Below are 474,309 nucleotides of genomic sequence, written 5' to 3'. Positions count from 1 at the left end.
GGAGGGCAGGGAGGGAGGGCAGGGAGGGAGGGAGGGAGGGCAGGGAGGGGAGGGGAGGGAGGGAGGGCAGGGGGAAGGGAGGGCAGGGGGAAGGGAGGGCAGGGGAAGGGAGGGCAGGGGGAAGGAGGGCAGGGGGGAGGGTGGGGGGGAGGAGGGTGGGGGGAGGGAGGGAGGGTGGGGGGGAGGGAGGGTGGGGTGGGGGGAGGGAGGGCGGGGGGGAGGGCAGGGTGGATGGAGGGCAGGGGGGATGGAGAGCAGGGGGGATGGAGAGCAGGGGGAGGGAGGGCAGGAGGGCAGGGGGAGGGAGGGAGGGCAGGGGGGAGCGGGGGACGGGAGGGCAGGGGAGGGCGGGGGGACGGGAGGGCAGGGGGGGGGGCGGGCGGGGGACGGGAGGGCAGGGGGGGGCGGGCGGGGGGCGGGAGGGCAGGGGGGGGCGGGCGGGGGGCGGGAGGGCAGGGGGGGCGGGGCGGGGGACGGGAGGGCAGGGGGGGGAGGGCAGGGGGGGGAGGGCAGGGGGGAGGGCAGGGGGGGGTGGGCGGGGGGGGGGAGGGCGGGGGGGCAGGGGGGTGAGGGGCAGGGGGGGAGGGCGGGGGGGGAGGGCAGGGGGGGGAGGGGCAGGGGGGAGGGCAGGGGGGGAGGGCAGGGGGGAGGAGGGCGGGGGGGGAGGGCGGGGGGGGGGAGGGCGGGGGGGGGGAGGGCGGGGGGGGAGGGCAGGGGGGGGGGGAGGGCGGGGGGGGAGGGCGGGGGGGGAGGGCGGGGGGGAGGGGCGGGGGGAGGGCTGGGGGGGAGGGCGGGGGGGAGGGCTGGGGGGGGAGGGCTGGGGGGGGAGGGCTGGGGGGGGGGAGGGCGGGCGGAGATGGAGGGAGGGAGGGCGGGGGAGGGAGGAGGGCGGGGGAGGGAGGGAGGGCGGGGGAGGGAGGGAGGGAGGGCGGGGGAGGGAGGGAGGGAGGGCGGGGGAGGGAGGAGGGAGGGCGGCGGGGGAGGGAGGGCGGCGGGGGAGGGAGGGCGGCGGGGGAGAGAGAGGGAGGGTGGGAGGGAGGGAGGGAGGGGGGAGGGAGGGGGAGAGAGGAAGTGAGGGGGGAGGAAGGTAGGGGGGAGGAGGGAGGGCAGGGGAGGGAGGGCAGGGGAGGGAGGGAGGGCAGGGGAGGGAGGGAGGGCAGGGAGTGAGGGAGGGAGGGCAGGGAGTGAGGGAGGGAGGCGGGGGAGGGAGGGCGGGGGAGGAGGGAGGGGGAGGGAGGGAGGGGGAGGGAGGGCGGGGCAGGGGGGGAGGGGGCAGGGGGGGAGGGCGGGGGGGAGGTAGAGCGGGGGAAGAGAGATAGGGCGGGGGGAAGGGAGGGCGGGGGAGGGTGGTAGGGCAGGGGAGTGAGGGAGGCCGGGGAGGGAGGGAGGGCAGGGGGAGGGAGGGAGGGCAGGGGTGAGGGAGGGCAGGGTGGAGGGAGGGGCGGGTGAGGGAGGGGGAGGGGGACGGAGGGAGGGCGGGCGTAAGAGGGAGGGAGGGCGGGCGTAAGAGGGGAGGGAGGGCGGGCGTAAGAGGGAGGGAGGGCGGGCGTAAGAGGGAGGGGAGGGCGGCGTAAGAGGGAGGGAGGGCGGGCGGGCGGTGGGCGTGAGAGGGAGGGAGGGAGGGAGGGCGGGCGTGAGAGGGAGGGAGGGCGGGCGGGGCGGGCGTGAGAGGAGGGAGGCGCGGCGGGGGGGGCGGGTGAGAGGGAGGGAGGGCGGGCGGGCGTGGAGAGGGAGGGAGAGAGGGAGGGAGAGGGAGGGCGGGGCGGGCGTGAGAGGGAGGGAGGGAGGGAGGGAGGGAGGGAGGGCGTGAGAGGGAGGGAGGGAGGGAGGGCGGGCGTGAGAGGGAGGGAGGGAGGGCGGGCGGGCGTGAGAGGGAGGGAGGGAGGGCGGGCGTGGCGTGAGAGGGAGGGAGGGGAGGGCGGGCGGGGCGTGAGAGGGAGGGAGGGAGGGCGGGCGGGCGTGAGAGGGAGGGAGGGAGGGCGGGCGGGCGTGAGAGGAGGGAGGGCGGGCGGGCGTGAGAGGGAGGGAGGGAGGGCGGGCGGGCGTGAGAGGGAGGGAGGGAGGGCGGGCGGGCGTGAGAGGGAGGGCGGGCGGGCGTGAGAGGGAGGGAGGGAGGGCGGGCGGGCGTGAGAGGGAGGGAGGGAGGGCGGGCGGGCGTGAGAGGGAGGGAGGGAGGGCGGGCGGGAGTGAGAGGGAGGGCGGGCGGGCGTGAGAGGGAGGGAGGGCGGGCGGGCGTGAGAGGGAGGGAGGGCGGGCGGGCGTGAGAGGGAGGGAGGGCGGGCGGGCGGTGAGAGGGGAGGGAGGGCGGGCGGGCGTGAGAGGGAGGGAGGGCGGGCGGGCGTGAGAGGGAGGGAGGCGGGGCGGGCGTGAGAGGGAGGGAGAGAGGGAGGGAGAGAGGGAGGGCGGGCGGGCGTGAGAGGGAGGAGGGGAGGGAGGGAGGGAGGGAGGGAGGGAGGGCGTGAGAGGGAGGGAGGGAGGGAGGGCGGGCGTGAGAGGGAGGGAGGGAGGGCGGCGGGCGTGAGAGGGAGGGAGGGAGGGCGGGCGGGCGTGAGAGGGAGGGAGGGAGGGCGGGCGGGCGTGAGAGGGAGGGAGGGAGGGCGGGCAGGGCGTGAGAGGGAGGGAGGGAGGGCGGGCGGGGCGTGAGAGGGAGGGAGGGAGGGCGGGCGGGCGTGAGAGGGAGGGAGGGAGGGCGGGCGGGCGTGAGAGGGAGGGCGGGCGGGCGTGAGAGGGAGGGCGGGCGGGCGTGAGAGGGAGGGAGGGAGGGCGGGCGGGCGTGAGAGGGAGGGAGGGCGGGCGGGCGTGAGAGGGAGGGAGGGCGGGCGGGCGTGGGAGGGAGGGAGAGAGGGAGGGAGAGAGGGAGGGCGGGCGGGCGTGAGAGGGAGGGAGGGAGGGAGGGAGGGAGGGCGTGAGAGGGAGGGAGGGAGGGAGGGCGGGCGTGAGAGGGAGGGAGGGAGGCGGCGGGCGTGAGAGGGAGGGAGGGAGGGCGGCGGGCGTGAGAGGGAGGGAGGGCGGGTGGGCGTGAGAGGGAGGGAGGGAGGGCGGGCGGGCGTGAGAGGGAGGGAGGGAGGGAGGGCGGGCGTGAGAGGGAGGGAGGGAGGGCGGGCGGGCGTGAGAGGGAGAGAGGGAGGGCGGGCGGGCGTGAGAGGGAGGGAGGGCGGGCGGGCGTGAGAGGGAGGGAGGGCGGGCGGGCGTGGGAGGGAGGGAGGGCGGGGGGGAGGGCGGACGAGAGAGGGAGTGCGGGCGGGCGGACGAGAGAGGGAGGGCGGGCGGACGAGAGAGGGAGGGCGGGCGGACGAGAGAGGGAGGGCGGGCGGACGAGAGAGGGAGGGCGGGCGGACGAGAGAGGGAGGGCGGGCGGACGAGAGAGGGAGGGCGGGCGGACGAGAGAGGGAGGGCGGGGCGGACGAGAGAGGGAGGGCGGGCGGACGAGAGAGGGAGGGCGGGCGGACGAGAGAGGGAGGGCGGGCGGACGAGAGAGGGAGGGCGGGCGGACGAGAGAGGGAGGGCGGGGCGGACGAGAGAGGGAGGGCGGGCGGACGAGGGAGGGAGGGCGGGCGGACGAGGGAGGGAGGGCGGGGCGGACGAGGGAGGGAGGGCGGGAGGGCGAGAGAGGGAGGCGGGAGGGCGAGAGAGGGAGGGGGAGGGAGGGGGCGAGGGTGGGAGGGCGAGGGAGGGCGGGGAGGGAGGGCGGGCGGGCGAGGGAGGGCGGGCGGGCGAGGAGGGGCGGGGCGGGCGAGGGAGGGGCGGGGCGGGCGAGGGGGGAGGGCGGGGCGAGGGGGGGCGGGCGGGCGAGGGGGGGCGGGCGAGGGCGGGCGGGCGGGCGAGGGCGGGCGGGGCGAGGGCGGGCGGGCGGGCGAGGGGCGGGGCGAGGGCGGGCGGGCGGGCGAGAGCGGGCGGGCGGGCGGGGCGGGCGAGAGAGGGCGGGCGGGCGACGAGAGGGCGGGCGGGCGGAGAGAGAGGGCGGGCGGCGAGAGAGGGCGGGCGGGCGAGAGAGGGCGGGCGGGCGAGAGAGGGCGGCGGGCGAGAGAGGCGGGCGGGCGAGAGAGGGCGGGCGGGCGAGAGAGGGGCGGGCGGGCGAGAGAGGGCGGGCGGGCGAGAGAGGGCGGGCGGGCGAGAGAGGGCGGGCGGGCCGAGAGAGGGCGGGCGGGCGAGAGAGGGCGGGCGGGCGAGAGAGGGCGGGCGGGCGAGAGAGGGCGGGGCGGGCGAGAGAGGGCGGGCGGGCGAGAGAGGGCGGGCGGGCGAGAGAGGGCGGGCGGGCGAGAGAGGGCGGGCGGGCGAGAGAGGGCGGGCGGGCGAGAGAGGGCGGGCGGGCGAGAGAGGGCGGGCGGGCGAGAGAGGGCGGGCGGGCGAGAGAGGGCGGGCGGGCGAGAGAGGGCGGGCGGGCGAGAGAGGGCGGGCGGGCGAGAGAGGGCGGGCGGGCGAGAGAGGGGCGGGCGGGCGAGAGAGGGCGGGCGGGCGAGAGAGGGGCGGGCGGGCGAGAGAGGGCGGGCGGGCGAGAGAGGGCGGGCGGGCGAGAGAGGGCGGGCGGGCGAGAGAGGGCGGGCGGGCGAGAGAGGGCGGGCGGGCGAGAGAGGGCGGGCGGGCGAGAGAGGGCGGGCGGGCGAGAGGGCGGGCGGGCGGGCGAGAGGGGCGGGCGGGCGAGAGAGGGCGGGCGGGCGAGAGAGGGCGGGCGGGCGAGAGGAGGCGGGCGGGGCGAGAGAGGGCGGGCGGGCGAGAGAGGGCGGGCGGGCGAGAGAGGGCGGGCGGGCGAGAGAGGGCGGGCGGGCGAGAGAGGGCGGGCGGGCGAGAGAGGGCGGGCGGGCGAGAGAGGGCGGGCGGGCGAGAGAGGGCGGGCGGGGCGAGAGAGGGCGGGCGGGCGAGAGAGGGCGGGCGGGCGAGAGAGGGCGGGCGGGCGAGAGAGGGCGGGCGGCGAGAGAGGGCGGCGGGCGAGAGAGGGGCGGGCGGGCGAGAGAGGGCGGGCGGGCGAGAGAGGGAGGGAGAGCGGGCGAGAGAGGGCGGGAGGGCGAGAGAGAGGGAGAGAGGGAGAGAGGGAGGGAGGGAGGGAGGGCGGGCGGGAGGGCGGGAGGGCGGGGGAGGGAGGGAGGGAGGGTGGGAGGGAGGGAGGGAGGGCGGGCGGGAGGGAGGGAGGGAGGGAGAGAGGGAGAGGGAGGGAGGGAGAGGGAGGGAGGGAGGGCAGGCGGGCGGGGGAGGGAGGGGCAGGCGGTCGGGGGAGGGAGGGAGGGAGGGAGGGGAGGGCGGGGGAGGGGAGAGAGGGCGGGTGAGGGAGAGAGGGCGGGCGAGGGAGAGGAGGAAGGCGGGCGGGCCAGAGGGGGAAGGTGGGCGGGCCAGAGGGGGAAGGTGGGCGGGCGTGAGCGCGGGCAAGAGACGAGAACGCAAGTGAGTCCGTGCGCGAGAGCGAATGCGCGAGAGAGCACGCACGAGAGAGACAGAGAGAGCGAAAGAGTGAGACAGAGAGAGAGAGTGAGAGAGAGAGTGAGAGAGAGAGAGAGAAAGAGAGAGATAGACAGACAGAGAGACAGGATGGAAGCTGCTGGAAAGATTAACTCTTTGTGGTGTGATCTGAGTGCACACTTGCTTTTCATGGTTTGATTCCTGATGAAGGGCTCATGCCCGAAATGTCAATTCTCCTGCCCCCCAGATGCGCCTGACTTGCTGTGCTTTACTAACACCACACTCTCTACTCTGATCTCCAGCATCTGCAGTCCTCACTTTCTCCTATCGAGTGAATGTTTGTGCGTTGTTCCCTGGAGCTCAAGATTCGGGAATGTTATGAATTTAATTTGCATTTTGGGAATCTAAGATTTTTTTTTAAAAATCCATTTTGTAGGACAATGGAACTGGGCATGTTAGCTGAGCGAGGTTACCTCATGACTTTTTCCACATTGTTTAGACTAATTTCTCGTTATGATGTACTGTTAAAAAGGAGCTTATCTAGCAAATGCATTTGGCCAGGCTTGATCAGAGTTTCCCACTTTGATATGCATGTAGCTTAAATCGTCAAGCATACTCATTCCCGTCAATCAGTTTCACTTCCTCTACAAACTTGTGCCATTTTATTGCTGCTTATCTGATTAAGGACACGTGGTGATTTTTGTAATCTCAGTAGCAATTTCTGTATAAAGACAGCTTGTTCACAGCAATAAAGAGACTAGCCTGAGAGAGCTCTTCAGGGTAAGAGCTGGCGCCGCTAATGGTTTTAAAACCTAAGCTCAAGCCTGGCTTGTAATTCTGTGTTATAGTGTAACATTGATGTCATTGGTAAATAAAAGTAATAATTTAAACTAAACAATCTGTATGAGTTTTATATTCCAGACAACTACAGAGTACGATCTCCAGGACAAACCAAAAGAGGCTTACAGGTAGAGTCCATCAGGGATTCCCTGAGCTGTCTCGAACAGGGACTTCAACAATGTCACTGGACTGGTACTCCAGAATACCAGGCCAATATTCTGAGGCCATAGGTTTGAGCCCCACCATGGGAAACGGTGAAATTTGAAAGCAATAAAAATCTAGGATTAAAAGCTCGTCGAGTAGAGAATATGTAACTATCAGCAGTTGTTGTAAAAACCTATCTGGTACATGTCCTTTATAGGAGGAAACCTACCATCTTTACCTAGTCTAGTCTACTGTTATGCCAGACCCACAGCAAAGTGTTTGACCATTAATTGACAAATACCCATCTGTACAATAAGGGTTGGGTGATAAATGAGAGCTCAGCCAGCAGTGCCCCCACTCTTTGAAAGAATGACAAGTATTTGCATTGATATAGGAGCACGGTAAAGTGACAGAATGTGGAGTCTCAGCATTTTAAAACAAATTCCAACTCACTTTTTATTCTTGAAAATCCATAAAGCTAAGTATAAGTTTCTTAGTAAGGGTCATATTGCATGTTAATTTATTGGCCATGGATGTCAGATTATTGGGAAGTTTTAATCTATAATTGCTCAAACTGATTTCACTCAACCATGAAACAGGTAAATTGACTGGAAACTTTCATAGCCATGAGGAGAAGTGGTTTTAACAAGTGCACGTTTCCACCTCAGGGATCTTTCAGCAGCTTACCCAATTAGCCACTTTTTCTGGGTGTCGGCTTGGGAAGCTATTTAACTAAATGGGGTACAGCAGCCCAAGTCTGACTGAATATACAACTGGAAGCCAAACCAGACATACCATGGCTTTGGGTCACTAACTTTATTAAGTATCTCATAGGATAGCATCTTTTTGTGTCATTGTGAAACATAGACAAATGCAGGATTATGTAGGCAAAGATACACTGCAGAATTAATTTAAGAAATTAGATGAGCAAACTTAGCTACAGTCATTTGTAAATGTGTGGAGATTGCATATTGCAAGATTAAAGGCTGGTATAGTATTTCTGCAGATGTCAGTAATATTGTTTCTAATCAAATAGCAGAAATTCCTCTGATTAACATAAATGGTTTCATTTTATTGGCCAAAAGTCACTTCCTGGAGCTTAGTGCATAGTGACAGGCAAGTAATTGGATGGAAGTTGGTAAAGTTTAAATTTACGCCTTTAATTAGTATTTGTAGGATACTTGATGCTTTACTTTGCAGATCAAAGTGACGTGACCACCAGTGCTTTGTGGGGTGAAACAATAGGCAACCAGAGACATTACGAAAGTAATTGCACTGGATCACAGTAATAAAGCTGCTATGCAAGTTACACTGATGTACAATATTAGGCACATAAAAGACAAGTGTAAAGGTCAGGTCCTTTCTGTTGAGTCATATGGGCACTATTTGGTTGGTGGAAAGTAAAATAATCAAAGGCATATGTAGTGATTATTAGCTGATGTAGCAAAGAACAGGGCCTGAGTTTTATGCTCGTGTTTATAAAGCAGCATGGTATCACGTCATTAGAAGTATATAGAGTCAGAGAATCAGTTTAAAACGATAAGGAAAGAATTCTTGCAAATGGCTTCTTAACAGCCAAGTGCATTTATCCAATGGCTAAATTATAGAAATTAGGAGCCTTTGGTTTGAGCTGATTTTAACTATAGGATGGACTCAAAGGGCCTCTGCTTTAATCATTCTATGATTCTATTTGAATATCAGTTCCAATGAATTGGGCAAAAAGGAGACAAAGTTTAAGATTCCAGGTCATTAATTATCGGCTGTGAATGGAATTATTATGTGAGGCCAGAAAAATTATGCAGTGGTCAAGTTAATGCCTCAAGGAGAGGAGAGAAAAGGAAATAGAGCCATACACTATTATTTAGCACTCAAGGTGGTGTTTTTAATGCAAACATGATCCTTTACGGTCACTGAACTTGGCAGAGACTGACACCAACACATATCACTTCACGATTATTTTTGACAATCACAATGCCAAACATCTTTCCCTCCAAGCAAAAAATTAAAAAGGGAAAGCACAATTATTTCAAATAAGTGTGACGATAACAACTTAATATTTCTGAACTAGCAAGAACTTCAGTCTTGAAGGACTTAATGCAAAGTGTCAGTAAATGTACTTTGCATAACACAAACACAATTTGGATTCTCCAAAGCATTCCAATTTTCTTCATCAATAACGATATTTCTAGTCACTCTGAAGAAAAAGGATACTTAATCCCTAACCACATCCTCAGCATAACATTTATACTCACAACAGCAAATTATTTCTCAAGTACAGTCACTGTGGTTATACCCACAAACACAGCAGCCAACCCTACACAGTAAGGTCTTACAGGTAACAATAAGATCAATGGTCAGTTAAACTGCTTTGGTGTTTTAGTTCAGAGAATAATGTTGACCAAATGCCCAGCTGTTTATTTAAACAGGCGAATGGTATCTCAGTTGAATATTTCATCTAAAAGCTAACACCTCCAATAAGACAAGCTCAGAAAGATGACACAGTCATGTGTTAACACATAATGACACTTAGAGGCAAAACAACTGCCAAATGAGATAAGCCAAGACCTGGTAGTATTGTAGTAATGCCACCAGACCAGTAATCCAGAGGCCAGGCTGATGTACTGAAGACATGGGCTCAAATCCCACAATGGCAACATGTGGAATTGAAATTCAATTAATTCAATCTGGAATTTAGAGTGAGGATTAGTGACAATGAAACTATCATTGGCTGTTACAAAAACCCACTTGGTTCACTAACGTCCTTTAAGAAAAGAAATCTGCTGTCTTGACCTGGCCTACAACAATCTGACTAACTCCCAACTGTCCTCTGAAATGGCCTAAGCACCACTCAAGGGCAATTAGAATGGGCAAGTATTGACACCCATATCCCAGGGAAAAACATAAAAACAGTTATTGGAGGGGATTCTGAGAGATAGAATTGATATGCATTTGGAGAGGCAACGACTGATTAGATATAGTCAGTATGGCTTTGTGCATGGGAAATCTCTCAAACTTGATTGAGCTTTTTGAGTATGTGACCAAAATGATAGATGAGGGGAGATGGTAGACATTGTCTACATGGATTTTAGTAAAGCCTTTGACAAGGTTCTGCATGGTAGACTGGTTAGTAAAGTTACATCACGAGTTCAAGGAGAGCTTGAGGTGTTAAGGGGTTAATTTGCTCTGTTGATCTGTAAGAAATTGGATGCCCTGGGGGGTAGGGTAGTATGTTGCTCTGTCTTGCAAGTACAATTTGAAAAGTTTACATCACCATTTCCTATTATTCAGAGTAAATTTACATTATCATCCCCAATTCAGAATCAATAAGAACATTGCAGCTACAATTCTGATTACTCCCTGCAGATAAAAAAAATTAATTTACACCAAATCTTGACATTAAGGAATGATCTAAATTACAGTGTTTCTGGAAATGATCAGGTCACTGCATTGTCTTGAGTGCTATGTGACTGTGAGGGTGTGGCTGGGGGTTGTCTTATGGGCATTACTGACTGTGATGTATGATTTTGTATTAAAAGGAGAAACGTTCCCTTGCTCAGAGAGCTTCTCTTGACATGCTTTGCAAGCATTGGGAAGACTATTAAGTGATCCTCCAATGCTGGTACTTGCTTAATAAATGTTGTTCACAGAAGTTGGTGTATTGCAGTTGCATGAAGTGTGTAAGAATCTCAAGAACTAACAAACTTGCCAATTGGATACAAAATTGGTTTGATGGTTGGAGAGAGGGTGGTGGTGGAAGGTTGTTTTTTTCGACTAGAAGCCTGTAACCAGCAGTGCTTCCACAGGGATAGATGCTGGATCCACTGTTGTCTGCATTTATATAAACAATTTAGAGATTTCAGAGGGATGGTTAGTAGGTTTGTGGATGACACCAAAACTGGTGACATAATGGACAGTGAAGAAGGTTATCGAAGATTACAAAGGGACCTTGATCTACTGCACTAATGGGCTGAGGAGTGGCAGGTGGAGTTTAACTTGAACAAACATGAGGTATTGCATGTTAGGAAGATGAAACAAGGAAAAGACTTATACGCTTAATGGCAGTGCCTTATATAGTGTTGTCAAACAGAAAGGCCTAAGGGTTCAGGTACATAATTCGATGGAAGCTGTGACACAGGTGAATAGGTGGGTAAGGTGGTGTTTGGCACACTTGTCTTCATTGATCAGACCATTGATTTAAGGAGTTGAGACATCATCTAGAGGTTGTACAGAATGCTAGTGGGGCCACTTTTGGAGTAGTGTGTTCAAAACTGGTCACCCTGATCATTAAATTGAAGCAGGTTCACAAGAGATTTGCAAGCAAATTGCTGGGACTGGACAGCTTGCATTATAAGGAGAGGGCAGATACGCTGAGTCATTTTTTCCACTAGAATGTAGGAGGTTCGAGGGTTAACCTGTTAAAATCATGAGGGGCATAGACAAGGTGAATAGCAAAAGTTTTTTCCCCCAGGGTGGGAGAGTTCAAAACTGAAGGACATATTTTTAAGGTGAGAGGAGAAAGATTATAAAGAACCTAGTGGCATCTTTTTCACACAGACAGTGGTTTGTATATGGAATGAACGGCCTTAGAAAGCGGTAGCTGCAGGTGCAGTTACAACATTTAAAAGACAGGTGGATAGGTATCGAATTAGGAAAAGTTTAGAGGGATTGGAAGCAAATGCACACAAGTGGGATGAGTTTAGTTTGGGGAACTTCGTTGGCATGGATGAGTTGGACCAAAGGTCTGTTTCTGGGTTGTATGACTCTATAACCAATCAAGTGTTAGTCTGACATTATTAATGACAACTATGAATCTCACCTAGCAGAACAATATTGTTTTGTTAAGCTTTTACTTAAAACATCCAATTTTGAGCTCTCCTAAAAGTGAGACTGTTCAGGAGTATAATTTCAAAAGTATAATTAGCCTTCCTATATATAACCAAAGAGACCAACAACTGTTTTGAGAGTTGAGAAACAGCAGTCTTCCTTAAAAGAATCACATAAGCTAGCCTCTTTATCCTGTTCTCATTGCAATGGAGTCCTAAAGGGCCACAATTATTTACAGTATATATGAATGACTTGGATGACAAGTGAATGTACTATTACCACATTAGGAGAGGCTGAATCGTCTGGGACTTTTTTCACAGGAGTGTACAAGGTTGAGGATAGACCATTTGGAGGTTTATAAAATCATGAGGGGTAAGGTAAGATAAGATGAATGGCAGATATCTTTTCCCTAGGGTTGGTGATTTCAAGACTAGGGGGCAGATTTTTAAGGTGAAAGGAAAAAGATGTCAAAAAAGACATGATGGGCAACTTTTGTTTCCTTAGACGGAGCAGCTCACATCTAGAGTAAATCGGAAATGTGGGTACAGTTACAACAATTAAAAGCCATTTGGATAAGTACATGGATAAGAGCAGATTTGGAGGGATTATGGGGCAAATGCAAGCAGGTGGGACTAGTTTAATTTAGGATTATGGTCGGCATAGACTGATTGGACTGAAGGGTCTGTTTCTATGCTACATGACTATCACTATCTATCACTCTTTACTGAATAAGTTAAAGATACATAATTTTACAGTCCTCACACTTCAAACAATATGGATCTTCCAGACATCACTAATACTGTACCCAGAATAATTATTCTAAAATAACTACTGTATGCACTGAGCATCACATGAAATGATACTGGACATTGTAACCACTCTACAATATTTTATTACATTAAAAGACTGAAACTGCACTAAATTTTGACGCAAAGCCAAACTGAAAATTAACTAATTACTTAATATGCATGAACCAAAGACTGACCCCAATAGGACCAGTTGGAAGGATGTACAAAATATTTAAGCAGCATGCTAAATCAGTGCAGACTCTGGAGAAGCATGTCCCTATAGAAGATTTGGAACATGAATTGTCAGTACCAAACTATCAAGTATCACTCTGCACTATAATTACATCTAAGTAGCAGTATAAGTGAAATTTGTTTTGCAAGGCAGCAAACCTGGAAGAAGTGTCCAGTAATCACTACTTTTATGCAAGGTGGTAACCTTGTAAGATACACACTCAACCACCCATTAAACTGATTGCAAGAATCAAAGATGGATCACAATTTCTAAACAATTTAGATAAAATAGAAGATAACAGAGCCATGAAAGACTAACAAACATATAAATACTCACTGATTAGAATGATTCTGTAAAGACTCAGCAACTTAGCAGACATCACAATATAGACTTGTTCGAATTGCAGTCATTTTTAATAACCAGGAATATTTCTAAGTCTAGATACATGGCGTCAAATTTTGACACAATACTCCTGCCTCTGCTTATTAATGTGTTTGAGAACTACATATTTCAGGACAAAAAACTATTAATATGGCTGCTGCTTCAGCTGCTTTATCATGCAAATTATGAGATGGGACAAAATACATAGAAAAACCTTTGTACTTGGGGACAGACAACGCAGTTGCCATACAGATAGTCACAAGCAGAAACTCAAAAAGAAATGGTTATCCAGAGTGGAAAACATGTAAAGAGTTAAATCATAATACTTATACTTGCAATTAATGATTAGCAATAAACTAAATTTAATTGTTGACAATTTATTAGGAAGTAAATAACACTCTTTAAGAGAGTGTGGAGATTGCAAATGAAAACAGGATCAGATGTCTGAAATTTAGTAGTAAGATGACAATAACATGTGGAGGGGAGCTGTTTTTAGACAAAAGTTCGAGAGAATATCATCTAAAAGGAACTGAACAGCTGAAAATAATGCTCAATATGAAAGACTTTAATCCTTTCATTCAAATAAATGCAAGTTTGTTGGTCAACTCTAATACTCAGATCTTTCACTGAATAAACCTTTCTAGTCCTTTCAACTGTGTCTCTTTAACCAACTTTCAGTTACTCTTCCCAATGTTTCAGCTTTTTGATCAGCTTTTGTCAGATTATCCTCCTTTAGAAGAGTCTTGGACCTCTACTTAAATGCAAGCTGATTCCATTTTCATAATATCCACAATTAAAACTTTCCTCACTAAAACATTTTGCTAAACGTTTCCTTTCTTTAAACTCTTGTGCACACAAGGATAGTGAAGTAAATAAGCCTCAATACGGGTCAATCCTCAGAACTTTTTTTTGGGAGGCAAGTCCAATTTTCTCCACTTTGATGGCAAATTGCTGGAATATTATTGCACTGAGCACCACCAGCAACTTATCCAGGTGACATCATCAGAAGTCAGCATGCACATTTATTAACTCTGATTAAAGGCAATGACTAGCAAGGAGTACAACAAAATTGATACCTATCCTCCATTCATTCATGATCACTTTCTGTTTGGATAGAAAACATAACAGGAACCCTGACTAAGTTACCTCCCGTTCTCTGTGACAGCCTTGGATAAAGGGTAGTAATTCTTCCTTTCATTCTCTAAAGTCATAGATCAAGACCTATTCCCGAGGCTTAAACAAAATCTAGGTTGACATTGCATATTGTACGAAGGGCGTAATGCACTGTAGACTGACACTCGGTTGAAACGGCACCCACACCACCTGCAGCCTCAAAGAGCTATTCAAAAAGGAAAGGATAACCCTCACAACCCTGACATGCGTTTTTCCCCCTCAATCAATACTTTAAAACATACTATTTCACTGTTTATCTCATTGGTCTTTATGGGATGTTTGCGCATACATTGATATACTATAGACACGGTGCCCCAATGACTAATTTTAAATATACATGACAGGGTGTGAAGGGCACCCTAAAGACATAAAAGGTTTTCTGTATTTCAAGTCCTCTTTTTCACTAGCTCACTGCAGTTTTATTGCAGATGACAGCTTTGCCCAGCAGAACATTAGAGGTGCTCTTTGCATTGTCTCTCAACAGTATGCAGTTGAAATTCGAAACTACAATGGTTTCTCTAAGCAGTATCAGCAATGCAGTTTTCTTCCAGTATCTTACCTTCCAGCCACTGCCAGCTTCTCTATAATACGGAAAGTTGTCACATATCCACTGATAAATCTCACTGAGCGTCATCTTCTTTTTCGGAGAGCTGTTGATAGCAAACGTAATGAGGCTGGCATAACTGTATGGTGGTTTCCCATCTTTGTTTTGTGCATCCTGGTCCAGGGTAGTGTTTGGGTCCAGAAGTGGGGTTTTCTTTGCAATCCCACCACCAGCCACATTCTGGGCAGCATCTGCTTTCTGAATGGCAGCCCTCATTGTCAACTGTGGCAGCCAATCCATGGACGTCAGGCTGCTCTCCAGCTCTGACGTCATTGTGTTCAATCACTCCTCCACCAGGTATCAATAAAGTTTGTAATCCACACAAAAGTTGTTTCACTCCCAAAAGATAAGCCACACTGCAGGAAATTCCTAGTCACTTGATTCACTTGATTGGAGGAAGTGGGCTTATTCTAAAAGAAATTAAAAAGGTTACAATTAACCTCAGAAAATGCATGAGAATAATTTACTCCATCAAATCAAATCAAAATTCACTGTGTTAAACCTCTCCATACACCCATAAGAAATACAAGCAATATTAGTCTGCTCCACCATTCAATCAAGGCTGACTTGTTTCTCATCCCCATTCTCCTGCCTTCTCCTTGCAACCTTTACTCACCAATCCCCATGTCTGCGTGTGTTTCCTCCGGGTGCTCCAGTTTCCTCCCACAATCCAAAGCTGTGCAGATTAGGTGAATTGTCCATGCTAAAATTGCCCATAGTGCTCAGCGAGATTTAGTTCGGTATATTCGTAAATATAGAGTAGCAGGGGAATGGTCTGGGTGGGTGACTCTTTGGAGGGTCGGTGTGGACATGTGGGGCCGAATGGCCTGTTTCCACACTAAGGATTCTATGATTCTATAATAGGTCATCACTGTCTTAAATGCAGTCAATGACTTGGCCTCTATAGCCTTCTGTCGCAAAATGTTCCACAGATTCACTACCGTCTGGCTGAAAAAGCTCATCATCTCAGTTCAAAAGAGCACACCCTTCACTCTGATGCTAACCCCTCGGGTCCTAGTTTCTCCTAATGGAGACATCTTCTCCACACCCACTCTATCTAGACCTCTTAGCATTCTGCAAATTTCAGTGGGGTCCCTCCTTATTCTTTTAAACACCATTCAGTACATAATCCTCAACCGCTCCTCATGTAACAAGCCCTTAATTTCCAGGATTATTCTGGTGAACCCTCCAAGGCCAGCACATCCTTCCTTAGAATCCTTATTTAGTCTGGCCTACATGAGACTCCTGACTTACTGCAATGTAGTTGAGTCTTAACTGCCCCCTGAGTAATTAGGAATGGTCAATAAATGCTGGCCTAGCCTGTGATGCCCACCTCCTAAGAAAGAATAAAACAAAACAGGGCCTATAACTGTGAATCATTTCACCAATCTCCCCCACTGTAAATAAATCATCTTGGTAATAGAATTGTCAAATCTAAATAACTTGTCAACAACTTTAGTGTTGCCAGTGGATTTAATATATTAACATCACATACTATAGAATAAAATAATTATATTTGTAACATGCTATCCACTGTGGAAAATATATATATATTATAACAACCCAGAAATTGCCTGAACAAGCGGTCAACACCTTATCGATTTGCACATGAACCTCAAAATGTCTCCTCCAAACAAATTGGAGGCAACAAAATTTAAAATTGGAAAATGACATTTTCTTCCATCTCATCTAGCCATTCCATTTATTTTGTGAATTTTTGTTCTGTCTGATTATGCCGTATTCTACCATAACCATTAAATTAATTATCAGCTGCAAACTTCTTGTTTTAACTGGCACCTTATGAACCAGCACTTTTGATAAACCGGCAAAAGTTATATACCTCAAATACGGCAAAGTTTACTGTATTATCACGATCTCTGCAATGTCTAAGTAGTCAGTTGAGGGTGTGAGTAAGTAGGCTCGCTGCCATTTAGTTTTACTTAAGGCAAAGTTGCATTATTATGATTTAAGTGATTTATGTTGCAAATAATGTATAATGTTACAATTACTTTTATATTGATTATGTAAACCTCTTGATGAACTGGGATATTTGATGAATGGCACTTCCTTGGCCCCATAGGGCCAATGAATAAAAGGTTTGCTATTATCAGTCAGGCTGGTGATCTATAGAACCATACACTTGCTTCCACAGCTGATCCTTGCATTTTACCTTCTGCAATAAACCTCTCAACTGCTTGGTTTTGTCATGTCCACTCTGGCCAACTTTGGCTGGATCTATCCTTTTACTTTGAGCCCTCACGTATCTAAAATGTGGGGAAGCCCTAGCAGGTCAACTCAGGTGAAAAACCATGAAAATCCCAACTTTTAGGCTAAATGAGAGATTTACACCAAAGCAGCTGTTCTGTAAAAAAGTACCCAGTATTTTGTTTCCAATAATCAACATTCACCAGTTAAGGATTTTCTATTGCTCAAAATTTGTAAAAATGTCACCTTCCACAGGATCTGCACAGTTGTTCGCCAAATTGATTTTTTGAGTGTGTGAATCATTTCATATTGTTAAATGATGAGATTTAATATGCAAAAGAATTTGTAGTCTGTCATAACAAGTAGATGTACAAAGGGAGGCAGTTACTAAACCAAGTAGAAACAGTCAAGGAAATACCAAGAAGTAGCATAAGAAAAATCCACAAATGACAAAAACATATCAGAAAGGGAGAAACGTCAGGATATTAAAAGCTGCAGAAAAGTAACAATGTCCGTTTGCACTGTAAATGTCCCACAAGTTAAAAACTGTAGCAGTCTTGCTGGCAGTAATCTAGTGATCTTAAGAAAAGTGTTTCACGAGGTAACTGCAACTAATGTTCAGAGGAGGTTTTTCAAATAAGAGTCACTTAAGGAAGCGTGTTCAAAACTGTGGAATGGAAATAAATGAAGTCCATGCCACCAAAGACAGTGCAGGGCAGGAAAAACACAACAGAACCTCAAACCAGAATTTGTGGATCTGTCCTTTTACGTTGAGCCCTCACGTATCGAAAATGTGGGGAAGTCCTGGCAGGCCAACTCAGGTGAAAAATCATGAAAATTTGCAAATTGGAACTGTAATTTTGATTTCCTATCTTAGAGAAATGAATGCATCAGATTTCACGAGAACAGGAAAACAGGGAAACTGGATTTCGAGTGAACAAGATACAAGGGCAAAGTTTCAGATAAGCCATTGCTTATGCAGGATGTAATTTAAAGGTCAGTAAAGAATGACAGAATTCAAACCTCAAGCTGATGAAAGTTTACGCTGTACAGAGAAGTGAAGTTACATTTTACTTGGTCCATATAAAATTTGTACACACTTTATACTTCAGTAAGTTTCTACTGAGAACACTGATATTATGACATATAATATTTAAATTTTTAAAAATGCTTCCACCTAAGTGACAAATCAGCAGAGCAAGGTTTGGCCACAACTGCTGTAATTTATTTCAAGAGCATTCTGTTACACAACCAATGGGGGATTAAATTCAGAGGAGGGAATGCCCATTTCAACCAGTCAACACATGTTACACATTCAAATTCTTGGTCATGTTCTGGTTGATTCCTGTTATTTTTGGAGTCATATCAAAACAAGTTATAACAAGAGGTACATTTGAAATTGTGGTGTGCCATACATATGCGCTTTTAAATCCAGGGTAAATCGTCCTACTTAATAATAACAGATGGCTTGAAAAAGCTTCTGTGCAGTACAAAATGCTTTTGAAAACAGAAATCCAGCTCCTGGGACCACAAACAAGTAGAAACAGAATATACTCTGGGTGGAGACTTCCACATCCATCACTAAGAGTGGTTTGGTACCACCGCTTTTGGCCAAGCCTTGAAAGGCATATCTGTCAGACTGGGTCTGAAGTAGGTGGTGAAGGAATCAATAAAGAGGGGGAAATAAAAACAAACTTACGAGACTTGGCCTTACCAATCTGCCCATGACAGTATTGGTAGGAGTGACCACTGTACAGTTCTTTTGCAGATCAGGTCCCATCTTCACAAAGAGCACACTCTCAATAGTACAGTGTAGTGCTATCACTTTGCTAAAAGAGACAGACTGAACAATCTACCAACTCACAACTGTGCAACCATGATGGTCATCAGCAAAATTGTATTGAACCACAATCTGTCATCTCATTGCTTGGCATATGCCTCTACTATAACCACCTAATTAGAAGATTAACCCTGGCTCAACAACAAGTATACGAGAGCAGACCAGAAGTAGCACCAGGTATACTTAAAAATAATGCATCAACCTGGTGAAATTACAATATGGGACCATTTGCACACCAGACAGTACATGTCACAAGCAAAAGAGTTAAGCAATCAGATTTGAATAAGATTAAACCTTTGCAAGAGTGTAGTGCTGGAAAAGCACAGCAGGTCAGACAGCATGTGAACAGGAAATCAAAGTTTCAGACATAAGCCCTTCATCAGGAATGAGGCTTGTGGGTTGGGGGCTGAGAGATAAGTGGTAGAGGGCTGGAGTTAGGTAGCTGAGAAAATAATAGGTGGATGGAGGCGAGGGAGAAGGTGGTAGGTCAGAGGGGGTGTGTGATGGACAGGTCCGGTGGGCAGTGCCGAGTTGGAGGTTTGGGACTGGGATAATGGGGGGGGGGGGGGGGGGAAGAGAGAGAGAGAGAATGAGGAAGCTATCGAAATCCACATTTATCCCATGTGGTTGCAGGGTCCCGAGGCGGAGTATGAGGTGTTCCTCCTCCAGGCGTCGGGTGTTAACAGTTTGGCGGTGGAGGCGGCCCAAAACCTGCATGGAGCGGGAGGGGGAGTTAAAGTGTTCAGCCACAGAACGGTGGGGTTGGTGGGTGCGGGTGTCCCAAAGATGCTGCAAGATCTGCAAGAAGGTGTCCTGTCTCCCCGATGCAGAGGGGACCACACCAGGTGCAACTGATGCAGTAGACAACATTGGTAGAGGTACAGGTAAATTTCTGACAGATGTGGAAGGATCTCTTGGGGCCTTGGACGGGGGTGAGGGGAGTGGTGTGGGCGCAGGCTTTGCACTTCCTGCGGTGGCAGGGAAAGGCGCCAGGAGTGGGTTGTGGGCTGATGGGGGGTGTGGACCTGATGAGGGAGTCATGGAGGGAATGGTCTTTTCGGAACGCAGATAGGGGTGGGAGGGAAATATATCTCGGTTGGTGGGGTCTGTTTGGAGGTGGCGGAAGTGACGGAGGATGATGCTTTGTATGCAGAGGGTGGTGGGGTGGAAGATGATGATCAGGGGGGTTCTGTCCTTATTGCGTTGGGACATCTTCTTGCAGATCGTTTCAGAGAACATCTCTGGGACACCCACATCCACCAACCCCCACCACCCTGTGGCTGAACACTTCAACTCCCCCTCCTACTCAGTCAAGGGCATGCAGGTCCTGGCCTCTTCCACTGCCATCAGTAAAGATGTCATAGAGATGTACAGCACGGAAACAGACCCTTCGGTCCAACTTGTCCATGCCAACCAGATATCCTCAATTAATCTAGTCTGATTTGCCACCTCTTGGCCCACATTCCTCTAAACCCTTCCTATTCATTTACCCATCCAGATGCCTTTTAAATGGTGTAATGGTACCAGCCTCTACCACTTCCTCTGGCAGCTCATTCCATACACACACCACCCTCTGCATGAAAACGTTGCTTCTTAGGTCCCTTTTAAAATTTTCCCCTCTCATCGTAAACTTACGTCCTCCAGTTCTGCACCCCACACCGCAGGGAAAAGACCTTATCTGTTTACCCTATCTATGCCCCGATGATTTTATAAACCTATGTAATGTCACCCCTCAGCCTTCAACACTCCGGGGAAAACAGCCCCAGCCTATTCAGCCTCTCCCGACAGCTCAAATCCTCCAATCCTGGAAATATCCTTGAAAGCCCTTTCTGAACCCTTTCTAGTTCCCTTCCTATATCAGCGACCCCAGAATTGCACGCAATATTCCAAAAGTAGCCTAACCAAGGTCCTGTGCAAGCACAACATGACCTCTCAACCTCCAAATTCAATGCTCTGACGAAAAAAAAATGAAAGTACAATAAATGCCTTGTTCACTATCCTAGCTATCTGCAACTCCACTTTCAAGGAACTATGAACCTGAACTCCAAGGTCTCTTTGTTCAGCAACACTCATCATGATCTTATCATTAAGTGTGTAAGTCCTACCCTGATTAGCCTTGCCAAAATGCAGCACCTCAAATTTATCTACATTAAACTCCATCTGCCATTCCTCAGCCCATTGGCCCACCTGATCAAGATTCTACTCTAGTGTGAGGTAACCTTCTTCGCTGTCCACTGCACCTCCAATTTTGGTGTCATCTGCAAACGTAGGCTGAAGAATTTTCAACCATTATCAGTCAGAAGTGCTGGTGGATGAATCCTTCTCAGCTTCCTCCCAGAGGTCCGCAAACATTGTAAATGTCAGCTTGCAATCAACTTAATTCACTTGTGAAAAAGTCACAGTAATAGCAGTGAAGTTTTGTGTTGCAGACATAGCTGTGCCCCCCTAACCAAGCTGTTCCATTTCAGCTACAACACTGGCATCTAGCTGATATGAAAAATTACATGCTACTCTATATCCTGCTCAATTACCACTTTATCAATTTTCTCAATCAAGGGATGGAAGGTGTTGTAGACAGGGTTATCAAATCGTATTAATACTCAGCTCCTGATCTTGTTATAACCTTGGCTGCGAAAGGCATAATTGACCACTCTTGAGAAGACAGTATTTGCAAAAGTATGCCCCCCAAGGAGTCATGGCAAAACTGGAACAAAGAACGTTGACATGGCAACATTCAAAACCACAGAAGTGCTGGGTAAATAACACCTGAATGACATTCAATGGCATGATTCCCTAATAAAACCATTCTGGGAGTTATCACTGACCAGAAATTAAATTAGAGCAGCCACTTAAATACTATGACTACAAGAGGTCAGAGGCTGAAAGTTCTGAGGCAAATAACTTCTAACTCCCCAGAGTCTTCCAACATCTACAATGCACCTGTGAGGAACATTATGGAACACACTCCATAGCCTGGATGAATGCAGTTCCAGCAACACAAATTCAACAGCATCCAGGACAATGCAACCCACCTATCATCAGTGCACAATGGTAACAACATGTGCCATCTACAAGACGCAATGCAGCAAATTACCAAGGCTCCTTTTTCAGCACCTTCTAAATATACAAATCAATATCACCTAGAAGATCAAGGGCAGCAGATTCATGGCAATACAACCACTTGCAAGTTTCCTCACAAGCAGTGTTGATTTGAAGCATTTCACTATTCCTTCAATATCCTAACTCCTGTCCAGAAGCACTATGAGTGTATATGCACCAGATGAAGTGCAGCATTTGAAGGTGGCAACTCAGCAACACCTTCTCAAATGCAAGTAAGATGGGCAAAAAAAAAGCCTTGCCAATAATAGCCACAGCTCACCAAATAATAAACTGAACCTCCAAATTTTCCTGCCACAAGAAACACTCCTTTTAAAAAAAGTATTATTTCAAATGAAAATCACATCATGATTCTTTTGGGACAGGAATGGAGAAAACAAATCGGGAGATTGAGTTTTCATTGTTGTTCAGATGCCCGACAGAGGATGGCATTTGACATTTTCCTTCCTAGTTCCCACACCAATCAGTCTCAGACAGTCAATCTGTACTGTGGAGCCACATCTTGTAGAAACAGTTCTCCAGTCATTCCAAGGAGATTCCAACTTATGTAGGAGATGCTTTCCAATCAACTTGAACTACAGCTGAATTAGTATTAGAAATTAAACAAACAGTCAACATCTAATCTATGATGGTATCTTTTTACCAATATAGGAGAAATAAACTTAAACAGGCAAGTTCACAACGCTGACCCAAAAACAGGAATATAGTTCTTTTTTTTAAAAAAAAACTTGCAGATGTGTGGTTCTATACCCATGATACTAGCATAAATTTTGTTTCACTCTCCACAGATGCTGCCAGAGTTGCAGAGTTTCCCTATAATTCTGTGTTTCAGATTTTCAAGATTCATAGTATTTTGCTTTCATTTGTCATATTGGAAACTAAACTTGAACTTAACCAGGTATAGCGATTTTCAAGATCATTTAGAAATGAGGGGACAGAAGAAAAAGAAAGTCTGTGTACTTTTCTTGATCCCAACAGATTTTAGTTTTCACAAACCTTATCCCTGTCCATTCTCTGTAATCTGGAAGTGCTCAAAGCCTAGAGCTCCAATAACAGATTGCAATTCGGGTTACACCCGAAACATTTGATTTTTCCACCTCCTGATGCTGCCGGGTTTGCAGTGTTCTCCCAGCCTCCTGCTTGTCTACTCTGCATTCCGCTTTGGCCAGGACTGTACAACAATTTCATTAGCATATAAATGTAAAAGAAGGAAGCACACAAACAAAGATCGAGTGACAAGACAGCTCGATAGATGATTTTTGAACATTAGTCAAAGATTTAAACAAGGTGAATTTCATCTTCCCAAGGAAAATGAATGGGTGTGACAACCAGGTTAGATAACGTAGACTGACTTACATTTCAACATAAATTGTTCACTTGACAAGGATCACACCTTCAGCACACAATAAAACGGCAAGATTCCTACAAACTTGGATTTTGAAATCTAATTATTCAAAGCCACCTATTTTCAGACAGAGATAATTTAAACATCATTACATGTAAGGTTTTGTTTGGTAAAACCACCTCAATTTGTACATGGTGTAACTTCTCACACGAGAATTAATAACAAAGTGCAAATCAAAAGCAAATGAAATAAGGGTAGTGCTAGATTTTAACGCACTATCTTGCAAAAATTACATCCTCAAGGCTCAGGGTTAGATAGTTAAGTATTCCATTACACTCCAACCCCACCCACTGAAAAGATGGATAATTGAGTTTTCTCAGACATAACTGGTATTTCCACTATAACTGCTTTTTCCATTATGCAAATTCTCAACGCAGATAACATCTGCAGAGAAACAGATTTCAATTAACTTTTCAGGTATAAAAACTCTTGGGCGCATGGGGTTCAATCTTTGGGATTGAAATTTTGACTGTCTGTCTTTCTCTAATGCATTGCAGTATTTCCAGCTTTTCCTTTGCTGCATAGAGTCAGTCATTTACATCAACAATACAGAAAAAGACCCTTAGCCTAATGAGTCTGGATAAAACAACCAAACTGTTATAATTACATCTTCCAGCACTTGGCCTTGGCTTCACAAATGCACAGCTAAATACTTATTATACGTTGACGGTTTCTGTTTTTACCATCCTCACAGGCATTGAGCTCTCATCCTCTTATTTTATTCCTCACATCCCCGCTAAACTTGCTGTCCCTTACCTTGTCTTTGCCCACTGCTCATTAATCCCTACAAGGGGAAAAGTGCCGTCCTGTCTACCATGCCCCTCATAATTTTACTCATCTCAATCATTTTCTCCCTCATTCTCCTTCACTCCAAGGAAAACAATCCATTCTATTTAATCTCTTTTCATCAACTCTCCAGACCAGGCAAAATTCTGGTAAAAGTCCTCTGCAACCACTGCAATACAATCACGCCCTTCCTAAATTGTGGGTTCCAGACCTGAGCTCAATACATATATGTAGCCTAACTTTTAATATAACGGGCAATTTATTAAAAATAATTTATGACAGATATTTATAAAAATTGCTTCCAAATACAAGATCATTTTCAACCTAAAAATCATCCTGCATTTTAAACAAGTTAAATGTATTCCATTAAGTATTACTGAGAAAACCTAAATCACTTCTCCAAAATGTTCAGCTTACTACATCCATATTCAGTCAAAAGCACTTCCAAAAAATAATGACATATCTGTAGTGAATCTTTGCTCTGGAAAGCCAATAGATCTTTACTGTCCCAGTAAACCTTTCTTATATGAATGCAATTACTTTTGCCTTAACCAATCACTTTGGGAAGCATTTCAAGTGCAACTTATCAAAACTTTCTAATTTTAAAAAGCACAATTAAATCTACTCTAAACTTTGCTCAATTTTACTGTCAAGATTAGAGTGGTGCTGGAAAAGCACAGGTCAGGCAGCATCCAAGGAGCAGGAAACTCGACGTTTCGGGCAAAAGCCCTTCATCAGGAGCCTCGGGGGGTGGAGAGATAAATGGGAGGGAGTGGGGCTGGGCAGAAGATAGCTGAGAACACAATAGGTAGATGGAGGTGGGCGTGAAGGTGATAGGTTGGAGAGGAGGATGGAATGGATAGGTGGGAAGGAAGATCAATAGATGGAACAGGTCATGAGGCAGTGCTGAGCTGGAAGGTTGGATAAGGTGGGAGGAGGGGAAGTTAGGCAGATGGTGAAGTCCACATTGATGCCATGGGGTTGAAGGGTTCCGAGGCAGAAGATGAGGAGCTCTTCCTCCAGGCGTCGCGTGGTGAGGGAGTGGCAATGGAGGTGGACCAGGACCTGCATGTCCTTGCGCAGAGTGGGATGGGCAGTTGAAATGTTCGGTCACAGGGTGGTGGGGCTGGAAAGCATTTCAAATGTAATTTATAAAAACTTTATAAAAACTTTCTAATTTTAAAAAGCACGATTAAATCCACTGTAAACTTTGCTCAATTTTAGTGTCAAGATTAGAATGGTGTTGGAAAAGTACAGCAGGTCAGGCAACATCTGAGGAGCAGGAAAATTGACGTTTCAGGCAAAAGCCCTTCATCAGGAATGAGGCTGGGAGCTTCGCAGGTGGAAAGATAAATTGGTGCAAGTGTCCCGGATATGTTCTCTGAAGCACTGTGAGTAGGCAGACAGTCCTAAAGGGGACCGCATCAGGAGCAACAGCTACAGTAAATGGTATGTGTGGAAGTGCAGGTGAAACTTTGATGGATGCAGAAGGCTCCTTTGGGCCCTTGGATGGAGGTCAGGTGGGGGTGGGGGTGGGGGTGCAGGGTTTGCAATTCCTGCGGTTCCAGGGAAGGTGCCGGGAGGGGATGGTGGGCTGTTAGGGGACGTGGACCTGACCAGGTAGTCACGGAGGGAAACGGACTTTACGGAAAGCGGAGAGGTGTGGGGAGGGAAGGATATCTCTGGTGATGGGGTCTGTTTGTAGGTGGCAGGAATGGTGGAGGATGATGCAATGTATTTGGTGGTTGGTGGGGTGGAAGGTGAGGACCAGGGGTTCTGTCCTTGTTGCAGTTGGAGGAGTGGGGTTCGAGGGCACAGGTGCAGGATGTGGATAAGATGAGTTGGAGAGCATCTTCAACCACGTGGGAGGGGAAATTGCGGTATTTAAAGGAGGCGGCCACCTGGTACGGAGGCCATCTGGGGCGGCACGGTGGCACAGTGGTTAGCACTGCTGCCTCAGCGCCAGAGACCCGGGTTCAATTCCCGCCTCAGGTAACTGACTGTGTGGAGTTTGCACATTCTCCCTGTGTCTGCGTGGGTTTCCTCCGGGTGCTCCGGTTTCCTCCCACCGTCCAAAGATGTGCAGGTCAGGTGAATTGGCCATGCTAAATTGCCCATAGTGTTAGGTAAGGGGTAAACGTAGGGGTATGGGTGGGTTGCACTTCGGCGGGGCGGTGTGGACTTGTTTGGCCGAAGGGCCTGTTTCCACACTAAGTAATCTAACCTAATCTAATGGTATGTTCTGTGGTAAAACTGATCCTCCTGGGAGCAGATGAGGCGGAGGCAGAGGAATTGGGAAAAGGGGGTAGCATTTTTGCAGGAGGCAGGGTGGGAGGAGGTGCTTAATTTTATTCTACTCTAAACTGATAGCAATAGTCATAGCATTTAAGCCTCTCCACAGAACTACAGTTTTCCATTCATGGCATCATGATACTGAATTTAAGACTACAATGGAGGTGCTCAAAATCCACACATTAGTGTGGCCCAACCAATGTATCTGCGCAACCCTTTTCCTACGTAGTCTACCTACATGCTCTCAGGCACATGCCAAATATCCTGTAGCATTATTTTGACAGAGAGCAGGGAAGTTCTCCATCGTGTCTTGGCTACTATTTATCCCTCAATCAATATTACAAAGACAAATCTGATAATTGTCACACTGCTGTAGACGGTTTCTCTGTGCAAATCAGTTGCTGTACTTTTGTTAGTTGCACAGCTCTTTTGGCTGTCCAGTAATCATGTTAAATGCTACATAACTGCAAATGTTTATCTTTTCCTTTCATGGTTTTATGACTGCCATATGGACTTTCAAGGATTTATGTATCATTAGCTTTAAGTCTCTCTATACACACTAATGTTCAATTGGTAACTTGGAGGTGAAAGTCCAGTTTCAAGTCTGAAGAACAATCTGGGTTGGTATCCAATACTGAAAGAATACGGAGAGTGTGCCATAATCACAGAGATGCATCCTTCAAATGAAACATTAGACCAAGGCCCCACATTGTGTGGATATAAAAGCCCAAGGCACTACTTTGAAGAGGAATAAGTGGGTTCTTCCCGTTACCCTGGCCAATATTTATTCCTCAAGATTACAAAAATAGAATAACTAATTATTATAATTTTCCTATTCATAGGAGCTTGGTTGCCACTTTTTTTAAATAAGTTAAAAGCAGTGATAATACTGGAAAAACCACTTCATTAGATATGTTGTCATTAGATATGAAGTGGTTCTGGTACATCCAATAGTTATTGAAGATTCTATATAAATACAGTGTTTATTTTTCATCCAAACTCTTCAAGATCTGCTTTATGATGACAAAGAGGCAGTGACAAGAATGGGGCTGCCAAGAGAAGGGGGATAGGGAGTTGAAGGAGAATGTAACGAAAGCAGAAAGGATTGATTCAAACAATGTGCAGCATCATATGTTGTGTCTAATCATAATTTCTATTTATACATCATGATGCATATTTGGATGATGAAATAGAGATTGAGGAAAAAAATGGGAGCTTATGCTCAGGAGCCCTGTGATGAATCCAGCATATTCTTTAACTACTTATTCCTTGACAAAGGTCAAAATAATCAACCCTCTGCTGTCCTGAACAGGTAAGAACATGCTGCAACAAGTTGAGATTCATTGGTAGTAGTTTCTGGCACAAAGAGTACTGGACATTATTAAGTCATCCAGAACATAACTAAGCAATAATGTAGTGCAGATTAGGACAATTGGAAAGACAAAAAATTCCCTTCTTTACTTATTTTGTGGCTGGACACATCAGTCAGATTTTATATGGAAGCAGCAGCTATAAGGAGACACACTCTCCCAGATTACCAGAATTAGTAGTAATTTTAATATAAGCAGTTTTTAAATCTCTATTTCAACCTGTTGGCTATAGCAGTCACCAGCTGTTACTTATACTTCGAAAGGGAAAATTCAACCTGCCAAAATTCTAAAGGAAACACTGATATCCATTAAGTTTAGACTGTTGAAGGACTATCCTATTAAAATAGTCACAAGATATCCGTAACAAAAATATTTCAATGGTTTGCTCTGCTCTGTTCAGCTCTCAAAGACATAAGCGCAATGGGTGCAGATTTAATTTCAAAGTCATTTATCCTCAAACACTTCCATCAATTTTATTCTCTGTTCCCAACTACAGATCACCACTGGTCAAAAAAAAAGAGTACAGTAGATTTGTCAACTTTCAGCCAAAGTGGGAAAGTGAGCACTGCAGATGTTGGAGATGAGAGTCAAAGAATGTGGCATTGGAAAAGTACAGCTGATCAGGCAGTTTCTAAGGAGAAGAATGCCCGAAACATAGATTCTCCTGTTCCTCAGATGCTGCCTGACCGGTTGTGTTTTTCCAGCACCATACTCTTCAACTTTCAGCCAAACACAATCCAAATAAGGATGCAATACAAGAACTAATGATTCAGAGATGCTGGTATTGGACTGAGGTGTACAAAGTTAAAAATCACACAACACCACGTTATAGTCCAACAGGTTTATTTGGAAGCTCTAGTTTTTGCAGAGATGCTCCTTCAACCATCTATAACCTGGTGTTGTGTGACTTTAACTCTGTACACAAGCTAAACTGAAGTGGGCAGTTCTCTCAATTTTACTCACTGTCATATAAAGGAGGATCTTGTCTCTACATGCCACAGGGAAGAAAGGTAAAAGAGGCCAAAATATGAGACTGACATTTTATGACAACATCATTACACAAAAGGTATAAACTTTGACCTCCAGTTTGAGGCCTTAAATAGACAAAATCCATACTTTTCAAATAGAGTGATGCATAGGTCAGAAGACAAGCAAAAGCAAGTATTTCTATAGAACCTTTAAGTATTTTATGCATCTCAAAATGCTTTCCAAACCAGTTAAAATTTTTGGTGCAGTCACAGTTAGAATTTAGGAATCAACTGAATTATTACAACTTATCATAGACAAATGCCAAATTATGATTTAAAGTCTAAGTTTTAGATCTTCAGATGCTGAGTATGCATGTATGTTTAATGAGGAATAGCAACCGAAAACAGAAAACACATAACTAGATACCTTGAAACCACAAATTACACTACTTTAGTCACATCTCTCAATATCAACATGGGCTGAGATTGAGGCAATATAATACTTCTTCCTTGACCAACCTGGTCATTTATCACATTAACTTTTTACAAGCACAGTTAAACTAATATCTTTAATGCTTAGTTATTGAATCAATCCCCCACGCGGATAGTAGGTTTTATACCTCTGGAATTGGAATTTAAACAGTTCACCATCTCTGTGCTGGCCTGAGAGGGGTAAATATTGTGAGGGACTAATCAACTGAGATTAGACTCCTAATTCATAACAGACTTGGACTCACACTAAGAAAATCCTGTTCTAAATTACTGACTAAGGCATATTGTCCAAATGGGGAAAGCACTAAAAGCAAAACAAACAAATTTGCTCTATAAAATAGCTTAGAACTAATTATTTACTTTCTGGATGCACAACTGTTAGACCAGGGTTGCCCTCAAAAAAGGTTCTCACTCTCTCAGTTCCTCCCTACCCTCCACAAGTGCTCTCAGTTCTCATGAGGGGTCATGAGAATTTTCAAGCCTCAAAAGGGGTCACTGTGGGAAAACATTTGGGAAGCAGCGCATTAAAGGTTAGTATTAGTGTACCCAATTTACAAAGGTAGAGTCCGAAAAACAGCAAATGATTGTGTTTTCTCGGCCTAGTCGTGAATATTGGTCAACATTTTTAGAAATTTCTGCAGTTTTCCAAGTATTTCCACAACATTCACGTAGACTCTTCATTTTCTGTCTTGCTGGGAAGGCATATCAACGAAAGGATAGCAACTCTGAAAGTGCAACACTCCCTTAACTCTGCACTGATGTGTCAGTCTGCATTGTAGTCAGGTCTACATAGCTCAAACAAATGATTCTGAGTCAAAGACAAAGCTGTCAAATTAAAGTAGGATAAAATTTATTCTGCACTTAATTCTACTATATCTGGCAGGAACTACTCAATGGTGACACTGACATCACAAATGGAAGATGATTAATTCCCGATTACCTTGATGAACAATAAATTCACCAAAAAAAAAGGCTTCTTGAATATTCCTTTCCCAATTTCAACCAGACCTTACACTTAAATCAAATGTTCTCAAAGAAATGAAAGGCACTATCATAATTCATTTCAGTTGTGGAATAAAACAAGAAAAAAATTCAACTTCTGGACAAAATGAGGGCCATAAGTCAAGTAATGATTTCAAATTTGGCATACAGACAAGAGTTGGCAGTGAGCGACATTAATTACACCACGGGCACCACTTTTATGAGGCAGTCAGCTCACTAAACCAGATTTACCTACTCCCTAAGGAAACGCTGTACAAAAGCTCATTCTGCATTTGTGAATGGCAAACAATTGAAGCATCTTGTGGAAAAATCAGGACAAATGTTTTTAGTATTTATCAGTAACAATATTTGTGACTGAGCAGCATTTAAGCTCAAGATTGGGTGAATCTCAACACAAAATTAGCAAGAGAGCTTTTTACATCTTGATTAACTACAAGGTTATTTAGGGTGTAGGGAGGAGGAGAGGTGTGCATGTAAATTCTGTACTCAATATCAATAACACATTTGTTGGAAAATAGGGCACCTTCCCATTTAGATATTCAGTGACAGTACAAAGCACACTTAATCAGATATTAAACAGTTGGATACAGGTTAAGGGCCCTGCTGTTCTGTCCCAGAATGTGCCTCAGCTTAGCCTCAGGAAATCACTCACTGTTCCTTTCTTCTCCATTTGCCAAACTGACCAACTTGCGCTCTTACTGTACAAGGGAAGTTGTGGTGTGACCAAGCACACTGGGAACCAGACTGAATCAAATCAAATTCAACTCCATATTACCCGTGTTGCCAGAGGAAAGATCTTCAACCATCAGTAAAGTCTCAATTTGAACACTTATCCCACAGACAAAAGCCAGTGTCTGTCTAATCCTCAATACAATGCAGTCCTCTATCTATGCCGCATCTGAAATCATGCTCCACATCTCTCTCCACTCCTTCGTCATAAAGCCCCACCTCAACTTTCACACACATTTAATTTCTCTTTTTTGGCATGAACCACTCTGGACCTGATGTTTACCACTCTTCATATCAGGTTGCTTGTAAGAACAACAAAGGAAAGAGATAACTACTGAGGGTCATGTTGTATCTAGCTGGTGACCCACAAGGTTAAACATTCATTCAGAGATTGGTCAGAGTATACAGCAACAGGACGATATTAGAACTTTGTGCAACAACATTCATAACTCCCAAAGAAAGTCACCTTTGCCCACATTCTGTTCTAGAAACAGGTGAAGCACAAAAAGACAGTTGATGCTGCAATTTCTCTGCAAAAACTATTTGGATTCACTCACAAACTAAATTATGGCTTTAACTACTTGCACAAAGGCCTAGTGTTCCAAGGTTTTAATGGGGACTGAGAGTATAAGAATAAACAAAGCTAAATTTAAATAAACATCAGTTGAGTTGCAGTTAAAATACCGTGTGCAATTCTGTGTTTCATATATAAAGCTTTAAATTTAAAGATATCATGTAGACTTTGTTCAGCATGAGGATGCCTGGAATGGAAATCTTAAAAAAAAGGACATTCTAGGGATTCCTGTGGAAGTCAATTAGCTTGGTTGGTTTGATGGCTGGAGTGTGACACAGAATGACACCAACTACGTGGTTCAATCTCTGTGTTGGCTGTGGCCTCTGTAGAGCTTACACAGATTTCCTTTCTTGTCTTGTCCCATACTTGATGTGGAGTGGCTCAATCAAACTACAGGACCAAAGGTCTTTCTCTGAGCAGGGAAGATGTCTATGGTTCTTGTGGTCAATAAGCTAACTACCAGATAGGATTAGATGAGTGAGAGAGTAAGAGCATGGCAGAAGCAATACATTGTGGCTAATTGCGAGGTTATCCACTTCCACAGAGTTTTTTAAATGGTGAGAGATTAGATAGTGATTAGATATGCAAAGAAACTTTGGTATCCTTGTTCATAAGTCACTGAAAGTTAACAAGTGCAACAAGCAATTCAAAAGGCAAACCATATATCATCATTTATAGCAAGAGGATTTGAGTACAGAAACAAAAAGGTCTTGCTGCAACTGTTTGAAAACTGGTGAGACAACAAGTTTATTTAGGGTGTACGGAGGAGAGAAGTACTCATGTAAACTGTGTGCGCAGTTTTCTAGCCCCCTCGCCCAAATAAAGGTATGCTTATCATAGAGTGAGTGCAGCAGAGATTTGCCAGACTGATTCCTGGGATTTTGGGATTGTTTTATGAGATTGAAGAGGCTGGGCCTGCATTCATTGGAGTTCAAAATAAAGATCACACAGAAACATACAAAATTCCTGAAGGGGTAAACAGAGTAAGATTCAGAAGATTGGTTCTGACTCTGGAGTCTAGAACCAGAGTATACAGTCTCAAAAACAGACAAGCCATTTAGCACTGAGATAAGGAGGAACATCTTTACTCAGAGGATGGTGAATCTTTGGAATTCTCTGCCAAGGGGTTGTGGAAGCACAGTCATCAAATAAACTTAAAAACGAAATTTAATAGATTGCTAGTTATTAACAACATCAAAAGCTCTGGAAATAGCATGCAAATATGATGTTGAGGTAGATGGTTAACTATGACCTATGGAGCAGGTTGAGGGACTAAAAGCCCACTTCTGCTCCTTTGTTTCTATAAAATTAAGTTACATCACGCAACAGGCTGAGGGCAAAATGACAGAGTTTCAATACCTCATGGATCATGCAGCAAATAAGTTACAGTTTGGCAACCCTCAGATGCTGAGTTCCACTTTCAAGCTGCAAGTGAAATAGGAATTTGATTCTATGGTGAACTATGCTAAAGCTGGTGGATGCACAGATAGAGTGACGTGATTTCCTTACAACAGACATCACATTTCAAAACCTATCACAGACCACAGTGTACAAGTTGACCCTTTCCTTCTTTTTCAACCATAATATCCCAGAGTTACACGAGTTGTCAGCATAATGTTTTCACCCAGAAACTGAAGCTTTGTTTAACAGTGCCTTTTAACTGGATGCAAAAGATCAAATAGACAATACAGGTTGTGGCAAAAATGTTCAAGAATTTAGGACAACGACAAACAGTACCCAATATGGCAAAATGACGAGTGATGTAACAAAACAAAGACTCATTTATATTTGGTATAGAGGTCAACCTGTTTGAGAGGGGTTTTTCAAGGCTTCAAAAGTCAACTTAAAGTCAACATATACAGTACTTGCTGCACTGTAAAATGTTTTGGGACTTCCTGTGAAAGCGATTTAATCAATACAGACATACAGATGATTGATTTTGACCACTTTTTAAACACTGTACTCCACCCACTGATCCCTGAACACTTCCAACCCATACTCATCATGTTCATCATTGAAAAAATTCACCTAATTCACTAAAGCTCGACTCATAAAATTCCAACTGTTTTGGCTTTTTATTAAATATCAACAATAAATCCACTTAACCATACCTTCAACTTCATCTTAAATGCCTTCATCCCTATAGAAATCGTTAAGATGAGACCCCGAGTGACCTGTGACATAGCTCGTCACCATTCTCAAGTGTAAGAGGTGTAGTTTTGAATGAATATGGTAGGCAACTGGTTTATTCATTCACTTCAACAAAGAGGAAGAAAATAAACATTGAGGGTACACTTGCAAGTAACAACAAGATGGATTGCAAGAGCTTCTTTCATTATATAAAAAGGAAGACAGAAGTTAAAGTGAACATAGGTTCTTTAGAGAATGAGGCTGGGGAAATAATAATGGGGAACCAGGAAAGCAGAGGAGTTGAATAAATAATTAGCATCAGTTTCCACAGTAGACAACATTAAGGCATGTGATTTGATTTGATTTGATTTGGAGTCACAGGTACCTAAATTCAGTGAAAAACATTTGTTTTTTAAGCAGTACAGACAGATCATAGCAAACAAGGACATACAGATCATAAGGTGCTTAGACCAAGTGAGGCATACAAGTTACAACTGTCTAAGAGATGCATGAAGCAAGGTCAACATTATTTGAAGTTAGACAGTCCATTCAATAATCTAATGACGACAGGGAAGAAGCTGTTCTTGAACCTGTTGGTGCGTGTTCAAACTTCTGTACCTTCTGCCTGGTGCAAGAGGTTGGAAGAGAATACTACTGGTGTGGGAGGGGTTGTTAATAATTTTGCCAGCCTTTCCACGTCAATAAGAAGTGCAAATAGAGTCCATGGGAGGGAGGTTGGCTGGCCTCTGTGATGATCTGGTCTGTGCACACAATCATCTGTAGTTTTTTTTACGGTGAGGAAAGATTGCATATTTTGGGCCTGGAATCATTGAAGTTTAGGAGAATAAGGGGGAACCTTATTGAAACAAGATGTTGAGGGGACTTGAAAGGATAGATGTTGAAATGTTGTTCCCCTTGTGTGAGTGTCTAGGAATAAAGGGAATAATCTCAGGATAAGGATTTGCACATTTCACACGGAAATAAAGAAAAATTACTTCTCTCGGAGGACAGTGAATCTGTGGAACTAATTTACCATAGAAGCTGGGTTGTGAAGTGTATTCAAAGTTGAGATAGAGAGATCTTTTTAAACTCGGGCTAGGTAGGGCAGGAGAGAAGACAGAAGGGTCCAGTTGCATGGAAATTTACAAAAAACAAAGTGTAAGGAGATGGTAGGAATATAGGTTAGTGATCAGGCAGATTGCTACCAGAAAATGAAAAGAAACCACAGAGTCAGAGAGATGTACAACATGAAAACAGACCCTTCAGTCCAGCTCGCCCATGCTGATCAGATATGCGAACCTAAACTAGTCCCATTTTCCAGCACTTGGCCCATATCCCCATAAACCCTTCCTAATCATATACCCACAGAGATGCCTTTTAAATGTTGTAATTGTACCAGCCTCAACCACTTCCTCTGGCAGCTCATTCCACACTTGCACCACCCTGTGTGTGAAAAAGCTGCCCTTTGGTTCTCTTTTATATCTTTCCCCACTCACCCTAAACCTATGCCCTCTCGTCCTGGACTCCCCCATCCTAGGGAAAAGATTCTGTCTAGTTATCCTATGCATGCCCCTCATGATTTTATAAACCTCAATAAGGTCACCCCTCAGCCTCTGACACTCCAGGGAAAACCAAGCCTATTCAACCTCTTCCGATAGCTCAAATCCTCAAACCGGTTAACATCCTTGCAAATTTTTTCAAGTTTCACAACATCGTTCTGATTGGAAGGAGACCAGAATTGCGTGCAATATTCCAAAAGTGGCCTAACCAAAGTCCTTTACAGCTGCAACATGACCTCCCAACTCCTGTATTCAATACTCTGACCAATAAAGGAAAGCATACCAATCATCTCATTACCTTATCTACCTGCAACTCTACTTGCAAGGAGCTATGAACCTGCACTTCAAGGTCTCTCTGTTCAGCAACATTCCCCAGGATCTTCCCATTAAGTATATATGCTAAGATTTGCTTTCCCAAAATGCAGCACCTCGCATTTATCTAAATTAAACTCCAGCTGCCATTCCTAAGCCCATTGGCCCATCTGATCAAAATCCCATTGTAATCTGAGGTAACCTTCTTTGCTATCGACTACACCTCCAATCTTGGTGTCATCTACAAACTTACCAACTACACCTCTTGTCCTCTTTGTTACTTCTTCAAAAAACTCAACCAAGTTCGTGAAACATGATTTCCCATGCACAAAGTCATGCTGACTATCCCTAACCAGTCCTTGCCTTTCCAAATGCATGTAAATCCTGTCCCTCAGGATTCCCTCCAATAACTTGCCCAGCACCAATGTCAGGCTCACTGGTCGACAGTTCCCTGGATTTTCCTTACCAACTTTCTGAAATAGTGGCACCACATTAACCAACATCCAACCTTCCCGCACCTCACCTGCGACGATCGATGATGTAAATACCTCAGCAAGGGGCCCGGCAATCACTCCCCAAGCTTCCCACAGAGTTCTAGGGACAACCTAATCAGGTCCTGGGGATTTATCCATTTTTATGCCTTTCAAGACATCCAGCACCACCTCATCTGTAATATGAGCATTTTTCAAGATGTCACCATCTATTTCCCCACATTCCATATCTTCCGTGCCCTTCTCCACAAAAAATACTGATGCAAAATACTCATTTAGTATCTCCCCCACCTCCTGCGGCTCCACACGTAGGCTGCCTTGCTGAAGTTTGATAGGCCCTATTTTCTCCCTAGTTACCTCTTTGTCCTTAATGTATTTATAAAAATGAATCCAAATGTATATTTGAATTCTCCTTGAGAGTGTGAACACCGTAGAAATCATACAAGAGTAGGGAAAATTGACAATAGGACAAACTTAAAGGCCATGTATCTGAATATGTTTATCATTTGAAGTTAAATTAAGAGATAAATGGATATGATTTGGTGCCAATTGTTGAGCAACGGTTATAGCGATACCAGGATTCTGAGTTGAATATACAAGGATACTTTGCTTCAGGAGGATAGTCAGAAAGGAAAAGAAAGTGGTGTTGTTGTGTCGCCATAGTCTTACTAGACCATAGGGGTTGCTCGCTTATAGAGAGAGGTGACTGGTGGTGATTTAACCGGAGGGCCACCAGACCTCCGGCGAGGGAAGAAGTTGAGAAGGAGAGTCCTTCACGGTTACCTCAAACCAGTGATGGAAATTGAACCCACACTGTTGGCATCACACTGCTCTACAAACCAACAATCCATCCAAATGAGCTAAACTTTGTTAGTGAAGAATAAGATCAGGACTGTAATGAAAAAGTATTTTGGCACTGGAGATCATGGTGCTGAATCAGTCTGGTTAGAAATAAGAAATAGCTAGGGAAAGTTATCTCTGGTGTTGAGTAATTAATAGGTCCCCTATTGGACACACTGTAAACTAAGAATCATTGGGAGTCAAGAATAAAGGTATGACAATAACCTGGAAAGTACAGCATGTCAGACAGCATCCAAGGAGCAGGGAAAATCAACATTTCGGGCCAAAACCCTTTGTCAGAATGACTGATTTCCACCCAAAATATTGAATTTCCTGCTCCTTGGATGCTGTCTGACATGCTGTGCTTTTCCAGTTTCACATCTATTGACTCTGGCTTCCAGCATCTGTTACCCTTATGGTCTCTATGACAGTAATCATGTGATTTTAATGTAAGAATAAATGAGATTAATCAACTTGTCAAGGACAGCCTTGAGGCAGAGTTCATAGCGTGTATAAGAGATTGTTTCATGGAGCAATACACTAAGGAACCAACCAGGGAGTTGGCTAGCGTGGACTTAATACTGTGTAGTGAGATGGAATTAATGAACGATCTCATAGTAAAGAATCTTCCAGGAAAGAGTGATCATAGCATGCTGGAATTTCAAACTCAGTTTGAGGATGTTAAACACGAGTCCCACGTTAACGTTATGGTGATAAATATAGTTAATTACATAGGCATGAGACAGACTTGGCCTGAGTGGACTAGGCAGAAACAAGTAGGACAGTTGTTTAACTATGGCAGACACTTAAGGAGATAGTTAAATCCTCCCAACTAAAATATATTCCAGAGAAAGCTTCTAAGAACAGGGTAAACGCAAGACTAAGCAAGAAAATTAAAGATAACACAAGAGTGTATCATAATGAAAAGGTCAATGGTAGGCTGCAGGATTGGTAAGCTTATTTTTAAATTCATTCACAAGATGAGGGTGTCATTGGCAAGGTCAGCATTTGTTACCCATTCTTAGCTGCCGAAAGGGAGTCAAAAATCATTGCAGTGCGTCAGCACTCACATGTAAACAAGACCACATAAGGACAGCAGTTTCTTTCCCTAAAAGCATTACTGAACCAGATGGGGTTTTCCTAACAATCGACCATCATTTCATGGTCATCAGTAGACTCTTAATTCCAGATTTACACTGAGTTCAATTTCCACCATCTGCCGCAGTGGAATTTGAATTCTGATCCCCAGAACATTACGTGGGTCTCTGGATAATAGCACTTGGCCATTATCTCCCCTTAAAGACCAACAAATGGTTACTGTAAAAGTAATAAAAAGACCAGAAGTTAATTGTAAAATTATATTGCAAAATAAAAAAAAATTTCCAAGTAAATAAAAAAGATAGTAGCTAAAGTGAATATGGATCCCATCTTGTTAGATGAGGCTGGCAAGTTGATAGCAGGAAACACAAATGGCAAAGACACTAAAATCAATATTTTGACTCAGTTTTTCCATGGTTGAGGGCACTGAAACCATCCCATTGGTAACAGGTATTGCAAAGATTATAGAAAAGGAGGAACTTAAAGCAATCATTACTAAGGAAAGTGCACTGAGGAAACTCTTGGGATTGAAGGTGGACAAATTCCCAAAGTCTGACAGCCTACATCCTAGACTCTTAAACAAAGTTGTAGAGGCAACAGAGATAGTAGATGCACTGGTCACAACATTCCCAAATTTCCCTGATTCTGGAAATGTTCCAGTGGATTAGAAAAATACTAATGTAATGAAAGGGAGGGGGGGGCAGAAAGAAGAAAATCACAGACCATTTACTTTTGGCTGGGAATTTGTTGGAATCCATTATCAACTGGACATTTGCAAAGTCATAATGCAATCCATCAGAGTCAGCATGGTTTTATAAAGGGGAAATCATGTTTGACTACTTCGCTAGAATTTTTCAAAGGTGTAACAAGCAAAGTGGATAACGGAGGTTCTGTCAAAATTGTATATCTGGATTTCCAGAGCATTTGATAGGGTGCTGCACAAAAGGTAAATCGAAACATAACATCACATGGGGCAAGGGCTAATATATTGGTTTGGATAGAGGATTGGCTAACAAATAGAAAATAAGGCTTTGGGATAAATTGGTCTTTTGCTGATTGGCAAGCTGTAACTGGTGGGGTGCCACAGGTCTCAGACCTCAGGCTCCAACTATTTAAAATCTATACGAATGACTTGGATGCAGTGATTGAATGTACTTAGCCAAATTTGTAGATAATATCAAAATACATGGGAAAATAGGTTGCAAGTAAGAAATAAAAAATTTACAAATGGATATAGAGTCATAGAGCTGGACAGCACGGAATAGACCATTCAGTTCAACTTGTTTATGCCAACCAGATATCCCAACCTAATCTAGTCCCATTTGCTAGCATTTGACCCATAACCCTCTAAACTCTTCCTATTCATGTACCCATCCTTTTAAAAGATGCCTTTTAAAATGTTGTAATTGTACCAGCCTCCACCACTTCCTCTGGCAGCTCATTCCCTACAAACACCACCCTCTGCGTGAAAACATTACTTCTTAGGTCCTTTTTAAAATTTTCCCTCTCACTCGAAACTTAAGACCTCTAATTCTGGACTCCCCTATCCCAGGAAAAAAGCCTTGTCTGCTTACCCTATCCATGCTCCTCATGATTTTATAAACCTTTGTAAGGTGACCCCTCAGCCTCCAATGCTCCAGGGAAAACAGCTCCAGCCTATTCAGTCTCTCCCTCTAGATCAATATCCTCCAATCCTGGCAACATCCTTGTAAATCTTTTCTGAACCCTTTCAAGTTTCACAACATCCTTCCTACAGCAGTGAGACCAGAATTGCACGCAATATTCGAAAAATGGCCTAACCAATGTCCTGTACAGCCACAACATGACCTCCCAACTACTATACTCCATGCTCTGACAAAAAAAAGGAAAGCATACTACATGCCTTCTTCACTATCATATCTACCTGTAACTCCACTTTCAAGGAACAATGAACCTGCACTTCAAGGTCTCTTTGTTCATCAACACTCCCCAGGATCTTACCATTAAGCATCTAAGTTCTGCCCCGATTTGCCTTTTCAAAATACAGCACTTCATATTTATCTAAATTAAACTGCATCTGCCACTTCTCAGCCCTTTGGCCCATCTGATCAAGATCCCATCGTACTCGGAGGTAACCTCACTGTCTCCTATACTTCCAACTTTGTTGTCATCTGCAAATGTACTAACATACCTCCTGTATTCACATCGAAATCATTTATATAATTGAAGAAAAGCAGTAGACAAAGCACTGATCCTTGTGGTACCCCACTGGTCATAGGCCTCCTGTCTGAAAAGCAGCCTGCCACTGTTATCCTCTGCCTTCGACAGTCGTTCAGTTCTTATCCAAATGGCTCGCTCTTCCTGAATTCCACGTGACCTAACATTGCTAACCAGTCTACCATGACAAACCTTGTCAAGCACCATATTGAAGTCCAGAAAGATCATGTCCACTGTTCTGCCTTCATCAATCCTCTTTGTTACTTCTTCAAAAATTCAGTCATGTTAGTGAGGCATGATTTCCCACGCACAAAGTCATGTTGACTATCGCTAATCAATCCCTGCCTTTTCAAATACATGCATATCGTGCCCCTAAGGATTCCCTCCAACAATTTGTCCACCACTGATGTCAGGTTCACTGGTCTATAGTTCCCTGGCTTTTTCTTACCACTTTTCTGAAACAGTGGCACCATGTTAGCCAACCTCCAGTCTTCCAACACTTCACCTGTGACTATCGATGATACAAATATCTCAGCAAGGAGCCCAGCAATCACTTGCCTAGCTTCCCAAAGAGTTCATGGGTACAATCAATCAGGTTCCTGGGGATTTACCGACCTTGAAATGTTTGAAGACATCCAGCACAACCTCCTCTACAATACGGACATTTTTCAAATGTTGTTATTTATTCCCCACATTCTGTATCTTCCCTGTCTTTCTCCCACAGTAAACACTGATGCAAAATACTCATTTCCTGCAGTTCCATATACAGGTAGCCTTGCTGTGATAAAATGTATAGGGTATGAGCAAGTAGGGAAAGAGTTAAGTTTTGTGAAACAAGAGGTTCAGCTGAGCATGACTCAGATAAAAACTTGCAGTTAACAATGCGGTGCTGGAAGCAAGGGTAATGGGTTAACATTATGTAGAGCCATTTAACAATACTGGAAGCATTCAGTATGTAAGGTCAGCTTAACAAGGTGAAAAGTATTCATTATGTGGAGCCAGTTATTCATTGTGAATCAGGAAATGGCTTAATATCTATGTTGCCTTATCTGGATTCTCCTCCCTGTAAAACAACTGTACAATTCATTAAGAATCAGCTGTTCCAGAGAGAAGACCAGGAACTTGTGTCCCTGTGCACATGGATGATCATTCTCTCTCCCTCCAGGACCCAGAATAAAGATGGAGGAGGTATACGGTGTCTCTGAGTGTTTTGCTTCAACCAGCTGGGGGCAGGCAGGCGGGCGGGCGGGGGGGGGGGGGGGGGGGGGGGGAAGGAGGAGAATAGGACGACGGCTGGTTTGTAGGTGGCCCTGTTCTCTCCCTAGTTACTCTTTTGCCCTTGATGTATTTAGAGAAACCCTTTGGATTCTCCTTAATCCTATTAAGTAAGCTATCTAATGCCCGATTTTACCCTCCTGATCTCCCTCTTAAGTATACTCCGACTGCTTTCATACTCTTCTTGGGATTCACTCTATCTACGTTGTGCATACCTGACATATTCATCCTCCTTGTCATGACGAAAACCTCAATTTCTTAAGTCTTCTCAAATTCTCCAGCATTCTCTACACCTAACAAGAACATATTGAATTTTGACTTTTGGGAATATGGATAGGTTAGGTAAATGGACCAAGATTTAGCAGATGGAATTGAACATGGGTAAGTGTGAGGTTATCTATTTTAGTCAGAAGAATGAAGAGGCAACTTAAGTGGAGAGAAACTTCAAGGTTCTTTGGTGCAACGGGATCTGGGTATCCTTGTGCATGAGTCACAGAAAGCTAGCATGCAGGTATAGCAGACAATAAAAAGTGGAATTTTGACATTTATTGATAAAATATGGAATATAAAGGTCGCAAAATGTTGCAATTGTACAAGGCATTGGTGACACCGCATCTGGAGTACTGCATTCAGTGTTGGTCCCCTTATTTGAGAAATGATGCAACTGCATTGGAGGTATTTCAGAAAAAAATCACGAGACTAACTCCAGAGATAAAAGGCTTATCTAATTAGGAGAGATTGAGCAGTTTAGGGCTATTTACTCAAAAGTTTCAGAAGAACGAAGGGTGACCTAATTGAGGAATGCAAGATATTAAAGGGGACTGACTAAGTAGACATACAACAGATGTTTCCCCTTGATGGCCCTCGATCTAGAATGAGAGGTCATTGTTTTAACCTAAGGGTGACAAATTTAAAACAGAGAGGAAGAGGAATTGCAAAGATTGAAGAGAGAATCCTTCTCTCAAATGATAATGAATTTGTGGAATTTACTACCAAAGAGTTGTATAAGACTCTGGTGCGGCCGCATTTGGAGTATTGTGTGCAGTTTTGGTCGCCATACTATAAGGAAGGATGTGGAGGCACTGGAACGGGTGCAGAGGAGGTTTACCAGGATGTTGCCTGGTATGGTAGGAAGATCGTATAAGGAAAGGCTGAGGCACTTGGGGCTGTTTTCATTGGAGAAAAGAAGGTTTAGGGGTGACTTGATAGAGGTGTACAAGATGATTAGGGGTTTAGGTAGGGTTGACCATGAGAACCTTTTTCCACGTATGGAGTCAGCTATTACGAGGGGGCATAGCTTTAAATTAAGGGGTGGCAGATATAGGACAGATGTTAGGGGTAGATTCTTTACTCAGCGAGTCGAGAGTTCATGGAATGCCCTGCCAGTAGCAGTGGTGGACAGTCCCTCTTCATGGGCATTTAAACGGGCATTGGATAGGCATATGGAGGATAGTGGGCTAGTGTAGGTTAGGTGGGCTTGGATCGGCGCAACATCGAGGGCCAAAGGGCCTGTACTGCGCTGTATATTTCTATGTTCTAGAGTGCAGTGAACTCCAAGAAACTGAGTAAGTTTGAGACGAGTTGGACCAAAGGGTCTGTTTTCGTGCTGGACTCTATAACAGGCAGATTTGTAATTCATAATGGGTTAAAGGGGTTTGGAGAATGGGCATGCAAGTGGAGTTGAGGTTGAGATGAGATCAGCCATGGCAGACTCAGTGGCTAAATCCCACATTCCTGTCCTTATGTTCTTATCTTCAGTTTCCTTTTACTCTTCAAAATCCTTCAATGTACTACTCCCCACAATCAGTGTACACCTTTCTCAGATCTCAATGTTTGAATCCTTCCAATCAAATTTCTGTTTCTGCCAGTTACCAAACACAATCTGGCTCAGTGTCACAAATGGCACCTGTGTGATCTTAAAATTAACCAGTCATGTTCAGAGAATCACCTGCATTGGCTTTTCCTGCTGTTGCCTCTGGTGTCCCAAATAACCTAGCTCTCATTCATATGCTGTTCCTCTAAAATATTAATCGGAAAACATAGCTTCTGCGTCACATACAGCGACAACATCCAGCTATGCCTCAGCATCATCTTCCTCAATCACTCCATGGTCTCCAAATGGTCAGATTATTTGTTCAACATCTGGCAGTGGATCAACAGAAATTTCCTTCAACTAAATACAGATAAGACCAAAATCCATTCCCTGACAATTGATTCAATTCCACTCGATGGTAACAATTTGAGGCAGGACCTGCAATTTTGGTGGCACAACTGATCCAGAGATGAGCTTCTGATCACACGGCTATGTCATCGCCAAGGCTGTCTACTTCTTCATTTACAGCATTGTTCAACTTTGCTTTTTCACTCATTCACTCTTGTCTTTCTTACCTCCAGTCAAGCTCTTGATGTCTCTAATCAACCTGTCCAGAAATGTTACTACAGACCTCTGGAGCAGGTGGGTCTTAAACACAGGCCTCCTTACTAAGAAAGACGACACTACCAATGCACCACACTATGCTTTCTGAAAATCCTGCAATCATCCAAAGTTCTGTTGCCATGTCCTCATCCACATGAAGTCTCATTCAAATATCAAATCTTTTGCTCATTGATCTATACTGGCTCCAGGTTAAGAAATGCAAATCCATCCATGGCTTTTTCCCTCCCTATCTCTGTAATTTCTTTCAATCGTCACAGATAACTGTGTTCCTACAACTTCAGTATCTTGAGAAGTTCTCCAACATTTACTGCCAGGACAACAAACTCTAGAATTAGCTACCATAATTCTGTCCTCTTAAGGCACTTCTGAATACCTCCCTGTTTGATCAAGGTTTTGGTTCAAATATGTCCACATCTGGCTCAGTGTCAAATTTCCTTTGATAACACTCCTGTGAATTACTTTGGGACTCTTCACTACTTTAAAGGCACTAGGTGACAGTTGTCCCAGGTCTGAACAAAAAATCTCTACGAGGTGCAATTTAATAAAAGCGCACATGGATAAATGAACTTTTGAGGGAAATAGATGCATTAACATCAAAATTATACAAATTCTGTGAAGCAGCAAAGATGATCAACATAATTCACATTAATAATGAGCAATACTATAGAAACCTAGAACTTTACAGAGTTTAAAAAGAATCTATTCACTTTTTGCCAGCTCTCCAAAAGAGCCATCCAATTAAGTCTTAAATTCTCGCTCACACCTTTTAAAACATGGTTCCCTTAGCATGCAAAACTAAAGATTCAGAACCTAAATAGAAAACCAAAGCTGGAGGAGAAATCTGAATACTACCGTGCGATGCATTCTCTCTCCAATCCAACACAATTAATACGTAAGCTGCATTAAGTGCTCAAAATCAAAAACATCTTGCTCATCTGTAAAAATAAATGCAATATTTCTCCAATCCTAAATTAATGGCTAAAACATTCAGCCTTTCCAACGTGTATGACAATTTTTATTTCTACAGAAGAGCATTTTAACCTCTCACAGAGCCACAGTGTCCATGAATAAAAATTGCAAGTGAATGTAGGAAAAACAGACTGCAAAGATTGTCCAGCTTCTTTGAAGAGTTGGAATTGGCCAATAATGTTTTGCCATCAGTTTCTCAGCATAGAGTTCACATTAGGCAGCAGGCAGAACATAAACTTCTAATTTCTAAATTCAGCCACTGAATCTCTTGGTAGCTAAAGTTAACAAGTGAAAAACCTGCTTTGGAATTACTGGGTGTGAAGATCATGCATCTGAAACTGATGATGCAATACCTCCTCCAGGGCCAACGTAAACTCAGTTTAAGGTCAATAGATTGTATGTGGTTATGGGTTAAATATTTTGCATGAGTTGTTACAGAAATTGGTCTTGGCAAGGACTGGTTATATATTAAGCTAGTGAGCTAATGATTTTAGTTTTGAAATAAACAGATTTTTCGTTTCAGGGAATCAAGGGATAGTAAAGGAGGGGGGTGGTGCAGAAAGACAGAACTGTGGCACATGATTCAAATCGTAGTGAATGGCAGTGCTCCAGCTTCTTATGCACTTGGGCAAAAATACAATCTGCTTTAAATTCACCTTGGTGTGATAGCAAAATAATCCTCATCATATAGACACCACACGAAAAAGATTTGGAGATGCCAGTGTTGGACTGGGGTGTACAAAGTTAAAAATCACACAACACCAGGTTATAGTCCAACAGGTTTAATTGGAAGCACACTAGCTTTCGGAGCGACGCTCCTCTCCTTCCTGTCAAGTGACAATCACCTGATGAAGGAGCATCGCTCCGAAAGCTAGTGTGTTTCTAATTAAACCGGTTGGACTATAACCTGGTGTTGTGTGATTTTTGACACGAAAAAGAGTTTGAAAGGATGGTTTCATCCCAGTTCTTGCAAGGTGGCAACCTTCTCTGGCAACCTTTGCATAGCAGGTGCATGAACTGAACCTCATTATATTAAGATATGCTTCTGGGGTTGGGTCAATAATAGACCTTTTACTTTCAAACTGCGATTGTCCACGTTAGGGGACAGCTTTCTCCAAACAGTGAAATAAATTTGCCATGACAGCGTTGCAAAAGGAGTCCTATGGGTTGGCCAACAGTCTACAAAAAGTGATTTCACATCATCAATGTTGGCAGCAAGTATTCAAAAGCCAAATTGGAACACCAAGATAAAACTAGAACTTCAAGGAATTTTTCAGGACATTAACTAATTTAGACATTACCTGGAACTGTACAGTGCTGATACTGGCTGCTCAAGTAAATAGTAAATTCAATTTCTCAACATGAAAGAATCCCATCCCACCAATGAGCAATTAGAGCTTTGAAAACAAGAGATTTGTTTTCAGATACAGTACTACAAATCAATAATGATTACACTTATACAACATCATTAATGTGCTTTACAGCCCAAGAACTTTAGAATCATGAGGGGTAAGAATAGGGTGAATAGTCAAGGTCTTTTTCCTAGCGTGGGAGAGTCCAAAACTAGAGGGCAAAGGTTTAAGGTGAGAGGGGAAAGATTTTTTAAAAAGCACCTGAAGGGTAACTTTTTATGTAGATTACGTAGAGGGTGGTGCATGTATGGAACAAGTTGCCAGAGGAATGGTGGGTGGATGGATATATATATATATGAATTGGAAGGGTTTAGAGAGATGTGGGACAAATGGGACGAGGTCACACTGGTTGGCGCGAATGAGTTGGTCCAAATGTCTCCATCTGTGCTGTATGACTCTATCACTCTTAAGAGTAATTACTGTTGTAACATAGGAAATGCAGAAATGAATTTGATTACAAACTTGCCAACAAAACACTATAATAATCACCAGATCATCCATTTTAGTGAAGTTTGTGGATTAAACATTGGCCAGAACATCGACAATAACTCCCCTGCTCTTCATGAAATTGTACCACGGAAATTTGCAAATCCAACCAAAAAAAGAGATGGCCTTGGTTTAATTCAGTCTGAAAGATGGCTCCTTCTATACAGTGTACCTCACAGTACAGCACTTGAGTGCCAATCTTGATTTCTGTCCTCAAATATCTCACATGGGATTTGAACTCATCGCTTCAGAATCAGAGGGGAGAGAGCTACTGACTGAACCTTAGGACATAACACAGAATTTACATCAGAGGCCAAAGGGAAACACTAACTGAGAAAGGTTATTCATTTAACTCGACCTTACAGTATTCTGTCCTACTTCCAAAGGAATCCTTTTTAAAAAAACAGTTTGTTACATTTCTATTTTGCAGGCAGAGTTTTTCCACCACAAATTAAGGCTCTGACAAATGTAATTTGAAATCTTTTCATGTTGTTTTTCCCAACTGCCACATACTGATCTGAAAACTCTTCTATACGTAAAATGTGTGGATCAAGTATAGTGACAGTGTCTCAAAACTGGTAAACCTGTTCAAGTTCAAGCCAGATTTAGGATCTTGTTAGCTTTGGACTGGATGGTTCTAAATGTACCAGATGGTTTGGCCAGGTGATCCAGATCTTAAGTGTAATTACTGTTTTAACATGAGAAATGCAGAAATGAATGTGAACTATGTGGTTTGTGCCAGGTGACCAGGTGCAGGAAAAGACCTGCAAAGTTGATGAGCAGTACCGAAACGAAAAGCCAGTGACTTATTTTATTAATTCGTGGAAACGCAGAGGTGAGGTGAGGTGAGCGTGATTACCCTTGATAGCAAGGCAGTATTTAAAAGTATCAAAGAGCCCTCTCAGAATTGGAGTCAATGGAAATAAGTGAGAAAAATTTCTCCTGGTTGGAGTTATATTTAGCATAAAGAAAGTTTTTTTTTGATTGTTAGAGGTTTATTATCTCAGAATTTTTCAGGTTAGAGTCTTAGACCCAACAACAGCAACAGAAGCAGGGCATTCAGCAGTAACTCAGTGGTTAGCACTGCTGCCTCACAGCACCAGGGTCCCAGGTTCAATTACAGCCTTGGGTGATTGGCTGTGTGGAGTTTGCACATTCTCCTAGTGTTTGCATGGGTTTCCTCGGGGGGCTCTGGTTTCCTCCCACAATCCAAAGACGTGCAGGTCAGGTGAATTGGCCATACTAAATTGCCCATAGCGTTAGGTGAATCATTTGGAGGGAAATGGGTCTGGGTGGGTTACTCTTCAGAGGGTCGGTGGGGACTGATTGGGCCGAAGGGCCTGTTTCCACACTGTAGGGAATCTAATCAAATCTAACCTAACTGCCTCACCAATCAACACAATCATGGCTGACTAAACACGTCAATGCCCTTTACCCACCCTGTACACTGTTGATCCTCAGAAATATACCAATCTTGATCTTAAATAGACTTAAAGATTCAGAGTCAACTTTCGAGGTAAAATAAAATTTTCATCTTGGACTGAACTGGCTTGCTCATATTTATACATTGTGAGCCCATGGTCTCGACTTCCCAACTAAGGGAATCATCACACCAAAGTTTACCCTGTCTATCCCTTTATATAATTGGTAGGTTTTGATGGGCCAGGCAATGATCAGCTCACATAAAATTATAACTATTGTTTCTTGACATTCTGTGGTATTACTATTACTGAACGCCCTAATATTCATATCCTGAAGTTGTCATTGAACATGAAATGAACCAGCCACATAAACTGCATGCCTGCAAGACCAGATAATTTCAGCAATGAGTAACTCACCTTCTGTCCCCACAATGCTTGTTGAGAAGGCACACAAAGAGTGTGATGGAATACTCTCCACTTGCTTGAATGAAAGCAAACCAACAGCAACAAGAAGTTGGCACCATCCAAGACTAAGTAGCCCATCCATCATCTTCAACATTCACTCCCTTGACCAGTAATGCAAGTAACAGCTGTTCGTACTATCGACCAGATTCAATGCAACAATTCATCAAGGCTCCTTTAACAGCAATGTTTAAATCCATCACCTCTATTACCAAGAAGGACTGGGGCAGATAGTTGCCAATACCAGCAGCTGCAAGTTCCCCTTCTAACCACACACCATGCTGCACTGGAACTATATTGCTGTTCCCACAATGCAGCAGGGTCAAAATTCCTGGAACTCCCTTCTTGACAGCACTCAGTATACTTACACCCCATGATTTGCAGCAGTTCAAGGCAGCCGTTCAACACCACCTATTCAAGGGCAATTAGGCATGCAGAATAAATTCTGGCCTAACCAGCAAAACCTACATCCCATGAACAAACTTCAAACCTAAACCTGAATTTGTGGGTTAACTAAGTGTTGGAATACTCAGCAGATCCGGCAGCACTGTGGACAAAGATTCAAAGTGAACGTTTCAAGTCAATGAAACTTCCTCAGAACTGGTTCTGGTTTGAGCATTGCCAGTATTTCTCTAACAGATTTTCAACATCTATGCTATTTTGTTCCAGAATTCAATAAAGTTTTTGCACATCCAGCATTGCTTGAAATGAATTCTACTAAGAACAATGATAGTCGAGAGTGTGGTGCTGGAAAAACAGATCAGGCGGCATCCGAGGAGTAGGAGAATCAACATTTCGGGCCCTGATGAAGAGCTTATCCCTATCCCATAAGCCCTTATGTCAATTCTCCTGCTCCTCAGATGCTGCCTAACCTGCTGTGCTTTTTCAGGACCACACACTTGACTCTGATCTTCAGAATCTGCAGTCTTCAATTTCTCCTAACAACAATGATAGTCATTTTTGTCTGTGAAACAACTCAAAAAGACCAGGAACATTCCTTCTGGCCCAGATTCAATATTACTATAATAATCTGAATTTGGAGACAATAAATGAACACAAATTACTGATTTGGAATGGAGAAAGAATTCCAACTCAATTAAGACAATTACCACTCAAGACATGATAAAACCCGTAACCTGCAATACCTGGTCTCATTACTGTGGTTGCAAAGATGCCACGACAAAAGGAGTAGGCTGATTATTGGATAGTGCAGAATTCAAAACAAGGCCAACAGAACTTAATACTTAATTACAACCAAATACCATACTGCCTTCAAAATTAAACAGAACTACTGCCACAAATTTGTTTCAACAAGTTTCTGGGGATGCCCTTGATGATTGAGTGACTAAGTATATTTATTACCTGGTGTGCTATTGAAATACGCAGACCAGAAGTCATAGATATGATTCACTTGTATAAATTGTTCTCAGCCTGCACAACAGTGGAGTCAAGCATAACCTTTGAAGTCAGCAACCTTACAAAGGGATTGTAGTGCAAGACTGAAGAAGCCTTGCTGGATTGTATACAGCTTTGGTGAAACAACACCTGTTGTTCTGTACAAGTCTTTTCCTAAAGCGCATGATTTGGAGGTGCTGGCGTTGGACTGGGGTGGACAAAGAAAAAAAAATTCACAAAATACCAAGTCATAGTCCAAGAGGTTTATTTGGAAGCACGAGCTTTCAAAGCACTGCTTCTTCATCAGGTGGTTGTGGAGCAGACTTGAAAGCAATAGGATTTCAGTGTCACGTGTTACGAAGGTCTAGAAGTCCACCGTACCTTAAAGAGAGTGAAGGACTTGACAAGCACACAGAGTGCTGGAGAATTTATAATGCAACATTTCATTCAGAACAGATAGCACTGGCTGAGTTGCTATGAGACAAAAACAAATTCGAATTTGACCAATCAGGCTAAATTACACCTGAAAAAATACCAAACTCCAATCAACTTTGAGTTTAGTATATTGACAACTTCAAAAGCCAATGACACAATCCGATGCTTTGAGAGTATACTGAACAGTTGGGAGGAAAACCGCCAAGACGCCAGCATGTAAAAACTGCCTGAAAAATAGCTCTTTAAACGGTACCTTTATCAATCAGTAACCTGTGGGTGCCGAATTCCCAAGAAAAGACGACATGAATACATAGAAGAACCGAAAACCTTCTGCTTTTGAGGTAAGTTTTGTTTTGTAAATCTCAACTGGGATTTTTATTGGACCAGTATTGTGGTGGGAAAAGTAAAAGATAGGTTAGAGGAAGAAATTGTAAATAGTTGTTAGTTAATTGTTCTTAGTTGTACTTTAAGAAATAAAGTTGCTGATTTTTACTTTCAATAGTTCTTGGCATCTTGGATTTTCACAGATTACTGCATGGGATAAATCTTTTCTGTGTTACTGGTTTCAATTAAGGGGAGGGTTTACCCCGTGTCATAACACATGGAATGTAATATTAAACAAACTTAGCTTAAGTCTTTCATCTTTTAGAATGATCATGTTAGTTTCGGTTCCTTCATATGTAAATCTCAGAACCTTTTGAAAGTTACATACTCAAGATAGCTTTTAATAGGTATCACCTCAACTCAGATAATGCATTAAAGGTGTGAAGTTAAAGTCTGTGTCCCAATGTTAGGTGAAACTGATTCTATTTCTCAAGTGGGATTTACAGAATCTTATATGGATTTAGACAGTTTTTGAGCAAAATAAAATTTAATTCTGCAAGTACAAATTCACCCCACAAACACATATATATATATATATATATATATATATATAATATATTATATATATGTGTGTGTGTGTGTGTGTGTGCGCGTGGGGGAGGGGAGGTAAGTGTCTGAGAGAGTGTGCGTGTCTGTGTGAGAGTGAATTGGGGTATAATTCTGTGTGTGTGGGGTGTGTATGTGTGAACATACGAGAGAGAGAGAGAGAGAGAGAGAGAGTGAGTGTGGGGGTCTGGAGGAGAGGGAGAGAGAGAGGAGAGAGAGGAGAGAGAGAGAAAGAGAAAGAGAGAGAGACTATGTGTGTGTGTGTGAGAGTGAGTGAGTGACTGAGTGTGAGAGGGAGTGTGTGTATAGTGTAGTGGGGTCACCTATAGTGTGACATGAACCCAAGGTCCCAGTGGGGCCTTGTGGGGTGAATTAAAACGATTTAATTTGATTTGTAAGACTAATTAGGGACAGTCAACATGGCTTTGTGGGAAATAGTGTCTCACGAACTTGACTGAGGTTTTTGAAAGTCCATATTGCAGAGGAGGAAGTGCTGGATGCCTTGAAACACAAAGTGGATAAACCCCCAGGACCTGATCAGGTGTACCCTAGAACTCTAAGGGAAGCTAGGCAAGTGATTGCTGGGCTCCTTGCTGAGATATTTGTATCATCGATAGTCACAGGTGAGGTGCTGGAAGACTGGAGGTTGGCTAACATGGTGCCACTGTGTAAGAAAGGTGATAAGGACAAGCCAGGGAACTACAGACCAGTGAGCCTGACGTCAGTGGTAGGCAAGTTGTTGGAGGGAATTCTGAGGGACAGGATATACATGTATTTGGAAAGGCAAGGACTGGTTAGGAATAGTCAACATGGCTTTGTGCGTGGGAAACCATGTCTCATGATTTTTTTGAAGAACTAATAAAGAAGATTGATGAGGGCAGAGCAATGGATTTGATCTATATGGACTTCAGTAAGGCGTTCGACAAGGTTTTCCATGGGAGGCTGGTTAGCAAGGTTAGACCTCATGGAAAAGCCATTCGGGGTACAGAATTGGCTCAAAGGTAGAAGACAGACGATGGTGCTGGAGGGTTGTTGTTTTTCAGACTGGAGGCCTGTGACCAGTGGAGTGCCACAAGGATCGGTGTTGGGTCTTCTACCTTTTGTCATTTACATAAAGGATTTGGATGTGAGCATAAGAGGTACAGTTCGTAAGTTTGAAGATGACACCAAAATTGGGAGGAGGTGTAGTGGACAGCGAAGAGGGTTACCTCAGATTACAACAGGATCTTGACCAGATGGACCAATGGGCTGAGAGGTGGCAGATGGAGTTTTATTCAGATAAATGCAAGGTGCTGAATTTTGAGAAAGCAAATCTTAGTAGGACTTATACACTTAATGGTAAAGTCCTAGGGAGTGTTGCTGAACAAAGAGACCTTGGAGTGCAGGTTCAAAGCTCCTTGAAAGTGGAGTCGCAGGTAGATAGGATAGTGAAGGCGGCGTTTGGTATGCTTTCCTTTATTGGTCAGAGTATTGAATACAGGAGTTGGGAGGCCATGTTTCGGCTATACAGGACATTGGTTAGACCACTGTTGGAATATTGCGTGCAATTCTGGTCTCCTTCCTATCGGAAAGATGTTGTGAAACTTGAAAGAGCTCAGAAAAGATTTACAAGGATGTTGCAAGGGTTGGAGGATCTGAGCTACAGGGAGAGGCTGAATGGGATGGGGCTGTTTTCCCTGGAGCGTCGGAGGCTGAGGGGTGACCTTAAAGGTTTACAAAATTATGAGGGGCATGGATAGGGTAAATAGGCAAAGTCTTTTCCCTGGGGTCGGGGTGTCCAGAACTAGAGGGCATAGGTTTAGGGTGAGGGGGGGAAAGATATGAGAGAGATCTAAGAGGCAACTTTTTCACAGAGGGTGGTACATGTATGGAATGAGCTGCCAGAGGAAGTGGTGGAGGCTGGTACAATTGCAACATTTAAGAGGGATTTGGATGGGTGTATGAATAGGAAGGGTTTGGAGGGATATGGGCCAGGTTCTGGCAGGTGGGACTAGATTGTGTTGGGATATCTGGTCGGCATGGACGGGTTGGAGCGAAGGGTCTGTTTCCATGCTGTACATCTCTATGACTATGACTCTATGAGAGAGATCTTAGTGTGCAGGCTCATAACTCCTTGAAAATAGAGTCGTAGGTAGATAGGATAGTGAAGGCGGCATTTGGTATGCTTTTTTTTAGTGGACAGAGTATTGAGTATAGGAGTTGGGAGGTCATGTTGTGGCTGTACAGGACATTATTTAGACCACTTTTGGAATATTGCGTGCAATTCTGGTTTCCTTCCTATCAGAAGGATGTTGTGAAACTTGAAAGGGTTCAGAAAAAATTTACAAGAATGTTGCCAGGGTTGGAGGATTTCAGCTGTAGGGGGAGGTTGAATAGGCTCGGGCTGTTTTCCCTGGAACGTCAGAGGCTAAGAGGTTTATAAAATCATGAGGGGCATGGATAGGATAAATTGACAAAGTCTTTTCCCCAGGGTGGGGGAATCTAGAACTAGAGGGCATAGGTTTAGGGTGAGGGGGAAAAGATATGACAGATGTCTACGGGGCAACCTTTTCATGCAGAGGGTGTTAGGTGTATGGAATGAGCTGCCAGTTGATGTGATGGAGGCTGGTACAATTGCAACATTTAAAAGGTATCTGGACGGGTCTACGAATAGGCAGGGTTTGGAGGGATATCGGTTGGGTGCTGGCAGGTGGGACATCTAATCGGCATAGACGAGTTGGACTGAAGGGTCTGTTTCCGTATTGTATATCCCTGTGACTCTAAGTGACAAGAAGGATTGAAGTCAGAGTGATGGATGTTGTGTATATGGATTTCAGGAAGGCACTCAACAAGACTCCACTTGGCAGACTGGTTAACAAGGTTAGATCATGTGGAATACTGGGAGAACGAGTCATTTGGATTCAAAATTGGCTGGAAGGTAAGAGAAGAAGAATAATGGTGATAGAGGGTTGCTTTTCAGACTGGAGGTCTGTGACCAGCGGTGTTGCAAGAATTGGTGCTGGGTCCACTGCTTTTTGCCATTTATGTAAATGATTTGGATGTGAATAAGAGGTATGATCAGTAAATTTGCAGATGACACCAAAATTGGTGGTATAGTGGACAGCGAAGGTTCTCTCAGTATAATGGGAGCTTCATCAGAGAGGCTAATGGGCTGATGAGTGGCAGATGGCGTTTAATCTAGATATATGAGGTGCTACATTTTGGTAGGTCAAATCAGCGCAGGACTTTTACACTTAATGCTAGAGGAGTGTTGCCAAACAAAGGGTCCTTGAAGTGCAGATTCATAGTTCCTTGAAAGTGGTGACTTAGGTAGACATGGTAGTGAAGAAGGCACTTGGTATGCTTGCCCTTATTGCTCAGAATACTGTGTATAGGAGTTTGAGGACTTATTGTGGCTGTACAGGACATTGGTGTGGCCACTTTTGGAATACTGTGTGCATTTCTGATGTCCTTGCTGTAGAAAAATGTTGTGAAACTTGAAGAGTTCAGAAAAGGATGTTGCTCTGGTTAGAGGGTTTGAACGCTGGGGTTATTTTCTCTAGAGCATCAGAGGCTGAGGGGTGACCTTATGGAGGTCATAAAATCATGAGGGGCATGGATAGGGTGAATAGCCAAGGTCTTTTCCCCACAGCAGGAGAATCTAAAACTGGAGGGCACAGGTTTAAAATGAGAGGGGAAAGGTGCAACTTTTTTGTACAGACGGAGGTGTACATACTGACATGAAATGGTGGTGACTGGTACAACTGCAACATTTAAAAGGCATCTGGATGGGTATATAAGTAGGAACAGACAAGCTGGACTGAAGAGTCTGGTTCCATGCTATACATCTCTATGATTCGAAGCTTTGTTGCCGGTGAGGAAGTGAACCTTCCACCTTGGGACATATTGCATTTTGTGGACTGTCAAAAGACAGAATTTATTCATTACTTCCCTTCAACCCATAAAAAGATCAAATTGTTTGTTTCAGTAAACTGGTGTTTAAAGACCCAAGAAGAGGAGATGGGTGATGTCAGACACTGAAATTTTTCTTGTGAGTTTAGTCCAGTCCAGGCTAAAAAGGATGATACTCTTCATGTACTGAATATAAACCCCCTCCATTGACCAAATTTAGGAAGGTTTGAAACCGTTTTCAGGAGGTATAGATCCACTCACTACAAATTGTCAACCTTTCAAGATATCTGCTAAAAGAAAAGTGGAAAAAGCCATATTCATGGCAACAGAGACATTGTCTAAGTAACTGAAGGACCTCGTTGAGGCAGAGAAGACTGAACATAGAAATGAAACAGAAAACATTGGAAATAATCAGGTCAGGCAGCATCTGTGGATAGAGAAGCAGACCTAATGCTTTACTGAGCTGAAGAGTCAATGTGAAGCACCGTTTCCCTCCTACAGATGTTGATAAACATACTGGATATTTCCACCACTTCATTTCTTTTTATCTCAGGTTTCCAGAATCTATAGTAATTCACTTTAGTAATCATGTTTACTCAGCTATAACTCAAGAGAAAGTGAGGACTGCAGATGCTGGAAATCAAAGCTGAAAATGTGTTGCTGGAAAAGCGCAGCTGAAGAAGGGCTCATGCCCGAAACGTCAATTCTCCTGCTCCTTGGATGCTGCCTGACCTGCTGCACTTTTCCAGCAACACATTTTCAGCTCAGTTATAACTCATACCGTACCAGGCTTTAAGTACTTCAATGCAGCACTTAATGTCGAACTGACATGTTTCACATGAAATCTCCACCAAAAATGAAAAAATAATAAAGACTACATAATACAGATCAGAACTCATCTGACTCTGAAAAGAATGATGATGTTGCGTGATACAAGGAAGCTTGGTTCTAGTAGGTCTCCACCTTGAAAAGTAGAGGTATTAAAACTGGGCTAAGGAAACATGACCAAGGATCAGGAACAAAATCAAAGCCAGATAAAGGCCAGGATACGAATTAAAGCTCCAAAAAGCCAAATAAAAATGTTACTGTTAACAATGAAAACATAACATCTTTATATATCTTATTACTGGCATTTCAATTTACATAAAGTCCCAAGGCTTGCCCACCACTTGCAAAGCATATCACAAAGATGACGGAATATTCTCTATTTGTTTGGATGACTGCAGTTCAAATATTTGAGAAGTTCAGACATAGAGGTCTCCTTGATTGGCATCCTACTACAACTTTAAGTTGATCATTCCATCAACCTTCAGCACAGAGTGGCAAAAATGCCTATCATATATAATATGCTTAATTCATGAAGGTTATCTTAGTCAGACCTTCCAAACTCATGACTTCTACCACAAAGAACAACGAGGGCAAACGATGCATGGGAACATTAAATGCAAGATGCCCTCAAGCTCACAAACTAGCCTAGACTGGAAACTATATAGGTATTCTTTCACTATCGTAGCATTGAGAATACTACAAGATCGGAACAGCCTGAACATGGTCCACAACCCTCTTTTCCCTGCCAGTTCATGTGTCTAAGTGCCTCTTAAATATTGCTATTGCATTTTCTTCTACCAACTTCCCTGGCAGCAGTTCCAGTCACCCATCAGCTCTGTATCAAAAACAACTTGCCTCATACATTTCCTTTCAACTTTTCCCCCCCTCTCACCTTAAACCCATGTCCCTTGGTATTTGATATATTCACCCGAGGAAAAAGACTCCAGCTATCCACCCCATCCATGCTTAATGGTTTTATAATGATTTCAATGATCCGACACCCTGGTGAAAACAATCCAAGTTTGTCCAACCTCTCCTTATAGCGACTACACTCCAATCCAGGCTACATCCCGATAAATCTTTTTACAACCTGTTGAAAGCCTCACATCCTTTTTACTGCTTGAGGACCAGAACCGCATGCAATGCCCCACATGTGGCCTAACTAAAGTCTTCTAGAGCTGCAACATGACTTGCCAACTTTTATATTCAATAACTGAGCCGATGAAAGTAAGCACGGCATATGCCTTATTTATCACTTTATCAACTCACTGGGTAAAAATTCTAAAAACCTTTCTGTAACAGTATTGTAGCTGTACCTGCACTTCACGAATTGCAGTCATACAAGACACCTCAGCACCACATTCTGATGGCAATAAATGCTGGCCTTCCTTGTTCCAACTACATGAAAGAATATAAAATACTTGGAAGCTGGCAGCCAGAAGTCATTGGAAAGTACCCAAGAATGAATTTACCTCTTGTTGCTACCTGCACCAGATCATGAACCTTTAAAAATTGACAGAATTTGCTAATGCCCGAAACGTCGATTCTCCTGCCCCTTGGATGCTGCCTGACCTGCTGCGCTTTTCCAGCAACACATTTTTCAGCTCTGATCTCCAGCATCTGCAGTCCTCACTTTCTTCTAGAATTTGCTGTTGCCCAACTGAGGTGCCAGAGAGAGGAACCCACCTTGAAAGAACATTTTTACAGCATCTCTCATGATCTCAGGACATCCTGAAGTGCTTTATAACCAACAAAACAGTGTCACTTTTGCAATACAGGGAAACATTATAGCCAGTGTAAAGAATTGTTACACAAAGCCAGAAGTGTGATGTCAGTTGAGAGATAGATTTTAGCCAGGACACCTGGAAAATTTGCCTCCTCTTCAAATCGAACCAGGAATGGTTTACATTCATCTAAAAAAATTCATATCTTAGTGAAACCTCCAATCCAAAAAGGGAACTGCCTATGAGTGTGATACTCCCTCAAAACTATACTGAATTGTCACCTTAGATGGCCTGTTGAAGTCTCATGTGGGATTGAACCAATGACTTGCTCACACAGTAGCATGTGATATTTGTGAGCTAACCTATACATCTGAGTAGTAACCATGCTACATTAAGATCTTTATCCAGGTATGGATCGTGCAAGTTACTGATTGTGCCCACCTCCATCTCAGCCTCTGTTCAGGGAACAAGTTACGATGTTAGCGAAGTAGACCCTGAAATTTTGTTGGTGCCTTGTGAAGGGTCTTAGCAAAACAGTACCACTGACAAAGGAGCCTTCCACATCCATCAAAATTTCATCTGCACATCCACCAATGCCATTTATTGTATCCGTTGCCCCCGATGCAGTCTCTTTTACATCTGGGAGACTAGATGCCTTCTCGCAGAGTGCTTTAGGGAACATCTCCGGGACACCCACACCAATCAACCTCACCGCCCCATGGCCGAACATTTTAACTCCCCCTCCCATTCTGCCAAGGACATGCAAGTCCTGGGCCTCCACCACCACCACCCGATGCCTGGAGGAAGAACGCCTCATGTTCCGCCTCAGAACACTTCAACCCCAGGACATCAAGGTGGACTTCACCAGTTTCCTCATTTCCCCTGCCCCTACCTTACCCCAGTTCCAACCTGCCAGCTCAGCACCATCCTCATGACCCATCCTACCTGCCAATCATCCTTCCCACCTATCTGCTTCACCTCCACCTATTGTACTCTTAGCTACCTTCTCCCCAGCGCCACCCCGCTCCCATTTATCTCTCCAACCCGGAGGCTCCCTGCCTCATTCCTGATGAAAGGCTTTTGCCCGCAACATCTATTTTCCTGGTCCTTGGATGCTGCCTGACCCGCTGTGCTTTTCCAGTACCACTCCAGTCTTGACTCTGATCTCCAGCATCTGCAGTCCTCACTTTCGCCACTGATAATCGACTCTCACCCAAAATCTAATTTTAAATGGAACTTAAATTTAAATTCAGATAATATTATTGAGTGAATGGTTATTTGTTGTGAGACACACTCAAAAGCTAAACACTTTTAGCTGTGGTTTACAGATATCCAGTCCAAAGTAGAATGCTTTTCAAAGTTTGTGAGAAGATTTGTAGCTCGGGTGCTCGTTGTTGTGGTTCTGTTCGCCGAGCTAGGAATTTGTGTTGCAGACGTTTCGTCCCCTGTCTAGGTGACATCCTCAGTGCATGGGAGCCTCCTGTGAAACGCTTTTGTGATCTTTCCTCCAGCATTTGTAGTGGTTTGAATCTGCTGCTTCCAGTTGTCAGTTCCAGCTGTCCGTTGCATTGGGTCCAGGTCGATGTGCTTATTGATTGAATCTGTGGATGAGTACCATGCCTCTAGGAATTCCCTGGCTGTTCTCTTTTTGGCTTGTCCTATAATAGTAGCGTTGCCCCAGTCGAACTCACGTTGCTTATCATCTACGTGTGTGGCTACTAAGGATAGCTGGTCATGTCGTTTTGTGGCTAGTTGGTGTTCATGGACACAGATTATTAGCTGTCTTGCTGTTTGTCCTATGTAGTGTTTTGTGCAGTCCTTGCATGGGAATTTGTACATTACTGTACTGTACAAAATCCCATGCAAGGACTGCACAAAACACTACATAGGACAAACAGGAAGACAGCTAACGATCCGCATCCATGAACACCAACTAGCCACAAAACGACACGACCAGCTATTCTTAGTAGCCACACACGCAGATGACAAGCAACATGAGTTCATCTGGGACAACACTACTATTATAGAACAAGCCAAACAGAGAACAGCCAGGGAATTCCTAGAGGCATGGCACTCATCCACAGATTCAATCAATAAGCACATCGACCTGGACCCAATATACTGACCACTGCAGCAGACAGCTGGAACTGACAACCAGAAGCGGCAGATTCAAACCACTACAAATGCCGGAGGAAAGATCACAGAAGCGCTTCACAGGAGGCTCCCAAGCACTGAGGATGTCACCGCAACAGGGGACGAAATGTCTGCAACACAAATTCCCAGCTTGGCAAACAGAACCACAACATAGAATGCTTTTGCCTAGTTACTTAAGTGTTCCTTCCTCAGTTGGTGATGATGCATTCCATATCACTGCTCTCACATTTTCCTTTCAGATCCTGATTGTAAAACGCACACTAAAGAACAACATTTAAAAATGATCAACCACCCCACCCTCCACCCATCCCACCTTTCAGATGAAGGCAATAAGATCTTACATGAGGTCTTGTGCTTAACTCAATTCTCAGAATAGCAGTCTCATGTTTAGTTTCAAAATGTCTAATAGGAGGAATAGATTAAATCAGTCAAACTAAGCTGCTCTGATCATTGTTTGTCTGGGAAATCCTCACAGATGTCAAATGAGAACAAGATCATGGTTTAGCTTTAACGTCCTTTAAAACCTGAGGATCTAAGCAACAAAGAAAGCTCACTTCAGCACAGATCAAGGGAGGGGTTCTGACAATGATGAAATTGCATCCTAACAAAAGTCTACAGTTTCTGGGAACATAAAACATTGGATGGAAAATTGCTTTGCAAGTCTGCTTTCTATAGTTTTTAAGAGAGTTGCATCCCATGAATTAACAGGAATTCTTAAGAAACTATTTGTACCAGTCACTTACAAGACATTTTCCCCAAATCCCACACACTGGAGCATAGGAGGTTGAGAGGTGACCCGATACAAGTATACAAAATAGTAAGGGGTATAGATAGAGTTAATAGTAGTTATGCTTTCCCAGAGTTAGGGGATTTTAAGATTAGGGGGACATATTTTTAAGTGGAGAAGAGAGAAATTTTAAAAAGATAAGAGGGCAAATATTTTAGAGGGTGGTTCACATTTGGAATGAACTTCCTGAGGAAGCGGTGAATGTGGATACAGTTATAATATTTAAAAGACACTTGGATTGATACATGAATTGGGAAGGGTTAAAACATTCCTGATGAAGGGCTTTTGCCCGAAACGTCGATTTTACTGCTCCTCGGATGCTGCCTGAACTGCTGCGCTCTTCCAGCACCACTAATCCAGAACATGAATTGGGAAGGTTTGGAGGGATATGGGCCATGAGCAGGCAGATGGGTCGAATTTAGCTTGGGATTGTGTTCGGCCTGACTGTTTGGACTGAAAGGTCTGTTTCCATACCACATGACTCTATGACACCTTCATTATTAGATTAAATGCAATCGTGCAGCTTTATAAAAAGTCAACAATATCACCCAGGCCTGGCAAAAGGTCTCCAAAATCCTTTACATATGTCACTGTCATATGATATGTAAAATCACGGATTCATTTTTTAAACTCCCAACTCATCACAAAGCGATCTGCAGATTAATGGATGGCATGCCACCTCAGTCACTTTGAAACTAAGAAAATTAAGGGGAGAAAATAAGAAACCAGCACACACTGAATCTTCAAAATGTTTTCTAGCTTAATGGTGAACTAGATAAAGGAGCAGATGCAGTCTTGAGCTACGAATTGACCCAGGTGATCAGGAAGCAAAGGGAATGGAAATACTCTGCAGCTCTAAGTGGTGTCTATCTCTTGTCTGTAACCCACTGCCTAGATAATCATTTTCAGTTCTTTTTCGTTTTGCAACCTGCCAGTTATGACAAAGTCAATTCTAGTGAATTAGTGATGAAGACATCATTGGAGATATGCAATTTCAATATCAGATGTCTCAGACCATAGTAACTATTGGTTGCAAGAACAGAAATTGCTGGAAAAACTCAGCAGGTCTGGCAGGATCTGTGAAGAGAAATCAAAGTTAACATTTCTGGTCAGGTGACCTTCCTCAAAAACAACTATTAATGGCCGTCTCAGTTAAAGAATGGAAATGAGACACAAAAGGATATTTTCCCTTGTTTCCTGCAAGTAACTGCTTGGGTATGGATTACAGAGCATCTGTAATGTTCAGTAGCTTTTCCAGAACATATTCATTCTTTTTTTTATTCATTTCATGGGATGAGGGTGTTGCTGACTCAGCAGCATTTGTTGCCCATCCCTACTTGCCTAGAGGGCAGTTAAGAGTCAATTGCTGTGGGTCTGGAGTCACATGAAGGCCAGACCAAGTAAGGATGACAATTTCCTTCCATGAAGGAATTAGTGATCCAGACGGGTTTTTCCAACAATCGACAAAGGGTTCGTGGTCATCATGAATTGAATTCAAATTCCACTGTCTGCCATGGTGGGATTCGAACCCAGGTCCCCAGAACATTATCTGGGCCTCTAGATTAACAGTCCAGCGATAATACCACTCGGCCATCGCCTACCCTGTATGAACTTGGAAAAAAGTGTATTAGCAGTTATTCAACTCCAATATCTTTACTTAATAAGACTTGCACAGATGTCATAGATAGCAATTAGGAATAAGGAGGTCTATCCCACCCAGTCATGGGTCACTGAAACAAATTATAGCAACTTGTGTGGAACTTTGCATCACCTTTCCCATTGCTTTTCAAACAAAGTTCTGCAACTTCCTCGACAAAGCTTTAACCAGGTTTTGGCTTAGGTGAGAATTTGATAAACTGAGCCAAAGTCAGAAGATCATGGGGTTCCTTACTTTGCTAAAGCAGAAACATTTCAAAAATACTTCACGAGCTTTGAGGATGTCATTAAATATTTTAACCTATTACACAGATGAAAGTTCTTTCATTTGGCCATCATATAATAAAATTCAGAAATACACTTGGGACTGTTTTGCATGCAGATTGCTATAGTTAACAGGTGCTGATTACAAAATCCAGAATTATAAAATAACACTGACTAGCTTGCATTAATTTTTTTTGCCATCCCATTCGCCCCAATGTCTGCATGGCTATGATGAGTATAACAACCTATAATTAGTTCCAATTGTCACAAGATTCAACATAAACAAAATTATATCTACACAGATGTTTCAAGCACCTAATATAATTAGCAGAGTCTCAAATAGTAAGATGTTCGGATTGCACTGGCAAAACTCAAACTCAGTTGATCTAGTGTGAAAACTGTCTGCCTGTGGCACAGCAGAATGATAATTTGACACATACCTCACTAACTGCCAAAGAGTTTTATCTACATTTAGGAGACAAAATGTAGACTGGGTGACTGCTTTGCAGAACATCGACATTCTGACTGCAAAAAAAGACCCTGGGCTTCCAGTTGCCTGCTGCCATTTCATCACATCACCTTGTTTCCTGGCCAACCCCTCTGTCTCAGGCATGCTGCAGTGCTCCAGCAAAGCTCAGCGCAAGCTGGAAGAACAGCACCTCATTTTCTGTTTGGTAACTTGACAGTCTTCTGGATTCAATATTGAGTTCAACGATTTTAGAGCTTGAGGCACCTTCTCCCATGTCCTTACCCCAATCCCGGCATACCAGGTCTTGTGATCAAATGGTCTGCTATTACACAGTACTCATTGTTAGCAGTGGTTAGCACTGCTGCCTCACTGCACCAGGGTCCCAGGTTTGATTCCAGCCTTGGGCGACTGTCTGTGTGGATTTGCACATTCTCCCTGTATCTGCCTGGGTTTCCTCTCACAGTCCAAAGATGTGCAGGTCAGGTGAATTGGGCATGTTAAATTGCCCATAGTGGTCGGTGCACTAGTCAGAGGGAAATGGTGGGTTATTCTTCGGAGGGTTGGTGTGGACTTATTGGGCCGAAGGGCCTGTTCCACACTGTAGGGAATCTCATCTAATCTAGTCACTAATAGTCCCCATTAACAGCTATTTCTTCACCCAGGCTGACCATTATTCACTCCTTTGTCTGTCCAACTGTTCTTCGCTCTCTGTTTGGGGTCTATCTCTACCTATAGTTTATTCCTTCCCTCACCATAACTTCTGCATAAAAACGAATCTTTTCCCAGCTATATACAAACTGAAAGAATGACAGATGCTGTAAATCAGAAACAAAAACAGAAGCTGCTGGAAAAGCTCAACAAGTCTGGCAACATCTGTAAGGAGAAGTCAGACTCAATGTCTCGGGTTAAGTGACCCTTCATCAGAACAGTTGAGGAAGGGTCACCGGACCTGAAACTTGAACTCCGCTTTCTCTCTACAGATACTGTCAGACCTGCTGAGATTTTAAAGCAATTTTGTTTGAAAAGTTTTATTTAATTATCTAACAAAACAATCTGCAATAGAATCTACATTAGGAAAGAAACAGGAACACTTGTGCACCTCATGTCTCTCCAGGCCACTGGACAGTCAGCTCTGACCAGGAACTAGCACTACTTTTATAGCCAAGAACAATTTTTTTAAAGGTTTCCACCAATTCCAATTGCTATCAAATGATTTCCAGTGAAATATCTCAAGTGTGAACGTTCAGGTACAAAAAGATTAACTTGGTTATGATTTGCGGTTATGAAACATTTCAACAGCCTCACACCCTCATTCACTTGCTGCACACATGAATAACTATAAAGGGAGAATAATACTAGAAGGTTGCAAAACAAAATTCTACGATCAATGCCCTTTAACTATTTGGAAGCCAGAATTGTACCATTCAGCACATTAACAAGAGAACGAGTCCAGGTTCCAAAAGCAGTAAAGGCAGCCAGCCAGAACATTGCACAAGTTCATGATTCAAATGTCGACTTGCAAATGAAAATCTACTCAATTTACCAGCTACAAATAATTAGCAATTCAACACAATAATCCCTTTATTTAAAAATCAAGCACTTCAGAAAAGCTCAATGGCTGACATTACAGGTACTTCAAATTCAAAAATGGAAATATTTATTCTCTGGAGTAAGCTAAATGCAGAAATAAAATTTCAGAAACTAACCCCACCAGTGGCATACTACTTAACCACCAAAGATCTCAATTCCATGCCACTTGAATTCTGGCTGCAACTAGAACACCAGTTGAATAGCTACAGTATCTAAACGCACATCTTCAATTGATGACTGAGAAACAAGCAGTGGAAAGATCAGATTGACATCATAGTGAATAGATATATCCATCACTTCACTGTTTTGATAATCTGTAAACAGAAACATCAGTAATGGAGCGAAAGAAAATCATTCACTTAACACTGATATCTTAAATAGTCTTAGAGGAGACGGGAACTTAGGAAAGTCACCAGTTTCAGTTAAGCAAAGATTATGCAAAAAGCATAGTGAATACAGTGTTGTCAGAAACACAAAGTGCTGGAGAGGTCTGGCAATATACGTGGAGAGAGAAACAAAGTTAGCATCGAGTCTGATATGACATTTTTTTGAGATTGTCAGTGAAAATTGTCAGGATCATTGCTCAAATTAGACTAAGTTTCACATATCAAAACCAAAGTCATTCAGAATTTAGGCAAGCTCCTCACATAAACTGAACCACGTTGAGCAAGGCTCAGCACTGACACATCTCAACCAGGATCACCAAATTCACTCTTTGCACTATAACCCCAAACCAAATCCAAGAAGCAAACACCTATGAACAATCATTTTGGAAGTTGGTCAACTTTAAAAATCAATATAGCCCCAAGTTGCTGCAATAATCTTTAACCCCAAAAATAAGACTCTCCATTAATGTGTTGCACTTGAATAACTGTTGGAAATGTCCGCTCATCCAAGGATTCAGACATATATGAATCTAACATTGAAACAACTGTCCATTGCAATGTGCCAAACATGCAAGTACTCAACACAATCCTTATTGTAACCAGTTAAGTCATTAAAAATAGACAAAGCACACAATATTAGGAAGAATCATTGCAGAAAACAAAATGGGTCATTAAAGCAACCATGCTTAGCAGTCATTTATTACACAAATAATTAATAATTCAACAGAAATTGCCAAGCAGACATACCCAAGTAGCTGCCTCTATGTCATTACACATTCATAAATAGGTGTCATAACAAAATTCAGAACAACTGTACTTCAGAGCAAAGTAAACTTCTATATTTTGTCAGGCAAAACCTAAAAAAAAGTCTTCTAAATCTAAAATACTCTAAAAAGATCACTGTCAATGGAATGCAATTATTTTACTGTTCAAACATTTAAAATTTGAAGTCATCTATTAAAATTTTTCACGCAGAGGGTAATGTGGAACAGGATACCAGAGGAAGTGGGGAGACAGGTACAATTACGACATTTAAAAGACATCTGGATGGGTATTTAAATAAGAAGGTTTACAGGGATATAGGCCAAATGCTGGCAATTTGGGATATCTGGTCAGCGCAAATGTGTCGGCCCAAAAGGTCTGTTTCCATGTTGAATGATTCTATTTGGAATTTTTGAGAACTCAAATTCCACTTTGTTTTGTTATGTTTTATAATTTATGTAATTGGTTAACTTAATAGTGCAAGGAATAGCTAGACTATCAATAGACTGCATGGAGTCAGCTATGGAAAGATGAGCAGCTGTAAAAACCAGCTGTAACACAGGTCCTGGAGGAACTCAACGCTTCAACATGAAATTCAAAAAGTCAGGTATTTTCACATCAAAGCAAAACTTGAAAGGGTTCAGAAAAGATTTACAAGGATGTTGCCAGGGTTGGAGGATCTGAGCTACAGGGAGAGGCTGAACAGGCTGCGGCTGTTTTCCCTAGAGCATCGGAGGCTGAGGTGTGACCTTATATAGAGGTTTACAAAATTATGAGGGGCATGAATAGGATAAATAGACAAAGTCTTTTCCCTGGGGTTGGGGAGACCAGAACGAGAGGGCATAGGTTTAGGGTGAGAGGGGAAAGATATAAAAGGAGCAACTTTTTCACGCAGAGGGTGGTACGTGTATGGAATGAGCTGCCAGAGGAAGTGGTGGAGGCTGGTACAATTGCAACATTTAAGAGGCATTTGGATGGGTATATGAATAGGAAAGGTTTGGAGGGATATGGGCCGGGTGCTGGCAGATGGGACTAGATTGGGTTCGGATATCTGGTCGGCATGGACAGGTTGGACCGAAGGGTCTGTTTCCATGCTGTACATCTCTATGACTACTTGCTGTCATGAGTAATTCAATAATTGGTTATTATATAGTCATTGGTCTCACTTTTTACCAGATTAAAAATGAGGCATATTTTCACTTTACAAATGAAGAGACCATTTCCAAAAATTACTAGGAAATTCAAATTACTCAATAATTTACCTAGAATGCAAAGCAAGGTATTAGTCAAATAAATATTGTAAACTAACACTGCTTATTCCTCAGATTCCAGCCAGAAAAATGAGATAGAGAGTGGGAAGAAAGACTTTCATATTGGTACATTTCAATTCTAAAGTAATAAAAACTTCAGCTGATCTCAACCTAGGCACAGTACAGCTTTACCAACAAATATTTTCAGATTATTTGAGAGTGAAGAGGGAACAAAAGGTCAGGACTCTTCACCAGAAGAAAACTGCACATACAGGTCAAATTTAGTCAATTTTATTGAAATTCCATTTTGGCTTAGACACAAAGATTAGCAATTTGATCAAAAAATACACCATCAGCATATACAGAGGAACCTCAATTATCTGAATATCAATAATCCGAAGATGATCTCAAGGTCCCGATAGAAGCATTTCAAAGAGGTGTTTCAACAGTGTTCGCGTATTTTGTTTAAAATGATTAGAAATGAAGTCGGCTTCCTGAAATGATGCCGAGAAATCATGGACATCGATAGGAGCCCAGGTACAGACTCCAAATGACTGACCGCCTGCACGCTCTCTCTCTCCTGCCCCCGCCAACACTTTCCCTTGAGTTCTACACAAGGATGTAACCGAAACTCACCTTGCCCAGATACTCTGTAACATTGTCCTGAGGGTGGGTGGGGCGTGTGCTTGCGCATATTCTATTTTGAGACTCACCCCCCAAAGGCAGCAGCAGCCTTACTGTTCTTGTCCGGTCCAGCTACCCTGGAGGTGTTGGGGGGGGGGGGGCTCAGTGGGGTTAGGGGCAGATGGTGGGGTGGGGGGGAGCGGTGTTGGATGGGCACAGGCAGAGACGGTGGGTGGGGACGGAAGGGCCTCATGGGGGCAGGGGCAGACGGGGAGGGGCAGGGTCTCGCACGCAGTGTGCTGCTGCCTAGTCTCCTGAACGGAGAGCAGACTTAGCAAGTGCTCGCTGTGTCAATCCCTTTGAACTGACGGGGGCGGGTTCAGCAATACTGCATTTCCCTTAAACACAAGTGAGTGTCTCCGCTCAGAAACAAACCCTGAGACAGAGAGAGGAAAAAGGAAACTTTAGAAAACTCCGCGCCACAGAGGAGGCATTGATTATCCAGTTAATTGATTCAATTGTCTGAATGAAATAGTGCCCGCCCATCTTATTTGGATAATCGAGGTTTTTCTGTACAGAATCATTCTGAACACAGACTGCCACGTTAAGGAGGAGATGGAGAATATTAAGGAAAATAAATAAAGCTATCACAGATTATATCATAGATTATCTCAAAGCACCTGCTTTCTGACTGGGACCCAAAATGCCTGAGAGAAGAGAAGGTTTATGAAAGTTAAGAGTATAACTTTTACATTAGTTTAATTTTGGTCATTACGGTCTAATTTAGAAATGGTAAGGTAAGATATCTAATAGGAATTCAAATTAGAAACTCTATTTGGAAAAGGGGTCCTAACAGAACAAAACCACATGCTCACATTCATCTCAAAATGTGAATTTCGTATTTGATTGACATTTTATTTTTCTCAATTTTTCCAAATGGTAGTAATGAGACACTTGATTTGTACAGTTTACACTGCTGTACTACTACGCAATGGATAACTGATTTACTTTGACTAAAATCATAAACTAGCAGTACTCTGTTGACTACACAGTCCTTTTTAACTTTAGTTCTTCCGACCTTTGTTATCTAATTATAGTTAGGTTTAAAACCAGCAGGTTTATGGCATAATAATTACAACTATAACTGAAGCCTGTAATTCTGGTACACAGGACACAAGTTTCACAGCCTACACTTGAGTTCTCTACTCAAAACACTTGGCATTTTGGCCAAGTAACAGGGAGAAGAGATAGAACACAGAACAGTAGTCACACTCGCAAAACGCATTATGTCCTCTCTGCTGAAACAAAATACTCTTTCATTCTCACCCAGGCAACTATCCATTTACACAAAGGAAAGCAAAGTTGACTCCTTGTTAGTCAGACATTTGCTCATATCATGGGGTTCTAAAAATGTAATACAGCAACAAAGATTGATGCAAACAGAGCAGTAGACATGGTAGCCCACAAACCTACCAACACACTTAAACAGCGACTAATGAACTTAAAGGATCCATTAGATACTACCAGCAAAACTAACATCATTTACAAGGTGCAATGTAAGAAGTATAAAAAAACACTACATCAGACAAACTTGCCACCAGGATACATGAACACCAACTGGCCACCAAAAGACATAACCCACTATCACTAGTTTCAATACATCCAGACAAAGGACAACCTCTGACTGGGACAACACACACATCCTAGAACAGGCGAAACAAAGACACGCACAAGAATTCTTAGAGGCACAGCAGTCTAACCAGAACTCCGTCAATAAACACATCGATTTAGATCCTTTCTACCTCCCCTTGAAAAAAGGAACTGGAAATGAAATCACCCACCTTAAGAAACCAAGACCTATAAATAGAGAAGTGGGACGTACCACCAGCACTTCACCAGAGACTCTCACTGATGATATTACTAAGTATGGTAACGAAATGTCTGAAAACAAACCTTCCAACTCAGTGAACTAACTTGCATAGTTAGCAGTAGACATTGTTTATTTGGACTTTAGTAAAGCCTTTGACAAGGTTCTCCATTGTAGCCTAATTAGTAAAGTTGGATCACATGGGATTCAAGGTGAGCTTGTCAATTTGAACAAAATTGGTTTTATGGTAGGAGACAGTGTGAGACAGTGGAGGGTTGTTATGTAGACCATCACCAGCCATGTTCTTCAGGGATTGATACAGGGTCCACTTTTGTTTATCATTTATATAAATAATTTGGATGAGAATGTAGGAGGCATGGTTTGTAAATTTACAGATGACACCAAAATTAGTGGTATAGTGATTAGTGAAGAAGATTACCTAAGATTACAAGTTGGGCCAATGAGCTGAGGAGTGGCAGACGGAGTTTAATTTGAATAAAGCAAGGTATTGCATTTTGGTAATACAAGGACAGGACTTGCACAATTAATGGTACGGTTCTAGGTACTGTTTTAAACAGAGACACTGAGGGGTTCAAGTACATAATTCTTTTAAATTTGCGACATATACAGACAGAGTGGTTAAGAAGGTATTACGTACGCTTTCCTTCATTGCTCAGACCTTTGAGTATAGGCACTGGGATGTCATGCTGACGTTGTACAGGATGTTGGTGAGGCTTCTTCTGAAGTACTGTATGCAGTTCTGGTCATCCTGCTATAGGAAGGATTTTCTTTAATTGGAGAGAATTCACTAGAGATTTACCAGGATGTTGCTGGGAATGGAGGGTTTGAGTTATAGCATAGATGGAAAAACTGGAAATTCTTTCATTGGAGTCTAAGAGGTTGAGGCATGACCTTATCAAGGTTTATAAGGTAATGAGGGATATAGATAAAAGATGAATGACAACAGTCTTTTCCTGAGTATGGGGGAGTTCAAAACTAGGGGGCATATTTTTAAGGTGAGAGGAGAAAGATTTAAAAAGGATATGAGGGGCAACTTTTTTTAAAAAGCACAGCAAGTGGTTCGTGTATAAATGAAATGCCAGAGAAAGTGATGGATGCAGGTACAGTTACAATGTTTAAAAACATTTGGATAAGTCATCAATAGGGTCGATTTGGAGGACATCCAAAACCAGTGTCTGAACTGGGCAATCTAATTGTGTTTAAATGTGTTACTATATTCCAACTCCCTGCCCTCCTAAAATATTTAAGCCCGACAATTTTATGTAAATGTGTTAACATATTCCTACACCCACCCCACTTCAATCCCTCCAAAACTGCCATGAATGCCTTCAGATTCCTATTTTCCAAGTCTTAGATGAGACATTTGGCACATTTTATTACATTAAAAAAAATTGTTATGCAAATACAAGTTGCTGCTAATTTCCTTTTCAGATTGATCATGGTTTGTCAGTTCCTCAGCATATCGACAATGTACTCCTTATAGTGATGTTCAAGCAGTAAACAGATACTAATAATGACAATGTACATACAAATCACTCGATTCACCTGTTTTTCCAAATCTTGATAACAGCCATTTTCCCTCAATCTTTGTTTTTCAAACATTATTCCATATGTTTCTTGTAAAACAGCTAATGAAAACACAATTCTCCAACTTCAAAATATACTTCAAAATTCTCTCTTACAGTTATACAATGAGGCATCACTGTCTTGGCTGAACCTGCCTTCATTCAACGTTCAACTTCAAGTAGGAGTCATTTGATATCAGTAACTCTGATCAGCATTCCACCAAATCAGCCTGGGAGTAAAGCAAAATACATTTCTATCAGTGTCCTACACAACATAAACACTGATTGCTGCTGACGTTATTTTTCATTGTTCAAATTATTACCTTTACAAATGTCTCAGTTCTGTTTTACTGGATGAATGCCTTCAGATTCCTATTTTCCAAGTCTTAGATGAGACATTTGGCACATTTTATTACATTAAAAAAAATTGTTATGCAAATACAAGTTGCTGCTAATTTCCTTTTCAGATTGATCATGGTTTGTCAGTTCCTCAGCATATCGACAATGTACTCCTTATAGTGATGTTCAAGCAGTAAACAGATACTAATAATGACAATGTACATACAAATCACTCGATTCACCTGTTTTTCCAAATCTTGATAACAGCCATTTTCCCTCAATCTTTGTTTTTCAAACATTATTCCATATGTTTCTTGTAAAACAGCTAATGAAAACACAATTCTCCAACTTCAAAATATACTTCAAAATTCTCTCTTACAGTTATACAATGAGGCATCACTGTCTTGGCTGAACCTGCCTTCATTCAACGTTCAACTTCAAGTAGGAGTCATTTGATATCAGTAACTCTGATCAGCATTCCACCAAATCAGCCTGGGAGTAAAGCAAAATACATTTCTATCAGTGTCCTACACAACATAAACACTGATTGCTGCTGACGTTATTTTTCATTGTTCAAATTATTACCTTTACAAATGTCTCAGTTCTGTTTTACTGGATGGATGCTTTCACTGGGAATCAAACGTGTGTGCTTCTTACGTGGCAAGAAGTTTTTTTTATAAAGATGATTTTAACCCAGTAAAAGTACTATCTATAGTATAATGATAGACTATATCAGAGTATGGAAAGCGTTTTATTGATGCCTACTGCGTTGTGTTACGTAATGACTCCTGCGTGCACACATCTTGTCACTGTAATTGAGTGATAATGATATCTTCAGAAATTTGAGTGCCAGCTAGAAAACATTGAAGGTTTTCATTTTTTTAAAAATTCCAACCCTGAAACAAAACATTTTTCCTGGTAAATTTGCACAGAATATTTAAAAAGTAGCAACAGTTCCCACCTGATCAATTTCCTGCGACCACTTCTGAATAGTGTGCTTGCATAGACAGCACTCAGTTCCAATGCCTCTGCAATCTGGTCTTAAAAGAAGAGGAATAGCAATTTTGTCAAGATATCAGATAGCTTCAACCATTACGAAATGCTATCCCTGACAGAGTTGAAACCGTCAAGACAGAACAATTGCAATTTTTAAACTTAGAGACTACCACAAACCATGTATGTGCTCAGCTTTTCAGTGAATGTCATGACAAATAATGTATTTGAGACAAATTACTATTTTCTAACTACTAGAGTCTAAAATCCAAACTTCCAAAAACTAATCAAGCTCTTAAAGAAATCACCATGAGTAACAAAAAAAATCCTATGTCTACCAACTAAGGCCAAAAAAATCATTTTGGTCAAATGTGATTCTTCATAAAAATTATGAACTCATATTTTAGAACACTACAGTTCTGTTTATTTCTATTACAATGGTATTGAACTATATCCAGATATTCCATAAAGAAAACAGTGTAGAGTGGGGGTGGATTGGGGGAAAAGGGAGAACCACATCTGGACTAATTTGCATCTTCTCCACTAGAGACTTCAAGAGTGCAAATATGTTGCAAACTGGAGCAGCCTTGTCAGCACATTTCTTCTAAGAAAGAAGTCAAGGACATTTGGAGAACTGCCAGCCACCAGACTCACCTCCCCACCACCATTTTAAATCATGAAACTACAGAATCCTTGAAATGCCAAAATCACTGCCACTCCCTCCTCTATGAAAGTACATTGCCTTTAATTTCACCACTGCCATCCATAAGATTCAAAGACCTTGACAAATTTTCAAAGTCCAAGTGTGCTTACTCAATCAAAGCAGTTCAATTCAGGAAATGTTGCAAAATGAAAAGAAACACCAGATCAACCATGTGAAGCATAATACAGTATTCAATCAGTAGAGTCTCTTTTGGTTCAAATGGTCTTCCAGTTTTAAAAGGTAAACTGCAACCTACAGTAACAAAAGCACAGTACGCAGCAGCATCTCAAGGTGTAGTGTAAAGTAAAATACATTTGGCTAATAAACATTGCTCAACTTAACTCTGCTCAGTTCTTGGCAGTATAGGTTAAACAGTTGTGGCTTGTCTTGAGCATATAACTTAGTGTGCCAGTCCACCCTCAGATGAGATTTTAAATTAAGATCGTATGCCCCTTTTCAAATGGACAGTAACAATACCACAGCATTAGAACATAGAACATTACAGCGTAGTACATGTCCTTCGGCCTTTGATGGTTCCACAGGTCAGTGCAACAATCTGAGGCATATCTATTCTACACTATTCCATTTTCATCCATATGTTTATCCAATGACCATTTAAATGCCCTTAAAGTTGGCACGTCTGCTACTGTTGCAGGTAATGCGTTCCACGCCCCCACTACTCTGAGTAAAGTAACTACCTCTGATGTATGTCCTATATCTATCACCCCTCAATTTAAAGCTATGTCCCCTTGTGCTAGCCATCACCATCTGAGGAAAATGGTTCTCACTGTTCAATCTAACCCTTCTATGTCTCAATTAAATCACCTCTCAACCTTCTTGTCCTCAAGCCTCACCATACAAGGCACCATCCTAGTAAATCTCCTCTGAACCCTTTCCAAAGCTTCCACATCCTTCCTATAATGTGACCAGAAGTGTACGCAATACTCTAAGGGCAGCCGCACCAGAGTTTTGTACAGCTGCAGCATGATCTCATGACTCTAAAACTCAATCCCTCTACCAATAAAAGCTAACACACCAAATGCTTTCTTAACAACCCTATCAACCTGGAAGGCAACTTTCAGGGATGTATGTACATGGACACAGAGATCTCTGCTCATCTACACTACCAAGAATCTACACTACCATTAGCCCAGTCCTCTGTATTCCTGTTACTCCTTCCAAAGTATATCATCACACACTTTTCTGCATTAAATTCCATTTGCCTCCTCTCAGCCCAGCTCTGCAGCATATCTATGTCCATCTGTAACTTGCAACATCCTTCCGCACTGTCCACAACTCCACCGACCTTGGTGTCATCCACAAATTCTACATCTTCATCGAGGTCATTTGTAAAAATGACAAACAGCAGTGGCCCCAAAACAGATCCTCTCAATACACCAGTAACTGAACTCCAGGATGAACATTCTCCATCAACCACCACCCTCTGTCTTTCAGCTAGCCAATTTCTGATCCAAACTGCTAAATCACCCTCAACTCCATGCCTCTGTGTTTTGTGCAATAGTCAATTGTGGGGAACCTTGTGAAATGCCTTACTGAAATACACACACATCAACTGCTTTACTCTCACCCACCTGTTTGGTGATCATCTCAAAGAACTCAATCAGGTTTGTGATGAGAATGTGTATCGGCTATGAGCAGGCAGGGAAAGAGTTAAATTCTGAGTTTTGTGAAACAAGAGGTTCAACTGAGCATGACTCAAATTGGATAAGAACTTACAGTTAACAATGGGGTGCTGGAGGCAAGGGTAATGGATTAACAAGGTGGAAAAGTAGTCATTATGTACAGCCATTTATCAAGAGGAGGTAGCATTCAGTACATGAGGTCAGTTTACCAACATGAAAAGCATGCATTATGTGAAGCCAATTATTCATTGTGTAACAGCAGATGGCTTAGTCTTTACTATTGACACTCGTTGATTGTGATCATCACCCAATCAATATGTATATTGCCTTATCTGGATGCTCCTCACTGTAAATGACTATATAGTTCATTGAGAAACTGCTGCTTCAGAGAAGACCATGAACTCATGTCTGTGCATATGGGCGATTGTTCTGTCTCCCTCCAGGGCTTGGAATAAAGATGAAGGAGGTAAAACTACACTGTCTCTGAGCATTTTGCTTCGACTGAATGGGGGGGGGGGGGGGGGGGGAATGGACCGACAGTGAGGCACAACCTACCCTTCACAAAACCATGTTGACTATCCCTAATCAACTTATTCCTCTCTAGATGATTATAAGTCCTATCTTTTATAACCTTTTCCAACACTTTACCTATAACTGAAGTAAGACTCACTAGTGTATAATTACAGGGCTGTCCCTACTCCCCTTCTTGAATAAGGGGACATTTGCTATCCTCCAGTCTTCTGTCACTATTCTGATAGACAATGATGACATAAAGACCAAAGCCAAAGGCTCTGCAATCCGCTCCCTGGCTTCCTAGAGAATCCTAGGATAAATTCCATCCGGCCAGAGGGCTTACCTATTTTCACACTTTCCAGAATTGCTAACACCTCCTCCTTGTGAACCTCAATCCCATCTAGTCTAGTAGCCTGTATCTCAGCATTCTCCTCGACAACATTGTCTTTTTTCAACGTGAAAACTGATGAAAAATATTCAGTTAGCACTTCATCTCCTCGGACTCCATGCATAACTTCCCACGACTATCCTTGATTAGCTCTAATCTTTCTCTAGTCATTCTTTTAGCCCTGATATATCTATAGAAAACTTGAGGGTTTTCCTTGATCCTATCTGTCAACAACTTCTCATGTCTCCTCCTGGCTCTTCTCAGCTCTCTCTTAAGGTCTTTCCTGGCTAACTCATAACTCTCAAGAGCCCTAACAGCCTGCATGTCTCACTCTAACATAAGCCTACTTCTTCATCTTGACAAGATTCAACGTCTTTAGTAAACCACAGTTTTTCATCACTAAAGTAAACATAACTGAATTGTGGTCAGTGTTACCAAAGTGCTTACCTACCTTCAAGTCTAACACTTGGCTTGGTTCAGTATCCAGTACCAAATCCAATGTGGCCTCGCCCCTTGTTCGCCTGTCTACATACTGCACACATTGGACAAAAACTGACCTACCTGAAGTATTCAAACTACAGTATTTCCAGTCAATATTTGGAGAAGTAATGCCCCCCCTCTAACAACTACCCTGTTTCTCTCACTCCTATCGAATTATCTTCGCTATCTTTCCTCTACATCTTGGTAACTATTTGGAGGCCTTTCGAAAACTCCCAACATGTTGATCTCTCCTTTCCTGTTTCTACCCTCAGTCCATACTACCTCAATAGACAAGTCCCCAAACATCCTTTCTGCCACCATAATACTGTCCTTGATTAACAATACCACACCGCCCCCCTTTTACTATCTTCTCTGTCCTTACTGAAATATCTATATCCTGGGACCTGCAACAACCATTCCTGTCCCTGCTCTATCCATGGCTCTGAAATGTCCCAAAATCGATGTCCCAGGTGCCAACCCATGCAAAACGTTTTTCTAAGATTCCTTAGTGTGGAAACAGGCCTTTGGCACAAACAGTACACACCGACCATCCAAAGACTAATCCACCCAGACTATTTCCCTCTGACTAATGCACCTAACACTATGGGCAATTTACCGTGGCCAATTCACCTGACCTGCACATCTTTGGACTGTGGGAGGAAACCCACGCAGACATGGGGGGAATGTGCAAACTCCACACATACAATCGCCCAAGGCTGGAATCAAACCACTGAGCCACCATGCCGCCCCTTCACCCACCTTATTCTGTAGACACACTTCAAACCACTTTCCTGCTTGTCAGTGAACTCTTGCGACCTTGAAATCTCATTTTTGACCTTACTATTCTCAACCTCCTGGACACGAACCACAATTTCGGTTCACATCATTCTGCTGAATTAGTTTAAATCCTCCCAAAGAGCATTAGCAAATTCCCCCCCCTCCCCACCCCAGGATATTGGTACCCCTCTGGTTCAGGTGTAGACCATCCTATCTGGAGAAGTCCCACCTACCCCAGAATGAGCCCCAATTATCTAGGTATCCGAAACCCTCCCTCCTGCACCATCCCTGTAGCCACATGTTCAACTCCTCTCTCTCCCTATTCCTCGCCTCACTCGCGCATGACGCAGGCAACTAACCCGAGATAAACAATTTTGTTTGTTTAGCACTAAGCTTCCATCCTAGCTTCCTGAATTCCTGCATTAAATTCCCATCCCTTTTCCTATATATGCAATTAGTAGCTGTGCAGACCACAACTAAGGGCTGTTCCCCCTTCCCCTGAAGGATCCCAAAAACATGATCCAAGACATCATGAACCTGGCACCTGGGAAGCAACACACCAACTGTGAGTATCTCTCATTCCCACATAACCTCCTATAACCACTATAAACACCAGAGGAAACATCAAAGAAGCGCTTCGCAGGAGGCTCCCAAGCACTGATGATGTCGCCTAGCCAGGGGACGAAACGTTTGCAACAAAAACTTCCAGCTCGGCGAACAGAACCACAACAACCTCCTATCTGTTCCCCTAACTATTACTTAAATGAGAGTCTTCTCAATGATTTGTTTGACAATGCTCCCTCAGCCAACAAAAATAGTGGGCCATATTTGACACTCCTAACAATTAAGCCATTAAAAGCAATTCATAGGCAGTGAAACACTTCAGGATCTTTCAGAGACACAAGAATAGTAGTCTCTTCAGCCCTTCAACCTTGTTATGTCTTTCAACTAAATCACAATTGGTTTGTCCCTCAACCTCTTCAGGTTTCATCCATATCTTAATCTAATATAGAAAAAAAACTTGTTTACCTCAGCTGTAAATTTCAACAGGCCAAAATTCAGACATTTTCTTGAGGGATCAGATTTCCACTATCCTTTGTGCAAAAGTGTTTATTTCTGAATGCTCTGACTTTAATTTAAAGATTATGTACTCTTGTGCTCAATTGACCCTGAGAATAAAGATTTCTGTGCCTAGTTTCTCAAACCCTTTGCCCATTTAAACACCTTTGATTGGGCCATCCTTCAACCTTCTAAGTGGAATTACAAACCAAGTTTATGCAACATGTCAGCATAACTTAAATGTTTTAAGCCTCAATATCACTCGAGTAACTTCCCACCCTAATCCATCATCCAAGGACAATATATCCTTTGTGAGATACAGTGCCCAGAAGTGGAAGCAATACTGAGATTAACAGTTACACAACTAAAGCACTACTTCCTGTCCTTTGTACTTGAACCTTGAGATAAAGCACCGAACAAAATGCAAGTTTTTTTGCTGTGACACAGAATTCTGAAGCAGGTAGGATAAAGTACAACCTCTAGACAAAATGAAAAATAGATAGATCAAAATTTAATAAAATGTTGAGATTCTTAAACGTAATCTTTGAGTGCAAAATAAGACCATAAGGTGTAGGATCAGAGGTAGACAATTCCATGCATTGAATCTGATTCATAAAGATCATGGCTGATGTAATAATCCTTGACTCCACTTGCTTGCCTTTGCCTCATAACCTTTGGTTCTCTTACTGATCAAAAATCAGTCTCAGCTTTGAATATACTTAAGTTTCCAAAGCCTTCCACAGATTCACTCACCTCCAAGAGGGAAAAAACTCATCTCTGTATTAACTGGACAAATCTTTGCCCTCTGAACCTAGACTTCCTACAAGGGATAACAACCTCTCAGCAACGTCTGTCTTAAGAATCTCAAAGTCGCCTCTCTTTCTTCTAACCTATAATAAGTATAGGGTCAAACTACTCAAGCTCTCATATGAAATTCCCACCATATCCAGGAGCAATCTCATGAATCTTCTCTCAACTGCCAGCAACACTAGTATATCTTTCCTTCGATAATGGGACCAAAACTGTCCACAGTATTCTAATTACGGTCTAACTAGTGCCTTGTATAGTTTTAATAAAACTTCCTTATTTTTATACACCATTCCCCTTGAAACAAAGGCAAAATTTCCCTGTTAACTTTTATGCTAGAATTTTTCACATGAACTTTTAACAGCCTATGTTCATATTATGCAGTTAAGACATTGTAGCTTTAGATCAAAAGTTAGTTCAGAGTGCAATGTTTTATAATTTACCACACCAACAGTAAAATTTTAGCTACATTTTCCCTCTACTGAACATGAGTTCATAAGCACGTACACCCTCTACATTTTTTTGGGTTTCAATGTTTCATTCTAGACAGGTTTCACAATTTAGAAAAATAATTACAGGCTCTTTCCCCTCCTGCATATTTCTGTTAGGCCTCTTCATGGTCCACGATCCCAGCTGAGGTAATTAGAATGAGGTACCCAAACTGATCATTCTGCCACCTTGAGTTGCTTTACTTGAACACTAGATCTGGGGATAATGGGAGAAAGTGAGGACTGCAGAGTCAAAGAGTGTGGTGCTGGAAAAGCACAGCTGGTCAGGCAGCATCCGAGGAGCAGGCCTCTTGCCCCACCCCCTTCCCATTTATCTCTTAGCCCCTCCTGCCCACAAGCCTCATTCCTGATGAAGGGCTTATGCCCGAAACATTGATTCTCCTACTCCTTGAATGCTGACCAGCTGTGCTTTTTCAGCACCACACTGTCGAATTTGGGGATAATGACATCACACTTGTTCAGTCTGTCTGTAAGACTGATGACTATTTTACCATCTCTGTGGTCATTAATAATCTCAAACTCTGCAACAAAGCCACGCTTCATTGTTATGGCCAGGCAAGAACCACATTTCTCTACAATGTTGGTGCTGGTAAGATTATCAGCGAGAACACTCACGAGCCCATGGTCAATATGCCTTGCCTGTTTGACAATTTTCCTGTGTAACCACTGACAAAGAAAAAAAAGCGGAAAATGTAACTCTCAGAGAAAGTGCAAAATAGACAGGCTCTTTTCCCCAATACCCACAATGTGACTGACAACAGTGAAAAATTACATGAAAACAGACTTGACTTAGGGATACTGAAAACAAATATGGTGATTCCAGTATTAGCTGAAAACAGACTGGGAACTGAAATTAGGGCCTGTGAGTAGAGTTAGCATTTCCAGGAAGTTTTGATTCTCAGTTCTTAATGACCTTCCATACTAGCAAAACAACACTACCAGTTTTGTGCTATGTGTATGCAACAATCAAAGCTACCCAGGCACACTTGCAACGAGGATCTTAGACTTTCAATCATGACTCAGTGACTGAACACTCATTTCTGATTTAGACGGTCATGTGTATAAGTCCCAGCATGATATCCAGGCTGAAGCTTTAAGGCAATCCAAATAAATGCTGCATTGTCAGTATCTTTAGTCTTATTTTAATTCCAAGACTTTTTGCCAACTCAGCTGGTCATGAAAATCAGTTTTCTCAATGAACAGCAATGATACTTCAACATTGCCCCGGAAAATATTTATCCCACAACCAGTACCTTGAGGGGAAAAAAAAACAACCTTTTATCTTATTGTCATTCATGCAACCTTGCTGTCTTCAAATTGGCAGCTAATTTGCCAGCATGACAAATTTTCAGAACACAAGAAACGGAAACAGGAGTAGGCTATTCAGCCCTGCAACCTAACTATCATTTTAGAAGATCATGGTTGATCTACTTCAGGCCTCAATTATTCATTTGTTCTTGCTCCTCATAGCACACAAATCCTCGAATTATTGACTCTAAAGATCTTTAAAAGATCGTGAGGATATGGAAGAAACCAAATTCAATTTTATTCCTAGGTCAAAGCAGGACTATTTCTTTCACAAAACAACTTCTAAAAATTGACACAAGAAGTTGGCATCACTTGCCAGCATTTATTGCTGGGCCAGCATTTATTGCCCACCCTAATTGCCCTAGAGAATGAGGTGATGAGCTGCCTTCTTGAACCACGACAATCTGTGCACTATAGGTAGACCCACAATGCCATTACAAAATGAGTTCAAGGATGTTGACTCAGCAACACTGAAGGAACAGATATATATTTCCAATTCAGGATGGTGATTTCCCCAGAAGGAACTGCAAATGGTACTGAAAACTATGCAAGCAGTGAACATCTCACTTCTGACCTTCTGTTAGAGGGAAGATCATTGATGAAGCAGCTGAAGATGGTTCAGTTGAGGGCACTAACCTAAGCTTCAGCATTTATTTCTTTCCGTAATCATCAATGTGGCACCTTATCAAATGCCTCGTGAAAACAAGTCACCATGTTTTTTTTTTAATTATTGACTCAAGAGATGAGGGTGTCCCTGGCAGCACCAACATTTATTACCAATCTCTAGTTGACCTGGAGGCAGTGTTGTGAGCTGCCTTCTTGAACCAATGCAGTGTAGGCCATTTGTTTGAGTGCTATCACACTACTGTTTGGGAGGAAGCTCCAAGATTTTGACGCAGCAACGCTGAAGGAATAGAGATACACTTCCATGTTAGGATGGTGACTGGCTTGGAAAGGAACTTGCAGGTGGTGGTGATCCCAAATGTTGGTTGCTCTTATCTTTCAAGATGGAAGTGGTCATAGGTTTGGAAGGTGCTGTCTGAGGAGCTTTGATGAATTTCTGCAGTTCATCTTGTAGATAGTACACAGTGCTGCTACTGAGCATCAGTGGTGGAGGGAATGGACATGGTGCGAATCAAGCACGCTTTCTCGGGGATGGTTGTCAACCTTCTCAAGCACTGTAGGAGCTGCACTCATAGTTAAATGGAAAGTATTCCATCACACTCCTGATTTGTACCCGTATATGGTCAACATGTTTTAGAGAGTCAGGAGAAGTGTTACTCAGTGCAGGATTCTGAACTTCTGACCTGCCCTTATAGCTACTGTATTTATTTGGCAAGTCCATTTCAACGTCGGGTTCATGGTAATTGCTAGGATGTTGACAGTGGGGGATTCAGTGAGGATAACATCATTGAATTTCAATGGATGGTGATTAGGTTCTCTCTTATTGGAAATGGTAAGGCATTGCATTTGTGTGGTGCGAATGTTATTTGCCACTTTTCAATCTAAGCTTGGATATGGTCAAGCTTTTACTGCTGAAAACTATGCAAGCAGTGAACATCTCCCTTCTGACTTTCTGATACAGGGAAGGTCATTGATGAAGCAGTTGAAGATGATTCAGCTGAGGGCACTAACCTGAGCAACTTCTACAAGATGTCCGAGAGAAGAGATGACAGACCTCCAATAACCAAAACCATCTTCCTTTGAGCCAAGTATGACTCCAACAGCAGAGAATCTTCCCCGTGATTTCCAATGACTCCTGCTTTACTCAAGCTTCTTGATGCCACACATGGTCAAATGCAGCTTGATGTCAAGAGCAGCTATTCTCACCTCACTTGTGGAATTCAGCTCTTTTGCCTATTTTTGAAGCAAGGCTAAGGTTTGAATCAAGACCAATATAAAACAGACACAAAGATTGAAGTCACAACCCTTCAACTACCCATCACTGGCCAATTGTCACAAACAGCTTACATAGTTCATAGACTTCTTGAATGTGATTAAAATAAAAACAAGTGCATTTGCATTCTGGATTACATCTAAAATGCAAAAATAAACATAAACATTGAATTTGATATGTAACATAAAATGGATCTAATAATGGCTCAATAGGTTAGTGCAGTGAGTACAATGAGTCACGAAGATCAAGACTAGACTATTTATTTGCATTTTATGAACTGATCCAAATCAGAGGGGTGATCAGAGGCACTACAAATGACCTCACCACAATAGACTGGAGACAAAGTGGGAGGGAAAAATTACTAATTGCACACTGCTTACTATTCAAAGCCTCTGTGTCTTTGGCAGCGTATACGTTGAGCACCTAAGTAAAATATCAGTTCCGCTAGGAGGCCCATCAACAACCAAACAGCCCACAGGGATTAAGCAAAGCTCTCACACAATTAATGACTCCTGTGGTGAGATATCAGAAGACAGCTAATATCTTGAAAAAGCCCTAAAATAATCAGCCCCTTCAAAAGGTTTGAATAACATGACACTGCAGCTATGGCTGTCAATTGCTGTTGCTCTTGAATTAAGTTAATTTGTTAGTAATGTGGGTGCATGTAAGAATGAACACAAGGGACTCATGCTAAGTAACAACTAAAATCACATTCATTTGGAATTAGTGTACAGAGCTAGATTAATATAGGATAAAAGACACAAAGCACAAGACTACCCGAGAATGGGAGCTAGGAGTAACAAGTCTCACAGACACTTGTTAATCCATCTTGCCTGAAATTTAAAGCCACTGTACAGGAAGCACTGGAACACTGTGGTTGACTATTATTAAGTCCAGAGTAGCACAGGATTCAAGCATCAATACCAGTTCCTCACCAACAAGCAAGGAATTCAAGAGTTGGACATGAAGGACATTTGAATTCGTTCATGCTGATATGTCATATGACATGCATCTATCCAGACTTCCCTTACAGCTAAACAAATGATCCATGTAACTAAACGGACACTTCGTAAACCATAAGGTACTGAAACGCTTAATTTTCCTTTGCCTAGCAACTGTACTCCTTGTAAAATGCTGCTGTCACGCAGGGTCAAGATTTTCAATGTATATTGTGTTTAATTTTTTTTGAGGCACCCAAGTTACTACTGCTAAGAAAGCCTGTTTTGGTAATTTACAATTTGCTGTTAGACCAGTCACTCATTCAGTTTAGTGGAATAATTGACCAACAGGTTCAAATTCAGAAAATAAATGTACAATCTTGCAATTCATTTTATTTCCCTCTTTCGAATCTAATTATCCCAAGCCAGAGCATAATTCGAAAACATTCCATCTGGTGACTTTACTATATGTCTCAAGTATAACCTATTACGTTATACCAAATAAGGTTACCAGAATCTCTCAGCATGGAAACAGACCCTTCAGTCCAACCAGTCCATGCCGAACATAATCCCAAACTAAACTAGTCCCATCTGCCTGCTCCTGGCCCATATCCCTCCAAACGCTTCCTACTCATGTACTTATCCAAATGTCGTTCTTGAGGAGAGCAAGCCAACTGGTAGAGAGCTTGAGGATCACTATGCCTTAGGTGAGGGGCAGGTTTGAGAAGGCAGGACCTTCATTGTAATCTCAGCCAGTACAAGAATTGAACCTATGCGGCTACCGTCAAATTGCATTGTAAACCAGCCACCCAGACAACTGAGTTTACCAACCCCCCCCCCCCCGCCGATACCAGCAACCACCATACAGTCAGAGTCATACAGCACAAAAACAGACCCTTCAGTGTACACCAAACGTACAACTGCCTCATTTATAACAGCAGATAATCTTTGTTATTTAAGAGGAGAGCAGTACAGGCAGTAGAAAACATCAAAATTCAAAAAGCATTGCTTAGCATAAAGTTTTAAATATCATAGTCAGGACTTTTTAAATACAAGAAAGCGCATCAGAGAAAATAGGATTACGTGAAACAAAATTGGAGCTTCAACACATAACCTTAATTAAAAGTCACAACTATCCCTGAACTCTTCCTTTGGAGTGATTCCAGTAAAGTCCTGCCTGCCTTTTGTGAGGTAACCATTAACAACTGTTTCTCAACTCCTCTTTAATAGAGTCAAAAAGTGTGATGCTGGACAAGCATAGATGGTCAGGCAACATCAGAGGAGCAGGGCAGTGGGATTCCTGATGAAGGGCTTATGCTGGAAATGTCAACTCTCCTGCTCCCGGATGCTGCCTGACCTGCTGTACTTTTCCAGTGCCACTGAACTTTTCAACTCTGACTCTCCAGCATCTGTGGTTCTTACTTTCTCTCCTTCTCTTTGATGGAGTAGTTATTTACTGACTGATACAAGCTGAAAGACGTTACTTATGATTAGATTGAAGAGAAAGTTCTGCACACAATATCAATGCAGCAGCAGGAACTAGGAACAGTTGGAATAAAAACAAGTAATGAAAGAAACAAACAGGATTCAAAAGGGAATATTACAAACACATTTAATGCTTGTACATAAAAATAATGTTTAATCAGTTTTGGCACAAGAATGGAAACTGCAACACAAAGCTAAGTAAAATGTGCAGGCATTCTTTCATTGTAACTATTAAATCCATGTATGTAAGATTTAGGTTTTTGGAACATACTCGAGGGAACTTTGTTTTCACAAGGAAATACACGGAACTAAGCATACATAACCATTCAAAATAAATTCCATGTACGTTTGAGTTTGCGGTAAATATCTTTTGAGTTCATCACTGGTCATTTGCATCTTATATGTTTTGGAGAATACCTCCTGCCATATTTAACTAAGTGACCTTTGGACTGGACAGACTTCACATATGTGCCCTTCTCCCCTTTTATGTTAGATAGGTAGACAAACACAATTAGTGACCTTAAGTAAACTGTGAACCATTTTGTCAAATAGTAGATTATGGTGCAACAGTGTGTACCTTTAAGAGGGATTTCTTCTGAGCTATTTCTCTTGAAGAGGGGTGATGTAAACCTGGCGACAAGATGTCCATAGAAAAACAGAATAAATAGCTTTGGGTTTTTTTTTAAAAGTAGACAAAAGAAGCATGTGTGGGTGTAGTCAGGCTCACACGGACCCAGGGTTTTAGTTTCGCTTTCAGCTGTTGAAGTTGGGGTTTCGGAGTTGAAGCTTCTCGATGCAGCTCTCTCTCTGCTGCTGCAAAACGCTCGAGTCCTCTTCAGTGTTCTTTCTCCTGGACTGGAGGAGATAGCAAGTGAGGGAAGACTATTTTACTGAATTTGCCTTTGCCAATGGAGTGTTTATGGGATGCTGCTACATTTGATTATTCGAGTAGCAGTCAAATATATATTATTTTATTATGTTTTTCAACTGAGTTAAAGTTATGCCTTTTTTGTTTGTATTTCAACTGTGGTGTAAGAATAAAGTGTGTTTTGCTTAAAGGCTAATAGTTTGACCAATTAAAACACATCTGGAATACAGCACCTTACATTTGGCTTTAAAGCAAGTTTAAAAAGTTAGCCAAGACATTATCTCCTAGATACATTTGAGTGGGTTTGGTCTGGACCATAACAATGGCCCTTATGATATGGACCACCCCATTTTACAACTCACTATCTTTCTGGCATAACATTAACAACAATACTTTTTACTCCTATTTCAGATATAAATATTTTGCAGACTTGTCTTCACCTACTAGAAGAAACATATTCTCAGCTCCCTCCATAAGTTTTGTATGTCAAGGACTGGTTCACTGAGCCACAATGTCATTGCCTGCTCGAAGGATCCTTCTCCCTTAGTGAGGGTCCACCAGCAACTGCTTGCTTGTCTTGCCTCTTGGAATGTCCACAGAATGAAATTAATCCTGTTTACAACTTTATCTGGCAATGCAACATCCTGGATAAGTGTCGAGTTTAAAGGACAAAAAACAGAGGCTGAGATTCAAAAGTAGTACAGATCATGGAGATGTATAGCACAGAAACAGACCCTTCGGACCAACCTGTCCATGTCAAACTAATATCCTAACATAATCTAGTCCCATTTGCTATATCCCTTTGAAACCCTTCCTATTCATATTTACTCTTAAATGCTGTAATTGTAGAAGGCTCCACCACTTCCTCTGCTAGCTCATTCTATACACGTGCCACCCTCTACGTGAAAATGTTGCCCCTTAGGTCCCTTTTATTTCTTTCTCCTCTCACCCTAAACCTATGCCCTCTAGTTCTGGATTCCCCCACCCGAGGGAAAAGATCTCGTCAATTTATCCTATCCATACCCTTCATGATTTTATAAACCTCTATAAGCCTCGATAGCGCGAGGTTGCAGAACGACCTGTACAGAGAAAGTGATGCTCTAAAATGTTGCCTTTTACACACACAATTCAAGACATGTGCTTCACACCTAGATATGTCTGTGGCCAAAACCAGTCACCTCAATCAGCTATATAAACCCTTCAGCCTCGACGCTTCAGGAAAAACAGCCCCAGCCTGTTCTGCCTCTCCCTATAGCTCAAATCTTCCAACCTTGGCAACATCCTTGTAAATCTTTTCTGAACCCTTTCAAGTTTCACAACATCCTTCTGATAGGAAGGAGACCAGAACTGCAAGCAATACTGCAAAAGTGGCCTAACCAATGTCGTTCTGCTATAATGCACATATCGTCAGACCAAATTGGCTACAACGCGATCGACAAATTGTGGACGTTGTTTGGATAATGCAAACTTTCCACTGAAGTGGTATTGCAATTTTCTATTAGCAATCCTCCACAGCGTGATTTTCTATAGTGGTTTCCCAAAACTCGATTTTCGATAGCGCAAGGTTGCAGAACGACCTGTAGAGAGGAAGTGATGCTCTGAAATGTTGCCTTTTACACACACAATCCAAGATTTGTGCTTCACACTTAGATATGTCCATAGCCAAAACCCAGTCACCTCAATCAGCAAGAACAAAAGGCAGCAGAAGCCATGGGAAACTACTATTTTCAAGTTCCCCACCAAACAACATACCATCCTGACTTGGAATTATGCTGCAGGTCCTTCACTGTCAGTAGTAAAAAACTTGGATCACCTTTCCTAACACACTATGGATGCACCTGCAGTGCATGACTGCAGCAGTTCAACAAGGCAACTCACTATCTTCTTCTCAAAGGCAATTAGAAAAGGACCAAACACCCACCCAACAAAACAAAAAGTCTTGCCTTTTCTTTTGAAGTTAGCTTTACAAAAAAGATCAGATGCACTATTTTGGCAGCAGAGTTATTCTTAGAATCTTGCAACATTTATCCCTCATCCAACATCACAAAACAGATTATCTGATCACATTGCACAAGCAAGTTTCCACAAACAGCAAACTGAATGCCACGATTCCTTGATTACAACAGTGATCACATTTCAAAAACACTTAGAATCATACAGTATAGAAAATGGCCTTCAGCCCACCGAGCCCGAACCACCAAAAACACAGTAAAATCTATACTAATCCCACTTTCATGCACTTGGCCCAAACCCTTGAATGTTATGACATTTCAAGGGTTCATCCAAGTACTTTTTAAAAAGCTTGTGAGATTACCTTCCTCAATTACCATGCCAGGTAGGACGTTTCAGGCCCCTACTGCTCTCTGGGTGAAACATATTTATTCAAATTCACTCTTGACCTCTTAACTTCCCACTTTCAACTAATGCGAACAGCTGCTTTCTTAACCTCCCTGTCATGCTTTATACACTTTAAACAGGTCCCCTCTCAGCCTTCTCTGCTCAAAAGTAAACAACCTGAGCTTGTACAGCCCCTCTTCCCAACTAAAGTGCTCCATCCCAGGCAACATTCTGGTGAATTGCCTCTGCATTCCCTCCAGTGCAAATCACATCCTTCCTAGAGTACATCAGCTGTGACCGAACCAAAGTTTTGCACAGCAAAACATAACCTCCCTGCTCTTATAATCTATGCAATGTCTAATAAAAGCAAGTGTCCCATATGCTTACTTAATTATCCTGTTAACATGCCTTGCGCTTTCAGGGATCTGTGGACAAGCACCCTAAGATCACGGAGTTTCCAAGGTCTTCTCTTGTTGCTTCTGCCAAAGTGCAACATCTCATATTTATCAGGGTTAAATATCTGCTAGCGCATCAGCTGCAAAGCAACCTGGACATCCTGAGACAGTGGAAGGTGCATTACAAATACAAGTTTTCTTTCCTCAACAGTCCTGCATTACGGCATGATAATGCTGAAAAATACCCAGATCAAGACCATATCAAGCTTGGCCTCAATCCTTCTGATAATTTTTTACATTCATCATGGAAGCATGGCCACTTGGGCAAAATACTGAAAAATTGTCACTGCTTGTGGGATTTTCACCATAATCAATCAGCCCCTTTATGGGAACTGGGTGGAAAGTGGAAAAAGAAAGTTTAATATTTAATATTTCCATCAGCAATAATGGAATGAATTTTATACTGCTAGAATGTACATACTTTAAAAATATATACATTTGTTCTGTAAACAACTGATGATTCACTGACACATTTGCACAAATGCAGTCATATCAAAAACAACATGGATAAACAATTGTATATTTGTTAGTCTACATTTCCCTTTCTCAGTGAGGAAAGTCCTGCGCACAGTTTATCTAATTCTTGAAGGGCTTATGCCCGAAACGTCGATTCTCCTGTTCCCTGGATGCTGCCTGACCTGCTGCGCTTTTCCAGCAACACATTTTCAGCTCTGATCTCCAGCATCTGCAGACCTCACTTTCTCCTTCTCTAATTACCCAGTCAAGTTTGTGAAAAAGATTGCAAACTTTAAACTCAAGCTGCTCAACTGTGATAGACAATAAAGTACAGCAATTTAGAAATCAATTTTACACTATTAGAATGAACTGTCCAGTGAATCCAAAAAAATTATTGCATAAAACAGAAGTATCTTCTAAAAATGAAACCACTAAAGTATATGAGCAATAGCACGCTTGTATTTGCCTTTCAATACTAGAACACCTGCAAGCTGTGAAATTATACAATGCAAACTGCTTAATTTTAAAAAAATTCATTCACGAGATGAAGCCATCGCTGGTCAGGCCAGCATTTATTGCACACCTGTAATTGCCCAGAGGACATTTAAGAGTCATAGTCCAGACCAGATGAGGATGGCAGTTTCCTTCCCTAATGGACATTACTGAAACAGGGATTTTCAACAATTGACAAAGGATTCACAATCATCATTCAACTTTCAACTCAGCCATGACGGATTTCAAACCCAGGTCCCCAGAACATTACGTGGATCTCTGGACTAACAGTCCAACGATAATACAAAGGCCAGCCCCTCCCCATTAAATGCACATATATAATTTTAATAAATGTTGCCTGACTATGTACCTCTTCAGCTCAGGTCAAAGACCAAGATACAGGACCCCATTCCAATTTATACCACTATAGCTGCTTTGGAATTTCATTTTCATTCCACTAACAGCAAGATTAGATGATGTGCACTGGAAACTTTCTTCCATTTATTCCTCTCCCCTAAATGTGCTGCCTGTTGCTGGAATAATCCCACAGCATTTATAGCCAACCCATTCCAATATCAGACTGTCCTTTCCTCACTTGACAGAGTCAAGGGTCAAAAGACTACTTAACTACAAAGAGTCTGGATACTCTTCTTGCTGTGTGCCCAAACACAGATATAAAACAATGATCCTCTGCTAAAATGTGAGAATGGGAACTAATACTATTTTAAATAGATTGAAAACCTCCAAACTTAAACTACTGTTATAACTGATAAAGTTGTGACTCAACTACCAGTTAGAAATGTGTAAGGATTAGTATTTATTCTGTTGGAATAACCATTTCCATAATATCACGTGAATAAACACAAAAGATAACTGTCTATAATGCAGTGACCATTGAGCTCCCACCCTCATCCCAGAATTAAATGATTTTTTATCACAAATTTCAGAACTTACTGAATTATTCAGGCTTATTTAATAATATCACTTGCAGGTAGTCCCCAGTTTGTGAATGGGTTCTACTCGTGTACAAATAGACTTGCGAACAAACCAGTCAGAACATAATGCAGGGCAATATAGAACAGCTGTTCATAAAGACAGGAATCATTCTTCTGTGGAATATTTAAAATTACCTCCTTCCCAATTGTGATTGTGTTCTTAAGTACGAGTGTTTGTAAGTCACATGTTCATAAAATTAGACACTCTGTATTGTAAATACTCAGGCACAAGGTACTGCACACTGACACCTTCAAATGCCCCCTTTATGATTCAAGTATTGCTAGCAAAACTAATCATTGGTTGGGATGTAGGCAAGCCATCTGTCTTGGGGTTAATGACTTACATGATGGAACAAATGCAGAGGGGTTAGAGTAGGATGAAGAAGCAAAAGTGGAACAAAAATATCAAGTTTAAGAAATTTCCAGGCTCCCTCAAATGCTCAATGGATTAATGTGTGAGGAATACAGCAGTTCAATTGAGTTATAAAGGACTAGTCCTATTTAATGTTAAATTGACAAATCAAATTAGGAGTCACTGGAGATGCCACACTGGCCTGGGTGCTCTTGGAGAAAGTGGAAACTAGCCAGGGTTCTTGCTGAGGAGAAAGTGAGGTCTGCAAATGCTGGAGATCAAAGTTGAAACTTTATTGCTGGAACAGCACAGCAGGTCAGGCAGCATCCAGGGAACAGGAGATTCGACGTTTCGGGCACAGGCCCTTCTTCAGGAATGAGCAGAGAGTGTTCAGCAGGAGAAGATAAAAGGTAGGGAGGAGGGACTTGGAGGAGGGGCGTTGGAAATGTGATAGGTGGAAAGAGGTCAAGGTGAGGGTGATAGGTCGGAGTAGGATGGAGGCGGAGAGGTCAAGAAGACGACTGCAGGTCAGGAAGGCGGTGCCGGGCTGGAGGGATCCGGCTGAGACAAGGTGGGGGGAGGGGGGATGAAGAAACTGGTGAAGTCCAAGTTCCTGCTGAAGGTGGGGTTCTTGCTGATCCCCAAATAGTGATCCCAAGCTCCACCACCTCCATGGTATGTCAAAATGTCATGCAAGGATGGATTACTTCTAAAGATTGATAAAACACTACCTTTGCACACCTGGGCTCCTGCATGAAAATGACCACTAGACTTAGCTACCAAGAGAAACTAACACTCCCAGACAACAAACCTTGCAGAGATCATTGCCTTAAAAAGGAGGGGTGGGGTTTTGTAAGAAAAACAAATTAGAGATAACTATTTTAAATAAATATCTTCACTAAAAAGCCTATTTCCAACTCCTCACATTGCTTGACATAACACCTCAAATCACCTGACCACTGCTAAATCCTTCATCCATACCTCTGTAATCCCTAGCTTTGACTGTCCCAATGCACTCCTTGCCCTCATTTCACAAATCCTTGATAAGCAATCTCACTCAAACCTGTTCTGCTCATATTCTAATTCATATTCTAATGAAATTCCATTTAGCCATCAACCCTGCATTTACGGATTCATGTTGGCGCCTAATTTAAAAATTCTCATCCTTGTTTTCAAAGCACACAACAGCCTTATCTCTTTGTCCCACCTCCTGTACCATCATGGAGTGCCTGAATTTCATAACGCACTCAATTGTGAAGTCCTGTACATTTATTATCAGGCTTTTGAACAGACCTCTCAAATGTTAATGTTGATCTCTCTCACCATACCTTCTCTGTGGCTGTAACATTGTATTCTGCTCTCTGTTTTGCTACCATGATGCACTTTGTATGGTATGATCTGCCTGTACAGCACACAAAAAAACGATCTTTCACTGCTTCTCAGTACATGTGACAATAAAAAAATCAAATCAAACATTCTCAATTTTAACTTCTTAATTGGTGGCTGTGCCTTGAGACGCTGAGGTTTTAGGATCTGGTGTTTCCTCTAATTTTTTTCCATTTGCCTTTTTCTTCTTCTGAGATACTCATTAAACCCAACATTTTGACCAAACTTTACGGTCAAGTGGCTTAATACTTCATGTAGCCATTTCGAATTTTGTTTGATATTGCTCCTGTGAAGTACCTTCAGGCATTTTATGACAGGAAAGGTGCTCCATAAGTTACCAAATTAAACAAGCGTCAAGATGAATTCTACTCTGTTAAATATCAGCATAATTAGGAGACTGACAGTATTGATGTTTGGACAAGAGTGCACACTTCCATGTGTAATTCTACCATACTCTCATGAAAAAGCTTCCATTCCAAGTTATTCACAAAATGTATCAGAACAGAAGATACAAAAACAGGTCTTATTTAACGCCCATTAGTCTAGCTTTCAAAACTAATAAAGGATAAATTGAGCCCACAAATTGTTTCTAATCCTGTTCATTGCTGTCAAGAACTGGCACCAGATACAAAAAACCTTTCTGATACAACCTCAGTAACACATCACATGTTGAATGGATAACTCTTTTGAGGCTGTTTTAGGTTTGGTCCACTTGCCCACTGGTCACTGTGTACAAGATATACTCAAAACAAGAAAAGGGCTGGAAACACATGGATTTGAAAAAGAACAGGCTTTAGTGGAGACTTCACTGGCTCTGATAAACAGTTTGCACCCAAATTATTTATTTTTTCCTCCATTGTTGAAAATCTTGCATTTTTTAAGGTTACAATTCAGATTTTCAGTGTTGCAGATTTTATTACATGGAATTATTTAGTCCAATTAAAGATAATTCATACAAATTTACAGATTTATTTTAAAATGCATCTCATATCTTGATCATTTGTTGAAATGCAAAAGATCAAGGAATGGATTTATCTTAATATTTTATAAAAAGGAACTCGAATATAGGATGCTGGCTCTGAAAGACTTGGCAACAGCAGATGTGGTGAAGGGTTGGGATATCACCACTGTGAAAACACTCAAACACCAACTGCAGAGAAAAACTATCTACATTTCTCAAAATTAAAATTCTAAAATCTGTATCGCTTTATTTAAATTACTTTGCAAATTAAACATTCGGGGTAACTTTCACTGTGCTAACTTTCTCTAATGTAGTTGCTGCTGCAATCGCTTTGAAGCATTTGTAATACAACATATAAATGCAAAGATTTTATGACTCCAAGCCAGAAAAAACAAGCAACTGATACAGTTTACGTTTTAATACAAAAATGAATTTATTGCATTGAATGCTAGTCAATGTAATGCATAACCCAAATTTACTCCATTTACAGAACACTTGAATACATCAGAGTCTGACCCATCAAATACAACACTCGTGGACATATCAAATCCAATCCAGTTTTCCTTCAATATTATTACAGCAGTTCCTGGCCTCAATGACAGGACTCCACAAAAGTAAAATTTAGAAACAAAATATTGTGGGAACTCTTACAACTTTAAGGAATACCTATTTCAGAAAACATTATTAAAATATATATTTTAAGTAGATGGAAGGAATGACATTACACTTGTAAATATCTCCATTTCTAGGTGCTACATTTCCTTTAAAGTCTTATGGAAAACTGATCGTGATACGTTTCTCTACTAAAACTTCAATGGAAAGCACTGCTACCCAATTGTTACACAAGGATGATAAGATGTACAAAGTTAAAATTCACACAACACCAGGTTATAGTCCAACTGGTTTATTTGGAAACATTAACTTTTAGAGCACTGCTCCTTCATCAGGTGGTTATGGAGTATAAGATCGTAAGACACAGAATTTATAGCTAAAGTTTACAGTGTGATGCATCTGAAATTATATATTGAAAAAGACCTGGATTGCTTGTTAAGTCTCTCATCTTTTAGCATGAACACATTGGTTTCAGTTCTTTCATATGTAAATTGCAGAACTTTTTTTTAAAAAGTTACATTCTCAAGTGAACTTTAACAATTGGTGTCATGTCAGCCCAGATAATGCATTTAAGGTGCGAGCAGCCCTGTGTGAGACTGTCTGTGCCATAACAGTCAGGCTGATTCTAATCTAAAATACGAATTTACAGAATCTTACATGGATTCATGTAGTTTTTGAGCAAAATAAGGTGCAATTCTCGAAGAACAAATTCACCCCACAAACTTGTGTGTGACCTGTAATGTAGGTAGGATAGTGAAGGCAGCATTTGGTATACTTTCCTTTATTGGTCAGAGTATTGAGTACAGAAATTGGGAGGTCATGTTTCGGCTGCACAGGACATTGGTTAGGCCACTATTAGAATATTGCGTGCAATTCTGGTCTCCCTGCTATAGGAAGGATGTTGTGGAACTTGAAAGGGTTCAGAAAGAATTTACAAGGATATTGCCAGGGTTGGAAGATTTGAGCTATAGAGAGAGGCTGAATAGGCTGGGGCTGTTTTCCCTGGAGCGTAGGAGGCTGAGGGGTGACCTTATAGAGGTTTAAGAAAATCATGAGGGACATGTACAAGATAAACAGACAAGGTCTTTTCCCTGGGGTGGAGGAGTTCAGAACTGGAGGGCAGAGGTTTGAGTTGAGAGGGAAAAAAATTTAAAAGGGACCTAAGGGGCAACTTTTTCAGGCAGCGGGTGGTGCATGCATGGAATGAGCTGCCAGAGGAAGTGGAGGAGGCTGGTACAAATGCAACATTTAAAAGGCATCTGGATGGATATATGAATAGGAAGGGTTTAGAGGGATATGGGCCAAGTGCTGACAAATGAGAACTAGATTAGATTAGGATATCTGGTTGGCATGGACGAGTTGGACTGAAGGGTCTCTTTCTGTGCTGTATGTTTCTATGACTATAACTCTATACAGGACATTCGTTCAGCCACTTTTGGAATACTGCATTCAATTCTGGTCTCCCTGCTTTTGGAAAGATGTTGTGAAACTTGAGAAAGGTTCAGAAAAGATTTAAAAGCATGTTGCCAGGTTTGGAGGATTTGAGCACAGCAGAGAGGCTCAATGGGCTAGGTCTTTTTTCCCTGGAGTATTAGAGGCTCAGGGTGACCTTATTGAAGTTAATAAAATCATGTGGGGGATGGATAGCGTAAACAGTCAAGGTCTTTTCCCTGGGGTGGGGGAGTCCAGAACTAGAGGGCATAAGTTTAGGGTGAGGGGAAATTTTTAAAAGGGACCCAAGGGGCAAAACTTTCACACAGAGGATGTACATAATGAGCTGCCAGTGGAAGCAGGTAAAATTACAACATTTAAAAGGCATCTGGATGGGTACAATAATTGGAAGAGTTGAAAGAGATATGGGCAAAAATGCTGGCAAATAGGACTAGGTTAATTTAGGATATCTGGTTGGCATGAATAAATTGGACCAAAGGGTCTGTTAGTGTGCTAGTGAGATTTGAGAAGATTTGTAGCTCAGGTTGAGGTTCTGGATTCAGGCTTGCTCACTGAGCTGGAAGGTTTATTTTCAGACGTTTCATCACCATGCTAGGTAACATCTTCAGTAAGCCTCCAGACGAAGCACTGCTGGTGTTTCCTGCTTTCTATTTATATGTTTGGGTTTCCTTGGGTTGGTGTTGTTATTTCTTGTGGTGATGTCATTTCCTGTTCTTTTTCTCAGGGGGTGGTCAATGGGATCCAGGTCAATGTGTTTGTTGATAGAGTTCCCGTTGGAATGCCATGCTTCTAGGAATTCTCGTGCGTGTCACTGTTTGGCTTGTCCCAGTCAAAGTGTGTTGTACATCTCTCTGACTCGAAGAAGGTTTTAACCTAGAAGCGGGGAATATTCCTTAAATACTCTTGACTCATGCCTTGCAGATGGTGGAATGGCTTGGAGTTACTCACTGCAAGTGTCTTAACCTCTGACCTGCTCTTGTAGCCATGGTTAGTCAAAGTTAACTTCTGCTCAAATGCAACACCACAAGAATGTTACGGTAATACTAGTGAAGGTCAAAAGGTGATTGTTAAATCCTCTCTTGTTAGAGATGCGCATCGCCTCGCAATTGTGTAACGCAAATGTTACTTGTCAAGTATCAGCCCAAACCTGAATACTGTCCAAGTCTTGCTACATTTCAACATAGATCACTTCAGTATTGTTGTTGTGCATAGCGCTGAACACTGTGCAATCATCCACAAACATTGCCTCTTTCTCACCTTATGGTGATGGAATGGTCACTTATGAAGCAGCTCTGAGACACTACCTTCAGAAACCCAGGACTCTTGTGACATAATGGTTGCATCCCTACCTCTGTACCAGGAGGCCCAAGTTCAAGTCCTACCTGCTCTAGTGTTGTGTACGAACATCTCTGAACAGGTTGATTAAAATGCCTTAAATTAACTGAAATAGTGGTTGAAAGCAATCTCAGAATCATTGGCTTGTCCTAGGATGGATGTGTTGTCCCAGTCAAAGTGTGTTGTACATCTCTCTGACGAAGTGGGCTTTAACCTAGAAGTGGGGAATGCACTAATTGAGAAAGTACTGATATAAAATATCAACCCTCAGGAACTAGAAGCTTTTGTTGTACAGTGGCAATGTTCCTACCCTGAACCAAGAGGCCTGGGTTCAAGTCTGACCTGCTCCGGAGGTATTTAATAACATCTCTAAACAGGTTGATTAGAACTCCTGCAGAGACCTCTAACATCCGCAACCATCATCCTTATAACCTTTTCAATAGTAGGTGTTTTCCTCCTAATTCCTATCGATTCTAGTTTTGCTTAGGTTCCTTGATACTGCAGTTAAATGGAACCTTGATATCAAGGTCAGTCACACTCAGCTCTGGATTTCACTTCTTTTCTCCACATTTGAACCAAGGCTGTTGTTTTGAGGTCAGGGGCCTATTTTGAGGTCAGGAATTGTTTGGCACTGGTGAACCCAAATGAAAGTAAATGCGCAAGTTATTGCTGAGCTGGTGCTTCTTGATAGCACTGTTATTAATGACACCTTCCATCATTTTCCTGGTAATCAGAAGTAGACTGGTTATTGGTCAGGTTGGATTTTTCCTCCTGTGTGTGTAAGGGACATACCTGGGCCATATTACTCTTCGTTAGCTAAATGCCAATATTACACTTGTACTGGAACAGAAGGCTAGGGTGTGTGGCAGGTTCTTGAGTCAGTGTTTTCAATTGTACTGTCAGAATATGGTCAAGGCCCATAATCATTGCAGTAAACAGTGCCTTCAGCCATTACTTGACATCATGTGGAGTGAACTGAATTAACTGGTATCTCCGATGCTGGATATGTCCAGAGGAGGTCAAGATGGACCTTCCACTCATCACTTCTGGCTGAAGTCTGCTATATATAATGCAGACTTAGTAAAACTTCTGCAGTTATAGGAAGAGAGTCAATGCTCCAAATCCAATCAGTTTTGTCACTCCCTTTCTCTTCACTCACCTAGCAAAGGGTTTACAAAGTCTTGGTCTATAACCTTTACATGCCATGAATTCAAGTCCCTCAACTTTTCTCTCGTATGCATTTCCAATAGGAGTACCAATTCAGGTGGAACTTTAAACTGCAACTTTGGTCATTGCTTCTTGGGATCACAACATTGGTTACATACTGTTTCGGGTAGCTTAACTTTAATTGAAAGATCGATTCAAAACATGCAGCTTGAAGCCTGTCTGACACAAGAAAAGCAGGTGGGAACAGGATTAAATAATGTCTCTAACACTATCATCTTGGTCTCAAATTGTGCCACCATATCATTTTTATGAAATCACATCAATAGAACTGAAGTAGTAGATATAGGTCCCAATATGTCATAAAATCACTCAACTGTCAGCAGCATTTAGCTACTTAAACACACTGCAGAACCACAAGATTTTTTTTAAAAAGCAGCATTTATCTTTAGGGCAATGTGTAGAATAGATCTTAATCCACAGAAGAGTCTTAGTGTGTGCACAAATAAACTCATCCTTCAATTTAAAAGCATTATAAGCATATCCATTTCTGAAGTCTTCCAAAAAAATAGCCCATTCTTTTTTGTCAGCCTAGTATGCGGCACATTGAAATCCATCAATTTGAAATACCTGAAAAAAATACATAAAGCTTCCTTTTTTGATTCGGTATGGAGTGTGCACTCTCAATGCCCAATGAGTTACATGAACCCAGAGAATTTAGATGCAGTTTAACATTAGCCAAGGCTTATTAGCATTTGCATACATAGGGGCATTGTAGAAGTTTGACCAGGATTATCTGGACCAACATTAGGAAGATCACAGGCTCTAGTGACAGGTCCATCATTCCAGCACCCAGGAATGAGCCAAGCCAGCTGGAAATGCAGCAGGTTCTGAATCACCATGGGCAATCTTGGCAAAGACACAAGATTACAGTCTGCCAAAGATCAGTTCAGATCCAAGACAGCACCCTTAGAGTCTCAGATCCAGTCACAGCCTCTGCATGATTTGATGTTACTTCTTTAAGAACAGAAATGTAACTTGACACAGATGAAATTTAATACTTTCTTCCCCAGCTCCAGCAGAGTATTATGTAGGCATTCATGAAAAAACACATTACAATCCAATTCACACCAACTAAAAAGTAAAAGTTCCCTGTTTTAATCTCTTCACTTGGCTTGTGCAACCGAATTCCTTTAACTTAAATCCTAGCAATATGTCCAAATTTTAGTTGCCATATATTCAATTCAGCAGAATCAACTCAAAACAGATGAAGAACAAATCACTCCAAATTATCATGACAAGAATTACTAAACACAAGGGGTACAAGTTATCAAAATAAGCTGAGAGCACACAAATATGGGAGGGGCAGTGTCTACCAAGAAACACCTTTCGCAGCAAAATGATAATTTTATGCGCATTTTAATTTTAAAAAGAAACTAGAACCTGCAATCTTATTAAAACTACGCACTGAACACTCTGCTAGTGCATCTGCAGTCATTGTTTTTACCCAGTTTAGTTGGTAAAACACTGTACAGGTAAGCTACAAACCAGAATGTAGATTCAATTCTAGTTTATTTCTGGGTAAGCTACTTCAATTTCAGCAAAGACAAATAACTAACTACAACTGGATTTGGTGGTTCCAGATTCGCGGGAAAGGAAAATAGTCAGGCATCAATCATTCGCCTGTTCACTAGTCAGGCATACTTACCTTTGAATATTAACCTTATGAATCTGGCCATGGTAACAGATGAACAGTCTGTCTTCCCTTAGCAGAAGCTCATAATAATACACTTTTACCACCCCTAAATTATGCTTGTTAACCATCATAAAGAATTGATGATGTCCGAGTGCATTAGGCTGATTCCAAATCCCAAGATTACATCAAAACTCGGGGCAGTCACTGTAAAGGTTGAATGAAGAAAGGTATCTAAGGCTCACTCACCACAACACACCAAGAAGCTAAAACCTCACAGACAAACCATAAAGCTGAGAGAAAAAAAAGGCTACATAAGCTACATGAAACATTGAGCCAAATAATGATACACTAGGACAGATGATCAGAAATTTGCTGAGACACAAACACAGGTGTCAGGCTCACGATGTATGAATTCATAACTGAAAACATGATAATTCTTATGAATTAAACACCAAAAGCTTCTTTCACTGAAGAAACCGTGAACATTACACAATTTTAAAAATATAAAAAAATTCCAACTACCCTGTTTCAGGGTAATTAGGCTCTCAAACTACTTTTTATTCCAATTACTTGCACACATAATGCAGCAACCTGGAAATCCTGCAATCATCTGCAAGAACAGTGCATTCACCACACCATATCTGGACTTGGTGACAACACATTGATCAAAATTTTCAATGTAATCAAATGACCCACAGATCTTTGCAAAGGAAAAAGCAGAAACTCAATAAATTTAACTAAGAAAACAAAAGGGTAACAATTTAATTTATTTCAGTACTTGAGATACCTTTCAAATTGAAGGTCAACCCCATATCAACAATGCAAAACCACCAGATAACAATGCTAACTTCCCGTGGATATTTGCAAAAGGATAGAAAAACCCTTAAGATTCCAAAGTACAAGGCACAGAGGATGCAGTGTTGTCACAATTGCATTCATTGATCATCTGGCTCATTAAAAAGCTATGGTTGAATATTCTCAGTCCATATGGCCAAATGACAGGCCGAAGATCACTGGAAACTCCCTTCAAAAAGAGATTGAGACTCAAAATTCTAGAATATAGAGTCAGATGGGTCACACTGTTTGCTGTGTAAAGTCAGTGGAACAAAGATCAGAGAGCCTCGAGCTTAATCACAAAGCAGCCACATAGTACGGTGAGCAGGAAAAGGATCATAAATTTCAGGTATGAGTTTCAGAAAAAGCTGCCTGTGTTTTAATTTTGGGATACTAAAAGTAAAACATTTTCATAGAGAAAGAACACTTTATAACTATATGAACATCTGAAATAACACCTAAATTATAAGGGTCCGTGTTCACCTGAGATTCTTTATCTCTCTCTGTTCTTCAAATTTACCTGGATATTCCAAGCAAAATATCAATGTGAAGGAACTTTGTACTTAAACATTTAAGTCATAAGTATGTTCTCTTAAACTGAAGTTAAGACTTTGATGTATTTAATTTACCCTCAAGGGTATCCAAATGATCAAAATCAACAGCCAGGACAGGACAAACCCAGTGACCATAAATTTGATTTTCAGGCTATACTGAGTTTCCTAATCTAAGGGGGAGAGGAATTACTGTACTCTGATAGGCCTCAGTGAAAACAAATCAGATTACTATATGGTGACCTCTACTGGAAGTGTGCACAAGTTGACATCAACTATGGCCAGGGCTGACGTACAGCACTTGAATAATGACGATAAAAAATATGCCTCAGTAGCAGCAAACACCTTGAAGAAACGTTTGAGAGCAGTGGAGAATTAACAAAACTAAGCAAGTAAACAGTGCACTCATTAAAGCAGAATTTCAAAATTCATTTCCTTTTGAATTCTGTCCACTATAACAGAAGGTTTGCAGGCCAATGGTTCTCAAGTCTGACTATCTTGCTCAGCAGCCACCACCAGGCTCGAAAACAGAGAAGACTAATTCAACCTGTTTGCTACCTCAATAAAAGTCAACACTCCAGAAAACAGAAAATTCAAGACAGAATAATCCAACATTACTGCATGGTACTATTTTTACCATCATATGCAAAATAAGTCATTATTCAGACCTTTAGCTAAATAAGGTGGAAACAGTACACCATCACAATGAATAACTGGCGAGAAAATGTTTTCAGTTATGCCTGTACAGAATTTCTCACACACTCATCAATATAAAATCACAACACAAGATTTCACAAAACTTTTGTTTAGGAGGTACCAGAAACCCAAAGACAACAGCGCTTTTCAACATCCAAAACAGCAGTGAGCCGAAATGTATGTTCCATAAACACTGAACAATTTCACTTTGAAATGTACTGTGCAAAGTACATGCCATGCATTGAGAATCAATCCATACCAGAAAACTGAGTGAAATTTAATTTCGGTCAAATAAGAGGTAGAAATTTATAATTATTCAAACAATTTCACAATATTTCAGTTCATCTCAAATTGATCTCACTGATGCCATCATGACTGACAAGATCTGTACTTCACCCCAGAGTTTAAAACCAAGTCTTCACACATGCCAAGTTGCAAAGGGCAAAATCCAGATGGTACAGTTGGGTGTTTCACAATCCAAGAGGGCACAGGGCGAGTATTTCACACACCCGTCATTATATCACCAAACCGAAGTCTCTATACTGGATTATTCATAATCAGGAGACTTGGAGATACCCATCAAACCTCACACATACACAACATTTGTGAACAATATGGGCATTACAAAATCATGTTTCACATTGAAATCCCACCATTTCATGTGCTAAAATTAAGCAAACAAGATGTCTCGGATTTCATCCCATTTCATCAGTCCACTGAAGATAAAATGATCAAAATTAAACATTAGACAGCAGTCTTGGACCGCCGCTCCAGAATCAGCCATCCCCGGCTTTTTTCCCGGTGCCAGATCCCGTCAGGCCTGTCAAGCCGCTTCGCCGCCAGGCCCCGGGAAACCGCCTGTATTCCAGGCCTAGTGAGCGGTCTGTTCCCCAAACCTGGGCCTCAGGGTCTATTTTAGGCCCTCGGTTATCGATGGTTGGGTACGGTCAGGGTTGAGGTACTCCGACTCGGGCTCTCCCCGTCCTGCTGCCCACCGCGGGGTTCCCAGCCCCAGGGAAGAGGCTCGAGTTTGGGCGCCACTCCCCGGGGCTCAGCCCCCCTCCTCTGTCAGACTCACCCTCTCCCACCGCTGCCGCTTGGCCTCCGAGCGTCGCTCTGGGGAGGAGGTGGAGGCCCGGTTTCTCCTCCTCTCTGTCCGCCCTCCCCTCCCCCCGCCGCTGCTGTTGTTTGATGGTGGGGTGCTGGAGCCGCTCACCGTGCCGTTCCTGCTCACACTCCCCCGTTCCCAGTCTCCGTCCGTCTCCGAACCAGGCTCGGCCTACACCCGGAACTACTTCCAGCGCCGGGACTCGCCAACCCCGCGTGTACCGCTCCGCCCGCCCGGTGGACCGACCCCAACACCAGGCACGCAGCGACACCTCCGCTGCGGGGAAAGAAGAGCGGGTGAACACTACCGTCAATCAGCAAGATACCCAACTCATGGTTTACGACTTACCTTCGCACAAACTGGTGTGGGAAGGCAGAAAAAGCTAAAATGAAATTAGTATTATCCTACTTAATGTGGAAAAAAATGAGATTGTTGCCCTCGAATTGTCATCTATTGTTTTAATAGCAATGGAAGGTCAATAATGTAACTAACCAACTAACATGGTATAACTCATGTTATATATTCTAGTTTCAATGCTTAATTATTTGCTCAGCCATTTAGCTACATGACAACGTGAGCAAACCTCGAAAGAACTGAGTGACTGTAATGAGGTTGGGACGCATTTCAAATCTGATATGCACAACATAAATACAAGGGTTTACATATATTCTATATTTGAATGTTGCTGAAAAATTACTCTTGGCAAAACTTTTCATCTTGCACTGATCAGCACAACTCAAGGGTGTACCAACATTTTTCTGTATGAGAGGAAAATGCTGTCAAAGAACATTAATGGATGCTTTCTCCATGACAATGCTTCTACCAATCACAGTACATTGGTCGTGCAATCAGCACCCTCCTGTTCCTTTTCCCTTGAATTGAGACTCTTGCTAATTGGTTCTGGTGAATGCAACATGAAACACTTTCACAAAATATGTATGTTTTAGCAATGTTGTATTTAGTAAGAACAATGTATAACTTTCAGTTTATATTGTATTTTATTATTTAAGAAGCAGAAGACATAGTTACTCATTTTTAGAGTTTCATTTGTGAGCATGGAGTTGTAATGTCAGAAGTATTGGAGATCTGTTTATATGCATTTTCATGATGTTTTACAACCTTGGCTTGAAGAGTTAGATGGTTAACGGCTCATTGAATTGTAAGAAAAAAATTGTTGCTTAGCAACAGGACTCCAATGACAGAAAGAAACATAAAAATCCAAAAATCCAATCCGTCTCTGTGTGGTGTGTGCCAGACAGTGAACAATTGTTATATTCTGGGTTTGAGAAATTTATATTGTTGCGCTGAAATTAAAGTCACAGTGAATTAAGCTTGCAATTTGTTTGAGGTGTCAGGGAGAGACACCAGATGAAGGGAAAAAAACATCAGGTGACTGGCCAGAAATTGACCAAAACGAAACTAGTTACAGTTGCAACCTGAGTCTGAGCAAGGTGCTTTAGCATAGAGATAATGCAAGCTCTTTACTGAGATTTGGGTGGTTTTAAAGACATTGCTGGGGTAAACTGGGTAGTATGAGCTTGAAGTTGTCTTTTCTAATGTCTGTAATGAAAAATTACCAAATAGTTTTAAGTGGTGTAATATAGTTTATTTTGTTTCGAACCTTGTTTATGAAGGGTTTTATTCTTTGTCTCCAAAGTTCGTGTCAGCCTGTTGTGAGCATGTTCGGTTACTGATTTCCATCATTTTTTAAAACTGAAATTAGGATCTAACAAGCCAAATTCTACTTTGGAATCTGACTGAGCCAGCATTAACTTCAGCTGGGATCATAACAATGTAGACACAAAATTATACAATATACTGGTAATTGTTGTATGACATTGCTCACAGTGAGTTGCGGCTGCAATGCTACAGGTGTGTTGTTGAGGTGTGTAATTTGGTCATACCATTGAAAGGATTCAGAATTTTATTTTCTTCATTTACAGGATGTAGGCTCCATTGGCAAGTTTTAATAATTATTCCCTATACCTAATTGCCTTTGACATCAATTTTACAGTTTATACATTTTACTCCCAGCCACAAAAAGAAGTGTGAGGCCAGGTAATAAAAAGAAGTAGAAAAGCAAATCAGAGCGGGACTTATACACTTAAAGGTAGATCCTACGGAGTGTTGCTGAACAAAGAGACCTTGGAATGTAGGTTCATAGTTCTTTGAAAGTAGAATCGCAGTACATAGGATAGTGAAGAAGTAATTTGGTATGCTTTCCTTTATTGGTCAGGGCGTTGAGTATTGGAGTTGGGATGTCATGTTGCAACTGTACAGGGCATTGGTTAGATCGCTTTGGGAATATTGTGTGCAATTCTGGTCTCCTTCCTATCAGAAGGATTTGTGAAACTTGAAAGGGTTCAGAAAAGATTTACAAGGATGTTGCCAGGGTTGAAGGATTTGAGCTATAGGGACAGGTTGAATAGGCTGGGGCTGTTTTCCCTGCAGCGTCGGAGGCTGAGGGGTGACCTTATAGAGGTTTATAAAATCATGGGAGGCATGGATAGGGTAAATAGGCAAGGTCATTTTCCTGGGATGAGGAAGTCCAGAACTAGAGGGCATATGTTCAGGGTGAGCGGGGAAAGACTTAAAAGGGGCAACCATGCATCGGGTGGTGCGTGTATGGAAATGTGCTGCCAGACGAAGTGATGGAGGCTGATACAATTACAGCATTTAAAAGGCACCTGAATGGGTATCTGATTAGGAAGGGTTTACAGGAATATGGGCCGGGTGCTGGCAAATGCAACTAGATTAGGTTAGAATATCTGGGTGGCATGGACGAGTTGGACTGAAGGGTCTGTTTCCGTGCTGTATATCTCTTAGACTCCATGACTCTAAGTAGATTTTAATGAACATCTTACGCGGAAAGACAGGTAGAAAGGGAATTCAAGAGTTTGGATCCCATGCAACCTGAATTTGTGGCCAAAAATAGCAGAGTTATTAAAATTGAGGTTCCATACTGGGCCAGAACATTCAAAGTGTAGATATCTTAGTGGGCTGCAGCCTCACTCTTTTCTTGTCCATGTGATTTTCTCCAGTTTTATGGGTCCCCAAGATATCTACTTTTGTGGTTTGGAGGAAAATGTCAAATGTTTAAGAATACCTTAGGTGGGGTTTTATTTTGTTAAATGTATTACGTAGGTGCAGATTGGTGTTGAGGCATACTACATGTAGATCAGAGATGTGCCGTGAGCATATTTAGAGGTTGGCACGTGCAGATGCTATTGTCTGTGGACATGAGGTGTGTGTGGCTGGTGCCTGTGGAGCATGCCCTGAGATGCTGGTGGCCAACATGGAGGCTCTTCACAGCCAGCAGTCAGCTGAGGTCACCAGGTATCCACTCTGACTTCCACACTGAGAATTCTCAGTGTCTACTTTGCTCTTGGTGGATAGTAAGTTTTTTTAAAAATTGCTTATTAAATGAACTGAGATTGTGCATTTAATAAAGTAATTAACAAATCATAATCCCATTAATCGGCAACTTGCTGCTGCCTACTGAGAATTTCACCTTGACAACTGGAACTTAGTTAAAAGATATAGTGAATTGTTCCTGATGTTGAAATAGTCCTTGTTGGATTTCTCATGCCATTCTGCCAAATTTTCATTATGGTTCATGTCAGTCAGGCCTCTATAGGATTCTACCCATAATGTTTGATTGTAGAATATTGATCAAGAAACTTGATTAATAACTAAATAATTCCTTAGTTTTGTGCAAAACTGCAGGGTTTCAGGTATCATTGATGGCAATTGATACCATAGTAGACAAAAAAACTGTAATATTTAAGAAGAGAGCTGCATCCAAGAGCAATATAATGTTGTTGGCTGCAAGCATACTGCAGCAATCTCGTTTTAAACAGTAGATTGAAACCTACCATAGTATTTGGTGATGCAATCACTCTTGAGATTCAATTCAATGTTTTTGTATCGAGAAACAAAGCCTGCAGTTGCAGAGTAGTGCGCACAATATGGATCAGACTTACATGATGTCTCACTGGTCATTCAAACTGGAAATAAAAAGTAAAATAATGGCAACTGCTAAAGATCTAAACTTAATTTGCTGGAAAGGCAAAACAAAAATCAGGTTAATAGTATATGGTTAGATACTTTTACAGAATAATGTTAATTTTTCTAAAAATATACTTTATTCAGAAAATGTGTAAGAATCTGACATGAGTTCAAATACACAATTATACAAATCTGTTTCTTTCAATAGGTGCCTCATTGCAGTTGTCATAAAGGCAATATTATAACATACATTTATAAATCATGTCAATTATTCTCTTGTGAGTATAGCCCAAGGTGTTTATACAATTTCCAGTACCTTGGTGTACTATGGTGGGAGAGCCTCAGACAGTGTCCTTTTCCAATTAAGCCTTTTTTTTCAAAACTATATTTTATTCACAAACATTTTTTTAAAAGCACATTCTCTACCAGTTCAAACTGATACTTCCAAAAGTGCATTGCAATGTTCTATTCATACACCATGCGACAATCTGAGAAATATAAATATGACTGTAATCACATGTGATATCTATAATTCCTTTGAAACATTCCTGTAATTCAGGAACATCTGAAAAATTACCTCTTTTTTTCAAGTACTGTCAAACATATTTTTTATTTCCACATTTTTGGTCATTCCACCCACAGAAGATTCTTGGAGAAGGCTACATGCTGCTCGGTCAATGACTACATCAACATAATTATTTTCAGGTATGTTCAAGAAAGATGCAGATACACGATCTCATCTTTAATTTCTTTTAATGTAACTTATTTTGGAGGCCAGTACAATTGCAACATTGAAAAGATATCTGGATGGGTATGTGACTAGGAAGGGTTTGGAGGGGTATGGGCCAAGTGCTGGTAGGTGGGACTAGATTGGGTTGGGATATCTGGTCGGCATGGACGAGTTGGACCGAAAGGTCTGTTTCCATGCTGTACATCTCTATGACTCTATAAATCAATTACTATAGATTGAAGAAAATATCATGTCCTGGCTGATCAGTGTGGTCATGTGACCTTCGTAAGTCACTATCCTTTCCTGGCAATCTCATTGCAGATATTGCTCCTGTCAATTTTAGTTTGAGTAGTGTTCTATAGCAATCTCATTGGATAATAATAGTACATAATTGTTTTATTTACTGCACTTTGTGGCAATTTTGGTTGCAGTTAACATGCGATTAATCTGATTGGTCCAAAACCCTGCCAGTGAAATGTATAATAATGCCAGTAAAGACAATGCCGGTAACATCATTTAGGAATTCATCATGTTTCTGTTTATAAAGTAATGGCTTATTGGTCCCTTTGTAACAATGTGACTGTTGTCATGGTAACCAATGCACAGTGCTTTTTGAGTGTTGTGATTGGGTCTCTGATATATGATGAGCAATTGAATAGCAGAGTAAATTACCACTGGAGCTCTCTCCAGTCAGAATGTTGTGGGTTCAAAACCCCATTCAGGGGTTTATTCACATAATCCAGACTGACATTCTCAGAATCTTGGAACAAGAGTAGGCCAGTCAGGCCCCTTGAGCCTACTCCACCTTCAGTGAGATCATGACAAATGTGCAGCTTGATTCCATTTCTTAGCTTTTGTTTCAAATCCCTTGATATGCTTAACCAAAAATAACTATTACTGTAAAGTATTGTCTGATAACATGCCTGTGAAGTGTTTGGGATATTTTACTATGTTAAAGAGACAATAAGGTTTATATTAAAATCCAGTTGTCACAGCATCCAACTCATCTGGGGGGAAAATGTACTGTTTGACTTCACCCTGAATAGCCATGTTTTTATTTTAATATTTTGACCTGTCCTTGTTTATTTTTTCACCATTTTAAACACCTCAATCACATCGCAACCTTCTACATTCATGGGAATACAATATAGGCTTATGCAACCTATCCTCATAATTTGACCTCTAATATTTGGTATCATTGCAGTAAATCTGCACTACATCCACTGCAAGGTCAATCCATTCCTCCTAGGGTACAATACCCAGAATTGAATGCAGTATTCCAGATGTGGTCTGATCAAGGCTCTATGCACTTGATTCATCCCCTGATAATAGAGGCCTGCATTAGAATTATTCCAACAACAACTTATATTTGAATAGCACTTGCAATATAAAATGTCCCAAGACACCTCAAACCATCATTATAAAGCAAAACATGACACTGAGCCACAAAAGAGGCATGAAGCTAGATGAGAAAAAGCTTAGTCAAATAGGTAGGTTTTAATAAGTGCTTTTTAAAAAAGGAAAACAAAGTAGAGAATCAGAAAGATAGGGAATCAGAGGAGAGGGAATTTCAGATCTTAAGGACATCAATGGTGAAAATGATTACAATTAGGAGTATTCACAATGTCAGAATTGGAGGAGCACCGATATCTCAGATGGTTGTGACGCTTAAGGAGACTACAGAGATAAGGAGGTTTAAAGTTGTTAAAGTATTTGAAAACAATTATAAGACTTTTAAAATCAAGATGTAGTTGGCTGGGAGCCAATGTGGATGAGGAGGCCGAGGGGTGATGAATTTTTTGTACCTGTCTGCTGTATAGCATTGAGGAAATGCTGTCTTGTTGGAGATGCAGTCATGTTAATGTAGTGTTAAACTGGGACTTAACTGAAAGGGAAACATATGTTTCCAGCTTTGATTAGATTAGATTAGATTAGATTACAGTGTGGAAACAGGCCCTTCGGCCCAACAAGTCCACACCGACCCGCCGAAGCGAAACCCACCCATACCCCTACATTTACCCCTTACCTAACACTACAGGCAATTTAGTATGGCCAATTCACCTGACCCTGCACATCTTTGGACTGTGGGAGGAAACCGGAGCATCCGGAGGAAACCCACGCAGACACGGGGAGAACGTGCAAACTCCACACAGTCAGTCGCCTGAGTCAGGAATTGAACCCGGGTCTCTGGCGCTGTGAGGCAGCAGTGCTAACCACTGTGCCACCGTGCCGCCCAATTGGGTGGGCATAATCTTAAATCACATTGTTGCAAAAATCTAGTGAAATTGTTTTAGTGTGTAAGTTTTAGTATTGGCTCTTAATGTTTAACAGTAGAAAATTGGATAATGAAATTGATACACCTCAACGTTTAATGCACTTAAAAGATTGGGGTCATTTTGCTTTATGAGCTTAACAGCTAGAAAGACAGATAGACCTCCTGAGTTGGAGAAGTTGGGCCAAATCTTCCATCAAGTGGAGTCTCCTTTACCCTGCTCTGGAGCTCAATGCTTCTTGTTCGGACTTCCAAAAATGTAGAAGATACCCGATCTGAGAGACTTACAGCACAGCACAGAATAAACATTCGCGTCAAGTCACATACCCTTTTTGGAGTAATAACTGCTAGATTCCAAAGGTCCCGTTGGCACTTGGACAAGCTACGAAGAGAAAGAAAATGTATAAGATAAGTGATTGAGGGTGAAAGATGGCAGATGGTTGAGTGAGGGGTTAGCATGGCAGGTATTGAGGTGAGGGGGTCAGTTAAAAGATATGTGGATGAGGTAGTTGGCTGGCAGATGGGTCAGTATGACAGCTGGGTGGCAGTAGGTCGGTGAGGTGTTCGGATGGCATGTGGGTGGTTGAGTGGGTAGAATGGAAAGAAGGCTGTGAAGGGTAGTGTAGCAAGTGGGTGGATAATGGGATTAAAGGGGGGCTTAATTGGGTTCACATTGGGAAGGTCAAGTAATGGGGTTGGTTCAAGGGTATTGGGTCAAAGGGCATTGGATCAGAGGAATATGTTGAGTATGGGGTAGGTTAGGTCAGGGGGTTGTGTTAGGTCAGGGCAAATGTTGCATCTTCAGAGTCAGGTTGAAGGGCTGACAAGTCGGGGATGTCAGGTCTGATTTGGTAAAGTTAGGGAAATTACAGTTCAAGTGGGATTGTGGGTGTTGTAGTGAGTTGGTAGAGTTAGGGGTCAGTTACCCAGGAGTTAGAGGAGATTTTAAACCCTCTAAGGTTTGTTAGGTAACTGTTGGAGTCATAGGTCAGGAAAGTTTAAACATCGTTGGCAATTCACTGGTAGTCAGTACATTGGAACTTGCAAAGAGTCCTGTAGCACATCTGTCAGGGTAGGACATCTGCCAATGTGTAATCTACTCAGTTTACATTAATGACAGTTGAGAGGGATTGTTTGGTTTTGGAATTTAAAAAAATTAATTGATAGCATTCAGTGAACCCTGAGGCTATAAAACAAATTTACTTCATCAGATCAAAGGGAATTTATCAAAAGGGCTACCTAATCTACAATTCAGATTAAGAAGAGCTGAGACCAGGTTATGTTGTCATGGAGCTTAAGAAGGTTCTCTGCTTTCAATTTATCTGGATGTGCGTTTGTTGGGAAAAGTTGGTTGCAGTTTGGAACTGAGAGAATGTTAAAGCGGGAGAAGTAACTCCAGGCAGCAGAAGGGCTGCTGCTAGCAGCCTCCAGACAGTTAGGGCTCAAGAGAAATTCCAGGGACTGATAACTCCAAGCTGTGATAGGTCTGTGTAGCTAAGAGTGAGGTTAAGGAAGCCCACACAAATTATTTGCTTGAAGGAGCTGAGAAGGATTTGAAACAAAAGAAATTCAGCAGCAAGTTGTTTGATGTAAGCTGAAGTTATGTGAGTAATTAAATGCTTTGGAGCAGTCTCGGGCATCCTTGGGAACTGCGTTCTTGAGGAAAGGGATTGAATCACCAAGACATAAGCAGTCATTAAGGCAATCTGTGCCAGAAGGACTTTGAGCAGGTTCTGAGGTTACATCTTTGAAAGTGATGAGTTGAAATTACTTTGTTTGACTAGGTGAAAGTGGGTACTGCAGATGCTGGACATTAAAGTCAAGATTAGAGAGGTGCTGTTAAAGCACAGTAGGTCAGGCAGCATCCAAAGAGCAGAAAAATCAACGTTTTCCAGCACCACTCTAATCTTTATTTTGTTTGACCCCAATGTTTATTTTGTTTGACCCCAATGTAACTACTGTGTGAATGGGATTTGCCATGACCATTTAAACTGCAGTGTGTGGGGGTGGGCCAACCACGATTTGTCTGTTTACTCATGTTATCCTGAAAGCTAGAGCCTCACATATATCACATTACGTTTTGGAATCATTATTCAGGACACTTTTTAATCATAAAAAAACGAAAGAACTGCAGATGCTGTAAATCAGAAACAAAAACAAAAATTGCTGGAAAAGCTCAGCAGGTCTGGAAGCATCTGCGAAGAGAAATCAGAGTTAACATTTCTGGCCCGATAACCCTTTCTCAGTTCTGAGGAAGGGTTACCGTACCTGAAACGTTAACTCTGATTTCTCTTCACAGATGCTGCCAGACCTGCTGAGCATTTTGGCAATTTCTGTTTTTACAGTTTAATCATCATTGTTTATGTTTGTTTTGTTCAGGTTTTGGATATTAAAGGCTTTTTCGTTTGCATTTCAATTTGGTACCAAAACACTCAGGCTTTTTTTTTAACCTTATTTTACCAGCTTCTTTTCAATCATCAGTAATATGATGGAAGGAGTCATTAATAATGCCAAGATGGTTGGCATTATTATCACCAACACCAACCATTATTATCACCTTATCACCAACAACCTACCCACCACTGAGTTTGGATTCTTTCAAAATCATTTAGCTCTATGCTTAATTACAGCTTTGATCTAGATATTGATCCAGATATGCTGGTGAGCGCTGAATACCCAGGTGACATCAGCTACCTTCTATATCAAGGCTGCGTTTATATGAGTATGGCATCCAGGAGACCTTGATACAAGATGACATGATGTTGTACGCCATTAAATCAGAGCTTCCTAATGTTGCGATTGGATCCCAAGATGGTTGTGAGCTGAAATTTGTATTGGCTGCCATGGTCAACTGAGTTCCTATTCTAACAGACCATTGGTCTCACTGGCATCCACCATCCCTCACTCCCTACCTCCTTCATGGCTATCACTTCAGGGGTTCCAACAATTTTCAAGACTCAAAATGAAGCCAAAGTGGCAGCAAGTTCAGCAAGTACAGCATGAGATTGTTCTTTGATATAAAGCTCATCCTGTAAAATTTACTTTAAGGCAGCTTCTCATTTTCTTTTTGCCACTTTTCTCATTCCTATCTTGAGGCATAGTTGCTAGTCATTCTCTTGCAATTAACCCACGTGGTCAGATTTCACGTGATAGCCGAGGTAGTGTACTGTTAAAGCCAAAACTTAATTCTAAAAGTGGAAAAGGATAATGGACAATACAGAGTAAGAATAATTAATTGGGAGGAGAGGCAACTTCAATGGGGCAGGGTAGAAGCTGGGCTGGAGGGACTGGAACTAAAGATTGGTCAGTAAAATTGTAGCTAAACAATGGGCTATCTTTAAACAGATGGTTCAACCACAGCCAAGGTATACTCCCTCCAAAAGGAAAGATAGGGCAAACAAATCCAAATCTCTCTGATGAAAAAAGACTTCAAAATTAACAACATGTGTGTTTATGACAGCTGTGATATAGAAAGTACAATCAACAAGCTTAGGTTCTACTCATTAGAGTTTAGAAAAATTAGGTGATCTCATGGAAACATGTGGAATTCTTAAGAGCTTGACAGAATAAATACCAAGAGGATGTTTCCTCTCATGAGAGAGTCTAGGACAAGAGAACATTGTCTCAGAATAAAGGGATGCCAATTTAAGACTGAGATGAGGAGGTATTTCTTTTCTCACAGCGTTGAGAATCTTTCGAATTTCTTGTTACATAGTGCTGAGGAGGCAGAGTCCTTGTGTATATTTAAGGTTGAGATAGATTCATGATTAGTTGGGAATCAAGAGTTATGGGGAAAGGCAGAAAGCAGATGTGAGGAGTGTTGGAACAACTGTGCTCCTCTTAAATGGTGGAGAGAATTAATGGTCTACTCCTGTTCCTGTTTCTTCTGGTCTTATGTTAAGCTGAATATAAAATGTTCAGAAGAGGAAGTGAAAAAGAAAGTAAGGGAATCAAGGAAGCAATATGAAAATAAATCTGGCAACTGGCAGAAGAGGTAATCATAAGTCTTCTTCTGGCCCATAATTTGTAATAGGGTGTTAAAAAGAGAAGTAGGGCCTACTGGGGACCAAAAGGAGATTTTCACATGGACACAAAGGAGTGGCTGTGTTATTGAATGAATGCTTTGCATATGTTTTTGCCAAGGAAGCAGATACTATCCAGGCCTTGGTGACAGAGTAGGAAATTCAGTCACCAAACGGGCTCAAAATTAAAGTATCAAATAAACTGCTGGTATTTAGAATTGGCAAGACACCAGGACCAGATGAAATACATCCAAGGATATTGAAGGACGTGAGAGTGCAAATTACAGATGCACTGGTAATAATCTTTCTGTCTTCCCTGAACTGGGGAGTGGTTCTCGAGGACTGAAGAATTATAAATATTACACCTTTGGCAGGAGAAGCCCAGCAATTACAGACCAGTCTGATTAACTTTGGTAGTGGGGAAACCTCCAGAATTAATAGTCACATGGATAAATATGGGCCAATTCAGGACAACCAGCATGGATCTCGAAAGGGACATTCTATTTAACTGATTTGCTGAAGATTTTTAAAAGAGTTAACAGAAAAGAGTTGGTAAAGGTAGTGTTGTTGATATGGTGACTTCATGCTCACATGGACTTCCAAAGATATTCAATATGGTCCCTGACAGCAGGTTGTTTAGAACGGAATGACCTTTACTGTCACATATACTCAAGTACAGGAATACAGTGAAAAGTTTATAATGTTGCCTCTTATGGTGACATCTTAGGTACAAAGTACCTAGGTACAAAGCGTAGATGCAAAAAGAAGAATACGAAAGAAAAGAAATTACATTACCTTACAGTGATTCATAGTACAAGTTAGAAATAAGACATAGTTAAAAGGTTAAACATTACAGTCAGACAAACATTACATTAAGTAGCTCAACACAGGGGCTTCCACATGTGGTCTGACCAGCTCCGCAAGCCACTGACTGCCCGTGCCAGATCCCAGTCCAACAACCATCCCTGCTCCACTCCATGCTTCTGAAAGTGTAACTTGTTGTATGGTTAAAGAGGAGCCTGTAGATACACAGTACTTGGATATTCCAGAAGGCAACTGATAAGGTGTTTACATCAAAGGATTTTGTGCACAATAAAAGCTCATGGTAGCATTTGAACTTGCATAAAAGATTGGCTGGCGAGCAGGAAACAGAGTATGTATAAATGGGTTTTTGCTTGTGTTGAATGGAGTCCTGCATGGTCTGTACTTGAGCCTCAACTTGTTACAATTTGCTGAAATGACTTAGATAAGGGGAGCAAAGGAATAGTAGCTAATTGCAGATAACACCAAGATAGGTAGGAAACTATATTTGGAAAGAAGACATAAAGAGGTCGCAGATAAATATGAATAAGTTGGGTGTATTGGCAAAAATCTGGCAGATGGAGTGACATGTGGGAAAATGTGAAGTTATTCATTTTGGCAGGAAGAATGAAAAAGCAGACTGTTATTTAAATGGATAATGAAAGCAGAGGAATTTAAATATTCAATTGCAGTGATCCACATAAAGTTAGTTTGGAGGTACAGCACATAATTAAGAAGGTGAATGGGCAGCACTGTGGCTCAATGGTTAGCACTGCTGCCTCACAGCGCCAAGGACATGGGTCCGATTCCACCCTTGTGTGTCTATCTGTATGGAGTTTGCACATTCTACCTGTATCTGCATGTGTTTCCTCGGGTTGCTCTGTTTTTCCCTTACAGTCCAAAGATGTGTAGGTTATGTGGATTGGCCATGTTAAATTGCCCATAGTGTCCAGGGATTTGCAGGCTAGGTGGGTTAGTCATGGGAAATGCAGGAATTGTAGTGGGTCTGGATCTGGGTGGGATTCTCTTCGGAGCATTGGTGTGGACTTGATGGGCCAAAAAGCCTGCTTCTGCATTGTAGAAATTCTGTGAATGGAATGTTACCTTTATTATAAGAGGAATTGAACACAGAAGCTTGGATGCTATGCTGAGACCACATTTCACATCCACACATTTCAGGAAAGCTGTAAATGCATTGTACAGGTTCAGAGGAGGCTTTCTAGATTGAAATCTGGAATGAATGGGTTGTCTTAAGAGGAAAATTTGGACAGGCTGGGATTGTTTCCACTGAAATTTAGAAGCGTGAGAGTGTGACTTGTTTGAAGTGTATAAGGTCCTGATTGGTCTTCACAAGGTAAAAATGGAAAGGATGCTCCCTCTTGTGGGTCAGTCCGGAACTAGAAAGCACTGTTTTACAAAGCCAGGTTCACTCTTTTAGGAGAGAGATGAGAAGAATTTCTTTCTGACTTTCCTGTCTGGCTTTGGAACTCTCAGTCCTAAAAGGCATTTGAGGTAGTGTCATTAACTATTTCTAAGGCAGAAGTAGAAAGATCCTTGTTTGGTAGAAGAATCAAAGGTTGTTGGAGTGAGATGTAACTGTAGAATTCTAAACTTAAAAAGATCATTCGTGATCTTATTGAATGGTGGCTCGGGTCGCAGACCAAATGGTCTCCTTCACCTCCTGTTTCGTATGTTTATATGACCCTCACTTTTCCTGATTTATGTTACTGATCTAGTTTTTGGAGTGCAAGGAATAATTTCCAATATTTTGCAGAGGGTATAGAAATTGGAGCATTTCAAACTGTTAGGAGGACTGTGTAAAATTTCAAAAGGGTGGGAAAATGATATTAATTCATGACGCCCATTCAAAGAACGGTACAGGTGTAGACACAATGGGCCAATGGCCTTCTGCATTGTACTAATTCTCCGATTCTGTTCGACCACATACTTGATGAGCCACTTTCGAACGGTGAAATGTTTCACGTTTACCCAATTGGGCAGAGATCAGGTTGGTATTGGTTGAAAGGGGTCACCTCCAACAGTGCAGTACACTTTCAGCACTATAATGGACCAGAATATCAACCCAATTTATGTGGCTAGGTTTTTGAACGAGGATCAGCATTTACCCCTTTAAGATGAGAGCGCTATCACTAAATCGCGGTTTGCACCGTGACTAGCTGATCGTGGTAACGAGGGGTCTCGGGCGATGTCCGAGAAGGATTGTGCTTTTCATCTTCTCTATGTCTCACGAATGTCGGTTCAAAGTTTCAGAGATAGAAACTGTTTTAATTTTGATAAATAATTTCTTGTTCTCACTGGAGGGCAGCATAGAGCCCGCAACAACCTTTAATACAAGAGGAGCAAAGGAACAAAACACCGGCTTGATACCTGAAAGATCGGGTATCACAGGCATTACAAGATTGAACAGGAAGAAGACATTCGACTGTTCGAAACAGAGTTTCCTCCTTTCCATTGGATTATTTTGGAGATGTAAGAAAAACATCTTATTGAGGCATTTTCTGACTCATGACACTCTGTATAGGTGAGTATGATGTTTGGTATTACTCGAATGTCGTTCCAGTGTTAGTTTGAAATTCCTTTACTTCTTATCTATAACTCCTCTGACAAACAGAATGCTATAATCGTTTAATTACTCTTCCTGTAACCTTTGGCCCCCAGTAGACCCATGTGTGTCCAAGGGTCAGTTGACTGTTCCCAGTTATGTGCATGTCATATCTATATTTATCTCACAAACATAATGACACTATTAAATAACGAAGGAAGCAAAAGCACTTGGCTTTTCAGTTAAACCATTTTACCGAAGCTTAAAAAGTTTAAGTACACATACGCAAGCTGAATCCTACTGAGATAACATGCTGTACTCGACTTTGCTCATTAATTAACAATATTTGGATTCCAAATTAGAGGTGCTTACTGTCGTGGATAGAACTGATTTATGTCACAGTTGAACAATTTATTACTCTTGGTTTGTGCTCCATGTCCTACTGGTAAGTACAACCCTTCTAAAGCTAATGAACATATACAAAGCTAATTGATAACAACTTCCAGAGAATGAATTGTGCAGGATCTGGGTTTGTAAACCTGTTTTCCTGGGGTCATTGCAATCAGATGTTTAATTTACTATTTCATACTTCTGAACTATTTGTTTTTGTTCCTGGAATATAGATCCTCTCAACCAAAAAGTCTATTCTCTCAGATTGTGTTTGTTAGGCCAGTAACTGGATACACCACAGCAGCACTGATTTCTACTGGGAGACATTTGTTTTCCCCACATTATCAAAACAGATTTAATCAGAAGGACAATCTAGTTTGAAATTTCTGGAACTTTTTAAGTTCATATTCAATTTCATTTGGCCAAAAATGCTTATTTAGTTGAATTTATAGAAAAAATAATATTTAGTATTTAGAAGATTGAGTTGTTAAATTTCTTCAGGTATATGGCATTTTCAGACAGATCAAGCAGAATATTATAGCAATGTAGACCTTGAGTTTGCTTGTATACAAGGTTTGTTGATCTTAAGTTAGCAATGATTTCAAATCACAGACATTATATTTCCAAATCAGTGGGGTCATTCTCTTCTGGCTGAGCTCTCTGACTGAAGGCACGTCTGACCTACAATGCAATAATCTCATTTGTGGATAGGGCGAAGAGATGTATTCCGAATTGCTCCCAGCTGGAATGAGGGTCTCATCCCACACTATTGACATCAATCTGACCCACCCAGGCAACTGGTTCAAAAGGTGAAAGGGTTCAAAAAGATTTACAAGAATGTTGCCAGGGTTGGAGGATTTAAGATACAGGGAGAAGCTGAATAGGCTGGGGCTGTTTTCCCTGGGGTGTCAGAGGCTGAGTGGTGATCTTATAGAGGTTTATAAAATCATAAGGCGCATGGATGATTTTATAGACATCTTTTCCTTGGGATGGGGGTGTCCAGAACTAGAGGGCATATGTTTAAGGTGAGAGGGGAAAGATATAAAAGGGACCTAAGGGGCAACTTTCTCACGCAGAGGGTGGTCATGTATGGAATGAGTTGCCAGAGGAAGTAGTGGAGGTGGGTACAATTGCAGCATTTAAAAGGCCTCTGGATGGGCATATGAATAGGAAGGATTTAGAGGGATATGAGCCAAGTGCTGGCAAATGGGACTAGATTAGGTTGGCATATCTGGTTGGCATGGACGGGTTGGACCGAAGGGTCTGTTTCCGTGCTGTGCATCTCTATGACTCTGAGTCTGAGTTTCTGTGATTGGTAACACTACTTTTACATGCAGGTTGTAGATTGGAGCTATGGATAGTGTTTCTTCGCAACAAGTGGGGCAAAAAAATCTAATCATACTTAAATAGTGTAATATTTGTATTTTGTATTTTTCTCCCTTTTTGTGAAATTAGGTTTCACGTTCATTTGTTCAAAGAACATCGGCAACCTCTTCTGAATTTGTTGTGACGGACCACCGTAAAAGAAAAAGTAGAAAGAAATAGAAAATCATGGTCAAAAGAAAATAAAAGATTTATGGGTGATCAAACCAGATTTCACTCTGGGATTCAACATGTCCACCAGCTTAGATCATAACAGACTGCAGTCTAAACTGTGGGCGGCACGGTGGCACAGTGGTTAGCACTGCTGCCTCACAGCGCCAGAGACCCGGGTTCAATTCCCGACTCAGGCGACTGACTGTGTGGAGTTTGCACATTCTCCCCGTGTCTGCGTGGGTTTCCTCCGGGTGCTCCGGTTTCCTCCCACAATCCAAAAATGTGCGGGTCAGGTGAATTGGCCATGCTAAATTGCCCGTAGTGTTAGGTTAAAGGGGTAAATGTAGGGGTATGGGTGGGTTTCGCTTCGGCGGGTCGGTGTGGACTTGTTGGGCCGAAGGGCCTGTTTCCACACTGTAAGTAATCTAATCTAATCTAAACGTGAAGGTGAGTTAATCACTGACAAGGCTGTTGTTTGGTTTAGTATCTATGCACATGCAAATAAAGATTTTAACTCAGGAACAGGACATTCAACCAGACTGATCTCAGGAAGTGTTTATATTCCATATGAGCCTCTTCCTAGCTTTCTTCATCGAACATCATCAATGTATCCTTCAACACCTTTTTCTTCTGTTCAGTATTTATCTAGCTCCTTTTTGTCATAAGACATGCCACATACTTAAACTTCTTAAGCCAAAGAATGGTTTGCTTAATTCCGTATTGGATTTATTCATGGCTACCTTACAGTTGTGGCCTCTAGTTTTGGTCTAATCCAGACTTTAAAACATTTTTTCCATGTCTACACTATCAAGCTCTTTTTATAATCTTAAACACCTCTATGAGGATTCCCTGTATCCTCAATTTTTAAGAGAGAAGAATTATAACCTGTCAAACCTTCTCTAATATTTAAAACCTCTCTGATCCAGTATTGTCCCCTGTGAATCCTTGTTTGCATCTTCAACAATGCTTCTATATGTTTTTTTTAAAAATATAGAGGCCAAAACAAAGAAACATTGTACTCCAAGTGCATCTAACCAAGGTTTTGATTTAACTTTAACGTTATATTCTTGACTTTCAATTCTAGAATCTGTAGAAGTGAATCCAAGTGCTTGGTTTGATTATTGAAATGACTATATTAGCCAGCACCACTCTTTTTAGTGATTTTTCCATCCATATCTCCAGAAGCCTTCCTATCTCTATCCCTTTTAGTCTCTTAACATCCAAAAACAAGTTGCTTCATTATCCTTCATTGCAAACACATCACTTTACTATTAACTGTATAAAAATGTGCCAATTAAATATTCATGCTGGAAGTTTATTAATTATTCTGGTATTTTGTTGCAGTATTAACTGTATCCTGCAATTTAGCATCATCTGCAAATTTAAACATTATAATTTTGATTCTGGAGTCCAAATCATTTATGTTAATTGTGAAAAAATGGTTCGAGCAACAACCCTTGTGTAATATTATATCAGATCACATCTTTTGTCAGACTGAGTGTTTACCCTTAGCCCTTACTCCTTTCTTTCCGTTTTGTATATAGTTTGTCTATTCTCCTAACTGTGCCCTGTTATTATTGTAAATGTAAGATAATGAAAATGGGCTTAGTGTTTGCCAGAACACCCAAAAAAAAAGCTCAGATGTTTACTCATGTTTGTTTAATAAAGTGACAACAGAAGAGAAAGAGTTATAAAATAATAGGTAGTCTTACTCAACTAGGAAATTGTAACTGTGGGCTAATTAGCTGAAAGATCAGTTTGAGAATAGTTCAGAACTGGCTATGTCATCCTGGAGATGAGTGGAGCTTAGAAAAGCTGTCTTGTTTCAATTTATAAGATTTTTGCTGGGAGAGCTCTTTATTTGCAGTTTGGCCTTATGTGATTTGCAGTTTGCTATAGAGGTTAGCCAAAATAAATGACAGTCAGACATACATGCATCTGTAGCAATGTAAAACACTGATTTCATCATTAACCATGCAAAACGCACTGAGACTTATCCTTCATTTGCATCTTGTGAAGAGCAAAAGTTGGAAGGTTGGCCTCACAGTGTCTTACTAAAAAAAGGAAGTAACGAGCGGAGTAGCTTGGAATTACTGAAAAAATAACCAGAACAAGGAACTGAGTCATCTACATTCAAGAGCAAGTAAATTAAAATTTTATCTCTGAGAATCTCTGGAGGTAAGGAGAATGCTACTGATGGCTGTGGCAGATATATGGGTGTTTCCTACAAAAGTGAATAACTTTGAGTCTCACAAGATATTTCTTTCAAATAAAGTAGAAAGTAAACTACTATGCATAATGTATATAATTAAAATTGTTGGCTTGTTTAATTCTTTTAAATATTGCAAAGTTTATTTTATGTATGTAAGTTAGCTCGCTGAGCTGGAAGGTTTGTTTTCAGATGTTTCATCACCATGACTAAGTAACATCATCAGTGAGAGTCTCTGATGAAGCGCTGGTGGTATGTCCCACCTCTATTTATAGATCTTGGTTTCTTAAGGTGGGTGATGTCATTTCCGGTTCTTTTTTTCAAGGGAAGGTAGGTATGATCTAAATCAATGTGTTTATTGATGATGTTCTGGTTAGAATGCCATGCCTCTAAGAATTATCATGCGAGTCTTTGTATTGCCTGTCTTAGGATGTGTGTGTTGTCCCAGTGAAAGTGGTGTCCTTATTTGTCTGGATGTATGGGAACTAGTGATAATGGGTCGTGTCTTTTGGTGGCTAGTTGGTGTTCATATATCCTGGTGGCATGTTTCCTGCTGGTTTGTCCGATGTAGTGTTTTTTTACAGTTCTTGCATGGTATCTTGTAAATGATGTTAGTTTTGCTGATAGTATCTAATGGATCCTTTAGGTTCATTAGTCGCTGTTTAAGTGTGTTGGTAGGTTTGTGGGCTACCATGATGCCAAAGGGTCTGAATAGTCTGGAAGTCATTTCTGAAATGTCTTTCATATAAGGTAATGTGGCTACAGTTTTTGGTTGCATTGTGTCTGCTTGTTTGGGTTTGTTTCTGAGGAATCGGCGGATTGTGTTTATTGGGTACCTGTTTTTCTTGAAAACGTTGTATAGATATTTTTCTTCTGCTTTTTGTAGTTCTTGGGTGCTGCAGTGTGATGTAGCTCATTGAAATAATGTCCTGATGCAGCTCCGTTTGTGGGTGTTGGGATGATTGCTTCTGAAGTTAAGTATTTGGTCTGTGTTTGTTGTTTTCCTGTAGGTGCTGGTTTGAAGCTCTCTGCTGACTGTATGCTCAGCTGTCATGCCTAGGATGGGAGCCTATTGTCATTCTCCTCCTCTTTTGGGAATTTCGTGCCTGTCAGGATATTGTTGACAGTGTTGAATGTTTCCTCTAATTTGTTCCATTTTGTGATATATATAGAGAGACGTCTGTGCCTTTTTTAATTCATTCTTGGAACATGTGCATCACTGGTTAGACCAGCATTTATCACCCATTCCTCATTACCCTTAATAAGGTGGTAGTGAATTATATCCTTGAACCATGACAGTCTATTTATTGTCAGTAGACAATAAATTAGGGAGTGCATTCCAGGATTTTGACCCAGTGACACAGAAGGAATGGCAATATATTTCCAAATCAAGATGGTGATTGAGATCCTTCAGTGACAGCATATCTCCTGAGAAAGGAGGAATCTATTTTTCAAGAAAGCAATTGACATATGCAGAAGTGCTGAGGTTGTAAATCAGCAGCTTGAGCATATTCATTGCAGAACAGACCAGGCCTTGCATTATGCTGATAGACATTTCAGGTCAAAAAGACAGAACAACCACGGATAAAGGCAAGGATGCAAATAGTATGGGGGGCATCATACAAAGGAAAATAAGGCATATTCAGTGTGTGGAAAGCAGTGTTCTTCAAAACACAGTATCCGTTTGCACACAAGTATTGGCCAGAAGGAGCCACAAGCAGATACAGGTTGCCATTGGATTTTAGCTGAAGATTCTGATTATTCTACATCATTCAGCAGGTTAGTTCAATCAGGGTGCTTAATGATAAATATTTATGACTGTTAGAATAATGAATAAGGAAGGAGAGCACCAGGTAAATTTTAAGTGAGAGAGAGATATCACTGCATCATACAACATCATGACCTGCAAAGGCCTGTGTGAAGTGGTTCGATATGGCAATTTAAAAGTGAAGCCCTTGAAAGTAAGGTTGAAGCTATATTATTGTACCATACTTGGCTTGAGAGGACCGATTATTCTGAGAGCCCAGTGTGAGAATGAGAACAAATATCTGCAGTTCCAACCATAGACAACAAACAAAAGCCACTTATCTCAGTTACAGCCAGTCTAAAGCTTGAACTAATAATCTTCATTCTAAAAGAGATTTGCAATGTGCCACACACTAAATCATTGACCACTGAATAGATTCTAAAGAAGTGCATCCGAAAATAGATTTAGAATATTTTCTTGTACAATATCATCTCCACTTAGGCGAGAATGTAAAATCAGTTTAGCAACTGCTGAGGAAGGGACGAGCCTGAATGCAAGACAGAAGAGTCAGAAAGCAAGGGAGCAATCAAGAAGCTGACAACTTCTACAGACTGGATTATCAACATGGTAGCAATGGGACAACCTGGACAGCAGAGATAATGCATTCGAGCAACAGATTTAAATAAGGTTCTGAAGAGATCTCAGTACCCCAGGCCAACCATCAAAGGATTCTTGCTACAACTTGTGAAAATGAAGATTTTCACTAACCTAATTGCAAAGGATGGTTATTGGCAAGTTAAACTGGGTGAAAGCATAAATTTTCCAATTACTTTCTAGACATCTTGGGAAATACAGACAATTGTGAATTGGACTGATTGGCATTTCCACAGTACCAAATGTAAATCAATTTCAACAGTTTGAGATTGTAATTTTCCCAGAGTAGAAGCTATAGGGGACGACCTGCTATTTTATAGATGCAGAGATACAATGGAAGAAGCTATTGTTGACTATAATCAAAATCTCATGTGACTGCTAGACAGAGATCACCAGATGTACTTGAAGCTGAACAAGAAAAAAAATGCAATTAAAGATGCATTATGGAAGAATTAACTGTACAATAATATAACTGTCGAGTCTTCCTAATCTTACTAATTCAGCAAGGCCAACTAGATGCATTTAGGTCCAGGCAACACCACAAATCAAACATTTCTAATCTCAAATCAACCAAGATTGCCAAGCCAATATCTTCAGGGTGGTAAGGACAATCCAGGGAACTATAGACCACTGAGCCTGACATCAGTGGTAGGCAAGTTGTTGGAGGGAGTCCTGAGGGACAGGATGTACATGTACTTGGAAAGGCAAGGACTGATTAGGGATAGTCAACATAGCTTTATGTGTGGGAAATCATGTCTCACAAACTTGATTGAGTTTTTTGAAGAAGTAACAAAGAGGATTGATGAGGGCAGAGTGGTAGATGTGATCTATATGGACTTCAGTAAGGCGTTCGACAAGGTTCCCCATGGGAGACTGGTTAGCAGGGTTAGATCTCATGGAATACAGGGAGAACTAGCCATTTGGATACAGAACTGGCTCAAAGGAAGAAGACAGAGGGTGGTGGTGGTAGGTTGTTTTTCAGACTGGAGGCCTGTGACCAGTGGAGTGCGACAAGGATCGGTGCTGGGTCCTCTACTTTTTGTCATTTATATAAATGATTTGGATGCGAGCATAAGAGGTACAGTTAGTAAGTTTGCAGATGACATCAAGATTGGAGGTGTAGTGGACAGTGAAGGTTACCTCAGATTACAACAGGATCTGGACCAGATGGGCCAATGGGCTGAGAAGTGGCAGATGGAATTTAATTCACAAAAAAATGCGAGGTGCTGCATTTTGGGAAAGCAAATCTTAGCAGGACTTTTACACTTAATGGTAAGGTCCTAGGGAGTGTTGCTGAACAAAGAGTCCTTGGAGTGCAGGTTCATTGCTCCTTGAAAGTGGAGTCGCAGGTAGGTAGGATAGTGAAGGCGGCTTTCTTTTATTGGTCAGAGTATTGAGTACAGGAGTTGGGAGGTCATGTTGCAGCTGTACAGGACATTGATTAGGCCACTGTTGGAATCTTGCATGTTCCTTCCTATCGGAAAGATGTTGTGAAATTTGAAAGGGTTCAGAAAAGATTTACAAGGATGTTGCCAGGGTTGGAGGATTTTAGCTATGGGGGAGGCTGAACAGGCTGGGGCTGTTTTCCCTGGAATGTCGGAGGTTGAGGGGTGACCTTATAGAGGTTTACAAAATTGTGAGGGGCATGGATAGGATAAATAGGCAAAGTCTTTTCCCCGGGGTCGGGGAGTCCAGAACTAGAGGGCATAGGTTTGGGTGAGAGGGGAAAGATATAAAAGGAACCTAAGGGGCATCGTTTTTCACACAGAGGGTGGTAGGTGTATGGAATGAGCTGCCAGAGAAGGTGGTGGAGGCTGGTACAATTGCAACATTTAAAAGGCGTTTGGATGGGTATATGAATAGGAAAGGGTTTAGAAGGATATGGGCCGGGTGCTGGCAGGTGGGACTAGATTGGGTTGGGATATCTGTTCGGCATGGATGGGTTGGACTGAAGGGTCTGTTTCCATGCTGTACATCTCTATGATCCTATGACTTGTTAACATTTTCATCAATATATCCTTGGAAGAGACAAATGAGTCTGATCACAAATTGCTTCAAAAAAGATTCCTCAGGGTACTTCATATTGTCTGAAAAGAATGTTGTTATGTCTGGATCTGACATACAAACAAAGGAAATACATACATTGCTTTCATGCTATCAAGAATGGCACTCTCTAAGAAGAAAGTAGAGGATGTTATCAGAGTATGAAACCTTTCAGACCCAATATAAAGCAGCAACTTCACATGCTCTGGAAATCAGTGGAGACACTAAATCTAACAGACAAATGACTTGATCAGTACAAGCAAATACCCAACTCTCAAAATGTTGAAAGAAGTAGTGATGAAAGGATGGCTTGAAAACGAGGATACTTCTGTGGTCACAAGCAAATTGGACATACAGAAATGAACTGTTGGCCAAGGTGGCATAATATGCAAAGGAAATAGAGTAATTACCTCGAGCAGTTAAGAGGAGACATGATAAGAACACCCATGCAATCCACCAAAGAATTGAGTTACATCTGAGGGAGGGAAGAAAAGCACTAGTCCAACATGAACAATGAAATCAAGGACCACATCAAGCAGTGCAGTGACAGTAATTAGTTCCAAGTTAAGCAGATTGGAGAGTTGCTGATGACACATGATATTCCAGACAGACCATGAGTGTAACTGGGAGAAGACCCTGTCACACTCGCAGGAACTGAATAACTTATTACTTGTGTTTTGACGACTGGGAGAAAGATCAGATTATTTCTGATAAGACTGAGAAATGGATTAATTTAGGATATCTAGTTGTCATGGTTGAGTCAGATCCAAGGGTCTGTGTGCTGAAAGCACAGTTTCGTCAATACTCAATTCTAGACATTGTGATGAGCGACAATGCCTTTAGTTCACAAATGAAGAATTCAGCCACTTGATAAAGAATTTGGAAATTGAACACCATCCATCATTTCTACACTACTTGAGTCAAATGGAAAGTCTGAGCCAGCCATGAAAATCAAAGCAACCATAAAGAAATTGAGGAAATCCAACACAGGTTTATACAAGGGAAATCTTGATTGGAAAAACACACCTACCTGAAGGCATAGAAAACAGTGTATATGAATATAAATATCACAATGTACCCAAGTTATGTATCCAATAGCAAAATTAGCTACTAAAGCCAGGAGTAATAACAGGCATGAGTGACCAATCAGGGTGAAATAACAGAAAGCCAAATTTAATTTTGACAGAATTAGCATTGACAGAGTTGAGACTTGGAGAGACTAGAGTGTGGTGCTGGAAAAGCACAGCAGGGTCAGGTAGCATCTGAGGATCAGGAGAGTCAACATTTCAGGCAAAAGCCCTTCATCAGGAATGAGGCTGTAAGCCAAGGGGGTGGTGAGATAAATGGGAGGGGGAATGGGCTGGGGGGAAGGTAGTGAGAGTGCGATAGGTAGATGAAAGTGAGGGTGAAGGTGATAGGTCAGAGGGGAGGCTGGAGCAGATAGGTGGGAAGGAAGATGGACAGGTCATAAGGGCGGTGCCGAGTTGGAAGGTTGGATCTGGCATAAGGTGGGGGAGGGGAAATGAGGAAACTGGTGAAATCCACACTGATGCCATGGGTTGGAGAGTCCCGAGGCGGAAGATGTGGCATTCTTCCTTCAGGCATTGGTTAGTTAGGGAGTGGCAATGGAGGAGGCCCAGCACCTGCATGTCCTTAGTGGAGTGGGAGGGGGTGTTGAAGTGTTTCTTTTGATCGAGGGCAGGTAACAGAGCGGCATGGGGTGGCCATGTGGATGGGGTGTGTTAGTGGCGGGCGAAGGGTGAGAATGTGTATAGGGTTTAAGCAGGTAGGGAAAGAGTTAAGTTTTGAATTTTGTGAAACAGGAGGTTCAGCTAAGCATGACTCAGATCAGATAAAACTTGCAATTAACAATAGGGTGCTGGAGGCAAGTGTAATGGGTTAACAAGGTCAAAAAACATTCATTATGCAGAGCCATTTAACAATATCGGAAGCATTCAGTATGTAAGGTCAGTTTAACAAGGTGAAAAGTATTCATTATGTGAAGCCAGTTAAGGTTAAGAACATTCATTGTATAACAGTAAAGGGCTTGATTTCTGCTATTGATACTCATTGACTGTAACGATCACCCAATTAATATGAATGTTGCCTTATCTGGATACTCCTCCCTTGGAAACCGCTGTTCCAGAGAAGTCTGGGGAATGTCTCTGTGCACACGGGCAATCATTCTCTCTTCCTTTAGGGCCCGGAATAAAGATGAAGGAGGTAAAGCCATACTGTGTCTCTGAGCGTTTTGCTTCAATTTAGGGGGGGGGGGAAACGGGATGACAAGGAGTCTTTGAACACTTCAACTCCACCTCCGCCTAGGACATGCAGGTCCTGGGCCTCCTCCATTGCCACTCCCTAACCACTCGATACCAGAGGAAGAATGCCTCACCTTCCACTTCGGGACCGTCCAAACCTATGGCATCAACGTAATATTCAAGGGTGTAGATTTGCTCGCTGAGCTGTAGGTTTGATATCCAGACGTTTCATTACCTGGCTAGGTAACATCATCAGTGGCGACCTCCAAGTGAAGCGAAGCTGTTGTCTCCTGCTTTCTATTTATATCTTTCTCCTGGATGGGGTTCCTGGGGTTTGTGGTGATGTCATTTCCTGTTCGTTTTCTGAGGGGTTGATAGATGGCATCTAGATCTATGTGTTTGTTTATAGCATTGCGGTTGGAGTGCCAAGCCTCTAGGAATTCTCTGGCATGTCTTTGCTTAGCCTGTCCCAGGATAGATGTGTTGTCCCAGTCGAAATGGTGTTTTTTTTAATCCGGGTGTAGGGCTACGAGGGAGAGAGGGTCATGTCTTTTTTTTTGAATACGTAATATTCAAAGTATGAGAGAAGATTTGTAGCTCAGGTTTTGGGTGAGGTTGTTGACTTGCACACTGAGCGAATTTGTTGGCAGATGTTTCATCACCATTCTAGATAACGTCAGTGTGTCTCCAGTGAGGCTTTGGTGTTCTGTCCCGCTTGCTATTTATGTGTCTGGGTCTGTTGCGGTTCATGCACGGGAATTCCTGGAAGCCTGGCATTCAAACGGAACTCCATTAACAAATATGTATAGTTGGACACCTTATACCAAACACTAAGGTACAGAACCAGCAACAAAACCAGAAACCATCAACTCCAATGGACCCAAACACATAAATAGCAAGCGGAACAGAACATCAATGCTTCACTGGAGGTGCGCTCATGATGTTACCTAGCATGATGATGAAGCATCTACAAACACACTTAGCAGCTCAACGAGTAAGTCATCAACCTGGGACAGTAGTATACTGTGAAAAAAAACTGTCTCTTGTATTTTCTGGGGAATCTGAAACAGAGGAGATTATGGCTCTGAGCAGGTAACGGACCATAAGGAGGCTGGTTTAAAAAGAAAGGCAATGTTTTTATTTAGTTGGGAAAGCGTTGTGCTCCTTTCAAGACCAGATTATGTCAGATGGATTTGAAAAGGTGTTTTCATGGCTCTTAATTAGATTGGAGAATCTTATACAATATGATTGATGGATCATAAAAAAGAGGAAGAAACAAAGATACATGAATAAATTCCTAATGAAAGAAAATTCAACCACCCTGGATAATTATTCTGAAGGTATTTTACAATTTAATTCAAAATAGACTTTACATATATATTCCAGAGGCTGTCCATTGACAGCATTTATCCAAGTTTGTCCTTCTTCCCCAATGATCTCTCAAATTTCTAAAAAAGGTGAGAAAAGGAGTTTATATATAACCTTTTAGGATCTCAGGATGCCCAAAATATTTTATAGACTTTAGAGTGGTACAATCTGTATTACATGATGTCCAGCAACCTCTGTGGTCTAGCACACAAAGTGGAGTTTTCTGAAGTTGCATTTTACAGAGCAGCAAGGAGGTATTCCACCCATTTAAATATGGTAAATCACATAGAGCTCATTATATGAGAGGGTGAGAGTACAGAACAAAATGGTATAAAACTCCTGTGCTGACTTTGACACAAGACTTCCCATGGTCCCATGAATTTTCTGATCTGCAAAGACTCAGTCCTGAAGATGCTGGATTAGGGAGGTACAACCTGTACTTTGAAAACGTAGTCACTCTTTTTATGTAAAAATTGTGTTTTAATAGCCCAGCATGAGGTTATTTGAACTTCTGATGACCTCTCCTTTGGTTCACGTAAGGCATGCCTGTTATTACAGTAAATGCTTAAGCATGTGTTTGAGGTTGATTGATTGGGTAGATATAAAAGGGGAACAAGTGGGAGTGGGCTATGAAAGAAGGTGTAAGATTTGGTTAATAAAATGTATCTATAACGAAAGTTGTCTTGGATTCCATATCACTGACTGGCTTATGTCTAGATCGACAATGCACACACAATTACAATTAACTCAAAACTTGACATTAAACATTCCAACCATGACTGAAAAGAACACCGAAGTTGCTGCATGTCTCATAAAATATGATATCCAGCAAGAACATATTTTTTGTGATTCTAACTAGTTTGACTTGCAATATAGAAAACAATGTTAGTGAGTTCTATCAATGTTTGGAGACTTTACCTTCACAATGCAGTTGCTTCAGCAAGTAATAATCATGTAGTTCATCTGAAAATAAGTACATGGTACTTCATTGATTAATGTTTAAGTAGTGTGCTGCCTTTTTTTAATGTAATAAATGAAAGAGTTATGTATATGTAGTGCCCTTGTGAGCTCAAATTTTCCGAAGTTCTATACAGCAAATGAGGAAGTAAAGCCAATTGGTGCACAGCAAGGTTAAACAATAACATTACACAGCAATGATATAATGACTACAGAACTTTTGCAAGTTGAAGGATAAATATTGATCAAGGTGAGGGATATTCTGAGTAACTTTCAAAATAGTAACAAGGGATCTCTTATTTTCAATTGTTTCTTTTGCAAAAATATATTTAGAAACATAGTTCATTCATAAACTTGTAAAAGCAGTTTCTTTTACTGTGGCGGTACAATGAGGTACATAATGTTTGCAGCGGAGCAAAGGCAAGTTTGTGTACTACAAGATATATATTTCTGACACTCCAATCTTGATTTATAAATCAAGACAGACTGCGAACACATACTCTCACTAGCACAAATTTTGCAATCTAGCATGCATGTGAGGACATCAAAATCATTAGCACATGAAAAGTGGAATGGGTCAGTTATAGCCTGGTAGAACCTGTTTATCCCAAATTACATAACGTGCAAAACAGATCAGTTTCTTTCAGTGCAGTAATGTGGCACTACGGAGTGCTTCACAACACTTAATTACAGGTTGTTTATACAATATTCACTTCTTATTAGACATGCTAAGAGATTTTACATGATTAAATTTGTGTTGCTCGGTAAACTTTGAGGGAGGGCCCTTCCCCATTAAGCCTCTGAGGTTGTTGCTCCAAGGTTTAATTTGTTTCTCAGCGCATAATACTGTATTTTGAAATGTGCCCACCTTGAACACACACACACACACACACACTCATCAACACTTCTTTGCATTGGAAAATCCGCACTATCAGGCAGACCAAAGAGTGCGTTTAACCAAGTTGATGCTCCTCCAACAGCAGTTGATGTTTACCTTTGTACGTCCTGGAAACAGCTCACAGAATACTATCTTGCATTAGGGAACTGCTCCAGATGAACCTTGACAAAAGATTCTCCAACTCTTTTGAAAATGTGTTGCACAGGCACAGGCCAGAATTAGGTGGCAACAGTTTCCTTTTACCTCCGTGCAGATTCTTTTGCATCTAATTCACAGCATAGTCGCTGCTTAGATTTGAATGTGACATTAAATCAATGTTTCCAACAGTGCAGTACTGGAATGCAAAACTAAACATTGTGTTTCAGAGTCAGGAATGGGTTTTGAATATAACAATGCAACTTGGGTTCTAAACCATGAATAACACTATGTTCTTTCACTTCATTCATTTTGGCAACAATGATTAATTCAAGATATTTCAATTTCCTCAAATTCTGAATTGAAAAAATAAGGTTTTATGTTGATTACTTAGGAAGTGTATAAGAAAACTACATCATCAAAAATTTAGCATGTGACTGCACAGTACTGAAATAGCAGACATTGTATTTGAGTGCAAACAAGGGCTGGAATATTGTGCTAAGCAGTGAGGAGCCAGTCTATAGATTTTATCTAATATTTCTGGTTTACATTAAAATGAAGTGTCTCAGCATATTGTTTAGGCAAAAATAAACCAAAAGGTAAGCTAGGGAGAGGCTGAACAGGCTGGGGCTGTTTTCCCTGAAGCGTCTGAGGCAGAGAGGTGACCTTATAGAGGTTTACAAAATTATGAGGGGCATGGATAGGATAAATAGACAAAGTCGTTTCCCTGGGGTCGGGGAGTGCAGAACTAGAGGGCATAGGTTTAGGGTGAGAGGGGAAAGATATAAAAGAGACCTAAGGGGCAACGTTTTCACGCAGAGGGTGGTATGTGTATGGAATGAGCTGCCAGAGGATGTGGTGGAGGCTGGTACAATTGCAACATTTAAAAGGCGTTTGGATGGGTATATGAATAGGAAAGGGTTTGGAGGGATATGGGCCAGGTGCTGGCAGGTGGGACTAGATTGGGTTGGGATATTTGGTCGGCATGGACAGGTTGGACTGAAGGGTCTGTTTCCATGCTGTACATCTCTTTGACTCTATGGAATTGAAACCACTACGTTTTTTGCATTATTTGCTAAATCTTATCTGTGCCCTGTTGTTTAATAAATTGAATTTTATACAAATCTGAAATAACTCAAATTGTTCTAAAGTGATGCGTCAGATCATCTATAGCCTTTGTTACCGATAGGCTTGATTATTTCTATAACCTTCTGGCCAGTTTCCTGTCTTCCACCTTCCAAAAACAAATAGATCCAAAATTCTGCTGTCGATATGTTAACTTTCACCAAGTCTCTGGTGTGTTTGCTGTGCTTGCTGATGTACATTAGTTCCCAGTCTTCCAAAACCTCAATTTTAAATTTCTTGTTGTACTCAAATCCCTTTGTCCTATTGTTACATTACTCAAAAGATTGAGGAACTATGTTTTAAAGTATCCAAATGCCTATCACTCACTACTGCACTACAGTTTGTGGACAGAACTAAAAATGTAGACACAACCTATGGTGATGTCTAGAAAAATATGACAGCCTCAATTTCTCTGTTTAAAACTGTGATTATTTCAATTTTCTGGGAACTACGAGTCATAAACTCCACCTAGCCTTGCTTCTAACTATTTAATCCCATTCAACACTATTACCATCTACAATTATTCTGTTTCTCTACTTTTGATTCACATCCACCCTATCCTGTTCTCTTGCCCACCTTTTGCAGCCACCATGTCTTCATTTGTTTAGGCTCTAAGCTCCTATAATTCTTCCTTTGGCCTTTCTGCCTCACTGCTCCTTCAACAGACTCCTAAAACCTTACCTCTTTGAAAAAGTTTATTTTTGTTTGATTATGCTCACTTTTCATTATGTTAAAAAAATTTGACTACAAATCATTCTCATGGAAATACTTATTACAGTATAGTTTATTAAATGACTAAACAATGCAATAGTGAGGACACTCTTTGAATGTTTACTTTGCAAAAGCATCAATTTCTACATGTTGACTTTTTTTAACTTTGACTGAGATCATGTGCAGTACAGATAAGACCAGGCATTAGATTGTAATGTCAAATTATTTAAACATTGTTGGAAGCATTTCCATCAGATGAATTTGCATGAATGAAAATACAAATTAAGTAACTGCAATTCATTTTAATTGCAACTTTTTTTTAACAAAGAAATTGCATTCGTTCTTCTAGAATTGTGTAGCAAATACCTTCCAACCCTGGCAAGATTCTTGTAAATCTTTTCTGAACCCTTCCAAGTTTCATGTAAGGAATAAGGAGTCAAATATTGGACAATCTAGCACTCCCCTCCCAGCTTTTGTCTTTTTACTGAATATGGGCTGATTTTCTCCTGGAATGATAGATAGAGAGACAGGTTTTAAAGGAAGTGAAAGTGGACAGCACAGCTGTTAGTGTTGGTACAGGTGGGGATTCGTTGCAAGCGAGTATGCAGCACCGAGGGCATGCAGAGTTAGTGGTGTCAAGGGTTCAGATGCGAAAGTGAGAGAAGATGTGGCAGGCAATCGTGAGAGCGGTACGGCATGTTTGTAAGAAGAGAGCATTAGTCTGTTAGAAGGTCAAATGGAGAATTTATAATTGGAAACACAAAAATGGTAGAGATTTTGACCAAATATTTTGTAACTGTCTTTACAGAATACACCGAAAACATCCCAAGAAAAGCAGAAATTTGAGGCAAGAGTGAGGGAAGAATTTAAAGCAACCATGATTGCCAGAAAAACTAATGGAACTAAAGGCTGTCATGTCTCTTGGATTCACTGACTTGCATCCGAGGATGCTAAAGAAAGTGGCAGCAAAGATAGTTGGTGTGTTGGTTCATATTTTCTAAATATGAACCAACACGTGCAGCCAGAAGTCGTGGTGCACATTGGCACCAACGACATAGGTAGGAAGAGGGGTGGCGAGGTCATTCAGGAGCTCGGAGTTAAGCTGGAAGCTAAAAGCTAGGACGGACAGAGTCGTCATCTCTGGGTTGTTGCCGGTGCCACGTGACAGTGAGGCAAGGAATAGGGAGAGAGTGAAGTTGAACACGTGGCTGCAAGGATGGTGGAGGAGGGAGGGCTTCAGGTATTTGGACAATTGGACTGCATTCTGGGGAAGGTGGGACCTGTACAAGCAGGACGGGTTGCACCTGAACCAGAAGGGCACCAATATCCTGGGAGGTAGGTTTGCTAGCACATTTCGGGGGGGTTTAAACTAATTTGGCAGGGGGATGGGATCCGGACTTGTAATCCAGCAAGTAGGTTAGCTGTTTTTCAGGATGTCCAAGAATGTAGGGAGGCTGTGGAGAAGGTAGCACTGACAGGGAATACTTGCGGACATAGAGATGGGTTCAAGTGTGTATACTTTAACGCAAGGAGTATCAGAAATAAGGTGGGTGAACTTAAGGCGTTGATCGGTACTTGGGACTACGATGTTGTGGCCATTACGGAAACGTGGATAGAAGAGGGACAGGAATGGTTGTTGGAGGTTCCTGGTTACAGATGTTTCAGTAAGATTAGGGAGGGTGGTAAAAAAGGAGGGGGTGTGGCGTTGCTAATTAGAAATGGTATAATGGCTGCAGAAAGGCAGTTCGAGGGGGATCTGCCTTTGGAGGTAGTATGGACTGAAGTCAGAAATAGGAAAGGAGCAGTCACCTTGTTGGGTGTTTGCTATAGTCCCCCCAATAGCAGCAGATATGTGGAGAAACAGAATGGGAAACAGATTTTGGAAAGGTGCAAAACCACAGGGTAGTAGCCATGGGCGATTTCAACTTCCCAAATATTGATTGGAAGCTCTTTAGATCAAGTAGATTGGACAGGCAGTGTTTGTGCAGTGTGTCCAGGAAGCTTTTCTAACTCAGTATGTAGATTGTCTGACCAGAGGGGAGGCCATATTGGATTTGGTACTCGGTAACGAACCGGGACAAGTGATGGGCTTGTTAGTGGGTGAGCATTTTGGTGATGGTGACTACAATTCTGTGACTTTCACCTCGGTTATGGAGAGAGATAGGCGCATGCAACAGGGTAGGTTTTACAATTGGGGGAGGGTAAATACGATGCTGCAAGACAGGATCTGAGGAGCATAAGTTGGGAGCATAGGCTGTCAGGGAAGGATGTCATTGAAATGTGGAACTTTTTCAAGGAATAGATACATATCAAGAAACGTGTCCTTGATATGTATGTACCTGTCAGGCAGGAAAGAGATGGTTGTGTGAGGGAACTTTGGTTGACGAGGGAGGTTGAATGTCTAGTGAAGAGGAAGAAGGAAACTTACATAAGGTTGAGGAAACAAGGTTCAGACAGAGCGTTGGAGGGATACAGGATAGTCAGGAGGGAGCTGAAGAAAGGGATTAGGAGAGCCAAGAGAGGGCATGAAAAATCTTTGGCAGATAGGATCAAGGATAACCCCAAGGCCTTTTATGCGTATGTGAGAAACATGAGAATGACGAGAACGAGGGTAGGTCCGATCAAGGACAGTAGTGGGAGACTGTGTATTGAGTCGGAAGAGATAGGAGGTCTTGAATGAGTACTTTTCTTCAGTTTTTACAAATGAGAGGGACCATATTGTTGAAGAGGAGAGTATGAAACAGACTGGTAAGCTAGAGGAGATACTTGTTAGGAAGGAAGATGTGTTGGGCATTTTGAAAAACGTGAGGATAGACAAGTCCCCCGGGCCTGACGGGATATATCCTAGGATTATGTGGGAAGCAAGAGAGGAAATTGCAGAGCCGTTGGCAATGATCTTTTCGTCTTCACTGTCAACGGGGGTGGTACCAGGGGACTGGAGAATGGCGAATGTTGTGCCCCTGTTCAAAAAAGGGAATAGGGATAACCCCGGGAATTACAGGCCAGTTAGTCTTACTTCGGTGGTAGGCAAAGTAATGGAAAGGGTACTGAGGGATAGGATTTATGAGTATCTGGAAAGACACTGCTTGATTAGGGACAGCCAGCACGGATTTGTGAGGGGTAGGTCTTGCCTTACAAGTCTTATTGAATTCTTTGAGGAGGTGACCAAGCATGTGGATGAGGGTAGAGCAGTGGATGTCGTGTACATGGATTTTAGTAAGGCATTTGATAAGGTTCCCCATGGTAGGCTTATGCGGAAAGTCAGGAGGCATGGGATAGTGGGAAATTTGGCCAGTTGGATAGAGAACTGGCTAACCGATCAAAGTCAGAGAGTGGTGGTAGATGGTAAATATTCAGCCTGGAGCCAAGTTACAAGTGGAGTTCCGCAGGGATCAGTTCTGGGTCCTCTGCTGTTTGTAATTTTTATTAATGACTTGGAAGAGGGAGTCGAAGGGTGGGTCAGTAAATTTGCAGACGATACGAAGTTTGGTGGAGTTGTGGATAGTGAGGAGGACTGTTGTCGGCTGCAAAGGGACTTAGATGGATGCAGAGCTGGGCTGAGGAATGGCAAATGGAGTTCAACCCTGTCAAGTGTGAGGTTGTCTACTTTGGAAGGACAAATAAGAATGCGGAATACAGGGTTAACAGTAGGGTTCTTAGTAGGTGGAGGAGCAGAGGGATCTTGGGGTCTATGTTCATAGATCTTTGAAAGTTGCCACTCAGGTGGATAGAGCTTGTAAGAAGGCCTATGGTGTATTAGCGTTCATTAGCAGAGGGATTGAATTCAAGAGTCGTGAGGTGATGTTGCAGCTGTACAGGAGCTTGGTAAGGCCACATTTGGAGTAATGTGTGCAGTTCTGGTCGCCTCACTTTAGGAAAGATGTAGAAGTTTTGGAGAGGGTGCAGAGGAGATTCACCAGGATGTTGCCTGGAATGGAGAATAGGTCGTACGAGGATAGGTTGAGAGTGCTAGGCCTTTTCTCATTGGAACGGTGAAGGATAAGGGGTGACTTGATAGAGGTTTTTTAGATGATCAGGGGAATAGATAGAGTAGACAGTCAGAGACTTTTTCCCCGGGTACAACAGAGTGTTACAAGGGGACATAAATTTAAGGTGAAGGGTGGAAGGTATAGGGGGGATGTCAGGGGTAGGTTCTTTACCCAGAGAGTGGTGGGAGCATGGAATGCGCTGCCTGTGGGAGTGGCAGAGTCAGAATCATTGGTGACCTTTAAGCGGCAATTGGATAGGTACATGGATAGATGCTTAAGCTCGGATAAATGTTCGGCACAACATCGTGGGCCGAAGGGCCTGTTCTGTGCTGTATTGTTCTATGTTCTAAATCTCCATAGTTTTTATTCATTAACTGGATGAAGGCACTGCAGGCCAAGATAGAATTTATTGCCCATCCCATATTGCCCAGAGAGCAGTTAAGAGTCAACCACATTGATGTGGGTCTGGAATCACATCTGGACTGGGCCAGATGAGGATGCCTGATTCCTTCCCTAAAGGACATTAGTGAACCAGATGGGTTTTCCCCAACAATTGGCAATGGATTCACGGACATCATTAGAATTTTACTTCCAGATTTTACTGAGTTCAAATTACACCATCTGCTGTGGAGGGATTCAAACCTAGAGCATTATCTGGGTCTTTGGATTGACAGTCTAGCGATAATACTACTAGGCCATCAAGTCTAATGACCTAACTGACCCCAAACATGGGGTATTTGAATTCCAAAAGGCACTTGATTATGTCCCACATAAAGGTTACTTCACAAGATAAGAGCTCATTAAAGTTATGTTATAAGGCCATAAGAGTCCACGAGCACAGAAACAGACCCTTTGGTCCAATCAGTCCATGCCAACCATAATCCCAAACTAAACTGGTCCCACCTGCCTGCATTTGGCTCATATTCCTCCAAACGTTTCTTACTCATGTACTTATCTAAATATCTTTTACATGTTGTAACTGTACCTGGTTCATTCCACACACACAAAAAAATTGCCCCTCATGCTTTCTTTAAATCTTTCTCTTCTCACTTTAAAATATGCCCCTTTGTCTTGAAATCGCCCACATTATAGCTGATTGGCATGGATAAGTTGGACCGAAGAGTCTGTTTCCGTGTGGTGTGACTTTTTTTTTGTTGAGGTGGTTGTGAACATCGGCCCCTTAGAAAATGAATCTGGGAAGATTGTTTTGGGAAACAAGGAAGTGGCAGAGGAGTTAAACAAATATGTTACATCAGTCTGTATGGTGGAAGACACTTCAAACATCCCAATAATACTAAAGCATATGGGGGTAGGTAGAATTAAGTATTATCACCAGTGAAGTAATGTTAGACAAACTAGTTGGGTTCAAGGCAGATAGATCCCCTATCCCTGATGGCTTGTGTCCTAGGATCCTAAAAAAAGGTAGCAACAGATATAGTGGATGCATTGCTTGAAATTTTCCAAGCATTCTTGGAATCTGGAGAATTAACAGAGCTTTGCAAAACTGCTAATGTGACACCCCTATTCAAAATTGGAGGGAGGCAAACATTGGGTGACTACTGTTGGAAAAGTATTGAAATCAATTATTCAGGAAGTAATAGAAGAACACTTGGAAAATCATAATTTAATCAAGTAGAGTCATCATAGCTTCTTGAAAGGGAAATTATGTCTGACTAATTTGTTAAGAGTTTTCAAGGTAGTCTCCACCAGAATGGATAGAGGATCTTCTTCTAGAAATTGCCTATCATTTACTTGAACCTGTTCAAAATCTGGAACATGGTTGGCTGATGGAGGGGAGGGCTTGTGACGCAAGGCTTCCTGAAGTTGGGGGCTCCTAGATGGCGAAGAATCAGGTTGGATGATATGGCCCCATTGGCCAAGAGGGCATCGGTCAACATCAGTCTACGACCTGAGCCATCCAGAGCCTGACGGATGAAGTGCTCAGCACTGATGCCTTATGTGAGATGAAGGTGACTCGTGGTGGGTTTCCAGATGAAATGACCCCTCCCTGTTTGGAACTTGACACCGATCCATCACAATGGACCTTCCCCCAGGACATGGCACCCACAATCTGAGCCGTGTTGGGGAAATGCTCCTTGTGCCCTTTCAAACAGCATTTTCTGAATGGGCTGCTGCTGCACTCTCTCCACTTCACCATCTTTGTCCACTATTCGGAGATGCCTTGGTGTGATGTTTTGAATTCCAGTGGTGAGGATCCCCAGTACAAACGTCATCCCCTTTCTCTTTGGGGATCTGGGTGGAGAGTGCTGCATGCACAAATACTTTTTGTGACCCGGAGGAGACGATGTTTCACGTCTATGTAGAATGTTTCCATTTGCAGCGCCTTTTTAGTTTTCTTGAAGGGGCTGCTCCTTCGTCTATATTGAACCCCGTGCTCTCCCTGTTTCAGGAGTGTTTGATAGGGCTGCACCCTCAATTTTGGTTGCATTTCAGTCCCACACACCTGATCATTGGCACCCAGGGCAGGGAGGGGTGCAGTTTCATTTGTCTGCTCCTTGGCCTGGCCAAGGTGGCCTTCTGTAGGTCCAGGCAGTGGGCAGTAAAGAAGCTCATAGTTCATAATTGTCTGCCCTTCTTTTGCAGTTACGTCTTTGCTTGGATGTGTCTGGAGATGGAGCATGCACTGCTCACTGGCATAGTGGAAACCTTTAGAGACAGGGGCCAAGGTGTGTCATCACCCTGGACAGTGTTATTTTAAAAATCACACACACCAGGTTATGGTCCAACAGGTTTCTTTGGAAGCCCTAGCTTTCGGAGTGCTGCTCCTTCATCGGGTAGCTGTAGAACAGGACCATAAGACACAGAATGTATAGCATCAATTCTTTGATTTATTAAATTTATGTTTCATTCTATAAGTTTCTGTTTGACTGTTAGTTTGTATTTGATTTTGACACAATGCCCCAGTAGAGGCTGTTCCGTTATTATTATTTTTGACTTTGTTTTCATGAAAGATCCAAGAGAGCTTCAATCTGTGTTGAATCCTGTGCTGTCTCTATTCTGTTCCAGGAAAGTTAGATGTGGTTAGTGTTGAGGGAACTCTTCATTCAAGTTTACTTTTAGTTCAAAAAGTGCAGGGCGGTTTGCTCTGTATTTAACCCTGTACTGTTCCTTTCCCAAGAGTGTTTGATGTGAATGGCGTTGTGATTAGCACTGTCACCTCACAGCACCAGAGCTCTGGATTCAATCCCAGCCTCAGGTGTCTGTCTGTGTGAAGATTGTGCATTCTTCCTATGTCTGTATGAGTTTCCTCCCACTGTCCAAAGACATGCAGGTGAGTTGGACTGACCATGCAAATTGCCCATAGTGTCCAAGGTGGTGGCTTGGTGGATTAGCCCTGGTAAATGCAGGGATAGGCTGCTCTTCAAAGGATTGGTGTGGACTCGATGGGCTGAATGGCCTGCTTCCACATTGTAGAGATTCTATGATTCTGTTTTCCTAATTCCTTTCAATTTAAAAGCTTCGTGAACATATGATGAAAATGCATTAGCCGTGAACCCCATCAGTCTCTGGAAGGTGTGTTTAGGGTTAGCTTTTGTATGTGAAATTGTACCAATTATTTTGAAAACTAACTATAGTTTTGGTCTCTTTATTTGCATTGGAGGCAATTCAGAGAATTCTCAATATATTTAGTCTTGGGATGAGGGAGTTACTTTAAGGAGAGTTTGAGCAGCTTGGACATCTACTCACTGAAGTTTAGAAGGATGTGAGGTGGTCCTATTGAAACATATGGGATTCTGAGGGAAAGACGACAGAACAGATCCTGGGAGGATATTTCCCTTCTTGGGTGTAATATACAATGAGGAGTCTGTTTTTAAAAACAACAGGATTCCCATTTAAGATGGAGAGGAGGAATTTCTTCTCGCAGAGGGTCAATACATTTTGGAAATCTATTCCTCGATAGGCCGGATCATTGAATATAGTTGAAGAATGTAGTGCTAGAAAAGCACAGCCGGTCAGGCAGCATCTGAGAAGGAGAGTCGACATTTCGGGCATAAACCCTTCATCGGGAATTTTTTGTGAAGGGCAGGTTGTGCCTTACAAACCTTTTGAGTTCTTTGAGGTGACCAAACAGGCAGATGAGGGCAAAGCCGTTGATGTGGTATATATGGATTTCTGTAAGGTGTTTGATAAGGTTCTCCATGGTAGGCTACTGCACGGAATACAGAGGGATTGAGGTTGATTTAGCAGTTTGAATCAGAAATTGGCTAGCTGAAAGACAGAGGGTGGTGGTTGATGGAAAATTTTCATCCTAGAGCTCAGTTACTAGTGGTGTACCGCAGGATCTGATTTGTGTATGCTACTGTTTGTCATCTTTATAAACGATCTGGATGAGGGCGTAGAAGAATGGGTTAGTAAATTTGCGGACGACACTAAGGCTGATACGGATATGGTTAGTGCGGAAGGATGTTGTAGGTTACAGAGGGAAATAGCCAAGCTGCAGAGCGGGGCTGAGAGGTGACAAGTGGAATTTAATGCAGAAAAGTGTGAGGTGATTCACTTATGGAAGGAGTAACAGGAATGCCGAGTACTGGGTGAATGGTAAGAATTTTGGTAGTGTAAATGAGCAGAGATCTGTTCCATGTACATAGATCCCTGAAAGTTGCCACTCAGGTTGATAGGGTTGTTAAGAAGGCATATGGTGTATTAGCTTTTATTAGTAGAGGGATCAAGTTTCGGAACCATGAGGTCATACTGCAGCTGTACAACTCTGGTGCGGCTCCACTTGGGAGTATTGTGTGCGCAGTATATGTGGAAGTTTTGGACAGGGTTCAGAGGAGATTTACTCGGATGTTGCCTGGTATGGAGGCAAAGAAAGGGTGAGGGACATGAGGCTGTTTTTGTTAGAGAGAACGTGGAGAGGTGACTTAATTGAGACATATAAAATAATGAGAGAGTTAGATAGGGTGGACAGTGAGAGCCTTTTTCCTCAGATGGTGATGGCTAGCACAAGGGGACATAACTTCAAATTGAGGGGTGATAGGTAGATATAGGATAGATGTCAGATGTAGTTTCTTTACTTAGAGTAGTAGGGGCATGGAACAAAATACCTGCAATAGTTGTAGACTTGCCAACTTTACGGGCATTTAAATGGTCATTGGATAGGCATATGGACAAGACAAGAATGGAATAATGTAGGTTCGATGGGCTTCAGATTGGTTTCAAAGGGCAGTGCAACATTGAGGGCCAAAGGGCCTGTCCTGTGCTGTTCTATGTTATATGTACATTGACTCTCCTGCTCCTCAGATGCTGCCTGACTGGCTGTGCTTTACAGCACCACACTCATTGACTTTTGACCTCCAGCATCTGTACTCCTCACTTTCTCCTTGTGGATCATTGAATATATTTAAGTTTAACTAGGCAGCTTTTTGATTGACAAAGGAATCAAGGTTCTTCTTCATCTTTAATGGGATGTGGGTGTTTCTTGCTCATTCTTAATTGTCCTTGAACTGAATGGCTTAACCTCAAGTTATTTCAGTGGGCAGCTGAGAGTCAACGATATTACTGAGAGTCTGGACTCACATGCCATATGTAAAGCAGACCACAGAATGATGGCAGATTCCAGAGAACTGGTGAATCAGATAGATTTTTTCTTACAACTGCCGATAGTTTCATGGTCACCATTATTGAGGCTAGCTTTCAATTTCAGATTTTATTAGCTTGCTTCACATTCAACCCATGATCCCACAGGATTAGCCTGGGCATTACCACTGTGCAATCATCTACTCTGTTATGGGGGACAAGCAGGAAGCAGAATTAAGAAGATCTGCTTCAACTTCAGCTGTGCTGGCAATACAAATTCATAACTGTATTCCGGTAATGTTTCGCACTACCTAAACAAATCATGACCTGCTGAGATGTTGGTACTGACCATTAAAACTTTTACAATCTAAAGATGGACAAAGTTTAAAACAAATCCCACAACACCAGGTTATAGTTCAACAGGTTTATTTGAAAGTACAAGCTTGGTGTTGTGAGATTTTTAATTTTGTCCACCCAAGTCCAACACCAGCACCTCTGCATCAATCTAAAGATGGATCTTGAAGTTTGCACATGATAGGGTTATTTCATCTGGCAGCTTTTCCTCTGTTGGATTGTCCTTGGGAAGAAATATTGTTGATACAGTATCTTGAAAACAAATAGCACTTGGTGTTTTGTCACTGCCACATTAGAAATCTCAATCTTTCTGAACAGCTGAGCAGACTCGATGGCCTATTTCTTGCTCTCACTTCTACCTACCCAATCTCTCGTCAACTTTTTATTGTAAGACCTAAAAAGGCAGCTTTTGTCCTTAAAGTGTGGTATGCATGGCGGGGCTGAGGGCTGGCTGACTCAGTCGGGGACAGGAAAAGCTGGTTACAGGGAATTTAGTTACCTTCTTAGACAATGTTGATATATAACCTCAACACGCTGACCGAGAGCTCGGGGCCCGTTACTTTATTCCCAGCAATTCCGGCTATCGACCAAGCATTCTCAGGACTGTTTCTCTCCAGTGGTGAAGGAGCTCATACCCGAGACGCCCCACCATCAACATACTCTCGAACAAATACTTCGCTTGCACACCTTGAGAATCGTTATTTTACACGTCGGGATGAACTCAAAGAAAATCACTACCTAATAACCAGTCGACCTTCCATGCTCCCAAAGCACAGCATGACTTCGGCAGGCGAGATAACAGCCAGACGACGGAGGGGAGAGGGCTTCAATTGACGAGCACGAACGCGCGCTGGAAAGGGGGGGGGGTGGGGGAAATAGACGAATGATGGTCTGTGAGCGCGTGAGCCCTGAGGCGAAGAGTGAGCGCGCACAACGGCGGGCGACACGCGACCCGCCCCGCCCCCACGCTCCCTTACTGTACAATGTTTTGGACTTACTGTACGAAGCGCGCGGAGCTGGTTCCGCGCCCGGCACGCGGCAGGTTCGCGCGCTTCGAACGGACCCAGAGAGCGAGAGATAAAAAAAACATGTCGTGGGAGAAGTGGGTCAGATGGTCAGTGCGCATGCGCAGTGAGGGCTCTCGCTCAGGGACCCCCCCCTCCCTCAATCCCCAACACCCCGCTCACACAACAAAACGGAGAGGTAGGAGGCCGTTGCTGTCTGTCCACCAAACACAACAGAGAACGAAGCAAGGGAGACAACGGCTATCGGTTTTGAGGACTTTCTGTTAAAAAAAACACAAGATACCGCGAGGAGAGGGGAAAGAAATCACTTCCACATAAACACAAAACAAAGAGAATAACCGTTACCCGCCTTTGCTTAGGAGGAGGATATAAAACCCTTTCCCTCAACGCTTCGAGATTTTTCTTGTTTTAAAGAATTGTGTGAAGGGAAATACTGATTCCTCCCTCTTTCGTACTTTTGACCCTTTTCCCTCCTTTTAACCCCCTTCCCCTTCGCCACCTCTCGGCTTCGTAATTAGCCGTTAGTTGGCGACCCTCCCACCTACCGCTGGGGGTTCAGGCTGATACCCAGTTTAACGATAACGTTTTTTTTTCTCTTCTTGGTGGGCTTTCCTTTTATCTTCTCCCCGCCACACCCCACGCTGGTTGATTTTGTGTTTTTGGACGGTCGGTGGAGCCCCCCCCCCCCCCCTTTCCCTCCTCCCGGGCGGAGAAGCGGCGCCCGCCCCTGCCACCACCCGCCCCTCTCCCCTCCTTCCCCAAAAGGCACGCTCGTCTCAGGCTGGCTCCGCACTTCCATCCATCACCACTTCCCGTAGTCTCGATCCTTTCTCCCTTTCCCCCATTCCTCGGGCTGCCCGTTTGTCCGGTGCGTGAATCATGTCCGCCCGGGTCTGGTTTGTGACAGATCGCCGGATCCTGCAGGATTACCCACAGCAGGAGATCGAGCGCGCCCTCCGACAAAAATGCGCCGACGAAGAGGTGGAATTTCGCATGGTCTTAATGGATGAGATCGTCATCACCATCGAGCAGGGAGCTTTGGGTAAGGAACACCATCAACGCTTACCCCTTTCACCATAATTAATCATCCACAGTCGTTTGCCCCATTCTTTCACATTCTGACTTCGAGCAGTTATTATTTCTTGTATTGTGTCCGCTCTTGCCATTGCTGCCAAACATAATTTGCATCTGGTTAGGTTTATTTCCCCCTTCTAGCCCATTGCGTCTGTACTAATACGTGTGCGTTCAGAATATCACTTTACTTTGATCTTTTTCTCCGTTACGTGGCTCGTGCAGTATTGAATTGCGTTGCATTTTGCACACTTGATTAATTGCCCTTGTTTGAGTTGTGCGATGGACAGGATTTGTTCCAAATGTCACTTCGACAGTTATTTGAATTATCTCTGGCAGGAGAATCGTCAGGACTAGCCAAACATCCACGTTCTTCATAACTCTGTTCGTCTGTGCAGTAGACAGTCACCCTTTTACCCTATATTTATAAAAAGAAACTATTTTCAAATTGAATCATGTTTGAATCGTGAAATAAGATTTTTCAAATCAACTGTTTTGTGTTTATTCGTCGTTGCATCAACTTCTAACTGAAACAAAACACGTTGTTCTCTATGTAATACACAAAAATTAGATGGGGCACTGTTTCTTTATTATGACCCTTTGCAGGGTTCCTAGTCTAATTATTTAAAAGATCTTAAGGATGTAAAAAGACAACTGATGGATTTTGTGATTTATTTGTTGAGGTTTATCTAAACCCTTCTTACAAACAATGAATGCTGGTAGGTTCCAGACAGTGTCTTAAAGAGAGTGTCTATCAAGATTACAACCACTAGGTGTAAGGTGGTAATCTGTATAATGTACTATGGCATGTCCATGTTAACATAATTTTGCAAACTTTAAGTTTGCATGCATAGGACTTTTTGTATGTCTACTGCTTCAACTAATAAAATAACATTTCCCCCAAAAAAAGATAGTATGTGAAGGGAAAGTAAAAATACAGAACATATAATTCACACACAGTTCAATACCTTTGGGCGTGTGGTTAGTGGATTGGCAGGCACAGGCGCACATCACTGAGAAAGGTGTCCAAATATGGTTAATTTGAATGTGGAAAGTTACCTCAAAAACTTTTTAATTTCAAAATTCATTTGTAGTTTCATTTATTTTTATGGAGACAAAGGTGAAGGGAAGACTTAGTGCAAAGTTGAAACTGACAAGAATAAATCTTGTGGTTCGTTATTGAGAGCAGTTACTTTCTTTATGGCACTAATAGGTGAAAATCAGAAACCGTTGCCAGATTGGCATTTTGAAGATTGCAGTGGGTGATCAAGAATTTTGACAGCAATGCAAAACAGAGAACCAGATGAAAGACAGAACTAACATGCATAGATTAAATACATGAAAGAAACTACTTTGGTACTTTAATATGTGGGTTGGAAATGTGTTGCAAGGATGTGAAGCAATCAAGGAGCCTTGCTGAAGCTTTAAATTGCAGTATTCTATCTTAGATTTAAATCAAGAGTTGAATCATGGAATGATACAGTACTGAATGAGATCATTCAGCCCATTTTTGTCTCTGCCAGCTCTCGAAAAGACCTATGCTGTTAATGGCATTCCCCTGCCCTTTCTCCCCAAAACCCAATACGTGTTTACTCAGCACAAAAATGACTATGCATATATGTTTCCCTTTTGATAGTTATTATTGAATCTGCTCCCTTCACTTTTTCAGGTAATGCATTCCAAATCATAAAGCTTGTACTTTTTTCACATGTTGCCTCTGGTTCCTTTGTCAGTTATGTTAAACCTGTGTCCTCTGGTTACTTACCCTTGTGCCACTGGAAACAGTTTTGTCATGATTTTACTTAATTTACATTATCCATACTTTCGAACACCTCCTTAGCAGGGAGGGAATGGTAGTGTAGTAGAACTGTTATTGAACTAGTAATCTGGAACCATTGGCTAATGTCCTGAGGATATGGGTTCTAATGCCACACAACAAATGGAATAAAAACAAGCCTAATGGTGACCCTGTAACCACTGTGAATAGTGAAAACTCATCTTTAAAGAAGGATATTGTCTAACCTTGCATAGTCTGGCTTACATGTGACTCCAGACCCATATTAATGTGGTTGACTCTTAGTTGTCTGGACAATAAAGAATGGGTAATAAATATTTGCCTAGTCAGCATCCACATTCCATGAATAAATTGAAAAAGACTCTAGAAACAGCACAAAAACAGGACTTCTGTAAAACACTAGTTTGGAATATTCTGTCCAGTTCTGGGCTACAGACTTTAGGAAGGACATGGAGATTAGATTCCCTATAGTGTGGAAACAGGCCCTTAGGCCCAACAAGTCCACACCGACCCTCTGAAGAGTAACCCACCCAGTCCCATTTCCCTCTGACTAATGTGCTAACACTATGGGCAATTCACCTGGTCTGCCCATCTTTGGACTGGGAGAAAGTGAGGACTGCAGATGCTGGAGATCAGAGCTTAAAAATGTGTTGCTGGAAAAACGCAGCAGGTCAGGCAGCATCAAAGGAGCAGGGGAATCGACGTTTTGGGCATAAGCCTGAAGAAGGGCTTATGCCCGAAACATCTTTGGACTGTGTGAGCAAACCGTAGCACTTGGAGAAAACCCGTGCAGACACGGGGAGATGTACAAACTCCACACGGACAGTCGCCCGAGGCTGGAATCGAACCTGGGACCCTGGTGCTAACCACTGAGCCACCATGTTGCCCATAAGACATTAGTGAGAGAAGAGATTTGTTTAAGGTGACAATGGGGGAACATTTTAGTGATAGCAATCACAGCATTGTACATTTGTTTGTTATGGATATGAATATCCATTTCCATAACACGCAAAAAGGTTTTGGATTGGTGCAATGCAGATTTTATTATAAGGCCAAAATAGTCTGGGAATAGCTACTTGAGGGTAAATTTATAGCAGAACAGTGGGAAGTAGTCAGAAAAAGTACTGGATGGAATACAGGCCAGAATGTTCTCATAGGAGTGAATTTAGGAACAACATGCCCACAAAGGAAAAGGAGAGGTGTATAACAGGTACAAAGAGAGCAAAACAGCTGAGGTCCTAAATGAGTACAGAAAGTGTAGGGGGAACTTGGGAAAGGGGGAGATCAAAGAGGGAGCATGAGAAAAGTGGGCAAGATTAGGGAGATTCCCAAGAAATTTATTCTACAAGGAATAGAATAACCAGGGTAAGAATAAAGCCTGTTAGGGACAAGGGGCAATCTGTATGTGAAGCCAGAGACATTGGTAGGGTGTTCAATGAGTACTTCACTGCTGTCTTTACAGTTAAGAAGGAGGATGCATGTATAGAATTCAAGATGAGTTCAGTGAATATTGATACAGGAAACAAGGAAATATTGGAGATTTTGGTGGATTTAAATGTGGACAAATCTCCAGGTCTGGATGAGTTCTTAGCTAGGCTGCGAGGGGAGACCAAGAAGAAAGGTATAGGGACCCTAAACTCTCCCACAGGGGAGGTGCCAGAGGACTAAAGGACAACTGATGTGGTTCTTTTTACAAGAATAATGGCAGAGATAAACCAGTGAACTATAGATCAGTGGCAGGGAAACTAATGGAGCAAATAGTGGAGAATAAAATTAATCTCCATATAGAGAGGCAAGGTTGAATTTGAGATAATATGCATGGCTTTGTCAGGGGAAGGTCAAGCCTAACAATTCTGATAAAAGTTTTCGAGGAGGTGACCAAGTGTTTGGATAAGAGTAGGGCAGTATGCAGTTTATATGGATTTCAGCAAGGCCTTTCACAAGGTCACACATGGGAGCTGATAAAGAAGATGAAAGATTGTGGGAGCTAGAATAACTGAACAAGTTGCATCCAAAATTAATTTAATGACAGGAGCCAGAGCATGGTGGTAAAAGGCTGTTTCAATGACTCGAACTTGGTGTACAGTGGCATTCCATAGGGATCAGTGCTGGGTCCCTTATTGTCTTGAGATATTCAGAGATGATGTAGTTGAAGATGAGGGGGTTGAGGATGATAGGGTAGTTTGTGAATGATGCAAAGATTGGCCGGGATGTTAGCAGGAGCAAGGTGTTGCGTTACAGGAGGATGTAACAGATTGGTCAGATGGGCAGATCAGTGACAGATGAAATTTAACCCTGACAAATGTGAGATAATCCACTTTGGAATAGGGGGCAAGACAAGGGAGCACTCAATGAATCGCAAGACAGCTAGAAGCTCAGAGAAACAGAGAGATCTTGGACGTTTATCACAGATCCCTGAAGGTGGCAGGGCAGGTTCATATGTAGTTAAGAAGGAACACTGATTGCTTGCCTTTATCAGTCATGGCATATGATTTAAGAGCAGGGAGGTCATGTGGAGCTGTACAGTAGTTTGGTTAGGCTACACTGGAGTGTTGTATGCAATTCTGGTCACCAAAGGAGGTTCACCAGGATGTTGTCTGGGATTGAACATTTCAGCTATGAAGAGAAGCTGGATAAGCTTGGGTTGTTTTCTTTGGAGCAAAGAGGTTGCTGGGGCTAGAATCTGACTGATGTTTATAAGATTGCAAGGGGTATGAACAAGATGAATAGAAATTGGCTGATCACTTTGCTTGAAGGGTCAATAACAAGGGGGCATAATTGTCAAAGTGAAAGGGAAGAGGTTTAATAGTGTTTTGAGGGAAAACATTTTCACCTTGAGGATTCTGGAGCTCTGCAATGCACTGTCTAAGTATAAGAAAAATACAGTTAGAGTCTGGAGAAACTAGATTTGTGCTCTGCAGGGAAGGCAACACCTGGTGAATCTCTTTTGCACCCATGCCAGTCCAACCACATCTTTCCTATAGTGTGGTGACCAGAACTGCGCACAGCAAGGTTTCATTGAATTGTTTAGATTTAGCAAATAAAGAAAAACAGTTGTCAGTGCCTGAAAGACACATAACAAGAGGATATAGGCTTAAGAGGTGATTGACAAAAGAACCAGAGGTGCCATGAGGAAATAAAATGTTTCCACAGTAAATAGTTAAGATTTGGAATACATTGACAGATGTGGTAGTGGGTGCAGGTTCAGCAGTGGCTCTTCAAAAGGGAACTGGATAGGTATTTGATGGAGGGGAAAAAAGCAGGAATGTGAGCAAGTAATGGGGTTGGGTGAAGTCCTGGAAAGCTGTCAAAACACATTTTGTTGCTGAAACCTTTCAGAAGAAATGCTACTGCAGTTTAATTACCTTGATACTGAAACAGTAACAGAATATTTGGCACTTAACTAATGGAAGGAATACCTTTACAAAAGTATAGGATGGTTGAATTAAATTTGTTATCTTCAATCAAGCATCTGGTCCCATCCACACCTTAAATGTGCACTCCCTGAACCACAGGCCCACAGTCGCAGCAGTGCATTCCATTTAACATGATGTACGAGCAACTCGAAAAGCTCCTTTGGCTGCACTTTCCAAACAATTGACCCCTAGTAACCAGAAGAACAAGGACAGCATATACACTGGAGCATCACACCTGCAATTTCTCTCCAAGTAAGACACCATTTTGATGTAGAACCATTTCTTCATTGTTGCTAGGTCAAAATTTGGAACTCCCTCCCTAACAGCTTGGTGGGTATGTCTACACCATGTGGACTGCAGCCATCTCCTCAAAAGCAGTTAGGGATAGGCAGTAATGGTGAGCTTGTCAGTGATGCTCATTTCTCAAGAATGAATAAAAATTCCACTCTTTGAAAGCCATGTTGTCAAATGTTAAGCTTCATTTATGTTTATCATGCTTTATGGCCAATTGAATGCATTTCAAGTGTCAATACTGTTACAATGTAGGAAATGCGACAGTTAGTTTGCACAGATCCCTGAAACAGCAATGAGATAAAGAACTAAATAATTTGTTTTGGGTGTTGGTTCAGCGATAAATGTTGGCCAGAACTCCCTTGCTGTTCTTCAGATTGTGGCGTGGGATCTTTTACGTCTACCTGAGAGGGACCTCGGTTTATCATTTCATCCAAAAGATGGCACCTCCCACAGTGCAACACTCCTTCAGTACTGCACTGGAGTGTCAGCCTGGTTTATGTGCTCATTTAATCCCTTGGATGGAGCTTGAATCCACAATCTTCTGGTTCAGAGGTAAGAGTTCCATGCTATCTAAAAGTGTATCATTTTGATCAGTCATAAAAATATTTAAAGAATGATAATTAGTGTCTGAATATATTTTAGTGGAAATAAAAATTGTATTGTCAGCTAAAATGAAAAGTGATGTTGAGTCCATTTTGAACATTATACCCCAAAATGTGCGAAGGCTTGTTGTCTGAACAGTGAATCACAAAAGTTCTTAAACATGGAACTCTTCTTTGAAATATTTCAGAGATTGTGTGCCACTGTATCTTGTATATGATAATCTACTGACGCATGGTAATCTCTGATTGGTTACAGCCAAAGTTTGGTGTAAATATGCCCACCCATCTGTATCTTAAAATCAGACTGACAACAAACATTGTCATGTACACAAATAACTGAGTTAAACAGCACATTGTTGTTAAAGTGACGTTTTTTATGTGAATCATGTAATATTCTATGGAATTATTATGCCCAGTTTGGTTAGGATGAATAGTTCATTTCAGTGTGTACAGAAAATTGAAGTTCTGGAAAAGTAGCAATCAATTTGAGCTATGAAACAACAACTTTGATTTTTTTCATTGTTTCCTTTCTTTGAGAGGGGAATATAAATTCAGCAGTAGTTGATGGGAGGTTCTAATTGCATCAGGATTTAAGATTCAGTCAATCAAGTGATCTTGCTTCATAGTTAAATTCATTTTAAGTATAAAGAATTCAGAAAGCTGAAAATGGATTTTTTTCTCTTATTTTCATTAATTAAGTATAATTTAACTAAGCATTTTACTGAAATTGAAACAGGTCCAGAAAACAGCACAAAATATCCTGAAAAAATAGTATTTCATGCTTGATTCTACACCTTACATATTTGTCAGAAAAACTCAGCCCAAATCAAAATTATGTGAGTACTTCCATTTCAAGTCTGATCTCCAGATGGAAATCCTGGATCTCTAAAATACAGTAAATGCTAGTTTAGTTGTTTTGAGTTTATGAATATATTTTGAAGAAAACTATGCATACTAAAATACAGAGTCAACAATTTAAAACTGACTTGTATTGACGTTTTGTTCAGATTTTGCAACAACCTGTTTAGACTTTATTTTGAGAGGTGGTACCGTTTATAGTTGCGTTCTATGAATTTTCAAATCTTGAGGCCTTTTTAATTGTCAAACAATTTTATGTGTGCCTAAAGCTGTCATTTTTTTTTTGCAATCTAAATTGCTTTGAATTTCTTCAGACTTGTACCAGATCAATTTGTTCAAATGGCATTGTGTTTCCAAATTTTAAAATTCATGGTTTTCATTGATCTAGACAAAAATTGATGTTTCAAGTTTTTAATACCTGTGTCTTGTACTGAAAGTTTTGTTGCGAGGGGATAGATTTTTTTTGAATCTATTACTTAATAGTGTTGTAACGAGTTAATTGGTATAAAGCATTTGAGATATGCAATCACTTGTTTCACGAATGAGGGCCTGAAATATGGATGCTTTTTTTTTGGAGTTGGGAAGAAAAGTCTAGTAGTTGAATGACTGTGCACAGCATTGGGCATTTCTTGCATCACTATTCACTGGCTTGTCTTTCTATTGTGCAGTGATGTTTGCTGCAGAGAGACCCTTCAGAACTGTGAATTTCACTTCCATGCTTTGTCTTGAGGTTTGATTTTAAACATTCTCAATATGCTTTATGAAGATGAGATGAGCTTGGCAGTGCTTGTTGTAGTATTGAATTTGGGTGATGTGTGTACTCGATGTCACCACTCGTTTCACAATGAACTGAATCATTTGTTATGATCTTCTGGTTGCTCTGAAGTAAATATATGATTAATTTCCTTTGAATTCATTATTGGGTTGTCTGCAGACTTTCTATACAAGCAGGATCCAGATGTACAACCTGAGCACCAAAGCTGCACTGAAGTTAGACAGGAAGCTAACAGAAACATTGGAGGTACTGTAGCAAGATTTGAAATGAATGCTAATCTATGGATTACTTCACTTGAAGAGGAATGAGCTTGGTGCCTATGCTATGGTGCAAATATGTGCACATTTTATTGGGGTTCTGGACACGTGGAGACTTCTATCACTTGAAACTGACTTTGACTTTGACAATACCTGGGTCACTTCCTATGATATTGGATCATATAGAAAGCAATGTTTCAAATATAATGTTTAGGCTACAATTATTTGATTGACCTAAACTGGGGTTGTTCTGGGGGTAGTTGGGGAAATGCTAATAATTTCCATAAGTAAGTGAACAAGGTGGCTTGAAATGGTGCTTCAATCCATTGTGGGTAAGCTACTTGGAGATATTTTTTGGAGAAACGAAGTAAAGATATCCGTTTGAGAGTTTAGCTGAGACGCATGTAGAATTAAAAATTTTGAAGGGAAGGTTAGAAAGGGTGAAGTGCTCAAAGGAGGAGATATCAGGAGTAGGGGAAAAGTCATGTTGAAATTTGATGGTAAGCATCCTAACACCAAAATCTTGTTTTAGACAGCAAGAATGTTGGACGGTGTATCAAAATAGGGAATCTGCGGTCAGGGTTGAGTTGCTCGCACTCATGAGCTGAGTTTCTGACATAGCCATGAAGTCAGAGCAATTGTTCTCACCTTGTTAGCAAGTCAAAAGAGTACTCTGGACATCACTCCCGACTTCTCTTTTTAAGTGTAGGGTTTTAAATGAGTGTAAAAATAGAATCGTAAAATGGCTACTACACAATGTGTATCTTTTAGGCCTATAATATCTGTGCTGGCTGTTTGCAAAATCAATTCAGCTAATGCTGCTCCCTGGCCTTTATCCAGTCGTGCTGAAACCAATTCTTCTGATAATGATCCAAAACCTACTTGAAATCTATGATTGAATTTGTCTTCACTGCACTGTCAAGTCGTACATTTGCAATCTTAACCATGCACTGTGTAAAAAAAGATTTTCCTTATGTTGTTTTTGCGTCTTTTACCAATCATTTTAAACTGATGTTGTCTGGTTCTTGATTCTTCTGCCTAAGGAAGCAATTTCCCCTTCCTTCCTTCATTTTTATTCCTCATGATGTGACCCCCTCTGAAATTTAGTCTCAAATTTCTGTTATTCATGATGAAGAGTCACAGCTTCTCTGATTTATATATGCAACTGAAGTTTCTCAACCTTGAAATCATTCGTGAATCTTTTATGCACCGATTCTAATGCCATGATGTCTTTAATATTGTAACATTGTACAAAGTTTGCTTCCCTGCAACTTTCAGGTTATGCCCCTTCACGATTAGGATCAGAGATATGTCAGATAAAGTAAAACTCCTCAGCAACAACAAAAAAGCCTTGTGTTTTCAAAATGGTTTCACTTTAATGTTTGGGTACATTGTTCACTGTGGCTTAAAGGGCAATCTGGTGAGAAATACTGAGTAAATGGGAGAAAAAGTAAAGTCTAGTTTTAATAATTCCTCTCTCTCTCTCACTCACACTCACACTCACACACACACACAACTACTCTTGCTAGACCAATCACTCTGTTCACCTTTCAACATTTTCCTTTACACCTACCACATTTTAACCAGTCACCTGCCAATAAGTCTGCTAAATATTGTGCTGTCCCAGTTTTGTTCTAAAATGCTTCTGTAAAGTGTCATGGATGTTTTACTGCATTCAAGGTGCAATGTAATTTCAAGATTTGTTCTTTGTTAAGTTCCTTGTACTTTTCTCTGACACTCATTCTATGTGACATCATGAGACTTGAAAAGTTATGAAATCCTAAGTAAAGTCATGTTGTACTTTATTTGTGCTACAACACCTGATTGCATGACTGAGCATCTTTCAGTTCCATTTTTATGTTAAAATCTTTTTGAAAATGACTTGTTTATTTATTTTATCATGTTACTAAATAGAAACCCAAATATCTTTCTTAATAAATAGTGCAGCTTCATAGAGTCATAGAGATGTACAGCATGGAAACAGACCCTTCGGTCCAACCTGTCCATGCCGACCAGATATCCCAACTCAATCTAGTCCCACCTGCCAGCACCCGGCCCATATCCCTCCAAACTCTTCCAATTCATATAACCATCCAAATGCCTTTTAAATGTTGCAGTTGTACCAGCCTCCATCACTTCCTCTGGCAGCTCATTCCATTCACATACCACCCTCTGTGTGAAAAAGTTATCCCTTAGGTCCCTTTTATATCTTTCCCTTCTCACCCTAAACCTATGCCCTCTAGTTCTGGACTCCCCGACCCCAGGGAAAAGACTTTGTCCATTTATCCTATCCATGCCCCTCATAATTTTGTAAACCTCTATAAGGTTACCCCTCAACCTCCGGCACTCAAGGGAAAACAGCCCCAGCCTGTTCAGCCTCTCTGCAACTTGATGCAGCTTTATCTCTGCCGCCCCACCACTCCACTGCCACCAAAGACTTTATCACTAATATTTACTACTGCTAGAACTTGGATTATGCCAACATAACTAATCAACTTAAAAATGTGAAACCAGCATCATCACAGAACTTCAGTCTTTATCTTTCTCCTAGGTACCAATCTTAGAGTAGAAAAATACAGTGTTGCTATATAAAAGAGGATTAAAAGGAAAGCAGCAGTATTACTTAGTATCTGAGAATGAGTTAGAAATGAGGTAGGTATTACATTGAGGAAGAGGGTTTACATTACAGTCGAGTAAAAAAGTTCCAAATAACAGCAACTAAGCACATGGTGCCAGGCCCAAGTCCAACAACTGTCCCGCATTGGAGCCTCTAGTCCGTTCCTCACCGGCACTCAGCATCTTAAAAATATAGATTTAAAATAAAAAGCCTTTGATAAAGTATCATCTAATAGTCACACAAATAAGGCCTTCATACAGAGCCAGGGTACGATTAGTAGAATGGATAGCTGGCTGACATTAAGACATAAAGTAGAGACTAGTCACTGAAGATTGAAATTGGGCTCCCACAAGAATCAGTGCTGTGATAGCAGTAATTTAAAATTTATATATTTTTTGGTGACCTTGAATTCGCTGCCTACAAGGATGGTTGAAGCAGAGATGTTTATATGTATTTCATATAGATTCCACTTAAAGAATATAAACTTGATGTACTGTACTATTCTATGCTTAATTGAGCCAAACTCAAGGAGAATAGAATATTATCAATTTGGAAACTTTTATCATTACCAGCAATTAAACTAAGACAATAATATTGAAATACTCTTCACTTTAACCTGTCACAGCGAATGGCTTAGACATTAAATGTGTAATGTTCTCCCACACCTTTGTGTCACTTTTGCAACTGATTGTCAGGTGAGAACAGCTTGAGCAATCTCCCCTTCAATTTCCTTTCCTTTATCAGAGAACATGATTTGGAAGTGCTGGTGTTAGCCCACCTGATGAAGGAGCAGTGCTGTGAAAGTTAGTGCTTCCAAATAAACCTGTTGGACTATAACCTGGTATTGTGATTTTTAACTTTTGTTGGAGAAAGTCTCTCCCAAACGTCTAGTAATCAAGAGTTTCTTCTGTGGGCAGTGATAGAAGTATATGCCTGTTCTGTTCTATTCTTTTGGTACTGCTTGTAAAACCACAATGTACTACTTCACTTTTAAATCCCTTACTTGCCAAATAAATTGAAGTTTAATGAAGTAAAATCAGGAGCTTCTGTAAGTTGCATTGTCAGAGTCAAACTATTTGGGCCTTAAAGCTCCTGTGATTTTATAAATTATTTTCAAACCTGTTTGGATGTTCCCATCATCTACTGGTACCAGGATTAGACAGACAAAATTTAAGGTTTTAGATTAGATTACTTACAGTGTGGAAACAGGCCCTTCGGCCCAACAAGTCCACACCGCCCCGCCGAAGCGCAACCCACCCATTCCCCTACATTTACCCCTACCAAACACTACGGACAATTTAAAATGACCAATCCACCTGACCTGCACATCTTTCGGACTGTGGGAGGAAACCGGAGCACCCGGAGGAAACCCACGCAGACACGGGGAGAACGTGCAAACTCCACACAGTCAGTCGCCTGAGGCGGGAATTGAACCCAGGTCTCTGGCGCTGTGAGGCAGCAGTGCTAACCACTGTGCCACCGTGCCGCCCTCATGTCCCCGTACCCCAGTTTTGGACTGGGGTATGGGGAAATGAGGAAGAACATTTTTCTGCAACAAGTGGTAATGACCTGAATCCTCTTAATGCCTTTTATTGGTGCTATCTTAGGAACAACTACCTAGGTACAAATCTTAGAGTAGAAAAATATAGTGTTGCTATACAAAAGAGGATTAAAAGGAAAGCAGCAGTATTACTTAGTGGTGTTGGAAGCAGATCATCATTGATTTCGAAAGGAAATTGGATAAGCGTTTGAGGGAAATAAACTTGCAGGACTGTGGGGATGTAGCTAGAGAAGGATACTGAATGCATTACTATCCAGAGTGTTGACTTGAATTTGATGAACCAAATGGCCTCCTTCCTATGCTTAATGACTATAAGTAAGCTAGTGACATCCAGCTTTACTTTTAAAAATTTGTTCATGGGATGTGAGTGTCACTTGTAAGGGTTGTCCATTTCTAATTCCATTTGAGAGAATTCACAGTTCTGAAGAAGAATCACTTTGAACTCAATGTTAATTCTGTTACTTTCATCACGATACTTCCAGACCTGCTGAGTATCTGTTGTAATTAATTTTATTTCTGGTCTCCATAATCCATAGTACTTTGCTTTTGTATGCTTTTATGAAAGATATTCCAGAATGTTGATCCAGTGACTGTGAAGAAAGGGTAATGTCATTTTGAATCAGGATAGTGTGCAGCTTGTGGAGGAACTTGCAGTAGTAATGTTTCTCATGCAACTGCTGCCCTCGACCTTCACATGTTAGGAGTTGTGCTTCGGAAGGTGATGTTGAAGGATCCTTAGTAAGTTGATGGAATTATCTTTTATATGGTACACCCTTTTTCCACTGCACAGGTGGTAGAGGCAACAAATGTTTAAACTGTGAGATAGGATGCTCATCAATTAGACTGTTTTAACCTGGATAGCATTGAGTTTCTTGAGTATTAACTGTTGGAGTGGCATTCATCCAGATAAGAGGAGAATGTTTCCTTGCACTCCAGACAATACCAGTGACACTGAGTTGACCCTCTGTCCATTCTGTGAGCTAGATTGCTTATATCCACCTCAATAACATCATTCCACTGTCAGCTCATCTGCTGCAAACAGAGCCATTCAATTTTATGACCACCTTGTTGCCTTGAATCCTCCTACAGACTTTAGCTCACCTAAACTCTAATATCCCCATCCTAGCTTGTACCCAGTTCCATTCTATCGTTAGGTTATGTTCAGTAACTGACATTGATTAACAGTCTTGACAATGCTTTAAAATTCTCTTCCTTAATTTCCAATTCCTTCATGACCTTGCCCTTCCCTGTCTTTCAAACCACTTCCAGCTCTCTGGAGTCTCTAGATTCTACAATTTCTGGCCACTTGCATATCTATGAGTTTAATTCCTTCAGCATTGGTTATCCTGTCTTGAGTTGCTCAGGCTCTAAACTGTGGAATGTTCTTTCTTAAATCTTTTTGCCTCTGAAAGACACTTCTGTAAATCTATTTCTTTGATCATCTGTCCTTCTGAGACTTAGTGTGAAATTTTGCATGATGTGACAGTGAAGCAGTGTGGGATGTTTTGCCACAATAACAGAGTTGTACGTATGAATTGTCATAATCATTCTGCTGAGGTTGTACTGGATGGATGACTGATGGAAACTGTTGAAACATTGATAAGTTTTATGATGAAAAGCATGTACTGTTGGTCCTAATATGTTTAGCAAGCAGATCTGAGAGGGAGAGGGTACAGTCGGAAGTGACAGTATTTCTGTTGAATAAAGGGAATTATGGAGCTATGAGGGAGGAGCTGGCCAAAGTTCAATGGTGCAATACCTTAGCAGGGATGACCGTGGAGGAACAATGGCGGATATTTCTGTGTATAATGCAGAAGTTGCAGGATCAGTTCATTCCTAAAAGGAAGAAAGATCCCAGGAGGAGGCATGGGCGGCCGTGGCTGACGAGGGAAGTAAAGAAACATATAAAGTTAAAAGAGAAAAAGTATAACATAGCTAAGATAAGTGGGAAAACTGAGGACTGGGAAGCTTTTAAAGAGCAACAGAGGATTACTAAGAAGGAAATACGCAGAGGAAAAATGAGGTACGAAGGTAAACTGGCCAAGAATATTAAGGAGGATAGTAAAAGCTTTTTTAGGTATGTGCAAGGCAAAAAAAATGGTTAGGACAAAAATTGGGCCCTTGAAGACAGAAACAGGGGAATATATTACTAGGAACAAAGAAATGGCAGAGGAATTAATTGGGTACTTCAGATCTGTGTTCACTTGGGAAGATACAAGCAATCTCCCTGAGGTAACAGTGGCTGAAGGACCTGAACTTAAGGGAATTTATATTTGCCAGGATTTGGTGTTGGAGAAGCAGTTAGGTCTGAAGGTTGATAAGTCTCCGGGGCCTGATGGTCTGCATCCCAGGGTACTGAAGGAGGTGGCTCGGGAAATCGTGGATGCGTTGGTGATTATTTTCCAGAGTTCAATAGATTCGGGGTCGGTTCCTGAGGATTGGAGGGTGGCTAATGTTATACCACTTTTTAAGAAAGGTGGGCGAGAGAAAGCAGGTAATTATAGACGAGTTAGTCTGACCTCAGTGGTGGGAAAGATGCTGGAGTCTATTTTAAAGGATAAAATTACAGCACATCTGGATAGTAGTAACAGGATAGGACAGAGTCAGCATGGATTTATGAAGGGGAAATCATGCTTGACTAATCTTCTTGAATTTTTTGAGGATGTAACTATGAAGTTGGACGAGGCAAATCCAGTAGATGTAGTGTACCTGGACTTTCAAAAAGCTTTTGATAAAGTCCCACACAGGAGGTTAGTGAGTAAAATTAGGGTGCATGGTATTGGGGGCAAAGTACTAGATTGGATTGAAAATTGGTTGGCTAATAGGAAACAAAGGATAGTGATAAACGGCTCCATTTCGGAATGGCAGGCAGTGACCAGTGGGGTACCGCAGGGATCCGTGCTGGGGCCACAGCTTTTTACAATATATGTTAATGTTATAGAAGATGGTATCAGCAATAACATTAGCAAATTTGCTGATGATACAAAGCTGGGTGGCAGGGTGAAAAGTGATGAGGATGTTAAGAGATTACAGGGTGACCTGGACAAGTTAGGGGAGTGGGCAGATGCATGGCAGATGCAGTTTAATGTGGATAAATGTATGGTTATCCACTTTGGTAGCAAGAACAGGAAGGCAGATACTACCTCAATGGAATCAATTTATGTAAAGGGGCAGTACAGAGAGATCTGGGTATTCTTGTACACCAGTCAATGAAGGCAAGCATGCAGGTACAGCAGGTAGTGAAGAAGGCTAACAGCATGCTGGCCTTCATAACAAGAGGAATTGAGTATAGAAGCAAAGAGGTGCTTCTGCAGCTGCACAGGGCCCTGGTGAGACCACACCTGGAGTACTGTGTACAGTTCTGGTCTCCAAATTTGAGAAAAGACATTCTGACTATTGAGGGAGTGCAGCGTAGGTTCACGAGGTCAATTCCTGGAATGGCAGGATTACCTTACGCCGAAAGACTGGAGCGACTGGGCTTGTATACCCTTGAGTTTCGAAGACTGAGAGGGGATCTGATTGAGACGTATAAGATTATGAAAGGATTGGACACTCTGGCAGTAGGAAACATATTTCCACTGATGGGTGAGTGCCGAACCAGAGGACACAGCTTAAAAATACGGGGTAGACCATTTAGGACAGAGCTCAGGAGAAACTTCTTCACCCAGAGAGTGGTGACTGTGTGGAATGCTCTGCTACAGGGGGCAGTGGAGACCCACTCACTGGATTCATTTAAGAAGGAGTTGGATAGAGCTCTCAAAAATAGTGGAATCAAGGGTTATGGAGATAAGGCAGGAACAGGATACTGATTAGGAATGATCAGCCATGATTATATTGAATGGCGGTGCAGGCTCGAAGGGCTGAATGGCCTACTCCTGCATCTATTGTCTATTGTCTATCTCTACCATGACACCATTTGGATATGACAAATGTCCTTTCCTGGGCTACAGAGGAGAAAATTCAACCAAGATCTTTCTTGGTGAATGTTGTCTGCTGACGTATTCTGGAAAGTGGTAATGTATGAGTTGAAACTTTATTGCTGGAACAGCACAGCAGGTCAGGCAGCATCCAGGGAACAGGAGATTCGACGTTTCGGGCACAGGCTCTTCTTCAGGAATGAGCAGAGAGTGTTCAGCAGGAGAAGATAAAAGGTAGGGAGGAGGGACTTGGAGGAGGGGCGTTGGAAATGTGATAGGTGGAAAGAGGTCAAGGTGAGGGTGATAGGTCGGAGTAGGATGGAGGCGGAGAGGTCAAGAAGAAGACTGCAGGTCAGGAAGGCGGTGCCGGGCTGGAGGGATCCGGCTGAGACAAGGTGGGGGGAGGGGGGATGAAGAAACTGGTGAAGTCCAAGTTCATCCCCTGCGGTTGGAGGGTTCCCAGTCGGAAGATAAGACGCTCCTCCTCCGACCGTCGGGTTGTTGTGGTTTGGCGGTGGATGAGTCCAATGACCTGCATATCCTCGGTGGAGTGGGAGGGGGAGTTGAAATGCTGTGCTACAGGTTGGTTGGGTTGGTTCGTCCGGGTGGCCCAGAATTGTCTAGTTAGGAGCAAATCAAATTGACCTGTGATGAATCTGGTGGATAAGCAGTTCATTTTATCTAAGTTCATGTATGGGATATAGCCAGTTCCATTAGATCATTAGAAAATTTAGGACCTGCAAAACTAAACCCCAACATAAATTGACAGCTTTAGTAGTGTAGGAGGAAGGGTAACTCAGGCTATGAAATTATTAGTACCGGTGCTTCAGAAAGCAACAATTTGTGGGCTTGTTGTGCTGACACTAAAGGTTGTTACAAATATTTCATACAATCTTATAATAGAATAAACCCTAAAATGAAAAGTAGATATAACTGGCAATTGTGTTTAATAATATGAATTTTAATTAGTAATTTAGAAGTTTAGGTTTTGCTGCCAATGTGAGGATGAATTGTACGATCTATTTTGCTCATTTGTCAATCAAGTCGTGTTCTTGTTGATAATCTTGTTGCTGCAAGAGAGGAATAAGTCAATTTAATAAGAAATAGTCAAACAGTTGTATTCAAATAAGTCAAGCTGTAACATTTCTTTATTCATTTCACTTTTTTAAAACAATTTACTCTATCGTTTCATTTTTGGAGTTTGGAGTAAGAAGAGAAAAATCAGCAGCCTGAATGCAATTTTGAAAAGCACAATTGATGGCTTTCATTTAGATCTTTTGGATCATATGAACTAAAGAAGTATTATATTGAACTTCTGTGCAGTGTTTTAAATAACAGAATTGGAGCTGCTGATATATTTAAACATAAAGAATGTATTTGATTATTTTCAGGTGCTTTGGAGCTTTTGCTGCTCAGTATACAGATTCTTTTGGCACAAGTGCAGAATGCTTGGCTGTGTGCGCAGACGTTGTGGGGGTGGGGCTGATACTGCAGAGACTGCAGACTGAATTAATGGATCATTTTCTCCTGACATTGGAAATTCCTACCATTGTCCCTTGATATGCACAGACAAAGGCAACTCAACCACTTCCTAATTAAAATAGTTTCACTATAATCCCAGCAACATTGATGCACTGCCAGCTCCCACCACTCACTAATTTTGTCTTATTTTGAATTTGGGTTTTTAAAATAAATGGATAGGTCTATTGACTGACAGATTGTAATCAGAAATTCTGAGAGACGCTATAGACTGTTTTCAGTGCATTCACATCAGAGTTGTTCATTGTGAAATAACAGTATTTCTTAGAAAATATTCAGTTGGTTTGTGGCTTTAAGCGTTACAGAATATTCTCCAGTAATTGATATATGAAATAAAAGCAACTTCAATATTGCTGCAGGTTTGTTAGCATATTGCAAGTGATGAATCCTTGACAGGGCTTTGCATTTTTTAAAGAAAGATACAGGGTATTTTCCCACCCGTTGCTAAATTACATGAAGAATTAAGAATTTAAAGATGTGTCAGCCAGATTGAAGCTGCTCTTGTGTGATTTGGAGCTATCTTTTGACAAATTGGCAGGTTGTTCATATAATGCAATGTGTTTATATTTCACCAATCTTGTGCAAGAATAGAAATTATATTCTTGAGCCCTAGCAGAATGCTGTTAGGGAGGGAGTTTCAAGTATTTGACAATGAAGAAATGCCAATAAAGTTCCAACTCATGGTCTTGAATGGTAACTTTCAGGTGGTGGTCTTAATGCACTTATTGTCTTGATCTTATGATTGATAGAGGTTGCAGGTTTAGAAGATGATGCCAAGGCTCATAAGTTGCAGAATTGTTGTAGATTGTATACACAAGCCTGGAAGTTTCCAGGTTTTGCTGTGTGAGGAAATTAATTGCTTCTGAGTCGGAGAAGTTATAAATGGGAGTGCACACTTTGCAGTCGTCAGCAGTTTTCCTCACTTAAGAACTTAAGTGAGGAAGCAGCTGAAGATGGTTGCACTGAAGATGTGTTATTCTGGAGAGCTAGAGGGCCATCTTGTGGTGCAGTGGTAGTGTTCCTACCCCCGGACCAAGAGGCCAGGGTTCAAGTCCAGCTGTTCAAGAGGTGTGTAATAACATCTGAGTAGGTTGATTAGAAAAATAGGTTAATAAAAATTTATTTTGAAGAGCTAGACTTTTGTGGCATAGTGATAGTGGTGTCTGTGTTCAGGCCTGTGGTGTCTGTGTTCAAATCCCACCTGCTACAGAAGTATGTAATAACATTTCTAAACAGACTGGTTTGAAAAAAAATTCTAAATTTATACCATGAAGAGCTGGACTGTTCTGGTGCAGTGGTAGTGTCTCTACCTCTGAGTCAGGAGACTCACATTCAGGTCATACCTGCTCCAAAGGTATATAATAACATCACTGAAGACATTGGTTCCTTCGGGTAAGTATTTTTAAATCAAAGGCTCTGTGATACAGTGGTGTGTCAATTCCTCTGAGTTAGAAAGGATTCAAGTCCCACCTTTAGGACATGATGTATTAACATCTCTGAATGAGTTGGTTAGAAAGATATCTACTCTGAAGAAGTAGGAGCTTTGTGGTACAGTAGTAGTATCCCTGTCTCTGCACCAGGAAGCCCAGGTTAAAGTCCCACCTGCTCCAGAGGTATGTGACAACATCACTGAAAAGGTTGATTAGAGAATTATGTATACACACTTGCACAGATCTGAGAGTATGGTAGTTTAAAATAAATTCTCCAAGAACTAAGGGGCTCTTGTGGAGCAGTGATAGTGACCTGGAAGCTGAGCCAGGAGGCCTGGTTTCAAGTTTCACTTGCTCCAGCATCTCTGAACAGATTGATTAGAAGATAACACTTTACCCTGAAGAACTCAGTGCACGTGTGATGCAGTGGTGATGCCCCTACGTCTGGGCCAGGACATTCAAGTTCAAGTTCTACCTGCTCCAGGGATATATCAGCACACCTGTGAACAGGTTGAGAAAACATCTGTCCTGAAGAACTGCCATGGTACTGTCCTGAGGTAAGATGATCAGCCTCCCAACAACTACAACCATCTTTTGTGCTAGGTGTGTCTGACCAATGGAACATTTTCCCATTGATTCCTTTTGTAACAATAAGAAGCCGTAACGAAACTAGCTAATCAAGATATTCGATAATTGATATCGAGGAGCCACTTTCACTTCATCTCTGGAATTCATTTACTTTTTCTATGTTGGGCCAACACTGTAGTTGAGTCTGGATTTGAGTTGTCCTGGTGGAACCCAAAATGAATATCACTGAGAACATTATTTCCATGAGGTTGCTGCTGGCGATCACTTTCAGTGACACCTTCCAATGTTTTGTTGATGATCAATAAGGTGGTAATTGGTTGGACTGGATTTGTCCTGCTTTCTCTGGACAGAACATCAGTGAATAATTTCACATTCTCTGGTCGATGTCAGTACTGGATCAGTTTATTGGGGTAATGCGAGTTCAAGAGTACTACAGTACTACAGCTATGAAATTATCAGGATCTAGAGCCTTTACTCCATCCAGTGCCTTCAATCAAGTCATAAAGTCATAACCATAGAGGTTTATAGCATGGAAACAGACCCTCTGGCCCAACCTCTCCATGCCACCCAGTTTCTACAATTCAGCTCGTCACGTTTGCCTGCACATGGTCAGTATCCCTCCCTACCTATCCCTTCCATGTACCTGGCCAAATGTCTTTTAAATTTTCAAAAGTGTACTTTCATCCATCACTACCTCTGGCAGCCTGTTCCAAAAACTCACCACCCTCTGTGTGAAGAAATTGCCCCTCTGGCCCCTTTTGTATCTCTCCCCTCCTATCTTAAAGCTATACCCTCTAGTTTGATATCGTATGGAGTGAACTGAATTGACTGAAAATAGGTATCTGTAATCAAGGGACCTCAAGCGTAGGACAAGATTGATCATCATCTCATTATTTTAATGAAGATGGTTGCAGGTATTTCAGATTTGCCTTGTGCACTGATGTTTTGATAGTGAGTGAGGATTTATTTTGGAGCCATTTCCTGTGATTGGTTGTTTAGTTTGCCAACCCAATTAATAACTGGAATTTTGATCTAAACCATTGATTTCTTTTTACACAAATATACTTTATTCATCAAATTTGTAAACAGAAACATTACACAAGCATTTCAAGTTGAATATTACAGGATTTTTAATCAAGTTTAACAAGTAAAATTGATCAAATCTACTGATTGTTACACCTGTTTAGCTCTGTCTGAAGCTTGCTGCTTTTACGGTTTAGTCTCGAGTTGTAATTTACGCAGATTGGGATCTTGCTTTTCAGTATGCGTAGTACTGCCCGGGCATGCTCTCATACACTGCCCATTGAGCAGGACTGGCACCTGGCTTGATTGTCATAGTGGTGTGAGGGACTTGCTGAACCATTAAATTATCATGATGTGGAGGTGCTAATGTTGGACTGGCATGGACAAAGTTAAAAATCGTGTAATACCAACAGGTTTATTTGAACAAAGAACAAAGAAAATTTACAACCCAGGAATAGGCCCTTTGGTCCTCCAAGCCTAAGCCAATCTAAACTTATCGCCCAATTCCAAAGCATCTGTATCCCCCTGCTCTGCACCTACTCATGCCTCTGTCTAGATGCATGTTAAATGAATCTACGTGCGTGCCACTACTTCCTCTGCTGGCTAAGCATTCCAGCCACCTAGCACCCTCTGTGTAAAGTACTTGCTGCGTGTATCCCCCTTAAATTTTTCACCTCTCATCTTGAAAGCGTGACCTCTTGTTATTGAATCCCTGACCCTGGGAAAAAGCTTATGTCTGACCATACGGTATATACTCTTCATGATTTTGTAGAACTCAATCAGGTCCCCCCTCAATCTCATTTTTTCTAATGAAAACAATCCTAACCTACTCAACCTCTCTTCATAGCTAGCACCTTCCATACCAGGCAACATCCTCGTAAACCTTCTCCAAAGCGTCCACATCCTTTTGATAATTTGGCAACCAGAATTGTACACAGTATTCTAAATGCGGCCGAACCAGTTTTGTACACTTTTAACATGACCTGCCAGCTCTTATACTCAATACCCCATCCAATGAAGGCAAGCAAACCATGTGCCTTCTTGACCAATCTATCCAACTGTGCAGCCACCTTCAGGGTACAATGGACCTGCACTCCCAGATCTCTCTGCTCATCAATTTTTCCCAAGGCTCTTCTGTTTACAGTATAGTTTGCTCTAGAATTAGACTTCCCAAAATGCATCACCTCTCATTTGTCTGGATTGAACTCCATCTGCCATTTCGCTGCCCAACTCTCCAGTCTAATCTATATTCTGCTGTATTCTTTGACAGTCCCCTATGCATTCTGCTACTCCATCAATCCTCGTGTAATCTGCAAACTTACTGATCAGATCAACAGTGCCCTCTTCCAGATCATTTATGTATATCACAACAACAGTGGCCCCTGCACTGATCCCTGTGGAACACCACTGGTCACTTTTCTCCATTTCGAGAAACTCCCTACTACTACTCTGTCTTCTGTTGCTCAGCCAGTTCTTTATCCATCTAGTTAGAACACCCTGCACACCGTGTGACTTCACTTTCTCCATTTGTTTACCATGGCGAACCTTATCAAACGCCTTACAAAAGTCCATGTATATGACACCTACAGCCCTTCCTTCATCTATCAACTTGGTTACTTCCTCGAAGAACTCTATTAAGTTGGTAAGGCACAATCTACCCCACACAAACCATGTTGCCTACATTGATAAGCCCATTCGTTTCCAAATATAAATAGATTTTATCCCTCAGTACCTTCTCCAGCAACTTTTCCATCACTGATGTCAGGCTCACTGGTCTGTAGTTACCTGGAATATCCCTATTACCCTTCTTGTAAAGGGGGACAACATGAGCAACCCTCCTGTCCTCCTGCACCTCACCTGTGTTTAAGGATGCTACAAAGATATCTGTCAGGGCCCCAGCTATTTCCTCTCGCCTCCCTCAGCAACCTGGGATAGATCCCATCTGGTCTTGGGGATTTATCCACCGTAATATCTTTTAGCCTACCCAACATATCTTCCCTCCTTACGTCAACGTGATCCAGAGTAAACAAACTTCTATCTCTAATCTCAGCATTTATCACCACCTTTTCCTCGGTGAACACTGATGCAAAGTAATAATTGAGAATCTCACCCATTTTCTCAGGTTTGACACACAACCTTCATTCCTTATCCTTTAAGTGGACCAACCCTTTCTCTGGTTACCCTCTTGCTTCTTATATAAGAATAGAAGGCCTTGGGATTCTCTCTAATTCTGCTCGCCAAAGCTATTTCATGACCCCTTTTAGCCTGCGTGATTCCTTATTTAAGAATGGTCCTACTCTCCTGATATTCCTGTAAGGCCTGTTCTGTTCTTAGCTGCCTGGACCTTATGTACACTTCGCTTTTCCTCTTGGCTAGTCGCACGGTTTCTCCTGTCATCCACAGTTCACGAATCTTGCCTTTCCTATCCCATGTTTTCAAAGGATCATGCCTATCTGCACTATCTTCAACCTATCTTTGAAAGCCTCCCACATATCAAATGTGGACTTTCCTTCAAAAGCTGTGTCCAATTCACATTTCCCAGCTCCTGCCTAATTTTGATATAATTGGCCTTGGCCCAGTTTAGTACTCGTCCCTTAGGACCACACTTATCTTTGTCTGCGAGTATTCTAATACTTACAGAATTGTGGTCACTATTCCCAAAGAAATCCCCCACTGCAACTTCTACCACCTGGCCTGACTCATTTCCCCAACACCAGGTCCAATATGGCCTCTTCCCTTGTCGGACTATTGATATACTGCTGTAGAAAGCTTTCCTGGACGCTCCTTACAAATTCTGACCCATTCAGACCTTTGACACTAAGTGTACCCCAGTCAATGTTCGGACAATTAAAATCTCCCATTACCACCACCCTGTTGCCTCTACATCATTCCATAATCTATTTACCTATTTGTTCTTCTATCTCACGCTCACTGTTGGGAGGGCTGTAATACAACCCCCCAATGTAACTGCACCCTTCTTATTTCTCAGCTCCACCCATAGCGCCTCACTGCTCAAGCCCTTCATAGTGTCCTCCTTTAGCACAGCTGTGATATCATCCCTGACCAGCAATGCAACTCCTCCCCCATTTTTATTCCCTCCCTGTCCTGTCTGAAGCATCTATATCCTGGAACATTTAGTTGTCAATCATGCTGTTCCTTCACCCAAGCCTCTGATTGCAAAACGTCATATTCCCAGGCACCAATCCAAGCCCTCAGTTCATCTGCCTTACCCACTGTACTCCTTGTATATGCACTTCAGGCCGCCAGTTCTTCTGCGTTCGTCTGCTCTCTGCCTCCTCTTCCCCTTGATAATGCTAACTTTGTGATTCTTACCTTCTCCGGTTTCCACCTCACTGTCGAGTAGTCTTCTCTTCTGGTTCCCAACCCCCTGCCACATTAGTTTAAAACCTCTTCGACAGCAGTAGCAAAAACTCCCCCAAGGACATTAGTTCCAGTCTGGTTCAGGTGTAGACCATCCAATTTGTAATAGTCCCACCTTCCCCAGAACCGGTCCCAATATCCCACAAATTTGAACCCCTCCCTCCTATGCCATCCCTCAAGCCACGTGCTCATCCTGCCTATTATTTCATTTTTACCCTGGCTAGCATGTGGCGCTGGTAGCAATCCTGAGATCACTACCTTTGATGTCCTCCTCTTTGACTTCTCTCCTCGCTCCCTGAATTCTGCTTTCAGGACCTCCTCTCATTTTTCACTTGTATCATTGGTGCCAATGTGCACCACGACAACTGGCTGTTTACTGTCCCCTTTCATCTTCAGCCGATCGGTGACATCCCTGACCCGAGCACCTGGGAGGCCACAAACCATCTGGGAGTCTCGTTTTCAGCCACAGAACCACTTGTCTACTTGCCTTACAATAGAATCCCCTATGACTATGACTCTACGAGTCTTTTTCCCGCTGTTCTGAACAGCAGTGCCCACCACAGTGCCATGATCCTGGCAACTGCTGCCCTGCCCTGGTGAGCCATCTCCCCCAACAATATCCAAAATGGTATATCTGTTTTGGAGGGAAATGGCCGCAGGGGACATCTGCACTGCCTTCCTACTCTTTCTCTGTCTTTTGGTCACCCATTCACTGTCTCCCTCAGCAATCCTAATCTGCTGTGTGATCAATTCACTAAACGTGCTATCCACGACACCCTCAGCATCGTGGATGTTCCACAGTGAGTCCATCCGCGGCTACAGAGCCATCACCTGGTCAAACAAGAGCTGCAGCTGGACACACATCTTGCAAGTATAAGAGTCAGGGACGTCAGCCACTTCCTTGAGCTCCCACATCAGCTACCTGATGAAGGAGCAGCGCTCCAAAAGCTAGTGCTTCCAGGTAAACATGTTGGACTATAATCTGGTATTGTGATTTTTAACATTAAATTATTGGTTGTGGTTGAAAGCAGTCCTACTGCTGCTGATGGCCTGCAGCTCCTCATTGCCCAGTTTTAAGCTGTTAGATTTTGTCTGAATATATTTAATATAATGGAGGGTGGCATCTGTGTGAAGATGAGGCTTTATCTCCACAAATGTTGAGTTGACTTCAAACACAGTGATGATAATGGAGGAGTCTGGGGCATTGAACGTGAGGCATAATTTGGTGAGAATGTTCTTCTCCTTTCAGTGCCTAATGTTCACTTATACATGTCAATACAAAAGAAATGAATATTTCAAAGTTGAACAGTACGATTACTCAGAGGCTCAAAAGTTTATCTTATACGGCAAACAGTTTAAGTCATGAAATCATTACTGATAGTTTTAATCAGTTTCTTTTCAATGACATTCATTTTTGTGGATGGATGCTACTCAATGTCCAGAAAAACTTTGTCTGTTTGCCTGGTTTGTATTATTACTTTCGTATTGCTGGGCCTGTTTCCTGGTGATATATAATATTTGATGTCAGATGTATTCAGGAAACTTAAAAAAAACCAGTCTGTACACACTTGCTATTGCTGGAAAATTCTTTGGCATGTCTACTCTATATTTTTATTCCCAGGGAATATTGCCTCAATTCAGATGTTACAACAGCTGTTTAAGAAATACTTCTTGAATTCTTCAGCTAATTCTTTTGGACATCAGATGAATATTTTGCAGAAGTGTACCAAGTAAAATATGAAAGAAACCATTTTTATTAAAGCAGAATTTAAAATGAGCTTGTGTTTCCTCATATTTCATCTGAAGTTTACAATTTTTAATTCTCATTTTTTTTCGATTGAAAAAATGCCCTGAAAGGAAGAGAGATCAGTGACTATATTCCAAAAATACTTTATTCGCAATGGAGCACCTTGAGGTATCTGGTGTTGGGAGCGCTATATGCAATTCAAGACTTTCTAATTGAATACAATGATTTTTGGATTTGTCACCAAGTGCCGCCATCAAACCTAATCCTGTCAAGTATAGCAGAGCTAAATGCAAGGATAGGTATTTCAAGAACAATCTACTTGAACCAAGCCTAAGGTGATCATCTATTAATATGATGCTTTCTCACTTTCTATCCAGCTATCCTGTTAACCTTTTGAGAAAAAGAAAATCATTTTGTGGTTTAGGTATGAATGCCATATGTGACTAGATCGAAATTGCCCAAATAAATGATGAAACTGAGTTAGAGAGGTGGAGAAATTTAGAAAAGGGAATTCCAAGCTGAAGACGTAGTCATCAGTGGTGAAGCATCACAGTGTATTGGAGTTTTGAAGGGTTGGGGGTGATAAATTTAGGGAGGGTAAGTTTATGGAAGAATTTGAAAATGGGTATGAGAATTTTAAAATGGAAGTGAATCTTAACTGGGCACAATTGTACGACCAAGAGCTCAAGGGTGCTGAGTGAACAAAATATGTTAGGAAAACATCAGAGTTTGGACAACCTCAAATCTGCAAAGGGTAAAATGTGAGATGTCAGACAGGGAGGGAAATAATCAAATAGAGATAACAAGGATATAGATTAGAGTTTCAGCAGCAGATGAGTTGAGTAGAGGGAGTTGGGAGATACTAGAGGTAATGGTATGAATAGGAGGAAAATCCATTGCATGTAATTTGTTTTTAGCCACAATTATATAAAAATGGTACCAGTTGAGTGCCATTGTTGAGGAGAAGAACTGGAGGAGAATGGTCTGATCACAGAACCATAAGAGTTAGGTACAGGAGTATGTCATTCAGTTGCTCCAGCCTACTCCGCTGTTCAACAGGATCATGGCTGATCTGAGATTCCCAGCCTCCACTTTCCTGCCTTTGCCTTGTAACCATTGATTTCCCCTACAGATCAAGAATCTTATTTGTCGCAGCTTTAAGTATGCAGAAGGACTCTGCTCCCACACCTCTCTGTGGCAAAAAGCTCCAAAGCCACTCAACCCTCTGAGAAAAGAAATTCCTCCTTAACTCAGTCTGACATCGGCACCTCTTCATTCTGAGACTATCCCTTCAGGACATAGACTCTCCGATGAGGGGAAATATCCTCTCAGCATTTACTATGTCCAGCCCCTTATTATACATTTCAATGAGGTCACCTCTCATTCTTCTAAATTCCAATGAATAGGGCCCCAACCTGTTTAGCCTTTACTCATAAGCCAATTCCTCCATTCCAGTGATCATCCTAGTGAACCTTCACGGAGCTGCCTCCAAAGAAATAATGCCATTCCTTAAATTAGGGGTCCAAAATTGTTGTCTGCTTCAGATGTGGTCTCGCCAGCATCTTGGACAGTTGTAGTGTTTTGACACAGCAGTGAACCCTTCTGATAATAAAACTAAACACCCAGAAAAGTTCACCTCGCCCGTAATCTGTTAAAATATGAGTGACAGAGAGCTCCCAAATTCCATTATTTAAAGAAAATAATATCAATTTATTCTTTAACTCTGAAAGTGAACATTAAACAACAACTATTCACAACTGTAAGCTCCCCTTTCTTTTTACTGCTTATTACCTGCCTCCAACTCTGTAACAATATAATGTCCTAATATAACACTTATTAAAATTGTATTAACTTAATTTCAAAACCATACAACGGCTGTTGTCGTCGGTGTCTTTCTTCTTCTAGCTGAAGATCTCCCTCGGTCATCTTTCTTTTTACTGTGAAGATGTTTCATATGAAACGGTAGCTTTTGATAGTGTTTCAATGGCAGTTACACTGTCTGATTTTTAAAATGCCTCCCTTTTTTTAATATCCCCAACATCGGATCATCTCATTGTTTTGATGTTGGCAAAACGATAAATTTAAACTCGATTGGGTTTTAGTATCCTGGGGAATAATTTAAACTGGTTAAATTCAAATTGTTGTCAATACAGAAACCAACTCTGATATCCATTTCACAGCCAACTGTTACATGTTTTCAATTTTCCAGTACACTCTGACACTGCTCTTGTAAGCTCTCTCTGCAGAACAGCATTCACACTCTCTTAAAGGTACAGTACACGCCTTCAACGTCATAACAGGAGTAAGAATTTCCTATTCTTATACTCCAGCACCCTTGAAATAAGGGCCAACATTCCCCTAACCTTTACGATTACCTGCTGCACTTTATTCCTTTGTGTTGCAGCTTTTCTCCATTTAAATAATAGTCTGTTCTTTTGTTCTCCCTTCCAAAATGAACAACTTTTTGTTCTCCCACATTATATTCCATTTATCAACTTGCTGCCCAGTTACTTGACATTTCAATATCTCAAACTATTTATATCTCTTGCACAACTTGCCTTTCCACCTATTTTTGTCATCTCCAAATTTTGCTACAGTACAATCACTTCTTCCTCTAAGTCGTTAATATATATTTTGTCCCAGCACTAATCCCTGTTGAATCCTACTGGTTATCAACCTGAAAAAGAGCCACTATTTCCCTGCCCATTGCTACTTCTCAATCCATGTCAATATACTACCTCCAATACCATGGGCCCTTATCTTATGGCCTAACCATTGGTGAGGTATCTTGTTGAGTGCTTTCTGGAAGTTCAAATGCAACACATTTTGTTGTTCCCCTCCAGCCAATAGGACAAGATCTGAGGATTCACCTTTTGTCACAGTCACACAAGGTGTTACAAAGAGTCATCTCAAACCCTCTGCTCCATAATTTTATTTCATTTATTTTATTTTTTTTAAATATGTTTTTCACTTCTGTACGTCTTATTTCTTGATTGTCTCTCTTTCTCTCGCTCCCCACTCTCTCATCATCTTTTTCCTCTCCTGTTCCCCCTTTGCTACCCTTCTCCCCTGTTTTCCATTTTGCCTCTACTTCACCCATTCCCCCTCCATCCCCCATATATTTTGTCACATCGCACTGGTTTCAGCCTTGGTCATTCACAGCTCCTAATCTCCATATAATCTCTCTGTGCACTGTCATTATCACCTCTTTATTGCTACCTTTGCTTCTGGAGCCATGACTCACCTTCTGTCAGCCTAGTATAAATACCTCCCTATTTCTTCCTTTTTTTTTAGCTTTGACAAAGGGTCAGTTAGACTCAACGTCAGCTCTTTTCTCTCCTTACAGATGCTGCCAGACCTGCTGAGATTTTCCAGCATTTTCTCTCTTTGGGTTAAAAAGAGCCATTTCATTACTCTGGTGGGCCAGAAACTTGATTGGAGGGATTCAAACATGAATCTCCAGGAAAGGATCTCCAGTATTTGAGAAACACCAGTTCATTAATTTTGGAAAGAAAACGGAAGCCGGAGGCTGAAACAACAGTTTCCAAAAATACTGAATTTTTTTATTGAGTGGGAAGATGCTGACAGATTTGAAAGAGTTGGAGACAGAACCTGAGGAGGGAGAACTGTTAACAGATTCATCTGTCAGAGGATCCAGGAAAGGAAATTGGATTGTCAGTAGTTTTTTGGGAATATAGTTTAAATTCCCATGAGATTCCACCTCCTGTGTATATAATTGAGAACATACGAGATAGAATCTCATGGACAAGATGAATTTAGAAAGAGCAAAAGAGAAGATTAGAGAGAAACTAGAGTAAGATGTAAGCTTAGGGCAATGCCATGGCGAGTCAGCAGGAAGTTCGATTTGGTGGGTTAAGAGGCAGGGAGTAAATGACTTTGTAACTTCTAATTAATAGTATCAACATCACTAATGTTTTGTTGATAGATGTATTGATAGTATGTGGGCTATACAAGTGGAATACCTATGAGCTTGTCTTGTGGTTGGTTTATTCTCTAGACCATGTAAGATTGTATATCCTGAAGGATATGCCACACAGGAAGTAACCCAAGGGACCACCAGGGTGCCTGAAGGTCCAGTTCAGGGATACTGTCAAAAGAGACGACAGCTGTCAAAATCGAGCGCAACAATGGGAAACAAAGCAGAGGTCAGCCCTGAAATCAGGGTGTCAACAGAGATCATCACTTATAGTACCCAAGGCATGCTTCATCTTTCCAGAATTGACTCACTCTGTCATTACAAGAAATGTGGCAGATACTCTTAACTCACCTTACCAATGTTCTGAGCTTGCATTCCCATCATCTCTCCCAGATGGAAGGATGCCAACCATTTGCAGATTGACTTCAGAACATTGGAGTGCTATAAATTTGAATCAGAATTACCATTTAGTTGTTTGGAGGGGGAAGTTGTTTGGGTATAGTTTGGGATGGGATTGATGGTTCTCCAGCATTTTCTCTGTTTGGGTTGTACAGTTTCGTGGTTTAAGATCTTACAATCAACCTTTTGACAGGAGACCTATGAAGCAGAATTTGAAAGATAAAGATGTGAATAGTGCATCCTGTATTTATCAGGACAATCTTGTAATTATCCACCAAATATTTTAATCTTGCTTATAATGATTTTTTAATTACAAGATCCTATGTTCGCATTTAAAATCAAAACCCATGGTGTAATCTTGTTGCAGTGTTAAGAAGTCCTATGAACAAACATGAAACCTTTAAGCTTCGTGTCTTCTAGCTTTTCAGTCTGTATTGCAAAAAAACCAATGTTCCAACCAACTTTAGTACCATGCTTTGCATTGCTTTTATGATTGATTAAAACTTTAATTATAAATAATCAAGGATAGATAATGTCTTTAAAAGTTTGGCTGAATTATATTTTGTAGGTATTCGTTCATTAATCTGTGCTCTGACCCCGTGTCTGCGTGGGTTTCCTCCGGATGCTCTGGTTTCCTCCCACAGTCCAAAGATGTGCAGGTCAGGTGAATTGGCCATGCTAAATTGCCCGTAGTGTTAGGTAAGGGGTAAATGTAGGGGTATGGGTGGGTTGCGCTTCGGCGGGTTGGTGTGGACTTGTTGGACCGAAGGGCCTGTTTCCACACTGTAATGTAATCTAATCTAATCTAATCTATTTTTGTACCTGACGCCTGTGTTGATATTCAAAGTCGATTGATTATAACCTTTTATTTGCTGTACAATGGTTTAATTGGGACATCTGTCATCATAAGATTTCTGATTCTGTGGATGAGTGGTAGCAGTGTTGCAGATAAATAGATCCATATTCCTCAAGTTCTGTAAGGTGCTTGTGTTTTGTCTATTTGTATTTTATTGTTGTTTTCTGAAGAGTCCATTTGGAAACTGTTTAGACAAGTTGACTGCTCCGTCTCTACCAACATTATAAACTTTTCTTAATTACATAACGACATGGAATATTTTCCTATTAGTTTATAGGATGTGGACTTTGCTGGCAAGGACAGTATTTATTCCCTATTCAGAATTGCCCTTGTACTGCTGCAGTTACACAGCAAGCTTCATAATTATGACTCAGAGATGTTGGAAAAACTATGCTATACTTCCAACTCGAGGTGGTTTGTGACTTTAAAGGGAACCTGTGCAGTGATGGTGTTCCCATTATCCTTAGCTGAAGATGATTTGGTTTAAGACACTGCCCTGAAGCACACCTGCAGCACGATCCTGGGGCTGAGACAACATGAATTCACAGCACAGGATGGACCATCTGGTCCAGTTAAGTTATGTCAGTGTTTATGTTCACTTGAGCATCCTCCCACTTCACCTTATCTAAGCTTGTCAGCATGTCCATCCTTCTATCTTGCACATAACTTATCTTGCATCCACTTAAATTCATTCAAACTGTTTGCCTTAACTACTCCATGGTAGCCTGTCTCAGAACTGTTTGTGTAATGAGATTTTTGTGGATTCCTACTTGGAATTCAAATGACTTTACTTTAGGGTGGCACGGTGGCCCAGTGGTTAGCACTGCTGCCTCACAGCACCAGGGTCCTGAGTTTGATTCCCACCTGTCTGTGTGGCATTTGCACATTCTCCCTGTGTCTGCGTGGGTTTCCTCCGGGTGCTCCGGTTTCCTCCCACAATCCAAAGATGTGCAGGTCAGGTGAATTGACCATGCTAAATTGTCCACAGTGTTAGGTGCATTAGTCAGGGATAAATATAGGAGAATGGGTTTGGATGGGTTTCTCTTCAGAGGGGCAGTGTGGACTTGTTAGGCCGAAGTGCCTGTTTTCCACACTGTAGAGGATCAGAATCTAATGGCTGAAGAGAAAATCTGAGTTGTGTAACCTTTATAACTTGTGACTTACAGTCTTTTTGATTTCCCAGAAACATAACGAGATAGAACATAGAACAAAGAAGAATACAGCGCAGTACAGGCCCTTTGGCCCTCGATGTTGCGCCAATCCAAGCCCACCTAACCTACACTAGCCCACTATCCTCCATATGGCTATCCAATGCCCGCTTAAATGCCCATAAAGAGGGAGAGTCCACCATTGATACTGGCAGGGCATTCCATGAACTCACGACTCGCTGAGTAAAGAACCTACCCCTAACATCTGTCCTATACCTATCATCCCTTAATTTAAAGCTGTGCCCCCTCGTAATAGCTGACTCCATACGTGGAAAAAGGTTCTCACGGCCAACCCTATCTAAACCCCTAATCATCTTGTACACCTCTATCAAGTCACCCCTAAACCTTCTTTTCTCGAATGAAAACAACCTCAAGTGCCTCAGCCTTTCCTCATACGATCTTCCTAACATACCAGGCAACATCCTGGTAAACCTCCTCTGCACCCGTTCCAGTGCCTCCACATCCTTCCTATAGTATGGGGACCAAAACTGCACACAATACTCCAGATGCGGCCGCACCAGAGTCTTATACAACTGCAATATGATCTCGGGACTCCGGAACTCAATTCCTCTACCAATAAAAGCCAGTACGCCATATGCCTTCTTCACCGCACTATTTGCCTGGGTGGCAACTTTCAAAGATCTGTGTACATGGACACCAAGATCCCTCTGCTCATCCACACTACCAAGTATCCGACCATTAGCCCAGTACCCCATCTTTTTGTTACTCTTACCAAAGTGAATCACCTCACACTTAGCTACATTGAACTCCATTTGCCACCTTTCTGCCCAGTTCTGCAGCTTATCTATATCCCGCTGTAACCTGCCACATCCTTCCTCACTGTCAACAACTCCTCCGACTTTCGTTTCATCCGCAAACCTGCTCACCCAACCTGCTAGCCCCTCCTCTAGGTCATTTATAAAAATGACAAACAGCAATGGTCCCAAAACAGATCCTTGCGGAACACCGCTAGTAATGGCACTCCAAGATGAACCTTTACCATCAACTACTACCCTCTGTCTTCTTCCAGCCAGCCAATTCCTAATCCAAACCTCCAACTCACCCTCAATGCCATACCTCCGTATTTTTTGAAGTAGCCTACCATGGGGAACCTTATCAAATGCCTTACTAAAATCCATATACACCACATCTACCGCTTTCCCCTCGTCCACCTCCTTAGTCACCTTCTCAAAGAATTCAATAAGGTTTGTGAGGCACGACCTGCCCTTCACAAAACCATGCTGACTATCCTTGATCACATTATTCCTATCCAGATGTTCATAAATCCTATCCCTTACAATTCTCTCTAAGATTTTGCCCACAACAGAAGTGAGACTCACCGGCCTATAGTTACTAGGGTTATCCCTACTCCCCTTCTTGAACAAGGGAACCACATTTGCTAGCCTCCAGTCTTCTGGCACTACTCCTGTAGACAACGAGGACATAAAAATCAAGGCCAATGGCTCTGCAATCTCCTCCCTGGCTTCCCAGAGAATCCTAGGATAAATGCCAACAGGCCCAGGGGACTTATCTATTTTGGCCCTTTCCAGAATTTCCAACACCTCTTCTCTACATACCTCAAAGCCATCCATTCTACTTAATTGTGACTCAGTATTCACATCGGCAGCAATGTCCTGTTCCTGAGTGAATGCTGACGAAAAGTATTCATTCAGTGTCTCCCCAATCTCTTCAGCCTCCACACGCAACTTCCCACTACTATCCTTGACTGGACCTATTCCTATCCTATTTCTGGATCAGTGGTGCTGGAAGAGCACAGCAATTCAGGCAGCATCCGTGGACAGGCAAAATCGACGTTTCGGGCAAAAGCCCTTCATCAGGAATAAAGGCAGAGAGCCTGAAGCGTGGAGAGATAAGCTAGAGGAGGGTGGGGGTGGGGAGAGAGTGGCATAGAGTACAATAGGTCAGTGGGGAAGGAGATGAAGGTGATAGGTCAGGGAGGAGAGGGTGGAGTGGATAGGTGGAAAAGGAGCTGGGCAGGTCGGACAAGTCCGGGCAGGTCAGGGGATCGAGTTGCTGGAGGTTCGAAGCTAGGATGAGGTGGGGGAAGGGGAAATGAGGAAACTGTTGAAATCTACATTGATGCCCTGGGGTTGAAGTGTTCCGAGGCGGAAGATGAGGCGTTCTTCCACCAGGCGTCTGGTGGTGAGGGAGCGGCGGTGGAGGAGGCCCAGCACCTCCATATCCTCGGCAGAGTGGGAGGGGGAGTTGAAATGTTGAGCCACTGGGCGATTTGGTTGATTGGTGTGGGTGTCTCGGAGATGTTCCCTAAAGCGCTCTGCTAGGAGGCGCCCAGTCTCCCCAATGTAGAGGAGACCGCATCGGGAGCAACGGATACAATAGATGATATTAGTGGATGTGCAGGTAAAACTTTGATGGATGTGGAAAGCTCCTTTGGGGCCTTGGATAGAGGTGAGGGAGGAGGTGTGGGCGCAGGTTTTACAGTTCCTGCGGTGGCAGGGGAAAGTGCCAGGATGGGAGGGTGGGTCGTAGGGGGGCGTGGACCTGACCAGGTAGTCACGGAGGGAACGGTCTTTGCGGAAGGCGGAGAGGGGTGGGGAGGGAAATATATCCCTTGTGGTGGGGTCTGTTTGGAGGTGGCGGAAATGTCGGCGGATGATTTGGTTTATGCGAAGGTTGGTAGGGTGGAAGGTGAGCACCAGGGGCGTTCTGTCCTTGTTGCGGTTGGAGGGGTTGGGTCTGAGGGCGGAGGTGTGGGATGTGGATGAGATGCGTTGGAGGGCATCTTTAACCACGTGGGAAGGGAAATTGCGGTCTCTAAAGAAGGAGGCCATCTGGTGTGTTCTATGGAGGAACACACCAGATGGCCTCCTTTAGAGACCGCAATTTCCCTTCCCACGTGGTTAAAGATGCCCTCCAACGCATCTCATCCACATCCCGCACCTCCGCCCTCAGACCCAACCCCTCCAACCGCAACAAGGACAGAACGCCCCTGGTGCTCACCTTCCACCCTACCAACCTTCGCATAAACCAAATCATCCGCCGACATTTCCGCCACCTCCAAACAGACCCCACCACAAGGGATATATTTCCCTCTCCGCCTACCGCAAAGACCGTTCCCTCCGTGACTACCTGGTCAGGTCCACGCCCCCCTACGACCCACCCTCCCATCCTGGCACTTTCCCCTGCCACCGCAGGAACTGTAAAACCTGCGCCCACACCTCCTCCCTCACCTCTATCCAAGGCCCCAAAGGAGCTTTCCACATCCATCAAAGTTTTACCTGCACATCCACTAATATCATCTATTGTATCCGTTGCTCCCGATGCGGTCTCCTCTACATTGGGGAGACTGGGCGCCTCCTAGCAGAGCGCTTTTGGGAACATCTCCGAGACACCCGCACCAATCAACCAAATCGCCCAGTGGCTCAACATTTCAACTCCCCCTCCCACTCTGCCGAGGATATGGAGGTGCTGGGCTTCCTCCACCGCCGCTCCCTCACCACCAGACGCCTGGTGGAAGAACGCCTCATCTTCCGCCTCGGAACACTTCAACCCCAGGGCATCAATGTAGATTTCAACAGTTTCCTCATTTCCCCTTCCCCCACCTCATCCTAGCTTCTAACCTCCAGCAACTCGATCCCCTGACCTGCCCGGACTTGTCCGACCTGCCCAGCTCCTTTTCCACCTATCCACTCCACCCTCTCCTCCCTGACCTATCACCTTCATCTCCTTCCTCACTGACCTATTGTACTCTATGCCACTCTCTCCCCACCCCCACCCTCCTCTAGCTTATCTCGCCACGCTTCAGGCTCTCTGCCTTTATTCCTGATGAAGGGCTTTTGCCCGAAACGTCGATTTTGCCTGTCCACGGATGCTGCCTGAATTGCTGTGCTCTTCCAGCACCACTGATCCAGAATCTGGTTTCCAGCATCTGCAGTCATTGTTTTTACCTATTCCTATCCTAGTCATTCTTTTATTCCTGACATACCTATAGAAAGCCTTAGGGTTTTCCATAATCCTACCAACTAAGGACCTTTCATGTCCTCTCCTTGCTGCTCTTAGCTCTCTCTTCAGGTCCTTCCTGGCTACCTTATAACTCTCAATCACCCCAATTGAACCTTCACGCCTCATCTTTACATAGGCCGCCCTCTTCCATTTAACAAGGGATTCCAATTCCTTATTAAACCACGGCTCCCTCACACGACCCTTTCCGCCCTGCCTGACGGGTACATACTTATCAAGGACACTCAATAGTTGCTCCTTGAACAAGCTGCACATATCAATTACGCCCTTGCCTTGAAGCCTACTTTTCCAAGCCACACATCCTAAGTCATGCCTCACCGCATCATAATTTCCCTGCCCCCGGCTATAACTCTTGCCCTGCAGTGCACACTTATCCCTCTCCATCACTAGAGTAAAAGTCACCGAATTGTGGTCACTGTTCCCAAAGTGCTCACCTACCTCTAATTCTAACACCTGGCCTGGTTCGTTACCCAGAACCAAATCCAGTATGGCCTCACCTCTTGTTGGCCTATCTGCATATTGTGTCAGGAAACCCTCCTGCACACATTGGACAAACACCGACTCATCTAATGAACTAGAGCTATAGCTTTCCCAATCAATATCAGGAAAGTTAAAGTCCCCCATAACAACCACCCTATTACTTTCACTCTTCTCCTGAATCATCCACGCAATCCTTTCTTCTACGTTTCTAGGACTATTAGGAGGCCTGTAAAAAAAACTCCTAACAGGGTGACCTCACCTTTCCTATTCCTAACCTCAGCCCAAACTACCTCAGATGGCGAGTCTTCTTCCATCGTCCTTTCCACCACTGTAATACGATCTTTGACAAGCAATGCCACACCTCCCCCTCTTTTACCCCCACCTCTGACCCTACTAAAACATTTAAACCCTGGAACCTGCAACAGCCAATCCTGCCCCTGTTCTACCCATGTCTCCGTAATAGCCACAACATCGAAGTCCCAGGTACCAAACCACGCTGCAAGTTCACCTACCTTATTTCGTATACTTCTTGCATTGAAGTATACACACTTCAAGGCACTTTCCTGTTTACAGGCACCCTCCTTTGAGATTGATGCCATGTTCCTAACCTCCCTACACTCCAGGTCTTGCACCCTAAAGCTACAGTCTAGGTTCCCATGCCCCTGCAGAGTTAGTTTAAACCCCCCCCAAGAGCACTAGCAAACCTCCCGCCAAGGATACTGGTGCCCCTCAGGTTCAGGTGTAGACCATCCTGTTTATAGAGGTCCCACCTTCCCCAGAAAGAACTCCAGTTATCCAAATACCGGAATCCCTCCCTCCTGCACCATCCCTGTAGCCACGCATTTAACTGTTCTCTCTCCCTATTCCTCGACTCTCTATCACGTGGCACGGATAACAAACCAGAGACAACAACTCTGTTCGTTCTAACTCTGAGCTTCCAACCTAGCTCCCTGAAAGCCTGCCTAACATCCTCAGCCCTCCTCCTATCTATGTCGTTGGTGCCAATGTGGGCCACGACTTCGGGCTGCTCCCCCTCCCCCTTATGGACTCGGAAAACACGATCAGAGACATCACGTACCCTTGCATCTGGGAGGCAACATACCAAACGTGAGTCTCTCTCGCCCCCACAAAACCGCCTATCTGTGCCCTGAACTATCGAGTCCCCAATTACTATTGCTCTGCTCTTCCCCACCCTTCCCTTCTGAGCAACGGGGACAGGCTCCATGCCAGAGGCCTGAGCCCCATTACTTACCCCTGGTAAGTCGTCCCCCCTACAAGTATCCAAAACGGTATACTTGTTCTTGAGGGGAACGGTCGCAGGGGGTCCCTGCACTGGCTGCTTCCTCCCAGTCCCCCTCACTGTCACCCATCTGTCTGCAATCTTTGGAGTTACTACTTCCCTAAAGCTCCGATCTAGATTTCAGTATGTTCTAAAGTGCTTTACAACCAATGGAATATTCTTGAAATGAAGTCAGTATTATAATGTGGGAAACCTGGTAGCTGAAAGGGTTAGTTTGAATAGGTGGCATAGAGTGGACTTGTATTACATGAGCATAGACTATTTAAAAGTGATCTAAATTAAGTGTTTAACAATGAGGTTGATGAAAATTTTGTTTGTCTGTTGAAGAACTAAAGTGGGTGAATAGAGTGAAGATGCTGCAGAAGGGTGGAAAAGGTTTGCTGTGTGTTTTGGGTTAACAGCCTAAAACCATTGTCGGAATTGAGCAGTTATGGCAGTTGTGATATTATGGTAAACTGTATGAGCTCCTTGATCAAAGATACTAATTGAAGCAGAAATTATGTTAACTAGTTTCGTCCGCATTTGTATCCAGAACCTATATGAGAATAGGATTAGAGTTAGAGTCAGTCTACAACCAAAGCCAACACAGGCATGATGAATCCAGTGGTCTACTTCTGTGCTCTATCATGCTATAATTGTGAAATTTATTTGGAGGGATCCAAAATAAGTTGCTGTCTAATTTCTCACTCAGCTAAGTAAAACATGCCATAAGTTGTGAAGTTTAATTTTTGGTTGGGACCCAATTAATTTTGACTGTGTAATTGAACTGATTCCAAGCAAATTTTCTTGCAATTTTATCGGTAATATGATAAGTTTACTAATTGCCCATCCAGGTATAAATACTGAAAAGGGCAATATTTTTCTACTGGTTCAGTTGTGAAGGGAGAAACTGTCACAAATTGCCATGAATTTGTTTCAAGGAATTGTATTCTTTTCAATTCCCAGTCTCCAAGAAGTAAAATGTCTGTTTTTCCATTTATTTTTGTTGTCAGCTGAGACCATGAGAATGCTATTTTGCAGAGGTCAGGAATTGTAACCTGAGAGGGCATCATGCTCCTTGTTTGCCTTTCTGCCTTGCAATTTGGTTTCATGTAGGACAAGTAGTTGTTTTCTCTTGGCTAACTCAAGAATTATGGCTTTTCTAAGCTAAGGAGCAACATTTCATTTGTCTTATTAACTGTCAGTTGTTTTTGTCTCTTGCATAATGTTTGTGAAACCTGAAAGCTATTTACATCTTTAGCATAGCAAGTAATATTAAATAGTGCTGAGGTCAATTCAGTAATGGTAACAACGTCATCTGCTTGCATTTGTACAGCTCTTTTTTTAATGCAGCAAAACAGCCGAAGGTGCTCGACAAAGTCAATAAAACACTTTAACACTGAATCAAAGAAGGGGGATATCCAGACAGATGACCAAGAAAGTTACAGCTAAATGACTCATGGTCAGATGTCTGATGATTCTTTCACTTAGAAGAGCTTATTCTTACCAATTGTTCCTACTTGTATGTGTTCAGTGTGTTCCATCAGGTTTACATCTCTTGTATATTTTGATGCCTTTAGTGCAGAAACATGCCATTTGGTACACTTGATGAAGTTTACATTTCATACAAACTCCCTTCAATTAATTATCACTTCATCTCACTACCACTGTGTATATCTTTATTCCCTTCTACCATATGTATTTATCAAATTTCCTCTGAAATACATTAATGCTGTCTGCTTCACCCACTCCATAAGGAAGTGAGTTCTAGCTTCCTACCATGCTCTACAAGAATAAATTGCTCCTAAATTCTACATTTGATCTCTGAAAGAGCCCAGACAACTCGATTTGATGATTTTATCTTCCCAACTCCATGAACATCCCTATTTTTTGTTTTTTTTCTCCCTGTTTAGTATAATTTTTTTCAAATTCCCAGGGATGACTACTGCACAGTATCCAAGAGATTCTCTACAACATTTAACATTACCTTCCTGCTTTTACATTCTTTTTCTGTAATACTTTTCATTAATTATACAACTTGTGTTGCTATTATTTGCAGTTTATGTATCTGTATTCCCCTATCTGTTTCTCTATCCCATATAGTTTTGTGTCTGCAAGGAGTAGGTAACTCCCCACCCCCACCCTCCTCTAGCTTATCTCTCCACGCTCCAGGCTCACTGCCTTTATTCCTGATGAAGGGCTTTTGCCTGAAACGTCGATTTTGCTGCTCGTCGGATGCTGCCTGAATTGCTGTGCTCTTCCAGCACCACTGAGCCAGAACCTCCTTACCCTTCCAACCATTGATTCATCTTCCATATTTGTTAAGGAAAGTTAAATTTGTTTTATCAACTATGTAAACAGAATGTAAGTGTAAGCTTCATATTGTCTCTTCAAAGCCTGACCTTTGAAAGGGGAATCTTATTTAAAGGCTTTGTTTCTTCAGTTATAGAAATTACTTCATCATTCTCTATATGAAGCACACAGTATTAAGAAATATTATGTATTTGCTGTTGGTATAAATTAATTCATACTTCTACGTTTTGCGATACCATCCATTCCATGTTTTATTGACTGTTTCTTGCTTTCTAAGGGTTTATTGTTGGTCCAATGTAGCATACCAACATTCTCCTGGATGGCAGATTTTTTTTGTTTTCTAGACATTTTTAATCAACCTGTTCATCTTGAGAGCAGGTGGGACTTGAACCTGGGCCTCTGTCTCAGAGGCAGTGAAACTCCGACTGTGCCAGAAAAGCTTTCTGTCTCAATATTTTCTGTAATTCACCTTGAATTCATAGGTTTGCTGCTTGGGTCCTTTTTAAAAAAAACCTGTAATTACCTAATTGTTTTCTTTCTTTAGATGAAGGAATTATGAGGAAGAAAGCAAGAATAATAATTTGATAAAATGTCCCATTCTTTGAAGTGGCAATACTTTATTTTGTTGAGCTGAGGCACTTGAATTTGTCTCTAAAATTTCTTTCATCTATTATTGACCCACCAAATTACTGAATTTCAATTCAAGCTATTTATTTGTTTGTTGTTATGGAAGACTAGTGTGAATTTTTTTAATTGAAAAGATTTTTATTCTTTACAAAATTCTAAATTTACAAAAAATGTAACAATCTGAGAGTATAACAACAATTACAATAAAATGACTACTACTCTAGAAAACAAATAATAGTTTAAAAAAAGCTGCCCATACTACAATTCAATAAAAAAATTGAACAAAATAAATTAAATTGCTCCACTCAGTGCGCACCCCCCCCCCCCCCCACCATCTCCAGGAGCATCAATTAGCATACCTGTATTTATTTGGGATTCTTCCTTCCAGGATACCTGGTTCATCCGACCCGAGTCTTGTGGCTAAACAAAAGCCCTATTTAATATGGCTGACAAATTTGCTTGTCGATGATTCAGAAAGGGCTACCACATCTTGTAGAAAAGTTCCATTTTCTGGTGCACCATACTTGTAAGGAAGTCCAGGGCGATGTGTTCCATATCTAATCTACGCCATCCCAGCAGGCCCAGAGGGCTTTCTGAGACCCAATCTTCAAAATGTTCTTCTTGCACAATATGTAAGAATATTAAACAGCTTTTTTCCCATGCGCATCTAATGAAGGCAAATTTGGCAGGCCCAGGAGAAGAGACACTGGATCTACCTTGATCTCAGTCCCCAGGACCCTCTCCATGACACTTGCTATCGTGCCCCACTACTTGCAAAGCCTATGACACGACCACAAACAATGGGTAAGAGTTCCAGTACCTGTTTTACATTTGGGGCACAATGAAGATGCTCCCCTTTTGAATTCTGCAAGCGCTCTGGGGCCAGATAAATCCTATGAAGGACGTTCAGCTGCGTAGCATGTATTCTTTTGTAAATTAAGGTCTTTCTTACATTCTCCCAAATGACCTCTCGTATCTCTGACGAAATCTTCACTCTTAACTCTTGCTCCCAGACCCCATGGAGCCACTCAATATCTTTCGAGGCACCATCTCCCAGTAAATGGTAAAGGGTGCTAATCGGGAGAGTACCTGTAGTCTGAAGCACTCTCCTCTCCATATCAGACCTATAAGGATCAATCAGAAATGTCATTTTTTTCTGGATAAAGTCTCTAACCTGAAGGTAACGAAAGAGGTCCCTGCTGGGCAATTCGTACTTGCGACTCAACTGATCGAAGGACATCCCTCAAATAAGTCTTCTAGACAAGAGACTTTTCTGTATGCACATAACTTAAAATCAGAGTCCATTAACCCTGGCCAAAATCCTGGCATTCCTACTATAGGAGTGGGAAAGGAGGTTTTAGATAAACTGCCTTTGCCTTTAGATTAGATTATATTAGATTACATATTGACCTCTGGTCCTCACAAGCCCAATCATTCCCAAAGGATAGTAGGGGGCTTATTTGATACCTCTTAATATCTGGAAAGTCTAGTCACCCATTCCTTGGGGAAGCTGCAATTTGTTGAAACTTTATTGCTGGAACAGCACAGCAGGTCAGGCAGCATCCAGGGAACAACCTGTTCCCTGGATGCTGCCTGACCTGCTGTGCTGTTCCAGCAATAAAGTTTCAACTTTGATCTCCAGCATCTGCAGACCTCACTTTCTCCTCGAAGCTGCAATTTGACAAACTTAACAAGAGAAGCCTGTGATGCTAAATAAAAGAACCAAGGACTATTGTGAATTTACACATTAAAAAATGTCTTGTGTTTTTATTTAGAAGACCCTTCTTTAATTCAAATTACAGAATTAAATTCAATATCAGAACAAGATAGAGAAGAAGCTTCAAGTGCAGATAGCTAGCACTTGAGCCTTGTAAGCTTTGTTGCATGACATGAGTGATGTGAAGTAGGACCAACAAAAGGCTAAATGAATAATTTTCCAGTTTTCCATGTACCCTGTGAAGACCTAGAGAATAGGAGGTTTCTCCATTCTTGTCCCTTTAATGCACCAACTTCTCACTACTTGCTTATTATGCTTTATAGGTAATTATCTTACTGTGTAAGCTTTTGTTTTGGTTCAGTTGAGATGTTTAATTCTAAAGAGTGCATGTTCTATTTTGAGTTTTGCTTCACTTAAAATAAATTTTATGTGTGCACTGTGTTGCAGAATGATTAAGCCTGAGGCTGAGTTGCTGAATTACCAACAGTTATAGTAATATAATTGCTTCAAAAGGTTTTATCCATGTACAGGTTTAACACCCTGTTGCTCAATGGTTTAATAAATCCTTTAGATTAGATTATATTCCCTACAGTATGGAAACAGTAATTATCTCCATATCAACTCCACTGCTTTGTGAATTAAACACCTTGATGGAATTTGGTAGTCAGCCTAGTACTATCTACTTTAAGCAATGAATTTGAGACAAACGAAACAATTTGTTCCATCACAACTAATTCCTCAAATCACTTGTTGAATTCCTCTGCCAAACACCTGGTGTGCGCAGACATTTTTTGGGTGGAACCAGTTTTCTTAGGCTTTGATTTTATTTCTAGTATTTTCTCCAGACTTGAGAAGCGTTGCAACATTTTATTTATTAATTGGAGGACCACAGACCCAGTTCAAGGGTGAATCCATTCACAGTGTTGATCATGTGTGTCAAGTCTCTGTCCTTTCCCTGCAACTCTCAGTTCAGCTCTTTCAGTTGTGGTCCTAAGTCTACAAGGAACTTGAAGTCGAGCAATTATGCATTGTCTGACAGCCTGTTGCACACTTAGTTGCTTACTTTAAAAAAAAGTAATAATTTCAGGCATTAGAACTAAAATTGTTTGAAGGACATTCTTTTGATTTAACTTTCTCACATCAGCATGGAAGATTAGTTCATCATAGGCAGCATCGGGATTATTAAGCCATCAGGGATGCCAAGAAGCAGTATCGGACGAAGTTAGAGGCCCAAACCAACCATACAGACAACTGCTGCCTGTGGCAAGACCTAAATAATGCAATGGAATGCAAAATGAATCCGAGCAAGGTGGCAGACATAAACACATCCCTCTCTGCGCTCAATGCTTTCTATGCTTGGTTTAAGTAGAATGCCCGTGGTGCAGTGTCGCCTGCCCCGACAGTCCTGGACGCACCTGTTCCCTGTGTCACCACTGTAGATGTCTGATTGGTATTTCTGAGAGTCTACCCAAGGAAAGCAACAGGCCCGGACAGAGTTCTTGGTTGTGCACGTAAATCCTGTGTGACCAGCTGGTAGGGGTGTTCACTGACACCTTCAACATCTCCCTCTGACAAGCTGAAGTCACTCCTCATCATCAGGTGACACCATCATCCTGGTACCAGAGAAAGCACGTGCAACATGCATTCATGACTCGTACCCAGTGGCTTTGACCTCCATAATCATGAAGGGCTTTGAAAACGGTTCATGGCCCATGTCAACTCAAATCTTCCAGCCTGCCTTGATCCCCTGAAATTTGCCTACTGATGTAAAAGGTCCACAGCAGATGCCATTTCCCTAGCCCTGCACTCATCCCTGGAATATATGGACAACAAAGGCACCAATGTCATATTCTAACTCATCGTTTACAGCTCCAACTTCAACATCAACATCACAATTCCCTCTAGACTGATCTCAAAGCTTTGAGACAAAGGTCTCAGCTCTGCCCTCTGCAACTGGATTCTCAGCTTTCTGCCCTGTAGACCGCAGTCAGTGAAGATAGATGACTGCACCTCCTCCATGACAACCCTCAATACTGAAGCCCCCCAAGGATGGGTTCTCAGCTCCCTACTGGTACTCCCTGTACACCCTCAACTGTGTAGCCAAACTCCAAATGAATGCCATCTACAAGTTTGTTGGTAACACCACTGTGGTAGGATGGATATCAAATAACAATGAATCAGAATACACAGAGGAGATAGAGGGCTTGGTGTCATAGTACAGTGATAACAACTGCTCTCTCAATTTCAGTAAAACAAAATAACTGACCGTTGGCTTCAGGAAGAAAGGAGTCGAACACGCCCCCATCTACATCAGTGGAGTGGAGATTGAGAGGGTTGAAAGCATCAAGTTCCTGGGAGTGACGATAACCGACAACCTGTCCTGGACACCTCTATATAAATGCGACAGTCAAGGCACAAAAATGCTGCTGCTTCCTCAGGCAGGTTAGGAAGTTTGGCATGTCAATGAGGACCGGCACCAACGTTTTTAGATGCACCACAGAAAGCATGCTGTCTGATGCAGAATGATCTGGTATGGCAACTGCTTGGCCAGCATTCTAAGAAACCACAGAAGGTTGTGTGTACAGCCCAGACAATCACAGAAACCAACCTTCTATTCATGAACTCCATTTACATCTCATCGCCGCAGAAAATCTGCCAACATAATCAAAGAACCCTCTCACCCCAGTAATGCTCTCCTACAATCTCTTTTGTCAGACAGAAGATACAGAAGCTTGAACACATGCACCAACAGGTTCGAGAACAGCTTCCCTGCTGTTGTTAGACTGATGAATGGACTTTCTAACTTCAAATAGTGTTGATCTTGTTAATGTTGATGTTGCCACGTGTGCAGTGTAGTCTATATGTATCCTGTTCTCTGTATGCCGTTGCTTACTATGATCTGCCTGTACAACTAGTGAACAAAGCTTTTCACTGTACTTGGGTATATGTGATTACAATAAATCAAATCGAGTTAGGATTTAACAAAGTGGTGGTGAAGGGATCTTGCTTGAATCGAGTTTTTATAATCTTAACACCTTATGTTATGAGAAAGATCTTTAACTTCACTTGCTAATACCTGCTGGTGGATTAAACTGTGGTAACATATAAAAAGAGACAATCGGGATCATTTCTGCAAAATGAACGCAACCTGCATTTGCGGCAGGCTTGGCTAGTGCACCCCTGGTTGCGGTGGATACCAGTTTCTTGATAATGTTTTTATTCAGCAAGTACCTTTTTGAATTTATTGTGGAAATCCCCACCCCTTTATTATCGCTTTAAGGAACTGAAGGATGAGAAAGTGTTTTTTATCGTTTAAAAACCATGTAGACAAAAACAATCAGTTGGGCTCTACCGATCATGTCGATGAATTTATTGAACTGCATAGTCATTATTAGATTAGCTTTATATCCTGACTCTTGCTGAATTCATATTCCACCATTTGACCCGGTGGGATATGAATCCATGTCCCACAGAACATTAAATAAAAACCAAAAGAACTGTTGATGTTGTAAATCAAAAGCAAGAGCAGAAGTTGCTGGAAAAGCTCAGCAGGTCTAGCAGCATCTGTGAACAGAAATCAAATTTAAGGTTTCGGGTCCGGTGACTGGTTCTGAGGAAGGGTTACTGGACCTGAAATGTTAACTTTGATTTCTGTTCGCAGATGCTGCCACACCTGCTGAGCTTTTCCAGCAACTTTTATTTTTGTCCCCAGAACATTAGTATGGGTTCTGGGCTACTCGTCCAGTGACATTACCACTATATCACTTTCTGAAAATTCCAGTTTCTGACCTACTTTTATAGCCAAAGCATTTAAGTTTTTGGTTATTAGCAATTCCTAGGATGTTTATGATAGAGGATTCCATGATTATTAAGCTGTTGAATGTCAAAAGAAATATGTTTTGATTTTCTCTCTTTAAACACGGTTGGTAGATAACACTTGTGTGGCATGAATGTTATTGGTCAGATGTCTGTCCAAGGCAGAGTGTCCAGGTTCTGCTGCATACAGACACAGACTGTGTCAGTATCTGAATGGTGCTGAACATGATGCCATCATCAATGAACATCTTCAACTCTGACCTTATATCGGATCGGTCATTGAAGAAGCAGCTTTTAATGATTGGACTGAAGACACCACCTGGGTAACAATGTCCTGATTGACCTTTGATAACTATTTTTCTTTGTGCTAGATATGACTCAAACTAATGAAGGGTTTTTCCATTGATTCTTACTTAAGACATTTTTGCTTGGACTGTTTGATGCCACACTTGGTCAAATGTTGCTTGATGTCAGGGCAGGTACACTCCTGTCATCTGTTGAGTTCAAACTCTTTTGACCATCTTTGGACCAGTTGGTCTTGAGGACTTGTAACTGTATCACCATTGAGGTATTTTATTATTGTCATCCTGCATTTTATTAAATCCCTGTCTCGTTCAATATTAGTTTCTTCAGGACATCTATAATTTGATCTCTCTTTCAGTATTTACAGGAGAGAAAGAGTAATTATTTGGGGTGGTATGGTGGCTCAGTGGTTAGCACTGCTGCCACACAGCGTCACGTTTGATTCCTGCCTCGGGCAACTGCCTGTGTGAAGTTTGCGCATTCTCCCTGTGTCTGCGTGGGTTTCCTCCAGGTACTCCGGTGTGCAGGTTAGATGGATTGGCCATGACAAATTACTCCATAGTTTCCAGGGACGTGCAGGCGGCTGTGTGGATGGGCCATGGGGAATGCAGGGTTATGGGGGGGTCGGTTGCTCTTCGGAGGTTTGGTGGGCCGGATGGCCTGCTATCGCACTTGGGGATCCTATGATTCAGCATGTCTGTCCTTCTTTTCAATGACAATATGATGTTGATTTTATCTTGTTTTTTATCTTGTTTATTGTGTGCAGTTTTGGTCGCCATACTATAGGAAGGATGTGGAGGCACTGGAACGGGTGCAGAGGAGGTTTACCAGGATGTTGCCTGGTATGGTAGAAAGATCGTATGAGGAAAGGCTGAGGCACTTGGGGTTGTTTTCATTGGAGAAAAGAAGGTTTAGGGGTGACTTGATAGAGGTGTACAAGATGATTAGGGGTTTAGATAGGGTCGACAGTGAGAATCTTTTTCCATGTATGGAGTCAGCTATTACAAGGGGGCATAGCTTTAAATTAAGGGGTGGCAGGTATAGGACAGATGTTAGGGGTAGGTTCTTTACTCAGCGAGTCGTGAGTTCATGGAATGCCCTGCCAGTAGCAGTGGTGGACTCTCCCTCATTATGGGCATTTAAGCGGGCATTGGATAGGCATATGGAGGATAGTGGGCTAGTGTAGGTTAGGTGGGCTTGGATCGGCGCAACATCGAGGGCCGAAGGGCCTGTACTGCGCTGTATTCTTCTATGGTCTATGTTTTATCATAGAATCGTGTAGTAAGGAAACAGACCTTTTGGTCCAACCAATCCATGCCAACCATAATCCCAGACTAAACTAGTCCCACCTGCCTGCACTTGGCCTATATCCTTCCAAGCATTTCTTATTCATGTACTTATCCAAATGTCTTTTAAATGTTATAGTTGCACCCACATCCACCATTTCCTCTGGAAGTTCTTTCCACATATGAACCACTGTGTTTTAAAAAAAAGTTACTTCTCATGGCTTTTTAAGATCTTTCTCCTCTCACCTTAAAACCATTCCCTTTCACCATTAAATCCCAACTCTATGGAAAAAAACACCTGCCATTCATCTTATTCATACTCCTCGTGATTTTATACACCACTACAAGGTCACTCCTCAAACTCCTGCGCTCCAGTAAAAGAAGTCCTAGCCTATCCAACCTCTCTTTATAACTCAAACACTCCATTCCCAACAACATCCTGGTAATTCTTCTCTGATCCCTGTCCAGCTAATATCCTAACTGGACACAGTACTCCAGAAGAGGCCTCACCATGTCCTATACAACCTATATAACGTCCCAAATGCTATACTCCAGTCTAAGCAATGAAGGCAAGCATGCTAAACACCTTCTTAATCACCCTATCTACCTGTGACATAAACTTCAAAGAATTATGTACGTGAACACCTAGGTCTCTCTGTTCTAGAGGTTCCCACAATAACAGTTTCTTTTACAACGTCTGGCTTTTTGAATGGTACTGCCAGGACTGGTTTCGTCCCTTGTCATTTGTTAGTCAGGAGAGCCAGGAAATCCTGTCAATATTATAAGCTTTTGTTTATGCAGTTCCTGGGATGCCCAATGTGTGCTGCTGAAAATACTTGTCTTTTGTGGTGAAGCTAGAATGAGCCAATCCCAATCTAGGCCTGTTCCCTAATGAAAGAGGGAAATTGGTCTCCACTCAAGTAAAAGACAGAACTGGTGGAAAACTAAGAACTAGGAGTGCAGCAGATTAAGCCAGAAAGGACGAGTTCTCTTGGAAAAGTATTGAAAAAGCACCAGAGAGCCAGCTGATTAACATTGGACTCCAATGGACTATCCCTTGCAAGTTTCTTCAAAATATTCCCTTCTTGTGCCTCCTTATCACTCTGCTGTTTTTGTATAATTTCTAATTGCCACTTTGTTTTTTGACTTTTTATGTGCTTTTCTCTCAGTTTTAAATTGTCCCTTACCTCATATTTTCCTGAAGAAGGGCTTATGCCCAAAATGTCGATTCTCCTGCTCCTTGGATGCTGCCTGACCTGCTGCGCTTTTCCAGCAACACATTTTTCAGCTCTGCTCTCCAGCATCTGCAGTCCTCACTTTCTCCTCATATTTTCATTGTCCATGGCTGCCTTTCTTTTTGGCCTTTTTGGGAATATGAACTGGTCTTGTACAGTGTGTTTTTTTGAGCATTTCCTGTTGATCTGTAATTTAACCCACTCATATCTTCCCACTTTTTAGTGGATAGTTTTTCATGGGTTGAGAGTGTCCCTCACTAGGCCAGCATTCATTGCCCACCCCTATTAAGATGCAACCATACTGCTGTGGATCTGGAGGATGGATAATAAATGCCGGTCTAGCCAGCGATATTCTCATCCTGTTATGGATCAGACCAAACCCCCTCAAAATATATTAAGAAAGAGAGCATAGACCCTAACGTTAAAAATCACAACACCAGATTGTAGTCCAACAGGTTTAATTGGAAGCACACTAGCTTTCGGAGTGCCACTCCTCCTTCAGGTGATTTGTGGAGGATGCTATCTAGACCCTAACGTTTTTTTATTTTAAAGGCAAGTGCCAGGCATTGTGTTCAGATGCAATTTGATTGGTCAGACTCCCAGATTTAGAGTCATAGAGATGTACAGCACAGAAACAGACCCTTCAGTTCAACCCATCCATGCTGACCGGTCATCCCAACCCAATCTAATCCCACCTGCCAGCACCCGGCCCGTATCCCTCCAAACCCTTCCTATTCATATATCCATCCAAATGCCTTTTAAATGTTGCAATTGTACCAGCATCCACCACTTCTTTTGGCAGCTCATTCCATACTCGTACCACCCTCTGTGAAAAAGTTGCCCCTTAGGTCCCTTTTATATCTTTCCCCTCTCACCCTAAATCTGTGCCCTCTAGTTCTGGAAACTCCAACCCAGGTAAAAGACTTTGTCTATTTATCCTATCAATGCCCCTCGTAATTTTGTAAACTTCTATAATGTCACCCCTCAGCCTCTGACGCTCTAGGGAAAACAGCCCCAGCCTATTCAGCCTTTCCTTATAGCTCAAATCCTCCAACCCTGGCAACATCCTTGTAAATCTTTTCTGAATCCTTTCAAGTTTCACAACATCTTTCCGATAGGAAGGAGACCAGAATTGCACGCAATATTCCAACAGTGGCCTAACCATTGTCCTGTACAGCCACAACATGACCTCCCAACACCTGTACTCAATACTCTGACCAATAAAGGAAAGCATATCAAACGCCTTCTTCACTATCCTATCTACCTGCGACTCTACTTTCAAAGAGCTATGAGCCTGCACTCCAAGGTTTCTTTGTTCAGGAACACTCCCTAGGATCTTACCATTAAATGTATAAGTCCTGCGAAGATTTGCTTTCCCAAAATTCAGCATCTCGCATTTATCTGAATTAAACTCCATCTGCCGGATCTCGGTCCATTGGTCCATCTGATCAAGATCCTATTGTAATCTGAGGTAACTTTCTTCGCTGTCCACTACACCTCCAATTTTGGTGTCATCTGCAAACTTACTAACACAACTCTTATGCTCACATCCAAATCATTTATATAAATGATGAAAAGTAGAGGACCTAGCACTGAACCTTGTGGCACTCCACTGGTTACAGGCCTCCAGTCTGAAAAACAACCCTCCACCACCACCTTCAGTCTTCTACCTTTGAGCCAGTTCTGTATCCAAATGGCTAGTTCTGCCTGTATTCCATGAGATCTAACCTTGCTAACCAGAGTCTCATGGGGGACCTTGTCAAATGCCTTGAAGCAAAAGACACTTTATTCATACAATATAGTTACAATACAACAAAAGGAAGAAGAAATTGGAATAACTTAACTCTATTAGAAAACTTAACAGAATAATAGATTATTTAACAACAAAACTACTACTGTTCCAATATAGTAATATCCTATAAACTCACCATTGGCAAAGACAAATTCCATAAAAGAGGTTGTCTCACATGCACTTCTCCAGTTCAGCAGGAATGACACCAAGAAAACAGTGAGAGTGGAAGTCGGAGATGTACTTCAGCTTCCGACCCCAGCAACAACTGTTACTGAAAAACTAAAACTAAAAGTCCTAGTTCTATTGTTCCAAATTCAAAAAGAAACCAAGGCCTCTCAAACTGTTTACTAGCTCTGAGTAGCCCAATTGGCATCTTTGTCTTAACCTTTCTTCAGAATATAAACCAAGACAAAATATATCTCATAAAGCCGTAGTGTCTTCCCACCTCACCCCTCTTTAAAATAAACTCTGTAAACATACAAAGATGGCTTCATTTTTAAAAACCTTTAGTTTTGCGCTATTGATTTACTACAATACATATACATTGCATTGAATCCAAGCATGCAAAAATTCACTGATATAATCCATTTTAATTTTTTTTCTGCCATTGATCGCCTCAGTTTTCCTTCTTCAAAGTTGAGACAATACATCACCAATTATGTTCTCTCATTCTGCCATGTGCATAATTTTCAAACTGAATGGCTGTAATGATAAGCTCCATCTAAATAGTCTAGAATTTTTATCCTTAAATTTTTCCAATAACTTTAATGGGTTATGATCAGTATGTACATTACTGGCAATATAAATGCAATAGGAATGTTGAAATGTTTCAATGCCATCACCACGCTAAAGGTATCCTTCTCAGTCATGGCATATTTCTGTTGATGAAGTTTTATGGAAAATTACCCAATTGGGTTTTTCTATCTTCTCATTGTCTTATAAGAATACAGCATCGATAGCCACCTTGAATGGCTTTGTGTAATTATGTAAATTACATAATTGTAGTTGAGATTCGGACAATAGTTAATGCAGCTTTCAGGCTGTCAAATCCCTTCTGACATTCCTCCATCCACTAAAATGCTCTGAACATCTTCTACAAGTCAGCCAGTGGAGCAACCACGGTGCTAACATTTGGTACAAGCTTCCTATTGAAAACACAGTCTTGTGAATCATAGTACTTTCCTCTTTGTCGATGGTATGGGAAAACTCCCCAATAACCTTTTCTTTCACATCCTGTGGGGCCATTTGTCCATATCCAGTGGCATGGCCAGGAAGATGGCTTTGGCTTTTGCAAACTCACTCTTAGCTAGGTTTATCACCAAGTCAATCAAACAATTCCAGTGGATGGTCCAAATGATCCTTCCCTGTGTGACTAAAAATCACCAGATTGTCTATGTACACCACACAATTGAGTAATCCCATAAAGACCTTATTGGTTTGTCTTTGAAATGTGGCTGGTGCATTTTTCATCCCAAAAAGAATGACTTTAAACTGATGCAGTCTATATGGCAATATGAAAGCCGAACTTCGCTATTTCAGATAAAGGTACCTGGCAGTATCCTCTGAGTAAGTCCAACTTATAAATGTAAGTTACTTGTCCCCCCTTCTCAATACAGTCTTCCAAAAGTGTTGGATACCATCCAGTTTTGCCACGATTACTACGGGTGAGGTCCATTTGCTGCAACTCACTTTGAACACATGCTCAAGGACAATATAATCAATGTCTTTTTGAACCTGAGCCCAGAGGGTTCAGTCTATTAGGGTGTTGCTTAATTGGAATAGCATTTCCTATATCTATATCATGCGTAATTAGATTAGTACTACCTAGCTTATACCCATTATCTCCCCATGTAATTGTAATAACTCATTCAGCTAATCTTGCAGCCTTAATTCTCTGCTGTTCCATGAGTTCTCACTACTTCAGAAAGTAAATTATTGAACTCCTTCAAAATAATAATCTCTCTAAAAGTGTCTTTTGTCTGAGCCATTTTCAAAGGCTTTATCTACCTATCAAAATTACTTTGTTTGATCCTTTCAAACTCAATGCATGTTTGACCAGGTTCCCTCAAATTCTTAAAAAGTTGTCTGTCGGCTTCTGGTACTAGCTCATATGCATTTAGTGCTTTTTTCACCTACTCCCCAGATACCTCCTCCGATAGTGATGCAAATACCTCACTAGTATTACCTGCCAACTTTGTTTGGATCAACAATACTGACATGGTTACCAGCCATTTTATTTGTTAGCCACTTTCTCAAATAAAATGAAAAAGGATACCACATCCTTCTCATCGAACTTAGGTAGTGCTTGAACATATTTAAACAGATCACAAGAAACATTTGTCCAAGATGGGATTACTGTGTCACTCTTCCTACTTTTCAACTCCATCTCCGCCATTTAAAGTTTACTTTGAGTTTTCAGTTCCAACCTCTGAAGTTCAAAAACTCACTTTCTCTGTTTCTTCTCTTGCTTTCTGTCTTGTAAATTGTAAATGCAGCACCATTGACACAATTGTTTCCTGCTTCCTCCCAAACACTGGCAACCCCACCTCAGGCTTGTTTGCTGATTTCAAATGTTTTGCCTTGCACACTTTGTGAGATTCCTGAAGTGACTTCTTCCACACCGTGGAAACTCTTAGTGACTGAGAGAGCCATTGTTACACAAGGCACACCCTGTGTAAACCAACTGAATTCAACATCCAAAATAACAAAAAAACACCAACATTCACTGCTTTTGAGCATAATAATCCTAAACCCAATCTGGAATTCCAGATTTTGATCACAAGAGCCCTCAGTTTGTTATGGATCAGACCAAAACTCCTCAAAATATATTAAGAAGATAGCCTAGACGCTAACCTTTTCTTACTTTAAAGGCAAGTGCTTTCTGGATGCAGTTCGATTGGTCAAAATACTACATTTGAAGCAAAACACACTCTATTCATACACTATGGTTAAAATACAACAAAAGAAAGAAGAAATTAGAATGACTTAACTCTATTGAGTTAAGAGCTGGAAATGTGTTGCTGGAAAAGCGCAGCAGGTCAGGCAGCATCCAGGGAACAGGAGAATCGACGTTTCGGGCATAAGCCCTTCTTCAGGAAGGGCTTATGCCCGAAACTCTATTGAGTTAATGCAGGCAGTGAGCCCCAGAGCAGCACGAGTAGAGTGAGTCCCCGGGCAGGGGAGGCAGTCCAGGAAGTTACCTGGGAGCAGCTGAGTGCCAATACGTAGCAACTGAACGCTTGGAGTGCAACAGGGATAGCTGTTGGCTGGGGTCTGGTGTGAGCGGTTAGACCACATGCAGAGGCCTTGTGTTGAGCTGTGACAATATAATGTTTATTTGAAATTCTTTTTACCTGACTCTAATGTCAATCCGTTAATGATATCTTATTTCTAACTTAAACTCTGTGAAGTAATGCACCTACTTTTTATTCCTAATTTGTATCCAAGATTTGTACCTAGGTACTTGTACCTAAGATGGCGCCATAAGAGGCAGATGTTGTAAAAGCTTTTCACTATACTTCTACAACGGAGTACTCATGACAGTAAAAGGGTATTCTATTAGAAAACTTAACAGAATGATCCATTGTTTAACTACTAAATTGTAACTGAATTCAACTATTATAGTAATATTTCATGAACACCCCCTGACCACACCCAAATACAGTAAGATAGATGGTCTCACATAGAATTCTTCACTCCAGTGGGAACAACATCAAGAGAAAACAGAGTGAGTAAAAGGGAGAGGTGTGCTGCAGCTTTCAAGTTGTTGCCCTAGCAACAACTGCTACTGAAAAACTAAAATTCCTGGTTCGTGGAAGCATGACCCCACCCATTCATGCTGCTTCTATTATTCTGAATTAGGGGGAAAAAAAACGATGGTGTCTCAGAAGCTGTGTTTACTTTATTAACTCTGAATAGACCAATTGGTACATCTGTTTCAACCCTTCTTCATTTAAAAACAGAGGGCAAAATTACTATCTCTAAAGAAGGAATTTGCAGGGGACAAGGGGGGGGGGGGGGGCGGTGGGAGATGGAGCTGGGCGAGTTCTTACAGAAAGCTTGCACGGTCATAGTGGTGGAATGCCATCCTTCAGCACTTTTACGATTCTGTGAACGTACAATTCTATGGCTAAAGTTCTGTAAGGTGAGTCCGAGATAATTTTAACTTACCTTGGTACCTTTATCTCTATATATACTGAAGTGTTATTATAGAGATAAAGGTACCAAGGTAAGTTAAAATTCAGCCCATCAACTGTAGTTCAATAACTCTATATATACTGAAGTGTTATTATAGAGTTATTGAACTACAGTTGATGGGCTGAATTCATTCAAGCCCTGGCAATTTTAGCTATAAAACCCAGGCAACTCAGCCTATTTGTGCCGATTTATTCATACTAAATATTATTTAAATATTTATCATTTGTTATTTGATAGTTTTATCCTGTTAGAAATGTTTGGCCTCCAGCTTTGGATAGAGCTATTCTTTGTGGTATTGACTTACTGCATAAAATATGAAATAGAATATTATACCAAAATCTCTTGTGTTTTGCTGTTTGAGGTATTTACTGATTTCATTCTTACGTGTGGTTCATTATCAGTAGCGACTCAGTGACAAAGACAGGAACCTTTAAATGTGAGATGCTGCGTTTTGGAAAGGCAAATCAGGGCAGGACTTGTACACTTAATGGTAAGGTCCTGGGGAGTGTTGTTGAACAAAGCGACTTTGGAGTACAGGTTCATAGTTCCTTGAAAGTGGAGTCACAGGTAGATAGGTTAGTGAAGAAAGCATTCAGTATGCTCTCCTTTATTGGTCAGAGCATTGAGTATAGGAGTTGGGAGGTCATGTTGCGGCTGCACAGGACATTGGTTAGGCCGATTTGGAACATTTTGTGCGGTTCTGGTCTCCCTCCTATAGGACGGATGTTATGAAACTTGAAAGAGTTCAGAAAAGATTTACAAGGATGTTGCCAGGGTTGGAGGATTTGAGCTATAGGGAGAGGCTGAATAGGCTGGGACTGTTTTCCCTGGAACATTGGAGGCTGAAAGGTGTCCTTGTAGAGGTTTGTAAAATCACGAGGGACACTGATATGGTAAATAGACAAAGCTTTTTTCTTGGGGAGCGGAGTCCAGAACTAGAGGGCATAGGTTAGGGTGAGAGTGGAAAGATATAAAAAGGACCGATGGGGCAACCTTTTCACGCAGAAATGTGTGATATGAGCTGCCAGAGGATGTGGGGGAGGCTGTACAAATACAACATTTAAAGGGCATGTGGATGGGTATGTGAATAGGAAGGGTTTGGAGAGATGTTGGCCAACTGCTGGCAAATGGGACTAGATTAGTTTAGGATATCTCATCGGCATGACAAGTTATACCAAAGAGTCTGTTTTTGTGCTGTACATCTGTATGACTCTATTAATATTTATTTTTGCAGTCTAATTAACAGGGGCTTTTTAATCTTGAGGCATCTGGGGATCCACTTTTATAATCTTATGTTCTGATTTGCAATTGTATTTGATATTGGTCAGTTGTAACTGCAATAACGAAATGATTTGTCTCAAAAATACTGCAGTATAACATTAAAACAGTGATTGTGCATTGGCCAGGCATCATGTATGTCTTGCTTTTCAGAACTGGGATTCTGATATAGGCAGCATTATGCGACAGATGCATTTCTTTTTTTTTAAGTCGAATTCTCAAAGAATGTGTATCTTATGTCAGTTATGTGGATTTTTAAAAAAATTAACCTTTTTTCTGATCAGCCTGTTCAGAGATGATATTACACATCTCTGGAGTAAGTGGGACTTGAACCCAGGGTTCCTGGCTCTGAGGTAGGGATATTATCTCTGTACCACAAGTGTCCTAAAAATAATTGTACTATTTCACTTTGAAACTGCTTTTATTGTATTTAACCTATTTTTTTTCTAATCAACTTTTTCAGAGATGTTGTTAAGCACCTCTGGAACAGGTGGGACTTGAGTCCTGTGAAATGATTGCAAAGTTGGAAGTGTATTAAGATTTGTGAGGAAAGTTTAATAAATGTATTGCTTCTAGTGCGATGCTTGTAGCTGTTAGAATCACCAGTGAGTGAGTACGTGCATTGAGTGAATTGAGCGAGATTGCCTCATTCAGTATAGGGTGTCAAAGATGTAACCAAAGTTTTATTGCTCATCATAGCAAGGAATTGCAGGTTTATCAATTGTACTGTGGAAATGGAGTTATATCAAGTAAGAGGAAGTGGGTGACTAAACTTTGCTGAGCAGACACATTTTAAGATGAACTTTCAAAGTATCTGGTTGGCATGGACTAGTTAGACCAAAGGGTCTGTTTCCCTGTTGTACATCTCTATGATTCTGTGACAGTATGAAGAGAACCCCCATGGAAGGAAAAGGAATTATGGTCAAGGCAGATAAAGGTTCTGCTCAAAGAATAGCACCTCCTAAAGTGCAACATCGATCAGCTGCATTGTAAGCCTAGATTTTTGTGCTCAAATGTTGGAGTGGGACCGAGGAGCCATGATCTTCTCAGAAGCAAGAGTATTACAGTATGTAGTGTATGCCATGCTACGATTGATGTTGCAAATTACTTTGAACGGAAACAAAATAAAAACACTTCTGAAAACAAGATCCACCTGAATTATGATTCGACCCAAAATGGAAGTTTTCCAACAAAATATTTTAAATAACTGCACAACGCTTCAGTTGGAAACCTGAAAGCAAACAGAAAATACTGAGAAGATTCATCAGACAACATCTGAAAGATATTTTATACTTCAGGGTGAAAAGTATAATGAAAAGTATGCCTGAACTACTGCAGTTATTTTTACAACTGTTAATCATGCTTGCTGAACATCTGAAAAGCTTTCCTGTTTTTATTTTAAAACTTTATTAACCTGATTCATAAAAATTGTTCTTAAAAATTATTGAAACAGACTGGAACATTTTTCCCAAAGCAATGTGCTGTAGATTATGTCATCTTTGATCTGGAATCAAGATTTAAAATCAGTCTGGACTGCAGCTATTCAAGTCTCTTGTCTGAAAGTTCTGATTAACCAATATGAAATCAGTACAGATCCAGATGTTATAAGTCTTCTGCAGTATTGCTCATGTAAGTTGTCAAACTTTTAAATCAAAGCATATTTACTGCAAACCCTCTTCCCCAAAGTGCTTTGGATATGCATTCCCATTCTTGTTTCATGTAAATGTGCATATTAATTGGTGTTAGTTTTCCTGCATTTAAAATAAAACATTTTTTAATATTGGAGGATGACTGTAACTGTTTACCTGAGTATCTTTCTTGTAAATTATAATTAGTTCAAAATTCAACAAGCATGCGAGTGAGATTGCAATTCAGATTATTTAAGATTGCAGATGGCACAATAATATTTTTAAAAGGGGGTATTGAGAAAGGATTCCTATGTTTGTACAAGATATTCAACCTTCTAAAATGTATTTTCAGGCTGACTAAATATGCAGCAAGATTTGTCTATCAGCTCCTATTGTCTCATTCTACTTGCACACTTTGATTCAAGTATCGTCCAGACACTGAATCCTCCATCTTAACATTAATATTCCAAACATTCTTTTTTTGTACACTATGAAGGAGGTCTCCCCAGCCTACAACATATATATCCAGCCTGTTGAACTCATAGGCTTTGTTTCACTTCCAATTATAGCATTTGAGGATTACATTTTATGAATTTGTCGTTAGCTGTAGGCACTGGAATATTTTACATGGGATCACGCTGGCTGCTTTTAACTTTTTTTGTTAATTTCATTTTGAGACACTGTTGGAAACAGATATCTGCAACTGTCATTTAGAAGCATTGCCGTATTAACAGTAAAATTAAACTTAGTTCAGTTAACTGCTTTCAGTTGCTTTTGTGAAAATTAAGCAAAGGTTCAGAACATATCAGGAATATAGACCTCAGTTTTGAAGGATGACAAGCCTCTTTCTTTATTCATTACTTGAACAACAATTCTCTCGAGCCAATATTTATTACTTATCAATGCAATCCGAAATATATAGTTGTTAACTATAATAGCTCATACTTGATTTGAGTAGATGGCATTTTATCACTCTCCATGTTATGATTGGAAAACATTTCTTGTGCAAAGACTTTGGATTGTTGCACGTTGTCACTTGGAAACAACTAACTTTGGCAAAAGGGACTGACAGCTGACATTTCATGTTTTGTTTATTCAAAATTTATTTCAATGCTAGATAGCTTTACAGCCGCTCAAGATTCAAATTTTTATGTAACTTAACAGCAACAAATCCCCAAATTAAATAGTATCTGAAACCTTGAGGCATGGTGGCCTTACCCCACATGTCAAACTCCATGTGCTTTTTGTGGTGTGAAAAACTTTTTAACAAACTAGTGCCCTCCATTGTGGAAGGAGGTGATGCCTTGGGATACTAAATTGGGAGTCTTGTTGATATTTGAGACAAAGCAAAGAACCAGCATGAAACCGAAAAGGAAGAGAATAAATCCAATTATCCCACTCAGGAACTACACCTTCATTTGCATCCATTTTAGGAGAATATAACAGTTGTTGATGGCCTGACTAGCTACTGCAGATCTGCAGCCGATGGGTACGCCTTCCTAACATTCACATCTGCGGAGAAATATTGAGAGTGAGTTTTAATGCCATGTTCTCACTGTTGTCAAAAACTTGATCTGATTTAGTGAAACTATATGGTTAAAAGAAAGCACTTCCATGCTGTACATCTCTATGACTTCATGACTCTGACTAGGTTTCTTTACTTAACAAAAATACAGCTGTTTATTGTAAACAAATTAACTTTAACCAATGATAGTTGGAAAAAAATGTATTGCAATTTATAACTCTACAATTTAAACTCTATCCCTTCTTAAACACCCACTTCATAAACAGACATCCCTGTAAGTATAGGCAAGATGTAGATATTAAGGGTGAAAAATGAAAGGAAAATCAGGGTAACTGTCTGAGAGCACCGGATTTAATGCAATGCTGTTTTGTCTTTGGTTCATTTCTTTTTTGGTTCTTTGTTATTGACACAAGATTGTTTGCACAGCAGTGCTCTCTTACATTTACTGGGTGAGAATATGCTCTTTTCCTGTCTTTTAGAAGCATTTTATTCTTCTGATTTGGGATTTTTGCAAAGAAATGTGAATAGTAGACAGCTGGCTGGTACCTCCAAAGGGGAGGGAGTGTTTTTTTTGGTGCGTTCTCCTTGGAGGTTAAGTGGTTCTCAGCTGTACTTCTCCCATGTAAGCCATGGTCACCTGGTAGTGAGCCAATTAGAACATTGTTACCAAGCAGTTATTTCCCTTGGTTCAGAACCTGTTGGCTCCTGTCACTATTCCAGGAGAAAGCAACATAGTATACAACTCAGCTCCAGTAAACATGATTTGTAAAGCTGCAGCCATCTCTTTATCCATTCTTCTTAGTTTAAAACAGTACCTTCCTTTTCAGTCCAAAAACAAAGGAAATAAAAAGATGTGGTCTTTATATGCCTCAACCCTAGGAAAGCTGGAAAATCATTTTGAAACTCTATTCAATAGTAATGTTTATTACACATGGACAATAACAGTGAGACTTGCATCTATTCATCTTTACTCTCCCCTTATAAAAGTTTTATAAAATCTTTCAATATCTAGCACATTCTTACCTTAGCATCATAGAGATGTATAGCATGGAAACAGACCCTTCGGTCCAACTTGTACATGCCAACCAGATATTCCAACCTCGTCTAGTCCCACTTGCCAGCACCCAGCCCATATCCCTCCAAACCTTCCCTATTCATATACCCATCCAGATGCCTTTTGAATGTTGCAATTGTACCAGCCTCCACCACTTCCTCTGGCAGCTCATATCATCCACATACCACCCTCTGCGTGAAAATGTTGCCCCTTAGGCCTCTTTTATATCTTTCCCCTCTCTCCTGAATCCTATGCCCTCTAGTTCTGGACACCTCCACTCCAGGGAAAAGACCTTATCTATTTACCTTATCCATGCCCTTCATGATTTTCTAAGCCTCTATAAGGTCACCCCTCAGCCTCCGATGCTGCAGAGAAAACAGCCCTAGCCTATTCAACCTCACCCTATTGTTCAAATCCTCCAACCCTGGCAACATCCTTGTAAATCTTTTCTGAACCCTTTCAAGTTTCACAACATCCGTCCAACAGGAAGGAGACCAGAATTGCACGCAATATTCCAAAAGTGGCCTGACCAACTTTCTGCATATTCCATAAGTGGCCTAACCAACATCCTGTACAGCTGCAACATGACCTCTTAACTCCTATACTCAAAGCTCTGAACAATAAAGAAAAGCATACCAAACGCCGCCTTCACTATCTTGTCTACCTGCGACTCCACTTTCAAGGAACTGTGAACCTGCACGTTAAGGTGTCTTTGTTCAGCAACACTTCCAAGGACCTTACCATTAAGTGTATAGGTCCTGCTCTGATTTGCTTTCCCAAAATGCAACACCTCGCATTTATCTAAATTAAACTCCATCTGCCATTCCTCAGCCAATTGACCCATCTGATCAAGATCCTATTGTAGGCTGAGGTAAACTTCTTGCTGTCCACTACATCTCCAATTTTGGTGTCATCTGCAAACTTACTAATTATACCTTCTGGGTTCACATCCAAATATTTTATATAAATGAAGAAAGGTAGTGGACCCAGCACTGATCCTTGTGGCACTCCAACTGGTCACATGACTCCAGTCTGAAAAGCAACCCTCCAGCAGCACCCTTTGTCTTCTACCTTCGAAACAGTTCTGTATCCAAATGGCTAGTTCTCCTGTATTCCATGAGATCTAACCTTGCTAACCAGTCTCCCATGGGGAGCCTTATCGAATGCCTTACTGAAGTCCATATAGATCACGTCTACTGCTCTGCCCTCATCAATCCTCTTTGTTACTACTTCAAAAACTCAATCAAGTTTCTGAGACATGATTTCCCACACATGTTGACTATCCCTAATCAGTCCTTCCCATTCCAAATATATGTTAATCCTGTTCCTCAGAATTCTCTCCAGCAACATGCCCACCACCGACGTCAAGCACACCAGCCTATAATTCCCTGGCTTATCCTTACCACCTTTCTTAAATAGTGGTACCACGTTAGTCAATTTTCAGTCTTCCGGTACCTCAGCTGTGTCTATCAATGTTACGAATATCTCAGCAAGGGGCCCAGCAATCACTTCCTTATCTTCCCATAAAGTTCCAGGGTACACCTGATCAGGTCCTGCGGATTTATCCATCTTTTTCTGAGTTTCAAGACATGCAGCACTTCTTCCTCTGTACTATGGACATTTTTCAACATGTAACCATCCATTTCCCTTTGTATCTTCCATGTTCTTTTCCATAGTAAACACTGACACAAAATACTCGTTTAGTAGCTCCCTCAGCTGCCTTGCTAATCCTATTCTCTCCGTACTTATCCTTTTGTCCTTAATTTGTGTTTGTAAAAACCCTTTGGATTTTCCTTAACCCTATTTGCCATAACATTATCTTATTTCATGTTATATTTGGAATAAGGCATCTGCGATCACAGTAACTCACCAGCAATGTGAAATCTTTAAATTGAGTGGTTGAATCCATAAACTCCATCTGAAAAGTCTAGCATTTTGAGTTTTAAACTTAATGACAAGAGGTATTTCTCAGAAACAGGATACTCTGTTGGCGCTGTACACAGTGCCTTAATCCAAATAAAGATAATGTTGATCTCAGATAACACACTACCTCTATCCGAATTTTCACTTGTATCAGGGAGAAACGCGCATCCACTTAATTTGAACCTAAAATCAAAGAACTGTGGATGCCGGAAATTCAAAACAATAACAGAACTTGCTAGAAAAATTCAGTAGGTTTGACAGCATCTGTGAACTTTAGAAGAAGAGTCACTGGACCTGGAACTTTAACTCTGCTTTCTTTCCACAGGTGCTACCAGACCTGTTGAGTTGTTTTCCAGCAATTTCTGTTTCTGTATCAACTTAATTTGATTCTGCAGCATCAGTGTCTGCATCAGACCCAAACAGATCGATATTTCCACTTGTGGACCAGTTGACTTCTTATTGCTCACATTGGTACGCCAGCATAGTGTCTATACTGGAATTCTACCAGGGCAAGAATGCACTTGTCACTGGAGCAACTGGCTTTGTGGCGAGTTTCTACTTGAGAAGCTGTTCCACTCTTGTCCAGCAGTCAAGACTGCATTTTTCCCAGTGAGACCCATAGCAAATCAAAATCCTCAAGCACCGGTTCAAAGAGATGCTGAACTGAAGGTACAAAAAAGCATTTCAAAGCAAAGTTAGCGGTTTAACAAATCACATCTTTCAGGTAGAGTGAATGATAGAATAGGAGGAGATAGGTCAATCCAAATGCAAAAAAATGTATCTTGCCTTTCTCTGCTTACCAGTAATTGTATACATGTTTGAAAGAGGGAATCTTCTAGTTTTGAAAAGCTCAGGTGAATGGTAAGGTAAATAAAGCAAGCAGCTAATTTCTTGTGCATCAAAAATGCTACTTTTTTTCCTGAGTGCGTAAATTTATATTTATATGGGATGTTTTACTATGTTAAAGGTGTAGTTTATATCTAAATTGTTGATACAGGAGTGTATTGGTGCTCTGCCTAAAAACACTTCTTTGGCTTATTGCATGCTCATACTTCATGTTGAGCCATTTTCATTGGTGTTTTCATCAGTAGTAGTTTGTCATTGCTTTCCACTTTCAGAGTGGTGCAAGGAAGCAAGTCTCAAGTTTATCTCAGCTGGAATGGGGATCAATCCCACATTTTCTCAAAATGTCATACTGTAACATTAACTGTTTCTCTCTCCACAGATACTGCCTCGACCTACTGAGATTTTTCAGCAATTCCTTTATTTCTACTTGGATTCTTACATTAAGTGTATAAGTAAAGGCCTTATAGGGTCTGGCAATGTTAATAGCTGAGGGTTGCATCTATTTGAAATCTGCTGTTGACATTTGTACTGAGAGTCTCCATATAGGTTGGGTACCACAACATGTATTTGTATCTTAAGAGTTCTTCCTCTCTCATTTCAAACAATGCTTTACCCTTTTTAATTTAAAAAGGAAAGTAGGAATGCCTATGTATAAGTTGATTTTCTCTTCGTCCTGACACCTCTCCAAACTGACACACCATTTTTCATTGAATAATTATTGTTTCCCAGCCACAATGAATTCTCAAGGGGTTAAAGGTCTGTTAGTTGGACAGAATACATTTTATACTTGAGAGTAAATAGTTTTCTTCATTTTCATTCATGTTCTGAACGCTGACTTTTTAAATTTATTCATTCATGGGATAAAGGCATCACAGGATAGGTCAGCATTATTGCCCATCTCTAATGTGCAGAGGGTAGTTGAGAGTTAATCACATTACTTTGGGTCTGGAGTCAAATGTGTGCCAGACCATGTAAGGAGGATGGCAGTTTCCCTCCCTATAGGAAACAGATGGGGTTTTCCAACATGTTGACATCCCATTAATACACTTTTTTAAAGTAGGAAATTAGGAGTAGCAGTAGGCCATTCACCCCCAAAGTTTACTCGACTATTCAATTAGATCATGGGTGATCACCTAAGTTCCCTATCTCTTTGTCATCCTTGCTTAGTAAATGCCCTGTAATTTCAGTCTTGAAAACTCCAGTTGTCCCCTGGTAGCCCTAGTCTTATGAGAAGAGAATTCCACAATTTTACCACACTTCGGTGTGAAAAAGTACTGTTGATTTATTCCGAAATGACGATTAAAATTTGAAGATGTTATGCCTGGCCCTTGGTTCTTCCAAAGAAAGTAATATCTGTATGATCAAGTACTTGTAATATTTTGTTCTCAATCAGATCAGTCTAAATCTCCAATACTGAAGGCACTGAGTGAAATTTAAGCGATTTAGCCAGAGGGTTCAACGAGCATGGTAATGATGACTAATTAATTCTTGTCAATTAGGATAGCGATAAAGTGTAAATAAATGGTTTAAATTTGAAAATAGGAGGGTTGATCACTAAGTTCACAGATGATACAATAATTGGTGGGATGGTAAATAATGAGGAAGGTAGCCGAATTCGCAGGAGATATAGACTAACTGATAAGATGAGGCAATCAGTCGAAAATGTGGCATTCCATTTGGATAAGTGTGAAATGATGCATTTAGGAAAACAAACAAGTCAAGGGAGTAGGTTGGAATGGTAGTAGCTTGGGAAGCACCAAGGATCAATGGAACTTTGGTGTACGTGTTCACACAGTAGAAAAAGTGGCTCAGATGGCTATGGGATACTTGCCTTATTAGTCCAGGCACAGATTTTAAACATAGAGATGTGATGCTCAAACTTTATAAAACGTTGGTTAGGCCACAGCTCGAATATTGAGTCGAAAAGTGTGGCGCTGGAAAAGCACAGCAGGTCAAGCAACAACTGAGGAGCAGGAGAATCAACGTTTCAGGCATGAGTCCTTCAACATTCCTGTACTTTTCCAGTGCCACACTTTTTGACTCCAGCATCTGCAGTCTCCACTTTCTCCACAGAGTATTGTGTGCAGTCTGGAATCCACATTATAAGGAAGGATGCAAATGCCTGAGATAGTGAATTCCAGGATTTTGTTTGGCTGGACAGTTTGTTTTGAAAAGAGATTGGATAGACTGGGGTTGTTTTCCTTCGAGTAGAGGAGACTGAGGGGGACGTAATTGAGATTGTTTTAAATTATGAGGGGCATAGATGAGGTAGATAGGAAGAAACGTTTTCCCCTTGGTGGAGGGATCAATGACCAGGTGAGGACCAGAGGAAAACATTTTTTTCATCCGCATGATGGTGGAATCTGGAACTCTGTGCCTGCAAGGATGGGAGAGATAGAAAGCCTCATTTAATTTAAAAAGTACTTAGATGTGCACTTGCAATGTCAAAGCATTCAAGGCTATGGGCTAAGTGCTAGAAAATGTAATTAGAATACTTAGGTACTTGTTTTTTGACTAGTGCGTACTCAGTAAGCTGAAGAGCTGAATTCTGTGCTGTGGACCGTTTATGAATTTATGATACTATTATATGATTTAACCTGGCTCCTGGGTCAATAATGTTTGGATGAGAGTAATTGGATCTTTCCTGCAGTTCCAAGTCCAATAAATTGTCTAGCAATCCAGCTTCAGTAAAGTCATTCTCAAGGTATGAACTGAAACATTTTCTCACACTCTTGTCTTCAGGTTCAAATCCCGACTTCGGGCTGTAGTTTTGTTTTGTCACAGTTGCTTCACTTATGCCTATTTCCTCAGATCAGAAGATAAACCTGATTGCATCAAGTAACTCATTAGTATTTGTGTTAATTGAAACATTTATTGCTTTGAGCCATTGTAACAGACTCCAGATCTATTTTTAGAGGCGCACTTGCTAACTTGTTCTGAGATATATGCCTGTATGTACATTGCTTTTGAAGCAACAACGTTTAAAGTTTCTGACCCTTTTAGTTTATTCATCTGTTTTTACTCATCAAACTGACAATCAGTGCAACTTTCATAGTGAGAAACTTGAATCCAACTTGTATGATTCTGATTAAATGCTAATTTCCTGAATCTCAAATTCAATGCATTTCCATCTCTTTGTCAGAGCCACCAGCGTATCTCTCTGCTTCCAAGCTTACATCACCTCTCTGGGAAATATTGATGCTTTCTGACTATATTTTGACAGATATTTATTGGATTTTGAAAGACTGTTTGTCGCAGGAAGCTCAGCAATTATTTTGTATTCTTTTAATTATGTTAGCGTAATCTGCATATCCTTGGTCTCCCCCTCAACGGATAGTGTTGTCATTTCCAGAGCACAGTATGAAAGATTTAGACTAGATGCTATCCTGAAGACAGTTAAAGGATGTCCTATGATATTATGTTCACTTAATTGCACAAAACATATCCGTTGTACATTTTTTTTCTCCACCACATTCAGCAAAAGTAAAATATCCTGAGTACCACAATCAAACTTTAAACCTAATGGTGTAGATGAATCTGATTTAGGGAACAGAACAGTTGTTTCATATTCTTCTAACTTGTTATCCACTTCATTTTATGACCAGGTTGCATTTCACAATAGTAGTGTCACACAACAAAATGTAAAGTGCCCCCAGAATGAAGATGGAAGACTATCTCCTGAAGATCTGTGTGATGGTCACTGCTAGTAATATTTTCATAGACAGACGCATCTGTTAAAAGTAGATTGGTAAAGAGGAGATCAAATAAGTTTTCCCCTGATTGGCTGGTGTTTTACATTTTTTGGGGGTAACTTTTCCAACTGTGGCACGATGCCTCAAATGTTAGCAAGGAAAACTTTTCAGGGATGACTTATTTATTTCCCTGTCATTTCCAAGGCCTGTGTTGATTCTGGATTGTCCATCCTGTTTCATTTTTATTAGACTTTTCCATTGGTAGAATTGAGTGGCTTGCCAGGCCATTTCAGAGGGCATTTAAGAATCAGCTATATTTATGACAGTCAGGTGTGGTATGCAGGTTAGAATGGCTGAGGCTGGAAGGGTTTTGGCCCTAAAGGGCATTAGCAGACCAGATGGATTTTTACATCAATCCAGTAGTATGATGGTCACCGTTACTGAGAGTAACTTTTAATTTCAGATTTATTTACTTAGTTGCAATTCCTCAATTTCCCTTTTGGAATTTGCACTGTCTCTTCAGAGCTTGAGTTGATGCATCTCATTTGAGCGAAGAAGGATGAGGGGTGACTTAATAGAGGTGTACAAGATGTTGAGAGGCATAGATAGAGTGGATAGCCAGACACTTTCCAAAGGGGGCATAATTTTAAGGTAATTGGAGGAAGGTTTAGGGGAGATGTGAGAGGTAGGTTCTTTAAAGACTGGTGGGTGCATGGAATGCACTGCCAGCAGTAGTAGTAAAGTCAGATACATTAGGGAACATTTAAGCAACTTGGATAGGCAAATGGAAGATAGTACAAAGAAGGGTATGTAATTTAGTCTGACCTTAGAAGGGTAAAAGGCTGGCACAACATCGAGGGCTGAAGGGCCTGTACTATTCTGTGTTCTATGTGCTATCTGCACTACTAGTCCAATAACACTAATACAATGCCATCGGCACTGTTTAAGACAATTCTCCTCACCCAAGTGCTCATCACTCTTTCTAGCCTATACCCCATGTTCTCTTCATAGTGTCTTCTACTGCAGAAAAGATTCTATACTTCTGTCATGGCCCAGCTCTCAGCATAGTGCACAGCTATTGATTGGATACCAGCTTCATGTGCCCCTTTTCATAGCTGATGGTATGTCATTTCTTTCACAGTGCTAAATTCTATCAGACAATGCAGAGATGATGCATTTCTGGACTGGGCGAAATCCAATTTATAGATTCCTCACAAGTAGTTGCTTGTCGAACAATTTGTCTCACTGGTTTTAAGCCAACTGTTTGCGAAGAAATCTATCATATATTCATTTTAAAATAAGCGCAAGTTTGATTTTGTCCCAATGATTGCATGTCCAATAGTTCAAATTGCCAAAGAGAATGAAAATAGTTTTATTTAATCATAGGGATCTTATTCTAAAAATATCATTTGTAACTTACTGTGCTGTGATTGTTTCATTTATTTGTGGTAATTTGTAACAGTGAAAGTTTTCACTTTCCCTTTTAACTTTTCCTCCCTTCTATAGACCTTTTGCAACTCTCCTTCCTTTTCATCTGTCTCACCATTGACAAGTTAGTCAAGAGAACGGAATTAACCAGTGGATGGAGTGCAAGAGCAATTTCATGACTTGTGCAATAATTTCAATGTGCGTTTTCTCTCCCTTCTCAGTAATTTCATGTGTATTAGTCAATTAACCTGGGTTACTCCTTGTCAGTAGAACTAGGATCAGAAACTTTGTGCAGAAAATAACGCAGTCTCTGCTTGAAACTGTCTGTCTTTTCCTCTTCCTACATTTTCAAATTTTCTTTTCTTTTATTAGCAATGCAATTTGTGCTAAAATAAATACTTTCATGCCTCTGAGCCAAATCTTGTTCATTTACAGAATCCTGTACCAAGAAATAATCAGTATAAATCTGTTGTAGATTTATTGATGACGTTTATACCTTTCTAAAAACTTTGTTGGAGTATAAGTGTAGACTTTATGAAGAGAAGGGGATGGGAGTGAGATGGCTGTCATTTTTGGCTGGTGATTATTGCTCTGAGAAATTACCAAAGCAACTTGTAGGAGGAGTTCTGTTTTACTCTCCTCTCTAATTCTGATAAGCTCAAGTTAACTCATCTGAGCTGAGTGAATAAAGAGTTGAGCTGGAAAAAGCACAACAGGTCAGGCAGCATCAGAGGAGCAGGGGAGTCGACATTTCAGATGGGAACCTTTTCCACTCTGACTGTCCAGCATCTGCAATTCTCACTATGTCCTACTCACCTGAACTGAGAACCAGAGAGAATTATTAGTGCACACAATCAACAGGTACTCTAAGCCCTGTTGTACCGTCTGTTTTGCAACTGAGTGAGCAGAATATTTTATTGGGAAGGGTGCTTATAGTACTCTTGCTAAAAGTTTTCTTTTGGCCATCTGTGTCTGTTGCATTAATGTTGGCTATTCTATTCCCTGCAGGACTACGTATCAAACAGGAACCAGTAACCAGTTACCCTCAAGTAGTGGTTGTTCGAGTTCCCACTCCTTCAGTCCAGAATGATAGTGATATTACACTCCTGCGGCACTTGGAAAAGATGGGCTGTCGCCTGGCCAATCGTCCTCAGGCCATATTGCACTGCGTTAACAAGTTCTGGACTTTCCAGGAGTTAGCTGGTCATGGAATACCATTGCCTGATACATTCTCTTACGGTATATATAAATAGATGTTGAGAATACTTTTGCAACTTTTAAATCTTTAGCAATGTTTTGTTAGCAAGAACACAATTTCTGAAATAATATTTAGTCACAAGCCAGTCCACGCTTTAATGCGTGCTGTAGCTTTCTTTGACACCTGCAGTAGTTACTACCCATAATTGTTGCTTGTTCAGCTGTGGACCTGAAGTTGAGAAAGAAAGCTGGACGCTATAAAATGTACATCCTTACATTCTTGATCTTGATGGGGGTTTTTTTTGTCATTCCGGGTACTGTGTGTCCCTGAAAACTTTGTCGTTGCATTTGATACAGTTTCTTTTTTTTTAAATCTAAGAACTGATGAAAAGCTAACCTGAATTGCCAGAATTAGTAATTAAGACCAAAATACAGGGCTAGTATTTTTCAAAAAAACATGTAGATGTATAATGGGAATGTGTTTAGGTCGCTGTTCTAAAGCTGATTTTCTTTTGGATCTTGAGAGATTTGGGGAAGAGGGGTCAATTAGCTTTTCTCCTTTCAGAAATTAAAGTATCCATTATCTTATTTCTGTTTTCCCAATAACCTCAAAACATTCTTCTTCTTATAACAGGTGGTCATGAAAATTTTGCAAAAATGATCGATGATGCTGAGCCTTTGGGTTATCCAGTAGTAGTTAAAAATACACGAGGTCATCGAGGTATAAATTCTTTCTCATTTTGCAGTTAAGTACAGATAAAGTGAAGGCACATAAACTTAAATTTTGTTTTTGTGATCTTTATTATCACTTTTTAAGGAACAGACATCAAATCATTGAAGGATGGTACAACCTCTGCTCTGCGATGAGGTAGCTGATCTCACCTGTGATAGTATTTGGGCAATACAATAGGTCGCAGTTGTCTCATCGCAGATGGGCTGCAGGGGTTGGAGATAGTTATTGGGAGGGGTGGAGGTGATGGTTTGCAGGGGGTGGAAAAAACTAATGTGGAATCAGACAAATGTTTGCTCCTGTGTAATACCTGTGCCCCCAGTGATAAACTTGAGTTTGCGTTTGGCAAAGACCTGCTCAGTTGAGATGCCACTTCTAGCCCAATGCTCAACTAACCTGCTCATGTTCTTGCAATCCAGGACAATAAGGATATCCCCCTTTGTGAGATACCAGTGTGTGTCAAATATTCAGTAGGATGGCAAGAACCAGTATAAGAAAAATAAAGGGAAATTTAAATTATTTTTCTAAATAGATATTTATGTTTATATGAGAATATTATGAAGTAAAATACTGTGCTGTCTTATGTCTTTAGTGTTATGTATATGCAGAATAATGGCTTCATTCTTTATTGCCTGAGCAGAAATGGTTTATTACATAGTCTGTTGAAATGCATAACAGACTGTTGCCTGTATTTTTTTCTTCAGGGAAGGCAGTGTTCCTGGCACGGGACAAGCATCATTTGTCTGACTTATCTCATCTGATACGACATGATGCTCCCTACCTTTTCCAGAAATACGTAAAAGAATCGCATGGGAAGGATATCCGTGTGGTGCTGGTAGGAGGCCGTGTGATTGGTGCAATGCTGCGATGCTCCACTGATGGTAGAATGCAAAGCAACTGCTCATTAGGTGAGATTTTGCACTTCATAGATACTGGAATATTGTGGCTCTCTCACTAGCACCATTAATAAAGGCAATATGTAATTATTACATGATATAGTTATACACACCATAAATACCAGCTTTAATCCTTGGCTTTGTGTCAGATGGTTCGGAGTAGTGGAGTTGATTTGGGGCCACATAGAATGATTAAGTTCTGGAATTGACATTGGTTCCGTCACTGGAGGATGTTGACTTGCTCTAATTGTACTATACGTGATCTCGCAGGGTTGCTTGATTATGGGCACCACATATGGCAGATTTGCTACCTGATGCTGTAACTTTAACATCAGTCATTGTTCACTCTAGAAGGTTGTAAAATGTCTCGTCAAAAGATGGAATGCTGGTCCTCAAGTTTAATTGAGCTTCAGGAGGCCAAGGACAAAGTTCAATGTGAGAATAAGATGGAGAGTTGAAATGATAGTTGAACAGAGGCTCAGCATCATGTTTATGGACTGAACAGAGCTGTTCCAAAAATGATCACCCGTCCACATGTAAAGTAGACTGCATTGTGATGAGCGAATATATTGTAGTAAGTTTAAATACATAAACTATTGTTTCATCTCGAAGGAGTACAGAACTTAATTGTTGCCAAGGAAAAGGTAAAGTTGAAGCTTTTCATCTTGCACTTATTGGCTTAACCACAAGAAGAAAAAACTTTAGAAAAGGAACAAAAATTTATAAAGCATGACTTAGCTACTTGTAAGGAGCCATATATTTTCCCTTTAGAATTATAAACTGAAAATGAAGTTGGACAGTGCTATATAGCTAAAAGTACAGCACCAGGAGAGACTTCACAGTTTCAAGACCAAGTGGGTTTGGGAAGTGTATGCTTTAATTAGACAAGATAATGTCATGTTTTGGAACCATGATGTGATACTTTGTGACAGAGTGGCATCAGGAATATTTGAGTTAAGGGAAAACTACCTAGCAATAGATTTGGAATATGCTTCTTAAGATGCAGTTTTGTAGACCTGTAAGGCAGTGCACCTAGAGTTATCCAGAAGTCTGCAAACTAAGAGACATCTCTTTGAATATGGACCATTGCCGTGCAGACACTACAGTATCATTGTTGCTAAAAAGCAAAAGAACTATGAGAAACAAGTCATCCACTCTACTAGTCTGGACTTTGACAAAATTTAACAGAATTAGGACTGTGGATGAGGAATAATTTCTTCACTCAAAGCATAATTAACCTGTGGAATTCTTGACTATTATAAGGTTGTGGAGGGCAAGTCACTAAATATATTTACCAAAACAACTTTTAAACTTTTAAACATATCAAGGAGTATAGGAAGGAAAAGGGAATATGGCATTGAGATAGACAGTCAACAGGATCCTACTGAATGGCAAAGCCACCCTAAAGTGCCAAGTGGCCTAATCCTATTTATAGTTTCTATCTCATTTGTTTTCACTGTCTACATTTTCCACCAATAATATTTCTGTCAAACCATATATTATTGTCTGCCATATTCCTGAATGAATGTGCATATATTTGGGGTTTGTCTTAATTTGCATAGTGGTAAATCAGTCATCCATTTTTGGTCTTTGTTAAAGAATGAATTTTCTTACAATAAATAGCTACTTTCCTGTTAATGATGAAACCTGGTGTGAATTAGTTTGTCCTGAATAGCAGTCAGTCAGGCAAGTTGGTAATCTTGGTGTTTTAATTGGGTAGGTATGTATTTGTAACAGCTTGTGGAATAGTGGGTCTCGATTATCAGTCCACCTTTCCCAATTTAGTCATGACGCACCTTTTGCAATAAAGATGAGTCATTTTCTCCAGGACACTGACGTTAACCAAAAAGATGTTCTGCCTACCAGACAAATGAGTAATGTTGTATATGAATTACAGTGTCAGTGTAATGCTAGGCCTTATAAGCTGTACATCCGAATTGGTGGCAAATGTATCAAACCAAAATGTACCTTTGTCCGTGGCAGGAAGCATGCTGACTGTGCTTGACCAATCCTTGCAAAACTCAGAAAATATTATCTAATATTAGGTGTGATTTTTCTATTAGACAACATTACTAAATAATCCTGATTGAGCTATGAATTACACAACAATACAAAATTTTCAGTGGTACTCAGTGATTCATTTCTGCATTTTGTGGTCTCCATTTATTCTTGCACATGAACCTGTTTTTTTGGAGGAAAAATGAATATGTCTACATGTCGCATATTTTTCAATGAGGAAAGAATTATGGAGACAACCAATCCCTGCTGCATCCCACAGTGCTGCCTTTACCAATCAGAGTCATGCTGTATAAATTATTTATTTTCTGAAGTTAGTTTTCTTGTATTTAAGTTCTGATGAGTGCAAGGTGAAAGGCTTCAACAACTTGTCTCTTTTTAGCAATAATTAATTATGTCTCTATGTAAATTTGGCGAATTATACTGTGTTTGGTTACCAAGATACATTATATTAGTATCATATTCTGGCACACTTAAAAATATTTAATTTCCTTTAAGTGAATCTTGATTTAAAGTTTATTTCTTATGGAGATAGTGGCCCTCCACCTGATGACTTGCATTTTTTAATGTTAATTCTTAGATGTGAGTTTTGTAAGATTTCATTGGTTTTTTTTTCCTACTATTTAAAACTTGCATTAAAAGTTACAGCATCTTCCATTTCAGTTCAATCTTTCCATGACAGTTCAATGTGTCGTATGATTAAAATGCGAGAGTTTGCTTACATTGCTGATGAAAGGTAGTATTGGATAGTATGTAATGACCTAAAGAGACTGAAGTCAGTGACAGTCAAACAGAAGGTCTACAGCAATTGGAATCAAAGCAGCTACAAAGAAAAATATTTGTCGATTGTCAGGTGGGAATCGTTGCAACCTTAAGACATTATTACAAGATTTCTACGAGGAAGTGACCTCAGTACAGACTTCTTCAGTCAGTTCATCAGTTTCATTCCTAATATAAGGTCAAGAGAGTGGATTTACATTGGTAATTCTGTGTAATTGGTACAAAGTCCAGAGTTGGACAGATGAACGCAGGTAATATTTGTACTTTGTAAATTCAAGGTAATGGACATCACCAGCCCCAAAAAAGGGGCAAAACCACTTTTCTCTGACCTTCAGCACCATTATCAGCATCTTGGGGGAGCCACCAAAACCAAACTGGACTAGCCATATCAAGGCACTATAGGTACAAAGATAGGACAGAAGTTCCAATGAGTAGTGCACCTCCTGATCTCATGAAAACCCCTCAATCACTAATAAGGCTCAAATCAGGTTTGTTTCAGATAAGCCTATTCAATTGAGGCAGTACAGCTGTTCATGCACTCAAGAAGGTCAATACATTCAGGATCCAGTTTACTTAATTTTTGCCCTGGTCACTGGACTGGATACAGTATCTACCTCCTCCACCATCAGCATATCTAACTTGCAGTATTTGTGTTCTACAGGGTCTTTGAACAGCTCAGCAAAGTTCAGCAGCCACTTTGTGACCCTTACTACTGTGAAGGTCAAGACAGCAAAATAATGACAGATAGATTACATTCATGTTTTCATCCCAAGTCACGGACGATTACTGCCTTGGACACATGTCACTATTCCAAATTCCAGCTGAAATTCACAACTTCACTCTGTGGAAGTCCACCATCAATGTGCAGTTGTTCTTCAGGTGGCATAAGGTCGATAATAAATGCAGTCTCGGTGGAATTGCTCTCATCCAGAGAATACTTTACTCTCTTTTTTGTTTTAAAAAGAGAGATTAGTATAAAGAAAAAACTGTTTTTGGAAAATTGGAAATCATCGGTAGTTAGAAACCGACACAAAGGAAAGATGACTGTTCTTCATTTCAAGATCAGCAAAATTGCTGTTTGACAGTAAACTTATTATCTGGAACCTGACAGATTATGGAAACTTACTCTCTTGTAAAACAAAATGAGTTAAGACTGGAGATCTAAACTTTACTGCACAGCAGAGATTCAAGCTTTAGTTACGGGGTGTATTGAGTGTTACATAGAAAGCATACTTGTTCATTTGCCAACAGATTATTTTACTCATATACTCTTTTTCTGTGTTGCTTTAATAATAATTATTAATTTTCTGTAAAGTTCAGAACTGATAGTCTTTTTTTTGTTTCATAGGTGGTGTTGGTGTGATGTATCAGCTGAGTGAGCAGGGCAAACAGCTGGCAATCCAAGTCTCCAATATTCTGGGCATGGATGTGTGCGGTATCGATCTGCTCAGGAAAGATGACGGTTCTTTTGTAGTGTGTGAAGCAAATGCAAATGTAGGTTTCAGGGCCTTTGATAAAGCTTGCAATCTGGATGTAAGTGGTATCATAGCAGACTATGCCCTGTCATTGCTGCCAAGCAGACTGACCAGAAAGATGTCGCTTCTTTCTGTTGTTTCAAGTGCCAGTGAAACAAGTGAGCCAGAGGTGGGGGCTTCAGTCAGTGCCATCCCTGAGAGTGTGTTCACCATGAGTGTGGGTTCAAGCTCTAGTGAGAGTGATCCTGAAATAGTGGAGGTCAGAGATTCTGACACTGCTGCTTCCAGGTCCATGCAGACTGTCCTGCCTGAGACAGGCTACAATATGAACAATCTCATAAATACTGAAATGAAACTATTGAGTGAGTGAGGCTGAGGAACCATTCCTAATCGGTAAATCAAACAGGGCAGCTTTCCCAGCTGAACTGTGGTTAAAACAGTAAAGGAATTGATGGACTGAATACTTAATGGTTTAATATGAGAGTAAATTATATCAAATCTGGGTATATTGAATAGCCCTGAATGATATTATAGCCATTAACTCACTCCTGGGCAATGGGTTATGTAGCCTCAGTGTCACTGGGGCCACAGTGGAGATTGCAGTTGATAAACTATTTCAATTACTCAGTAATATGGTTTCAGTTGCTTAGTTAAAAAGTATTGCCTTGGCAATAAAAAAAATAGTAATCGTCAGAAAGACAAGGACTGGTTAATGTTCCGGAGAAGACCTTTCATCAGTTCATGTTCGGAAATGGAAAGCCTCTGCTTCACATCTTCCATTCCTACCATGATTGAGGTTGAGTACATTCTGCATTTGAAATCAAAATCTTGCCTCTCTGCAATGAACTGCACCTCACACTTAACTAGAATAGCAGTTTTATATCTTCCTTGTTTACAATTTGCTTACAACAGCAGTATTGTTGGTGAAAACAGTTTGAACTGGCATTCAAAACAGACATTATTATTCTGGAGCATATAACAACTCAAGCTGTGATTCTTTAGCTGGTCCTAGACCAAAGGCATAAATATGAAGAAACAGAGAACATCAGTTTAAACAAAATGGTCAGCACATACTATTTCAATTCTTATCTCTTCCTTTTCCTCCCAAAATAACTTTTGAACAGTGATATTAACATGTTGGTTAGAAATAAATGAACTTCTGCAGAAAGTAATTTGAGAGAAAATATAATTAAAATATAAAGGAATTTGATGTCATTTTCTGTTTTTAGTTGTTTTTTGGAATTTGGCACATGAATTTGCCTATCAGGTAGGTTAATGGATAAGCAGTGCATGTTGAGGGGTATGGTCATAAACAATGGTAAACTGATTGTTTACAAGTAGTTTCTCTGCTCAACGTCAAGTAATTGAAAGTGAATTAGATGTTTTTCTCAGTTTGAGACTTGGTTGTAACATTGAAGAAATCTATATTTTGTTGACTTAATTGATAAAATGCAGTTTTTCTCAGATTGAGATTACGAAGAAACAATCCTGGACTTCACAAAAATATTTGGGAAATAAATAAGACATGTTCTAGTCCATCGATACAGAAATCCTCTTGACTTGAGTTGCCGTGCTAATATGTGTAATAAATGTTTTGAATTGTTGCACCCCATTTCCACTTTACTATTTTAATTTTACTTGCTAGCAAATCAATGCCAGCATATCCTAATACTGTGCTACAAAACTCAAAGAGAAACAAGGCCAGTTGTCTCGTTGAAGCTTGTCTCCTAGAATACTAACACATAAAGCTGAGCATCATGCTAGATATGAAAGGTATGAAATGTATTTGGCAGATTGCTGTTTTGTCATCATCTGGTTTTGCAAAAGTTTTGGATCTGGTTTATCAAGTGAAATGTGCAAGATTAAAATCCCTGGGAGATTTAAAAAAATTATCAAATGATATATTCAGGATAGCGAGTATTGCTGTTTATACACAGTATTGCTAAACAGGTGAAATCTGTAAGGTGTATAATGTATGAGGATTGATTTGTCCTCCTTTTGATTTTACAGAAGCTAGCTACAGCCTCTCGCAGTCTGCTGAGTCTCTCGGGGGAAAAAGTAGTGTCTGTATTTACAAATTGTATCTCCCAGAATGAAGGGCAGAAATATTCTTTTTTCTTTTAAAATATTTCAATATAGTTTCTGATTTTTATAAAGTTGGTGAGTTTGTGTACACATTACTGAAGGTATTAACTTTAACAGTTAATATATGGGTCAGCAAGCACAAAGCTCACAAGCAGTTTAAACAGTATAGCATTTGCAGTGTTTAAAATAATTTTAAATAGGATAACTCAGTTTCAGTAGTTAGGCTTTCATACTCATACCGATGTGAATATTAGAACAGTACACAAAACCGACCAGCTTCATTAACTTAGATCAGAATCCTTGCTGTCTCATTTCACTAGATACAAATCTAGGTAAAATGGCTGTTAAGTGGTAGGTATTACTGTACAATGATTAGTGCAAACCAAGTTAAACAAATAACATGCTCATTAAAAAACAAGCATGCCACTATTTGCAGGATTATGAGTATACGTTACATTAAGAGAACGTGAAATCCTGAGCAAATTTGTTCACAGAATCTACTGTTATATGTCACTCAACATGGTTGAGATTCCTGCAGAGATTGACTTGAAATATTGCAGAATTTTAGATAAGCTTAATGAAAGTGTTTCTGCAAGCTGATTGCACAGCTCAGTAAGGCCAGTCATATTCTTCAAATAATGTGGCTCTTGTTAATATAAGGGCAGTCTGGCTGTGGCTGGTACTCTTTGCACCAGTACTATACAGAATAGCTGTCAACACAGCCTGTTGATTCATGCACACTTAAAACAGCAAAAGAACATTGTACATATTCTGCTTGCTGTATATTTTACACTAAGATTTTATTTAACTGTGCTTGCACAACATTCTGATTAAATGTAACTAATTCCTTCTGGAAACACACCAGCTATCCAACATGATCTTTCTCAATCCTTTTAATATCAATGAGCATAATGAGATCTAACTTTTAAAATAGCTTGTGAAACTTTTCCGATAAACCTTTCTGCAATTTTTCAAGACCAATGTCACTGTGGAAACTCAGTGTCAAAAATTCAGGGCCTTACATGCTTTGTTGAGAAGTTTCACACACTATTCTAGTTGAATATATTGTCTCAAAGCCAGTTGCAGCTGGAACAGAGTCAATGACCTGAAAATCCCTGGCAATATTTCTAAACAGCACAGAATCCAAGAATGAGGCAAAGACATGGTTCATCAATTTAAACTGTTTACTAAATTTCTTGAAGCAGATTCATGATTTTTTGTTTTATGTACAATTCTCTGATGTCTGAATATTTGAATGCATCCCAGTGAAAATTCAGAACCATTCAAACCCAACCAGCTCTCTTTTGGAATGCAACTACTGGGATTATTGTGTCTGGGCTGGTGGAGTGGCAAAGGGATTGATATCAATGAATGCATTTTGAACAATTGCAAAGAATCTGTCTTATTTAAGTCAAACAGTGCATTGATTGCTTTTCATGCTTGCAAACTAAGAATGGAGAGGCCATTTTGAGTGGAGCTGTTACCCAACAGTAGGCTTGGTCCTCATCTGGGTTAAGATGAGAGTGAAACATCAATCATAAAGCTACTTAGGCTGAAGAAGTTGTGCAATTTCTCTAATAGAACATTCAGTTAAAAAATCTATTATTTGAATGTAAGTAAGTAAAACTAACAGAAAGGCCTGTGCACATTTCTTACCCACGTTGCCACTCCTCCCAACCCCAACCACCAAAAGAAAAAGGTTACCCTTGACATCCTTTCTAAAGGAGTTTCCAGGTTACCTTGTAAATTGAATGTTGTAAAAATATTATTTAATGGCCACAGTATTTCTTATTTGGAATAAAGTGTAGTTAGCTATCTAGCCATTTTGAGGGAATAACAATGAGTTGTCAAGCCAATGAATGCCTTCACAGACATTTCCAGTAGCCAACCTGGGAAGAGCTATGCTTCAAATGATATGGGCTTGTTTGTTTTTGTGTCCAGCACTAGGTAAATTGATTAAATGAGCAGGGAGGTTGCTGGTATTGAAAGTCAAGAGGTGGTTGATGTTTTTGTGTCCATTGTTCAGATAAGTTGAATAAAAGCTGAGGTTGAGAGTCAAGAGTGGCAGACGAACATTGGTATGCACATTCAGTTGAGCGATTCAGAACTGTTTGACAATTTTTTTCTGTCCATGTAATTTGTAATTTAACTTAACAGCATGGAAAAGAGTGGAAACTTTTCATGTTTGAATAAAGATGGCATATAATTGTATGAAGTCTATTTAACCTTCCTAGTTATTCTGGTGGGCACGAGGAAGGAGAGCTCCAAAGGTTTGAAGCATAAAAATATTTAAAAAGGTAAAGGAAACATTTTATATATCATTGGTGCACACCCCCTCAAATGTTTCAGTCAGTTAAAGAATTTGCTGATTTTATGTATTGTTTTAACTGACTGGCTGGTGTTTATTATGGTTGTGCATAGGTTGTGCATAGGTCCTTATCACAGTAAGTTAAGCTGATTGAATAAGTTAGCATATAACTTTGTTCTGCAGCAGTAAGATACAGTAAGAAGATAAATTTTAAAATGATTTGTACTTTTAAAATTAACCTAAAATTGTAAAGGGGGTTAGGGAAAAGAAAAAATATACTGTGTACAAAATGTGTTCTCATGTAAAATGCTGAATGCTAGCTAGTTAACAGGCTGGCAAGGTTAATTAATCGTATTATGTCAATACTATTGAAATCATTTAACTGGTGTATGTTGAGACTAAAATTTGATTTTTTTTTAAAATTGCAACTGCCCCCACTGATGATTCTAAAACGAATTTTTTTTTTTGTACGGGAGGCGAGGGAAGAGATTTGACCCTATTTATTCAGTTTCTCTGTGTTCTACCTTTCCTTAGAGTTGTGGGCATCCAAACAGAAATATTACTGCAGAATGTTTACATTTGTCTGACCAATAAATATTTATTTTACCTGATGGATAGTCTTCTTTCCATGATACTCAAAACTGTGGGATGAATTTATAAGCCCAACTTTGGCAAAACAACAAAGCACTGCACTGGAAACGTTTGAAGTACAAGCCCCTAGAATTGAGATTTCAACCTCAATTGTAGATCTTTTACAGCATTAATATGGTCTCTATATATGACAGATTTGAAAGCAGTTCATTGTACAGAGTGTAAGACAGAGGCAGCCTTACAAATCCTGACATTCCATTGTGTTTACAGATATAATGAGTGAGAGCAGGAGAGGCAGCCCTGTCCCATTCTCCAGGCATGAGTAGAATATTATACATATGTAGTTAGGAATTAAATTTAACTTGTATTTAAGAGAAAAAAAATATTTGAACATCCAAAAACTGTTGAGTTTATGCTTTTACTGCTTATTTCATAAATGCTCAGTGTTCTTTAAACATTTGGGGAGGGGTGGGAGGGAGAGGTCTGAAAATGTACATTGTAAAAGTAAGCTGTGAGTGTTCCAATGCACTGAACTGTACAGCTGTGAAGTTTGAATTTACTGGCAGTTTCATTAACTGTTTCCCTGTAGAACATTGTGTTTGGAGCAAGATTGTTTTTTATGTGTGATTGTGAGCATGTAAGATTGGGTGCCTTGTTCAAATGTAATTGACACAATAGTCAAAGGACATCAGTGAATTTGTGTAAAAGGCAGTTGTGCAATCAAATACTCTTGATAACATATCCTGGGGACATAGCTGAACTGATTTGAATTACCAAAGCCTGAAAATCTATGTAACTATCTTCAGAGAAATTATTTGGGATATATGCACGATACTTGTTTTAAATAATCATATAGAAGGTAAAACAACATTTAAGTGCAGAATTTTCCATTACAGTCCATGTGTGTATGATCTGGAAATCAACTTTTAATGGTGGTTTCCTTAAGGTAAACTAAAAGGTGACTCATTTCAGCCAGTGGTTTGTATTCAGTGTATGTATCATTGGTTATGTATTATGCTTGCACATATTGCATAGTGGGGTTTGATTAAGATCTGATCCTACAGAATTGGTCGGCTCTTTTCAGCATCAAGGTTTTGAGAGTTGTAAAAATATTGACTGTGACATTTAAAACATTACAGAAAAATACTTTCTGTTTAAAATAATCCATTAAACCCTTGGGCTGCAGTTCTGGATGGCATGGAAATTGGTAGTGATCAGCACCAAAAGTACCTTTATATATCAGCTGAAAATTTTTATAGATCTGAATTTATCTCCTGTTTTTGTGATCTTGTCCAAATGGCAGCTAGAATTTGCAAGTTTATAAACTATTATAAGCTTTTCTTGTATTTTTGACACACATAGGATATTTTATAAACTTTATTATAAATTTTTAAAAAATCATTTTTACTATTGGTTATTAAGTACCTATCCGTCGGGCCATCATTTAAATATTCAAGGAGTCTGAAGCAAGGAATTTTCCATTTTTAAAACCAGTGCCTCTTGACATGCTGCCTGCACAACATAGTTGTGCTGCTGTTTGTTTTACAGCTGTGTGACTGTAGCCCAAAGGTATAATAAAATGAATAGTAACTTATTTTCTGATGATAATATTTCAGGTTTGCTTCCTGTTCACACAGAGGCCATCCTGTGTCCAAAAATTTGTCTCAGCCTTTTAGTTTTATCATCAGGACACAAACTCTGCATTATTCGACTCCTTTGGAAAATCTTAGTGCAGTTGTGGGTTACTACTTGCATTATATGTTATGCATTATCTTTATGTGTGTGTATGTATCTGGGGGAGAGAGAGAGCCTGCATGTCTTTCATGAATGTACAGATGTCAGTGTGGTTAACTGGTAAGTGGATTGACATGTGGTGATTGAAAGTTTGAAGGACTAATAAGATTAAGAATGCTTGGTCGGGGTTTCATGATCTTTAGAATGGTAAACTGAACTCCTAAATATCTAACTTGCTTCCAAATTTATGTGGAGTTTTAAACCAACTTTCATTGTTTCAGTAGACAAGGTGGTGACTTGAGTTGCACTGAGGACTGAAGAATTCTAAGTACAAAAACATCTATGATCTAATGTTTCAAGAATTGTATAATTTAAAATAAATTCAAATCATTTTAAAGATTTGGTACAAGGGGAGAGAAATTTTAAACTATGCAGGATAAAGCAACAGTTGACACTATCTCCATTTAGGAGAAAGTGAGGACTGCAGATGCTGGAGATCAGAGCTGAAAATGTGTTGCTGGAAAAGCGCAGCAGGTCAGGCAGCATCCAAGGAGCAGGAGAATCGACGTTTCGGGCATGAGCTCTTCTTCAGGAAACCTCCATTTAGGAGACTTCTCCTTCATTAACAAATAAAATATTTGTATTGGTTTGTGGAGACTATAGAAGTTTAGCAGAATGCTTGTGTCCATCAGTTGTTTTTCCTGCGTTGTTTTATATTTAAGTCTTTGGGGAACAGCCAGAGCAGTGGTGAATGAATGAAGAGAAAGAGTCACATCAGTAATACAAACTGTGAAACACTACATTTTGTAAACATCAGTAAACACTCTAAATGCTAAGGTGTAGATTGGGTTTGATAGCAACCTTTTCAAAAGAAAAATAAAATCAGCCCTAAGCTGTTTGCAGTTCTTTCTTTGGAGTTTATAGAATGTTTATTGATGTTGCAGTTTGAAAGTGAAACTCCTACCAAGTGGTGCAAACTGACCAAGTGCTGGTGAAGCTGGCCAATTACTGGTACTTGAGTAGCCAGTTGGAAAGCCAAGGATATGGTGTTAGTCACATTGATCATGGTGAATACTGTACATATACTTATGTTTCATTTTTTAGAATGTAATAAAATGACTCATTAAAATGAAAATAATCAAATAAGCTGAGTTGTTTCTTTCATTTTTCTTAAAATGGATAAATAGGTAATTACACCAAACACAAGATACTTTGGTTCTGCAGACAATTAAAAGCACTTTTCCGTCCCATATTTTTGACATTAAATGGTCATTTATAAACTTTACTAAGAAGTGAGTTTTCTATTTTCCCTGGACTTTTGTAACCCAGGACTGCAGGTATTATAGGTGGACAAGGGAAATAAGTATAATTTGCCATATGTTCTGCCGTTCCTGCAAAGTTCAATTTAATAATACTTTTATTCATTTACAATGAAGTAGGAAACACTTCAGATTACTTTGTTCCATGTTAATGCTTGTTTCCACTTTTGGCTATAGATATCACACTTTCCTTGTAGAGCTCCTATTTGATCATTTCTGATGCAAACCAAAGTAAGTTTATTCACTGCATGTATTTTAAAAAAAAAATGCAATTACTTCCTTTACTTTCAGTTTAATCTGCAATTTGGTAGATATTCCATACTTACTGCCGTGTTTCCCTTCAAAGTATTCAAGTAGATGTGCAACATATTCTACTGCAAAGATATTAAAATCTTTGTTGAGATCACACTCTCAGATCAAGGTAGCCAGGTACCACATTTGAAAGCAATTTATTAATTGGGACTACTGCTCTATACTGTGATTTTTAAAAAAATTCCCTTTGTGAAGATGATGGTGAGAGACTGCCTTGATCTTCTGTAGTCCAAGAGGTGAAGGTATTCACACAATACTCTTTTGAAGGAGTTCCAAGAGTTTGATCCAGCATTAATGAAATCAGGATTTATTCCTGAATAGGCTGGTGTGATCTGGGGAGGAACTTGAATGTAGTGATTTCCCATTTGCTTGCTATCCATGCCTTCTAGGCAGTAGGAGCTGTAGGTTTAGAAGGCTGTTTTGCCCTGAAATGTTACTGAAGCTGCATTCATTTGGGGAAATAGTGAGTATTTTATCACATTCCACCCTAGTTTCTATTTTATATATGGTGGAAATGCTTTGGGGAGTTGAGATAAAATAGACTGATCTACTTTTATGTATATGGTGGACCGGTTATGTTTCTGGTCAGTTGTGACCCCTGGATATTGGGGATTAAAAATGGGAGATGAAAATCTGTAGAGACATACTAAGTTTGAGGACCACTTGCAAAAGGTGTTGAAGGTGGTTGAGGCATGAAAATTCCTCTGATAAAGTCATAGAGATATACAGCATGGAAACAGACCGTTCGGTCCAAACTGTCCATGCCGACCAGATATCCCAACCCAATCTAGTCCCACCTACCAGCACCCGACTCATATCCCTCCAAACCCTTCCTATTCACATACCCATCCAAATGCCTCTTAAATGTTGCAATTGTGTCAGTCTCCACCACTTCTGGCAGCTCATTCCATACACGTACCAACCTCTGTGTGAAAATGTCCCTTAGGTCTCTTTTATATCTTTCCCCTCTCAGCCTAAACCTATGCCTTCTAGTTCTGGACTCCCTGACCCCAGGGAAAAGACTTTGTTTATTTATCCTATCCATGCCCCTCATAATTTTGTAAACCTCATAAGGTCACCCTCCAGGGAAAACAGCCCCAGCCTGTTCAGCCTCTCCCTATACTCAAATTCTCCAACCCTGGCAACATCCTTGTAAATCTTTTCTGAACCCTTTCAAGTTTCACAACATCTTTCTGATAGGAAGGAGACTAGATTTGCACGCAATATTCCAACAGTGGCCTAACCCCCAATGTCCTGTACAGCCGCAACATGACTTCCCAACTCCTGTACTCAATACTCTGACCAATAAAGGAAAGCATACCAAATGCCTTCTTCACTAACCTATCTACCTGCAACTCCACTTTCAAGGAGCTATGAACCTGCACTCCAAGGTCTCTTTGTTCAGCAACACTCCCTAGGTTCTTACCATTAACTGTATAAGTCCTGCTAAGATTTGTTTTCCCTGGTTTGTCTTTACCGCCCTTCTTAAACAGTGACACCACGTTTGCCAACCTCCAGTCTTCCGGCACCTCATCTGTGACTATCGATGATACAAATATCGCAGCAAGAGGCCCAGCAATCACTTCTCTAGTTTCCCACAGAGTTCTTGGGTACACCTGATCAGGTCCTGGGGATTTATCCACCTTTTTCCGTTTCAAGACATTCAGCACTTCCTCCTCTGTAATCTGGACATGTTCCAAGATGCCACCATCTATTTCCCTACAGTCTGTATCTTCCATATCCTTTTCCACAGTAAATACTGATGCAAAATATTCATTTAGTATCTCCCCCATTTTCTGTGGCTCCACACAAAGGCCGCCTTGCTGATCTTTGAGGGGCCCTATTCTCTCCCTAGTTATCCTTTTGTCCTTAATATATTTGTAAACCCCCCTGGATTCTCCTTAATATTATTTGCCAAAGCTATCTCATGTCCCCTTTTTGCCCTCCTGATTTCCCTCTTAAGTATACTCCTACTTCCTTTATACTCTTCTCAGGATTCACTCAAACTCTCCTGTTATACCTGACATATGCTTCCTTCTTTTTCTTAACCAAACCTTCAATTTCTTTAGTCATCCAGCATTCCCTATATCTACCAGCCTTCCCTTTCACCCTGACAGGAATATACTTTCTCTGGGTTCTTGTTATCTCATTTCTGAAGGCTTTCCATTTTCCAGCCGAGCCTTTACCTGCGAACATCTGCCTCCAATCAGCTTTTGAAAGTTCTTGCCTAATACCGTCAAAATTGGCCTTTCTCCATTTTGGAACTTCAACGTTTAGATCTGGTCTATCCTTCTTCATCACTATTTTAAAACGAATAGAAGTATGGTCACTGGCCCCAAAGTGCTCCCCCACTGACACCTCAGTCACCTGCCCTGCCTTATTTCCCAAGAGTAGGTCATGTTTTACACTTCTAGTAGGTACATCCACATACTGAATCAGAAAATTCTCTCGTACGCACTTAAGAAATTCCTATCTATCTAAACCTTTAACACTATGGCAGTCCCAGTCGATGATCATTGATGAAGATTTGAAGACAATGGTTGATATTCAATTTGGTTTTTATACAGGATGTACTGTGGGGTGGTCAGGTAGAAAAGTGTAAGATAGTTGTTATCGCTGCATTCAAGGAAGGATGTGGAAGCTTTGGAAAGGGTGCAGAGGAGATTTACCAGGATGTTGCTTGGTATGGAGGGAGAGTCTTATGAGGAAAGGCTGTGGGACTTGTGGCTGTTTTTGTTAGAGAGAAGGTTGAGAGGTGACTTAATAGAGTCAAGATGATCAGAGAATTAGATAGAATGGACAGTGAGAGCCTTTTTTCTCAGATGGTGATGGCTAGGACAAGCTTTAAATTGAGAGGTGATAGATATAGGACAGATGTCAGAGGTAGTTTGTTTACTCTGAGAGAGTAGTAAGGGCATGGAATGCCCGTCTGCAACAGTAGTAGACTTGCCAACTTTAAGGGCATTTAAATGATCATTGGATAAACATATGGATGAAAATGGAATAGCGTAGGTTAGATGGGCTTCAGATTGGTTTCAAAGGTCAATGTAACATCGAGGGCCGAAGGGCCTGAACTGCACTGTAATGTTCTAACTATGCCGTGAAGTGGATCACAATCGTTGTCAGTGTACTGTGGGCAATTATGGACTTGTTATTCTACTTATGGAACTTGATGCTACCAAATGTTTTCAAACATCTGGGAAGGAAAGGATTGGGCTCAACCATGACATTTTGATAGTGAAATAAGGTGGAAAAGAAAATGGCTTCTGTCAATACCTGCCACTTTTCTAATGCTTTATGTAGCCATACATCAGATGAAGTTCCAGAAATGTTACTTTACTCATCTCAGTTAAGGTATTGTACTGTATTGAAATTGCCTACTCAAGTACAGCATGAATCCAGTATTATTCTCCTTGTGAAAATAAATTGAACTTTATAAATTTCCAATATGATTAGCTAACTAATGTAGTTAAACTTTTGTGTTTCCTGTATTTCTACTCTTTATTTGGTCAAATGTACGTGTCAGCTGATTTCTGTTTGCTTTGTCTTTTTAAACCCATCTATCTCCATAGCTATTACTGAGGTATTCATGACTACTGCTTGGTTGAAGAGGCTGTTAATGAAATGTTAAACTGAGACCTAGCTTGTCAGTTTTGATGAACATTCTTTGTCCTGTGACAATATTTCAAAGTGTAGTGCATGTTTTGGTGTCTAAGCCATGCTTCTCCCTCAACCTAAAAAGAGATTAATAGGTAATTTCTCTAATTGCTATTTATACATAGGATTTTTCAGTGCATAAAATGGTTTCAGTAACTCAGCCAGTCCCACTTACCCACCTGTAACTCTGATTAGGTTAGATTACCTACGGTGTGGAAACAGGTCCACACTGGCCCTCCAAAGAGTAACCCACCCAGTCCCATTTGCCCTCTGACTAATGCATCTAACATTATGGGCAATTTAGCATGGCCAATTCACCTGACTTGCACTGTGGGAGGAAACCAGAGGAAACCCACACAGATACGGGGAGAATGTGCAAACTCCACACAGACAAGTACCCGAGGCCAGAATTGAACCTGGGACCCTGGTGCTGTGAGGCAGCAGTGCTAACCACTGAGCCACCGTGCTGCTGTAAATACTTTCCCTTCAGATAAATATACAGTTCGTCATAGTCATATTGTACAGAAACAGATCCTTTGATCGAATTCATCCACGCTGACCCGAGATCCCAACCTGATCTAGTCCCATTTGCCAGCACTTGCCCCATACCCCTCAAAACCATTCCTATTCATATACCCATCCAACTGGCATTAATGACGATTGCTTGGTTGATTTTATTCAGCAACACTCCCTATGGCACCTACCACTTCTTTTGTGAAAGCCAGGATAGAAACTCTCTCTAGTGTTCTCTGAAAGTGCTTTATGCTTGCTGCATAAAAATGTTTTCTTTGTGTCACCTTTAACAATTACTGGCAAAAGAATTAATTGGTTCTTGATCCTTCCACTGATGGAAGCAGTTTCTCTCTAACTTCTCTGTCTGGTTTTTGAACACCTCTGTTAAATTTTATTTCAACTTTCTTTTCCCTGAAGAGAACTTTCCCAGCTCCCAATTTTTCCAAGTGTCTGAAGTCCCCTGGAACCATTATCATAAATCTTTCCTGTACAAACTCTAATGGCCTTCACATTCTTCAATTCTGCCTGGAATTGAATGCAATGCAGCATTTGAAACAGAACAAGAGGGTTTTTTTTAAAAATATAAAATTCACCAGCCTAATTACTTTTAAACTCTAGGATCTTGTATCCATTTCTCAACCTGTCTTGCCACCTTCAACAATTTGTGCACAGACATCCATTGATCAATGTGCTCCTGCACTCCTTTCTATTACCTGCCCTGGTTCTTCCTACCAAAATATATCACTTCAGATTGAGAGATTTTGCAGTCTGTAAAACAATTGTAATTTTTGTCTATAAATCTTTATATTTAAAAATATTGTATCCTATGGAAGATGTTTGTGAGACATAAGGTGCAGTATAAATAAGACATTGCTGATGCAGTTATGCATTATTTGCTTTTCATTGTCAGTTGAAGCTCATGTATCCTGATTTATTGCAGTCTTTGTTCAAGAACCTCAAACTTTTTTGTCATTGCTGTGTCCCATACCACTGTCAAATTTTTATATCCAGTGTTCTGTTTTTATTTACCCTGAGACACATAGCTTAATAACTTTTAGCATGAATTAGCCCATGCGTAGGGAGATGGTCCCTTTCCTCCAGGATATGACAGTGCCTTTTCAGCCATCTCAAGAATACGTGTGATGCTGCCAATCGCTTTCTCATTGTGCAGAAGCAGCTGGCTGTCCTTCAGAGCCAGTTTTGCATATTCAACAGCCTGTTATAAGAAAAGAGACATTCCTGTGTTAAAGGAATATGGATTTTCCTTTCAGGAAAGTTCTAAAGGAATTGCTCTTTTATGTAATGTTTCTAATAGACCATTCTTGCCCTATTATAAAACAAATAAAAAGAGCAAGAGTAAGCTATATGCAGCACTTTGAGCCTGCTCATCCATTCAGTAGGATTCTTCCTGATCAATTTCATCAGTTGCATTGTTTCCTAAAGCCCTTGATCTTTTTCTCATTGACAGAGCATCATAACAGAGGAGCAGAGTTAGGCCATTCAGCCCATCAAGTCTGCTCTGCCATTGGATCATCAATAGCGCTATGGGGTAGAGAATTCCAAAAATTTTGCACTGTTACATGAGAAATTTGTTTACACACATACCTAAATAGTTGATCCATTATCCTGCTATTGATCTCTAGTTCTAAACTCTTCAACCAGGGAAACAGGCTCTTGTACTCCATCTGAGAGAAAACAATTTACTTGATTTCCCCAGAGTTCTCCTACTATGATCACAGATCATTCAAATATATTACAAAATTAATCAGCTGACTGTGAATTACACTACTCTTATCAGTGTTACAGCTTTTGAAGACAAACCAATGCAAGTTCCATGGCTTTGAAAATGCTTCTATTAATATTCTTTGCTTTACGGACAGAATGATCAGTAATCTCATATTGTTAGGCAAACTCTTCGAGAAAATACAGAGTAGGAATTGGACTGCTGAAAAATCACTACCACAGTAATGCATTTCAATGAGTCATTGATCATTTTCATGTTTTACTCAATTAACTTGCTGTAGGCATAGAAAGTGTTGCAGGACTTTGACTACAGTTCAGTTAGTAAAGACTTTTTTAAAAAAAGCATTTACTGTTGTATTATTCAGAACCTTTGAAATTTTATGGATGGGTTTAGTCATATGATACAAGATTCATTTCGTTATGAATTTTTCTCTCAGATTTTGCATTAATGCATGTGTTTCTCAAATGAAAAGACAATGTTTCAAATTAACATTTTCACAAAAGAGTTTCACCTATTTATGAATGGCAAGCAGATTCCTCTATTGTTTTCCTGTGATGTATTTTGAAGATTTATGGATATGTTGTGTCTGCCAAATAAAATGCAGTTTTGACCAGCAGTAGATTTTTTTAAAATTCCTCTGAATTTTAAGATTCTTGATTCTATCCAAGATATGAATTGATGGGAGTACAATCAGAGCTACTCTTCCCTCTGAATAAATGAAGTGGTTTGAGCTATCTCAAGCCTTGTGGAGGCCTCTTGAGTACCTATATTGTACCTTCTGAGCTTGCCTATATAATCTGTAGTCGTATATACCTGCAGTGCTTGTTGCTCAGGAGCTGTTCCAGGTACTTTTCTGTTCTCTTATTTCTTACTGAGCTTATTAAATAAAAGTCAGTCCTGTTTAAGTACATTCATCCTCCTTTCTCTGAGTGGTGATATGCTAAACTGGGTTAAATGTGAAAGTGGTAGATTTGATATTGTATTTAATACTTGCATGAGATGGAGTATAGATTGAATGTTTTTCTTTGTGTTATGGGTCTGTTTGTAAACAATTTATCTCCAATCCTAATGGACCAATTTTAACAAACCATGGTACACAGATTATGGCTCAAGGAAGAACTAATTTGTTTTTGGCAGTTAACATTGGGAGAGAGGAAATTGACTTTTTTTCTTTTAAGAGCATTGAGAGTTCTGTTTAGAATGTTATTGATTGGTTTGGAATGTCATGGATTATGTTAGCTGCTGTGTTCCAATTTTCACAGTTGTCAAAATGTGAGGAGTTTTCAGCGCAGGTTGTTGGACATGGATTGGCTTGAAGCCTCAGTGGGCTTAAGTTCTGAATAAAGAAAAACTTCTTTTTTGCAGTTAAAATGTCAACCAGGTAGTACAAAGCTTCAAAGGAAGTTCTGCATAATTGGGATAACGTTGAGCTAACGCATTATGTGTTCTAAAAACTGCTCTATTGATTTAACTTTTCTCTTATTTTTGGGGGTTCTTAAAAAAAAGGCTATTTTCATTTGACACTGGGATGAGCTGTTATGGATTCTGAAGACAAGAATCTGAAGAAAACAGGCAAACTTGCTGAACAAACTTGAAACATTTACTTGTCTGTTCTCTATATAGATGGTTTCTCCTCACCCCACTGACTCTTACTGGATTATAGGTTCACAGGTACCACCAGCTCTGTGACAAGGTGGCGAGTAGTAGTGTGTAACTTTAGCAGAGAATTGTGATAATCTAATCTACCATTAGATTCATTTTAATTGAGGAGAAAGTGAGGACTGCAGATGCTGGAGATCAGAGCTGAAAATGTGTTGCTGGAAAAGCGCAGCAGGTCAGGCAGCATCCAAGGAACAGGAGAATCGACGTTTCGGGCATAAGCCCTTCTTCAGGAATGAGGAAAGTGTGTCCAGCAGGCTAAGATAAAAGGTAGGGAGAAGAGACTTGGGGGAGTGGCGTTGGAAATGCGATAGGTGGAAGGAGGTCAAGGTGAGGGTGATAGGCCGGAGTGGGGTGGGGGCGGAGAGGTCAGGAAGAAGATTGCAGGTTAGGAAGGCGGTGCTGAGTTCGAGGGATTTGACTAAGACAAGGTGGGGGGAGGGGAAATAAGGAAACTGGAGAAATATGAGTTCATCCCTTGTGGTTGGAGGGTTCCTAGGCAGAAGATGAGGCACTCTTCCTCCAACCGTCATGTTGCTATGGTCTGGAGTTGAAGTGTTGAGCCACGGGGTGGTTGGGTTGGTTGGTCCGGGTGTCCCAGAGGTGTTCTCTGAAACGTTCTGCAAGTAGGCGGCCTGTCTCCCCAATATAGAGGAGGCCACATTGGGTGCAGCGGATGCAATAGATGATGTGTGTGGAGGTGCAGGTGAATTTGTGGCGGATATGGAAGTATCCCTTGGGACCATGGGGGGAGGTGTGGGCAGAAGTTTTGCATTTCTTGCGGTTGCAGGGGAAGGTGCCGGGAGTGGAGGTTGGGTTGATGGGGGGTGTGGACCTGATGAGGGAGCCACGGAGGGAGTGGTCTTTTCGGAACGCTGATAGGCGAGGGGAGGGAAATATATCCCTGGTGATGGGGTCCGTTTGGAGGTGGCGGAAATGACGGCGGATGATACGCTGTACATGGAGGTTGGTGGGGTGGTAGGTGAGGACCAGTGGGGTTCTGTCCTGGTGGTGGTTGGAGGGGCGGGGCTCAAGGGCAGAGGAGCGGGAAGTGGAAGAGATGCGGTGGAGGGCATCGTCGACCACGTCTGGGGGGGAATTGCGGTCCTTGAATTGCGGTCCTTTTCTCCCCCCAGACGTGGTCGACAATGCCCTCCTCCGCATCTCTTCCACTTCCCGCTCCTCTGCCCTTGAGCCCCGCCCCTCCAACCACCACCAGGACAGAACCCCACTGGTCCTCACCTACCACCCCACCAACCTCCATGTACAGCGTATCATCCGCCGTCATTTCCGCCACCTCCAAACGGACCCCACCACCAGGGATATATTTCCCTCCCCTCCCCTATCAGCGTTCCGAAAAGACCACTCCCTCCGTGACTCCCTCATCAGGTCTACACCCCCCATCAACCCAACCTCCACTCCCGGCACCTTCCCCTGCAACCGCAAGAAATGCAAAACTTCCGCCCACACCTCCCCCCATTATTTCCCTCCAAGGCCCCAAGGGACACTTCCATATCCACCACAAATTCACCTGCACCTCCACACACATCATCCATTGCATCCGCTGCACCCGATGTGGCCTCCTCTATATTGGGGAGACAGGCTGCCTACTTGCAGAACGTTTCAGAGAACACCTCTGGGACACCCGGACCAACCAACCCAACCACCCCGTGGCTCAACACTTCAACTCCAGACCATAGCAACATGACGGTTGGAGGAAGAGCGCCTCATCTTCCGCCTAGGAACCCTCCAACCACAAGGGATGAACTCATATTTCTCCAGTTTCCTCATTTCCCCTCCCCCCACCTTGTCTTAGTCAAATCCCTCGAACTCAGCACCGCCTTCCTAACCTGCAATCTTCTTCCTGACCTCTCCACCCCCACCCCACTCCAGCCTATCACCCTCACCTTGACCTCCTTCCACCTATCGCATTTCCAACGCCACTCCCCCAAGTCCCTCCTCCCTACCTTTTATCTTAGCCTGCTGGACACACTTTCCTTATTCCTGAAGAAGGTCTTATGCCCGAAACGTCGATTCTCCTGTTCCTTGGATACTGCCTGACCTGCTGCGCTTTTCCAGCAACACATTTTCAGCTTCATTTTAATTGAGCCAAACAATGTCCATGTGCTCATCTCCTCCCATGATTTCTCTCATCTCACATAAGTAATCTAATCTAATCTAATATTTTGCTTGGGGTTAAGTTGCATAAAAATTAGGAAATCAAATGTAAAAGAGAAGGTAGGATTGCAGGTTAATAATGTGGCTAATTGTAACCATAAAAGGAAGGGACAGAATATGTAAACTTCATATTGCTGCAAGGAACCATAAAAATGTAGGTAAGTTTGATATTATAACAAACTTTAAAGACTTTGCATCTCAATGCGTGAAGCATTCAGAATAAGAGACAAACTGGTGCAAATCAAGATAAATGAATATGATCTATTTGTGGAAACACGATTACAAGAAGATCAAAACTGGAACTTGATATTCAGTGATGTTTGATTTTTCAGAAAGATCGGAGGGATGGGAATGGTGGTGGCATAGTGCTGGTATTAAAAGTGGAAATGAGGATGGTTGTGAGAGACAATTCAGGCTCAAATGATGTCGAGTCCATTTGGGCAAAGGTAAAAACAAAAACAGCAAGAGATGGAAGATATTGGTAGGACTAGTGTACATACCCCAAAACAGTAACCACTCTGTAGAGAAGGTGATAAATCAAATAGTAGCATGTAAAAAGAACAGGGCAATAATTATGTTTGATTTTAATCATCTTGTTAATTTCGTTAATCAAATTGGAAAGGTTAGCTACAATAACAAATTCATTGAGTGCATTCGGGATAGTTTCCTACAGCAATATCTCTGGAGCCAAACTAGAGAGCAGGCTATCTTGGATCTAGTAATGAGTAATGAGGCGGGTTTAATAAAAGACCCGAGTAAAAGATCCTCTAGCAATGAGTGAAGTTAACATGATTGAATTTAATATTCATTTTGAGAGTGTGGGTCACAAACAACTGTGTTTAACTTAAGGGAAATTACAATGAAATGAGAATAGGGTTAAAGTTAAAATGAGGATAGAGTTAGAAATAAAATGAACTGCGTGGATAGATGAGCAGGAATGACAGTAAGCAAGCAGTGGTAGGCATTCACAAAAGTACGTCAGAATTCATGCACCAGGTTATAGTCCAACAAGTTTATTTAAAATCACAAGCTTTTTGAGTGCTGCTACTTTTAAGGTTCTTTTAAGAACCACAAAAAATAAAAGGAAAGTTTAAAAAAAACAAATCAAGAGAGCAGTTTTTAGAATACACAACACATTAGCTCAACGTTGAAGTGAAGGGAAGCACACAGGCACAGAAGTTATCGGCACAGATTGTGCAAATGGAATTAGATTAGATTACTTGGATCAGATTACTTACAGTGTGGAAACAGGCCCTTCGGCCCAACAAGTCCACACCGACCCGCCACCCCCCATTCCCCTACATTTACCCCTTTACCTAACACTACAGGCAATTTAGCATTGCCAATTCACCTGACCTGCACATTTTTGGACTGTGGGAGGAAACCGGAGCACCCGGAGGAAACCCACGCAGACACGGGGAGAATGTGCAAACTCCACACAGTCAGTTGCCTGAGTCGGGAATTGAACCCGGGTCTCTAGCGCTGTGAGGCAGCAGTGCTAACCACTGTGCCACCCACAAACAGTCAACAGTCTAACTAATAAGTCTTTGCAGTTGATCAAAAGTGTCAGACAGTGTGAATACAGTGTCAACAGCTGAATAGCAAGTGAAGGGATGACATGATCCGATTAATTGAGGCAGAGAGACAACTACAAAAAATTAAGAATAACATGATGGTGGAGACGAACCAAATGGCTGGAATAACTTGATAGGTATAAGAGTTGCATGCCAAGAGTCTAACCAAAGTAACAAGTAATCAAAAACTCTACAAACTAATTACGGTAGAGAGATCATAAATTATCAAGGTGATGGTGTTAAAACAGAACTGTAAGGAAGATTTTACAAATATAGAACAGTATGGTGAGGTTACAGAAAGCATCGCATGAATCCAAGATCACGGTTTGGGCCATCTCTGTGGGTATGGAACTTGGCTATCAGTTTCTGCTCAGCAATTCTGCATTGTGCATCTCAAAGGCTGCCTTGCATGATGCTTACCTGAAGATCAGAAGATGAATGTTCTTGACCGCTAAAGTGTTCTCCGGCAGGAAGGGAACATTCCTGTTTGGTGATTGTTGCACAGTGTCCATTCACCTGTTGTCGTAGCGTCTTGCCAATATACCATGCCTTGGGACAACCTTACCTGCAGCGTATGAGGTAGACAACACTGGCCAAGTCACGTGAGTACCTGTTGTGCACGTGGTGGGTGGTGTTCCCACATGTGATGGTAGTACCTATGTCAATGATCTGGCATGTTTTGCAGAGGTTGCCGTGGCTGGGTTGTGCGTTATTGTGGTTGATGTTGTCCTCAAGGCTGGGTAGTTTGCTGCGAATGATGGTTTGTTTAAGGTTTGGCAATTATTTGAAGGGAGAAGTGAAGTTGTAGGGATGACATTGGCAAGATGTTCGTCATCAATGACATGCTGAAGGCCGTGAAGAACATGTTGTCATTTCTCCGCTCAGGGGAAGTACTGGATGATGAAGGGTGCTCTATTGGTCATGTCCTGTGTCTGTCTTCTGAGGAGGTTGTAGCGGTTTCTGATTGTGGCATGCTGGAACTGGCGATCCTTTGAGTTGAGGATCGTATCCTGTTCTGATGAGGACATCTTTCAGCAAAGGTTTCTGTCGCACTCCCCCTCATCTGAGCAGATCTTGTGTATGTACAAGGCTTGAACATAGGGGATGGCTTCTTTAACACGTTTAGAATGGAAGCTAGATATCGTGAGGTTATCCATGGGCTAAAGGTAGAGTGAGGTACTGAGGTGACTGTCCATGATGGAGATGCATGTGTCCAAGAATGAGACTAATTCTGAAAAGTAACCCATGGAATTCTGACGGTGGGATGAAACTTGTTAATATACTGTGTAGTCGTTTCAGTGATTCCTTGCCATGAGTCTGAAGGAAGAAAATGTCTTCAATGTAACTGGTATATAGCACTGACTTGAAGTCCGCGCAGCAAAGAAGATTTGCTTGAACGTGTGCATGAAAATGTTGGCATATTTGGGTGCAAATTTGGTCCCTATTGCTGTTCTGTATGTCTGGATGAAGAACTGGTTATCAAAGGTGAAGACATTGTGATCGAGGATGAAGCAACTGAGTTATAGGATGGCACCTGAAATTTGGCATTTATTGATTTTGAGTACTGAGGCTGTCGCAATGAAGCTATCATCATGGGGTTGCTGGTGTAGAGTGCCGAAACGCCCATTGTGATGAGGAATGTTCCTGGTTCGACAAGTCTGTGGGTGCTGAGTTTCTGTAAGATATCTGTAGCATTGTGACAAAAACTGGGGGTTCCTTGTACAATGGGTTTCAAGATGCCTTTGACAAAGCTGGAGAGGTTCTGACACAAGGTTCCATTCCCTGATAGGTGGGACATCTGGATCTATCGCTTTGTGTATCTTCGGAAGGCAGTAGAGTCTCCTGTGCAAGAAATACATGGGATGAGAGGGCATAGGTCACTCTGAAGGTCTGGACCGAAGGTCTGGATCAAAGGTCTTGATCAGTCTGTTAAGTTAATGAGTGTGTTCTTTGGTCGGATCAGCAAGTAGTTGTCTATAGTGTTCCTGGTTGTTCAGTTGTTGGTACGCTTTTGCAGTAGTCCATTCTAGTTTGTAGTATGGTTCATGTCAAACATGTAGCCCAACCATTTTGTTCTGTATTGTAAAATCTTCCTTCCTGTTCTGTTTTGACACAGTCACCTTTGGTTAGTTGTGATCTCAAATGATTTCAAATAAACCTGTTGGACTATAACCTGATGTTGTGTTATTTCTGACTTATCCACCCAGTCCAATACCGACACCTCCACATTCACAGAAGTAATTCATGACTCTCAGCAAAAATACATCCCAGTAATGGGTAATTTTCAGAGAGGGATAAGCAAATTATGGCTAGTTGAGGAAGTTAAGGAGAATTTTAAATTGAAAATAAAAGCAGATAAGGAAGTAAAAATCAGTGATATCCCTGAAGACATCTGGAGCACTGAGAGTAGTTTGGGTCCCCATTATTTAAGAAAAAATGTCATTTCATCGGATATAGTTCCGCTATAAGGTTCACTTGGATGATCCCTGGTCTGGAGGAATTGTCTTATGAGCAACGATTAAACAACATGGGACTCTACTCACTAGAATTTAGAAGAATGAGAAGTGGTCTCATTCAAATGTAGAGGATTCTTAAAGGGCGTGACGGTAAATCTCACAGGATATTTTCCTCATTGGAGAGTCTAGGACCAAAGGGCATGAATTTAAGATTGAGCTGACGCATTTCTTCTGAGGGTTGAAAGTCTTTGGAACTCCTTGCCACAGAGAGCTGTTGGGGCAGATTCCTTATGTATATTTAAGGCTGAGATAGATTTGTGAGCAGGAGGGGAATCTGGAGTTATGGAGAAAGAGCAGGGAAGTGGACATGAGTGTTGGATTAGTCATGATCCTATTGAATGACAGAGAAGGCTGGAGGGCCAAATGGCCTACTCCTTACTATTTCTTTTGTATTATTATAAATCAATTACATGAACCAACTGTTGCAACAGATGAAATTAACTGAGTGCCAGCTGTGGCTTAGTTGTTAGCAAGGTGAAATATGTGGATCTGGACTCGAATCCCATTCCAGGAGGGAGTGTACTGAGGGTGTGCTGCTTTGACAGCGATGCTGTCTTTTAGATTATATAGTTTCCATCTGCCCGCTCAGCTAGATGTGAAAGGTTCCATGGACTATTTCGGAAAACAGCAGATGATTCATCCTTGGTTGTTAGTCCAGTATTTAATTCCTCAACCAACAACACAAAACGAAATTGTGGTCATTATCACATTGCTAGCTATGGGAGTTTGCCTTGTCTGTATTGTCTGCTGCCTTTCCGATATTACAATAGTAACTTCAAAAATAACTTTATTGGTTGTAAAATGCTTTCAGATGTGGTAGTTGTGAAAAGCATGATATAAACTCAAATTTTCTTCATTTTTTTAACTATACTGTATCAGTTCAACCTTTGGGCTTCACACTGATTTATTCTGGTACTGCCCCCAATAATTATTTTAAACCACTGAGCCATCAGGGGAATCTTGAACTTTGTTTCGAGCAGAAGGTGTGCAATCAGTGCTGTTGGATAATGAGTGAGAATTGTGTTCCATAGTGCAATCTTTACCATGCCGGGAGATGTACTGGACCTAGAAGGTGAAGGATCGAGAAGGCAGCATGATAGCACAGTGGTTATCACTGCTGCCTCTCAGGGCCAGGAACCCAAGTTTGATTCCAGCCTTGGGCGACTGTGCAAACACCACACAGACCTTCTCCCCGCATCTTATGGATTTCTGCTGGGTGCTCTGGTTTCCTCCCACAGTCTGAAGATGTGCAGGTTAGGTGGATTTGTCATGCTACATTATTCTGCATTGTCCAGGGATATACAGGCTAGGAGGATTAGCCATGGTAAATGTGAGATTACAGGATAGGTTGGGGGACTGGGTGTGGGTGAGATGCTCTTAGAAGGGTCGGTGCTGACTCGATGGGCTGAATAGAGATTTGATGAATTTGAAGTAGTAAATATAATTTGCTTCCTGCCCTGTGTGGGATATAATTAATAGGTAATGGAAATCATTCCCCAAAGTAGAAATCCTTTTCCAAAGGTGCTAACTTATCTCAAAGCACCTTACTGCAACTTACTTATCTATTGCTTATCTGACAATACAACACCTCTTAGCCGATATGGACAGTTCTTCTCATGATCATTGGCAAAAATGTCACTTTGTTGTCAATTGCCCCTACTGGCAAATTGCACAGGTTGATGTTGGACACCTTAGTTAATTTTTATGTTCATAGTTCAGTTTGCTAAATTGATGTAGGACTTAAGATTCCACATTTGCCTGACTTGGTACTATAACCGATGAAGCAGTCATTCAATAAGCCTTTGCCCTTTCTGGTACTATCATAATGCAACAGGACCTTTTATCTCTTCACTTGTGACCTTCTATAAAGTTTCATTGCTTATCAATTTGGCAAAAGCTTGATCCTCGTCTTTAGCAACTTAACAATAATAGAAGTGCAAAAAATCATATTTGGATCAAGTTTATTCTGTCCATGTGTTCAGGTTATGTCTTCTGATAGGGTAATGTAAATCCTACCTTTTTGAAATCCAAGAAAAGGAAATAAAGCATAGCCAGGGTCTCAGCAATTTTTCCAATTTTGCCTTGTTTTGGAAGGTACTCTTGGTTCCGCAGGTCAAAAATTGCATGCAGAACTTGAACTGCTTCTGCTTCCTGGGCATCATCTTCAGGAGACACAACGTGGTTGTATTTAGAAATAGAATCTCACTCAGGTATTGTTCACTCAGCTTGTGTAACCATATAACCCAAAAGGAGATGACATCCTCATAAGAGAGAGAAAATATAAAAGTTACAGAAATAAGTTGCGCAACTCCCATAGCTGATTAAATTAGCAATGGCCTGGGAGGACATCATTTGCATTTATCTTTCAGCCATGTTAAACCTTGTGATGCAAGCAACTATATACCTGAGGTTGAAACACATATTTTTCCACTTTTGTCCTGCTCTCATTAGCTGCAGATATAGTGACATATGAAATTGTTGCAGTTATAGTGTTTGTATCATTCATTGCCATTTCTATGGATGCCTGATTACATGAAGTCCATTTTATTCACCCATTCATCAATTTGAGTCATTAAGGAAAGGTCTACTGATAGCTTCTTTTGTAAAGACAATTTATATCTGAACCATTTGGATTGGATGGTTCAAAGGTTGATTTTTAATTTGTGCAATTAAAAGTTCTACAATCTGTACCGAGTCCACCAAAGGTCAGTCAGGATTCCCAGCTCTGCTTATTATGTGGTGACTCCTGCTGGAAATTTGTTTGAGCTAATGTTGCAGCATTTTATGTTGAACCAAGATATAATTAAAATACTGTCCACATCCCCCTAGTTACAAATCAGTACTCTCCTCTTACACAGTCTAAACACGTTGCTGTCTTTTATATTGGTAGTCTTGTGAATTGCCTTGATGTAAGCAAGACGAAAACCTTTGACAATATTTTTAAGCAATACTCAAATAATCTCCATGCAAGCAGCAAAGACCAAGAGGAGTTTTTTTTTTCTTAAATTAGTGTTTTAACTAGCACCTTATGAACTGGCACTCTTGATAAACTGGCAAAAATTATATGTCTAAAATACTGGAAGTTTACTGTATTATCGCAGTGTCCGAATAGTCAGTTGAGGGTGAGAGTGAGAAGGCTCTCTGCAGGTAGGTTTCTTTATTAATTTAAGGCAAAATTCAATTATTATTTAAGGGATAAGTAATTGTATGTGTAAATATTCCACTAGGCCAAACATTCTCCATTTTACATATTAAGTAATGAGATGTTTTCTATATTAATTTGATAGAATGGTTGATGTGAGAGTGATAAGGAAATATCAATTTTAAATAGTCACAGTGTCAAAGAAATCAGATAAGGATCTTTATGTAGAATGGCTATGCTACAGACAGAAGTTGATGCAGTGTGTAGATAACATTTGAAATAGTGAATCAGATCTGGATTGCTGTTGCAAAGACCAATGGATACCAGGTATTTATTCATCTCCTCTGCTGTTTCCTGGTTCCCAGTATTATTTCTCCAGCCTCATCCCCAAGGGGCCAATGTTCACTTTGGCTTCTCGCTTCCTTTTTATATATTTAAAGAAGCTCTTGCTTTTCACATTGATATTACTTGTAAGTTTATCATCATTTGTTTTCTCACTATTTTATTGGTTTTGAAAACTTTCCCAATCCTTTTGATTTCCCATTAATTTTTAATGCCACATCAAATGTTTCTTTTGGTCTGATAATATCCTTAAATGCTTGATAACTCTTGTGTTCTTCTTCTTCACTGGAATATGTCTTTGCTATGAACAACGAACAATTTTCTTAAATGTCTGCCACTGTTCCTCAACTGTCTTTGCTGCTAAACTCCGTCCTTAGTCTACACCAGCCGGCTCTTATTTAAGCTTAACACGGTTGTTCCCAAATCATGTTTCTCCCTCTCAAATTGTGATAAACTCTACCATGTTATGGTGCCTGCTTCCAAGGGGATTTTTTACTCTGGCATTATTTATTAAATCTGTCTCACTGCACATCACCAGACGAAAAAATAGCCCTGATCTTTGGTTAGATCCACAATATATTGGTTCTAGGAAACTGTCTTTAATACACTCTGTTAATCCTTTCTCACAGCTTCCTTTGCCAATCTGATTATCCCAATCTACGTGAAGATTAAAGTCACCCATGACTGATATACTGACTCTGTTACATGTACTTTTATCTCCTGATTTATTCTTTCTCACTGTACAGCTACTATCAGGGGATCTATTGACAGAAAACCAATGTTTTCTGTCCTTTAATATTTTTTACCTCTTCCCGTATGGATTATATCTTTATCTAAACATGTACTGGCACTGGGAGCAGTCCCAGAGGAAGTTCATTAGGTTGGCTCCAGAGCAGTAGTTTCCCAAAGGGCACTAGCAAAGAAGCGAAGATTAGCTATTTCCTTTTTACGGACAGGAGACAAACTATTTTATTTAATGGCTTGCAGTGCTGAAGAAGATAGCAGAAATCCAGATTTTTTTTAAGGATTCAGCATAGAACTGCAGCCAAGATCAAGTAATCAGATCTACCATATCAATTTAAAGTCAGGAGTTAGGCAAGCCTTTAGACAACTTTGTAACGACACTGAAAAATATAGCCAGAAAATATTAAGTTTAGAGATACAAATACAAGGCTAATAATCAACTAATTTGGGATTCTGCACACCCTAAACTATAAAAATTCAAAGAGGAAAGGTCAAGCTCTCAATATCGCAAACTCTTGACATTGCCAGAGCATATGAAGCCATGAAGCAGTTGAAAACACTGACTGCACAACAGCTAGGTTTCAACTAAACCAAATAATGGAGGAAGAACTTCTCCAGAAGCTGCATGAAGACCACATGGGAATGGAGAAATATATACGTGGATCCACATCAGCTGTGTACTGTATGGGTACCTACAAAGACATTGAGAAGTGTCTACATGCAACGTTTTCCAGAAGTACAGAAACCCACAGCAGGAAGAGGTAATGATAGCTACTGAAGTACCACCCAGACCACAGTTAATGACTAAAACCGTTATAGTGCTTACATTTTAAAGAATTGGGGATATTATGTATTGTTACATTGTTTGTTTGTAAAGAGCTAGGAACTAATTAGAAAGTAATTGTATGTGTAAATATTCCACTAGGCCAAACATTCTCCATTAGATAATCAAGTCATCTGACCAGGCAAGCATGACAGTTGTATTAAAGAAAAATAGCTCTCATCTATCCAAGTTTAAAGTGTGATTATTTGAACATCTGGGCACCAGAAGACAAGAGAACACGAAGTATGTATGTTTGTTGGCCACTGAATGTATAATTAATGTATGACGATATTGCTTGGCCAAATATGGGCATCAGAATCTTTATATCCTTGTCTTCTACGATTTTAAAAAACACATTTGATTTTTTTTTGTTTTCTATTCCTGCTTTGAAACCACACCACACCGCAAGAAACATCTGTCTATGAACACCTGCCCAATAATCAACATTCTTCTCGGCTATCCTACACTTCTCAGCCTTTATCTCTGCACATCCAGTTTATGACATACTCTAAATTAACTCTATTTCTGTAACCCTATGTATAGGCTGCCATCTATTCTACTTATTGATCATTAGAACTTGTTTGTTATACTAAAATTTCAGAAACTTCTCTGGCCATCCTACACTTTATTGGTTGAACTAGCAAGTCAATAATTATTTCAAACAGGTAATTTTACATGAAGAGAATTTGAAACAAATTTAAAATACTCCAGAAGTTGACTACCCTTATTGGAGGAATTGCCCTAAAGTGTATCTGGCAATGTGGCTGGATTTACTTCCTGTCAATATCATAATTTGTGAAAATACCATTCTTTATGGAAACAACTAAGTAAGTTGTATAATACAGACCGAAAACATCCTCTAAGTCCACGATAGTGGTGCCAGGTTCTGGCGAACTGAGGCCTGCTTTCCACAGTGTTTTCTGTATCTCTGTCTCAACAAGCTCACCCAGGAAAGTATTCCAGATATTGGTTACCTGTATTTAAAATATGAATCATAAATGTCTTTTGCATTTAAACAACTGACATATAATTACTTTTCTTGTTCAGAGAGATTTAAAAAAGACATTAGACAAAGTTTTTTTTTCCACAGTGGCTGGCTTGCATGTGGAATGAACTTCCTGAGGAAGTGATGGATGCAGGGATAGCTACGATACTTAAAAGACGTTTGGACAGGTACACAAATAGGAAAGTTTTGGAGGGATATGGATCAGAAGCAGGCAGGTGGAGCTAGTTTAGTTTGTGATTACGTTCAGCGTGGACTGATTGGACAGAAGGGTCTGTTTCCATATTGTATGACCCTGACTCTGTAATTGGTGTACTCAGCTCAATGAGTCACAATAAAAATGGTTGTCAAAAAGGATTGAAAGGCCAGTTATCTTAACCTCATCAGTAGGCAACATGCTATAATATTATTCAAGAGATAGACACTTACTAAAAACATTATGATTAAGAAATTAAGTCATGACACAAGCTGTGTGATGACAAATCTGGAGTCTTTTGAGTATATAATGTAAAAAGGAATTGATTAGTGGTGTGTTCTTGAAATTTTACTAGACTTTTTGATAAGTTGCCACTGTTGGTTCCACAAAATTAGGGCTTTTAGGACTGGGGATAATGTTAGTTGGAGGATTTTTGAATGGATAGAAAATTGTGTGTAGGAATAAATAAGACATTTTCAAATTGGTAGGTTGTAATCAGAGGGTTACTAAAAGAATCTTGGTAATTGGGCTCAATTGTGTACAATCTATATTAATAACTTAGATGAAGGGCACTGAGTGTAATATGTTCAAAAGTAAAATATTGCAGATGTTATAAATCTAAAATTAAAAAGTTGAACTGGTCAGCAGGTTTGGCAGCACCTGGAAGAGACTGAAACATTATCACTGAGCTGGCTTATTAACTTTGGCAGAATCTGTGCTGAGAGAGAGAGAGAAACAGAAGTCCTGATATTCACAGCATTTTCTGTCCTTGTAATGTATTCAGATTTGCTAATAAAAGCAAAACTAGGAGGATAAGTAAGTACTGAGGAGGATAAAATGAGACTAAAAAGACGTAGGAGGCTTACAAAATAGTAAAAGGTGGTAAAAAGAGTGGAGCAGATTAGGGATCTAAAAAGGAATTCGCACATTGAGCATGGCTAAAGTATCAAATGAATACTTTGCATCTGTCCCTCTACCATTGTTATGGTGAAAGAGAAGCAAATTCAGTGTTAAAGGGCTTAAAATTGATATAAAGGAGGATTAAAAATTGGCTGAGTGATGGGAAACATGAGTAATCACTAACAGATGTTTTTAAGGTTTTGTAGTGGAGTTCCTCGAGGGTCAGTGTTGGAAACCTGGCTTTTCTGATGCATATTAATTATCTATATCATAAGCTATAGGGCAAAATTTTAAAATTTGCAGATCATATGAAACTTAGAAGTATAAACTTGGGAAGATTGTGTAGAATTTCAAAAGGACAATGACAAGTTGGTGGAATGGGCGGATAGGTGGCAGGTGGAGGTTAATGTGGGCATGTGTGAGGTGATACATTTTGGAAGATATTATGACCAGTCATAGAATCATAGAGATGTACAGCACGGAAACAGACCCTTCGGCCCAACCCGTCCATGCCGACCAGATATCCCAACCCAATCTGGTCTCACCTGCCAGCACCCAACCCATATCCCTCCAAACCCTTCCTATTCATATACCCATCCAAATGCCTCTTAAATGTTGCAATTGTACCAGCCTCCACCACCTCCTCTGGTAGCTCATTCCATACACGTACCACCCTCTGTGTGAAAAGGTTGCCCCTTAGGTCTCTTTTATATCTTTCCCCTCTCACCCTAAATCTATGCCCTCTAGTTCTGAACTCCCCGACCCCAGGGAAAAGACTTTGTATATTTATCCTATCCATGCCCCTCATAATTTTGTAAACCTCTATAAGGTCACCCCTCAGCCTCCGACGCTCCAGGGAAAACAGCCCCATCCTGTTCAGCCTCTCCCTATAGCTCAAATCCTCCAACCCTGGCAACATCCTTGTAAATCTTTTCTGAACCCTTTCAAGTTTCACAACATCTTTCCGATAGGAAGGAGACCAGAATTGCACGCAATATTCCAACAGTGGCCTAACCAATGTCCTGTACAGCCGCAACATGACCTCCCAACTCCTGTACTCAATACTGTGAACAATAAAGGAAAGCATACCAAACACCACCTTCACTATCCTATCTACCTATTAACACAAACTTGATTGTGGTTTTTGAAGAAGTAACAAAGAAGATTGATGAGGGCAGAGCAGTAGATGTCATCTATATGGACTCCCTATGACCTTATCATTAAGTGTATAAGTCCTGCTAAGATTTGCTTTCCCAAAATGCAGCACCTCGCATTTATCTGAATTAAACTCCATCTGCCACTTCTCAGCCCATTGGCCCATCTGGTCCAGATCCTGTTGTAATCTGAGGTAACCCTCTTCACTTTCCACTACACCTCCAATTTTGGTGTCATCTGCAAACTTACTAACTGTACCTCTTATGCTCGCATCCAAATCATTTATGTAAATGACAAAAAGTAGAGGACCCAGCACCGATCCTTGTGGCACTCCACTGGTCACAGGCCTCCAGTCTGAAAAACAACCCTCCATCACCACCCTCTATCTTCTACCTTTGAGCCAGTTCCGTATCCAAATGGTTAGTTCTCCCTGTATTCCATGAGATCTAACCTTGCTAACCAGTCTCCCAAGGGGAACCTTGACGAACACCTTACTGAAGTCCATATAGATCACACCTACTGCTCTGCCCTCATGAATCTTCTTTGTTAGTTCTTCAAAAACCACAATCAAGTTTGTGAGACATGATTTCCCACACACAAAGCCATGTTGACTATCCCTAATCAGCCTTTGCCTGTCCCTCAGGATTCCCTCCAACAACTTGCCCACCACTGAGGTCAGTCGCCAGGTGAGGTCCCCCAATTTGTTATGGCTCCAGACAGAATATGTCAAATCATTAAGCTCCTGAATTAGGAAGGTTGAAATGGCTTCCCTTCGTTATTACCTGTCTTTTTGGTTGGTCGCAACAGGTTAATTTAAAATAGGTCTCTTTTCTTGTGAATATCTTTCTCCCAGATCAAATGACTTTGTTTTAAAAGGAACCAATTAGAACGTAAGAACTCTGAGCAGGAGGAGATAGTTCTGCTTTGCCATTTAACATCATCATGGCTGATCTTGTTTCTCCTTTCTTTAGATGCAGTACAGGGATTTTAATAGGTGCCCTAAAGTTGTGACCTTAAATGCACATTAGTTAACACACTAATACTTCAGGACATGAACATGCACAGATCAGGGTTGCAGTTGTTTTTAAATTTTTTTTTAATATATTCATGTCATGGTAATACAGGAGATGGCTTTCTGGGACTGCATAATGGGAAAGACATGGGGACAGGATCTAGAGGGTTCTATTCTAAAGGGGGTGTAGGAGAACAAGGACCCAGGTCTATATGTGCATAGGTCAACCAAGGTGGGAGGACAGGTTCAGTGATCAATCAATAAAGAATAAAGCACAAGAGCAAGGAGATTATGTTGAACTTGTATAAGATGCTGATTGGACCTCAGCTGGGGTACTGTAGTCAGTTTGACACACCAAACTTTAGGCCAAATGTGAAGATAATGAAACACACACAACAGCCTTATGAGAATGGTTGCAGGGGTGAGGAATTTCAAATTATAAGTATAGATTTAAGAAGGTGGTTTGATAAATTCCAAGCCAATTCCAGAGATTGTCTTGTTTTCAATACAATTTCCTTCGGTGAAGAGACTTTAACTTCCTCAATCTTACCCATTTTTACTTTACACCCAGTGTTACAGGTGCTCCCTGTGTATGTGGTTTTAAAATTTAAAGACATTTCTAAACTTATGAATGTGATTAACTAGACATTACAACAGGAACCTTTCTCCTTGGAGAATAAAATGATAAGAGAATATCTGATTGAAGCATTCAAAATCATGAGGGCACATGTTAGATTAAATAGTAACAGAAGTAAAACTGACACTGAAAAACTTTTTTGCGCAGCAAGTAGTTAGGGTTGGAATGCACTATCTGAGGATGACGTGGAGGCAAGTTTATTTGAGGATTCCAAAAGGTTATTGGAATTGTAGCCAAGTCCCATAACCATGATGACGGCCCCAACCATGATCTTGGGTTCATGTTGTGCTACATGTAACTCCACCACACTGTTCTGTGTTTGCAAAATCTTCCTCACTGTTCTGTTTTGATACCATCCCTTGATAACTTATTATTTCTCTACCTTAATTAGTTTGTACAGTTTTGGATTACTTGCTACTTCGGTTAGAACCTTGTTATGCAACTCTGTACCTATTGTGTTATCCCAGTCATTTAGTTTGTCTCTGGCACAATCTTACTTTTGAGTTTTTGTAATTATTTCTCTGCCTTAATGTCCCTTCGCTTACTATTCAGCTGTTGACACTTTTGATCACCTGCCAAAGACTTGTTATTCAGCCTGTCGACACTCCACCAACACCATTATGCTGTCCTATTTGTCCTATCTCTCCACCTATAAATTCTGTGTCTGTGTGCTTCCTTTCACTTCACCTGATGAAGGAGCAGTGTGCCAAAAGTTTATGATTTCAAATAAACCTGTTGGACTGTAACCTGGTGTTGTGTGACTTCTGACTTTGACTACAAATATGCAGGGGAATAGTAAAAGTGCACCCAGAATATAGTGTGACATTTTGGAATGACATACTCGAGACTGCAACAAAGTTCATTGGATTGATTACTGGGATGAGGGGAATTGTCTTATGAAAAGTAATTCAACAGAATAGGTCTAATTCCTAGAATTCAGAATGAGAGGTGATCCATTTGAAATATAAAATATTCATAAGAAGGGCTTGGCAAAGTAGAAACTGAGAGAAAGCTTTCACCAGCAGGGGCATCTAGAATGGAAATAGAAGAGTAATCAGAAACTCAGAATATGAGCTGAGAAATTCTATAATTTTAAGTAATGAAAATCTTTAGAACCTTCTTCACCAGAGAGCTGTGAGTGTCCTTTCAAACCTGGAGCTCAATGGATTTTTGAGTACTAATGGAATTGAGGAACAGAGGGATCATATAGGAAGGTGAAGGAGGAGCGCTCCAAAACCTAGTGCTTCCAAATAAACCTGTTGGACCTGTTGTGTGATTTTTAACTTTGTACACCCCAGTCCAACACCTGCACCTCCAAATCATACAGGAAAGATTTGAGTTAGAACATCAGATATATAGATTTCTTCTGCTCGATTACATCGAGTACTCCAATGTTCAGAAAACCGAAAGACTTTGGATGCTGGAAACCAGAAACAAAAACAGAAATTGCTGGAAAAACTCAGCAGGTCTGGAAGCATCTGTACAGAGAAATCAGAGTTAACACTTCCAGTCCAATGACCCTTGTTCATAACAGAACAAAAAAAAAACTGACCTCCCATGTTCAGCACAGACCGAATAAAGTTTCTACTCAGCATCTACCTGGCAACCCCAGAAGTATAGCTACTTCATGAGTGTCTTGCTTTCCATCAGAAAAGTTATTTTTTCCTGAATTAAGGTAACTTTTTAGTGGTAAAATTTAAATTCTCAAGCCTAATAACTCAAGAATTGAATAAGTCTCAGCCACTCAATGAGACTAATGGTACCTAGCATAGTGTTGACTTGTTAGCACATTTTAACTGGGATAATACTGATACTTAATACTAGTGTCCCCTTAGCTTAGGGTCTTAGGAATTCAATCAGAACTCCTGCTCCAATTCTTTGTAGAAAACCACATGAAAAATATATGTGCAAGTTTGCCTTCAACTGTGAGACATCTGTTGCTGAATGATTGCAAATACTTCATTCATGGGGAAAACGATAAGTTTGATAAAACTATCAGCGTGAGATCAGTGCATCCACAGAACTTTGCTCTTGCATGGGCCAAAACCTTCAAGCAAAGAGATACACACATTGTTAAATATTTAGTTTTTAAGGTGTTGATCGTGCTGCAGTGTGAGACACTGATGCTTACCTCCGAGTAGAGTGAGTCTGCTATATCCATCTTCTTCATTCTGTAAAACACGTTAGCCATGTGAAAATATCCACCAGCTGTCCGAATATCAGATGCACCAAACACTTGCGTGGCATGGTAAATCTGTTGAGAATAAATATCTGTTTGTGAGTTTTGAGAAGATTTGTAGCTCAGGTTGAGGTTCTGGATGTGCGTTTGCTCGCTGAGGCTGGAAGGTTCCTGTTCATACATTTCGTCACCCCACCAGGTGACGTCTTCAGCGAGCCTCCGGACAAAGCTTTGCTGATGATTCCTGCTTTCTATTATATGTTTAAGTTTCTTTGAGTTGGTGATATCATTTCCTGTTCTTTTTCGCAGGGGGTGGTGAATCAGGATAAAGTTCCCCTATCAACAAACATATTGGCTTGGACCCGATTTACCACCCCCTATATGTCTGTTGATAGGGGAACTTTATCCTGATTCACCACCCCCTGAGAAAAAGAACACGAAATGACATCACCACAGGAAATGACATCACCAACCCAAACATATAAATAGAAAGCATGAATCATCAGCAATGTTTTGTCCGGAGGCTCACTGAAGATGTTACTGAGTATGGTGATGAAACATCTGAACATGAACCTTCCAGCTCAGCGAGCAAACCTACATCCAGAATAAATATCTGCACTTCATTTCACAACTTTCAAAATAAAAATAGGTCTGATAATGCAGGATCTATCCACCATGTTTTATTTTAAACAAATAGTAAAACTATCTTATTACAGGCACATAAAACAGAAATATTCTTGATTATATTTTATGTCTGCCTGTCGGGCTGAAATGGTGTGGACAACCAGAATGACTTGGTGCAATTCCAGGTCTTTTGGTTAAAAAATCATCCAGCTGCATCAGTCAAAACAAATGTGTGAACAATTTAATGGGAATGGCAGTATTCTGTACTAAGTAAAATTCTATCTGGATAAAACAGCCAGTCTGGTTTTCGTGCTCACAATCTTTTGCCTCAGGGGCAAAAGTGTTATGACTGAGCTGTAACACAAAAGAATGCTAAACGTATAGAGCCATAGCGTTGTATAGCATGGAGATAGACCCTTTGGCACAAACCGGTCCATGCTATCCAAAATGTCTAATCTTGCTAACCCCATTTCTTTGCATTTGGCCCATATCCTTCCAAACCTTTCCTATCCATTTGTTTGTTCAAATGCCTTTTAAATATTATTAATGTACCCACCTTAATCACTTCTGCTGACAGCTCATTCCACATACATACCACCCTCTCTGTACAAAAGTTGCCCCTCAGGTTCCCTTTCCACTCTAATTCTAGTCCTTGATTCCACAACTCTGGGAAAAAGACTGAGTGCATTCACCCTATCCATGCCTCTCATGATCTTATACACTTTTATAAGATCCCCCCCCCCCCCCCACCCCCGCCACACCTCACAGTCTCCATGATAGAATGGTTTACAGGAAGGAAATGAAAGATTTGGTCTCAATGTTGTTCCAGCTTCAGCAATTCTCTCAGACAAGATTCAACACCCTTATGATTAAATGTCTGCTGACACTTTCTTGGCTGAGGAGCCTGGGTATTATTCCCAAAACCCACATCACAGTTAAAGTCTTTTAGAATGAGGGAAGGAAAAATATGAAGGAATTTCTAAAAATAAACTTTTGTACTGTCTATCTATACATCAAACTATCTATACATCAAACCATTCTCTTCCATATAGGCAAAAACTGAGCTGAACACTACAGTTATAAGACAATTCTCAGCTACTTACATCATCAGCAAAGTACCAGAGTGCTTTCTCGTTGTCACATTTGGCTGTGTACAAAAGGCCCAGGTTTCGGAATAATTTGTATTGGACAGCAGTAACACATTCTGTGGTCCTCATCACTGTCCAATGAGCCTGAGAGAGATAGTCTTCTGCTTCATCTAACTGGCCAAGGCCTGGGCAACATTCAGTACACAAAAAAGGTCAAATTACTAATTGAACATTAATAGAACAAGGCTCAAAAATATACCATCTCAGTCGAGTGGCACAAAGCCATGGACAGCTCAGTTACCCTGATTACCGGTTAGTGATCTTTGCCTAAAAGTGTCCATGTTTAGTTCTTTGATATTGTCAGTTTCAAGTTCTATGGCATTGCTTCCAGTCAAATATTCTGCTAACACTGACTTTCTCAGCTCATACATGAAAAGAGCTATTTGGGCAAGGTACTGATGGAATACTGGCACCAGCTAATGCTGCATATAAGGCCTCACAAATCAGTGATGGTTTATTCTGCTGACTCTATTTTAAAAATATATTATCTTTGTCATAGCCCAGAGGGGAAAAAACAGTATTATTTGGAATGTGAACATACTGGTTGTCTAGTTTGAAATATACAAGATGTGTCACAGCAGTATGAGCCAATCAGCAGTTTATCAGTGACCTTCTGTCCATCAGAATGTCAGAAGTGGGGATGATTGCACAATGTTCAGCGTCATTCATGACTCCTCAGATACTGAAGCAGCAACAAGATCACACAATATCCTGCTTGGGCTGACAACACTTGCATTATACAAATGACATTTAATGGTGTTACCATCACTGAATTCCCCCACTATCAACATCCTTGGGGTTACCATTGACCGGAAATTCAACTGGGCTCGCTACATGTGGCTACAACAGCAGGTCAGAGGCTAGGGATACTGCATTAAGTAACTCACCATCTGACTCTCACAACCTGTCCACCATCTACAAGGCACAAGTCAGGAGTGTGATGGAACACTCATCACTTGCCTGGATGGGTGCACCTCAAACAACAATCAACAAGCTCGACAGCATCAAGGACAAAGTAGCCCGCTTGACTAGCACCATATCCACATGCATCCATTCCCTCCTCCACCGATGCTCAGTAGCAGCAATGTGTACTATCTACAAGATGCACTATAGAAATTCACTGAAGATCCTCAGACAGCACCTTCCAAATCCACGAGAACTTCTATGTAGAAGGACAAGTGCAGCACATACACGAGAATACCACCACTTCATCATCCTGACTTGGAAATACATTGCCATTCCTTCACTGTCACCGGGTCAAAATCCAGGAAATCCCCCCCTAAGGGCATTGTAGGTCAACCATTGTAGACTGCAGTGGTTCGTAGGCATCTCACCATCTCCACCTTGAGAGCAACCAGGGAAAGGCAATAAATGCTGGCCAGCCAGTGATGCCCACGTTCCATGTGTGAATAATAAAAAAAAACTTCTGATGAATCTGTTGTGCAATATATTCTTCATGAGGTACAGTGTCCGGAACTACATGACTCTAAACAGGTCAATCCACACCTTTATCTAACTTCTACTCCTTTGTATTCCATTCTCCTTGGTGTAAAGGCCAATATCCATTACCTTTCAAAATTACCTGTTGTATCTATTCACCAGCTTTTAGCAATTTCTGTTCTTGGATTTCTAAATCTCATAGCTTCTCATCATTTACAAGATGATCTGATCTCTTTCATAGGTTCAAAGTAGATGGTTTGATCAGCTCATGCTGACAGTTTAATAATTGTACAGCTCCACACAAGTGAGAAGTCCCCAAATAACATGCAAGGCATTCTTACCAATACTAGCCTCTGCCAAGAGTAATTGTGATGGCACTAGCTCAGCAGAGGTGTTGCCATAAACAGCATTTGCAAAGCGCAAAGACTGCAAGGCTCCAGGAATAGCTTCCTCATGTTTACCCTCGAAAAGAAGCTTCTGGGCCACTATGCGGGTCAGATTAATGAGATGTTTCTGTAAAACAGCAAAAGCATAAGACAAATCTCAAGTAACGAATTTTTGTTCAATAGAATTATGTCAGCAAAGCAGGTAGTTAATAGAATTACTGACAAGCATCCATGTACAAAACTGCCAATTTAAAACTTTCTTGTTCAAATTTTCCTTCTAGCTCCCTTGCAAGTTTTTCCGTAGAACATGGCAGCACTCCATTACTGCACAAAGTGCCATTTTTCATAAGTAAGTGAGACAATGGATGAGAATACAGGCTCAGGCAGGGCAAAGTTAGATGACGTTAAGGAGGCTTTGATGAAGGAGTTGGTGTGTCGTCGGCAGTTCAACTTCGGATGCAATATGATTCCAAGTTTGTAAACAAGACCAAAACCATATACAGTATTAAGTTCAAAAACAAAAACAGAAATTGCTGGAAAAGCTCAGCAGGTCTGGCAGCATCTGTGGTGAAAAACCAGAGATAACGTTTTGGGTCAAGTGTCTCTTCCTCAGTTCTGACCGAGGGTCACTCGACCCGAAATGTTAACTCTGGTTTTGCTCCACAGATGCTGCCAGAGCTAAGTTTCCAGCAATTTCTGTTTTTGTTTCTGCTTTACAGCATCCACAGTTCTTTTGGTTTTAATTACTTTATATTAAATTGATGTTCTAGTCCAAAGTTAAAAATCACACAACACCAAGTTATAGTCCAATAGGTTTATTTGAAAGTACGAGCTTTTAGAGTGCTGCTCCTTTGTCAGGTACCTCCATATTCTAGTACAATACTAAAGGAATGCAAATTTTCAAATATTAAACATTAAACTGAGGCGATGTCTCTTACTTAGTTGTATGTAAAAATCTATGGCAATACTTGAAGAACATGGGATATTCTGGACAACTCTCTTAGAAATGTTACTTGGTATTCCACCTACAGTCACTGTGGGAACTTGCTAATTGACCATCATATTTGCCTTTATAACAATGAATGCATTTCCTAATACAGGTCTTCAGTTTAAACAGGATTTGACCTGGCTCAGACTCATGGTCAGTATCTTGAAAGCACTCACTGTCTAAGATCACATACCAAAGGGCTAGTAGCTCTCTAGGAACTGTATTCCCAGCAATACATACTGTCTCAGTGCCTTCAGGGGAAGAGGAAATTTGAGCAACAATAAATCACTGAATGAATATGAAAGCGGCTTAGTGTACCTGTCTCTGGATCATCTGCTCCTCATTGTGTTTTCTCTCTTTTGCAGAGCTGAGGAATGTCGGTGCTGTCCGTATTGGAATCAGAAGCTGGCAAATCTTCTCATGAATCCCATTCCAGTCTGCTTCTTGGTGTGCTACATCACTGACAAAAAAAAAATGAACATATTCTTGGCAGACTATCCTTAAAAAAAACAAGTTACATTTGCTGATGTAGCCTAATAGAAACAAACATATTGTAGATCCAACAAAAGAACTTGCATTATATCACATCACTCAGAAATGCCCCAGTGCACACCCCATACAATATATTAATCACTGTTGGGTTATATATAACTGAAATAGTGATTTTGAACATAGAAATGCCTGGTAAAGAGCAGCAGGATAAGTGACTGATGAGTCTGACCTTGGCTTGGCTGAGAGTGGAATAATGGCCAAGTGAATTCTCTGCTTTTCTTTGAACAGTGCCAAAGGATCTTTTAGTATGCAACAGAACAACTGAATCAAGCAGACAGAATCTGTGAAACTACTCAGACTGTACAATATATCTTCACTGAAATCTAGATTAATCCCCACGTCTTGCAGTGAATTTGCAGCAGTCTGATTCAAAGGCAAGAATATGACCAAACAAGCCAGCTCACATTTAAATATATTCCTTTAATTCCACACACAGTTCCTAATCTCAATTATGCTACTGTTTTGAAGCATTGAACAGAAACCCAGTGATCCTACTTGGAAGGAGGAGAAACCAGAGGAAGAGTTACTCCTGTAGGTTTGGGAATCACAGATGCCCAATAAGGGAAGTTGAACTCAATGAATTTAGTGTATTTAATAAGTACTTTATTGAAAAGCAACATTTTTAAAAGTTAGCTAATTAAAGCAAAGTAGATAGGAAAAGCATAAGAACCATGACAGCTAAGAATGGTTTGACAGTCCAGGAGGGTGAAGGCATGGATAGTGCAGTGTGAGTGTTGATTTCTATAGCTTGTCAGCTGCTTTCTGTCCAAAAGGTGTGATCCAGAAGATGGGTCTGTGACAACTGATCAATGCCAGATTCCAGGCCGATTGGCACGCTGATACATTATTATTATACTGATAATTATAATGCTCTGTTTCTGGGAGGCCGGAGTTCCCTAGTGAGCCAAGGCATTTTTTGCTCCATTTCAATGCCTTATATTTTACATATTCATATTCATATTTGATTTATTACTGTCATGTGTACCGTGGTACAGTGAAAAGTGTTGTCTTATGTGCTTTACAGGCAGATCGTACTATACAAGTGCATCAGGTAAAAAGAACAGAGTGCAGGATATAACGTTACAGCTGCCAAGAAGGTGTAGCGAAAGATTAACATTAAAGAGGTCCATTCAAAAGTCTGATAACAGCAGAGAAGAAGCTGCTCTTGAATCTGTTGGTATGTGAACACAAACCTTTATATCTTCTACACAATGGAAGAGAGTGGAAGAGACCTTAACCAGGGTGTGAAGTACATTTGATTACGTTGATTGCTTTCCTGAGGCAGTGGGAAATATACATGAAGTCAATGGTTGGGAAGTTGGTATACATGATGGACTGGGTTGTGTTCACAACTCTCTGTAGTTTCTTTTGGTCATTGGAAGACCTGTTACCATACCATGCAGTGAAGCCTCCAAATAGGATGCTTTCTGTGGTGCATCTATAAAAATTTGTCAGAGTTTTTATGGACATGCCGAATTTCCTTAAGCCTTCTGAGGAAGTAGGGGCATTTCTGTGCTTTCTCAACAGCAGTATTAATGTAGGTGGACCAGAACAGGCTGTTGGTGATTATCACTCCCAGGAACTTGACATTCTCAATCATCTCCACCTCAGCATCCACTGATTCATAAAGGGGGATGCAGTCCACTCCGCTTCCTGAATTCAATGACCAGCATCTTAATTTTGCTAATGTTGATGGAGATATTGTTGTCTTTACACTATGCCATTCAGCATATTATCTCCTTCCTGTACTCTGTCTCATCATTGTTTAAGATCCAACCCCCAACAGTGGTGTCATCAGCAAATTCGTAAATGGAATTGGTGTTGAATTTGGCTGCACAGTCATGTGTGTGAAGGAGTATAGAAAGATGTTGAATACACAACCTTGTGGGGCACCGGTGGAGGTATTGTTGCCTCTCCTTACAGACTGTGGTCTGTTGGTCAGGAAATCAAGAATCCAGTTAATGAGGGGAGAGCAGAGACCTAGGTCCTGGAGTTTGGAGATGTGTTTGTTTGGAATTATAGTGTTGAAGGCAGATAATTGGGAGCTTGACATATGTATCCTTTATTGTCCAGATGTTTCAGGGATGAGTATAGGACCAGGGACATGGCCTCTCCCATAGATCTGCTGCATTGGCAGGTGAACTGCAAGGGGTCAAAGCAATCTTGGAGACTGGAGTTGATATGAGCCATGACCAACCTCTTAAAACATTTCGTTATTATGGCTGCTGGAGCCACCTGGCAGTAGTCATTGAGGCATGCTTTGGCACTGGGATGATGGTGGTTTTCTTGGTGCAGGTGGAGTCTTGAGATCAGTAAGGAGAGGTTGAAGATGTCTGAGAGTAGTTCCGCTAGCTGGACTTTACAGGATCTGATTGCACAGGTGGAGACTCCATCAGGGCTGGTTGCTCACCCTTAAGAAGGCCAATGCGGTGGTGACTGAAGGTATAGTGCATCTGAGGCTGTTGGAATAGGTGATATTGTTTCACTGCCCTTCTGTTCAAAGCGAGCATGGAATGCATTGAGCTCATTGAGTAGGGTTGTACTGTTTTCCACAATTCTTGTTGACGTTGTTTTGTAGCCCTTAATGACGTATAAGCCTTGCCATAAATGACGGGTGTCCACATGGTTAGTCTAGTTCTCAGGCTGAGTTAAGTATTGCTTCTTGGCATCTCTAATAGTCCTGCAAAGGTCATATTTGTATAGGTTAGGGCCAGCCAACTTGAACACCTTAGACCTGGACTTCACTAGGAAGTGGATATCCTGGTTCATCAATGGTTTCCAGTTGCGGAATGTTCAGATTAATTTCTTAGGCACATAGTCATCTACATACAGTGTGTTTTGGTATAACATGACAGTTGCGTTCTTGTGCAACCTCGGACTATAGAAAAGCACACTATGAAAAGCCACTATAGAAAATCGCTATACCCATTCAGTAGAAAGTTTGCATTAAGCAAATAGTGACCACAATTCGTCAGTCACGCTATATGCAATTCGAGTTGATGAAAAATGTGCTATACCAGAATGCACTGTACTTATAAGTGAAGTCTATAATGGTAGTGACATACTTGTTTGGATTGGTGGTGGAGTTCTTGAATATGGACCAGTCCACTGACTCTTAGCAATCCCATAAAGGCCCTTCTGTTTCCTCAGACCAACACTGCACTACTTTCTGTACTGGGTCCTCCCACTTCAATTTCTGCTTGTAAGCCAGTGTAGGAGTGCAGTGTTGTAATCTGATTTTGCAAAATGTGGACCGAGGATGGAGCAGTATCATTGGTTAGGCATTTTTTATGGTTGCGTAGCAATGGTGAAGGATGTTCAGATTTCTGGTGAGACTGGAGAAGTGGTGGTGGAATTTTGGTAGCACATTTTTGAGGTCACTGGCTGGATGAACAAGGTTTCAGAATATTCAGTCTCAAAATTATTTATAGCTTTAAATATTTCATCACATACACGCTTCACTTCCGCATGGAATGGGATGTAGTCCACTGTCAGGATAGTGGAGGTTGTTCTGGACCAGGCCAGACCCCCTCAAAACATTTCAAGAAAGAAGCCCGACCCTAACTTTGCTAGTTGTTTTAAGCAGGTGTATAGTGGACATTCCAGGAGTGATGCAGCTGGCCCAACCACTTAGTTTCAAACAAAACAGAATTTATTTGCAAGATTACCATATGAAACACAAACAGAAGAGAACAGAATCTAGAATAACTTAATCTATCTGGACACCTAACAGATTGTCCCAACTTAATGACACTGTTCCAAATACTTGCTACAATCCCTGTGAACACCCCATTGTAAACAAAATGGAAAATTCCAACACAGGGTCTTGCAGCAGAGATGTCAGAGAGAGGGAGGATCAGCATGGACCTGCTTGTTGGGTCCAGCAGCTTCACAATTGACTGCTTGCTAAAATCAAACCACAGAAAAACTGAGCTGGAAGAACTGGCCACTCCCTTTCATTGTATAAGTGTTTTTTTTAAGTTGAAAACCCTTTGTCTGAGGCAGTATCTGTTAGCTATAATCAAGTTGACACTAAAACCCATCCAAGCCAGATCCCTCTGCAACTTTGTGTTTATGACCCTTCCAAATAAAAACCAAGGCTAACATAACCTTGTTAAAGGAGCAACATCATCACATGGTGCACTCGCGTGGCGGGTAGTACGGAGGTATTTCACTGTTAAGTATTCTAGGTCCAGGGAGCAGTGACTCTGATATTGTGGTCCTTTGAATGGGTCAATCTCGAGATGAAACACATCCCATTTGAGCATCATGTTCCGTCCAGAAAATATTGCAATGCCAGTGCCTGCAGGAGTGCAATTTTTTCCTGCCTGCCCTTGATCTCTGGGACTTGAATGGAGATACTGTTACAGAAAAGAAATTAATTGCAGGAAGGATGGACATGGATTTTAAAGGCAACAGTACAGTTTAAAGAAAACTTTAAAGGAGAAGGCTGGAACTTGAAGTCATGATTCGGAGATGCCGGTGTTGGACTGGGGTGTACAAAGTTAAAAATCACACAACACCAGGTTATAATCCAACAGGTTGAATTGGAAGCACTAGCTTTCGGAGCGTCGCTCCTTCATCAGGTGATAGTGGAGGGCTCAATCCTAACACATTTGAAGAGCACTCCTAACACATTTGGAATTTGAAGAGCAGATTGCAAGGTGAGAGGGAGAGTTTTGGGGGAAATATATGATGATGGTCCTTTACTCACCAGTAATAAGTCACCCTGCACTGGGAGCACATAACATAAGCAGTCTTCTGGCACATCTCACACTGTAATTTAACACCCTTGGGGTTAGAAAGCGGATAAACAGGAGTACTGAGCATCTCGACGTTCAGGGAGATCGGTCGTTGCTCCAAAGTCTCTCTCAGCTTTTCGATGTGCTGCGGTTGCTAGGGACTTCGAGCCCGTCGTTAAGGACTCTGACTTCTGAACCCGGCAGCACTTCTAAAGACCTTCTCTCCCCTTCCAGCCAACCAGCTGATCAGGTCACAAAATTAAATTAAACGTAAATGAACCGGAGAATGAAACCGAGGTGTGAAATCGCGCTTTGCGTTTGAAGGTTGAAGGAGTTGTGTGGGCTGAGAGTTGTTGTTGTAGTGTGATCGGTTGTTGTGGGGGACGGCGGCCACCCGGACACTTACTGAGCTGGGACCAGTTGTCATGGCGGCGGCGGCCACCCGGACACTTACTGAGCTGGGACCAGTTGTCATGGCGGCGGCGGCCACCCGGACACTTACTGAGCTGGGACCAGTTGTCATGGCGGCGGCGGCCACCCGGACACTTACTAAGGTGGGACCAGTTGTCATGGCGGCGGCGGCGGCCACCCGGACACTTACTGAGCTGGGACCAGTTGTCATGGCGGCGGCCACCCGGACACTTACTGAGGTGGGACCAGTTGTCATGGCGGCGAACGCGGCGATGTACGAGACGGAGTGCAGCGACTTTTTCTCGGATTGCGTGCCGCCGCCCCACGCGGAGAGCTCGGCGAAGGCGATGGCGGAGTTCGCGGTGCGGCACGCCGCGCAGGGCCGCAGGGTGGTGCTGGTGACCTCGGGGGGCACCAAGGTGCCGCTGGAGTCGCGCACCGTCCGCTTCCTGGACAACTTCAGCAGCGGCTGGCGCGGCGCCGTCTCCGTCGAGTATTTCCTCGGTCTGGGCTACGCCGTGATTTTCCTGCACCGACACCGCTCCCTGTACCCCTTCTCCCGGCGGTACGCCGGCCTCAACATGCTCGACGCGCTGACAGCCGTCTTGGACAAGAAGACCACCTGCTGGCGGGTGGAAGCTGACCAGGCGGTGCTGCCCGACATTGTAGCGGTGCTGCAGCGTTACCAGGCGGTGCGAGAGGCTGGCCTGCTCCTTCCCGTAGAATTCAGCACCTTATCCGACTATCTGTACCTGCTGAGGGCGGCGGCTCAGGCACTCAACTCTATCGGTAGGGAAACTAAATAAGACCATAAGACGTAGGAGTAAGGCCATTCGGCCCATCGAGTCCACTCCGCCATTCAATCATGGCTGATGGGCATTTCAACTCCACTTACCCGCATTCTCCCCGTAGCCCTTAATTCCTTGTGACATCAAGAATTTATCAATTTCTGCCTTGAAGACATTTAGCGTCCCAGCCTCCACTGCACTCTGTGGCAATGAATTCCACAAGCCCACCACTCTCTGGCTGAAGAAATGTCTCCGCATTTCTGTTCTGACTTTACCCCCTCTAATTCTAAGGCTGTGTCCACGGGTCCTAGTCTCCTCGCCTAACGGAAACAATTTCCTAGCATCCACCCTTTCCAAACCACGTATTATCTTATAAGTTTCTATTAGATCTCCCCTTAATCTTCTAAACTCCAATGAATACAATCCCAGGATCCTCAGCCGTTCCTCATATGTTAGACCTACCATTCCAGGGATCATCCGTGTGAATCTCCGCTGGACACGCTCCAGTGCCAGTATGTCCTTCCTGAGGTGTGGGGACCAAAACTGGACACAAATGGGGCCTAACCAGAGCTTTATAAAGTCTCAGTAGCACATCGCTGCTTTTATATTCCAACCCTCTTGAGATAAATGACAACATCGCATTCGCTTTCTTAATCACGTTACTGGAGATGTGAAATCATGAGAGTTCAGCGATTAATCTGTAGATAAATACATTTAAGGAATGGCTGTGTACTTGGCAGAGATAATACACTGTCTTTTTTGAGTTACAGTCATTTGCCTCCTCTATCAATCATAAAGTGGCATTTTAATGTCATTTTCCTAAAGTGTCAGGAGACAGACTGCAAAAATGAGTTCTTCCCTTAATAAAAGCAAATTACTGCGGATGCTGGAATCTGAAACCAAAAGAGAAAATGCTGGAAAATCTCAGCAGGTCTGGCAGCATCTGTAAGGAGAGAAAAGAGCTGACGTTTCGAGTCTAACTGACCCTTTGTCAAAGTTCTTCCCTTAACAGTTTATGAAATGAGTCAAGATTAGTGTGGTGCTGGAAATGCACAGCAGGTCAGGGCAGCATCCCGATCAGCAGGAAAATCGACGTTTCGGGCAGGAGCCCTTCATCAGGAATGGGGCTGGAAGCCTCGGGGGTGGAGCTGGGCAGAGGAAGGTGAGGATCAGGGATGTGGATGAGATGCGTTGGAGGACTTCAACCACGTGGGAGGTTGAAGATGCCCTCCAACGCATCTCATCCACGTCCTGCACCTCCACCCTCAAACCCCACCCCTCCAACCACAACAAGGACACAAACACCCCACCCCGGTCCTCACCGTCCACCCCACCAATCTGCGCATAAACCGCATCATCCGCCGACATTTCAGCCACCTGCAAACGGACTCCACCACCAGGGATGTATTTCCCTCCCCACCCTTATCCGCTTTCCGCAAAGACCATTCCCTCCGTGACTACCTGGTCAGATCCATGCCCCCCAACAACCTACCCTCCCCTTCTGGCATCTTCCACTGCCACCGCAGGAATTGCAAAACCTGTGCCCACACCTCCTCCCTCACCTCCATCCAAGGCCCAAAAGGAGCCTTCCACATCCATCAAAGTTTCACCTGCATTTCCACAAATGTCATTTATTGCATGGGTTGCTCCCGATGCGGTCTCCTCTACACTGCGGAGACTGGATGCGTTCTTGCAGAGCGCTTCAGGGAACAACAACCCCACCGCCCCATGGCTGAACATTTCAACTCCCCCTCCCTCTCTGCCAAGGACATGCAGGTCCTGAGCTTCCATCGCCATTCCCTCACCAACCGACGCCTGGAGGAAGAAGGTCTCATCTTCCGCCTTGGGACTATTCAACCCCATGGCATCAATGTGGACTTCACCAGTTTCCTCATTTACCCTCCCCCACCCCCTCTTCCCATCCCTACCCCCCACCCCACCCCACCCCACGTCCCCCTTTACCCCACCCATACTTCCCCACCACCCCACCCCCCTTATCCCACCTACCCCCCCTACCCCCATCCCACCCCCTACCCCGTTATCCACCCACCCCGACACACCTTATCCTCCCACCCCCTACCCCCCCACCCCCTTATTCTAACCCACCACCCATCCCCTTATTCCATCCCCCACCCCCCCTTATCCCAACCCCCACCCCCCCTTATCCCACGCCCCCACCTTATCCCATCCACCCCCCCACACCCTCAGACCCCCTCCACCCCCTCAGACCCCCTCCACCCCCCCACACCCCCTCCACCCCCCACACCCTCAGACCCCCTCCACTCCCCCACACCCCACCCCACCCCCCCTCCACATCCCCCCCACCCCACCCCACCCCCCCTCCACATCCCCCCCACCCCACCCCACCCCCCCTCCACATCCCCCCCACCCCACCCCACCCCCCCCTCCACATCCCCCCCACCCCACCCCACCCCCCCCTCCACATCCCCCCCACCCCACCCCACCCCCCCCTCCACATCCCCCCCACCCCACCCCACCCCCCCTTCCACATCCCCCCCACCCCACCCCACCCCCCCTCCACATCCCCCCCACCCCACCCCACCCCCCCCTCCACATCCCCCCCACCCCACCCCACCCCCCCCTCCACATCCCCCCCACCCCACCCCCCCACCCCACCCCCCCACCCCACCCCCCCCTCCACCCCACCCCCCCTCCACATCCCCCCCCTCCACATCCCCCCCACCCCACCCCCCCCTCCACATCCCCCCACCCCACCCCCCCACCCCACCCCCCCTCCCCACCCCACCCCCCCTCCACATCCCCCCACCCACCCCAACACCCCACACCCCTCCCCCCCACCTCCTTCACACCCCACCCCCCTCCACACCACACCCCCCTCCACACCACACCCCCCCTCCACACCACACCCCCCCTCCACACCACACCCCCCCTCCACACCACACCCCCCCCACACCCCACCCCTCAACGACCCTTCTCCCCCGCCCCCACCACCCTTCTCTCCCGCCCCCACCACCCTTCTCTCCCGCCCCCTACACCACCCCTACAGCCCCTCCCCACTCCACCCCCACAGCCCCTCCCCACTCCTCCACCCCACCCCCCCTCCACATCCCCCCATCCACCCCACCCCCCACATCCCCCCATCCACCCCTCCCCCCCCATCCACCCCACCCCCCCTCCACATCCCCCCCATCCACCCCACCCCCCCTCCACATCCCCCCCATCCACCCCACCCCCTCCACATCCCCCCCATCCACCCCACCCCCTCCATCTCCCATCCCCCCATCCACCACACCCCCACCACCCTTCTCCCCCGCCCCCTACACCACCCCTACAGCCCCTCCCCACCCCCGCAGCCCCTCCCCACTCCTCCACCCCACCCCTACATTCCCTCCCGACCCCCACAGCCCCTCCCCACTCCTCCACCCCACCCCTACAGCCCCTCCCCCTTCCCCCTCCACCCCACCTCCCCCTCCCCCCAACCCCCTTCCCCCACACCACCTCCCCCCCACCCCCTTCCCCCACCCCCTTCCCCCACACCACCTCCCCCCCGCCCCCTCCCCCCACCCCCCCGCACCTCTACACCCCCTCCAACCCTAAAAGTGCAATGAGTAGAGAGCACATGCTCAAACCAGTTATGTACCCTTTCATATTTAGAGAACATTCCATTATGAATCAAGTGATTTGTAACTATTTTGTTCTTCAGGACCAAAAGCCATGTTCTACCTTGCAGCAGCTGTCTCTGATTTTTTCATTCCTGCCTCTGAAATGCCAGAACATAAAATTCAATCAGGTGCTAGCCCTCTGCAGGTAAGTGAGAGCTGTGCTATACTTGGACAGCAGTGCTTGTTTATCCAGTGTTTGTTGGACAAACACTGCTTGTTGACCTATCAGTCATAGTCCTCTCACACTGAGTAAATTAACAGCTTGGGTTAAATGTGCATAATTTTCCATTTCTAATTGGAACTGTTTCTTAAGGCATGGAGAACCTTTAGAACAAGGCTGTTCTCAAAGTCTTGCAAATGTATTATGATGCAAGTTCTTTATTAAAAATAAATCTTTTTTTAAAAAAAGTTAACTATGCAGATGGTTCCCAAGATGCTCACCCCTCTCGTGAAAGACTGGGCTCCTCAGGCATTTGTGACATCCTTCAAGTTGGAGACTGATCCTTCACAGCTAGTGGTACGAGCACGTAAAGCTTTAGAAACTTACAGACATCAGGTTGTAGTTGCCAATGCTCTTGAAACACGGAGGGTATTTGTTGTCATAGTAACTGCTGACTCTCAAACTGACCTGGCACTTTCAGAGAATGAAGTGAAGCAACACCATGAAATCGAAGAGAAGATTGTGAAACACTTGAGTGAATGCCACACTAATTTTATAGAGAAAAACAACAATCCTGAATAGATGTTTTTCATGATGCACATGAGTTACTGATGAGTAATTAATGATAATTGAATGAGAACTGTTAAAATGCAACTTTTTTTAAAAAAATGAACACTTGCCTATGCGAATAAAGCCAGCTGGGTGATCTGGCATTATACTCCATAAAGGTTTTCAAAAACAAATATTAATATGTAGTTTAAACTAAAGTTAAAACTTAGCTTCTGACTGCATTAAGTTTTCCTCCTCAAAACCATCATGGACTGATAAAATGTCACTGCAGAGTCTGTGTGCTATTTTAGGCCTCGAATTAAAAATACAGAACTTTTCTATATTTGTCAGAGACATGTAACTGCATCAAATTCATTGACAGAGTTGGCATTATTGGTGTGATTACTATTTATTCTATGTTTTGAATTAGTTTCTGGTGCAGTGGTTGAAGAACCTTTACTGCAGCTGGATTATTGGAATAGGGTAAAACTATTTTTATCAATTTAGTTAGTAAATTTACTGGATGTTATAAGCTGTGAACTAACTCGAACAGAATTTTGTAGCAGAAATCCTGTGATACAGCTCTTGCAAATATGACCAAAAATGAAGCTGTAGGCATCTCTTGATTCTAAACTGAAATAAAATGCAATGTATACTAATTAACTTATGCCATTTGTGATTTCCCTCCTTTGGTAATGACTGCTACTCCATATTAGTACATTTAGATAAATGAGAAATGTATTAAATGTTCATGGAAGATTCAATACGTTTCCTTCCCATCTCCTGTAAGTGTTGATTCTTGGTAGAAAACAGCCACCTCCATTTTGAGAACCTACAGTGAATGTTGATGACCAAATCCAATCTTTTAGTTTTCATGAGTGACTCCACAAAACTACTCAGTACGGCACAGATACCCGATGAGAAACGCCATCAACAATATTAGCAGTCAGGTATCTGAAGTTATGATGCAACATGAAGGATGGTAAACAACAACTTCCTTTCATCTTTCTTCAGTGATTGGGAAATGTAAAAATGCCTTTGTGGCAATGCTCACTCTCGCATTATACATTTATAAACCAATGATATATTCATACTTTGGATTGAATATGTACTCTTACAACAGGAGGCTGCTGCTCAGCTCAGCAGCATTTTCAAGCAGAAAATAATGAAAGGTTTGGAAATTGCTCTGTAATAACACATTGTTAAATGTTGGTAGAAGACAAACACAAAACATCTATTTTGATGAAGGTCTAATCTAACAAATGTCTCCATTAAAACAACACTTGTGTACCATTCTTCAATTTGTTAAGTATTCCTACTATATCAAAATAAATTCTAGGCTGCAGTTCCTAATGTAATGAGTAAGTATATTTGGAGTTTAAGAGGATTATGCTATCCATATTTTAATAACATGTAGTCAGAGTCCACTTGTCAGTAAATCTGCTTTACCAATAGATAAGCACAATAAAAATGCACAATTTTTATTAAACTCTATAAATACATTACAAAGAGGCAGAGCAGCTGCTCCCTGATTTCCAAGTTGCAGATGCTCAACAGGAAGCAGCACAATTACTGAAACTTGGTGCTCTTCTTAACACCAATACGGATGCCAGACAGCTCACCACCATATCGATGCACTTCCGTACGGACCTCGCGTACCTGCAAAATTAACATCTCATTGACTGATTTAAACAAACTGCAGTATTCAACATAGGTTCACATGTTGTTAACTTTTAGGGAAATTAGAAAGAATGGCCCATTTTAAAGTAATAGTGTAACTTGTGTATGATACACTGGGATGTAGTTGCATCAATTCTAAATATGGATTCAGTATAAATATGTACTCTGATCACCCAGCATGTTAATATGGACCAAGTCTGGAAAATGAATTTGAATAGAGTCAGAGATGTACAGCACGGAAACAGACCCTTTGGTCCAACCCTTCCACGCCGACCAGATATCCCAACCTAATCTGATCTGACCTGCCAGCACCAGGCCCATATCCCTTCAAACCCTTCCTATTCATATACCCATCCAGATGCCTTTTAAGTGTTGCAATTGTACCAGCCTTCACCACATCCTCTGGCAGCTCATTCCACACATGCACCACCCTGTGTGAAAAAGTTGCCCCTTAGGTCTCTCTTCTATCTTTTCCCCTCTCACCCTAAACCTATGCCCTCTAGTTCTGGACTCACCCACCCCAGGGAAAAGACCTATTTATCCTATCTAAGCCTCATGATCTTATAAACCTCTGTAAGGTCACTGCTCAGCCTCATACGCTACAGGGAAAACAATCCCGGTTTGTTCAGCCTCTCCCTGTAGCTCAAATCCTCCAACTCTGGCAACAACTTTGTAAATCTTTTCTGAACCTTTTCAAGTCTCACAACATTTTTCCAATAGGAAGGAGACCAGAATTGCACGCAATATTCCAAAAGTGGCCTAATTAACGTTCTGTACAGCCGCAACATGACCTCCCAACTCCTGTGCTCAATACTCTGACCGATAAAGGAAAGCATACCAAACGCCTTCTTCACTACCCTATCTACCTGCGACTCCACTTTCAGAGCTACGAACCTGCACTCCAAGGTCTCTGTTCAGCAACACTCCCCAGAACCTTACCTTAAATGTATAAGTCCTGCTAAGATTTGCTTTCCCAAAATGCAGCACCTCACATTTATCTAAATTAAACTCCGTCTACCACTCCTTAGCCCATTGGCACATCTGATCAAGATCCCTTTGTAATAGAGGTAACCTTCTTCACTGTTCACTGCACCTCAGATTTTGGTGTCATCTGCAAACTTACTAACTATACCTCTTAAGATCACATCCAAATCATTAATAATAGTTAGATTTTTTTTTTGACTGGCACAGACTCAATGGGCTGAAGGGCCCTTTTCTGTGCTGCATACTTCTATGACTCCTAAGAAATTAAAATATGTTTCAATCAAAGTGGAATTATTAGAGGGAATGCTCTTTTCTCTTGACGCAATGAGTCTCTTGGATGAATACTGGGCCATAATTAGTTATGGCACTCGCTGTTATTTAAATACATCAAATGAAAATGCACTTCAAAAGAGTTGCAGATCTGTGATTAAATATCACCATCCAAAAGTTGCAATCTGAGCTACACCATAATTTTGCAACTTGCTGTATTTACCCATTAATTGAGTTTATAAATGTATCAATTATGTGAAAAGTATTGCCAACTCATCATCTTAACATTAAACGATAACAAGTAGATTGCCCCATTTCTTGAGGTGTTTGTTTGGGAAGATTTTTTTAATATGTTAGATTTTAAAAATATTTTATTCTTCGTTTTTTTTTCCAAAAACTAATCTCTCCCTGATTTGGTATGGAATTCAGTCCTTTATTTTGCCCTGCTTCTGAGCTGTTCTATTGTTTGCTTCCCAATTTTTAAATCTCGTATTGTAAGGTCCTTTGTTCAATCAGGTCCTATATGGACAAGTTTCTTCACTGCTGTTATTTCCTTGCACTATCAGCAAATTTGCAAGCAAATTGAGTTTTGTTTAATTGAATAGTACAGGAGAAAAATGTAAAGAACAAAACTCCCCATTAGGCAGCCTGTTACAGTAAATTTCATCCTAATTTGTATTCCATTATGCTATGGACTTCTGTTCCATGCACTTTGCTAATGATCTCAATCCTTCAATTTATCAATCTCTCTTCCCCACCTTCAAAGAGATAATATCATAACTACAACAAAGAACATAACAGAGTTAAAAATCACACAACACCAGGTTAATTGGAAGCACTAGCTTTTGGAGTGCTGCTCCTTCAGGTGGTTGTGGAGTATAAGATCCATACACCACAACCACCTGATGAAGGAGCAGCATCCGAAAGCTAGTGCTTCCAATTAAATGTGTTGGACTACAACCTGGTGTTGTGTGATTTTTAACTTTGTACACCCTAGTCCAACACCAGCACCTCCAAATCAGAACATAACAGTACTTCAACTCAACGCTTTGCTACTTCACATACCAATCTAGAAACCAAAGTTATTTCCAAGGAAAGTTTCTGCCGGGGCCAAGGGAACCACTTTTAGTTTTATTCAAGAAAGTCTGACATGTCCTCTTCTGCCAATAAACAACAACTGAGACTCCCACACCAGACGTAAATAATTTAATTTGTTAACAAGCCACTTTATTTAAATGGCAATTTTCAACTCCTGCAATCTACTGGGGGGATCCCTTTACTTACCTGACCCTTCCTTCGTATTTTAGCACGTCTGAATTTCTCTCGGTGCTTGACTCGGGGATTACGATCAATCTTCTTCCTTTTAGGTGTGAGACCTTTGTTCTTGGCAATCTGTCAAAGATCATACAGAGTTTGATGAGGATCCAGAGACAAATTTGACAAACAGGTTTGTAACCAATTGTGAACTGAAAGGTTCAGTGGCACATATCTGTACTAAAACAATTAAGAAACAGAAACTCCTGGAGAAACATAGGAGGTCAGGTAGCATCATGGAGTGAAAAAGTGAGTTTTGAAGACTTGCATATTGGACTTGAAACATCAACTCAGTTTCCCTCTCCAGACATGATGGTAGACCTGCTGAGTTTCTTCCATCTTTTCTGTTCTCAATATCAGTTTCCTATACCAAAGTCTGATTAAATTGGCTGCTCTATGGTATATAATAACTGTATATCATTTCAAATTTTTGAAACAGAACAGACGTGTGGTTTCAGTTTTGTAAAGATAACTTTTTTAAAACAAAATTCAGAAGGTCAGCTGGAATAGTGAATTAAAGGCAAGAAGGCATCTTATTCAGTGTCTAGCTTAAAGATTAAATCTTTATTGTGCTAAGTTTACAACCAGGGAAAACAAATCAGAGGAAAGTTTAATTCAGAATAATCAAAAGCTGTCAGTCAGAAGAGTTTAGTTGTGAAGCTTCAAAGCTGAATTTTTACAGAGGTTTTGAATTGTGTGAACAGAAAATAGGTTGAGGCCCTCAGAATTGAAAACGGTTCATGCTGGCAGACTTAGAGAGAAAACATCAAACACTCAGTAGTTCAGGAAGGACAACTGAAAAAAAGAGTCAGTTAAGCATTAAAGAATTGAGGTAGAAATTAAAATTTCTCTGGGATTGAGTATCTGGAAAAATATTGCTCGAAAATCAATAGCAAAATAATATCTCAAACTATGTTAAGATCTTCCTAAACTCTTTATCGTTTGTTTTTTCTTCTGTGCAATAATCATATTAATTTGGTCAAGAACATTTGTAGCCTTTGTGAATATGTTTCAGTGACTAAACCTCCACACTAATCGTCTACACTTTTGGAACACTGTGTGCAATTGTGGTCACCCTCCAATAAAAAGGATCTTGTGAAACTTAAAAGGGTTCAGAAAAGATTTACAAGAATGCTGCCAGGGTTGGAGGATTTGAGACATAGGGAGAGGCTGAATAGGTTGGGTGGCTGTTTTCCCTAGAGGGGTGACCTTATAAAAAGGTTTATAAAATCATGAGGGGCATGGGTCGAGTAAATAGACAAGTTCTTTTCCCTGGGGTGGAGGAGTTCAGAACTAGACGGCATAGGTTTAGGGTGAGAGGGGAAAGATATAAAAGGGACCTAAGGGACAACCTTTTCACGCAAAGGGTGGTGCGTGTATGGAATGAGCTGCCAGAAGAAGTGGTGGAGCTTGTACAATTACAACATTTAAAAAGGCATCTGGAGGGGTATATGAATAGGAAGGGTTTAGAGGGATGTCGGTCAAGTGTTAGAAAATGGGACTAGATTAATTTATGATTACTGTTTGGCATGGATGAGTTTGACAAAAGGGTCTGTTTCCGTGCTGTACATCTCTATGACTCTTATTATGTCAGATTTCATTCTGCAATCTGACTTATTCAGTAGAGTTGTCAGCTGGGATGCTCACAGAAAGTTTTGGATTCTTCACATGGAAAGCTCCCATCAAACCAGTCAGGTGGTAAACAAAAGACTTTCAGACAGATAACAAAGAGTAAACAAAATCACTGCTGTGGTGCCATTTAGTAACATGGTACGTTAAATAGCAAAAACATTCAGCTGCGCATCAACCACTCAACTGACATTTAGGATTATGAATGTCATTTTTAAAATCAAATAATAACTCAAAGAAACAGCTTAAGTTTTGAGCTCTACTGAATATTACAGATTCAGGTCAATACAGTTAGAAAAAGGTTAAAAACGTTGCTCTAAAGTAGACAAACATATGTTAAAGTGGAGTTAGAAACCTGGTATGTGATCTTTCTCTTTCCTTCTGGACCAAGTACTTCCTTTACCACAGCACTGTCCTCATTGCTGAAATACAAAACCCAATGTTATTCATTTGAATACTACAACAGTTACTCTCATCAATACTGAAGGTGCTTGTGATAAGAGGTGATGGGAGAAGGTGGAGGAAGTGTGTGATGGGAGACATTCCAGCTCTCAGAGATCAAGTCAGGATTAGAAGAATCTAGCATAAATGCATTATTTCTCAAATGAACTCTTTCCCTACTTCACAAAGTTCTGCACGGTAGGTTTTCCAAGCAGCTGCTTTTCATCCTTGAAATAACAAAACAGGTAAGTCAATTGCCACCCCTCAATTAATTTTTGCTGGGTATATTTTCTGTGGAGTGGCAAGGAAATAAAACATTTGAACCAAAAAATTCTATTTAAAAGGGGAGCTAAACCTTGTCACAGTAAACAAATAACCAATTCTGGGCAGTTTTGCATTCACTTTACTCAACCCAATTGCTAATGCAGTGGAAATGATATTTTTGCCTCCCCACTGTGCCAGCAATGTTAGGTTGAGTTCTTGTATCCCTATTGCATCCTTGCCAGGGAATCAAACCAGAAATGTATAAGCATTACTATATGAAAGTAGGCAATTCAGTTCATTTTGAATTTTTATCTTAAGATCACAGTCACGTATACCCACCCTGTTGCCATCCTTCTTATTCATTCTTTCATCAACCACCTATCTACCCATTCTTAAATGTTGGCATTGCCTGTTTCAATCACAAAGTCCAACTAGGCAATCCAGAATCACTCACTGGAAATGCAGAGACGTAGTTTCCCTCATTTCTAGTCTGATATCTCTTTAACAAAGATCAACAGCCCAAAGAACCTTTTCAAAAAATAAAAATGCCTCTGAGAAAAACTGAGGAGCCACAAGTAGAATATTCAACGTGGCTAAACCAAATATTTGGCAAATTGCCAAGTGCAGAATGTATTGCTTGCAAAAATAATAGACAAATACATGTGCTGAATTTATGTCAAAAGATAAATCAGAACTTACCTATAAAATTTTATAGTTATCTTTAAAACAAACTTAAGATGCAAGAATTAAGACAATTTCTTTCACTACATTTTCTTGTAATTAAACAGCTTCTAATTGAGAACAATTTAACCCAGCTATAAGGGTACAATAATGATCAAACTGTAAAAGTTATTCCTCAAACCAAAGGCACATACATAACATGAATAATTTAGCTCTGTCACAAAGGGGTTCATTTAGAATACAACATGCTTTTTGTTAAAATTATTATTTGGAACAATGAAGTACAACATTATAATAATTAGGTTTTTATCTTCATAATAAAAACACAATTCAGTCTTTTCTTGATTTAATTTTTTTCTCAGCCTTTTTTCTGTTCATGCAATCCAACTGGAAATGAGTGGGAGTCACAAATGAGATGCTAAACAGCAATAATCGGTTCCAGGCTGCAGATTCTTGGATTAGAACCAGCAATCATTTAAAACACTTTCTATCTACTCTATTCCACTCCTTCATAACCCTGAACACATCCATCAAACCACCACTGAATCTCCTTTGTTCTGACAAAATTAGTCTGAATTTCACAAAACATTTTCATATTTGTATTTCATCATATCAGGCAACATTCCAACAAATCTGAACTGTACTACTCCAATACATCAATGAGCTTCCTATTATATATAAATTTACCATTACAATATAAGCTAAGTTAAAATCACACAACACGGGTTATAGTTCAACAGGTTTATTTGGAACCACTAGCTTTTGGAGCACTGCTCCTTCATCAGGTGACAGAACCAATATTCCATTCATTAAGATATTTCCGTTTGAGCGGCTGGCTTTAAAATCTTGTGAATCTGAACCCTCACATTGTTCTTGCTCATTCACATCAGCCATCTTTCCCTCATTCAGAATGTAGCTCAAACTTTCTGGTTTCCACATCATAGAGACCAGGTGCATTACTGAGATGCTTGTTGGGACACTGGAAGAGTTCTGATATACTAGAAATTCCCCAAGAAATTTAAAATACTGAGGGGCAAAATTCTCTGCTCTCCAGGACTTCTGCAAATATCTGAGTCAGTTAGAGGTGAAGACTGAGTAGAAGACTTTTAGGTACAGTACTTATTATGGTGGGGGTTGGTTAGCTCAGTTGGCTGTTCCCTGTAATTCCTATTCTCTACAAATACAGTAGTTTGTCAATGCTTTCTGAAAAGCCAATGTACACCTCTGGCTTCACTATGTCATACCTTCCCATCTTCAAGGCAGTAATATCTCTTTTTAACATGAGAGATAATGCTTTGTTCACAACATCTTTACCCCAGAAAGTTAATTAGTTTAAAGACTGTGCAGTGCACATCCCAACAGCCATTATTTTCCTGATTAAGGGACACAATCTAATACATTCATATGCAAGCATATTTCATGTATGAATGATCAGCACCTGTGATATTGAGTTCTCTTTCTCTTTTCAGCCAGCCTCTCCTCCATTTCCTTATAATATTGGAATGCTGCTTCTTCATCTGTATCAGACTTGGAGTCCCCAGAAACTTTGTCGTCAGAGACCTACATCAAAACATTGATCCTGTTAAACTCAAGAATGTGTGGAAAAACTATCTATTCGTAGCAATGATTAAAGATAGATAAGAACAGATTCAGTCCATCAAGGCTCACTATAAAACTTGAGTTTCACTTTCAATATTAAACTGGTGTGAAAACAGCCAGGGTCACTATCATATTTTCAAACATTGACAACTATATATAATTAACAATAACTACTCACCCTTCAAAATCTGGATTCTATCCTTGCTAACGTGTAATGAAAGTCACCCCTATCTCACCTTTTCTTCCATTCGTTGTCCAGCTTTAGGCTGTTTGCTCAATTGAATCGGAACTTTTCTCCCCTCAGAGGAGAGTTGAACGTTTTTCGTAATTTCCAGGCTATCCTGGCTCAAAAGCTGCTGGATTTCAGACGACAGCTTCTCATCCAATCCAACTAGATCATTGATCAGCTGCAATGACAAAGCAGTCGTCAAATGCAAGAACACAGAGGAGAAAAATTCTGCATAACTTGCTTTTAATCCAACTATCATTTAGCAAAATTAAAAGCAAAATACATGACTACTGGAAATCTGAAACCGAAATAGAAAATGTTGAGAAACTCAGCAGGTTGGGCAGCAGCTGTGAAGGGGGAAACAGAATTAACATTTCATGTCCACCAGAAACTCTTCAGTACTAAAGGAAGAGAGTCATATAGGAATCAAAATGTATAATTCAATGAGATGCAGTACAGTAGGTTGAGCCCAAGGCTTGTCTGCTCCCATTGGCTTTCTCCTTTCTTTTTCTTTGGTTTTTCTTCTTTTGGGTCTAGAGTGTGGCAGGTGAGAGAGGAGGCCTCCAGTGGCAGCAGCAACACCAGGACAAGCCAGACGTAGCTCCTCTCCAGCCTGGGTTCTCCTCGCGAGTAAGGAGCAGGTCCAGGGCTGACTCCCCTGGTCTGCACTCACAGGCTAGGTGAGGCTCCAGTTCCACGCTGGGCCCGTGCATCTGAAGGAGAAAAGATGACAGTCTTGGAACAGCATGGCTGTCTTCCAGTATGACAATCTTGTTCTGACAAGGGTCTTGTCTCTGTGTGGAGGTCTTCTTCATCTTCAGCTTCCAGGTGATCCAACTGCCTGACAGGTAGCCACATCGAGTAGTGGTGGTCTTGTCCCACATTGGCGGTCTCATCCTGGCTGGGTCTTCACAGTATTCCATCATTCCTTATCGACTTTTCGAGCCCAGGAGCCATTAACTGAACTGTGATGAACTTTGCCTTAATTTTACTTTTTTTAAAACATTATTATGGCTGACTTCTGTCATTGATGTCGGCATCATGGTGGAGCAACTTAAAACATTTCACTGTATTTTTTATATCAAAGTGCAGATGACAATAGATTTTATTGTATTCTAATTCAGTTTCTCTCTTCATTGATGCTGCCTGACCTCCTGTGTTTCTCCAGCATCTTGTCTTTATTATTGTTAAACTGGAAACCAGTTCACCCAAACCGGAGTAAAGTTATAGATTCTTCAGTAATCTTTGCAGCCCAGTGAATACAATGGGTGCTGCTTGAGCTGGGGTAGATGCTGATCAGACAGAATAAACCAAATCAGAGAATGATTCCAGAACTAAATCTTATTCGGTGTTTAAGAACACAGCATGGTGGCTCAGTGGTTAGCACTGCTGCCTCACAGCACCAGGGTCCCTGGTTCGATTCCAGTCTCAGGCAACTGTCTGTGTGGGTTTCCTCCGGGTGCTCCGGTTTCCTCCCACAGTCACAAAGATGTGCAGGTTAGGTGAATTGGCCATGCTAAATTGCCCATACTGTTAGGTGTATTAATCAGAGGGAAATGGGAGGGGGTGGGTTACTCTTTGGAGGGTTGGCATGGACTAGTTGGGCTGAAGGGTCTGTTTCCACACTAGGGAACCTAATCTAACTAGATTCTGAATGATAGACTGAAACGGACCTAGGCTATCCCTTTGATTGCAGAGTGACACAAGGAAAATTGAAGTTCCTGGAGCTGTTAAACCGCTGGATACTTACGTTTCTGTAGGTGAGAAGCCTCTCGATCACAGGGTGATTATGCACTGGGATCCGCTTGGCCTTCAGTACCAGGTAAAAACTGATGTTTGTGCAATAACTACAGATTACAGAGATTTTGTTAACAAGAAAATCACAAGTTTAAACCAAAAGTAAAATGTGGAATATTCAAGATATGGAAGATATCACATTGCTACTGGAAGTACAATTTTTTTTTAAATGTACAATACCTCACACTTTTATGGTATAATACAAGAAATCCTCACATTCCCTCATCAGTTATTATTCCATGGTGATTGCTTCTATTCCTCAACATGTTGCTGAAATCCACATCTCTAACAATGTCATATACCATTTTAAACAATAATCAAATAAGCAGTTACCAAGGAGTAAAATGCACTTGATTAAAATAAAATACACAGACACTTTCCACCTTTTCTAAAGGAATGCGCCAAAAATGGTGAAAGGACAAATGCAGACACCATGTAAATACAAGTATTTAGAGCATGTGGCCTTTACCCACTTTTATTTACTCATCAGAAATGCAATTAGCCACATTCAGTGACTCATGACTAACATGCTGGACATATTGCATTTAAGGCAGCTGCTGGGTCTCCCATTCTCCTCCCTCCCCCCCCCAGTTTTTGGAAAAGTTACAGATTCTCTAAGGTACTATGAAAGAAACATACTTCAGGTACAGATGGTACTTAGTCTGCACGTAGTGGGCACCCTGTGAATCAAAGGGAGAACAATTATTACAATATAATCCAGATAACTTGATCTCTCTCAATCCTCATCCGCACTCATTTAGTTATTTGTTCCAGCATACCTTCCCTGCACGTATCTTCCTACTCTTCACCATATTCATTAGTGGATGCAGCTTATCCCTCAGCTCCATGAGCTGCAAAAAGGCAAATCAGAAACTAATCAAATGCTCTGAATGAAACTTGGCAACAGTAGTTTAACAATCAACACACAATCCTAAGAAGTAGCATGCAAATATTAAGACAGGAATTTCCAAGCTTTCTGTCTTCTTAACAGCTTATGTAAAGGAAGATTTTGACAGTTAATGATAAGCCAGACATTTCCTGCAAAATAAAAGGTGCATGGATTCAGTAGTGACCCCTAATCCATGCTTTCTGAAAACTGAGCTGTCACCAATTTTTCTTTGCTTTTTACATCAACAACTGTAACTTGAAAAGAAGCTAAATTCAGAAGAGACTCTGCCTGGAGTGGTGTTAACAATACTAATTCACAAGCAAAATATAACTGGAGGTAATTGGAAATAAGCAAATCCTGTGCATTACAGATAAAATTCCACTTCAGCTTTATTCATCCCCTTTCCCATCGTGCTGCACCATTAATACAAGAGAGGTTGGATAGATCACTGGTAAGCGAGTTAAGCAACTTTGAGCAACTTTCCAGTTTCTGTTCACAGATCAGAAAATTGGGAAGCAGCTAAGTGTATTAGGCCTGAATAAGCATCTCAACACCAAAATGTTCTGGAAATCCTTACTGGAATGAACAGTTCCATTTCCATCAATGATCACACTATTCTCGTTTCCTCTTCATATGACAAGCACAATTCATTGTTACCTTCTCAAGGACCATTTAGTGATGGACAATAAGTCCTGGCTTTGCCAGCAATGTTCACATTCCAACAGCAAGTAAAGAGAACAAGTTACATGTTAAAGTCTTTTTTGGCTCTACAGAGCACATCATCTGTTTTAAAAGTTGCTTTATTATATTTTAGATTTAGTTTTAATCCGATTTATATGCCACTTAACATCATTCAGAAATAAAACAGCATAACAGATGAATAAATTCAACATAAAGTTTCAATGTTTCAGTAACCTTTGCTTTGAAGTCCTGAATGAGTTCCAGAAGTTCTGGTGACTCCTTCTTCAGCAGACCCATCTGCTCTTTATGTGACATTTTCTTCAAATCCTTTTTGATTATCAGATCTTTTTGAGTCGCTTTTTCAGTTTCCTGCTCCTGGGCAAACGCCTGTAATAAGAACACAAAAATACTTAAATCCTCAGCTGCGCCCTTATTGAAAATCCTGCCTCAACAGCAAATTTTACACTTAGACATGGATGACCTGATGCTGTTGAACATAAACAGTATTTAAAGGTCAAAAAAAACTTGCAAAATATAAAGTGTGACAGTGACATGGCTGAGTCTCTTTTTTTTTAAGCAGAATGAGCTCTCTCTCCCACACACCTCCCTCCATCGACTTTTGGCAGACCAGAAAGGCAGGTGCAAAGATTCTGCTTTTACATCACTTTCTACAGGTCAACCCCGGCTATATGAAAGGATACAGTAAAGACACAAATGCCAGAAATACAGCTTAAATTAAGCAAGTATTGCAAAAACAAAATGAAAGTTGAGCCAAACCTAATTATTTGAAAGAAAGAAAACAAAGTCTAGACTGGCGTTTTGGCTTAAGATAAAAAATACAATCGAGAAGGATACCAGGGATGTCAAACAACACTTTAATTATATATTAAAAAAATGATGGGGAACTGCTTGCTCAAGGTTGATAGGGATAGGGAAGAGAAAGTTCTGTTCTGATAACTTCCTTTCAAGCCAACTTGACTTTACACACCAAATCTGAAGAAAGAACCACTTTCAGGCCTCAATATCCTTCGCTGATTACCTGAATAAGGTCAAGTCCAAAGTCTTCCTCTGTCAGATTCTCTGCCAAACGCTTTTGAATATTCAAAGCTTCTTGTTCCTCATCCTGAGCTTCTGCCAGTGCATCTTCCTTACCCTTACCACCTGTGTTTAAACAGGCAGAAACAGAGAACCCAGTCATGGTAAATTTGTGCATCTGTGCTTTACTACTAAATTTTCATCAGGACAAAATAGCACAAAGTCAAAAATTCAAGGTTATAATTTTCTGAGGATTCTCATGTCAAAACAAATAGATTACCAATTAGGTAATTTTCAAGACTTGAAGCAAAATTGCAATAGTGCATCACCTTTCAGCTGTGCCACTACAATAAGAGCATTTAGAATCTACATTCACACAACTCCCAGGATCAGTGGCAGGGAATTTCAAACAAGTCATGCATTGCTATAGAGTCGCTCAGAGATGAGACTTCAAGTAAACATTCACTGATCCAGATATCTCCGTATCAACATCTACTGGTTCTAAAAGGTTGGATGTTAAGGAAATCTGCAACTCAGATACAACTTATTGCATCTTAAACAAAATAAAGAATGATAATGGACACTTGAGACTAAAGTGGATTCTCATTGCAATTATTCAGACCTAACATTATTCACAAGGTATTTGCAGATGAAGAAAATCCCTCTTTCCAGAATACAAATTTTGGTGTCTAAGCAACTAACTTGAGAACAAAACCACAATATGTAAACATGGAGGTACAGGATTCCTTAATTAACATTTAACATCTACAGAAGAAGACAATGTACTGAATGAGAAGGTAGAGAATTTGGGCATAGAATCCTACAGCATGGAAACAACCCTTGCTCCTCGGATGCTGTGCTTTTCCAGCACCACACTCTTCAACTCTGATCTCCAGCATCTACAGTGCTCACTTTCTCCTTCAGTCCAACCAGTCCATGTTGACCATCATCCCAAACTAAATTAGCTCCACTTGCCTCATATCCCTCCAAACATTTCTTATTCATGTACTTACCTAAATGTATTTTAAATGTTGTAATTGTACCCATATCCACCACTTCCTCTGGAAGTTCATTCCACACACATGAACCACACAGTGTAAAAAAATTGCCCAGTTTTTAAAAAATCTTTTTCCTCTCAACTTAAAAATATGCCCTTTAGTCTTGAAAGCCCCTACCCTAAGGAAAAGACACGTGCCATTCACTTTATCTATATCCCACAATTTATTTTTTGGTTTATAATCCTCTTAAAAGGTCACCACTCAACCTCCTAGGCTCCAGTGAAAAAAGTCCCAGCATCTCCTTATAACTCAAACCCTCATTCCTGGCAACATCCTGGTAAATCTCTTCTGAACCCTCTCCAACTTAATAATATCCTTTCTACACCAGGGAGACCAGAACTTGACACAGTACTTCTGAAGAGGCCTCACCAATGTCCTGTACAACCTTAACATAGTGTCCCAACTCCTATACTCAAAAGGACTGAGCAATGAAGGCAGGCACACTATCTACATGTGATGCAACCTTTGAAGCATTATATACCTAACCCTCTGGATCTTTCTGTTCCACAACACTACCCAAGGCCCTACTTTTATACTTTGTATAAGTCTTGCCTTTGTTTGTTTTACCAAAATGCAATATCTCACATTTATTCAAATTAAACTCCATTGCCACTCTTCAGCCCATTGACCCAATTAATCAAAATCTCTCTATAATCTTAAATAACTTTTTTCACTGACTACTACACCACCAATCTTGGGTCATCTGCAAACTTACTTACCACGCTTTCTATAATCTCATCTAAATCATTTATATAAATGACAAACAAACATGGATGCAGCAGCCAGGTCCTAAAATATAGAAGAATGCAAAGTAAACTAATCTGCATTAACTCTATTATACTCCAGAATATGCAATGAGCAATTAGCCTTCATTTGTTGCAGTTTCCAACAATATATCATCAATACACAATGTGACTACATTCTCGCTGCTACTCAGAAAATCTCTTATCACATTCCAAGGGCAGCAAATGGCCTTGGTACAAATGAATTGAGTATCCCTAGCACAACTCAAGTATCAGTAGACAGCTGTAACTTTAGTATCATCAGTTCTGATTAGATAATGTCCAAAACATGAGCCTATTTTCTCATTCTGGCAATAACTGATCTATTGTATAGTTCCCACCTTAAAATGAATATCTTGTAATTCTCAGAAAGCATGCAACAAAAATGAAAAATCTATCAAGAATTGGTCTACAATTTGACAAAATGCAACCTATGGAGGAAATCGTTCCCTTGTTGCTGAAGACAGTTCAAGATGGGAAATTAATGCACATACGTGAAAGCTCATCAATGTAGTCTGTGCTGTAATACATTGCTTTCTTCTGGCCCCAGGCTAACTCATTGGGGAGACCTACAAAACAAAAAATGCAAAACAAAATTAGTTTCAGTGTAAAGCAAATAATAACATATTAGAAACCGTTCTTCCAATTAGGTAGTTTTAAGTAGGGATATGTCTTGGTCAGATGGTTCAAAACATAATGCAATAACTCTCATTTCAAGAAATAAATACTCAGAATTTACAAGGCAAGATAATATTATAGGATTTATTAAAAATAACTGAGGAAAACAGCTGATACACTTGGTCAACAAGAAATGGGATTGTCAATCTCACTCTTCAGACAAGAATTTATTCCTTAACAAAAAAAAAAAGGGTGAGCTTGTGGGGAAAGTAGAAGCTGGCTGCAAACATTTCTACAGGCGTACAGAAAGAAGAAAATCAGTGAAGACAAATGTAGGCCCGTTTCAATCAGAAACAGGAGAATTTATAATGGAAAACAAAGAAATGACTAACCAACTATGTAAGTACTTTAGTTCTGCATTCATAAAGGACACAATATAAACATCAAAAATGCTGGGAAAGTGTTTAAAGAGAGTGCAGTATTACCAGGGAACTGACTTTGGAGAAGTTGATGGGATTTAAGGCTGATAAATCCCATGGCCTGATAATCTTACATCCCAGAGTACTTAAAGTGACCCGAGAAATATTGGATGCATTGAAGAATGATTTTATTGTTGCATGTATTTTACATTGAGAAAAACAGTAAAATACAGTGGAAAGCTTGTCCACTGTTGCCATGATCCAGTGCCATTTTGAGTTGTTTTAAGAATGAGACAAGAAAAGATATAGTTTAAAGAAAGTTAAATCAGCCCTGAGACAGCTCATCAATGACAATGCCTTGCCACCGTCCACACTAGAACCAACCAACACTGAAGTCGCACTCTTCAGGTACCATCTTTCACTGCTGGGCTGATTCTTCTTCGTCATCGCGCTGCCATCATTGGTGATCCCTTCCCAGATTCTATAGCCTCTGGAATAGTTCCTACACATTGGAGAGTAGCTAACATAACCCTTCTACTTAAGAAGGGGGAAGAGAGAGAAAACTGGGAATGTGGACCTGTCAGCATAATGTGAAAAGTGAGAAAAACGTTGGGAGTCTCTTATAAAAGAATTGATAGATCAGCATTTGAAAAACAGTGGCAGGTTTGAATATAGTCAGCATGGCTTTACAAAAGGGAACTCAAGCTTCAGAAATCTACTAGAATTCTTCGAGGATGTAATTAATTGAGTGATTGAACGGGAGCCAAATGGATGTGGCTTATTTGGATTTTCAGAAAACTTTCAACAACACTCCACATAAGAGATCAGAATGTAAAATTAAAACATATAGGATAAGGGGTAGCGTATCAAAACGGATAGAAATTTGGTTGGCAAACAGGAAACAAAGAGTTGGAGTAAACGGGTCTCTCTCGAAATGACCAATAGAGTATCATAGGGATCAGTGAGAGGAATCCAGCTATTCACAATATATTAGTGATGTGGATCAGGAAACATGTTTTCAGATGACACAAAGCTGGGTAGGAGGATGAGCTGTGAGGATGATGCAGAGATGCTTCAGTGTGATTTGGACAAGACAAGGGAGTGACTGATGAAGTAAAATGTGGACAAATATGACATTATCTACGTCAAAAGTAAAAACAGATTTTATGTGAATTATTATAAGTTGAAAGAGGGAGATGTGCAAGAAGAGCAGGATGTCATTGTACACCAGTTGCTGAAGGTAATCAAGGTGCAGCAGGCAGTACAGATGGCAAAAAATATTTGAGCCTTCACATCAAGAGGGTTCGAGCACAAGAGCCGGTCTATCCTGCTTCAACTGTACACCACGTTGATGGGACCACATCTGGAATATTGAGTGTGGTTTGGTTTCCTTCTGTGAGGAAAGATGTTCTTGCAATATAGGGAGCGTAGCAAAGATTTACCAGACTGATTAATGGAATGGCAGGACTGACCTATGAGAGGCTGAAATCGGTCAGTATTATAATCACTGGAGTTTAGAAGAATGAGTAGGCATCACAGAAACCTATATAATTCTAACCAGGCTAGACAGGGTAGATAAGAGGATCTTCCTGATGACAAGGGAGTACAGTACCAGGGGTCACAGTCTAAGGAAACGGGGAGAAATTTGTTGTTACCTGCCCCTACTTTCTATGTTCCTATGATGGTGGATGACCATTTCAGTATTGCAGAATGCAGCTTCCACCACCAGAGGGCACTCCAGCGCTGGCTTAACGAGCCCAATAAAAGCTAACTGTGAAGTTGCTGATGGGGAAGCGACAAACATGAGCATACCTATCCCTGGACATTGTGGCACTACAGTCCTGGAAAATTCACCTAACCCCTCTCTGCAATCATATAGGATTTCTCTTCATTGAAGTCAAACCCACGAAAGGGGATTTCAGACTGGGCAGGTGAAAAGTGATTGATAAGTGTTGCTGAAACTGCATGCATTATGTAGAATCATTGCAGCACCAAGCTCACCAGCTTCCAATTTGCCCTCAAGGTCACTATCCATGTCAACATCCTCCTCATCGTCATTATCCTCATCTTCCTCATCATCCTCATCTTCCTCATCATCCTCGTCTTCCTCATCATCCTCTGAGTCAGGTATCTCCAAGGACATCACCTCTTCCTGTTGAAGCATTCAGGAAAAAAATGTTAATTTTTAAAATGAATTTCTACCTTAGATATATGCCACATGATAACCAAAGGGAAATGATGATGGAGGCATTATTCTGTAGAAACAGTAGCAATCAGTGCAAGAAACCAGGGACATTTTCCTTTTAGTTCACACGCAGTGGCCAGGCAAATTCAACAGATGCCAACAAGGCTGAAACATATGAGGATAAAAACGGACGAGAATTAAGTGGTGACAAAGTTGTTAGACTGATGAGAGGAAGGGAAAATTATAAAAAGGCCGGTCAACTGCCTCATGAGACTGGAGCATTCTTGCAGGACATAGGCAGGCTTGACAAGTGGCAGCAGTACCACCTCAGGTGGTCAAAGTGGTTTCACCAAGTTACTTTGAACTTCAGCAACTCAGAACAAAGCTTGTCAGTATAGGAAGTGTAAAATTTCACAGAAATAACTATTATTTTATCACATTATTGGTCATTCAGTGTAAGTGCAAAAATGTCAAATCGAACGTTTTTCCTTACAGGTGCAAGACAAAAAGCTTCAGTGGTGTTAATCGCTCTTCAACAATGTGAGCACATCGTGTACAAAAGCGACTCATCAGACTTGCTTAGTACGAGCACATCCACCTTCCATTTCTGCTGTGGCTCAGTTGGTAACATACAACATAATCCAGCAAAATTCACATTATCTGGCTGAAAGGAGCCAAAATACTTTGGCAACCAGAATCTCTTATTTTTCCCCTCATCAACATCCATGATTATGCACATTTCAACAACTGGAAGCTATACCAGTGATAAATGACAACCAACAATTAGACTACCTGCAGCTGGCCAGAGTTTTATAACAGTAAAGCTAAAAGTTACTAATGTTCTTTATAGATGATCACTTGCTGTTGCAGTACTCATTCAGCAATGTTTTTGACTTCAAACAGCCCATGACTGTAGAGTCATGAATTACTGATAGGACACAAAGTGATCTGGTGGTACATGATTTTAATCAAAGTCAACACTCCTTCTGTTAATTGGCATTTTTGATTTACTGACACACATTAGTTCCAATGCATGGCAGAGAACTCAAATCTTACTGGATAAACAGACATATTAAGTTATTTTTCACAAGTGGCTTTAGAAACAAAGGTTGTCTGAAAAGTCAAGCATTCTTTGCAGGATTCAGTGTCAGTGCAGTAGAGATGATCACACTAACCTCATCCATTGAGTCTTCGTTTGCATCATCCAGCATGACTCCATCAGCCAGCAGCTTCTGGAACACAAAATTACACTATCAGTATCCACAATAAAGATGATTTAAGTTGAACAATTCTGCAACGGGAAAACTTCAAACATACTATTGTTCTTTTGCTTAAACTCGATTTGGCAAATGAGGTTACGTATTTTTAATGGACTACTTTCTATAAAGATACCTTTCCTCTGGAGTATTGTGTGCTGTTCTGGTCACCACACTACAGCAATGACGTTGAGCCCTTGAAGAGGTGCAAAAAATAGGTTTACCAGAATATTGCCTGGATTGAAATGTATTAGTTACAAGGAAAGGTTGGACTAACTTGGGTTGCTTTCACTAGAGTGGAGACCAAGGGGGTAACTGATAGAAGGATATAAAATTTATGAGAGGCATTGATAGGGTGGATAGTTGGGAGTCTTTTTTCCCTAGGATGGAAATATTAGATTCTAGGGGGCATGGGTTTAAGGTGAGAGGGAAGAAGTTTAAAGGGAACGTGTGAGGTAAGGTTTTTTTTAAAAACGCAAATGATAGTAGGTTCCTAGAACGCACTACCAGGGGAGGTGGTAGAAGCAGAGATTATAGACGCACACAAGCAAGCTGGGATTAGAGGGATATGGACCACATGCAGGCGGCTGGGATTAGTTTTGAATGGCATCATGGTGGACTGAAGGGTTTCTGCTGTACTGCCCTACGTTCTTCCCAGTCTTTCACCCTTTCAACAGAGTATTCATAAGGTGATAAAGATTCATTGCTTAATTTTGAAACTTCGAACATCCCATTAATACTAAAAAGTACGTAGGAGGAATTAAATACCATCCCTATCACTGGAGAAAAAGTATTAGACAAACAATTGGGGCTAAAGACAGTTAAGTTCCCTTGCCCCGGAGTCTTGCATCCTAAAATGCGTAGCTACAGAGATAGTGAATGCATCGGTTGTAATTTTCCAAAACTCCTTGGATTCTGGAGAAGTACTAGAGGATTGGAAAACTGCTAATGTAAATCCCCTATTCAAAAAGGGAAGAGGGCAAGAAGCAGATAACTCCAGGACAATTAGTCTCTCATCTGTTGTTGGAAAAGTATTGCAATCAATTCTTAAAGGAAGTAATAGCAGAACATTATGAAAATTATAATCTAATCAGGTAGAGTCAACATGGCTTCATGAAAGGGAAATTGTGCCTGACTAATATATTAGAGATTTTCGAGCAAGTCTCAACCAGAATGGATAGAAGGGAACCAGCAAAGGTGTTGTGTTTGGACTTCTACAATGCATTCGACAAACTGTCTTGCAAAATGCTGGAGGTAATGTATTGGCATGGACAGAGTATTGGTTAATGGGTAGGAAAAAGGTAAAAACAATGACTGCAGATGCTGGAAACCAGATTCTGGATTAGTGGTGCTGGAAAAGCACAGCAGTTCAGGCAGCATCCGAGGAGCAGTAAAATCAACGTTTTGAGCAAAAGCCCTTCATCAGGAATACAGCAATAATGGGTAGGAAACAAAGAGTGGGAATAAGGGGATATTTTTCAGATTGGTGATCTGTAACAAGTGGGGTTCCACAAGGATAATTGCTGGGATTACAATGGTTTATCATATATAGTGGAAGTAAGGAAGTGAATGTATTGTTGCCAAACATTTGTAGAACAAAAGAAAAGTATTATTATTGAACAGTGGAGCTGGCTCAAGTATTTTCCAAGCCATACTTGCTGTTACATTTCAGTCACACACTTGGGTCAACTAGATTATAAATATCCACATTGATAACTAACTGTCAATATCTATTTCTCATACTTTAACAACTGCCTTCCCCCTACTGTGGCAGTGTAGTAACTTGGTTTTGCAGTTGCAAGATCACCAGCCTGTTGTGTCAAGAAATTTGTATGTCCCAACTGCTTACAATATTCCCATAATATTTGCTACTTATTAAGTTACAATAAAACTTCAACCATTGTTCCTTCACCTTCTATCCAGGCTTCACCTGCCTTTGTCTCATCTCCCCACATGAAATACAATGGGAGATTGCCCAGTTACACGCACGTTAGATCAAAACAAAAATTTCCTAACTTCAGAGCTACGGTGATGAAGAGTGTCTCAAACTCACCTGAAGCTTCTTCTGATGAAATTCATCCACGTCATCGTTAAAATATTCCGAAGAATTCTGCAAGGGGACAAGAAGAAAAGAATATTTTCTTGTCAAACAAATGCTCCAGGCCCACATTCCACTTCATTGTCACCGCAGCACATATCAATCCTGACCTGTCCTTAATGCAGCAGCCAGTTAGCTAGTACCACAGTGTTGACCATGGCAAATTCAAAGGTGGCTGATAATTTGGAATATTATTGCAGCAATACATATTATATAAACAGACACACGAGGAATCTTAATTATTGAACTTATTCAAGTCATTAAGTTATCTTCTGTCTTCCCATTTCCACAGTGTTATTGAAGAGAAGTTTGTTTTGTTCACAGAATCACATTTTTTAAACTGAAAATTCAGAAAAATTACAACTTGTGAGCATTGATACACATGTAGATGTGTTTTATGACTAAATCTCAAGCAATTTTACAGCATCCGTGGAGTGAGAGATCATTTCATTCTTCAATTACTCTTAAAACAGAATAAAACATGAGAAACATAGGACAGAGATGACTTAAAGTTTTACCACTGGTGTTATCAAAGAGAGTTCTAAAAAATGTCAGACATAGAACCAAATATTTCAGGTGACCTATGGCTGGTGGAGACACTCAGATGACAAGCAACATGAGTTCGACTGGGACAACACTACTATTATAGGACAAGCCAAACAGAGAACAGCCAGGGAATTCCTAGAGGCATGGCACTCATCCACAGATTCAATCAATAAGCACATCGACCTGGACCCAATATACCGACCACTGCAGTGGACAGCTAGAACTGACAACCGGAAGTGGCAGATACAAATCACTATAAATGCCGGAGGAAACATCACAGAAGCGCTTCACAGGAGAATCCCAAGCACTGAGAATGTCACCTAGACAGGGGACGAAACATCTGCAACACAAATTCCAGCTCGGCGAACAGAACCACAACATCAAAATAGGACCATGTACACCCAGGGGGAGGAAGTGACGACTGCCCATGCTGGAGACTAGAGTCAAGAGTGTGGTGCTAGAAAAGCACACCGATCAGGCTGCATCCGAGGAGCAGGAGAATCGATGTTTTGGGCATAAGCCCTTCATCAGGAATGAAGCTTGTGGGCTGGGGCTGAGAGATAAATGGTAGGGGTTGGAGTTGGGGGGAGGAAGCTGGGAAAGCAATAGGTGGGTGAAGGTGATAGGTCAGAGGGGGCAGTGACGGACGGGTCCGGAGGGCAGTGCCAAGTTGGAGGCTTGGGATTGAGATAATGTGGGCGGAGGGGAATTGAGCAGGCTGCTGAAATCCACATTTATCCCATGTGATTACAGGGTCCCAAGGTGGAATATGAGGTGTTTGGGGAGCACCATCTTATTCTACAACTGAACTTATATAGCACCATTAATTTAGTTAAGTATCCAAAGGTACTTCAAAAGAACTGTGATCATTGGGAGGCTGACAGTGTATTACACAACAGGAGATGAAAAAACGTGTGGTCAAAGATGTCGATTTTAAGGAGTGCCTGACAAGTAGGCAAACAAGATAGTGACAGAGGAGTTTAGGGAGGAAAACTCCAGACCTGACAACATATGTAGCCGAAACACCATTGTCTTGGAGGGATTAAAATTAGGGCTGCTGATTGGATCAGAATTGGAGGATTGCAAACATTTGAAGGTTGAATGGCTGAAGGAGATTCCAGAAATAGGAAGGAGTAAGGCTATGGAGGAATTTGAAAACAAGAATGAGCATTTTAAAATTGAAGCAGTGCCTGATTAGGATGCAATGTAGGACTACAAATACAGGGGTGATGGATGAAGGTGGACGTAACCAGCAATTTTCAATGCCTCGTGTTTACAGGATAGAATAAAGGAGGTCAAGCATAACCGTAACAAAATAATCACGTCCATAAATAACAAGGATTTTGAGGAGTATTACAGCAGAAAATGAACTGAAAGCAGTCAGGCATTTTGGAACGTGGGAATAGGCAATGCATATGAAAGAATTGTTCATCGCTCTTCTCTGCTTTCTATCCCTTAACCAATTTTGCACCCACACTAATTGTCCCTTTAAATCACAGAAACTTTAATTTTGTTAATATGTCTGTTATGTGGCAGTAAAGTACTTTTTAAAAATTCTATATATATATATAGCAACTGTATTCTTATGAAGTCTTTGTTCCATCTACATAGTAAGTCAAATTAATGTACAATCCTAAAATGTATGTCCTCTGCAAGGCAATTAGGAACCAGGTTCACCCTTTAATACTCACAGCATCTGGATTTGGTAATTTGCTGTATGTCTGAGAGTCATAAATATCATCATCCACCTGCTGTTTGAGCTTCAGCCTACTGGACCTGCTGCAAAGGTAGACAATTTGAAAGTAAGGTCACCCATGTTAACTGTTCCTCTCTCTATAAATGCTGCTAGAACTGCTATTTCCAACATTTACTGTTTTAACTGTAAATTCACGAATACAAACCATTGCACAAAACTCCCACCCATTCAGTTTAAAACATAGTCCAATTTAGATTTTTCTGTCTTATATAGCCTTGTAATTTTTTTCTGGTTATTTGCAGACTAAGCAGTAAGGAACCAGTAAAAGTGTGTAACAAAATAAAGCCTTATCTAGTCTTAGTATCAGGTGAGGAAGTTCATGTGGTGGGACCCAAGCCATTGGAAACAAAGCTGACCACCTAAAACTATTGGTGGACAGAGGAATTTCAATCTAAGCTACAAAAACAGAAATGGCCAGAAAAGCTGAGCTCATTGTAAACCCATTGTTGGCCACTAATAGTCCCCATTAGTAACTATTCACCCTTTGTCCAACTGTTCTTCTCTCCTTTGGGCTCTTTCTCCACCTCTCAATTAGTCCTTACCACTCCGCCCACCCTATTCCACATATAAAATCTAAATTTTCCCTAGCCACCATCGGTTCTGCAAGTCACTGGGTCTGAAACATTAACTCTGATTTCTCTCGATGTGCAGATGCCAGTGTTGTACTGGGGTGGACAAAGTCACACAACACCAGGTTATAGTTCAGCAGTTTTATATAAAATCACAAGCTATCAGAGAAGTATTCCTTCATCAGTACTTCACCTGACAAAGGTAAAAAATCTCAACACCAGGTTATAATCCAACAGGTTTATTTGGAAGCACTAGCTTTCAGAGCACTGCTCCTTCATCAGGTGGTTGTGAAGTGTAAGATCATACAACACAGAAATTATAACAAAAGATTACAGTGTGGTGCCACAGAAATGAAATTGAAAAAACATGGATTGTTTGTTAAGTCTTCCATCTATTAGAATGACCACATTAGTCTCGGTTATTTCAAATGTAAATCCTAGTGGTTCTTTTATATGTAAAGTTAGCTTTAACAATAGGTGCCATCTCAGCTCAGATATTCCCACTTTAGAAACAAAATCACTCTGAACATTGGGAAACAGACAGACTTTAACCTCACACCTTCAATGCAGTATTTGAGCTGAGATGATCTATTGTTAAAGCTATCTTGAGAACGCAACTTTAAAAAATGTTATGGAATTTACATATGAAAGAACAAAAACTAACATGGTCATTCCTGATGAAGGGTTTATGCCCGAAATATTGATTCGCCTGCTCCTTGGATGCTGCCTGACCCGCTGTGCTTTTCCAGCTCCACACTGTCGACTATAACCTATTGAGTGATTTTAACTTTGTCAGGATTTGGAGGTGCCAGTTGAGCTGGGGTGGACAAAGGGGCAGCGCTCCAAAAGCTTATGATTTTAAATAAACCTGTTGGACTATAACTTGGTGTCAGAAGATTTCCGACTGATTTCTTTCCACAGATGCTGCAAGACCTGCTAAACTTTTCCACCTATTTCGGGTTTTGTTTATGATTTCCAGCATTCGCAGTTTCTTTCGGTCTTTTTTATTCAATCTAAGCTAGATGGCTACGAATCCAGGCTCTGAGAAAGAAAGAGAATGCTGCTGTGGTTCTGTTCGCCGAGCTGGAAGTTTTTGTTGCAAACGTTTCGTCCCCTGTCTAGGTGACATCCTCGACACAACCAGCTATCCCTAGTAGCCACACACGCAGACGACAAGCAACATGAATTTGACTGGGACAACACTACTATTATAGGGCAAGCGAAACAAAGAACAGCCAGGGAATTCCTAGAAGCATGGCACTCATCCACAAACACATAGACCTGGACGCAATATACCACAGCGGACAGCTGAAACTGACAACCGGAAGCGGCAGGGACAGACCACTATAAACACCGGAGGAAACACCACAAAAGCGCTTCGCAGGAGGCTCCCAAGCATTGAGGATGTCACCTAGACAGGGGACGAAACGTTTGCAACAAAAACTTCCAGCTCGGCGAACAGAACCACAACAACGAGCACCCGAGCTACAAATCTTCTCACAGACTTTGAAAAAGAAAGAGAATATTCTTTCTTTATCCGTTTACAGCTGAATACAGCGACTCGGATTGAGCATCAGGCCAGAGGGAAAACGGGAAACTCAAACTCCCTTCCTTTCCTTTCCCCCAATTTTTTTTTAACCCAACTCTCGACCTTTCTTCGTTCCCTCGAAACACCTCCTGCCCATTGCAGTGCCCTCTCCCCGTGTCAGCAACTACTTTCTTACCGGAGGCTCCTCATGGTCTCCGACAGCAACTGGTCCTACCCTTTAATGTCCCGGACACAACAAGGGTGAAATGTAACCGTTCCCCCCTCCATGCGAGGGTCGCGAAATGCTTAAAATATCGATTTAGTTTTGCCTGGATGCTGCTTTACATGTCGAATGTTCCCTCTGCCGCCTGGTTTTCGTTTCAGATTTAAAGCACACTCAACACTTTTGGTTTGTTACTTCTCTCTTACCCGGAACCTTTCCGTCACCGGACAATTTCCGGTATGCGGTGGCCTATTCCATTGTAACTGAAAGGGGGAGAGTTTGTTCACCTACACTGTATTTGAGATAGTGTTACTTGACTCCTTTAATATTAGAAGTAAAATTAATTTTAAATAAATATGCATTAAATATATTACGATTAAGATTGTGAAGTTGTGACTCTGTTTCCGTGATGACAAGATCTTTGGCTGTAGTTCTCCCCTTGACGCGTGTAAGTGGACGGTGTTGGCTGCTTGGTAACAGAGGGAGCCGCCGAGGCTCAGTTGTTGTTGTTTTGTAGACAATGTGCGGATTATGTCAGTACAGAATTAGAGGCGGTGATTACACCGCACACACCAGCATCGCACCCCAGACGGGGAATTCCCTTCCTTACTTTGTTTGGAAGCTGTGTTGTTAAACTGCTCACACACATGCTGCAGATTCTTACTCCTCAAACTCTGCAGCCTGCGCTTGGGCTTCAGGAGAAAAAGAATTGGGGATGCTGGAAATCTGAACCAAAAACAGAAATTGCTGGGGATCTGACTCGAAAGCAGAGAAAGAGAAAAAAAAAACAGGATCTCAGCAGGTGGAGAGAAATCGGAGTTAACGTTTTCGATCGAGTGACCCTTCTTCAGAAACCTTGGTAAATTAAGTGGTTCGACGGCCCACCGGGAACTGAGTACATCTTCCATCCTGGTGACAGCAGCAGAAAGGACAGTGTACAATGAGTCCGAGTCACGGTCTGAGAGGAGGAGGAGCTCGCTGAGATTTATGTTTGCAGAGTGGGAGATGGAGAGCAATGGTGAGGTAAAGATTAAAATGTAATTTTCCCTCCTGACGGTGCCCAGGTCACTAGATCTCAAAGATTCCTGGATTCCTGAGTGGCCGGGCTGCTGATATGGAGGTGTGTTGGGAGACCGTTTGACGGTTTCAAGACCAACTATATCCAATCCAATCCTGACCCAATATTTATACCTTAACTCCATTTGAGCCCCAAAGCACGAGTTGATAGTAAAAATTATAGATCAGATTTTTGATTATTTCTTCCTTACTAAGCCGTATTGAGACCTCTCGCATCCCCCTGCTGCAACCAAACCCTCGGCACCTTGTCAGAAGGGCTCTTAAATTTTAGACATAATTTTCATTTCTGTTAAACTCTGAATTTCATGGGAACTGTTGCATTTTCCTTGCTGAGTTAAATATCTCAGTGCTCAGTGGACGAAAATCAAATTCAGCTGTGGTGCCGTAATTCTTCATGTCTTTCAGCATGTTTTCACATCATGAAGATTCACGCTCCTTATTTAAGCTTTGATACATCTTATCACATAAAGTGCTGTGTAAAACTTCATAACAATCTCACTTATGCTAAATGCTGGAATGCGTTATTGTCAAATCAATGATGGAAGAGTAAAAACGTCTGTATCATTCGTTTATATTCTGAAGCGCAGTGTGACGAATTTTGATAAACGAACCCATATATCACATTTGAAATGTTAACTATGTTTGTCATTTCACAGATGCTGCTTCAGAATTTTAACTTTTTAATTTATAAAATGTATTTTCAGCTTATAAAGTCCTGTTTGTTTGGAGCAAGTTAGATACGTTTAGGGTAAAGTATAGATAGTTACAATTACTGTTCGTTTGGTTAGCCACCTTTTAATTTTAGAAGTATTCTAACTTAAAGATAACCAGCAGCAAAGTTATAGTGCTAATCAAGATAAAAGTTAGTTCATAGCAAAACTATTGATAAAATTTCCTAAGAGCAATACAACAATTAGCTATAATACAAATACAAAGATTAAAAGTTGGTGCATTTTAACAAAAAAAACTTATAAACATGAAAGTGACATTAATCTGTTAACATTGCTGGCACAGCTTATATGTAGATACTGTTAAGGGCTTGGATGGAGAGGAATTTGTTAAAGTTGTACAAGAAAATTTTCTGATTCAATATAGAGAAGGAGCAAAACTTGACCTTCCATTCGGAAATAAAGCAGAGCAAATGACTGAAGTAGGAGAAAGTGAGGACTGCAGATGCTGGAGATCAGAGTCAAAAAGTATGATGCTATAAAAGCACAGCTGGTCAGGCAGCATCCAAGGAGTAGGAGAGTCAACGTTTCGAGTATAAGCTCTTAGTCATAGAGACATAGAGATGTACAGCATGGAAACAGACCCTTCGGTCCAACCCATCCATGCCGATCAGATATCCCAACCCAATCTAGTCCCACCTGCCAGCACCCGGCCCATATCCCTCCAAACCCTTCCTATTCATATACCCATCCAAATGCCTCTTAAATGTTGCAAGTGTACCAGCCTCCACCACTTCCTCTGGCAGCTCATTCCATACATACCCTCTGTATGAAAAAGTTGCCGTGTAGGTCTCTTTTATATCTTTCCCCTCTCACTCTAAACCTATGCCCTCTAGTTCTGGACTCACCCACCCCGGGGAAAAGACCTTGTCTATTTATCCTATCTATGCTCCTCATGATTTTGTAAACCTCAATAAGGTCACCCCTCAGCCTCCGACACTCCAGGGAAAACAGCCCCAGCCTGTTCAGCCTCTCCCTATAGCTCAAATCCTCCAACCCTGGCAACATCCTTGTAAACCTTTTCTGAATCCTTTCAAGTTTCACAACACCTTTCCGATAGGAAGGAGACCAGAATTGTACACAATATTCCAACAGAGGCCTAACCTGTACAGCCGCAACATGACCTCCCAAATCCTGTACTCAATACTCTGACCAATAAAAGCATACCAAACGTCTTCTTCACTATCCTATCTACCTGTGACTCCACTTTCAAGGAGCTATGAACCTGCACTCCAAGGTGTCTTTGTTCAGCAACACTCCCTAGGACCTTACCATTAAGTGTATAAGTCATGCTAAGATTTGCTTTCCAAAAATACAGCACCTCACATTTATCTGAATTAAACTGCATCTGCCACTTCTCAGCCCATTGGCCCATCCTCTTCCTCAGGAATGTTCCTGACGACATTCCTGATGAACAGCTTATGCTTGAAACGTTGACCCTCCTGCTCGTCAGATGCTGCCTGACTGGCTGTGCTTTTCTCAGTGTTAGTCAGGGAGCACTTTGGGGCAAGCGATCATGAGTTTTAAAATAGTTATGAAAGAGGATAGACGTTATCTAAAATTCTAAATTGGACTAAGGTTAATATGTATGTTATTAAGCAGGAACTCTCAAAAGTTGTTTGGGGGAGGATGTTAGCAGGTAAGGGGAGGGTTGGTAAGTGGAGGACCTTCAAAAATGAGATAACAAGAGTTCAGAGACTGTACGTTCCTGTTCATGTGATGGGCAAGTCTGTTAAGTGTAAGGAATGCTGGATGAGTAGAATCATTGAGGCTCCGATCAAGAAAAAGAAGGAGACCCGGTACTGGGGAACGAGCCAGGACAGGTGGTAGAAGTTGTGGTGGAGTATTTGATTGGGAACAGTGACCACAATTCTGTAAGTTTTAGAATACTCGTAGACAAAGATGAGAGTGGCCCTAAGGGAAGAGTACTAAACTGGGCCAAGGCCAATTATATCAAAGTTAGGCAGGAGCTCCAAAATGTGGATTGGACACATCTATTTGAAGGGAAGTCCACATTTGATATGTGGGAGGCTTTCAAAGATAGATTAAAAATAGTGCAGGATAGGCATGTCCCGTTGAAGGCAAAGGATAGGAAGGGCAAGATTTGTAAACCATGGATGACAGGAGAAATTGTACGACTAGCCAAGAGGAAAAGGGAAGCGTATATAAGGTCTAGGCAGCTAAGAACAGAACGGGCCCTGGAGGAATATCGGAGGGGTAGGACAGGTCTTAAATGAGGAATCAAGTGGGCTAAAAGGGGTCATGAAATAGCTTTAGCGAGCAGAATTAATGAGAACCCCAAAGCATTTTATTCTTATATAACTAGGGAAACTTGGTCCACTAAAGGATAATGAAGAAAGGCTGTGTGTCGAACCTGAGAAAATGGGTGAGATTCTGAATGATTACTTTGCATCAGTGTTCACTGAGGAGAGGAACATGATGAATCTTGAGATTAGAGAGAGAAGTTTGATTAGTCTGGATCACGTTGACTTAACTATGGAAGATGCGTTGGGTATGCTAGAGGTTATTAAGGTCGACAAATCCCCAGGATCAGATGGGATCTATCCCAGGTTGATGAGGGAGACAAGAGAGGAAATAGCTGGGGCCCTGACAGATATCTTTGTGGCATCCTTAAATACAGGTGAGGTACCAGAAGACTAGAAGGTTGCTCACGTTGCCCCCCCCCCCTGTACAAGAAGGGTAGTAGGGATATTCTGGGTAACTACAGACCAGTGAGTCTGACTTCAGTGGTGGGAAAGTTGCTGGAGAGCGTACTAAGGGATAGGATCTATTTATATTTAGAAAAGAATCGGCTTATCAGTGATAGTAACATGGTTTTGTGTGGGGGAGATCGTGCCTTACCAACTTAATAGAGTTCTTTGAGGAAGTGACCTAGTTGATAGACGAAGGAAGGGCTATTGATGTCATATACCTGGACTTTAGAAAGGCTTTTGATAAGGTTCCCCATGGTAGATTAATGGAGAAGTGAAGACACATGGTGTGCAGGGTGTTCTAGCTAGGTGGATAAAGAACTGGTTGAGCAACAGGAGACAGAGAGTAGTAGTTGAACGGAGTTTCTCGAAATGGAGAAAGGTCACCGGTGGTGTTCCACAGGGATCAGTGCTGGGGCCACTGTTGTTTGTAATATACATAAATGATCTGGAAGAGGGCACTGTTGGTATGATCAGCAAGTTTGCTGATGACATGAAGATTGGTGGAGTAGCAGAAAATATAAGGGACTGTCAAAGAATACAGGAGGAGAAAGATAGACTGGAGTGTTGGGCGGAAAAGTGGCAGATGGGTTTCAATCCAGACAAATGTGAGGTGATGCATTTAGGTAAGACTAATTCTAGAGTGAATTATACAATGAACTGAAGAACCTTGGGAAAAGTTGATGAGCAGAGAGATCTGGGAGTGCAGGTCCATTGTACCCTGAAGGTTGCTGCACAGGTAGACTAAGTGGTCAAGAAGGCTTACCTTCATTGGACAGGGTATTGAGTATAAGAGCTGGCAAGTCATGTTAAAATTGTACCAGATATTGGTTCCGCCACATTTAGAATACTGTGTACAGTCCTGGTCGCCACATTCCCAAAAGGATGTGGACCCTTTGGAGAGGTTGCAGAGGTTTACGAGGATGATGCCTGGTAAGGAAAGTGCTAACTATGAAGAGAGGTTGAGTAGATTAGGTTTATTTTCATTAGAAAAAAGGAGATTGAGGGGGGACCTGATTGAGGTTACAAAATCATGAAGGGTGTAGACAGGGTGGATGGAGACAAGCTTTTTTCGAGGGTGAAGGATTTAATAACAAGAGGTCATGCTTTCAAGGTGAGAGGTACAAAGTTTAAGTGGGATACATGCGGCAAGTACTTCACACAGAGGGTGGTGGGTGTCTGGAATGCGTAGCCAGCAGAGGTGATAGAGGCAGGCACGGTAGATTCATTAAAATGCGTCTGGACAGATGCATGAGTAGGTGGGGAGCAGAGGGATACAGATGCTTAGGAATTAGGCGACAGGCTTAGACAGTAGATTTGGATCGGCTCAGGCTTGGAGGGCAGAAGGGCCTGTTCCTGGGCTGTAAATTTTCTTTGTTCTTTTTGTATGTCAAGAATAGACAGCTGGGATCAAGTCCTTCATTTGAACACAACTGGATTGGTGATCTCAAGTGTGTATCGAGAATTATGGTTTCAGTCCAGCAGGACAGTTTTAATGTGAACTACTAATTAATTTTTTGAGGAAGTAGGTACTGTCATGTTCACAGGAAAATATCTTTGAATAGGGTTTATACAGAATTCGTGAAGATATTTGATAAGGCTCAACACAAGGGACTGTTAGTTAAAATTCAAGCCTAATTCGGAAGAAAATTCAAAGAAAACTACAGACAAGTTTAGAAAATTTATTAAAATGACATTATTGGCAAAACTCAACAAGTCCAGCAGCATCTGTGGCGAGAAAATAGAGTTAATATTTCAAGTCTAGTGACTCTTCATCAGAACAGTGTTTATTTCAGATCTCCAGCATCTACAGTTCTTTGTTTTACTTTAGAAAATGTATTAGGTTTCAGAAGACAGAGTCAAGATAATGGGCATGCACACCCAACTGTCAGCTGAGGCTTAGTTCTTACGTTTAATTCAGAACATTGTGGGTTTAAGTGTCTTTCCAGAAACTTGAACATAAAAATCTATACTGACATTCCAGTGCGGTAGTAAGGGTGAGTTGGGAGCACAGTGTTTGGCTAAGATGAGTCTGCTCTCTCAGGATAAAGATCCCATGGCGCAATTTAAAAAAAAAAGAGTAAGAAACTTCTCTTTGATGATCTGGCCAACTTTACCACTTGATCAACAGCACAAAAACAGACTATCCAGTCATTTTCATATTATTCTTCATGGAAGCCAGCTGTATGCAAATTTTCTGGGTCATTTCTTTCATCAGTGACTACACTTTAAAGCATTTCCATTAGCTGTAAACTTCTTTGAGATACATAATATATTTGGGAGTCTGTTAGCTCAGTTGACTGGATTGACTGGTTTGCGATGCTGAGTGATGTCACTAGTGTGAGTTCAATTCCTGTACTGGCTGAGGTTACTGTGAAAGTCCCCCTTTCTCAACCTCTTCCCTCACCTGAGGTGTGATGACCCTCCGGTTAAACCACCACCAAGTGACTCTTTAATGAGAGCGTGGGATTATGGTGAGTTTACTTTTCAAAATATATTTGATGCGGATCTTTATTTTACAATAACTTCACAATAACACAAAAGTTGAGTTGCTTGAAAATGTTGTGATTCTGAAATACTATCCACTCTCCAACTGACAAGTGTAATTTGTTTGCTGTCTGGAAAATGGTTGTTTAGGGTCCTTTGACAGAGGATTTTGAAATCTGATCTTTTACTCTGTGAAGGCAATGTTTGTACAGTTCTCTATTTGGATTGTTTGTCAACATGTTTGAGATCACAGTAGGATATTGATGCATGTTTTAACATGCTAGTCCATTGCATGCTAGCAAGTTAAGATGCACCCTTGAATCTGTTTAAGAGAGCTGGCTTGCAGAAAGACTCTCAACTCTTTCCTGGCTGCATATCCTGTCCTTTCAGAAAAAAAAGGATAAACAAGTAGTAGAATTGTACAGTTTGTTTGATTGGATCTGCTGTGGAGATATTTTGTTGATGATCCATACTTTGCTGTACCAATATTCTTTGGAAATTCTTAGACTAGACTTAATTGTCCTGCAAGCCTCGGGGTTATGCGTCTATAGAGAATACAGACCTCAGTAACATCATTATTAGACTAGCTATGAAGCATAGGAGAATATATAAACTGCTCTAAAGAAGTAACCATTGTTTTGTGGGTGTAATAATCTGTAATATTCCACTGACAACTGGGATTCTTCATTAGTCTCCCTTTTCTGTCTTTTCATGTTTTTGTATTATGGATGTCTCTCCTTTCCTCATTCAGAAATGCAATTTTGGCAGAATAACATGTTGTATCAGAATAACTCTGACTCTGTGAAGGGGGCCTAACCTAGTGCTTCAAATGCAGCTTTTATCTCAATTTGTTCAGGAATGTTCCATGCTGCACCTACCTGCGGTATCTCTATACCGTTAATCTGCAATGTAATTTCACTATTATAGGGCTCTGATTTCAATAATCCAGAAGAACATGTTCCTACTAGCCCAGATAGCACCTTCAGCACTCCTGGATGGAGAAAATGGAGCTGTTCCATAGTAACGCTCTGTATCCAAACACATTTTGGTGTTTTATTTACGATACTGTACAGTAGGAAGTTATAAGTGTGGACCAGGACAGGCAGTGGCTGCACTGGCACATACAATGCCGCAGACAGTTTCTGTAAGTATGGTGTTTTTACTGGACGAGTTGTTGGGGGGGGGGGGGATCTTTCCCCTGCAATATGTTCTTAAAATTTGAGGTAGAGAAATCTGAGTCACTTCAGATTGTATTTCTTAAGCCTTTACTTTGACAGTCAAATTTATATGTTTTTGCAAGGCAAATCTGTAAACTCTAAATACTGTCCTGTTGATGTTGGCAATGCTTTCATGTCAATGGAAGTGTTAATGTGTGCAGACTTGTAAATTAGATAAATGGAAGTTGCCATGACCTGTATTGATCAATATCTTGATGGACCTATAATTAATACCAAAAATTAACTTTTTAAGAATAGAAATGAAGTAATGAGAAAGTAAATTAATGTGTGGAAGCATTTGTTCAAACTAGGCCAGAGCTAAAAGAATGAAATGGTTATCTTGTGCTCAGATTTAACATCAAGTTGCAGATGCAAGGAAAGGTGGAACTACAAAAGGATTTAGGAATAAGGATCAGGATTTAAATTCAATAGATTATGAGCTGGAGAGTCAGCGGAGATTGTCTTAGGGAGTTAGGGGATTGGAGTTTTGGGTAAGTTGCAATTTTTATAGATGATTAAGAGCCGGCTTGAAAAGTTGACCCTGGACGTTAGAAAGTTATGGATAAAGATTTCCCCACTGGTAAGAGATAAAGTAGGATTTGGAAGTAAACAATGAAATGAAGTTGGAAATAAATGACCTCATTGACAGATAGAATGTGGAGCTTGAAGCTTGGTTAGAGGAAAGTAAAGTTGTGCATCGTAATGATTGTCCTAAGCAAACAGCTAAAAGGTATAATTAAGTTATGATGCAGGGCTTTTGGAAGGGACTTGAACAGAATGCCTTTGATTTTGCATGTATTAAATTGAACAAGTTTCCTGCTTACCAGTAGCACAGCATAGAGGTGGGAGGTGACATGGAATTGGTTGTTGTCAGTTAATGAAATGAAATCCATGTTTTCAGATAATACCACTTAAAGGCAGTATGTAGAAGTGTGACTAAGGATAGATATTTGAGTTTGACTTATTGTTATCATGTGTACCAACTTACAGTGAAAAGTGTTGTTTTGAGTGCTATACTGGCAGGTTGTACCAAACAAAGCAGAGAAGATTGCGCAATACAGTGTTCCAGCTGCAGAGAAGGTGCAGAGAGAGAGATCAGCATTAACATTTAGAGGTCTGTTCAAAAGTCTGGTAACAAAAAGGAAGAAGCTGTTCTTGAATCTGTTCTTGCATATATTCAAACTTTTCTGCTCAATGGAAGAGGGTGGAAGAGAGTGTAACGGGGTGGGAGAGGTCTTTGATTATGTTGGTTGCTTTCCTGAGGCATCGGAAGTGTAGATGGAGTCAATGGTTGGGAGGCTGGTTTACGTGATGGTCTGGGTTGTGTCACAACTCTCTGTAGTTTGTTGTGGTCTTGGGAAGAGCAGTTGCCATATCATTCTGTGATGCATCCGTTAGGATGCTTTCTATGGTGCATCTATAAAAATTGGTATGAGTCCTTGAGAACACGTCAAATTTACTCGGCTTCTAAGGAATTAGAGATGTTGTTGTTCTTTATTAACCATCACATTGACATGGGTAAACCAGAGCAGATTATTGGTGATCATCACTCCCAGGAACTTGATGCTCTCGACAACTCCACCTCAGCACCATTGATGCATACAGGGGCATGCCCGCCCACTCCACTTTCTGAAGTCAATGACCAGCTCCTTCATTTTGCTGACATTGATGGAGAGATTGTTGTTTTTACACCATGCCACTAATCACTCAACCTCTTTCCTGTATGCTATCTCATTGTTGTTTAAGTTCCAACATACAACAGTGGTGTCGTGAGCAAACGTGTAAATGGAGTTGGAGTGCTAAATTATGCAAAACAGGATCCCAGTAATAGCAAGATGTGTATATGAAAATAAAATGATCTGGTGATTATATTGGTAAAAGAATAAATATTGTCCAGAATATTAGTGAGTGCTTTTTTAAAATTTTTATGTGGATATCACTAGCAAGGGCATCATTTGTTGTCCATCCCTTAACTGAGTGACCTGCTTGGCCATTTTAGAGAGCACTTAAGAGTCAACCACATTGCTGTGGGTTGGGTATCACATGTAGGCCAGACCAGGTAAGGATGGCAGATTTCCACCATCACAAAGGTCTCCAAGCCCTCCGTTTCTTCCTCTCCCATTGACCCCATCAGTACCCTTCCACTGACATTCTCATTCGTTTGGTTGAACTGGTCCTCATCCTCAATAATTTCTCCTTTGAATCCTCCAACCTCCTCCAGACCAAAGGGGTAGTCATGGGCACCTGCATGGGCCCCAGCAATGCTTGTCTCTTCGTCAGATATGTGGAACAGTCCAGCTTCCGCAGCTATACCAGCACCATTCCCCACCTTTTCATCCACTACATTGATGACTGTATCGGCGCCACATCGTGCTCCCACAAGGAGGCTGAACAGTTCATCAACTTCACTAACACATTCCACCCTGACCTTAAATCACCAACTCAACATGGACATCTACAACAAACCCACCGATTCCCACAACTACTTGGACTACACCTCCTCCCACCCTGCCTCCTGTAAAAACGCTATCCCTTACTCCCAATTCCTTTGCATCCACTGCATCGGCTCCCAGTAGAACCATTCCCACTACAGAACATACCAGATGGCCTCCTTCTTCGAAGACTGCAATTTCCCTTCCCACAAGGTCGATGATACCCTCCAGCGCATCTCATCCATTTCCAACACTTCCTCCCTCAAACCCCACCCCTCCAAGGACGAAACACCCCTGGTCTTCACCATCAACCTCTGGATACATTGCATTATCTTCCACCATTTCCACCATCAAAAACAGACCCCACTGCCAGGGATATATTTTCCTCCCCACCCCTCTCTGTGTTCTGTAAAGACCATTCCCTCCACGACTCCCTTGTTAGGTCCACGTCCCCCACCAACATCCTCCCCTCCTGGCACCTTCCACTGACACTGCAAGAATTGTAAAACCTGTGCCCACACCTCCACCTTACCACCGTCCAAAGCCCCCAGATTTCTGCATTTCCACACATGTCATCTACTGTATTTGTTGCTCCCAATGTGGTCTCCTCTACACTGGGGAGGTAGGCCACCTACTTGCAGAACGCTTCAGAGAATGTATCTGTGACATACGCACAAAACATCCCCCCCGCCCCGGGCCGGACACTTTAACTTCCCCTCCCATTCCGTAAAGGACATGCAGGTCCTGGTCCTCCTCCACCACCTAACACTTACCACCTGACGCCTGAAGGAAGAACACCTCATCTTCTGCCTTAGGACCCTCCAAACATATGTGATCTATGTGGATTTCACCAGTTTCCTCGTTTCCCTTCCCCCGCCTTATTCCAAGTCCTAACCCTCCAACTTGGCACCGCCCTCTTGACCTGTCCTACCTGTCCATCTTCCTTCCCACCTATCTGCTCTGCCCTCCTCTCCGACCTATCACCTTTGCCCCCAATTTCATCTACCTATTGCATTCTCAGCTACCTTCCCCTCCAGCCCCACCCCCCTCCCATTTATCTCTCAGCCCCCTTGGGCCACTCCCTCATTCCTGATGAAAAACTTATGCTCGAAATGTCAATTCTCCTGCTCCTCGGATGCTGCCTGACCAGCTATGCTTTCCCAGCACCACACTCTTCCATGCTGATCTCCAGCACCTGCAGTGCTCACTTTCTCCCAGATTTACTTCTCTATAAGGGGCATTAGTGAATAATTCTATAACAATCAATAGTGGTTAGAGTCACATTTAGTCCAGCTTTTAATTCCAGATTTTCATTTAATTCAAATTTCACCATCTACCATTGTGGGATTTCTACTTGTGTCCCAGAACGCAGGCCGAGAGTTCTGGATTACTAGACCAGTGATGTTACCACTATGCCACTGCCTACCCCCTTCAAAAATCCTCTTGCTTTTGTTTTGAATTATGCCTTAAATTTATATCCACCCAAGAGGGCAGGCATGCTTTGATTTAACAGTTTATTTGAACGGCAGCACTTTCAACACTACAGCACCCTCTCAGTGCAGCAATGATGGCTTCACCTAGACTTTGTACTCAAGTATCTAGAATGGGATTTGACCCATATGTGTGCTACTATAGCCACAGTTAACAAGGACAGACCCTGCTGTGAGGTTGCAGAGGATGTTATCCTTAATTTTGATTAGACCACTGTAATTAATGTACTCAACTAGGTATTTGTCCTATTGATTTGCTGCTCAGAAGGAATGCACTGAGATGAGTAATGTCACAGTGTTTAGCTAAATCTAATTGTTCAAAAGATTTTTTTAGGCAATAACCATATGATGTATATATTGTAAATGTACCATAACTCCTGCTATTGTTACAACACCTCACTGGCATAGTTAGTTTCACCCTTCCTGTATAATATTACAGGATTACCATGATAGCTTATTCAATGCTTGTGTGTTTCACAAATTCTGTCCTTTTAGTTACGTAGAAAAACTTGTTAAACTTGTTATAGAGGTTACAGGCATGTTGAAGCATCTTAGAGAATTGTGTTCTTAAAGTTGCTCTGCTTTTTTTGAACTTATCTTTAAAGAGTGGACCAACATTAGCAAAGGTGAGGAAGGCATCATAGTCAAACTATCATTCAAGACTCGAATTGCATTTGGCCAAACTGGGTAGGAGGGACAAGTTCCCTTTTATCTGATGAGCATTAAATACATCAGTTGGGTCTTTGTCAAGGTGCTGAATCTTGCTGGGGTACAGTTTCCCGCTGTGCCTGAAGTCCTCTGCTACTTAGTACGTGTCCTTTCCGAAAACAGTGAGACTCAGCAATATATTTTACTGGAAGATATTGCTGTTGAGCTTGATGCTACCATCACTTGACATTAACGTGCCTACCCACCTGCAGAGATCACTATATTTAATAAAAAGATCTTGGTATGTGAACATTGCTGCCAGTATTTATTGCCTATTCCTAATTCTCCTTGAGCAAATTGTGAAGAATTGCTTTCTTGAATTGCTGCAGCCCATGTGCTGAGGTACCTTGATAGTGTTGCTAGTAAGGGAGTTCCAGGTCTTTGGCCTGGTGATTGTGAAGGAACAACGATATAATTCCAAGAGTGTGTGGCTTGGAGAAGAACCTACAGCTCTTAGTATTTCTCTGTGTCTACCGTTCTTGTCCTGGTGGGTGGTAGAAGTTGTGGGTTTAGAAAATTCTGTTGAAGGAGTCTCTGTGCGTTGTTGCAATTAATCTTGCATGTAGTATAAACTGTGTCAGTGGGAGAGAAGATTAATTTTTAAGGTAGTGAATGGGTCGCAAATCAAAGGAACAACTTTCATCTGGACAATTTATTTATTGATTGTTGTTGGAATGGCATTCATCCTGGCAAATGGAGAACATTCCAACACAATCCTCAATTGTCCCTTTGAAGATGCTGCACAAGTTTTGGGAGTTAAGAGGTGGGTTACTTGCCTCAGAATTCCCAGTCTCTGAATTGTTCTTGTAGCCACAATATTGATGTATCTAGTCCAGCTAAGTTTCTGCTCAATGGGAATTCCCAGGATGCTGATGTTGGAGAATTCAATGATAGTAATGCTGTGACATCCAAGGGAGACAGTTAGATCTCTCTTTTTAGAGATGGTCATTGCCTGGTATTTGTGTAGTGTGAATGTCACTTGTCATTTAAAGTCTGATTGACAGGCTACGATTTTTCCTTCTCCCTCTCTGTAGCTCAGACTTTGTGAAGTGGCCAATTATAGCTCCTAATGGTGGATTCCTGATGAAGGGCTTTTGCCCGAAACAATGTTTTTCCTGCTCCTCGGATGCTGCCTGACCTGCTGTGCTTTTCCAGCACTACTCTAATCTTAACTCTAATCTCCAGCATCTGCAGTACCCACATTCGCCCAGTTCCTAATGATACACCAGTAATTCAAAATTGGAGAGCTGAGGGAGGTGTGAGTGCAAGAATATAAATTAACATAATGACTGCTAAGTTACTTTCGTTGAGCAAAATCTTGATGCAAAATCTTTGAGCAAAATCTTAATGTCATCTGAATGATGCAAAACCTTGCATCATTCAGATGACATTACTTTCTTACTTTTTTGTATTGTGTTGCATTTCCTCATTGAAGTGTTATTATAGATACAGACATCCCTGATTGCAATGGAATCTAGATATGATGATACAGAGAAATATATGAAAGATTCATGAGAAGGGACCATACTACCTTAGCTTCTACTTTTACTGTGCTTGTGTACAGAAATGCTTCTTTGGGTTTTGGACAAAAGTGTGGACTCAAGGAATTTTTCTAAAGCTGGCAGAAGGTAACATGATGAATTCATGCTGAGGAAGCCAGTTTCAGAGGCCAAGGGTGTGGTGGCTGCTGGTGGGTGTGAGGTCTGCATTAGTTTAGTGAGAATAACTAATGCCTGTTGTTGGAGGTAAGGACAGGGCTCTTTGGCAGGAGGGTATTGTGAATGTAGAGTGGCCAAGACCCAAAGGAGCTTCAAGACAAGCATGAGATCTTAATATTCAATTTGTCACAGCACGGAGAGCTAGAAGAGCTTGGCTAGCAGCCATTGAGAGGCTTCTGACAGTTTGGATAAATGACAACATGGGTCTTGGCATTCTGTTTATATTGATGTCCCTGAAAAGTTGAAACAGGGAAGCTGATAAAATCATAAATAGAAGCCCTATTAATTCAATTAATTCCTAGATGATTTAAAAATCTGGAGTTGGTGTGGGTTTGGTGGATGTTGTAAATATGCAGGTAGAAGAAAACAATAGTAGTAATGGATCAGCTAGAAAGTGGAGAGGAGTTGAGAGGTTGAGTAGAACTTCAGAAGGCTGTGGTCCAAGTGCTGACAATGCAAATTACCCTTTGATACCCCATTAGGTAGTTGAGTCTCTTGTGAGGGTACCATCACTGAGACTTGAAAGCAACTGTGTATCAAAAACAGCAGGTAATGGCATATGCATTGTACTCTTGATATTGATGGCATTTGGAAATATGCAGCTGTAACTTGCTTTTTTGTAACCTTGTGAAGTGCTTTTGAATTTGGCAGTTCCTGCTTTGCCAATGCCTTCATGCTGAATAATCTCAGCTGGGAAAGTAGATAGCGAAAGATGGCTGCATAAATGAGAATAGAGTTGCTTTGAAATGAAATGAAAGGAGGAATTGAAAAGCACCCATAATGTCATTTGCACAAAGTCTGAGCAAATTTAATGGCTACAGTTTTTTGAGATGGTAACTTTTGAAAATACTGTGGGTACTCAGGGAGATTTGGACTTGTTATTGCACGTCACCATTTTTCTCTCCACTCAGCAAACAAGATCTGATGTTTGCTATTTAACGTTTCACTTCAGGAGAAGGTGGAGCTGGAAGATATACTGAAGAAACTGCAGGACGATGGACTGGACACTGATGCCTGCTCTGCAAATGAGCATCTCAGTCACCTGTGGCGCATATACCTGCGGGCTGAGGGCACGCTGCAAGCCACCATGCAGGATCTGGAAGGGGTGCGACAACAACAGGCTTCCGAGATGAAAGAGGTGAGATCTCTCAGAAGGATAGTGAATTTTGATCTCTTGTGAGATTTTAAAAGTAAAGTCTTGTTTGCATATGACTGGCCTCCATCTAACAATCCTATATGTAGTCTGTAACTAATTTGACTCCTAGTAGCACTCGGAATTTCAGAAAGAGCTAACTCGGCATAATTTGGATATTAACTTGAGATATTTGGTAGCCTGAATGGCTTAGTACTATCCCCATTTGTGCTGTACCTCGGTTACTTAGAGGAGCCTCAGTAAAAAGGATTGTCTCAAATACAAGTAACCACATCCTGTTGAGCCTTGATCCCTGCTGCCAATATGTATCCTTAATCCTTGTAACCAAACCACCCCCCCGCTGCTACATGACATGGTATAATGAACCGCTTTAAATTTTTTGTTTGAGATTTGCAAATAATGTCACATTTAGCTCAACAAAAGTCATCTTTGAAGTCAAATGAATTTATATTGATATCAAAAGCAATTGGGATGACCTGACCTTCCCTACTGCTACAGAGACGTCAGTATGGGGAAGCCTTCATCAGTTTTGCATTGCTGTCCCCTACCACCATCCGTGAACCATAACTAGCTTACCTACAGAGTGATGAGGCAATTTTCGTTCTGCAGGTAGAAAATTATGTGGATCACATCCGCAACCTGTCGGAAGAGCGGGAGGCACTGACAGCTGAATACGAGCGAGAGAATGAGCTACTAAAGATGGAGTTACAGCGACTGAAGTTAGAACAAGGTTGGCAATCTAACCTCTCAACCTTGTTTTGACATCCCCTCCCCAAACAGATTAAATTAGATTAGATTCCCTACAGTATGGAAACAGGCCCTTCGGCCCAACAAGTCCACACTGACCCTATGAAGAGTAACCCACCCAGACCCATTCCCTACCCTAGATTTACCCCCGACTAATGCACCTAACACTATGGCCAATTTAACCTGACTAATTCACCTGGCCTGCACATCTTTGGATTGTGGGAGGAAACTGGAGCACCCAGAGGAAACCCACGCAGACATGGAGAGAATGTGCAAACTCCACAGACAGTTGCCCAAGGCAGGAATCAAACCCGGGTCCCTGGCACTGTGAGGCAGCAGTGCTAACCACTGAGCCACCGTGTTGCCCCCAAATTTGAGGTTGATTTGTTTTTCATTGACATATGTTTGTTTCATCTGCACACGGTGGTCATGTGAATGAAGATTTTCTCACAGTTGCATGACTTTCTTGTCCTGATAGAACCATCAACATCAGAAAGAGAAAATGTACATTAACATTTGCAGTAGGACACTATCAGCATTGTCTTCTGTTAGAAATAATGTTCTTTCTTTTCACGTTCAAACTTCAGATGAACATATGGATGAAAAGCAAAGTAAACTATTCGGCCCCTCAGCTTACTCTGCCATTCAATCATGTCTGATTTCACATTCCCATTTTACACCCCCCACCCCGATTCCACTGCCTAAGAAGAATCTGTCTGCCTTAAAATTATTCAACAACTCCGCCTCCTGAGGCAGAGTACAACCCTCTGAAAGAAAATAAAACTTCTCACCTTTGTTTCAAAATGTCAACCTCTAACTTTCAAACAATGCCCCCCCCCCCGCCCAGTTCAACAATAGGAGACATTCTTTCCATGTCCATCTGGTCAAGACCATACTGTAGTTCAATTAAGTCATCCCTCACTTTTCTAAACTCCAGTGGAAATGAGCCCAGCCAGTCTAACCTCTTCTCATAAGACAACCCAATTATTCTAGATATCAGTCGAGTAAATTTCCTCTGAATTACCTCCAAAGCATTAACATTCTTCCCTAAGTAAGGAGACAAGAATTGTACTCAGTATTTGAGCCAAAAACAGAAATTGCCAGAGAAACTCATCAGGTCTGTGGAGAGAAAACAGAGTTAATGTTTCAAGTCCAATGACATTTCATCAGAAATGCTAACTCTGATTTCTCTCCACAGATGCTGCCAGACCTGCTGAGCTTTCACGCAATTTCTGTTTTTGTTTCAGACCTTCAGCATCTGCAGTTCTTTGCTTAATATCAGTGTTCGAGATGTGGTTGCACCTATATCTTGTACAACAAAGGAGCACATCCTTACTCTTATGTTCAGTTTCTTTCTTAACAAAGGAGAGCATCCCATTAGCCTTCTTGATTATGTGCTGTACCTGCACACTAACCTTTGTGACTCATGCACCTAAACACCTCAATCACATTGCAGCTCAGAATTCTGCTGTGTTCTTTATCTAGGTAATAGTCTACTTTATTATCCTTCCCACCAAAGCGAACAGCTTCAAACTTTCCCACATTATATATGATCTGCCAGATTTTTGCCCACTCACTCAATCTATCTATATCTGTCTTCAACTTCCTTATATCTTCTTCACATATTTTCCTACCTCTCACAGTGACATGTGAATTTAGCTACTGTTCTTTCACTTCCCTCATCTAAGTCATTGATGTGAATTATAAATGGTTGAGGTCCTGGCATATACCTCTGCAGAATTCCACTTGTCACATTCTGCCAAACAAATGAAGGCCCATTTATGCATACCGTCTGTTTTCTGCCAGCTAGCCAACTTTCTAATCTTGCTAATATGTGACCTCTATGTCATGAGTGTTTACTTTCCACAATAACCTATGTTATAGCATCTTATTAAATGTCTTTTAGAAATCCAAGTATAGCACACCTACAAGCTACCCTTTGTCTATAATACATATTGTTCTGTCAAATACTCCAATAAAATGATAAAACTTGATTCATCTTTGAAAATCCATGCTGCCTTTTCCCAATCAGTGATCAATTCTGACATCTTCTGTATGACAGACACCAAGCTGATTGGACTATAATTTACTGTTTTCTGCCTGCCTCCTTCAATGGAGGAGATATATTTGTAACTCTGTCCAGTAAAACCTTTCCTGAATCTCAGGGATGATTAGAAAATTAGTGTCTACTACCTCATTAGCACTCCCTTTTTTTAACCATTGGATGAAATACATCAGAATCCGGATACTTGTCAGTACATAGCTCTATCAGTTTGCTTAGTACCACTTCCTGGTACTGTAATTGAAATTTTCTAAATTCCTCGCTTGCTTCCACCTTCTGGTCACAGCTCTAACTGCAAAGCTTTTGTATAGCCTCTGTAGTGAAAGCAATCTCTTCTTCGTCTGCCATGTTCCTTTTATCCATTATCAATTTCCCATTTTCACTTTTCAGAGGACCAATACTCCATATTTACAACATCATTCCTTTTCATTTCTGATTTCTAGTATTCTTCATTTCTGCTTGTAAAAGACACGTTAGATGAAGAAGGTCCTTCAGTCCATATGGTAACCTTCCAGAACACTAACCAGCATTGAGGCACCTGTATAGATAGACAGGAATGTCAATTTATCTTGTTTTTATGATCTTACTTATTAATCACTGGGTGGTTTAGTGAGGCGGCATACTGGAGATCCACAGTATTGCTGGGTGAAATGGTATTTATTTATTCCTTGCCTTAGGTTCCCCCTGTCATTAGCACTCATCAAAAAGAATCTAAATGAGTTGAAGCCAAATATCCCTATAAGTGGGTGTAGGGAAAATCAGGCTGGAAATTTTCAACATGTCTATTGATGGATTGCTACAGAGTAGAAAATAACTTGTATTTTGTGCAGCACTTTTCAGATCTTCAGGGTGACCTAAGAAGCTTCAAAAACAATAAGGTCCTTTTGAAGCCACAATCACATTGTAATGTAGACAGATGCAATAACAGGACTGTATACAAGATCCCATAAAATGCAGTGCAGTAATTGATCGATTAATCCATTTTTCATGGCGTTGATGAAAGGATACTGTTCTCCAGGAAACCTGAAGATCTCAAATACTTTTTAAAAAGTGCTTTAAGATCACTTAAATCCAAATGAGAGAATCTCCAATGTATTTAAATGCTGCACTGAATTGTTGGTTGAGTTTATTGTGTTCCAGTCTGTCTCTGAGTCAAGGCTGATCCCAATGGCATTAAGTAGAAGACTGAGGGAGCAGACTTCCTTCCTGTATGCAGATTGGGGTTTCAGTAAGAAATATATGTACAGTATTAGTGATTTTTGAGAGGAATTGTAACTCAGATTGATGATAAGTATGTAAGTTAGCTTGCTGAGCTTGAAGGTTTGTTTTCAGTCATTTCATCAACATGACTAGGTAACATCATCAGTGAGAGTCTCCAGTGAAGTGCTGGTGGTATGTCCTGCCTCTCTATTTATAGATCTTGGTTTCGTAAGGTAGTGATGTCATTTCCGGTTCTTTTTTTCAAGGGAAGGTAGATAGGGTGTAAATCAACATGTTTATTGATGGAGTTCTGGTTAGAATGCCGTGCCTTTAAGAATTCTCGTGCATGTTTTCAGAAGAAACACAGCAGACCAAAAGACAAGCTATTGCACCTACATTAGGCCAAAAAAAGGAAGGAAACACACTTAATACTCAAGAAAATAAAGCCTTAGAAAAAGTTTAAAAAGCTTAAAACATCGTTATCTACCTGCAGACAAGGGATGCATGCCCGTAATTTTTTTAAAATCCAACTATCTTAAAAAGGTAAATGCTCTGCTTGCAGATACTGACACTTGCCAGCAGGTGGCGATAGACACAACCCCTCAGCGTTTAAACAGAATCTCATCCATTCTAACAGCTCTTAAAAAATCAGGAGACTTAAACAAGACAGACTTCCAAAACATGAAACCAGGAGGATCTAACACACCACGCTTCTATGGATTACCAAAAATACACAAACCTGGGGCCCCCCTCAGACCCATAGTCTCCCCACCTGGTACACCAACATACAGACTAGCCAAAGGACTCCACCAAAAACTAAAACACCTAATTGAAGATTTACGCCATCCCATTCAGTCCACCCATGAATACCTGAACACCATCAAAGACACCAAGATAGAAGAGGACAAAATAATGGTCTCCTTTGACGTTACAGCTCTTTACACATCCATTAACATTAACCTGGCCAAAGAAACACTGGCATCACTAAGCTATTGGACCTGTGTCTCACCATCCACTTCACATTCAATAACAAAACCTACAAACAAATCAACGGAACACCTATGGGATCACCTATATCAGGGCTCATAGTGGAAGCAGTAATGCAGAGACTCGAACAAGCTTCCCTCCCATCTATCCAACCCAAACTTTGGATCCACTACATAGATGACATCACAAAACAGAACAAATTAGAGGAAACATACAACACCATCAACAATATCCTGACAGACATAAAATTCACGCAAGAGGAGGAGAACGAGAACAGACTCCCATTCCTAGATCTGACAGTTGAACATACAGTCAATGGAGAGCTTCAAACCAGTGACTACAGAAAAACAACACACATGGACACACAACGACAGAAGCAATCATCCCAACACCCACAAACAGAGCTGCATCAAGACATTATTTAAACAACCTACATCACACTGCAGCACCCAAGAGCTACAAAAAGCAGAATAAAAATATCTATACAATTCTTTTCAAGAAAAACAGGTACCCAATAAACACAATCTGCCGATTCCTCAGAAACAAACCCAAACAAACAGACAGAATACAACCAAAAACTATAGCCACATTACCTTACATGAAAGACATTTCAGAAATGACTTCCAGACTACTCAGAACTGTTGGCATCATGGTATCCCACAAACCTACCAACACATGTAAACAGCGACTAATGAATCTAAAGGATCCATTAGATACTACCAGGTATCTAATGTCATTTACAGGATATAATGCAAGAACTGCAAAAAACACTACATCAGACAAACTAGCAAGCAATTTGCCACCAGAATACATTTTGCCACCAACTGGCCGCCAAAAGACATGACCCCCTATCACTAGTTTCTATACATACAGACAAAGAAGGACACCACTTTGACTGCGACAATACACTCATGCTAGGAGAGGCAAAGCAAAGATACACACAAGAATTCTTAGAGGCATGGCATTCTAACCAGAACTCCATCAATAAACACATTGATTTACACTCTACCTATCTTCCCTTGAGAAAAAGAACTGGAAATGACATCACCTACCTTAAGAAACCAAGACCTATAAATAGAGAGGTGGGACATACCACCAGCGCTTCACCAAAAACTCTCACTGATGATGTTAGACAGGTTTGAGGTTACTTCTGGCATTATGGTTTGCTCACTTGTGAGATGAAACGTTTGAAAACAAACCTTCAATCTTAGTGAGCTAACTTACATACTTAAGTGTATGTATCTTCTTTTGAAGGAATATTTTGTGATTTAAAAAGAAAGTCATTAGGTTTCACTACTAACCCAAGTACTTTGGACTGATGCAGAGACGCAGGTGAAGGAAGTGGAAGAGATGTTGGAGCAAGAAGGTCTAGCAGAGATTGCACACAGTGGCCCAAGTGAGCAAGTAGCATATCTTCTTGTTGAACGTGCTACACTGCTAGAAAAGTTGGAATCAGCAGACAGAAATGTGGATTCTCAGAGTGTCACAGGGAGCATTCGTGAAACACACTTGCAGGTAAGAAACTGTTACAATACCTCCATAAAATATTGAGACGTGCTTGATTTAATATCTCAATTTCATTCAAAAGTAATCAGTTTGAACAGTTTTATAAAACATACAATTTTCTGAAAAAAGACAAATTTTGTAAAGTGCATCAAATCCATCCTGTCAGATGATAGCTACCCTTATCAGATTTCTGGTGTGTATCATGTGAACTCAAGAATAGGCTTAAGGTCACCGCTGTTGGTCCTGGATTGTGCCCAGCCTACCTCATATTATTTTGAATGAGTAAGGTCTATCAGAAATTTGAGCAACAGGTGAATCTAGCTATTTCACACTGATTCTGTGCTGTAGCAATACGAGTGGTATTCACTATTAATAAGATGCTGCTGTCAAGCCAAAACGTCACTCTGTCTGTCTCACAGATGGATAATGTGGTGTATGAATTTTATCACTGGTGTGGTGCTAGGTATATAGGCTGTATGTGCCACGGGTAGCGGATCATATTAAAAAGGATGTCCTATCTGCTGTTTGAAACAGTCAGGGAGGGTATTGATTGTATCCTACCACCTCTTTCTTGCAAAACTCAAAATACAGTGTCCAAAATTAGATGTGCTTTTTTTGTTCGGAAAATATTTGCTAAATCTTCCTAAAAGTGCAAAGAATTATGCTAACATCGAATTGAAGATGTCAGTCAGTCTAACTGTGGGGCACATTTGTATGTACTAGAAGCTACATATATTAGTACTTGGGCCCTATACTTTGCAGACAGAAAAATCATGTTTAAACATTCTATCTGTTTCAAAATGACAAAACTGATGACAGCTATTCTCTGGTACATTCCTCAGGGCAATTACTTGACCAATCAGAATCAAACTGTCTAGTTTAATTTTAAACAAAGAATTGAGGGTGTGATAAGTGTCCCATTCAGAAGAAGAACTCTGCTTTCTCTCTACTGAATTTTCCCAGCAACTTTCATTTATTGCTCTTGGCAGTTAACTGTCAGTCAGTACCTAATGGTACACTTTCCATGACAGTGGCTGTACAATTAGTAGTCTGTTAGCCAAACAGTCAGCACTCTCTTCTCATGCAGTATAAAATGTTATTCCACTTTGCTTTGGTATTTTTATATGTGTGCTGAGATAGTAAAGCTTTGACAAAATGTGTATTCTTTCAGTAATACTCCAGTTCTGAACTAGCTATCGATCATATGTAATATTTTCCTAACTGTTTAGTGCACATAGGTTATATTTTCCTCCTGTTACTAATGTAAGTTACTAAGATGGTATGGCCTCCTTTTACTGTAAACTTTTTACCACAATTCATTGTATCTCCTACTTTGCCTTCTAGCTTCACAGCTTGCTTATTTTTACACATTATTATTATTATTATTATTATTACACTGTAGCAGTTCACTTTGGGGAGATAAGAAGCACTTCAGCAGAATCACTATCATCCATTAGACAAGAGAATCCTCCAATCTTCCTATGAGTATTAGAAATGAGCATGGTTGAATACAATCAATGAAAACGTGCAAGCTTCATGTACTTGAGTTATGTTTCTGTAACTGTTTTTCTGGAGCTATTGGATTTTTTAGATTAGATTCCCTACAGTGTGGAAACAGGCCCTTCAACCCTACAAGTCCACACCAACCCTCTGAGGAGTAACCCATTTCCCTCTGACTAACGCACCTAACACTATGGGTAATTTAGCATGGCTAATCCACCTGACCTGCATATCTTCGGACTGTGGGAGGAAACCGGAGCACCCACACAGAGAATGTGCAAACTCCACACAGTCGCCTGAGGCTGGAATCGAACCCAGGTCTCTGGCGCTGTGAGGCTGTAGTGCTAACCACTGAGCCATCGTGCCACCCACAGCCACCGTGCTGCTCACAAGTCATTTTTTGTTACATGTTTGCACAGTGGGATGTGCTGAATGGAACAGTTAATGCCAAAATACTTGCAGGGGGAATACAGTCAGCAATGAATCCACATTCACTAATTGGCTAGGAAATTGAGCAATATTGAAGCTTTAGTCATTGACTGTACTGGGAGAGGTGGTCATAATAAAGCCAGTGTTTGCTTTTGCTGGTGATTTAGCACACATGGTCACATGTTATTCACATTTTACCTTGCTCATAGGACGAGTTGAACCAGATGCGGCAAACCCTGGAAGAGGAATTGAAACAGCAGCGGGAGACTATGCAACGCACCAAAGAAACCATGGCAAAGGTAAATTAGTCATTCACAGGAGATACTATCCTACAGTCCTGTGCTAGAATTATACTTTAGTGTTGCTGAAAAAAGATACAGTTTGTTCTTTGAAGGTGTAACAAGCAAAGAGGATAATATGGATCCTGCAGATGTATATCTGAGTTTCCAGAAGTCGTTTGATAAGGTGCTACACCAAAGGTTAATGGTTTTGCTGGAACTGTAAAAGACTGCATTGAGAGTATTGTACACAAATTTGCTGCCCATACTTGAGGAGGGAGGGATATTGTTGCATTGGAGACCGTTTGAAAGAGGTTCACTAAATTGAGTTCAGTGTGGACTGAGTTAGTCCCTACTTATTTTCCGGGGGCGAGCATAACTCCTGGCATTGGAATAGGCTGCTACATCGGTGGGGGCAATGTCGGTGAGGTAGGCTCGTGGTGAAAGAAGGTACCTGAGGATCAGTCACTTTGTTGCTGATTGGTTCCGGCTCAGGTGCTGGCGGTGGCAAAGTGGTGGGAGAAGGGCATCACAGTGACATCAAAGAGATGGATCCAGCAGCGAGCGATGCAACTCTGATATTGATGGATCCGGTGCAGGCAGCAGCAAGGCAGTGGCAGAGGAGAATCAGCCCAGCTGCAACAGATGGCTCCTGAAAAGTGGCAACTTCAGCGTTGGTTGTGGCCAGTGTGGATGGCAATGAAGCAGGGGAGGAAGGATGGGGACACAGGCATCATTGATGATGAGCTGGCTCAGAAGTGATAGACTCACTTTAAGCTATGTCTTTTTTTTTCTTATTCTTAAAAATATTCAAAATGGCTCTGGATTGTGGCAACAGTGGAAAAGTTTTTCACTGTATTTAACTGTTTTTCTCAGTGTAAAATACAGGTGACAATAAAAATCATTCATTCAATCACTAAGTTGATTCCAGAAATGAGGGGCTTTTCTTATCAAGAGAGTACGAGCAGTTTGGGCCTAAACTGTCCAGAGTTTAGAAGAATGAGGAGCGATCTAATTAAGGTATATAAGATGCCAACGACAAAGTCAATGCAGTGAGAATGTTTCCTCTTCTGAAGCAATCTAAATGAGAGGACATAGGAGGTAGTAGATTGAAAACAGAGATACATACACACACATACACACACACACATACACACACACACACACACACACACACACGACTGACAATCCCAAATTGGTTGTCATGTCATTCTTCGTATACTCAGGATTGTTTAGCAAAAGTTGTCTATTTGCAGAATCACAACACATTGTAAACAATGTTTTGCGTTTTACAAGAGTGGATTATTTGGGTGAACGTGATGCTATTTGATGTGATCCACTAATCTTTGCGATGTTCTGCCTATATGCCTGGCATTACATAGGTGCTGAAATTCATATACTGCCTCTGTGTGATACATAGAACATCTTTTTGGCTTGACAACAGCATCCTGTTAGCTATTGCATTGTAGCAGCATGAAACATTTTGCATCACTTGTTATTCAAAGTTTAACCCGAGATAACGTATGGTAGATTGGTCATTTTCAGAACTGAAAGTGCTTTGGTTCATTTGTAAGTTTGCATTATACAGTGAGAAATGATCTTATCAAGGTTACTATTATCCATCAGGATAGCTTTGATGCCCCCTATCAGTGTTAAGTTTGCACAGTGAACAATGTCTTTGGGCCTATTTACAAGGTTGCTGATAAGGCCAATCTTATAGTGTACAGAACATGTGTATTGACCATTGAAGGTAGGTTTATGGAAGACAGAAGAAGAGAAACCAAGGCAATTTCTCAACTAGAACATCAGTAAAAGAAGCTCATATGATTGCCTCATTTCAAACTGAATTTGTGCACAGGATGGAGCCCATTATAACATGTAAGGAAATTCAAGCAAATTCAAGTATAGCAAATATATCATCTACAGACCCGACATATGCAAGGAATGTGAGGTTAGATGTCAATCCATCAAAGACACATTTCTCAAAGAACTCAACATTGTTGGCGAGAGCTGAGCATAATAGGAATCTCATGGCAACACTATCTATTTGGATCTAGTTAAAAATCACACAACACCAGGTTATAGCCCAACAGGTTTAATTGGAAGCAGCAGCTTTCGGAGCGACGCTCCTTCATCCAACTAATAAAGGAGCGGTGCCCTGAAAGCTGGTGTGCTTCCAATTAAACCTGTTGGGCTATAACCTGGTGTTGTGTGATTTTTAACTTTTTACACCCCAATCTAACACTGGCATCTCCAAATCATGACTACTGTTTGGATATATATAGTATTGTTAAAACTGAACTCAACTGGACAAGCTGCTGAGTTCATAAGTTCAGTGAATGGTGCTTGCTCTAGATTGCTTCAGTGCAAATTTCTATGCGTTCTTTGAGTGGTATGTTAATGAAGAGGCTAGCAACATCAAATGAGCACAAGGATACTGTATTGCTATTAATGTGGAAGACCCATATAGTCTTTGCAAATGTGAAGGAATCTTTTACAAGTGGAAAACATGCTCAAAACTGGTTGTAGCAATTTGCTCAACTATTTAGCCTTTTCATGTTGTGTAGAATAAGATGGATAAGGTATGGTGTAAAGGGAATTCCTCACCATATATTGTTGGGCAGTCTGTATATGCATGATGCAAATGAGCCGTGAAACTGAACCCTGCAATTTGTTTTTTTAATGGATTCGGCAAGCATTTATTTGTCTGTCCAGTCATACTAAGTAACAGGTCCATTGGGTCTGGGGCTATCACTTTTGGTCATGAGAACTGTCAGGTCTATCTCAGATTACCTTGGAAGAGTAAAATTTCCACAAACTAACATCCCTCTGAGAGAAAATATTTCATCTCATCTCTGCCTTAAAAGGAAAGCCTCTTAAACTCTGTTCCCTAGTTCTAGCCTCCACCAAAAGAGGAAACATTACCCCCAGTAACCATCCTGTTAAATCCCCAAAGGGTCTTGTATGTTTCAATAAAATCACCTTTCATTCTTCTAAATACCAATACACATAAGCCTCGTCTATCCAACCTTTCCTCATAGGCTAGCTCCCTCATCACAGAACTGAATTGAGTGAACCGTCTCTGAACTGCTTCTAACTACATCCTTTGTCAAATAAGGAGATTAATACAGTACAAAATACTATGGATGCAATCTCTACAAAGAGTTGTACAGTTGCAGTAAAGCGTCTCTACTTTCATGTTCCATTCTACTTACAATAAATAGCTAACATTTTGTTTGCATTGCAATCTACTTGTTGTCCCTGTATACTAACTTTTTTGTGATTCATGTACCAGCACAACCAGACTATCTCAGAGTTCTGCAATCTTTCTCCATTTAAATAATATGAGTTTCTGTAAGTGGAGGGTTATGCAGTGATTACCCTGCAAAAGCAGTAAAGGCATCAAGAAGTGGGTCTCTGGAACTGCACTGTAATTATCCCTCAGTTTGCAAGAGAGTGACAGCAGATTTCAAATCTAAACAAAGATGGAAGTTGCAGAGAAGTCAATTCAGGCCACGATGCTGGATCTGTAGAAGATAATGATTCACTGCAAGGAATTAATTGAATCTTGAGCTTGAACTCTACCTTTGCTTTTATCTTTACTGTTCTTTATATTGTTTAATCATTATTAGTTGTGATCTCTACCTTTTTCCTTTGATTTTTCACTTTTAATTGTAATTTTTTACTTTATTCTTTCAAAAGGAACCTTTATCAGAACCTGCAAGTCCATGGAAGAAGCTATTTGGGGTTCGTCAGCAGACGCACAGCGTCTCCAAAGACATAGCCGTATGTCTCACTTAATCTCTGTTCGTAGCCAGGCTGTAACTATAATTACTGGCTACATCTGCACAGAGCATGGCAGCAAAAGGCACACAGGCAGTACAAACATTTTTGGTGGAATCTTCTCCTTCAAGCAGTGACAGGGAAGGACTGATATTCTGGTAGATTGGCACTAGGATGATACCCACTCTCTTCCAAACACCTCAGAAATTAAATTCTCAGAAAAGCCGATGGTTCATGTTCCACATTCAGTACCAGTTAAGGCCGTAAGTGGCCTATTAACAACCAATTAAAGACCTTTTCACGCCACTGCCACGATTAACCTGTTTTGGCAGGCGAGAAGAATGGCAAGCTTCCCGACTAATCAGACAGAGCGACATTCCTGTTAGGGTGAGTAGGGGATGGGGAGGGGATGTGCAAGCTCTTTCTGCCCCACTCTGAAGCCCTACCAGTTCCCTAAACCCAACCCAGACCAAGCATTTCTTAAATCTTTCTTTGCTCAACTGTGTAATATTGGAAGTACTAAATAGAGCTATTGGGAGTTCATCTGCTGAAATGAGTAGCTGAGAATGCTATTTAAGACTGGGATAGTTAAGACTATCCTAATATCTCATCTACGTAATATCTAATTTAAGAAATAGCTTAATGCAGCTATGAAAAGAGTGCAAGGTTAATGTTCTGAAGAATGAAATCAAATGGTGTAAAGGCCAACAATTATTTGCCACCATCTGTTTGGGTTTGCATACAAATTTCAAGTGTTACCCTTGCAATTATGCCATTTTATGGGACACTGCGTGGATCTTTGATCTGCCTTGCTCTGTCTGAGATTTGGGCTACCATAGAACTCCAACTGTATTAACACCATTTACCAGGTCTCCAGCATGTCTTCTGCAGTGACCAGATTCTGCATGTACGGAACTTCTCACTTCCTTTTAACTCCCTCTTACCTCCTCTTTCCCTGACAGACCAAGAGTGCCAGTCTGACACCAGTACTGAATAATTGAAGACGGGGTTAATGTCTCAGTTCTATTCTTAATGCTATCTGAATAATAGTGAAAGCATCTAGGGTTCCAAGACACCATTTGCTGCATTTCTACAAATGTTACATTCATATTTTCTCTGATTAAATTGAGCTCATGATGTATATGTTCTCAAAGAAAGGGTGTTGGGGTGAACAGGGATACACAGTGTAATTTCTTTGAATTTTTGAGATGCAAAGTTAAAATTTATTATTTTATACAATCTATCTGTCTCCCTATGGTAGTATGATTTGAAATTCAAAACTCACAAAGTAAGTAATGATTCACTGATTCATGATACAGTATGTCCATGGCATTCACTTCTATTTTCTTTCTTTCCTCCAAATTTTCTCCTTACGTGTCATTGTCTAGAAGGTTATCTGTACCTCATCTAGATTACCCTTTTCCATGTAGTGGAGAGGGGGCCCCTGTGGCACAGCAGTAAAGTCCCTCATTCTGGACCAGGAGGCCTGGGTTCAAATCCCACCTGCTGTAAGGGTGTGCAATAATATCTCTGAACCTAAGCCAGAAACTCTGGGTGCTACAACCAGGTACTCAAAATAAGTATGTACATGACTTACATCATAAGTATTCCAAACTCGGTCACAAAATTTGTTAACGGAAAATAAACCATATTTATTAGTAACTGATCTGCTTCTATAAGGTAGAAGTTCAAACTGCAAAATCAAGGTTCAGAACTTTAATGTCAGACTGCTACTGATATTTGGTATTCCATGAGGTTTCCTAGGTTTTCACTGCACCTTGTCTTTCATTCTGTGTCAATTCCCTCTTAACAGCAGTCCATGGGCTCCCTTATACATTTTCACTTGTTCATTTTTGAGTTTTTGCTCTTGTTAACACTCCAGACACATGAAGAGGACCTGGAGAAAGAGAGGAAGCTACGGGAACGAGCAGAGAGAGATCTGGATGAGGCAGCACGGCGATTAGAGATGGCACATGAGGAAATCCGTCGACTAACGGATGAATTGGACATGGAGAGAAAAGTTCATAGTAGTAATGGTGTGTGAGGCTTAAACTATTGCTTTATCAACTCTTTTAATTCCATCACTGACATTGACCGCATTGGTGAGAATTGTCAATAAGACATCTGACAATTCCTAACAACAACCTTTCCTAATTAAATGTTAGACCACAGCCTTACTCTACCCTAAATAGTCATATCAATAGATATTTTCCCCTGTTTATTAAGGATAGTGTGACAATTGTTTTGTCTGGTTTTAACTAAATTGCTTTAAATACAGTCACATTACACAGTTTAGAAACTGCCCACAATTCAAATTCCTATGCCAACCTTATTTTGATGCCCATTTTTAACTTTTAGCCTACAGGCTGGATAGAAGAACGAATCAAACTCACGCAGTGTTTTATGCTTGGTTTAATTTGCATAAGTAACTATTCCTGCGCGGTGGAAGCAGTGACATAGAGCTAATGCACTGGGCTAGTAATCTAGAACCCCATACTAATATTCTAGAGACAAGGGTTTGAATCCCAGGGCAGATGATGAAAGTTGAATTCAATAAAAAAATCTAGAATTAAAAGTTAGCCTAATGTTGACCATGTTAGCATTCTCAATTGTTTGTTATAAAAACCCATCAGGTTCACCAATGCCCTTTAGGGAAGGAAATCTGTCATCATTGCCTGATATGTGACTCCAGGCTCTCAGCAATGTGATTGACTTTTATTTGTTCTCTGAAATAGGCTGGCAATCCATTCAGTTAGTGTGATTAGAGATGGGCCCTAAATGCTGGCTTAGTGACACCCGCATCCCATGAACAAATATAAAGATGTTAAAAATCCAGGAAATTTTGATAATTCATTTTTATTTTCCTGAAACAAAGAGGGATTTATTTCAATCAAACAATTAACTTCCAGATTCTTTTAAAACGAGATAGTTATTTTGCAGCTTCTGAAAGCAGAAAATCAGATTTGATATTTCCAAGATACCATTTGTTTAATGAGTTTTCCACACTGATAAGCGATTCAAGATGCAGTAACACTCGATGAAACTTCCAGCTTTGATGGGGACTTCATTCACACTGACTACATACTATTGCGGTGCAATTAAGGAACACTTCATAAAGACAGTAAAATGTAAAAGCTAAACCTGGAATGTTGTAGAGGTGCTGGTGTTGGGCTCGGCTGGATAAAGTTAAAAATCACACAACAGCAGGTTATAGTCCAACAGGTTTATTTGGAAGTACTTGCAAGCACCTTCTCTTGGATTTCACACTTTGCTATGGTGTAGGGTGCCTTTGGCTGCATGTGCGTAAATCAGTGGGTGCCAGCATCAATTCAGTCCTATACTGGAACTAGAAAAATAATTCCATTACCTTCACATCCACCTAGTGTGTGAGCATTGGTATCACATAACGTAGGTCAATGCCTACTGTCCTGGCAGTAGTAGTGTTTACTGTTCCCTCTAAGCTACACAATGTCCATGCAACCCAAACGTTCCCACACATCCCACACCCAAATCAGCCTTGTTAAGTTCCTAAGTGTACACAACAGCATTCAAAGTGTTAAATGGCCCATCTTCTTAAATGAACATATCGTGTTCAATAGAAAAATATACGGCACATTGGTCATGTCTTTATTCTGCTACAGTTCACTGTACCAGCTACAGTTGCGTCAGCACAGCAAACCATAAGATGGTTACAAGGGCTTTTGACTATTAAATGTTGCCCAACACATGCATGGTGCTCAGCTAGCATACAATAAAAACCATGCTACCACATGCAGTGTGATGGAACATACCATTAGCATACTTATACTGCTGAAGCACTCATCAGGAGCCCAGCAGTACTCAGAAAAGTGGTGTCAGATTTGTAATGTCTCCTATAGGTTGTGTTACCACCAACTGATGTGCTCTTTGAATATGAGAAGGTAAGGAGGCATGCTAGATAGTCCCTCCCTCCCTAGTCAGTCCATGGAGAACTCAGTTGAGGCAATACCAGTAACCTCAACCCTAATTCCCAGTCACCAATAGCCTGCACCTCTCTGTCACTACAATATTGTCCACTTAGTCACATTGCAAAAATGAACATCATTACAAAATAAACATTCCAAGCCAAAATTATAAATGATCTCATTATATCGTGTACTAAAGTAATGTCATCACCTTTAAATATTCCCCTAATGTTTGTTTTCCATGTGCTTTTACCTGTTGACTTCTGTTGGAGGAGACTGCAGATAGCTTTATTAGAAAACCTAGAACAACTCTAGGCTTAGAAGGCCTGGCTGAAGAATGAAACATCCAGGCCAGTGTAAAATTTTGGGGTCACAAGCTCCAAGGTAACAATGGATGCCTTAGAGCTGGGATAGAGTGGTAACAAGACCATAAGACTTTGGAGTAGAAATTAGACCATTCAGCCCATTGAATTTGCTCCGCCATTCAATCATGGCTGTTAAGTTTCTCAATCCCATTCTCCTGCTCTTATATTGAAGTCCTCTCAAAATAAATGCCATCGTTGCATTTGGCTTCCTAACTACTGATTCAATCTGCAAATTTACTTTGAAAGAATCCTGGACTAGAACTCCCAAGTCTCTTTGCACTTCAGACTTCTGAATTTTCTCCCCATTTAGAAAGTAACCCATGCCTCTTCTTCCCACCAAAGTGCATGACCTCACACTTTCTCACGTTGCATTCCATTGCCACTTCTTGCCTACTCTCCTAACCTGTCAAAATTCTTCTACAGCCTCCCTGCCTCCTCAGTACCACCTGTTCCTCTACCTATCTTTGTATCATCTGCAAATGTAGCCATAATGCCCTCAGTTCTTTCATCCAGATCGTTAATGTATAAAGTGAAAAGTTATGGCCCAACACTGAACCTTGCGGAATACCGCTTATCACCGGCAGCCATCCTTTTATACTCACTCTCTGCTTTTTGCCAGACAGCTCGGCTTCTTTTCTTACTAGCACCTTGCCTCTGACACTATGGGCCCTTATCTTACTCAGTAGCCTCCTGTGCAGCACCCTGTCAAAGGCCTTCTTGGCGTTCAGGTAGATAACAACTGTGAAATCCCTTAAAATCGTCATTTGTTTTGATGGTGGGCATGAGTAAACTAACCATGAAGCCTGATTGCTCCTGTGAAAAAAACCCAAGTAAAAAATTACTGGTTTTCTTTTAAAAACACAGCAATTTAAACAGTACCTCGCTTTCACAGCTCCTTACTAACCCTGTGCCCACCAATTTCCACTGCCTCATACTCTGGGGTCGTGGTAATTTCCAACCTTCAAAGTGGAGTCAGAATGGGAAAAAGTTGGAAAGCATCCATATGAAGTAATTAAAGTTTTTGTGGAACAGCATCCACATTTTCAGGGCTTGGGCATGGACGAGTTGGACCAAAGGGTCTGTTTCCATGCTGTACATCGCTATGACTCCTGGCACAGACCTTCATGGTTAATTGCTCACATTAACTTTTGAGCATGTGCCTGGAATGTTTCTTGGCTCCCTATGGATAGAACTCTTCTACCTTCTACATCCTCTACCAAGCCCTGCAGTGTAGGTTTAGAACACCTCTCTCCATATTGTGCCATTCCTCACTATTTTCTGCATCAGATTCACTTGTTATGTATTCACCATCACCTGCCCAACCAAAATATACCCCTCATAAGAGTTGCTGGCCAACTTTAAGCAGTACAGACAAACTAACTGGTGCTAACAAGTTACATTTTTGTGCTCCCAGCTGCATGGAGTCAATCGATGCTATAGTTTGCACTGGCAACACACAGAACATGAGCAGTACAGTACAGGCCCTTCGGCCCTTGATGTTGTGCCAACCTTTTATCCCACCCTAAGATCAAATTAACCCATATACCCTTCATTTTGCTATCATCCATGTGCCTATCCAAGTGTTGTTTAAATATCCCTAATGTATCTAACTCTACTACCACCGCTGGCAGTGTATTCCATGCACCCACCGCGCTCTGTAAAGAACCGACCTCTGACATCTCCCCAAACCTTTCTCCATTTACCTTAAAATTATGTTGCCTTGTGATCACCATCTCTGCCCTGGATAAAAGTCTCTGACTATTCATTCTATCTATGCTTCTATCAAGTCACCTCTCACCTTTCTTCGCTCCAGTGAGAAAAGTCTTAGCTCCCCCAACCTTTCTTCATAAGACATGCCCTCCAGTCCAGGCAGCATCCTGGTAAATCTCCTCTGCACCCTCTCTAAAGCTTCCATATCCTTCCTGCAATGAGGGAACCGGAACTGAACACAATATTCCAAGTGTGGTTTAACCACAGCTCTTAAGAGCTGCAGCATAACCTTGCAGCTCTTAAACTCAATCCCCCGCTAAGAAAAGCTACACACCATACGCCTCCTTAACAACCCTATCAACTTGGGTAGCAACTTTGAGGGATCTATGGACATGGATTCCAAGAGAAACCATTTAAGTCTGAAGGCAACACAAAGTTGGTGTAATAAAACAAAGAATTGTGGAGACTATAAATCTGATACAAAAACAGAAATTGCTGGAGAAACCCAGCAGGTGTGGCAGTATCTGTGGAGAGAAAGCAGCATTAACATTACAAGTTCCATGATCTTTCTTCAACAGAAGAAAGATCCCTGTTTCCAGAAACTCTTTACTTGCTTAATGATCTTTATGCTCGTACACAAAATATGTATGACATTGAAAGATGATAGAATCAATCTTGCCATGTTCACGAGAGATGGGGGGAGAAAGACGAATAATTTCTTAGGTGATTTCCTTGTGCAAATTTGATCAATTTGTTTTCATACACTGTACAACTTAAACATTTGGCTGTATGTTCTCTGTCATTCAGACACAACTCTTCAGACTGCTTGTCAGGAGATCAAAACGCTGAAGGAGGAGGTGTCTAAGTTGGTAGAGAGCGGTATGTGTGACTTGTAATTTTGTGGGTTTTAAAGTTGGTCCTATTCATTTTCAGCAATCCTTAAAATTCAGTTGGCTTTAAAATTGGCTTTTCCACGCAGCATTAGCCTTACGCATATAACTGCTTAGGTTAGTTCCTGAATTCCAACTCCCGTGAGTACTTTAATTTTACAACCTGTCCAATGTCACACACTACCCAGCCCCACAGCCAAACCTTATGTGAACAGCTTGCTACCTCACACTTTTGCTTTGCCCCAGCAATCAGAATTGCCTTAATTCCAGCCTTTTCCAATACTACTGATTGTCATGTTTCACAATCATGTGTTTGCTGTTTCACAAGTCATGTGTTTCACAAGTGTTTGCTGGTCAATGGAAGTCAGACTTGTGTCATCTCTTTAAATGGTGGCTAAACACATGATACTCATAAGCTTTACCTTTTCCAGTTTGGCCTTTAGTAGCCAAGGTAATGGAATCTGAAAATGTGTTGCTGGAAAAGTGCAGCAGGTCAGGCAGCATCCAGGGAACAGGAGAATCGACGTTTCGGGCATAAGCCCTTCTTTCCTGAAGAAGGGCTTATGCCCGAAACGTCGATTCTCCTGTTCCCTGGATGCTGCCTGACCTGCTGCGCTTTTCCAGCAACACATTTTCAGCTCTGACCTCCAGCATCTGCAGACCTCACTTTCTCCTCAAGGTAATGGAATCATTGGCTTCATTATTACAGCATTTCTATCTCAATTTATTCATTACATTTTCATTCATTTGACAATATTGAAGCCAATGCTTTATTAGATTACTTACTTACAGTGTGGAAGCAGGCCCTTCAGCCCAACAAGTCCACACCGACCCGCCAAAGCGCAACCCACCCAGACCCATTCCCCTACATTTACCCCTTCACCTAACACTATGGGCAATTTAGCATGGCCAACTCACCTAACCTGCACATTTTTGGACTGTGGGAGGAAACCGGAGCACCCGGAGGAAACCCACGCAGACACGGGGAGAATGTGCAAACTCCACACAGTCAGTTGCCTGAGGCAAGAAATGAATCCGGGTCTCTGGCGCTGCGAGGCAGCAGTGCTAACCACTGTGCCACCATGCCGCCCACAAAACCAGTTAAGTATAGAGCAGAAGTAGCTATTTAGCCTAAGGTTTTGCCACTGGCGCCTCAAATATGGTGAAGAAAGAGAGAGGTGATAGCTAGGTATAGCTAGGTATTATCCTATATGGGTAGAAACTGACCCCATGTTCACAGATAACGCAGAATGTAGAAGAGGATTTGGGGTTGGGGGGGTCAAAGGTCAATTCTTGGGCATTCCAAAGATTAAAGAACGAGAAGACCAACCAATGCCAAAAGTGCTGTCACTAAAATTGATCATCTTTGAGTGAAATCAAGAGCACTCCCATTGTGCTGGTCAACAGAAATGTATGCTATAGAAGGGTAGTGGGGTCAATATACTGAATGTTGCAAACTGTTTGAAAGGAACAAGGTGGATTGAGATTTATCATTTAATAAAAACTGTTTCGGTGCCTTGACCAGGGCAGATATCTTATTGGAAATATACAAATCTTGAATTGTGAAAGAGATTTGGAATGCAACAACATGTTCAAGGAACAAACACAGAAAATGCTGGAGAAACTCAGCAGGCCTACCAGCATCTGTGGAAAAGGAAAGAGTTAACATTTTGAGTCCAGTATACTCTTCTTATGAAGTTCAGAATCATACTGGACTTGCAGAATTAACTCTGTTTCTTACACCACAAGTGCTGCCAAACCTGCTGAGTTTATACTGTGTTCCTGTGTTTGTTTCAGATTTCCAGCATTTGCAATATTTTGCCTTTATTAGCATCTCCAAGGTCTTTGGTGAGGAATGGGCGATTGAAGATGTTGAGGTTGAGGATAGAACTTTGAGCTAGAGGTAAGTGGAGAACCATTTACACCATAAGCTAGCTTGGTGAACATATTGGAAAGTTGTGTGTTCAGTAGAAGGAGCAAGGTTACGAAAGGAGAGATGGGACCTCCCAAGCCTCCTGACCAAGGTAATCTCAAACACCGCATGAACAAATTAAGGTTGGAGCTGAGGGAAGACTTGGATTCAGGCTTAGAAGGTTGGGGAAAGCCATGGAATATTTTGTAATTTAAAAAGTACAAGACCTTACTGGAAAGATATCATTTATGCTGTGTTACATCCTTCAAAAAGCCTAACAATTGATCTAAAATATGATAGTTATAAGACATAAGAATGTAAGGAAAGCAAGAAAATTTCCTATCCCTTTAGCTAAAATGATCCCTACCTGTTGAGTGCCTTCCTATAGCATGATTGCAAGATTGATAACTTACTGTTTGGGTAATGTCTTTTGGCATCACTGGTATATGTTAAAGCTATAGTTTGTCTCAATCTATGATCCCCTGCCTCATAAGCTTTATTAAAAGATAACATGATTTCTATAAATTTAATTTCAAAAGGTTTAACCTTAGAATAGCAGTGACATATTGAACCAGCTTCAACTGTTACCAATCTGCAAAACTACTGCTTAAAATTTTATCTTGAACACTGAAAATCTTGTACTCAGTATTCAGCTCCAAGTGATAAATCTTTCCATTTGGGAAGTGGACCTAAAATAAAAGTTATTTCTGCAAACTTTCAATCCCCTTCTTCCTCACACAGGCTATTTTCCATGTGACTGGCCAGGATGCAACTCTTTAATGCCATTCAAAACGGTCCCACAATGTGCAGAACTCTCCAGTTTCATTTCATCATAGTGAAAACATGTCAAAGGTTCCAGAACTATTCATTTTATGAAGTATTTAAAAGCTTACATCATCCTTTACCCATTGTTCCTAGAGATCTCTTGTGTTGTCTTGTTTTAAATCTATTGAGCTCTTTTTAGGAATGTTGGGATACTATTTTCTGGCCCCAATCTTCAACCCTGTCAGACCCAGCTATTGGTGTGTGATGGACGTTAATGGAAAAATATAATAATTGGTGATCAATCTGATAAGGAAATGGTCAGGTAGGATAGTATAAAGTGTCATTCCTGAAGTTTTTCTTTATTTATGTAAAAATATGACCTCGACTGAATCAGTGATGAGGATATTGCAGTTAACCTCAATATTTCAGTGTTTAAGAAGTAGGAATGAAAACAAAATCAACATTCTCACTCCTAATTGGTATTAAAAAGTTAATCACTTTTCTGTTTACCTGCTGGATATCTACTTCACCAACCCCTGTGATTATTACCATTCCTAAAGCTTCCCCAATTGTTCCAATCACTGCGTAATTAAACCTTCCAATCCTCCAGACTAATACATTTGATGTGCCTCAGGCTTCTGATCTCCCTGAGATCTCGCCTTATATTGCTGGTGGTTTGTACATTCTGATTGTTCCTGACTTCGGACCTTGATCTCCCTTGTTGATTAAATGTTAAATCAGCAAGAGTCTTTGCCTTCATGTGAGGAACAGAGATGGCAGAGTTAGTTGTTCTGGGAAAAAAAATTGATGGCACAACTATCTAGTGAATGCAGTCGACTATACATCACCAAGACATAAGTAAAAGGTCACATCATTTTCTCTTAAAACCACGCAACTGGTGTAGTTATCAAATGGCTTCACATGGTTCATCTGTCAATTTGTGAAATACCCATAGCCCAAACATACTGATACATATGTGCATTCACAATTGAACTCAATCATTCTGTGTTTAGAGGACACAACTTCAAAAGTAAGCAGTCTTCATAAAAAAGAGAAAGAACACTTTTGCATCATAAAGCATGACGTCACAGCTACATGTTGATTGTGTTCATTGAAGGCGGCAAAAGCTTTTGAAACAGCACCTTGTTAAGTATTGGTCAACCACAGCCAAATGGCTGAAGGTAACCATCAGGCTAGTGATGGTCCAAAAGTTGCCCAATATTATTGTTTTTCCCTGACACACTAATATATATATTTTGGGGCAATGTGCAATCACTAGCTGAATTATGGACAATCCGAATTTAACTGAGGCAAAACAGCCTGTAAGAAAGGAAGTGCTTGCAAAAAACAAGAAACTCAGTAAAAAACACAAAAAACAGATCAGTAAAGAGAAGGACTTGATTTCAGACAGCAAGGAATTGCCTCTACCTGTAGAAGAGGGAAAGCTGGAAAAAATGCAAGACAAAAAGGAAGAATCCATCAAAGAGCAAGTAGAGAAGAAGGAATTGCCTGAAAAAGATTCAAATCTCCTTCTTTTTTTCACAGACTTCATGGAACTAGATAAAGCCAAAGAACAGAACAGCAAACTGGATGAGGAAATCCTGGCACTACGTGAGCGTGTACGATCATTGGATTCAGAACGGAAATCCCTTTTAGAAGTAGTAAGTAACTTGCATCAATTTAGTTACAATATTGAATACAATGAGCAGAACGTAGTGCCCTCCCCTGAGGCTGGTTTGGAGGCAGGCGGGGGTGAATTGCGGTCCATGTAACCTTCCCACCTCTGCTCCATTAAATCTGGGCTGGGAAAGCTTGTGGATGTCATTTCTGTGCCTTCATCAAGCAATTAATGTCTATTTAAGAGCCTCTTACTGCGAAATTGGCATTCAACCAGCAGCAAGCAGAGTAGACACCACACAGGAAGGCCACAAAATAAGAAAGGTTGTGAGGAAAACCCAGGGAACTATAGAATGGTGAGCCTGACATTGGTAGTGGGCACGTTGTTGGAGGGAATCCTGAGGGACAGGATTGACATGTATTTGGAAAGGCAAGGACTGATTAGGGATAGTCAATACAGCTTTGTGCATGGAAATCATGTCACAAATTTGATAAGTGTTTTTTGAAGAAATAACGAAGAGGATTGATGAGGGCAGAGCGGTGGACGTGATCTATATGGATTTCTGTAAGGTGTTCAGCAAGGTTTGTCATGGTAGACTGGTTAGCAAGGTTAGATTTACAAGAATGTTGCCAGGGTTGGAGGATTTGAGCTATAGGGAGAGGCTGAACAGGCTGGGGCTGTTTTCCCTGGAGTGCTGGAGCCTAAGGGGTGACCTTATAGAGGTTTATAAAATCATGAGGGGCATGAATAGGGTAAATATACAAGGTATTTTTTCCCCCGGGGTGGGGGAATCCAGATCTAGAGGACATAGATTTAGGATGAGAGGGGAAAAATTTAAAAGGGACCTAAGGGGCAACATTTTCATGCAGAGGGTGGTGCATGTATGGAATGTGCTGCCAGAGAAGGTGGTGGAGGTTGGTACAGTTACAACATTTAAAAGGCATCTGGATGGGTATATGAGGGACATGTGCCAAGTGCTGGCAAATGGGACTAGATTAGGTTAGGATGTCTGGTCAGCATGAACGAGTTGGACCGAGGGGTCTGTTTCCATGCTGTCCATCTCAATGACTCTAAATGCTGTGGGCTCTCAGGGTGGTGGAGGTCCCTCTGCTGTGTAAACAGAGTTTATTGAGTTACTTCTTAATGGTTGGATCTTGGGAGAACTGTTGACTTTTTTATATCTTTATGTGACTACAAGAAGTTTTTTTTTCTTTGTGATTTTTGTTAACAATGCCTCAGTGTTTATTTATGTAAGATTAAGAGGTACAAAGTGTTTAAAGTTCTTGTTCTTAGACCTTAGTAATCTGTTTAATTGACACTTTTATAGGGTTTTCTCCCCCAAGAATTATGAACGGATGTTTATTTTCTAAGCAATTTCACACATGCTAATGTTACATAGGGTTCTTGGGGTTTTTGTACATAGTGCATTCTAGGTGAATGAGCTTGGAAGGGTCAGGTATCAGTATGGAAAGTATAAGGGGCCATTGGAGAACATGAGTTGACATTGAATTGGCATGGGGGCAAAGGAGATTTGGGATTGGGTGAGGGAGCATGAATTGGCATTGATTTGGAATATAGGGATCGTGAGGCCTTTTGATGGCCTTTTGAAATCCGTTTTTAAGATGTTCCTTATTCCAGTCTCTGGTGCTTAACTCCTCTGAGATCCTCTAACCATGGATCATGGAAATGCTAGTCCGAGTCCACTAAAGAGATATGTACCCCTGCTTTGCAGTCAGCCATCTTGGAGTGCAGTGAATGGTCTAGTGACTGGTGACAATTGAGGGTGCTGGGAAAGGGAGTGAAAATCCCAGAATTGGGACCCACATGCCTTTTTTAATGGCTGCAATGTCATTTCAACTCTACAAAAAGCCAAGCCTAGGTTAAAGAAGGAGACAGTATGATAATACAGTGAGGATGCAGGAAAGAGAGATGTTTTTTACATGGAGTGTGTATTCTTTTAACTTTGAAAGAACAAGGATAAAAGAGAAGTTTCGGGGAGAGAGATTAGACACAAAAGTCAGTAATGGTCACTCATTTCTGAGTGGATTTTCAGCTTTCATCATTTGGCAGTGAGATAAATTGCAACTTCTTTACAGAACCAGCCATTTGATCTGAATCCCATCTCCCCCAGCTTCAATAATGAAGGGGTAGACAAGCTATTCCTTCAGAACTACACACAAATATTCATGCCTTTGAAACCATAGCAGTAAATGACTTTTAAGGAATTGTGGTTTTTTGTATATATATTATATATATATATCATGAATATTGTAGTGTAATTATACAGAGACTTTCCCAAGTGAGGCATGAGACAGGCAATGCATATGCTTATGTCTGTTTCTGTATAGCTAGTTTTCTTCCTGGTACAGATTGCTAGCCTGTCACAAGTGGTTTTAGCTTGAGGGACACCACCAAACATCAAGCATGGCTGACCAGGCAATTCTCCTGCTCTTACTGCTGCTGTTGGTATATAGTAATGATTTACAGGTTGATAATAAACATGACTGTCCATGTTATAAACACATCATCCATGGCTATCAGGTCCTGCAGTGGGATTTGAACCCAAAGGGCTGAATGCTATCCCCAATGCAACCAACTGAGTCATGGCTTGCAAAGGAATGCAGAAATAAAGGACAATCTTTGTGAACAAATACTGCAATCCTTTTATGTTTCATAAAGATAAACATCCAAGGCATTGTCCAGGTGAAAAGTTCTGATTCCTGACTTGAGTGACATTAATGGGAAAATGCAGTGGCAGAATTTTATGGACCCTGCCAGAAGATTTAGATTTGTTACTGGGTGGGAGTGGGAGCATACATTTCCATTGATAGCCTTCCCACTGCACTCCTGCCTCTCCCAGCGGAAAATTTTCAGAGAGCTGGTGAAACCTAAAGCAGCCTACCCAGCCTCGCTGAGGTACATTTGTCTACTTGGGGCTGCTCCTCACCTGACCTAGATTTCGAGGCTTGTAGACTAGTTCAGGGCAAGTAGAAAGCCAGCCAGATCACTCAACTTGGGCTTGGGCATGAAGTGGGTGGGTGATTCCTTGAAGGGCTCCTTTTTTGGCATCAGGTATCCCATCCAAAATCTCCCTCTGTCAGTGCTTCCATCTATTCATTCAATCATTCCTGAAAAAGGGCTTATGCCCGAAACGTCGATTCTCCTGTTCCCTGGATGCTGCCTGACCTGCTGCGCTGTTTCAGCAACACATTTTCAGCATCCATCTACCCAGCCTCTCCATTTAAAAAGCTGAAAATGTGTTGCTGGAACAGTGCAGCAGGTCAAGCAGCATCCAGGGAACAGGAGAATCGACATTTCGGGCATAAGCCCTTCTTCAGGAATGAGGAAAGTGTGTCCAGCAGGCTAAGATAAAAGGTAGGGAGGAGGGACTTGGGGGGAGGGGCATTGGAAATGCGATAGGTGGAAAGAGGTCAAGGTGAGGGTGATAGGTCAGAGTGGGGTGGGGATGGAGAGGTCAGGAAGAAGATTGCAGGTTAGGAAGGCGGTACTGAGTTCGAGGGATTTGACTGAGACAAGGTGGGGGGAGGGGAAATGAGGAAACTGGTGAAATCTGAGTTCATCCATTGTGGTTGGAGGGTTCCTAGGCGGAAGATGAGGCGCTCTTCCTCCAACCGTCGTGTTGTTGTGGTCTGGCGATGGAGGAGTCCAAAAACCTGCATGTCCTTGGTGGAGTGGGAGGGGGAGTTTAAGTGTTGAGCCACAGGGTGGTTGGGTTGGTTGGTCCGGGTGTCCCAGAGGTGTTCTCTGAAACGCTCCGCAAGTAGGCGGGCTGTCTCCCCAATATAGAGGAGGCCACATCGGGTGCAGCGGATGCAATAGATGATGTATGTGGAGGTGCAGGTGAATTTGTGGCGGATATGGAAGTTTCCTTTGGGGCCTTGGAGGGAAATGAGGGGGGAGGTGTGGGCGCAAGTCTTGCACCTCCTGCGGTTGCAGGGGAAGGTGCCGGGAGTGGAGGTTGGGTTGGTGGGGGTGTGGATCTGACGAGGGAGTCACGGAGGGAGTGGTCTTTTCGGAACGCTGATAGGGGAGGGGAGGGAAATATATCCTTGGTGGTGGGGTCCGTTTGGAGGTGGACCAAGCCAACCCCTCTCCATTAAAAATCCTATCTTACTGTTGTGGTTCTGTTCGCCGAGCTGGAAGTTTTTGTTGCAAACGTTTCGTCCCCTGGCTAGGCGACATCATCAGTGCTTGGGAGCCTCCTGCGAAGCGCTTTTTTGATGTTTCCTCCGGTGTTTATTGTGGTCTGTCCCTGCCGCTTCCGGTTGTCAGTTTCAGCTGTCCGCTGTAGTGGTTGGTATATTGGGTCCAGGTCGATATGTTTGTTGTTGGAGTTTGTGGATGAATGCCATGCCTCTAGGAATTCCCTGGCTGTTCTCTGTTTGGCTTGCCCTATGATAGTAGTGTTGTCCCAGTCGAATTCATGTTGCTTGTTGTCTGCGTGTGTGGCTACTAAGGATAGCTGATCGTGTCGTTTCGTGGCTAGTTGATGTTCATGTATGCGGATTGTTAGCTGTCTTCCTGTTTGTCTTATATAGTGTTTAGTGCAGTCCTTGCATGGTATTTTGTACACTACATTAGTCTTGCTCATAACGGCACACAAACCAACAGCCACGCTCAGACAACAACTCACCAAAACGAAGGACCTGATACCCAACATGAGCAAGACGAATGTAGTGTACAAAATACCATGCAAGGACTGCACAAAACACTACATAGGACAAACAGGAAGACAGCTAACAATCCGCATACATGAACATCAACTAGCCACAAAACGACACGACCAGCTATCCTTAGTAGCCACACACGCAGACAACAAGCAACATGAATTTGACTGGGACAACACTACTATCATAGGGCAAGCCAGACAGAGAACAGCCAGGGAATTCCTAGAGGCATGGCATTCATCCACAAACTCCATCAACAAACACATCGACCTGGACCCAATATACCAACCACTACAGCGGACAGCTGAAACTGACAACCGGAAGCGGCAGGGACAGACCACTATAAACACCGGAGGAAAAATCAAAGAAGCGCTTCGCAGGAGGCTCCCAAGCACTGATGAAGTCGCCTAGCCGGGGGACGAAACGTTTGCAACAAAAACTTCCAGCTCGGCGAACAGAACCACAACAACGAGCACCCGAGCTACAAATCTTCGCACAAACTTTGAATCCTATCTTACTTTTCCCACTATCTTCCCCCTCTCTCAGGCCCAAGAGTGCCATCCCGATACTGCCTACACTGTACTCCAGGAGTTAGGATGTGGGCACTGCTTGTAGTCCCATTCCTGGCCTACCACAACGCAGATATGCTGGCAGATTTTGGAGATGGAACTTCTGAGTGAGAGGCGAACATTCTGCCATTCGCTGATTAACACTCCCAAGGAGCATTAAATAACTATTATTGACATGGATGTGTATCCTACTGAAATTCTGTACATTGGGGAGAGCCAGTCCACCATCTGGGAAATTCTGTCCTGAGCGCTGAATATCCGGCAAGGTCAAAATTGGGGTGAGGTGTGACATCTGTCTCACCCAAGTAGCCTACTAATTCTCAATGATAAGACTATTTCAAAACAGAGATTTGATGGATATGATAACAAAAGATAGTTGGTGCCAGTGGGTCAGCAACTTAACATGAAGCAGCATCTTCAGGAGAGTAGGGGAATAAGAAAGCTAAAGTCATCAAAAATTTAAATAACGGATATGTAGAATTCCTAATATTGTTAAAGAATATTTTGCTCTATCAGCTCAGTAGTATGAATTTAAACTTTATTAGAGTCATATAATATCACGCAATGGTCATGACATAGGAAGCGATTGCTTTTTTTTTCTACCCCAGAGTGTGAGGGTGAGCATGTTAAGTGGCAACTAACATTTTGCCCTCCACTGGTGAGATAATTCACTGGATCACCTGTCAATCAGCTCATTAAGGCCTTGACACTGGCTGCCTATACCTACAGATGCTCCTGCCCAAGTGGAGGCCCGGAGCTTCTGGGTTCCAAGGTCCATCAGGTCAAGGTTACTTGCAGAGCATTCAGTGGCGAGAATAAATTCCTTATATCTTCATCTCACAGGTTTGTGGGGAGATGGCATTCAGGGGATCAGTAGCAAGGGCAGGGGTTTGGTTTTCAAAGGCCACACTCCTGCCTCTTCTTTGTGCCTCTGATTGCCCCCAAATTGGAGCAATTGGAGGCTCCCTCTTCAACATCCAGGCAGGTTGCCATGGTTACCCAGTCAACTAGACATCTTTCTTGCCCACCTGCAAAGCAGATGATTGAGGCCCTTAAGTGGCCATTAATTGGTGAGTTGAAAAATTTACCCATGGTCCTCCTTGCCATCTTTCTCACCACCCCCAGGAAGAGGGGCAAATCACATCCATAGTTTTAAAGTGGGGCTCTGGAAAGGACTTTTGTGGGATCCTCAGATCATCAGATTTCTGTATTAAGTTATTTCTGTTGCTGTATGCTGATGAAAATGTTTCGAGTAGTCATTGTGCTCTTTCCTTGAGTTAGAAGACTTTGTCCTTCAGATTGAGCACGGCACGGTGGCACAGTGGTTAGCACTGCTGCCTCACAGCGCCAGAGACCCGGGTTCAATTCCCGCTTCAGGCGACTGACTGTGTGGAGTTTGCACGTTCTCCCCGTGTCTGCGTGGGTTTCCTCCGGGTGCTCCGGTTTCCTCCCACAGTCCAAAGATGTGCAGGTAAAGTGAATTGGCCATGCTAAATTGCCCATAGTGTTAGGTAAGGGGTAAATGTAGGGGTATGGGTGGGTTGCGCTGCGGCGGGTCAGTGTGGACTTGTTGGGCCGAAGGGCCTGTTTCCACACTGTAATGTAATCTAATCTAAAAAAAAACCACTGTGTCAGTGCCACTCATGGAGATATATAACAATTGTACTGTGATGTCACTGCCATTGTGACGTGGCCTCAGTGGAAATATGATTTTATTTCCACTGGTATTTCCTTGCACAGGTGATGCTAATCAAATGGGTAGAATATTTATGGCTATTTTCACCAATTTGACATGATTCCAGTGGAAATAATGAAAACAACCAGAATTGGCTGAGAAAAGGTGCGTAAGAGTGACAAGGGATTGACTCACCACTATCCCCATTGGGAAGCATAAGAAAAAAAATTGTTAACTTAGACTTGTTTGTTTTCTTAAAAAAAAACATTCTTTGCCCATTCACTCCCTTTATTTCCTGAAGTTGCTGACTCTGACTAGCATTTGGCTCCAAAGGTGCATGTTGTTTGCCTATTGGAAAGGGAGAGGCATGGTCACAAATTGTGGTTCTTTCAGAACCAGTGACACAGAAAAGAGCAGGCTAGATGTCTTATATGAATATACAAACATATGAATCAGGAGATGGAGTTGGCCTCCAGCCCCTTAAGCCATCCCTGGATAAAATCATTGCTGATTTGACTGTGGTCTAATCTCCATTTCCTGCATATCTCACAGTACTCTTATTCATTTACTGATCAAAATACTATCTCCATCTTAAAACTATTCAATGACCTTGCCTCCACACTCTCTGGGGAAAGGAGTTCCACAGACCTATGACCATTTGAGAGAAAAAACATTTCTTTTCACCTTCATCTTACAGAGAGATTTTAGAGATGTCAGGATTGTGGTCTGTATTAAACCAATTTGGTGGAAAAAAGCTAAAGATGTCAACGATGCATCCAAGAGTGGCTGAGGTGATGGTGCAGAAAGGGGAGCTTTATATTAAAGACGTGATGGGAAGTTTAGGAGCAGTGCTGGGGGAAATGTTCAGAAGGACAGGATATTTCCTATAACCATTTGGTGACAAAATCTTTGCAGAACAGGATAAATAGGACATTGGTAGAGTTGAACTCTTGTGAGGCAGAGAGAAGGGCAAAGCAGAGATCGAAATAATCATAGATGAACAAGAATCAGTGAAGGAAGAAGTGCCATAACGAACAGATATAACCAATTAAAGATCAGGCATATGAATGTAGAGGCTTTAACAAATAGGGGAGTGCACCGCTATGACAATTGTTGCTGTCCAATGCATTGATAGAAATAGTTCAGTATGCACAAGGCCAAACTTGGGAGTGTTGCTGTAAGTGTGAATGACTTAAGGAAAGTGAAAGGAATCGGTGGATATACTTCTCAACTAGTTAATCTGAATTGACTTCTATAGCAACATGAAACAAACAGAGGATAATTTTGCATGTTTTATATAGACACTGATTCAAAGCAAAAGTAAAAGTGGGTTACTGTGTGAAGAAGTGAGAAAATATATCCCAGCTGAAGCATTATATTTGTGGGTGATTTAGTTGATTTAATTTGATTAGCAATGCCCATGTGTACTAGTTTATGAACCAGTGGATGTAATGGCTGCTGTCTTAATTGGCAGAATAATGATAAAATGAAAGATCATTTAGATTTTGACTTGATATAATGTTAATTGCCCAGATAGCTAATCAGAAATGGAAACAAAATACCTAAGTGATGGGGTCACTGAAATAACTCCACAGAGGCTGGTAACCCATCACCGAGTCACCCTTTACTTACATATGGAGAGTCCTTGACACTGAATCAGCTCGCTCAGAGCCAGCTCTCAGCATGAACCAGATATCTGACACTCCTGATCTTATCTGTCAGCTAGGGCTCCCTGTTTGGACCTGATTAATAGCCCAAATCTGGTTGACCTCTTTACAATCACTCCATCCCTCAACTTCTGGATCCGAGGACATAGGCCATAGCTCCTCCAGGAATGTTTTAGCACTGGGTCAGGTTCCTCCAACTTTGTCTTTGATATGGGTGGTAGCTCAGCTCTTGCGCCCAGAGTGTCTCGGAAGAAATTCATTCTATCCATCAGGCGACAAAGGCATCAAGGTGGCAATATCCACTGTATCCATCTCAGATTGTGAGGTTTCTTCAATGCTTGATGGAGAGGGAGGACCCATGGGTTCTGGAACAGTTGGGAAGACTGTTGAGGAGCGCGCATGTTTTGTTCCCAACCATTTGTGAGTTTGCAGCTTTCACATGGTCCATGTGCTTGTTCAGGACCATTGCACCTACCTGAACTTTATACATCACCTTGCGTCAGCCATGCCTCATGCATGGCCATTCCCTAAGCTAAACTTTGTCCCCTGAAATAAACTGTCTTTCTTGCCATCTTCCAATTGGTGTAACCTGGTCTTGACTCTGTAGCCAAAGTAGGTCACTTGGGCTTCCTGAGACACACATTTTTCCCATCTGAGGCATACGCCAGCCTGAGATAAATGTCTAAGGACTATGTCCAAGATCTCTAAGTGCTCTTTATTGGTCTTCACTGTTATTAGCATGTCATCTAAATAAATGGGGGCCTGGACTTGACCTTGTAAAATGTTCTCTATCGTGCACTGAAAAATTACACAGGCTGACAATACCCAAATGGCAGTCCCATATATTGGTACAATCTCTAATGGATATTAATTGTAACATACTTCTGGAATCCTTATCTAACCACAATTGCAAATATGAATGGCACATGTTCAGCTTCGTGAAGGACAGCCCCCCCTACCAGTTTTGTGTATAAATCCTCTATGCGAGGGATTTGCTATTTGCTGATCTGCAAAAAGCAGTTTACAGTTCATTTAAAATCCCCATAAAGGCAAACCGATCATCGAGTTACACAATCTGTTGCCCATTCTGAAAACTGGACTGGTTTGATGATTCCTTTGCTTTTCAGCCTTCTGTTTTCTGCTTCTACTTTTGCCCATAAGGCAAATAGTATGGGGTCGGGGGAGCAGAATCATGGAATTTGCTTTCTGGTGAACATGCAAGGTGGCATTGGCTCCTTTGATAGTTCCTAGACCTTCCTGAAAAGTTTCTGGGTATTTAATTAGGACTTCACTCAGCCAATCTCGGTGAATCTTTCTCAACTAATTTTGTCCCATCAAGTTTGGACCCGAGCCTTTTGCTACAATCAGTGGTAACTGAACCAGCTGTTTCTTAACTGGAACCAAAGTTGTGCCCTTAATCTGTAAAGGTCCCCAGTATACATTCTCAGTCTAGTTGAAGTCTTGCACAAACATAAGAGTTGGAGTCCAGACTGAATTTTGTTAAAGACTAATTCTGTGATCACCAAAATGACAGCACTGGTATCGACCAGCATTAGAACCAGGTGACCATTTAACCAGATGAGGATAAATAAACAAAGTATTTTCCTTGAGGCGGGGGAGTCCAGAACTAGAGGTATAGGTTTAGGGTGAAAGGGGTAAGATATAAAAGAGACCTAAGGGGCAACTTTTTCACGCAAAGGGTGGTACATGTATGGAATGAGCTGCCAGAGGAAGTGGTGGAGGCTGGTGCAATTGCAACATTTATAAGGCATTTGGATGGGTATACGAATAGGAAGGATTTAGAAGGATATGGGCCAAGTGCTGGCAGGTAGGACTAGACTGGGTTGGGATATCTGGTCGGCATGGACGGGTTGGACCGAAGGGTCTGTTTCCGTGCTGTACATCTCTATGACTCTGAATCTATGTTGATGGACTTTCCAGGATGTGCAGTCTCCTGGATACTGACCCATGTGTTCTCTTACTCCATTTAGGTCGGTTGGGATACTTTTGCTGTCGCGAGTCTGCATACTGGCAGCAACTGCAATGGCTTACTGGCCCAGACCCTGAAGAAAATTTTAACCGTTTGGCTGAGGCTTTGGTTTTGCTGTGGTCCTGACTGAAAGTCCCTCTGTTCAGGATATGTCATGAGTGAGGCTATGCAATTGCCTCACTTGTGGTGTTCTCCAAGCTCAGTCAGACTGGCAAGGGTGTCTACTTCCATTGGAATACCCTGCAACTTATATGCTCCACTTGTCACAATTTCCAGTTGATAAAGCCAGTTGTAATGCCTGTTCTAATGTCCAATTGGGCTTCAGCTAGTTGGCAATTTTGCATGGTTACATGATTAATCTCACATGGCCTCAAGTGGCCTCTCAGTGTCTCATTAAGAGTTAAACCAAAGTTTCATGCCTCTGACAGTTGTCTTAAGCTAGTCAAATATCCTGATATGGATTCCCCTGTTCCCGAATTGCCGAATAAAACCAATAGCATCTCTGAATTAGAGGAGGCTTGGGTTCTTCCTCAAGTAAATGTACCAAGTCTTGAAAGGATTTTGTATCTGGTGCCTCAGGGAAAGTTAGGCTCCTAACGATCAAAAAAGCTGCGGGTTAACAAGCTGTCAGGAGAATTGCGTGTTGCTTTTCATCAGCCCCAATGTCATTTGCTGGGAAAAAATAACGCATTCTTTCCACATTGTGGGCCCAGTCTTTGATGACAGGATTAATTGAGTAAAGCTTCCCAAATAATGGCATGATGCCAGAAACGCTTATCTCGACTCAAAGACAGCTGTTGCAAGAGAATTTCTTCAGGAGTGTGCTTTTCTTTCTTCAGAACAGAAATAACTACAAGAGACTGGTATCCTGTCACCCCTTATTTACACGTGGAGAGTCCTTGACAGTGATCCAACCCTGTCAGAGCCAGCTCTCAGAGTGAATAGGATGTCTGACGCTCCCGTTCTTAACTGTCAGCCAAGGCTCCCCGATTGAACCAGACTCTGAAGACACCATTTAAGATTTGAGGGAGTTTACCGCAATGTCTAGATTCTAATGTTTTTTCATTCTCACCTTATTTTGTTACCATACTCACCATGAGCTTTGCCACAGCACAGATGGGAACATTCCACCTCCAGATGTCAGCTAGCCACATTTCTAACCCACCAGAGAAGCAGGTGGTGAGTAGAGGCTCTTATGTGACCATTAATTGCTGGTGCTTCAAGAAATTCACCCAGCAGAAGCAGAGAGAAAGGGGATGAGTTTTTACTACACTTGCCCAATTATTGGCACGGTGGCTCAGTAGTTAGCACTGCTACCTTACAGCGCCAGAGACCTAGGTTCAATTCCTGCCTCGGGCAACTGTCTGCGTGGAGTTTGCACGTTCTCCCCATGTCTGTGTGGGTTTCCTCCGGGTGCTCCGGTTTCTTCCCATAGTCCAAAGATGTGTAGGTTAGGTGAATTGGCCATGCTCAATTGCCCGTAGTGTTAGGTAAATGTAGGGGAATGGGTCTGGGTGGGTTGCTGTTCGGAGGGTCGGTGTGGACTGTTGGACTGAAGGGCCTGTTTCCACACTGTAGGGAATCCAATCTAATCTAACTTAATTTCCTCTTCTGGCCAACTCTTCCAATGTCTCCGGGAATGGCGGAGGGGTACAGGGAGACAATGCTGCCATGGGATACCATACCTGCAGGGTTTGGTGATTGGCCTCCAATTGAGATAAGTTGGTGGCAATTGGTGGCACAGATGGTGGGCATGAGTGTGGTCTTTGAAAGCTGGACCTTGCTTTTGCCTCTGACCCCCATTTCCTGGCATCATCCATCAGAATTAAACAGGAAAAGAATTTGACTCTGGAGCCGAGAACAGGAAAGGAAAGTTTATGCTTACCTTATCATGATGCGTTTGAATTAAATGATTTTGTTGATTTATTTTAAAGTGAATCATGCCTTTTATAACAGCAGGGACATTATATAATTTATATGAAAATTGTATTACGCTCAGACAGTACTATTCTGGGCTTGTACAAAAAGGATGAGTGCAACAACTGTATAACCTTAGATTCCCTACAGGCCCTTTGGCCCAACAAGTCCACACCAACCCTCTGAAAGGTAACCCACCCAGACCCATTCCCCTACCCTATATTTGCCCCTGACTAATGCACCTAACACTATGGACAATTTAGCATGGCCAATTCACCTGACCTGCACATCTTTGGATTATGGGAGGAAACCGGAGCACATAGAGGAAACCCATGCAGACACAGGGAGAATGTGCAAACTCCACACAGACAGTTGCCCGAGGCAGGAATCGAACCTGGGTACCTGGCGCTGGTGAGGCAGCAGTGCTAACCACTGAGTCACTGTGCCACCCATAACATAAAAGCTTTCCACGAGTAAATTTTCTAGTTCTGCAGCCCTGAACAATGTAAACGATTTGATCGCAATTAAACTCCCAATTTCTTGTAATTGATCCCTTAAAAAAAGATAAACTCACAATCTAGCCCCATCATCTCTTGCTGATGCCTGATATGGTCAAAACTGTATGATTGATTACAACTGCATGGCTGTGGTCTCGGTTCATTTTCCTTAATTTTATTTGGGGTTAATGTTCAATGTTAACGTTGCAAATTCTTTGCCCATGTGTTGGGAATTAAATAATATTTGAAAAAAGAGGTTGCAACAGGAGTAAGATGATGCCTTACAACGAAGGAAGGCACATTTTAGCAGGCTTGAACCTTGAACAGCAGAGAATATATTCTCTCCTTGGATTACAGGAGACTAAGAAATGACCTTATTGAGATTTATGAAATCATGAGAGGCATAGATAAGGTAGATAGCCAACATCTTTTCCCCATGGTAGGGGAATCTAAAACTAGAGGACATAGGTTTAAGGTGAGAAGTGAGTGATACAAAAAGGTCCAGAGGGGCAACTTTTTCACACTGAAGGTGGTGAGAGAATGGAACGGGCTGCCAACGGTTGGAAGCGAGTACAATTTTGTCATTTAAGAAACATTTGAATAGGTACATGGATGGGCTAGGTAAGGAGGGATATGGATCAAATGCAGGCAAACGGGACTGGATTGATTGTGAAAACTGGGCGGCATGGACATGTTGGAGGTGAAGGGCCAATTTTCATGCTGTAGACCTCTATGATTCTATGACTCTAATCGGGGAACTCATATTCTATAAGATCCACCCAGTTGACATCGTTACAAGCACCATTTTGACACAAGGTCATAGAAGCTTACAGCAGAGAATTATGGAATTTAACCCATCGTGCCTGTCTCAGTACTTTCTAGATTATTCTAAATTTATTCTGCTAAACTGCATCTTTCTGTGCTTTAAATGTTTATATAATTACCCCATAAAAGATACAATACAGTAGTTTCTTTCCAAATTATTCCCATGATCAGGATAAGATGATCTGCAAATCATTACAAAATCTTTAAAAGAACCAGTTTCAATATAAGAGGAGCTAATACTGGATAATATTCAAGACAATCTAACTTGATAATAAATAGAATACTTTTAATAACATACTATGAAGCATCTAGGATAATATCTCAGGAAAGAACTGCCACCTTAATAAGGCCTGATAAGACAATACTGAGGAAGGCAAGTACATAATACAAATTCTACAACAGTACAGAGGGGAGGAATACAGGAATCTGAATATTTTATAAAGGACTGTCACTTAGATAACAAAGAAGGAACTGGAAATATGATGCTGTAGAAGCTGATGTACAAAGAATAAGAAGTACAGCAGTATTACGACAAGAGGTTATCAAAGAAGATTCAAGACTTTTTAAAGATCCAACAGGAATGGTAGTGAGGATGAACTAATTACAAAGGCCCCAAGTCCATGAATGCAATAATAAGGTCTTTGTGGCAAGATGTCCGCAACAGGGCTCCCAATGGGAAACCCACTGAAGTAGAGTAGAGTAGCTTTTCACTTGTCATTTCTATCATATACAACTGATACAGTAAAAATGAGATAGCATTTCTCCAGGACCAAGGGTGCTACATGGACAGCACAAACTACACAATTGTACACGGCGTAAAGTGCAAAACACACAAAGGATCCCTCATTCAAATATTTACTGGTGTGTGCATTATGATGCCCATCAATTCGGTGAGGTATCCTGTTCCAAGTTTCCATTCTGAAAAATGTTGAATTTAAAAAAATTCTTTTGGTGTCCAGGCCACATTCTTAGCAAGGTGAAATAGAGGATAGGTATGTGGAAATAGAAAGTTGGATAAATGAGAGATGGTTAAATCAGGAGAAAGTGAGAAATGTGGTGTGAGGACAAGAAATATGGGATTAAGACCATTGTGCTGAAGCTGCATTGTCTTCTGGTCAGGTCACAGCTTGAAAATTGTATTCAATTCTGGTACTGATTCACAGGAGGAAAATACAAACTAAAATTGGTGCAGAGAAGATAACTATAAGGCTAATTCAAAGTGGCAAGACTAATAATCATAAATACTATTTCAAGGTCATGAGACTATATCAGATAAAGACCATTAGGCCACTTAAATTTATCCATTGAAACAGCTCAAAGGATTTTGTCATTACACTATATATGAAGAATTTCCTGGTACTTGTTCTAAATGTATCTCTTATTGCTTTGAATTTGGTTTCTTTTGTCTTATTAAATAATTGTAAATTAATTTAAAGTAATGTTATGGATATAAACTATATTGCATAACTCTGAAAATATCAGCTCACCAAAACTCCTTTTCAAGATGTAAAGAGAGATTAACACTGTTCCCTGGCTGGTACAAAACTCCAAAGAAATATTCAAATGTATAGTTGGAAAGTTGTAGCTTCATGTTAATGATTAGCTAGATTAGCTAAATTTCCTATTAATGTACAATTTTCTTCTGAATTCACATCCTAGGAGACATTATGAGCTGAATTTAACAGCCACCCACTGCAGTATTTAAAGTTGGGGTCTCAAAATACAGAAGGTGGCCTTCCCATTGTTTCCCCACCACCCAACCCCACTGTCCCAGCCAGGCCCAGAAGACCAGATTTACTTTTGAGTCCTGACTTCAAGACTCTTCTTCCTTGGGAATTTATTGGAGGTTCAATAGTTCCCAGTTCCCAATCATACCGGCCAGCAGCTCACTTGGGTGGAATTTCCTCCCAGATAGTGACAGAAGCTTCATTTTGTTTCAATTAAGGGTGCTCCTTGCATAATATCGCTGCATCACAGCTGACTCTGTGGTATATAGGTCTGAAAGAGTCTGAAATTGTTAATACTGAAGGAATAGTATAAGCACCTGCCAGTGTGATGATGTGAACATAGGAGGTATAGTTAGTAAGTTTGCAGATGACACCAAATTAGAGGTGTAGTGGACAGCGAAGAAGGTTACCTCAGATTACACAGGATCTTGATCAGACGGGTCCATGGGCTGAGGAGTGGTAGATGGAGTTTAATTCAGATAAATGTGAGGTGCTGCATTTTGGAAAAGCAAATCTTAGCACGACTTATACACTTAATGGTAAGGTCCTAGGGAGTGTTGCTGAACAAAGAGACCTTGGAGTGCAGGTGCATAGCTCCTTGAAAGAAGAGTCGCAGGTAGATAGGATAGTGAAGACGACATTTGGTATGCTTTCCTTTATTGGTCAGAGTATTGAGTATAGGAGTTGGGAGGACATGTTGCGGCTATACAGGACATCAGTTAGGCTATTTTTGGAATATTGCATGCAATTCTGGTCTCCTTCCTATTGGAAGGATGTTGTGAAACTTGAAAGGGTTCAGAAAAGATTTACAAGCATGTTGCCAGGTTTGGAGGATTTGAGCTATAATAAGCTGGAACTGTTTTCCCTGGAGCTTCGGAGGCTGAGGGGTGACCTTATAGAAGTTTATAAAATCATGAGTGACATTGATAGGGTAAACAGACAAAGTCTTTTCCCTGGGGTGGGGGAGTCCAGAACTAGAGGGAACCAGGTTTAGGGAGAGAGGGGAAAGATATAAAAGGGACCTAAGGGGCAACTTTTTCACACAGAGGTTGGTGCATGTATGGAATGGGCTGCCAGAGGAAGTGGTGAAGGCTAGTACAATTGCAACATTTAAAAGGCATCTGGATGGGTATATTAATAAGGGTTTCGAGGGATATTGGCCAAGTGCTGGCTAATGGGACTAGATTATGTTGGGATATCTGGTCAGCATGGATGAGTTGGACTGAAGGGTCTGTTTCCATGCTGTGCAACTCTATGACTCTATGACACATTGACTTGTAAGTAGAACAGCTTAGAATCTCAAAGAAGTGAGACCTAACAACCAGGCCTATGCAAGTCTATGTAACAATGTCCATCATGTTAATGTAACGTGTAACAAATTGCTAATATGCAATGAACAATATCTGCTAACTACAGCAGGCTCTTCTGGTGAGACCATGGAGTAATTTCCCTCTAAAACACCAAATCAAGCATCCTTCATTATAAACAGCAGTTCATACAGTGGCAGTGAGCTGGCATGTTGGTACGGCAGGTTTCTGAGTCCCTGAGCTCATAAGCAATATTTCCGTCAGATTGCCGGGAATTAGCACTGCACTATAAATCTGAAAACTCAGGTAATGTTCTGGGGAGTTGGGTTCAAATTCTGCCATGGCAGATGGTGGAATTTGAATTCAATAAAAATCTGGAATTACGATAACCATTAAACCATTGTTGATTGTCAGGAGAAACCCATCTGGGTAATGTCCTTTAGCAAAGGAAATCATTCATGGTTACCTGGTCAGTTCTACAAGTGACTACAGACCGACATCAACATGGTTGACTCTTAGCTGTGTTCTGGGCATTTATGAATGCTGGCCCAGCCAACAATGCCCACATCCTGCTAATGAATTAAAAGAAACGGTAAAATCCAGCCCTATATTCCACTTTCTGGGTGCTGTATAACTACAATAGTTTGGGATTTTACTTTAAGCCCAATTGCTTCCCATATTTGCGAAAAAGTAAGTGTCACAATTTCATTTCTTGTTGGTGATTGCAAAGAGTCTTATAATGAATTATGTATCATAAATATAGCCCAGATCCCACAGTAGCAGAATTATAGCAAATGTGGAAAATACTGGGATTGTTTTTAAGTTACATAGAAATAATAATATATGCCTTTCTTTTTGCAAAACAATCACAGTATTGATGACTTGCTTCCACGCATTTAATTTTAAAGCTTTCCTTTCTTTCCAACATTTGCTTCAAACTAGCAAAATCAATCCCTGACATGTTCTCACTCAATTTTCCTAAAATGCACTTCAGCCCACAGTAGATGATTATCTCTGTGACAGATGCAGCAATCTTCAGTACACCCGTTATACAGTCTTGCAAACTATTTGAAATGAAAATGGAATTCGATATACAAAACATCCACATGAGCCAGTGTTTCTCCAGCCAAAGTATGAAAGACAACCCTTTTCAGTCACCGAGCTTCATAAGCTAAAAGACATTACTTATTTTAACCCAAATGAGATATTATGAAACTAGCTGAACTAGAATATCCATCACAAAAACTAACGTGTGCAGCATTCACTAAAAATGACTAAGTTCATAGTCTTTGTGTCAATTAAGCATGGCAGCTCAAGTGTATACTTCTCTGGTCTTTTCTTTAAGCATTTTACTTGCCTTTCAGATTTTCTTGCCTGTTAAGCTGTTTTATCGTAGTTCTTAACTTGAACACATCAAAACTAACACCTACTGCAATCTGAGTGCCAAACTAATTCAATTGATCAAATTTGCAATTATTCAATCTCTTTATTTGATATAATGTAAGTTTATAATGAGAGTCTAAAATAATTAACAGAGATGTGACTAACACTCTCAAAGTATTTTTTATAAATTAAAATTATTCTAGACCTTAATATATACAATATGTTTAAATGGGAAAAAGTGAGGACTGCAGATGCTGGAGATCAGAGCTGAAAATGTGTTGCTGGAAAAGCACAGCAAGTCAGGCAGCATCCAAGGAGCAGGAGAATCGACGTTTCAGGCATGAGCCCTTCCTGAAGAAGGGCTCATGCCCGAAACATCGATTCTCCTGCTCTTTGGATGCTGCCTGACCTGCTGCGCTTTTCCAGCAACACATTTTCAGCTCAATATGTTTAAATGCCCTACATATCTGATTCCTAATTTTAAATCCTACACCAATAATTTTAATTGATAACACATTTATTAAATTCCACATTGCCTTCCTATTTGAAGTCATCAACATATACCACAAAGATGGTTGGAAACTTTCCTTTATGGTACCATTGACCTTGTAGGATCTGCTTTTAGCTGAACATCAGTTATTTTCATCAAAGCAAATCTATGCAAAAGGTAATTTATCCAGGAAACATCACTCAGTGATGAAAAGTGGCTTTTATGACAATTGATACTCTCATGAACATATGGCAAAAAGATCTTCAAAGTTTCTTTTCCAGCTGTGGGAGAGTTGACTCCAACAGCTATATCGCCCAATCACTCTTCAAACCCTCCAGCAATCAGCCTTGCTTTAGCCTCACCAGTGTCGTCTCCAAGGATTTTTGTCAGTGCATATTTACCATTGCTTTCCTCCCAACCAATACCGAATACATTCCAAATTCTGTTTGAATATCTAATTTTCTTTATTAATAAAAGCAAAAAACATTTGAATAACCTCATCAGGCCCAGGAGCATCAGTGGAGGGAGTAACAGAGTTACATTTTTGAAGATTTTTCTCAGCACCTTCAACATTAGACACATACACTGGAGGTACGAGACGCCTTGTTTACCTCAAATGGATGCTTGGAGTCTGTGTGAAATTTTACACACATTTGGCAAGTATGGTTCTTCACATGAGCCTCTTTGATAAGGTACCAAATATCCTGAATTAAATTTGATATCACGTGGACTTACATAATGCCTTGATGCTCTCCATGTTTTATCCAAGAACTCAGCAGTGATGAAAGCCCATATTTTTGCATACAAATTAACTATTTCTACTGTTGTCCAGAGCAGGAGCAATATTGCATAGCACATTACGCAGTTTGAGATTTTGCTCATAGACAAGTTGATGGGTACGATGTCCTCTAATTATTGGAAGTGAATTATTTGCATTGCTCTTATATGCACCTTATCAGGCTTAATTTGTAGTTCTTTCATGGAATGTATGCTCAGCAGCATAAATATCTCACTAAAGACTAAGTCAATACCTATAAAATGGCTTATTCCAGCAATTTAACTTGCTCCAGCAATTGCAGTTTCTTTTAATAACCTCAATGAAACCATGAAACAACAATCTTGCATGAATTCTCACCACTGCATAAATTATTGTCATGACACTGTCATGTGTAAATTTGAACCTCTCAGATTTAGGCAGTCTGTCACGTTATAATTATTTGAGACACACCTGATGTACCTATTAATTATTCCTTCAACATTACGGGGAGTCATTGAACATTAGCTCTTGTGTCATCTTCGTTTCTCTCAATTCTCCTTCTCATTCTGTCGCATTTCCTCTCACTCTTGCACTTGTTTTATCTCTTTTATATCCTCCTATTTTCCTCTTCATTTCAACATGTGTTTCAATAACAGTCTACACTGTTTTATGTTGTGTCTCAATAGGTTGAAAACCTTCAAAAAGCCCAGCCAGCACAGGCACAACAACCCAGTAGTCTGCAAAATAAAATGAATCAGCTGAAACCAGAAAATAAGGTAAATACTGAAAAAGTCTGAAGCAAATTTGAGTTTATATGATGTCAGCTAGTTCATAGTCTCTGTTTCCTCCCTTGTAGTCCTGCTGTATGTTATGCTTGTAAGAGGATTCGCAGTAGGTTGAAATCTTCGAGGAGAAAGTGAGGTCTGCAGATGCTGGAGATCAAAGTTGAAACTTTATTGCTGGAACAGCACAGCAGGTCAGGCAGCATCCAGGGAACAGGAGATTCGACGTTTCGGGCACAGGCCCTCATTCCTGAAGAAGGGCCTGTGCCCGAAACGTCGAATCTCCTGTTCCCTGGATGCTGCCTGACCTGCTGTGCTGTTCCAGCAATAAAGTTTCAACTGCTGTATGTTATGGTTAGGTTTTAACTATTGTTATGGTTAGGTTTCAACAAAGTAGCCAAACTGATGGGCTCAGGGTAGAGGAGGATGGCTGCTGGATTCAGCATGGAGTTGGGTGACTAGTGGGCTCACATTGGAGTTAGGTATTTGGTTAGTTCAGCATGGAATTAAGTGGGATCAACAAAGTGCTATGCTTTTTGAGCGAACTGGCTGTTGAGTTGCTTGTGGAATACGGCTGCTTTGCAGACTGAGCTTAGAAAGAGTATATCATTGTGGAATTTTCAAGCTGATTATCCGGGCATGGAGGTGGGATGTTTGGTAGGGTTATGGTGGAGTTAGGTTTGCTGATTAACTCAATGTAAAAACGGTGGTCGATTTGCGAATGCTGCAAACACCACCTCTAGGTGAGACCAAGAGTGTACGTGCACAAAGAGGAATGCAACATAATTCGAAAGTGACAGAAAGCAACAGCTATTTGAAAAGTTGGCATGCCAGTTTATGCTGTGGGGAAGTATTAGCAGCCCTGGCCCTGGTCTCAGCCTCCTGGGGCCCCTCCACAGGCCAGTAAGGTAGGTGGAAGAGGGCTGGTCAGTAAGGTGATGATGGTTCAGAGTGAGTATAGTTCCTGAGGGGTCCTACTCTGCAGTTACCATCAGGGAGAAGAGGCTCGTCTTCATCAGTAGTTTGCTTCCTCCTCACCTCCAGCCCGGTGGCATTAATGGCGCATACTCAAATGGTGAAATGGCCTGTTGCAGCCAGCTGACTTTACTGGCTGAGTCTGCGTGCACGAGGCTGTTTTGATACTATGAATAATCACTCTTTAATCACAGTGAAAAGTCTCAACTCTGAATTTACTAAGCCACAACTTTGTCATTCAATAATAATGCTGGAAATTCTCAGGAAGCCAGACAGCAACAGACTAAACAACTGGGATTTTTGGGAATTAATTTTAAAGATGTAGGCTCGAGTGTTTCTGCAGAATAATGGATGTCTGGGTTCTCTGCCAAACATGTTTCTGTAATTCTTGATTGAGTGATGCCATAGCCTGTCACAATGATCATGCTAGGCTATCGTGGGTGGGTGGGACACGACGAACTAGTGGGGAGTGAGGACATTAGAGTCTTTCTGTTTTATTGTAATTGGGACAAAATTTCAAGCAATGAAAGCAGACATTGGGTTACTTGTGATCATTTTCTCAGCTCAGCTGACCCAACTGTAGCTTGCACCCAACAGACACAATGAAAATCTCATCCTTGGCGGCACCAAGCTAGAACCTTTCCTGATTCCTGCTATTTGCCACAAGGATGAAAATCCAGTTTCATTTCAAGTCAAGATGACTTCTGATGAAAAATCATCTATACCTGAAGGACTAAGTCCGTTTTTTCATTAAGCCTGAGGCGCTGAGTATTTCCAGCATTCTTTGTTTTAATTTCAAATTTTCTGCATCTGTAGTAGATTGCTTCTATCTTTTCCACGCAGTCCAGGTTGTTCTGCTATAATGTGCGTTTTGTCAGTGCGATTGGCTATAAGATGATTGATGTATTGTGGACATTGTTTGGATAACGCAAACTTTTTACTGAGTAGTCATAGCAATTTTCCATTAGCAATCTTCTACAGCGCAATTTTGTATAGCACGAGGTTGTAGAGGAACACAACCGTCGCGTTATAGCAGAGTGATCTGTAATAGTTGTTGTCTCTTCTCATCACTTTTTTAACCTTTCCTCATTCTACCTGAGGAGGAACCAGCCCAACAAGTGGGTTCCCAGTCACAACCAATAAAAGAGATTCCTGTGCCAGCTGTTCGTAAGAAGCACAAGATGCCTTCATCTTCACGTTCAACTAGTAAGGTAAGGGATGAAATAAGCATGTGTTCCAACATGGCTTAGTATCAAAGTGCATGGTCTGCTAATGCACAGGCTAGTTAGGTATCAGGTTTCATTCTTGGCCTTTGCTAAGTCTACAGTCAAGTCTGCGGTGGGGTTGTTTCATTCTATGTTTTCAGTCTTTAATTTATGACACTTCACTTGTTTCTCCAATTAACACAACTGTGATCTCACATTTACCAATGATAAGTTCAGAAATAATCCCATCACCAGCAAATTACAGGAAGAACATCGTCTCTTTGTGAAGGAGCTGTGAAAATATGAGTAGTTTAATTCAGCAAGACATCTGCTCGCAGGTCAAGTGGAGAGAAACCAAGGGATGGAATGTCTGTCATAACACTATGGGGATAAGAGGCTGGGGCTAGGTTATCCTTCCATTCTGTACAGGAAATATGTCTGGATGTGTTCATGTGTCCCATTTGGGAGATAGTGAACGAAGGGGCACACATATGGGAGAAGAGGAGTCTTTGTCAACCCTAAGACTGAGCCTGATACATGTCCACATATCCCTGCCTCCTCATCCCTCCCTAACAACCTATCCACAAAGCAGGTTAGGTAGTGAGGAAATCCCTGGCGGAATAGCAACCTGCTTCACCTAGGTCAACTTGGAATGTGCATCACCAGAGGCAAAATAAGGTCAGTGTTAGTTAAATCTAACTGCTTAGCTTGGCTCCAGCCTCATCCCCGTCCCTGGTGATCAGGACTTGTGTTTTGGAAGTAGGGTATTTGACATTCTGCTATGGTGGCCTACCCAGACCCTCAGTACTCAGATCACCTGCTTCCTTGGGGTTGCTTGTGTGCATGCAGCAATTCATCGAAGTATATAAATATGGTAAATTCAGGAGAAGGGAAAGGTAAGAAGAGATTTAAGAATATTTTAAATTATGTAAGCATAATTGTTTGAATGTAGACAGACTGTTTCTTTTTGTTATTTAGTTGGTGAAAACATAGAATGTTTTAAGTAGATTATGGAATACTTTACATCAGGCAGTGGTTGGGGAAGTGAGCAGCATGACCAACTGTCTTAGATTTTAATGGATCCTCCCATGTTTGAGGTAATGATCTCTCATCCTAGATTAATTACTGCCAGGACACTGTTTGTTCTTATTTCAGTGCCTTGTGCATATGCAGTATGCACCTGCCCTCTCTTGTGGAAGACCACTCAGAGCTGCAACACTCCATAGGCCCCCCACAGCCAATCATAAAGTTTTGCCTAAGTGACCTTTCCCCCTAACAGGTTGTTACCAAGGTGGAGGTAAAATTGATTCAATATTTGAGGCAGAGAAAGTTACCAGGATATAGGAAAAGCAAGAAGGAGCAGCTTTAGTTGATGGACTGAATGAGCTGAGCTGTTCACATTACACTTGTAAGTACAGTACAGTTTGCCATCCAAATTTTATTGATCTCTCTCTCCTTTACTCCAGGAATGTCCTGTAGCAGATATGGAACAGGACTCATTACTCTTGGATTCAGGCCATGACAGTCACCATCCAAAATCGGAGTTACTCCACAAAAGGTTTGTGAACAGATCATTTTGGGGGAGGGGAAAGCATAAGTGTTTTCCTCTTCCACAAATGTTGCATTTTGTGCACCATAAATGAGTTGGACTAGATTTCAAATAAAGTTCATTCTGTCTTGTCTGGAATGTGATAATTTAATTCTGCATGCTGTAGGGTATTCAATGTCTCTGTACTATGTTATTTGATTCATTTATGACATGTAGACAAGCTGGTTCCAGAACCTCCATTGCTAATGTTACTGTCTTTGGAAATGCAGATAGATCATAGTCCCAGATAAAGAGCATTCAGCAATCACAGTACAGCTTTCAGAGAATGTGTATTGTTCAGCATTAAGCTTAGGAAACGTGCAACTGTCACAGACTCTATAACTCTCTAATTACTGCATCCAAAAATATCTTCCATGAGTATGAGAGATGCTGTCATTTGGGACGTCAGAATCCTTCAGATAATTGATCATTTGTTTCACTATGTGCTCTTCTGGTGTGCATGGATGTTGTATTTCTCTGCATCACAACAGTTATTGGACTTCAAAGCAGTATATTCTATGAAGAAACATTTTGCGAAGTTTCTAAGATATGATAAATTACTATGTAAACACCACACAACACCAGGTTATAGTCCAACAGGTTTAATTGGAAGCACTTGCTTTTGGAGCGCTGCTCCTGATAAATCTGTTGGACTATAACCTGGTGTTGTGTGATTTTTAACTGTACACCCCGGTCCAACACCAGCACCTCCAAATTATGTAAACACCAATCTTTATTAAACATGCTTTTGGATATTCTTCACCACAAAGGTTATCAACTCTTTTTGTAGCCATGGTTCTTGAGTTCCGCACCTGATCTTGGCTGGTACTTTGGAGTTTAGTGAAAAATTAATTTGGGTTCTCCATCCTGGTCACAATTCATGATCACTGTTAAAGTGCATGCGTGTAAATGCCTGCAGAAATAAGATCACGCTTGGCCGTTCCCCCACAGTTGAACATCTTGTTAATAACCTGAGTAATGTTAATGGGGGTTTCACCCAACAGCTGGAGAGGCAGCAAAATCCTTACATTGCCTTCTCTGGATAAGGCCTGCTGTTTTGAATTGCATTTTAAGTGGCCAGCAACAGGCCTTCCCTGTTGTTACCCGAGGAAATCTTCTCTTCTATCTAGAGTAAAAGCTGCTCACTGCCGGCAACATAACCTGGAGAGTGGTGGCCTTTGCAGGTGGTGTACTCAGCAAGAGACCCAGGATCGCTCAGGGACTCGCCCTAAAGGTAAGTGAGCACAGGTGATGCCATGGGTGAGGGGAATGGACACCAAGCTGTGAACAGGCCAGGGTCTCGCAATTAGGCACAGGGTACCTTTGAATGAGGAACCCCACCCACAGAAACCCACCAGCAAATATAACTGGTATCACATTTTGAGCTTCTCACAGGAGGTCCTGACCACCTCTGCTTAACTACCAACAACTGTTGGATGAGGCCTGAAGTCAGCACTAATTGCCCTACTAAGAGCCTCACTTTGCAGCAAGGTAGAAAAATTGTCCACAAGTCTTCCAACTCCAGCCTAAACCCTCCTGGAATCCTCCTGCCCAATTAAATGCCCCTTTCCAGCTCCAAACTGATTTCAGGGCAGGCATTAAATTTTGTCCTCAATCTTTAAGATCAACTATATAGAAGAGCTACCTGTGGGAGATTTCTACAATGTTAATGAATCTGTCAAAGCAAGAATTAACACTTTCATAGGAAGAAGCATGAATATTTGAAATTGCAAAGGCACAACATTTGTCGTCTGTTGTATATTCTAGGTGCCACCATGAGATTAATCGGTTAGACTCTAAGAACCATGATCTGCAACGGAAGTTGCACAGACTGCAACAGGATCTCGAAGAGCTGACGATGAGGAATGAGATACTTGAGACTACTTTGGGAGAACACCGTAATCACCCTAGAGATGGCCAGCACAGCACTGACTGTGAGAAGGAAGTACTAAAAGCTAAGGTTAGTTCAGACAGCAGGTGACATTATAACTATTGTGGACTCTTCATTCAGTTGTAATACTTTGAATGAGACAAGGATATTCCTGGGTGGCTTTACAACTCCAATACTGCAGGCTGACAATATTTGCAACCTATGCCTGACCACACAGTTGAATATTTTTGAAATTATATCTACATTGAATAACACTTTCTCTTGCCACCTTTCTTTCTCGTATTAACTCATTTGACTTGATTTCATTTATAATTATCACATGCATCACATTACAGTGAAATATATTGTTTTGCATACTAGCCAGACAAATCATAGAACTATAGACATATACAGCATGGAAACAGTCTCTTCGGTCCAACTTGTCCATGCCGACCAGATATCCCAAATTGATCTAGTCCCATATCCCTCCAAACCCTTCCTATTCATATACCCATCCAAATGCCTTTTAAATGTTGCAAATTGTACTAGCTTCCACCACTTCCTCTGGCAACTCATTCCATGCACGTACCACCCTCTGTGTGAAAAAGCTACCCCTTAGGTCTCTTTTATATCTTTCTCCTCTCACCCTAAACCTATGCCCTCTAGTTCTGGACTCCCTGACCCCAGGGAAAAGACTTTGTCTATTTATCCTATCCATGCCCCTCATAATTTTGTAAACCTCAATAAGGTCACCCCTCAATCTCGAACGCTCCAGGAAAAACAGCCCCAGCCTGTTCATCCTCTCCCTATAGCTCAAATTCTCCAACTCTGGTAACATCCTTGTAAATCTTTCCTGAACCCTTTCAAGTTTCACAACATCTTTCCGATAGGAAGGAGACCAGAATTGCACACAATATTCCAACAGTGGCCTAACCAATGTCCTGTACAGCCACAACATGACATCTCAACTCCTGTACTCAGTACTCTGACCAATAAAAGAAAGCATACCAAACGCCTTCTTCACTATCTTATCTACTTGCGACTTCATTTTCAAGCAGCTATGAACCTGCACTCCAAGGTCTTTGTTCAGCAACACTTCCTAGGACCTTACCATTAAGTGTATAAGTCCTGCTAAAATTTGCTTTCCCAAAATGCAGCATCTCGCATTTATCTGAATTAAACTCCATTTGTCACTTCTCAGCCCATTGGCCCATCTAGTCAAGATCCTGTTGTAATCTGAGGTAACCTTCTTCGCTTTCCACTACATCTCCAATTTTGGTGTGACCTGTAAACTTACTAACTGTACCTCTTATGCTCGCATTCAAATAATTTATGTAAATGACAAAAAGTAGAGGTCCCAGCACCAATCCTTGTGGCACTCCACTGGTCACAGGCCACCAGTCTGAAAAACACACCACCCTCTGTCTTCTACCTTTGAGCCAGTTCTGTATCCAAATGGCAAGTTCTCCCTGTATTCTGTGAGATCTAACCTTGCTAACCTGTCTCCCATGGGGAACCTTGTCGAATGCCTTACTGAAGTCCATATAGATCACATCTATCGCTCTCCCCTCATCAATCCTCTTTGTTACTTCTTCAAAAAATTCAGTCAAGTTTGTGAGACATGATTTCCAACGTAGAAAGCTATGTTGACTATCCCTAATCAGTCCTTGCCTTTCCAAATACATGTACATCCTGTCCGTCAGGATTCTCTCCAACAACTTTATTGAAAACTTAACATGTTTTTACAAGTTTACAAAAGAAAACTAAAAAAAAACCCAAGTATAAACATTGATAAGAAAGTGAGGTCTGCAGATGCTGGAGATCAGAGCTGAAAATCCTGTTCCCTGGATGCTGCCTGACCTGCTGCACTTTTCCAGCAACACATTTTCAGCTATAAACATTGATATACAGTTAAATCTTAAATAAATGATAACCAAAATCTATCAAACAAGAAAACAGAAATACCAAGAGAAAAAAAAACTCAACTAACTACTCATCTAACTTACAACTAATCAGAGTGTATGATTAAAATTCTTACATTATTCAAGAGAAAAAAAAAACAACGGATAACACAGAAATTGAGCAGTGATATACATGCTCGGAATGTGTTAACATCAGATCACAACAAAACCCGTATTCATGCGGGATTCCTCTCCCAGGGGGCCCCGGACCAGCCAGGTTCACCCTCTCAATTAAATAAAGGATGACCGAGATATCGGTATTTGTGTAATTCAAGAAGGGCTGCCATATTTTGTGGAATAATTTGGTTTTTCTCCTGGTGCACCATATTTGTCAGGAAGTCAGGGGGAGTATATTCCATAATTATTCTGTGCCAACTTGAAAGTCCATGAGGGCCCTCAGCCACCCAGTTTACCAAAATGTTTTTCCCTGCACAGAAAGAGAGAACAGAAAATAATCTCTTCCCTGTCGTAATTTCAGGTGTTCTTTATCCAATAAATGTGTCTCTTATAGGAGAACTATATCAATCCTCTCTTTCTTGAGGTTTGATAATATTCTCCTCCTTTTGATTGGTGAATTACTCGCTGTGACATTCCATGTGCACCATTTAATCGACGGATCATCCATAATCACCTGGCAAGACCGAAAGCCCCAGGGAGAAGAAACCCTATCCAAAACATCCCGAGCATGGAGCATATAAAATTCACAAATAAAAGCTCTTTAATACATTCAGATCAATATACTAAAAATCTATTTCTAAATAATTAAAAAAGTATAAAACGTATTTAAACAGAGATCTTCCCCCTTATTCCCAGGGGACATCACTTCCTTTCCAAAAAACCCATCATAATCTCTCCCAACCAGTGCCCCACCCTTGATCCAGGCACCCCATGATAGGATAAAGACAATTCAAGTATACTACTGAACTAGAACTAACAGTGAGTACCCTATCCCCCACCCCCACCCACACCAACACCTGGATATATTTGGTAATGTTAATACCATATATGACTATAAAATTACAGTCTCAGCAAATAATAACAAAATATAGTAATACAAAATAACAGGGGAAAACAACCTCGCTCTCAAGGACAAAGATGAAATAGAATAAGGTAGTCACCTTCCCCCCCATCTACATTAACTAGACCCCCTGGCCTGTATATATGTAAAAAAAAAGGGGAAAGAAAATCGCTAAGTAAAGAATGGATAAATAAACCCTTCTTCCCATCCCCTGGAGATAATGTTAAACAGTAACGTAATGAAAGGAAAAAGAAAGGGGGTAAACTGAGGTGGGGGTAGGGCAAAACAACATCAATTAACTCTTATAATTTATCTAAGAGAGTCCAAAAGTTCCTTGGCCTTCTCCGGTGATCCGAAGTTATACACAGACCCTTCATGGCTGAAGTGTAGTATAGCTGGGTAGCGCAAGGAGTATTGAATGTTTAAATCCCGTAAACACTTCTTCGCTTTATCAAATGCCTTCCTCTTTCGGACCAGAGCTGGGGAAAAGTCCTGAAATAACAATCTTGGATCCTTTATAAATCATGGCTTGGGGATCTTTCCCAAGATTTCTGCAGACCTTATAGCTCTGCAGCCGGAACAGGACCAGGCGGGGGCGCTGGTTCGAGCCGGACCCGCGTATTGCCAACCCAGTAGGCCCATTCCACCCTTACCTGGCCTGATCCAGCCTCCAGATTTAAAAGCTGTGGAAGCCAATGTTCAAGGAATCTTGTAAGCTGGCCTTCTTCTTCCCGTTCGGGAAGGCCCAGCAAACGAATATTTATTTGACAACCTCGATTCTCGAGGTCGTCAATGTGATTCTCTAAGGTCCGGACTTGCTGCTCGAGAGTCTGAACCCGATCCACGGCCGATTCTGCAATGGCCTCAGAGGTCGCGGCCTTTAGCTCCGCCCCCGACTCGGCACTCAATTTCTTCGATGTTTCGGCCATGCTTTTGTACTGCGGCAAGAATGAATTCCACCGACTTCGGGACTCTTCAATGAAGGCATCGATCTTCGCATCAAGTTTGGAGATTATTTCCATGAGGCTCGCCACCGTAGGTAATTCCCCCGGGGCAGCTGCGGACGCCTCTGCTACAGCTGGAGAGGGTGGGGGAGGGGCTTCTGCCTGCTGAGAGCTGCGGGCTCCTTTCCCCCTAGCCATTTTTACAGGAGACTGAACTGTTTAAATTTAGTACTGAACCACTAATTACATTAAGTAAAAACAATTTTAAATGATTTGGTGAGTGTGGTGGAGGACGGTGGCCCACTTTGCCTAGGTCTTGGGAGGAGCATTATAGACTCAGACGTGCTGAGTCGCTGCCATCTTGGATCTCCCAAAACTAATCTTAACTTCATACAACATCTAAAAGGCTCCTGAGGATGAAGTGAGATTGGAAGCAAATTGTTTAGAAAATAACTCTAAAGGGCAAGAGCCTAACACACTAAAAATGGATGGGTGTATGGGTTGACGAGGAATGCAGTGCTATAGGTGGCAGAGAATGGATTCAGCGCAAGTTGGGATTTATGCTGAAATGGCTGGAACGATGCTGGGATAGATTTTCAAGTTAGGCAAAAAAGAAACCAGAAGTTCATTGTTAAAGCAGCAGTAAGACAGCGGATCACAGCACAGATTGCTAATGTTACTTGTGTTATTTAAAGTTCACTAGCTTTTCTTACTGGAAAATTACTTTTATTTAATGAAATGTGGCCTCCTCTTTCCCAATAGCCTATATTTCTGTTATATCCTGAAAGATGCAATAACATCTTCATCAATTTGACTCATGGCAATGCATTCAATTTTCTATAATCCATTGCAAAAATTAAAAAAAAACCTCACCTGTCTCCTCATGTTTTTTATTGTTTTTCCTTGGTTAATGGATAAATGAACTGAGCTTCTTTTCTCTTGAAAATAGAAGACTGAAAGTCAGAATTTAATGAACAAAGACTTCCCAAAATATTGCAGTGCTCTATGTGAATTAATATGTGAGGCTTTCAACTATATGATGATTAGTTAGCAGGGCAACATTTAGCTTCAGAAATTGTAACTAGCTGAATTTGGATTGTGCAATTGAGATTATTTTCAACAATAAGAATTTCAAAACAAACAGAAAGATCTTTGTTTAACCTTCATATTTGCAGATTCAATGGAGAAGAATACTAGGTTTCCAGATTGGTGGCTGAGATCCTATTAGATCTCGCCACAGAATGAAAAGCTTCTAGATGAGGAGGCAGAGTTTTTCATAAATTTTAGCTGTTGTAGAATGAACCAATTGATTTTTAAAAATTAAAATCTCAGCCATGCTATATGATCATAGATTCAGATGCATGATGTTGGGCCATGAATCTTGGTCTTGCCAGTGGACCATGCTCTGTTCTTCTAAAGAATGTTTATTATCGTGATTGGAATGCAGTCAGCTAGGTAGATCTCATATATTATGAGTTCCTGATTGGGGCTGATAACCCGTCCAATCAGGGAGTCCTGGCTGACAGATATAATGAAAAAAGTTTCAATGAAAAAAGAAAAAGAAAAATAAACAAAGTTTCACTCTACGAGCCAGCTCTGAACTAGCTGGGTCTGTGTCCTGCACAATGCACTTGTAAATACAGGATGATTTGATCACGGGATATTGGCTTTGTGAAGTTATTTCATTTTTGCGGCCATTTTCTAAGATGACACACAATAAGAGAGCTCTCAGATTGTTGAAATCACAGCAGATGGTTTCATGTCATGGATATTGTCCAGTCTCTGTGTACTATGTGGAGGTCATTGCAACAATGAAGGCTGCTTATTGAGACCAAGATTATACAAGATATGCATTGTGTTGTATAATAGCAGAGACCTCTATTTTGAGTGTAGGATATTAAAGTGCAATAATTTTGTATCAGAGGATTTTATATATTGCAGCAAAGTTTGCAGTTTGAATTTATGCATCAGAGCAGTTGTGCTCGGTGCCAGGGACGAGGCAGACTAGCAGACGTCTTCTTTGTTGCTGTTAATGAATCAACACTTTGGTTCCTTTATGCTGGGGTGGGGAATTCTAAGGACGTTCAGGGGAAATGGAATGGTTGCCTTATAATTTATTATAAATTGGATTATGTATGTATACCTAAATTAGATAATGTATGTATACCTAAATTAGATTATGTATGTATACCTTGCTACCATGTTAACATGGAGCTAGTTTCAACCTTTCCCTTTATTAGAAAGAAAGCTAGTGTTTTCACTGATAGTCTTGTCTGTCCACACAGATCACCAGTATGGAAACTGATTATGCAAAACTTAAGAGGAAGTACAAGGAGCTTAAAGCAAAAAGTCATGAAGTGATCAGTGCTGTGAGTAAGGAACAAGATATTCAGGAGGTGAGAGTTTATCTAATGTGTAAATTCATGAAATCTGTGATCTTTGATAAGAAAATCAATGCTGAAAATATATAATAGTCAAAGGAAACCCCAAAGATGTTTCACTAGTATATAAAGAGCAATGGGATACTTAAGGAAAAAGTAGGGTCCATCAGAGATGAAGAAGGAACTTGTGTCAAGATGCTAAGGATATATTCACAAAGGAAAGGCATGGTGTGGATGTAGCAACAGTGTGAAATGTGGGACTAAATAATCATAATAGAAGATGAAGTGTTAGAGATGGAATCCTTGAGAGAGGATGTTACCAAGGCCAGGTGGATTGTTCCCTAAGATTTTGACGAGGCCAGGGAGGAAATAGCAGATGCTCTGAGGATTAGTTTCCAATCTTCACTAGATACAGGTGAAGTGCCAGAGGTCTGGAGGAATGCAAATGTAGTTCAGTTGTTTAAAAAGAGGACAAAGGAAATGCCAAACAATTATAGGCCAGTTAGTCTTACTTCGGTGGTGGGCAAATTGTTAGAATCAATTCTATGAGATCAGATAAACCGTCACTTCGAAATACATGGACTAATCAAGGATAGTCAGCATTGCTTTGTTCAGGAAAGGTCATGCCTTTCAAATGTGAGGCATGTGGAAGTGACATGGAGGATCAATGAGGATAGTGCAGTGGATGTTGTTTTCATGGATTTTAGCTGGGCGTTTGATTTGGCAGACTGGTCAGAAAAGTAAAAACCCATCTGATACAGGGTAATGTGACAAATTGATCCAAGGTTTACTTAGTAATAGGAATCAAAGAGGAATGGTCAATGGCTGCCATTGCGAATGAAACGATGATCTAAGTGGTGTTCCACAGTGCTCAGTGTTGGGATCCCTGCTGTTTGCTTTAAACATGAACAATCATGACTTAAACATGGGAGACACAAGAGAAACTTGCAGATGCACTACACAAATATTGGCTGTGTAGTGGATAATGTAGAGGATAGGTGTAAGCTCCGAAATGATATAGATGGTTTGGTGGAGTAGACAGGAAAGTGGCAGATGAAGTTCAACTCTGATAACTGTGAGATAATGCATTAGGGAGATCAAACTGTAAAAGGGAATACACAATACATGGGAATATACAGAGATGAAATGAGAAATCTTGGCATATAAGTGCATAGTTCCCTAAAAGTAGCAGTACAGATAGATAATCTGTAAAGAAGGCATATAGAATGCTTTCCTTCATTGGCAGTGGTATAGAGTACAAAAGTAGAATATAATGATAAAACTATATAAGAAACTGGTGAGGCCATATCTGGAGTAGTGTGTGCAGTTCTGGTCACCACATTACAGGAAGGACATCATTTCTCTGGAGAGAGTGCAGAGGAGATCTACTCCAGGGCTGGAGAATTGTAGCTACAAGGAGAGATTGGAGAGGTTGGGGTTGTTTTTCTTGGAACAGAGAAAGCTGAGGGGCGACATGATTGAGGTGTATAAAGTTGTGAGGGGTATACATAGAGTTGACAGGAAGAACCTGTAGGGATTCTATTATTCTATGAACCTGGTTCCCTGACAGACAGTTCAAAAAACAGGAGTCATAGTTTCAAGCTAAGTGGCAGAAGGATTAGAAGGGACATGGGGAAATGTTTTTATACAGAGGGTGGTAGGTGTCTGGAATTTGCTGACTCAGTTGATGGTGGAGACAGGGACCCAAAACTACTTTTAAAAATACCTGGATCTGCACCTTAAGTGCTGTAAGCTGCTGAGCTATGGGCCATGTGCAGGAAGATAGGATTAGAAAGGGCATCGAGCTACCTTTGTGTCAGCATGGACAAGATGGGCCAAATGGTCCCTTTCTGCGCTGTATCATTTCTATGGTTCTAATCAGTGGTGCACGAGGAACAATTGACAAAATGTTATACCATTGGCATAGATCATATCTTACAATTCAGACATACATTTGACAATCTCAGCATTTAGAGTTTAGAGTAGTGTTTTATTCTTTAGACCTCTCAGTTGTGCAGGATAAATAATGTAGCCAAAGCAGAAGATGCAACTTCCCTGACCTGAAGGTGGACCAGAAGGTGCTTGTTCATTTCCTGGTTTACCGTATAATGAAAAATACTGATGTCAGGCAGGCACCAGTAGGGACATTCTGTTTAGTACTCTAATCTAGAGATAGGGAACAAGATTCTGCCAAGGTTAGCAGTCCAGATTACTGGAACATACTTGTTTACTAGGACTGAAGGTGGACGGAATTGTTCTCAGCCATGATTATAAGATGGGCGTAAGAAGAATGACTGCAGTGATGGCCCTTCATTTTAACTGGAGTCAATGGTAACAGGAAAGTGGAGAAAATAATTTGGGAGGATGACAAGGAAGTATTTTTACAATGAGCTGAAATTGAAAGGATTGTGCCTTGTATTGTGTTCAAACACTGATAATTGGTCTGTGCATTATCTTCAACAGCAGTTAAAAAGGAGTCAAATGACAATGGAGAGCATACAGCAAAGGCTTGAAGAAGAAGTTAAAAACCGGGAGTATCTTGAAGGAGCACTATCTAATGCCCAGCAGTCAAAAATACGAGCAGAGGAGGTAGGGCTGTAAGGAAACTGCTCCATTTCAATTCAGCAAGCACTTGTACCAATACCAGAAGAAAACAGGAGCTGTATCATTGGGACAGTCTCATCTCAACAGCGCTGGGATCAGTGTCCTGGTAAATCAAATAAACAGGGTTGTAGTTAGGGCTTTAAACTTTATAATGGAGATTTGGAAAGTTGCAGAGAAAGGATATTGGAGTAATGCAAAGCTATGACATATGTAATGATAATCAGAAAGTGACTGAAAGGACATAATATACAAACATAAATGTGCATCAGTAGATAAGATCAGAGTAAGCAGATATGGGAGAAACCTGGAATTAAAGGCTCTTTATTTGAATTGGTGCAGCATTCATAATAAGATGGGTGAACTGAAAGCACAAATAGAAATAAATGAGTCTGATTAAATCACTGTAACAGAGATGTTGATGCAAGTTGGCCAAGGCTGGGACCTGAATATTCAAGGGTATTTAACATTTGGGAAGCATAGTGGGAAAGAAGAAGTAGGATAGCTCTGTTAATAAAAAGTAAAGATCATTAAATACAGTAATGGGAAATGATCTTGGTTCAGAATGCCAAATCTAGAATCTGTTTGGATGGAGGTAGGAAATAGCAAAGGAAAGAAATCATTGGTGGAAGTAAATTTTAAGCCACCTAACAGTAGCTGCACAATAGGACAGATCATAAAGCCAGAAATCCACAAAAAACAAAGAACTGCAGATGCTGGAAATCAGAACCAAAAATAGAAATTGCTGGGAGAAACTCAACAGGTCTGGCAGCATCTTTGGAGAGAAAGCAGTTAATGGTTTTGGGTCCAGTGACCCTTCTTTAGAATAGCTGTTAAACTATTAACTCTGCTTTCTGTCCACAGAATCTGCCAGACCTGTTGAGTTTCTTCCAGCATTTTCTATTTTTGTTCATAAAACATTGAAGCTTGCAAGAAAGATATTGAAATATTTGTTGGTGAACTTTAATCTTCACTTGATTAGAGGAATCAAATTGGCAATGGTAGCCTGGATGATGAGTTCATAGATTGTTTTGAGACTGTTTCTTAGAACACTAGACCATTTTTAGTATGTTTTGGAACCTTCCAGGCACTAGGCTATTTTAGACATGTTGATGTATATTGAGAAGCAGAGACTTTAGGGTGTAGGTTTGCTCGCTGAGCTGTAGGTTTGCTATCCAGACATTTCATTACCTGGCTAGGTAACATCATCAGTGGCGACCTCCAAGTGAAGCGAAGCTGTTGTCTAGTAGCACACAAACCCACCAACACTCAAACAAAAAAACTAACAAACTTAAAACACCCAGTACATCCCATGGACAAAACCAACGTCATCTACAAAATTCCATGCAAGGACTGCCACAAACACTACATAGGACAAACAGGAAGAAAGTTAGCCACCAGGATACACGAACACCAGCTAGCCACAAAAAGACACGACCCTCTCTCCCTCATAGCCCTACACACGGATGAAAAAAACTACCATTTCGACTGGGACAACACATCTACCCTGGGACAGGCTAAGCAAAGGCATGCCAGAGAATTCCTAGAGGCCTGGCACTCCAACCACAACGCCATAAACAAACACATAGATCTAGATGCCATCTATCAACCCCTCAGAAAACGAACAGGAAATGACATCACCACAAATGCCAGGAACCCCATCCAGGAAAAAGATATAAATAGAAAGCAGGAGACAACAGCTTCACTTCACTTGGAGGTCGCCACTGATGATGTTACCTGGCCAGGTAATGAAACGTCTGGGTATCAAACCTACACCTCAGCGAGCAAACCTACACCCTAAGTCTCAACCTGAGCTACAAACCTTCACAAACCTTGCAAGCAGAGACTCATAGTTGAGGGGATAGTTCATAACTCTCAACGAAGCTAAATCTCTATTGAGGGAGAAAGTCTCTATCAGAAGGATATAACATCTATGGTTAACTAAAAATGTTAAGAGCAATGTGAATTGAAATAAAAAGTACATTGCTGCAAAGATTAGTAGTAGGTTAACAGATTGAAAAAGTTTCAGGAGCCAGCAAATGACTAAAAGTAATTAATAAATTGGGGATAAATTGGAATACAGTGGAAAACAAGAAAGAAAACTAAAAACAAACTATTAAAACATTGACACTTATACAACAAGGAAGAGAGAAGCTAAAGGGAGCATTTGGCTCAGATCAGTGTTTTCCAAGCTAAGGATCTCCCACTAAGGACAAGCAAGCTGGCAATAATCACTTTGGATATAAAGTGGAACTCTTGCAATGTGCCACTTTGCTAGAACTACAATCTCTGGCCATGATGTCCAACTGGTTATCGCAAGATACGGCGGTACCAACTTCATTTTGCTGCTTTGGATTTGATCCACCGGCATTTACTGCATCGCCATCAGGCCACTTGTCATTCCTGAGCACACCTACTGCCTCACTCCTGCTCACCACATCCTCTGCTTCCTCACTCACTTCCAATAGCCTAAGAGTATCTCCCCTGAGCTCTCACTAACAGTGGGAACTCGTGAGAGCGAAGTGGCAAGTTGTGAGGGATGATCAACAAATGGAACGAAGCAGCAAGTGTCGGAATGGGAGGGAAATGGAGAGCAGTAGGGAGGCAGCAACTGGAAGAGCTGGTGAGATTTTATATGACAGAGCCCTCTCTCAGGTGGGCTCAGGAGTTTTCTCTTGGTTGTTGGAAGTCAATTTTGGCAAACATCAAAGCCTTCAAAACAATGTTGGACCTCCCTCCACGCCCTATTTCAGCCCTCACAACCATTCCCCTTCTCAGCAGTCACTGGGGTCATGTCAATTTAAAAGCATTAAAGTAGTTTTTTGGTGGATGAAAATGTTGACACGTACTGGCTTAGAGGATGACATTGAAGAATTAATAATAGGAAGCCAGGGAGTGGCAAAAGCTTTCAATAATTATTTCATATTTGTCTTTCACCACAGAAGACAGGAAACACAAAACAGTTAAAAATCAAGAAGTAGAAAAAGAGACTTGAACTTGTAAAAATCGTTATTGTGAGAGAAAAACAACAGGAGTCCCACCTGCCAGCACCTGGCCCATATCCCTCCAAACCCTTCCTATTCATATACCCATCCAGATGCCTTTTAAATGTTGCAATTGTACCAGCCTCCACTACTTCCTCTGGCAGCTCATTTCACACACGTACCAACCTCTGCATGAAAAGGTTGCCCCTTAGGTCTCTTTTATATTTTTCCCATCTCACCCTAAACCTATACCCTCTAGTTCTGGACTCACCCACCTCAAGGAAAAGAGTTTGTCTATTTATCCTATCCACGCCCCTCATGATTTTATAAACATCTAAGAGGTCACCCCTCAGCCTTCGACACTCCAGAGAAAATAGCCCCAGCCTATTCAACCTCTTCCTAATGCTCAAATACTCAAACCCTGGCAACATCCTTGTAAATCTTTTATGAACCCTTTCAAGTTTCACAACATCCTTCCAATAGGAAGGAGAACTGCACACAATATTCCAACAGTGGCCTAACCAATGTCCTGTACAGCCGCAACATGACCTCCTAACTCCCGTACTCAATGCACTGGCCAATAAAGGAAAGCATACTAAACATCGTATTCACTATCCTATCTACCTGTGACTCTACTTTCAAGGAACTATGAATCTCCACTCCAAGGTCTCCTTGTTCAGCAACACTCCCTAGGACCTTACCATTAAATGTATAAGTCCTGCTAAGATTTGCTTTTCAAAAATGCAGCATCTCACATTTATCTAAATTAAACTCCATCTGCCACTCCTCATTAGCTGTTGTAATCTGTGGTAACCTACTTCGCTGTCCACTACACCTCCAATTTTGGTGTCATCTGCAAACTTATGAACTATACCTCTTACGCTCACATTCAAATCATCTATATAAAAATGATGAAAAATAGTAGACCCATCACTAATCCTTGTGGCACTCCACTGGTGTTAGGCCTGTCGTCTGAAAAACAACCCTCCACCACCACGCTGTCTTCTTCCTTTGAGCCAGTTCTGTACCCAAATGGCTAGTTCTCCCTCTATTCCATGAGACCCAACATTGCTAACCAGTCTCCCATGGGGAACCTTGTCAAACATGAGACTGAAATCCATATAGATCATGTCTACTGCTATGCCCTCATCAATCGTCTTTTTTACTTCTTCAGAACACTCAATCAAGTTTGTGAGACATGATTTCCTACACACAAAGCCATGTTGACTATCCCTAATCAGTCCTTGCCTTTCCAAATACGTGTAAATCCTGTCTGTCAGGATTCCCTCCAATATCTTGCCCACCACCTATGTCAGGTTCACCGGTTTATGGTTCCCTGACTTGTCCTTAACACCTTTCTTAAATAGTGGCACCACGTTTGTCAATCTCCAGTCTTCCAGCACCTCACTTGTGATTATGAATGATACAAATATCTCAGCAAGGGGCCCAGCAATCACTTCCCTAGCATCCCTCAGTGTTCTAGGGTACACCTGATCAGGTTTTGTGGATTTATTCACTTTTATGCATTTCAAGACATCTCGCACTTCCTCCTCTGTAATATGGACATTTTTCAAGAAGTCAACATCTACTTTCCTACATTCTATATCTTCGATGTCCTTTTCCACAGTAAACACTGATGCAAAATATTCGTTTAGTGTCTTCCCCATCTCCTGCAGCTCCACTCAAAGGTCATCTTGCTGATCTTTGAGAGGCCCTATTCTCTCCCCAGTTACCCTTTTGTCCTTAATGTATTTGTAAAAACCCTTTGGATTCTCCTTAACTTATTTGCCAAAGCTATTTCATGTCCCACTTTTGCCCTCCTGGTTTCCCTCGTAAGTATACTCCTACTGCCTTTACACTCTTCTAAGGATTCACTCGATCTATCCTGTCTATACCGGACATCTGCTTCCTTTTTTCTTAATCAAACCCTCAATTTCTTTGTCAAGCCCTTCTTCTTCCTGAAGAAGGGCTTATGCCCGAAACGTCGATTCTCCTGTTCCCTGGATGCTGCCTGACCTGCTGCACTTTTCCAGCAACACATTTCCACCTCAATTTCTTTAGTCATTCAGCATTCCCTATACCTACCAGCCTTTCCTTTCACCCCAGGAGGAATATACTGTCTCTGGACTCTCGTTATCTCATTTCTGAAGGCTTCCCATTTTCCAGCCATCCATTTACCTGCGAAAATCTGCCCCCAATCAGCTTTTGAAAGATCATGCCTAATACCATCAAAATCAGCCTTTCTCCAATTTCGAGCTTCAACTTTTAGATCTGGTCTATCCTTTTCCATCACTATTTTAAAACTAATAGAATTATGGTCGCTGTCCCCAAAGTGCTCCCCCATTGACACCTCAGCCCTGCCTTATTTCCCAAGACTAGATCAAGTTTTGCACCTTTTCTCGTAGGTACATACACCTATTGAATCAGACAATTTTCTTGTACATACTTAACAAATTCCTCTCCATCTAAACCTTTAACACAATAGTACTCCCAGTTTGGAGTTTGGAAAGTTAAAATCCCTTACCACAACCACGTTATTATTCTTACAAATAACTGAGATCTCCTTACAAATTTGTTCTTAATTTCCCGCTGACTATTAGGGGGTCTATAATACAATACCAATCAGGTAATCATCCTTTTCTTATTTCTCAGTTCTACACAAATAACTTCCCTGGATGTATTTCCCGGACTATCCTCCCTCAGTACAGCTGTAATGCTATTCCTTATCAAAAATGCCACTTGCCCTCCTCTCTTGCCTCCCTTTCTATCTTTCCGGTAGCATTTGTATCCTGGAACATTAAGCTGCCAGTCCTGTCCATCCCTGAGCCACGTTTCTGTAATTGCTACGATATCCCAGTCCCATGTTCCTAACCATATCCTGAGTTCATCTGTCTTCCCTATTAGGCCTCTTGCATTGAAATAAATGCAGTTTAATTTATCGTCCTACCTTGTTCTCTGCTTTGTCCCTGTCTGCCCTGACTGTTTGACTCACTTCTGTTCTCAACTGTACCAGTCTCAGATTGATCCCTTTCCTCACTATCTCCCTGGGTCCCATTCCCCCATCTTACTGGTTTAAATCCTCCTGAGCAGCTCTAGCAAATCTCCCTGTCAGTATATTAGTCCCCTTCCAATTTAGATGCAATCCGTCCTTCTTGTACAGGTCACTTCTACCCCAAAAGAGATTCCAATGATTAAAAAATGTGAATCCTTCTCCCATATACCAGCTCCTCAGCCATGCAAACATCTGTTCTATCCTCCTATTCCTGCCCTCACTAGCTCGTAGCACTGGGAGTAATCCAGATATTACTACTCGAGGACCTCCTTTTTAAATTCCTGCCTAACTCTCTATATTCTCCCTTCAGAATGTCATCCTTTTCCCTTCCTATATCGTTGGTTCCAACGTGTACAATGACCTCCTGCTGGGCCCTCTTTCCCCTGAGAACATTTTGCACCCTCTCGGAGACATCCTTGATTCTGGCATCAGGGAGTCACCACACCATTCTGATTTTTCTCTGCTGGCTGCAGAAACGTCTGTCTGTGCCTCAGACCAGAGAGTCCCCTAACACAATTGATCTCTTGGAACCCGAACGTAACCCTTATTGCATTAGAAACGGTCTCGATACCAGAAACTTGGCTGTTCGTGCTGCATTCCCCAGAGAATCCATCATCCCTACATTTTCCAAAACAGCATACTTGTTTGAAATGGGGATAGTCACAGAAGACTCCTGCACTACCTGCCTACCTTGCTTACCTTTCCTGCAGTTAACCCATCTATGTGACTGCATCTGTGACATTTCTCCCTTCCTATTACGGCCATCCATCACACCCCTTTGCTCTTGTAAATTCCTTATAGCCTCTAATTGTCGCTCCATCCGATCCATTCGATCGGATAGGATTCGCAACCAACATTTATTCCAGATATAATTCTCAGTAACCCGTAAACTCTCCCTAAACTCCCACATCCGACAAGAAGAGTGTATCATTCTGCTAAGAGCCATTTTTGCTTCTTCCAATCCGCAGACCTAGAAAATAACACCTCTTATTCCTCTACAAAACACTGCTTCAGGTATTAACTTAATATTTATGGCTTATATTTTTAAGTTTAATCAAGAGACATATCTCAATAAAACATATAATCAAGAAAGAACCCACTCTCCTTCACTAGTGCAGACTTACAGCAAGGCCACACTTAAAACTATTCACTTATCTGTGCTATGACCTCTCCCAAACAGGTTCCTCCAAGATCAGTTGTGAATTTTACTGTTTGTTAATTTTCCTAGATACACTCTGATGTCCAGCGAGATATGAATTCAACAGCAAAAGCAGTAACTGTGCAGGTTCACTGCTGTGTCAGTTAGCAGTGTGGAATTCCTTTTCACTCTCTTGTACTGACCTGACCATGCACTGCCTTTGTCTATTCCTCTCCCCTTTAAAAGTGCTGTTGTTTTGACTTTTTTTTCTCCAAAGTTCCAAAACAATGCAACAGCGTATAAAACAGTAATTGCTGCTCCTGGAATTTGAGGAAATTACCTCCAACACCTAAAATACGTCAAAAAAAATAGAGTAGCCTGTTACAGCCAAAAATATTACTACACAAGGTAACAGCATGTGAATTTTGGGGCTATATATTAAGCTGGCTAACTAACTAAACAGACAGTTGGGGTAAATTATTAATTTTCAAATTGGAAAACTGGAACCAGTAGACTGCCACAGGGATCAGTGCTGGGGCTCCAGTAATTTACAACATATTAATTACTTAAACAAAGGAACAATCTGTATGAAAGCCAAATTAGTTGATGATACAAAGATAGGTAGAAAAGCATGTTGTGAGCAGGATACAAAGAATTTTCAGAGATATGGACAGTTTAAGAAAGTGGAAAACATTTGGCAGTTGAAGCATAATGTAGGAAAATGTGAGTGTATCCACTTTTATTATTATTAATATTATTTAAATGGAAGGAAGTCTGCAGTGTTGCAGTACAGAATTGTATGTTCTTGCACATAAATCATAAAATATCAGTGTGCAGGTAGAAAAGTAATTAAGAAGGCAAATGGATTCAAGTTCAATTACAAACAGAAACAGAATACTTTAGAGACAGCTGGCAGAATAGCAGCACCAGCTGGGGAAATACAAGTTAGTTGACAGTTAGAGAATAACCATTTCCTCCAAGCCAAAGGATATTCCAGATGGTTGTCATTTAATAATGAGTATGGAAACATCATCTATAGACTTGGAAATAAATAGAAGAACCTGCAAAAAGCAAGAAATGATTAAAGGGCAGAAATGATATGCTTAGATGGCAAGAGAAGCTATATAACAGAAATTTTAAAAATAAAAGATGTGTGAAAGACATAATCAGCTTTAAAGCTCCACTTTGTCATTGTTTCCAAACTTCCCATTTCACTTATCTTTTGAATAAACAGTGGTGATTTGAATAACCCCACAAAGTGCAGCATGTCCAGTATATCTTATAAAGACCAATGAACCAAACTCAAATTCTTAGCAATGTATAGTTGTTTCAAAATTTTACAATACTGCTTTATGTAGGAAGACATCTCAACTTTTTACAGTGCATGAAGACCAAAAAGGAACCATCAGAGGAAAGGAAGAAAAGTAGATGGAATTAAGAAATGGGTTGAAAGAACAGGTGAAAAGATTACTCTTTAAAAGTTTTTGGAAGGAGGGAGTTCTGCTGTTTAGTGGCATGTTGGCTGGAAGAAGAGCTGGGAGAAAGTGAGGACTGCAGCTGCTGGAGATCAGAGTCGAGTGCAGTGCTGGAAAAGCACAGCAGGTCAGGCAGCATCCGAAGAGCAGGAGAATTGATGTTTCGAGCATAAGCCCTTCATCAGGATTTCCTGATGAAGGGCTTATGCTCGAAACATGAATTCTCCTGCTCTTCGGATGCTGCCTGACCTGCTATGCTTTTCCAGCACCACACTTTTGACTCTGGAAGAAGAACGGCCAATGGTTAGAACTGAGGAGGATGAGGAAAGAAGAGCAGACCACTGTTGAATAGCAAAGGATTTGAGCAGACTAAAGGACCCAAGTCGAGTGGTATGGGGTATGGAGGCATTCAAAGGAGCTGGAAGTTGATTTGTACGGGAATTAGGAGCTAGTGGACAGGACATTGAGAAGCATAAAACAAAAACATCAGATTAATAATAAGAATTAGGAGTAGAAGTAGACAATTTGAACCCTTGAGTTTGCTATGCCATTTAATAAGATTGTATCTGATCTGATCGTGGCCTCACCCCCACATTTTTGACCTACTTCAGATAAATTTTGACTCTCTTGTTCATCAAAAAGCTGCCTTAGAAATAATAAATGACCCACCTCACTGCTTTCAAGAGCCAAGTATTTGAAAGACTCGAAGCCTTTGAGAAGAAACGTTTTTCCACATCTCCCATTAAAACTCCTTGCTTTTAAACACCATGTTTCTTATTTTTAGCCCTTCAAATAAAAGGAAACACCCTTTTAGCATCTACGATCAAATCCTCTCGTGGTCTTAAATGTTTCAATAAAATCATCTGCCAATCTTCTTAACTCCCAACAGATGCAGGCCCAACCTGCCCAACCAATTTTCATCAGAAAACTCCCACCCTCTCCCACAGTCAGTTGAGTGGATCTTCTCTGAACTGAATCCAATGCACCTGCAGTCTTTACTAATTAAGTAGACCAACATTGTGCACAGTACTCTAAATGTGGTCTTATCGTGTACAACTGGAACAAAATATTCCTAAATTTATATCTCATTCTACTTGCAATAAATGACAGCATTCCAATTGCCTTTCTAGTAGTTTGCTGCATTTGCATACAAACTTCTTGTGATTCATGTAGTGAGATATCTGAATCCCTCTGTACCTCAGAGGTCTGCAATTTCTTTCCTTTCAAATAATATACTGTTTTTCTAATCTTACTGCCAAAGTAAGCAAGGCTGAGAAGTGGCAAATGGAGTTTAATTCAGATAAATGCGAGGTGCTGCATTTTGGGAAAGCAAATCTTAGCAGGACTAATACACTTAATGGTAAGGTCCTAGGGAGTGTTGCTGAACAAAGAGACCTTGGAGTGCAGGTTCATAGCTCCTTGAAAGTGGAGTCGCAGGTAGATAGTATAGTGAAGAGGGTGTTTGGTATGCTTTCCTTTATTGGTCAGAGTATTGAGTACAGGAGTTAGGAGGTCATGTTGCAGCTGTACAGGACATTGGTTAGGCCTGTACAGGAATATTGCGTGCAATTCTGGTCTCCTTCCTATCGGAAAGATGTTGTGAAACTTGAAAGGGTTCAGAAAAGATTTACAAGGATGTTGCCAGGGTTGGAGGATGTGAGCTACAGGGAGAGGCTGAACAGGCTGGGGCTGTTTTCCCTGGAGCGTCGGAGGCTGAGGGGTGACCTTATAGAGGTTTACAAAATTATGAGGGGCATGGATAGAATAAATAGACAAAGTCTTTTCCCTGGGGTCGGGGAGTCCAGAACTAGAGGACAGAACTAAACTAGAGGTTTAGGGTAAGAGGGGAAAGATATAAAAGAGACCTAAGGGGCAACGTTTTCATGCAGAGGGTGGTACGTGTATGGAATGAGCTGCCAGAGGATGTGGTGGAGGCTGGTACAATTGCAACATTTAAGAGGCATTTGGATGGGTATATGAATAGGGAGGGTTTGGAGGGATATGGGCCGGGTGCTAGCAGGTGGGACTAGATTGGGTTCGGATATCTGGTTGGCATGGACGGGTTGGACCGAAGGGTCTGTTTCCATGCTGTACATCTCTATGACTCTATGACTCTAAGTGCACATTTTCATGCACTGCTGCCTAAATTTTTGCCTATATGTTTGACCTATCCATATTCTTTTGCATACTCTCCATGACCTCTTCGTAGTTTATATTCCTACCTATCTTTGCATTATTGGCAAATTTAGCAACCATTTATTCATTACCCTCGTTCAAGTTATTGTAATAAATTGTAAATAATGGAGGCCCAACACTGATGTCTGTATTTCTCTCTCTCTCTCTCTCTCTTGCTGTCTCAAATCAGGTGCATAAATACAAGTTTAGGAACATTCCCCCTAACTATCAGAGGCTAAAAGCTCAAATTCCATTTCTCTAATCTTTTGCAAGGAATTGCCTGAAAATATTCTCTAGAAAAGAAAATGACAGAATTTTATGAATTGTAGCTTGGTTTTATTTATGTCAATATTGATCTATTTGAAGAGAAATAATTTTAAGGAATTCAATTTTTGCTTTTAAAAATTAAACTCTATGTATATAACTGACTCATATCAATCAAAAAGATCTGAGTTAACTGATATCACTGAACATGGTGATTATTGTTTTCCACTAGAACCACCCCTCCGCCTCCCTGTGCTAGAATGGGCGATAATTAACCATACTCCTCGAGTCCAACAACTTCCGTTGGACTCTGCATTCATGTTGCAGAGGTGAACATTTTTTGAAATCAAGTGTCCTCTCAACCTTATTATCTCGATTTGCAAGTGCAACTGTACTCCATTAGGGATTGGGGTCTTCAAGAGATGGGAGAGGATGAGATGGAGATAGATAAAGAATAAAAAAGACATTGCATTCATGTAAAATTTAATACTGTTTTCAGGAGCTGGAGGCTTTCAGAACTCAAGTGCACTATCTGAGCATGGAAATGAAGAGTTATCATGCAGCAGCAGAACAGAATCAAGCATTAAATGCTGCTCTTGAAAGGATGCAATTGGAGAATAATGCTCTAGAACAGAAGGTAAAGCCCTTAAAGAGCAGCAGCTAATACAGTATTTAATATCATGCAATGGGCAGTCACAGTAGTGTATTGAATACCAGTAACACTTGCCAAATATAGTTCCAAGATAATTTTGAACTCATAGGAAGTATTCATTCCTAACACTCTGTGCACCACACTATGAAGTACATATTGCAAATTTGCATTTCCAGCAGAGATGTTCACTCATGATTTTACAAATATTTAAATGATGGGCATATGGTGAAAGGAATGCATATCATACACACTGATCATTATACCCATATCTAAGATATGCCGTCTCATCAAGGGAGGTTTCCAAATAGGACCTCAAACTCATACACTTTAATTATGTGCTGTGTATAGAGAATGAGTGAGCCATATAGTCGTCAAGCCTGAATTAGACCCAGACTGATCTGAGAAAAAAGTCAAATTAAGGTGTGTGGCCCAAATAAGTTTTCAATTCGCAAATACATGAAGAAGACTCTAATTAATAAATTTGAATTCAAGAAAATCCCCAAGACGTTGGCCTTTTTGTTGGTTCCAGTCTTCATAGCTGCTATTCAGCCAGCAGTTTGGTCATTGGTTGTGTTGCCACTGTATACAGTGACTGTCAGTCTTCAATTCATCAGCAGCTTTAGGCACGGTGGGATATCTCAGTGGCATGACTTATTGAGAAGCCTGTCAGTCACCACTTAAATTGTGATTTGCGCTTTTTCCAGTGGACTTTTTCCTTAATGGACCTGGGACCTCTCTGGCCTGAAAGGCAATGAAAGTGAAATAGAAAACTGACTCCCCCTCCTTTGACGTTAACTAGTGGAAAACAAAATCTGTGCTAAGTGCTTGACTAAGGACTAACTGGAATGATTTAAAATAAAATTGGCTCTTGACAATTTGTCTGTCTTGTTTGAAAGGAACTGTCTGGTTCCTTTGTCTGTCCTGTTGATTCTCTTCACTCAGAGAAAGAAAAGCACCAATACAAGAGACAATATGACTTGCATATTGCGTACATATAGAAGCTCTGGCTATAAGATTTCAGTTTACTCTTGAGGTTATGCAAACCTGTGGTTTGACCCTGTACAAGAGTATTTTTTTCTTTTCTTAGCACCACACATCAAGAAGGACTTATTGACCTTGAATAGGTTGTCGTCCTCTTCCACAATAATAATAATAATCACCATAAATGCTCAGATTATGAGGATAGTTTGGATAGACAAGGCTTTTATGCCCTTGAATGCAAAAGATTAAGGGGTGTTTAATTGAATATTTATATTTGAATTATGAAGTTAATAGGATTGAGAGAAACTATTTCCTCTAATAGAGGAGTCCAATGACATAGTGGTAATATCAGTGGACTGGTAATCCAAAACTTCAGGCTAATGTTCTGGCCGCGGGAATTTGAATCCCAAAATGGCAGATAGTGAAATTTGAATTCAGTAAAATCTAGAATTAAAAGCTAGTCTAATTGCAACCAGGTGAAAATCCACTGGTTCACTAATGTCCTTTAGGGAAGGAAATATTTCCTAGTCTGAGAACATGTAACTCCAAATGCAGAGCGATGTGGTGATCACTTAACTCCTTCTGAAATGGCCTCGCAAGCTACTTAATTGTACCAAACTGCTACAAAACCTAAGAAAAGGAATGAATTAAAGCAATGGACTACCTGGCATTACCCAGCCATAGAAAGCATCAAACTCAACTCTGTCGACCTTGAAAAGTTCTCTTTACTAATATCTGGGGACTTAAACCAAAATTGGGAGAGCTGTTCCACAGACTAGTTAAGCAACAGCCTAACAATCATAGTCGTTTGCCCTTGAGAAAATGGTAGTGAGCTGCCTTCTGGAACTGCTGCTGTCCATGTGCTGTAGGTCAATCCACAATGTTGTTGGGAAGGGAATTCCATGATTTTGACCTAGTGACGGTCGAATTCGAATGCTGAATATAGGATTAAAGACAGATTCTTGGCAGTGTGGAGGAACAGAGGGATCTGGGTGTGCAAGTACATAGATCCCTCAAAGTTGCCACCCAAGTGGATAGGGTTGTTAAGAAAGCACATGGTGTTTTGGCTTTCATCAACAGGGGGATAGAGTTTAAGAGCCATGAGGTTTTGCTGCAGCTCTACAAGTCCCTGGTGGGGCCACACTTGGAATATTGTGTCCAGTTCTGGTCGCCCTACTATAGGAAAGATACAGAGGCTTTGGAGAGGGTGCAAAGAAGGTTTACCAGGATACTGCCTGGACTGGAGGGCTTGCCTTATGAAGAAAGGTTGAATAGGCTCGGACTTTTCTCTCTGGAGAGAAGGAGGAAGAGAGGAGACCTGATAGAGGTGTACAAAATAATGAGAGGAATAGATAGAGTCAATAGCCAGAGACTTTTCCCCCAGGGCAGGATTCACTGGTACGAGAAGTCATAGTTTGAAGATATTAGGAGGAAGGTATAAAGGAGACGACAGAGGTAGGTTTTTTACACAGAGAGTTGTGAATGCATGGAATGCGTCACCAGCAGTGGTGGTGGAAGCAGAGTCATTGGGGACATTTAAGCGACTGCTGGACATGCACATGGATAGCAGTGAGTTGAGGGGTGCATAGGTTTTACGATATTTTACATTAGGATTAAATCTCGGCACAAAATCGTGGGTCAAAGGGCCTGTTCTGTGGTGTAAGTTTCTATGTTCTGTGAAGAGAAGCATATATGTTTCCAAGTCAGGATGATGGATGGCTTGAAGGGAACTTATAGGTGACGGTATTCCCATGTATGTATTGCCCTTGTCCTTCTAGATGGAATTGGTCATGGTTTGGAAGGTGTTGTCTAAGGATCTTTGGCAAATTTCTGCAGTGCATCTTGGAAATATTACACACTGCTGTGACCGAGCATCAGTGGTGGAGTGACTGAACATGGTGTCAATAAAGCAGGCTGCTTTGTCCTGGATAGTGTCAAGCTCCTTGAATGTTGGGAGTGTTGTTTTGGTGTGTATACTTTGGATGAAGCGAGTTTTGAGAAGATTTGTAGCTCAGGTCGAGGTTCTGAATGTAGGTTGGCTCGCTGAGCTGGAAGGTTCATTTCCAGACATTTTGTCATCCTACTAGGTAACATCTTCAGTGGGCCTCCGGGCAAAGCACTGTTGATAATTCCTGCTTTCTATTTATATGTTTGGGTTTCTTTGGGTTGGGATGTCATTTCCTGTGGTGATGTCATTTCCTGTTCTTTTTCTCAGGGGGTGGGGTCTAGCTCAATGTGTTTGTTGATAGAGTTTCGATTGGAATGCCATGCTTCTAGGAATTCTCATGTGTGTCTGTTTGGTATGTCCTAGGATGGATGTGTTGTCCCAGTCAAAGTGGTGTCCTTCTTCATCTGTATGTTAGGATACTAATGAGAGTGGGTCATGTCGTTTTGTGGCTAGTTGATGTTCAAGTATCCTGGTGGCTAGTTTTCTGCCTGTTTGTCCAATGTAGTGTTTGTTACAGTCCTAGCATGGTATTTTGTAAATAACATTAGTTTTGCTTGATGTCTGTATAGGGTCTTTCAAGTTCATTAGCTGTTGTTTTAGTGTGTTGGTGGGTTTGTGGGCTGCCATGATGCCAAGGGGTCTGTCAGTCATTTCCAAGATGCCTTTCATGTAGGGGAAAGTGGCTAAGGTTTCTGGACACGTTTTGTCTGCTTGTTTGAGTTTGTTGCTGAGAAATCTGTGGAATGTGTTCATTGGGTACCCATTCTTTTTGAATACACTGTATAGGTAAGTTTCCTCTGCTTTACATAGTTCCTGTGTGCTGCAGTGTGTGGTGGCTCATTGGAATAATCTTTTGATGCAGCTTCGTTTGTGAACGTTCACATCACATCGAACATCCACAAACAAAGTTGCATCAGAACATTATTCCAACGAGCCACCACACACTGCAGCACAGAGGAACTACGGCAGAGCAGAGGAAAATCACCTATACAGTGTATTCAAAAAGAACGGGTACCCAATGAACAGAGTCTGCAGATTTCTCAGCAACAAACCCAAACAAGCAGACAAAACGTGTCCGGAAAACTTAGCCACTCTCCCCTACATCAAAGTCATCTCGGAAATGACTGCCAGACTACTCAGACCCCTTGGCATCATGTTAGCCAACAAACCCACCAACACACTAAAACAACAGCTAATGAACTTGAAAGACCCTATACAGACAACAAGCAAAACTAATGTTATTTACAAAATACCATGCAAGGACTGTAACAAACACTACATTGAACAAACAGGCAGAAAACTAGCCACCAGGATACGTGAACATCAACTAGCCACAAAACAATATGACCCTCTCTCACTAGTATCCTTGCGTACAGATGAGGAAGGACACCACTTCAACTGGGACAACACATCCATTCCATGACAAGCCAAACAGAAACACGCACGAGAATTCCTAGAGGCATGGCATTCCAATTGGAACTCTATCAACAAACACATCATGTTATACCCCATCTACCACTCCCTGAGAAAAAGAACAGAAAATGACATCACCCACAGGACATAATGTCACCACAGGAAATGACATCACCAACCCAAAGAAACCAAACATATAAGTAGAAAGCAGACATGAACCTTCCAGCTCAGCGAGGCAAACCTACATCCAGAACTTTGGATGAAGTTAGAAGCTGAAATATTTTGTAAAAACATTTTAAATTTTTACAAATTAATTAATTAACTGTGCTCCCCAATTTCTTTTTCAGTGGCTGTTCTATTGTTTATTATATTAGAAACACCGTTGCCCCTGTTGAGCAAGTGTAACATTTTGATGAGTTTGTGAGAGTGATGTAGGTGCAGGAAAGTTAAAATCCTTGATTTCAATCATTGGAGGAGCTATGGTGCAGCCTGTATTGGAACCCTGAATGATAGACTACAACTTTGTGCATGCCTGATATGCTGAGTGGTAATGTTCACTTTTAATTGCTCCCACAAAGTCTGGCTGGACTTGTTGATTATTCTTTCACTTGTTCACATTGAGAGTCCATGTGTAGCTATACAATAACCACAGCTGTCAATATTGAGGTTTGATCCAAGGCAAACACAAGCTGCAATGTTTGAAGGAATGTTAATAATACTAGGATAATTTGTGCTTAGCTATTTATTAGAATCATATTTCCATCTTGTGTTGATCAAGTGTGGAAATAATTTATGCCAGTTGATTGTTGATCCTAGAAACTTGTTTTGGCTGTGTGAGAATTATCCCTATCTTAGTTTCATATTTAGGTAAATGCAAAGTTATGAATAAGCTATCACATGCCATCAAATTGAAAAGGATTTCCATTTATTATTCATTTTTGCTCCTGTGAAATATTGTAAGTCATGATTAGTAAGCATTTATTTGACTTCATGATTTGTTTTTAGCTCAACAAGGTGCTGGAGGATCACAGAGGGATATCCAATTGTCAGGGAATACAAAACAACTGTTGGAAAGAAATGGCAGATAAATACCAATGCCAGATAGCCGAATTGAAGAAAACCATACAGAAACTCCAGGAAGAAAAAATCAGTGCATTGTAAGTAATGTAAGCTCCGGTGAGAATTAAACAGAAATACAAAAATGGCAACCATCCATGCTTATCCAGAGCCAAAAAGCTTTTTTCTTTACAAATTAAGGTGTGAACTAAACCCCTAACAGTATATTACTAAGAAAATAGTTGAGATGTGTAATTACTTGACTGTAATCGAGCATTCTCCTGTGGTTCTCCGTCACTTAGAAGCCTGCTGTTCCTATGAAATGGACTGAATCAGTTAGCAAAACCTGATGTGGAGCAATCTTCTGCTGTTTACTAAATAATCCCCTTCACACCTATTCCCCCTGTCTTATCTATTATCTTTCAACATGGATTCTGTGCTTCCTACCCCCATCTATTTTACATACGGCATATTAATCACTTATCGGCAAGCAAAGAAATAAAGAATTATGCATGTCAGCTTGGCATTTTTTATCTTTGTCAGAAGATTATGCACTCACACACGATGCCAGAGTAGCATGTTTTTTTTCTGTTAAAATACAAGTCGTTCTTTAATTGTGGAATCTTTATCCTTTGAGTCCATTTCCATTGTCAAAACAAAAATCTGTTTATTCTACTGAATGATTTGGAAATGCTTAAAACGTATGCTTGCATATAGATAAATTACTCTACTTACTCCAATCTTTGCAATTTTCCTACAAACAGCAGACACAGTAATGACTGCCATAACACACTTCAGTTGGTGGCCACTGAGATGTTGTAGTAACATCATTGAACTAGAGGACCAAGTGAATGCTTTGAGGTCATTAGTTCAAATACCACCACAGCAACTGTGAAATTTAGTTTCAATTCCTAAATCTGGAATTAAAAGCTAGTCTGAGTAACAGTGAAATTGTCTATGTCTGTCGCTTGTCATAAAGATCCATCTGGTTCATGAAGGAACTCCACAGAGGCTGGTATCCCATCACCAAGTCACCCTTTATTTACACTTGGAAAATCCTTGACACTGATCCAGCTCCCTGAGAGCCAGCTCTCAATGTCAGTGTGTCTGACGTTCCTGTTTTTTCTTCCTTCCAATCAGACACAGTCAAGGAGGACATTCCTTGCATGCACGCTGATCCAGCTTCCTTTATTTTTTTTCTTCTTTTTTCCTTTTTTCTTTTTTTTCCCTTTTTAACCCCCACACTACCGCCTAACTGCGGTAGTGCTTATTTTTCCCCAGAACCCATGGTGTGTGTGTGCAGGTGTGAGACACAGTGAGAGACACAAGATGTACGAATCTTTATTCAATTTCCACCACCAGGAAGATAGGAAAACACCCAAGTGGCCAGTGACAAGCAGTGCCCTTCACAAAAAAGGGCAATGCTACATTCCTGTTTTTTTTTCTTCTTTCTTTTTTTTTAATATAATTTAACCCCCACACTACCACCTAAGTGCGGTAGTGCTTATTTTTTCCCCAGCACCCATGTTGTGTGTGTGCAGGTGTGAGACACAGTGAAAGACACAAAGTGACATTCCTGTTTTTTTTTTGTTTTTTTTCTTTCAGTCTATTTTTTTTTTGGAGAAATATCTCCTGTTTTTTTTTTCATTAACCCCCACACTACCACCTAAGTGCGGTAGTGCTTATTTTATCCCCAGCACCCATGGTGTGTGTGTGCAGTTGGGAGACACAGTGAAAGACACAAAGTGCACGAATCTTTATTCAAATTCCACCACCAGGAAGATAGGAAAACACCCGGGTGGCCAGTGACAAACACTGCCCTTCACATCAAGGGACAGTGCTGTGTGATCAAAACAGGCATTCCTGTTTTTATCTGTCAGCCAGGGATCGCTGATTGGGGTTGTTAATTTGATCTAATTAAGGAACTCCTATTCTATGAGGTCCATCTGGCTGACCTCTTTACAATCACTACATCCCTTCCACTCTGAGTCCAAGGACATAGGCCAGTTCTTTTTCTAGTAGCTCCTCTTGGGGTGTTCTGGCACTGGGGCAGGTTCCTCCAACTCTGCCTCAGATACGACCAGCATGTAATGCACAGTAGCTCGCCTTTTGCACCTGGAGCATCTCGAAAGAAATTCATTCTCTTCTTCAAGCGGCAAAGGCATTGAGGCAGTGACACTATTATGTCGTTCTCAGATTTTGAGGTTTCTTCAAAGCTTGATGGATGGGAGAACCCACAGGTTCTGCCAACCTTTCTGAATTGCAAAACCTGTGCACATACCTCCTTCCTCACCTCCATCCAAGGCTCCAAAAGAGCCTTCCACATCCATCAAAGTTTCACTTGCACTTCCTCACATGTAATTTACTGTATCTATTGCTCCTGATGCGGTCTCCTCTACAATGCATCTACTTGCAGAGCGCTTCAGAGAACATCTCTGGGACACCTGCACCAACTGACCCCAGCGCTCCATAGCTGAACACTTCCAACTTCCTCTCCCACTCCACCAAGGACATGCAGGTCCTGGGCCTCCTCCATTCCACTCCCTTATCACTTGCGCCTGGAGGAAGAATGCCTCGTCTTCCGCCTCGGGACCCTCCAATCCCATGGCATCAATATGGATTTCACCAGTTTCCTCATTCACCCCCCCCCCCCCACCTCATCCCAGTTCCAACCTTCTAGCTCAGCACGCTCTCATGACCTGTCCTACCTGTCCATCTTCTTTCCCACCTATCTGCTCCACCCTCCACTCCGACCTATCACCATTACCCCCACCTCCATCTATTTATCACACTTTCAGCTTCCTTCCCCCCCAGCCCCACTCCCCTCCCATTTATATAGTGAAGCTGTAGGCTGTTTCTTTAAGGAGAAGACAGTGATGACTGCAGATGCTGGAGATCAGAGTTGAGAGTGTTGTGCTGGAAAAGCACAGCAGGTCAGGCAGCTTCTAAGGAGCAGGAGATTCAACGTTTCGGGCATAAACCCTTCATCAGGTTTCTTTCAGCCTGCCTTCAAAGTTTGGAATGCTCATTCTGCCAGACCATTTGATCTTGGATTGTATGGAGCTGTCCTTATATGTCAAATGCCATTCGACTTTAGGAAATACTCAAAATCCTTGCTGGTAAACAATGTTCCCTTATCTGTGATCAACACTTCCAGAAGTTTGTGTATTGCAAAAGATGCATACAGTTTTTCAATTGTCATCCCCATGTTTTATGAGTGGGCACCAACAATGACTAAGAACATTGAGCTCATGATAGGACCCGCATAGTTGATGTGTAACCAAGCCCAGGGTTTACCTGGCATTCCCATAAATGTGGGGGAGTAGCTGGCGGTAATTTTTGTCTTTGTTAGCACTCTGGGTATTGCCCCACCGATGCAGCTATGTCTGCAGCCAATCCTGGCCACTAGACATAACTTCTCTCCAACATCTTCATTTTGGAAATCCCAAATGATCCTGGTGGAGTTCAGCCAGTATTTGGCAGCGACCTCTGCTCTGGACAATCACTCTTGCTCCCTTCAATAATATACCATCCTTTACTGTGACCTGGTCTCCCTGGGTCCAAAAAGGTTTCAGTTCTAGTTGTGATGGTCCTTTGGTTTCTCCCATCACTGCCAGCTGTTTAAGGTTTGCCAGTGCTGAATCTTTCTTTGTTCAATGTCTGATAATGTCAGCTGTGGCTGGAAGTAAGTCCAGAAAATTTAAAACCACTTTGAACACTTCCAGTAGCGGTAACATCAGTGGTGTATCTGCCAGGCAGAGGCAACTTAATGCATTCGCATTTGTTACTTGGCCTCCGCATGATGTTCCGATTTGTAATTATATGCACTTAGTATTAGAGCCCACTATTAAATTTGGCCTGAAGCTGTTGGCGGCACTGCCTTGTCCTCTTTAAGTAGACCTAGCCAGGTTTGGGGTCTGTTATTATTAGAAATTTATGTGTGTAAAGATATTGGTGGAACTTCCTACTCCAAATATGACTGGTAAACCTTCCTTCTCTATCTGGGTGTATTTATGCTCTGCATTAGCTAAAGTCCTGGAGGCATACGCTATTGGGGGTTCCTCTCCCAATAGGTTATCTATGCACTAATGCTACCCCAATGCTGAACTGGAAGGCATCGCATGTTTATATTAGATGTCACTTGGGACCAAATTGTGCCAACACCTTAGACGATGATAGCTGTTTCTTCACTTCCATAGAAGCTATGGTTTGGCTATGTGACCATTTCTAACATTGACCCTTTTTCAAGATGCAAAGGTGCCAGGGTGGAGGTCAGAGGGAGCCAGGGCACCTTTGATTGCCCTCACTTTACCTTCCAATAGGTGCAACCCAGTCTTATCAACTCTGTAGCCCAAGTGGGTCACTTGGGGTGTCTGGAACACACATTTCTATCTTTTAAAGCGTACGCCCACCCAAGAGAAATGTCAATTGACGATATACAAGTTCTCTAAGTGCTCTTATTGTCTTCCAATATGTTAGTATGTTATCTAGATAAATGGTGACCTGGTGTCAGACCTTGTAAAATGTTCTCTATCGTCCACTGAAAAACTGCACATGCTGATGATACCCACAAGGGTTTGTATCAATATACAAGACTGCCACTTAGGGTATTAATTGTAGAATACCTCTGGGAATACACATCTAACCACATTAGCAAGTATGCATGAATCATGTCCAGCTTTGTGAAGGACAGCCCCCTGCCAGCTTTACGTATAAGTCCTCTATATTTGAGGGATTGGGTATTTATGCAATTGTGAAAAATGGTTTACTGCTTGTTTAAAATCCCCATAAAGGCAATCCAACTGTCGGACATCACAATTGGTATGACTGGTGCTGCCCATTCTACCAGCTGGACAGATATAATGATTTCTTCGCTTTCCAGCCTTCTGATTTCTGCCTCTCCTTTTACCCATATAGTAAATGGCACTGGGCGGGCCTTGCAAAATTGTGGAATTGCTGCCTGGTCAACATGCTTTGATAGTTGTTAGACCTCCCTGAAAAACTCTTGGGTATTTCATTCAGACTTCACTCAGACAGCCATTTTCTAATGGAAAAATGTTGAACCAATCTTGGTGAATATTTCTCAACCATTTTTGCCCCATCCAGCTTGGGCCCAAGCCTTTTACTATAATCAGTAGTAACTGAACTGGCTGTTTCTCCGGAACTGAAGTTGTTACCTTAATCTGTAAATGTTCTCTGATATAGGTGCTCAGTCTAGCCAAGGTCTTGCATAAATTTAAGGGTTGGCGTACAGAGCAAATTTTGTTAAAGACTGATTCTGCAATCATTGAAACTTCCACACTAGTATCGACCTCCATTAGAACTGGCTGACCATTTAATCAAATATTTGTTTTGATTGGTTCTGATTTGGATGTTGCTAAGCAATTTTAACCAGATGTAGGTGGACATTCCAGGGTGTGCACTCTTCTGGATACTGGCCTAGGAGTTTTTTAGGTCAAGTGGGACTTTTTTGCTGTCTCGTTTCTGCATACCGGCAGCAACAACAATGGCCTTGCTGATCCGGATCGTAAAGAAAATTCTAACTGTTTGGGAAGGTTTGACTTTGTTTTGAGGTTTTGCTGTGGGCTGATCTAGAGTCCCTCTGATCAGGATATGTCTTGAGTAAGGCTACGCTCACACGGAATACCCTGCAATTCATTTGCTCCAGTTTTGCATTTTCCATTGATATAGTGAGTTGTAATGCCAATTTGAAGTCTAGTTGGGCTTCAGCTAGTAGGGGCTTTTGCATAGTTATATCATTAATCGCACATACCAATCGGTCTCTCAGCTTCTCAGTAGGGGCTAAGCCAAAGTCATATGCTTTGTCTTACTCTCGTCGAAAGTCCTGATACTGATTCCCCTGGTTCTTAAATTGGCAAGTAAAACAATAGCATCTCAGAATTAGAGGAGGCTTGGGCTCATAAAATTCCTTAACTAAATCCATCAACTCTTGAAAGCTTTTAGTAACTGGTGCCTAGGGAAAATTAAGCTTCTAATAATCAAAAACGTTGCGGGACCACAAGCTGTCAGGAGAATTACCTGTTGCTTTTTATCTGCCTGAATGTCATTTGCCTGGAAAAAGTAACACTTTCTTTACACATACGGGGGCCCCAGTCTTCAACAGCAGGTTCAAGTGAGTCTAGCTTTCTAAATAACAACATGATACCAGAAATGCTTACCCCAAATCAAAAATAACTATTGTGAGCGAATTTCCTCAGGAGCATGCTTTTCTCTCATCATCACTGAAATAACTCCACAGAGGCCAGTATTTTCACACCAAGTCACCCTTTATTTTCATGTGGAAAGTCCTTGACACTGATCCAGCTTTCTCAGAGCCAGCTTTCAGAATGTCAGGATGTCTGATACTCCTGTTTTTAATTATCAGTCATGGCCCCCTAATTGAACCAGATTAACAACCCCAATCAGGAAACTCACATTCTATACGGTCTACCTGGCTGACCTTGTTATAATCATTACAGTTCATTAATGTTCTGTGGAGAAATAAATCTTCCCTTCTTTTCAAAGTTTGTGCAAAGATTTGTAGCTCGGGTGCTCGTTGTTGTGGTTCTGTTCGCCGAGTTGGGAATTTCTGATGCAGACGTTTCGTCCCCTGTGTAGGTGACATCCTCAGTGCTTGGGACCCTCCTGTGAAGCACTTTTTTTAGATTAGATTAGATTAGATTACTTACAGTGTGGAAACAGGCCCTTCGGCCCAACAAGTCCACACTGACCCGCCGAAGCGCTACCCACCCAGACCCATTCCCCTACATTTACCCCTTCACCTAACACTATGGGCAATTTAGCATGGCCAATTCACCTGACCTGCACATTTTTGGACTGTGGGAGGAAACCGGAGCACCCGGAGGAAACCCACGCACACACGGGGAGAATGTGCAAACTCCACACAGTCAGTCGCCTGAGGCGGGAATTGAACCCGGGTCTCAGGCGCTGTGAGGCAACAGTGCTAACTGCTGTGCCACCGTGCCACTCTTGGCCTATAATAGTAGGCCTATAATACTATTATAGGACAAGCCAAACAGAACAGCCAGGGAATTCCTAGAGGCTTGGCACTCATCCACAGATTCAATCAATAAGCACATTGACCTGGACCCTATATACCGACCATTGCAGCGGACAGCTGGAACTGACAACCAGAAGCGGCAGATTCAAGCCACTACAAATGCCGGAGGAAACATCACAGAAGCGCTTCACAGGAGGCTCCCAAGCACTGAGGATGTCACCTAGACAGGGGACGAAATGTCTGCACCAGAAATTCCCACCTCGGTGAACAGAACCACAACAACTTCCCATCTTTTGCTGGTCTGGCCTATATGTGACTCCAGATCCACAGCAGTGGATTCTATTGAGAGGGTAGAAATGACTTCAGTCAAAAGGTGGTGAACCTGTGGTATTTTATACCATAGAAGACTTTGGAAGTCAAATGACTAACTATTGCTGTTCCTTCAGTACTGCTTGGTCAAATTCCTGGAGCTCTCCCTGAAATAGCATTGAGTCTATCTGGACCAAATGAACTGCAGCACTTCAAGAAGGCAGCTCACCACCACCTTCTTGAGGGCAACTAGGGATGGGCAATAGATGCTGGCCCAGCCAACAATGCCCACATCATGTGAACAAATTTAGAAAAGAAATAGATTTCTGGAGGTTACTAAGTAGAGGGAGAGAGTGGGAGTATGATATTGAAATAGGGAATCAGCCTTGATTGTGTTGTATGGATCTTGATTAGATGGGCCAATGGGCTGAGGAGTGGCAGATGGAGTTTAATTTAGAAAAATGCGAGGTGCTGCATTTTGGGAAAGCAGGACTTATACATTTAATGGTAAGGTCCTAGGGAGTGCAGGTTCATAGCTCCTTGAAAGTACAGTCGCAGGTAGACAGGATAGTGAAGATGATGTTTGGTATGTTTTCCTTTTTTGGTCAGAGTATTGAGTACAGGAGTTGCAGCTGTATAGGACGTTGGTTAGGCCACTTTTGGAATATTGCGTGCAATTCTGGTCTTCTTCCTATTGGAAGGATGTTGTGAAATTTGAAAGGGTTCAGAAAAGATTTACAAGGATGTTGCCAGGGTTGAAGGATTTGAGCTCTATGGAGAGGTTGAATAGGCTGGGGCTGTTTTCCCTGGAGTGTCGGAGGCTGAGGGGTGACCTTGTAGAGGTTTATAAAATCATGAGGGGCATGGATAGGACAAACTTTCCTCATTCCTGAAGAAGGGCTTATGCCCGAAACGTCGATTCTCCTGTTCCCTGGATGCTGCCTGACCTGCTGCGCTTTTCCAGCAACACATTTCCAGCTCTGATCTCCAGCATCTGCAGACCTCACTTTCTCCGCATGGATAGGATAAATAGACAAAGTCTTTTCCGTGGGGTGGAGGAGTCCAGACCTAGAGGGCGTAAGTTTAGGGTGAGAGGGGAAAGATATAAAAGGGACCTAAGGGGCAACTTTTTAATGCAGACGGTGGTATGTGTATGGAATGAGTTGCCAGAGGAAGTGGTAGAGGCTGGTACAATTGCAACATTTAAAAGGCATCTGGATGGCTATATGAATAGGAAGGGTTTAGAGGGATATGGGCAGGGTGCTGCCAGGTGAGACTAGATTGGGTTGGGATATTTGGTCGGCATGGACGAATTGGATCAAAGGGTCTGTTTCCGTGCTGTACATCTCTATGACTCTATGACAAAGCGAGCTGGATGAGCTGAATTACCTACTCTCATTCCTATTTTATACGTCTCCAATGTGCTTGCCTCTTAGTTTCCTCCTTTTGAAATGACTGATCAAGGAGCTGAATTTAAGAACAATTAGAGATGGCCAACAAATGCCAATGACTACCATATCCAATAGAAACAAAAGAGGCCTGCACTTCAGCCCCTCCTCTTTCCCCAAAGTTACTAATTGCCAATCAGCCTGCTCGCTGCCTATTTAGTAGCCCACCTCTGGACTTTGCCTACATCACACCTGAAATGCTGGGAAATAGGCCTAATGCAAATTTCCTGATCCTGGAGGGAAAGTCTGCCCTAAGGTTCAGCCAGCTTTCCTGCGTCTGATCCCTGGTACTGCCAGGAAAAGCACAGAGATGGAAGAAAACTGGAGGAACTAAACAAAAATGTAGGTCATCTCTTGCCACTGTCAAAGGAATATTAAATTAATACAAAGGAAATATTGTGGATGATGTACAACTGAAACATAAACAGGACATGCCGGATATACTTCGAAGCTTAGATATCAGTTCTGGAAAGAAAGAAAATTATTTTTCATCAGAGCTGGAAAATGTTATTACAGTTTTGGCAGGTTTGAGGTAAGAGCAAAGAAGAAGGAAGGAGTAACAAAGAGCAAAAGGATAGGTCTGTGAAATTCTGGAAGGCAGGAGTGACAAAATGACAAAAGGGGGGGATGAGAGTGTGAGATGAAAGGGATGGTAAATGGGCAAATAAAGGAACAAGTGATGCAATGCCCTCCCCCATGGTGAGTTTGATGAAGAGGAGACATTTACCAACCTCCCACCTCCTCCCTGATTTAAGTTTGTGGTGCAAAAGCCCACAAAGGCCATCCTACCCTGCTGTGGAGATCATGACAAGAAAACCTTGTCAAAGTTCCTTGCAGGCTTCAGGGAGTGAGACAGGCGTCTCCTTCAAAGACACTCATTGCCTTAACAAGTGGGTCCTGCATTAGGAAGTAAGGGAATCCTCCCGAGAGTCACCCCCTCTGCTCTAGCTAGTCTTCTCACATCCTGTGACCCCGCCCTCCCAAATCCTGATTCAGCTATGGCCTGGGTGTCATAGCAACAACAGCCACTGCCTCCACATTGGTGGCGTCGTTCAATAAAACAGCAGTCCTCTGATTGGCTGACAGCTTTTGGCTGGCAGGACTTCTAATCTCAGCACACCCCCCCAACCCCATGATCCTTGATCCATGGAAAAGCCACATCACTAGTTGGCAAGTGAAACAAGAGTAAAAAGAGAGAAAAGGCACAGGTCTTGCCGGCTTTCCAAGCGGTAACCAAGTTCTCCTCAATAGCATGGAATACTAGTCAAAATGGGTCTAGAGGAGGAGTGAATGGCAACAGGAGAATTATTGCTGGTTCTTCCTATCAGAAAGAAAATGGGAGCAGAGGCTGTGATGTGAAATTGTTGAAATATGATTTGTTTTCAGAAGATAAAGTAGTGCCTAAAAAAAATGAGGTGCTGTTCCTGAAACATCTTTTGAACTTCATTAAATTATTATAGAAGGCTTAGGCTATTATACTGACTATTTTTCTAAAACATTCTGCTCCTCAGCAACCAGATGACCAATCCTTCCAACAAAAATCTAGAATTTATGCAGCAGCAACTCAACACAGTGCTAAAGGAAAACCAGCAGCTGAATGAAGACAATCTTATTTTGCGGCAGCAATTGTGCAGCGACCAGCACAGCAGTCAGAATATTAACCAGGAGATTTGTAACTTACGGCAACAGCTTAATGCCAGCCAGCAGGAGTCCAAACTACTCGCACAGGAAAATTATACCATTCGGCAACAGCTGGGCTGCAGCCAACAGGAGAACCAGCGCCTGAACCAAGAAGTGTCCAACATACAGAAACAGCTGACTGACCTAATTCATTCTAAAGAACAAGTGGAAGACAACATTACTCAGGTAGGTTGCATTGCAAATATCCTGCTGTACCAGTCGAGCCAAAGGTCCTGAGGAGATTCCAAATACTCAGACCATGATTTTGGACTGACACTTATAATGGCAAAAGTTAGATTTAGAGGGTAGTGAACAGGCAGGAAAGACACCTAAAGGTACCAATAAAGCAGATCAGACCTTTAAACATATTTTAGGACTATGATATGGTACCAGAGCTGCACACAAGAGCCAAGAAGTCACAAACCTCAAGTTGAGTTTTTATTGGTAGATAACTGTATTTTCTGAAAAGCATTGAATGCCATGACAAGTGTGCAAGCTGTGTAAAAGAAATCATGAAATCATTCATTAAATAATTTTCCCCAGCTTCATATCATGTTGAGGGTCAATTTGGAAATACAGACAACTATACAGCCCTTAAGTACAGATGACTACATAGCAGCTGAGAGGGGACACTTATTTTGTCTAAATTACAGCTTTCATACAGGACAACAGTGAGGAGAATTCATTTGGTGATGTCACATTATGAAAAAAAACTTCTTTGGACCCACTCTTCAGTCCCTGCCTATAATGGAATTTTAGCATCTAAAATTCTCTAAATGCCTTAGGGTGGCACAGTGGCTCAGTGGTTAGCACTGCTGCCTCACAGCACAGGGTTCCAGGTTTGAGTCCAGCCTCAGGTGACTGTCTGTGTGGAGTTTGCACATCCTCTCCGTGTCTGTGTGGGGTTGTTTCGGTTTCCTCCCACAGTCCAAAGACGTGCAGGTCAGGTGAATTGGCCATGCTAAATTGCCCACTGGTGTTAGTGTTAGGAGGGAAATGGTTCAGGGTGAGTTACTCTTCGGAGGGTTGATGTGGACTGGTTGGGCTGAAGGGCCTGTTTCCAAACTGTAAGTAATCTAAACAAAAAGGATTTGAAACATAAGTGCAATGAGTTTTTTTCACCTGTTGGTGATTTAGAACCTCCTAATTCATCACCACTATCACAAAGTGCCAAACATAGTTATCTCCAAGAGGAATGCGTCTATCCAGCTCCCCTTGATATTTAAAAGCAGTGCTTGTCAGTTCCCACAAACCAACATCTTGTGTATAGTATCAGAAACTTAAATAGAGTCATTGCACAAATAGCATTTGTACAAGAGCAGATTGGAGGCTGGGTTTTCTACACTGACTAATTCACCTCCTGACTCCTCAACGCTTTTCCATCTTCTGCAAAGGAACAGTCAAGGGGCACCACCTAGCCACTGCTTATTGTAAAATTATACAATACAGTCCTCTTTCAGTATTAGAATGGAACATAAGCCTAGATTTTGACTCAAATCTCAATCTTCTAACCCAGAGGTAAGAGTGCTCCATTGCTTCTAAAACATGATACTTCCACAAGTGCCACTCAGCTCCTGACCTCCTTACAGCCATGATCCAAACATGGACAAAGGAGCTAAACTCCAGAGGTAAGAGTAGAGTGACTGCTCTTGATATCAAGACTGGATTTAATAAGTACAGTTTGAAAGAGCCCAAGCAAAACTGAAGTCAGTGGGAATCAGATTTGGGTTGGAGGAGGGAGAGGCTCTGCATTGATTGGAATAATATCTAACAGAAATAAAATGATGGTGCTCATTCAAGGTCAGTCATCTCAGTCTCAGAAATTAATTCTGCAGGCATGTGTCTTAGATCCAACCATCTTCAGATGCTTCATGAATGACTTTCTCTCCATCTTAAGGTCAGAAGTGAGGACGTTTGCTGATGATTGCATAAGGATTACCAAAGCAGTCTGTGTCCATTGATGTTTTCTAATCAATCTGTTCACAGATGTTATTATACACCTCTGTGTCACGAGAGCATTAATCTGTGTCCGTATGCAACAGGACCTGAATAGGGTCCAGATATGGGCTGTTAAGTTACATTCATATCACAGCTGGCTGGTGTGGCATACTGTTTTGTCACAAGATCTGAGCCAGGAGGCCCAGGTTTGACTTCTGTCACTTCCAAAGTGTGTCATACATCACTAAACAGATTGATCTAGTAAAAATTTCATACCATAGAAGTAAAAGACAATGACCATTCCTAACAAGAAAGAACCTAACACAATCAGTATTGCTGGGTGAAAATGCTCGAATTCCTTTCCTAACTGCATTGTGGGTGTACCTACACGACATGGATTGCGCGGGTTCAAGAAGGCAGCTCAGCATTATCTTCTTAAAAGTACTTAGTGCGCAATAAATGCGGGCCTAGCCAATGATACCCACATCCCATAAATTCTTTATTTTAAAATACAGCATTCCCATGTTACAGCAGTAGTATCAAGGAAACATTCAAACCTAAAATGAGGACTATCTGACTATCTATTCTGCTTGCAACAAAAAATTTGTCTGTAACTCACTTACTGATTGTTTTCCTTTAGGTGCAGCTGCAAGCTCTAAAGCTGGAAATTAGCCAGTTACAGAATTCACTCGAATTAGAGCAGAAAAATTCTCACCTGCATAAACAAGCTCTAGAATTGCAGTTGGAGGAAGCAAACAACAGGGCTAAGGTACTTGAACAAAGGAGAATAATCCAAATATTGCTCCCGTTAGCTCCTTTTGATGCTTTACAGTGGTTAAATGTTGTGATTAAATTTTGTTCTAAGCCACAATAGCCTAAGCTGTGAGATATCTAATATCAAGCAGTATAATGGTGCTGTGTATGTGCTATGGATGAACTTTAGTCAGGAGATGGGAGAACTAATTTGAGTCTGCTGTACATTCTGTCCATAATTACTGTGATTTTCATTGGAAAATGTGATACTTTCGATCATTAAATATCTTGTGAAGTTAATTACAGCATTCCTAATCTGTAAATGTAAATAGTGAGGTGTCTGTGGAACTGTCCAATAGCAGAAAAAGATGCATTTTGACTGACATTTATGTTTGTACCCCTGCATTACTCAGTTCTTACCACATGATGGCAACTGGTGATATATAATGAACTCAATTTGTTGAGATGCATATTTCTCAGCTGCTGTTGTTCTTGGTTATTGGGAAGTGCCTTTTTTGATAAGACAAATATAAACTACTTTATCAATCCTGTTCACAGCAGATGTGAGAATTGTACTCCAAACTTTTCCCTTCTGTGCTTTACTGCTACCCTGTTTTCAAACAGATTTAGTGGAAAATAAAATCGGAATCTCAAAAGGTAATCACTGGGCCACATACTTCTGGGCTAGAAATGGTCGATCAGATGTCTAAGAGATGAGGAGCTTATGTTCTCCACAACACAGAATGAATCATTACTTAACTGCATTTTATAAATGCAGCCTGTCCTTGCTGTTTGCTTTAAAACATAAAATGTTTTATTATTAGCAGTAATAATCTTTAATCATTCTTCATAGTTTATGTTGGCCTTTTTACTTTTGTTATTTTCTCCAAGATTCTGTGGTGTACTTATAGAGTTATAGAGATATATAGCACAGAAACAGATCCTTCGGTCTAACTCGTCCATGCTGACCAGATATCCTAAATTAATCTAGTCCAACCTGCCAGCACTGGGCCCATATCCTGCTAAAACCTTCCTGTTCAGACATCTATCCAGAAGCCTCCACCAGTTACTCTGGCAGCTCATTCCATACACGCACCACCCTCTGCATGAAAAAGTTGTCCCTTAGGTCCCTTTTAAATCTATCCCCTCACACCCTCTAAACGTATGCTGTCTAGTTCTGGACTCCCCCAACCCAGGGAAAAAACTTTGTTTATTTACCCTATCTCTGCCCCTCATGATTTGATAAACCTCTATAAGTTGACTCTTCAGCCTCCGACACTCCAGGGAAAACAGCCCTAGCCTATTCAGCCCCTGCCTATAGCTCAAAACCTCCAACCCTGACAACAACCTTGTAAATCTTTTCTGAACCCTTTCAAATTTTACAACATCTTTCCTATAGGAGGGAGACCAAAATTGCACAAAATATTCCAAATAGTCAAGATTAGAGTGGTGCTGGAAAAGCACAGCAGGTCAGGCAGCATCCGAGGACCAGGAAAAATCGACATTTTGGGTAAAAGCCCTTCATCAGGAATGAGGCTGGGAGCCTCTGGGGTGGAGACATAAGTGGGAGGGGGTGGGGTGGGGAGAAGGTAGCTGAGAGTGCAATAGGTGGATGGAGGTGGGGGTGAAGGTGATAAGTCGGAGAGGAGGGTGGAGCAGATAGTTGGGAAGGAAAATTGATAGGTATGACAGGTCATGAGGATGGTGCTGAGCGAGAAGGTTGGAACTGTAGTAAGGTGGGGGGAGGGGAAATGAGGAAACTGGTGAAGTCCACATTGATGCCATGGGGTTGAACTGTCCTGAGGGGGAAGATGAGGTGTTCTTCCTCGAGGCATCAGGTGGTGAGGGAGTGGCTGTGGAGGAGGCCCAGGACCTGCATGTCTTACGCAGAGTGGGTGGGGGAGTTGAAATGTTTGGCCACAGGATGGTGGGGTTGATTGGTGCGGGTGTCCCGGAGATGTTCTCTGAAGCACTCTGTAAGAAGGCATCTGGTTTTCCCAATGTAGAGGAGACCGCATCAGGAGCAATGGATACAATAAATGACGTGCACATCCACACGTCATTTATTGTATCCGTTGCTCCCAATGTGGTCTCCTCTACATTGGGGAAACCAGATGCCTTCTTACAGAGTGCTTCAGAGAACATTTCCGGGACACCCATACCAATCCACTCCATCACCCTGTGGCCAAACATTTCAACTCTGCATAGGACATGCAGGTCCTGGGCCTTCACTATCCTACCTGCGACTCCACTTTCAAGGGACTATGAACCTGCACTCCAAGGTAAGTATCTCAAATGTTTCTCATTAAACATTTTTAAAGAGGAGATGAAACTGTCACCAAAGACTTGTCTGAGACAAGAAACAAAACTTGAAAAAAAACTTCATAAAATCTGCATTTCCCAAATAGCCATCTTTTGCAGTCACATGTTGCTAATTTTTGAAGAGGCTGAGATCAATAATCTCTGGGCCAGAATGGGTTTACAATCCTCTGTTTGAATCCGCATAATGAAAGTCCATTGGATGTTCCCAATAAATGTTCGTGGCATTGGTTTGATAACCAGCAGTGTAATCATGACATTCAATGCATCAATCAATATCCTCCCTTAAGCTCGCACAACTGAACACATAGTCAGCAGCAGGAAGGAATCCCCACCAATGATATTTAAGGGGATCATCATCTACTTAAAGGCTAAGTTAGTTATTGATTTCAATGTAAAGTGCTTGGTGCTTTCCATAATTGTTTCAAATTACAACATTCTCCAGGGAGTGATGTGGAGGTGTTGAGGAATGTATAGCTGCAGAAATCAATTGCAGTCAAAAATGGGTGACTAGTACGCGTGCCCTTTGGAAAGCAGCATGATTTGGAGTATAAACAAAGGCCAGGCTAACCAAGATAAATTGCTGGAAGATGAGGGTTCATATCAAGAGGTCATATTCAGCCAGAATGTGCAAAGAGCAAGTCAAGGTTGTCGAGGAACCATGTGTGAAACACCTACACTTCAGCAATACATTGCTGCAACCACAAATGCAACCCAGAGAAGCACAAGGGCTGCATTACCAGTTCATGTGAAGCTGATTGTGATGATGGACTTTTATACATTTGGTTCCTTCCTGGCAGCAAGATGTCAGCAACATCTCGTAGTTTCCCATCTTTATGGTGGAGCAGACTCAAGCAGATGAACGGCCTATTACATATGTTGGTATGTACTGCTTCGTAAGGGAAGTCACTGAAACTCTCTATTCCGAGAGAGCTAACTGCATTTCATTCTCTCTTGCCAGAGTCAGGTAGGCAAAATGAGTATGCAACTTCATTCAAATTGCAGATGCAGGATGCCATTGACATCACGCACATTGCTTTGCAAATGCCTAATGTCAAAACTGCCTTATTTTGGAATTCAAAGACATTCCAGGCCTTCAACATCCAGCTGGTGTGTGACTACAGCCAACTAATGATGAAGGTCATTACCCAGTATTCTGGCATCAGACCCAATGTCTTTTTTCTGTGACAATCCAAGACACTATCTGCTACAGACATGACTAATTGCTGATGAACACGCGTGCAATGAAAGCCATATTAGCACATAATTGTGATAGAGCAGATTATTGGCAGGATGAAATAATGCTTCCTCCACCTGGACCCCTTATGAAGACCTGTGTAGTATTCAGAACGTGTCTGGGTTCATGTTTGTCTCTAGCATGCTGTACAATCTTACCACCATGAGGGGACAACCCTCGCTGTAGCTACACAGCAAACAGGAGCAGTAAAATGAAGAGGATGTGGGAGGGAGGAGGTAACTTACATGGCCTTGATCTGAGTGCACTGACAATGAAGAAAATATCTAAGTGCAATATCAATAATCTTAACTTCAATTCACCAACAGTCCTGCACATTCCATGTGTCACATCACATCATCTACTCGATCATAATACAAAACCAAAAGGTGCTACCAAATAAGTATTCAGAACCAGATTTATAAATTAAATCATGCTATATTGGAGACAAAAGTCAGCTAATCTTTGTGTATTCCTTTACTGCTATGTCTCTTTGCCTGCCCTAATACTCCTAAGCAATACTACACCCAGAGGGTGTAACATGTTTTAAGTGTTGGATACTACAAATCACTTTGGATGATAACATCACAGCACAGAGCCCAGAAGGCCTGGCTGCAGACTGCCCCATCTCAGCAAGGCAGCAGCTGGTTGACAGGCAACAGCAATGGAGTAGTAGTGGTGTGACAACAAATGCTGCCTCCCTGAGACAGATCAGCATGTTTATTCTCTATGGATTCAGTGCCATTTCACCAGAGTAGTGTCCTAACAATTCTAAACTCTTTTGGAGGATAAATTACGGATCTGCTTTGACATCCAGCATGCTTCTTTGCAGACTGCAATTCAGAATAATAATAAAACCATAACAAGTAAGAGGAAGTATAGGTTATTCAACCTTTCAACTTCGCTCTGCTATTTAATGAGCTCATGACTGATTTGCCTCTGCTATACCATCCTGCACTATTCCCATATCACTTGGTTCTCTTATTATCTAAAATTCTTTTGATTTATTTTTAAAATATACTCAACAGCTGAGCTTCCAGAGCTCTTCATAGTAGGGAATTCCAACTGTTCACAACCCGTCTGAGTGAAGTAACTTCTCATGCAGTCCTAAATGGCCAATCCTTATTCCAAGACTATGACCCTCAGTTCTAGACATCCAATTCAGGGAAAACATCTTCCAAACATCTATGCTGTCGAACCCCTAATGCTATCATGTATTTCAATGAGATAACTCAAGCTACTTCTCCTCTCAAGCGATACTCATTGTAAGAATTGGTCCAGTAAACTTTCATTGCTCTCATTCCAAAGTAAGGTGACCAAGATACTGTGATCCAGGTGTTGTTTCATCACAACTACACACAATTACAATAAGAGTTTTTACTTTTATTTTTAAATCCCTTCAATATATCATTCATTTACCTATTTCCAACTGTTGACAATCTGTGATCCACTTACAAGACAATCAGATCCTGTGTTGAAATAAATACTGCATTTTCCATATTCTTGCTATTTAAAAATATTATGTATTTTTTCCAGTAAAGTGGATATCTTCACATTTTCCAACACTATAACCAATTTACCATTTTCTTCCTATTGATTTAACGTGTCTAAATACAGCCTCTTTGCATCCACTTCAGAGCTTGTTTTTCCACCCATCTTTGAACCATCAGCACACATACAGGTAGTCCCCTCATCTAATTGATTCATATTGTAAATAACTGAGGCCCAAGCTCAGTTGGCTAAATAGTTGGCTTGCGATGCAGAATGCCGATACAGAGTGACGCCGACAATATTTCTGTATAGACTGAGGTTACCATGAAGGACACTCCTTCTTGACCTCTCCCCTTGCCTGAGGTGTGCTAACTCTGAGGTTAAAAGTCACCACTAATAGCCTCTTCTCATGAGAGAGCAACTCTATGGCCCATTAGGAATACGGTAAATTTACCTTTCACGTTTATCAATTTCTAAACTGTCATTGTTGGTTTAATTTTAAAATCTGTCCAATCCTTGGGTTTACCATTTCTTTTTAGCCTGTTCCTTTAATCTAAAAGCTATCTTTAATCTAACATGAGGATAAAATATTATAAGTACTGGAAAGCAAATTAAAAAGAATTCTCAAAATATTCAGCAGATCTGGCTGCAAATGTGAAGAGTGAAACTAGGTGAACAGGTGAAATCTTATCAGGGCATGAATGATGTGGGCTATGCTGCAAAATGTGGCAGAATCACACGAAAAGTCCGGTGAAGCTTATTTCACAACTGGAAGCAACTTGGTATCTTTCTGGGCGTAAAGGCAAGATTCCCACTACGCAACAACAAGTTAAGGGGGATTATTGCTTGTTAATTACCTTATTAAAAACACATCTCTCCTCATTAATATGCAGTTTCTGTCTTACCACCTGTCACAAACTGCAGCCACCATTCATTTTGTTTGTGTTTGCTTTTGCTACCTGTTTGGAATTCATGTTTGGAATTGTCCAATTGCTTGCATGTGATGTTCCTGTACTGGATTGTGATGAGATGTGGTCTACAGTGGACACTGGGGACGGAATAGATTGAGTGCTAGACAGGATGTAATTGAGTCTAGATTAGAGTGGTGCTGGAAAAGCATAGCAGGTCAGCAGCATCCGAGGAAGGAAAATCGATGTTTCGGGCAAAAGCCTTTAATCAGGAATTTGATAAGAGGCAGCAAGAGAGCTAACTGGGCCTGATAGTAAGGTTTAGTCCAACCTTTCAGGGTGCTGACTTTGTAAGATCTGGAAAGAAGTTAGAGATCTGGCAGTTTTAAGCTATGCAGGAAAGCGAAGGGGGTGACTTAACCGTGATTACTGGATTGCAGGAGTAATTAACTGATGAAAAAGATAATATTGAAGGCAAGAAGCAATAAATCAAAGGACAAGCCATGTCTCTAGAGAAAGTGTAAATGGAAAACAGAATTTTAAAAATACTTGCTGTCAATAAATGGGACCAGAGTTTATGATCTGAAACTATTGAACTTACTGTTGAATCCAGAAGACTATTATATGAATAAAAAGAGGAGTTGTAATTCTTTGAACTTGTGTTGAATTTCAGTGGAAAAATATTGATGGCTGGGAACTGAAAGGTCAGAATGGAATTGAAACTTAGGGTCATGATTTAATGGAAATGTTCCACAAGGGGTTTGCATTTGGACTCCCAGTATAGACAATGCCTCAGTTGCAAGCAAGGAATGGACTATAGTAAGTTGAAATATATGTAAGTTGTGGTTCTGTTCGCCGAGCTGGGAATTTGTGTTGCAGACGTTTCGTTCCCTGTCTAGGTGACATCCTCAGTGCTTGGGAGCCTCTTGTGAAGCGCTTCTGTGATGTTTCCTCCGGCATTTATAGTGGTTTGAATCTGCCGCTTCCGGTTGTCAGTTCCAGCTGTCCGCTGCAGTGGTCGGTATATTGGGTCCAGGTCAATGTGCTTATTGATTGAATCTGTGGATGAGTGCCATGCCTCTAGGAATTCCCTGGCTGTTCTCTGTTTGGCTTGTCCTATAATAGTAGTGTTGTCCCAGTCGAATTCATGTTGCTTGTCATCTGCGTATGTGGCTACTAAGGTGTACTATCTAAAGTGCACAAACCAGACATCCCACTCAGACCCATAGTATCACTACCAGGGACACCATCACACAAACTGGCTAAAGAACTACAGCAGAAACTGAAACACCTGATCAGCGGATCCAGACACGCTATACAGTCAACACAGGAATTCTTGGACATCATCAGAAATATACACATAGACAAGGAAGAAACCATGGTCTCATTTGATGTAACGGCACTGTTCAACTCTATCGACAAAACCCTAGCCAGAGAAACAATAGCCAACCTGCTGGACATACAGAACAGACAACAGGACATTGAACCTATCAACAAAGACGGCATACTCAAACTACTGGACCTGTGCCTCATAACACACTTCACATTCAACAACCAAATATATGAACAAATCAACGGCACACCCATGGGCTCATCCATCTCTGGACTCATAGCAGAAACAGTAATGCAAAGATTAGAACAAACAGTCTTACCGCAAATTCAACCCAAACTCTGGGTCAGATATGTGGATGACACCTTTGTAATCATTTAAAACACAGAAATAGAGAACACACACCGGATCATCAATGCCACACTCGCAGGAATCTGATTCACTAGAGAGGAAGAAAAGGACAACCAACTCCCATTCCTAGACGTGATGGTACAGAGAACACCTAACGGAGAATTCACCACAAAGGTATACAGGAAAGCCACACACTCAGACCAAGTCCTAAACTACGAAAGCAACCACCCCAACACACACAAAGGAAGTTGCATCAAGACACTATTCAAAAGGGCCACAACACACTGCAGTACACCAGAACTGCAAAAAGAGGAAGAAGAACACCTCTACAATGTATTCGTCAAAAACGGATACCCGCGCAATTTCATCAACAGATGCCTAAGGGAAAGACAACGGAATGAGGACATGCCGCAGCCCAAAGGACTAGCCACACTACCATACATCAAGAGCATTTCCGAACTGACAGCCAGACTACTGCGACCACTAGGACTCCCAACAGCACACAAACCAACAGCCACTCTCAGACAACAACTCACCAGAACGAAGGACCCAATACCCAGCATGAGCAAAACCAATGTAGTGTACAAAATCCCATGTAAGGACTGCACAAAACACTACGTAGGACAAACAGGAAGACAGCTAACAATCCGCATCCATGAACACCAACTAGCCACGAAACGACACGACCAGCTATCCTTAGTAGCCACACACGCAGATGACAAGCAACATGAATTCGACTGGGACAACACTACTATTATAGGACAAGCCAAACAGAGAACAACCAGGGAATTCCTCGAGGCATGGCACTCATCCACAGATTCAGTCAATAAGCACATCGACCTGGACCCAATATACCGACCACTGCAACGGACAGCTGGAACTGACAACCGGAAGCGGCAGATTCAAACCACTACAAATACCGGAGGAAACATCACAGGAGCGCTTCACAGGAGGCTCCCAAGCACTGAGGATGTCACCTAGACAGGGGACGAAACGTCTGCAACACAAATTCCCAGCTCGGTGAACAGAACCACAACAACGAGCACCCGAGCTACAAATCTTCTCACAGACTTTGATACATGTAAGTAATATGCTGTTTCAACTGGAAGGAATGTATAAGGCCTTGTACAGTGAGAGGGAGGAGGTTCATAACTATATGGGAAGGTGCCTTGGGAAATGTTGAGATCTCATAATCCGTTTGAGAAGAATGAAACTGACTCTTATTTTCGTCTCAGTCTCAGGAAGTGTTACTGCAGCAGCAAACAGAGGAGTCCAGACAGATGCGGCAGGATTTACAAAGAGTGCATAATCTGTGCAGCACTGCAGAGAAAGAACTGAAGTACAAGAGAGAACAACTGATAGAACTGCAAAGGCAAATTTCTCTACTTGATCAGGAAAATAACAGGGTAAGCATGTGAAAATGATGAAAAATCCATAACAAAGAATTTGATGTTTTGAGGGTAATTCAACTAAATCATGTGAAAAAATAAATTCATTAGATTTTAGCAAGTTGAATTGATATATAGACTTGAAACTAGCATGTAGCCATCACTGACTATAATCCAGAAATTTTACTCTCTAATTTTCCTGTTCAGATTGACCTGGCTTCTGTTACAGTGGAGATTTATAGTGCAGATGGTGGAAATTCAGCCTATCTCGTGTGAAAGATGTTAACAATTCCTACTCGATAGTCTTACATTGTTACTGATGTTTTTGCTTTCAGAATATCTGAAGAATTAATGACTCTACTAAAAGAATCTATTCCTCCAAAATATGCATACTATTTTGTAACTTTGTTTTGAAATGGTCTTTACGGTGATTTATGTTCAGTCATTCAAGGGATGTGGATGTCGCTAGTTAGGCCAACACTAATGCCCATCTTTAATTGCCCAGAGGGCAGTTAAGGATTAATCAGATTGTTGTGGATCTGGAATCATATGTAGACCAGACAAGGTAAAGTAGGCAGGTTCCCTTCCTTAAGAAGACATTAATGAACTAACAGTGGTTACATGATCTTCATTGAGCTAGCTTTTTATTCCAGATTTTTATTGAATTCCGATTTCAGTAACTGGCTGCGGTTATCACATCCCCTTAAAAAGTTCATTTAAATGCCAGTGAAAGTTTTGATTTTTCTTTTCCTTGCTTATTTGTAGCTCCTGGCTTCTCTGACCTCTGGCTGCCAGTAATTCCCAGTAAAGAAACCTGGGGTAAGACTTCCTCTGATTGCTAAGTATAGAATGTGTTTGTGAAGATTTCATTTGTTTGCAAGATTGTAAATTTGTTCTATAATACCAAACTGTGGAATTCTTCACAAATAGAGTTGGATTATAAGAGGAGGAATGTCTCAGATTCCTTTCAGAAGCTCCGTTTAACTTTTAGAAATATTTGTGTGGGAGACTCTTGCTCCCGTAATGAAGCAAAATGATGGACAGTTTTTCCAGCCCACCATATGGCTAAGAACAAATGAATGTTTATGAACTCAGAGCTTGATGTAGTGTTAAATAAATACTGTACATCGGTCTTTACAATAGAGCAGGCTGCTGCTCACTTCATGGTGATAGAGGAGAAAAATCTGTCACTGGAAGGGTTCAAAATTAATAAGGAAGAAATTTTGGATAGACTATTGGTTCTTTATGTTGACAAGGCACCTGGACTGGATGAGATGCAGCAAAGATTTTGAAGAAAGTGACGAAATTACAGGGTCACGGGCCACAAACTTTCAGTCTTCCATGGACTCAGGGGGAGGTGCCAGATGACTGGAGAATTGCAAATATTACAATTAAAATCAAAAAAGCTGAGAAGAATAATCCCAGCTGTTATAGTTCAGTCAGTTTAACTTTGATAGCGAGGAAGCTTCTACCCACACATTCAGGAGAGCATTAGTTGTCACATGGAAAAAGGTGGGTTGCTTAGGAAGAGTCAGCATGCATTTCTAAAAGAGAAATCATGTTTAACTAACTTGCTGGAGTTTTTGAAGAGTTAGAGGAAAGACTAAATGAAGGTAATGCTGTTGATGTGATGTACATAGATTTCCTGAAAGCGTTTGATACTGATTTGCGAGGAAAGTTATAGCTCATGGTATAAAAGGGTCAGTAGCAACATGGATACAAAATTAGCCAAGGGATAGGAAACAAAGAGTAATGGTCAATGGGTATTTTTTGAGCTGGAATAAGGTTTGTAGTAGAGTTCCACAGAGGTCAGTGTTTTTCCTGATATATAGTAATGATCTTTCAGATCTGATGGATTTTGGTTCAAGGAACAGTTTCAAAACTTGCAGATGACATAAACCTTGGAAGAATTGTAAACTGTGAGGAGGACAGTGTGGAACTTCAAAACGACATTGACATGTTACAATAATGGGCAGACAGGTGACAGGTGAGTTCAGGGCAGAACATTGAAAGACAATATATATTATGGAATACAGTTTGAAAGGGGGTGCATCAGCAAAGAGACCTGAGTATAAATTTCCACAGATTGTTGAAGGTGGCAAATCTAGAAATTTGTTAATAAAGAACTGGAGGTGTGGATGTTGCCTGGTAGGGAGGGAAGGTCTTACAAGGAAAGGCTGAGGGAACTGAGGCTGTTTTCATTGGAGGGAAGAAGGTTGAGAGGTGACTTAATTGAGACGTATAAGATAATCAGAGGGTTAGATAGAGTGGACAGTGAGAGCCTTTTTACTCGGATGGTGAAGGCTAACCCGAGGGGACATAGCTTTAAATTGAGGGTTGATAGAATTAGGGCAGATATTCGAGGTAGTTTCTTCAATCAGAGTGTGGTAGGGGTGTGGGACGGCCTGCCTGCAACAGTAGTAGACTCACCAACGTTAAGGGCATTTAAATGAACATTGGACATACATATGGATAATAATGGAATGATATAGGATAGATGAGCATCGGATTATTTTCACAAGTAGGCGCAACATCGAGGACTGAAGGGCCTATACTGCGCTGTAACGTTCTATGTTCTATGTAACACATTGTCTTCAACTTTACTAATAAGGGCTTTCAGTTCAGGAGCAAGGAGGTCATGTTGAACTTGTATAAGACACTTATAGACCTCAGCTGGAATGCTACATACAGTTGTGGGCACCACATTATAGGAAAGATGCGAATGCGCTGGAGAGAGTATGGAAGCACTTTTCAAAACTTTGTCCAGGGTTGAGAAAGTTCAATTGAGAGGTTGGGACTGTTCTCCTTGTTGAGCCTTAGAGGAGTTTTGATAATGGTTTTCAAAATTATGAGGTGACTGGGTAGAATAGATCAGGTGAAAGTGTCCCACTTGTAAAAGATCAAGAGGGTATAAATTGAACATGATGTACAAAAGAACCAAGACTGATTTTAAAATAACTTTTTCACTCAGCAAACAGCTAGGGTATGGAATGCACTGTCTGGAGATGTGGTGATTGCAGGTTCAACTGTGCCATTCAATAGGGCACTAGACAATTATTTAGATAGAAATAGTTGTGTAAAGGTGTGGAGATAAAGCTGGAGATTGACACTAGGTAATGATACTTGTTTGAAGGCATGATGGGCTGAATGGCTTCCTTCTGTGCTGTAACAATTTTGTGATTCGTTGAATTAACAGAGCCACTCCTCCACGCTTTCCTAGCTTCCTGTCCTTCCTAAATGTCACATATCCTTCAATATTCAGGTCAGAATCTAGATTATCCTGCCAACACATCTCAGATTGACAATTGATTGTGGTTGTTTTTTCTCAAGTTGTACAACTCGTTCATTTATTTTGGTTCGAATGCTGTGTGAAGTCAAACACAGTGCGTTCAGTTTTGTGCATTTATTATTTTTATAACCTCTGTTCTTATCTGCTGGTTTGTTCTTCAATCTGCATTTTCTGTCCTTGCTTATCATTGTCTAGTTATCATGTGTAGCATTAATTGATTCTTCTGTTGCCTTTAAACATTATTCTTTGATTCACAATAATTTCCCAAATTTGGGTCCTTGCCCCTACTATTGAACAGCTATGTACTAAAACCATAAAGCGGTAAGTTAAATTTTCTTTCCTCCCATAAAGTTTAATAGAATGTGGACTATATTAACAACTAACTGTTGAAGCTGATTGAATTACAAAGGTTATGAGAGAGTTGAATAATCTATTGAAGAAAAATATTAAAGAATGTGGAAAATGTTGCAAAAAACAGAAATTCCTGGAAAAACTCAGTAGGTCTGACAGCCTCTGTGGAGAAAGATCAGAGTTAACATTTTTGGTCCAGTAACTGTTCTTCGGAACTGACTTTATCTGATTGATTGATAGATGGTTAGATTAATTGATTGATTGATTTAATATTGTTGCATGTACCAAAATGTAGTGAAAAGTGTGTTTTGCATGCTATAAAGACAGATTGTGCCATACAAAGTGCGTAAGGGTAGCAGAACAGAGTACAGAATACATTGTTACAGCCACAGTGAAGGTGCAGAGTGATAGAGAGAAAGAGAGAAATATCAGTATTAACATTTGCAAGGTCCATTCGGAAGTCTGATGAAAGCAGGGAAGAAGCTGTTTTTGAATCTTTTGTATGTGTATTCAAACTTTTATATCTTCTGCCTGACCAAAGAGGTTGGAAGAGAGTATAACCAGGGTGGGAGGGGTCTTTAAATGTTGGTTACTTTCCCGAGGCAGTGGGAAATATAGATGGAGTCAATGAATGGAAGGCTGGTTTGCGTGATGGACTGGGCTGTCTTCACAACTGTGTATTGTCTTGCAGTCTTAGGAAGAGCAGTTGCCAAACCACACTGTGAAGCATAGTGGGCGGCACGGCGGCACAGTGGTTAGCACTGCTGCCTCACAGCGCCAGAGACCCGGGTTCAATTCCCGCCTCAGGCGACTAACTGTGTAGAGTTTGCACGTTCTCCCCGTGTCTGCGTGGGTTTCCTCCGGGTGCTCCAGTTTCCTCCCACAGTCCAAAGATGTGCAGGTCAGGTGAATTGGCCATGCTAAATTGCCCGTAGTGTTAGGTAAGGGGTAAACGTAAGGGTATGGGTAGGTTGCGCTTCGGCGGGGCGGTGTGGACTTGTTGGGCCGAAGGGCCTGTTTCCACACTGTAAGTAATCTAATCTAATCTAATCTAATACAGATAGGATGCTTTCTATGGTGCATCTAGAAACATTGGTAAGAGACCTTGTGGACCTGCCAAATTTCCTTAGCCTCCTGAGGAAGTAAAAAGATTGTTGTGCTTTTTTGACTATCGCAGTGATATGACTGGACCATGATAGATTGTTGGTGATCTTTACTCCCAGGAATTTCACGCTTTCAACCATCTCCACCCCAGCACCATTCATACAGACAAGAGTGTGCCCTCCAGTCCACTTCCTGAAGCCAATGACCATTTTGCTGATGGAAAGATTGTTGCCTTTACATCATGCTGCTAAAAACTCAAACTCTTGCCAATATTGTGTCTCTTTGTTGTCTGAGATCTGATCTACAATGGTGTTGTCAGCAAACTTGTAAATGCAGTTGGGACTGAATTTGGCCATACAGTTGTGAGTTCATAAGGAGTATAGTAGAAGGCTGAGTACGCAGTCTTGCGGGGGTCCTTTGTTGAGGATTATGGTGGAGGAGGTGTTGTTGCCTATTCTTGGGAAAAAGTTGTTTTTTTATGCAGAAGATAGTGTACGGGGAAGGAGGAAGGGATAAACAATAGGTGGAGATAGAGCGCAAAGACAGAGAAGAACAGTTGGACCGATAAAGGAGTGGATAATGGTCAGTCTGGGAGAATGAATAGCTGCTAACAGGGGCTATTAGTGGCTAACAATGGGTTGTGTATAATAGCAGTCCATGTGATAACAAGGCCTGGTGGATAGGGGTAAGGCCATGGAAGAAGGTGCCTCAAGCTCTAAAATTGTTGAACGCAATATTGAGTCCAGAAGGCTATAGAGTTACCAAGTGAAAAATGAGGTGCTGTTTATTCAGCTTGCATGCTGAGTTTTGCTGGAGCACTGCAGTATGCCTGAGAGAGATGTTAACAAGCGAACAGGGTGGTGTGTTGAAATGGCAGGCACTTGGAAGATCAGTGTCATTTTTGTGGACAGAACGTAGGTGTTCTGTGAAATGGTCACCCAGTCTATGCTTCATTTCCTCAACGTAGAGAAGACAACATTGTGAGCAGTGAATGCTGTAGACTAGATTGTGTGAAGTGCAGGCAAAGTGCTGCTTCACCTGGAAGGTGCATTTGGGCCCTTGGATACTGAGGAGGGAGGAAGTAAGTAGACACATGTTACACCTTCTGCAGTTACAGGAGAAGATGCAGTGGGGCTGTGCAGGGCATGGTGGCAGTGAAGGAGGAATGAACCAAGGTTTCCCAGAGGGAATGGTCCTTATGGAAAGCTGACAAGGGAGGAGAGAGAAATATTTGTCTGGTGGCAGCATCCTACTGCAAGTGGTGGAAATAGTGGCATGTGGTCCTTTGGATGTGGATGCTGGTGGGATTGTAGGTGAGGTCAAGAGGTACCCTATCGCTATTGTAGGTGGGAAGAGAGGGGGTGAGGGCTGAAGTGAGGGAGATGGATCAGACACGGCTGAGAGTCCTGTTAACCATGATGCTGGGAAATCCTTAGTTGAGGAAGAAGGTCGACATTCTGGAGACCCTTTGTCTAAGATAGCATCATCAGAACAGATACGACGAGATAGAGGAACTGAGAGAATGGAATAGAGTCTTTACAAGAAGCGGGGTGTAAGAATGTATAGTCATGGTAACTGTTGGGGTCAGTTGGTTTGTAGTGAATATTGGTGGCTGACTTGTCCCCAGAAATGGAAAAAGAGGTTGTTGAGGAAGGGAATGGAGGAGTAAGAGATGAACCAGATGAAGGTGAGAGCGATATAGAAATTGGAAGCAAAATTGATAAACTTTTCCTATTCCGGACGAGAGAGGGAAACAGCACCGAAGATATCATCGATACACCAGAGCAAGAATTGTGTGGGGCGGAATAGGACTGCAACAAGGAATGTTCCGCTCATCCCACAAAGAGACAGGCATAACTGGAGCCAGTGCGGTTACCCATGGCCACCCTTTTGGCTTGAAAAAAATTAGAGGAGTTAAAAGAGAACTTATTCAGAGTGAGGACAAGCTTGGCCAGGCAGCGGAGAGTAGTGCTGGATAGGGACAGTTCAGACCTTTTCCCAGGGAAAAAGCAGAGAGCCTTGAGACCATCCTGGAGGGGGATGGATATATAAACGGATTGTAAGTCTGTGGTAAAGAGGAGGTGGCTGAAGCCCACAAACTGGAAATACTGAAACTGATGTAAAGCATCAGATGAACTGTGGATGTAAGTGGGAATGGAGTGGACAAGGGGAGAAGGACCAAGTTGAATTGGAAAAAGTGCGTTCTGTGAGGCAGGAGCAGGCAGAAGGGAAGGAGGTAGAAATGAGCTGTCTGGAGTTGGTTGGCTATGAACTTGAGGCAGTCGGTGGGGGGGAGATCACTAGATGAAATGAGGTTAGTGACGGTTGTGGACACGGTAGCATGATGTTCCATGATGGGGGTCATAGTCCAGGGAGACATAGGAGGAGGTATCTGAGAGCTGATGCTCAGCCTCCGCAATGTAGAGGTCAGTCTGCCAGACAACAACAGTGCCACCCTTGTCAGCAGATTTAATTACAAAGTCAGAGTTGGATCTGAGAACATGGAGTGCAGTCAATTCACAGGGAGACAGGTAGGAATGGGTGAAGGGGGTGCAGAGAAATTGAGGCAACCAATGTCGTGTCAATAGTTCTCAATGAACAGGTTGAGTGCAAGGCCAGGGGGAGACGTACAGGCAGAGGGACTGTGTTGGAGTTAGGTGAAGGGGTTTGTGGGATAGGGAGAGGACACCTGTCTAAAGAAATGAGCGTGGAGGCAAAAGCAATTGAAGAAGAGTTCAACGTCATGTCATGCTTGAAATTAATTCCAGTGGGAATGCAGAGGGATAAAACCGCGAACTTTGCTATGTACAGAACGTTCAGCATCAGAGAGCAGAAGGTCAAAAGAGATAGTAAATACATGGCAGGAAGTGGGGTTGAGAGGAGGGGATGTAGTCAGAGGGAGGGAGGGGTGGAAGGTTCCAGAGGGCAATGGATATCTCTGGGGTGTTGTGAAAAATGTAGCACTGATGTAGAGGTAAGTACCACGGGTGTAGTGGGTCAAAATTGTTTGCTAAACCTTTTATAAATCTATATTCATAGATGAATTTGGAGTACAAAACAGCACAGTGTAGGCTGTCTGAACTGGATCAACACAACTTAGTATTGAAATCTGAATGTGAAATGAAGCAGCAGAGGCTGAAAGAACTGGAAATGGAATCTAACAAGACCTTCCACCTCAGCAAACAGTTAAAGAGTGTACAAGATGAACTCGTAGCAGAAAAAAACAAAACTCAAAGTGCAGAAAAAAAGGTGAGAGTTGAAACAGAATTACCTGTTTGGGCCCTTTTCATAAATTGAAGTTTGATACTTAAATATGAAAATGTGAAAGAATTGTTAACTTTTGTGTTGACTTTAGTGTTCATTCCCCCAGGCTTTGCAGCTAGTTACAGAAGTTAATTATGTAATTCTATTCTTATTCTATTAAGACTAATTTGTTTAATTGTTTATTAGTAATGGCAATAATTTCTTTCAATGGTAAAACAAAAGCCAACTATGGCATAAGGGCAGTGATTTGAACTACAGTTGGAATCTGCCTGATTTCAAGTCGAGGAGAATGTTGCGATTTTGTGATTGCATTTCCGTATGAGGAAATCTCAAAACTATGTAGAAGTAGGAAATGTTGGCATCGCCCCACTCAGTACATCCTCTGCCTGGACTTCCAAATGACATGTTTTCATACAGTTAAAAGGTAACCAGTTTAATTAGATTAGCATTCCAATGGGAATGGACTGCATCGATAAAGTATCATCTCTTGTAGCATCATTCAAAGCTGAGTTCTGCCTTATCGCAGTCTTTTAATCAACATTCCTTCCTCAACCCTTAGCAGTAAAGACTGAAAAATGATCATTTCCATGGTTTCTAAGAATTTTATTATAACGTTTTCCATGAAGCAGCAGTCTTTGCAGTTGAAAGTAATTAATTATGTGTGAAATGCTTTGAGATATTTTTGACAGACGTGTTTGGTTTTAGTATAAATATCTTTCTTTGCCTTTCATCTCCCTTCTTTTATTTCCTTCTTCCTACCTGCAGTGAGTCAGGTTATCCAGGTCTATCAGCAGTCAAAGCTCATCAACTCAAAACTAATTGTGGCTAAAGTATGTCTTAATTTATTTAAGTTTTAAGTCAGCTGAGGTACATCCTCTTTGCTTTCAGATTACGTGTAGCCAAGTGGAATTCCAGTTGAGAATTCACTCAATTATTTTTCCTATTTCTTTCAGCCAATAAATTAATAAATAAACAGGATCCAATCAAAAGTTGTCATTGATGTAGAAGAACAGCTTCGCTGTTTTGATCTTAAAAAGAGTTTCTTGTATTGTAATCTTTTATAATAACTGAAGCTATACTGTACATCTTTTGTATAGAACTTTAGCTAGTAAACAAATCAGTTATTCCTTTACTTTTAAAGAAAACTTCTTATTCTCAAGCACGTTTTCCAAATCTGTTCATCAGCACTATTCATTTAATTTTTAGATGAATAAATGACTTGCAAAATGCTGTGTATAAGTTATACAAAATACTTCTTGTCTCATTTTCCCTCCCTTTCTCCCATGGACATTCACAATGTGACCTGGACCTGAAGACTGCAGAGATACAGCAGCAGTTGTGCAGCATTCAGCATCAGCTGCGACTCTCAGAGGCACGAAATAAGGAGAGGGAGGTATTGGAGACGGAACTAAAGGAAAGTAGGGACACAGCAGCCAAGCTCAAGAATCAGCTACAAGAGGAACTCCTTCAGAGGTAAATTCTGGACAGACAGGAACCCATGACGTTCTAGAAAAGAGAGTGAACTGTTATGTAAAGGAAATGAAATCAAACATGTAAACATCTTTATTTGGGCATGGTGGCTCAGTGGTTAGCACTGGTACCTCACAGCTCCAGAGACCTGGGTTTGATACCACTCTCGGGCAACTGTGCACTTGTACAAGAAGAATGAGAAAACTGTGGGCTAGCCGTTTTTTAAAGAAAGAGATATCCATATGGACTGTGGGGCAAAGGCCTCACAGCTATAAGAACAGCATGCAAAATTGAACTTATGCTTCTAGCAGAAAGTGTTGAACATTTTTGAAACTTTAAAATGGTTAGGGTTAAAAGTTGGACAGCTGTAAGTATAACTTGTTTTCGATAAGCACATATTTAAGGAAAAGTAATAACAGCCTTACATTTGATTTGATTTAAATGCACAAAATTGAATCTTCCAGGTACCTTTTCCTACTCAACGACGAGTATGTTAAGTGAAAATTTCCTGATAACACAGTACAGCCTATGTAAACACAAATGTGCAATGTTTGTATGTTACCGCTATACTGATTATGTTTATTACATAGAAATGTTCCCATACATTTTGGATCTGGGCTTTTAGGCTTAGCTATTTATTCATTACCTACCCTTCATCTTGCCTGGCTATGTGCACGACAGGAAAGAAGAAGGTTGGGACAGAAACCAGGTCCGGTTTAAAAATGAATAAAATGGAAACACGTATCCAACCCACCACATATGGACTTGTTGCCATCTTTACGACGGTAGATTTCAAGGCATCCAAGTGTCCTGCTGTAGAAGCAGGACCTTTTATTCATATAATTACTTGAGGGTTCCACATTGCAAATGGAAACCACTTTAAGTTTTAAAGTTTCTGCTTAGTATTTGGGAAATGGAGAAATGATAGGGAATCAGAAGGTGCTGGCTGTACAGGGCTGTTGTCTTTTCCAGCAGGAGTGCTCCCACACCAGCCTTCTCCTCTGCTGCTCATATCCTCGCTCTTGCTCATTAACACATTCAAGCCCCAGAGGTATCTCATAGCCAGTCACCCTCATACTCTCCACAAAATGATCAAGAGTTACAGATACTGTACCCTGCCTGTAATTCTCCATCTCTATCTTGATAGGAAACTTGCAGATCAGAACACCGAGGAGCTCCAGAAACAAATCAAATCAATGTTAGAGAAGGAAGGGTGCTTAGCACGGGGCAAATGTGACCTTGAGCAGCAAATGCAACAACAGGATTCACGGATGCATGTCCTTGAGGAGGAAAAGGAGGCCTTGTATTCTGAGGTAGGCAACTTAGAGTTGAAATACCAATGAGTGGCACTAATTACGTTGTCGATGAATTAGATTTTCTTTTATCAGCAATGTTTCTTGAACATCAGAAGACATTGATTTTTGACCAGGAGTAGGAGTCTGCCAATTGGCACACCAAACCTACTCCTCCATTCAGCTAGGTCATTACTGCTCTTCTAAGTCATTACCATTTTTACACACTATCCACAAATCTCTTGATGTTTTTGAGATCTAAGAACTAACAATCTCTGTATTGAATGAACTCAATGATGGAACCACCACAACCCTGCAGAGTATTGAATTAAATCAAGTTCCATGATCACTGCCTACTCCTCGATATCTGATCCAGCTGGCTAATCTTCGTGTGTAAGCCAAGATAGTGAGTGCAGGTAAAGATAGCACTTTGGATAGACAGATCCAGGCCTCATCCAGTTTTTGCACATGTAGACTTCCCATCAAGGTAGCAACCAAAAGCTGGAATCCTGGATGAATCTTCGAGGAGAAAGTGAGGACTGCAGATGCTGGAGATCAGAGCTGAAAATGTGTTGCTGGAAAAGCGCAGCAGGTCAGGCAGCATCCAAGGAGCAGGAGAATCGACGTTTCGGGCATGAGCCCTTCTTCAGGAATGAGGAAAGTGTGTCCAGCAGGCTAAGATAAAAGGTAGGGAGGAGGGACTTGGGGGAGGGGCGTTGGAAATGCGATAGGTGGAAGGAGGTTAAGGTGAGGGTGATAGGCCGGAGTGGGGGTGGGGGCGGAGAGGTCAGGAAGAAGATTGCAGATTAGCAAGGTGGTGCTGAGTTCGAGGGTTGGGACTGAGACAAGGTGGTGGGAGGGGAAATGAGGAAACTGGAGAAATCAGAGTTCATCCCTTGTGGTTGGAGAGTCCTTCTTCAAAGACCGCAATTTCCCCCCAGACGTGATCGACAATGCTCTCCATCACATCTCCTCCACTTCCCGCTCCTCTGCCTTTGAGCCCTGCCCCTCCAATCGCCACCAGGACAGAACCCCACTGGTCCTCACCTACCACCCCACCAACCTTCATATACATCGTATCATCTGTCGTCATTTCCGCCACCTCCAAACAGACCCCACCACCAGGGATATATTTCCCTACCCTCCCCTATCAGCGTTCCGAAAAGACCACTCCCTCCGTGACTCCCTCGTCAGGTCCACACCCCCCACCAACCCAACCTCCACTCCCAGCACCTTCCCCTGCAACCGCAAGAAATGCAAAACTTGCGCCCACACCTCCCCCCTTACTTCCCTCCAAGGCCCCAGGGGATACTTCCATATCTGCCACAAATTCACCTGCACCTCCACACACATCATTTACTGCATCCGCTGCACCCGATGTGGCCTCCTCTGTATTGGGCAGACAGGCCGCCTACTTGCGGAACGTTTCAGAGAACACCTCTGGGACACCCGGACCAACCAACCCAACCACCCCGTGGCTCAACACTTCAACTCCCCCTCCCACTCCACCAAGGACATGCAGGTCCTTGGACTCCTCCATCGCCAGACCATACCAACACGACTGCTAGAGGAAGAGCGCCTCATCTTCCGCCTAAGAACCCTCCAACCACAAGGGATGAACTCAGATTTCTCCAGTTTCTTCATTTCCCCTCCCCCCACCTTGTCTCAGTCCCAACCCTCGAACTCAGCACCACCTTCCTAACCTGCAATCTTCTTCCTGACCTCTCCGCCCCCACCCCCACTCAGACCTATCACCCTCACCTTAACCTCCTTCCACCTATCGCATTTCCAACACCCCTCCCCCAAGTCCCTCCTCCCTACCTTTTATCTTAGCCTGCTGGACACACTTTCCTCATTCCTGAAGAAAGGCTCATGCCCGAAACGTCGATTCTCCTGTTCCTTGGATGCTGCCTGACCTGCCGCGCTTTTCCAGCAACACATTTTCAATCCTGGATGAATCGACAGGCATTGTTGTGAAACGAATAAACTGCTCTGGAGATTTGTTCACCTCATTCTCCAAGCTGTAAATTTGCTAGTCTCCCTAATTCCCAAGCAAAATTTTCGATCTGGAGGAAACAAATGACAAGTCACCCATAAGATGCATTATATTATGCGCAATACAACAGAACAATGAAAAACAAGGTCTGGATTTTACAGGATCTTGGAACATACTTGTGAGAAGACGAAAAATCAGGTGTGAGGGTGGCATGCCTGTTATTTCCCACTGCCCTTGGTATTTACCAGTGATGTGGAGGGTTCTGGTGAAGCTTCTGCATTCCCTACCTGAGACTAGCTGAAGCCCATAAGTAACCAAATGAAGGAGGGCATTACCACATGGGAACATGGGAAGATTGTCAAGTATATCTTGGTAGTTCCATAGAGTCATACATTGGAAACAAGCCCTCATTCTTGATGAAGGCCTCTGGCCTGAAACATCGATTTTCCAGCTCCTGAGATGCTGTCTGACCTGTTATGCTTTTCCAGCAACACGCTCTCAACTCTGATCTCCAACATCTGCAGACCTCGCTGTCTCCCATGGAAACAAACCCTTCAGTCCAACTCATCGACACCAATCAAACATCCCAGTCTGACTGAGGCCCATTTGCCAGCATTTAGTCCGTATCACTCTAAACCCTTCCCATTCATATAACCATCCAGATGCCTTTTAAATGTTGTAATTGTACCAGCCTTCACCACTTCCTCTGGCAGCTCACTCTATTCATGTACCATCCTTTGCATGAAGGACGTTCCTACCCTTAGGAACCTCTCACCTTAAACCTATGCCCTCTAGCTCCCACCTTAGGAAAAAGTCCTTAGCTATTGACCCTATCCATGCCCCTCATGATTTCATACACCTCTATAAAGTCACTCCTCAGCCTCCATGCTCCAGGGAAAAAAGCCCCAGCCTATTCAGCCCTATAGCTCAAATCGTCCAATCCTGGCAACATCCTTGTAAATCTTTCCTGCACCCTCTCAAGTTTAACAATATCCTTCTCATAGAAGTGCAACCAGAATTGTACGTGGTATTCCAAAAATGGCCTCACCAATGTTCTGTACAGCCACAACATAATGTCCCAACTCCTATACTCAATGTTCTGACGAATGAAGGCAAGCATGCCAAATGCCTTCTTCATCTGCCTGTCTACCTGCAACCCCACTTTCAAGGAGCCATGCACCTGCATCTCTAAATCTCGTTTTTCTGCAAGATTCCTCACTGCCAAGTGTGTAAGTCCTGCCCTGGTCTGCCTTACCAAGATACAACACCTCACACTTATCTAAATTAAACTCCATCTGCCTCTGCTTGGCCCCTTAGCCCATACAATCAAGGTCCCATTCTACTCTGAGATAATCTTCTTCACTGTCCACTGCACCACCTATTTTGGTGTCATTTGCAAACTTACTAACTCTGATGGACAAAGGCAAGATGTCCAGTGAACTTGGAGCTGGACCTGAGCGTTGGTGGTGAGGCAGATGCTGAGTCCACAGTGGGACCTGGAGGATGGCAATGAAGGGGATGATGAGTCTGGAGTAGGACTGTAGAATCAGCGTAGAGGAGGTGGCCAGTGGAGGGGTGAGTACAGGGACCCAGTATCAGTTGCTACATCAGGGGTTTCGGCATTGAGATGATTTCGGCCCAGCATTCGACAGCCCAAGAATCCTTTGGGCAGTTTTTGCAACAGTGAAGTCTTGCAGTCTGGGATTCCAGAGGCCCAATAAGGGATGGCCTGCTTCGGCAGCGGCTTTTGGCCCAGTATTCCACCAGCCCGCATGATGACCTTGCAGCAGTACAAACCCAGGAACCAGGAATTAAACTAAGATAGACTTTGGCTTAGTTCTTTTTAAAAATTTTTTTCTTATCTATGCCTTCTGTTATTATTGTAGGTCCTGTGTGATTTGGCGACTCAAACACTTTTCACTGTACAAATTTTTGTAATGACTATTTTAAAATGATTATTCTATTCTATCATATATTCGCATCCAAATCATTTGTATAAATGACAAAAATGCAGTGGACACAGCACCAATGCTTGTGGCACACCGTTAGTCACAGGCCCATAGCCCGAAAAGCAATTCTCTATTACCAAGCTGTCTCTCCAATCTTCAAGCCAATTTTGTATCCAATTGGCTAGCTCCTACTGGATCCATGTTATCAAACCTTACTAACCAGTCTGCCATGCAGAATCTTGTCAAATGCTTTGCTGAAGTCCATATAAACAAGGTCCACTGCTCTGCTTTCATCAGTCTTCTTTGTCGCTTCTTCAAAGAACTCAGTCAGGTTAATGAGATATGATTTCCCACATACAAAGCCATGTTGACTATCCCTAATCAATCCTTGCCTTTCCAAATGCACGTGAATCCTGTCCCTTAGAATCCCCTCCAACAATGTACCCACCACTGACTTAAAGCTGACCAGTCGATAGTTCCCTGACCTTTCCTTACAGTTTTCCTTAAATAATGACACCACATGAGCCAACTTACAGTCTTCTAATACCTCACCCATGAGTATCAATGATACAAATATCTCACCAAGGGACCTAGCAATCCCTTCCCTAGCTTCACCTGATCAGGTGCCAGGGATTTATTGATGTTTATGTATTATAAGACCTCCAGCATCTCTTCTTAGAACAAAGAACAAAGAAAATTACAGCACAGGAACAGGTCCTTTGGCCCTCCAAGCCTGCACCGATTCCAGATCCTCTATCTATGACCGTCACCTATTTTCTAAGGGTCTGTATCCCTTTGCTGCCTGCCGATTCATGTATCTGTCTAGATACATCTTAAATCTTGCTATCATGCCCACCCCTACAACCTCCACAAGCAATATGTTCCAGGTACCCACCACCCTCTGCATAAAGAACTTTCCACATATATCTCCCCTAAACTTTTCCCCTCTCACTTTGAACACGTGACCCTATCCATCCTGTCTATACCTCTAGTGATTTTGTAGACCTCAATCAGGTCCCCCCTCAATCTCTGTCTTTCTAATGAAAATAATCCTAAACTACTCAACCTCGCTTTATAGCTAACGCCCTCCATACCAGGCAACATCCTGGTGAATCTCCTCTGATCCCTCTCGAAAGCAACCACATCCTTTTGGTAATATGGCCACCAGACCATTGCAGTATTCCATATGTGGCTGAACCAAAGCCTTATACAACTGTAACATAACCTGCCAACTCTTGTACTCAATATCCCATCCGATGAAGGAAAGCATGCCATATGCCTTCTTGACCGCTCTATTGACCTGCGTTGCCACCTTCAGGGAACAATGGACCTGAACACCCAGTACAGGGTGTTCTCTGTACATCAATTTTCCCCAGGACTTTTCCACTTACTGTATAGTTCTCTCTTGAATTGGATCTTTCAAAATGCATCACCTCGCATTTGCCCAGATCGAACTCCATCTGCCATTTCTCTGCCCAACTCTCCAATCTAACTATATTCTGCTGTATTCTCTGACAGTCCCCTTCACTATCTGCTACTCCACCAATCTTAGTGTCATCTGCAAACTTGCTTATCAGACTACCTATACCTTCCTCCAAATCTTTTATGTATATCACAAAAAACGTGGTCCCAGCACGGATCCCTGTGGAACACCACTGGTCGCAGATTTCCATTTTGAGAAACTCCCTTCCACTACTACTCTCTGTCACCTTGTTACCCAGCCAGTTCTCTATCCATCTAGCTAGTACACTCTGGACCTCCTGCAACTATACGTTCTCCATCAGCCTACCATGGGGAATCTTACTAAATGCCTTACTGAAGTCCATGTATATGACATCTACACCCCTTCCCTTATCAATCAACTTTGTCACTTCCTCAAAAAATTCTATTAGGTTTGTAAGACATGATCTTCCCTGCACAAAACCATGTTGCCTATTACTGATAAGCCCGTTTTCTTACAAGTGAGACTAGATCCTATCCCTCAGTATCTTCGCCAGCAGCTTCCTTACCACTGACATCAGGCTCACCGGTCTGTAATTACCTGGATTATCCCTGCTATCCCTCTTAAACCAGGGGACAACATTAGCAATTTTTCAATCCTCCGGGACTTCACCTGTGTTCAAGGATGCTGCAAAGATATCTGTTAAGGCCCCTGCTATTTCCTTTCTCGCTTCCTCAGTAACCTGGGATTGATCCCACCGGATGTGGGGACTTGTCCACCTTAATGCTTTTTAGAATACCCAGCACTTCCTCCCTCCTTATGCCAACTTGACCTAGAATAATCAAACATTTATCCCTAACCTCAACATCAATGATGCCCCTCTCCTCAATGAATACCGATGCAAAGCACTCATTAAGAATCTCACCCATTTTCTCCTACTCCTTTGTCATAATGCATAACTTTCCTCCTTTGTCCTTGAGTTGGATCAGCCTTTTCACTAGTTACCCTCTTGATCCTTATATATGAATAAAAGGCTTTGGAGTTTTCCTTAACCCTGTTTGCTAAAGATATCTCATGACCCCTTTTGTAGCCCTCTTAATTCCTCATTTCATGTTGGTCCTACATTCCCAATATTCTTATCAAGCTTCGTCTGTCTTCAGTCACCTAGACTTTATGTATGCTTCCTTTTTCCTTTGAGCTAGTCTCACAATTTCACCTGTTATCCATGCTTCCCTAATCTTGCCATTTCTATCCCTTATTTTCACAGGAACATATCTCCTGAACTCTAATCAACGTCAATTTAAAAGTCTCCCACATATCAAATGTGGATTTACTTTCAAATAGTTGCTCCTAATCTACATTCCCCAGCTCCTGCCGAATTTTGGTATAGTTGGCCTTCCCCCAATTTAGCACTATTCCTTTAGGACCACGCTCGTCTTTTTGTCCATGAGTATTTTAAAACTTACGGAATTGTGATCACTATGCCCAAAGTAATCCCCTCCTGAAACTTCAACCACCTGGCCAGGCTCATTTCCCAACACCAGATCCAGTATGGCCCCTTCCCGAGTTGGACTATTTACATATTGCTCTAGAAAACCCTCCTGAATGCTCCTTACAAATTCTGCTCCATCTAGACTTCTAACACAAAGTGAATCCCAGTCAATATTGGGAAAATTAAAATCTCCTATCACCACCGCCCTGTTGCTCCTTCATCTTTCCATAATCTGTTCACATATTTATACCTCTACCTCTTCTGTAATATGAACTCTTTTCAAGACATCAATATTTATTTCACCAAGTTCTTTAGCTTCTATGTCATTCTCCACAGTAAATACTGATATGAAATATTTATTTAATATCTCAGCCATCTCCTGTGGTTCCACACATAGACCACCATGTTGATCTTTAAGGGACCCTATTCTCTCCCTAGTTACAGTTTTGTTTTTAATGTACTTATAAAATCTTTTTGGATTCTCCTTAACTCTACTAGCCAAAGCTATGTCATATCCCCTTTTTGCTGTCCCGATCATGATGGTAACCCTCCTGATTAAGCACCCTGTGGCCACAGAGGGGCACTTCCTTAGAAGTAGTTCCCTATGCCCTCACCTTTCTTGGCTTGCCTGGTCCATGTGAGCTGAACCCTATTTACCAATATTTCAGGTCTGCTCCATGATTGTTGGTTCTTTCTGGTTGCAGTCCCTGCAGAGCCATCACTTCCAGAGGTGCTGCTGGGACTGAATAGCTCCCAGCTTTCCAATTGGCCAGCTTTCCATTTGGAGATAGAAGTTTATCCCTTAAACGGATGGGTGACCCAGTAGCAGACAGTTAACCGAAGAAGGCATGTAAAATTGGATTGAGTTTCCATAATTGGTCAAGATAGAGTTCCTCATGAATTTCTGGTCAGTGGATGGGCACATCATTGCACTGTGAAATACCAGCCCCTTCTCATTTTTTTAAAATTAAGAATAATTATTTGGTGCTTTCCAAAGGAAACTATATTATATTTCATCTTAAACTGTAAAGCTGCTAATATAAGCTGTTTTCCAATTAGAATCTCAGTAATCAAAAGGCTAATAAGAAATTGATGGATGAAATTTGTACGCACAAACAAGAGATAGAGAAACTTAAGGAAGAGCTGCAGAACATGTTACAACAATTGGATTCACAAGTCAGGTGAGTAAACGGATAATTTGTCAGGGGTGGTAGGGAGTACATAGGAACTAATGGGGAATGAGCCCAGCCTTGGCACCTGTTATGTGATAAGAAAGTTTAGACAGTTATTTCTCTGTACTGGCTACCGATTTATAGTTGTGAAAATGTTGTTGGTCTCAGTAGCAGCAACTGGACCAGTAATTCTCAATTGTGAAGCGAGTTGCCTTTCCTGTCCAATCAGAGAGAGTAAATGGAGAGGGCTTAATTACACCTTTCTTAATTTAATTGAACATATTGCAATAAAAACTGTGGGAAATTATGCAGGATGTCTTGGTTTACATCCTAAGAGGTAAGTTTTCTCTATTTGGTAACTCCTCTGTGAAATGCATTAGGGAAAATCCTAATCAGTTCATTAGTGGGCATAGACAACAAAATGTTGATTGCAGATCAGGCAGATCTATGGTGTAAAGAATGAAGAAAAAAGCACTAATATTGTAAGGTTGGCTCCTGAGGTTAGAGCTAAGACATGTTATTCATGCACTCAGGCAAAATAGAGAAAGCTGAGCTCCAAAGAATCACAGCAGCAAATAAACAATTGTACATGCACTAGATGTTAAATGTCAGAAATACTTTATTTCTGACTTTCTTCAATTGGGAGAGATCCATAGCAACTAGCAGTTTGACCTTACCTGCAGCTGAACAAAATACCAGGGAATCTTCCAGCAAAAGGAAACATTAATCTTTACCATTGCCTTGTTACATTTTCACAAGACTAACAAAGTGTTTGTGCAGGCAATAGCAGCATCTCAGTTATCAAGTCGTGCTGATTCTGAAGTCAAAGTTGATGCTGAATATCAGTATATACAGTAAAGCAAATTTCAAAGTAAATATGCGTCATAGATTATAAGTATACAACGTTATTAGGTACACATTTTCCATGGCTTCTGAACTGTGATATTTCTCTTGCATTATTTTCTTAAGTGTAGTTTTGGCATTCTGTTACTCTACACTGCAGGTGGCCTGAACAATTGGTATCCCTAACCAACATCACTTAAATGTGTTGTCTGTTCACCATGTAATTGCTGGTTGTTATGCTGGCTGTGTACAGATTAGCTTCTCTGTTTGCTTACATTAAAATAGTATCATATCTCAACATTGGAACACTAAATACATAAGAGGAGGAGTGGGTCCTTTCCACCGTTATGTGGAGGTGCCAGTGTTGGACTGGGGTGGACAAAGTTAAAAATCACATGACACCAGGTTATAGACCAACAGGTTTATTTGGAAGTGCAAGCTTTGGAAGCGGTGCTCCTTCATCAGGTAGCTAGTGGAGCAGGGTTAAAGGACTCAGAATTTATAGTAAAAGATCAAAGTGTCATATGACTGATGCGATATATTGAATAAACCTAGATTGCTGTTAAGCATTTAATCACTTAGAATGGGTTGCAGGTTTCAATTCATTAATATGTAAATCCAGAACTTCTTTCAAGTCACATTCCTAAGATAACTTAAGGTTTTATTAAAAAAGGTGACATCTCAGCTCAGACAATGCATTAAAGGTATAAGGTTAGAGTCTGTCTGTATACCAACCTTAGAGGCATAGAGATGTACAGCATGGAAACAGACCCTTTGGTCCTTGAGTCAGACCAGTTCTACTTCAAAAATAGGAATTTGTAAAGTATCACATGAACTGACTGTCTACAGCTTGTGTGCTTTTTGAACAAAATCAAATGTATCTGCAAATGCAAATTCACCCCATAGACTTACATGTGTCTGTGCATGCATATGAGATGGGGGAAGAGAGAGAGAAAAAGAGAGAGAAAGAGAAAGAGTGTGTGCGCACGCGTGCGCGTATGGGTGTGGCGGGAAATGGTGTGGGGGTATAAGGGTGTCTAAAAGAGAGAGAGAGAGAGTGTGGTGTGTGTGGTGTGTGTGGTGTGTGTGGTGTGTGTGGTGTGTGTGTGTGTGTCAGTGTATGAGTGTGATCGTGTGCAAGAATGTGTGTGTATAGTGTAGTGGGGTCACCTGTGTGTCACTTGAATCCAAGGTCCCGGTTGAGGCGATTCTCATGAATACCAAACGTAGCTATCAGCCTCTGCTCAGCGACTCTGCATTGTTACGTATTCTGAAATCTGCCTTGGAGTACGGTCACCTGATGTTCCGAGGCCGAATGTCCTTGATCGCTGAAGTGTTCCCCAACTGGGAGGGAACATCCCTGTCTGGCAATTGTTGCACAGTGTCCATTCATTCGTTGTCGTAGCATCTGCTTGGTCTTGCCAATGTACCATGCCTCAGGGCATCCTTGCCTTCCACCATTGAAATTGTTGCACACATTTCTCCACAATATTTTATTACAGAGATGGTGGACAGGAATAAGATTAAGAGGAAAAGTTTTCTAAGCCAACAATCTGCACATTCTTTTGAAGCAAAGCCATTAGGCGATAGTGTCTGTTAAAAATCCTCCAGAGAATTCTACTCAGATTAAGAAAAGCGTTGTGCAAGAGAAAGGCAGGAGCTGCACAATATAAACCTATATCTCAATTTCTCAAGGAATATTACTGGCTCTGAAACACTTTGGGATCTTGAGGCTATGAAAGGTGTGAAATAAAACCAAGATTTGTTTTTCTTTCTTACCAGATTGTATAATGAGAAACAGATGAGACACAAACAGAAGCTGCGCAAAGCTAAAGAGATCTTTATCCGTGAAGTGATGCTGCGAGATGGTAAAATAAAACACTTGGAAAGTGAGATCAAATTGATGAAAAACCTAATGGATAAGGTCAGTTTATTTACTTGTAAATCAAGAGTTATGTTCAAGCCATGCTCCACCCATTGAGCATGTATCACTGCAGTAATAAAGGAGAACTGCATTTTCATAAATGCCATTTTTTACATAGGGAGCAGAAAGTCAGGCAGTATCCACGGAGAGAAAGCAAGCTAACGTTTTGAGTCCAGATGACTCTTCAGCAGAGCTAAAGTGAAGTGTGCAAGGAGCAGCATTTATTTAATTGGGGTGAGGAGGGGTGAAGTTGGCTGGAGTGGTGATAGCTCAGATGAGGTGATCAGGATGTGAGAATGGCAATGGTATGTCTAACTGCCAGACTGGAAAGAACAGGCAGTCCCACTGGAGGGGAAGGAGGGGAAGGACATGGTGACAGAGAATGTAACAAGCAAAGCTAAAAGAAAGGGAAGGAATGGGTTCACAATTTGAAGGTCTTGGACTCAATATTGAGTCCAGAAGATTGTAAAATGCCTAGTTTGAAGATAAGGTGTTGCTCCTTCAGGGTTTTCTGTGACTCACTGGAGCACTGCAGTATGCCGAGGACAGACAAATGGGGTGTGAGCAGGACGCTGTGTTAAAATGACCGTCTACGGGAAGTCAGGGTCTTGCTTGCACACGAACCAGAGGTGTACCACAAAGCCGCCACCCCGTCTGCATTTGGTTTCTCCAGTGTAGAGTAAGGTATATTGAGTACAGCGAATACAATACATAAGACTGGTGAGGGTACAGGTGAAATGCTGCTTTACCTGGGAAGACTGTTCAGTCAGATGGTGAGTCAGGAGGAGGTAAAGTGTCACTAATGCGTGTTTCCAGTCATAACTGGACATATTTTCCATAGTAGAAGTCTTTGAATAGTTGCAGCATTTATTTTCCTCTCAATGATCCAGTATAATTTATTTCAAGCTTGCCTAATAAAGATAATCTGTATTCCATTGTGGACTCCTGCACATATACACTCTGAGATGATTAATTGCAGACCTGGAGGTATTCCAGAACTGAAGGCCTAGTCATTCCCATACTGAATGACACCAGTTCCTCATCACTCCTCCCACCTGATGGTCATTTCTTCCTGACCTCCTCCCATTTGTCTCCGTGGCAGGCCTGCTCTTCAAGCAGGAAGTGGCCTGGAATCTTGGCCAAAGAATATGAATTATTGACATTATAAGTCATGGAGTCATACAACATGGCAACCAACCTTACGGCCGAACTCGTCAGTGCCAACCAGATTTCCTAAACTGAACTAGTCCCATTTGCCTACATTTGGCTTGAATATCTCTAAATTTTTATATCCGTGTGCCTGTCCAATGTCTTTTAAGTGTTGCAAGTGTACCTGCCTCTATCACTTCCTTTGGCAGCTTGTTCCATATACGCACCACCCTCTGTGTGAAAAAGTTGCCATCAGGTCCCTTTTGAATCTTTCCCCTCTCACCTTAAACTTATGCCCTCTCATTTTGGACTCTTCTACTCTGGGACAAAGTCCTTGGCTATTCACCTTATCCATGCCCTTCGTGATTTTATAAACCCGTATAAGGTCTCCCCTCAGCCTCCTAATGCTCCAGGGCAAAATGTCCGAACATTTTGAACATAACTCTTGATTTACAAGTAAAATATTCAGTTTCTCCTCATAATTCAAACCTTCCAGTCTCGGTAACTTCCTTGTAAATCTTTTTCACACCCTTTCCAGTTTAGTAACATCCTTCCTATAGCAAGGTGACCAGAACTGTATGGAGTACTCTGAATGTGGCCTTACCAATGTGTTGTACAGCTGTAACATATTGTCCCAACTTCTGTACTTAGTGCTCTGACTGATGAAGGCAAGATGTGGAAGTGCCAGTGTTGGACTGGGATAGACAAAGTTAAAAATCACACAACATCAAGTTACAGTGCAACAGGTTTATTCGGAAATGCAAGCTTTCAGAGCGCTGCTCCTTCGTCAGGTAGCCCTGAGCTACTGGACAAAGAGCAGCTCTCTGAAAGCTTGTAATTCCAAATAAAACTGTTGGAATATAACTTGGTGTTGTGTGATTTTTAACTGATGAAGGCAAGCATGCCAAATGCCTCCTTCACCACCTTGTCTACTTATGATGCCACTTGTGAACTAGATACATGGTTTGACAACACTTCACAGGCCCTTTCCATTAATTATGTAAATCCTGCCCTAGTTTGTCTTACCAAAACGCAACACCTCGCACTTATCTGGATTAACCTCCAGCTGCCATTGCTCAGCCCTGTTAATCAAGATCCCGTTATATTCTTGGATAACTTTCTTCACTGTCTACTATACTAACAATTTTGGTGTCATCAAAAAACTTACTAACCGTGTCTCCTATATTCTCATCCAAATCATTGAACAACAGGGGACCCAACACCAATTCTTGCAGCACACCACTGGTCACAGGCCTCCAGTCTGAAAAACAACCCTCCACCACTATCCTTTGCCTCCTACTGTCAAGAAAAATTTGTATCTGATTGTCTAGCTCTCCCTGGATCCCATGTAATCTAACCCTACTAATCAGTCTACCATGCAGTACCTTGTTGAAGGCCTTGCTAAAGTCCATGTAGACAATGTGTACTGCTCTGCCTTCACCATCTTCTTGGTCACCTCTTCAAAAAACTCAATCAAATTTGTGAAAAATTATTTTCCATAAACAAAGCCATGCTGACTATCCTTAACCAGTCCTTGCCTTTCCAAATGCATGTAGATCCCACCCCTCCAACAACTTGTCCAAATCTGACATTAGTCTCACTGGCCTGTAGTTTCCTGGCTTTTCCTTTCAGTGTTTCTTAAATAATGGCACAATATTAGCCACCCTCCAATCTTCTGGCACCTCACCTGTGGCTGTAGACGATACAAATATCTCTGTCAGGGTTCATGCATTTTTTTCCCTAGCTTCCCACAATGTCCTGGGATACACTTGATCAGGTCCCAGGGATTTATCTACCTTTATTTTTTAACACCTCCAGCATTTACTCTTTTGTAAGACGGGCTGTTTTCAAAAACATCACTGTTTACTTCCCTGAGTTCCCGGGCTTCCATGTCATTCTCCATCAACTTTCTCCTTCATCTGATGGAGGAGCAGCACTCCAAAAGCTTCAAATTAAAAATAAATCTGTTGGACCATAACCTGGAGTCGAGTGACTTCTGATTTTGTCCATCCCAGTCCAACACCGGCATCTCTGCCTCATTTCTCCATGGTAAATACAGATGAGAAATATTCATTCAAGATCTCGCCCATCTCCTATATTTCCCCACACGAAGATGGCCTCATTGATCTTTCAGGAACCTTATTCTCTCCCTAGTAACCATTTTTCGCTTAATATACTTGTAGAATCTCTTTGGAGTCTCCTTTACCCTATCTGCCAAAGCTATCTCATGCACTGCTTTTCCCTCCTGTTTCCCTCTTAAGTGTAGTCCTACACCCCCTATACTCCATGAAGGATTCACTTGATCCCAGCTATCTATACCTGACATAAGCTTCCTTCCTGTGAGGCAGCAATAGAGATTATGTGGATAAACTTAACACAGAGACGGGCACTTCACCTTGCACTCCAGCCAAGTGTGAAGAAAGCACTTGTCACTACATTGCCCTCTAGAAACAGAAGTCTTCACAAGGGGCAAACATGAGAGAGGAATTGGGATTCTAGTGAGTTCTACTTAGCCAATGATTGCTGTATGGAAGTCTCCAAGGCATGTAGAGAATTCAGATTGACAGGCTACCCGCCAATGATTGTTCTTCTGGCATTGAGTCTGGCTTCCAGAAGACAGTCAGTTCTGCTATAATGTGCTTTTCTTCAACACAAATTGCCGAAACGCGATTGAAGAATTTAGACCATTATTTGTAGAACTTTCCTTACCTGTATTGGCTATAACAAAATTCCAGTCCAATTGGTTTAAATGGTGCTGCTATTAAGTAATTTTTTTGTAACTCCGAATCACAGGGAAACGGAACTATCATGTAATATCATAACAGATTGAACAGGACTTAGTGATTTGCACTTTGTGCACTCCTCTTCTGGGTCCTGAATTCAGCAGTGGGCAGCCCAAACCAGAAAGGGCTTTTGCCCGAAACGTCGATTTTCCTGCTCCTCGGATGCTGCCTGACCTGGTGTGTTTTTTCCAGCACCATTCTAGTCTAACCTCTAGTTTCCAGCATCTGCAGTTCTCACTTCTTCCCAAACTAGAAAGTCGGTCTGTTCTGATCTTGAATCAGGGGAAGGGTTTGGGGTGCCTTCATCAATAGCCTCCTTTCAAGATTGGGTACTCTTGCAGATTCATTCCCCATAATAGTATCTCCATCTACAAACCCCAGGTGGTCACTTCCCTCCCCACCCTCAGACCTTGACATATCCCTGGCCCTGTATCTGGGAACTGCTTGTGGTACTTGTCCTGTCCAATGCAGTTTATGGTGCTGCTGGGACAATTCAACCGACAGCCAATCAGTTTTCTTCGCAGCTCTCTGAAATGCAGAAATTACATCTCCAGCCAGCGGCTGCAGCGCACCCAGTATCAGCAGGAATGGATTTGCCAATGACTCTACAGATGGTAGCCCAGGGAACTCTACCTCCTGAAAAATTCTCCATGAATTAGAATGAGACTTCATTTAAAGTCAAAGGAGAGTAGGGAGTTCCATGTGAGCATATCTTCTTCACTTTGTGCTACCAAAATAAAGTTTAAGTGATTTTTAGTCTGTTTTGCTGTTTTAATCTTAGCTGTTTTATCAGAGCTCTTGCATGCAATTAGCTACATATTTGCACACTAAACTGTGATTGCTGCATTGAGCTATGAGATTTCTCAGGGTATAATAAGCCTCCCTGTCTACTCCATCCAGTTCTCAATTAGTGACGGCACCATGTGACTCAAGAGCATACAGCAAGAAAACCTTTCCTCAGGGCCATGTACTGTGCTGAGCTAACTGATCTTAACCAGATCAGCAACTCTGTACTTAGGCATAATGCCCCCAGGGATGGAAGACAGATATCAATTATGTTTTCCATTCCCCAATACTTATATTTTGTTGATATTCTCTCTCATGCTCAAGGAGAATAATCACTTTGTACTGAAGAATGTCAAACCCTTCCCTATCATGTCTCAGCAACTTTGGGAGAGGAGGAAGAACATCAAGGATTAAAAATATTCCATTTTAGTAAAAAGAAATCTGGGAAGAACACTGGCAACCTGCATTTTTGATGATTTGGAGATGCCGGTGTTGGACTGGGGTGTACAAAGTTAAAAATCACACAACACCAGGTTATAGTCCAACAGGTTGAATTGGAATCACACTAGCTTTCGGAGTGCCACTCCTTCATCAATTAGTGACGGCACCGTGTGACTCAAGAGCATACAGCAAGAAAACCTTTCCTAAGGTCCATGTACTGTGCTGAGCTAACTGATCTTAACCAGATCAGCAACTCTGCACTTAGGCACAGTGCCCCCAGGGATGGCCCCCACGGTGCCTTCACTATCACCTGATGAAGGAGCAGCACTCCGAAAGCCAATGTGCTTCCAATTAAACCTGTTGGACTATAACCTGGTGTTGTGTGATTTTTAACTTTGCATTTTGATGGATTATTAAACAAAGGCTGCTGTGTTTGGTTTTAAGGAGACTTCAATTTTTGTTGACTTGTCTCCTTAAAACAAATAAGTTATAAAATCAATAATTTCCCTGGTAATAGAGGAAGTGTATTTTGTTTCTAACCTGTGATATAGCTGACTTGGGAGTACTTGCCAAAAGTGAGCTTTACTCTGCACCTAGCCCACAATGAACTTAATCTGTATGATGCTGACATTGGTGCCATGTTTGAAAATTGCTTAATTCCCCAGCACTAACAGCAGTTGATCCTAACAAGTGTTACAATTTATTTTAAAAATTAATAATCGAAGAAGTACAACAACAATTCATGCTCATGTTGTCACTTTTCACTGACTAACAGGAACACGCCTGGAACATGAAGGTTACGTATGAAAATGATCTGCTTCTTGTTGAGAAACGGGAGCTTCTGCAACAGTTGAGTGAGCAAGAGGATGCTGTGCGGAACAACAATTCAGTTGTCTGCAACGTAAAGCACAGGTACTTTCATTTCAAATGTACCTTGTGAAAGTTGAGTTTTCTGCATCTGAGAGGGGGTAAAATTGCAAACAGGAGCCTTGAAAGCTGGCAAGCTGTGGAGTAATGTAGGATGAGACCTGGTTAACTGGCTGGATCACCATCGTTCTGTTTTAAAGTCATTGAAAATTTCCACCAGAGATGTGATTGCACACTTTTCACATACAAGTTGTCCATGCAGACATTATCGGTGGGACTGGTTGGGTTACACCATCATCTCAAAATCCTAATACTACTGTATAAACAGGCAAAGGTGATGTTTGATATTATTCAAAATATCTCCTTTATTATGACATTCATATGCAGAGCTGGCCTTCTAGTTGCATTTGAGTAATCTTTGTCTAGTGTGCAACACTGAGTTACAGGGAGCTCCCTGATACCAGATGAGGTCTAGGTTGTCGGGTTTATTTTTATTTTTAAGAAAATACTTTAATTTGTGTGTTTGTCTTTTACTCTCACATGACTTTTCTTTCATTTCCATGTTTTGCTTCATTTGACAACTTCCTCAGATCATTATTATGCTCAAAAACGGTAAGCTGAATTTTGATAGAGCAGTGGCGGCCCCATCAGCAGATCAGAAAACCGGAAGAAACCTCCTTGGCCATTTCCAGGGACCCCTTTCCAGTTATATCGCAATCAAGAATCAAGAATTAATTTCCTAGTATCAGAGGTCCTGGCCCTTTCAGCAGTTAGATCCTGTTTCCAAGTGCTACCAGTCAATTGCAGGATCAACTGTTGTTTGGTCACAGCAGTGCCACCAATGACTACTGCTGGAACTGCACCCAACCCGGAACCACAGGTGAACATCGCCCTGGGAACACGTTAAGTGGGATCAGGGTCACAGGGTGTGTGTGACAGGGGAGAGTCAGTAAAGTGGGCTCTGCCAGGGTAAGGAGGAGAGTTGTTTCCACAGGATAAGCCCTTGTAATTGGGGGTCATTCCGTGTCCCATTCTGTCTAGTCACAAACGCTCCCTTTTTGAGTCTGAAGGAAGCTGCCAGTCTTGGTTTTGTTGTCCACACGAAGCAAAATGCACCTACTGCTGGTAAAATGCCAGCAGTGGTGAGAAATAGTCTCAGTTGACTTTGAATGGGAAAGCCATCCTTGATATTCCCCCCTCAGAGAATTACATGGCATTAGGAAACCAGCCCACTACCAAGGGCACCATTAAATTCCAATCTATGTGCATCCAATCAATTAGCATGATTAATTAAATAATCACTTTGTTGATGAGATAATTATTCAGGAAGATATATGCAAGGGGCCACATATGTCCGAAATGGTTTGTTGATTTACTGGACAATATCCAAAGCAGAATTTCAAGTGTTAAATAAAGGTAGGTAGAGAAGCAGGTGCACGCACAGAAAGTATTCAAATTTCATACTTTTACACAACGTTCTTTTCCCTATTTGGGTGGATCTCCCTGCCCCTTGAAGCCTTTGTACACGATTAGCAATTTGAAGCTAAGTGTTTAACATTCATATTCTATTTACTATTTACAAAATACTCATTGAATAATGAGTTTTTATCTTCACACTACAATGAGAGAAGATCTTTTGCCCCTTAAAACGTTCCCAAAGTCTGTCCCTTTGGTTGCACTAGCCTGACTTACTTTGAAAGCATATTCTGTGTTTATTTTATCTATACTTATGATTTTCTTATACAGCCACCCAGCTCCATTCTAGAACCTGAGTTTATCAATTATTATTTCCTCGCTCACACCTTTCTGATCTTTGGCTCATTCCTTTTCCTTTACCCTGCTTTCTAATGCAGCAAATTTCAGGAGACCCATTGCAACTGGTTCAACCCTTTGGTGTTAAAGCTAACAGCTGTAATTGTTCTTTTGAGCAAAGGATTGGCAGACATTTTTAAAAACATATAATTTGTTTACACATGGAACAGTTAACGCAAGTACGGTAATGCATATCCCAAAATTTACAAATATTTGACAAGTCTTCGCCAAGCAAATTAAATGATTTTCATTTGTATAGTGCTTTTAACATTGTAAAATATTCCAAGACACTTCACAGGTGTGCTTGAAAACAAAATTTGACTCCACAATGCACTAGAACTAATAATTAAAAGCTATGGTCAAAAGAAAAAAAACTACGGTAATTTTACGGGCTGTCTTAAAGGAGGAAAGAGAGTTTGAGGAGAAAGGAGGTTAGGCAGGGAATTCTGGAGCTTGGGGTCCAGTTATTCAAAGCACAATCTGATCAATGCTTTCATGTATGTAAAAGAATCATCTTTGTGATTTTTTATGTTGAGTAGTGTGAAACTTGTTAAGCTCTAAAATCCTAGTTAATTAAGATTTGACCCATCAGAACCTTTTGAGTTTTCAAAATAAATTAACGAGCAATTTAACTTTACTCTAAAGGTACTACTGCAGTCTATGTAACATCATTATGTAGGAAATAAATCCCCTAGTTGCAGCACCTCCAATTCACAAGTCCCCTAGTTGGTAGGCTTTTCATATTTTAATTTTCCTTTTACCCCTCCCCACTAGATCTCCTGTCTCTGGTACCTGCCCATCTCAGCTGTTGTCAGCAACAAGAACTGTTAACGACCAAGGCCAATGGAAATCCCAAAAACCAGCATCCAGGTCAGTCCTTGATGTCACCTGGGAGGCATTTTGAGTCAGGATATTGCCCAGTTTCACTGCTGGAGTAGGAATGATGAGTTAGTACCAAGATGTTTGCTGTCAGTGAGGAAAAATTGATAAAGTTCGAAATAAAGAGTAAGAAGTTTGAGGATTGCAAGCAGCTTGTTTGTTGAGAATGCATTGCTAAATGCAAACGTATTCATGCAACTTTAGGAGGCTGTTGATTATCCAGTGAATAGCTGAGGCCAGCTGATGAGAAACAACAATGACTTGTACTTATGTAGCACCTCTAATGTTTAGACTATCCCAAGCACTTCAGAGCAGGGTTATTAAACCAAGAAAAGCATTGAGCCACATAAGAAGTTATTAGGTTATTATTTAGTCAAAAACCTGACCAAAGGAAAAGATTTTGCGAAGTATCTTAAAGAAGGTGGTGGAGAGGCATAGTAGAGGAAATTCCAGAATGTAGGATCTGGACAACTGGTGGGGCAGAAAATCATAACAATGTCACTATCCTCAGGGTTGGGTGAGAAATTAGATACTTTTTTGCTCTCATTTGCTGTCTGGTGGAACTTTGCTAAGTTAAAGATTAGTTTATTTGTTAAGTTCAAGGTCTACATTGCAGGTCATTACCCAAATACAAAAATGATGAGTTAATTCATGAAGTAGTGATTAGCAATACTATTTAGATTTTTAAAAACCAGTCCGTTGGATTTCTGTAGTGAAAGCCAAGTGCTGCAGGTGCTGGTGGTCAGAAATAAGAACAGAAAGAGCTTGAGAAACTCAGCAGGTCTGACTGTATCTATGGAGAAGGAAAGACCAAGTTAACATTTCAAGTCCAATATGATTTTTCTTAAGAATTCCAGCAACATGGTCTGAAAAAGACTCATACTGAATTTGAAACATTAACTCTGTTTCTGCTTCATAAGTGCTGCCAGACATGCTGACTTGCTCCAGCATTTTCTGTTTTTATTGTGGAATTCTGTGGTCTTTTGAAAGCAATTATATAGTTTCATGGACAATGTGATATTTTCCTTTCAACAAATGTGGCAGGTAAGATGAAAAGCAACATCTTTACACTTCAGAAAGAACAAGATAAATGTTAAGGACAATTGTTATAATCCCAGCTGATGGTTCTATTGGACAAGTCAGATCCCAGAGTAAAACCTATCTTAATTAAGTTTTATTTTTAATTTGCGAAAATTTGTAAAATGTGAAAGTAAATACAGTCAAAGTTCTGTTAGCCTGCTGCACCAGCTCAAGTACAATGAAGTAGACCCAAGACCACTATCCTTCTATGTTTTATTTTTGCTATTGGGTTACCATGATGGTCTCAATGAGGATATTCACAAGAAGCTGCCAATGTACTTTAGCAAAAGAACATAAAAGTTTATTATACAGGAAAGGGAAAAAAAAAGCTATATTTAAGACAATTTAGAAAGCTTGTATAAACAGGAAGAATAATGCTTCAACTCTTTTTCCTAGCAATATACATTATGGAAACTAAGACCCCACTGAAGTATCATTCCCAACTACACTGTTTAATGTTTTACTTAATTCACAAGGTTGTTAATGTTTCCTTTCAGTGAATGTCAGCACATTCAGCAAATGTGATTCTCTCCATTACTGTCTCTCTGAGAAACACACAACCTCAAACTCCAAGAAAATTGTCAGGGCTTTTCCTAGCCCTGTCTACTTAGATTGCTTAAACAGCTTAAAACATCTTTCCAGTTCTGATGATCTGGAAACTGTCAAAACTAAACTGAATTTCTGCTGGTAAAGATCTTTTCTTCTGAACTGGACCAGGGGACTGAGTTTCTTGTTGTTAATTTAAACAAACAAACCCAGTCTACAAATGAGAAATCTCAATTCCTGCTTCTACAGCATTTTTTAAGCTGATTGCGAACAGTAATTTTATGCCCAGTTTAAGGGTTCTACATTAATCGTGCATTTGGGTAACTGAGGGAAAAAGTGAAAGTAAATACGGTCAAAGTTCTGTTAGCCTGCTGCACCAGCCCAAGTGCAACGAAGTGGACCCAGGACCACTATCCTTCTCCCAAATGGTGTGATGGAGTTTTTTAGGTTGGTTGTGGTGATGTTTCAGTGGTGCGTGACCTGACTGAGTCTTTGAATGAAAGAAACACTGTACTACCATGAAATAGCAGGTGTAGCCTTGAAACGTCCTTTTGCTATCGATTCAGTTCTGTTGCTGTCAAAGGAATTATTGGTGCATCTTTATGATCCAGTAAGGACCCCCTTCAAGGATTCAACTGCCTGTTCCTCAACTATTCCGAAATGCATTATTGATTCTTGGTAGATCCTCAACAGAACCGGTTTTATTTCATTTTCTCCAAACACCACAGCAACATTGGAGTGTGTCATTGGTATTTCAGGTCCATGTTTATTTTGGCCAACATCAGTAGAATGTTAAGTGTGTGTTGCTGGAATAGCAGAGCAGGTCAGGCAGCATCCGTGGAGCAGGAAAATCAACGTTTCAGGCCAGAGCCCTTCATCAGGAAGGGCTTTTCCTGCTTGTCGGATATTGCCTGACCTGCTGTGCCTTTCCAGCAACACACTCTCAACTCTGATCTCCGGCATCTGCAGACCTCACTGTCTCCATCCGTCGAATGTTGCATGTGTTGGGATTGGGTAGAAAGAGTGCATCTACAGAAGCTAAGTAAAATGTATTAAAAGTCAATTATGATTAAAATCTGATTATGATTAATGACTGTAGCATAATTGAATTTAGTATTCTGTTTGAGAGTGAGAAACTTGAGTTGAAAATAACTGTGCTAAATTTAAAATCAGAGCTTTGACAAAGGAATAAAGGCAGAGTGAACTGAAAAAGGGGTTTAGCAGCAAAGACAGTTGAGGAACAATTGCAGGCATAAGGAAATAGTTCATGGCTCACAACAAAGATATTTCCCACTGAGAAAGAATGTCTGTAAGATAAGCCAACCAAAGTTAATCAGGGAAGCTCATGATACCATTCAATTGAAAGAAAAGAATACAATGTGGTGAAGATTAGTGGTTAGCCAAAGGATAGAGGAAGTTTTACAAACTAACTGGCCAACTTACTGAGGGAGTGCTTTCCTGTTAGTGCTGCTATTTTTCTAATGACACACTAAACTATGGTGGACATAACTGTTCCCACAATATTAGTTGGAAGAAATGCAGGGCAGTTCTCCCCTGTGACCTGGGCAATGTTTATCTTTCAACCAATATCACTAAAGAAAAGGATTGTCTGGTCACAATCAGATTCCTATTTGTGGAATCTTGCTTTGTGCATTTTGGCTTCCATGTTCCCCAATAGTGACAATTCAGCAGTATAAATGGAACTAGTTCAGTTTAGGAAAACCGGTCGGCATGGACATGTTGGACCATATAGTCTGTTTCTGTGCTATATGACTATGATTCCATGACTTTATAACAAAAGGTGACCAACAAATAATAAAGAGGGAAGAAATAAATTTAAAGGATAAACTTACAAGACCACAAGTTTATCAAGATCACAAGAAGAGCTTAAATGAATGAAAAGGAAGAAAAATACATAATAATCAAGAAGCAAAAGGGGTAACCAATTAGTACAATAACTATCATTAGAGAAAAACTAGTAATAAGGTAAAAACCAGTATATCTCCAAACCTGGTGGGATGAGTCCTCGAATATTAAAGGGAGTAACTACAAAGATAGTTAATGGCAAGCAATTTTTCAAGAATTGTTTGATTCTGGAAAAGTCCCAGAAGACTGGAAAACTGCTAATGTATCATGTTTATTCAACAAGGGAAAGAGGATATTTATTAGAATTCTTCGAAGAAGTAACGAGCAGGATGGATAAAAGGGACTCAGTAAACCTAATATATTTAGATTTCCAAAAGGCATTTGATAAGGTTACTGCACTTTTGGCTACTTCTTAAGAGCTTGTGGTTTTGGGAATGGTAAATTAGCATGGGATCAGCTCACTAAAGTTTGACAAACAATTTGAATAATGGGAGCATTCTCATGCTAATAACCTGCAACTAGTGGAGTGCTACACAGATCCATACTGGAAACACAATTATTTATAATATATATTTATGATGTAGATGAGGGAGGTGGATAAAGCCAAGTTTGCAGATGGCACAAAAATCAGATACAAAATTGCACAGCATGGAAAGAGACCTTTTGGTTGAACTACTCCACACCTTGTTCCCAAACTAAACTAGTCTCACTTGCCTGCGTTTGACTCCAGTTCCTTCAAACCTTTTCTATTCATGTACTTATCCACATGTCTTTTAAACATTGTAACTGTACCTGCATCCACTACTTCCTCTGGCAATTCATCCCACACACGACCCACTATCTGAGTAAAGAGGTTGTCCCTCGTGTCCTTTTTAAAACTTTCTCCTCTCCCCTAGTTTTGTACTCCCCTTTGTACTAAGGAAGAGACCCTTGTTATTCCCTTTATCTATGGTCCTCATGATTTAATAAACTTCTATAAGGTCACCCCTCAACCTTCTACGCTCCAGTGAAAAAGTCACAGACTTTCCAGCCTATTGCTATAAGCCTAGATTAGAATGGTGCTGGAAAAGCACAGCAGTTCAGGCAGCATCTGAGGAGCAGTAAAATCGACGTTTCGAGCAAAAGCACTTCATCAGGAATACAGTCAGCCCTGCCTCGGCTGAGGGCCACACTCTCTCAGAATTGCAAAGGATCCCTTCTGTACTACATCCTCAGGAGAATTCATAAGCTGTATTCCTGATGAAGAGCTTTTGCCCGAAACATCGATTTTACTGCTCCTCGGATGCTGCCTGAATTGCTGTGTTTTTCCAGCACCATTCTAATCTAGACTCTGGTTTCCAGCATCTGTAGTCATTGTTTTTACCTAGCCTATTGCTATCTCTCAAACCCTCCATTTCTGGCAACATCGTGGTAAATCTTTTCTGAATCCACTCCGATTTAATAATATCCTTCCTGTAGCAGGGTGACCAGAACGGCACAGAGTAGTCCAGAAGAGATCTCACTAATTCTTTACCGTAGTGGCTGGGTAGTTAAGTACATTCAAGACTGAGAGAGACAGATTTTCATTCAATAAGGGAATCAAGGTTGTTGGGGAAAAGCAAGAAAGTGGAGTTGAGGATTATTCAATGTGTCATGATCTCATCTTATAGTCTTATGAGGCACAAATATGGAAGCATCAAAGTGGAGGTGCATCTGGACTAGTTATTAGGTTTGTACACTTCAACTGTTGGGTGACATGGTGTAACATCAGGAGAATCTCACACAAAGAATGATCAACTCTTTGGGTAGGATAATGAAGCCTAACATTCTGGAATCTTTTAAAAAATGTATACAATGATGAGGGAACTGTAGGTTTTTTTCTTGGAAGGTTGAATGTATCTGTATCAATTAAACCCACAGAGTGGACAGTAAAACTGAACTATTTCTTGTCTCTTGAGGAAGTAATCTAGAGTTGGGCTTGAATAGAATGGTACTTGAGGTATTAAAATATAAATACATTGGAAAAATTATAAGTGCATGATATCTATTCCCTGTATGACTGAGTGGGTGGGTGCACTGTCTTCTGATTAGTATGATCCCTGGTCTGTGCCAAATTAGCTGATTCAAACCATAATATCAGTAGGAATAATTATCCTCAGTTTTGATTGGCTGGGCAATGGATAAATACTGACTATAAGATGGAGGAGCAGAAGTAGGTCATTCAACCCATCAAGTCTGCTCTGCCATTTAGTGGGATCATGACCTGATAATCATCAACTCCGCTTTCCTGCCTTTTCCCCATAACCCTTAATTATCATACTGATTAAAAAGCTGCCTAACTCACCCACCCCCAACAGCCCTCTTAGGTAAAGAATTCCACTGATTCACTATCTTCTGAAAGAAAAAATTCTTCCTCATCTCTGCCTTAAATGTGTGACCTCTTTTATACTGTGATTATGCCCTTTGGTCCTAGACTCTCCTACAAAGGGAGACAAACTATCCGTATCTACCCTGTCAAGTCCCCTGAGAGGGGTATAGTAAGTTGTGGATGAACTTCACTGGGGCAAAGGTAGAAAACTGGTAGGGTCCCGATCCACCTCCTTGCTGACTAATTCATTCCCACTTCACCCACGTAACAAAATTCACCTCCAGGGCATTAAATTCTGTCCAATATTATCACAATGGAACATGACCAAACTATACAGTGGATTGAGACTGTAGTTAGTGGCAGCAGTAGTGATTGAGCAATTGCTCTCTGATTACATCTGCATTTTGTTGAGTTCTTGCTGGAACACAGCTGGAACGGGCAGCATTTATTGTGCATCCCTAATTTCCCCTTGAACTGAGTGTCTTACTGGGCCATGTCAGAAGGTAGTCAAGAGTCAGTAACATTACGGTAGGTCTGGAGTCGCATGTAGGCCAGACCAGGTGAGGAGGGCCAACATTCTTCCCTAAAGGGCCTTGGTTAACCAGGTGAGTTTTTATAGCAGTCAATTATAATGTTATGGTTGCCATCATTTTTATATTCCAGATAGTATTAACTGAATTTAAATGAAACCATCTGCTGTAGTGGGATTTGGACCCATGTCCCAATAGCATCAGCCTGGCCCTCTGATCTTTAGCCCAGTGACATTACATCCTGGTATAAAATGAAAGAAAGTGGTATGAAGAGCTCAATATTTGAGATTGAATGTTTCCAGAATAAAGGTTACTATACTGTGAGGTGTGAGCAGTGGATCCAGTCTGCTGTTGAAATGCCCAGATTCTAGCTTCTATATGTACCCCAGGGTCACACAGCTTTGTGGCAGAAACAAAAGTTAATGTTTAAGGGAGACTGGCCTGTCATCAGGCTAACATAGTCAAGCTGGAGAAGCCCTATTTGTATTCCTAATAAAGGGTCCAACTGACAAATCTAACCTCAATTCCAGACTGTAAGGCAGATTAACTGAGAGGTGGAATGGCTTCTTCATATTTTATCCTCTAGATTTTTAAATTCCCTCCACCTTTTCTCTTTCGAAATGCAAAGTGTCAGCTGAGAAGACAGGCCACACCTTGTACTTTCTCAATGTCATAAAAATTGATATATATAATTTTGCTAAATCTCAGTGGTAATAGGGGATGGGGGATGATGCTTTCTGTGCACTGATTGATTTCTTTAAAAGAATTAAAAGATGGTGTTTCAAATCTCTACAGATCTTGGCTTCCTAGGAATATCTCCCATTTAACATGGTGAGATCCTAGTTCCCAAGAAGGTTCCACACCTGGTCTCAGTGTGTGCTACATTGACTGCTGCAACCATTCTCAGCACCCTTTGCTTTGGCAGGGCAGGGGATTAACTGGAGAACCTATAATACCTTCTGCTCACTGATCTGATCATGGGTGAAAACAAAATTATTATGATGCTTTTTATAGTCAAGTAGCCTGCTAATGTTCATCATTAAAGCCCAACATGAAGAATGGCTGCTTCCTTTTGAGTTGTACGCCAACAAGGAGTTAACACCTTTTGAAAGTGGAAGTGGAGAGGGGAGAAACTGATAGCAGGGGAACATAAATACAGTTCAGTCTCCATACGCTGCTAATGGTGGCCAATATTGATCGATTACCTTTCACTCACATTTTAGGATTAACTACTTGGAAGAGGAGAACAAACAGCTTCAAGATGAGACTGTGAAGTTGAGTGACCGGCTTGGCTCATTGGAGCGTTCTCTGAAAATAATTAAGACGGTAAATGGTATAAAAAGAGTTGGATAGTGCTCCATACACTATCCAACCATTTTTCTTTGCTTGTTTTCCTTTCCCATTCTGACAAGGCCTGTGGGCTGCATTGCTCAAAGGTTTTCACTTAAACTAAGTATTAAGAGCCTTCCACTGCCAGTAAACTGTTCCCAGTAAGAGTCAGCACCTCGAGGGAGGGAAGAGCCCACATTTTTTTCATGTGTAACTAAAAACGAATGTCATTCAAGTGATTTCAACCACAAGTTGCAAACAGCCACACCTTTCTATCTTTTTATGTCTTTGACACAGAATGATACCTGTTCTCACAGAAAATGGCAGAGTAACCATTTTTAATTTAAAGGGCAGTGCTGATCAGGAAATTAACTGCCCAAATAGAGTTTTTCTTTTGGAAAATCTGCAGTTAATTATAGAACTCATGCCCAAAAGTATCGTTTTCACTACTACAATAATGTAATGAAATAACAGCTGGGCACTAAAGCGCCAGAAAATTATCCCTGAGATTTTATACAATGCATGGCATTAAACTGTGTGTCCAATAATTGACTAAATATTGCAACTGGAGATCTACCATATGTTGAACCCATTTATCAACTGAATTATTGCCCTGTCTAATTGAAATATGGTATATGCCCTGATGTATTGGATAGATTTGTCACTATCATGCATTTATTTGCCAAGTATGTGCCCAGAAACTATAGTTGTTACTAAGGTATATGACTAATAACTGAAAAATTTGCAGCTGAATTTTTGATGTAATATTCCTTTGACTATGAAAATTATCCAAGAGTACTATTAAGGTGAAATTTCAAACAACGGTTTAAATTGTAACTTAGGGTTGAAATACTGTTGGTGAGAACCATTTATATTGATCAGATAAAGATCAAGATTGGTAAACTATACTGACCTAAAAATGATTCCTCCTCTCATTTATCTCTCCACCCTTCAGGCTCTCTGCCTGTATTCCTGATGAAGGGCTTTTGCCCGAAACGTCGATTTTACTGCTCCTCAGATGCTGCCTGAACTGCTGTGCTTTTCCAGCACCACTAATCCAGAATCTGGTTTCCAGCATCTGCAGTCATTGTTTTTACCTAAAAATGATTCCTCCCCTGTCACCGCACCCTTTGAATTCATCTACAGATTTCACCTTTAAACTTTAAAAGAAATTTTAATAAGACATTTAACCAAAGTAAGGGCAGTAAATCTAGATCAGTACATTAACATACATAACATAGCAGGGCAAGTTGACACAAAGAAAATGTGAGGACTGCAGATGCTGGAGATCAGAGTGTGTAGTACTGGAAAAGCACAGCAGGTTAGGCAGCATCCGAGGAGGAGGAGGAGAATCGACATTTCAGGCAGGAGCCCTTCATCAGGAATGAGGCAGGAGAGATAAATGGGAGGGGGATGGGGCTGGGGAGAACACAGCTGAGAGTGCATTAGCTGGCTAGAAGTGAAGGTGAAGGTGACAGGTCAGAGTGGAGGGTGGCGTGCATAGGTGGGAAGGAAGATTGACAGGTGGGACAGTTCATGGGGACGGTGCTGAGCTGGAAGGTTGCAACTGGGGTAAGATGGGGGGAGAGGAAATGAGGAAACTGGTAAAGTCCACATTGATGTCCTGGGGTTGAAGGGTCCCGAGGCGGAAGATGAGGCGTTCTTCTTCCAGGCATCAGGTGGTGATGGAGTGGCGATGGAGGAGGCCCAGGACTTGCATGTCCTTGGCAGAGTGGAAGGAGAAGTTGAAATGTTCAGCCACAGGGCGATGGGGTTGATTGGTGCTGGTATCCTGGAGATGTTCTCTGAAGCACTCGGCAAGTAGGCGTCTAGTCCCCACAATGCAGCGGAGACTGCATTGGGAGCAATGGATACAGTAAATGACATGTGTGGAAGTGCAGATGAAACTTTGATGGATGTGGAAGGCTCCTTTGGGGCCTTGGACGAAGGTGAAGGCGCAGACTTTGCAATTCCTGCGGTGGCAGGGGAAGGTGCCAGGAGGGGAGGATAGGTTGTTAGGCGGCATGGACCTGACCAGGTACTCACGGAGGGAACAGTCTTTGCAGAAAGCAGATAGGGTTGGGGAGGGAAATATATCCCTGGCGGCGGGGTCCATTTGTAGGTGTTGGAAATATCGGCAGATGATACGATTAATGCGGAGGTGGGGTGGAAGGTGAGGACCAGGGTGTTCTGTCCTTGTTGCAGTTGGAGGGGTGGTGTTTGAGGGCGGAGGTGTGGGATGTGGATGAGATGCATTGGAGGGCATCTTCAACCACGTGAGAGGGGAAATTTTGGTCTTTAAAGAAGGAGGCATCTGGTGTGTTCTGTGATGGAACATTTCTGATGAAGGGCTTTTGCCCAAACGGCGATTCTCCTGCTCCTCGGATGCTGCCTGACCTGCTGTGCTTTTCCAGCAACACACACTCACTCAAGTCGACACAAAGCCAAGGTTCAGAAGGGCAAATTTAGGCTAGGTGTTTAATTTTTTTTAAACATAGTGCATGATTATCAACTGAAACATAGTTAATAAGAGGAGTTCTGAAGGCATTGTTTTAATTTAAGAAACGGTTTGATGCTGTACTGAAGAGTGGTAGGTTTTGTACTGCGAACCAAATGGCTGCCTTCATCTGCATCTAGCATATATACACTGTGCTGCCTTCACTCATGTGGTCACCATCTGTATGTTTTGTGTCTCTGTTCTTTCTGTTAGGATCCTTCAAAGTCGCAGCATCCTGAGAATTTGTCCGTGTCCTTTCCCCAGGATGTTTGCAGGCTTCCTTACAATGACACCTCTTTAAAGAGTGGTATCTTCATGTCTTCAACACGGTATTGCAATTACTGTAAATGAAAACTATTTGTTTGTTTTTTTGCAGTTCTTCAGTTTTTAAAGCCAGCACTTGAAAGCTGCACAAGTCCCACTGAACCTTGTGTTTGGTCCCTGGTCATCAATTCATTGAGTTACCTGATTCGGGCCAAGGAGCAGGAGGAATGCTAAAATTGGCCTCAGTATCCTGAGGAAAAATATAATCAGGTTTCCTAGTCCTAATTAGCATCTAACTACCTGAGCTGGATCATGTTTGCCTGTGAGGATGGTAGGGAAGGACAAGGTCTTGTTGTTGCAATCCACCATGTTGAAGTATTAGTGACATTCATTTCTAAGGTTCAGCCTCAAAACTATGGGTGACTTACTGGATAGCATTCCACTGTTGAGCTATAGTTAAAATGCCATATCTAACAACAGCAGCTGTTAGGCCAGAAGAATCCCATCCGAGTATCTGTTCTTCTTTGTAAATCTAGAAAATGGACTGGCTATTCAGCCATACAGGGCATCAAAATTGAGCATCTTCCCATTATGTACACGTAAAGGATTATGTGTACTTTCTAGCTGGGAGTTACTGAAAATCATTCGTGGACTAGTCTGGTATTGAATTTTCCCCTTTCAAGTTGCAATAAAATCCATATTAACTTCCCAAACTGATTCCCTAACTGATATTAGCTAATTGAGTACAGAATGGCCGTCAAACCTGGCATTTTCATGCAGTGTTAAGCAATCTGACTTTGATTAGCAAGCATTGTAAAAAGAACAATAGTTATGAACAAGACTATATGTTGTCTACTGCAGCCGCTTCCCAATTAGAACTGGAAGCTGCTCAGCTGCTTATAAGAAGAATATGTAATACTGCCACTGCCTCTAATGAGTCACAATGACCTGGAAATTGGGCAGGTTTCATCCCTGGTCTTTGTTGAGCTACAAACACTCTTCCTGCTTTGAATTTTTTACTGAGATATACCCTGAACCTTTTCTCCCTTAGCCTCTGTATTGGGCAGCTCCATGTCCTCAGTGATTTCAGTCTCAATCTCAGTTTTGCTTTGCTATTTCTCATCTGATATCTGTAATCTCCTCCATAAATCTCTCCTTCCGTATAAATTCTTCTATACATATTAATGTTCACTTTTGCCCACAGCTTTGTTATCTATTAATGTCTACCTTTATGGCATTTACCATAACAGAAGTCATCAATGATCATCATTTCCTTGTAATAGACTCATTTGAAATTCTCATTCTTTCATGGCCATATTTCTCTCTCTGACCACATTTGCAGAATTTTACATTCCTCTAATTCTGGCCTCTTGCATCCCTCTACTTTTAGTCAATTGGTGCTGTGCCTTCAATGTAGATGACTTGTGCTGCAGAGTTCCCTCCATTAACAGCTCCAAATCTATGTCCTCTTCTCTTAAGTCAACAATAGCTCAGTTGGTAGCAGTGTCATCTCTGAGTCACAAAGTTCCTAATGATTCCCTCCAAGGCTTGAGCACAAAATTCCAGACTGACACTTCTATACAGTATCAAGGGACTGCCATGCAGTCAGAGATGCTGTCTTTCATATGAGATCTTAAACCGAGGCCTCATCTACCTGCTCAGGTGATTGCGAAAGATCAAATGGGATTATTTTGAAGATGAGCAGGGGAATTATTGCTAGCCAATATTTATTCCTTAATTAACATTTCAAAACAGATTATCTGGTTTTTCTCACGTTGCTGTTTGTCTGAGTTTGCTGTGTTCAAGATGGCCACTGCATTTCCAACATTACAGCAGTGGCTATACTTCAAAAGTAATTAATTGTCTTTAAAGTGCTTTGAGATATCCGGTGGTTGGGAAACATAACACATAAATTCACATCTTCCTTCTTTTCTTTAAATGACACTTCAGACTCTGTATTCTTGACCAAACGTTTAGTTGATCCTCCTAAAGCATCCTTCTTTACTTTGCATCCATTTTTATTTGATTAGATCTCTGTGAAGCACCCTACAACAATTTTTTCCTACAATAAAGGTGCTATGTCAATGCAAGTAGTAGGTGTTGTTTTTGTTGTAATTACCAGATTCTTCTTCTCTTCCAGTGAAACACCGTCACCAAATGATCATAACAATTTCGGTTCTTTGGAAAGCATTCGACGTACCAAAACACTGGAGTGTTCTGATGGCACAAAATCTACATTTCCAACACAGTCACTTCATTCAGATGTGGGCTACTTAAACTTGACAAGCTCCCCACGGTACAGGGACCAGGAGGAATTCTGCAGTCTAGCCAGTGATGAGGTGTGATCAGGCCCTGCAGAGACAGCAGTAGATCGAATACAATTTTAACTGGATCCTGATTATACATCCTGAGCAAATTTGCCAACTGGATCAGCCACAAGGTGTTTCTATCTGGAGTTAAACTAATGCTGGCAATGGGGCCAGGTACATATTGACTCAACCTTCAGCAAGCTGTTGTCTTTGTCACATTGCCTAACAAGAATATTAACACATCTTTCTCTGGATGAGTAGTGCTAGATTGGTTAAAATACCTGACTTAACGCTGGTCTGGCTATTGCACTTACAAGCATACAGATACTGGTGTCATACCAGTATTACAAAGGTCAAGGGTGCAGGCTGGGTGTACAAAACCTCTATTGTTCTATGGTTCTAAAGACTGCAGGGCTCTCCCAGTGTTAAAATGAGCTTTGGCACTGCTATCCAATTTGTATGAGGACAAATAACTCACCTGTATGAGTAATTGGTTTGCCCACAGTATAGTTTGAATCTGTTACTTATGCTGAATGTTGTCATGGAGCTTTGCAATTGTACTTGTAAAATAATTATATTGCAGTAAATTTGCACAGTTTGGGAAAACCATAAGGAAACAGCATTGGGAAGCCAGATTGTAAAGCAGTGTTTTGACTACTTTCTGAATCTGATGCCTTCTTATACTGTATTTGTTCCAAATTACTTTCACTAGATATTCTGAATTGTAACATAAGCAGAGTGCAACCTATTTCTGCCAGGCATCTGCCTTGTTGCCTTGTCGGCAAAGGCCCTAGGTGCAATGGACGGTCACCCAAGTGGAAAGATTCAGTCCCAAGGACTGTGTAATCTCAGGCAGGGCAGTATTTCAAAGCTAGGATTGCCTTCCACATCAGCAGACAAGAGAGGGACAAAAATGAACCAGTATGCCTCGTCTGATCCCAATTGCAAATGAGTCAGGCCAGAAGGAAGCCCCTCACAATCAAAAAGTTTTTGACACTTACCATGGAACTGTACCAGTGATAAATGGCTGTTTTGAGAGGTATAAAAGTGTGTCCGCACCCAAACTAGTCTGTACCTTCTTTAGAAGTGGGAGAACAGGAGAAAGCAAGGAGTCCTATCAGAAGCATTCTTCTTACTGATCTCTTGAGAAGGGCAGATACTTTTTAACTAAAACCCAAATTACAAACATTTGAAAACATGAAAATAGAAAAGTAGTACCAGAAATCCAGACAGCAAACAGTCGATTACACAATAGTGGTTTCCTCTGCGTTCACTCTGCCTCTGCTGCATTGCAGTTAAAATGCAATCACTACTTCTGGGCTAGCTGGTGCATTAACCTGTCAATACAGGTGGATAGTAACTGCAGGTTAACAACTCCTTTGGAGAATAAGCTCTCAATTTAGGCTTTGCCACAGGGTGAGGGCAGGAAAAGAGGGGCAATGGAGTTTTGATGTTTCCGCAGAAGGTCATGAGGGAATGTCTTGAGAGTCACCCCAGATGACTCCGTGTTAGGTATCCTAACTGTCAGGTCGAGGGAAGAGCGGAAAGGCCCAAATACAGGTCACCTCCAAGGGATTTGTGCTTGAGGGAAACCTTGAGAGTGAGGAAAAATGTAATTAAAATAAATGGTCCAAAACAATGTGAGATTGGAACTCTATTGATTTAGTAAATCGGAGAATAAACTGGGCATTAATACAACTCAACAGCTAAGAATCCAGTTGTGTCAAGAATCTCAGTGAGTATCTGCCTTATTACTTCATGGGTAAGGCCCCAGTCACTTAAATAGAAAAAATCAGTCCCAAAGATCAACCTAGCTTTTCTTCCCATTTTTGCTTCTTCCTCTAAACTGGAGATAGTTGTTTTTTTTTTATGAATTAGAATTAAATATTACGGTTTCGGGAGAAATCTTTGCTCAGCTAGTAGAAACTATAATGGGCATACTGAAATCTGATGACATTTAACATAATTACAAACTCTTAAGAAGTACACAGAATTAAGTTTGAAAGATGTAAGATAGATTCAACTTCTTCATCATGGAGATAAGTATATGAAGCAGACTGCTCAAAGAGGTCGTGGGGACAAAGTATTGGAATAATTCAAAAGGGTATTGAATAAATATTTGGCAAAGAAATAGACTCAGAGTGCAAATAAAGTCATAGAGTCAGAGAGATGTACAGCATGGAAACAGACCCTTCGGTCCAACCTGTCCATGCCGACCAGATATCCCAACCCAACCTAGTCCCACCTGCCAGCACCCGGCCCATATCCCTCCAAACTCTTCCAATTCATATAACCATCCAAATGCCTCTTATATGTTGCAATTGTACCAGCCTCCACCACATCCTCTGGCAGCAGCTCATTCCATACACGTACCACCCTCTGCGTGAAAAAGTTGCCCCTTAGGTCTCTTTTATATCTTTCCCCTCTCACCCTAAACCTATGCCCTCTAGTTCTGGACTCCCCGATTCCAGGGAAAAGACTTTGTCTGTTTAGCCTATCCATGCCCCTCATAATTTTGTTAACTTCTATAAGGTCACCCCTCAGCCTCCGATGCTCCAGGGAAAACAGCCCCAGCCTCTCCCTGTAGCTCAAATCCTCCAACCCTGGCAACATCCTTGTAAATCTTTTCTGAACCCTTTCAAGTTTCGCAACATCTTTCTGATAGGAAGGAGACCAGAATTGCACGCAATATTCCAACAGTGGCCTAACCAATGTCCTGTACTCAATAAATGGTGCCTACTGTTTTACAAGCTTTGGATAAACAAGGTGTGGAGTATTATAAGCTCTCAAGAACCTTGTAGATTCCTATTCCTATTAAAAGCTGATTAAACATAGGTAGGGTGAATAGAAGTAGTATTTTTTCCAAATCCCTACTCATTCCATGTACAATTAAACTTGACTGGATGAACCTGGCTGGGGTCCAGTTTGAAAAGGTGAAATTATCTCATGCTAGAGAAGCTTCAATTCAAGTTACAGAAGTGGTGTCAAAGCTTAAAATAATTGACGGTCCAAGATTGTCGGAACAAAACAAGCATTAACTTGATTCCCATGTTACAAAAAAGGTACTGAAACCTAATTTGTTTCCAAACTATATTCAAGTTTACATAGTTCTTAAAGCTAACTTTTACATGGAAGCATGTTAGATTATGACCAGTTATTTAGGTAAAAACAAGGGCTGCAGATGCTGGAAACCAGAGTCTAGATCATAGTAGTGCTGGAAAGCACAGCAGGTCAGGCAGCATCCGAGGAGCAGGAAAATCGACATTTCGGGCAAAGGCCCTTCATCAGGAATAGAGGTAGGGTGCCTGCAGAGTGGAGAGATAAATGAGGTGGGGGTGGGGAGAAAGTAGCAAAGAGTACAATAGGTGAATGGGGGTGGGGATGGAGGTGATAGGTCAGAGAGGAGGGTGGAGTGGATAGGTGGAAAGGAAGATAGGCAGGTAGGACAGGTCATGAGGGCTGTTTAGCTGGAAGGCTGGAGCTGGGATAAGGTGGGGGAAGGGGAAATGAGGAAACTGGTGAAATCCACATTGATGCCACAGGGTTGAAGTGTTCCGAGGCGGAAGATGAGGCGTTCTTCCTCCAGGTGTCGGGTGGTGAGGGAATGGCTGTGGAAGAGGCCCAGGACCTACATGTCCTCGGCAGAGTGGGAGGGGGAGTTGAAATGTTGGGCCACAGGGCGGTGGGGTTGATTTGTGCAGGTGACCCAGAGATGTTCCCGAAAGCGCTCTGCTAGGAGGCGCCCAGTCTCCCCAATGTAGAGGAGACCGCATCGGGAGCAACGGATACAATAAATGATATGAGTGGATGTGCAGGTAAAACTTTGATGGATGCAGAAGGTTCCTTTGGGGCCTTGGTTGGAGGTGAGGGAGGAGGTGTGGGCGCAGGTTTTGCAATTTCTGCGGTGGCAGGGGAGGGTGCAAGGAAGGGAGGGTGGGTTGTTGGGGGGCATGGACCTGACCAGGTAGTCACAGAGGGAACGGTCTTTGCGGAAGGTGGAAATGGGTGGGGAGGGAAAATTATCCCTGGTGGTGGGGTCCATTTGGAGATGGTGGAAATGTCGTCAGATGATGTGGTTTATGCGATGGTTGGTAGGGTGGAAGGTGAGCACCAGAGAGGTTCTGTCCTTGTTACGGTTGGAGGGGTGGAATTTGAGGGCGGAGGGGCAGGATTTGGATGAGATGCATTGGAGGGCATCTTTAACCACGTGGGAAGGGAAATTGCGGTGTCTACAGAAGGAGGCTATTTAGTGTGTTCTGTGGTAGAACTGGTCCTCCTGGGAGCAAATACGGCGGAGGCGGAGGAATTGGGAATACGGGATGGCATTTTTGAAGGAGGTAGGGTGGGAAGAGGTGTAATCCAGGTAGCTGTGGGAGTCGGTGGGTTTGTAAAAAATGTCAGTGTCAAGTCAGTCGTCATTAATTGAGATGGAGAGGTCCAGGAAGGGGAGGGAAGTGTCAGAGATGGTCCAGGTGAGTTTAAGGTCGGGGTGGAATGTGTTGGTGAAGTTGATGAATTGCTCAACCTCCTCGCGGAAGCACGAGGTGGCGCCAATGCAGTCATCATTGTAGCAGAGGAAGAGGTGGGGAGTGGTGCTGGTGTAACTACGGAAGATGGACTGTTCTACATAGCCAGCAAAGAGACAGAGTAAGTAATGCAAGATTCCCTGATCAAAGAGGAGGTGACATGAGTACCTATCTAAGCAAAAATTGGGAGAATAGACATACTGTAGTATTTTCATAAGATATTTAAAGTGGTTATTGAAATGAAACTAGGTAAGAGATTTCAAAACAGAGTTAGGTAAATAATGAAAGAAAGATTAGATTACTTACAGTGTGGAAACAGGCCCTTCGACCCAACAAGTCCACACCGACCCTCCGAAGAGCAGCCCACCCAGACCCATTCTCCTACATTTACCCCTTCACCTTACACTATGGGCAATTTATCATGGCCAATTCAACTAACCTGCACATTTTTGGACTGTGGGAGGAAACCAGAGCACCCAGAGGACACCCAGACACAGGGAGAATGTGCAAACTCCACACAGACAGTTGCCTGAGGCAGGAATTGAACCCCTGTGGGGCAGTAGTGCTAATCACTGTGCCACCATGCCACCCACTAAAGAATATAAGGAAGATGAAACTGAACAAGAGATTGTTAGAATAGGATCAGTGACAAAGTCTAAATGGCTTCCTGTGAAGTTGATCAAATTTTGTGTACATATTTGTTACATAATCTTGTCATTCTCATAGAAAAGTCTTTTATATGTGGTTGCATACAATTAGATTTCTGTTTTGATTTTCCATCTAAATTCAGTAACTCAGGTTCTTCTACATTCCAAGTAGAAGAAAACTCTTTTCAGTCCAGATCTTAACATTTAGCCTATACGTTATTTGTGTCCACTTTGTTTATAAATCTATAGTCGGAGGATTCAACTGTTTAAAATGTAATTTTGAACAGACTTTCAAAGTTGTGGTCCTGAAATAATGCTGCAGAGTGCAACACACAAACATGTCACATTTAACAGTGCAGCTTCAGTTAGTGTTAACTTCAGAGTACACGCTTTTTGATTTCTGAACATGCTCAATTCTGTAGGAAGCTTCAGTGACATCAATAAAAGACAAGTGACCTTTTTGAATCGGGCACATGCAGTGTCATTTACTCAAGTTGACTTTAAAAAGAAGTGTATAAATCTGCTGACTGGCAATTTTGTTTAAGAAATACAAAACAGTCACTGCATCACTGAAAATAACTGCATGATGGGTTGGGTGAAAAACTGAGGGTGTTATAGCTAGGAACCATTCTAAGCTCCTGCAACTTTATTTAGCAAAATGCCCTGACTAGAGTTGGCGGGCAGTATCCTTCAAGAATTTAATATTAACCAGCATCCAACCTGTGTTGATCGATTGAGTAATAATGAAAGCATTGCAATATATTTTGATTTGCACCTACAGTAGTTTGTTTTCAAGTGTGATAAGGGTAGCAAGTATATATCTGTGTTGTGCACTGCCAGGAATTGGGGAAGGAGAATCAAAGTCTCTGATGTATGACTTTAGGAACACTAGTCTTTGTTTAATACAAACAAGTCGCTGACTGTTGATCTTGCCATTGCAACTCGATCATTAATAATTAACTTGGATTCTTTTTGAATGTGTCATTGTACAGAGGATAGCAATTCACTCATGAGCAGCTGCTATTTACTTTAACTGATCTGTTTGTTACACAGGTTTCTAGTTTCTACATGATTAAACAAACCATTAGAACACAAAGGAGTGCCATCAATTTGTCATTCGAGCAAATCTTTTGCAGAGCCATAAAGCATTTCCCAACAACCTCGAAGGTGTACTTGACTTAGCTGGATGTAGCACCCATTTTGCACAAATCCTGATTCAGTAATGAGTTAAATGAAACCTTATGTATCCATCTGAGCACATGGGAAGCAGCTTATTGTCATATATTATTTGGAGGTCAAGACATCCAACAGTGCAGCAGTCTTTCAATACTGCACTGCAGGATCTGACTAGGTTACATGTAGACGTCCTAGAATGGGATTTAAACCTACCCCTTTTGACTGAACAATGTGAATGCTATCAAATAAACCAAACTGGTATTTTCCAAATAAAATGAATAATTATTATGCTCTAATCAGCATTTATCAATGAATTAATTGGATGTGGATTTGTCACAAGTGGTGAGAGCCGCTCCCTAAACATACTCCCTATTTTTAATGGATTGTTTCTGTGATGTTACAAGCTGAGTCACACACTACTTTTTCATAATTTATGCTGCTCCCTTTTATCCAGAATGGTACCCTGCACTATAAGCCTTGTGCCTTTGCTAGGTTTTACAGTTCTACAAATGAGATTTCATTGCCATGGAGGGTGTCATAATTCTAACAGTGTTAAAGGATTGAATATGTTAATGTTATAAAATGAGGGAGTTAGTTTTTAAAAGTGAGATTAGAGCTTCCCCTCATACCAATATGCACAATATTAAATGTAAGAGTGCAAACTTTAACTTGTCTGCAGATGACCAGAACCTTTAAATACAGAACAATGGTGACAATTTTATCCAGTTTGATTGTTTTAATTCAAGCTGTTCTGGTGAATTCTGTAATGTAAGAATAATTTAATAGTGTAGCATGATCAAAAGCCACTGAAGTTGAATGCTTGCAGTTTCTGTTCCAAACAAAGCTCTTGGAACAGACAACACATTTTTCTACAGGTTAAGAAGAGGCGATTGGAGAGTGAGGCATTCCAGGTGTATGTTCTAGTCTTGTAGTTGAGATCAGTGGCCCAGATGGCAGCCTGGAAAAGCTGAAGCTTCTGCATTGCCCACGTGACTTGAAGCGGCACATGGAATAAAATCATTGTGACAACAACAAAAAACAAGCCTATACTGCAAGTTTTGCTGCTGCTTGCTGCTGAGGGATATAGAAATTGGAGCAAAAGAAAATCATGGGATTTGTTTAAAATTTACAGTTCCAGTTAGCAAGGTCACTATCACATTAACACTCCTTTTGTAAACATGAAAAGGCACACAAAGGCATTCTGTATTTGACAGAGATATGAAGATATTTTCAGAAGAAACCAAAATTCTAAAATGTACTGACTGCTTTGTTAATTCTTGGCTTACTAGTTTTGTTCTAAGCAACACCCTTTAACTCTTCCGGATAATTCCGCAAGCCCTTTTTTTCCCCAGGAAAAGATTCATAGTCAAACATAAAATGCTGTACTGAGTAAATAACCACTGTTGTGATTTTAAAGAATCATTGATCATTATAAGTAGTATATAGTTAAATGCTTCACGAGCATCATTAACTATTATTTATGTTCTGATTGTATATTGTAGTCATATGACAGTGTGTTTGTTCAGTCCTCTGGCCTGTGTGCCGTTTAACAGAGTGTAGAATCACAAAATGTTGTAGCCTGTCACTTTATTTTCATCTAAAATATGATTGGCAATTGATCAGTTTTGATTGGTGAATTGTAAGCTTTTAAAAATGTTAACCTTATTTCAAAAATGTGGCATTTTTACTTGTACTCAACTATTTTTCTCATATCTCTATCCGGTCTATCAAGAATTTTAATGAACTTTAATCATTAGTAAATATCACAGTTCCAGCCATACCATCCCATTCTCGTGTGACTATTTGAATTTTAGCAGAAGTTAGTAACTGTGCTTCAAACTAACTTAATTTAGTATTGAACTATTCTCTTCCACTCTTGATTTGCTTCCTGATTTTAGCTTTAAATCTAATCGTCATCATTCATCATCTTAAATCTCAAATTTGGGAGCCAGAGATCTTGACTGCGCCCATGTTGACTGGTTGACAGTTTAGCAAGCACATGGTACCTGTTTCCTTAGCTGGCTGAATGTATCAAGTTTTGTTTTTGTTACTCGGAACTTTTATTCATGATAATGAATTGAAATCCATAAATTCTACCCATTTCTGTGGTAAATGAAAGCTAGTATGTGACCTGGTAAAATAGTAGAATTTACTGATGTTTGGAATGGAAGAGACAAATCAAGTTGCATAAACAGAAGTTTGGACGTGGCAACACATGATATCCAAAGAATTAGGTGCTTTTGAAATAGAAAATACAAACACTTTGACCCTCCTGCTCCCACCACAACCACCAGTCAATGGATATGTGTAAAGGATATTTGAGAGGTATAAAGAAAGACTGTTAATATCTAATAATGTTTGTAGAAACACATATTCTAGTCAGGAATGAAAAGTGGATGAACAAATAAACGATGAGATTTTACAGCAGAACGAATTCAAAGGTTATGAAGGAAGGTTGCAATTGGCATCATAAAACTGAGCTTCCCCCGTTGCTCATTGGACACATGACCAGAATATCTGCTAAATGTTGAAGCAGGATTAATTTGCACCGCTGTGCTGAAACATAATTATTTATATAAGTGATGCACAAAATGGTGCTAAACTGTTTGTCATTGAGTTCAGTTTATATCCTGGTTTTTCATTTTTTGCATTTCTAATGTGTCATTTTACATGTGTTCAATATATATGGTACAGTACAGAATTTTAATAAGCCAAATGTATTTTATAAGATGGGCTGATGGATATAGAAATTGAAATAAAAGAAAATCTAGGGAATTTTTAAAATTTACAGTTCCAGTTCACAAGGTCACTATCATGTTTTCAATCCTTTTGTAAACATGAAAAGTGTAGTTTTGAAATAAAGATATAATTTTTTTCTAAATGAATATGCCTGTGTATTTACCATTTTTTATTTCAGTGTAATGAGTAGGGATTTGGTTAGCTCAGTTGGCTGGATAACTGGTTTGTAATGCAGAGTGACAGTAACAGCTTGAGTTCAGTTCCAGCACTGGCTGATGTTATCATGTAGAGCTCTCCTTCTCAACCTCTCTCTCTGCCTGAGGCATGATAACCCTCAGGTCAAATCATCATCTCTATCTAATGAGAGAGTAAGGTGATGGTGACTTTAAGGTTGTATCATTTATGTTCTTCCTGCTTACCAGCTTTTCTGGGCATTTCTAAAAATGCTTGTTGGCTTTAAGCTCTGCTCAATACTTAATTGGTAAAAATTCCAAACCTTCGAGGGATCAGGGATTTAAAAAAAGATACAATAGATTCCTGATTCAGTTATGAGCTGAGACGCTGATGAAACTGGGAGGTGGAAGGAGCTACAGTAAGTGAATATTGGTCCAAATGAAAAAGTAATTACTACTTAAATAACACACTAAATATTTACACAAACTCATTAACAGAAAAGCTACTGAAGGAAATTAAAAATCTAAATGTGATGAGGAACTCATGAAAACGAAAATGCCAGTCTCCCAGTTGCTGGTTGTTAATTAGGAAGAAAGCTGATAGCAGAACTCCATAGATGAGGTGAATGAAGGAAGGCTGGTATGTGAAAACTCACTGTACCATGAATCACTCCTCTAAAAACACTTTTGGTACAGTGCATTCGACCTGGGTAAGACTCTTCTGAATGCCCAGGGATGTCAGTCATGGAACAGCCACTCAGTCTTCCATATCTCCGGCAGGTCTGGACATCTGAAATCTGCAATTGACCTACAAGACTGACTGGCCTAATCTCAAGTCTACAAGACATGGATCAGTGGACTTTGTTTGGACAAAGTGTCCAAAAGATCATCAGCTATTAGGCCTGTAGCATATAAAAATGTGCTGAAATTGGTGGTGCTATGTGTAAGCCTCAGCTGTTCTGGAGAGCTGAAACTGACATTTCCAGAGTTCCCAATCCAGGCATCATTGTGTACCTTCTACATTATCAATAGGTTGAGGTGATGGCAAAGTCTGTACCAGAGATGCCAATGGACTGTTATGCCTGACTGACTTGAGTTCAATGGAGGTGCCAGTGTTGGACTGGAGTGGACAAGGTCAGGAGTCACATGATATCAGATTATAGCCCAATAGGTTCATTTGAAATCTTCACCGAAGGAAGGAGCAACTCACCGAAAGCTTGTGAGTTCAAGTAAACTTGTTGAACTAAAACCTGGTGTTGTGTGACTTCTGACCATCATTAATAAAGACTCTTCAACTCCTATGTACTGAACCACTCCTTTACTAACGCTGGTAAATAGTCGGTTATCAAATACAGTTCTGTAATGTCGTATCTAAAATCTCTCTCTTCAGTGACTTAGTCTAGACTGGTGTCTTCTGACTTACTGGTGTTAGAATCATATGACCAACATGATTTACATGAATCTAATTCTAGCACAATATCCAGACACAAGCCTCATTTTACTCCCTGCTTCTCAGGTCCTTACTGTTGCAGGAGTTTTCACACAGAGCAGAGCAGGATCTGCTCAGCAAAGGAGCTATTTCGAGGTTTCTACCTCAATGATTTCTGTTACTAGGATCCAACTTTCGGTTAATATAAGAATTGATTGTTTAAGCTGGATGTTCAATTTTTGGAAGAAGTGAAGACAATTGAGAAGCAGCTCGAAGTGAAATGCAGCATACCGAGACTGGAGAATCTTATTTTGCTGCAGACACAGGTCTGAGAATATGGCCCAGAGAGACATTTACTATGCATCTAACCCCATGGATTGCCTGACTTAAAAATTGATATAGCTAGGCTCTGTGAACCTGGGAGGAAAGTATTTCAATGCCCACCCCTAACACCATTCAAATGGTTGCACTACGATATGAGCAAGACTGTGATATTGTGTGATTAATAATGTAATTCTGCAAAAGGAAGCAAAATAGTCACAGACATAAGATAATGCCATTACAGTTTCAGGAATATTCATTCACCATCAAATGATTGTTATTTTCAATGACCTTGCTAATGTGAAGTAATGAGCTCCAAAGTTTGACACTTGCCCATTTCTTCAGCAGTCACATTCACCATGGCATTTCCTGCCAGATGCTCTGGTGAGTGACAGGTTACAGATTCAGGTTTGTTGATATTTTTACTCATGACGGTGTTTGAGTGACGTTTGATCCAGCAGCGAAGATAACTATTCCCATAGTCACACCTCCAGGGATTCTGCTCCAACCTGATGGAGTTCAGATTAACCAGTGGTTCAAACATTCCATTAGGCACCAACTCCAGCTGGTTGTCATGTAGATCTAAGTAAGTAAGGTTCTGGAAAGCACATATAAAACTCATTAAGTGTCATCTAAATGTTATACTATAAAGACCAGCTCCTTTATGAACTCCAAACTACTTGATTTTTTTTCCTGTTTCTGTACATTAAATCATGCAGACATTCTGATTAGATGAAAAACCATCACTTCCCAGCAAATTCATTCAGTGATTCAGCTAGGCCAATTAGAATCAGCAAGCCCTAAGTTAAATCATCAATTTGTGCTGAGTTACCTGGTTGGAGCTGGGCTGATGGTAAGTTGGTTTCAGTGCTCTTGTGTTGTGGATCACTATCCAGTAATCCGAACTGGTAGGTAACTGGTAACTGTGCATGTCTGAATGTTAGATGACAACATAATTGGTCTTGTCTGTTTTTTATTGTGTGGCTTGATACTATACTAAGAAGTTGGATGCATGACAGACTGGTCAAGGGGAAAGCAATGTAAACAATTGTCTTCAGGCTTAGATTTCAAAGTAATGCTATTGATCATACATTATTACCAAACACTGCTGTATGTGGTAATCATAGATATACCAGGCTCTGACTCATAGATTAGTTCTTACCTAATATAACTATCTTACCCTGCTGTCATTTATCCTCAGTGATGTGCAGTTCCATGACATCTCAGAGTCCTGATGCCCTTACACAACAATTGTCAGCCAACACTCAAGAAGGTTCAATTACAAATAGTCATTTGGGAAGCTACCAGAGTTATTGGCAGTCATTATATCAAGCCAGAGCAGACGTTTTCAGAAGTGAAGCTTGCATTGGGATACAGCAAGTAAACTGATTGAGTTTAGTTTAGAAGCAAACTCGGAAGACTTAAAAGGATTGGCCCACAAGCTCCATCTTAGTTGGATAATACATAATGCAGTGCAATGTCTACATTTCCTGTTACTGTAAAATATCAGTTGAGCAATACATGAAAGACATTCTCATATGATCTAGGAGAGTGCTTTAGCCTCCTTGAAAATAAGCAGCATTAAAATCCCCACAGAATAAAAACAAGTTCCTTTATGACAGCATCCCACTCCAGCGTGTTTCATCTGGGCAGTGGTGTGGGGAAGGAAGATAAGGGCAGTTACAGGTGAATCACCCCCTTCAACGTCTACTTTTTATTGGAATATTTCAGTGAAAGATTAAAAAAAAATCATTTTGTCTCACCTTTAAAGAATGTAAAATGCCTGTAGGCAGCACCTCCAGTTTGTTGCCATTCAGATAGAGGTTTTGGAGTGGCGTGCGGCTGAAAAGTTTTGGGGGTAGCTCCCAGAGGGCGTTCTTTGCTAATGTTAGCCAGGTTAGATTTCGCAAACCTTGAAAGACATTCTTGGGAAGGGATTCCAATCTATTGTTGTTGAGGGAACATATTCTGAGATTATGCAAATTTTCAAAAATTGACTCTGGAAGAATAGAGAGATGATTGAATGCCAGGGACAATGCTTTCAATGATTCCAAACCCAGGAAGATATGTGGGGAAACCACTTGGAGATGATTGTGGGACAGAACTAACGTCTTGAGATTCTTCAAAGGGAGGAAAAGTTGATCAGAAATATTGACTAACTGGTTTCCATTGAGCAAGAGGTATTCCAGATTTGGAACATTGTTGAAGATATTTTCTGGCAAGTGGGACAACTTGTTTTTATACAGATAAAGCCCTCTTAGGCGAGGAACCCATGCAAATAAATCATGAGGGAGCAAATAGAGATTGTTCATCTCAAGATGGAGAATTTGAAGATCAGGTGTATTTCGAAAGGAATTTGATTCCAATTGAATTGAATTATTTCTTAGTTTCAGAACGTTCACATCTGTGGGTATATCCAACGGAATGAAATTGAGTCCAGCACTTCCACAATCCACTGTTAAATTATTATGAGTCCAGTGACAGGTGCAGACGCTTGGACAGGAGCTGAATCCCTCAACAATCGACAAAAAGGTGAAAATTACATACTTCCACGACATGGCCTTTCTCTAAAACCTATACAAACAGAAACAGTAGTATTTGTACAGGACTGTAAAGATTGAAATATTCCAATGTCTTGGATAAATGAGCAAAGGCTTGGGTAAAGAGGAAAGTTTGGAGACAGGACTATAACGAAGAGCGGAATAGGAGAGATGGCAGGAAGAATTCCAGACTTTTAGCTGAAGGCTTGACTACCAATCACAATAAGGGCGTGTTGAATGTGTAAGAGTCCTCAGCTGGAGGAACGCAGACTTCTTGGATTCTTGTGGGTTTGTCAGAAGTTACAGTGTTTGAGGAAATAGGAAGAAATGATCTTCTTTGGATAACCCGATTTGAACAGAAATCATTGTGGGTCAACATTGTTAACAGCAGGCCAGTTAATTTAGGGATATAGTAAAATTGCTGCAGAAACATAATTAAATATTGCTAAATACTAAGGAATTTGACCATGTAAGTTATGAATAAGGAAGGTCCTAGCTGCAGTTGCTAGGTTCACACCAAAAGCAGAAAAGATGTTTGATAACGCAACTGGATTGCTAGAGAGTGTTGTGAAAATGTAATTATATATTTTACAAATGTGGGTTATATGTTTAGGAATTGAAGTTTAAACTGTAGATAAATGGAAGCATCTGATAGAGAAACTATGAAGTATCTGAAATAAATACAATTCAAACAAGCTTGTTGTTAATTACAGCTAAAACATAACCTACATTATTTTATCTTACAAGATCTTAATTGCAACTTAGGTTCCCACATATTTTAGTTTCATCTACAAATTTGGGTTAGTACATCCTAACCGTACATCCAAGTCATTACTATAGCTTGTAAATCGTTGGAGCATGAGGTGCAAATTCTGTGGCATCCCACTAGTTACAGTTTGCCAACCAGAAAAAGACCCATTTATTCTGACTCGCTGCTTTTTGTTAGTTAGCTAATCCTTTATCCAAGCTAATAAATTAGCCTTTATCCCATTTGATGTTATGCTTTTTCCAGCACCTTATCAAATACTCTGGTAGTCTAAAATGCACTTACCTTATTGCTGCAGAGCTAGACTGAATATGCTTAATGAAACTCCACTCTGGTGCAACAGATCTAGAATATTCCCTCTCTCAGCAGCAGCAGCACGTTTCAACAACAGCTAATATTATGCATGAACACACAATGTAGTTAATATTCAACAGTATTACCAGGAAAGAGCCTAGCTGTCTGTTCTGGTAAATGGTTCTAGATAAATATTGCACAAATGTCCAACTGGTAGAAAGCTAATATCTGCAGTTTTTTTTGGAAAACCCCCTGTTTTTAGAAAGCTCTCCTGAATTATGACTTCTTCAGTCCTTCTCTATTCAATTGACACGGTTAAGATCACTATTATTTGAGTTTTACTGTCTTAAACTTCCTATGCTCGAAATGTATCTGTTTTTTTCCTTGTTCCTGCATCTTCACTGTTTTAAAATCATCACTTTGTTATTCTTGTCCATATTTGCAAAATTGAAGACATCTTCAACTTGTATCACTTGTACCAAGCTAACATGGATTAATAGTTAGTGCTGGCTGGAACTATTTCTCCTTTTAAATACCTTTTGATGCCTCACTCCATCTATTCTCCACAAATAATGGAATAAAGTTTTGGATCTTAATCTTTAGAATCATGAACTTAACCTTATATCAAAAATACATTGGGGTTAATTATTGTCTGGAAGGAGACTGCCCAACCATTGTAGAATTCACTCAATGTTCATCACAATGATTTCACTCCAGTATAACATAAATCCAAAAATCACTATAGGACCAATAGAAATCACTAAGATCGAAAGTGGAACAGAAAACCAGACTCATTGCCATTTAACTTCTTATCATTCCACCAGCAAAGGAAGCAGTTGTATTTGACATAATCGAGGATCCTAGCAACTTCCTATTCTCTGAGGCAAAGAACCCTGTTCAACACTAGTTGTGATGTTTTGCCAGATGATATGTATTTTGAATCCAATTTTGGTGCTGTTAAGGTAAATCTAACAACTGGACTTCTGGCTGACATGGAATTTGCTGAAGCTGTTTAGGAAGATGTTTCTACCTGTAAACAGTGGCAAGCTGGATTGAAATGGTGAAGGAGTTATTGGGTACTGCCTCTTCAAATCATAAGCCATTTGGCCCACTATGATATTAATGGCTTGTTGGTCAAACTACTTAATTATTCCTAATTCCTTGCTCTTTTACAATAGCTCCACCGCTTTTTTGGTTTGAATATTGTTACAACATTGTGGTGAACCCTAATGTTAATTAAACCAAACACCCAGAAAAGCTCATCTCGCCTCATAATCTGTTAAAATGTGAGTGACAGAGAACTCCCAAATTCCACCGTTTAAAGAAAATAATAACAATGTATTCTTTAACTCTGAAAGTGAACATTAAACAACTATTCACAACTCTAAGCCCCCCTTTCTCTTAACTGCTTATTACATGCCTCCAACTCTGTAACAATATACTGTTCCAACAAAACTTATTAAAATTACATCAACTTAATTTCAAAACCATACACCAGCTGTTGTCTTTGGTGTCTGTCTTCTTCCGGCTGAAGACCTCCCTGTGTCATCTTCTTTCTTTTTAATGTGAATATGTTTCATACGAAAAGGTACTTTTGATGGATAATGTTTTCTAATTTCTTGGATCTGTGTTGATCACAATTGCTCTGCCTGATTTTTGAAATGCCTGCCCTTTTTTTATATCCCCAACATCGGATCATCTAATTGGTTTGATGTTGCAAAACACCAAATTTAAACTCGATTGGGTTTTAGTATCCTGGGCCATAATTTAAACTGATTTGATTAAATTTGAATCGTTGTCAAAACAGCAACAAACTCAGGTATCCATTTCACAGCCAAATGTTAAATATTTTCAATTTTCCAGTATACTCTGAGACTGCTATCTACCATCGCAGATGCTCGTCAGCCCTCAGTTCAGAATAGCATTCTTTCTCTTAAAGGCACAGTACACGCCTTCAACTTCATAACAATATTAATCAATTCTCTTTTGAATTTAACTGTTGAATATATTTTCACCATCCTTTCAGATTTTGAATTTCAGATTACAGCTCTCAGAGTTGGCTTAGTCTTATGTTCTGTCTCCACTATCTCTATGCACTTAGAAAGATCCCCTCAATAACAGGATTAATTCCACAAACTGTGTATTCCTCTAGTAGAAAGAAAAGGATGGGAGATGAACTATCTTTAAAAAGTATGGTTTTGGTCAAGCTGAGCCATAAAGATGGTAACGGCCTGGGAACTGTACCTAGTCTCTGGTGAAAATGCTTATCTTGGCTGGGACAATGGTATGTGTGTTACAACAGCTAATGGTTCTCTTGAAAGGGAATAAAAATGCTGATCATTATCCAGTTGTGGTTGCATGTGGTGAAGAGCTTAAAAATGTGTTGCTGGAAAAGCGCAGCAGGTCAGGCAGCATCAAAGGAGCAGGAAAATCAACGTTTCGGGCATAAGCCCTTCTTCAGAGCTTTTTAAGCTCTGATCTCCAGCATCTGCAGTCCTCACTTTCTCCTAGTTGCATGTAGTGAAGTCAAGAATGGTTCAGGTGAGATGCTTTTCATTCCAGTAGCCAGCCTACACTCTGTAAAACTTGAAGAGTGACCACTGCACCCAGGTCCCCAAGGGGAGAAGAGAAAACGGAGGAAAAACAACAAGAACTTTTAGGGTTAAATTCAAATTAAGTGACTAAAGCTGACCTTTTGTTTAAAGGTTATAGCTCAACTCTGTAAACCTTAACTTAGGGAACAAACATTGCATTGTGAAATTTTCCAAAGCACATATTTCACATTGCAATCACCATGTTGCTTCATTAAAAGGGAAATGCAAACAAAGAGCAAAAAATAAACTTTGCAATAATGATGATAAAATTATAATGTTATTACCCATTCTATATTAACATGTAGCTTTCATCTTTTAGATCTTCCTACATGGCATCTCACTCCCCATCTCATTGTAACTATGAAGTAGTAGAATGCATTAAATTCGTATAAAGCAGAAAGTTCCCTGTCCCCTGATATGCAGATCTCTTACTGCAACAATTTACACATACTTGAGTGGACATGTTGCTTATGAAGTAGCTTTGAATACTGAATAAAAGGGAGGATAATCATGGCAGGGAGGTCATTTGTGAACTCTTGGTATGCAAGTATTGCTATCTGCTGAGGTTCTGAGCGGTGAAAGAGGGGCCTCACCTGTTTGCTGCAGAACAATGCATTCAGTCTCACCTGTTTCCCATGGAAAGGCTTACAATGAAAAATATTATACCACCCTAGTAATCCAGAGTCCTAGACTAATATTCTTGGTGCACAGGTTCAATTCCCAAAATGGAAGATGGTGCAAGTTAAATTCAGTTTTTAAACATTTGAAAAACAAGAACTAGAGGGCATAGGTTTAGGGTGAGAGCGGAAAGATATAAAAGAGACTTAAGGGGCAACATTTTCACACAGAGGGTGGTTCGTGTATGGAATGAGATGCCAGAGAAAGTGGTGGAGGCTAGTAGAATTGCAACATTTAAAAGGCATTTGGATGGGTATATGAATAGGAAGGGTTTGGAGGGATATGGGCCGGGTGCTGGCAGTTGGGACTAGATTGGGTTGGGATATCTGGTCTGTTTGCGTACTGTACATCTCTATGACTCTATGACCTATTACCACAAGTTCGTCAGGCAGTGGTCTGTACATAACACCCTTAAAATCTCTGCAGGAAAAGGAGATGTTAGATCCTGTTGGATAGTTTCATGGCCATCAAATAAGTTGGTGGAGTACCTCATCATTACAACTTAGAAAGATCAAGATATATTGCATGTTTGTTTTTGACTGGCACAGATACATGGGCGGAAGGACTTTCTTTTCTGTGGCATGGACTTCGATAGCGGCCGGTGATAAAAAGGGTACATCCTATCAGATCCTTCCTAAACACCCTGAATGTATTTCCTACACACAATCCAAGATGGAGGACGGGAAAAATTTCTGGCTGTAAGAGCTGCTCCTTTTTTTGAGGTATTTTAGGTGTTGGAGGTGATTTCCTTGAACTCCAGGAGCAGCAATTACTGTTTTATATGCTGTTGCATTGTTTTGGAACTTTGGAAAAAAAAGTCAAAAACAACAGCAGTTTCAAAAGGGAGAAGAGCAGACAAAGGAAGCACATGGTGAGGACAGTGCAGGAGAGAGAGAGAACCTGCACAGTTATCGCCTTTGCTGTTTGAATTCGTGTATCGCTGGACATCGAACTGCATCTGGGAAAATTAACAAACAGTGAAATTCACAACTAATCTTGGAGGAACTGTTGGGCGAAGTTCACAGCACAGAATCAGATAAGTTAATTGTTTTAAGTCTGTCCAAGAGAAAGGCTGCAGTAGTGAGTATAGTGGATTCTTTCTTGATTATATGTTTTTGGAGATAAGTCTCTTAATTAAACTTAAAATATAAGCCATAGCTATTAATTTAACCTGGGGCAGTGTTAGTAGAGGAATAAGATGGTGTTATTTTCTGGGTTTGTAGATTGTGAAGGAGCAAAAATGGCCTTTGCAGTGATATGTACTACTTGTCAGATGTAGGAGTTTAAAGAGAGTTTAAGGGTTACTGCGGATTATATCTGCCATAAATGCTGTTGGATGCAAATCTTATCAGATCCAGTGGATCGGTTGGGGAGACAGATAGAAGTGATGAGGAATTTGCAACAGCAAAAGTATGTGATGGATGGCAGTTATAGAAAGGGGGGAAAGTCTCAGATACAGTCACATAGATGGGTCAACTCCAGGAAGGAAAAGAAAGGTAGACAGCTGGTGCAGGAGTCTTTTGTGGATATAGCCATTTCAAACAGGTATGCTGTTTTGGAAAATGTAGGGGGTGATGGATTCTCAGGGGAACGTAGCACAAACAGCCAAGTTTCTGGTATTGAGATGGCTCTAATGCAATGAGGGGTACGTCGGCTTCCAAGAGATTAATTGTGTTAGAGGATTCTGTAGTCAGAGGTACTGACAGATGTTTCTGTGGCCAGCAGAGAAAAAGCAGAATGATGTGTTGTTTCCCTGGTGCCAGGATCGAGGATGTCTCAGAGAGGGTGCAGAATGTTCTCACAGGGGAGAGGGGCCAGCAGGAGGTCATTATCCACATTGGAACCAACAACATTGGAAGGGAAAGGGTTGAGATTCTGAAGGGAGATTACAGAGAGCTAGGCAGAAATTTAAAAAGGAGGTCCTCAAGGGTAGTAATAGCTGGATTACTCCCAATGCTACGAGCTAGTGAGGGCAGGAATAGGAGGTTGGAGCAGATGAATGCATGGCTGAGGAGCTGGTGTATGGGAGAAAGATTCACATTTTTGGATCATTGGAATCTCTTTTGGGGTAGAAGTGACCTGTATAAGAAGGATGGATTGCACCTAAATTGGAAGGGGACTAATATACTGGCAGGGAGATTTACTAGAACTGCTTGGGAGGATTTAAACTAGTAAGGTGGGGGGGTGGGACCCAGGGAGATAGTGAGGAAAGAGATCGATCTGAGACGGGTACTGCTAAGAACAGAAGTGAGTCAAACATTCAGGGCAGGCAGGGACAAGGTAGGACTAATAAATTAAACTGCATTTATTTCAATGCAAGGGGCCTAACAGGGAAGGCAGATGAACTCAGGGCATGGTTAGGAACATGGGACTGGGATATCATACCAATTACAGAAACATGGCTCAGGGATGGGCAGGACTGGCAACTTAATGTTCCAGGATACAAATGCTACAGGAAGGATAGAAAGGGAGGCAAGAGAGGAGGAGGAGTGGCATTTTTGATAAGGGATAGCATTACAGCTGTGCTGAGGGAGGATATTCCCGGAAATACATCCAGGGAAGTTATTTGTGTGGAACTGAGAAATAAGAAAGGGATGATGACATTATTGGGATTGTATTATAGACCCCCCAATAGTCAGAGGGAAATTGAGAAACAAACTTGTAAGGAGATCTCAGCCATCTGTAAGAATAATAGGGTGGTCATGGTAGGGGATTTTAACTTTCCAAACATCGACTGGGACTGCCATAGTGTTAAAGGTTTAGATGGAAAGGAATTTCTTAAGTGTGTACAAGACAATTTTCTGATTCAGTATGTGGATGTACCTACTAGAAAAGGTGCAAAACTTGACCTACTCTTGGGAAATAAGGCAGGGTAGGTGATTGAGGTGTCAGTGGGGGAGCACTTTGGGGCCAGCGACCATAATTCTATTAGATTTAAAATAATGATGGAAAAGGATAGACCAGATCTA

The 474,309-nt window shown here is 41.4% G+C and overlaps 7 protein-coding genes and 1 long non-coding RNA gene across 29 annotated transcripts in view; 3 read left to right on the top strand and 5 right to left on the bottom strand.

Annotated features, from left to right (window-relative positions):
- Positions 1–102,994, bottom strand: part of foxj3 (forkhead box J3) — a 168,146-nt gene extending 65,152 nt beyond the window's left edge. For 10 of the 12 annotated variants that reach the window (XM_043675666.2, XM_043675668.2, XM_043675670.2 and 7 more), the window contains exons 1-2: positions 102,403–102,542; positions 14,333–14,787 (exon numbers count right to left, since the gene is read on the bottom strand). In XM_043675666.2, coding sequence (XP_043531601.1) covers positions 14,333–14,650 — 318 coding nt within the window. In that variant the 5' untranslated portion in view covers positions 14,651–14,787; positions 102,403–102,542. Of the gene's footprint in view, positions 1–14,332; positions 14,788–70,960; positions 71,066–102,402 lie in introns of those variants that run through there. The other 2 variants (XM_043675667.2, XM_087980523.1) reach the window with 2 other exon arrangements.
- A 29,923-nt stretch (positions 102,995–132,917) lies between these two features.
- LOC148139785 (uncharacterized) lies at positions 132,918–143,496 on the bottom strand. The gene is made up of 2 exons (XR_015753470.1): positions 143,246–143,496; positions 132,918–139,650 (listed from the first exon to the last, which is right to left on the bottom strand). It is a non-coding gene; the product is annotated as an uncharacterized LOC148139785 (long non-coding RNA).
- Positions 143,497–144,504: 1,008 nt separating this feature from the next.
- On the top strand, positions 144,505–229,059 carry rimkla (ribosomal modification protein rimK like family member A). Of its 3 annotated transcripts, none has more exons than XM_043675677.2 (5): positions 144,505–144,813; positions 214,472–214,702; positions 215,295–215,405; positions 216,095–216,298; positions 220,431–229,059. In XM_043675677.2, the coding sequence occupies exons 1-5, from the start codon at positions 144,651–144,653 to the stop codon at positions 220,925–220,927; spliced, it is 1,206 nt and encodes a 401-aa protein (XP_043531612.1). In that variant the 5' UTR covers positions 144,505–144,650; the 3' UTR covers positions 220,928–229,059. The 3 variants fall into 3 exon arrangements, with proteins under 3 accessions (XP_043531612.1, XP_087836648.1, XP_043531613.1); XM_043675678.2 differs by having other exon boundaries at positions 144,508–144,813; positions 215,295–215,381; XM_087980522.1 differs by lacking the exon at positions 215,295–215,405 and having other exon boundaries at positions 144,506–144,813.
- Positions 229,060–232,892: 3,833 nt separating this feature from the next.
- Positions 232,893–265,303, bottom strand: zmynd12 (zinc finger, MYND-type containing 12). The gene is made up of 8 exons (XM_043675682.2): positions 264,733–265,303; positions 259,785–259,926; positions 258,434–258,605; positions 256,608–256,777; positions 254,833–254,955; positions 248,646–248,772; positions 244,764–244,909; positions 232,893–234,292 (listed from the first exon to the last, which is right to left on the bottom strand). The coding sequence occupies exons 1-8, from the start codon at positions 264,846–264,848 to the stop codon at positions 234,131–234,133; spliced, it is 1,158 nt and encodes a 385-aa protein (XP_043531617.1). The 5' UTR covers positions 264,849–265,303; the 3' UTR covers positions 232,893–234,130.
- Positions 265,304–265,389: 86 nt separating this feature from the next.
- Positions 265,390–271,632, top strand: ppcs (phosphopantothenoylcysteine synthetase). The gene is made up of 3 exons (XM_043675679.2): positions 265,390–265,960; positions 269,645–269,748; positions 270,013–271,632. Exons 1-3 carry the CDS (start codon positions 265,426–265,428, stop codon positions 270,343–270,345), a joined length of 972 nt encoding a protein of 323 aa, XP_043531614.2. The 5' UTR covers positions 265,390–265,425; the 3' UTR covers positions 270,346–271,632.
- Positions 271,633–271,768: 136 nt separating this feature from the next.
- On the bottom strand, positions 271,769–296,967 carry utp3 (UTP3 small subunit processome component). Its single transcript, XM_043675676.2, has 16 exons — positions 296,817–296,967; positions 294,459–294,546; positions 292,177–292,233; positions 290,043–290,099; positions 288,684–288,834; positions 286,140–286,214; positions 283,810–283,931; positions 283,005–283,157; positions 281,980–282,051; positions 281,840–281,880; positions 281,154–281,250; positions 279,411–279,581; positions 279,014–279,135; positions 276,545–276,611; positions 274,531–274,638; positions 271,769–271,971 (listed from the first exon to the last, which is right to left on the bottom strand). The coding sequence occupies exons 1-16, from the start codon at positions 296,828–296,830 to the stop codon at positions 271,882–271,884; spliced, it is 1,485 nt and encodes a 494-aa protein (XP_043531611.2). The 5' UTR covers positions 296,831–296,967; the 3' UTR covers positions 271,769–271,881.
- A 406-nt stretch (positions 296,968–297,373) lies between these two features.
- On the top strand, positions 297,374–456,790 carry ccdc30 (coiled-coil domain containing 30). Of its 9 annotated transcripts, none has more exons than XM_043675687.2 (30): positions 297,374–297,866; positions 312,364–312,549; positions 313,174–313,294; positions 318,885–319,075; positions 321,205–321,294; positions 324,976–325,059; positions 326,939–327,092; positions 331,883–331,954; positions 336,188–336,303; positions 356,439–356,528; positions 358,613–358,720; positions 360,181–360,272; positions 362,070–362,262; positions 368,381–368,491; positions 370,940–371,065; positions 382,665–382,802; positions 388,165–388,316; positions 398,505–398,859; positions 401,252–401,380; positions 410,233–410,403; positions 418,169–418,378; positions 419,709–419,866; positions 421,011–421,176; positions 429,093–429,214; positions 431,831–431,972; positions 437,907–438,043; positions 440,585–440,680; positions 448,282–448,384; positions 451,098–451,213; positions 453,289–456,790. In XM_043675687.2, exons 1-30 carry the CDS (start codon positions 297,831–297,833, stop codon positions 453,491–453,493), a joined length of 4,170 nt encoding a protein of 1,389 aa, XP_043531622.2. In that variant the 5' UTR covers positions 297,374–297,830; the 3' UTR covers positions 453,494–456,790. The 9 variants fall into 9 exon arrangements, with proteins under 9 accessions (XP_043531622.2, XP_043531621.2, XP_043531626.2 ...); XM_043675686.2 differs by having other exon boundaries at positions 358,610–358,720; XM_043675691.2 differs by lacking the exon at positions 324,976–325,059 and having other exon boundaries at positions 358,610–358,720.
- A 4,588-nt stretch (positions 456,791–461,378) lies between these two features.
- LOC122540253 (uncharacterized) lies at positions 461,379–468,195 on the bottom strand. The gene is made up of 3 exons (XM_043675695.2): positions 468,060–468,195; positions 466,232–467,042; positions 461,379–465,066 (listed from the first exon to the last, which is right to left on the bottom strand). The coding sequence occupies exons 2-3, from the start codon at positions 467,024–467,026 to the stop codon at positions 464,764–464,766; spliced, it is 1,098 nt and encodes a 365-aa protein (XP_043531630.1). The 5' UTR covers positions 467,027–467,042; positions 468,060–468,195; the 3' UTR covers positions 461,379–464,763.
- Between the last annotated feature and the right edge of the window lie 6,114 nt (positions 468,196–474,309).

The sequence above is a fragment of the Chiloscyllium plagiosum genome, unplaced genomic scaffold (assembly GCF_037043375.1).
Source record: "Chiloscyllium plagiosum isolate Xiang-an unplaced genomic scaffold, Cpla_swu_hap1 HiC_scaffold_37, whole genome shotgun sequence".
In the NCBI taxonomy this organism is placed as follows: domain Eukaryota; kingdom Metazoa; phylum Chordata; class Chondrichthyes; order Orectolobiformes; family Hemiscylliidae; genus Chiloscyllium; species Chiloscyllium plagiosum.
The sequence above is the reverse complement of the archived record's forward strand: the minus strand, read 5'-3'. Positions and strand labels throughout refer to the sequence as shown.

Coding starts and splice junctions, on each gene's coding strand:
- zmynd12 (XM_043675682.2), bottom strand. CDS start 264,848: ATGCTCAGTACTCCTGTTTATCCGCTTTCTAACCCCAAGGGTGTTAAA. Junction 248,773..254,832: donor CAGACTCACTCTACTCGGAG/GTAAGCATCAGT, acceptor TTTTAAATACAG/GTAACCAATATCTGGAATAC. Junction 244,910..248,645: donor GGACTTAGAGGATGTTTTCG/GTCTGTATTATA, acceptor TGTCTCCTGAAG/ATGATGCCCAGGAAGCAGAA.
- rimkla (XM_043675677.2), top strand. CDS start 144,651: ATGTCCGCCCGGGTCTGGTTTGTGACAGATCGCCGGATCCTGCAGGAT. Junction 144,814..214,471: donor CATCGAGCAGGGAGCTTTGG/GTAAGGAACACC, acceptor TATTCCCTGCAG/GACTACGTATCAAACAGGAA. Junction 214,703..215,294: donor GCCTGATACATTCTCTTACG/GTATATATAAAT, acceptor TTCTTATAACAG/GTGGTCATGAAAATTTTGCA.
- LOC122540253 (XM_043675695.2), bottom strand. CDS start 467,026: ATGTCGTGGAAGTATGTAATTTTCACCTTTTTGTCGATTGTTGAGGGA. Junction 465,067..466,231: donor GCATTTTACATTCTTTAAAG/GTGAGACAAAAT, acceptor TGTGCTTTCCAG/AACCTTACTTACTTAGATCT.
- utp3 (XM_043675676.2), bottom strand. Junction 292,234..294,458: donor AATTACCAAATCCAGATGCT/GTGAGTATTAAA, acceptor GTCCCCTTGCAG/AATTCTTCGGAATATTTTAA. Junction 281,251..281,839: donor AAGTACCATCTGTACCTGAA/GTATGTTTCTTT, acceptor TGTAATCTGTAG/TTATTGCACAAACATCAGTT.
- ccdc30 (XM_043675686.2), top strand. CDS start 297,831: ATGTTTGCAGAGTGGGAGATGGAGAGCAATGGTGAG. Junction 356,529..358,609: donor AGCTGAAACCAGAAAATAAG/GTAAATACTGAA, acceptor ATTCTACCTGAG/GAGGAACCAGCCCAACAAGT. Junction 451,214..453,288: donor ATCTTCATGTCTTCAACACG/GTATTGCAATTA, acceptor CTTCTCTTCCAG/TGAAACACCGTCACCAAATG.
- ppcs (XM_043675679.2), top strand. CDS start 265,426: ATGGCGGCGAACGCGGCGATGTACGAGACGGAGTGCAGCGACTTTTTC. Junction 265,961..269,644: donor TCAGGCACTCAACTCTATCG/GTAGGGAAACTA, acceptor TTTGTTCTTCAG/GACCAAAAGCCATGTTCTAC. Junction 269,749..270,012: donor CAGGTGCTAGCCCTCTGCAG/GTAAGTGAGAGC, acceptor TTTTAAAAAAAG/TTAACTATGCAGATGGTTCC.